Source organism: Bufo gargarizans, chromosome 10, assembly GCF_014858855.1.
Source record: "Bufo gargarizans isolate SCDJY-AF-19 chromosome 10, ASM1485885v1, whole genome shotgun sequence".
Taxonomy (NCBI): Eukaryota; Metazoa; Chordata; class Amphibia; order Anura; family Bufonidae; genus Bufo; species Bufo gargarizans.
In genome coordinates, this window is record NC_058089.1 from 63,957,939 (window position 1) to 64,534,654 (window position 576,716).

The following is a 576,716-nucleotide window of genomic DNA, read 5'->3' on the forward strand; positions in this document are numbered from 1 at the left end:
TGCGGCTATGCCACAATGGCATCGACCTTCCCTATCTGAGGTTTCAGGGTCTGGCTGCCTACTCTGTGTCCAAGGAACTGAACCTCTGTCATGGTAATCTGACATTTGTTGGGCTTAGCGGTCAGATTGGCAGCGGACAGTCTTCCCAATACCTGTGACAAATGGTCAAGGTGATGTTCCCAGGTTAAACTGAATACCGCAATGTCATCCAGGTATGCTACTGCGTAACCTTGCGTTCCATCCAGCAGTTCATTCATGGCCCGCTGAAAGGTGGTGGGCGCATTCTTCATCCCAAAGGGCATACAAGTAAACTCATAGAGGCTAAAAGGGGTGATGGATGCAGACTTCGTTCTCGCCTCTGGCGCAAGTGGAATCTGCCAGTACCCAGGGCTCAAGTCCATAATTTTGTAACACAATAGTGGATAGCTCACCACCTCTCCAACCAGGAACTGGTGCTCTAGCCTAAAAACTGATCACCCAATCAGTAGAATAAATAATGAAATAAAGAAGTTTAAGGCTGGCACTCAAATATGTGGTTCAATTGAAGAGTGGCAATTTATTAAGACACTTGATTAAACCAGCATATAATGCACAATAAAAGAAGTATAATAAAATACAATCACTTGTAATAAAAATAAAAGTAAAAATAAAAATAACCGCAGGATAAATGCACACTATCGGTGCTGTCTCGTGGAGATGTCCCTTAAATAACTCAAGATAAATATATATCTCTGTCGGGTCCGCAGAGAAATAATTTGAAACAGTCACTTTGTAACATATGGCCGTGTCCTCCTTGAAGTATTTCCCCTATTCAGGGCAATCAGTGCTCCGGATATCGGCACTATGGCCGTGTGATAGTATAGTCCCAAAGAGAGAATATGTAGTTCCAGCTGATGTTAGTACAAATGAATATTAGTATAAGGCTGCAGGTGGGGAGTAAGGCATAACCGTTTATCTTACCCTTCTGAATTGGGGCCGGTGGTTGGAGAATTCCTCTCTCTAGCCACTACTCACCACACTGCGCCGCCGTCTTCTCTCCCTTTTTGGCGTCCTCGTTCGAGACTTCGGTACCACGTGATGGTTGTCTCGCGGGATTAGCCTGTTTGTACGTTCAATCCTGTTTCTCCTTGGGGCGATTTCAAATCGGAAATCAATGGAGCGCTCCAATATTTGAAAAGTTTGCAAACTTTCGTAGTAAGTCCGGATCATTCTTTGTGGGGGTGAACTGCGCCAGACGCATTTCGGGGAAGTCTCTCCCCTTCCTCAGTGGCTCTACCCCCATTGTAGCATCACTTCCTTTTATAGTCCACTCAGTATAATCGAAATCCCGGATCAGGATCAAATTTTGACTGCTTGCGGCATCAATGCATTTTTGGTGCGATTTTTCCGATACATGTGCGTTTTTTCTATATTATCTCCTTCTTGTTGCGATGAAACAATATAATGAAGGAAATACTCCTGCGGCATTGCTTTTTCAGAAAAGAGCATAAAAACATATAAAACTCTAAAAAATATATATATATGTGTGGCCAACTTTATAAAGTTGGCTCGTATTTAATCCACTTTTCAATGAACAATCCTGCGATCAAATGCATACATATAATATTCCCAAAAGATATGCATATAATAAAAAAAATTTAAGAAAATGTCTGAAGAGAATGATAAGACGATGTCTAAAACAATAACTATTTCTTTTGTAATTGGTCATCAGTGGGGATAAAACCTTGTATAAGAGGGGGACAGTTCCTGGATTCTTTAATTTTTCTTTTGTCAATTATAGATGTAGTAATGGGTATGTGAGCCTCTCTCCAAGGAAGGGGGGGGGGGGGGTCACAGCGCCGATAAACGGCCAGACATGTGATCCCCGTTAGATGAAAGGCACACAACCGAGGATCTAAAGGAAACCATAAATTTCAAGTTCGGCGTTTAAGCCTGCTGGGATCAAACTACCAAAATCATATTCTGCCCGGGACATTCTCTCCACATGTTTCCCCCCTCTCCAATGTGTATCTATTCTCTCCAAGGCCATAAATATCAGTCCCCTGGGGTCTTGGTTGTGAACTTCTTTGAAGTGCTTTGAAAGTGAGTGTTTCAGATATCCTTTTCTAATATTAGACACATGTTCAGATATCCTCACTTTTTCAAAGTCCTCTTGGTTCTTCCAATGTACTGCCTAGAACAAGGACACTGGACAAGGTATACCACGCTAGTTGAATTACAGGTCAGAAAATGTTTAATCTCCAATGAAAAACTGTTTTGGGTCGAATCTACCTTTTTGATATTTTTTAGGGCTTTCGTTACTTAACAGCCGGCACATTGGCCGCATCTGTAAAAGCCCTTCAGGCTCATCCAATTACCAGTTTTGGGGGATTTTCTCAATTTATTTTTGACCGACGGTGCTACTTTTATTCCCAGATTTGGTGCCCTTGTGAAGGTAATCTGGGGCCTCACTGGAATAACTTTGGGTACGCTTATTCCAGTGAGGCCCCAGATTAGTGGCTAGAGAGAGGAATTCTCCAACCACCGGCCCCGATTTAGAAGGGTAAGATAAACGAGTCCAAGAGACAGCACCGATAGTGTGCATTTATCCTGCGGTTATTTTTATTTTTACTTTTATTACAAGTGATTGTATTTTTATTATACTTCTTTTATTGTGGATTATATGCTGGTTTTAATTAAGTGTCTTAATAAATTGCCACTCTTCAATTGAACCACATATTTGAGTGCCAGCCTTGCACTTCTTTATTTCAAGTCCATAATTGTCAGATAGCTGGCGGATGCCAGCTGATCCAGCAATTCATCAATTCGAGGCATGGGATAGGGCATCGGTTGTGGTGATGTCTTCAGTCTCCGATAGTCAACACAGAACCGGGTTGTCTTGTCCTTTTTGGGGACTAAAACAACCAAAGCAGCCCATGGGCTAGCGGATTTCTGGATGACTCCTAACTGCAGCATTTCCTCAATTTCTCGCTTGATCTTAGCCTGCACCTCGGGTGAGGTGCGATAGGGGCCCTGCCATAATAGTTGGTGGGTCCCGGTGTCTCGTGAGCTGCTAGGTTGGTTTGGCCCGGGAGTCCTGAGAATGTGGCGCTGTGCGCACTCAGGAGTGTGGTGAGCTGAAGTTGCTGTAGGTACGAGAGGTGGGGGTTGATGTTTCAATCCTCCGCCACTTCTCGTAGCTCTGCTAGCAGGTCCATCAGTGGATCTGGCTCTTCGGGTTCTAGCTGGCTGCACACTGCTAACACATACTGCTCTCTCTCCTCGTGTGCTTTTAATATGTTCACATGGAACAGTTTCTGTCGCTTACCCCCCAGACTCACTAGGTAAGTGACTGGGTTCACCTGCATGGCCCTTCCCAGGCAGCCTGCAATTTGTTCTGCCTCAGGCCTCATGCACACGACCATTGTGTGCACCCGTGGCCGTTGTTCTGTTTTCCAAGATTTTCTGCGGACTCATTGACTTTCAATGGGTCAGTTGAAAACTCGGAAAATGCACCGTTTGTCATCCGCCTCCGTGATCCGTGTATCCTCTCCATCAAAAAAATCTGACCTGTCCTATTTTTTTGACGGACAACGGTTCACAGACCCATTCAAGTCAATGGGTCCGTGAAAAAACACGGATGCACACAAGATTGGCATCCGTGTCCGTAGCCTACTTTTATACAGACGAATCCGAAGATCCGTCTGCATAAAAGCTTTTTCAGAGCTGATTTTTCACTTTGTGAAAACTCAGATCCGACAGTATAGTCTTACACAGAGGCGTTCCCATAGTGATGGGGACGCTTCAAGTTAGAATATACTACGAACTGTGCACATGACTGCACCCTGCTGCCTGGCAGCACCCAATCTCTTACAGGGGGCTGTGATCCGCACAATTAACCCCTCAGGTGCCACACCTGAAGGGGTTAATTGTGCGTATTATAGCCCCCTGTAAGAGATCAGGGGCTGCCAGGCAGCAGGGGGCAGACCCCCATCCCTCCCCAGTTTTAATTTTATTGGTGGCCAGTGAGGCCCCCCCTCCCTCTATTGTATTAATAACATTGGTGGACAGTATGCGGCCCCCCCCCCCTCCCTCTATTGTATTATCATTGATGGCCAGTGTGCGGCCTCCCCTCTCCCCCCACGATCCCCCGATCATTGGTGGCAGCGGAGAGTTCCGATCGGAGTCCTAGTTTAATCGCTGGGGCTCCGATCCGATGGCAACCAGGACACTACTGCAGTCCAGGTTGCCATGGTTACTTAGCAATTTTAGAAGCATCATACTTACCTGCTGCGCTGTCTGTGACCGGCCAGGAGCTCCTCCTACTGGTAAGTGACAGATTATTAAGCAATGCGCCGCACAGACCTGTCCCTTACCAGTAGGAGGAGCTCCCTCCGGTCACAGACAGTGCAGCAGGTAAGTATGATGCTTCTAATATTGCTAAGTAACCATGGCAACCAGGACTGCAGTAGCGTCCTGGTTGCCATGGTTACCGATCGGAGCCCCAGCGATTTAACTGGGACTCCGATCGGAACTCTCCGCTGCCACCAATGATCAGGGGGGGGAGAGGGGGGCCGCACACTGGCCACCAATGATATTAATACAATAGAGGGAGAGAGGGGGGCCGCACACTGGCCACCAATGATAATACAATAAAGGGAGGGAGGGGGGGCCGGGGGGGTCCGCACACTAGCCACCAATGATAATACAATAGAGGGAGGGAGGGGGGGCCGGGGGGTGCACACTGGCCACCAATGATAATACAATAGAGGGAGGGAGGGGGGCCGGGGGGGCGCACACTGGCCACCAATGATAATACAATAGAGGGAGGGGAGGCCGGGGGGGTCCGCACACTGGCCACCAATGATATTCAAACTGGGGAGTGAGGGGGTTCTGCCCCCTGCTGCCTGGCAGCCCTTGATCTCTTACAGGGGGCTATGATACGCACAATTAACCCCTCAGGTGCGGCACTTGAGGGGTTACTTGTGCGGATCACAGCCCCCTGTAAGAGATCGGGTGCTGCCAGGCAGCAAGGGGCAGTCATGTACACAGTTCATAGTATATTCTAACTTGAAACGTCCCCATCACCATAGGAATGCCTCTGTGTTAGAATATACTGTCGGATCTGAGTTTTCACGATGTAACTCAAATCCGATGGTATATTCTAACATAGAGGCGTTCCCATGGTTGCACCATATTGTGTCAATGTCAGGACGGATCCGTTTGGCTCCGCGCAGCCAGGCGGACACCAAAACTATTTTTCCTTCATGTCCGTGGATACTCCAAAAATCAAGGAAGAACCACGGAAGGAAAAACGGACACGGATCACGGAACTACGGAACCCGTTTTAGCGTACCGCAAAAAAAAACGGTCGTGTGCATGAGGCCTGACAGAGAGTAGGGCGTATACCTTCTGATCTGCTTGGTATGACCTCTCTGGCGTGTTGGTCATACCAGGCCTTTTGCTTGGCCTGTGCCTTTGAGAGGTTTCTCATCATCATAGCCACGAGGGACTCCATCTTGTCCCGAAAGTTTAGATCACGGAGACTTCTGGGGGGTCCCCTTTTTCCTCCCAGGTCTCCCAAATCCATTTTAAAGGCCCTCGGACGTCTCATCCATATAGGAGTTCAAAGGGTGAGAACCCAGTGGACTCCTGTGGCACTTCTCTGTAAGCGATGCAAATGAGGCAGGTGCTGCTCCCAGTCCTTCCCCTGCGATTCTACGAACCTTTGCCAGCATTTGCTTTAACATTCCCTTGAATTGTTGGCACAAGCCGTTGGTTTGGGGGTGATATGGAATGGAAGTGGTGTTCTTGATTTGCATCCTCTCACAGAGGGCTTCCATTAGCTCCAACATGAAACAGGAGCCCTGATCAGAGATCATCTCGGCGGGGAACCCCACACGAGAGAAAATCCCAATTAAGGTATCTGCTCCCGTGGCAGACCTAAGCGAAGACAGTGCTACCGCCTCTGGATAACGGGTGGCATAGTCCACGACCGTTAAGATGTAGCGCTTGCCAGAACTGCTAGGAATGGGGAGGGGACCAATGATAGCCACCCTCTGGAAGGGTTCTGTGATCACTGGCAGTGGCTGCAAAGGAGCTTTGCGGGTACTCCCATCCTTCTTAACGTGGTACACGATCGGCAGCAATTAGTTATGTCCTTTCCCATCCCAAAAATGGTTCTGAACAAGTTTGTGGGTCTTTCTGACACCTAAATGTCCTGCTAGTGGAATGTCGTGGGCTGCTTTGAGCACCTGTGCCCGAAATTCCCTAGAGTCTACCAGCTGTCTGGTGTTCTCACCTGCATCACCCTTTGCAGGTTGTACAGCTTCACAGTACAGTCGGTCGTTCTCCCAATAGACTTTATATGGAGTGCCCTTCCCTGGAGACTAGCCAGCTCGAGCCCTAAGCGTCTCCAGACTGCGGTTACTCTTCAAGGCCTGCACGAAGGCAGTGCCACAGGTCTCCTCCAGCTGACCTGTGACGTATGAAGTCAGCTGCGGAGAGTTACCTTCAATGCTGGGGTCAGAGGTGGGTAGAGGACAGTTGGTTCTGTCCCTGCAGCCCCATCTGAGCCCAGGTTACTGGCGACACTGGAAGCGTCTGCCAGCACAGTTACACAATCATCCTTATCACATGACATGGTGTTTCTCGGATTATTGTCAACTGCCTTAAAGGGCTTCTGTCACCCCACTAAACTCTGTTTTGGGGGTACTTATAATCCCTATACTGTGATATATCTATACATTATGTTATTAATCATTTTCGCTCAGTAGAAAATGCAAAAAATGTACTTTTATAATATGCAAATTACCTGTCTACCAGCAAGTAGGGCGTCTACTTGCTGGTAGCAGCCGCAAAAAACTGCCCCCCCCCCCCCCTCTTGTTGATTGACAGGGCCAGCAGCGGTCTCCTCCTCGGGCTGGCCCTGTCTGCATTTCAAAAATTGCGCGCCTGTCTTGATTCGGCACAGGCGCTCTGAGAGAAGGAGGCTCACCTCCTCAGCACTCCCTCAGTAGACGCCCTACTTGCTGGTAGACAGGTAATTAGTATATTAGAAAAGTACGTTCTTTGCATTATCTACTGAATGAAAATGATTAATAACATAATGTATAGATATATCGCAGTATAGGGATTATAAGTACCCCCCCCCCAAAAAAAAAAAGAGTTTAGTGGGGTGACAGAAGCCCTTTAAGGTCAGAATCGCCCGAGGGGGTCCCTTCGGTCGGTTCTGAGTTCAGGCGGCTGGCCATAGCACATGTAATGGCCAGAACAGGTACAGCATCATTTATATTAACATTGTTAACACTAATACATGCATTGGGATCAACAATAACAGGTGCAGGAATAGGCAAATTACATTCAGTTGCTTCCATGTTTAAATCTGATACCTCCCGTCTAGATGCGTCAGGTACGGTAGAAATAGCAGGTAAAGGGTTGTACACTACTTGGTTTTGGTCAGGAAGTCCTGCTTGGGTCTCCTGCATGGTTGCAGGGTACTCATAACGGCAAACAAGGGTGCCCAAATCAGTGCCAAGCACTGTGGCGATGGGAATATCATCCAGGACCCCAACAACCCGCTTTTGACATCCCATTCCCCAATCGATGGTGACTTGGGCTTGGGCCACATGAGTGCAAGTGCCCCTAACTCCAGTCAGAGCGAGGTACTTTCCTGGAAGGATATCCTTTTCCGTTACAAGATGTGAAAGGACCAAGGTGACATCTTCACCAGTGTCTCGGAATCCGATGACAGTCTGGCAATTCACAGTGACAGACTGGTGATTCTGGGATCCGCCGTGCACATTGGATCCTCCAACCAGCAATACAGCAGATGAGGCAGATGTAGAGGCGTTCGCCCCCTTAGGGCTTGGCATCGTCACGTTGCTAGCTGCCTGGCTAGGTGGTTGGGCTGGCTTCCCTGCGTAGCAAGTTTGCTTGGTGTGACCGGGCCTGCGACACAGCTCACACCAGGGCCTGGTTGTCTCACGGTTCACAGGGCCAGCAGTTCTGGGACATGGCTCTGTCCTTGTCGGATACTGGAGTTCTGCGGCTGTCAGGAACCAGGGGTTTGTGGATGTCTGATACCATAGGCTTGCGAACGTCCGCCACCATAGGTTTGCGAACATCCGGCACCCGGGTTGCGACAAACATGTCTGCCAGCTCAGTGGCTTCTTTGGCAGACTGGGGCTTGCACTCCAGCACAAACTGTCTCACATCTGTAGGGCATACAGTGAAGAGCTGGCCATGGATCATCAAATCCTCAAGGTGAGCATAAGTCCTTTCCTTAAGGGTTCGAGTCCATTGGCGGAATGTGGTGCATAAACGTCTAGCCACATCCGCGTAAGAGTCTGTCGACCATTTATGGATGGCACGGAACTTTCTCCGGTAAACGTCAGAGGTTAACTGAAACTTAGTTATTATGGCATCCTTGATAGTCTGATAATCGCAGTCATGGTCTGTGGGTAGCTCCGCAAAAGCATCCAGCGCTTTACCAGTAAGCTGAGGCGTCAGGTGTAGAGCCCACTGATCCTCAGGGATGCAGAACTGGCGGCACGTTCTCTCAAACGAGTGTAAATATAAATCAATGTCCCTGTTTTTCTCCATAACTGGAAACCTTGCTTTGGGGACCACGGGTAGAGGTATGCCTCCTGCAGGAGGAGTGTTAGGAGAGGAAGACCGCTCGGCCTGTCTCATTTGGGCCAGTTCTAGTGCATGCTGGTGTTTCAGCGCTTCTCTCTGAAGCTAGAACTGCTGCTGTCGCTCTTCTTTTTGCTGCTGCCGCTCCTCTCTTTAGAGCTGCATCTGAAGCTGGAACAGCCGCTCCTCTCTTTGCTGCTGCTGCTCCTCTCTTTGCTGCTGTTGCTGCATCTCCAGGTATAAATGTAAATCCGAGCCAGTCAGGCTTGGTAACAACTGATGGCTCATAGGGCCCAAGGCAGTGAAGTTTAGTCCAGAGCTGCTTGTTCCTTGCTGAGGGTTAGCAGGAGCTGTGGACATAGTGTAATCCAGGGTATCCACATAACCCGGAGCTGAAGTGGCAACATCCGCACTCCCATAGCTGGCGGTGCTGGGTGACGTTGAACGAAGGGGCAGCGAAGCCTCCCGCACAGGATTGGAATCCTCCATCGCTTGGCGTCTCTCTTCGTCAAAGCTTCGATCAGCTCTGATCGATTTTCGTTATGAATGGCAATGCCTTGCAACTCACATAAGGATTGTCTGCGACAGACCAACTTAGGTAATTTGGAACTGAATCAAACATTCAGAAAAGAAGAGCAAAAGAATAGGATATAGCAAAGAAAAGGTGGGAAAATGTATGCCAATCTATTCACTATCAATGTGTACCGTTTTGCGCCTGGAACTCAAGTTACGCAGGAGAGGATACTACGTAACCGCTGTCCTATGGTTCTGAGCCAATCCCGTCTTACTATGCCACAGTTGCCATACAGGTCTCATCCACTAGAGACTTCTGGAGGCGAATTCACCGTGAGCACAGTAGATGTTTAAGATTGGTTGGTGTGCTCATACATGATAAAATCAGAAAAATAAAAATGATTAATTTCACGCTCGAAATCAATTTGCTGCCGCCACTCTTCGTATTGAATCGGGGCGAAGAGACCCCGGCTAGCTAATCCTAAAGGGAAGAAACTGTTATTTGCAACCTAGCTAACCAATTAACAATTTAGAAAAATAAGACAATGCGGTAGTATGTCTCCTCTGAGGCCAGAGTTCTTAGCATAAACCAGATAATCAAGGAACAAGGGCAAAACTAGAACGATGCAATCGTTAGTTCTATTCTAAAAACCAATCACAAAAAATATATACATTAAAACTGACAGATTAATATACCTACCAGTCGAACAGATTAGTTGTATAGAAATAGGTAAGAGGTGGAAGGGAATAGAATGTCTGTAAGTTCAGAACTACAATTGTCAATGCAATAATCACCCCAATCCAAAATCTGTCTAGCTTGCCAATCAATATTTGGATTGTGCTTGTTTAACCACGGTGAACCCAGAACCACCGGAGCAGGGAGACCCTCCAACACAAAACACAAGATAAATTCTTAATGAAAGTCACCCACTCTTAATCTGATATCATGCACCACTTGAGATAAACACTTCTGAGTTAGAGGTGCAGAATCAATAGCAAAAACAGAAATGTTTTTTTCTAATACACTCTGTCTTTCAGTGACAATCTGTGCATACAGACGAACTGAGCATCAATCAGGTTCACCTTAGCCCCGCTGTCGATAAACTCCTCAATCCCCATAGTTTTTGACTCTAGTGCCACCTCAGCAGTCAGGAGAAATCGGGTACTACCAGTCAAAGACAAATGCACATTTTCTGACTCTACTTTCACCCCTCCAAGAGTCAGATGGGAATTAAATGTCCCTCTTTTATCTTTTTGCCGTTGAATGTATGGACATACTCTGATAAAATGTCCCTTCTGTCCGCAGAAAAAAAACACTCCAATCCTATTACCAGTATGCTTAAAAGCGGATCCAGGAATAGCTCCCCCTAGCTGCATGAGTTCGTCCCCAGACATAAACCCAGGAGTAGCTTCACCCAAAGTGTCAGAGGAGGACGATACAACATGTGATAGTACGTCCTGAGAGTGGGGGTGTAGCTGGCCAGCTAAGACCTGTCATAGGTTGCTAATATAGCTTGTGTTTATACAGCTAAACTTACCAATAATCTTTATACAGTTCCTATGTTTATAAGTTAAAGACAAAAGCAGAGTTATTTACAGTGACTTCCTGTTTGGAAGTCATATAACTTATATATATATATATCTTGTGTTCACGGAAGCAGAAAAGATAATATGCCTTTAAGATTCATTATATGGATGTGAGGTAAGCTCAATGATAGCAGAAATAGCAGAAACAACAGAAAGCATAGAGTTAAACTGTTGATGCTGGAGTCTAGACCAATCACAGGCAGCCTCACACACAGCAGGAGTCTTGGCCAATCACAGCCAGCCTCAAACACAGCCTGTGTGGGAAATTCCCTAGTAGGAGCTGCTAGAAATTATTATTCACTAGAGAGAGATGCTGAACAGACATTCACTCCACTAAGAGCAGTGTTTTATCGAAGCACAGAGGCCAAAATAGGTATTTAAACCAGTTATATAATGTTGCTACTGTTAATATAGTGATTAGAACTGTAAACTGAACCTGTTATATGTGTGTTTACTTACAGTTCCACCAATTGCAAACTACAAACTTCACAATTCAAATTCAAATTCCATATTATAATCCAAATTGCATACAACCAAACCAGATCATACTCAACCAATCTGCAAATAGTTACTGCTAACTACATACTGCAAATTGTGACCAAATTCAGCAAGTAAAACTATTAGTTAGACTTTAGATATACCTCTCAGAGAGATCATAAAGTGCTTAATTAACTTAAAGTGAGAGTACAGATCCTCAAGAGAGAAATGTATCCACCATTTTATGTTGAATGACAAGATTGAACAGTTGAACCACCATCTTATGCATACCTCCAACTTGTGATATTTTTTCAACACGTGTTATGTACATGGACTATCTGCCTCCAACCTTCAAGTAGCTGTCATTTACCGCCCCGAGGCCCAGCCACCATCTTTCTTGACCACTTCAACACCTGGCTACTACACTTTCTGCCGACATCCCCACTATCATCATGGGCGACTTCAACATCCCTATTGACACCTGCCACTCAGCCGCCTCTAAACTCCTATCACTATCTTCCTCTTTCGGTGGTCTTCAGCTCCCACCCACAGAGATGGTCACACTCTGGATATTATTTTTACCCGTCTTTGCTCCCTATCTAACCTTTCTAATTCGCCTCTCCCCCTATCGGATCACAACCTACTCACCTTCTCTTCATTGGTCTCTTCTGCTGCTCTCCCAGTCCACACATTGTCACCCCCCCCCCCCCCCGAAGGAACCTTAAACATCTCGAATTTCGCTTGCTTTCTGACTCTCTTCTCTCACTCTCTACCATCTGTTCCCTCCAAGACCCAGATGCTACCACCACCCTATATAACACCATAATAAGTACAGCTCTGGACACTGTTGCCCCCCTCACACACAACAGAGCCCCAAAAAATGTACAGACAACCCTGGCACACCAACCTGACCCAAAAACTCAGACAAGCTTCCAGGGTGATGGAAGAAATCCCATTCTAAAGATCAATTCACTGCATACAAGCAATCCCTCCTCATATTCAAATCCTCACTCGCTGATGCAAAACAGGCCTACTTCTCATCTCTCATATCTTCCCTGGCCCACAGCCCCTTTTTAACACTTTTAACTCCCTTCTCCGTCCCCCAGCACCCCCACCCTCTCCTCTCATCTCAGCTGAGGACTTTGCCACATACTTCAAACAAAAGATAGTCAACATCAGAGAAAGCTTCAGTACACAGTCCCCACAGGCCCTCTACACAACTGCTCAGTCCTCTTCTCCCACAACCCACTTCTCCACCATTACAGAAGACAAACTCTCCACTCTACTCTGCAGATCAAATCTCACCACCTGTGCACTTGACCCAATCTCATCCCACATCATCCCTAACCTCACCACAGGGTTTTTCCCAGCCCAAACTCATCTATTCAACCTATCACTAACCTCTGGTGTCTTCCCCTTTGCTTTTAAACATGCTACTATTACACCCATCCTCAAAAAGCCTTCACTTAACCCTTCTTTTTTGTCCCATTTTTGCCCCATATAACTTCTTCCATATACCTCAAAGCTACTTGAACAACATGTCCATTCTGAACTGTCCTCTAACCTCTCCTCCTGCTCCCTCTTTGACTGGCTACAATATGGCTTACGACCCCACCACTTGACTGAGACTGCCCTTACCAAAGTCCCAATTGACCTACTAACAGCCAAAACCAAAAAATATTACTCTGTCCTCCTTCTCCTTGACCTGTCTTCTGCCTTTGACACTGTCGACCACTCCCTTCTGTTGCAAACTCTCTCATCTCTTGGCATCACTGACCTGGCCCTCTCCTGGATCACACCATTCCTTACAAACCGGACGTTTAGCGTCTCCTACTCTCATACCACCTCCTTGTCTCATTCCCTCTCTGTTGGTGTCGCGTAAGGCTCTGTCCTAGGACCCCTGCTCTTCTCTATTTACACTTTTGGCCTAGGACATCTCATAGAGTACCATGGCTTTAAGTATCACTCTTATGCTGACGACACACAAATCTACCTCTCTGGTCCAGACATCACCACCTTATTATCCAGAATCCCACAATGTCTATCTTCTATATCATCCTTCTTCTCCTCTCGCTTTCTAAAACTTAACATGGATAAAACAGAATTAATTATCTTTCCCTCATCTTGTTCAACCCCCCCAACAGACTTATCTATCACAATCAATGGCTGCACACTCTCCCTGATCAACCAAGTCCGCTGCCTTGGAGTGACCTTGGATTCTGCCCTCTCCTTCCGACCGCATATCCAAGGCCTTTCCACCACCTGCCGCCTCAAACTCAAAAACATCTCCCACATCCGCACTTTCCTTTTTAAACTCGTTTTATTGAAGTTTAACAAGTCAGATATGGAATACAATTCACCAGTAATTGTCACAAAAGAGACAGAGGCGCTGTAGCATACAATAACACAGCATATCAATTGTACAGATCAAATTCGTCACTTGTCAATACAATCTAAGTCTCGTGAGCTTATAACCCGCAGCACTCGTATATATCCTATTGAGATGTCAATCCCTCCCCACTGAACCAGCATCTAGCAGACATCGTGAGCGGAGAACCATTCCCCCCACACCTTTTGTAATTTATGTGGACAACCTCTATTTTTAAAAACTATGTTTTCCACAGGAATTATTTGTTTCACCAAAAGCTTCCATTGATTTACAGTAGGCGGTCTATCTGCCATCCACCTGATTGCTATTGCCTTTCTGGCAAGAAATAAAGTCTCCCTCAGAAATATTCTGTTGTAATATGTCCATGATTCCTCATCTACAATCCCCAAGAGACATAACTTAGGACACGCGGGAACAGGAGTAGACACCATTGTCGAGAGTAAGAACACTATTTCCCTCCAGAAGCCCTGAATATAACTACAATCCCAGATCATATGCCAAAAGTCCGCATTACACTGTGACACAATAGATGGCACATCTGTGACATCTATTGTGGGTGAGTTTACCCATTTTATGCAACCTAGTGGGAGTAAGGAGCTTCTGTGTAATATGAACAGCTGTATCAGCCTATAATTTATTGAGGGTGAGACTTTAGTATGGGCTTCAAGGGCCTTATTCCATTCTTCTACGGTGAGTTGTGGAATGTTGCCCCTCCATTTACCTTCAATATTCAATGGAATCAGGGACATTTTAATGTTTATGAGATGTGTGTATAGAGAGAACACAATACCTCTAGGACCCTGTGTCTTCAATATTCCTATTAGTGGGTATAATGATATAGTTTTATTAATGCTCCCAAATTGTGCCGATAGGGCATGTCTAATCTGTAGGAATCTGAATAATAGAGTTCGAGGGACTCTAAAATTTTTCTTGTATTTCAGCAAAGGAGTACCGGACCCCATTTTCATAATCTCTTAGAGTTAATATCCCAAATAATATCTCAGAGAAAATGCTCCATCATGATTCATTAAGGACGGGAACATGGGATTGTCCCATAAGGGCAGTGCATAGGGAAAATCATTATAGGATTGTAGCTTCGCCGCCTTCCCATACCTGATGAGCCAGTCTTTGCAGGGGTAAAGCCTTCCTGGCAAATATTTGTATGTTTTCCAGTACCGGCCATAAAAAGTGTAATTGTAAGTACTCCTGCAGATAGCATTCCGCACCAGGCAATAGGGTTTGGGACACCCAGTGTATTAGGTACCTAAGTTGACCTGCTAAAGAATATAAGAAGAAATCAGGTAAAGCCGCTCCTCCCTGTATTTTTGTTCTCTGCAAGGTATGGATTGCTAATTTTCGCCTAGTCTTCCCCCAAATGAAGGTTGCCATCATAGAGTGTAAGCGATCAAAGAAACTCCTAGGTACATGTGTGCTAGCATGTTCCAGTAAGTACAGGCCCTTACGTAATAGAACCATTTTATTGAGATTTACTCGTCCCATAATTGATAAGGGAAGGTTTTTCCATCCGCGCTTTCCTTAACTTTGAATCTGCGAAAATACTTGTACATGCCCTCATCATCTCCCGCCTAGACTACTGCAACATTCTCCTCTGTGGCCTTCCATCTAGCACTCTTGCACTCCTCCAATCTATCCTCAACTCTGCCCAACTAATCCACCTCTCACCCTGTTACTCCTCTGCCTCTCCTCTCTGCCAATCCATTCACTGGCTCCCCATTGCCCAGCGAATTCAGTTCAAAATACTAACAAATATATACAAGGCTGTCCACAACCTGTCCCCTCCCTACATCTCTGAGCTACTTTCCCGATACATCCCCACACGCAATCTCCGATCCTCACAAGACCTCCTTCTCTCCTCTCCTCTTATCACCTCTTCCCACAATCGCCTCCAAGATATTCCCGTGCATCCTCCACACTCTGGAACTTGCTACCCTAACATATCAGACTCTCACCTACAGTGGAATACTTTAAAAGAAACCTAAAAACCAACCTCTTCCGACAAGCCTACAACCAGTGACACTGCTGCCTTTATACCGCCATGACCAGCTTCACCCTCACCTTCTCCCATACCATGTAAATTGTAAGCCCTCATGGGCAGGGCCCTCTCTCATTCTGTACTAGTTTGTAACTCGTCTTGTTTATGCTTAGTGCAATTGTCAGTATTATGTATGTATACCCCTTTTCATATGTACATATACATAATAATAATAATAATAATAATAATAATGATAATAATAATATAATAATAATATAGGCTTTGGCATAAAGAGACGTTTGTGTTCAGAAATAAGAGACTTTAAAGTAAAAACAAAGGACAGTTTGTAGTATATGGTAAAAGTCATTTATTTCTACGTTTTGTCAGCATTGCATTTAAAGTTAAAGTAATTTATTTCTGCATTTGTCAGCATTGCATTTAAAGTGAAAGGCGTCTTATTATTTGTATTGATTGTGATAGCATTGAAAGTAAAATGTCTGAGCCTAGTATTACCATGTCACTGTTAGAGGATACAAAGATAGAAAGAGTAGAAGTTTAAGAGCAAGGGAACCTGTCTGAGGTAGAAGAGTCTGATGCAGCATTAGCCTCAAAACAATAAAGCCCAAACAGATAAACTAAGACGTTCATCACGTGCCAGAAAACCAACCTCAAAGATACTTGAAAATTTGGAGAAAGAAGCAGCATTAAAAGAGAAAAAGTTTGCTCGGATGTATGATAGGTGAAAATCATACATTAAAGACATTCATAGAAAACTAAAGTGATATGATAGAGACGGTAGAAGTATCTGAATCAGAGCTTATGGCAGCATATGTCAACCTGCAGTCATTTACGACACCTTCCCAGGATATTGTAAGGAACATGGACACATGTACTGCAGTCACTAAAGATTTAGTAAAGCTCATGAGTGAACTTTCATCTGCAGCTAATTATGATGAAGTTAAAGCAAGAAGTAGAATGCATGAGCTTTTTATGAGAGACTATGCTAGGTCCTTAGGTGGTACCACAATCTCAAATGTGACTTCCTTCACTAGCAGAAGTGCCACCCACATATCAGAGTCCTCAAATAATTCAGCCAAAAGAAAGGAATTAGCTGAACAACTTGCTGTCAAGGAGCAGAAATTGAAATGGAAGCTGCCATAGATGCACAGCGCTGTCAAATGGAAGCACAGCGCCATCAAATAGAAGCTGAAATGGATGCACAATGCAATCAGCTGGAAGCTGAAATGGAGGCACAGCGCCATCAAATGGAAGCTGAAATGAAAGCACAGCGCCAACAGATGAAAAGTCTGGAATGGCAGAAAGAAGTTAAGATCATAGAAGCCAGACTCAGAGTACTTGAGGAGGATATGAGTCAGAGTAGTCATAGGTTCAAATCTGTACTGTGAAGAAAAAGACTCCTATTTTTCTTCATACGCTCAAGAGAATGAAAGGAAATCTCCAGCATGTAGTGAAGAAATAAGTAATTATCCTTCCATCCCTGCTCAGAAAGACAAAGAGAGGCCTAGTCCAGTGTTAGGAAAAAGGTGTGTGGATTTACCCTCTATCTCTACTGGAAAGGAAGAAGAAGAAAGGGACCTAATTCAGAACTAAGTGAGAAAATAGGACCAGATGATTCTATTCCTAGATGCCACAGAAATGCTCACGAGAATATTACAACCATTGTCCCAGCAAGACCACAGAGAACAGTCCTAGCTAGACTTCTCGTTCCGGAACCTACTGTATTTTCAGGAGACGTACTGAAGTTCATAGAGTGGAAGGCAAGTATTGAAATGATCATTGAGCATCATTGCTTCAGTCCAGTCAACAAGTTATTCTACCTTCAGAGATATGTTGGTGGGGAAGCAAAGAAAGTTCTTGAAAGTAACTTCTATAGAAAGACAAAGAGCCTACAAGCAAGCTTGGGAAAAATTAAATGCAAGATATGGTCATCCTTTCTTAGTACAAAGAGCTTTTAGAGAGAAATTGAATAACTAGCCTAAAATAGGTCCTAAAGAACACCAGACTCCAAGAAAATGGTGACTTCCTGCAAGCATGCAGCAATGCCATCCCACATGTTCAAGGTCTAGAACTACTGAAAGACTATCTAAAAAAAACACAGGATGCTAGCCAAGCTACCTGAAGAAGTGGCTTCTAGATAGAATCGCTATGTGACTGAACAGTTAGGCAAGAACTTCCCAAGTTTTAAACAGTTCTCTGAGTTCGTCAATAAGGAAGTACGGATAGCATGCAATCTAGTAACATCATCTTACGTCTTAAAGACGCGCAACAGCAACTAGCTTTGCAACCAACACAGCAGCTAAAGGTCCAGATACCTACTATGCAAGTTCAAAGTCACTACTGGGATCAGTAGAGAGACAGAACTGACAAATCTTCAGACTACCTTCAAGTGTATGTTCTGTGGAGAGAACCACTCCATACACAAGTCCCAACAATTGAAGGAGAAGTCCCCAGATGGAAAGAAAATATTTTTACTTGAGAACCAACTGTGTTTCAGTTGTCTAAGAAAAGGCCATGTTACTAAGGAGTGTAAGAAAAAGGCCACATGCAGCATTTGCAAAGGACGCCATCCTACACCACTACATGAAGAACGTCTAAAGAAAGATAAATCCTCAATACCTAAAGATACTGAGGAAGGAAAGAAAGTATCGGTATTCTCTTGCACAGTGAGGATAGGACAAAGCAATGGCACATCAATGGTTGTACCAGTGTGCATTTCAAATCCTAAAAGGAGGAACAAGAAGGTATACGCCTATGCGCTACTGGATGCCCAGAGTGACGTCACCTTCATTGATCAAGAAATCTGCAAGAAATTACAAGTGGCTACAGAACCAATAAAGCTCAAACTCCCCACAATGATGGGGAGAGACACATTAGTGAACAGTCAAAGGGTCAAAAGACTAAGAGTTAGAGGACTTCATTCAAACTTCACATTAGATCTACCTCCAGATTATACAAAAGACGATATACCTCTAGATCGAAATCGCATACCTACCTGTGAAACAGCCAATGAATGGGAGCACCTATCTGTCATATCTCATGAAATGTCCCCGCTGAAGGAGTTTGGTGTTGGACTGTTGATAGGTTACGATTGTCCCGAAGCCTTGGTACCACAGGAGGAAAGGGTGAACCCTCTGCTGTTCAAACTGATCTAGAATGGGGTGTTGTTGGAGGAAAACAGCAGATCACAAACTCAAGACAGGTGACAGGATTGTGTCATCGAATATCTGTCCAAGAGTTACCAACTGTAAGTCCAGCAAAAGTAATCAAGATCCTTGAATCCGACTTTGCAGACATAAGTTCTAAAGAAAAGAGTGTATCCCAAGAAGACATAAAGTTTGTACATACTCTAGAAGAAAGTATTCAGCAGAATCAACAAGGTCATCTTGAAATGCCCTTAGCTTTCAGAGAACGACCTTGACTGCCAAATAACAGAAATCTTACCCAAGCAAGATTGAAATGTTTGAAGAAAAGGATGGGAAAAGATCCCAAGTTCAAGAATGATTATTTGAAATTCATGGAAGGCATCCTCAAAGAAGGACATGCAGAGAAAGTTAATAACCAACCTAAAGAAGGAGAAGTGTGGTACAGATGTAGCGGGGTTAACACACAAACTATTAACCTAAATTTCTTAACTCATTGCGTTATCTTGAAACAGAAGCTGTTGAAAAGCAATTGAAGGTGTTTGCTTAACGCAATTAGTTTGTAAAATATATAATATATAACTGGACTGCTGATATATTTAAAATAGTCCAGTTATATATTATATATTTTACAGACTTTTTATAAAATTTTATTGATCATTGGTTTTAATTCCATCCGCATTCATCATCTTATTAATTATCTAAGAGATATGTACATTTTACCTATATATATACATAGCTAATAATTCCATTTTTTCCAAAATTCTATTTTATCTATTCCCACCAATTATAATTATATTATACACCATTAGCAGATTGAACCCTTTAGTTTTATATTCTTATTAATTATTATGCATTAGGCCACCTATTCCACCCCTTTTTGGTTTCCCCTCCAGTACAATATATAGCAAAACAACCTATAGGTACAACATCTTCGTTTATTAAAAACATCAGTTTTGCCATCCTGGGCGGGACCTGCGGTGGAGTTCCGTAATGGAACGTATGAGAGAACCACGATCTTTGCCGGAAAACGCGGTGGAACGCACAGGAAGTGATGTGCGGGCCGCTTACCGGAAGTCACGGTGCGTTCCACGCTGGAACGCATGGCGATCTGGTTAGTTTCTGTCCCCAAACTACAGTCTTACACCAGATTATATGGTGAAGACTGTGTATCCAACCTTGAGAATATATGGGGTTGGTCAATTGCGATATTCCTTTCCCACTGTGGCCACTTGTTTTATACTGGGAGGGACATTAACTTCCGGTTTGGGCCTTCCTTTTCCCTGCACGCCACCCCCATGCGCTGTCCAAATCCCATTTAAATACCTATTAAAGGGGAAGCTCACCTAAAAGGAATATCTCCTTTTGAAGTATTGGAGACCTCTGTGAAAAGACCCCTGAAGGTAAAAAATCTTTTAAATGTTCTAATACATTGCTAAAAATGGAACCTAAACCTGCTTGGAGTGAGGATTGGGTTGATATAATTATTATCATATAGTATAGGACACTGTCTACAAATGGAATATATTACAATCTGACTCTTTATTTTACTTGATATTCGTGATATAACTGCGATCACAGGTGTCCTTGGATATATAAAAAAATATATGAATGTGTATATATCATATCTATTTATTTATTTTTTTATTTATGATTATATCTCTTTGTGTGTACTTTTTGTGTATTTAACTGATTTAATTATACTGTATGTCTCAAAATTTTTTTGTTTCTTAATACCCCTGAAGAAGGAGGATTATAAGACCTCCGAAACGCGTTGGTATATTTTATTGTAATAAACTGCATTGATCAGAAGCCTTGTCGTTGGCTGCCATCAATTCACATCATCTGACATGAGATCCCGGCTAGGGGGGCAGTTAGTCACGGGTGTCTTGAGCTTTATCCTGTGACTACCCCCCCTGTGAAGTGAGTACTCTAACTCTCATAAACAGGAATCTCCCTTTAGGAGAGTATTCTATATTTTATATTTTTATATTATTATAATATTATCCTCCGGTTTAGGGGGCACTATCCACCACACCTATCACCTTCACATTCTTGGGAGTGGCGCCTTTTGTAGTGTTTTCAGTTTTTTTAATCACGTTCGGTTGGATCCATTTGATTTATTTGGAACCACCAGACTAGGTTCACCCGCCATTGGTATTTATCTATTGGGAATGAAAACTTTTTTCACCTCCCTATAACACTTGTGCAGCCTTCCTCAAATAGTCATTGAACGGCAGTTAGTTTGTGGTGCTATTTTATATAGTATATTTTATACTTTTCCTTCTATTTACACTTCCATCTTCTCCATCCCTCTGGCGCCTTTTCCCCAAGACCTCTAATCCTGGGGGAACCACTCAACCTCTTTTTTTCTTGTCTATTATTTTGTTCAACACAGACTTAACAAATGCTCGCTTACTTCAGCGGGTAAACACAAAGAAACTTAGTCCATATGAAATGGTACAACTCACAGTCCTCTGTAGTTCCAGAGTTCCACCACCCGCTGGAGAGGTGGGAAAAGAGTAGGCAACGGCAGGCTTATCCACAGCAACACACCACACAGCTTTACTCCCAGTCTGTTACACTTCCAGACTAGGAACCACACTCCCAGCTCTCTTAGGATTCCTGGCTTAAATAGGCCAGCCTACACCTGGCCTGGATACGTGGGAGTAGTCATCCCAGCCTGCTCTTTGACTACTCCAATGAAACCCGGCCCGGATTAGCTGCAGCTAGCAGCTAAACTACTTCTAGCAACTGTCAGTAACCTAGGGTTACTGACAATCATTACCGGTTCATTTGTTCATTTCACTAAGGCCAGGCACCTCGGTGACACGTACCTATCATCTATTATGGCACCTTGTGCCTTCTCACAAGAGGTACTGAAATTCATCAGTGACTCTGAACGTGCATCAACAATGAAGAATGTAGATCTCAATTATGATCATCTTCCCGTCCAGACATGACAAAAAAGGAAAACGTCTCACTACTCCACTCAAGTTGGAACATCCTATATAGAAGTTAGTTGTTCAACTTGAGAGTGATAAAAGACACTTGGAAGTTGAAAAAATGATGGAAAATTCCTCAAATTCATGTTCAAGTCCTACCACTAAGAACATAGAATTATAGGTAATTTTAGTGGGAGTGTAGCTGGCCAGCTAAGACCTGTCCTAGGTTGCTAATATAGCATGTGTGTTTATACAGCTAGACCAACCAATATTAAGATACAGTTCCTATGTTTATAAGTTAAAGACAAAAGCAGAGTTATTTAAAGTGACTTCATGTTTGGATGTCATATAACTGTTATATATATTGTGTTCACTGAAACAGAACAGATAATATGCCTTTAAGATTCATTATATGGATGTGAGGTAAGCTCAATGATAGCAGAAACAACAGAAAACATAGTTAAACTGTTGTTGCTTGGCAGAAGTCTAGACCAATCACAGCCAGCCTCACACATAGCAGGAGTCTTGGCCAATCACAGCCAGCCTCAAACACAGCCTGTGTGGGAAATTCCCTAGCAGGAGCTGCTAGAAATTATTATTCACCAGAGAGATAAGCCGAATAGACATTCACTCCACTAAGTGCTGTGTTTTATGGAAGCAGAGAGGCCAAAATAGGTATTTAAACCAGTTATATAATGTTCATACTATTAATATAGTGATTAGAACTGTACACTGAACCAGTTATATGTTTGTTTACTTACAGTTCCACCAATTGCAAACCCCTAATTCAATTGCAAACTACAAATACCATACAAACAATTGCAACCATTCAAATTCTAAAATTGCATACAACCATACCAGATCATATTCAACCAATCTGCAAATAGTTACTGCTAACTGCATATTGCAAATTGTGACAAAATTCAGGAGGTTAACTATTAGTTTAGACCTCAGATATACCTCTCAGAGTGATCATAAAGTGCTTAAAACACTTAACGTGATACTCAAGAGAAATACAGGGAGTGCAGAATTATTAGGCAAATGAGTATTTTGACCACATCATCCTCTTTATGTATGTTGTCTTACTCCAAGCTGTATAGGCTCGAAAGCCTACTACCAATTAAGCATATTAGGTGATGTGCATCTCTGTAATGAGAAGGGGTGTGGTCTAATGACATCAACACCCTATATCAGGTGTGCATAATTATTAGGCAACTTATTTTCCTTTGGCAAAATGGGTCAAAAGAAGGACTTGACAGGCTCAGAAAAGTCAAAAATAGTGAGATATCTTGCAGAGGGATGCAGCACTCTTAAAATTGCAAAGCTTCTGAAGCGTGATCATCGAACAATCAAGCGTTTCATTCAAAAAAGTCAACAGGGTCGCAAGAAGCGTGTGGAAAAACCAAGGCGCAAAATAACTGCCCATGCACTGAGAAAAGTCAAGCGTGCAGCTGCCAAGATGCCACTTGCCACCAGTTTGGCCATATTTCAGAGCTGCAACATCACTGGAGTGCCCAAAAGCACAAGGTGTGCAATACTCAGAGACATGGCCAAGGTAAGAAAGGCTGAAAGACGACCACCACTGAACAAGACACACAAGCTGAAACGTCAAGACTGGGCCAAGAAATATCTCAAGACTGATTTTTCTAAGGTTTTATGGACTGATGAAATGAGAGTGAGTCTTGATGGGCCAGATGGATGGGCCCGTGGCTGGATTGGTAAAGGGCAGAGAGCTCCAGTCTGACTCAGACGCCAGCAAGGTGGAGGTGGAGTACTGGTTTGGGATGGTATCATCAAAGATGAGCTTGTGGGGCCTTTTCGGGTTGAGGATGGAGTCAAGCTCAACTCCCAGTCCTACTGCCAGTTTCTGGAAGACACCTTCTTCAAGCAGTGGTACAGGAAGAAGTCTGCATCCTTCAAGAAAAACATGATTTTCATGCAGGACAATGCTCCATCACACGCGTCCAAGTACTCCACAGCGTGGCTGGCAAGAAAGGATATAAAAAAAGAAAATCTAATGACATGGCCTCCTTGTTCACCTGATCTGAACCCCATTGAGAACCTGTGGTCCATCATCAAATGTGAGATTTACGAGGAGGGAAAACAGTACACCTTTCTGAACAGTGTCTGGGAGGCTGTGGTTGCTGCTGCACGCAATGTTGATGGTGAAAAGATCAAAACACTGACAGAATCCATGGATGGCAGGCTTTTGAGTGTCCTTGCAAAGAAAGGTGGCTATATTGGTCACTGATTTGTTTTTGCTTTGTTTTTGAATGTCAGAAATGTATATTTGTGAATGTTGAGATGTTATATTGGTTTCACTGGTAAAAATAAATAATTGAAATGGGTATATATTTGTTTTTTGTTAAGTTGCCTAATAATTATGCACAGTAATAGTCACCTGCACACACAGATATCCCCCTAAAATAGCTAAAACTAAAAGCAAACTAAAAACTACTTCCAAAAATATTCAGCTTTGATAGTAATGAGTTTTTTGGGTTCATTGAGAACATGGTTGTTGTTCAATAATAAAATTAATCCTCAAAAATACAACTTGCCTAATAATTCTGCACTCCCTGTATATCCACCAATTAACATTGAATGACAAGATTGAACAGTTGAACCACCATCTTATGCATACCGCCATCTTGTGATATCTTTTCAACACGTGTTATGTACACGTGTGGCAGTGTTATATATAAAGAAAAGTTGAAGTTAATAAAGAAGTTATTTCAAGCATTTGGTGTGCGCTTTAAACCTACTGTTTCCATAGAACGGTGCTAGAGGAATTACAGATTAACAGACAGTCTGGTTAGATTAAAAGTCAGAGATATCAAAATTCTTCTAATGCCACGGTGAAAAAAGGCGCTTCATAGTCCTGCGCTTGCCACATGGGGGCCCCTAGATCTCTCTCAGGCGTCTATCAATGCATATAGCAAGAGACATAGCACCTCCAGAGACATTGGGGTTTCATGAAAGGCCAAAGCATGCTTCAGCCTCTCTGATAACCCTTGACAAAACTGGCTACGGTGGGCAGGATCGTTCCACTCAGTATCCGTAGCCCACCTCCTAAACTGACGAAGGCCGCGCAGCTTGATTTTGGCTAGAGAGGTCCGATCCGGATCATCATAGATAAGACCCAAAGCTTCGAAAAATTCATCAACTGACCGGAGGGACTGCGATCCGGTCGGCAGAGTAAAAGCCCATGACTGCGCATCTCCCTTAAGCAAGGAAATAACCACACCGACTCACTGTTTCTAATCCCCAGATGAGTGTGGACGTAGCCTAAAATACAGTTTGCACGCCTTCCTAAACAAAATGAAATTATCACGTCCCCCATAAAATCTGTCCGGGAGGTAAATTTTAGGATCCAGATAGGCCTGGTCTCCACCATTACCACCAGGACCAACAGCCTGTGATCTCTGCATCTGCGAGACCGTCGTGCGGCAGTCAGCTACCTCCGAAGAAAGCCCTTGCAGCTGACCTGACAGTGCAGCAATAGGATCCATTGCTGCTCACAGACAAACAAAAAATTAAATTTTTAGCGGTTTATAAAGTCACGCTTCGGTGTGGGTGGGAAACACCACGCCGAGCATAGGAGGGAAGGGGGGAACAGGGAATCAGTTCTGAGAACTAGGGAAGGAAAATGGACACCTCCTAGTGAAAACCCTAGCCAAAATCCTGAGTGACTACCAGTATGAACAGACCTCAAAGGTAGGTGAGTTCATACGCATACGAATACCTAGAGTCCAATCTAGCCCTATAGGACCCTGGTACTAATGACAGGGACGAGACTACATGTTCCTCCAAAAGGAAGGACTAACAGGAGTCTCCTTCAGGCCTAATACAAACAATAGGGAAATGCAACACACAGAACCAATACAAAATAAAAAAGGGAAAGGAAAGACTTAACTTAAAAGGAGCAATAGACGCACCAGGAACTCAGCCGAGATCCAACCACAATCTATCCAAAGGTCCAAACAGAAGCTATAAACCACACAGCATTGTGGGAGAAGCAACTATAAATGGAGACGGTTAAATGACCCTAATAGCCACACCTGGGGAAGCACCAGAAACAACCCAGACATAATTTGATCCAAACGGAAAACATGTCAGATCAAACCACGTGTTGCAAGTCTCACCGATCTCCTGCCACCTGTCGCGGGAACGTCCGTGACAACATGTTTTGAAACAAAGAGATTTTTTTATTTATTTAATATATTATATTCATTTATTTATTCATTTTTTAATATATAATTTTTTTGATACATTGTTTCCATCATTTTTTATTACTATTGACTTATATTTTAGAGAATTAATTAACCACCTCAGGACCGCCGTACGCAGGATTGCGTCCTGCCGGCGGTCCTGCTCTTCTGGGTGGACGCATATACGCGTCCTCCTGCGAGAGCCGAGATTTCCTGTGAGCGCGCGCGCCTGTGCGCGCGCGCTCACAGGAACGGAAGGTAAGCGAGTGGATCTCCAGCCTGCCAGCGGCGATCGCTCGCTGGCAGGCTGGAGATCCGAATTTTTTAATCCCTAACAGGTATATTAGACGCTGTTTTCATAACAGCGTCTAATATACCTCCTACCTGGTCCTCTGGTGGTCCCTTTTGTTAGGATCGACCACCAGAGGACTCAGGTAGGTAAGTACAGTAGCACCAAACACCACACTACACCCCCCCCCCCGTCACTTATTAACCCCTTATAGACCCCTGATCACCCATGATCACCCCATATAAACTCCCTGATCACCCCCCTGTCATTGATCACCGCCCTGTCATTGATCACCCCCCTGTCAGGCTCCGTTCAGACGTCCGTATGATTTTTACGGATCCACGGATACATGGATCGGATCCGCAAAAAGCATACGGACGTCTGAATGGAGCCTTACAGGGGGGTGATCAATGACAGGCGGGTGATCACCCATATACACTCCCTGATCACCCCCTGTCATTGATCACCCCCCTGTCATTGATCACTCCCCTGTAAGGCTCCATTCAGACGTCCGCATGATTTTTATGGATCCATGGATACATGGATCGGATCCGCAAAACACATGCGGACGTCTGAATGGAGCCTTACAGGGGGTGATCAATGACAGGCGGGTGATCACCCATATACACTCCCTGATCACCCCCCTGTCATTGATAACCCCCCTGTAAGGCTCCATTCAGACGTCCGCATGCGTTCTGTGGATCCGATCCATGTATCCATGGATCCGTAAAAAATCATGCGGATGTCTGAATGGAGCCTTACAGGGGGGGTGATCAGTGACAGGGGGGTGATCACCCTGATTACCCTGATCACCCCCTGTCATTGATAACCCCCCTGTAAGGCTCCATTCAGACGTCCGCATGCGTTCTGTGGATCCGATCCATGTATCCATGGATCCGTAAAAAATCATGCGGATGTCTGAATGGAGCCTTACAGGGGGGGTGATCAGTGACAGGGGGGTGATTACCCTGATCACCCCCTGTCTTTGATAACCCCCCTGTAAGGCTCCATTCAGACGTCCGCATGCGTTTTGTGGATCCGATCCATGTATCCATGGATCCGTAAAAAATCATGCGGATGTCTGAATGGAGCCTTACAGGGGGGGTGATCAGTGACAGGGGGGTGATCACCCTGATTACCCTGATCACCCCCTGTCATTGATAACCCCCCTGTAAGGCTCCATTCAGACGTCCGCATGCGTTTTGTGGATCCGATCCATGTATCCATGGATCCGTAAAAAATCATGCGGATGTCTGAATGGAGCCTTACAGGGGGGGTGATCAGTGACAGGGGGGTGATCACCCTGATTACCCTGATCACCCCCTGTCATTGATAACCCCCCTGTAAGGCTCCATTCAGACGTCCGCATGCGTTCTGTGGATCCGATCCATGTATACATGGATCCGTAAAAAATCATGCTGATGTCTGAATGGAGCCTTACAGGGGGGGTGATCAGTGACAGGGGGGTGATCACCCTGATTACCCTGATCACCCCCTGTCATTGATAACCCCCCTGTAAGGCTCCATTCAGACGTCCGCATGCGTTCTGTGGATCCGATCCATGTATCCATGGATCCGTAAAAAATCATGCGGATGTCTGAATGGAGCCTTACAGGGGGGGTGATCAATGACAGGGGGGTGATCATTGAGTCCATGAAAGATTGAAATTTTTGTCCTAGCGGAGAGTGAGACGGAAAGTTAGCGGAAAATCAATATCCGCTAACTTATGCAAAAAAAAAAAATTCTAGGAACTCGCCATGCCCCTCATTGAATACCTTGGGGTGTCTTCTTTCCAAAGTGGGGTCACATGTGGGGTATTTATACTGCCCTGGCTTTTTAGGGGCCCGAAAGTGTGAGAAGAAGTCTGGGATCCAAATGTCTAAAAATGCCCTCCTAAAAGGAATTTGGGCCCCTTTGCGCATCTAGGCTGCAAAAAAGTGTCACACATCTGGTATCGCCGTACTCAGGAGAAGTTGGGGAATGTGTTTTGGGGTGTCATTTTACATATACCCATGCTGGGTGAGAAAAATATCTTGGTCAAATGCCAACTTGGGAAAAGTTGTCTTTTGCCAAGATATTTCTCTCACCCAGCATGGGTATATGTAAAATGACACCCCAAAACATATTCCCCAACTTCTCCTGAGTACGGCGATACCACATGTGTGACACTTTTTTGCAGCCAAGGTGGGCAAAGGGGCACATATTCCAAAGTGCACCTTTCGGATTTCACCGGTCTTTTTTTACCGATTTTGATTGCAAAGTACTTCTCACACATTTGGGCCCCTAAATTGCCAGGGCAGTATAACTACGCCACAAGTGACCCCATTTTGGAAAGAAGACACCCCAAGGTATTCCGTGAGGGGCATGGCGAGTTCCTAGAATTTTTTATTTTTTGTCACAAGTTAGTGGAATATGAGACTTTGTAAGGAAAAAAGAGAAAAAAAAAATCATCATTTTCCGCTAACTTGTGACAAAAAATAAAAAATTCTAGGAACTCGCCATGCCCCTCACGGAATACCTTGGGGTGTCTTCTTTCCAAAATGGGGTCACTTGTGGCGTAGTTATACTGCCCTGGCAATTTAGGGGCCCAAATGTGTGAGAAGTACCTTGCAATCAAAATGTGTAAAAAATGGCCTGCAAAATCTGAAAGGTGCACTTTGGAATATGTGCCCCTTTGCCCACCTTGGCAGCAAAAAAGTGTGACACATCTGGTATCGCCGTACTCAGGAGAAGTTGGGGAATGTGTTTTGGGGTGTCATTTTACATATACCCATGCTGGATAAGAGAAATATCTTGGCATAAGACAACTTTTCCCATTTTTTTATACAAAGTTGGCATTTGACCAAGATATTTTTCTCACCCAGCATGGGTATATGTAAAATGACACCCCAAAACACATTCCCCAACTTCTCCTGAGTACGGCGATACCAGATGTGTGACACTTTTTTGCTGCCAAGGTGGGCAAAGGGGCACATATTCCAAAGTGCACCTTTTGGATTTCACCGGTCATTTTTTACACATTTTGATTGCAAAGTTCTTCTCACACATCTGGGCCCCTAAATTGCCAGGGCAGTATAACTACGCCACAAGTGACCCCATTTTGGAAAGAAGACACCCCAAGGTATTCCGTGAGGGGCATGGTGAGTTCCTAGAATTTTTTATTTTTTGTCGCAAGTTAGTGGAATATGAGACTTTGTAAGAAAAAAATAAATAAATAAAATCATCATCATTTTCCGCTAACTTGTGACAAAAAATAAAAAGTTCTATGAACTCACTATGCCCATCAGCGAATACCTTAGGGTGTCTACTTTCTGAAATGGGGTCATTTGTGGGGGTTTTCTACTGTTTGGGCATTGTAGAACCTCAGGAATCATGACAGGTGCTCAGAAAGTCAGAGCTGTTTCAAAAAGCGGAAATTCACATTTTTGTACCATAGTTTGTAAATGCTATAACTTTTACCCAAACCATTTTTTTTTTTGCCCAAACATTTTTTTTTAATCAAAGACATGTAGAACAATAAATTTGGCAAAAAATGTATATATGGATGTCGTTTTTTTTGCAAAATTTTACAGCTGAAAGTGAAAAATGTCATTTTTTTGCAAAAAAATCGTTACATTTTGATTAATAACAAAAAAAGTAAAAATGTCAGCAGCAATAAAATACCACCAAATGAAAGCTCCATTAGTGAGAAGAAAAGGAGGTAAAATTCATTTGGGTGGTAAGTTGCATGACCGAGCGATAAACGGTGAAAGGAGTGTAGTGCCGAAGTGTAAAAAGTGCTCTGGTCATGAAGGGGGTTTCACCTAGCGGGGCTGAAGTGGTTAATCACTTACATTTAATAGATAATTATAAATTTCCTCTATTGCTAAGATTTGTCATTGATAATAATAATAGATGATCAATCTCTGATAAGGAAGCGCAGATCCACGTAACAACGATGTGGAGCGCACGTGTTCCAATATTAAGTGCCAAATTAATCTTTCACACCTAGGAAACGCATTCGCATTCCACGGCCATTTTCAGCCTCCAGCTTCCTTCAGGCTTAGGAGGTTCCGATGTTTCATATGCGTTCCACAGGTTATTTTCATTTCAGGTCCACTTTATTTGAAATAATTTTAGCGCTCTTCCATGAAGCGCATACCACTGCCACCAATGTTCTTTATACATACTGTATATACTTTAGACAAATGTGGAGAAAGATATTCTATAGGAAGTTCTGTGCCTTCCAAGCTGGAATGCATGGCCTCATATCTAAAGCTATACTCTAGGGATAGCGGGAAATAAGAGTCATTTAAAGAGCTAAAGCTACATGTTGTCATCATGTCTGTTTTATATTGATTTATTGTTCTACTGCTCCTGAAGAAGGGGCATTTGTTTGTAACGCCGAAATGCGTTGAGCTTATTATTAAAAGGTCATTGATGAAGATGCTGATTCCTGGGGCTGACATCGATTTCTAACAGTCTACAAGTGACCTCGGTGGGGGAGGCGAGACCTTTTGGTGTATTGAGTTTATTTTTCAGGCCCCCTCCCCGGTGAAGTGAGTTGACAACTAATTCTTACCACTATAACATTGTTTTTAAGATTTTATAATTGATGTCCCCTCCTGATGGTAGAAATATTAACGACAACCACATGTACGTGTATCTATTTAGTTGATTTGTGGCACTCATTATTACCCCCTTTTCCTTGCCTCACCTTGATCTCCTTTTACTTTTTTCCTCTTCTTACCCATAGAGGGATTGTCTCCCTCTAAAGGCTCGTTTATCTATAAATCTGAGGATATTCATGGGCATCCGTGCCATGTAACGAAACAGCCTATGGTCTTATTTCACCAATAGTCATGGCAAAAAAATTCTCTAGACTATCCACTTCTCTAGACTCAACCTAAGGGTCCATTCACACGTCCGTATGTGTTTGCAGTTCCGCAAAACACGGACACCGGCAATGTGTGTTCCACATTTTGTGGACTGCTTATCGCCGGCACTCTCAAAAAAAAATGCCTTTACTAGGACATGTTCTATTTTTTTGCAGAACGAAAGTGCGTACAGCACATTCCTCCCCCATTGAAAATAAATAGGTCCGCACCTGTTTCGCTAAATTGCGGAACGGATGCGGACCCATTTTGAGGACGTGTGAATGGACTCTTACACATTCCTCCGGTGGTGCCTTCCTAAGTATTTCATATTATGGGATAACTCACTTCCCAACATTTTGTAATATAACCCTCTATTTTTTTTTTTTTCTTGTTATTGTTTTAAATGTAATCTTAGATAAAAATAGCATTTGGACAAGTCCTACAGGGCTCCCAAAAAAATATGGCTGATCTATGATTGGTTTCTATGGACAACTAAGATAGATTTACTATTTCATGGGCCACTCTGTATAACCTATTATATTATTACACTCCAGAAATACATCCAGGCTCCTCTTGAACTCTTTTAGTGAATTCACCATCACAAGCTCGTCAGGCAGAGAGTTCCATAGTCTCACTGCTCTTACCGTAAAGAATCCTCTTCTATGTTTGTGTACAAACCTTCTTTCCTCTAGACGCAGAGGATGTCCCCTCAACACGGTTATAAATAGATGATGGGAGAGATCTCTGTACTGACCTCTGATATATTTATACCTGGTTATCAGATCTCCCCTCAGTCGTCTTTTTTCTAAAGCGAATAACCCTAATTTTGATAATCTTTTAGGGTACTGTAGTCCGTCCCATTCCAGTTATTACTTTAGTTGACCTCCTCTGAACCCTCACCAGTCTGCTATGTCTGCCTTGTTCACAGAAGCCCAGAACTGCACACAGTACTGTACTCCATGTGTGGTCTGACTAGTGGAAGGACTATGTTCTTATCATGCACCTTTTGATGCAACCATTATCTTATTGGCCTTGGAAGCAGCTGCCTGACACTTTTTTCTAAAGCTTTTCTAAAATTCCTAGGTTATTTTCCATGTCAGTGTTACCCAGTGTTTTACTATTTAGTATGTACTGGTGACTTACATTATTCCTTCTCATGTGCATAACCTTACATTTATCAATGTTAAACCTCATCTGCCACTTCTCTGCCCAAGCCTCTAATCTATCCAGATCCATCTGTAGCAGTATACTGTCCTCCTCCATGTTAATTACTTTACACAGTTTAGTGTCATGTGCCACTTCTATGTCCACTAGATACAAGAAACATGGGGCAGGAATTGCATTCAGCCAATCCCCACTCTCCTTAGAAGTACAGTGGGAAGCTCAGCGTAAGGCCTCATGCACACAACCGTGTCCGTTTTGCAGTTTGCAAACCGCAGATCCGCAAAATACAGATGTGGTCCGTGTTCCGTCCACCTTTTTTTTTGCGGACCTACCGACTTCAATGGGTACATTGTCTTCATTTTGTGGACATATTCTTTTTGTGGAACAGACATAGATACGGAAAGTGCATGGATGATCCATGTGCTTTCTGCATCCATATGTCTGTTCTGCAAAAAAGAAAGAACTTGTCCTATACTTGGCTGCAAAATGTAGACGAAGGACCCCTGAAGTTGACGGGTCCACATAAAATGTGGATGCAACACGGATGGTATCCGTATTTACATACCTTAAAATACATACTGTTGTGCGTATGAGGCCTAAAGAGAAGAGCATGGTGCACCTAGCATTATAGGAAGATATATCTGTGAGCAGTTGGCTTGTAGCTGTTGAACAGACTGAGCTGTGTGCATGGCTAGGAAATGTTTTATGATGTCTCCATTTCCCTCTATGATCTCTCCCCTCCAAGAAGTCTCTGGTGGTGCTGTAGTGAGTTTCGCTCCTGCCTTGTCCCCTCTGTCTGCGTGTGTCCTTCCTTGTGTACATAAAGTTGCAAGAAAAAGTATGTGAACCCGTTGGAATGATATGGATTTCTGCACAAATTGGTCATAAAATATGATCTGATCTTCATCTAAGTCACAACAATAGAGAATAACAGTCTGCTTAAACTAATAACACACAAATAATTAAATGTTACCATGTTTTTATTGAACACACCATGTAAACATTCACAGTGCAGGTGGACAAAGTATGTGAACCCTTGGATTTAATAACTGGTTGAACCTCCTTTGGCAGCAATAACTTCAACCAAACGTTTCCTGTAGTTGCAGATCAGACGTGCACAACGGTCAGGAGTAATTCTTGACCATTCCTCTTTACAGAACTGTTTCAGTCCAGCAATATTCTTGGGATGTCTGGTGTGAATCACTTTCTTGAGGTCATGTCACAGCATCTCAATCGGGTTGAGGTCAGGACTCTGACTGGGCCACTCCAGAAGGCATATTTTCTTCTGTTTAAGCCATTATGTTGTTGATTTACCTCTATGCTTTGGGTCGTTGTCCTGTTGCAACACCCATCTTCTGATTAGCTTCAGCTGGTGGACAGATGGTCTTAAGCTATCCTGCAAAATGTCTTGATAAACTTGGGAATTAATTTTTCCTTCGATGAAAGCAATCCTTCCAGGCCCTGACGCAGCAAAGCAGCCCCAAAACATGATGCCCCCACCACCATACTTCACAGTTGGGATGAGGTTTTGATGTTGGTGTGCTGTGCCTCTTTTTCTCCACTCATAGTGTTGTGTGTTTCTTCCAAACAACTCAACTTTTGTTTCATCTGTCCACAGAATATTTTGCCAGTACTGCTGTGGAACATCCAGGTGCTCTTGCGCAAACTGTAAATGTGCAGCAATGTTTTTTTGGGACAGCAGTGGCTTCCTCTGTGGTATCCTCCAATGAAATCCGTTCTTGTTTAGTGTTTTACGTATCGTAGATTCGCTAACAGGGATGTTAGCATATGCCAGAGACTTTTGTAAGTCTGTAGCTGACACTCTAAGATTCTTCTTCACCTCATTGAGCAGTCTGCGCTGTGCTATTGCAGTCATCTTTACAGGACACTCCTAGGGAGAGTAACAGCAGTGCTGAACTTTCTCCATTTATAGACAATTTGTCTTACTGTGGACTGATGAACCGCAAGGCTTTTGGAGATACATTTATAACCCTTTCCAACTTTATGCAAGTCAACAATTCTTAATTGTAGGTCTTCTGAGAGCTCTTTTGTGCGAAGCATCATTCATATCAGGCAATGCTTTCTGTGAAAAGCAAACCCAGAACTGGTGTGTGTTTTTTATAGGGCATGGCAGCTGTAACCAACACCTCCAATCTCATCTCATTGATTGGATTCCAGTTGACTAACACCTCACTCCAATTAGCTCTTTGTCCACCTGCACTGTGAATGTTTACATGGTGTGTTAAATAAAAACATGGTAACATTTAATTCTTTGTGTGTTATTAGTTTAAGCAGACTGTGATTGTCTATTGTTGTGACTTAGATGAAGATCAGATCACATTTTATGATCAATTTCTGTAGAAATCCATATCATTCCAATGGGTTCACATACTTTTTCTTGCAACTGTACATGACTTGTTTTGTTATCTATGACTGGCAGCAGACTGTCGTGAACAAGCATTTCCCTTTGTGTCACTTAACCGAATGAGGTTTTGGCTTTCTTAGGAGAATATCTATGTGTATAATTATTGATTAACTATTAGTGTGAAGAATTATGTAATTAAAAGAAAAGGGAAAGTTTTCCTATATCACTTAGTTTTAATTTTTGTCTGTTACATACTAACATACTTTATAAGGCTAAAAAGAGATGTTCATACATCCAGTTCAGACTGTTAACCTGCAAGTTGATCCAGAGGAAGGCAAAAAAAACTGTAAGGTAGAAGCCAATTTTCATCATTTTAGGAAAAAATAAATTGCAGGATCAGCTGTGTTTCTGCCCAGCAGGATGGGGGCCGCAAACCATGGCTCTGGGGGCCGCATGCAACTTGCGGGTTGTGTACCCCTGTTCTAGATGTAGATGATGTCCCCTCGTCACAATCACAGTCCTAGATATAAATAAATCAAGAGAGACATCTCTGTACTGACCCTTTTTTTCTCATCTAAATAACCCTAATTTTGATAATCTTTCAGGGTGCTGTAGTCCACCCATTCCAGTTATTATTTTAGTTGCTCTCCTCTAAACCCTCTCCAGCTCTGCTATGTCTGTCTTGTTCACAGAAGCCCAGAAATGTACACAGTACTCCTTGTGTGGTCTGATTAGTGGTAAAGTGGTAGGACTATGTTCTCATCACAGGCATCTATGCCCCTTTTGATGCAACCCATTGTCTTATTGGCCTTGGCAGCAGCTGGCTGACACTGGTTTCTACAATTTAGTTTGCTGTCCACTAAAATTGCTAAGTCCTTTTCCATGTCAGTGTTACCCAGTATTTTACCTTTTAGTATGTACTTTTGACTTGCATCATTCCTCCCATGTGCATAACTTTACATTTGTCAGTGTTAAACCTCATCTCTTATTTTTCTGCCCAAGCTTCTAATCTATCCAGATCCATCTGTAGCAGTATACTGTCCATTTTGTTGTAAAATATTTTTATTATTATTTTATGTCCAAGACAAAACATTAAGATCCCAATAATACATGTACAAAGTGCTATTAGGCAGTCAAGAGCCTTTGAAAACATGCACAAATATTACAATAAAAGGTCCTGTCACACCGAAATGTTCAAGTTTTAACAGGTCAGTATATACTTTGTTGTGGAAATTTTATTAGGATGTGTATTTGATATATTGTGTATTGTCATCATGTCTCTCAGTGTCAGGGTAAACCATTGGAGTGGATATCTTCCCGTGTATGTCCTGTCACAGCTGCTGGGTGCAGGGGTCTCCATCGGCGAATGGTCCATGTGCTAAGCACTGGGCTGTGGGCCGGGGGAGACTGATGTGTTCAGCAGAGCAGTGTTTTGTTGGCTCATGTATTGCCTCCCCTCCCTCCCTCTATAGTAATAAGAACAATGGTGGCCAGTGTGCGGCCTCCCCTCTCTCCCCCCCCCCCATCATTGGTGGCAGCGGAGTTCCAGTTTAATCGCTGGGGCTCCGATCGGTAACAATGGCAACCAGGACGCTACTGCAGTCCTGGTTGCCATGGTTACTTAGCAATAGAAGCATCATACTTACCTGCTGGCTGCTGCGATGTCTGTGTCCGGCCGGGAGCTCCTCCTACTGGTAAGTGACAGTTCATTTAGCAATGCGCCGCACAGACCTGTCACTTACCAGTAGGAGGAGCTCCCAGCCGGACACTGACATTGCAGCAGCCAGCAGGTAAGTATGATGCTTCTACTATTGCTAAGTACCATGGCAACCAGGACTGCAGTAGCGTCCTGGTTGCCATGGTTACCGATCGGAGCCCCAACGATTAAACTGGGACTCCGATCGGAACTCCGCTGCCACCAATGATCGGGGGGAGGGAGAGGGGAGGCCGCACACTGGCCACCATTGTTCTTATTACTATAAAGGGAAGGAGGGGGGCCGGGGGAGGCTGCACACTGGCCACCATTGTTCTTATTACAATAGAGGGAGGGAGGGGGGCAGGGGGGGGCACACTGTGCCTCCAATGTTATTAATACAATAGAGGGAGGGAGGGGGGCCGCACTGGCCACCAATGATATTCAAACTGGGGAGGGAGGGGGGCCTGCCCCCTGCTGCCTGGCAGCCCTGATCTCTTACAGGGGGCTATGATACGCACAATTAACCCCTTCAGGTGCGGATTTTAAATCACAATATGAACGGTTAAAATGTGAAAATGTAAAGCTCAGAGAGGAAAGAGATCGGTTCTTGGAATTCAGTAGAGTTTCTAATTTTTGTGTGCCAAAGAAGGGTACATTAAGGGCTTTGGAAACCATTTTAACTCTTAAGACCTAATTCGAATAGAATCCTTCCCCCTAAGTTTTGGGACCTTGTGATGTTTAATCCTGCTTCTCTGGTCAAATGAATCTGAAGCTGTTTGGGGCTGGGCAAATTAACATTTCAATTACTGGGTGGGTAGGATTTCTCTTGTACGGTTTCAGGGGAACCCTCCAGGACATTGATTTGTTAATTCAGTCCTATACAATTGTATGTGTTCCTAAGGTTTTAGTTTTTGTATGCGTTTTGGGTTAAGGTAAAATTAACTTTTTACTGAAGCTCAATGTATGTAATCAAGTGTTTTCTCCTTTTTTTTATTTTTCAGTTATTTTTGTCTATTTTTGTTTGGGTATTTCTTGGATTAATTTACATTGACATTTTTCTGCAGTTCTATATTCAATCTTAACATACTTTTTTCCTTCTATTACTCTTTTCCAAGTGACGGTTCTACACTCCAGGACTCTTCTCTCTTTAACAACGAGAGGTTAACCCCGTATTTATTTTTACTTTATCAGCAGGAGATTGACTAGAGGAGCCACATTGAGCTGGAGTAAAGCGGGTCTGAATTATTGGCTTGTCGTGCTGGCCGAACGCAGGTGTAGCTCAGATGTGTGTATAGCCCTTTAGGAGGCATACTGGGAATCCAGCAAAAGGAGCTTTGGCTTAAATGCCCTGTGGGAGTGGAAATAGCATTGAGAGTAGCAATAGGCCGCCCTCAGTGCAAGAGATTTCTAGTCGGGGTCGGGCAGACGTACCATAAGAATGAGACGGGCGGTACAGTCCATGTACGGTCAAAAGCGTGTCCCTGGACGCAGGCAACACTGGTAAGGCTGGGTTAACCAAGGATGGGTTGTGGTAGATCCATTTTCGGGGGGGAAAACATAGTTCCCCTCATGGGGTCAGGCCACAAAGCCCCTTAACCACTTTAACCCCGCTAGCTAAAACCCCCTTAATGACCAGGCCACTTTTTACACTTCTGCAGTACACTACTTTCACCGTTTATTGCTCGGTCATGCAACTTACCACCCAAATGAATTTTACCTCCTTTTCTTCTCACTAATAGAGCTTTCATTTGGTGGTATTTTATTGCTGCTGACATTTTTACTTTTTTGTTATTAATCGAAATTTAACGATTTTTTTGCACTCTCCGTACTCCAATTGTTTTATACAAAGTTGGCATTTGACCAAGATATTTATCTCACCCAGCATGGGTATATGTAAAATGACACCCCAAAACACATTCCCAAACTTCTCCTGAGTACGGCGATACCAGATGTGACACTTTTTTGCTGCCAAGGTGGGCAAAGGGGCACATATTCCAAAGTGCACCTTTCGGATTTCGCAGGCCATTTTTTACACATTTTGATTTCAAAGTACTTCTCACACATTTGGGTCCCTAAATTGCCAGGGCAGTATAACTACCCCACAAGTGACCCCATTTTGGAAAGAAGACACCCCAAGGTATTCCGTGAGGGGCATGGCGAGTTCCTAGATTTTTTAATTTTTTGTCACAAGTTAGCGGAAAATGATGATTTTTTTTTTTTCCCCTTACAAAGTCTCATTTTCCACTAACTTGCGACAAAAAATAAAAACTTCTAGGAACTCGCCATGCCCCTCACGGAATACCTTGGGGTGTCTTCTTTCCAAAATGGGGTCACTTGTGGCGTAGTTATACTGCCCTGGCAATTTAGGGGCCCATATGTGTGAGAAGTACTTTGCAATCAAAATGTGTAAAAAAAATGGCCTGCAAAATCCGAAAGGTGCTCTTTGCAATGTGTGCCCCTTTGCCCACCTAGGCGGCAATAAAGTGTCACACATCTGGTATCGCCGTACTCAGGAGAAGTTGAGGAATTTGTTTTGGGGTGTCATTTTACATATACCCATGCTGGGTGAGAGAAATATCTTGGCAAAAGACAACTTTTCAAAAAATTTTATACAAAGTTGGCATTTGACCAAGATATTTATCTCACCCAGCATGGGTATATGTAAAATGACACCCCAAAACACATTCCCCAACTTCTCCTGAGTACGGTGATACCACATGTGTGACACTTTTTTGCAGCCTAGATGCGCAAAGCGGCCCAAATTCCTTTTAGGAGGGAATTTTTAGACATTTGGATCCCAGGCTTCTTCTCACACTTTCGGGCCCCTAACATGCCAGGGCAGTATAAATACCCCACATGTAACCCCATTTTGGAAATAAGACACCCCAAGGTATTCCGTGAGGGGCATGGCGAGTTCCTAGAATTTTTTTTGTTTTGGCACAAGTTAGCGGAAATTGATTTTTTTTGTATTTTCTCACAAAGTCTCCCTTTCCGCTAACTTGGGACAAAAATTTCAATCTTTCATGGACTCAATATGCCCCTCACGGAATACCTTGGGGTGTCTTCTTTCCGAAATGGGGTCACATGTGGGGTATTTATACTGCCCTGGCATTTTAGGGGCCCTAAAGCGTGAGAAGAAGTCTGGAATATAAATGTCTAAAAAAATTTACGCATTTGGATTCTGTGAGGGGTGTGGTGAGTTCATGTGAGATTTTATTTTTTTACACAAGTTAGTGGAATATGAGACTTAGTAAGAAAAAACAAAAACAAACAAAAAATTTCTGCTAACTTGTGCCTAAAAAAATGTCTGAATGGAGCCTTACAGGGGGTGATCAATGACAGGGGGGTGATCAGGGAGTCTATATGGGGTGATCACCCCCCTGTCATTGATCACCCCCCTGTAAGGCTCCATTCAGACGTCCGTATGATTTTTTACGGATCCACGGATACATGGATCGGATCCGCAAAACACATACGGACGTCTGAATGGAGCCTTACAGGGGGTGATCAGGGAGTCTATATAGGGTGATCACTCCCCTGTCATTGATCACCCCCCTGTAAGGCTCCATTCAGACGTCCGTATGATTTTTTACGGATCCACGGATACATGGATCGGATCCGCAAAACGCATACGGACGTCTGAATGGAGCCTTACAGGGGGGTGATCAATGACAGGGGGGTGATCAGGGAGTCTATATGGGTGATCACCCCCCTGTAAGGCTCCAGTCAGATGTCCGTATGATTTTTTACGGATCCACGGATACATGGATCGGATCCGCAAAACGCATACGGACGTCTGAATGGAGCCTTACAGGGGGGTGATCAATGACAGGGGGGTGATCAGGGAGTCTATATGGGTGATCACCCCCCTGTCATTGATCACCCCCCTGTAAGGCTCCATTCAGACGTCCGTATGTGTTTTGCGGATCCGATCCATGTATCCGTGGATGCGTAAAAATCATACGGACGTCTGAATGGAGCCTTACAGGGGGGTGATCAATGACAGGGGGGTGATCAATGACAGGGAAGTGATCAGGAAGTCTATATGCGTGATCACCCCCTTGTCATTGATCACCCCCCTGTAAGGCTCCATTCAGACGTCCGCATGTGTTTTGCGGATCCGATCCATGTATCAGTGGATCCGTAAAAATCATACGGACGTCTGAATGGAGCCTTACAGGGGGGTGATCAATGACAGGGTGGTGATCAATGACAGGGAAGTGATTAGGAAGTCTATATGCGTGATCACCCCCTTGTCATTGATCACCCCCCTGTAAGGCTCCATTCAGACGTCCGCATGTGTTTTGCGGATCCGATCCATGTATCAGTGGATCCGTAAAAATCATACGGACGTCTGAATGGAGCCTTACAGGGGGGTGATCAATGACGGAGGTGATCAGGGAGTCTATATGGGTGATCACCCCTCTGTCATTGATCACCCCCCTGTAAGGCTCCATTCAGACGTCCGCATGTGTTTTGCGGATCCGATCCATGTATCAGTGGATCCGTAAAAATCATACGGACGTCTGAATGGAGCCTTACAGGGGGGTGATCAATGACGGAGGTGATCAGGGAGTCTATATGGGTGATCACCCCTCTGTCATTGATCACCCCTCTGTAAGGCTCCATTCAGACGTCCGCATGTGTTTTGCGGATCCGATCCATGTATCAGTGGATCCGTAAAAATCATACAGACGTCTGAATGGAGCCTTACAGGGGGGTGATCAATGACAGGGGGGTGATCAATGACAGGGAAGTGATCAGGAAGTCTATATGCGTGATCACCCGCCTGTCATTGATCACCCCCCTGTAAGGCTCCATTCAGACGTCCGCATGTGTTTTGCGGATCCGATCCATGTATCCGTGGATCCGTAAAAATCATACGGACCTCTGAATGGAGCCTTACAGGGGGGTGATCAATGACAGGGGGGTGATCAGGGAGTCTATATGGGGTGATTAGTGTTTCATAAAGGGTTAATAAGTGACGGGGGGGGGGGTGTAGTGTAGTGTAGTGGTGTTTGGTGCTACTTTACTGAGCTGCCTGTGTCCTCTGGTGGTCGAGCCAAACAAAAGGGACCACCAGAGGACCAGGTAGCAGGTATATTAGACGCTGTTATCAAAACAGCGTCTAATATACCTGTTAGGGGTTAAAAAAAATCACATCTCCAGCCTGCCAGCGAACGATCGCCGCTGGCAGGCTGGAGATCCACTCTCTTACCTTCAGTTCCTGTGTGCGCGCGTTCACAGGAAATCTCGCGTCTCGCGAGATGACGCGTATATGCGTCGCTGAGCGTTAGGCGGTCCGGAGGTGGTTAAACAATGTAGTAGGTGGTCCACGGGAACTAATGGGAGTATCCCTCTGGACGTTAGCGCAATTGTGGTTGCAAAAGTCAATCATGGTAATTAAGCAGGGCGTACAGAACCCAGTTTTAATCCGGAAGAACCGAATGATGTACGGCCTGGCCTGAGGGGTAAACTGAGTTTAGGGATCCGATGCAGGAAGCAGAGGAGGCTCTATCTGGGCTGACTTTGCTGAAACAGGCCGGATCCACTAAACCCGGGCCTACTGAAACAACCAGTACCCGAGGTAAGTGAGTCCCTAACTGTCACTTCCACCTCCACTACTGACAGGGTCGCTTTTCTCTTTCTCTATCTTTTTCTCTTTCTCTATCTCTCATCCCTCCCTCAACTCTCCATCTAACCTTAAGACGATGCACCATGTTTAATCCAGCTTCTCTTCGTCCTGGTTTTAAGGACGATGAGAAGGGGGGGAAAGTGGTGCAGAAAACAATGATCTTCAAACTTTTTACTCTCAAATGTCAATCAATTTCTAAACCATCACAACTGCCTTTTCTTTGCTGGTACTTGGGTCAGATTTTTGCAAAGAAGGTAAAAATCATGGCTGATCCATGGCCTGAATGTTTAGCTGTAACCCTTTATTCCATCAGGTATGCCCACAGGCAGCCCCACGGGTTATCACCCGATGTTCACCACCGGGTTCGGGACTCTCTCCCGGACCCAGACTCAATAACCAGTGTTCATTTTTAGTCAACCAGGTGATTGGGTTGTGCTAAAGAAACATCCAAGGACGGGACTAGAGCCGAGATATCTTGGGCCATTCCAGGTGCTGTTAATGACGACAACCTCTCTGAAGTTCGAGGGACGAGACAACTGGATCCACACCATTCACTGCAAGAAGCTGCTCAACTAAGTCAAATAATGCAGAGTATCACTTTTGTTTATTTGTTACAAGGAGGCATTTGTTGATAGACGATACATGCCTAGAGGGTGATATTAATAATAGCTCTGGCTCCTGCTCCTCGGTTGTTAATCCTGTATGGGTGTCCATGCAGCTAGGCGGCCCGTAGATGTGGTAAAGGGCATAAGTTTGTGGGATCCTCCAGTTGTGAGGAAGGTATAACGGTCAATCTTACTAATTAAACCCCCGATCTCTTTAATAACACCCATAGACCAGATTATATCTGCTGGAAAGAAGGGTGTGACGTTCAGACTCAGGGAGAGATCCCTCAGTATATTCAGTTATTAATGGAAGCCCGTGACCATCAGAAGTTCTTGTGTGGAGTTGACGGGTCCGTACTATTTCCTATGCGTTTTAGCCACTTATAAGATAATTCCCCCTAATGCCAGAGGTTCATGTGTCCTGGTGAAGCTTGTCCCTGCATCTTACTTTGCAGCCGATTGGGAGAAACTGATGGTGTGGAAGGAGGTAAGAAGGGCAGGGAGAGCTGGAAGGGATTTGTTTTGTGGCTGGATGGGATGAAGTGATTGAACAATTCCTCGTCCATAGTGGATGACATGTTCAATGAAACCGTTGAGGCAGTGAGAGAGATCACCGAGAATCATCAGTAGAGCGTCCAGAGGAGGGTTTCTGTGAATTAGATGACTGTTATACCTGGCTAGCAGACACCATTGACAAGGGTCAGGCCCATACTGACAGGAGCAGGTCAGAGGCAGAGCTATGACTAGTGAGGGTTGGAATCCTTTTTAAAGCTTTGGGAGGTCTTGGGGCTCACTGGTTTTCCATTGGATCCGGGCGAAAGGAAATAGGACATGTACTTATGTTTTTGTTTCCATTCCTTCTATACGCCGGAGTGAGATGTCCCTGATGTCCAGTCGACTGAGTTACCGAAGCCCGAACAGAGAAGATGCCCTGAAGACCATGGACCAGATGCAGAGGATTCTAAACCAGCCGGCGACCAGTGCGAAACACCACCCCCTGAGTCAGCTCTCGAAGAAAAGAATCTCAGAGTCAAGATTGACTTTCTGTTTTCCATCATCTGTTTTGTTTTATGGATTCAGGACTTTTTGTAGACAAGACAATTTTTTTTTTTCCAAAGAAGATCGATATTCGTCGAGGGACACTGGGGAGCATATGACAAAGAGGAGGGACTGTTGTGGAAATTTTATTAGGATGTGTATTTGATATATTGTGTATTGTCATCATGTCTCTCAGTGTCAGGGTAAACCATTGGAGTGGATATCTTCCCGTGTATGTCCTGTCACAGCTGCTGGGCGCAGGGGTCTTTATCGGCGAATGGTCCATGTGCTAAGCACTGGGCTGTGGCCCGGGGGCGACTGATGTGTTCAGCTAGGGCCCCCGCGCAAGACGCAAAATTATTGGCTTGGCGTGGATGCATTTGTTAAGAGAACAATATAAACGAAAGGAACGTGCGTTTGTTGTCTCTAGTGCGCCTGATCAGCCGCTGGAGATAATGACGCTGTCCTGTAAATAAACCTGCATGAGGATCATAGTAACTTTATCTGGCATTGATCACTGAGCAAGGCTGGATACAGTTCACTCCAGTGGTAATGTTAGATTATTGTATACATGTGTTAGCTGGCTATGTTATTCTAAATGCTTGTCTTCCTATGTCATCACTTCCTGTATGTCATCACTTCCTGCATCCTTGTCTTGGGCCAGCCCCTTTTACACCTTTTGTTTAGTTAATAAAAGTGAACACACTGAGCAGGGCGGGACAGATGCTCAGAATTCAATCAAGATGGTAACAAGTGGGTCTGTCTCTGACTGCAGATGATAATAATGGATTTACCTTTTTCCCTACACAAACTTTGATGCAAGCTGATTACACTATTAATTTTTCTACAACAGATTATTACAGATTTCTATTTCAACTTGTACATATTTTGATGGTGACTGCACTTATAATTGGTTTAAGGAGTCAAAACATAAGGTAGACTTAAACAAGGGAGGGGAAGGGGGAAAAAAGAAGGGGGAGGTGGAAGGACAACTGTAAGTCAGGATGGTCTCACAGTAGAGTATTATATAAAGAGATATAGTGTTGTGAAAAGTATGGTAATATTACCAGAGTGCTCAAACCGAACAAATATCTCATGTAAAAGAGGCTTGTTATAACCGAAGTAAATAATGTATAGTGATGACGCCTGTTGATGTGATTATACTTAATTAGGAGATCTACACTCTAGTCATTACAGACCGCCCATTGTATGCCATAATTCCAGGCAAAACTCTTGTCTTTTAGGAAGTAGATAACCTCCTATACCTGCTCCAGGGCCCCCAGATTTCTTCAAATTTCTAGAGTCCCAGTGAGCGATCTGTTCAAGTCGGAATAGCTGATCGGATCTCTGAATCCACTGAGACTTTGTGGGTGGCTCAGTAGATTTGCAGCTGACCGCAATCAGTAGTCTAGCAGCTGCAATCAGGATACCGCAGAGGGATTGGTGGGTTCTTGAGCACTGGGTATCATTGAATAATCCGAAAAGGCACACTTTCGGGGATACTGTAATTGTAAACCCGCTAAGATCTGAGATCACCATTGTGATAATACTTTGTAGCTATTTTCCTGTACTTTGGCACATCTGGATACCCTGGACGGGTTCAAAAGAGCATTTTTGACTTCACTAGGGGTAAAGGTAATATTTAGGTCTTTTTCCCATCGTTTTATACAAGTTATGTTCTCATAACTCATTGAGGATAATAGAAGATCGTATATCTTCGATATCTTGCCTTTTGGATCTTTTGTTTGTAAAGCTAGTTTTTCAAATGGAGCATGTTCAGGGGGATCGTGCAATTTCACAAAATGTTGTTTCAAATATTGGGTGAGATGCATCATGTGAAACGTAGATAAACTACTCAGCAAAGGGTGTTCTTTTAGTGTCTTAAGCGTCGGGATATCATTGTCAGGGCATAAGTCGAGGGCAGGGGAAGAGAGATTTATAACTCTTTCTGGAAGAGTTTCCTGAAAATTAAACATGTTAAACAGCACATCTTTTATTTGCATTAATATTTTATAAAGTGGAGTTAGTTGTCTCAACCAGTCAGACTCCCTCCACATACGCAATGTGTAACCCGTTATTGGGCTTAGAGAGCGTAGTGCTTTTTTCATGTGGTTACGTTCTAGGAATAGCAGGGGGCTACCAGGTGCCCCTGGTAAGAATAATGCCCCCATTAGTTCCCCCAGTAAGAATAATGCCCCCATTAGTGCCCCCAATAAGAATAATGCCCCCATCTTTGCTTTTGCAAAAAAAACTTACCTCCTCCATTTGATGGCGCTGCAGTGAACACTCTCTGTTGACTGGAAGCTGAGGACGGGACCTGCGCTCCAGTGTGATGACGTCTCGGAGCTCCTGTCCTGAGCTTCCAGTCGGCGCGTTCCCTACTACGCAAACAAATGGAGGAGGTAGGGAAGTTCTTTTTTTTCTTATTAACACAAGTGGCGGTGGAGGTAAAGGCTGTACTAATGAGTGCTCTGCAATGGAAGCGCTCATTAGTAACAGTCCATACAGAAAAATTGTGGGTATAAAGAAATTACCTGCACTGGCAGGGCCACTAAAATATCGGCCTTGTCGGTGAGATACTGGCCGGGTGGCAACCCTAGCAGCAGAACAGACATATGTATTTTTGTTCCACATCCAACTTCCATTATTGGTGGATTAGATGCAGACCCCTTCATTTCAATGGGGCCACAAAAGATGCAGACAGTACACAGTGTGCTCTCTACATCTTTTGCGGCCCCACTGAAATGAAGTGGTCCGCAGCCAATCCACCAATAATGGGGATTGGATGTGGAACAAAAATACCATGGTGTGAATGGGGCCATATCTTTATTTAACCATTACAGAGAGAGGCACAGGCAACATGGGAACAGGCCACTGACACTAGAGTCCTTTCCTGCAGTCAGTGACGTGTTCCTGCTTGTCTGTACCCCTCAGTCCCCTCCCTTCCCTCCAAAATGTGGACTTTATTCCATTCGTGGAAGTGGTGATGTCCAGCCTCTTCTCCAGCAGCAGGTAAGTGTCCTTTGGAGCTTGAAGCTCCTTTACGTGCCGCTGCTGCAGGAGAGAGGGGACTGAGCGCGCTGAGAGAGACAGCTTCCTCCACGTGCTGGCGCCGATGTGAAAGCGCTGAGAGAGACAAGTTACCTGCATGTGGCGGAACCTGTCTCTTTCAGCGCGCTCATCCCCTTCCACCCGGCGCCTGCATGGGGAGGAGCTTGTGCCCCAGCTCTTTCCGGCGCACTGTCAGATTAGGAAGCAGCCTAAAGTGCTGCTTCCAATGGAAGGGATGGCAGGGGTCCGGACAGCTGGTGCCCACGGTCCGTATTTGGACCGCGGTCCGCCAGTTGAGTATCCCTGCTCTATCAGATCCCTTAATTTTTTTTTGTGGGAGTTATTTAAAAGAGTCTCGTTCAGTCTCCATCTAAATTCTACTTTCAACATATTTGGAATAGTAAAGGAGATGGTTACTGGTGCATGGTCCGAGAGGAGAACACTTCCAAGTTTTGAGGAAACACAATTGCTGAGATGCTGTTGTGAAATGAATATATAATCCAATCTGTGATAAGACTGGTGAGCTGCTGAAAAGAATGTAAAATCCCTTTCTGTAGAGTGCATAGCCCTCCAGATATCCACTAACCCGTATTGGGACAAGGCAGTTTTAAGTTTATTTAAAGCTAATTTTGAAATTGTCGATGTGCCCGATGATGAGTCTAATTGGGGTACCAAAGCAATGTTAAAGTCACCCCCAAGAAGGATTATGCCTTCTGCAAAGTCTACAAATTTGTTGATGACATCTAATAGCCATGTAGTCTGTCCAGTGTTGGGTGCATACACATTGCCAAAAGTAAACAGTTGTGGGCCTACTGTCCCTTTCACAAAAATGAACCTACCAACATCATCTTTTAATGTGTCATAATGAGAAAATAGTGTATTCTTGTGAAAGGCTATACTAACCCCTTTTGAGGCAGTCGTAGGGGAGGGGTTGTGGAACCATTGGTTATAGAGTAAGTGGGACAGTCTAGGAATGTGATTAGTGTAGAAAGTCTCCTGTAACATAGCTACCTGAACTTTTAACTTGTGTAGGTATTGACATATTTGGCTTCTTTTTATAGAAGCGTTCATCCCCTTAACGTTGAACGAACATACATTTATATTAGCCATGATCATTTATACCTTTGCATGGTACATGTCGCCATACTTGTTCTATCAGTCTCCAAAGTAGACCAACCTGATAATGGTTAAAGGGAAAAGGTTGATAAAGGCCTTACGACAAAGGGGGAAGAGATAGGAGAAAAAGTCATAACAAATAAACATAACATAGTACTTAACATTAAAGGAAGTACTCTTATATGGGGGAGGTGTCCATCCTGGGTGACCACAAGCCCCCATGAGCTCCCAACGTGGGAAAATGAAGGTTGATTCTAAGAACCTTATGATAAGAATAGGACCAAACTACTGCTAGGCTATAACTGAACAATTGTAGAAGGATAGCATTAGTCGAGATTATAATCGCATCAGGTTAAGTCAGAGGGTCATATCGCGATCCCTGACTGAAGCACTAGTTGGAGCTCTTTAACCGTAGTCACTACTTCTACTTGGCCGCACCGGCCTATGTAAGCTGTATATTTCCATCCTACTCTATGGTAACTCACCAGCAACAGTGAAATAGAAGAAAAGTGATGTCAGAGAGTGATAAATAATGAGAGATGATGGAAAACATAACTAGCAGCAATGTATAGATAAAGGTAATAAATGGGTAGGAGAAGAGGGAAAATTAAAGGGATTAATGCAGGGTGCTAAATCGCAGAGGCCTATCTTACATGTATAACTAACCCTCATGACAGATTTCAGAAAGGTATTGTTGCCTCACACAACAAAATAGGAAGATACTCATGAGTTCTTAAATTCACGTGGCAGTTTGGCGAGGAATCCTCTTGGATTTACGTTGCTTGGTAACGGTTTGCCAAGTGACTCTGTCCTGTAACGATGCGAGGTCGGACACATTTTGTGCCGGTCACCAATCTGGAATGTCCAGGTCTTGTATGTCTAGGGCAGTGATGGTCAACCTTTTAGAGACAGAGTGCCAAACTGCACCCCAAAACCCACTTATTTATCGCTAAGTGCCAACACAGCAATTTACCTTGAATACTACAGTCCAATACAGTATATCTTCCATGTACTTTATCATTTAGCTATAATAGCCTCCCTACATTCAGTGAGCTGCCTGTGCTGTTCATAGTGCGCCCTGCACTGATGACTGGTGGGAAATGTCTAAAGCATATTGGTACACCACAGACTTTTTCCAGGGTGCGGGTGCCCACAGAGAGGGCTCTGAGTGCCGCCTCAGGCACCCGTGCCATAGGTTCGCCACCACTGGTCTAGGGCATCGTATATTCTTGTTAAATCTGCATGGCTTCTAATCACTTGTTTGCGCTGTGGCATATTAATCAGAAGTCCAAATGGATGGAGCCAGCAGTAGGTTAACTTTTTCTGATGAAGTACATCCAAGAGAAGCTTAAGGTGTCTTCTTTTCTTCAGGGTCATGGGTGACAAGTCCTGAAATAGCGCAACTGTCGACCCCTCAAACTCCACTGTGTTGTTCATTCTTGTGGCTAGCATAATCTTCTCTTTCACCGCAAAATTGGACATGTGGCAAATGACGTCCCTGGGGGGATCTTGAGGTTTTGGAGGAGGCCGGAGGGCTATATGGATTCTATCTATTTCAAAGAGGTCTGTTTGGCATTCTGGTAACAAGCGAATGAATAACTGGACGACCTCATGCTGCAGAACTTCCTGCAGTACCGACTCTGGTATGCCTTTCAGCCGTAGGTTATTACGGTGGCCTCTATTGTCTTGATCTTCCATCAGGGAATACAAGTAATTTATGTGGGCTTGCGCATTGTCCAGATTATGGGAGACTTGGCCACTGACCTCTGTGATGGCGTTTTGCTCGGACTCTATATCGTCCACTCTGGAGCTAAGATGTTGCATGTCTTTTTTAATATCAGACAGATCCTGCCGCAGTGGACCCAGCGCCTCGCGCAGCAGATCCTTCATGAACACCCTGGAGAGAGGTAGGTCGTCAGCCGAATTATGCTGTTCTTGTTCACTGTCTCCCTCACCTTCTGAGTCCGCGTCTTTATCATCGGCGGGGAGTGCGGCGCGCGCCGGCACCATCTTGGATTCCGATCTCATGTCGGTTCTACAAACAAATCTATCCATATCGTTCTGATTTGCGGCGGCTTTTGCCTTCCCCGGTGTCTCCTTAGTCCTCTCCTTGCTGAACTTTCCCATTATGAGGCTTTGATAATAGCTAAAAATTGCTCAGGAGGACTCGGTCAGCGACAGAGCTCTTCACCCAGCCTGCATCCGGCTCGGCCGCTCCAGTCCTCTCCCATTTTAATTACTTTACACAGTTTAGTGTATTCTGCAAAAAAATGATATTTTGTTGTGCAAGCCTTCTACAAGATCATTAATAAATATATTGAAGAGAATAGGGTCCAATTCTGACCCCTGTGGTACCTTACTAGTGACTGGGACCCAATCTGAGTGTGTAGCGTTAATAACCACCCTCTGTTTTCTATTACTGAGCCAGTTACTTACCCACATACAGACGTTTTCTCCCAGTACAAGTATTTTCATTTTATATAATAACCTTTTATATGGTACAGTGTCATATGCTTTGGAGAAGACAAGATATATGACATCCAACAACTCACACTGGTCGGGTCTAGAACTTATCTCCTCATAGAAAGTTATCCGGTTAGTTTGACAGGACAGATCCTTCATGAAGCCATGCTCATACAGTGTTATATGTTTTTTTTATTGAGATACTCCAGGACAGCTTCAAACCTTCAAACTGTTTACCCACGACAGATGTTAAACTTACTGGCCTATAGTTTCTGGGCTCTGTTTTTGTCCACTTTTTTAATATTGCCACTACATTTACTAAATACCAATCCGGTGAAACACTCCCTGTCAAAATAGAGAGGATATCAGAAATAAGGGTCTGTCTATGACATTAACTAATTATCTTAGGACCTGGGGTGTATGCCATCTGTCTATGTCTTTTTAAAAAAAAATTAAACGCTGCTCCAGTTCTTACTTCAGACAGGGAACTTTCAATGGGGAGTTTACTTTTACATTCTGCATTTCATCTGACAGTTCAGTTTCTTCAGTGACCACAGTAGTGAAAAAATATTTGATAGCTTTGCTTTCTCCTGATCACTCTACAACTCCTCCCTCATCACTCTTTTGAATGTTTGTTGTAAAGTTATTATTTTATGGTCACTATTTCCCTGGTGTCCCCAAACCATACAATTAAGAGGTTTTTGTATATTTTTTACCCTACACCTTTTCTTATGAACTGGTCTAGTCCCAGTTCCATTATATCACCCCAGGTCACAGACTGTGTTATCTTCCTGTCCTATAACATAAATACCCTCCCCAAGTCTCTAGTTCAACCACTCCTCCAACCTTCTAGCCATATTCTCCTCCAAAACAACTGCACCTTCCCAAATGAGGTGCAGCCCATCCCTACAACAGCCTGGAGCTGACAGAGAAGTTGGCCCAGTTCTCCAGGAACTCAAAACCCTCCTTCCTACACCAGTTCTTGAGCCATTTTATGACCTCCCTTATCTCCTGCTGCCTTTCTGGTGTGGCTTGTGGTACAGGTAGTATTTCAGAAAATTATTATTATTTATTATTAAAGCGCCATTCATTTCATAGTGCTGTACATATGAGAAGAGGTATACATACTGTACATAATACAGACAATTGCACTAATCATAAACAAGACAAGTTACAAACTGGTACAGAAGGAGAGAGGGCCCTGCCCGTGAGGACTTACAATCTACATGGTATGGGAGAAAGACACAGTAGGTGCGGGTGAAGTTGGTTGTGGCGGTATAGAGGCAGCAGGGTCACTGGTTGTAGGCTTGTCTGAAGAGGTGGGTTTTCAGGTTTCTTTTAAAGGATTCCACTTTAGGTGAGAGTCTTATATGTTGGGGTAGCGAGTTCCAGAGTATGGGGGATGCACGGGAGAAATCTTGGAGTCGATTGTGGGAAGAGGCGATAAGAGGAGAGGAGAGAAGGAGGTCTTGTGAGGATCAGAGAGTGCATGTCAGGGTGTATCGGGAAAGTAGCTCAGAGATGTAGGGGGGGACAGATTATGGACGGCCTTGTATGTATTTGTTAGTACTTTGAAGTGAATTCGCTGGGCAATGGGGAGCCAGTGAAGGGATTGGCAGAGGGGAGAGGCAGAGGAGTAATAGGGTGAGAGGTGGATTAGTCGGGCAGCAGAGTTGAGGATAGATTGGAGGGGTGCGAGAGTGCTAGATGGAAGGCCACAGAGGAGAGTGTTGCAGTAGTCTAGGCGGGAGATGATGAGGGCATGTACAAGCATTTTCGCAGATTCAAAGTTAAGGAAAGCACGGATCCGGGAGATGTTTTTGAGTTGGAGGCGGCAGAAGGTGGAAAGGGTTTGGATGTAAGGTCTGAAGGAGAGGGCAGAATCCAAGGTTCCTCCAAGGCAGCGGACTTGGTTGACCGGGGAAAGTGTGCAGCCATTGATCGTGATAGATAGGTCTGTTGGGGAGGAAAATACTACCTTTGAGGTCCTTTCCCAGAGCTTGAAGATCCCCTTCATCTGCCAACCTTGCAAACTTATTGGGGTGTGTCAGATCAGAGCTATCGTCCCTGGCACTACCCTCCCCCTCATCTACCCCAGAGAATGTCTGCTCAGTGAGCAGCAAACTCTTTTCCATATTGCCAACACATCTCAGTGTAGAAATTTGCTCATTTATATACAGGAATTTTACTTTTATACTAACTTTTAACCCCCTTAGGCCTTTTCTTTTTCCGTTTAAGGGACGTTTTTTGTGTTCTGTATATGGAACCATTAATTTCAATCTTTCAGCAAAAAAACGGAATGAACTCTGTATGCATTCCGTTTCCGTATTTCCGTTCTGTTGAAAGATAGAAAATGTCCTATTATTGCCCGCAAATCACATTCCGTGGCTCCATTCAAGTCAATGGGTCCGTAAAAAAAGGAACACATACGGAATGTACTCCGTATCCGTTCCGTTTTTGCGGAACCATCTATTAAAAATGTTATGCCCAGCACAATTTTTTTCTATTTAATTACTGTATATAATTTGAAGAAAGACCCCACTGAAATCGACCCCACTGTGAAATTCACTATGGTGCAGTCCATGGATAAACTACAGTTCCTGGACACAGAGGTCCGGATCATGGGACGAGGTTTGAGTACTGATTTATTTGTCAAGCCTACTGACAAGAACACTCTGTTACGATATGACAGCCACCATCCTCGTTCCATGATCCGATCTCTACCCTACAGCCAGTTCTTGCGAGTATATCGCATAGTCAAGGACAGACAAGTGAGACATACTAGATTCCAAGAAATGAGTCAGAAATTTGCCATACGTGGATATCCGAAAAAGCTGATCAGAAACACCATTGATAGATTGGGGAATCAACTCACTGATACTACCGTTCAGAAAGAGGCCCAAAGTCCTCGCATTCCCTTCATCTCCCATTTCTCGACTGACAGCCCGCAAATTGCGGGTGTCATTCGGAGACATTGGAGATTGATAGGGAATAGTTTTCCCGAAATTGCGGAATTTAAATCACCCCCTCTTTTCTCCTATCGGAGAGGACGGAATGTGGGTGATAGACTGGTGAAGGCGGATGTGGGCAGTGCCAGGATTAATGTGAGGACAATGTGTGGTTCTACTCGTACTGGCTGCTACCCTTGCTATCATTGTATAAATTGCAAACTTATGATCAAAGGAGATACATTTTTAAATCCGGCCACTGGTGGGATGATGAAAATCACTCAATTCTTGACCTGTGACTCATCCTACGTGGTCTACCAACTGACCTGCCCGTGTGGGAAGTGGTATGTTGGTGAGACCACGTGGGATGTAAAGACACGATTGAATCAACATCGCTACTCCATCAGGAAAGAAAAGATGGATTTACCAGTGTCCAAACATTTTAAAGAGGCAGGGCACACACAGAGTGATTTGAGATTTCGTATTTTGGAACAGGTAGAATTGGGGAGGCGTGGTGGAGATAGACAGGCTATCCTTAAAAAACGCGAGTTATACTGGATATATACGCTAAAGACGTTAAAACCTAATGGGTTAAACGTGGACTTTAGGGTGGATTAGTGTAGTTTGGTCCTGGCACTGCCCATATCTTATGCCTTCTCTACTTTGCAGGATCCGTATTCCTTTCTGTAGGTCAAATGCACGTGTGTTTCTGCATTTGAATGATTATCTTGAATCAAGTATAATTTTTTATGAGAATTGCTAAAATTTGCTCTTTTTGTTTTTAGATTCATTTTGATCTCACTGCCTTGGTGGAGGCACTGCATGATGTGATGTTCATCCTGGTTCCAGTTGGCTCCCCAATATCTATTTACTCTATTCAACCAATATATGCCTGGTTCAGTGCTTTATTATTTGTGCGGGATTTGTTGTACATTGTTCTGGATGCCCCCGTATACCGTTCATATAGAAAAATTTGATCCGTTTGACCATGGTACCTGCATTATTATGGTTGTTCTTCACCTTTTTTCCTTGTATTGAATGCTTATATTCATTTATGGGTATCAATGTTGCTACTTTTTGAGAGAATAGTGGCGTTCCGTGGGGATCCCCCTGCGATGTAGGGTTGTTTTCCCATTGTTCACGCCGACATCTCATTATTATGAATTGTCAATTAATATGTGACATTCATATACAAACCATGTAAAACAATTTTTTATAATTTAGATTTTGGATCTTTGGGGCACTGTGCCCGACTACCATACGTGCTTTGACATGTGGGTGGCCGTGCGGCATTGCCCTAGGACCCATTTATTTATAATATCGGGTTCCATGGACTAGCAGCTCTATTGAGATCACTTTGATCATGTGATATGTGTTGGGTGGCACCCATTACTGCTCTGACATGCGCACAATGCATTTGATCCAGTTTCGTCCATCTTAGTTGTGGGCGTTAGCCAGCCGCTCGAAAACGGAGGAATCGCGAGATTTGATATATTCGCGCATGCGCTAATTACGTGTATTTTCGCGCATGCGCTAATTACGAGATTTTCGCGCATGCGCTAATTACGTATAGTATTTTCGCGCATGCGCAAATCATGCATGGGGACGCCAATGGAGCATGTTTAACGCCAACCATGCAGCTGCCCACCTGACAGTGAGTTTTTAATTCACCTTATTAGGGTAATCACTGACACTTATTATGTTATATTCCATATAAATCACGATATGTGGAATTAATGTAGTTTTACTTTGATGTATTATTTTGGCCAAATGAGGCCAATTTGTTACATGTATTTTTTATGATCACATGTATTGTTCGTTCACTGTATATTCACTGTATTATGTTCAATTGATGTTAATCTATTTTCGATTGATGCCCTTATTTAAAGTGTGTCTGTAACACATGTGCACTGTGCTTGATAAAGACAGCAACAAGCTGTTGAAACGTCGCCTGATTTTGGGTCCAATAAATCATCAACTTTTGAATTGATTTGGAGTGCTGCTGGCTATTTTTCACTTCTAATTACTGTATATGCCATACAGAAAAACGGAACAGAAACACAAAGGAAACAAAAAACGAACAACAGATCTGTGAAAAACAGACTGCAAAACACTGAAAAAGTAATACGGTCGTGTGCAGGAGGCCTTAGAGGGCCACAACCTGGTGGGATATTTTGATCCCTTGTCCAATTCACGCTAATAGAGATTCTATTAGGGTGAACAGAAACACAAAGGAAACAAAAAACGGAACAACAGATCTGTGAAAAACGGACTGCAAAGCACTGAAAAAGTAATACGGTCGTGTGCAGGAGGTCTTAGAGGGCCACAACCTGGTGGGATATTTTGATCCCTTGTCTAATTCACGCTAATAGAGATTCTATTAGGGTGAACAGAAACACAAAGGAAACAAAAAACGGAACAACAGATCTGTGAAAAACGGACTGCAAAACACTGAAAAAGTAATACGGTCGTGTGCAGGAGGCCTTAGAGGGCCACAACCTGGTGGGATATTTTGATCCCTTGTCCAATTCACGCTAATAGAGATTCTATTAGGGTGAATGGGATTTTGACAGTTCTGCGTCTTGCACAGATTAGCAGGTAGCTTACAATGGCAAGCCTGGGAAGCTTCAAAAACGTACACACTGCCAGGTTAACCGATCGGAGCACTGTATGTCACTGTAAGGGCTTTGATCAAAAGGCATGTAGCACTATCGCAGCATCTGAGGGGTTGCATGATGGGGTTTGAAGTGACTGCCGTTCCCCATCATTATGGCAGGGTGCCTGCTGTATTATACAGCCGGCACCCGCGCATATAGAGAGGGCTCACAGCAACAGCCTGCTCCATACATTTCTTACAGTATTTTCCAGATACCTGAACCCAACACTGTCCCACAGCAGCCGTTTCTAAATGTTAGACAGCTTCCTTGCTGTCTTACATTTAGACCAATTTCTAAACCAGGCATAGAAAATGATGAATGAAACAGTCCAGCTGGCCAGTCCCCTTCCCCAAGGGGAACTTTAATATTTTAAAACATTAAAATTATATAATATAGTTTATATGGCTGAAAATATGACATAAGTCCATCAAGTTCAACCAAGGGATGACTGAGGAGGTCAATTTGAGAAAAAGGAGTGAGATCCAGATTTCTACACATATTCATAAGCATTATGAAAATGGCAGATTGAATGAGTCCGCATCCATTCCACAATTTTGCAGAATGGGTGTGGACCCATTCATTTTAACCGGGCCGCAAAAGATGTGGACAGCACGCTGTGTGCTGTCCGAAGCGGCCGTAGTGCCGTTCCGCTGCTCAGCAAAGAAAGATAGAGTATGACCGATTCTTGTCTACAATCGCAGACAAGAATAGGCATTTCTATTACAGTGCCGGCCATGTCCGGTCTGGAAAATGAGGAACGCACACGGACGATATCCGTGTTTTGTGGATTCGCAAAACACTACGGTCATGAGAATCCGCCCTTAATGTCATTTACTTTTAAGAATTCATCTAAACCCTTTTTAAAACTGTCCACTGTTCCTGCTGTGACCATGTCCTGAGGAAGTCTATTCCACAGTTCTTACTGTAAAGAATCCTTGAGACGTCTGTAGACTGAACGATTTCTTCTCCAGTCGGAGGCAGTGCCCCCTTGTCTTTTGAGATTTTATGCATATTTTTTGTACAGTCCATTTATATATTTGTTTATCATGTCCCCCCCATAGACGTTTCTTCTCAAGTGTAAATGTAATTTTTTAAAAATCTTTCTTCATAACTAAGACCCTCCATGCCCCTTGTGACGAAAGCACCTTCGTCACTGGGAGTTGGAGAAGCCTGCTTGCTAGCCTCTTTCCCTGTGACACTATTTGGGCATATTGGATTTTAAAGGCTCTGTTTCTGCCCCTTGGACTTTTTACTGGAACTATTTGGGGCATGTGGCCATGTGCACGGTGGGGCAAAAATAAGACTTCCAGGAAATTCCTGAACCAATCAGATTTTTGGATAGGTTGTTCACCCAGATCGAGGCTACCAGGGGATGTAACTTTTATGGGGATATGTGGTGTTTTCTGTGGTTGGTAAAAATGTGTTTTTTTTTTATGCCTGTGAGTGATTAAGTCCATTGTGTTTGTTAAATATATCACAGACAGAGGCCATTGTGTTGTTAATTGTGTCACAGACAATGCCTATTCTGTTATTGATTGCGTCACAGGCAATGCAATTGTGTTTGTTAAATATGTCACAGGCAATGCCATTGTGTTTGTTAAATATGTCACAGGCAATGCCTATTCTGTTATTGATTGCATCACAGGCAATGCCATTGTGTTTGTTAAATATGTCACAGGCAATGCCTATTCTGTTATTGATTGCGTCACAGGCAATGCCATTGTGTTTGTTAAATATGTCACAGGCAATGCCATCGTGTTTGATAAATATGTCACAGGCAATGCCATCGTGTTTGATAAATATGTCACAGGCAATGCCATTGTGTTTGTTAAATATGTCACAGGCAATGCCTATTCTGTTATTGATTGCATCACAGGCAATGCCATTTTGTTGAATGTATAGTTTTTGTGTTTAAACTGTAAATGATTGACTGATATGTTATGTCCTCAGCTCCCAACCAATGTGTATAAAAGTCAATGCGTGTGGTCTATAAAGAATTTCTGTTTTACATTCAACATAGAGCCTTGTCTCATGTGTGTGTGGGGATACGCTGTATACTCCCCTGGCTATATCCCCTGGCTATAACCCCTAGCTCTTATAAGAGCTGTTCCTGTTCCTTGTTCCTGTGGTGGTTATGGTGTCAAGTGGAGTGCTTGGAGTCCTTGGGAAGCACTAGGAGCATCCATCAACGGAGGTACCCAGTCAGGGTGCCAGGAGATCTGTTATACGCCTTATCAGTTTAGTCGCTCTCCTCTGTACTTTTTCCAGCTGCACAGAATCCTTTCTATGGTCTGGTGCCCAGAACTGAACTGCATATTCCAGATGAGGCCGCTCCAACGCAACATAAAATGTTCTTACAGTAAAGAAGCTTTGACTCTTCCGGAGACTTAACTTTTTCTTCTCCAGTCGGAGGGGAGTTTTGTGTTACTTGAGGGATCCCCCAATGAATGGAAAAAATCTCTTGGTCATTTACACCAGAAAATAGGTTGTCACTGAGGGGTCAATCTGGCCCTGCTGTTTAGCGGCACGAGTGGAAGTGCACTAGAACTGGGAATGTACAGTATAGAAAAGCATTGGTCGGAGCTAGCGATGTGGGTTAGTAAAAAAAAAAAAAAAAAGTTTGCCACAGTGCATCTTGCTACTATTGTCCCTCCTTGGGCTTTTCAAAAGTTGGGTGGTACTGGAAGCGATGTAGTTAGGGTCCATTCACACGTCCGCAAAATGGGTCCGCATCCGATCCGCAATTTTGCGGAACAGGTGCGGACCCATTCATTTTCAATGGGGCCAGAATGTGCTGTCCGCATCCGCGGATGCGCACTTCCATTCCACAATAAAAAACAAAAAAAACATGTCCTATTCTTGTCCACAATTGCGGACAGGAAAAGGCATTTTCTATGAGAGTTCCCGCGATGTGTGTTCCGTAAAATGCGGAACGCACATTGCCGGTGTCCGTGTTTTGCTGATCTGCAAAACACATTCGGATGTGTGAATGGACTCTAGGGCCTTATTCGCACAGTCAGTGTTTGGTCAGTGATTTCCATCAGTGATTTTGAGCCAAAACACAGAACAGGTGCAGATCTTTCCCTTCTACCTTATGTCTGTGTAGGATCCACTCCTGGTTTTGGCTCACAATCACTGATGGAAAGATGGAAATCACTGACCAAACACTGTGTGAATGAAGCCTAAGGCTACGACTACACTGGCGGAGGCCAGGATTGCAGTGTAGCGGTGATACCGTAGAAACAAATGGGACTGTAGAGCGACAAGCATGTTGCAACCCCAACACGTCAGTCGTGAAAAATATAATACCGCTGCATTTTTGGCAACTCGCCTGTCAGGGTTACAACAAACATGCGCGCGGCAATACAATCCCATTAGTTTCTATGGAACCACCACTGCACTGCGATGGCCCTACTATTGCGCAGTGCTGTCTGTAGCCCTACCCTAACGGTGGCCAGATGGATGCCATGGCGCAGAACCCTGCAGCAGGAGACTCGTTAATTTCTAACGATAATTTGTTTTCCCTTAGTCCTAACAGTGGCACAGATGGGGTATTCTGCCCCTGTGGACTGGTTAGGACAGGTGGAAGTTTAATGAAACATAAACATAAAAACACTGGCATGCACACGCCCTCCCTGCCCCCTATAAAGAGGGGCGTAGCCCTCATGCTGTTGTGTAGTAACAAGTAGACAAAACCCATAATTAAAAAACAAGGGGGGGAAATTTGTGTGCCACTGTTAGGACTAAGGGAAAACAAATTATCGTTAGAAATTAACGATTCCCTTACGTCCTAACCAGTGGCACAGATGGGGATTTAGCAAGTAGAAACCCCCATGGGAGGGTCCTCATGCCTGGCGGAAGATAACACTGTCCGGCCAAATGAGGAATAACTATGTATTCTAGTATCCACTCTATAGTGTGAGATAAAAGTGGAGTGAGAACTCCAAGAAGCTGACTTACAGATCACATCCAATGGGATCGAGCTTCTCTCTGCAAAAGAAGTGGCCACTGCTCGAGTAGAGTGGGCCCTTACAAATTCAGGGGGCTCCGAGCCCTGAGACATATAAGACTCCCGAATTGCCTCTTTAATCCAGCGACTGATGGAGGGCTTAGAGGCTTTCCTCCCCTTATGGGTACCGGAAAAAAGGATAAGGAGGTTTTCATCCTTCCTAAATACCTTGGAGCGTTCCAGGTAAATCCTAAGACATCTCGCAATGTCGAGGGTATGGAGCCCTCTTTCCTCAGAGGAGGGGGATGGAGCCAATGTTGGTAGGGAGATCACCTGGTTAATATTATCAAAGGAGGGAACCTTTGGGATGAAGGTGGGTAAAAACTTGAGGAGTACCCGATCCTGCAGGAACTTTGTATAAGGCTCAAAGGCAGAAAAAGCCTGGAGTTCCCCAACTCGCTTTGCAGAGGTAACAGCCAACAAGAAGGTGATCTTCCAGGTCAGGAACCTGAATCCCGCCTCCTCTAGGGGCTCAAAGGGGGGAGATGTTAACCCCCTGAGCACGACCGATAAATCCCAAACAGGGATAGGTCTGATTACTGTAGGCTTTAATCTTGAGGCTCCCTTCAGGAATCTCTTGATAAGGGGGTCTTGAGAAACCGCTCTGTTGAGACAAGCAGAGATTGCTGAAATCTGCACTTTAAGGGTAGCAGGTGATAGCCCTTTATCCAGACCGTCCTGTAGAAACTGTAGGATCATCGGGATGGAAGCTTCAGCGGATGTTTGCTGATGCCTAGCACACCAGCACGAAAAAATCTTCCAGATTCTGGAGTAGGCCTTGTTGGTAGCTTCCGATCTGGAGTGCTCCAGGGTTCTCAAGACAGACCCCGATAGCCCTTCTATCCTTGGAAGGGACTGATCAACCTCCAGGCTGTCAGGTTGAACATTTGAAGATTTGAGGAGACCTGGGTGCCCCCCGACACCAGTGCTCTCTCTGGGGGAAGCCTCAGAAATTGACCCCGACTCATCTGTAGGAGTTGGGTAAACCAAGCTCTTTTCGGCCAGTATGGGATAATGGCGATAACTGACGCTTGGTCCTGCCTGATTTTCATCAAGACCCTTGGTATCAAGGAAATTGGAGGGAAGATGTAGGCCAGCCTGAACCTCCATGGGATTGACAGTGCATCTATTGCCACCGGGTTGTCCTCCCTGTAAAGGGAGCAATACCTCTCCACTTTGGTGTTGAACCTCGTTGCCATGAGATCGATCTCTGGCATGCCCCACCTGAGTGTTATCTCCTTGAAGACCTCTGGATGAAGTGACCATTCTCCGGTTGGAAGACCTCGGCTCAGGCGATCCGCAATCACATTGTGAACTCCGCGAATGTGAACGGCTGATAAGTGGGTGAGGTTCAGTTCTGCCCAATCCAAAATCACCCCTATCTCTCTCAGGAGACTTTGTGACCTCGTGCCTCCCTGCTTGTTGATATACAATACAGCGGTCATGCTGTCTGATTGTACCTTCACTGCCTTCCCCCGAATGATGGGAGCAAAATGAAGAAGAGCTAGCCTGATTGCTCTGATCTCCAGGAGATTCGATGACAATAACCTCTCCTGAGGTGTCCAGGTTCCCTGGACTGTCTTGTCCTGAAGATGCGCACCCCAGCCTACTAGGGATGCGTCTGAAGTAAGTATGATCCAAGAGGGCTGGATCAGGGACTTGCCGTCCGTGAGGTGGGACCACCACCTCAGAGAGGACCGGACTTTGTAAGGCAGGGAGAGCACGGAATTGAGTCCCCTTGGACTGTGATTCCACTTGGCTAATACTTCCGACTGGAGCGGACGTAGATGCCATAATGCCCAAGGTACCGCCTCCGCGGTTGAAGACATTAGTCCCAACATCCTCATCCATGTTCGGATTGTTACCCGTTTGGGTACAGAGAGGGAATGGGCTGTCTGTTGCACGGATTGCTTTCTTTCGGGAGTGAGATGAATCATCATCCTGACTGAATCCACCATGAACCCCAGGAACCTTACTGAGGTGGCTGGTTGAAGCTGGGATTTGTCCCAATTGATCACCCATCCTAACTGATGTAGGAATGTAACAGCCTGTTGGATGTGTTGGGACAGGATCGCTTGGGAAGGGGCTCTGAGGAGCCAGTCGTCCAGGTATGGAACTATACTCAAGCCTTGAAGCCTTAGTGCGGCCACCACAGAGACCACCACCTTGGTGAAAGTGTGTGGGGCTGAAGAGATCCCAAACGGGAGGGCCACAAACTGAAAATGCTTTAGGACCCCCCCGATATTTACCGCGATCCTTAAAAATCTTCTGGACCCAGGATGGATGGGAATATGGAGATAAGCATCCTTGAGGTCCAAGGTTGCCAAGAAATCTCCCGGCATAAGAAGATTGGTCACTGACTGGATAGTTTCCATACGGAACTTCTTTTGTCTTATGAAACGGTTGAAGAACCTCAAATCTATAATCATTCTCCACCCTCCTGTACTCTTGGGTACCAGGAAAACTGGGGAGTAGATACCTGTTCCCCTCTCTAGGAGAGGAACCTCTTCTAAGGCCCCCTTCTGGAAGTATTCTAGTACGTAACTTTCTAGAATCTTCTGCTTGTTGCTGGGAAGAAGCCTTGTCTGGACAAATTTGTCCAGAGGCCGACTGCTCAGGTCTACAAGGTAGCCCTGGGAGATTACACGCAGGACCCAACTGTCCTGGATATGATCCTGCCAACAAGGTAGAAAGTGTCGTAGGCGACCGCCTACGGGAATGTGGGGAGAAGGGAGCCCGAGATCTCCAGTCAGACCGGCAAAATACCAAGAGCCTCGAGGAGGCCCGCAATCAGAGCGCCGAGGACTTCTTGGGGGGTCTAGAACCCCGAGAGGATTTCCCTCCTCTACGGGAACCCCAATTCCTCTGGGGTCTGGGTTGTGGTTCCGCTCTGGAACCATACCCTCTGCCCCGACCACGAAAGGACTGCTGGGGAAGGGACTTGCCCTTCTTGTCCGACAGCCCCTCCATTATATGGTCTAGCTCTGCACCAAAGAGCTTGCCGGGTTCGTACGCCATGGCACAAAGATTGTGCTTAGAGGTCGTATCTGCCTTCCAGGGCTTCAACCAAAGCGGACGCCTGCCCGCGGTTGACAGAGCCATAGACTTAGATGCCAGCTTAAGTTGTTGTGGAGCTGCGTCACACAAATAGTCAATGGCAAGGCTGGCCGTCTTGCATGAGGCCAGAATGTCATCCCTAGCGACCCCCTGGTCCAGGTCCGACTCAATTTGGGAAAACCTCGTTTTTAAGAAATTCGCCACTTCGGACGACGCAATCGCGACTGAGGCGGAGGCCGAGGCTGAAGAATAAGCGCGCCTAAGGGCGCAGTCCGCCTTCCTGTCCATCGGGTCCAACAAGCTTGACCCGTCGTCTGAAGGGATCAGGGTCCTCCTGGAAAGCTTCGCGATGGCCATGTCCACCTTAGGGACAGGCCCCCAGGAAGATACCTGATCCTCCTTGACCGGAAACACGGCCTTAAACCTTTTGGTCAGCACTGGACCTTTTTCTGGCTTTCTCCACTCTGTTTTCATCAGAGCCAGGAGAGAATCATCCGCTTTGAAGGCCCTAGGCCCCCTAGAGGCAGAGGTTGAGGCTTCCCCCGGGTCAACGTCCTGGTCCCCCGACCGGACGGATTTTAGTAGCCGCTGGGCCTTCTCCAGCGGGAAAAAATAGGAGAAACCATCCTCCTCGTCCGAGGAGGAAGCGGAGCCCTCCCTCGCCTCCTGACCCCCCGAGACCTCCATCGCACGATGGGGGGAGGAGGGACGATGACGCTTGGCGACCAAGGCACACTTCAGCTCCTGTATGGAGGCGTTGACTTGGGACATGTTTGACTCCATGTACCCCTTTACCCAATCCACCACATCGTGGACAGATGGCTCCAACTGGGGGAGTGACTTGGCCCTACAGGGTGGGCAGCGGGAGAAATCGTACGAGTCCTCCAGGACAATCTGGCAATCATGGCACTGCAAGTGGCGCCTCTTGCCCGCGGATTTCCGGCTGGGGTCACGCTCTCCTCCGTCACCAGTAGACGACATGGCTGAAAATCAAGAAAAAACAAAAACATGAATTTAACAAAATTCAAGAAAAATAGAGCTTAATCGCAAGTTTCCGGATCTTTACCCAGAAGATCCTAGCAAGCTCTTTATAATAAGACAACAACTGATTTACAGCACAGAGGTAACAAGACTCTCAAGCACCAAACCACACTCAAGGTTGACAGCAAGCTGCGCTCCAGGAGACTGAACCTGGAGCTTCACCAGGTTTAAATAGGGCTCTTGGCGCCAAAACGAAAGTCCCGCCCCCAGGGGGGCGGGGTAAACCTCCGATTTTAACTCCTTGAAAAACAAGGAAAAAGATCTCTGTATTAGGGCCCAGAAAGGGATCCTGCACATATTAAAGGCCCCTTGGCCTAATTTCACTAAAATACACCTCCGGCCGCGCTAACAAACGGCCGGAGCGAAAAACCGGAAGTGACGTTACTTAACGTCACTCCCACAAGATGGCGGCGCCCAGCAACATGCGGGACGCCGCTTCGCCGCTCCAGCCAACCATCCGTCGGCCGGAGCGAAAACCGGAAGTGACGTAACCCGACGTCACTTCCGCAAGATGGCGGCGCCCAGCCGAACATGCGGGCACCGCTACCGCCGCTCCAGCCCGGACAGAGGTACGACCTAGACAGGGCAAAAGGAGACCAGCTAAGGCCGGAGGGTATCCTCCGGCCGCATAGGGGGAGCGGCACAGGTCCTAGGAACCTAAAAGAAAAAAAGGGAATCGCACTCTCTCCACCACAAGGATGGAGGAGTGCACCACCCGTCCCGTCCTGTCCGCAGGACAGAAAAAAACACAACAGCATGAGGGCTACGCCCCTCTTTATAGGGGGCAGGGAGGGCGTGTGCATGCCAGTGTTTTTATGTTTATGTTTCATTAAACTTCCACCTGTCCTAACCAGTCCACAGGGGCAGAATACCCCATCTGTGCCACTGGTTAGGACGTAAGGGAAACATACAATATGCCCAACAAGTTTCTCGGTTGCAGAATCCCGTAGCCTACAGCAAAGTGTGACCCTGATCGTATCAGTTACCGTAGTTCTTCTTTCCTTATATGTCAATAAAGTTTTTTAGAAAGGGAGAAAAAACAGAAGAGGCGTGTTCCCCGCGTTCTTCATCCAATCAAATCCTTCCGATGGACGGAGCAAACTGCTTACAGCTGTAAGTGTCAGTTGCCGTGACAACGGTAAAGCAGTCTGTTGGGCGTGTGGTCACAGAGGCCTGGAGGATTCTCTCAAGTAGCAGAGACGGGCTTAGTACGTGCGTGTGAACAGAACGCTATGAGGAGGGAGCTCTGAGCTGGAGACGAGTGGAACCATGTTATCTTCGTCAGACAGCAGCCGGGAGGGGTGAGAGGTGTCCTGTAGATGATTTAGGAATGCCTGTCTGTAACATGCGCTGCCGGATACTCTCAATGGATTGCTGCCCTATCATAGTGAGGCGCTGGGTATCCAACAATTAACCCCTTCATTACGTCAGAGTCTAGACCGGATGCTTTAAAAAAAAAAAAAAGACTTTCCTGACACTGACTGCCCGGAATACAATGAGGGAGATGAATCAAACCGGTGGAAAGGAAAACAGGCTAAGATGGCCAACAACCAATCAGATTCCACCTTTTATTTTGCATAGCCTTTTGAAAAATGAAAGGTGTAATCCAGTGCTCCAGACTAAAACAATAATACGTAGGAGCCATTGGCTACTGAACTGAAAAATGTAGTTGCCAAATTTAAATACATATAATTATACTGTCTGTTACATGTAGCCTGCAATACACTGTATATGATATATAGCCTGCAATGCACTGTGTATTGTAGATATATTTATATATCCTGTAATGCACTGTGTATTGTGTGTACGTGTGTGTGTGTGTATATATATATATATATATATATATATATATATATATATATATATATATATATATAGCCTGCCATGCACTGTGTATTGTAGATATATATAGCCTGCCATGCACTGTGTATTGTAGATATATATTTATATATCCTGTAATGCACTGTGTGTACGTGTGTGTGTGTGTGTGTGTATATATATATATATATATATAGCCTGCCATGCACTGTGTATTGTAGATACACAGTGCATGGCAGGCTATATATATTTTATTTGTGTGTGTGTGTGTATGTGTGTGTGTGTGTGTGTGTGTGTATATATATATATATATATATATATATATATATATATATATATATATATATATATATATATATATATATATATATATATATATATATATATATATATCTCTCTATCTATCCAGAAAAAGGACGGCACTCCGGTCTTGAAAAAGTAAAAGTGGTTTTTAATCAACCTTGCGGTACAACGTTTCGGCTCCAATACTGAGCCTTTCTCAACGCTTGAGAAAGGCTCAGTATTGGAGCCGAAACGTTGTACCGCAAGGTTGATTAGAAACCACTTTTACAAGACCGGAGTGCCGTCCTTTTTCTGGATTCATTGATTGGGGTAAGAGGTCGATTCCCCTGGAACGTGCACCCTATTTTTCCTTCTTTGCAGTCAGTGCCGCCTATATATATATATATATATATATATATATATATATATATATATATATATATATATATATATATATATATATATATATATATATATATATATAATTTCTTTATTTTCATGACTATGAAAATTGTAGCTTCACACTGAAGGCATCAAAGCTATGAATTAACACATGTGGAATTATATACATAACAAAAAAGTGTGAAACAACTGAAAATATGTCATATTCTAGGTTCTTCAAAGTAGCCACCTTTTGCTTTGATTACTGCTTTGCACACTCTTGGCATTCTCTTGATGAGCTTCAAGAGGTAGTCACCTGAAATGGTTTTCACTTCACAGGTGTGCCCTGTCAGGTTTAATAAGTGGGATTTCTTGCCTTATAAATGGGGTTGGGACCATCAGTTGCGTTGTGGAGAAGTCAGGTGGATACACAGCTGATAGTCCTACTGAATAGACTGTTAGAATTTGTATTATGGCAAGAAAAAAGCAGCTAAGTAAAGAAAAACGAGTGGCCATCATTACTTTAAGAAATGAAGGTCAGTCAGTCCGAAAAATTGGGAAAACTTTGAAAGTGTCCCCAAGTGCAGTCACAAAAACCATGAAGTGCTACAAAGAAACTGGCTCACATGCGGACCGCCCCAGGAAAGGAAGACCAAGAGTCACCTCTGCTGTGGAGGATAAGGTCCTCCAAGTCACCAGCCTCAGAAATCGCAGGTTAACAGCAGCTCAGATTAGAGACCAGGTCAATGCCACACAGAGCTCTAGCAGCAGACACAACTCTAGAACAACTGTTAAGAGGAGACCGTGTGACTCAGGCCTTCATGGTAGAATATCTGCTAGGAAACCACAGCTAAGGACAGGCAACTAGCAGAAGAGACTCGTTTGGGCTAAAAAAACACAAGGAATGGACATTAGACCAGTGGAAATCTGTGCTTTAGTCTGATGAGTCCAAATTTGAGATTTTTGGTTCCAACCACCGTGTCTTTGTGCGATGCAGAAAAGGTGAACGGATGGACTCTACATGCCTGGTTCCCACCGTGAAGCATGGAGGAGGAGGTGTGATGGTGTGGGGGGTGCTTTGCTGGTGACACTGTTGGGGATTTATTCAAAATTGAAGGCATACTGAACCAGCATGGCTACCACAGGTGGCTACTTTGAAGACACGAACAAAGGATAAACTGAGACTAGACGGGTATAGTAGAAAAAATATATACATATACTTTATTAAGCAATACATAAAAAAATCATTATTTAATGGGTGATATATCACATCAGATAAAATGATATATATACACCTGTATCTCCACTGCCAGTGCATCAAATTAGGACATACATGTGTATAGCGCACAGACCCAGACCCACATGGGAAAAGGGGACCAGTGCCTTCAACTCAGCAACTAGCGCATGTGTGCATGTTATAATCTATTATAAAAAGTAGAAACAGAGTCCTATAAGGATGCATGAACGTGCATGTTGCCTCAGGGGCAGATGAAAATACCTACTGGTGCCCAAGTGGAGCAATGCAAAGACACGCACATACTAATAAATGCACCCTAGAAATCAAACAACTGAGTGACAATGTCTAAATAGATACAATCAAGATATCAGAGATAGTCACTAAGATCGATTCCTGCACTAAAAAAGACATAGCTGAATCATGCTGCAGATCATAAGCTGATAAAGCAAGAAGGAGCCTCACACTATAACATTGTGTACCCATATAGTAAAGACAGTCCAAACTCAGGAGAGCCACGTACCCCGACGCGCCTTTCTGCTAGGATGCCTTCTTCTGGGGGATGCCTTTTTATCTGATGTGATATATCACCCATTAAATAATGATTTTTTATGTATTGCTTAATAAAGTATATGTATATATTTTTTTTCTACTATACCCGTCTAGTCTCAGTTTATCCTTTGTTCGTGTATACTTATGTACACTGAGTGGGTATCTCACTATATAGGGTACTTCCTACCACATAGGATCACTAAATGGTGAACGCAAATCTATGTGTTTTCTGTGACTGTTTTCTAATTATTCTGGCTACTTTGAAGAACCTAGAATATGACATATTGTCAGAATATTTATGCTGTCTCCGATTGACAGTCTATATTATTTATGTGAATAAATTAAAATCTGTAATAAAGATTCTAATTTAAAGGGGTTGTCCAGGTTCAGAGCTGAACCCGGACATCCCTCCATTTTCACCCAGGCAGCCCCCCTGACATGAGCATCGGAACAGTTCATGCTCCGATGCTCTCCTTTGCCCTGCGCTAAATCGCGCAGGGCAAAGGCATTTTTCTGAGTTCCGGTGACGAACCGGGCTCACCATGGGGCTGACAGGCAGCCCGGTGACGTCACCGGCACTGATGGGCGGGATTTGGCTCTGCCCTAGCCAGTAAAACGGCTAGGGCAGAGCTAAAGCCCGCCCCTCAGAGCCGGTGACGTCACCAAACACACTGCCGGGCGGAAGTTACCGCCCGGCAGTGTGTTATTGAAAACACAAGAGCCTGTGCCCTGCGCGATCTAGCGCAGGGCACTGGAGCGCATCGGAGCATGAGATGCTCCGATGCCAGGCTCAGGAGGGCTGCCGGGGTGAAAATAAGGGTATGTCCGGGTTCAGCTCTGAACCCGGACAACCCCTTTAATAAATATCAAGCTAAAACAAGCTCATGATCTGCGTTAAATTGAAGACAAAACCCAGTTACAGACAAAATATATATGTAATTTATTAATACAATTTTTAGTGCAAAATAATATATATAAAAATTGGTGATAACAAAAATCAATCAATGATATGCAAAATAGTGAGAAAGTCAAAAATAATTGAGAATATATATATATATATATATATATATATAATTATGCCTTCTTATAATGATACCCCTCAATTATATTTTAAATCAATTAAATACTTGATTTCTCTCAGCCGACAAATGTCTGATTAAACCCAAATCTGGTTTACCTTTCATCTATACAAATATATATATATATATATATATATATATATATATATATATATATATATATATATATATATATATATTTATTATACATACCGTATTTTTCGCCGTATAAGACGCACTTTTTCCCCCCCAAAAGTGGGGGGGAAATAGCAGTGCGTCTTATATGGCGAATGTAGCTGATTTTTTGCCTAGTTTTCAATGATACACCCGCCGCGATGCCGTGCGGCGGGTGTATCAGCTGTGAGGGAGGAGGGGATGGGGGCGGCATCTGCATTTATAATGACAGCGGGGCCCGTGCAGTGACTGTATTCTACTACACGGGCCCCGCTCACTGTATAATCATATCACTAATAGTTAATTGTTGTATGCATGTAAAAGCATAATGAGCGATAATGATGAGCGCTGTCTATTACTTACAATTAGAAGCGCGCTTCGGAGCAGAGAGGAGGGAGGAGGCAGGCCGGGAGGACGGGCGCTGGCAGTGTGAGTCATACGTCACGCGCCTGCGCCGCCCACTTTATGAATGAAGCAGGCGGCGTGGGCGCATGACGGATGACTCACACTGCCAGCTCCCGGCCTGCCTCCTCCCTCCTCTCTGCTCCGAACGGCGAGCGCTTCTAATTGTAAGTAATAGACAGCGCTCATCATTATCGCTCATTATGCTTTTACATGCATACAACAATTAACTATTAGGGATATGATTATACAGTAAGCGGGGCCTGTGTAGTAGAATACAGTCACTGCATGGGCCCCGCTGTCATTATAAATGCAGATGCCACCCCCATTATAAAAGCAAATGCGACCCCCACACTTATGGAGGGGATCTGTGGATGACACATAGCATAAGATGCTATATATGCGTCCACCCACAGATCCCCCAGAACAGTGCGTCCACCCACAGATCCCCCAGAACAGTGCGTCCACCCACAGATCCCCCAGAACAGTGCGTCCACCCACAGATCCCCCAGAACAGTGCGTCCACCCACAGATCCCCCAGAACAGTGCGTCCACCCACAGATCCCCCAGAACAGTGCGTCCACCCACAGATCCCCCAGAACAGTGCGTCCACCCACAGATCCCCCAGAACAGTGCGTCCACTATATATATATATATATATTTATATCTCTATCAACCATACTGGTCTAGAACTGAATTCAATTTATTGGAGATAATACCGTGTTTTCACCAGTATATTTTCAATCTCCCTGTATTGGATTAATTTTCAGGATGATGCTGCAGGTACACCCCAATCTTATTCCAAAACAGATACTATACACAAGGTATGGTTAATTGAATATATATAGATATGTATTATATTAATTAATTATCCTATAAAATCTAGGTAAGGTTATACTATACCAAAATGTCAGCTAGCAGAAATCAGTTTCAATGGTTCTAAGATGGCTGCCTCCAATGACTGAAAAGGTGGTAAGGTGGTCAGGGCTGGATCTGGTCTTTTACAGATGGTCAGAGAGAGAGAGCTAGAGAGCTCTAGAGATCGATCCCTTCTGTCAGCCCATACCATCTTTTTATCCTATCTTAGAAAGGGCTTGGCCAAGTTTTATCATTAACTAGTGACCTCACTCTATAATCAATAGAACCTCCCTAAATCTTTGTTACCCTAACACTAGATGGCACTAGTATTCCATACAAAAATCGAAGCACTCACTTATTTCTCTTATTTATATACTAGTAATAAATGTTATCTAAGGTTTCAGACAAAACCTTGAGAAGATCTTGAATAGACAATGACTTTTATACTTAGTCAACCACCTTGTTTATCCTTAAATCTTTTGACCAGACCTAATTAAATCAAGATACACATGACTATTCTTAAAGGGACACTGACAGGCAAATTCAGCATATTGTGTTGTATATCTGACATTACAGGTCTTATACAGTCTATTAAAAGCATGTAAGTATCCCCCAGGGCTGTGGAGTCGGAGTCGAGGAGTCGGAGTCAATTTTGGGTACCTGGAGTCGGAGTCGGCAAAAAATGAACCGACTCCGACTCCTACTAAATTTAAATTGGAATAAAAAAATAAAAAAGCAAGTTTAAATGTCCGAATTCATAAACAGTTATAATTAATGACTTCTCTACTGTAAGAATAAAGGCCAATGCATGCAGTGCCTCATGTAACCGCAAAACAAACGCGTTCAGTGATGTGAAGAAGCATGCTTTTCATATGCTTCACTATATGGCACGCAATGCACAATTAGGAGTGGCAATACATATACTTTCCATTGTGTTGTGTTCTGATGTTACAGGGAACGCAATGCCCATGGTTATCCTCGCCTCTCACTGATAAGGGATTAAGTAAATATGTGTTTTGCAGGACTAGAGACACTTGTATAAGTGAAGGGAATGGAGGGTCAATAGTTCAAGACTGAAGCTGTAAACCATGGATGTCAAACTCATGGCCCTCCAGATGTTGCAAAACTACAACTCCCATCATTCCATGATAGCTGTAGTATGCCCAGGCATGATGGGAGTTGTAGTTTTCCAACAGCTGGAGGGCCACGAGTTTGACATCCCTGCTGTAAACCATTGGAAAAACTGCTGTCATTCAGCTAAGGCTATAAAACGTGTAAACTCAGAATGTTATCTTAAACTTTAAACATGACTATGGGATTCTACTAGGGAAATCATGTTTTAAAATAAATGTCCCTTCTTGGATCCTCCCACTGCTCTGTCTTCAGCAGAAGATCAGCACACAAAGGAGAAGGCAGCAGCTTCTGCCCAACTACCTCTCTATGCTAGAAGAGCTTAGAAGAACTTCTTTCTCTCCTTCAAGGAATGTATAAAATACATTCGCATATTAAATACAGAGGATCGGAGTCGGGGAGTCGGAGTCGGAAGTACAAAAAACTGAGGAGTCGGAGTCGGAGCATTTATCTACCGACTCCACAGCCCTGGTATCCCCCCTGTCCACCTTCTAAATATTGAAATATAAAGTTTTATAACTTGCCTGTCTCCTCACCAATCTGCCCAAGGGGCGGCGTTTCATCTGAAAATGCGTCCAGCCAGCTGCTCCCAACTGCCGTTCTGTAGCCCCGCCCAGCTCATCAATATTCACTTCGCTGGGCGGGGCTACAACTCTCCCCAGTCACGATCCTGCGTATGGTTGATAGAATCCTCTTGGCAGCGTCCGTCTAATCCTCTGTGCCTGCGCCCCGCCGTGGTTAGATCGCGCCTGCTGTACACACCCTGCCTGCGTTCCCAGAGGCAGCTGCAGCCTCTGCCTCATGCGCATGCCCCAGGCACTGTTCAAAGCAGCGCTTCAGAGCGCTGCTCGCTCACATCTCCAAAGGGGTTAATGATAGTGCGGCGAGTTGTAGCCCCGCCCAGCGAAGTGAATATTGATGAGCTGGGCGGGGCTACAGAACGGCAGTTGGGAGCAGCTGGCTGGGCGCATTTTCAGATGAAACGCCGCCCCTTGGGCAGATTGGTGAGGAGACAGGCAAGTTATAAAACTTTATATTTCGGTATTTAGAAGGTGGATAGGGGGGATACTTACATGCTTTTAATAGACTGTATAAGACCTGTAATGTCAGATATATAACACAATATGCTGAATTTGCCTGTCAGTGTCCCTTTAAGTCATTGTTCTGGGAAAAAAGCAGGGTTTGTTCATGATCACCTGTGTCCACATTTCTCCATTCAAGAAAACCTCAAGGAAAGAAATAATTAACTTGTGTGTTACACTGAGAGATTCTAAAAATGACAGAGGAATTTGTGCCTAGTTTCTAATCTTAAAACTGAATATAGCTATAAGGACCATACTCTTATATATATTATATATTCAGCACACATATTTAAATTGATGATATAAAATCAATCTACTCATACATTGATTAATATAAAACCACAAAGAAAGATTAGAGTCTTTCTATTCACTAAAAATCATCAAAACTCAGCACATTTCTAATACATTGTCTTATCTATGCAATTACTTTTCATTAGAGCTTGGGACATCTCCTTCTCACAAAAACAGACTAGCCCTGGGTTCACACCTGAGCGTTTCTGAGACGCGCGTATTTGTCGCGCGTTTTTTGCAATAGTAAACGTGCGTTTGTGTGATTGACTGCAGTGTTGTCCAATGAGTCTATGGGCCAAAACGCACAACAAACGCCCCCAAAAAATCTCAAGAACTTGTTTATGCGTCGGGCGTTTTACAGTGCGTTCAAACGCGCTGTAAAACGCTCAAGTGTGAACCAGGGCCATAGGGAAGCATTGGTTTTCACGTGTTGAGCGTTTTACAGCGCGTTTGAACGCGCTGTAAAACGCTCAGGTGTGAACTTAGGGGGAGGTAAACACTTTGTTACATATCGTAAACCTTAGGTTAGCAATTTCAGAGTAAAAAAAAATCCTGAACTCACCCTGCACTTTTAAAATAAGACAAAATGGTTGTTCCTTAGGCTCATGTCCATACTCTTTTATATATGCCTTATACTTATGGTCTTTATTCATACCCAATAGTTCTGACAATATTTTCAGCTGTTTCACACTTTTTTGTTATGTATATAATTCCACATGTGTTAATTTATAGTTTTGATGCCTTCAGTGTGAACCTACAATTTTCATAGTCATGAAAATAAAGAAAACTCTTTGAATGAGAAGGTGTGTCCAAACATTTGGTCTGTACTGTGTGTGTGTGTGTGTGTGTGTGTGTGTGTGTATATATATATATATATATATATATATATATATATATATATATATATATATATATATATATATATATATATATATATATATATATATATAGCCGGGTTTCGCTCTGGTAGACAGGATTAGCGGACGCAGTATAGAGGCAGTTCTTTTGATCAAACAGTTCAGTGTTTTATTCACACTTTAGGCAAGTGACAAAACAAGCAGTCATGAACAAGCAAAAAGTCACCTTGTGGTGTTGGTGGCAATTCTACCTTAGAGTCCTCGAGCATAGCAGCACCTACCTGTTTTCACACCAAACAGGCAGCAAGCCTTCATCCAGACACAAAGCTCCCAGATCCCAACACAGAGACCTCACTTCTGAGCTTAGCTGCCTATATAAGGACAGCCAGCTGCATGCCAAAACCTGGAACGGTGTTCTGCCAAATCTATACCTTGCCAAAAGTCTATACCAGAAGTGACACTGCCGTACCAGATGTGACGAGGCTGCCATGTGACCGGCTTAGCAAAGAATTATTGCAGCGCCGCGATAGAAACACTTCGTACACCGCGCATGCGCACTTAGGGGTATAGAGATTTTGCAGAGCAAAATGTTTCATCAGATCTCCCTACCCCAGAGTGCGCACGCGCCCACAAATCAGTTGCAGTTCAGCTCTACTATGTGGTGAGCTCGGTATCCAGCACTCAGCTCTGCGGTAAGGATGAACTGCTAATGATGATTTGTAGGCGCGTACGCACTCAGGGGTAGGGAGATCTGATGAAACATTTTGCGCTGCAAAATCTCTATACCCCTAAGTGCGCACGTGCGGGTTTACGAAGTATTTCTATTGCGGCCCTGCAATAATTCTTTGCTAAGCCGGTGGATGTGCGCTTGCGCAGCGCCGCCTACACCCTCCTCCAGCTGATTCCTTGGCGGCCTTGTCACTTCCGGTATAGACTTTTGGCAAGGTATAGAGATTTGGCAGAACACAGGCACTTTAAGTCCGGTATTTGACCATCACCTGGCTGTAAATCAGCCCAGCAGCACATGCTGGGAGATAAATACCTGTTTTCCCAGACAAAACCTCTCACAGTGTCACATACAGTGTACCCGAGACAGGGCACCCGCGTTTCCCTGTAACCGACCTTCCCTGTGTTCCACCGAAAACATAAAGTTTTATAAGGAGAGAAACCATCGGGTGACCCGGGCATTTCTGTCCTTGGCCTGGCTCATCCACTTGAGAGGGGAGTGGTCGGTAACCAGGTGGAATTTTCTGCCCAATAAATAGTGGAGAGATTCTAGTGCCCACTTGATAGCCAGGCACTCTCTCCACTATACTATACCGGGTCTCTGAGCTTACGGCTGAGGAAGACCACGGAATGCTCCTTCCCGTTGACTTCCTGAGACAGTATAGCACAAAGGCCTACTTCAGGGGCATCCGTCTGTACTATAAACTTACTTTTGAAGTCGGGCGTCACCAAAACCGGGGACCCGCACAGGGCCGACTTCAAAGCGGAGAAAGCCGATCATCCCAGTGAACCATTGTTAACTTGTGTCCCTTCAAGAGTCCAGTCAAGGGCACGGCTAGAGTAACAAAGTGGGGAAAAAAACCTCATGTAATAGCCCACCATTCCCAGGAATTACTTTATTTGCCTAGTGGTGACAGGTTGGGGCCAATTCCGTATTGTCTCTATTTTGTTCACTTGGGGTTTGATGACTCCGTGCCCAGTGACATACACCAGGTACTTAGTCTCTTCTAACACTATCGCACATTTTTTGGGGTTAGCGGTTAGGCCAGCTTTCCGAAGGGAGTCCACTACAGCCTGCACTTTGGGTAGGTGACTTTCCCAGTCGGTACTGTGGATGACAATATCGTCCAGGTAAGCCGAAGCATACCGACTATGTGGACGAAGCATGATGTCCATTAGTAGCTGAAAAGTGGCGGGGTGCCATGCAGACCAAAGGGTAACACCTTATATTGGTACAGCCCCTCAGGCGTGATGAAGGCAGTTTTCTCTTTGGCAGCCTCCGTTAAGGGCACCTGCCAGTACCCTTTTGTGAGGTCCAAAACAGAAAAATACTGGGCTTGTCCTAACCTCTCGATGAGCTCATCCACCCGGGGCATGGGATACGCATTGAATTTGGAAACCTCGTTAAAGGATAACTGTCACATTTAAAACCCTAATTTCAATTTTCATATATGTAGTTACTAATAACATGATATTCCAGAATCAGTTACTATTAGACTGATTTACCCCATATTTAATAAGATTCAGCCCTTAGCAACCAGTCTGCATAAAACTGCAATTTCACTATTCAGTTAAGATGGCCGCCACTGCCCTCCCCCTGAGGCTAATCCCGCCTGCCCTCACTAGCCAGTAACAATAGCCCCCTAAAAGTGTCAGTAACCAGAGCCCCCCCCCCCAAAGGGTTAATCTCCTGCAGCACAAAGGGGTCCTCTTACCACATGTTGCTTTCATTTATACACTGAGCAGATGGCAGATCTCCCTTCCCTGGTCTGCGCTGCTTCAGCACTGCATTGTCCCAGTCTGCTGAGTGAGGGAGTGTCTGCCAAGCGCAGGGACAGCGAGAAGTGCACACAGCCCAGGCACTGTTATCAGCTGCTGGGGAGGACCTGGCTTTAATCATTTACATACAGCCCCTGGCTGTCAGTAATATGACCTTGCACGCAGCATGCTTCTGCGTCCTCCGTCCTTCAACAGATAGACGGATCATGCCTAGCAACCCTATTTTAAGCAGAGGTAAAAGTAGGCAGTACAGGGAACTAAACTGTGGAATTAAGGGGTAATTGAATACACAGTGAAAAGTTGAAATAGGGCCACCAAGGTGATATTAATCACCACAATCCAATACTCCCCCAAAAATATATACGACCGTTATCCTTTTAAGTTTTCGAAAGTCATTACAAAACCGCAAAGTCCCGTCCGGCTTGGGTGTCCGTACTATAGGACTGGCCCACTCACTTTTTGACTCCTCAATGACGTCTAGCTGCAACATTAGCTGCACTTCCTCCACTATGGCTTGTTGCCGAGCCTTGGGCACCCGGTATGGTTTTAATCAGACTTTTGCCTGAGGCTCGGTGACATTGTCATGCTGGATTATGGAAGTGCATCCAGGGACGTCCGAGAACACATCCGTGTTCCGACTAACGAACTCCCTGGCCTCCTGAGTCTGTTTAGAGGAGAGGCTGTCAGCAATTTTTTACTGTGGCAGCCTCCTCTCTTGCATCAGACAGAGGGGCCGGTACCTCTTTTCCTAGAAAACCCTGCCGCGTGCTGTCTTCTGTACAGGTTTCCCTATCTTTCCACGGTTTGAGTAAATTCACATGGTAAACCTGCTCTGGCTTTTGCCGCCCTGGCTGGTGTACCTTGTAGTTCACATCTCCAATTTTCTCGAGTACCTGGTAGGGCCCCTGCCACCTAGCCAGGAACGTACTGTCCCCAGTCGACACCAGAACCAAAACCCGATCACCCGGGTTAAAGATCCGGACCCGAGCATGACTATTTATAACCCCGACTCTGGGCTTTCTCTCTAACAAGAGGCAACACTGTCACTCTCCGATCTTGCATCTGGGTAACATACTCTGACACTTTTATGTGGAGTGGGTTGTTGTTCCCACGCCTCTTTGGCTACGTCCAAGAGACCGCGAGGGTGTCTGTCTTATAGAAGTTCGAAGGGTGAGAACAGAGTAGAGGCCTGGGGTACCTCTCGCACTGCGAACATGAGATAGGGCAGAAGGAAGTCCCAGTCCTTTGCATCTTTAGCCACCACCCTTTTCAACATAGATTTAACCAAACATTAAAACATTTCTACCAGACCGTCCGTTTGCGGATGTTAAACGGACGTCTGTAGCTGTTTTCTGTGCAGCAACCTACAGAGTTCCCTCCTCACCTTGGACATAAAAGGGGTCCCTTGGTCGGCCAGAACCTCTTTAGGTAGTCCTACTCGGGAAAACCTCTCCATTATTCCTTAGCTATGAGTTTCACCTCCGGGTACCGAGTGGCATAGTCTAGAATGACTAAGATGTGTTGATGCCCTCTGGCGGACTTCGGTACTGGGCCTATGAGGTCCATAGCTATTCGGTTAAACAGTACTTCGATAATCGGGATAGGTACTAGGGGACTACGGAAATGTGGCTGGGGGCTAGTTATCTGGCAGGTCGGGCAAGACTTACAAATCTCTTCCACTTCTTTGAATATATTGGGCCGCTAAAACCGCTGTAGAAATACGATCCCCAGTTTTCTGCCACCCAGGTGACCCCTGAGAACGTGTTGATGGGCTAGATCTAACACAAGCTTGTGATAAGCCTTGGGGACCACCAACTGTTCAATAGGCTCACCCAGTAGTTGGTTTACCCGATACAACATATCCTAATGAATCACAAAACAGGGAAACACCGACTCTGCCCCAGGTTGTTGTGGTTCACCATCTACTATTAACACATTTTCCCTGGTGCGGGATAGTGTTGGGTCCTGACGTTCGTGTCACGCCTTGCCCTGTGAATGTGCAGAGGTCTGTTAGACTGGCTGCACATGTCTGACTTATTTGTTTGTTTTGATTTGGGTTTGAGCTGGCTCCACATTCCCTCAAGTATACTGGGTTCATTGTTAGTGAGGCTATTTATCCCTCCTTCCCCCAGTGGCCTTTGCGGGTTATAGTTCTTTCCTGGGAGCACTTGATTTGTGGTGGATCGTCTGCTCCAGATCTGCTCAAGATAAGTCCTCTCCTTTATTTCCTATCTCTAGGGAGACGCTTGCTTCCTCCTGGTTTGAAGAAGCAGGTTGCCTTTTCCCTGCGGCTTAGGGTTTGCCCAGGGTGTTTAGCTTTAAGCACGAGGGCATGTGCATATCCACCATTAGGGTATGCACATGAGCACAGCAGTTTAGGGAAAGCTTTTAGGGATCGCTAGGAGGTGACCCTTTTCTCCCTAGCTTTTGGGCCTAGTCGTTTGTTCTGTTTGTTTTCCTGTGTTTGGTAATTTCCCCGCTTACTTACATATCGTGACAGTTGAGCAGTACCAAAGTTATCCCTGGGGACATTTAATGTCTGCTAATTCAGGACCCGGCGGCAAGTCCTTCATGTCTCTCACCATCACACTTAACTGTGTTGTCTCCCCCTCTTCCACCGAAGTGGCGGTCACCTCTTCGGTCTCAGGTTCCCAGGGTTCACTATGCTAGGGTTACCCCTGTGTCATGGGTATCAGTCACTCTCATAGCAGGCCACAGTGCCGGGAAGTCTCTCCCTCTTATGAGTTCATGATGTAAATTCGTGGCGACGGCCACCTCATGGGTCCACCTGCTGGCCACCGTGGACAGAGACACCAGGGCGGTAGGATAGTCCTTTAAGTCTCCGTGGATGCACATCAAACCGACTTTCCGGCCAGTATACTCAGTGGACTGCACCAGGGTAGCCCTTACTAGGGTCACCAGACTCCCTGAGTCCAGCAGAGCCTCTGCCGGAGTGTCTAACTTCCACCTGGCACAAGTGATCTAGAGACTCTGAGGTACCTGTTGCACACAGCCTTTTGGCATGTAGCAACTGACGGTAGCCATAGTTAGTGTCCATGAGCTTAACCCGATGGGGACAGTCAGCCCTTACATGGCCAGGCTCCTGACACCGCCAGCAAACTATCGGAGTCAGGTCTGCCGTGGGTACATCCTGGGAAGGTTTTATCGGCTCAAATCTCCGGGCCTGGGGTGGAGATTTCCGGGGTTTGCCAACTTTGCCGACCCTCCCTTCCTCCTCCTCCTCCTCCTCCTCCTCCTCCCTACAGAACTCTCCTTTAGATTCCTGGTAGCTTCATAGCGTTCTACCAGGTCAACCATCTCAAGGGCATTGCCAGGAGTCACCTGACTGATTCAGTGCTGGAGAAGGTATGGCAAAGCCCTCCAGAACATATCAGCTAATAAACGATCCAGCATAGCAGTGGTACTCGGCACGTCAAGCTGTAGACATTTTTGCAAGAGGTGAAATAATACTGGTGTCTTGCAGGCTCAGCCGGGTTGAACCCCCACTGATGCACCCACTGGACCAACGCATTAAACCCCAGTCTTGCCAGAATCTCACCCTTGACTATCTGGTAGACGACCTCAGACCACTGGTCACGGGGTAGCTTTTCCCTGATGGCCACTTTCTCGTACATCGCCAGGTAGCTTTTGATGTAGTCTGCGGGGGTCATCTGAGGAATCGCGGCACGGACTGCTTTCTGGGCATTGTGGATACTCGGGGATGCTCCTGCTGTCTGCAAAGCCATCACGTGTTGTAGCAGCAACTGGTTAGTCTCCTGCTGCTGCTTATTAGCCTCGCATTGCTGCAGGTTTGTTGCTCTATGCTGCAAATTAGCCTCTATGAGGGCCTTCACAACAGTCTCTATTTTGTTGTGGGGCACTGGTTGTAATACAGCTGGTTTAATGTACGACATACAACTGTGCCTGAAAAATGCAGAAACCACTGCCTCACTGCTTTGCCTGCATCCTCCACTAATTGTGGGGTTTCACTCTGGTAGACAGGATTAGCGGACGCATTATAGAGGCAACAACAAGTTCTTTGGATCAAACAGTTCAGTGTTTATTCACACCTTAGGCAAGTGACAAAACAAGCAGTCATAATCAAACAAAAAGTCTCTTTGCAGTGTTGTTAATTCACACCATGTGGCAATTCTGCCTCAATGAGTCCTTGAGTATAGCAGCACCAACCTGTTTTCACGCCAAACAGGTAGCAAGCCTTCACCCAGACTCAAGACTCCCATATTCCAACACAGAGACCTTGCTTCTGAGCCCCACTGCCTATTTAAGGACAGCAAGGTGCTGCCAAAACCTGGAACGGCAGTTCAAATCTGGTCTGTATTTGACCTCACCTGGCTGTAAATCAGCCCAGCAGCACATGCTGGGAGGAAAATACCTGTTTTACCAGACAAAACCTCACTGTGTCACACAATATATATCTATATACTGTAATACAGTGTAGATTTTATAGGGCACTATATATCTACAGGGAGCTATGGAGCCATCAGATCTCAGGCTCGGTACATGCACAGAGCAGTCTATACCGTCCTATTCTTGTGTACAGGGAGGAGGAGGAGCCTCTGTTCATCCTTGGCCTCTCCAGAACCAACAGGCCCAATCGGAGCCGTCGCTACACGCGGCGTACCTCCAGCACAACACCTACCCACCTGTCCTGCACCAGACCTGGGAACACACAGCTACAGCAGCAGGACACAGGTGATGGTGTCACACGGCCAACTAGGGGTTAACCACGGCCACTCAAGGTCACATGACTAGTACATTCCCCCTTTCACAGTCAGGGTCACGGCCTCTTAAAGGGGCCAGACTTGGCTCGTGCTGATGATACTACAGCACATCTAGAGGAGCCCCGCATCGGCGATCATTGCTGCAGAGGGGCTCCTGATGTGAACGATCCTGTCTCCCATGATTTAACTGCGGAGTTGCAGGAGGGGATTTTAGTAGTCGCATATGGCGACAAGACTAAAAAGTCCCGTCGCCATTTGTAAATTCTAAGTCGCATTGGTGACCATTTTGGTCGCCATCTGGAGCGCTGTAATCTGGTTGCTTGGGAAACTAAGCCGGTTCCACTTTACATCAGTTTGATAGATCTCCCAAATTTACTCCTATTTATGCCTTAGAGGACCTTGCGTTTTTTCAATTTTTCACTCCCCTCCTTCCCAGTCTTAACTTTTTTTGTGTTGTACTTTCTAATGGCTTCCTTTTACGGTTGCATACAGTAAACACATGTAGTGGAGATAATAATACAAATGGGGTGGAATTGGGAAAAAACGCAATTCTGACACATTTATTTTATTTATTTATTTTTATTTTATGGTGTTCACTATATGGTAAAATTTACCTGTTAACTTTATTCTCCAGGTCAGGACAATTTACAACAATACCACACTGGTGTAATTTTTATTGTGGTTTTTAACCACCTCGGCTCCCCTAGCTTAAACCCTCTTAATGACCAAACCACTTTTTACAATTCTGCACTTCACTACTTTCACCGTTTTTTGCTCGGTCATACAACTTACCACCCAAATGAATTTTGCCTCCTTTTCTTCTCACTAATAGAGCTTTCATTTGGTGGTATTTCATTGCTGCTGACATTTTGACTTTTTTTGTTATGAATCCAAATTTACCCTTTTTTTTTTTTTGCAAAAAAATGTCAGTTGTAAAATGTTTCAAATAAAAGTACATTTCTATATAAATTTATTGTTCTACATGTCTTTGATTAAAAAAAATGCAATAAATGTATATTTATTGGTTTGCGCAAAAGTTATAGCGTTTACAAACTATGGTACAAAAATGTGAATTTCCACATTTTGAAGCAGCTCTGACTTTCTGAGCACCTGTCATGTTTCCTGAGGTTCTACAATGCCCAGACAGTAGAAACACCCCACAAATGACCCCATTTCGGAAAGTAGACACCCTAAGGTATTCGCTGATGGGCATAGTGAGTTCATAGAAGTTTTTTTATTTTTTGTCACAAGTTAGCAGAAAATGATGGTGGTTTTTTTTCTTTTCTTTTTTTTTATTTATTTATTTTTACAAAGGGAAAAGTTGACTTTTAGAGATATTAGATATTTCTCTCACCCAGCATGGGTATATGTAAAAAGACTTCCCAAAACACATTGCCCAGCTTCTCCTGAGTACGGCGATACCACATGTGTGACACTTTTTTGCAGCCTAGGTGGGCAAAGGGGCACAAATTCCTTTTAGGAGGGCATTTTTAGACATTTGGATTCCAGACTTCTTCTCACGCTTTAGGGCCCCTAAAATGCCAGGGCAGTATAAATACCCCACATGTGACCCCATTTTGGAAAGAAGACACCCCAAGGTATTTCATGATGGGCATAGTGAGTTCATGGAAGTTTTTATTTTGTGTCACAAGTTAGTGGAATATGAAACTTTGTAAGAAAAAAAAAAAAACATCATTTTCCGCTAACTTGTGACAAAAAATAAAAACTTTGATGAACTCACTATGCCCATCAGCGAATACCTTAGGGTGTCTTCTTTCCAAAATGGGTCATTTGTGGGGTGTTTGTACTGCCCTGGCATTTGAGGGTCTCTGCAATCATTACATGTATGGCCAGCATTAGGAGTTTCTGCTATTCTCCTTATATTGAGCATACGAGTAATGAGATTTTATCTTTTCGTTCAGCCTCTGGGCTGAAAGAAAAAATGACCGGCACAGATTTCTTCATTCGCATCGATCAATGTGGATGAAAAAATCTCTGCCCCCCAAAAAAGAGGGGAAAGGCGTCTGCCAGGACATAGGAGCTCCGCCCAACATCCATACCCACTCAGCCCATATGCCCTGGCAAACCGATTACTCCATTCACATCAATAAATGTGGATGAATAAATTGCATTTTTTTTTATTTTTTTTTTTTTTTATTTTTTTTTTTATATATATATATATATATATACAAAGTGTTTGCCAAAGCATATGAACACCGCCTCCTCCTCAGCTCATAAGCCTCGGCAAACTTATCTTTTTTACTGCAGAGGAGAAATCTCGTCTTGCAGCGCCGCATACACCGACTTTTGTGTAATCTGACAGCAGCGCAATGCTTCTGTCAGAGTGCACATCAGTGCTGCAGCTGGTTCATCGGTTGGTCCACCTAGAAGGTATAAAAAAGAAAAAACCAGGCCGCAACGCAATAATGAACATGAACTTTATAGGTGGTATGTCAGTCGGGTGCTGTACTTAGTGTGGCGTCCCACACATTAGAAAAGACTGCACCCTGACTGTTTACCTTCTTTGCGGGGTGTCCTGGCTGTTGGAGCGGCCTTGCTGCGCTCTGCAGTGTCTGTTTCCCGGTCTTCTCGGCGTGCCGCGTGGGTATGACGTCACTTCTCTGGCGTCTCGCGTGCCTTTGCCGGACTTGGTTTTAAGATTTTCGCTGGGGGTCTTTTTTTGATCCAGATGAACTCAGTTATTTGGAAGCGCTTCCAGGATGAGGTTCTTTAGCAGGTTTTGGAGGGAGGTCACCAGACGCGTTTCGAAGGACTTAGCTGCCTTCTTCATCAGTGGTAGCCCTCTGACTGCCGTTGTACTGCCTTTTATGCTGCTGGTGGATCTTTTTCAAATTGTGCCGTCCGGGATGGCCACCAAGTTCTCAGCAACCGTGCGGCCTTGCTTGATGCTAAGGTTTTCTGTCCCTGGACAGCGATCCTCCTGTATCATCGAAGATCGTTGTATGTCAGTTACACTGCGGAGACGCATATAAAGTATAGAAACAAAATAGTTAACTAGATCGAGCAAAAACAAATAGTTATACACAATAAACATCTCCTACATGTTCTCATAGAAAACTGCTCACCGCGTACTTCCGGTTCAACCCCTTGGGTGTCATCGTTTGTAGCTGGTGAATCCAATAGGCTTCACGCTTTAATAGTAACTCCACCCTATTACCTCCCCTAATTTGGAATCGAAGTTGAGAAACATTGTTTTTGTTGAAAAAAAATGCAAATGATTCGGCAATAATAAATTTTCATTGCGGATGGTCGATTTGTGTTTAGCAAATCGATCTTTCATCCTCATTGTAGTCTCCCCTACATAGCAGAGTCCACATGGACATTTCAGCAGGTATACAATATAGGAACTATTGCACGTGAAATGGCCCTGTATTGGAATTTGTTCCCCAGTCTGTGGGTGTGAGGTATAAGGACCTTTTATTATACTAGAGCAGTGGATACAACTTAAACAGGAGAAGGTGCCCTTCCTGACAGTAGAAAATGTCATTTGTCGGGGGCCCTTTTTAACAGTGCCTATATCTGCTCTAATGATTTTATCCTTTTAAATTCCTTGCCCGCTTATAGCATAACATCAGAGGACTTTGAAATTCTGCTATCTGGGGGTAAGACCTGGTTATAATATTCCAATGTTTATTAATGACTGTCCTTATACGATTAATCCAAGGGTGGTACTGTATAACTAGGGGGAGTTTTTTTTTTTTTATATATATCTTTTTTATTTATATATATATATATATATATATATATATATATATATATATATATATATATATATATATATATATTATGCAATAAATTCTTGAAGTGTCACAATGTCGCACCGCCATATGCAAAACACATCATCTATAAAACGCTTCCAAAAAATTCAATGCTCTTGAAAAAGTGGATGAGGATATACAAAATCCTGTTCGAACTGAGCCATATAGCAATTTGCATACGGCGGTGCGACATTGGACCCCATCGCAGTCCTGCGGCACTGTTGATAGTAAGTATCTTGAAAAAGAAAGTAATTTCGAGTCAGGACTATGGTCAGAAGGGCAAGGAAAAAATCTTTCTGATGTGATGTGTATTCACTACGATCCAACCTATTCCGCACTGCGGTTAATCCTTTGTTATGAGTTATGGAGGTATATAAGCTACACACATCTAGAGTCACTAGTATGCAATCTGTATCAATCTTAATTTTTCTAAGTTCCTCTAAGAAATGGTGAGTATCCCTTAAATACGAAGGGGTGGTCTGTGTTAAGGGTGTAAGAACTTTTTCAAGGAGGATGGCAGGAGGAGTCAGTATTAAATAAGTTGCTGCGACTATTGTTCGTCCAGGAGGACGTTCCATAGATTTGTGTACCTTGGTGAGGGTATAAAATACAGGGGTTATAGGATGTTGTTTAATAAGAAATTCTGCAAATTTCTGATCTATAGTGGCATTCGCTTCATATTGCCTAATTATATTTTTTTCAAGCTCACGCTTGATATGAAATATCGGATCCCTTGGCAAAATTATGTACGTTTCATTATCTGATAATTGGCCTAAAATTTCTTGCACATAATAATCTTTATCAAGAATCACCAGGGCTCCTCCTTTATCTGCCGGTTTAAATATAAGTGTATCGTCATCTAATAGGTGATGAATAGTCTGTCTGTCCAAAATCAGACGACATGGTGACCTGAAAGTGAGCCCAAAACGGCCGGCAATAGAAATGGTTACTACCAAACCTTGGGGGGCTGACCGTGACTGGTAGTGACATTCATAACTGACGTGGGACTGAGTGACGGAATGAGTCGGAAACTAAAGTAGTTACTGTATGTCTGTGAAGGTTCTCATTTATCCAGGTCATGGTATATCTGTAAAGAATAAATCAAGGCAACTGGACTTACTGTAGATTTCTTGAAAATGTTTCACTCGTTCTTCCAACAAGCATTCTCAATTCTGAGTGACTGTACAAGAATTCTCCGGGAATAAATATGTAACTGAATCAACATCTGGTAATTATACCCAGCATGGAGTCAGAGGTCATTATACCCAGCATGGGGTCAAAGGTGTTGAATCCATTATCCTAATTGGAGTCAGTAGGTAATAATGACCTCCCAGAAAAAGGTGTCAAGACAGCATTGTATGTGGCAGACAATAGATGTCTACCCCCCCCCCCCCCCCCCACCTCTATTCAAGCTTGGCTTCTCCATTTTTACGTAGCTGGCATCCTTCACACCTCGTTTGTACCAATCTGCCTCCTTATCCAAAACACTTACTGTCTTTAAAGGTGTGACCTGTTCCTTTTAGATGTAAGTACACGGCTGAATCTTCTATGCTGAGCCATATGCTGATGTAGTTGTTTTGTTTCGCCGATATACAGTTCTGAGCATTCCTCATTGCACTGGACTGCGTGCACCATGTTGTGCATCTTGTGTTTAGGTGTTGCGTCTTTTGGGTGAACAAGTTGTTGCCTGGGTTTAAAGCAGACAGGAATGTGATGTTTATCACCTACTGACTCCAGTTAGGATAATGGAATCAACACCTTTGACCCCATGCTGGGTATAATTACCAGATGTGGATTCAGTTACATATTTATTCCCAGAGAATTCTTGTACAGTCACTCCAGATTGAGAAAGCTCGTTGGAAGAACGAGTGAAACGTTTTCAAGAAATCTACAGTAAGTCCAGTTGCCTTGATTGATTTATTCTTTACAGATATAAAGTAGTTACCGAAATGTCCGCAGATGTAGGCGGCGGTCGGCTCAGACGGAACGACGGACAGACTATTAGAGAGAAGTTTGGCTGACTGTATGCAGCTGGAACAGGGGAGCATCCAGGGTCTGCAAAACAACCAGTATCGTGACGAGCAGGACAAGATTTAATAAAAAAAAAAAAAAAATATATATATATATATATATATATATATATATATATATATATATATATATATATATATATCACCTGAGGTTTTTGACGGCCAAGAAATGCAAGTTACGTAACCATTAAATAATTTAATGTGGTAAGTGTGGATACATGCTCATGGAGACTTCTTTAATACAACACCCTAAGACATGGAAATTACGTGTTGCCTGTGGTTTCTGCTGGCCTGCTTGTCTGATAGGCATCGTGTGCTGTAACTGGCAGAAGGAACAATCACTGATGGGGGGGCCCCCCCCAAACCGGAGCAGCCCCAGGCCCTGCGGGGGGGGGGGGGGGGGGGGGTGGCTGCTGGAGACTAACAGGCACAGCCGCTGAAACTGCATAGCAACAGCGGCTCCATTCCCCCACCCCGCAAACGTTTGGGCCAGACAAGAACTAGCGGGCGCCGGAAGCAGGAGAACACATTGCCCTAGACATGCTGCGCCATGGTCACGTGTGCGCCAGCCGGGGATGCGAACCTCATTGCTGGGAAACTAGGACGCCGAGCGGCCAGCCCCGGACCTAGCGTCCCACATGACCCTGCAGCGCCGGCAATCAGGAAGTGCGGTGGAGGCCAGCCGGGAGCGTGGGCGGGTAACAATGGAACACTGTGGCCGAGGGGTGAGGAACCGGAGAAGGGACGTACTTACCCTGCAAGCCAGACGGATGCGGAGGTGGACGAGAGGGACCCAGACGGGCCCTGCTTACCTGGAATGGCGCGCTGTGATGGGCCGTGTGACACTCGTAGTGGCATTTCAGGCACTGGAAACGCACGCAAGTAAGGTGAGGGTGTGCCTCTGTTTTATAGGTGCCTACGCCCCTCCCACAAATGCAGGCTGATTCTCCGCAACTTTATCCCAGATCTGTCTGGTGTGTTCCTTGGTTTTCATGATGCTGTTTGATTACTGATGTTCACTAACAAACCACTGGGCCCTTTACAGAACAGCTGTAGCTATACTAAGAATAAATGACACATAGATGGACTCTCTAATTTAGTGACTTCTGAAGGCAATTTTATTTAGCAGTATCGGGGTACAGGGGGCTTAATAGATATGCACGCCACACAGATTTTTATTTATAAAAAATTTTGAAAACCACGTATCATTTTCTTTTCACTTGACACATACTTGCTACAGTGATGGCTAACCTCCCGCACTCCAGCTGTGGTAAAAGTACAACTTCCAAGATGCACACTTGCTTGGCTGTTCTCCATAAAAATGAATGGAGCATGCTGGGAGTTGTAGGTTTACCACAGCTGGAGTGCCGTAGGTTAGCCATCATAAAATCACAATAAAATACATTGGGTTTGTGGGTGTAACGTGGAAAAGTTCAAGGGGTATAAATACTTTTTATGTTTTACTACTGTTGCACAATAGTTCTGCAAACTCTGGTGGTCTCATAGAGATGAATGAAACTGCAGCAGGCATACTTAAAGGGAACCTGTCAACGGGGTTTTGTGCATAGAGCTGAGTACATGGTTTGCTAGATGGCCACTAGCACATCTGCAATACTCAGTCCTAATAGCTCTGTGTGCTTTTATTGTGTAAAAAACTAAACAAAAAAACGATTTGATCCATATGCAAATTAACCTGAATGTACCTGACTCATCTCACATACAGGACTCATCTCAGGTTAATTTGCATATGGATCAAATCTTTTTTTTTAACACAATAAAAGCACACAGAGCTATGGGGAGGGACTGGGTATTGCGGGTGTGCTAGCGGCCATCTAGCAACCCATGTCCTCAGCTCTAGACACAAAATCCAGGTGACAGGTTCCCTTTAACCACTTCAGCCCCGCTAGCTAAAACCCCCTTCATGACCAGGCCACTTTTTACACTTCTGCACTACACTACTTTCACCGTTTATCGCTCGGTCATGCAACTTACCACCCAAATTAATTTTACCTCCTTTTCTTCTCACTAATAGAGCTTTCATTTGTTGGTATTTCATTGCTGCTGACATTTTTACTTTTTTTGTTATTAATCGAAATTTAACGATTTTTTTTGCAAAAAAATGACACTTTTCACTTTCAGCTATAAAATTTTGCAAAAAAAAACGACATCCATATATACATTTTTCGCTAAATTTATAGTTCTACATGTCTTTGATAAAAAAAAAAAAATGTTTGGGCAAAAAAAAAAAAAATGGTTTGGGTAAAAGTTATAGCGTTTACAAACTATGGTACACAAATGTGAATTTCCGCTTTTTGGAGCAGCTCTGACTTTCTGAGCACCTGTCGTGTTTCCTGAGGTTCTGCAATGCCCAGACAGTAGAAAACCCCCACAAATGACCCCATTTCGGAAAGTAGACACCCTAAGGTATTCGCTGATGGGCATAGTGAGTTCATAGAAAAGTTAGTTAGCGGAAAATGATGATGATTTTTTATTTTTTTTTTTTCTTACAAAGTCTCATATTCCACTAACTTGCGACAAAAAAAAATAAATTCTAGGAACTCGCCATGCCCCTCACAGAATACCTTGGGGTGTCTTCTTTCCAAAATGGGGTCACTTGTGGCGTAGTTATACTGCCCTGGCAATTTAGGGGCCCATATGTGTGAGAAGTACTTTAGAAACATAGAAACATAGAATGTGTCGGCAGATAAGAACCATTTGGCCCATCTAGTCTGCCCAATATATCTGAATCCTATGAATAGTCCCTGGCCCTATCTTATATGAAGGATAGCCTTATGCCTATCCCATGCATGCTTAAACTCCTTCACTGTATTTGCCGCTACCACTTCTGCAGGAAGGCTATTCCATGCATCCACTACTCTCTCAGTAAAGTAATACTTCCTTATATTACTTTTAAACCTTTGCCCCTCTAATTTAGAACTGTGTCCTCTTGTGGTAGTTTTTCTTCTTTTAAATATGCTCTCCTCCTTTACCGAGTTGATTCCCTTTATGTATTTAAAAGTTTCTATCATATCCCCTCTGTCTCTTCTTTCTTCCAAGCTATACATATTAAGGTCTTTTAACCTTTCCTGGTAAGTTTTATCCTGCAATCCATGGACCAGTTTAGTAGCTCTTCTCTGAACTCTCTCTAGAGTATCTATATCCTTCTGGAGATATGGCCTCCAGTACTGCGCACAATACTCCAAGTGAGGTCTCACCAGTGTTCTGTACAGCGGCATAAGCACTTCACTCTTTCTACTGCTTATACCTCTCCCTATACATCCAAGCATTCTGCTGGCATTTCGTGCTGCTTTATTACATTGTCTTCCCACCTTTTAAGTCTTCTGAAATAATTACTCCTAAATCCCTTTCCTCAGATACTGAGGTCAGGACTGTGTCAAATATTCTATATTCTGCCCTTGGGTTTTTACGCCCCAGGTGCATTATCTTGCACTTATCCACATTAAATTTCAGTTGCCAGAGTTCTGACCATTCTTCTAGTTTTCCTAAATCCTTTTCCATTTGGCGTTTCCCTCCAGGAACATCAACCCTGTTACATATCTTTGTGTCATCAGCAAAAAGACAAACCTTACCATCGAGGCCTTTTGCAATATCACTTATGAAGATATTAAACAAAATTGGTCCCAGTACAGATCCCTGTGGAATCCCACTGGTAACATGACCTTGTTTTGAATGTTCTCCATTGACTACAACCCTCTGTTGTCTGTCACTCAGCCACTGCCTAATCCACTCAACAATATGGGAGTCCATGCTCAATGACTGCAGTTTATTGATAAGTCTTCTATGTGGGACAGTGTCAAAAGCCTTACTAAAATCTAGATATGCAATGTCTACTGCACCTCCACCGTCTATTATTTTAGTCACCCAGTCAAAAAAATCTATAAGATTTGTTTGACATGATCTCCCTGAAGTAAACCCATGCTGTTTTTCATCTTGCAATCCATGGGATTTTAGATGTTCCACAATCCTATCCTTTAATAGGGTTTCCATTAATTTGCCTACTATTGATGTCAGACTCACTGGTCTATAGTTGCTCGATTCCTCCTTACTACCTTTCTTGTGAATGGGCACGACATTTGCCAATTTCCAATCTTCCGGGACGACTCCTGTTACTAATGATTGGTTAAATAAATCTGTTAACGGTTTTGCCAGCTCACCACTAAGCTCTTTTAATAATTTTGGGTGTATCTCATCAGGCCCCTGTGACTTATTTGTCTTCACTTTAGACAGCAAACTTAGAACATCTTCCTCTGTAAAGACACATGCATCAAACGATTTAATAGTCATCCTTTCTAGTGGAGGTCCTTCTCCTTCTTTTTCTTTTGTAAAAACTGAACAGAAGTATTCATTAAGGCAGTCGGCTAGCCCTTTATTCTCTTCTACATACCTTCCGTCCTTTATTTTTAATTTAGTTATTCCTTGTTTTAATTTCCTTTTTTCATTTATATATCTGAAGAATGTCTTATCCCACTTTGCAATCAAAATGTGTAAAAAATGGCCTGCGAAATCCGAAAGGTGCACTTTGGAATATGTGCCCCTTTGCCCACCTTGGCAGCAAAAAAGTGTCACACATCTGGTATCGCCGTACTCAGGAGAAGTTGGGGAATGTGTTTTGGGGTGTCATTTTACATATACCCATGCTGGGTGAGAGAAATATCTTGGCAAAAGACAACTTTTCCCATTTTTTTTTTTTAATACAAAGTTGGCATTTGACCAAGATATTTTTCTCACCCAGCATGGGTATATGTAAAATGACACCCCAAAACACATTCCCCAACTTCTCCTGAGTACGGCGATACCAGATGTGTGACACTTTTTTGCTGCCAAGGTGGGCAAAGGGGCACATATTCCAAAGTGCACCTTTCGGATTTTGCAGGCCATTTTTTTTACAGATTTTGATTGCAAAGTACTTCTCACACATATGGGCCCCTAAATTGCCAGGGCAGTTTAACTAAGCCACAAGTGACCCCATTTTGGAAAGAAGACACCCCAAGGTATTCCGTGAGGGGCCTGGCGAGTTCCTAGAATTTTTTATTTTTTGTCGCAAGTTAGTGGAATATGAGACTTTGTAAGGAAAAAAGAGAAAGAAAAAAAAATAATCATCATTTTCCGCTAACTTGTGACAAAAAAAAAAAAATTCTAGGACCTCACCGTGCCCCTCACGGAATACCTTGGGGTGTCTTCTTTCCAAAATGGGGTCACTTGTGGCTTAGTTAAACTGCCCTGGCAATTTAGGGGCCCATATGTGTGAGAAGTACTTTGCAATCAAAATCTGTAAAAAAAATGGCCTGCAAAATCCGAAAGGTGCACTTTGGAATATGTGCCCCTTTGCCCACCTTGGCTGCAAAAAAGTGTCACACATCTGGTATCGCCGTACTCAGGAGAAGTTGGGCAATGTGTTTTGGGGTGTCATTTTACATATACCCATGCTGGGTGAGAGAAATATCTTGGCAAAAGACAACTTTTCCAATTTTTTTTATACAAAGTTGGCATTTGACCAAGATATTTATCTCTGTTTCTTTTCACAGAGCTTATACAATTTGACCCCATACCGGGCGCCCTTGCTTGGGATGTATTGTTTGAAGCCAAGGCGCCCGGTAAAATGTATCAGGGACTTGTCTACGCAGATGTTTTGCTCTGGGGTATACAAATTTCAGGTTGAAATGGTCTATGAGGGGCCGAATTTTGTGGAGCCGGTCAAAAGCAGGGTGGCCTCTGGGACGGGAGGTGCTGTTATCACTAAAGTGCAGGAAACGCAGGATGGTCTCAAATTGTGTCCTGGACATAGCAGCAGAGAACATGGGCATGTGATGAATTGGGTTCGTGGACCAATATGACCGCAATTCATGCTTTTTAGTTAGACCCATGTTGAGGAGGAGGCCCAGAAAAGTTTTAATTTCGGAAACTTGGACTGGTTTCCACCGGAAAGGCTGGGCATAATAGCTTCCCGGGTTAGCGGTTATAAATTGTGTGGCATATCTGTTTGTTTCGGCCACAACTATGTCTAAGAGCTCCGCAGTCAAGAACAGCTCAAAAAATCCCAGGGCCGAACCGATCTGAGCTGTCTCAACCCGAACTCCAGACTGGGCAGTGAAAGGGAAAACTACAGGTGCGGCTGAAGTTGGGGACTGCCAATCAGGGTTTGCCAGCACCTCTGGGATTCTAGGGGCTCTACGGGCACGTCTTTGCGGTGGCTGCAACGGGGTCACTACTGCACGTGCCACCGTACCAGCTTCAACTGCCCTTCTGGTGCTCGCTACTTCACCAGGTTGTACGGCAGTGCTGGTACTAGGTCCAGGAAGGGCTGGGCTGCTGGTGTATGCCTCACCACGTAATCCGACAGCACCAGCCCCACTCTGCTGCTCTTGAAGCAGATCCTGCGCAACCTGCGGTCTAGCGACACGGGGCCGGGTACGCCTGGTGCTATCAGGGACCTCAGCCTCCTCGTCCGAACTTTGGGTCAGAGAGCCACTGCTTTCTACAGGTTCGTATTCTGACCCGCTGGATTCATCAGATGAGGGTTCCCATTCCTCATCCGACTGGGTCAGAAGCCTGTAGGCCTCTTCAGAATACCCCCTGTTTGACATGTGGGCAACTAAATTTAGGGGTATTCCCTGAGACTACCCAAGAAAAAAAAAGCAAGCCTGTCTTACAAAGGGGAGGCTAGCGAAGTACCGGAGGCCGCTGCGGTTGATAAAAAATATCAAAACTGATTTTTTTTTTATCGCCGCAGTGCGTGTAAAGTGAATGTGCAGCGATCAAAAAAAAATTTTTTTTTGTCACTGCGGTGGGGCGGGTGTGGGCGACCGATCAGGCCTGATCGGGCAAATACTGCGTTTTGGGTGGAGGGAGAACTAAAGTGACACTAATACAATTATAGATCTGACCGTGATCAGTTTTGATCACTTCCAGATACTATAAAAGTACAAATGCTGATTAGCGATACGTTAATCAGCGAATAACTGACTGCGGTGCGGTGGGCTGGGCGCTAACCGATCCCTAAACTACCTAACCAAGGGGCCTAAACTATACCTAAAACCTAACGGTCAATACCAGTGAAAAAAAAAGGGACAGTTTGCACTGATCACTTTTTTCCTTTCACTAGTGATTGACAGGGGCGATCAAAGGGGTGATCAAAGGGTTAATTGGGGTTCAGGGGGGTGATCTGGGGCTAAGTGTGTAGTGTTGGTGTACTTACTGTGTAGCCTGCTCCTCTGCTGGATCCAACTGAAGAAAAGAACCAGCAGAGGAGCAGGCAGCCATATAACAGATCATATTTACTAATATGATCTGTTATCTGGCGCTCTGATTGGATTTTTTAAAAATCATCAGCTTGCCAGCCGCGATCATTCGCTGGCAAGCTGATGAAGATTTACTCCTTGACGAAATGCCGGCCCGAACTGCGCATGCGTGGGCCGGCATAGCGCGTCGTCTCGCGAGATGACGCGTATATGCGTGACTCTGCGCAGCGATGCCGCCTCCGGACCGCACATCTGCGTTAGGCGGTCCGGAGGCGGTTAAAGGGCATCTGTCAGCAGATTTGTACCTATGAAACTGGCTGACCTGTTCCATGTGCGTTTGGCAGCTGAAGGGATCTGTGTTGGTCCCGTTTTCATATGCGCCTGCATTGCTCAGGAAAAATTAAAGGGGTTCTGCACTTTCATTTAACTGATGATCTGTCCTCTGGATAGACCATCAGCTTTTGATCGGCGGGGGTTCACCCCGGCCCCCTGTTTTGAGAAGGCAGCGGCGCTCCAGCAGCGCCGCGGCCTTCTTGCTGTTTACCGACGGGTCGTCCGCCCACTGTTCACTTGAATGGAGCTTAGCCCCGCCCAGGCTAGTTGATACTAGTCATGACATCAGTGGGCGGGCGGCCCGGCTAAACAGTGAAAAGGCCGCGGCGCTGCTGGAGCGCCGCTGCCTTCTAAAACAACTGATCGGCGGGGGTCCTGGGTGTCGGACCCCTGCCGATCAGAAGCTGATGATCTATCCAGAGGATAGATCATCAGTTAAATGAAAGTGCAGAACCCCTTTAAGTTTTAAAGAGGACCTTTCATCGGTCCAAACATTTTAAGATAATTATCAGGCTACATAGAGCGGCGCCCAGGGATCTCGCTGCACTTACTATTATCCCTGGGCATCGCTCCGTTCGCCCGCTGTGTCCTCTGGTATCTTCACTGAATTGGTTATACTAAGCAGAGTCTGCCCTGTTTCACCCTGGCCGTTCCTTCTCCCAGGCTGTAGTGCTGTCCAATCGCAGCGCAGAGCTCACAGCCTGGGAGAAAAAAAAAAAAAAACAGATGCTGATCTATCCAGAGGATAGATCATCAGTTTAAACAACAGTGTATTCCACATTTTATGGAATGTCCGGCCCATAATAGAACAGTCCTATCCCTGGGATCAGTCGCCCTGCAGCCAGCTATTGGGGGTTGGATCCGCTCACTATGTAATACATTTTTTTTCATATTTTGGTAATAATTATTGACATTAAATGTCACTGTGATCATATAAGCTATTTGAGCACACATGCACTTTATTCTTCTGCTCGGAGGTTTTGGCTAAATGTAAAGATCATGTATCCATTTAGTGATTTAGACTTTTGCCTTGCCTGTATGAATGGATGAGAGGATGGTTTCCCCCCCCCCCCCCTTTCCTTCTCCCTACAACTTAATCATGGTAATTTAAATATATATTCTACTATGAAATGATCTTGAGATTATATTTGTATTTCATGAATCTACCTTTGAGCTGAAATGAAGATAATCGAGAGGTATGCTGAGTTATGGATAGCTAGCTTTAGCTCAATGATTGGTAGTTGTTTATAATAGTTGTATTCAGGACCTGGGAGTACTTTTAGCTATGGTTGAAGGACCTGGGAGATGGTCACATGTCCATGATATCAGGACCATGTGACCGGTTAGCGATCATGTGATTGGGGGATGACACGGCTGGAGCATGCTCTGTATGACTGCCACCCGGAAGTGCTGGGATCGGGTTGCAATTTGATGACCCGAGAGCGCTGAACGAGGCAGTCTTGCAACATGAGCGGTTCGTGCCGGAATACACCCCCAGTACAGATGATCATGGTGAGTGATAATTAATCCCTCCTCTTTAGCCTTTATATGCCCAAGTTTGTCTTATACCTCCTGACGAAGCCTACGTGGCGAAACGCGTGTCGAGGTTGAAGCAGTGGGGGAATTGTCACCATTCCACAGCAGCAACATGGGCAGGTAACTTGTTAGCTGGATCAGAGTGGGACGAGAGGCTTGCAGTTCATTGTTTCTGCCATCTTTATTAGTAGTATTGCATCGTCCATTGACACCTTACAGCATCCTATGGTCAGATGCTGTGAACATGAGTCAGGTAGTTGTTCAATACTAGGGATCAGCACTTGCAACCGCAACCACACCTTTGTTCACGGCATCTGTTTAATTGTGGTTCCCTGCTGTTTATGGTCACATCATCCCCCATTGTGATTCTCCACATTGTATATATAAAAATGAATCCAGCCAGCAAAGGGAGCAATATGGATAATAAGAATACATTAGTATCTTGTACTAAAGGCAGTTTGTCACCTCTATATGGCCATATACAGTGCTTACATGGCTCTGTAGCACACCTATACAGGATTGTAACGGTGCCTTTGTATTTGTCTTTAAACTTGCACCAGCAGGAAAAACAAAGTTGAATTCATATGCAAATGAGCACTCGCAAGTGCCCAGGGGCGGTGTTCAGTGTGTGGGTGCCCAGGCTGCTCTGCCTTCCTTTCACTTTACTCCTCCCCAGCCTCTGCCTTTGCCGCCCTCCAAGTCCGGACCTATCGATGAGGCAAGACACTTGGAGGGCAGGCAGAGGCTGGGGAGGAGTAAAGTGAAAAGAAGGCAGAGCAGCCTGGGCACTTACACACTGAACTCCTCCCCTGGGCACTTGCGAGGGCTCATTTATACTTTGTTTTTCCTGCTGGTGCAAGTTTAAAGACAAATACAAAGGTACCTTTACAATCCTGTATAGGTGTGCTACAGAGCCATGTAAGCACAGTATATGGCCATATGGAGGTGACAGACTCCCTTTGATACAAGATACTAATGTATTCTTATTATCCATATTGCTTCCTTTGCTGGCTGGATTCATTTTTTTCTATCATATTATATACTTCTCCTTTCCATGGCTATGACCACCTTGCAGTCCAGCATCAGTTGTTGTGCTTGAACACTATAAGAAAAAGTGCCGGCCTATGTGCAAAGGCCAAATCTTTATTTATTTTTTTATGTAGTATGCAAGCATGGTCATTGATGCTGGTTTGTAGGGTGGTCGTAACCATGGAAACAAGAAGTGTAATATGATGGAAAAATGAATCCAGCCACCAAAGGAGGCAATATGGATAATAACAATACATTAGTAAGTGCCCTGTGTTAACTCCCTCTACATGATAAATGCCTGTTGCTGAAGTGAGACAGCCGCTTTAAGCACATTTCCCACAGTCAGAGCGGAGTTTGGGCAAAACAGTCCCAAACTAAAGTATGATTGATTAAATATATACTCACAAAAATAACATACAGAGTAAAGTAAGTAGCAGTCACCCAAAGCTGTCAACAAATAAGTGAGCTCTTATCGACCAGTGCCTAACATGGCACCTGTCCGACGGCCATATGATACAAAAGTTGCATTCACACGACTGTATGCAAAATGCGGATTTGCAAAAAAATACGGATGACGTCTGCGTTGCATCCGTTTTCTTCGCAGACCTATTGTAAAACTGCCTAATCTTGTCCAAAAACTGACAAGAATAGGACATGTTCTGTATTTTTTGCTGGACTGCAGAACCGACATACGGATGCGAACAGCACACCGTGTGATAGTTTTTTTCTTTGCGGACAGCACTCAATGTGCTGTCCATTTTTATTTGCGGACCCATAGAAATTATGAGGTCCATGTGGGATCCGCAAAAAATGCAGATTGGATGTGGACCAAAAACACGGTTGTGTGAATGGGACCAAGGAGAACTGATAGCAAGACAAATTTTAGGCCTCATGCACATATTCATGTACATGAGCCTTTACCCTGATGATGTCTTTAAGACATGAGCGAAGCGACTTCGGATGAAGTTTTCGAAGTCGATTTTCAAAAAACTTTGTTCTAATACTGTGCAGAGCAGGAGCTCCGTAAAGTATTACACATATAAACTATGTTACTAAGGCCAAAAAAAGATATCCGTCCATCTAGTTCAGCCTGTTATCCTGCAAGTTGATCAAGAGGAAGGCAAAAAATAATTTTCCCTATAAGGCCTCATGCACAAGACCGGTCAGTTTTTCTGTGGTCCGCAAACAACGGAAGCCACCCGTGTGCCTTCCGCAATTTACGGAACGGGCGGCCCATTGTAGAAATGCCTATTCTTGTCCGCAAAACGGACAAGAATAGGACATGCTATATTTTTTTGCGGGGCCACGGAACGGAGCAAAGGATCTTTTGCGGCCCCATTGAAGTGAATAGGTCCGCACCCGAGCTGCAAAAAACTGCGACTTGAATGCGGACCCGAAAAACGGTTGTGTGCATGAGGCCTAAGGGTACTTTCACATTTGCGGCAGGACGGATCCGGCAGGATGGTCTCCCTGTCGGATCCGTCCTTCCGCTGTTTCGCCGGACCGCGGCTCCGTCCCCAATGGGGATGGGCGGCGCTCCGGCGCAGCATGGCGAGAGCCGCCGGACTAAAGTCCTGCATGCCTGAGTTTTTAGTCCGGCGGCTTTCGCCGTGCTGCGCCGGAGCTCTGCCCCCATCCCCATTATAGTCAATGGGGACGGAGCCGCGATACGGCGAAACAGCGGCAAGACGGATCCGACGGAGACCAGCCTGCCGGATCCGTCCTGCCGCAAGTGTGAAACTAGCCTAAGGGGGGAAAAATTCCTTCCTGACTCCAATCGGGATAACTCCCTGGATCAACGACCCCTATCTAGTCACTATAGCCTAATATTACACTCCAGAAATACATCCAGGCCCCTCTTGAATTATTTTAGTAAACTCACTATCACCACCTCCTCAGGCAGAGAGTTCCGTAGTCTCACTGCTCTTACAGTAAAGAATCTTCTTCTATGTTTGTGTACAAACCTTCTGAACCCTCTCCAGCTCTATGTCTTCCTTGTTCAAAGGAGCCCAGAACTGTACACAGTACTCCATATGTGGTCTGACTAGTGATTTGTAAAGTGGTAGGACTATGTTCTCATCACAGGCATCTATGCCTCTTTTGATGCAACCCATTATCTTATTAGCCTTGGCAGCAGCTGCCTGACACTGGTTTCTACAGCTTAGTTTGCTGTTCACCAAAATTCGTAGGTTCTTTTCCATGTCAGCGTTACCCAGTGTTTTACCATTTAGTATGTACTGGTGACTTGCATTATTCCTTCCCATGTGCATAACCTTATATTTGTCAGTTGTAAACCTCATCTGCCACTTCTCTGCTCAGGCCTCCAATCTATCCAGATCCATCTGTAGCAGTATACTGTCCTCCTCCATGTTAATTACTTTACACAGTTTAGTGTCATCTGCAAAAATTTATATTTTACTGTGCAAGCCTTCTACAAGATCATTAATAAATATATTGAAGAGAATAGGGCACAATACTGACCCCTGTGGTACCCCACTAGTGACAGTGACCCAATCTGAGTGTGTACCATTAATACAGTTGCAAGAAAAAGTATGTGATCCCTTTGGAATGATATGGATTTCTGCACAAATTGGTCATAAAATGTGATATCTTCATCTAAGTCACATAAATAGACAATCACAGTCTGCTTAAACTAAATACACACAAATAATTAAATGTTACCATGTTTTTATTGAACACACCATGTAAACATTCACAGTGCAGGTGGAAAAAGTATGTGAACCCCTAGACTAATGACATCTCCAAGAGCTAATTGGAGTGAGGTGTCAGCCAACTGGAGTCCAATCAATGAGATGAGATTGGAGGTGTTGGTTACAGCTGCCCTGCCCTATAAAAAAAAACACACACCAGTTCTGGATTTGCTTTTCACATGAAGCATTGCCTGATGTGAATGATGTCTTGCACAAAAGAGCTCTCAGAAGACCTACGATTAAAAATTCTTGACTTGCATAAAGCTGGAAAAGGTTATAAAAGTATCATGCCTTGCTGTTTATCAGTCCACGGTAAGACAAATTGTCTATAAATGGAGAAAGTTCAGCACTGCTGCTACTCTCCCTAGCAGTGGCCGTCCTGTAAAGATGACTGCAAGAGCACAACGCAGACTGCTCAATGAGGTGAAGAAGAATCCTAGAGTGTCAGCTAAAGACTTACAAAAGTCTCTGGCATATGCTAACATCCCTGTTAGCGTATCTACGGTACGTAAAACACTAAACCAGAATGGATTTCATGGGAGGATACTACAGAGGAAGCCACTGCTGTCCAAAAAACATTGCTGCACGTTTACAGTTTGCACAAGAGCACCTGGATGTTCCACAGCAGTACTGGCAAAATATTCTGTGGACAGATAAAACCGAAGTTGATTTGTTTGGAAGAAACACACAACACTATGTGTGGAGAAAAGGAGGCACAGCACACCAACATCAAAACCTCATCCCAACTATGAAGTATGGTGGTGGGGCATCATGGTTTGGGGATGCTTTGCTGCATCAGGGCCTGGACGGATTGCTATCATCGAAGGAAAAATGAATTCCCAAGTTTATCAAGACATTTTGCAGGAGAACTTAAGGCCATCTGTCCACCAGCTGAAGCTCAACAGAAGATGGGTGCTGCAACAGGACAACGACCCAAAGCATAGAAGTAAATCAACAACAGAATGGCTTAAACAGAAGAAAATATGCCTTCTGGAGTGGCCCAGTCAGAGTCCTGACATCAACCCGATTGAGATGCTGTGGCATGACCTCAAGAAAACGATTCACACCAGACATCCCAAGAATATTGCTGAACTGAAACAGTTCTGCAAAGAGGAATGGTCAAGAATTACTCCTGACCATTGTGCACATCTGATCTGCAACTACAGGAAATGCTTGGTTGAAGCTATTGCTGCCAAAGGAGGTTCAACCAGTTATTAAATCCAAGGGTTCACATACTTTTTCCACCTGCACTGTGAATGTTACATGGTGTGTTCAATAAAAACATGTTAAGGCCCCACGCCGTGGGCACAGTACAGTAATACACTGGTATGATCTATACCAGTGTATTACTGTATTGCGGCGGCAGCAGGGAGCGCACGGCGTCATAGCAACCAGTGATGCCGTGCGCTCCTGCTCTCAGGAGGGATCCAGGCCGCGGTTCCACGGCCCGCACACGGCTGTGAAACACGGCCGTGTGCATGGGGCCTAATATTTAATTATTTGTGTGTTATTAGTTTAAGCAGACTGTGATTGTCTATTGTTGTGACTTAGATGAAGATCAGATCACATTTTATGACCAATTTGTGCAGAAATCCATATCATTCCAAAGGGTTCACATACTTTTTCTTGCAACTGTAACCACCCTCTGTTTTCGATCACTGAGCCAGTTACTTACCCACATACAGATGTTTTCTCCCCGTCCGAGCATTCTCATTTTATATACTAACCTTTTATGCGGTACAACGTCAAATGCTTTAGAGAAGTCCAGATATACAACATACAGGTGAAACTCGAAAAATTTGAATCTAGAGTTGTTGTGATACCAAATTTTTGATTCATTCTCGATACCATAAAAAAGTATTGCGATACTCAATACTATTCGATACCACACAAAAAAATAAACCAAAAAAGCCACGTGCATTCTGCATTAAAAAAAAATGGCGAATCGCACAGTTTTTATTTATTTTTTCTGTTCCGGCGTCCACCGCATAGATTTTTTGTTAATATTTTAATAGTTTGTACTTTTCTGCCGCGGCGATATGTTTATTTATGGTTTATACATTTTATATGTAAAATTGGGAAAGGGGGTGACTTGATACTTGATACTTAATATTTTGGTGTGGTGTTTTTTTTACACCTTTTATTTAATAACTATTTCCCCCCCTGCTGGGGCTCCGATCAGAAGCTGCCACTGCACCACCAATGAGGGGGAGGGGAGAGGACCCTGTGGCCACTGCCACCAATGAATTTAATACTGGGGCGAGTGGGCACTGTGCCACCAATGATTTTAATGGGGTGGGGGGTTGAGGGGGGGGGGCGCACTGTGCCACCAATGATAATTACCCATTAATACAGGAGGCGGGTACTGGCAGATCAGCGGCAGTTAACCCCTCAGTGGCCACAGGGTCTTTGTCTATCTCGTTTAGTAGTAGATTTTCTGTGGACTCTGGTATATTAGGTGGTTTATAACCAACTCCTATTAGTAATTTATTATTGTTTTTGCCTCCATGTATCTTTACCCAGTGACTCCACATGTTCATGTCCCTCACTTATACCTTCGCGGAGTGTGGGCTTTAGACCGGACTTTACATAAAGGCAGACCCCTCCCCCTCTCCGGTTTTGACGATCCTTTCTAAACAGACTGTAACCTTGTACATTAACTGCCCAGTCATAGCTATCATCCAGCCATGTCTCAGTTATTCCCACTATGTCATAGTTCTCCTCACACATCAGTAATTCCAGTTCCCCAGTTTTATTAGTCAGACTTCTGGCATTAGTACACTTACAATTAAGAGGTTTATGTATATATTTTTTTTTTACCCTACTTCTTTCCTTCTGAACTCTTCTAGTCCCTCCTTCCAATCCCCCCCTCGGTCTGTATCTGCACTATCTTCCCATCCTATAACGTAATTACCCCCCCCCCAACACAGCTGCCTCTTCCCCATTGAGGTGCAGCCCATCCCTACGATAGTGCCTGTAGCCGACAGAGATCTCGGCCCAGTTATCCAGAAACCCAAACCCCTCCTTCCTACACCAGTTCTTAAACCAATTGTTAACCTCCCTACTCTCCTGTGGCTCGTGGTACAGGTAGTATTTCGGAAAACAATAAGTTTGTATTTGTACCGATGAGCCGAAGTTATTGCTTCGTGAAGTCGCAATAACTTCATAAATTTGTACTCTAAAAAAACATTTCCTGAACTTATCAGAGCCAATTCATTCTAATTCTGTACAGGGCTCCTGGTGCAACGTTTCGGCTCTGGTCACGAGCCTTCCTCAAGCCTTTAGATACGCTATTCTCGTGACCAGAGCCGAAACGTTGCACCACTGGTGTGAATAAAGGGTTCACTGCTTTATTTTTTGGAGTGCCGCTCTTTTTTTCTTGCTATATTCATTAGGGAAACCAGTCCATTCCCTTTGGGACGTGCACCCGCATTTTCTATTTTGGAGCCAGTGCCGCCATTTTTCTATGTGTATGTATATATATGTGTATATATATATATGTGTGTGTATGTGTGTATATATATATATATATATATATATATATATATATATATATATATATATATATATGTGTATATGTGTGTGTATATATATATATATATATATATATATATATATATATATATATATATATATATATAAAATTTTATTTATTTTTTTACATTTTTCTTTCTTGTTTATGTATCCCTATTTAGTGAGGCTTCAAAATGGTTGGATGCGCATTATGATCCTGTTGCTGGTCTAAATACCTTCTCCTCCTGTATTGGTAAGTAAACCACCAAAGGTAAGACGTTATTGTAGCTATAGGGAGAGCAAGGCTTTAGCTTGAATTGGTCACTGAGCGACCAGTGTAGTTCTACAGAATGGGGAGGCATGCCCTATTGTGAACCTACAAGGCTGGAGATTATGTCTTTGTGATGTCTTATGCCTCTGTATATCACAATAACCTCTGCAATATCTTGTAATAAAACATGATGTATATGCATACCACACACAAGCATAATATAAAGCAAATTGGGCATATGTAGTACATTGTAAGAGCTTGTAATCTTTTATCACGCCACCGGGATTAGTTAGATTAATAGGGATTGCTTCTTTCATACAGAAGATTTAGCAGTCTCTTAAAGGAGACATGACAATTTTAGCATTCTCTAGCAAGATCGGCCCCATAGAGCTTTTAAACTTTGTTTCCCGTGAATGGACTTTTTTCAGCAACCTATTTACAGCTACAAATATATGTACATAATCTACATGTCAGCTTTTCTCTCTTTATGTATAATTATTTTGTACTAGGCACATTGGCTACTTTCACACTTGCGTTCAGAGCGGATCCGTCTGGTGTCTGCACAGACTGATCCGCTCCTATAATGCAGACGATGGGATCCGTTCAGAACGGATCCGTCTGCATTATATTTTAGAAAAAAAAAGTGTGAAAGTTACTCAGACGGATCCGTCCAGACTTTACATTGAAAGTCAATGGGGGACGGATCTGTTTGAAATTGAGCCATATTGTGTCAACTTCAAACGGATCCGTCCCCATTGACTTACATTGTAAGTCTGGACAGATCAGTTTGCCTCCGCACGGCCAGGCGGACACCCGAACGCTGCAAGCAGCGTTCGGGTATCCGCCTGCTGAGTCGAGGACAAACTGTGCCAGACTGATACATTCTGAGCGGATCCGCATCCACTCAGAATGCATTAGGGCCGTACGGATGCGTTCGGGGCCGCTTGTGAGAGCCTTCAAACGGTACTCACAAGCGGAGCCCTGAACGCTAGTGTGAAAGTAGCCTAACCTGATCAGTGAATGGTATTGATTAGTTGTTCAGAGGCATGCATGAGTGGAATAGATTGGTGGCCTTTAGATACGCTATTCTTTCACAGTAAAGGTGGCCATACACATTAGGCTAAGTTCACATCAGCTTTCAGCCTTTCCGTTCTCCTGCTCTTTTATAGGAGCAGGAGAACAGAAAGGACGGATTTGGCACATAACGGAGCCTACAGTTTCCACTCAGAGGAAGATTTTTGAAGCAGAGACAAAAGTCTTGCATAGTTCTTAAAGGAGATAAGTCTTTTTGTTGTGGTGGTCGAAATGGGAACCGAATTTCGGTGGATGAACAAGCAATCAGCGAAGTATGGTATATGGCTACCTATGAACATGATACAGCATTTGGTAGAACATGCAACAATTTTATTTTTCTCCACAACGGCACTGACAGGAGTGAGGGTTTTCCTACCTCCCCAGAGATAGAAAGCAATGTAGAATCAACTCTTTCCCTTTACCTGCTTCGAGTTTTCCTGTCTCTTGGGGATGCATAGAATCTCTATCTGGCAGTGTATTTTGGCAGCTTTTTACTTGCCCAGACTGTCCTCTTCCTTGGTGTTCTTGGAGGACTGGTATAGACAAGGAGTGTTCTGGGGCAGCTGGGCTTCCATGTTTTAGGCGGAAATCCTTTCCTGTAAGGCAGCCCCAGGCTTGCAGTGCCGACCCCAAGTCGGATTCCAGCCTGGGCATCTCTGTCACATGGTGACATATTTCCTGTTTGCAACTTTTGGTTGCAGTACATCTAGGGGCAGTAACACATCCTACAAAGGAATATAGTTAAAGGGTGGCCAATTTATGTCCACCAACTTTTGGTGAGACCTCTGATCCAGCCCCAAAGTCGATTGATCAATTCAGTCCTCAGTCTGAAATGCCTCCTGATTTCTGGTGATATGTACTATAGTTGTTCCTTGGTTAGATAGGTCATGGGCTCTCTTCTCCCTTCCATAGCAGGCTAGATCGGGATTGATGGGCTGGCACATGCGCATTAAATGCTCTGCTCCTCTGCCCTAGTGGGTAATGGAGTGCGCAGGCACGAGGATTATGTTAAACGGCGCAGGCGCTGGATTTGTCAGTGACGGGAGAATGGAAACTGAAGAACCTAGGGCGGGCCAGAGGGGTGAAAGGGGAGGGGTTGGATTTGAACAGCGCCGTGGGGCATGGGCACCGGCCGCATAAACCCGCCCCTGGGCACCTTCAGAACTTAATTAGTATATGGAATACAAGCGTTTATAAGAGAAAATAGGAGATGGACAGCAATGTGAAAGGTAAGCTTATAATATGGGGAATGTAATGGATAACATGATGTTTGTGGTGTATAATGGTCATTTTAGGTGAAAGACTGCAGTCAGAGAGAAGGGACCCAAAAAGTTATGTCATTGGTACGTGGTTAATTTCTTACGCACATATTTGTAGTTACATATGAACATATTAGTGATGTAAACAGACTTTAGAATGAACCTTGGGTCTTATCTTCCCCCCACCGCCCGGATGTCATCACAACTGGTATTTTTTTTATCTGATCTACTCTTCTTGCAGAAAAAAATTGCTATTCTAACCTCTGTATTATACACAGTATGCCCTTGAGTAATTTCTTCTGGTAAGTTGGAAACATTCTCTATTTCAGAATACTATCTTTTTTGTTGTCAGGAACCATCCTCTAAGAACCATAGTATTTTGACATGGTTTTCACTCTCTTCACCCCATTCCTAATTCCACCCCCAATCTCTTTACAGTTCATCTTGAAGATTGTTTGGCACTTTGGGTATCCCCCAGTGGTCTGATAATAGAGATGAGTGATGCAATTTTTAACAGATACCGTCTTCTGATATTCAGAATTGTGGTGGCAGGCCCATCAGTCTGGAGCATAAAAATTGTCAAAGGTTGGATTTAGCAATGAAAATGTGTCAGACCACCAGCTATCTTGATTCTTAGAGTGTTACTTCATCCACTGCTCATTCATTTTCTCTGCCTTCTGGAGACCAACCTTAATCTGCATATTATCCTCAGGATCTATGTAATAATAACTTGGCAGATACCACCTTATGCGGCTTTAAAGATTAAGTAACTAAACCATTTATATAAGCTTTTAATATGTTGTCCCTAATGCCCTAATAAAACTATCTCTAATATACTTATTCAATATTATTAATACATTTTCTATTTTTACTACACTTTTCCCTGCCTAAAGGGTACCATTTTCCGTGTGCTTAAAACTCAGTTCTCCGCACACTACTGTAAGACCAATGTCCCTTTTAGCTTTGCAGTACGCTTCAGCGCCTCCACTGAACGGGTAACTAATAATAGTCATCCTTATTGTGGATAGTTAGTGAAAGCTCTTTTATGCATCCTCATCTGCCACTGAAGCAGACGAGTTGGTCATCTCCATGCTGTTCTGTTGTCCATAGTTACAGCATGTCCTGACCCTGATACAGTCACTAATGCAATAGAACTTACTAGGTATAGAGGGGATTTAGAATGAAAGGATTTGTCAGGATAACCACTACTGTCACACAAACCAGGATAGTGCAGCCCTTAAGCTGCACGGTCCCATTATTTTTACCTACTAGCACGGTCACTCTAGGCAGTGACCCCCGCAACTGGACGACTGTCCCTATACTGTAATACATGAAACAGAAACGGGGACAAACAAATGGACAAACCCCAAGAGATTTGTGGTAGGGATGCCCTGATGTTCGGGAGCCCTGGTGCACCTTGTCATTGGTCCGGGTCTCCGACATCAGCTGCAATTCTGGTTTCCCCAGCAACCGGACACTGCTTCCGCACGGAGGAGCAGCAGCAACCAGGGGAACCATGATAGTACACCGCCACCTTCAGAAGGGGCCACTGAACCCTTATTAAGAACAGGTTTGTCAAGGTGTAACTCATGAAATTTATTAACCAACCGATCAGCATGGACCTCTTCAGCTAACACTCGTGACCTCTCCACAGGGCCATAACCTTTCCAGTGGATCAGATGTAATTTATTACGGATCCTTCTAGAATCCAGAATTCTTCCAACCTTGTATTCTGTTTCACCTTCTACCTCCAGTAGACCAGGAGGTTTCTGTGAAACCTGAGGAGAAATGTGTTTCTTTAACAAAGTTTTATGAAAAACATTGAATTTTGATCGAATCAGGTAAATTAAGAAAGAACGACACAGGATTGGACCAATGAAAATTTGGCACACCCTTTTTTAGGTGGTACCTTTTTAATGGGGTTCTCCGGTGATGCCTAAAAAAAAAATATGCCCTTAACCTATGGAGAGAAGATGATGGCAGCCATACTTACCCCTAGCGGCCACGTTGTTCTGGATTCTCCTTATGATCACTTCACCACTCCTTTAGTGTTTTCTGCTCTTCTGGTCTCCCGCCGTCTTCTACTCCAGCTCTCTTTTGCAGGAGATGGTGCATTATGACTGCCTCCTGCCAGTCTTCCTTGGTCCCAATGCCTGCACACTATTGCGTCTATTCTATTCACTGTACTTCTGTGTGAAGCCTGTAATGACTCATACACAGCACAATATAAGCGCTGGGTATGAGTCGCAGCATAGCGATCAGCCACAGAGGCTGATAGCTATGCTGTGGATGGAACTTGGGGAGCACTGGGAATGGCATTCGAGGGCACTGTGGATGTCATGGAGGAATTGGATGTCACTGGGGCACTGTAGATGGCATTTGGGACATTGTGGATGGCATTTGGGGCACCTTGGATCTCTCTGAAGGCACTGTGGATGTCAGTGGGGGTGCTGTGGATGTCCCAGGGGATACTGGATGGCATTTGGAGCACTATGGATGGCACCATTATGTAGGCACTGTGGATGTAACTTTTATGGGGAGCGCTGTGGATGTCACTTTAATGGGGGCGATATGGATGCCACTGTTATGGGGAGCGCAGTGGATGTCACTTTTGAGGGGGGCTGAGTGTGTCTCTGTTATGGGAGCTCAGTATGCGTTATATGGCTCATGCAAATGACCATGATTGGCCCAGGAATCATGGTCCAGGTATCAGCCACATTTTCCAGGCTGACTGTGGATCCCCTGACCCAGGCTGACTGTGGATCCCCTGACCCAGGCTGACTGTGGATCCCCTGACCCAGGCTGACTGTGGATCCCCTGACCCAGGCTGACTGTGGATCCCCTGACCCAGGCTGACTGTGGATCCCCTGACCCAGGCTGACTGTGGATCCCCTGACCCAGGCTGACTGTGGATCCCCTGACCCAGGCTGACTGTGGATCCCCTGACCCAGGCTGACTGTGGATCCCCTGACCCAGGCTGACTGTGGATCCCCTGACCCAGGCTGACTGTGGATCCCCTGACCCAGGCTGACTGTGGATCCCCTGACCCAGGCTGACTGTGGATCCCCTGACCCAGGCTGACTGTGGATCCCCTGACCCAGGCTGACTGTGGATCCCCTGACCCAGGCTGACTGTGGATCCCCTGACCCAGGCTGACTGTGGATCCCCTGACCCAGGCTGACTGTGGGATAGCAATTTATGATATAACTAGTCTTTATCTGACCGGGGCAACCTTACCATGTGTACACACTTCACGATCGGATAAATGACTGTGATACAGTGAGTTAGGGTCAGCAGAGTGCGGTTGGCCTAGGAGATGTGGCCTTCAAATGGACTGTGTTCTCTGGGCTCATCATGTTTGTAATACGTATTAAGCCAATATAAACCCTTCAGCAAGCAGTACCAAAAATCTAGGATTAGGCATAATGCACGTGACCATATCCGTTTTGCAGTCTGCCAGTTGCAGATCCACTGAATGATCAGTGTGCAATCAGCATTTTTTTTTTTTTGCCGAACTGACATGCGGTTGTGGAAAGCACACAGATGACGTCATCAGTGTTTTCCCACATCTGTATGTCAGTACCACAAAAGTTCGAACATGTTCAGTTCTGGTCCTTTAAATGCAGACCTCGATCCCATATGGGTCCGCAAACATAAAAAAATTAAAATGTGGATCGCACACAGACAGCATACTTAATTAGCAGCTGTGCATCTTGCAGACTGTAAAATGGATACAGTTGTGTGCATGAGGCTGTAGATACATACTTCAGCAGGCAGGATCATACAAGATAGGATTAGATACACAGATTTGCAGGCAGTATCACACATGACCATCTTCGATACAGGAACGGTAGACTGTATTGCAGATGATGGCTTTAGATACAGAAGCACAGCAGACGGTATCTGACATGATAGGCTTAGATAAACACCAGACAGTATCATACATTATGGGTTTAGATATACAGCTCAGCAGACAATATTACACACAACAGGCTTTATCGTACATGATAGGATTAGATACAGGTGTATTTTGATTTGTTTGCTGTTTGTTGCACTCCTAAATGGTGAAGGAAGAGCCTGTGGACTGTCGGTGATGGAATTTAGAAACTCAGTGAGAAATAGACTAGCAGGATTCATGTGTAGGTGTGGTAGGACGGAAAGTCTGGGGGCATGGCCAGCTTGTGACCCCTCACTCTGTAGCTTATCGAAAAACGTAAACAGGAAGCTGTTATTCAAGAGGCAAGCTACAAGATACTTACTAGATGGTACTATGTGCCGACCCGCCTACAGAAAATGTCCCCTCAGTATCTCCACTATGCTGGAGATGCGAGTCTGCAGCAGGCACATTGATTCATATCTTTTTGCACTGTAATAAAATCTGACTATTTTGGGAGTCTGTACATAGAACCATGACCCAGATCTTTTCCTTTCCCATTCCGAACTTCTTTTTATTACTCCTCTCGGACCTACCTAATGTTGCTCTGCGCACTCTGGTCCTATCAGGTGGCACAGCTCTGATTGGGATTGGACGCAGGGTGACTGGCGGCGGATTGTGGACTGTGTTCTTGTGTTGTGGAGTCCTGAAGAGTCTAGGCAGTACTTATGCCATGGATTCTGCCGGCCTCCACAAAACAGGATGACAGGGGGAAATCAGCTTGAGTACACATGAGTGGACAGGGATACAGTGCCATTAATTACTAGATGGTGCTTCATCCGCAGCTCCCCTCTGACATCCTAACTTAGTCGGTAGGGTATTCTCACACCAGTGTTTGGATGAAGAGGGGTCCTGGGAGATGGAGCTCAGCCCAATGCCTTTATCTTCTTGGGTCAAAGGTACAGGGGCTGGGGTAGTGCAACTAACTGCACCAGAGGGGCGAAATCCCCCAGGAGCGCCTGGTATTTTCTTCTGTCATAGGTGCGTTCACTATGGAGCAGAAGAAAAACCCAGATGACGCCACAGAAGAGACTAGCTATCCCCCCCCTGACACTCTTGTGAGGCTCCAGAGGATCCCACTGGATTTTGGCAATCAAGCAACCTTTGTTCAGAGGTTTTCAAGAAATGGAGGACTGTGCCACAATCCAGCGGGAGCATTATCACAGGCTCTGGTGAAAGACTTGGAACTGTTCGGGTGGAAGAGCTTAGACAGCTACGATCTCTTGTTTCACCCAGTGAATCTTCGTCTGGTTCTGGGCATCATCATCTCGGAGGGTCAAGGGACTTATTGACACCACACACCAGAATCAGACCGAACTTTACCGAACTAACCGGAGGAGGAGGCTCAGGACATAACTCCAACATAGTCCGGTAGCCAAATATTGTATGGACACACTTTGTTTCCTATGAGGGTTCAGGATGTATAACTTGTGCTATCCTGGAACCCCATAGCGCTCTGTACATATGTTGATGGGTATAGCCTGTGGCCCTTTCACAGAGCTTCTACAATTTGACCCCATACCGGGTGCGCTTGCTTGGCATGTATTGTTTGAAGCCAAGGCGCCCGGTAAAATGTATTAGGGACTCGTCTATGCAGATGTTTTGCTCAGGGGTATACAAATCTGCAAATTTCTGGTTGAAGTGGTATATGAGGGGCCGAATTTTGTGGAGCCGGTCAAAAGCTGGTGGCCTCTGGGACGGGAGGTGGTGGTGTTGTTGCTAAAGTGCAGGAAACGCAGGATGGCCTCAAATCGTGCCCTGGACATGGCAGCAGAGAACATGGGCATGTGATGAATTGGGTTCATGGACCAATATGACTGCAAGTCATGCTTTTTGGTTAGACCCATGTTGAGGAGAAGGCCCAGAAAAGTTTTAATTTCGGAAACTTGGACTGTTTTCCACCGGAAAGGCTGGGCATAATAGCTTCCCTGGTTGGCGGATATAAACTGTGTGGCATACAGGTTTGTTTCTCCAGACTGGGTGGTGAAATGGTGCTGCTGAAGTTGGGGACTAACAATCAAGATTTGCCAGCACCTCAGGGATTCTAGGGGGTCTACGGGCCTGTCTGTGCGGTGGCTGCGACGGGGTAACTACTGCACGTGCCACCGTACCAGCTTCAACTGCCCTTCTGGTGCTCGCCACTTCACCATCTTGTACGGCAGTGCTGGTACTAGGTCCAGGGAGGGCTGCGCTGCGAGTGTATGCCTCACCACGTAATCCAGCCCCACTCTGCTGCCCTTGAAGCGGATCCTGCGCAACCTGTGGTCTAGCGACACGGGGCCGGGTATGCCTGGTGGTATCAGGAACCTCAACCTCCTCGTCCGAACTTTGGGTCAGACTGCCACTGCTTTCTACAGGTTCATATTCTGACCTGCTAGATTCATCAGATGAGGGTTCCCATTCCTCATCCTACTGGGTCAGAAGCCTGTAGGCCTCTTCAGAAGAATACCCCCTGTTTGACATTTGGGCTACTAAATTTAGGGGTATTCCCTGAGACTACCCAAGAATAAAAGCAAGCCTGTCTTACAAATGGGAGGCTAGCGAAGTACCGGAGGCCGCTGCGGTTGATAAAAAAATATCAAAACTGATTTTTTTTATCGCCGCAGCGCTTGTAAAGTGATTGTGCAGTGATAAAAAAATATATATATTTTTTGTCACTGCGGCGGGGCGGGCGTGGGTGAACGCACATGTGGGCGTTCGAGCTAGTGCGAGCTAAGGTGACACTAATACTATTATAGATCTGAGTTTTGATCACTTACAGATACTATAAAAGTACAAATGCTGATTAGCGATATGCTAATCAGCGAATCAGTGACTGCGGTGCAGTGGGATGGGCGCTAAACGATCGCTAAACTACCTAACCAAGGGGCCTAAACTATCCTAAAACCTAACGGTCAATACCAGTGGGAAAAAAAAGTGACAGTTTACACTGATCACTTTTTTCCTTTCACTAGGTGATTGACAGGGGCAAGAAGGGGTGATCAAGGGGTTAATTGGGGTGCAGGGGGGTGATCTGGGGCTAAGTGTGTGGTGTTTGATGCTACTCACTGTGATGCCTGCTCGTCTGCTGAGACCAACCGACCAAAAGGACCAGCAGAGGAGCAGGGAAGCCATTTAACACATCATATTTACAAATATAATGTGTTAGTTGGCTTCTGATTGTGTGTGTTTTTTTTAAATTAAATCATCAGCTTGCCAGCCACGATCATTGGCTGGCAAGCTGATGACGTGACCCCCCCCCCCCCCCTTTTGAGCCCCTTTGGTTCTAAGCTTTGTAGTCTATGTATCCAATAGGCCTCTTGCTTTTTTGTTGTCTATTACCACCTAGTCTTGGTAGATCAATTTTTTCTATTACTTGAAATTTAAGTTGATACATTTGTGCTTCATTTTATAAAAATGGTTAGGAATTGGAAGTAACAAATTCTGACACCGAATGGTAGACTTGTGTTGGCAAATGTGATCCTTAACATTCTGGGTGGTCTCCCCCACGTATATCAGGTCACATGGACATTTCAAGAGAGAGACTACATAGTTGGATTGACATGTATGGAACCCTATAATTAGTATGGACTCCCCGGTCTGTGGGTGATAGATTTTGTCCCCCTTCATTACATTTGAGCACTGGGCACAATGTAGACAGGGAAATGTCCCCTGTCTTGCTCTCCCTAATAGACGTTGGTGTAAGGTGGTACTACTCGGACCAATATCTGCTCTGACAAGCCAATCCCTCAGATTTTTTGGTCTCCTGCTGCATGGTAGGCACTGTGTCTGGAATTCCTCTACACTTGGAAAAGAACGAGTAAGTATATTCCAATGTTTAAGGATATTTACAATTTTATAGGAATATGGGTGCTAAGTGTGTACAAAAGGAATTCTTTTCTGGGCCCCATTTTTGTCGCAAAACGGAATCCGAGTTTGGTGAAATTATGGCCATGGGGTATTTTCTCTGTTGGAATTTTTGGGTCATTTCTAAAACTCTTTTTTTTTTTTTTTTTTTTTTTTTTTTTGCTTATCTTCCTCTAAGGTCACTATTCTCCTTATACGTTCAAACTGAGATCTGGGTAATTATTTTTTTGTAGAGGGTGCATGAAGCTGTTATAATGAAGTAGATTGTTTCGATCTGTCGGTTTGCGATTATAGATCTGTGAATAGAGAACCATCCTCTTGTTTGAGGATCAAGGTATTGAGAAAACTAATAGTATGTTGGTCATAGTGTATTGTCAACTGCAATTCTGGATAAATAGAATTAAGATGAGAATGGAAGTTCAGAAGTGTGTCCTCCGAACCTTCCCATAGACAGAAAATATTGTCTATGTATCTTTTCCATGTTTTGGCATGTTGTAGGAATAGAAAATGCGGGTATACATGTTCAATTTCAACCTTGTCATGTAGCCATTGGCGTAGGGTGGCGCTGCGTGTGACCCCATTGCGGTCCCTTGTTTTTGTATATAAAAGGAGTCCTCAAACGTAAAGTTTTGTCCTAAAACAATAGCAAGTAAATCTAAATAAAAATCTACAAGCTGTGTGGGTGTGTTAGCTTCCTCCAAAAGGAGTTTAGTGGCCCTAATACCTTTCGTGTGGTGAATGGACGTATACAGGCTATTTTACATCCCATGTGACAAGGTAGCATTGATTGGAAAGAGGACCTATTTGTCGGATAACGTTCAAAAAGGCTGTTGTAGCTAACAAAAACGACCTGAGTAGTTTTGATTAATGGAGTAAGAGCTTTTTCTAAAAGGATGGAGGGAGAAGCCAGAATTGAATCCGTCGAGCCAACAATGGGACGGCCTGGGGGTTTCATGAGTTTTTTATGAATCTTGGGAAGTATGTAAAATACAGGAATAATGGGATGTGAGTTGGTCAAAAATGTTATGTCTTCATTAATAGTACCCTGTGTTAAATGATAAGTGAGTGTGGTTTGGATCAAAGACGCTATCTTAAATGTAGGATTGGAAGACACTTTTTCATGAATTTCCCTGTCACCAAGTTGTCGTAAGATTTCTTCTCTGTAATCTACACTGTTCATAACCACAATGGCACGGCCTTTTCCGGTCCCGGCCATTTCCTTGCTGGCCGGGTATATCTAGATGGCGATACATATTTTACTTCTAGTGTTTTCATGGGTGTGGATACACCATAGAGCCATATAGCCTTACACAGCTCTACTTACTCCCTATATACTTCCTCCACGGCAACTTGGTAAGTGTCTTTTGTCCTCATGGGGGCACCCGGTTCCATCTTATATCTGCATATGCATTTGAATGCTTTAATTTTATTTTTTCATTTTGCTCTTGGGCGGATGTCGCCTTAAGTTGCATTAACTGTTGTTGTCTTTTATTTAGGGATCGCGGAATGTATTTTATAAACTCCTATATACTTTGATACCTATTCTATAAGCTCTAATATTTGTCCTGAATGTTTGTCTAACAGATACGGAGTCTTTCCTGATTTTTGAGTTTTTTGTGACAATTTGTTGAAGATAACTAAGCTGATATTGAGCAGGAGTAATAGATATATTTTTTTATACCTATTTTTTGCACCTATATTTGAATAATATTCTGTATCATGTATGGAAGGTTCCTTTAAAAATCTGACGATAGTAGATGTTTTGTACATATAACTTTTTGATGTTGTCATGTGTATTTGTACTTATGAAATATTTTTATTGGAGGAGATGTAAAGTGTGTGGTTCAGAGAACCCGTATAAGGCTCCTTTCACACTTGCGCTCGTCGGTCCGCTCGTGAGCTCCGTTTGAAGGAGCTCACGAGCGGACCCGAACTCCTCCGTCCAGCCCTGATGCAGTCTGAATGGAGCGGATCCGCTCAGACTGCATCAGTCTGGCGGCGTTCAGCCTCCGCTCCGCTCGCCTCCGCACGGACAGGCGGACAGCTGAACGCTGCTTGCAGCGTTCAGCTGTCCGCCTGGCCGTGCGGAGGCGAGCGGATCCGTTCAGACTTACAATGTAAGTCAATGGGAACGGATCCGCTTGAAGATGTCACCATATGGCTAAATCTTCAAGCGGATCCGTCCCCCATTGACTTTACATTGAAAGTCTGAACGGATCCGCTCAGGCTACTTTCACACTTAGATTTTTTTCTAAGTTATTAATGCAGACGGATCCGTACTGAACGGAGCCTCCGTCTGCATTAATATGATCGGATCCGATCAAACGCTAGTGTGAAAGTAGCCTACGACACTAATAGAAACACAGATTCGTGACTCAAGATTATTGCTGTGTTATTTATTACGGAGGCTCTATCCTGTACCATCCTAAATTATATAGGTTCTATTTTATTATTTATAACATGTATTTTATTATCTGTACCTAGATAGATTTTATATCAATTCAGTATCTTTTAGGCATTGATTTTAGGCTATTGATCTAATATGCGATTTTAGGATATTAACGCCATAGTCTATCTATTGTTATACACCAATGTTATGTATTTAATAAACTCTATGGTCCCTATATATTGAGAGTGCCCAGTATCTTTATTCCCATTGATTATCTGGCCAGAGGAAGGGTGATTCCTCTTTACTGTGAGCACCTCTACCTTGACTTTGTGTCATTCCAGTGCGCCACATATTTTCCTTTATCAAAATTACATTTATATTCCCCCTTTCTATGCAATCTAATGCTCTGTTACATTCACTGACCTGTGATCCCTGTGATAATAATTCATGAAGCAGCCACCGGAAGTAGAATCACTGTGCGCAGTAAGACGGCTGCTGCTTCATGAATTATTATCACAGGGATTGCAGGTCATAGAATGTAACTGAGCATTAGATTGCATAGAAAGGAGGAATATAAATGTAATTTTAACTCTCAAGACTCCTGTGCCCAGCCTTCTGTCTCCCAGGGAAGCACAAGGCAGAAGCACAGCGTCTGCACAGCCCGTCTCTTCTAATCTGAGACGGATGGCCCTTAGCAACGCTCTTTTAAAGAGTGCTGCTAAGAGCCATTTCAGCCCCAGTTTTCTTACAAAAATAAACGTTTTGGCTAAATAAAGTCTATTGCAAAATTGTTACCTATCACTTGCCCTACACTTTAGCAAAATAATAATAATATGCCAGTTATCCTTTAAGCAGACTATGATTGTCTATTGTTGTGACTTAGATGAAGATCTTGGACAACCCCTTTAAGAATCAATTGAGCGAATCTATCGGGCTACTACATGGGGGAAACCTGTGCCTTTTTTCAGACACTATAATTTGAACATTTTAGCTAACCAACACTTAGCCTTTGGCCACAAGGTCTTATCTGCAGCTTCACCTTTCCCCTAGTAGGCAACTCCTCTATTCATTTTCCTTTCAGTGCCGTTATGGTGGTGCCAGGACAAGATGAAATTACTGTTATCGGTAATTGGATTTTCCAATACCCTCTACAAAAGCACTGAGGATGCCTTCAATTATGTATCTTAGGCTACATTCACACGAATGTATTTTGTTTCCGTGTCTGTTTTTTTTTTTTTTTTTTTTTTTTGTTTTGCAGATTGGATGAGGACCTATTCATTTCAATGGGTCTGCAAAAAATGCGGCTTAGCACACTGTGTGCTGTCCGCATCTGTATGTCCGTTCCGTAGCCCTGCTAAAAACAGAGCATGTCCTATTCTTGTCCGTTTTGTAGACAAGGATAGGTATTGTTACAATGGATCTGCAAAAACAGATGCAATACGGATGCCATAAGGACGTCATCCATATATTTTTTTGCAGATCAGTGTTTTGCTGCTCGCTAAACGCATACGGTCGTGTGAATGTAGCCTTTGTTGTATATTTTTATCTTCATATTTTTTTTTTTTTTCAGTCTATCTCCTCTGTGTATGTCATTACATTTTGGAAATAGGGTGCTTTTATCTGCTGCGCTACATTGTTTTCTGTCCCTGGGTAGGCTGGGAAACCCTCCTTCCTGTCAGTGCCGTTGTGGAGGCTATTGGAAAACCCAATTACCGCTAAGAGTAATTTCATATTTTTCTGTTCAATAAGTATGGAATGTGACAGAAATAAAAATCTGTTAGAAGCATATAGAGAAAAGTGCCCATATACAGTGGGATGCGAAGGTTTGGGCAACCTTGTTAATCGTCATGATTTTCCTGTATAAATCGTTGGTTGTTACGTTAAAAAATGTCAGTTAAATATATCCTATAGGAGACACACACAGTGATATTTGAGAAGTTAAATGAAGTTTATTGGATTTACAGAAAGTGTGCTATAATTGTTTAAACTAAATTAGGCAGGTGCATAAATTTGGGCACCACAAAAAAGAAATGAAATGAATATTTAGTAGATCCTCCTTTTGCAGAAATTACAGCCTCTAAACGCTTCCTGTAGGTTCCAATGAGATTCTGGTTGAAGGTATTTTGGACCATTCCTCTTTACAAAACATCTTTAGTTCATTCAGGTTTGATGGCTTCCGAGCATGGACAGCTCTCTTTAAGGCCTCATGCACACGACCATTGTGTGCATCCGTGGCCGTTGTGCCGTTTTCCGTTTTTTTTTCGCGGACCCATTGACTTTCACACCGTTTTGCAGCCGAGACCGTGATCCGTGTATCCTGTCCGTCAAAAAAATATGACCTGTCCTATTTTTTTTTGACGGACAACGGTTCACGGACCCATTCAAGTCAATGGGTCCGTGAAAGAACACGGATGCACACAAGATTGGCATCTGTGTCCGTGATCCGTGGCCGTAGGTTGCTTTCATACAGACGGATCTGAAGATCCGTCTGCATAAAAGCTTTTTCAGATCTAAGTTTTCACTTTGTGAAAACTCATATCCGACAGTATATTCTAACACAGAAGCGTTCCCATGGTGATGGGGACGCTTCTAGTTAGAATACACTACAAACTGTGTACATGACTGCCCCCTGCTGCCTGGCAGCACCCGATCTCTTACAGGGGGCCGTGATCAGCACAATTAACCCCTTCAGGTGCGGCACCTGAAGGGGTTAATTGTGCTATCATATCCCCCTGTAAGAGCTCAGGGCTGCCAGGCAGCAGGGGGCAGACCCCCCCCCCCCCCTCCCCAGTTTGAATATCATTGGTGGCCAGTGCGGCCCCCCCTCCCTCCCTCTATTGTAATAAATCGTTGGTGGCACAATGTGCACCCACCATCGCCCCCCCCCCTCCCTCTATTGTAATAAATTGTTGGTGGCACAGTGTGCGCCCACCATCCCCCCCCCCCCCCCCGGATCATTGGTGGCAGCGTAGTTACAATCGGAGTCCCAGTTTAATCGCTGGGGCTCCGATCGGTAACCATGGCAACCAGGACGCTACTGCAGTCCTGGTTGCCCTGGTTACTTAGCAATAGTACAATAGTAGAAGATTCATAGTTACCTGCTTGCTGCTGCGATGTTCGTGTCCGGCCGGGAGCTCCACCTACTGGTAAATGACAGGTCTGTGTGGCGCATTGCTAAAGAACTGTCACTTACCAGTAGGAGGAGCTCCCGGCCGGTCACAGACATCGCAGCAGCAAGCAGGTAAGTATGAATCTTCTACTATTGTACTATTGCTAAGTAACCATGGCAACCAGGGCTGCAGTAGCTTCCTGGTTGCCATGGTTACCGATCGGAGCCCCAGCGATTAAACTGGGACTCCGATCGGAACTAAGCTGCCACCAATGATCGGGGGGGGGGGGGGGGGTGGAGATGGGAGGCCGCACACTGCCACCAATGTTGTTACTGCTATAGAGGGGGGGGGGGGGGGGGGCGATGGTGGGCGCACACTGTGCCACCAACGATTTATTACAATAGAGGGAGGGAGGGGGGGCGATGGTGGGTGCACACTGTGCCACCAACGATTTATTACAAGGGAGGGAGGGGGGGGCCATGGTGGGCGCACACTGTGCCACCAACGATTTATTACAATAGAGGGAGGGGAGGGGGCCGCACTGGCCACCAATGATATTCAAACTGGGGGGGGGGGGGTCTGCCCCCTGCTGCCTGGCAGCCCTGATCTCTTACAGGGGGATATGATAGTACAATAAACCCCTTCAGGTGCGGCACCTGAGGAGTTAATTGTGCTGATCACGGCCCCCTGTAAGAGATCGGGTGCTGCCAGGCAGCAGGGGGCAGTCATGTACACAGTTTTTCAGTATATTCTAACCTGAAGCGTCCCCATCACCATGGGAACCCCTCTGTGTTAGAATATACTGTCGGATCTGAGTTTCACGATGTAGCTCATATCCGACAGTATATTCTAACATAGAGGCGTTCCCATGGTGATGGGGACGCTTCAAGTTATGTTCGGGTGTCCGCCTGGCCGTGCGGAGGCAAGCGGATCCGTCCAGACTTACAATGTAAGTCAATGGGGACGGATCCGTTTGAAGATGACACACTGTGGCTCAATTTTCAAACGGATCCGTCCCCCATTGACTTTCAATGTAAAGTCTGGACGGATCCGTCTGAGGCTACTTTCACACTTAGAAATGTTTTAACAATATAATGCAGACGGATCCGCTCTGAACGGAGCCACCGTCTGCATCATATGAACGCAAGTGTGAAAGTAAAGGGACTCCTGACTTTACATTGAAAGTCAATGGGGACGGATCCGTTTGCAATTGCACCATATTGTGTCAACGTCAAACGGATCCGTCCCCATTGACTTGCATTGAAATTCAGGACGGATCCGTTTGGCTCCGCACGGCCAGGCAGACACCAAAACGACTTTTTTTTCATGTCCGTGGATCCTCCAAAAATCAAGGAAGACCCACGGACGAAAAAACTGTCACGGATCACGGACCCCGTTTTTGCGGACCGTGAAAAAAAACTGTCGTGTGCATGAGGCCTAAGTCACACCACAGATTTTAAATTATATTCTGGTCTGGGGACTGATATGGCCATTCCAGAACATTGTACTTGTTCCTCTGCATAAATGCCTTAGTGGATTTTGAGCAGTGTTTAGGGTCGTTGTCTTGTTGAAAGATCCAGTCCCGGCGCAGCTTCGGCTTTGTCACTGATTCCTGGACATTGGTCTCCAGAATCTGCTGATACCGAGTGGAATCCATGCGTCCTTCAACTTTGACAAGAATCCCAGTCCCTGCACTGGCCACACAGCCCCACAGCATGATGGAACCACCACCATATTTTACTGTAGGTAGCAGGTGTTTTTGTTTTCTTTTTCCTCCATGCATAACGCCCCTTGTTATGGCCAAATAACTCAATTTTAGTTTCATCAGTCCACAGCACCTTATTCCAAAATGAAGCTGGCTTGTCCAAATGTGCTTTAGCCCACCTCAAGCGGCACTTTTTGTGCTGTGGGCGGAGAAAAGGCTTCCTCTGCATCACTCTCGCATACAGCATCTCCTTGTGTAAAGTGCGACAATGGTTGAACGATGCACAGTGACTCCACCTGCAGCAAGATGATGTTGTAGGTCTTTGGTGCTGGTCTGTGGGTTGACTCTGACTGTTCTCACCGTTCGTCGCTTCTGTCTATCCGAGTTTTTTCTTGGTCTGCCACTTAACTTGAACTGAGCCTGTGGTCTTCCATTTCCTCTAAAAGTTCCTAACTGTGGAAACAGACAGCTGAAATCTCTGAGACAGCTTTCTGTATCCTTCCCCTAAACCACGATGGTGAACAATCTTTGTCTTCAGGTCATTTGAGAGTTGTTTTGAGACCCCCATGTTGCTACTCTTCAGAGAAAATTTAAAGAGGAAGGAAACTTACAATTGACCCCTTAAATACACTTTCTCATAATTGGATTCACCTCTGTATGTAGGTCAGGGGTCACCGAGCTTACCAAGCCAATTTGAGTTCCAATAATTAGTTCTAAAGATTTTGGAATCAATAAAATGAAAACAGTGTCCAAATGTATGCACCTGCCTAATTTTGTTTAAACAATTATAGCACACTTTCTGTAAATCCAATAAACTTCATTTCACTTCTTAAATATCACTGTGTGTGTCTCCTATATGATCTATTTAACTGACATTTTTTTTATTGTAATAACCAACGATTTATACAGGAAAAAGAGGTTGTACAGAGCAATAATATGAGCCCAAATCATGTAGTCAGAAACAACATGTAAATGGAAAACTATGTGGCATTGTAAATCAAGGACTCAACTTTTTGCAAGGATTAGGGTCCTTTTTACCAGCACAGCTTCCTTGAGCATTGCCATGAAATCTTTTCTTGTTAATAAAAAACAAACAAAAAAAATACTAATTGTGTTTTTTCTTTCCTCCACCAAGCTCTCGCTGATTTACATGGGGACGGTGATTTTAAGGTAAGTTTCAATATGAGATATTATATGAGTTTTGTGACAGTTTTCAATATCTTTTAAACTGATCTGTATTTTTTTATACAGATGGTGGCTGGTGACATTGGCAGTGGGCCATATAACATGAAGCTGAAAGTGTATAAGGGCACAAGTCTTATGTCTGAAAATGTGTTGCTTGACATGCCAACTGGCGTTGCAGCCTTCTTGATGGATCAGAATGAACCACGTACGCCGGCTGTGGCTGTGGCCTCTGGATCATACATATATGTGTACAAGAATTTAAGACCTTACTTCAAATTTACTTTGCCAGCTCTTGAAGTCAACCCCCTGGAGAGGGAAGTTTGGGATCAAGCTAAAGAGGTATGATCAAGAAATAGTTTTCGCCAAGAACTAGAATGTGGGAGGACCTGAGTTTTACTTGAACCGATCATTGGGTCAATTATTCTGGATGAGCATTTGTAGCAGCCCTCAATCCCAATAAATGGCCCGTGTAAAAACGTGTTCATTGGCTGAGTGTGTGTGTTTCGATCAGCACTAAAAATGATTGTCTCTAGGCAGCAGATCTCCCTATGTAAACAGGGAACAAATGTAAGTGTATTGTAAATGCAGCTCTCACCCCCTCATACGATCAGGCAGTTATCATGCATGTGTGATTCGTTCCCGATTGCCTGTAATATTGGTCTCTATAAAAGGAACATAACTAACTGCCCCTACAAATAGAATAGCTGATTGGAGCATTTACATGAGTAGATGTCTGGCCATAACAAGCACTGACAGTATGTAGCAAGTTGAACGTTGCTCATTTAATGGGCGGTTTACATTGCCAGATGCAAACTATATAGGGACAAACAAGACCATTTGGTCACCATGCAGTTGCATATTGTTGGCAGTACATCCTCTGTTGACGGGGGAAGATGTGCTGCTGATTTATAGGCTAATAAAAAAGATGCAATCAGCTGCCATGTTTATACAGGTCAGTGATCGGGATCAGCGGTTCATTGGCCCGTGGGAAAACTGTCTTGAAAGGGTTGTTCCATTTATTCTCTATCTGCAGGATAGGGGATGACTGTCTGATCGCCAAGTGTCTGACATGCTCCCCAGCTTGAATGTTGTGGTCCCAAAAGTGTTGCTGCTTCATTCAGCTCTGTGTAGCTGCTGAAGATATGCAGACAGGCATGCATATCTAGCACTCCATTCAGAGAGGACCCAATTTTCTCGGTCTGTGGGGGCCTCAGCAGTTGTGCCCCTGCCAATCAGACACTTATCCACTATTCCTTTGACCAAACGATTATGCGGCATTCATTTAACTCATTTTTTCATGCTGGTTTATCAAGGTTTAAATTGAGGCAACAGCTTTCTGGTCTCCATAGTTTCTTCTTGGTACTGTTTGGATATCTGATTTAGGCTAGGTTCACATCACCGTTTAGTTTTCTGTTCTTCTGATCCATCAAAAATAAATAAACAAAACTGATCCTGTATTTTACACATCAATTATGGACATTTTGCATCCGCTTTAGCCATTTCCATCTGAGATCCCTTATGCAAAATAACTGATCTCAGACGGAAAATTGCTAAGACGGATTCCAAATGTGAAAGATGGTTGCTTTAAATACAGAATGGGTCAGAAGAACTAGAAAAAAAACTGTGGTGTGAACCCAGCCTATCTGAATATGGTCAATGGCACAATTACATGTGGTAATCTGTTTATGATCTTGATCCCCCTGATGAACCAGTATTATTGGGGAAACATGTTGGGATTATTGGAGGTTTCCTTATCTAATTGTCAATCAGATGTATGTATTTTATGGTAACATGGTAGCATTTTGTACACATGAATTCGGCAATGTCCCCACAACGAGAATGATACCTCACACTTCATCTGGAGTCCTGACTTAAGTGCCAAGGAGCTGCTGATTTAACTGGGCACAGTATGGCAGCACCCATGTCCCAAAGTGATGGCAGCTGATCATAGGGGTCTCCTCTAGAAATTAACTGAACCGAAAATAGTGTGTCGTCCACAGATCTCCCCATAAGTGTGTCGTCCACAGATCTCCCCATAACAGTGTGTCGTCCACAGATCTCCCCATAACAGTGTGTCGTCCACAGATCTCCCCATAACAGTGTGTCGTCCACAGATCTCCCCATAACAGTGTGTCGTCCACAGATCTCCCCATAACAGTGTGTCGTCCACAGATCTCCCCATAACAGTGTGTCGTCCACAGATCTCCCCATAACAGTGTGTCGTCCACAGATCTCCCCATAACAGTGTGTCGTCCACAGATCTCCCCATAACAGTGTGTCGTCCACAGATCTCCCCATAACAGTGTGTCGTCCACAGATCTCCCCATAACAGTGTGTCGTCCACAGATCTCCCCATAACAGTGTGTCGTCCACAGATCTCCCCATAACAGTGTGTCGTCCACAGATCTCCCCATAACAGTGTGTCGTCCACAGATCTCCCCATAACGGCTCTTGCACATGACTGTATGCCCTCCGAGACATGCGGTCTGTGAACGGGCCAGATGTCCCGGAGCATCCTTGATCGTGTGCACGGTAGCACACGGCATCATAGATTACAATGATGCTGTGGACGTCGGGCCGCCCGCAGTGCTATTGTCTTGCACTCATATGATCTTATAAGTGCAGGACAATAACACAGTAGGCGGCCCGACGTGCACAGCATCATTGTAATCTATGATGCTGTGCGCTCCAGTGCACATGATCAATGCCGCTACGGGACATATGGCCCGCTCTCGTACCGTATGTCTCGGAGGGCATACGGTTGTGTGCATGGGCAGGGCCGGTGCAAGGATTTTTGCCAACACAAGCGAACTACATTTTGGCGCCCCCCCTCCCCCCACACTTCTCCTCTCTGTGGTCCTGGTATCTTCTCTTTGCTTCAGACAATGGCTGGTTTAAGGACCATATTTTTCGACCTCTAAGACACACCTAGGTTTTAGAGGAGGATAATAAGAAAAAAATATTTTCCATTACACCTCAGGTCAGACCAGCAATTAGACCCCCAATGTTAATCAGACCTCAGCTCACAGCCCCAATCAGACCCCCAATGTTAATTAGACCTCAGATCAGAGCCCCATGTCAGACATCATCTCCCAGCCATCAGCCCCCAATGTCATCCATCAGACCCCCATGTCACATTTTTCCGCCCTCCCCCAGGGTGCGCCCTAAGGCGGCCGCTTGGTCTGCCTTATGGTAGCACCGGCCCTGTGCATGGGCCCTAAGGCCCCTTGCAGATGAGTGTTCCTCCCGCAGCGAGTCCGCAGCGCAGCACCTGGCCTGACCTCCCAGAACTGACGGGATTCACATAGCATTATATTGATTTATGATTCTATGTAACCCTTACAGTACTGGAATGTATTGGATAACAATGGCAGCATTATGCCAGTGTTATCCAGTACATTCTAGAACCTTAAGTGTTACATAGCATCATAAATCAATATAATGCTATGTGAATCCCGTCAGTTCTGGGAGGTCAGGCCAGGTGCTGCGCTGCGGACTCTCTGCAGGAGGAACGCACGTCTGCAAGCGGCCTAACAGTGTGTCATCCACAGAGATCCCCCATAACAAATATCCCCATAAAAGTGTCTCGTCCACAGACATCCCCATAACAGTGTCTCATCCATTAACTGTAAAGGACACAGTGCTGACAGTTCTTTCATTACCATATTTTGTTGCAGAATACCGTAGTCTCCTGCTGCATACACAGCGCTCCAGACTAAAAAAAAATATCAAGGAGCCATTGGCTCCTAACCTGAAAAATGTAGGAGCCAAATGAAATTTTTGTTGCCAAATTTGAAATACATATGATTACGGTACAATAAAAATAAAATAAAAAAAAATAAAATAGGGTTGTCACGATACCAAAATTTCGATGCCATAAAAAAGTATTGCGATACTCAATACCATTTGATACCACGCGAAAAAATAAAACGCCAAAAAGCTGCTTGCATTCCACATTTTATGGAACGTCTGGACCATACTAGAACAGTACTATTCTATTTCTTGGGGGTGACAAGGTGACTAAAAAATGGTAAATTGCGCGTTTAAAAAAAATTAAAAAATTCTGTTGGGGCATTCACCGCATAGGAGATATTTTAATAGTTTGCACTTTTTCGGGTGTGGTGATATGTAATAAGTTTATTTTTTTATTGTTTATATATTTTATATGTAAAAATGGGAAGGGGGTGATTAAGGGTCCATTCACACATCCGTATGTGTTTTGCGGACCACACATCACCGGCACGCTCATAGAAAATGCCTCTTCTTGTCTGCAATTGCGGACAAGAATAGGACATGTTCTATTTTCTTGTAGATCCGCAAGTGCGGATGCGGACAGCACATTCCGGCCCCATTGAAAATGAGTCCGCACCTGTTTACCAAAATTGCGGAACGGATGCGGACCCATTTTGTGGACGCGTGAATGAACTAAAAGTATTTTGGTGTGTTTTTTTTACTTTTTACTTACTATTAGCCCCTTAGGGGCTAGAACCTGGGATATTTTCAGCCCTTGTCCTATTCACCCTAATAGAGATCTATTAGGGTGAATAGGACTTCTCACTCTCCCTACTGCTCTGTGCATAGTACACACAGCAGCAGGGAGATTACCATGGCAGCCAGGGCTTCAGTAGTGTCCTGACTGCCATGGTAACCGATTGGAGCCCCAGGATTACATTGCTGGGGCTCCGATCAGAAACTGCCATTGTACCACTAATGAGAAGGAGGGGAGGGGACCCTGTGGCCATAGCCACCAATGAATATAACAATGGTGGCACCAATGATTATACTTTATAATACTGGGGTTAGTGAGGGGTGCACTGCACCACATATGAATATAATTAACACGTTCTTTTAAGTGAATATAGTTTATGCCTGAATACGAATGCAGGCTGCGGGGGCCTGCCATATCCCATACCCGGCCTCTATGACTTCGCAATGATATCCGCCGCAATAAACCCCTCAGGTGCCGCACCTGAGGGGTTAATTGCGGCGGATCGCAGCTCGCAGTCATAGAGGCCGGGTGCAGGGTATGGGATATTGCAGGCACCCGCAGCCTGCGTTTGTATTGAGGCATAAACTATATTTATCGGTGGCGAAGTGGCCACAGCCCCTCCCCTCCTCTTCCCTGCTATCAGTCCATTGGTGGCAGCGGAACAGGGGGGAGGAACTGCCTCCTTCTCCCCTGTGCTGCTAAGGAGAACATGGCGCACGCTGAGAGCGGCGTGTGCCATGTCAGTGCAACTAGTGTGTGTCTGCTGGATGAAAGCCCAGCGGAGGGCCTAGGCACAAATGGTGACATTTTGCAATTCTAAGTCGCATTGGCGAACATTTTGGTGGCCATGTGGAGCCCTTTGCCTTATATGCTTTGATGTCTTTCAAAAATGTACAGTACAGACCAAAAGTTTGGACACACCTTCTCATTCAAAGAGTTTTCTTTATTTTCATTACTATGAAAATTGTAGATTCACACTGAAGGCATCAAAACTATGAATTAACACATGTGGAATTATATACATAACAAAAGAACAACTGAAACAACTGAAAATGTCATATTGTAGGTTCTTCAAAGTAGCCACATTTTGCTTTGATTACTGCTTTGCACACTCTTGGCATTCACTTGATGAGCTTCAAGAGGTAGTCACCTGAAATGGTCTTCCAACAGTCTGGAAGGAGTTCCCAGAGATGCTTAGCACTTGTTGGCCCTTTTGCCTTTACTCTGCGTCCAGCTCACCCCAAACCATCTCGATTGGGTTCAGGTCCGGTGCCTGTGGAGGCCAGGTCATCTGGCGCAGCACCCCATCACTCTCCTTCATGGTCAAATAGCTCTTACACAGCCTGGAGGTGTGTTTAGGGTCATTGTCCTGTTGAAAAATAAATGATGGTCCAACTAAACGCAAACCGGATGGAATAGCATGCCGCTGCCAAATGCTGTGGTAGCCATGCTGGTTCAGTATGCCTTCAATTTTGAATAAATCCCACAGAGTGTCACCAGCAAAGCAACCTCACACCATCACACCTCCTCCTCCATGCTTCACGGTGGGAACCAGGCATGTAGAGTCCATCCGTTAACCTTTTCTGCGTCGCACAAAGACACGGTGGTTGGAACCAAAGGTCTCAAATTTGGACTCATCAGACCAAAGCATAGATTTCCACTGGTCTAATGTCCATTCCTTGGGTTCTTTAGCCCAAACAAGTCTCTTCTGCTTGTTGCCTGTCCTTAGCAGTGGTTTCCTAGCAGATATTCTACCATGAAGGCCTGATTCACACAGTCTCCTCTTAACAGTTGTTCTAGAGATGTGTCTGCTGCTAGAACTCCGTGTGGCATTGACCTGGTCTCTAATCTAAGCTGCTGTTAACCTGCGATTTCTGAGGCTGGTGACTCGGATGAACTTATCCTCCGCAGCAGAGGTGACTCTTGGTCTTCCTTTTCTGGGGCGGTCCGCATGTGAGCAAGTTTCTTTGTAGCGCTTGATGGTTTTTGTGACTGCACTTGGGGACACTTTCAAAGTTTTCCCAATTTTTCGGACTGACTGACCTTCATTTCTTAAAGTAATGATGGCCACTCGTTTTTCTTTACTTAGCTGCTTTTTTCTTGCCATAATACAAATTCTAACAGTCTATTCAGTAGGACTATCAGCTGTGTATCCACCTGACTTCTCCACAACGCAACTGATGGTCCCAACCCCATTTATAAGGCAAGAAATCCCACTTATTAAACCTGACAGGGCACACCTGTGAAGTGAAAACCATTTCAGGTGACTACCTCTTGAAGCTCGCCAAGAGTGTGCAAAGCAGTAATCAAAGCAAAAGGTGGCTACTTTGAAGAACCTAGAATATGACATATTTTCTGTTTCACACTTTTTTGTTATGTATATAATTCCACATGTGTTAATTCATAGTTTTGATGCCTTCAGTGTGAATCTACAATTTTCATAGTCATGAAAATAAAGAAAACTCTTTGAATGAGAAGGTGTGTCCAAACTTTTGGTCTGTACTGTATATCATATAAAATTCCTTTAAAATTGGAGGTAGTAAAATATGCTAAAGAACATGAAAACAGAGCAGCAGAATGACATTTTGGGCCACTTCCAACTAAAAAAAATTAAAAGGGAATGAAGGAAACAGGAGGACCAACTGCAAAAAGCGGATAAGGCTAAATATAGTTTTCATGGGCATTCTGCAAACTAGCCACAGTTTGGTCTCTTTCACATAAGCAATACAGATTGTATCAGGATCTGTTCAGGAAAAAAATGATGGTTTTGCACCCAAGTTTCATCAGTTTTGTTTGCGATCGCATTCAGTCTTTCAGGGCTTTCCTCGCGGAAGCAATCGCTTTTAATGCATTTTTCATGCATGTAAAGAAAAACTGAAGAATAACCATCTACACCAGCAACCATCAGTGAAAAATGTATTGCATCTGGATGCCTTCTATTTTTCATGCAAGCCTTATTCACTTCTATGGAGCCAGGGCTGTGTGAAAAATGCACAATATAGAACATGCTCTAATTTTTCTTGAACAGAAATGACGCATGAAAAACGACACTAATGTACACAGACCCATTGAAATGAAGGGGTCAGGATTCAGTCCTCTCTACACGAATCGCATCCGGACGGAAAACTTGCTCGTGTAAAAAACCCCTTCGAATTGGAAATGAAAAAAGGATCACACGTCACAGGAATAATTGCTTTTCAGTCTCTACAACACTGATATATGAAGCTAAACGTATTGCTGCAAAGGAAGGCAATGAGGATTTCTCTGGATCAACCTTGTTATCAGTTTGAAATAAACCAGATTGGGAATATAGATGACGCACCTTTTTAAACTTTGATGTTCCATCAACAGGACTGTTGACCTGAAAGGTGCCAAAACCATAACAGTGAAAACCTTTAGGACACAAGAAAACCCATTAGACAGTTGTGTCGTTCTGCTGTGCACATGGCACCAGACTGCCACCATTGTTAATTTTCAAAAGAAAAAAACATGTCAAAAGAAATGATCCCGCAAGGAATTATTGTGTATATTTATGAGAAGGGATGGATGAAGGAAAATGGAATGAAAGTGTGGATTGAAAAAGTGTGGTCCAAACGCCCTGTAGGGCTTCTGAAAAGATCTGCCCTATTAGTGTTTGACCAGTTTATAGGGCACATATTAGTGAAACCACAAAAAAGACCCTTCTACCCCGAGCTAGTTTTCACCTTCCTGCCCCGGCCATTTTTTGCAAATCCGACATGTATCACTTCATCTTGTAATGACTTTAAAACTCTTTTACTTATCCAGGCCATTCTTAGAGTTTTTTCGTCGCATATTGTACTTCATGACAGTGGTAAAATTGAGTACATTTTTATTTAATTCTATTTATAAAAAAAAATAGCAAATTTACTAAAAATGGGGAAACCTTTCCTAATTTGAATATCTTTACTTTTATAATCGATAGTAATAACTCCAAAAATTATTACTTTACATTCCCCATATGTCTACTTCATGTTTGGATCATTTTTTGAATGCCGTTTTATTTTTTGGTGAAGTTAGAAGGCTTAGAAATTTAGAAGCAAATCTTGAAATTTTTCCGAAAATTTCCAAAACCCACTTTTTAAGGAAAAGTTCAGGTGTGAAGTGACTTTGTGAGGCTTACATAATAGAAACCACCTAAAAATGACCCCATTTTAGAAACTATACCCCTCAAGGTATTCAAAACAGATTTTTACAAACTTTGTTAACCCTTTAATGGTATATGGAGATGAAATTTCAGAATTTCACTTTGTTGGCAGATTTTCCATTTTAATCCATTTTTCCCGCTAACAAAGCAGGGGGTTAACAGCCAAACAAAACTCAATATTTATTGCCCTGATTTTGTAGTTTACAGAAACACCCCATATTTGGTGGTAAGCTGCTGTACTGGCACACGGCAGGGCTGCCGATCCCCGCACAAAAATAAGGGTTAATGCGCCAGCATCAGTGTTTTCACCGATGCCGGCACATACAGCAGGGGTCCGGCTATCAGTGACTGCCGGACCCAGCTGCTGATCGGGTGGGCGCAGCTCCTGCACCGCCTGATCAGCGCGCCATACTATTATGGCGCTGGTCAGGAAGGGGTTAAAGATGAGAAGTCTCATCTAGCTATAATTATGGGGGGGAAGGCAGGCTTCCCAGCCAGTTGCAACCTAAATGTGTCCATGAAAAACTGTTTAGTTTTTCTGCAAATACAGTGAGCATCATCTAACACCTACTGGATGAATTAGGAGGCCCACTATCACACACGTTTGTGACTGGGTGAAAATGTCATGGCATTGAACAGTCTAAGATCGTTAAAAAAATAATAATTTGCATTAGAAATGCCTTACATGGTATCCTACATAAAGATAGTGAAGAAAGTGATACCAATGATTGTGAGCAACCGAGCTTCATAAATTCTCAGAGTAGCAATAATGTGTTCTTGAATTTGTCATGTACTGGGGAACTTACTAGCCCACCTCGTCACGTGACAAGGGTTGCCCAAGTCCTTCAGGCCGATTCACCTCACGCTCTCACACACTGTTACGCCCTACGTCGGGCTGTAACTTGAGCATTAATCGCCGCCTGAAGCCTGTAAGCACACCCATGCACTAACATGAAACTTTCACTGCCACCACCAGTCTGTTATAAGGTCGACAGGACACCCCTGAGTGTTCCACTCGCAAGCAGACACACACACACTGTAGTAAGCCTCACGGAAAAACAACATACAGCCTCAGACTGCCCACACACTCTTTCTGGAGATAACAGGTTCTTAAGGTTACAAGACAAACCATCAAACTTTTAGGTTTAATGTATAAAAAATAGACAGTATTCGGTTACAAAAGATGATTAACAAGAGACATACCTAAATGGCAAACAATTGTAAAATAAAAAGGAGAAAACAAAGTTCTAATACTTAACGTTTGTGTGGTAAAAGTCCTTTCCTCCCAGGAGATTTGGGCAGAGTAAAGGTGCAGAAACCAAATCTATTGGATCTCCCACTTTGTGATCCCCAAATATCCAGGGATTGCATGTTTGTCTTTCCTCCAGGGGCAGGCCTGAGGGGGATTTTCCCTCCCACCTCTGACTCAGCCCCTCTGGCTGAGCTTCATTACGCATGCAGCGGCCCACTGGCCTTCTAGGGAACAGGTATGAAAATATATCTTCACCAGGGCAATTGGGAAACTACAGATCCCAGATCTTCTTCATAATTCATATCCCATCGTTCCGAGTCCTAGCATATCAAACGAGACACATCCAGGACGCTCGGAAGATGATATCCTTATTTAAGAAGATGAAGGCGAGTTGATATGCTATGTCTGGTGTCCATGCGATGCCCCATCATACCATATAGGATGAGCTAGGTTTTGGAGACGTCGGCCCCATCCTGAACAAGTTATGAAGGATTACAACTTATTGTTCATTCTCTGACGCACGGCACTGGAGAGTCTGCTGTCCCCTGTCCTGAGTGTGACCAGCAAACGGGCCCATCCTGGTTAGCATCTCTGTGCTAACTAACCCCCCGAAGAGCAGTTTGCTGTTTTCACAGGTAAGGTGCAGACATCTTGGCACTATATGCAGCCTTCAACCAATTAATCTATTGCTGCTGGCCTGGCAATACAAATACATACTGTATATGAATGTGAATCACACTGGACCATGTTACACTACGATATGTACCCATAAAACATATAATATCACAGCAAACATTATAACTAGGAATAAGGTGGTCCTTATTCCTGACAGAGTTCCCTGACAACAAGAAGAGTACTTGAAGATTAAAGGTTATCCTCATTTGTTAACCCCTTAGTGACTAGCCTATTTTGGGCCTTCAAGCGTTTTTCATCGTCACCTAAGAGCTATGACTTTTATATTTTTAGGTTTATGTAACTGTATGATGGCTTGTTTTTGTAAGACAAGTTGTAGTTTTTAGTGGTACCAATTTGGGGTACACATAACATTCTTATTAACTTTTTTTTTTTTTTTCTGGGAGCGAGTTTTTTACGTTGTAAATTTAGCTGCGTAAATTTTTCAGCCTAATTAACGTAATACCTTTATTCTCTGGGTCAGTATAATTACAGCAATACCAAATACATAGGGGGTTATTTATTAAAGGGTATCTGTCACCTCCCCTAACCCAAAATCGGATTTTAAAGCAGTCATGCAGCACAGCTTACCTTGAATAGGCTGTACTCTTCTATCTTGTAATCCGTCCAGTAGTTTGAGAAAATCGACTTTTATGGTTATGCAAATTAGCCCTGAAGGTGCCCAGAGGGTCGTTTTGTTCCCCTTAGTGAGCCCAGTAACGCTCCTCTTACAGTGCCCAGCCCGCCTTCCTTCCGACTGCCTAACCTCCCACAGCCTCTCATCCCTCTCCTCCCCCTCCCTCACGGCCGAACGAACTCTCGCACAGGCGCAGTACCCACTGAGGGCTGCGCCAGTGCGATCTGCAGGAGGCTGAGGGCAGGAGCTTCATCCTCGTCACTGGGCATGCGCCAAGCCCAGTGACGTCCGATGCTCGCTCTTCCCTGCTGACTGAGTCCTTTTGACGGGTCCTGAAGAAAGAACAGGAGACCGGTGAGGAGGTGAGGTAATTATTATAATTTTTTTTTTAACCCTCAATTGACCTTCTACTAAGCATTCTGTATTAAAGAGGACTTCTCACAGATTATGACATTGTGAGCTGAGTATGCTGCCATATAGAGCGGTCCCCGGGGATCTCACTGCACTTACTATTATCCCTGGGCGCCGCTCCATTCTCCTGCTATTCCCTCCAGTATCTCCGGTCACAAAGTTATGGTAGGCGAAGTCTGCCCTTGTTCTTCTGTAGCGCTGGCCAATCGCATTGCAGAGATCACAGCCTGGGAGAAAATAACCTCCCAGGCCCTAAAAATTGTGATAACGATATGCAATGCAATATTTTAAGGGAATTGTGCTAGTAGTCTGTTTGCTGTGGACGTCACTGTTATGGAAGGGATCTGTGGATGGCACTGTTATGCAGGGGATCTGTGGATGGCCCGGTTATAGGGAGATCTGTGGATGGCACTGTTATGGGGGGGATCTGTGGATAGCACTGTTATGGGGGGGATCTGTGGATGGCACGGTTATAGGGAGATCTGTGGATGGCACTGTTATAGGGGGATTTTTTTAATTTAAATTTTGTATCCGTTATTTTATGATTTTTTTAAAGTTATTCCTTGCAGTCCTATTTGCATTCGCATATGTTTTTTGGGGATGTATACTTATAACACTGCACCCTGTTCACATGCAAAGAAAAAAACGCAACAAGAAAATGCAATAATACGGGGTAGAACTAAGCAGCATATAACGCTACTTTCACACTAGCAGCACCGCTAGTGACCGTGTGCCCCCGGACTGCCGCTCCGTCACCATTGACTATAATGGGTCGGAGGCACGGCGAGAGGCTGGCGGAATAAAACTACATGTCCGACATTTATTCTAGCAGCCTCTAGCCGTGCCTCCGCGGGAACAACGCCCCCACCCCCATTATAGTCAATGGGAACTCAGCGGCAGTCCGGGGGCACACAGTCACTAGCGGCAGGATGGATCGGACAGGCTGTTCATCTGACCGAACAGCCTGCCAGAGGTCCGTGCCGCTAGTGTGAAAGTAGCCTAAAGGGGATACACTGACACAGACCCTCAGCCACTGAGGAAGAAGCAAGTTGCTTTGAAACGCGTATGGTAGGAGTTCTGTGTCAAAGACCACCAAACTACCTTTTTTATCCGGATCTATTGAAACCGAGTGAGGCGCAGCAGGTACAAGCAATACTATATATTCTCCGTGCACGGAGTAAAGCCTTCTAGGACCTGAAAAGCCCTTCCAGGACCTAAATCACATGATCGGCTCCTGCGATCACATGACCGCTGCATGCGATTTTTACACATGCAAGTGTGTCTGACCATTTAACACAATATCACTTGTGGGGGTTTTAACTCCGTCACTGTGCACACATACACGCGTGTCAGTTTACTCTTCACCACAGGCAGTGTATATTTCAGAAAATAGCAGTAAACATGTCCAAACTTTAGCTTTAAGCTTTCTTCAGCCCACAAATATTGCATAACATAAAGTCCCACATTTTGTGTTCAGTCCAAATCAGGTAACAACAATATGATCTCGCCACTCTCTGGGGTCTTTCAGAGACCAAATCCTCCCTCTTAGCTTGTTCAGCTTTCAGTTAGCCTGTGCAGACTTGTGATCTCCTCAGCTGAGATTCCCACATCCTTTTTAACCACACAGTAGGAAAACCCTGGATGGGGTACGGGAGTGACCTGTCCCACCCAAGCTCTCTGGTCACTCCTAAAACCCGGACCCAAAATCCACTTTAATAAAAACCTCCAAGCAACCTAATGTTACTGGAATACTTATTTCCGGGAATTATATCACTGAGGCATACATTCTCAGTGAGACGTACTGACCATCCACGATTCTCCCCTCTGGGCTACTACACACTCCTTCGGAGTACTTTATTGAACGCCACTTTATAACAGAGAAAGACATCAAGTTTTTTTGTGGATTTCCATTCTTATTACCCTTTTCACATAGGTTGTTTCTTTTTAGGTTGCAACAGAGATTCTTTGTATTTTCTATTGGCAGCATATTGTATCAGCAGCAGTATGTTCATTTCTGAATTTCTTACAAATCATCCATATACACGTCCAGTTTTTTGATTGGGGGGATTTCTTTAACCATGCTTTTATAAATATTTTCTATTTTAGTTCTTTTAAACCCTTAGGCCTCATGCACACGACAGTATTTTTTCACGGTCCGCAAAACGGGGTTCCGTTGTTTCGAGATCCGTGTCCGTTTTTGTTTCCGTGTGCCTTGCTTTATTTTTGGAGGATCTCCAATCATGAAGGAAAGTAAAAAAAAAAAAAATCTAAGTTTAGTTTGCCATGCAAATGATAGGAAAAAACGGACGCGGACGACAATCTTGTGTGCATCTGTGTTTTTTCACTGACCCATTGACTTGAATGGGTCCGCAAACCGTTGTCCGTGGAAAAAAATAGGACAGGTCTTATTTTTTTCACGGACTGGAAACACGGATCACAGACGTGGATGACAAACGGTGCATTAGCCGAGTGTTCCACGGACCCATTGAAAGTCAATTGGTCCACAGAAAATCACGGAAAACGGAACAACTGACACGGGACACAACAACGGTCGTGTGCATGAGGCCTTAATTACACATATTTCACCTTAAGGACCAGGTCATTTTTTGCTAATCTGACCAGTGTCACTTTATGTGGTAATAACTTTAAAACGCTTTTACTTATCCAGGCCATTCTGAGATAGTTTTGCCTTATGCCCATGATGGCACCCTTGAGAGAGCCCACCTCTATCCAGGACAAGAAACGGGAACTTCCGTGGAGAGCTTCTTAAGGAGGGACCCAGCATCTATCCACCAGTTCCTGTTTCCTGTCCTATGGATAGGATGCTTCTTTGGAGAGCTTTAAATGGCTGCAGGGCCCCGCTGGTATTTTTTTAATCTAGCCATAGGGGTTACCTGGTGCGGCTTAATTCTCCTCTTGGAGCCGCCTGAAATCTGGGCAAACGCCCTTCCTGGTCCTGGCTGTCGCCATATCACCTTCCGCTGGCAGTTCCAGCGGTACCAAGAGGTACCGCTGTCACGTCGGTTCCTCCTGGCGGTGTTCGTGAGGTCCAGGGCCTGTTCTCCCTGGCTTGCAAACATCCCCGGCAGAATTACAGAGGGGGAGGCGGTGCAGAGCTCTCTGGGCAGGCGCGCAGTGCGAACCAGAAGTGACGCGTGCGCGACTTGCGGTAGTTGGAAAGCACGGCGTCCCGGAAGTCAGCGCTGCAGGCCGCAGAGTGGAGGGTGGTGAGGACCGAACCTGGAGTATTTAACTCCGCTCAGTGCGCAGGTGGAAGGGTACCAGCCAGAGGATGTCTGCAGATCCCTTATATGGAAGACCCTCCATCCCTGGACCTTACCATGGAAGAGGAGGGTGGTCAGTGCATTGAAAACCAGGACCATGATTCCAGATCGGTACTCCTGGTGGGGTAAGGGGGCTAATCCCCAACCTTTTTTTTTTATACTTTATACGAAGAGGGTTTTTTCTGTTGTTTGTCCCCAGAGTATAAAAAAAGAGCCCCAGGAAAGCTATCGCTAAAACACGCGGAAAGGAGTGTGCTACTTGTAAGAAGAAGTTAACCCCTTTCTGGCCTAAGCTGCTCTGCCAGCGTTGTATTGATAAGATGCTAGAGGAAGAATCTCCATCTTTCATGCAAAACATCAAAAGCATGGTGAAATCCGAGATAGCGGATTCTTTTAAAGAGTTTAAGAAACTCCTTCCATCTACTCCCCCGGGCAGACAGAGTCGTACCAGTCGCTTCTCAGACTCGGACTCTTCTGAGGTTGAAGCAGAACAGGGGGAGATATGTGATTCTTCGGATTCGTCATCTGAAGAGGAGTTAGCGGGTAAACCGCTTTTTTCGCATGCGGATACAGACTCCTTACTTAAAGACATTAGGGCGACAATGAGGAGTCCAAAGAGCAGAGGTCTGTTCAGCAAATCATGTTCGGTGACTTGGGTCACAAGAGATCCAGGGTTTTCCCAATTAATGAGAATATAAAATTTCGAATACAAAAGGAATGGAAAAAAACTGATACATTTATTTGTCCCGATAAACATTAAAAGAAAATATCCGTTTGATGAAGGGGAATGCTCTAATTGGGCTAGACCACCAAAAATAGATGCACCGGTAGCCAAGATGTCCAAAAAATCAGCGTTACCATTTGAGGACCTGGGTGGCCCGAAGGACCCTATGGACAGAAGGGCAGAATTGTTTCTTAAAAATGCCTGGGAAGCCTCCACCCAGGCATTTAAACCTAGTATCGCAGCTACTTCCACTGCAAGATCCCCTAAAATATGGTTACAAGACCTGGAGACGCATATATAAATCAAAACTCCAAGTGAACAGCTGCTAGAGGTTTTCCCCACAATCCTAAAGGCCGTGGACTTTATCTCAGATGCATCCGCTGATGCTTTAAAATTAAGCGCTAGGTCTGCAGCTTTAGCTAACTCCGCCAGAAGAGCGGTTTGGTTAAAAGGTTGGTCAGGAGACACAGGGTCAAAGAACAGGTTATGTGCTATAACGTGCCAGGGCGACTTTTTATTTTGATCTGTCCTTTACGACCTTTTAGAAAAAGCCACGGATGACAAAAAAGGGTTCCCATCCAGCAGACCCCAAATAACCGCCATTTTTTTCATAAAAGCACAAATTATAATTTCCGAGATAAGAGACAGAGATTCTGGAGGGATAACAGAAATAGGAAAGAAAAAGGTCTCCTTTTCAGCTCCCAGTCCAGTAACCGTTCCAAGCCTGCACAACAATGACGGTGCCAGTCCGGTGGGAGGAAGACTGTCCCCTTTCCTTCAGGCTTGGGAATCTATTTCCAGAAGCACTTGGATTCTAGGGGTGATAAGAGATGGATTTTGTCTAGAATTTGCCTCTTCTCCACCGGAAAGAATAAAAATTACGAAACTCGACGGCAACTCTATAAGAAGCCAGGCCTTAAAACGAGAAGTGTTTTCCCTGTTGGCGAAAAAAGTCCTAATAGAAGTTCCAGAATCAGAAAAGGGGGAAGGGGTTCTATTCCTCCCTTTTTATGGTTCCCAAACCCTCAGGATGATAATAAACCTAAGACAGCTAAACTAGTTCCTCACGTACAAGAAGCTCCGAAGGGAATCTATTCAATCCACAATAAAACAATATTTTCCGAAATGTGTGGTGTCAACTCTCGACATAAAGGATGCATATTATCACATCCCGATCCACTCAGACTCCCAGACGTTCCTGAGGGTAGCAATTCTCATGGACGGAGAGATCCGCCATTATCAATACAGAGCGCTTCCTTTCGGGGTATCCCAGGCACCCAGGCTGTTCACCAAGTTAATGGCAGAAGTAATGGCTCATATAAGAGTGAAGGATATCCTAGCAATTCCCTACCTAGACGACATATTGGCAGTGGCAGAGTCAGAAAGCATCCTATCTTCCCACCTTTCAGAAGTAATCAAAATATTATGGAATTTAGGATGGCGGATAAATTGGGAAAAATCAAGCTTAACCCCATCAAAAAGCTGTGTTTTCTTAGGCCTAATTCTAGACTCTATAAACAAACGCTGCCTACTTCCCCAGAACAAAGTCTTCAAAATTCTGGAAGGTGTACAATCTTTAATTACATCAAGACACAGAACAATCAGGCAAGGGATGGCAGTGTTGGGCAGGATGACGTCCACAATTCCTGCAGTTAAATGGGCATTACTACATTCTCAGAAACTCCAATGGCAATTTCTGAAGGAATGGCAGGGGCCCCTATCCCACTGGGAGTCCCAACTGCATCTTCCATCCCACGTCATCCAGTCCCTGCAGTGGTGGTTGGATCCATCAAATCTTTCTCAAGGTCTCCCCTGGGATATGCAGGAACAGATCTCAATTGCAACAGATGCCAGTCCCATGGGTTGGGGTGCTTGCTGCCAGGTAGAAGTTGCTCAGGAAGAGTGGTCTCCGCAAGAGATAAGAGACTCTCAAAACAAAAAGAGAATTAAGAGCGGTACTGCGGGCTCTGGTAGCGTTTCTCCCCAAGTTAGAAGGAAAAGTGGTAAAAAAAAAATACGGACAACACCACGGTAGTGTCCCATTTAACCACCTCCCGACCGCCTAACGCAGGGATGCGTTCTGCGGGCGGCCGTGTTATTCCTCTTTCACGCATCTACGCGCATATCCGGCCTGCACATGCGCAGTGTGGGTCGGCAAAAGGCGCACAAGGAGTTGGTCACCAGCCTGCCAGCCAATGATCAGCGCTGGCAGGTTGGTGACTTTTAAAATAACGAACCACCAGCCATATAACACATTATATTTATAAATCTGTGTTAAATGGCTTCTGTGCACTCTGCTGGTTCCTTTTCGTTGGTTGGTCCCAGCAGAGAGCACAGATCAGTGCGTACACCAAGCACTACATATTTAGCCCCAGATCATTCCCCCCATCACCCCAATTAACCCCTTGATCACCCCTGTCAATCACTAGTGAAAGGGAAAAAAGTGATCAGTGTAAACTCACTTTTTTTTTTTTCCCACCAGTATTGACTGTTAGGTTTAGGTTAGTTTAATCCCCTTTGGTAGGTAGTTAGCTTCAGTTAGCACCCAGCCCACCACACCGCAGTCACTGATTAGCGTATCGCTAATCAGCATTGGTACTTTTTATTTATTTTTTTATGCCTTCTAGGTGGACCAAGCGATCAACCAGCTGCAGCACTGATATGCATTCTGACAGAAGCATTGCGCTGCTGTCAGATTACACAAAAGTCGGTGTATGCGGCGCTGCAAGACGAGATTTCTCCTCTGCAGTAAAAAAGATACGTTTGCCAAGGCTTATGAGCTGAGGGGCGGTGTTCATATGCTTTGGCAAACACTTTGTATATAAAAAAATAAAAATAAATTCCGGCAATGATTTATTCTTCCACATCGATTGATGTGAATGGAGAAATCCGGTTTGCCAGGGCATACGAGCTGTGTGGGTTTGGATGTTGGGCGGAGCTCCTATGTCCTGGCAGACTCCATCTCCTCCTTTTTTTTTTTTTTTTTTTTTTTTTTTGGCAGAGATTTTTTCATCCACATTGATCGATGCGAATGAAGAAATCTGTGCCGTTCATTTTTTCTTTCAGCCCAGAGGCTGAACGGAAAAAGAAAATCTCATTACCCACATGCTCAATATAAGGAGAATAGCAGAAACACCTAATGCTGGCCATACATGTAATGATTGTTGAGACCCTCAAATGCCAGGGCAGTACAAACACTCCACAATTGACCCCATTTTGGAAAGAACACACCCCAAGGTATTCGCTGAGGGGCATATTTCGTCCATGAAAGATTGAACTTTTTGTCACAAGTTAGCGGAAAGGGAGACTTCTTTCCAAAATGTGGTCACATGTGGGGTATTTATGCTGCCCTGGCATTTTAGGGGCCCTAAAGCGTGCGAAGAAGTCTGGAATCCAAATGCGTAAAAAATGCCCTGTGAAATCGTAAAGGTACTCATTGGAATTTGGTCCCCTTTGCGCACCTAGGCTGCAAAAAAGTGTCACACATGTGGTATCGCCGTACTCGGGAAAAGTAGGGCAATGTGGTTTGGGGTGTATTTTTACATATACCATGCTGGGTGAGAGTAATATCAATGTAAATTGACAACTTTGTATAAAAAAAAAAGTAAAAATTTGTCATTTTCAGAGATATTTCTCACACACAGTATGGGTATATGTAAAAATACACCCCAAAACCCATTGCCTTACTTCTTCTGAGTACGGCGATACCACATGTGACACTTTTTTGTAGCCTAGGTGCGCAAAGGGGCCAAAATTCCAATGAGTACTTTTTGGATTTCACAGGGCATTTTTACGCATTTGGATTCCAAACTACTTCTCACGCTTTAGGGCCCCTAAAATGCAAGGGCAGTATAAATACCCCACAAGTGACCCCATTTTTGAAAGAAGACACCCCAAGGTATTCCGTGAGGGGTATGGTGGGCTCATGTAAAATTTTATTTTTTTGTCACAAGTTAGTGGAATATGAGACTTTGTAAGAAAAAATAAATAAAAAATTCAATTTCCGCTAACTTGTGACAAAAAAATAAAAACTTCCATGAACTCACTATGCCCATCAGCGAATACCTTAGGGTATCTACTTTCCGAAATAGGCTCATTTGTGGGGTGTTTCTACTGTCTGGGCATTGTAGAACCTCAGGAAACATGACAGGTGCTCAGAAAGTCAAAGTGCGTAAATAAATTTTTTTGCACCATAGTTTGTAAACACTAACTTTTACCCAAACCAATAAATATACACTTGTTGCATTTTTTTTTTTTATTAAAGACATGTAGAACAATAAATTTAGAGAAAAATGTACCGTATTTTTCGCCGTATAAGACGCACCGGCGTATAAGACGCACCTAGGTTTTTGGGGAGGAAAATAAGAAAAAAAATTTTTTTAACCAAAAGGTGTGCTGTGGGTTTGGAACTAGGTGGTCTGTGGATGGCACTATTACTGGGGATCTGTGGATGACGGACACTGTTATGGGGGGATCTGTGGATGACGGACACTGTTATGGGGGGATCTGTGGATGACGGACACTGTTATGGGGGGATCTGTGGATGACGGACACTGTTATGGGGGGATCTGTGGATGACGGACACTGTTATGGGGGGGATCTGTGGATGACGGACACTGTTATGGGGGGATCTGTTGATGACGGACACTGTTATGGGGGGGATCTGTAGATGACGGACACTGTTATGGGGGGAACTGTGGATGACGGACACTGTTATGAGGGAACTGTGGATGACGGACACTGTTATGGGGGGAACTGTGGATGACGGACACTGTTATGAGGGAACTGTGGATGACAGACACTGTTATGGGGGGATCTGTGGCTGGCACTGTTACAGGGGGGGGATCTGTGGATGGCACTGTTATACATGTGTCATCCACAGACCCTCCCAGCCCATAACTGTGCCATCCACAGATCCCCCGCCGCTCCAGTATACTAATATAATATGTCTTATTCAGTTAATAGTTATTAAATATGCCTCTTTATTCCTAAAAGTACCTTAAATCCTAAGCGCTTTAGTACAATGCCGGCAGGCCGGGCAGCCGGCGCGGCGCGTCACTCACTGACGTCACTTGCCTGCGCCGCCTGCTTCATTCATAAAGTAGGCGGCGCAGGCACGTGACATCAGGGAGTTACGCTGCCGCCCGCCCGGCCTGCATTGTACGGATGCGCTTAGGATTTAAGGTACCATTAGGCATAAAGGGGCATATCTAGTAACCATTAATTGAATATGACATTTTATTAGTACACCGGAGCGGCGGGGCGGGCCTTTAGTACAGTGACTGCACCGCCCCGCCGCTATTGCCGGCCCCAGCTCCTCCTCCCAGTCCCTCCCCGAGTCCCCGCTCGCTTTACATCGCATCCAGCGATGTAAAACTGACTGCATTCGCCGTATAAGACGCAGGGGCATTTCTCCCCCATTTTGGGGGAAGAAAAAGTGCGTCTTATACGGCGAAAAATACGGTATATAGAAATGTAGTTTTATTTGAAAAATTTTACAACAAAGTGAAAAATTTCATTTTTTTGCAAACATTTCGGTCATTTTTGATTAATATCAAAAAATGTCAGCAGCAATGAAATACCACCAAATGAAAGCTCTATTAGTGAGACGAAAAGGAGGTAAAATTAATTTGGGTGGTAAGTTGTATGACCGAGCAATAAACCGTGAAAGTAGTGTAGTGCAGAAGTGTAAAAAATGGTCTGGTCATTAACCACCTCAGCCTCCCTAGCTTAAATCCCCTTAATGATTTACAATTCTTCACTACACTACTTTCACGGTTTATTGCAAATGAATTTTACCTCATTTTCTTCTCACTAATAGAGCTTTCATTTCGTTGCTGCTGACATTTATACTTTTTTTATATTAATCAAAATTGACTGAACTTTTTGCCAAAAAATTCCATTGCCATTTTTCACTTTTTGTTGTAAAATTTTTCAAATAAAACTATTTCTATATAATTTTTTCTCAAAATTTATTGTTCTACAAGTCTTTGATAAAAAAAAATAAAAAATATTGCAATAAGTGTATATTTATTGGTTTGGGTAAAAGTTATAGCGTTTACAAACTATGGTGCAAAAAAAGTTAATTTACGCACTTTGACTTTCTGAGCACCTGCCATGTTTCTACAATGCCCAGACAGTAGAAACACCCCACAAATGACCCCATTTTGGAAAGTCGACACCCTAAGGTATTCGCTGATGGGCATAGTGAGTTCATGGAAGTTTTTATTTTTTGTCACAAGTTAGCGGAAATGAAATTTTTTTTTTTTCTTTCAAAGTCTCATATTCCACTAACTTGTGACAAAAAATAAAATTTTACATGAACTCACCATACCCCTCACGGAATTCTTTGGGGTGTCTTCTTTCTAAAATGGGGTCACTTGTGGGGCATTTATGCGGCCCTTGCATTTTAGGGGCCCTAAAGCGTGAGAAGTAGTTTAGAATCCAAATGCGTAAAAATGCCCTGTGAAATCCTAAAAGTACTCATTAGAATTTGGGCCCCTTTGCGCACCTAGGCTGCAAAAAAGTGTCACACATGTACCACAGCCTTTTTTGCAGCCTAGGTGCGCAAAGGGGCCCAAATTCCAATTAGTACTTTTAGGATTTCACAGGGCATTTTTACGCATTTGGATTCCAAACTACTTCTCATGCTTTAGGGCCCCTAAAATGCCAGTGCAGTATAAATACCCCACATGTGACACCCCAAGGTATTCCGTGAGGGGCATGGCGAGTTCATATATATATTTTTCTTTTGGCACAAGTTGGTGGAATTTTTATTTTAATCTTTCTTTTTTTTTTTCCTCACAAAGTCTCCCTATCCGCTAACTTGGGACAAAAAGTTCAATCTTTCATGGACGAAATATGCCCGTCAGCGAATACCTTAGGGTGTCTTCTTTCCAAAATGGGGTCATTTGTGGGGTGTTTGTACTGCCCTGGCATTTGAGGGTCTCAACAATCATTACATGTATGGCCAGCATTAGGAGTTTCTGCTATTCTCCTTATATTGAGCAAACGGGTAATGAGATTATTATTTTTTTCCGTTCAGCCTCTGGGCTGAAAGAAAAAATGAACGGCACAGATTTCTTCATTCGCATCGATCAATGTGGATGAAAAAATCTGTCAAAAAATGTGCAAAAAAAAAAAAGAGGGGAAAGGCGTCTGCCAGGACATAGGAGCTCCGCCCAACATCCAAACCCACTCAGCTCGTATGCCCTGGTAAACCCGATTTCTCCATTCACATCAATCGATGTGGATGAATAAATCATTGCCGGAATGTTTGTATATAAAAAAAAAAAAAAAAAAAAAAAAAAAGTGTTTGCCGAAGCATATGAACACCACCCCTCAGCTCATAAGCCTCGGCTATCTTTTTTACTGCAAAGGAGAAATCTCGTCTTGCAGCGCCGCATACACCGACTTTTGTGTAATCTGACAGCAGTGCAATGCTTCTGTCAGAATGTACATCAGTGCTGCAGCTGGTTGATCGCTTGGTCCACCTAGAAGGTAAAAAAAAAAAAAGCGAAGTACAGGAAGCCGCTGCGATTAATAAAAAAATATCCAAACAGATTATTTTTTTTATCGCCGCAGCGCTTGTGTAGTGATTGTGCAGTGATAAAAAAAAAAAAAGAATTTGTCACTGCGGCGGGGCGGGCGTGGGTCAACGCACGTGTGGGCGACCGATCAGGCCTTATAGGGCAAATACTGCGTTTTGGGTGGAGGGCGAGCTAAGGTGACCCTAATACTATTATAGATCTGACTGTGATCAGTGCTGATCACTTACAGATATTATAAAGTACCAATGCTGATTAGCGATACGCTAATCAGCGAATCAGTGAGTGCGGTGAGGTGGGCTGGGTGCTAACTGAAGCTAACTACCTACCAAAGGGGCCTAAACTAACCTAAACCTAATAGTCAATACTGGTGGAAAAAAAAGTGACCGTTTACACTGATCACTTTTTTTCCTCTCACTAGTGATTGACAGGGGTGATCAAGGGGTTAATTGGGGTGATGGGGGGGTGATCTAGGGCTAAATATGTTGTACTTGGTGTACTCACTGTGATCTGTGCTCTCTGCTGGGACCAAACAACGAAAAGGACACAGCAGAGAGCACAGAAGCCATTTAACACATTGTATTTATAAATATAATGTGTTATATGGCTGGTGGTTCGTTATTTTAAAAGTCACCAACCTGCCAGCGCTGATCATTGGCTGGCAGGCTGGTGACCAACTCCTTCTGCGACTTTTGCCGACCCGCACTGCGCATGTGTGGGCCTGATATGCGCGTAGTCTCGTGAGATGACGCATAGATGCGTGATGGAGGAGTAACCCGGCGGTCCGCAGGACGCATCCCTGCGTTAGGCGGTCAGGAGGTGGTTAAGGGGGTTTGGGAGCTGAGGTGGTTAAACCGCCACCTCTCAGAATCGCAGGACGGTGATTGGTGGTGTATTATCACACCACCGATCACCGTCCATTCCTGGTTATCGGGGCATCAGGTCTGAATTGACCTGTGGTTTGCTGTGATTGCTTACAACGGGGGGGCGGGGGTCACAGGACCTCCCTGGGCATTGTCCCACGGTGCCTGCTGATTGATTTTATCAGGCACTGGGTTACGATCACTGCCGGCTGTGCGGCGGTTATCAGAACTACACATGACGTACCGGTACTTCATGTGTCCTTAAGTACTGGGACATCATGCCGTACTGGTACATCATATGTCCCTAACAGGTTAATACTCATGTAATTGATATGTATATGACCAAATAAATGTTTTTGCATTTTATACAGAATCTATCTCCTCCATAGCAGAAGGAGGTGTGCCTGCCCTATTTATTATTGATATTTTACTGTGCAAGCCTCACCATGAGTCTAAACTTTCAGACTTCTTCAGGACACCCTGGGAGTTGTTGTGCACCCCCGGGTCTCTGTGCACCCTTCACCCCCCTCCTGCACCCCCGGCCTCGGTGCACCCTTCACCTCCCTACTGCACCCCGCTTCTTCCCTGATGACTCCAGTCAGAACTTCTCACAACTCCAGGCTCTCGCTCTGCCCCTCCCCGGGAAGTTGTTTAAGTTCTCCCTCCGTCCGCAGCCGAGTCCCCGCTCTTACTTGGAGTCAGGCTGCCGCTGGCCGATCCCGGGCTGAGCCCGGGAAGCGTGCAGCTAAGTCTTATCTGCGGGCAGTCACCCACTAAAAATAGACATGATGTCACTCCGGAGGGGCTCCTCTCCGGGATACGCTGGAAGAGTCTTCATACAGGAAAACTGAAACCCTGACTTAGTCGCCTGCGCCGCTTCCTGGGACATAAGGCGTGTGGTGGAGAGCGCCTAGCGTGCATGTGAGCGCTGCCACGTACATGTCCTGTGTGACTCCGCGGCCAGCTGACACTGACAGCCAGTGGGTAGAGGGAGTGATGTCACTCTGCTTGACCCGTCATGTGCACCGCATGTCACCTTGTTAGCCTCGCGGTCTTAACCCTCCAGTGGCTGTGCCCGGCTGCTAGTGTGCTGGGAGTAAAAATAAATAAAAAATGTATTTATAAAAAAAAAAATACAAAAATTGGGAAAAATTTGCAAATTTCCAAGTTTCAATTTCTATAATACATAGTAATACCTACTAAAATAGTTATTACTTTCCCCATATGTCTACTTTGTTAGGATCATTTTGGGAATTACATGTTATTTTTGGGGGATGTGTAAAGGCTTAGAAGTTTAGAAGAAAATCTTCTTTAAATTTCTCATCAATTTTCAAAAACCAACTTTTTAAGGACCAGTTCAGGTCTGAAGTCACTTTGTGAGGCTTGCATAATAGAAATCACCCAAAAATGACCCCATTCTAGAAACTACACCCCTCAAGGTATTCAAAACTGATTTTACAAACAAAGTTAACCCTTTAGGTGTTCCACAAATATTTATGGAACATAGAGATACAATTTAAAAATTTCACTTTTTGGGTAGATTTGCCATTTAATATTAGGTATCGCCGAATCCGTTTCGACTGGCTTTATAAAAATATCACATGACCTAACCCCTCATGTGAACACCGTAAAAAAAAAAAAAAAAAGTGTTCACCTGAGAGGTTAGGTCATGTGATATTTTTATAGAGCCGGTCGATACGGACGCGGCAATAACTAATATGTATACTTTTTTAAATTTACTTAAGTTTTACACAATAACAGCTTTTTAAAACAAAAAAAAAAATTATGTTTTAGTGTCTCCATATTCTGAGCCATAATTATTATTTTTGGGCGATTGTCTTAGGTAGGGGATTAGTTTTTTGCAGGATGAGGTGACGGTAAGATTGGTACTATTTTGGTGGGCAAGACGCCTTTTTGATCGCTTACTTTTTGTGATGTAAGGTGACAAAAAAATGGTTTCTTTAGCACAGTTTTAATTTTTTACGGTGTTCATCTGAGGGGATAGGTCATGTGATATGTTTATAGAGACGGTTGATACTGATGCAGCGATCCCTAATATGTCAACTTTTTTATTTTTTACCAATTTTACCAATTTTTTAAAACTTTATTTGGGGAAAATTACGTTTTTGTTTATTTTTACTTTAAACTATAAATGTTTTGGGAGGAAAACTTTCTTTTTTCAACTTTTTTTTGGCTCAACTTTGGGACTTTAACTTTTGGGGGTCTAATCCCTTTTACAATGCATCCAATACTTCTGTATTGGAATGCATTGGCTTTATGAGTAATACTGTGTGTGTATTACTCATACAGCTTCCGGCCTTTGAGATCCAGGGGGCTGGATCTCACAGGCTCGTCACAGGAAGGCAGCTCCGATGCCTCAGGAAGGTCCATACCATCGGGTCCCTCCTACAGCCCCACGGGGACCGGATGGGACCGCCGCTGCCGCAGCATTGAAAAGCTGCAAACCGTAGGTCTGAATTTACCTACTGTTTGCGGCGATTGCCGACACTAGGGGGTCACAGGACGCCCCCACGCATTTAGCCCAGGTGCCTGCTCAACGATTAGAGCAGGCTTCGTGTTCCGATCACTGCTCGTCGAGCGGCGGTGATCGGAAATACACATGACGTACCAGTACGTGATGTGTCCGGAAGAGGTTAAATATCAGAAATAAGGGTGTGGCTATGACATTACTTAATTCTCTTAGGATACGGGGGTGTATGCCATCTGGTCCTTGTCGATTTGTCTATTTTAGTCTTTTTAAGACGCCACTATACTTCTTCCTGGGAATACAGTGGAGAAAAAAGATGTAATAGCTTTGCTTTCTCCTCATTGCTGTCTGCAACTCCCCCTTTATCACTTTGTAAAGGGCCGACACCTTCAGATTTATACTTTCAACCATTTATATAGTTGAAGAACATTTTAGGGTTAGTTTTATTTTCTTTGACAGTGAATCTCTGTCTCTAGTTTGGCTGCTTTTATTTGTCTTTCTTATGCTATTTTTCCCTTATAGTTTTTCAATGCTTACTTGCCACCTTCCTGTTTCAGTGATTTAACCACCTCCGGACCGCCTAACGCAAGGATGCGTCCGGAAGGTGGTTGATTTACTCCTCCTGGACGCATCCGTGCGTCATCTCGTGAGACGCGAGATTTCGGTCACAGCTGGCCCGCGCATGCGCATCGCGGGCCGGCAAAAGTTCAAGGAGCATTTCGTCAGCAACCTGCCAGCCAATGATCGCGGCTGGCAGGTTGCTGATTTTTAAAAAAAACAATGACAAGCCAGATAGCAGATCATATTTGTAAATATGATCTGTTATATGGCTGCCCTGCTCCTCTGCTGGTCCTTTTCGTCGGTTGGATCCAGCAGAGGAGCAGGCTACACAGTGAGTACACCAAACACCACATACTAGCCCCAGATCACCCCCCTGAAGACCAATTAACCCTTTGATCGCCCCTGTCAATCACTAGTGAAAGGAAAAAAGTGATCAGTGCAAACTGTCACTTTTTTTCTTCACTGGTATTGACTGTTAGGTTTTAGGTATAGTTTAGGCCCCTTGGTTAGGTAGTTTAGGGATCAGTTAGCGCCCAGCCCACCGCACCGCAGTCCGTTATTCGCTGATTAGCGTATCGCTAATCAGCATTTGTACTTTTATAGTATCTGGAAGTGATCAAAACTGATCACGGTCAGATCTATAATTGTATTAGTGTCACTTTAGTTCGCCCTCCACCCAAAACGCAGTGTTTGCCCGATCAGGCCTGATCGGTCGCCCACATGTGCGTTCACCCACGCCCGCCCCACCGCAGTGACAAAAAATATTTTTTTTTGATCACTGCACATTCACTTTACACGCGCTGCGGCGATAAAAAAAAAATCAGTTTTAATATTTTTTATCAACCGCAGCGGCCTCCGGTACTTCGCTAGCCTGCCATTTGTAAGACGGGCTTGCTTTTTTTCTTGGGTAGTCTCAGGGAATACCCCTAAATTTAGTTGCCCAAATGTCAAACAGGGGGTATTCTTCTGAAGAGGCCTACAGGCTTCTGACCCAGTCAGATGAGGAATGGGAACCCTCATCTGATGAATCTAGCGGGTCAGAATACGAACCTGTAGAAAGCAGTGGCTCTCTGACCCAAAGTTCGGATGAGGAGGCTGAGGTCCCTGATAGCACCAGGTGTACCCGGCCCTGTGTCGCTAGACCACAGGATCCGCTTCAAGAGCAGCAGAGTGGGGCTGGCGCTGTCGGATTATGTGGTGAGGCATACACCAGCAGCGCAGCCCTTCCTGGACCTAGTACCAGCACTGCCGTAGAACATGGTGAAGTAGCGAGCACCAGAAGGGCAGTTGAAGCTGGTACGGTGGCACGTGCAGTAGTGACCCCGTCGCAGCCACCGCAAAGATGTGCCCGTAGAGCCCCTAGAATCCCTGAGGTGCTGGCAAACCCTGATTGGCAGTCCCCAACTTCAGCCGCACCTGTAGTTCCCCCTTTCACCGCTCAGTCTGGAGTTCGGGTTGAGACAGCTCAGATCGGTTCGGCCCTGGGATTTTTTGAGCTGTTCTTGACTGCGGAGCTCTTAGACTTAGTTGTGGCAGAAACAAATCTGTATGCCACACAATTTATAACCGCTAACCCGGGAAGCTTTTATGCCCAGCCTTTCTGGTGGAAACCAGTCCAAGTTTCCGAAATAAATTTTTTTTGGGGCCTTCTCCTCAACATGGGTCTAACTAAAAAGCATGAATTGCGGTCATATTGGTCCACGAACCCAATTCATCACATGCCCATGTTCTCTGCTGCTATGTCCAGGACACGATTTGAGACCATCCTGCGTTTCCTGCACTTTAGCGACAACACCGCCTCCCGTCCCAGAGGCCACCCTGCTTTTGACCGGCTCCACATAATTCGGCCCCTCATAGACCATTTCAACCTGAAATTTGCAGATTTGTATACCCCAGAGCAAAACATCTGTGTAGACGAGTCCCTGATACATTTTACCGGGCGCCTTGGCTTCAAACAATACATCCCAAGCAAGCTCGCCCGGTATGGGGTCAAATTGTATAAGCTCTATGAAAGGGCCACAGGCTATACCCACAAATTTCGTGTCTATGAGGGAAAAGATCAGACCCTGGAGCCGGTCGGTTGCCCTGACTACCTGGGGAGCAGTGGGAAGATAGTCTGGGACTTGGTGTCACCCTTATTCGGCAAGGGGTACCATCTTTATGTGGACAATTTCTACACAAGTGTGGCCCTCTTTAGGCATTTGTTTCTAGAACGGATTGGCGCCTGTGGTACAGCGCGAACTAGTCGCATGGGCTTCCCCCAACGGCTCGTTAGCACCCGTCTTGCAAGGGGGCAGAGGGCCGCACTGTGTAACGAAGAACTGCTCGCGGTGAAATGGAGAGACAAGCGTGACGTTTACATGCTCTCCTCCATTCACGCAGACATGACAATACAAATTGAGCGAGCAACCCGTGTTATTGAAAAGCCCCTCTCAGTCCACGACTATAACCTTCACATGGGAGGGGTGGACTTCAATGACCAGATGTTGTCTCCGTATTTAGTTTCCCGCAGAACCAGACGCTGGTATAAGAAGGTGTCTGTATATTTAATTCAATTGGCTCGGTATAATAGTTTTGTTCTCTACAGTAAGGCTGGGAGAACTGGATCCTTCCTCAAATTTCAGGAAGAGATCATCGAGAACCTCCTGTACCCAGGAGGTTCCGTGGCCCCATCCACCAGTGTAGTTAGCCGTCTACACGAGCGACATTTCCCCAATGTCGTTGCTGGTACCTCAACCCAACCGTCACCCCGAAAAAGATGTTGTGTCTGTAGCAGGAGTGGAATAAGGCGTGACACCCGCTATTTCTGTCCTGACTGTCCTGACCACCCTGCCCTATGCTTAGGGGAGTGTTTCCGGAAGTACCACACACAGGTACACCTAGCATAGTGATCATCTCACCAGGACAGGCACACAGGGCTATTAGGGCCCATTCACTCACAGCTGCTGCAAACGTCTCCTTTCACCTGGGACAAAGTGCATAACGCACTTCACCACATCTTTGGGCGATTTGCGCTTTGCACATTGACCCATGGGGAAGGAGAGGTTTGTTCTATAAAGGTAAAAAAAAAAAAAAAAAAAAAAACACCAGTAAGCAAAAAGGTTAATGTTTAGTTCAAAAAGTTAAAGTTTATATGTTCAGTTCCAAAGTTAATAAAATTATTGCCTTGCGGCCTGTTTTTTTTTTTTTTTTTTTTTTTTTTTTTACCTTCCAGGTGGACCAACCGATCGACTAGCTGCAGCACTGATGTGCATTCTGACAGAAGCATTGCGCTGCTGTCAGATTACACGCAAGTCGGTGTATGCAGCGCTGCAAGACGAGATTTCTACTCTGCAGTAACAGATACATTTGCCAAGGCATACGAGCTGAGGAGGAGGCGGCGTTCCTATGCTTTGGCAAACACTTTGTATATCAAAAAAAAATAAAAATTCCCGGCAATGATTTATTCATCCACATCGATTGATGTGAATGGAGAAATCTGGTTTGCCAGGGCACACGAGCTAAGTGGGTATGGATGTTGGGCGGAGCTCCTATGTCCTGGCAGACGCCTTTCCCCTCCTTTTTTTTTTTGGGCAGAGATTTTTTCATCCACATTGATCGATGCGAATGAAGAAATCTGTGCCGTTCATTTTTTTCTTTCAGCCCAGAGGCTGAACGGAAAAAAAAAATCTCATTACCTGTATGCGCAATATAAGGAGAATAGCAGAAACTCCTAATTCTGGCCATACATGTAATGATTGCAGAGACCCTCAAATGCCAGGGCAGTACAAACACCACACAACTGACCCCATTTTGGAAAGAAGACACCCCAAGGTATTCGCTGAGGAGCATATTGAGTCCATGAAAGATTTAAATTTTTGTCCCAAGTTAGCGGATAGTGAGACTTTGTGAGAAAAAATTAAATAAAAATCAATTTCCGCTAACTTATGCCCAAAAAAAATAATTCTATGAACTCGCCAGGCCCCTCATTGAATACCTTGGGGTGTCTTCTTTCCAAAGTGGGGTCACATGTGGGGTATTTATACTGCCCTGGCTTTTTAGGGGCCCTAAAGCGTGAGAAGAAGTCTGTGATTCAAATGTCTAAAAATGCCCTCCTAAAAGGAATTTGGGCACCTTTGCGCATCTAGGCTGCAAAAAAGTGTCACACATGTGGTATCGCCGTACTCAGGAGAAGCTGGGGAATGTGTTTTGGGGTGTCATTTTACATATACCCATGCTGGGTGAGATAAATATCTTGGTCAAATGCCAACTTTGTATAAAAAAATTGGAAAAGTTGTCTTTTGCCAAGATATTTCTCTCACCCAGCATGGTTATATGTAAAATGACACCCCAAAACACATTCCCCAACTTCTCCTGAGTACGGCGATACCAGATGTGTGACACTTTTTTGCAGCCAAGGTGGGCAAAGGGGCACATATTCCAAAGTGCACCTTTCGGATTTTGCAGGCCATTTTTTACACATTTTGATTGCAAAGTACTTCTCACACATTTGGGCCCCTAAATTGCCAGGGCAGTATAACTACGCCACAAGTGACCCCATTTTGGAAAGAAGACACCCCAAGGTATTCCGTGAGAGGCATGGAGAGTTCCTAGAATTTTTTATTTTTTGTCGCAAGTTAGTGGAATATGAGACTTTGTAAGAAAAAAAAAAATTATCATCATTTTCCGCTAACTGGTGACCAAAAATAAAAAGTTCTATGAACTCACTATGCCCATCAGCGAATACCTTAGGGTGTCTACTTTCTGAAATGGGGTCATTTGTGGGGTTTTTCTACTGTTTGGGCATTGTAGAACCTCAGGAAACATGACAGGTGCTCAGAAAGTCAGAGGTGCTTCAAAAAGCGGAAATTCACATTTTTGTACCATAGTTTGTAAACGCTATAACTTTTACCCAAACCATGTTTTTTTTTTGCCCAAACATTTTTTTTTTTATCAAAGACATGTAGAACAATAAATTTAGCGAAAAATTTATATATGGATGTCGTTTATTTTGCAAAACGTTACAGCTGAAAGTGAAAAATGTCATTTTTTTGCCAAAAAATCGTTACATTTTGATTAATAACAAAAAAAGTAAAAATGTCAGCAGCAATGAAATACCATCAATTGAAAGCTCTATTAGTGAGAAGAAAAGGAGGTAAAATTAATTTGGGTGGTAAGTTGCATGACCGAGCGATAAACGGTTATAGTAGCGTAGTGCAGAAGTGTAAAAAGTGGCCTGGTCATTAAGGGGGTCTTAGCTAGCGGGGTTGAAGTGGTTAAAAGCTTTCTTTTTGTCATTTGTTACTTTCTTTGCAATTCTATTTATCCACATAGTTTTTTTCTTGTTCATTGCCCTTTTATTCCAAGGTATGTACATCTCACAATTAGACTTTAGAATGCCTTTAAAAATATCTAATTTGTGGCTTTATTTTTCCTTTGAGGACATTGTCCTAGTTAGTTAGGCCAATGGCCTAAATTGGCTAAATTTAGCATTGGTATTTTTGTTCTTGCCTGAAGAAACACTCTTTTGAATGACAATTGGAAGGTTATTATTTTATGGTCAGTCTTTCCCAGGTGTCCCTCAACCTGCAAATCTATTCTGTCAGGTCTATTGGTTAATACTAAGTCCAGTATGGCCGTCCCTCTAGTCGGGTCCTGAACCAGTTGGGAAAGGTAATTGTTTTTGGTTATTGCCAAGAACCTGTTTCCTTTGAGATATACAGGTTTCAGTTTCCCAGTCTATATCTGGGTAGTTGAAACTCTCTATAATAATGACCTCCTGATTTGCTGCCTCGGTGGTTTATGATAAACTCTTATGCGTATTTTATTCCTTCCATGTTTTTGCCTCCATGTATTTCTACCCACAGTGACTCTATATGTTCATGTCCCTCACTTGTATCTTCCCTGAGTGGGGACTTTACATAAAGGCAAACCCCCGCTATTCTCCGGTTTTGACAAACCTTCCTAAACAGACTGTGACCCTGTACGTTAACCGCCCAGACATAGCTGTCATCCAGCCATGTCTCAGTTATTCCCACACGTCCCTAATTCCAGTTTCCCGGTTCTATTAGTCAGGCTTCTGGCATTTGTATACATACAATTGAGAGGTTTATGTATATTTTTTTACCGTACACCTTTCCTTATGAACTGTTCTAGTCCCTCCTTCCTCTCCTTCTTTAGTTCCATTACCTTGCCTCCGGTCTCTATCTGCACTATCTTCCTCTCCTATAATGTAATTACCCTTCCCCCCAGTCCCTAGTTTAAACACTTTCAACCTTCAAGCCATCTTCTCCCTCAAAACAGCTACACTTTCCCAATTGAGGTACAGCCCATCTCTCAGCCCAATTCTCTGGGAACCCAAACCTCTCCTTCCTTCACCTATTCTTGAGCCACTTGTTCACCTCCCTAATCTCCCGCTGCCTTTCTAGTGTGGCTCGTGGTACAGGTGAAAAGGACAATTGTGCTCCTTCCCTTCTGAGCCATGCTGTGTGCCCATGCAGAAAGTTGTGACCAAATATTGCCATATTCGTAAGAAATGGTATGACAGTTTTTTTGGCGCTTTATTCTTCTGTTAACCCTTGTAAAATTGAATTGTTAGCTAAAACTACATATCATTGTTAAAATGTATTTTTTTATTTTCATGCTCTATTAAACACCGGCGTTGTCATAATGCTCAGTGAACTACTCTACCCCTATGTTTAATTCGTTGAGAAGTGTAGTTTCCAAAATGGGCCTTTTGGTCTTATTTTAGAACTTCAAGACCTGTGAAATGGTGCCTGAAAAACTTTCTAAAAATGAGTCCCCCGAAATCCACACTGTATACCAAACTTTAAAATGTCACTTTGAACACTTTGAGGGGTACAGTTTTTAAAATGGGAAGATTTGTGGGGTGTTTCTTGTAAATTTTTATAATTACTTCTAAATTTATAAGCCAACGCCAACATAAGCTGTGACTACCTGGCTTAAAAGCAGGAAAATTCTAATATGGAAAATGGCTAATTTCTTATTTATATAATTATTTATCCTTATTTATATTGATCGAAATTCACCACTAGCAGAAAGTACAGTGTATAATGAAAAGACCCTGAATATTGAATAAAAGTTATTTCCACGATATGTCAGGTTTGAAGGGCCAAAATAGTCTTTGTCTACTTTTATGTAGAAATGCTAGTCCAGTTTTCTTTTGCTACCCCTTTTGCAACTTTATTTTTTATTTTTTTTTGTGAGTTTGAAAAGTCTGATAAATCTGGAGTGAAATTATTCATTTATTTTAGCAAGCCACACCCATTTTTTTTATTTTTAGCACTGGAGTAATGGAAAAAATAAGTTGCTACATTTTTGCACAAAGAAATCCGAAGTTATGGGCATAGGTTGTAATAAATTCCCAACTTTGTGTCTGTTTACTTTTCTCTATAGCTGCTCACTCCTACTCTTCTCTACATATACATTTATGTTGTGCTTTTTAATGCTTTTAAAAAAACATTAGAGATGTTGCTTCTTAGGTAACATAGTAGCATAGTACATAAGGCCGAAAAAAGACATTTGTCCATCCAGTTCGGCCTGTCATCCTGCAAGTTGACCCAGAGGAAGGCAAAAAAAACCCTGTGAGGTAGAAGCCAATTTTCCTCACTTTAGGGGAATAAAAATTCCTTCCCGACTCCAATCAGGCAATCAGAATAACTCCCTGGATCAACGATCTCTCTCTAGTAGATATAACCTGTAATATTACGCTCCAGAAATACATCCAGGCAATGGATTCCTTTATTGTACTCACCATCACCACCTCCTCAGGCAGAGAGTTCCATAGTCTCACTGCTCTTACTGTAAAGAATCCTTTTCTATGTTTGTGTACAAACCTTCTTTCCTCCAGACGCATAGGATGTCCCCTCGTCACAGTCACAGTCCTGGGAATAAATAGATGATGGGATAGATCTCTGTACTGACCCCTGATATATTTATACATATTAATTAGCTCTCCTCGCAGTCGTCTTTTTTCTAAAGTGAATAACCCTAATTTTGATAATCTTTCAGGGTACTGTAGTTGCCCCATTCCAGTTATTACTTTAGTTGCCCTCCTCTGGACCCTTTCCAGCTCTGCTATATCTGCCTTGTTCACTGGAGCCCAGAACTGTACACAGTACTCCATGTGTGGTCTGACTAATGATTTGTAAAGTGGTAGGACTATGTTCTCATCACGGGCATCTATGCCCCTTTTGATACAACCCATTATCTTATTGGCCTTGGCAGCAGCTGCCTGACACTGTTTTTTGCAGCTTAGTTTGCTGTTTATTAAAATTCCTAGATCTTTTTCCATGTCAGTGTTACCGAGTGTTTTACCATTTAATAAGTACGGGTGACTTGCATTATTCCTTCCCATGTGCATAACTTTACATTTGTCAGTGTTAAACCTCATCTGCCACTTATCTGCCCAAGCCTGCAATCTATCCAGATCCCTCTGTAGTAGTATACTGTCCTCTTCAGTGTTAATTACTTTACACAGTTTAGTGTCATCTGCAAAAATTGATACTTTACTATGCAAGCCTTCTACAAGATCATTAATAAATATATTGAAGAGAATAGGGCCCAATACTGACCCCTGAGGTACCCCACTAGTGACAGTGACCCAATCTGAGTATTTACCACTAATAACCACCCTTTGTTTTCTATCCCTCAGCCAGTTACTTACCCACTTACAGACGTTTTCTCCCAGTCCGAGCATTCTCATTTTATATACTAACCTTTTATGTGGTAGAGTGTCAAATGCTTTGGAGAAGTCCAGATATACGACATCCATTGATTCGCCGCTGTCAAGTGTAGAACTTACCTCCTCATAGAAACTGATTAAATTAGTTTGGCATGACCGATCCCTCATGAAGCCATGCTGATATGGCGTTATTTGCTTATTTCCTTTAAGATGCTCTAACATAGCATCTCTCAGTAAACCTTCAAACAGTTTACCCACAACAGATGTTAAACTTACCGGCCTGTAGTTTCCAGGCTCTGTTTTTGGACCCTTTTTGAATATTGGCACCACATTTGCCATGCGCCAATCCTGTGGGACATTCCCTGTCAATATAGAATCTGCAAATATCAGAAATAAGGGTCTGGCTATGACATTAATTAATTCCCTTAGGATACGGGGGTGTATGCCATCCGGTCCTGGCGATTTGTCTATTTTAATCGTTTTAAGTCGCTTTTGCACTTCTTCCTGGGTCAGACGGGACACTTTTAATGGGGAATTTATTTCAACATTCGGCATGTCATCTGACAGTTTATTTTCCTCAGTGAATACATTGGAGGTAGAATGAATTAGTTCAGAATGAGATACACTATATGGACCAAAGTATTGGCACATGCCTCTTAACCAATGAATTCAGGTATTTCGGGGACCTAGTCATGCAGTCTACCTTTTACAAACATTTGTGCATGAATGGGTTATTCTAAATAAACAAACTCACTAAATTTGAGAATGGTACAGTAATAGAAAGTCACCATTGCAAAAGATGCTTCAGGTCTCAAAGCACGGTCCATGAAGGCATTGTTGAGTCATTTTGATGTGGAAGAACATGACTGGCCTGTTGAATGGGTGATCAGCTCCATATTAATGTGTAAGGATTTGTATTCTTGAGGCACTGCTTCGGTCCATATGAGGTATATCGATAGGCAACTGCATACCGTTAATGATTGTGCTTGCACCAACTCTCGTAAGTGCCTTTCAAGCAGTTGACTCTGATTTAAAAGTATGGTACAAATAACAATATGAAACAACAACAAATGCAATGTGAATCACTATGCTCCAGTGCTCCTTAGAATCATATTTCTGTGGATTTGAAGATTATTGAAATAGCTTTATTGACATACAAACAATGTGCTTTGTCTGGTACGTTCCCAATTGTATCTAGTTATTGACATGATGAGATACGTAGTGGACACATGAAATGCTTTCTGTAGGTAAAAGCCTTTTCTTTGCATCTTCAGCTCAATTGAACTCTTATTTGAGCCACAGTGGAACATAGTTTGCCACATTGTATCTCGTTCCATAGACGTGTTGGGCAATAGCTGTATTCTGACCTCCTACTAAGGCTGGAAATCTATATTCATCACTGCCTCACTAAATATGGATTTTACCAGTGAATTCAGACAGAGTGGTCAGTGCAGAGATAGTGGGGGAATGGCTGACCAATGGAGAAAGACATTTTTCTGTAACAAAACGCAGTGTTGGGTAGACTAGCACTGCAATATAATGTCCTATGTAAGTATGTAACATGGCACATTTTATTTTCCGTTCTGATTCTGTATTGCAAAAATCTGTACATGAAATTACATTAAAAAAAAGTCAGTGGATGCAGCATTGTTAATCTTTCCTGATCTATGTGGTTTAGAAACCCTTTTATAAATCGGTTGTCATTAAAAACTATATATTGTGCCTTTTTATTACAGGACAAAATTGACCCTATGACACTGAAAGAGATGTTGGATGGAATCAGGTGGGAAGTTGTAACTGTCCATGAAGTCCTCAGAGTACTGATATAATGAAAGCTACTGCATATCTGAAAAATGAAAATTCACTAAAATGTTGTTGTTTTTTTTCTAAATTGTCTTGTGTAATACATTTTAGATCAGATAAATAGAAATGTTTGGAAGTAGAACTCTGTCTTACATAAAATGCACAGGAATGAGCAGCAGTATGGTATCTGCCACATCTCTGGATGGATAGTCAGTAGACGTGAGACACAACCCGAGGCAGAGATGAATTATTGATCTTTTATTCATGACGTGTTTTGGGGTGCATGGCCCTTTTCTCGAGTCTGAAAGGCAATTGCCATGCAACAGAAATCATATAGTACAATGTTTCAAAAGAAGAGAGGACTAAACCTCGGATCTGGAAGGTGACAGGTAGTTGTTTAGAATATATCCCCAAGGGGGGGGGGGGGGGGGGGGAATATATATAAATATATACAGTACAGACCAAAAGTTTGGACACACCTTCTCATTCAAAGAGTTTTCTTTATTTTCATGACTATGGAAATTGTAGATTCACACTGAAGGCATCAAAACTATGAATTAACACATGTGGAATTATATACATAACAAAAAAGTGTGAAACAACTGAAAATATGTCATATTCTAGGTTCTTCAAAGTAGCCACCTTTTGCTTTGATTACTGCTTTGCACACTCTTGGCATTCTCTTGATGAGCTTTAAGAGGTAGTCACCTGAAATGGTTTTCACTTCACAGGTGTGCCCTGTCAGGTTTAATAAGTGGGATTTCTTGCCTTATAAATGGGGTTGGGACCATCAGTTGCGTTGTGGAGAAGTCAGGTGGATACACAGCTGATAGTCCTACTGAATAGATTGTTAGAATTTGTATTATGGCAAGAAAAAAGCAGCTAAGTAAAGAAAAACGAGTGGCCATCATTACTTTAAGAAATGAAGGTCAGTCAGTCCGAAAAATTGGGAAAACTTTTTAAAAGGGTCCCCAAGTGCAGTCACAAAAACCATCAAGCGCTACAAAGAAACTGGCTCGCATGCGGACCGCCCCAGGAAAGGAAGACCAAGAATCACCTCTGCTGCGGAGGATAAGTTCATCAGAGTCACCAGCCTCAGAAATCGCAGGTTAACAGCAGCTCAGATTAGAGACCAGGTCAATGCCACACAGAGTTCTAGCAGCAGACACATCTCTAGAACAACTGTTAAGAGGAGACTGTGAATCAGGCCTTCATGGTAGAATATCTGCTAGGAAACCACTGCTAAGGACAGGCAACAAGCAGAAGAGACTTGTTTGGGCTAAAGAACACAAGGAATGGACATTAGACCAGTGGAAATCTGTGATTTGGTCTGATGAGTCCAAATTTGAGATCTTTGGTTCCAACCACAGTGTCTGTGTGCGACGCAGAAAAGGTGAACGGATGGACTCTACATGCCTGGTTCCCACCGTGAAGCATGGAGGAGGAGGTGTGATGGTGTGGGGGTGCTTTGCTGGTGACACTGTTGGGGATTTATTCAAAATTGAAGGCATACTGAACCAGCATGGCTACCACAGCATCTTGCAGCGGCATGCTATTCCATCCGGTTTGCGTTTAGTTGGACCATCATTTATTTTTCAACAGGACAATGACCCCAAACACACCTCCAGGCTGTGTAAGGGCTATTTGACCATGAAGGAGAGTGATGGGGTGCTGCGCCAGATGACCTGGCCTCCACACAGAACCCAATCGAGATGGTTTGGGGTGAGCTGGACCGCAGAGTGAAGGCAACAGGGCCAACAAGTGCTAAGCATCTCTGGGAACTCCTTCAAGACTGTTGGAAGACCATTACAGGTGACTACCTCTTGAAGCTCATCAAGAGAATGCCAAGAGTGTGCGAAGCAGTAATCAAAGCAAAAGGTAGCTAGAAGAACCTAGAATATGACATATTTTCAGTTGTTTCACACTTTTTTTATTATGTATATAATTCCACATGTGTTTAATCATAGTTTTGATGCCTTCAGTGTGAATCTACAATTTTCATAGTCATGAAAATAAAGAAAACTCTTTGAATGATAATGGTGTGTCCAAACTTTTGGTCTGTACTGTGTGTGTGTGTGTGTGTGTATATATATATATATATATATATATATATATATATATATATGTGTGTATATGTAATATATATATATATATATATATCAGTATAAATCATGTTTTATTACTTGGAAAAATGTATGTTGCTATGAACAAATATTTATACAAATCATGTTTTATTTATATGTATTGTTCTTTCATACACAAATATTGAGATCACTTACTGTATTTATATATAGATCTTCTATTTATATTTTTACGTATGTTATGGATGGAAATGTCAATAATTTATTCTATATTTATTTTGAGTTCCTTTTGGATATATTCTAAACAACTACCTGTTACCTTCCAGATCTGAGGTTTAGTCCTCACCCAATTTTCCACATTTTTTTATTTATTTTTTTTAAATATGATTTCTGTCATATTACAATTGCCTATGAGTGCCTTCTCCTTTTTATCGTTCTCTGCTATTGAATAAAATACATCTGCCAACAAAAACTATTTCAGGCCATATTCATGTTCAGGCCATATTCATGTTCAGGCCATATTCATGTTCAGGCCATATTCATGTTCAGGCCTTAAAGGGGTTGGCTCATCTCGCTGTTACTAAGGCGAGATGAGACAAGGTTCCGACCACCTCCAGGCCGGGAAACAGCAGTGCGCTCCAGCACTCTGCTGTTTCAGTGGCTCTTATAGAATAGCACAACAAGAATTGCTATTCCCCTAACTCACAAACGGCAATGAGAGCCACTGAAACAGCAGAGCGCTGGATTTGGTCGGAACTGTGTCTGATCTCACCTTAGTAACAGAAAACTAATCATTTTTTTTTTTTTTAATTGGGTGACTAAAATAATAGATGGCAGAGTTGCAGTAGACATCGCTTATCTAGACTTTAGTAAATGCTTTTGATACTGTCCCACATAGAAGGCTTATCAATAAATTGCAGTCTTTGTGCTTGGACTCCCGTATTGTTGAATGGATTAGGCAGTGGCTGAGAGTCAATGGAGTATATTCAGGTATATTCATGGTCTTGTTACCAGTGGGGTACCTCAGGGATCTGTTCTGGGACCCATATTGTTTAATATCTTTATCAGCGAAATTGCAGAAGTCCTCGATGGTAAGGTGTGTCTTTTTGCTGATGACACAAAGATTTGTTACAGGGCTGATGTTCCCAAAGGGATACACCAAATGGAAAAGGATTTAGGAAAACTAGAGGAATGGTCAAAAATCTGCCAACTAAAATGTAATGTTGATAAGTGCAAGATAATGCACCTGGGGTGTAAAAACCCAAGAGCAGAATATAAAATCAGTGATACAGTCCTACCCTCAGTATCTGAGGAAAGGGATTTAGGGGTCATTATTTCAGAAGACTTAAAGGTAGGCAGACAATGTCATAGAGCAACAGGAAATGCTAGCAGAATGCTTGGGTGTATAGGGAGAGGCATTATCAGTAGAAAGAGGGAGGTGCTCATGCCGCTCTACAGAGCACTAGTGAGACCTCATTTGGAGTATTGTGCGCAGTACTGGAGACCATATCTCCAGAAGGATATTGATACTTTGGAGAGAGTTCAGAGAAGAGCTACTAAACTGGTACATGGATTGCAGGATAAAACTTACCAGGAAAGATTAAAGGACCTTAACATGTATAGCTTAGAAGAAAGACGAGACAGAGGGGATATGATAGAAACTTTTAAATACATAAAGGGAATCAACAAGGTAAAAGAGGAGAGAATATTTAAAAGAAGAAAAACTGCTACAAGAGGACATCGTTTTAAATTAGAGAGACAAAGGTTTAAAAGTAATATCAGGAAGTATTACTTTACTGAGAGAGTAGTGGATGCATGGAATAGCCTTCCTGCAGAAGTGGCAGCTGCAAATACAGTGAAGGAGTTTAAGCATGCATGGGATAGGCATAAGGCTATCCTTCATATAAGATAGGGCCAGGGGCTATCCGTAGTATTCAGTATATTGGGCAGACTAGATGGGCCAAATGGTTCTTATCTGCCGACACATTCTATGTTTCTATGAGATGAGACAGCCCTTTTAAATCCCAAAAAATCGATGTAGTTTTTTATTGCCACAGATTCCACAAAGAAAAGCTGTGGATTACTTGCATTGAGTTAAATTGGGCTACTCCACATGCGGATTTGCTGGCCTATCAATGGCAGGAATCCTGAATACTGCTGGGATTTCTGCTGCATATTTTCTTGAAGCTTCAAAGTGAACTTGCTTATGTCAAATCTATGCCATTATGAATATGTTAAATCTAAACATAATATGTTGTCAGCAATCCCTACTTGTGTTTAGAACCCTGCCTTGTCAGTCAACTCTTTTTTCGCTGCCTACTATTTCCTTTGGGCAATGATAAAGTGCTGGAATGCAGCTGTAGTACAGCACTTTAGAAATGGGCATCTAGAAAATTCCCAAGACCAAAATGCAGCACATTGAGCAGGAAATAACAGGAGGCAGAGCCAAATGGTATGCACGGTTTGGCCAGTGTGGGCAGAGCTGCTGTCAGTCTGATCTGGAAGGTATTGTCAGACACAGTATGGCTTCAGTATGTGCCAGAGCTGCACTCATGTTTGATTCCAACTGCTTGTGTTGTAGAAGAAAACAGTTCCCACTTCGCTTTTTGTAGTAAAATGAACACAGTGGACATTGAATGTACTCTGTATGGCTGCAAGAACTAACTCGGTCATCTTCTTTTTCCTTCAGGATCTGTCTGCACAGCTGCCTTCAAACCACTTGCCTAGAATTTCCCCTATCATGTTAGTTGGCATCCACAACAAGGTGTGCATAGGTTGTGGACTTCTCAATATCTTTGCTCTGTGTGCCATTATCCATTATCCCTTATGCCTGACATAAGCTTGGTTGCGAAGTCTGTTGAGGAGGAGGTTGCATATATGGCGCAGAAGTCTACAAACTCATGCACACTTTGCTGAGGATGCCAACAGAGTACATTTAGCCGCCCACCGGGTTCTTAAAGAGGATCTCTCACCTCTCCAGACATGTCTGTTGTAGTAACTACTTGCATTTCCGATGTAATGACATTCAATTCCTTTGACTCTATGTTGTGTAATTCCGTTATTCCTGCTAGAAGTTTACAAATAAATTGCCAGCAGTCTACTGTAAAGGTACTGCTAGGTGTTGCCAGTAGCTAGTGTGTTTGACATCACCAGAACAGAGTCAGACTGTGGAGGACACTCCCCCTCCCCCTCTCAACTGGGAACACCCATCTGTACCTTTACTGCGAGCTGCTGCTAATTCATTCATAACTGCTAGTAGAAATAACAAAGAAGTGCCACAACATAGCCATAGGAATAGATGCTTCAGAGCTTTTAATAAATTGGGAACGTAAGTAGTTACTACAACAGACATGTCTGGATTCTGGAGAGGTGACAGGTCGTCTTTAATTTTACTATGAGAAGCAAAGGGTGCAGACAGAGGGGTCCTTGACAGGGTCTCACATGCAGGAGCAGGCAGCAACGCCCTCAATGATATCCCCATCCACTTCCCTTACTATTTATTGTAATCATACATCTTATGTACATCCAACCCTGTTATCTGTTAACTACAAGGGCTAAAAAAACGAAATAATAATTTATTGTCATCAAAATAAAATGTTTCATTGAGGGTGCTGCCACACATGCAAGTTTCACATGTATCGAGTGGGAATAAGGAGCATTGTTTATTCTCATGCTTGCTCAGAAATACTGACAGCTGTATGGATTTAATCTATACATGGCTTTCATAGTATTGTTTTTCCTTACAGAGAAAAAGCAGAAATTCCTCTGTCAGTCAGGTCACTTCGGTATGTATAATCCAGTATGTGCTGATGATTAATTTTATTGTTATGATTACAATCAATTAACCATAAATTTTCACCACGTCTTTGTATTGTAAGGGTATTTTTTAAAGGTGTTATCAGAGACAAAGAAATGCCCCTCATTCTGATTCTACTCCCTACACTGCTCCTGGTCCCCGCACCACCGCTTCTCCTCAAGCAGCCGGTGACGGCGACGAGCCTCCCTAGTGTCACCCGTGATGCTAGAGGGGAGGCTCGTCCCATTCACTGCCTGCCATTGGCTGCTCCCCCTCCCCCGACACTGGATGATTTCATCCACACACGAGGAGAATTGGCGGTGCAGGGAGCCAGGTAAGTAGCTTCATTGTGAGGAGCCTGGGCATATGGGGGGCATTTTTTAGTCTCAGATAACCCCTTTAAGTACTGATTGGTTCTGTCCCTTTAATTCTGTTCCCTTTTCCTATTACTATTCTGTGTGATAATGTGCTTTGTCATGTAGTACCCATCCCCCATTGTGCTGATAAGGACACATTCCTGAGTGATCTCCGAGACATGCTTGATGCACACTGGAGTAGGGCCTGAAGGGAATATCTGTGGTCTGTGCTTCGAGCATTAGAGAGGACTTCAAACCGTTCAGGTTATTTAGGACTTAAAGGAAACCTGTCACCGTGATTTTGGGTATAGAGCTGAGGCCATGGGTTGCTAGATGGCCGCTAGCACATCTGCCATATCCAGTCCCCATAGCTCTGTGTGGTTTTGTTGTATCAAAAAAACGATTTGATACATTTGCAAATTAACCTGAGATGAGTCCTGTCCCTCATCTCGGGGACAGGACTCATCTCAGATTAATTAGCATATGTTTCAATTTTTATTTTTATTTTTTTACACAATTAAAACACACAGAGCTATGGGGACTGGATATTGTGGATGTGTTAGCGGCCATCTAGCAACCCATGGCCTCAGCTCTATACCCAAAATCCCGGTGACAGGTTCCCTTTAACCCATAAAATGTTTGCCTTCTTTCGATTAACTTCACCCCTGCCCATATAATAAATAAGTGCTAGACTGTTTAGCCGCAGTGGCCCATTTCTTTGAAGTTGGTGGATTATAATGACGTAGTGTGGTGGAGTATATTATACAGTTATATTATAGCCATCAACATCTAATGTACTCTCTTTAGGAAGATCTCTAAATTCCTCCTCCTCCCTGTTATTTCCAGCAGGCAGTCAGCTTGTAGCAACGGCCGGGGGTTTGCACCTCCCGTGATCTCCTTCGCTCTGAATTTTACGCCTTCCGCACCCTACCCGAGAACAAACGGCTAATAACTAGAATGAGTAAACAGATGAGTTCTCCAAAAAATCTTTCACAAAAGAAGGGAGATATGTTACACTGAACTGTCTCCATCCTGGATCAGGTAGAAGTACATAACGTCTAAAATACTACAGATAGAGGAAGGGGGGAATATTCCTTGTATGAACAGAGTTGTTCCAGAGAGATCATAACAGAAGCCCTTTGGTATAAAAGCAGATAATGGGCAATTGCCCAGCACGTAGGACATTTTTTTAGAGATGCAAAAGTGTAATTCTGCAATACTGGACCTCTCCCTTCAAGTGGCTAACGTAAAAGAAAATGTTGGATTCCTCCGAGCAGATTTAGATAAATACAAGAACAGATTGGAAAAGTCTGAAAAAAGGGGCTCAGCTGCAGAAGATTTTATGCAGAAATGGATAAAGAAATCGGGGAAGTGAGGAATGAAAATAAAGAAATTAAAGTCAAGTTACTTGATATGGAAAATAGATCTAAAAGAGCCAATAGAAAGTGTTTGCGGTTCCCTGAGAGGTGGAAGGAAAAGATGGGGCCCTTTTTGTGCAAAAATGGGTTAAGGAAATGTTTGGCCATGACTTGTCAAGGTACCCAGATTTTGTAGAACGGGCACATAGATTACCTACAAAAGTACCTTCCCCCCGGTGAGAGATCTAGACCATTATTGGTCAAATTTTTTACATCTAGGGACAAAGATGAAATTCTACGTAGGGCAAGGAAGAAAGGGAAGTTGGACTATAAGGGAACTCATGTGATGTTATTCCCAGATTATGCGAGAGAGACCCAGAAGGACAGAAGTAGATTTATTGAAGTTAAAAAAGAACTCTGCTTGAAGGGGGTGCATACTCACAGTTATTTCCAGCTAAATTAGGTGTGAGTAGAAAGGTAAAATATGGTTTTTCTATACCCCTCAAGAGGCTAAAGAGCGGATGGGGAAAATATACCCTGAGAAATAATGGTTGCGCCGAACGCCCAGGGAGAGTTATGGCTAAGTTAAGAGAGCCAGGGGCTGTTTCAGCCTGATGGGTCAACTGATTTGGGCGGAGGGTGCGGATGGTTTCCTTTCCCTTCTTCCTAGGTGACAGTGAATTTAGGATGGAAACATTTTTATTTTTTTTACCCCTCTGGATCCGTCTGTGGTATCCCACAGAGAATTTTAATTTTATATAACCATCAATTAATAGATGCGTATAGTTTCATGGAATATTAGGGGTTTAGGAACAAGGGTTAAAAGAATTGTTTTTTAAAGGGGTTGTACCTCCTTATTTCAGTCCTCAGTGCATGGCTCCTGGGGCACTTCCTGAGCTGTAGTAGGGGGGAGCAGGCATAAGGCTCTGGGATAATATAATCCCGCCCCTTGACTACACGTGCACGCTTGTGAGGCTGCTAGACTATCTGAAGCACTAGCAGTCTCAGTGGAGCAGCCCTGTACAGATCGTGACAACCTATGGTAAGTGGTTGCAGCGATTTGTATATTACAGGAGAGAATGACAGAGAGGTGGACGGGAACTGGAGCTGCTGTGCATATGCGCAGCCCAGTGCACGCTCACTCCATCAATTCCCGGCCACCAAAAAGGTCGGCTTTTTTCTAGCTGAGCACAATCGCGCCCGCTGCTGCACTGCAGCGGTGGCTGTAACCCCTGGAGAAGAGCAGTGTATAAAGAGGACGAAGAAGTAAGATACTGGGGACCAGAGCCATTTCTGCAAATTCATCTACAGTATTAAGTTACTTATATCAATGTCATGCACATAATAAATATAACTTGATGAGTTGAGAGAACCCCTTTTAATGTAATAAAAAAAAAACTGTTGCCAGCAATTATGTCTCCAAGAAACGCATTTGATTAAAGAAAATAGTAAAGCCTTGGAGAAGCCGTGGGTACAGCAAGCCTTCCATTCGGTGTTCTCTTCTTATTCCAGAGAATTCAATATTTTGATCCATAGGGATATAAAAATTATAATGAAAGGGGTATTAGTGGATAGGGAGGGGCGTTTTGTGTTTTTGGATTGTATCCTTAATTTTATTATTAAGGATACAATCCAAAAACACAAAACATGGGTAAAGCATGGGTAATCACAAGTGTATATATTCCACCCCTCCTTTTCTATAGAGATATTGATGAAACTACATGAATTTTCCATAAATAGAAAGGATAGGACACTTTTGGTAGTAGGGGATTTCAATATGGTTATGGTTAGTATTAGAGAGGATAAGATAGCTGGTGGAGTAAGAGTAAAAATTGATAGATTGAATAGATTGGATCAACACATTAGAGACACATGAGAAGATCCAAAGGGAACTTCAAGATTTTTTGTTTTTAAACGTTGGCACAGCAGGTATTACTATAGTTTGGGAAGCGGGGAAAGCATACATGAGGGGAATGTTTATCGAATATCAGATGAAGGAGATGGAATTAGATGTTAAGAACTGTCAAAAGGAATATGTGGAAAACCAGACAGGAAAACTTTCAAAGATGGGAAATAAAACAAACTAAGTATAAAGACACACAGTATTTGCAGGCTGAACAACAAAGAAAAAATTATGCACAGGCACGGAATTCTCAGGGACATATACCTGGTAAGAGATTAGTGTCAATCATAAATGCACAAAGGGACACCAATTATATTTTTCAGCTGGTTGATGAATATGGATATATGAAAGGCTAATTTCACACTGGTGTTTTGGCTTTCCGTTTGTGAGATCCGTTTTAGGGCTCTCACAAGCGATCCAAAACAAATCAGTTTTGGATCGCAAAGTACAGTTACTAAGGTATAAAAGTAGGTCCCAAGTTGGACTGGAGGAAATAAATGCATTCTTGCATCCGATAGAAATGAAACATTTAACAAAGGACCAGAAACAAGCCCTAGAACCACCAATAACTACAATAAAGATTGATAACATTCTTAAGGCTATCGTTAAAAATAAGTCTCCAGGGCTAGATGGTAATCCCTTCGAGGTTTATGATAGATATAAATAGGTTTTAATGCTTAAATTGCTGGAAATGTGGAATGCTTCTAAAAGCGACAAGATTTTGCCTGCCTCATTAAAGGGATTCTGTCATCAGAAAGTAGGCCGATAACCTAAACATATGGCGAGGTCCGTACTAATACACAGAATCCTAAATTGACCTTATCAAATGCGCCTGTGGCTCTATAATCATATAAAACAGGTTTATATAACCTGTCACAATTGTGTCCAAGGGGACGTCTCACGATAAAATGTGCCCGGCTACAGCCATCTCCTTTCTGTGCCCAGTGCCGCCTTCTGAATCGAAATCTCCGCCCTCCTTTTCATTAGATCCGCCTACCTCAGTTCATCGCCGCCTCTCTAACGTCAGCTCTCCTCAGCCAGATCCCGCGCCTGCGCACTAGGTATCACTCGGCTGTAGGAGGTTGGATGGCTGTAGGCTGTAATTGAGCAGCCAAGGTAGGTTCGATTACAGCCATCCAACCTCCTACAGCCGAGTGATACCTAGTGCGCACGCGCGGGATCTGGCTGGGGAGAGCGGACGTTAGAGAGGCGGCAATGAACTGAGGTAAGCGGATCTAATGAAAAGGAAGGTGGCGATTTCGATTCAGAAGGAGATGCTGGGCACAGAAAGGAGATGTCTGCAGCCGGGCATATTTCATCGCGAGACGTCCCCTTGGACACAATTGTGACGTTAGTGACAGGTTATATAAACCTGTTTTATATGATTATGGAGCCACAGGCGCATTTGATATTAAAACCTGATAAAAACCCTAGTTTAATGGATTCATATTGTCCGATATCCTTGATAAATACAGATAATAAGCTATTGGCGAAAATATTGGCAAATAGATTAAAGGGCGTGGTGGTGTCACTTATACACGAGGATCAGAGAGGGTTTATGCCTGGAAAATCAACATCTGATAACATTCGGAGATGTTTTTGAAATATGCAGTTGAAAGCAAGTAATACAGGCCAACTACTAGTAGTATCAATTAATGCTTCAAAGGGTTTGACACAATAGAATGGCCGTTTTTGGTGGTCACGTTAAAAAAAATTGGGGATAGGAGAAGAGTACATATCTTGGATTACACTTCTTTATACGGATGTTAAAGCCATAATAATAGTAAATGATGAGATATCAGACTTGTTTGGAATACAGAGAGGAGTAAGACAAGGATGTCCTTTATCTCCTTTACTTTTTACTATTGCAGTATAGCCTCTCGCCTCTTTAATAAGACAAGATAAGGATATTAAGGGGTTTGTGTTTGGGAACTGCGAAGAAAAAATCTCATTATATGCAGACGACTTAATGTTATATATAGGATCACATGACTCCTTGTTACGTATATTTGAATTATTCGAGAGGTTCGAGAAAGTAGCCGGATTAAGAATAAAATGGGATAAGTCTGCCTGTATCCCCCTAGATCCATTAGGAGACCTGTACCTGGTCCCTTGGAGATCAAAAAGGTAGGAGAAAATGAAATATCTCGGTATTAAAATAACAGCAGACCCACAGGATTATGTAAAATTAAACAAAATTCCTTTAATAAGCAAAGTAAGAGAAAAGATTCAAGCGTGCAAGAAATTTCCTTTTATCTATGGCATGTAGAATTTCCCTGATTAAAATGCGTTTGTTACCAATGATTAATTATATATTATGGAATGCTCCGATTGAGATCCCCAAAAATATTTTTAACATTTTAGAGAATGTACTTAGTGAGTTAATATGGAGGGGACGTAAGCCTAGAATGAGATTACAATTTTTACAACTTCCTGAAAGTGAGGGAGGATTGTCCGTTCCAGATATAAAGATGTATTTTTTAGCAGGTCAGCTAAAGAATTGCTTGGATTGGGGGGGGGAAACTCTAGTTTGTAGTGCAATCCTAAGTTCGGTGGATACAAATATGTTAAAGAGTGGGATATGTCAAGTATTAGGGACAGGTATCTATCTATAGGACCATACCAAATGTTCAACAACAATGTTATTGATGTATAAAACTCGAACCTTATGGGATCATCTTGGGTTATCTTTAACTTTAATCATTGCTCATCTCTTTACGGGATACCTTACTCTGTCTTAGCTCCGGTAACAGCAGGCAGTGCGGATGGGCGGCGCTCACTCACTGACATCACGCGTCTGCTCCTCCCACTAGGCGGCGCAGGCGCGTGACGTCAGTGAGTGAGTGAGCGCCGCCCGCCTGCACTGCCTGCTGTTACCGGAGCTAAGACAGAGTAAGGTATCCTGTAAAGAGATGAGCAATGATTAAAGTTAAAGTTGCTGATTAGTTTATAAATGTACCCCTGTGAGCGTCGGGGAGGGGGATCTGTGGATGGCATTGTTTAGGGGAGGGGGATCTGTGGATGGCACTGTTTAGGGGAGGGGGATCTGTGGATGGCACTGTTTAGGGGAGGGGGATCTGTGGATGGCACTGTTTAGGGGAGGGGGATCTGTGGATGGCACTGTTTAGGGGAGGGGGATCTGTGGATGGCACTGTTTAGGGGAGGGGGATCTGTGGATGGCACTGTTTAGGGGAGGGGGATCTGTGGATGGCACTGTTTAGAGGAGGGGACCCAGCTCCCTGCTGTTGTGTGCACAAAGCACAGGGCAGCAGGGAGAGTGTAAAGTCCTATTCACCCTAATAGATCTCTATTAGGGTGAATATGACAAGGGTTCTAGCCCTTAAGGAGGCTAATAGTTATTAAATAAAGTAAAAAAAAAGTTTAAACCCCCCCCCCCAAATATAGAAAACAATATATCGCATATCGCAGATGCTTAAAATTATATCGCAATATAGATTTTAGGCCATATCGCCCACCCCTACTGCCACCTATACAGCTACATGTCTGGCTCTCTCAGCTGGAGGAACACCTGGTCTCTGACACCCCCAGAGAGGATCTCCTGGACTCCTTGCCAGTTTTGAAACAGGCCTCTAATTTCCTGGCAGACGCATTTGCCGATCTGGTAAAGTCATTAGCTAGGTCGGTGGCTCTTTCTAATGCGGCACGGAGGTCAGTCTGGTTACGCTCTTGGTCAGGTGATACCGCTTCAAAAAATAAACTCTGCAGTATCCCTTGCGAAGGAGATCATCTTTTCGGTTCTGTCTTAGACGACATTCTGGAAAAGGCCTCTGAAAAAAGGGTTTTCCGCCAGAGTCCAGATTCTTCCAACAGCGTTATTCCTTTCGACCCCAAAGAAAGGGTATACAAGACCGTAGGAAAAACGATCCCTCTAGTTCTTGGGAGTCCTCAAAGGGGAGAGGTAGGAGTTTCCTCTTTAGCCAGGATAAGTCTACAAAACAGTCCCCCCCAATGACGCCATGAGCCCGGTGGGGGCTCTGCGTTTCACCATTTTCAAGGGGGAGTGTCTTCTCCATCTCCAGTTTCAAGTGTTACCTTTTGGCCTGGCCTCAGCACCCAGAGTGTTCACAAAGATTATTGCAGAAATCTCAGCCTTTTTCCACCAGAAGGGGATAAACTTCATACCCTATTTGGATGATTTTATCTTTACAGCAGCCTCCCAGACTCAGCTGCAGCTACAGGTGAAGTTCGTCCTGGAGACCTTAACATCCCTAGGTTGGAAACTAAATCTAGAAAAATCTACTCTACTCTATCACCCGGCCGAAAGATGATCTTTCTAGGTATTCTTCTGGATTCCAGCCAAATGACCTCTTTTCTTCCAGAACAAAAGATCCGGGACATCAAGTCAAAGATTTCTGTCTTTTCACACCAGAGAAAGGTCACGTTCCGAAGGATTATGAAAATTCTGTAACTCATGACGTCGACGATTCCTGCGGTGAGATGGGCCCAGGCTTCAGGAATTCCTGCTAAAACAGTGGAACAAAAGCATCTTCTCCCTGGAAAGGACAGTTACCTTACCTTCAGGGGTAAGACTCTCCTTGCAGTGGTGGCTGAACGAAAAACCTAGTCAAGGGGGTCCCTTGGAGGCTCTCCAATCAAATAGTGGAAACAACAGATGCAAGCGGGGCAGGCTGGGGAGCCCATTGTCAAGGTCAGTTGTTACAGGGGTCCTGGGATGCAGAGACCCTTCCCCTTTCTTCAAACGCCAAAGAGCTTCTGACCGTGTTCTGGCCCTCAAAGCCCTGGCTCCAGTCATCCGAGGACAAAACGTAAAAATCCTCTCCGACCACTCCACCACGGTGGTATATCTCAACAAGCAAAGGGGCACAAGAAGCATTTACCTTTGTCAGATAGCATCTCAGATCTTTTCTTGGGCAGAATCAAACATCCAGTCCATAACCGCGGTCCATCTAAAGGGGGGGCGAGAACACACTAGCAGACTTTCTGAGCAGGAAGAATTTGGCCAGGGGAGTGGAGCCTCAAATAAGCGGTGTTCCAGAACATCTGCAGCAAATGGGGAGTCCCAAGAATAGACCTCTTTGCTTCCCAGAAGAACAAACAGGTGGACCTTTTCTATTCCCTCTCGGCGAAGGACCACCCGGTGAGAGTGGATGCCTTAGCGGGTCCATGGCCATTGGGTCTGCTCTATGCGTTTCCTCCTTTCCAGCTCATACCAAAGGTTCTGGCAAAGATAATAGAGGAACGAGCGTGTCATCCTAGTGGCTCCATACTGGCCCAAAAGGCCTCGGTTCTCCCTCCTTCTGAACCTCTCCAAGGGGCACTTCTGGACCCTTCCTCAGTCTCCGGACCTCTTCCATCAGGGCCCAGCCTGGCATCCGGCCAACTAAAATTGACAGCACGGAATTTGAGCGCTCCATTTTGAAGTCCAAGGGCTTCTCGGATGCAGTTATTTCCACCCTGCTCTCTAGCAGAAAGCAAGTAACTTCCAATATCTACTGGAGAACTTAGAAAACCTTCCTTTAATTTGCCAAGGAATCCTGGAATCCCCCCCCCCCCCTTCCCCCAGATATGAGGGTAATTCTAGACTTCCTTCAGAAGGGACTAGATGAAGGTCTTCGTATCAGTACAATTAAAGTCCAGATTTCATCCCTTAGTGCCTTCTTGGATATGAGATTGGCGGATTTGGATGTGGTCAAGAGGTTCATAAAGGGAGCCAGCAGACTTCACCCAGTTATTAGATCTGCGGTTCCCCCTTTTGGGACCTTAATTTGGTCCTTTCCGTCCTTATGGACCATCTCTTTGAACCTCTCGAGTCAATCCCCCTCAGGTTGCTGTCCTTTAAATCCGCTTTTCTCATAGCTATCACCTCAGCCAGATGAATGGGGGAGATCCATGCTCTTTCATGCAGACCTCCATACCTAACCATCCTTGACGATAGGATTATATTGAGACATGAACCCTCCTTCTTCCCAAAGGTTTTCTCTAAATTCCACTGCCAACAGGAGATTTCCTTACCCACCTTCTGCGCAGGGGTGAAATCTTCAAAAGAATGACGTTTCCACCATCTGGATGTACGCAGATGTATTCTTGCCAATCTGGAAGCCACAAAAGGACTGCGAAAATCCGACCGTCTTCTGGTCCAATATGCAGGCCAAAATAGGGGGCAGGCAGCTTCAAAAATTACTATAGCCCGCTAGATAAGAATGACCATCGCAATGGCCTATACAGTTAAGGGTCTTACTCCTCCAGAGGGTTTAAAAGCCCATTCAACTAGAGCGATTTTCACCTCCTGGGCAGAATCTGCCTCCGCCTCCTTGTCTCAGATCTGCCAGGCCGCTACATGGGCAAATCCTTCCACCTTTTTTAACCACTATAGGTTGGACGTTCAGTCCAATTCGGGTTTGTCGTTCGGACGTAAAGTCCTGTCAGCGGCAGTCCACCCCTTATGGATTCCTTTGTTATTCCTCCTGCTGAAGTGCCGTTGTGGGAGGCGTACGGAAAAGATGATAATTACTCTTACCGGTGATTTTGGGTATAGCCTCCACAACGGCACTGGGTTTTTCCCACCCATTAATTGCTTATATTCTTTTGTCTATTATAACTTGATTTATATCTCCCTACAAATAAACGGTTACTTCTTCAGCATCATCCTGGTTCCTTTGGTACTTACTGGAGAAGGTAATGGGGAGGAGGCATTTAAACTTCTGCTTTCTACGTAGTTTCCTGTCCCTGGGGGCGGGGTACCCTCCTGCTGAAGTGCCGTTGTGGAAGCTATATGGAAAATCCAATTACCCTGAAGAGTAATTATCATCTTTTGAGGGGCATGGCGAGTTCATAGATCTTTTTTTTTTTTTTTGGCACAAGTTAGCGGAAATTTGTATTTATTTTTATTTTTTTCTTCTTACAAAGTCTCATATTCCACTAAGGCCTCATGCACACGACAGTATTGCTTTTTCAGTGTTTTGCGGTCCGTTTTTTACGGATCCGTTGTTCCGTTTTTTGTTTCCGTTGTGTTTCCGTTTCCTTTCCGTTTTTCCGTTCCGTTTTTCCGTATGCCATATACAGTATACAGTAATTACATAGAAAAAATTGGGCTGGGCATAACATTTTCAATAGATGGTTCAGGAAAAAACGGAACGGAAACGGAAGACATACGGATGCATTTCCGTATGTGTTCCGTTTTTTTTGCGGACCCATTGACTTGAATGGAGCCAAGCACCGTGATTTGCGGACAAGTATAGGACATGTTCTATCTTTTCACGGCACGGAAATACTGAAATACTGAAACGGAATGCACACTGAGACACTTCAGTATTTTTTGCTGAACCATTGAAATGAATGGTTCAGTATATGTTCCGTATACTGAGCTCAAAAAACGTCCAGTATACTGAACGCAAAATACTGTCGTGTGCATGAGCCCTAACTTGTGACAAAAAATGAAATCTTACATGAACTCGCCATGCCCCTCACGGAATCCAAATGCGTAAAAATGCCCTGTGAAATCCTAAAGGTACTCATTGGAATTTGGGCCCCTTTGTGCACCTAGGCTGTAAAAAAGTGTCACATGTGGTATCGCCGTACTCAGAAGAAGTAGGGCAATGTGTTTTGGGGTGTATTTTTGCATATACCTATACTGTGTGTGAGAAATATCTCTGTAAATGAAAACTTTAAAAAAAAAAAATAATTTATACGAATTTGTCAATTTACTGAGATATTTCTCTCACCCAGCATGGGTATATGTAAAAATACACCCCAAAACACATTGCCCTACTTCTTCTGAGTACGGCAATACCATGTGTGTGACACTTTTTTGCAGTTTAGGTGCATAAAGGGGCCGAAAGTCCAACGAGTACCTTTAGGCTTTACAGGGTTGCTCACAATTTAGCCCCGCCCAAAATGCCAGAACAGCAAACGCACCCCACAAATGACCCCATTTCGGAAAGTAGACACCCCAAGGTATTCACTGAGGGGCATAGTGAGTCCGTGGGAGATGTAATTTTTTTTTTTGCCAGAAGTTAGCAGAAATGGAAACTTTATTATTATTTTTTTTCTCAGAAAGTGTAATTTTCCGCTACCTTGTGAAAAAAAAAAAAAAAAAATCATACATGAACTCACCATGCCCCTCCGCGAATACTTTGGGGTGTCTTCTTTCTAAAATGGTGTCATTTGGGGGGTATTTATACTATCCTGGCATTCTAGCACCTCAAGAAGCATGACAGGTGCTCAGAAAGTCAGAGCTGCTATAAAATGTGGAAATTCACATTTTGGTACCATAGTTTGTAAACGCTATAACTTTTGCGCAAACCAATAAATATACACTTATTGGATTTTTTTTTTAGCAAAGACATGTAGCACTTGTATAGAAATGTAATTATATTTGAACAATTTTACCAGAAAAAGTTAAAAATTCACTTTTTTTGAGAAAATTGCGGTCTTTTTTGATTAATATCAGAAAAACGAAAAATCTCAGCAGCAATCCAATGACACCAAAAGAAAGCTGTATTTGTGAGAAGAAAAGGAGGTAAAATTTATTTGGGTGCCAAGTTGCATGACCGAGCAATAAACCGTTAAAGTTGTGAAGTGCCGATTTGTAAAAAAGGGCCTGGTCACTAGGGGTATAAACCTGTGGTCCTTAAGTGGTTAATCTCACTTTGTAAATATATTTATTCACTAAGCCAGCGTACGTTTATTCATTGTCAAATCTTTTACTTTCATACACTCTTTTACAGATTCCTTATGCTGGATCAACTGGAAATGGAGGCTTTTGTGAATACGTATAAACAATTGCCACTGAAACGCCAGGTGATACATTTTTATTGTGTAATGGTGCGTTGTGATCCTAATATATTTCCACAAGTGGAGCTCTCTAAGCTGTGCATATGACCAAAAGTAGACAAGCTACTGGCATGGTACAGATGTCTGAGCAATGTGCCGATCTTGTATTAGCTCAGACATCTGAATGTGTTCAAAGGGACTACTGAAGGACATAGAGTATTCTACTCGAGGAGGTAGCTGTTTTGTAAGTGACAGAAATAGGGTGAAAATTAAAAAAAAAAATGTAATGGTAAAAGGAATCGCTAATAATATACATTGTTAGGGCCCTTAAAAATAGACCAATGCAGGACCTTAACCCCTTAGGGACAAAGCATTATTTCACCTTAAGGACCAGACCATTTTTTGCAAATCTGACCAGTGTCACTTTAGGTGCTGATAACTTTAAAACACTTTGACTTATCCAGGCCATTCTGAGATTGTTTTTTCGTCACATATTGTACTTCATGACACTGGTAAAATGAAGTAAAAAAAAATCATTTTTATTTATAAAAAAAAAAACCAAATTTACCAAAAATGTTTAGAAAATTGCAAATTTCCAAGTTTCAATTTCTCTACTTCTATAATACATAGTAATACCTACAGAAATAGTTATTACTTTACATTCCCTATATGTCTACTTCATGTTTGGATCAATTTGGGAATGATATTTTATTTTTGGGGGATGTTACAAGGCTTAGAAGTTTAGAAGCAAATCTTTAAATCTTTCAGAAATTTTCAAAAACCCACTTTTCAGGGACCAGTTCAGGTCTGAAGTCACTTTGTGAGGCTTACATAATAGAAACCGCCCAAAAATGACCCCATTCTATAAACTACACCCCTCAAGGTATTCAAAACTGAATTTACAAACGTCGTTAACCCTTTAGGTGTTCCACAAAAGTTAATGGCAAATGGTGATAAAATTTCAGAATTTAGATTTTGTGGCAAATTTTCCATTTGAATCCATTTTTTCCAGTAACAAAGAAAGGGTTAACAGCCAAACAAAATGCTATATTTATTGCCCCAATTCTGTAGTTTGCAGAAACACCCCATATGTGGCCGTAAACGACTGTACAGGCACGCAGAAGGGCGTAGAGGGAAAGGTGCGCCGTATGGTTTTTGGAAGGCAGATTTTGCTGGACTGTTTTTTTTTTTTTAGTTTTTTTTTTTTTTACACCATGTCCCATTTGAAGCCCCCCTGATGCACCCCTAGAGTAATAACTCCATAAAAGTTACCCCATCTAAGGCTACTTTCACACTTGCGTTCAGAGCGGATCCGTCTGAGACGGATCCGTTCATATAATGCAGACGGTGGATCCGTTCAGAACGGATCCGTCTGCATTATATTGTAAAAAAAAAATTCTAAGTGTCAAGGTAGCCTCAGACGGATCCGTCAAGACTTTACATTGAAAGTCAATGGGGGACGGATCCGTTTGAAGATTGAGTCATATTGTGTCATATTCAAACGGATCCGTCCCCATTGACTTACATTGTAAGTCTGGACAGATCCGCTTGCCTCCGCACGGCCAGGCGGACACCGGAACGCTGCAAGCAGCGTTCAGGTGTCCGCCTGCTAAGCGGAGCGGAGGCCAAACGCTGCCAGACTGATGCATTCTGAGCGGATCCGCATCCACTCAGAATGCATTAGGGCTGGACGGAAGCGTTCAGGGCCGCTTGCGAGAGCCTTTGAACGGAACGCACAAGCAGAGCCCCGAACGCTAGTGTGAAAGTAGCCTTAGAAACTACACCCCTCAAGGTATTCAAAACTGACTTTACAAACTTTGTTAACCCTTTAGGTGTTCCACAAGATTTAATGGAAAATAGAGATACAATTTCAAAATGTCACTTTTTTTGGCAGATTTTCCATTTTAATAATTTTTTTCCAGTTACAAAGCAAGAGTTAACAGCCAAACAAAACGCAATATTTATGGCTCTGATTCTGTAGTTTACAGAAACACCCCATATGTGGTTGTAAACCGCTGTACGGGCACACAGCAGGGTGCAGGAATGCCATACGGTTTTGGAAGGCAGATTTTGCTGGACCGTAGAAACTCCAAAAAAGTGACCCCATTTTAGAAACTACAGGATAGGGTGGCAGTATTGTTGGTACTAGTTTAGGGTACATATGATTTGTGGTTGCTCTATATTACGCTTTTTGTGAGACAAGGTAACAAAAAATAGCTGTTTTGGCACAGTTTTTATTTTTTTATATTTTCAATATTCATCTGACAGCTTAGATCATGTAATATTTTTATAGAGCAGGTTGTCACGGACGTGGCGATACCTAATATGTATACTATATTTTTTTATTTATGTAAGTTTTACACAATGATTTCATTTTTGAAACAAAAAAAAATTATCATATTTTAGTGTCTCCATAGTCTGAGAGCCATCGTTTTTTCAGTTTTTGGGCAAATATCTTGCGTAGGGTATGATTTTTGCGGGATGAGATGACGGTTTGATTGGCACTATTTTGGGGTGAGTATGACTTCTTTGATCACTTTTATTACCTTTTTTGGGAAGTAAGGTGGGCAAAATTTCAATTTCTTTATAGTTTTTTATTTTTATGGCGTTCACCGTTTGTGTAAAGTAACATGACCGTTTTATAGATCAGGTCGTTACGGAAGCGGCGATACCTAATATGTGTAGGGAATTAAAACATTTTCATTTTTAATCAGTGATAAATGTTATTTTTTTTTACTTTTTTTTTTTTTTCACTTTTTTTTTACCCAGACCCACTTGGTTCTTGAAGATCCACTGGGTCTGATGTCTGTATAATACAGTACAGTACACTAGCGTATTGTACTGTATTTTACTTACACTTTGTCTGAACACATCTATGCCTTTAGCACAGATCTGTTCAGCACCATGGACAGCAGGATGCCTGAGAAGGTGTCCTGTTGCCATGGGAACCTTCCCCGTCTGCCACAACTGAGCAGACGGGGAAGGGTAAGGAGGGGAGCTGTCGCACAGCAGCCCCCCGATGGGAGAGGGAGCGAGCTCCCAGACTGTTATTAACTTATTAACCTTTTCCATACAGCGGTCCGTACGGACCGCGGTATGGAAAGGGTTAAACGGCTGACATCGCAGCACAGATGTCAGCCGTTTATACCAGAGTGTCAGCAATGTGCCGACACTCTGGTATACCCACTGGCCACCAATGAATATTCAAGAGGAGGCGGGCGGCAGATCGCGATCTCCCGCCTGCCGCACCGCCTGCACTACCTGCAACACCCCCCCTGCACCACCCGTCGCATAATAATCATTCAGGGGTGTAGGGGAGGTGAAAAAAAAAAAATTTCGGCATTTTTAAGTTTCTGATCCCTGCGTTCAGGGACCGCGGGGATCAGAAACTGCAGAAAGCGCAGCAAACCGCAGGTCTGAATTGACCTGCGGTTTGCTGCGATCGCGGACATGGGGGGGGGGGGGGGGGCGCGGAGCCGGCGCATTTAGCCTAGGTGCCTGCTCAATGATTTGAGCAGGCACCGGGTTCCGATCATTGCCCACCGGGCGGCAGTGATCGGAACCATACATGACGTACCGTACGTCATGTGTCCTTAAGTGCCATGACAACATGACGTACCGGTACGTCATGTGTCCTGAAGAGGTTAACGAGTGGAAGGTAATGATATAAAAGTTGATTGGTGCTTGTTTAAAGGACATTGAATGTGCAGCAAACAAGCCATTCTTTTTAGATGAATTGGTCTCCTATAACTAATGTAGTAAATATGTCTGCGTCAATTTATTTGCTGATGGGGACCCTTTTGTATGACACTTTGATGCATCTGCCTAATACGTCCGCTGATATAGATGATTTTCCAGTTCATCCCTCATAACAACGCCACAGGAGGAAGTCCTCTTGACCTGCCTGGGACAAAATACAGAGATGTTAAAAGGAACCTCCCTCCATCATGTGTTCTTCCTGTCCCTACAGAGCAGAGAGAAGATCTCTGCTTTAATTGAGAAGATTTTCTACAAAGAGACCCTCAAAGTCTTCTAAGCCAGGGGCTGGGTAATGGGGTTCTTCCTACCCTTCCAGTCCCTGGGTAGCCTTGCTAGAACTTTTCTAAACAAAGGTCCCCTAGTGTCCTCCATAATTCACTTGGCTGCCTGACGCTTTTGAGCCTACAGGTGTTTTTTTTTTTTGTCAGCCTGGTTTAAATAGGGTGGGTTTATTTGGCCTTGCCTTATTTGGCCTTGCCAGCACCTCCTGGGGAGGAGGTCCCAGGCTTGCTCCTGACCCTTATGAAGTGACTAGTGAAGCTTCCTGGAACCTCACTGTTGATGGCTATGGGTTCATGGACCTCAGATCTGCTACTTTTTTTCAAGGTTCACAGCAGGATACTGCCCCAGTGCCCAGGAAACAGTAAGCAGCTTATATTGGCACATGAATCTCCACTCCAAGGTTCAGTATGGGTTATCGTGGTTGGCAGAGAAGCTGCATGACAGTATTGGGGGTGACACGATAGGTAAGTGTTTAGCCAGTCTGTTTGGTTGTCTAATCAGGTATAGGCTGCTGGATTCTCAGTTGCTTTGTAATTGAACCCATTGAAATGAATGGGTCCGCATCTGTTCTCCAAATTTGCGGAACGGATGCAGATTCATTTATACGGTCGTGTGAATGAGCCCTTAAGAAGAGATATGGAAAACAACCCTCATACAAAAGCCAAGGGACCCCAGAGTCTGTGTACTAGGACTTTTAAATCCCCCGGGAATTGATGATAAAATAGTCTTGTGTATTCAAAGAATTCTTTTCCAAGCTAGAGTGCCAAACATTGGATACAGAGAAACTCGCCTACCAGGCAGGAATTTGTGAACCGCTTAAACGCCATTTTAAAATTTGAAAGAGGGGTCTACGTGAAAAGGAGATGTCCTGCAAAATTTATGTCAATATGGCAGGGTTGATTTGCGGTTCCAGGATTGGCGTCTGTGGCGTTGACGAGGGATTGTTTGAGGGGGCAAATGTCCATATTGGGGCAAGCAATATAAGTCCTTGGGTCACCTCCCTGGACCTTGGCCTGATAATACAGTCACACCTGACTTTCTAATTCTCTACATCCCAATGTATATGATAATCTCACATCATGTCTGCCACGGTAGATTACATTATGGTTTACATCAAAACGCCAAAAATATATCACAATTGAGGATACTCACCAATTACCTTGGAGCTCGGCCCACTGGCCACCCCCAGTTCTGAAAAAATACCAATAATCACAATAAATGAAAGTGTTTTTGCTTAATTAAATTTGCACAATTACATAAAACAGTCAATAAAATAATCAGACCCCCTAAATATTAAAAATACCACGTTAGTTCATATACTCTGTCCCTTTTTCGTATGCAGTGCTCACGCATATACATTAAAAGCAGAAACAAACAAATATGCGGTTTATGTTCTATTTAGGCTTGTGATAAAATAGTTTGTGGATTGTTCCCGTGTGCTGCAGTCACTTATGTATAAAGCTTAGGATATATCCAAAACCTTTGACACTTAATTCCTGTGTCTATTGAATCAATGCATTAGTTGGTAGCTAGTTCACACTTAATGTGTTTTGTGACAATCGATTCTCATTCATATGGATGTGTGCTTGGTAGAACATTTGTCAAACTCAAGCTGCCATATAGCAAAAGTTGATGCAACTGCTTGCTTCCATGTGATGGAATAGTCCAAACAAATATGGATTTTATTTGGAGGCCGTTCATCGCTGTCCACATTTAAATGTAACAATATTATATGTTCATCACGACCCAATGCGGCTGCCTCACTGCTTCTGATTCTGGACTCTCAATACAAATTTCCCATGTGCTGCTCTCAGCTGTTTTCATGCACGCTGTGAGATTACCGAGACGTCCACTTCAACTAATGCTGTTTCTCCCCGTGTCTGCGATATGGTACCATCCACACTGCCTGCTTCAAAAACCGCCACCAGACGCGTTTCGGAACAAGTTTGTTCCTTCCTCAGTAGTGTGTAATATAAATGAAATAAAAAACTGGGACCTCATTTTTAAACCAATTCAAGTAGGTTAAAATATACGGACCGGATCAACTTAACATGGGTCATTAGTATTAGAATAGCACACACAGTAGCTGAACTGGATAAATATAGCCAAGATTGCTAAGATTTTAATGGTTCATAATTCACACAATGTGTTTACATAATTTATTAATAATTTAGCGTCATAATGTAAATATTTATATCGTATTGTGCACGATTATCGTTGGGGATTGTAATTATAACCTTATACCAGTTGTATATTTTTACATGCCTATATTATAACTTACTACCTATCATGTAAAAACTATGTACAGTATGTTGTCAGTATGGGATCTGCGTCTCCACCGCAGGGTGGCAGATCGCTGTCTGCACATCGTAGCACTATGGGTCCCAGTACGTGCTTACCTTGTAGGAGACGCAGGCGCCCGCCAGCATACCGCCGCATCCGTCCTCACTGCCAGGTGTCATCTGATGCACTATAGCACGTGAGCGCGAACCTCTCCCTTTCTTATAGGAGTAGGCAGCTGGTTCCTGATTACCGTCCCCACCCGGAGGCGGGACTATTTGTATTTAAGGCAGCTTCACTCATCATGAAGTGCGCAAGCGTGGTTGTTGTACCTCTTGACTCCCGCTGAAGCGTCCCACTGTGTCTGTTTATTGGATTTCCTGGATTTTGACCTCTGCTTCATTTGACTACGCATCTGCCTGCCGTCTGTTTATTGGATCACCTGGATTATAGACCTCTGCACTGCCTGATTACGCGTCTGTCCATCTCCTCCTGTAAGTCTGCCTAGATCCAGACCCTCCACTGCCTGACTATGAGACTGCTTACATCTGCACGCTATATTTCTCTGAACTTTGTGTTGCCTGTATCTGTCAAGTGACTTTTGAATACTGTCAGCCAGTAAAGACCATCTGTTCCTTTTTTCTGCCTTTGTTAGACTCTGTTCACACTACTGCAGGTAGTTGCATTCAAGGTAACAGGTGCAGACACCAGAGTCCTGACTCTGAGTGTCAGCAGTCAGCAATATTGGACTAATTCCCTGTCCTCTATCAGCTCACACATCCGTAACGGTACGCTTGGGCCATGGGTCTCGCTGGCTCTAAACCAGGCATGTGTGAAGTACTACATGAACTTGAACAACAGCGTACCACCCAGAAACAAGTGATGAATTGCTAGCTGCTCGCCTGGACTCCCTTTCTACAGCACAGTCTCCTACTGCTCCTGCTGTCCCTGTTGCGGCTGCAGCACAGCCAAGCGTTTCCAGTTACAGCAGCAACCCGATAGCCTGTCGCGGGTTTCTTAACCAGTGTACAATTCACTTTGAACTGCTTCCTCAGCACTTTCAATCAGACCGTGCTAAAGTGGCATTCATTATCTCTCATCTCGAGGGTGAAGCTCTGTCCTGGGCAAATCCAATATGGGAGAGATCTGGTCCTATCACCAGTAATGTGGCACTATTTATGAACTCTTTTAAGAGGGTGTTTGAGGAGCCAGGTCGAGTTTCTTCTGTGGCCTCCTCGCTGCTGCACGTCCGTCAAGGAAGCTGGTCGGTGGGCCAATATGCGATTCAGTTCGTACCTTAGCATCTGAAGTTTTGTGGAATGAGGAGGCTTTGGTGGCAGCCTTTCGGGAATGTTTGTCTGGACGTATTAAGGATGAACTTGCAGGTCGTGATGTGCCTACCTCCCTTGAGGTTCTGATCTCTCTGGCTATTAAAATCGACATACGGTTTTCGGAGCGAGCTCGGGAGGCCCGTCTGGGGGAAGAAAAGACTTCCACAACACCTGTTTAAGTCTAATATGTCTCAGCCCCCATTGCGCACCTCATTTACAGATCCTGAACCCATGCAGGTGAATTCCACTCTGCTCTCGGATAAGGAACGTCGTCTTCGCATGTCTTCTGGACTCTGCATCTACCGTGGTGGTCCGGGTCACCGTGTCCGCAACTGTCCCCAGAAGTCGGGAAACTCCCAATGCTTAGGGTCTTTGGGAGAGGCGGCCCTAGGCGAAAACTGTTCCACTCTCCAAATTCCTGTGACTCTGGTTCTTGGGGGCATCAAGGTCTCCATATCCGCTTCCTTGGATTCCGGGTCTGCGGGGAACTTCATACACCAAGCTATGGTGAGTCAATACCATATTCCTGTATGCCTGCTTAAAAATCCCCTGCAGGTGACTGCCGTTAGTGGACAAGTACTGACGGATCCAGTGCGGTTCGTCACTGAGCCATTGGAACTGCGGGTAGGGTGGTTACATGTTAAAAAGATTTCTCCTATATGTGCTCCCTGAACTGTCACATTCTCTTTTGCTGGGGTTGCCCTGGCTTAGGATGCCCAATCCAGTAATCGAGTGGAGCTCTGGAGAGGTTCTTCAACGAAGGGTCTCTATATCCCTCCCTAAAAACCTGGAGGCCTTGCCGGTGGTCTATCATTCCTTTGCGGATGTTTTCGATAAAAAAAGAGGCTGAGACACTACCACCCCATGACTGCCCAATTGATTTACTACCTGGGACATCTCCTCCTCGGGATCGTGTTTATCCTCTGTCTCCTGCTGAATCTGTTCTGGTTCTGGCCAAGCTGCCAGTTCGGTTGATGTACTGCTCCAAATTAATTAATGTACGTGCACGGAGAGATCAAAACTGAGACAACCCACAACTTGGAGTTAAACAGGATCTCTGGTTTATTTCTGAAACAGCAGACAATACATAGGTTTCACGACAGGAAGGAGTGGTAGGCGGGGGGTGTAAGATAAAGTATATATTTTCTATTGGCTATGAACTCTATACTTTTCTGTAACCTTGACGGCCAGAGGAAATTCCTCCCCCCTCCCCCCTTGCTCCTGGGTGAAACCGTTACTTCTTCTTTCTTTGTAACTGCTTGCTTGAGCTGAACGTAAACCACAAAGAAACACATGATAAAACACAAAGTAAGATTCTAGTTTATAGGTGTTGGCTGAATGCCTGGCCGCCATCTTAGCTAAACATAGTCCTCAACAAGCAAGTATCCATTTTGTATCAATAGTCCATAACAGTCCCCCCTTGGAAACTTGATTGTAGACTTTCCCTTTGCCTAGCGAATCCCCTGGGCATACCATTCGTATCCTCTTCACCCGCAGTGGCGACAACCTACCCCTTATAGGTAGGCTCCCGGTTGCTCGGACTTGTGGTAATACCCTGGGATTCATCTCACCCTATCTCATCCAGGCATCATTGTGAGGAGGGGGAGCTGTGTTGAACGATGTTTCCTTCTGTCCTTCCTCATCGTAGAGGAGCATAATAGGTCGTTCATCAGTTTTCTTCATTCTTTTTGAAAAGCGGGTCACACAAATAAGAACAAGCTTAATCACTACATATATCACCGATATTATTAGGGCTACCTGCAATATTACTTGGACAATTCCCATGAGCCAACCCCCAATACCTTTGAACCAGTTATTGGGGTTAAGGGAAGAGAAGGTATCAGACCACCATGTATCTTTATCAGCTTTATGTGCGTCCAGCCATTTATTTCTTAAATCCGCCATCTTCTCTATATCCACCTTAACTTGCAAATTACCATGCGGGTCTATGTAATGGCAACAAGAGGGTCCCACAATCTGTCACATACCTCCATCTTTAGCTGTAACATAATCTAGAACTAATGTGTGTTGATTGGTGACAATGATTAACTGGTTTTGCACAATGTTTGAGGTATTCATAAGTCTCATCACTTCCCATATTTGGTCATCCAGGTAGTCTGTTGCTACTACCAGATGATCCCACATCTGCGCTATCATGGGATATATGAAGATGGAACTAACAATTTTGTTGGTAATGCTCATCTCTACTACATGTGGCTTGCCATTTGGTCTGGGTGTGTTATCTTTGGCCCTACGATACAAGGTGTGTTTAGGTACTGCATTTATGTCAATTTCAGAGTGTGGTACTATAAAGGTAGCAGGAGTAAGCCTGGCGATGGTGCACAGTCCTGTGACATTCTCGGATAACCATTTGTATGCTTTGTGTCCACAAACTAAGTATATGTCGTCTGGAACTGCTACTGCTGTGCCATTGAATAATCGGGTAATTAGTTTGGCTAATTGTGTCCCTTTCGCCAACTCATATCCTTTTGACTGACTTTCGGTGTCGTTAGCTAATATACCTGTCAGGAGATCCTGTACAGTACAGTTGTTACAGGGCAGATCCTTTCCGTTCTCAGCATCTACACCAATACACTGCACGTGGCTGTCTGTTTTTGAATCATTGCAACCTGAGTGTATGTGTGGACTAAATGTCATACCTTTGGTTTGTACTTGGAGACAATAACAGTGTGTCCAGCTAGGAAAACATGTGACATTAGCCCAGTGTCCCTCTTGCCAAGGAGTAGAGCTATAATCTACCGACGGTCCTGATCTGTTTATCATGAGCCATGGGGCATCTGCCCACCCTGCAACAGGTAAGGCTACTTCCCTGTCCTTGTTTGTACTGGATTTAACTTGGTGTATACTAGTGAGAAAGATGGTAGAATTAGACAGGTCAATCAGTTCAGAAAGGTCCAGGGGTATTGCAAAATAAGGCATACTGGTTGAACTCACGGGACTGTGGGTACAGATCCAACAATCTCTCAGAGTTTCAGTCTCCTTCAACCCCTGGACTAAAATTTGATGGTGCCGTATCAGTGAATTGTCCCATTCATCACCCAGTGGCGTGAATACTGCAGATATGCCACTGTCCAAGTCATGATCAGTATGTGAATCCTCATGGTTTATGGTTCCTGGGACGATGGGACAGCCTTCACTCTTTTACAATGTGAAGCGTGGATCCAGGTGGGTCTCCCTTCGAGTTTCACAGAGGTTGGGGTGGTCAGCAACACCTGGTAAGGTCCCTCGTATCGTGGTTCGAGGGTGCTTCTGACGTGTTTCTTGACCACCACCCACTCTCCAGGTTTGAGAGTGTGGCTTCCCTCTAGGGAGTTAGGATCTGGAATGGAAGAGAAAACTTGTGCATGTATATTAGACAATTGCTTGCTCAAGGCTATCACATATTTTGCAACAGATTCATAATGCATTTGTAACTGTTGTGGGAAATACTGTCCCATTCTTGGCCCTGTTCCAAATAAGATCTCATATGGGGTTAGTTTGTGTGGGGGCCTTGGTGTATGCCTAACTGAAAAGAGGGTTATAGGCAAACACTGAACCCAATTAAGCCCTGTCTCCCTGGTCATCTTCAGCATTTTAGATTTTAACACCCCGTTCAATCTTTCGACTTTGCCGCTGCTTTGGGCCTGTATGGGGTATGATACGCCAGATGTGACCCTACCATCTTCCAGACCTCTTGGGTTAGACTAGCAGTGAATGCTGGGCCCTGATCACTCTCAATGACCTCAGGTACTCCAAACCTACAGACAAGCTCCTGCATCAGTTTTTTTTGCAGTAGTGGTTGCTGTCTGGTTTCGGACGGGGTAGGCTTCTGGCCACCCAGAGAACAAAGTCTATCACTACTAGCACATATTGAAACCCTTGGCACATTGGCATCTGGATATGATCGATTTGTATCCTCTGAAAGGGATATAAGGCTTTCGGGAGACATTTTCTGGGAGTGGGCTCGGTTCTGCCGGGGTTACACTCTGCACAGATGAGACACGCTTGAGTATGTCTCACCAGGACAGGGGTTATCCCTGGGGCCACCCATATTTTGTCAATTAGTTCTTTCATGATGGTTTTGGATTGGTGGGTGGGCCCATGGGCCACTGAGGCTATTAGGGGATAAAGAGCTCTGGGTAGGCAGACTCTCTTTCCTTGTGTCCAGAGTCCAGATTCTTCTTCGAGGGCTGATTCTTTCAGCCAGATTTCCTTTTCCCGAGAGTGGCCTGTTTCTGCATTTGTTTCAGGAGGTCCCATGTGATTTCTTCTTGTTCCAGGTCTTCCTGTGTTATCATAATCTGGTCTGACTGGACTCTTTCCTCTTTCACTGCTGCTTCCTTGGCCGCTTGGTCAGCTAGGGCGTTTCCTCTGGCCTCAGGGGTGTCAGCTCGAGTATGGGCCTTTACTTTGATCACTGCCACTTGGTTGGGCAGGAGTACTGCTGCCATTAGGGCTGCTACTGCTGCAGCATTCTTAATCGGGGTTCCTGCAGCTGTAATGTAATCCCGGGCCTTCCATATTAGTCCAAAGTCATGAACCACTCCAAAGGCATATCTAGAATCTGTGTAGATATTGGCGGTAGAGTCTTTTGCCATGAGGAAGGCTTCAGTGAGGGCAATGAGTTCAGCTTCTTGTGCTGACTGGTCTGGGCGCAATTGTCTTGCACACAGCACTTCATGCTCACTTGTAACTGCCATGCCTGTATGGAACTTCCCCTTGTCATCGGCATACCTTGAGCCGTCCACAAAGAGAATCCAATGAGGGTTTGTCAGAGGAGTGTCTTGGACTCATGGTGGTGTCCCTACTTCAGCTTCCATCATTGTGATGCAATCATGTTCTTGTTCCTTGTAAAGAGAGTCGGTTGAGGCCCATAGTTCTTCTTCCTGAAGATCCTCTTCAGCATGTAGATCAATAAAATCTTCAGAATCTCCATTATACTCCCCCCTTGGAAGAGGAAGGAGTGCAGCAGGATTGAGGATGTGGCACCTCTGAATGGTGACATTATCTGGCAGAAGCAAACTACACTGAAGCCGGAGGTGGCGCTGTGCAGTGAGGTGTTTAGGTTGAGTCTGCTGGAGGATGGCAGAAATGTCATGGGGAGCCAGAATAGTGAGGGGATGACCCAGCACAACGTCAGATGTGACGTTTAGAAGAGAGCTGGCAGCATGGATAGCTCTGACACAGGAAGGGGCGGCTCTGGCTACCGGGTCAAGACGCTTAGAATAGTAACCCAAGGGCCGATTGCGGCCACCATGAGTTTGAGTGAGGACTCCAGTAGCGTGACCTTGGCGTTCCATGGAAAGGAAGGTTGTAGTTGGGGATGCCAAGCGTAGGGGCAGATGCAATGGCGGCCTTTAATGACTGAAAAGTCTCTCCGGCCTCCATTGTCATCTGGAAAGGAGTAGCAGCATTACGAGGTATACAGTCATATAAGGGCTGCATGAGGACAGAAGCATCAGATATCCAAGGCCTGCAGTAGGAGATGAGTTCCAGAAAGGTTTGCAGCTGATGAGGAGTGTCCGGGAGTTGGATGTCAGAGATAGCCTTCTTCCTCGCCTCAGTTAGGTGCTTGTGACCTTGAGAGATGCAATGACCTAGGAAGACAACTTTGGGGAGACACAGTTGTAGTTTGGCTTGTGAGACTCGACATCAGCAGAGGCTAAAAACTGGAGAAGTGAGACAGATTTTGTCATGCAGATTTGGGGAGAGACCGCACAGAGGAGAAGGTCATCCACATACTGGAGGAGTTCCACATCTGGGTGATCTGCTTGCCAGGGTTGCAGAACAGAGGACATAGCCTTGCTGAAGCAGGAAGGGCTGTTTTGAGCCCCTTGAGGCATAACAGTCCAGGTGTACTGTTTGCCTGCATGTGTGAAAGCAAAAAGAAACTGACATTTCTCATGCAAGGGAACAGAAAAGAATGCATTGGCCAGATCAATGACAGTGAAAGTAGTGGCAGTGGGTGGAATGCCAGCAAGGAGTGTGTGTGGATTGGGGACAATAGGTGTCTCAAGAACAGTAGCCTCATTGACAGCTCGGAGGTCCTGCACCATGCGGTACGTTTGAGGCTGTCCTTTCTCCCTTTTCTTCCGTACTGGGTAAAGGGGTGAGTTACAGAGAGAAGTAGTGATCTTGATTGCCCCATTCTGCAGGAGGGCCTGCACCTGGAGGGTAATAGCATCCTGTTGTTAGATAGAAAGCGGATATTGCGCTTTGTATGGCAGAACCTTGGGATCCTTCAGGGTCACAGTGACTGGTGGGACATTGAGGCGTCCGATATCCTGGGGTCCTTTGGTCCAGAGAGTATCGGGGATGAGGTGCAAAATGGTTTGCAGCGAATCCCCTTGTTCATATGAGTCAGCGTCCTGAAGTGTGGTTAATGCCATAAGGAGGCAAGTATCCTCCGGGTGTAGGGCTGTACCGGGGGTGACTGTTCCATCCTCTTTGAACTGAATGTTAGCCTGGATTTTCTGAAGAAAATCAGAGCCTAACAGATTAAAGGGGCATGTTTGGCTGACAACAAACTGCGACATGACTCCTGCAGGGAGGTGGAGTTGGGGGGTTTTAGTCCGGGAGAATCTAGGGGAAGTGACTGTGAGTGGCTTGGTCACGGAGTTATGTTGCACAACCCCCTCTAGTCCAGAACAAGGTAATTGAATGTCAGTGAGCCAAGAATGAGGTACGGCAGTCTCACATAATACACTGCGGGCTGCACCAGTGTCCACAAGAAATGAAAGTTCCTTCCCTGCAACCCCGAGAGTCACTCGAGGGGTGGGACCGGTAGGAGGGGTAGAGACTGTCATATATGGAATGTCCCCTCCCTGCACTGGTTTGCCAGCGTCCTATTGCGATGAAGGGGGCTGAGTGCCCCCTGTCGCCGTTGATTGGTTGGCCACAGATGTTTGCTACGGCAGTGCCGTTTCATGTGTCCGGGCTTGCCGCACCCATAACAGACATAAGGGGGTGGGTGTTCTCCACCATCTTCTCCCGACATTACGGCTATCACAGCAGCACGGGTTTTCTTTGTGTTACTCTCTAGACCCTTTGCAATCTGCTCCAACATATCTAGTGTCAAGGATTTCCACTCGGGGCGACAGGTCACAAGGGCTTTGTTTATCTCTGGTCGTAGACCATCGACAAACGAGCGGGCCAAGAGTCTGAGATGAACAGGCTCATTCTGACTAAAACCCATGTCTTTGTAATTTTGTTTAATCCTCTGAGCAAATTTCTCGACAGTTTCAACTTATTCCTGTGTCATATCCTGTAATGTCGTGGATTGGTCTGCTAATCTTGCTTTCGCCCATTTCTGTATTTGTTCTATAAAGAATTCTCCAGACTCATGATCCCGGGGGTCAAAGTTAGCACCTTTAAGTTCAGGGATGTGGATTTGATCCATTATCAGTGTGGAGTATTCACCTGTCTTGTTTTCCACTATACTTTGCAGGTCCGACCATGTGCACCCATAGGTTTGATGCACTTGGGACAGTTTCCTGAAAAAGGGCATGGGGTGGGTCTCAGGGTCAGGCAGTAAATTCACTATGGTGAATAACTGTTGTGGGGTGAAAGACACATATTTTGGTGGTCCCTGTGGCCGGTTAAGTGCTAGGGCTTCTTTCAGTGTCTCAAGGTTTCCCTGCTCAATTTTCTGTAAGTTCTTTTGTAACTCTGTAATCTGACCCTGCAGTATTTGATCTTGTGAACGTCGTGATGGGCGCACGGTCATGGGTACAGTCCACTGTGGTGCCAGGGATAAAGTTGGCGGATCACCGTAGTCTGTCGGGGTACCCCGCGAAGGAGTCTGCATATTACCCGGTGCATTTTGTATGCCCATTGTGGATTCTGCAGCGCCGTCTGCATCCCCCTGTTCTGCTTCATCAGGTTGCCCCCCTACCATTATAGGAGTAAGGGTGGCAGGTGAGTGGGGTAGCATGAATGTACCGTCCGGGTTAACCATGGGGTACAAGGTAGTAGGAAGGGGCAAGGGTGACATAGGAGTGACGGGGGGGGGGGGGTCCGGACCGAATGATATTAAAGGTCCGTTTATGGGCGTTGCCTGGGGACAAGATGGCGCTGTAGCTAACACGGGAAGTGATGGGACGTGCCGGGGAGTAGTTACCAAGGTGTGGTTTTGTGGGTGGGGAACCCCACAGGGAAGGCATGTATCACGGGAGGAGAGATTCTGTTGACCACATGTTTTGCAGGTCCACCCACCTGCTTTCTTCCCGGCGCCATTATAGGGTGGTGGCAAGTCATGTATCAATGCAACACCAGGCTTACAGAAATATCTGTCTTTTCTCATCAAAATTTAGTTCCCCCCCGGTCTGTTCAAATTCTTTACTACAGTCCAACCACACACGGACCATGTCTGTCAATTTATCATCTTCTAACTTCCCCCTCTTCTCGTTTAACAACACTTGCCAGGTGGCACTACATAGGATGCCTCCTTTACAGACACTATAACTCTTCTCCAACTTAGTTAATCCTTTTATGAAACGTTTGCCTCTCCTGTCCGCCGCGTACTGTTCAGGTGAACAGTAGCCCTTCGGGACACTTTCCTCATTTCCCATTATCTCTCGTACCTACTGAAGCCGCCTAAAGACCTCTGTATAGAGTAATCACTGGACGTGAAGACCTTTGAGTCCCGGTCAGCACACTCTGGGCTACCGCGAACCGCTCTCCACCCATCTGTGATCGTCCCCTTTTTGGAGATTCGAGTCAGACACCGGGCTGAACTCCGATACAGGCACACAGGAGAACTCCGTGTCTCAGTCAATGATACTTGTCAACAGGGTCTTCACAACTTATAGGCACAACACAGTACATCAAGACTTTAAAAAAACATATGGGGTTCTTACTTTCATGCCCTCGAGGACGTCCCAGACTGCTTCCGCACCCCTCCCTCAGACGAACACCAAGAGGCTACACCAGGGGACACTTTATGGGCAAGATGACTCAATTTTCTTACATCATATCACTGGTTACGATCCCGGTGTCCGTTAGTGCGCCTCTCCTCGTCTGGTCTCTGGGGGTACGGGAACAGAGGGTCCAATCCTCGAGCCCCACGATTGGACGCCAAAATTGTTCTGGTTCTGGCCAAGCTGCCAGTTCGGTTGATGTACTGCTCTAAATTAATTAATGTACGTGCGAGATCAAAACTGAGACAACCCACAACTTGGAGTTAAACAGGATCTCTGGTTTATTTCTGAAACAGCAGACAATACATAGGTTTCACGACAGGAAGGAGTGGGAGGGGGGGGGGGGGTGTAAGATAAAGTATATCTTTTCTATTGGCTATAAACTCTATACTTTTCTGTAACCTTGACGGCCAGAGGAAATTCCTCCCCCCTTGCTCCTGGGTGAAACCGTTACTTCTTCTTTCTTTGTAACTGCTTGCTTGAGCTGAACGTAAACCACAAAGAAACACATGATAAAACACAAAGTAAGATTCTAGTTTATAGGTGTTGGCTGAATGCCTGGCCGCCATCTTAGCTAAACATAGTCCTCAACAAGCAAGTATCCATTTTGTATCAATAGTCCATAACAAATCGTGGTCTGAATAAGATCACCATCAAAAATAAATACCCTTTACCGTTATTTTCTGAAATATTTGATGGACTCCGTGGGGAAATATTTGATGGACTCCGGATTTGTGAGAGTGACGAATGGAAGACAGCTTTTAATACCAGGGATGGCCACTATAAATACCTTGTGATGCCCTTCGGACTTAGTAATGCCCCTGCTGTCTTCCAGGAGTTTGTCAAAGATATTTTACGAGATCTGCTCTATTCTTGTTGTAACGGATCTCCTAGCACCCCGACCGGGTACCTCCGTCGATAGATGCTCCTCGTGCTTTCCGAGGACTCCAAGCACTCCACTTGACACAATGAGAAAACCGAATTTCACAACCAAACCCTCTCACCGTCCTCCACCCACGCTGGACCTACGACAAGGCTCCAGGCTCCAGTGGGTGAACCTCTCCTACAGCCAGAGAGCAGGAACAGCTCTTACAAGAGCTAGTAGTTATGCCAGGGGAGTATAGCAAATCTTCAGCGTATAGCAATCCCCCAGTTTTGATCAGTTATCCAAACACCAGTCTCAACATGATGAAGGATAAAACAGGAACACTTTATTGAGGGCTACCCGCCCGTATTAATGCAGGTCCCCATCTGGTGGACACGCCCCCAGGGGACCAGAATGGAGACTGCGACACACCGAACAGATACAACACATCCCCACAATGCATCATGGTTTCCTCCTCTCTGCCCCAGAGACAACCGAGGAATAATCCAATTATCTCTCAGGACAAAGGGGAGATCGCCAATACACATGTGGAGACAACAGGACAGACATCACCATTTAAACACACAATGTCACACCCTCCCAGCAACCACAGACATTTAACATATTCCCAGATAGCTCAAGTCTGAGTGCCTATCATTAGGCGAATGGCACTCAGACCACACGAATACAATTAAACTAGCCATCTGGGTACCCTCACATAACAAAATACAATTCCAAAGACGGATTTAAGCTGTGCGGCCGGCCTGTCTTCTTTAAAGTTAGTATGGGCCATAATCCTGAGGCAGGAGGCTGGCAACCAGCCCCCTCCAAAACACTGTGCCGAGGTTGGTTTCGTCACACTTGTGTTGTCTATTTGGATGATATTCTTATTTTTTCCAGAGAAATCAGATCTCATCGCAGGCATGTGCAGATGGTCTTACAACGCTTACGAGAGAATCGTCTGTATGCTAAATTGGAAAAGTGTGTCTTTTGAAAAGTCGTCCCTGCTCTTCCTTGGGTACATCATCTCGGATCATGGTCTCAAATTGGATCCTGGAAAGGTGTCAGCAGTGCTCGACTGGCCCCGTCCCTCCAGCCTGAAGGCAATACAGAGGTTCTTGGGTTTTGTCAATTACTATCGTCAATCTGTAATTTTTCTACCCTGACAGCTCCTATTTCCGGTCTGACCAAGAAGGGTGCAAATCCCAAACAATGGTCCCCTGAAGCAGAGACCTTTATTTTCCTCCCTCAAGCAAGCCTTTTCTTCAGCGCCAGTCCTTAGACGCCCAGAAACCAACAAACAGTTCTTCTTGGAGGTGGACGCATCCTCCGTGGGAGTCAGGGCGGTCCTGTCACAGAAGAATGCCTCAGGTCGTATGTCTACTTGTGGGGGTTTTTCTAAGTTATTTTCCACTGCCGAAAAAAACTATTCTATTGGGGACAGGGAACTCCTAGCAATTAAGTTGGCTCTAGAGGAATGGAGATATCTTCTGGAAGGTTCTAGCCTATCGGTCATAATTTACACCTATCATAAGAACCTGATCTATTTGCAGACAGCTCAACGACTCAACTTTTCAACTGCATTTTCGGTCCGCTGACAAAAATATCAAAGCGGACGCTCTCTCCAGGTCGTTTGAAACCACAGATTCAGAAGACGAACCCCAGTTCATCATTGAACCAACTAAAGTAATCCCAGTGGCTCCAGTTAAACTGTAAAAGGTTCCCCCAGGTAAGATCTTTGTTCCGGAATCTAAACAAAGGAAGGTTTTACGGTGATGGCATGCATCCAAGATTGCTGGCCATCCAGGTCAACAGGTGACCTTGAATCTCATCTCCAGACATTACTGGTGGCCATCCATAACCGCTGATATTGGAGACTTTGTGGCTTCCTGTACCTTGTGTGCCCAGAATAAGTCTCCCAGACTGAAACGTGCAGATTTATTATTGCCTCTTCCGGTGCCTGAGGTCCTCTGGCAGCATATTGGTATGGACTTTATAACCGATTTTCCTGTCTCCGAGGGCTGTACAGTCATTTGGGTAGTCGTTGACTGTTTTTCTAAGATGTCACACTTTATTCCGCTTCCAGGTCTGCCATCTGCTCCTTGTCTGACTGAACTATTTATTTTACATATCTTCCGCCTTCATGGATTTCCTCTCCATATCGTCTCAGAGAAGTACAATTCGCCTCCCGGTTCTGGAGATCTTTATGTAAGTCTCTGAATGTCTCTTTGGACTTTTCTTCTGCCTATCATCCACAGTCTAACGGCCAGGTGGAACGCATGAACCAAATATTGGTCAGCTTCCTGCGACATTTCACCAATGCCCATCAGGACGACTGGGTGAAGCATCTTCCCTGGACGGAATTTGCTCATAACAATAGAGTCAACCAAGCCACAAGTAAATCTCCATTTTTTGTGGTCTATGGACGACATCCAAGTGTTCCGCTTCCCGTGCGGCCTTTTTCTGGAGTTCCTGCTGCAGATTCCTGTGTGGAGCAGCTGTCTCGGGTCTGGTCTGACACTAATATATCGCTTCGGAGAACAGCGGACCAAATGAAAAGGTCTGCGGATAAGAGGCGCAGACCTCCTCCTCAGTTTGCTATTGGAGACCAGGTATGGCTTTCTTCTAAGAATATCCGTCTCAGACTTCCCTCTTACAAACTGGCTCCGCGATTCTTGGGACCTTTTTCTGTGATCAAGAAAATGTAATCCTGTTGCCTACAAGCTCAAACTACCTGCTACCTTGCGGATTCCCAACTTATTTCATGTTTTGTTACTTAAGCCAGCTATCTTTAACAGGTTTTGCAAAGGCACTTCACAGAACCCTTCTCCTGTCACTATGGATGAAGAGTTTGAAGTCAAGGACATTCTAGACAGGAGGATTATCAGAGGTAAGACCTTCTATTTGGTGGACTGGAAGGGCTACTGGCCTGAAGAAAGGTCATGGGAATCCGCAGAGAATATTCATGCCCCTCTGTTGCTGAAGAAATTTCTCTCCAGGTCAGCCGTGTGGAGTTGGGGGTGTAAGAGGGGGTGTACTGTCAGTATGGGATCTGCACCGCAGGGTGGCAGATCGCTGTCTGCACATCGCAGCACTATGGGTTCCAGTACTGGCTTACCTTGTAGGAGACGCAGGCGCCTGCCAGCATACTGCCGCATCCGTCCTCACTGCCAGGTGTCATCTGATGCGCTATAGCACGCGCGCGAGAACCTCTCCCTTTCTTATAGGATTAGGCAGCTTGTTCCTGATTGCCATCCCCACCTGGAGGTGGGACTATTTGTATTTAAGGCAGCTTTACTCATCATGAAGTGCTCAAGCGTGGTTGTTGTACCTCTTGACTGTTTATTGGATTTCCTGGATTCTGACCTCTGCTTCATTTGACTACGCATCTGCCTGCCGTCTGTTTATTGGATCACCTGGATTATAGACCTCTGCACTGCCTGACTACACGTCTGCCCATCTCCTCCTGTAAGTCTGCCTGGATCCAGACCCTGCACTGCCTGACTATGAGACCGCTTATATCTGCACGCTATATTGCTCTGAACTTTGTGTTGCCTGTATCTGTCAAGTGACTTTTGAATACTGTCTGCTAATAAAGACCATCTGTTCCTTTATTCTGTTGGACTCTGTTCACACTACTGCAGGTAGTTGCATTCAAGGTAACAGGTGCAGACACCAGGGTCCTGACTCTGAGACTCAGCAGTCAGCAATATTGAACTAATTCCCAGTCCTCTATCAGCTGACACAGAGGATCCACATCCTCTGGTCGTAACATATGCGTTTTACTCATTAATTTCTTAGACTCCAAATTAATAAATTTTCTTCCTTATTCTCCAATTGTGAATATAATATGACCAGATTATTGATATGCATTATATTCTAATCATCATATAAAATATTTTATATTCAGGGGGGGGGGGGGGGGGGGAGGGTTGATAATATGTTATTGAATGTTTGATGTAATTGTCCAAATTTATTTAAGTAAAAACACTTCCAAATTGTTGTGAGCCAGCCGCATTTATTGTGATTATTACATTATGGTTCACTATGCTTTTTCGGACATGGTTTGATGTAGTCGTCTCTCTGCAGGAGTGTCGGGAGTGGTTTTTACATGATATGGTTTATGTACTGTAATTTGAGTGGATATCACTGTAAAAATTATTCTGAAACTGTGCATTGTCTGTATATGAAAAACTTCAAATAAAAATATATTTGATTAAGAAGAGATATGTGCTTATAGGACCCCACCAATATATGATCTTTCCCAGGTTTTGGGAGAACAATGATACAGACATAAATGGGTCCCAGAGAAGTACTAAGTATCTTACAATATTCATTGCTAAAGCCATCCGGCCCCGGGTCCTTAGACAACATCATGTTTTTCATAACTTGTAAGACCTCATCAAAGCTCATGGGAGCGTTCAAAATAGTTCTATGGTCCTCTGATAATTCCGGTGTCTGTGCTTTCTGTAAGAGTCTTGAGGCCAAGCGTAGAGAGACTCAAAAAAAGCCTCTCTAAAGTGTGATTTTGAGTTCAAGTACTCCTGACGAGTCTCTGGCGTATTTTTGTGGAAATGTTAAAGTAAGCTGTTTCTGAGCAGCAACAATGGATTCTACTAATATCACAGATGTTCCTGCGACAGGTGGAAGGAGACTGGCAACACGTGGTTTGATCTGACAGGTTTCCCTTCTGGATCAATAGGCGTCTGTATTGTTTATGGTAATGACCACACCCCTTGCCTCAGGTGTTGCTAATGTGGTCATTTAACCTATTTGACCCTGCCATTTTTTACCTTAAGGACCAGACCATTTTTTCCAAATCTGACATGTCACTTTATGTGGTGATAACTTTAAAACACTTTTTACTTATACAAGCCATTTGGAGGTTGTTTTCTCATCACATATTGTACTTTATGACAGTGGTAAATTTGAGTCAAAATATTTACCCAAAATTTCAATTTAGCTGCTTTTAAAACAGATGGTCATACCTCCTAAAGTAGTTTTTACTTTACATTTCCTATATGTCTACTTCATGTTTGGATCATTTTCTAAATGACATTTTCTATTTTTGGGACGTTAGAAGACTTAGAAATAAATCTTGAAATTTTTCAGAAAATTCCCAACCCCATTTTTTTAAGGACCAGTTCAGGTCTGAAGTCACTTTGTGAGGCTTACATAATAGAAACCACCCATAAATGGCCCCTTTTATAAACTACACCCCTCAAGGTATTAAAAACTGATTTTACAAACTTTGTTAACCCTTTAAGTGTTCCACAAGAATTAGAGGAATATGTAGATTAAATTTCTGAATTTCACTTTTTTGGCAGATTTTCTATTTGAATCCATTTTTTCCAGTAACAAAGCAAGGGTTAACAGCCTAACAAAACTCAATATTTATTACCCTGATTCTGTAGTTTACAGAAACACTCAATATGTGTTGGTAAACTGCTGTACGGACACACGGCAGGGCGCAGAAGGAAAGGAATGCCATATGGTTCTTAGAGGGCAGAATTCACTGGAATCATTTTAAGTTGCCATGTCACATTTGAAGACCCCCTGATGCACCCCTAGAGTTGAAACTTCAAAAAAGTGACCCAATTTTGGAAAATACACCCCTCAAGGTATTCAGAACTGAGTTTGCAAACTTTGTTAACCCTTTAGGTGTTCCACAAGAATTAAAGGAAAATGTAGATGAAATTTTAGAATTTCACTTTTTTGGCAGATTTTCCATTTTAATAAAAAAAAAATCCTGTAACAAAGTGTTACAGTCTCTCTTGTGATGGGGGTCAGAAGCTCTAGGAGACTGGCTGCACGTGATGTGATCTGACAGCCTCTCTGGTTTCACTTGCTTCTGTGTTGTTGCTGGGTATGACCACGCCTCTGGTCTCAGGTGTAGCTTAAGTGGTCATTCCAGCTCCTCTATTTAGTCTGACCACACCCATCATAGTATGCGGTTGATATCTTCTTTTGGAGGTTGGAAGTGCTGGTGTTGCTTCTCCTCTGAGTTCCTGCTCATCCACCTACTTTAGGAAGTTAAGTGTTTTTCCTTTTATTTTTTTGTTGTATTTACCCTACCTTTTGGTATTAGGCCTGAGGAGGCCATCCATTGTACTGACACTATCTCCAGGGCCCTGTTAGGGTGAGAGAGGTTCCTGTGTATGAGCATTCCTACCATCAAGGTCTGTTCATACTGATAGTAGTCAGGGCTTGGAATAGGGACTCGCTAGGTGTGACCATTCCCCTATCCCAAGTTTACAGGCCTAATACCTTTCCCCTCCCCTCTCTGTTTTCAATGTGGAGTTAGTTCCCACACCATGCCGTTACACAAAGCCAGGGTTAACAGCCAAACAAAACTCAATATTTGTTACCCTGATTCTGATACTGATACAGAAACACCCCATTTGTGGTCGTAAACTGCTGTGCGGGCATACGGCAAGGCGCAGAAGGAAAGGAACGCCATATGGTTTTTGAAAGACGGATTTCACTGGGATAATTTTAAATTGCCATGTCACATTTGAAGACCCCCTGATGCACCCCTAGAGTAGAAACTCCCAAAAATGACCCCATTTTGGAAACTATGGGATAAGGTGGCAGTTTTGTTGGTACTATTTTAGGGTACATTTGATTTTTGGTTGCTCTTTATTGCACTGTTTGTGAGGCAAGATAACAAAAAATAGCTGTTTTGGCACCGTTTTTATTTTGTTATTTACAATGTTCATCTGACGGGTTAGATCATGGGGTATTTTTATAGAGCAGGTTGTTCAAACGCGACAATACCAAATATGGCTACTTTTTGGTTGGTTGTTTGTTTTACATAATAAAGACTATGGAACTCTCTGCCTGAGGAGGTGGTGATGGTGAGTACAATAAAGGAATTTAAAAGGGGCCTGGATGTATTTCTGGAGTGTAATAATATTATAGGCTATAGCTACTAGAGAGGGGTCGTTGATCCGGGGAGCTATTCTGATTGCCTGAGTCGAAAAGGATTTTTTTTTTCCCCTAAAGTGGGTAAAATGTATCTTCTACCTCAGTTTTTATTTTTTTGCCTTCCTCTGCATCAACTTGCACAGGATGACAGGCCAAACTGGATGGACAAATGTCTTTTTTTCAGCCTTATGTACTGTTACGATGTTTGTTAGGTGAAATAAAAATAGCTTTTTGCCACAGTTTTTGTTGTCACGATGCCTAATTTGTATACTTTTTTAAATTTATTTAAGTTTTACACAATAACAGCATTATTTTTTTTTTAAACAAAAAAAATAATCAGGTTTTAGTGTCTCCATATTCTGAGAGACATATTTTTCTTATTTTTTGGGCGATTGTCTTCGGTAGGATCTCAGTTTTTTGTGGGATGAGATGACGGTTTGATTGGTATGATTTTAGGGTGCTCATGACTTTTTGATCGCTTGGTATTACACTTTGTGATGTAAGGGGACAAAAAAAATTGCTTTTTGACACAGTTTTGATTTTTTTGTAAAAATTGTTCACCTGAGGGGTTAAGTCATGTGGTATTTTTATAGAGCAGGTTGTTATGGATGCGGCGATACCTAATACTTTTTTGTTTGTTTGTTTTTTCTTCATTTCATTTAACACAATAAAAGCATTTTTGAAAGAAAAAATGATGTTTCAGTGTCTCCATAGTCTGAAAGCCATAGTTTTTATATTTTTTGGGAGATTGTCTTAGGTAGGGGCAAATTTTTTGCGGGATGAGGTGACAGATTGGTACTTTTGGGGGGAATACTCCTTTTTGATCGCTTGGTGTTGCACTTTTAGTGATGTATGGTGACAAAGTTTTTTTGCACAGATTTATTATTTTTTTACGGTTTTCGCCTGAGGGGTTAGGTCATGTGATATTTTTATATAGCCGGTCGATACGGATGCGGCGATACCTAATTTGACATATTTTTTTTATTTATTTTACTATTTTGGCAAATGGACTTAAGTAAAACATCGGGCTGCCCTCCCTACCATCAGGTCCCCGTCACAGCAGCTCGGGGACCCGATGGCCTCCCGGCAGGACACCGCTAATGCCACGGTCCGCTGACCGCGGCAGTGCAAGGCTTAATGCGTCGTCATCTGTGTTTTCACCGATGCTGGCGTATGCAGTAGGGACCCGGCTGTCAGTGGCTGCCTGGTCCGTGCTGCTGATCGGGCGGGCGCAGCTCCTGCACCCGCCCAATCACCATGCAGTACATGTAAGTCATGGCCAGATATGACGTACATGTACGTTGTGGATCCTTAAGGGGTTACCTTCCTTATTTATTTTTGCTTCTCCCACAATGCTGTGTGGTTTATAGCTTCAGTTTTAGTTGTGGATATCTGGTATGTGGATCTCGGCAGAGTTCCTGGTGCTTCCATAGCCCCTTTTGAAGTTAAGTCTTTCCTTTCCCTTTTTGTATTTTGTTTGGGTTCTGTGTGTTGCATTTCCCTATTGTTTGTATTAGGTCTGAAGGAGACTCCTGTTCGTCCTTCCTTTTGGAGGAAAAGGTAATCTCGTCCCTAGCATTAGTACCAGGGACCTGTAGGACTAGATAGGACTCTAGGTATTCCTGGGTATGATTATACCTACCTCTGGGGTCTGTTCATACTGGTAGTTAGTCAGGATTTTGGTTAGGGTTTTACTAGGTGTCAATCTTCCTTCCCTAGTTCTCAGGCCTGATTCCCTGCCCCCCCCCCCCCCCCCCCCCCCCTTATGCTCGGTGTTTCCACACCGAAGCATGACATTATAAACCGCATAAACCGTAATTTTTTTGTTTGTGCAGCCATGGATCCCATTTCTGCACTGGCAGGTCAGCTGCAGAGGCTCTCTTTGGAGGTAGCTAACCTCCGCACGACCGTTTCGCAGATGCAGAGACCACAGTCTACTGGTCCTACTGGTGGTGGTGGTGGTTACTAGGCCTGTCTTGAACATAAAGTTGCCCCTTGCTCCTGGACAGATTCTCTGGGGGACGTGATAGGGAGGCGTGCAACCTGTATTTTGGGCTGTGTCCACACTCATCTGGGGATGAGAAACAGCGAGTAAGTGTGGTTATTTCATTGCTTAACCTGTTAAGGACACATTACGTCATGATGTTCCAGTACTTATGGACACATGACGTATCGGTACGTCATGTGTATTTCCGATCACTGGCGGGTGGTGATCAATCAGCAGGCACCCTGGTACAATGTGGATGGGGTCCTGTGACTCTTGAATCACACTGATCGGGTGTCTGGGGTCCCTAGAGCCCCCAGGGATGCTGCAGTTTGCCCCCCTCGCCCACACACACATTTTTTTAGGAGCAAGCATTTTTTTTTTGTTTTGTGTTTTTTTTTGCATACGCAAAAAAAGCGTTCTGCCACTGTTAGCACATCGCACACCCCACTGCTGATCATCTTCGGACGGCTGATCAATGAGTTTGAATCTTTATTTTATTTTTTTCACATTTTTGGGGCTTTTTTTTAATTTAGTTTTTTTAAATGTTAGATTTAGGGATAAGTACGCGAACACCCGTGCCCCCACACACACGCACATTAAATAAAGATTTCCACACAAGTACTCCCCTATGGCCCGCTGGATGTTCTCGGCCGAGGAAGCATATGCCCAGCTTGCCTCCGACTCCGAGAGCCCCAGTGAGGACAAGGATAACCCCACTTTCCTTTTGTCATCTGCTTCCTCCTCCTCATCTAGCGATGATGATGAGCCCCCAAGGCAGTGGAGACGCCGCCAGGCGGAGCAAGGGGACCTCCATGCCAGGGACCCTGTGGCCCACACTAGTACGCGCAGCTCTGCAGCTCGTACTAGTTTTCTGGTCCACCAGAACCCCCTACTGGTGAACTTACATGGTGTACCCCAGAGGATTTTGAGCCTTTGATTCCTGATTTTGTTGGCCAACCAGGAATCCAGATTCCTACAGAGGGCTTCACTTATTATGACTATTTTAGTATTTTTTTTTCAGTGACCACTTTGTGAATCTGATGGTGAAGCAAACGAACTTGTACGCCCAACAGTTCATTGTTCAACACCCAAGCAACTTTTTGGCTAGGGCCGGTTGCTGGCGTCCGGTCAGTGCAGCCGAGATGAGGACATTTTGTGGCCTCGTGCTGCACATGGGCCTAGTCAAAAATAACTGTCAGGCATTACTGGAGTGGGGACGTCCTCTACCAGACCCCACTTTACAGTACGGCCATGACACGCTCCCGTTTTGAGGCCATTCGGAAATGCCTGCAGATAATGCAGCATGTACCCCTCAAGGTGATCCTGCTTATGACCGCCTGTACAAAATCAGGCCAGTCACCGATCACTTTGGGGCCAAATTTTTGGAGGCCTACGTACATGGAAGGGAGGTCGCGGTTGATGAGTCTCTCATTGCTTTCAAGGGGAGACTCATTTTCCGCCAGTTTGTTCCTTTTAAGCGGGCGAGGTATGACGTGAAGCTGTACAAACTTTGTGAGTACCTCGTGTGTACGAGATTCCCGTATTGAACCCCCAGAATGTCCCCCCCCCCTGGGTGTTAGCGGGAAACTTGGATGTTAACCCTTGCTTTGTTACTGGGAAAAAATGGATTAAAATGGAAAATTTGCCCAAAAATTGAAATTCCTAAAATTTATCTCCATTTGCCATTAACTCTTGTGGAACACCTAAAGGGTTAACGACGTTTGTAAAATCAGTTTTGAATACTTTGAGGGGTGTAGTTTCTAGAATGGGGTCATTTTTGGGTGGTTTCTGTAACGGATCTCCTGGCACCCTGACTCTGTACCGCCGTTGATGGATGGCTCCTAGTGCTTCCCGAGGACTCCAAGCACTCCGTTTGACACCGTACCTAACACAGGAACAGCTCTTACAAGAGCTAGGGGTTATAGCTAGGGGAGTATACAGCGTATCCCCACACACACATAAGATAACTCTATGTTGAAGGTAAAACAGGAACTCTTTATTGACCACACACGTATTGACTTTTATACACATTTTCCAACAAGGGTACCACCCCCGTGGACCTGGTTGGGAACTGAGGACATAACATAGCAGCCAATGATTTACAGTTTTACAGTTTAAACACAAAAACTATACTTTCAACAAACACAATGGCATTGCCTGCGACGCAATCAATAACAGAATAGGTATTGTCTGTGATGCAATTAACAACACAATGGACTCTGCCTGTGATATATTTAACAAACACAATGGACTTAATTGCTCACAGGCATAAAATACACATTTTTCCCAACCACAGAAAACACCCCAAAACACCACATATCCCATAAAAGTTACATCCCCTGATAGCCTCGATCTGGTTGAACAACCTATCCAAAAATCACCCAGATTGGTTTAGGGGTTCAGGAATTTCCTGGAAGTCTTAGTTTTGCCCCACCGTGCACATGGTCCCATGCCCCAAATAGTTCCAGTAAAAAGTCCACAGGGCAGAAACAGAGCCTTTAAAATCCAATATGCCCAAATAGTGTCCCAGGGGCCATAGTCACAGGGCAAGAGTCTGGCAAGCAGGCCTCTTCAACTCCCATTGACGAATGTGCTTTCATCACAGTTTCTATTATGTAAGCCTCACAAAGTGACTTCAGACCTGAACTGGTCTTTAACCACTTCAGCCCCGCTAGGTGAAACCCCCTTCATGACCAGAGCACTTTTTACACTTCGGCACTACACTACTTTCACCGTTTATCGCTCGGTCATGCAACTTACCACCCAAATGAATTTTACCTCCTTTTCTTCTCACTAATTGAGCTTTCATTTGGTGGTATTTCATTGCTGCTGGCATTTTTACTTTTTTTGTTATTAATCAAAATGTAACGATTTTTTTGCAAAAAAATGACATTTTTCACTTTCAGCTGTAAAATTTTGCAAAAAAAACGACATCCATATATAAATTTTTCGCCAAATTTATTGTTCTACATGTCTTTGATAAAAAAAAAATGGGCAAAAAAAAAAATGGTTTGGGTAAAAGTTATAGCATTTACAAACTATGGTACAAAAATGTGAATTTCCGCTTTTTGAAACAGCTCTGACTTTCTGAGCACCTGTCATGTTTCCTGAGGTTCTACAATGCCCAAACAGTAGAAAACCCCACAAATGACCCCATTTCGGAAAGTAGACACCCTAAGGTATTCGCGGATGGGCATAGTGAGTTCATAGAACTTTTTATTTTTTGTCACAAGTTAGCGGAAAATGATGATTTTATTTTTTTTATTTTTTCTTACAAAGTCTCATATTCCACTAACTTGCGACAAAAAATAAAAAATTCTAGGAACTCACCATGCCCCTCACAGAATACCTTGGGGTGTCTTCTTTCCAAAATGGGGTCACTTGTGGGGTAGTTATACTGCCCTGGCAATTTAGGGGCCCAAATGTGTGAGAAGAACTTTGCAATCAAAATGTGTAAAAAATGACCGGTGAAATCCAAAAGGTGCACTTTGGAATATGCGCCCCTTTGCCCACCTTGGCAGCAAAAAAGTGTGACACATCTGGTATCGCCGTACTCAGGAGAAGTTGGGGAATGTGTTTTGGAGTGTCATTTTACATATACCCATGCTGGGTGAGAAAAATATCTTGGTCAAATGCCAACTTTGTATAAAAAAAATGGGAAAAGTTGTCTTTTGCCAAGATATTTCTCTCACCCAGCATGGGTATATGTAAAATGACACCCCAAAACACATTCCACAACTTCTCCTGAGTACGGCGATACCACATGTGTGACACTTTTTTGCAGCCTAGATGCGCAAAGGGGCCCAAATTCCTTTTAGGAGGGCATTTTTAGACATTTGGATCCCAGACTTCTTCTCACACTTTCGGGCCCCTAAAAAGCCAGGGCAGTATAAATACCCCACATGTGACCCCACTTTGGAAAGAAGACACCCCAAGGTATTCAATGAGGGGCCTGGCGAGTTCCTAGAAATTTTATTTTTTTGCATAAGTTAGCGGATATTGATTTATTTTTTTTTTTTTTTTCTCACAAAGTCTCACTTTCCGCTAACTTAGGACAAAAATTTCAATCTTTCATGGACTCAATATGCCCCTCACGGAATACCTTGGGGTGTCTTCTTTCCGAAATGGGGTCACATGTGGGGTATTTATACTGCCCTGGCTTTTTAGGGGCCCTAAAGCGTGAGAAGAAGCCTGGAATATAAATGTCTAAAAATGTTTACGCATTTGGATTCCGTGAGGGGTATGGTGCGTCCATGTGAGATTTTATTTTTTGACACAAGTTAGTAGAATATGAGACTTTGTAAGAAAAAACAAAAACAAACAAAAAATTTCCGCTAACTTGTGCCAAAAAAAAATGTCTGAATGGAGCCTTACAGGGGGGTTATCAATGACAGGGGGTGATCAGGGTAATCAGGGTGATCACCCCCCCTGTAAGGCTCCATTCAGACGTCCGCATGATTTTTACGGATACATGGATACATGGATCGGATCCACAGAACGCATGCGGACGTCTGAATGGAGCCTTACAGGGGGGTTATCGATGACAGGGGGTGATCAGGGTAATCAGGGTGATCACCCCCCTGTCACTGATCACCCCCCCTGTAAGGCTCCATTCAGACATCCGCATGATTTTTTACGGATCCATGGATCGGATCCACAGAACGCATGCGGACGTCTGAATGGAGCCTTACAGGGGGGGTTATCAATGACTGGGGGTGATCAGGGTGATCACCCCCTTGTCACTGATCACCCCCCCTGTAAGGCTCCATTCAGACGTCCTCATGATTTTTACGGATCCATGGATACATGGATCGGATCCGTAAAAATCATGCGGATGTCTGAATGGAGCCTTACAGGGGGGTGATCAATGACAGGGGGTGATCAGGGAGTGTATATGGGTGATCACCCGCCTGTCATTGATCACCCCCCTGTAAGGCTCCATTCAGACGTCCGTATGCTTTTTGCGGATCCGATCCATGTATCCGTGGATCCGTAAAAATCATACGGACGTCTGAACGGAGCCTGACAGGGGGGTGATCAATGACAGGGCGGTGATCAATGACAGGGGGGTGATCAGGGAGTTTATATGGGGTGATCATGGGTGATCAGGGGTTTATAAGGGGTTAATAAGTGACGGGGGGGGGGGGGTGTAGTGTAGTGTAGTGTAGTGTGGTGTTTGGTGGGACTGTACTGACCTACCTGAGTCCTCTGGTGGTCGATCCTAACAAAAGGGACCACCAGAGGACCAGGTAGGAGGTATATTAGACGCTGTTATGAAAACAGCGTCTAATATACCTGTTAGGGGTTAGAAAATTCGGATCTCCAGCCTGCCAGCGAGCGATCGCCGCTGGCAGGCTGGAGATCTACTCGCTTACCTTCCGTTCCTGTGAGCGCGCGCGCCTGTGCGCGCGCGTTCACAGGAAATCTCGCGTCTCGCGAGAAGACGCGTATATGCGTCCAGGAGGAGTAAAGCAATTTCTGAAAAATTTCAATATTTGCTTCTAAACTTCTAAACCTTGTAACATCCCAAAAAAATAAAATGGCATTCTCAAAATGATCCAAACATGAAGTAGACATATGGGGAATGTAAAGTAATAACTTTTTTTGGAGGTATCACTATGTATTCTAGAAGTAGAGAAATTGAAACTTGGAAATTTGCTAATTTTTCAAACTTTTTGGTAAATTTTGGTCTTTTTTTTTAATAAATTAAAAAGTTTTTTTTTTTTTTTTTTTTTTCTTTTTACTCCATTTTAACAGTGTCATGAAGTACAATAGGTGATGAAAAAACTATCTCAGAATGGCCTGGATAAATAAGTAAAAGCATTTTAAAGTTATACACACATAAAGTGGCACTGGTCAGATTTGCAAAAAATGGCCTGGTCCTTAAGGTGAAAATGAGCCTGGTCCATAAAGGGTTAAGGGGGATGCGCAGTCATGGGATTTTTCTCTGCCGAACAGTTCAGTCTCTCCTGTCGGTGGATGAATTTTTCGAAGCTTCGGGTCTTATCTATGACGATCCGGATTGGACATCCCTGGCTGAAACCAAGCTGCGTTGCCTTTGTTAGGGAAATAGTTCCACTGAGATTTATTGCGCTGAGTTTAGGAGGTGGGCTACGGATACTGAGTGGAACGATCTGGCTCTCCGTAGCCAGTTTTTTTCAGGGTTTATCAGGGAGCCTGAAGGACGCTTTAGCCTTTCATGAAATTCCTGTGTCTCTGGAGGCTGCTATGTCTCTTGCCATACGCATTGATAGACTCCTGAGAGAAAGATCTCGGGCCTCCCTCTCAGGACGTACTATCACATGATGTATCGTCCTCCTCTGACACTTTGTGTGAAGATGCTCCTAATTTTAGCTCTGGGGATGAACCCATGCAATTAGGGGGAGCTACTCCTGGATCCGCTTTTAAGCATTCTGGTAATAGGAACGTAGTATGTTTTTTCTACAGACAAAAGGGATATTGTGTCAGAGTATGTCCATGCATTTAACGGCAAAAAACAAAAAGAGGGACATTTAATTCCTATCTGACTCTTGGACGGGTGTGAAGAGAGTCAGATAATGTGCATTTGTCTTTGACTGGTAGTACCATATTTCTCCTGACTGCTGAGGAGGCGCTAAAGTAAGAAAAACTGTGGGGATTGAGGTGTTTATCAACAGCGGGGCAGGGGTGAACCTGATTGATGCTCACTTCGTTCGTATGCACGGGTTGTCACCAAGTGCATTAGTGAAAAATATTGCCATTTTTGCTATTGATTCTGCACCTCTAGCTCAGAAGTATTTATCGCAAGTTGTTCATGATATCAGATTAAGGACTCATGCACATGAACGTATATTCTTTCTTTGTCCGTTAAGTTTTTTTGGCAGACTGTATACGGAACCATTCATTTCAATGTATGTCTGTTCCTGTGTCTCAGTGGTATATGCTGTGGGTGGGGTGAAAGCAGTCTAATTGCCAATTAATAATCCACAGCTTAATCACTGCTTTTACTCTTTATATAAGATTTGTCAGTCTTATTTTCTGTTTCATGAGGAAGGATCTGTAATTTATGTTGATCCGAAACATGTTGATGAAATGAGCCTGATGTTTGGTTTTTAAGCACGTTTCCTAATAAAATACGCACTGCGAGGTGAAGCTGGACAATCTACTTTTTTCGCTATTTCTCAGCCTTGGTTCCGTGTCCGTGCTTCTCGGTGGTGTATGGTGATGTGAGCTCCAACTTGGTGTTTTTACATTCATTTCAATGGGTCCGCAAAAAAAAACGGAAGTTACTCTGTGTGCATTCTGTTTCCGTATGTCCGTTCCGCAAACAAATTTAAAATGTCCATTACAGACATGGATAGTACTGTTCTATCAGGGGCCAGCTGCTCCGTTCTGCAAAATACGGAATGCACACGGACGTCATCTGTATTTTCTGCGGATCCGTTTTTTGCGGACCGCAAAATACATACGGTCGTGTGCATGAGGCCTAAGAATGGGTGACTTTCATCAGAAATATACAGTTGCAAGAAAAAGTATGTGAACCCTTTGGAATGATATGGATTTCTTCACAAATTGGTCATAAAATGTGATCTGATCTTCATCTAAGTCACAACAATAGACAATCACAGTCTGCTTAAACTAATAAGACACAAAGAATTAAATGTTACCATGGTTTTTATTGAACACACCATGTAAACATTCACAGTGCAGGTGGAAAAAGTATGTGAACCTCTAGACTAATGACATCTCTAAGAGCTAATTGGAGTGAGGTGTCAGCCAACTGGAGTCCATTAAATGAGATTAGATTGGAGGTTTTGGTTACAGCTGCCCTGCCCTATAAAAAACACACACCAGTTCTGGGTTTTCTTTTCACAAGAAACATTGCCTGATGTGAATGATGCCTCGCACAAAAGAGCTCTCAGAAGACCTACGATTAAGAATTGTTGACTTGCATAAAGCTGGAAAGGATTATAAAAGTATCTCCAAAAGCCTTGCTGTTCATCAGTCCACGGTAAGACAAATTGTCTATAAATGGAGAAAGTTCAGCGCTGCTGCTACTCTCCCTAGGAGTGGCCGTCCTGTAAAGATGACTGCAAGAGCACAGCGCAGACTGCTCAATGAGGTGAAGAAGAATCCTAGAGTGTCAGCTAAAGACTTACAAAAGTCTCTGGCATATGCCAACATCCCTGTTAGCGAATCTACGATACGTAAACACTAAACAAGAATGGATTTAATGGGAAGATGCCACAGAGGAAGCCACTGCTGTCCCAAAAAAACCATTGCTGCACGTTTACAGTTTGCACAAGAGCACCTGAATGTTCCACAGCAGTACAGTGATACCTCGGTTCACGAACTTAATTCGTGAACTGACTCTGGTCGCGAACCGAATTGGTCGCGAACCGAGGCACATTTTCCCATAGGGTTCAATGTAAATCCGGTTAATCCGTGCGGACCTTTTTTTGGGGTTTTTTGAAGCACAAAAATATGAAACAAATTACAATACACATTAGTACAGTATAGTAATGTATAAAGAGAGGACACTAACCTTGCTTGAGATGACTTCTGGCATGGAGGAAGGCAGGTAGGAGGCAGTTATTGTTTGGAGGGAGAGTCCCCCTCCATAAGGACATCAGGGGGATCTCCTTCAGGGGTTTCCTCTCTCCTTTGTCTCCTAGCTGCAGGCTCAGTTTGTCTGAAAAATCTGTCCAATGTCACTTGTCTCTTCCTGCGCTGCATAACCCTCCGAAAATGAGAGACCACATTATCATTCATGAGATTTAGCACTCTGTTCACGACAGTTATGTTGGGGTGGTGCTTTTCAAAAAAATCATGGCACTCATTCCATTTTTGCATAATGGATTTTATGGCATCACTGCTAACCTCCTCCCTTTCTTCTTCTTCCTCAGTGGAATGCTCCTCAAGAAGTGCCCTCTGCTGCTCACCGTGGAGTTCAGAAAGTTCTTCCGTGGTCAGCTCCTCCCTATGTTCCTCAACAAGCTCTTCCACATCAGCACCATCAACGTCCAGACCCATACTCTTGCCCATGGACACAATTACCTGCACTACCTCTGCATCAGACCCGTCAAAGTCATGTTCACGTTCAGCGACACATTCTGGCCACAGTTTCCTCCAGGCTGAATTTAGGGTTCGGGGAGTGACCTCTTCCCAGGCTTTGTCAATGAGGTTAATGCAGTGGACAACATTGAAATGTTTCTTCCAGAATTCTTTCAAAGTCAAGGACGTCTCTTCAGTGACATTAAAACACCTAGTGAAGAGCGCCTTTGTGTACAGCTTCTTGAAGTTGCAGATGACTTGCTGGTCCATGGGCTGCAGAAGTGGTGTTGTGTTGGGGGGAGGAACTTTACCTTGATGAAGTCATACTCTGCATCCATATCATCCACCAAGGCTGGAGGGTGTGCCGGGGCATTGTCCATCAGAAGAAGGCACCTTTCAGGCAGCTGGTTATCAGAAAGATATTTTCTGACGGTGGGTGCAAACACCTCGTGCAGCCATTCCATAAACAATTGCCTTGTGACCCAAGCTTTGGCATTGGCTCTCCACATGACGGGCAGTCTGGCCTTGTTCACATTTTGTTCCCTAAATGCACGAGGGGTCTGAGAATGGTACACCAGTAGTGGTTTAATTTTTAGATCGGCACTTGCGTTGGCACACAGCAAAAGGGTCAATCTGTCCTTCATGGGCTTGTGCCCTGGTAGTGCCTTTTCCTCCTGCGTGATATAGGTTCTGTTCGGCATTTTTTTCCAGAAGAGCCCTGTTTCATCACAGTTGAACACTTGTTGAGGGACGTATCCTTCTGTCTTCATGAATTCCGCAAAGTCTAACTTGTAGGCTTCTGCTGCGGCCTTGTCAGAACTGGAAGCCTCACCATGTCTAATCACACTGTGGATGCCTCTTCTCCTGCGGAATTTTTCAAACCACCCCCTACTGGCTTTAAATTCGTCACTTGCTGCACTTGTAGAGGGGCTTCTTTGCAGTAAATCACTGTGCAATTTCCTGGCTTTCTCACAGATCATAGCTTCACTAACGCTATCACCTGCCAGCTGTTTCTCATTCAACCACACCAACAAAAGTTTTTCCACCTCTTCCAGAACTTGCGTCCTCTGCTTGGTTAACATTGTCACTCCTTTTGCAACATCAGCTCCTTTGATGGCGGCTTTGTTTTTCAGAATAGTCGAGATTGTTGACTTTGCCATCTTGTACTCCGAGGCCAGATCAGTCACACGAATACCACGGTCATGCTTTTCTATAATTTCCTTCTTCAGCTCAATGGTTATTTTCTTCACAACCTTGCTGCCACCTTTACTACTGCTCTGCACTTTCTTTTTGCCACCATGCTTGCGCTGCACATTCTTGTCACCTGCATTTCCACTTTGCACATTGTCACCTGCATTTCCACTTTGCACATTGTCACCTGCATTTCCACTTTGCACATTGTCACCTGCATTTCTGTTCTTGTCACCTTCATTGCTGCTCCGCACTTTCTTTTTTCCACTATGCTTCTTGGGAGCCATATTGGGTGTCCAGGGAACTGTACAGTACTGTATGTGCTAAAAAGCACACCAAAAAGCACTTAAAATGTTTGCAGAGTACTCACAGTACTTCTTTCTGTGTCTCTTCTTCTCTCCACGGTCTTCCTACAGGAAGTCACGACCATGTGACATGCATTAAAATGGCCGCGGCTCCTGTTCGTGAACCGAGGCGGAGTTCGTGAACCGGAGCATATTTTTATGAACTTTTCTGTTCGTGAACCGAGTTGTTCGCGAACAGAAGCGTTCGTGAACCGAGGTATCACTGTACTGGCAAAATATTCTGTGGACAGATGAAACCAAAGTTGAGTTGTTTGGAAGAAACACACAACACTATGTGTGGAGAAAAACAGGCACAGCCCACCAACATCAAAACCTCATCCCAACTGTGAAGTATGGTGGTGGGGGCATCATGGTTTGGGGCTGCTTTGCTGAGTCAGGGCCTGGACGGATTGCTATCATCGAAGGAAAAATAAATTCCCAAGTTTATCAAGACATTTTGCCGGAGAACTTAAGGCCATCTGTCCACCAGGTGAAGCTCAACAGAAGATGGGTGTTGCAACAGGACAACAACCCAAAGCATAAAAGTAAATCAACTAGAGAAGGGCTTAAACAGAAGAAAATATGCCTTCTGGAGTGGCCCAGTCAGAGTCCTGACCTCAATCCGATTGAGATGCTGTTGCATGACCTCAAGAAAGCGATTCACACCAGACATCCCAAGAATATTGCTGAACTGAAACAGTTCTGTGAAGAGGAATGGTCAAGAATTACTCCTGACCGTTGTGCACGTCTGATCTGCAACTACTGGAAACGTTTGGTTGAAGTTATTGCTGCCAAAGGAGGTTCAACCAGTTAATAAATCCAAGGGTTCACATACTTTTTCAACCTGCACTGTGAATGTTTACATGGTGTGTTCAATAAAAACGTGGTAACATTTAATTATTTGTATGTTATTAGTTTAAGCAGACTAGGGGTGGGCGATATAGGCGATATGCGATATTAATTTGGGCCACGATATGGATTTTCGCCATATCGCCGTACTGCAATATCACCACCTGAATCATTACCTTTAGCTTCTTTTGGACTCCGCAATACCGCTGTAGTACTGGCCAGGGGCAGGGCCGGCGTGCGCACAGCGTCAGGCCGCTGTGCTGACGCTGTGTGTGACGTCAGTGAGCTCCCGCCAGTGCTGGAAGAAGACTCCACACCGCGGACTCCATTAACCAGCCGCTGCCGAGCAGTGCGCGCACCCTGGCCTGCAGGAAAGGTAAGTGTTATCACAGCTGCTGTCGCTCTTGTAGGGGGGCTGTCTGGGACTCTGTGTCGACTGCGGAGGATCGGGGGCGGGGGGTTGGTTAGAGAAAACGGATAAGGAAAGGATGGCCATGGATGGGGGCTGATGCTACAGTGAATGATAATCTTCTGCTGATGGCACTGAGAGTTTAAGACCATGATGGCATGATGCTCTCTGAATGTATAGCAGCCGCAGGGGAGGAGAGTGAGACGCATGAAGTCCGATGATGTGATGGCAAATCCAAATGCCACATTATCTGATTCTGGCACTGGGCCACTGGCTCACACTGCTGGGGGACACATGTCTGATCTGATGGCCACATTATCTGATGGCACTGGCTCACTGCTGCTGGCGGACACATCTCTGATGGCAAATGCCACATGGGGTTGAGATTGAGTCTGATTGGCACTGACTCACTTCTGGGGGACAGGACACAAGTCTGATGATGGCAAAATGCAAATGCCACATGGGGCTGATCTGATGGCACTGGCTCAAATGCTGGGGGGGCCATGTCTGATGTGTCCCCCAGTGAGCCAGTGCCATCAGATCCTCCCCATGGCATTTGCAGTCATCAGACATGTATCCCCATCCCCAGCAGTGAGCCAGTGCCATCAGATTAGCCCCATGTGGCATTTGCCATCAGACATGTGTCCCCCAGCAGTGAGCCAGTGCCATCAGATTAGCCCCATGGCATTTGCACAGTCATCACACAGTCTGATAGAAGATGATGGCAATTGGCTAATGCCATGGGTCTACTCTGTCTGACGCTGACTGACAGCAAATGGCATGGGGCTGATCGCTGATGATTTGCTAGCTATACAATGAATACCACATAAAAATATTGTTTTTGAAAAGCAATTAGCGATACATTAGTAGTAATTTAAGAGACTGTTTGGCTTATTAGAGACGAGTACTCGATTCGATTGCTAAAATAATAGTTTCCTGCAGGTGCCCTATATGTCATCAAGATCAACTTCATGGAGGAGCTTACAGCATGTGGGGAGGAGGAGCCGGAGGTGCTCATAAAGAAGACCGGTGCAACATCTGTCATATGGACCTGGTTTGGGTTTAAGGATTCGGATGTGGAGCAGAAAAATATAATCTGCAAAATATGCCGGGCGACAATAATTGCGAAGAGAGGGAATACAACCAATTTGTTTCATCACCTCAAAATGAAGCATGTTTTGGAATACTAAGATAGCCAAAAACTGCGCCCTCCTCCACAAACGGCCAGTCAGTCTATTGGAAAGAAAAAAGATGGCCCTGCCGGGCCTGCCCACCAGCAGACCGATATTGTGAAAGCATTTTCTAAAGGCACTCCGTATGACAAAAAAAATTGGCGGTGGATTGATATTACAAATGCCATTACCCTATACCTGTGTAAGGACATGGTGCCGTTTCTTACAGTGGAGAAAAGCGGCTTTCAGAACATGATTAAGACACTTGATCCACGTTACGAGGTACCTAGCCGCAAATACTTTAGTCAAACTGAAGTGCCCAAACTGTATGACAAAGTCCGCGAGCAAGTAAAGAACAAACTCCGGAGCATAAAATACTATGCAACTACTACGGACTTGTGGTCAAGTCACACAATGGAGCCTTACATTAGTCTCACAATCCACTTCATCAATGACGAGTGGAAGTTGTGCAGCAGATGCCTATAGACATCTTATTTTCCCGAGGATCATACAGGTGAACTGATATCTCAGGGATTGAAGGAAGCGCTCGAGTCATGGGGACTTAAAGAAGAGTTACAAGTCTGCATAACCACCGACAATGGCTCAAATATTGTGAAAGCAGTGGAAATTAACGGCTGGACAAGACTGCAGTGCTTTGGTCACAGGCTCCCCCTTGCCATAGGTAGGTAGACGACCCGTTTCTTTTAGTCCTGGACTAGTTACATTATGCAGGGGTGGATGTGCTGCTAACGATATCTTCCAATTTTGTCCTTAGAGAGAAGTGTGAAAGACGCCCGTGTTGAACATGCCATTGGCAAATGCAAGAAAATAGTGAGTGCCTTTTCTTACGCTTGGAAAAGGAAGAGAGAAATGGCTAATGCCCAGGCTGAGCTAAACCTGCCTCCTCACCGCCTCATCACTGAAACACCAACAAGATGGGGGTCTCGACAACAGATGATTCAGCGGCTGCTCGAACAAGAGAAGGTCATATCACAGGTCCTGAAAGCAGACCGGAAAACCAGGCACCTGGTACCAACTTGGCAGGACATTGATGTGTTAGAATCTATGAACAAGACCCTCAGTCCCCTGTTGGAGTTTACAGATGCTCTGTCTGGAGAAGAGTATGTGAGTGTGTCGACTGTCAAACCTGTGCTTCACTTTTTAAACAATACAGTTCTTCCTCTAGCTGATGATGACATTGACACAGAACTGACGAAGGACATGAAGACAGCCATCCTCAAGTATTTAAATGAGAAGTACTCGGACGTTGCAACTGATGACCTCCTGGATATGGCCTCCTTGGTCGACCCACGCTTCAGATCATCATATATAGCAGATGACCGAAGAGAGTTCATCTTTACAAAGGCAGCAGCAGAAATTCAGGCACTGCTAGAGAATCAAGCTGTGTCTGCCACAGAGTCACCACCATCACACACAAGCACAGGAGCTGATGGAGAAGCCCAGAAAGAACCCAAGAGGAGTAAACAAAGTCTGGGCAGCTTTTTAAAAAATGCATCTGCTCAGCCTGGCCCAGCTGCCCTCACAGACAGAGAAGCGATTAAAATTGAGCTTAAGAGTTACCTGCAGGCACTGGATGTTGAAGGAGAAGCTGACCCAAGCCTAGCCAAGAAATATCTTTGCATTCCTGCCACAAGTGCCCCTTCAGAAAGGGCATTCAGCACCAGTGGCAATATAGTAACATGCCACCGATCTGCACTGAAGCCCGAGACTGTGGACAAACTTGTGTTCCTGGCGAAAAACCTTGGCTGAAGTGCATTTTACTGCATTATGTAATTGACAGGACCCCTCAGGAGGCGTGCAACACTATACTCCTGTATTTATTATCTCCTTATTGATGACTCCAGAGGACCTGAGCGTTACGCACCCGAGGCCACTGAATAGTTTTATTGAGAGATTCTACTTTATTGATATATCCTTTAAAATCACTAGTGTTGGACAAGGAAGTGGAACTCAAAAATGTGATTAAAAAATTACTCAGGGAGTTCAGTTTATAGGGAAGGGACGTGGCCTCCCTCAGTAATTTTAATCACATTTTTGAGTCCCTTGTCTAACACGAAGTGATTTTAAAGGATATCAATTAAGTAGAATTTTTATAAAACTATTCAGTGAGTGTGCGAAGGTAACGCTCGCTCAGGTCCTCTGGACCAATAAGGAGATATTAAATGTAACGGCACGCAAGGCTGATGTTCAGTCGCACTCGCACTACATTTTGATTTGCAAGTTTGCAATTTGTTATATATTTAAAGGGAACCTGTACTGTCCTGTCCTGTCCTGTCATCACCTTTATGCTGACCTCACTGACACAGCGCAGCATAAAATAATGACAAAAATGCTGATTTCAGCAGTGTGTCACTCATCAGCTAAAAGTAAGTGGTTGCTGAGAACCAGCGTCATAAACATTGCAGCCCAGGCCTCGAAAATAGTCAAATCTACCTGAGAAGAGTCCTGGGACGGTTATTCATATTCTCCTTCTCCTGCTCTCCACCATCAGCTGATGATTAGCAGTTCTCTCCTAGAAAGAAAGGGAGCTAGGCAGAAGCCTGTCAGTCATCAGCAGGGGGGCAGGGAGAGCAGGAATTCATGAATAACCAGGACTCTTCTCAGGTGGCCGGGACTCTCTTCCAGGCCCAGTCTGTAATGAGTGTGATGTTGGTTCTCAGGCAACCACTTACTTTTAAACTACACAGACTGATGAAATCAACTCACCTGTCCTTACTTTATGCTGCCCAGCAGCATAAAGTTGATGACACTTGTCAAGTTCCCTTTAACTGTTTACAATAAAGAAACCTGTTGAACTTGAAGGCTTTTTCGTTCAAATATGTGCAGCTTTTTATTTTTGTGCAATATAAGTAAGGGCTCGTTCACACATCACTGTTTCTCCTTTCCGTTCTCCAGCTCCGTTAAGGAGCAGGAGAACTGAAAGGACGGATTCTGCAGTTAACTGACCACTAACTGAGCGTAACAGAGCCTAAAGACCCCATAGACTATAATGGGGTCCGTTCAGTGTCCGCTAAGAACATGATTTTTTATTTTTTTTTGCGGAGACGAAAGTCCTGCATGCACTACTTTTGTCTCCGCTCAAAAATCATGTTCTGAGCGGACACAGAACGGACCCCATTATAGTCTATGGGGTCTTTAGGCTCTGTTATGCTCAGTTAGTGGTCAGTTATGTGCCGAATCCGTCCTTTCCGTTCTCCTGCTCCTCAACCGAGCCAAAAAGGAGAAACGGCGATGTGAATGGAGGGGAGCCTAAGTAATCAGGATAGGAGGAAAAGAAATGTGATGTTATTTATTTAACATTTTGCAATTTGCACTTTATTTTCAAGAAATGTGTGTTTTACTAACACTTCATCTTTACATTGTTTGGAAAAAGATGTGTTACACAATACACATATTAAAAATTTCTTGCAAAGTTTATTAATTTGCTTTTTTTTGTATACATACAGAAGAAAATAATATATTGCGATATATATCGCATATCGCACATGATTCAAATTATATCGCAATATAGATTTTAGGCCATATCGCCCACCCCTAAAGCAGACTGTGACTGTCTATTGTTGTGACTTAGGTGAAGATCAGATCACATTTTATGACCAATTTGTGTAGAAATCCATATAATTCCAAAGGGCTCACATACTTTTTCTTGCAACTGTATCTTTTGTTTTGTTTTGTGTTGGAGGGTCTCCCTTCTCCGGTGGTTCTGGCTTAGCCGTGGTTGAGCAAGCACAATCCAACCATCGATTGGCAAGCTAGATAGATTCTGGATTGGAGCGATTATTGCATTGACAATTGTTTTAATACTTTATTTTTCTTTAACTGCTAAAACATTGCCCTCATTTATATCTAATTTTGCCGGCGTATTTTCTGAGAGTGGATTCCAGGACTTACTTCCACATCGGGAATAAGATTGTCCTATCAACCTTATTCCCGGAGCTAAGTTGCCCAAATTTAGGTTGTATAACCTATCTGGACCTGAAAGACTGACAATGAGAGAGTATATTACCGAGAGTTTAGCTAAAGGACACATAAGACCTTCCAAATCTCCAGTGGTAGCATGGTTTTGTTTTTGTTTTTTGTTAAAAAACAAAACAAAAAATGGAGGTCTTCGGCCCTGTCTGGATTTTTGTGAACTCAATTGGATTACTGTCTGTGACCCTTCCTTTGATTCCTGATTTGTTTAACCACATTTGTGGTGCCAAGGTGTTCTCGAAGTCAGACTTAAGGGGGCATATAATCTGGACAGGATCAAGGAAGGGGATGAATGGAAGACTGCTTTCAATACTCCTGAGGGTCACTTTGAGAACCTGGTCATGCCTTTTGTGTTGACCAATGCTCCTGCGGTTTTTCAGCATTTTGTGAATAACATTTTTCATCACCTGGTGGGAGGTTTTTAGTTGTGTATTTGGATGAAATTATAATTTATTCTCCAGACGTGGAGATGCATCAGGATCAGATTAGACAGGTGTTGCAGATCCTAAGGGATAATAAATTGTATGCAAAAGTTTTTGCTGTACACTAGGTGCAATTTTGGGGATACCTGTTGTCTTCGGGTTTTCGAATGGACACGGAGAAAGTCCATGCTGTATTGGACTGGGATTGACCCAAAAATCTGAAGGCTCTTGTGTTATGCGTTTTTTGGGGTTCACCAATTATTACCGAAAATGTATTCAGAACTATTCGACATTGGTGAAACCCTTAACTGACATGACTAAGAAAGGGACGGATGTCTCAGTGTGGTCTGATTCGGCGTTGCAAGCTTTTTCTGTGGTTAAGGAGTGCTTCTCTTCGTCCCCTATATTGGTGCAGCCGGATGTATCACAACCTTTTATTGTGAAAGTAGACGCGTCCGAGGTGGGAGTAGGAGCAGTTTTATTGCAGGGCCCATCACCTGGTAAATGGCGTCCATGTGCCTTTTTCTCTAAAAAAATTTTTTTATTTAAATCTTCCGCAGAGAGAAATTACGATGTGGGTAACAGAGTTACTGGCTATTAAGTTGGCTTTCGAGGAATGGCGTCATTGCTTGGAAGGGGCGATTCATCCGATCGCGGTGTTCACAGATCACAAAAACCTGACTTGCCTGAAGTCGGCTAAATAACTGAACCCGAGGCAGGCCAGATGGTCTTTGTTTTTTACCAGATTCAATTTCATTGTCACTTATTGTCCTGGGTTAAAGAACGTCAAGGCAGATGCCTTGTCACGTAGTTTTCCTGGAAGCGGTGATTTTAAAAATCCAAGTCCTATTCTATTGGAAGGGGTGGTGATATCCGCCCTATACCCTGACCTAGAGGTGAAGGTGTTAGAGGCCCAGGGAGACTCACCAGATTCTTGCCAGTCTGGGAAATTGTTTGTGCCATCAGAATTGCGTTACAGGGTGTTTGTGGAACATCACTGTACGGTTCTTACGGGACACCCTGGCAGCAGATCTACTGCCGACCTCATCTTTCGTAGATTCTGGTGGCCAGGGTTGCGCAAGTGTGGCGAGGACTATGTGTTGGCCTGTAGTGTCTGGGCACGTGCTAAGGTGACACATACTCCGCCTTCCTGATTCCGTTGCCTATCCCATCCAGACCATGGACTCATTTATCTATGGATTTTATAACTGATCTGCCTAATTTGTTAGGAAAGACCATTATTTTGGTGGTGGTTGATCATTTTAGTAAAATGGTGCACTTTATAGCGTTGTTTGGCCTACCTAATGCTAAAACACTTGCTTAATTGTAAAAACTCAATGGCCTTCCCTCTGACGTGGTTTCGGATCATTGGATGCTGTTTTGTGTCCAGATTCTGGAAGGCGTTCTGTACTCTGTTTGGGGTACTACTGTCCTTTTCTTTGGCTTTTCATCCTCAGTCGAACGGACACAAGGTAGCGCACTATTCAGAGTCTGGACACTTACTTAGGATGTTTTCTCTCTGAGAACCAGGAGGAGTGGTCCTAGTTTTTGTCTTTGGCAGAGTATGCCATAAATAATCCTACACAGGAGTACACTGGTAAGTAGCTGTTTTTTGGGGCATATGCGTTTCACCTGCAGTATGGCACTTTTTCTGATTTAGATACATCTGGTATTCCTGAAGAGGAACGTTTTTCATTATCGTCATCTATATGGCGCAAAATTCAAATGAATATGGACAACAAGTATAAACGTGTGGCTGACAGGAAATGTATGAAAGGTCCGGACCTAAGAGTGGGTGATTCTGTGTGGCTGTCCACAAGAAACATTAAGTTGAAGGTACCTTCTTGGAAGTTGGGTCCAAGGTTTATTGGTCAATATAAGATCACTGCCATTATTAATCCTGTAGCTTTTCATCTTGAACTTTCTCAGGTTCTGAAAATACATAATGTTTCATAACTCTTTGTTGAAAAGATTATGTTGAACCTTTGGAACCTTCTTCCTTGCCCCCCTCTCCTGTCATGGTGGATGGTAGTTTGGAATTCCAGATCGCCAAAATAATTGACTCTCGAGCTCTCCGTAGATTTCTTCAGTATGTTGTTCACTGGAAGGGTTATGGACCTGAGGAGAGGATGTAGGTACCAGCATCTGACATGAATGCCAGTCGTTTGGTGAAAGCTTTTCACAGGTCTCACCCGGATAAGGTCAGTTCTGGGTGCCCAGAGGTCACTCTTAGAAGGGGAAGTACTGTCACGGACGTACCAAGACATACAGACTAGGGATCGACCGATATAGATTTTTAGGGCCGATACCGATTAATCTGTGAACTTTCAGGCCGATAGCCGATAATTTATACCGATATTCTGTGAATTTTCATTTTTGAAAAAAAAAATATATATATATTCCTACACAAATCTGCTGAAAATGAATGTTTATTGTTAACGTGTATTTATTTTTTTGTAAATCTTTCTTTTTCATTTATGATTAATATTCTGGTGTGGTTTTTTTCTTCCAATTTTTTTTTTAAACTAACTATTAGCCCCCTTAGGGACTAGAACCCTTGTCCTATTCACCCTGATAGATCTTTGTGCACACAGCAGCAAGATAGCTGACTATGGCAGCCAGGGCTTTAATAGCGTCCTGGCTGCCATTGTAACCAATTGGAGCTTACACTGCTGGGGCTCTGATCGGAACTTCCACTGAGGAGGAGGGGAGAGGAGATCCTGTGGCCTCTGCCACCAATGATTAATACTGGGGGGCTTGGGTGGGGGGGGGACGCACTGCACTACCAATGATTACGGTAATACTGGGTTGGGGGTGGGGGGCGCACTGCGCCACCAATGAAGATGCCTCTCTCATTACCGTATTTTTCGCCGTATAAGACGCACTCCCCCCCCCCCCCTCCCCAAAGTGGGGGGGAAATAGAAGTGCGTCTTATACGGTGAATGTAGCTGATTTTGCCTTGTTTTCAATGATACACCCGCCGCGATGCCGTGCGGCGGGTGTATCAGCTGTAGGGCTGCAGCTAACGATTATTTGAATAATCGATTAGTTGCCGATTAATTTCTACGATTAATCGATTAATCGGGAAAAACGACAAAATTACAAAACAGAGGTTTATATGATCTTACTTGAAAAATTATGTTCAAAGGCCATATTAAAACAAATTGTGGACGACACTATTATGGGGGATCTGTGGACGACACTATTATGGGGGATCTGTGGACGACACTATTATGGGGGATCTGTGGACGACACTATTATGGGGGATCTGTGGACGACACTATTATGGGGGATCTGTGGACGACACTATTATGGGGGATCTGTGGACGACACTATTATGGGGGATCTGTGGACGACACTATTATGGGGGATCTGTGGACGACACTATTATGGGGGATCTGTGGACGACACTATTATGGGGGATCTGTGGACGACACTATTATGGGGGGATCTGTGGACGACACTTATGGGGGGATCTGTGGACGACACTTATGGGGGATCTGTGGACGACACTTATGGGGGATCTGTGGACGACACTTATGGGGGATCTGTGGACGACACTTATGGGGGATCTGTGGACGACACTTATGGGGGATCTGTGGACGACACTTATGGGGGATCTGTGGACGACACTTATGGGGGATCTGTGGACGACACTTATGGGGGATCTGTGGACGACACTTATGGGGGATCTGTGGACGACACTTATGGGGGATCTGTGGACGACACTTATGGGGGATCTGTGGACGACACTTATGGGGGATCTGTGGACGACACTTATGGGGGATCTGTGGACGACACTTATGGGGGATCTGTGGACGACACTTATGGGGGATCTGTGGACGACACTATTATGGGGGATCTGTGGACGACACTATTATGGGGGATCTGTGAACGACACTATTATGGGGGATCTGTGGACGGCGCAGTTATGGAGAGGGGGATCTGTGGGTGGCGCAGTTATGGAGAGGGGGATATGTGCACTGTTATGGGCATAACAGTGCACAGATCCCTTTCCTCATAACAGTGCACAGATCCCCCTTCCCATAGCAGTGCCATACACAGACCCCCCTCCCCATAGCAGTGCTATACACAGACCCCCCTTCCCATAGCAGTGCCATAGACAGATCCCCCCCTCCCCCTTCCCCCTAACAGCCCCGGCCCCGATGCTTGCATCTTTATTTTACCTTTTTACAATGACGCTCCCGCTCCTGTAACAGCCAGGCAGAGCGGACGGCGGCGTAACGTCACTTAATCACGTGACGCGCCTGCTCCGCCCACTTCATGAATGAAGGAGGCGGAGCAGGCGTGTCACGTGAGTGAGTGACGTTACGCCGCCGTCCGCTCTGCCTGGCTGTTACAGGAGCGGGAGCGTCATTGTAAAAAGGTAAAATAAAGATGCAGCGACCACCCGCCCGCCCGAATAGCAACGAATCGGCGATTATTCGATAACTGGATTCGTCGACAACGAATCCAGTTATCGAATATAATCGATTACATCGATTAATCGTTGCAGCCCTAATCAGCTGTGAGGGAGGAGGGGCTGGGGACGGCATCTGCATTTATAATGACAGCGGGGCCCGTGCAGTGACTATTCAGTGCAGTGACTATTCTACTTCACGGGCCCCGCTCACTGTATAATCATATCCCTAATAGTTAATTGTTGTATGCATGTAAAAGCATAATGAGCGTAAATGAGCGCTGTGTATTACTTACAATTAGAAGCGCTCGCCGTTCAGAGCAGAGAGGAGGGAGGAGGCAGGCCGGGAGGACGGGCGCTGGCAACGTGAGTCATACGTCACGCGCCTGCGCCGCCCACTTTATGAATGAAGCAGGCGGAGTGGGCGCATGACGTATGACTCACACAAATCCCCCATAACAGTGTGTCATCCACAGATCCTCCATAACAGTGCGTCACCCACAGACCACAATTAGTTCAACAACCACCAAAAGCACACCTTTTGGTTCAAAATAATTTTTTTCTTATTTTCCTCCTCAAAAACCTAGGTGCGTCTTATGGGCTGGTGCGTCTTATAGGGCGAAAAATATGGTAATTCATATGCAGGAGGCGGTAGCTGGCTGCAGAATCACATAGCCGCTCCCGACCTCTATGAGCCACTTATGTAATTCTGCAGCCAGCTCCCGCCTCCTGTATATGAATTAATGAGAGCGGTATCTTCATTGGTGGCGCAGTGGCCACAGACCCTCTCCTCCTCTTGTCCTCCCTCCCCTCATTTGTGGCAGCAGCACAGGGGGAGGGAGACACTGCTTCCTTCTCCCCTATGCTGCTGAGGAAACAAAGAGAGCGCTGTCAGCAGCGTGATCCTTGTTTCCAATATGTTATCGGAATATCGGCAAAATAGATGCTGATACCGATAACGTTCAAAAGTTTCTCTCACAATGCTGTGCGCTTTATAGCTTCAGTTGGACCTGTGGATAGCTGGTGTTTGGATCTCTGCTGAGGTTTTGGTGCTGCTGTATTTTGGCTTTTCTGAGTCTTTCATTTCTTTGTTATTTTGTATTAGGCCTTAGGGAGACTCCTGTTCATCCTTCCTTTGGAGTAACAGGATGTCTCATTCCTGTCATTAGTACCAGGGTCCTTTAGGGTTAGATATGACTTTAGGTATTCCTGTGTATGAACTCACCTACCTCTGGGGTCTGTTCATACTGGTAGTCAGGGCTTTCATTAGGGTTTTCACTAGGAGGTGTCCATCTTGCTTCCCTAGTTTTCAGGCCATATTTCCTTTTCCCTTTCCCTCCTATGTTCGGTGTGGGGTTTCCATCCCACACTACAGCGTGACAGATGATCATGCAGACAATACATTTCGTACATGGGCAATGTACTTCATAATAGCAGTATCTTTATTTTTTTCTAGGTGAGTAGTTTTATTACAATGATCATGCAGATGATGCCGACCTGATGAAGTACACAGTCTGTGTACAAAATGCGTTTTCTACGTAATTATTGTAATAAAAATACTAATCTATTCCTCTATGATTTAATTGTCTGCGCCAAGTAAAATAGATCCACTGTACTATAAGGAATCTGCTTTTATTGTTTACCCTTACTGGGAGTTAATTGGCCATAGGCATGTAACGGTTGCTTAAAGGGGTATTCCCATCTTAGACAATGGGGGCATATCATTGTCTGATAGGTGCGGGTCCCCCCGCTGGGACCCACACCTATATTGAGAATGGAGCGGGCAGCGCTGTGGCTGGAGGACCCCAGATTTCACGGGGTCTGTCCACCACCAAGTGCTAATCCCCGCCTCTCCCATAGAAGTGAATGGGAGCGTGCGGCCCATGCTTCCATTCACTTCTATGGTGCAGACAGCAATAGCCGAGCCAGCACTTGGCTATTTTCGGCGGCCCCATAGAAATGAATGGAGGGTGGCCGCGCATGCGCAGTGCTCCCTCCTTCACTTTTGGGGCTTCGTTCTCGATATACACCTATAAGACAATGGGGGCATATCCTAGCGATGAGAAAACCCCCTTTAAATACTGTACAGTATATGGTCAATGATTGCCTAATCACTCTTTGTGTTCATTGTTGTGTTCCCTAATTAATTTTTAGAATCTACGGCCCTGATCATGCCTTCACTCCAGAATTCTGGCTTCAAAAAGTTGCAAAATAGAGCTTTTGCAACTTTTTGGGCTCACTTGCATAAACAATTGGTGACTTTTTGCAGTTTTAAACCACTCGCTCCAGTTTTGAAAAGTGGGTGGAAAAGTAGTCATGGTTAACCGCTTGCCGCCACGCTAACGCCGAAAGGCGTCATTGCGGCGGCTCTCCCAGGTCACACTAACGCCGATTGGCGTCATCTCGTGTGAGCCGAGATTTCCTGTGAACGCGCGCAATATACCTGCTACCTGGTCCTCTGGTGGTCTCTTTTGTTTGGATCGACCACCAGAGGACACAGGTAGCTGTGTAAAGTAGCACCAAACACCACTACACTACACTACACTACACCCCCCCCCCCGTCACTTATGAACCCCTGATCACTCCATATAGACTCCCTGATCACCCCCTTGTCATTGATCACCCCCTGTAAGGCTCCATTCACATGTCCGTATGTGTTTTACGGATCCACGGATAGATGGATCGGATCCGCAAAACGCATACGGACGTCTGAATGGAGCCTTACAGGGGGGTGATCAATGACAGGGGGGTGATCACCTCATATACACTCCCTGATCACCCCCTGTCATTGATCATCCCCCTGTAAGGCTCCATTCAGACATCCGTATGTGTTTTACGGAACCACGCATCTATGGATCGGATCCGCAAAACACATACGGACGTCTGAATGGAGCCTTACAGGGGGGTGATCACCCCATATACACTCCCTGATCACCCCCTGTCATTGATCACCCCCCTGTAAGGCTCCATTCAGACGTCCATATGTGTTTTGCGGATCCGATCCATGTATCCGTGGATCCGTAAAAAACATATGGACGTCTGAATGGAGCCTTTCAGAGGGGGTGATCAGTGACAGGGGGGTGATCACCCCATATACACTCCCTGATCACCCCCCTGTAAGGCTCCATTCAGACATTTTTTTTGGCCCAAGTTAGCGGAAATAGTTTTTTTTTCTTACAAAGTCTCATATTCCACTAACTTGTGTCAAAAAATAAAATCTCACATGAACTCACCATACCCCTCACGGAATCCAAATGCGTAACATTTTTTAGACATTTATATTCCAGACTTCTTCTTACGCTTTAGGGCCCCTAAAATGCCAGGGCAGTATAAATACCCCACATGTAACCCCATTTCGGAAAGAAGACACCCCAAGGTATTCCGTGAGGGACATATTGAGTCCATGAAAGATTGACATTTTTGTCCCAAGTTAGCGGAAAGGGAGACTTTGTGAGAAGAAAAATAAAAATAAAATTTTTCCGCTAACTTGTGCCATGCCCCTCATTAAATACCTTGGGGTGTCTTCTTTCCAAAATGGGATCACATGTGGGGTATTTATACTGCCCTGGCATTTTAGGGGCCCGAAAGCGTGAGAAGAAGTCTGGGATCCAAATGTCAAAAAATGCCCTCCTAAAAGGAATTTGGGCCCCTTTCTAGGGGGCATCTAGGCTGCAAAAAAGTGTCACACGTGTGGTATCGCCGTACTCAGGAGAAGTTGGGCAATGTGTTTTGGGGTGTCATTTTACATATACCCATGCTGGGTGAGATAAATATAATTTTGGAAAGAAGACACCCCAAGGTATTCCGTGAGGGGTATGGTGAGTTCCTAGAATTTTTTATTTTTAGTCACAAGTTAGCGGAAACTGATGATTTTTTTTTTTTTTATTACAAAGTCTCATATTCCACTAACTTGTGATAAAAAATTCCATAAACTCACCATACCCCTCACGAAATAACTTAGGGTGTCTTCTTTCCAAAATTGGGTCACTTGTGGGGTAGTTATGCTGCCCTGGCATTCTAGGGGCCCAAATGTGTGGTAAGTAGTTTGAAATCAAAATCTGTAAAAAATGGCCGGTGAAATCCTAAAGGTGCTCTTTGGAATGTGGGCCCATTTGCCCACCTAGGCTGCAAAAGTGTCACACATCTGGTATCGCCGTACTCAGGAGAAGTTGGGCAATGTGTTTTGGGGTGTCATTTTACATATACCCATGCTGGGTGAGATAAATATCTCGTCAAAAGACAACTTTTCCCATTTTTTTATACAAAGTTGGCATTTGACCAAGATATTTATCTCACCCAGCATGGGTATATGTAAAATGACACCCCAAAACACATTCCCCAACTTCTCCTGAGTACGGCGATACCACATGTGTGACACTTTTTTTGCAGCCTAGGTGGGCAAAGGGGCCCACATTCCAAAGAGCACCTTTCGGATTTCACCGGTCATTTTTTACAGATTTTGATTTCAAACTTCTTCTCACGCATCTGGGCCCCTAAAATGCCAGGGCAGTATAACTACCCCACAAGTTACCCCATTTTGGATAGAAGACACCCAAAGGTATTTTGTGATGGGCATAGTGAGTTCATGGAAATTTTAGTTTTTTGTCACAAGTTAGTGGAATATGAGACTTTGTAAGAAAAATAAATAAATCATCATTTTCCGCTAACTTGTGACAAAAAATAAAAAGTTCTATGAACTCACTATGCCCATCAACGAATACCTTAGGGTGTCTACTTTCCGAAATGGGGTCATTCTACTGTCTGGGCATTGTAGAACCTCAGGAAACATGACAGGTGCTCAGAAAGTCAGAGCTGCTTCAAAAAGCGGAAATTCTCATTTTTGTACCATAGTTTGTAAACGCTATAACTTTTACCCAAACCATTTTTTTTTTTTTTTTTTTTTACCCAAACATTTTTTTTTTATCGAAGACATGTTGAACAATAAATTTAGCGAAAGATTTATATATGGATGTCGTTTTTTTTGCAAAATTTTACAACTGAAAGTGAAAAATGTAATTTTTTTGCAAAAAAATCGTTAAATTTTGATTAATAACAAAAAAAGTGAAAATGTCAGCAGCAATGAAATACCACCAAATGAAAGCTCTATTAGTGAGAAGAAAAGAAGGTAAAATTCATTTGGGTGGTAAGTTGCATGACCGAGCAATAAACCGCTAAAGTTGTGGAGTGCCGATTTGTAAAAAAGGGCCTGGTCACTAGGGGGGTATAAACCTGTGGTCCTTAAGTGGTTAAAGGGAACCTGTCACCGGTTTTTAACTATAAGAATCATTGGCATCCTGAGATAGTTCTCCCCCACCCTAATCATCCTGGGGGAGGGGGGGGGAGGGGGTTTCAACACCTCCAAATACTTTTTTTACAGTCCACTTTCGCTTTTATCAAGTTATTTAAATTAAATGCTTACCTCATCACTTCCCATTCCTAACCCCACCTCCCGTTACATGAGTGACAGAATCTAAAGATCCTACCCTCCTCCCGAACTCGCGTCCCAAATCCCGCACATGCGCAGAAGCAGTCACTGATCATGTGATCCAGCATGCTTTCGTCATTTCCTGTGCGTCCAGCATACCAGTGCACGTCTAGCTGTTGAGTAGGAAGGGGATCGTGGAGTTTATTAGCAGTCCTTTGGCTTCTATCTCTTATAGGCAGCTGTGAATGTTCCCTCTGCTCAGCCTGCAGTGGAGCGCGACCCTACGCAGAGGTTATTAGGGCGGCAGTCTTATGTCTACATCCTCCTATCCTGTTATTTCTATTGCATCAGAGGTCGGGGTAGTGTTATCTCATTCCTTGTACCTTTGATATGTACTATAAATCACTGAGCAATAAACAATCACCTCTGCAGAACTATTGAGTGTCGCACATCGCTCTGCTGTGTTGAATGAGGAGCATGTCTGCCGTGATTAACCCCTGCATTCCTTCTGCACAGCAGTGCCATGTGTGACAGGATAGAGCCGCAAAGTCATAGACGTGAACCTGACCAAGTTGGTGGTGGTTTTTCATCCTCGGAAGGAGGTGAAGTGTTATGCAGGCACTGATCTGGGAAAAACTACTCTGAATGGTGCAAAAGGTTTCCAACATACTTTGAAGAAGGCACATGGCTGCACTTGAAGCGGTTACATATTTGAACTCAGTAGAGATGAGGGAATTTCTCACTTATGAAATTTGTAAACACTTCGTTTGGTGGTATAATTTGAATTGCGTTATGGATTCTGTTACCACAGACCATAACGCAATTCCATGACGGAATGCCTTTAGAGTCCTCTCCTGCATAATGGACGTATCCGTTTTGCAGCCCATAGACTTATATTATAACGGAATGCCTCTAAAGGCATTACGTTATAGAATTGCGTTATGGTCTGTGGTAACAGAATCCATAACGCAATTCAGCTTATACAACCAAACGGAGTGTGAATGAATTTCAAAATATGAAATTCGCTCCTCTCTACTCAGAAGTTATCGTTTTGGGCTAATGGAAGCATACATAGAAATCACCGCGCCCCATAGTAAGAATCTAAATTCAACCCCCCTGATGCACCCCTGGAGTAGAAACTCCCTAAAAGTGACCCCATTTTGGAAACTACGGGATAAGGTGGCATTTTTTGGGGGACTATTTTTAGGGTACATATGATTTTTGGTTGCTCTATATTACATTTTTATGAGGCAAGGTTACCAAAAATTGAAATTCTGAAATTTCATCTCCATTTGCCATTAACTGTTGAGGAACACCTAAAGCAGGCATCTCAAACTGCGGCCCTCCAGCTGTTGCAAAACTACAACTCCCACAATGCCCTGCTGTAGGCTGATACCTGTAGGCTGTCTGGGCATGCTGGGAGATGTGAAGTGCGGTCTAGTATAGGACGTCCCACTCCAGTACAGCCTGACACTGGGTTTCTTGACCAGGCCCATATGCAGCACAAGGCCCAAAAATGTCCTCATTTCGGCTGCACTGACCGGCGTCCAGCCACCGGGCCTGGCCAAAAAGGAGCCCGGGTGTTGAGCGACGAACTGTTGGGCGTACAGATTTGTCTGCTCCACCATCAGATTTACCAGCGGGTCACTGAAAAAAGGACAAAAAAAGTAATATTCAGTGTAGCCCACTCTGGATATCTGGATTCCCGATCGGCCTACAAAATCATGAATCACAGGCTCGTATCGCTCTTGGCTACTCCAGACAAGTTCACCGCCAGTGTGCTCCGGTGGATTTAACTGGTGGGTCGGGAAACCAGTACGAGCCCCAGAGCTGCTCGTACTAGTGTGGGCCACAGGGTCCCTAACATGGCGGTCCCCTTGTTCCGCCTGGCAGCATCTCCGCCGCCTTGGGGGCTCATCATCATCGCTGGATGATGAGGACGCAGACGATAACAGGAATGTGGGGTCATCCTCGTCTTCACTGGGACTCTCGGAGTCAGAGGCAAGCTGGGCGTATGCCTCCTCGGCCGAGAACGTCCGGCGGGCCATAGGGGAGTGTGTGTCTGCGTGTGTATGTGCATGTGTGGAAATCTTTATTTTGTGTGCGTGTGTGTGGGGGCACGGGTGTTCGCGGACTTAACCCTAAAACTAACAGAAAAAAAAATAAAACTTAACTAAAAAAAAGGCCAAAAAATGTGAACAAAAAAATCAAAAACGCTGATCAACCGTCCGAAGTTGATCAGCGGTGGGGTGTGCGATGCGCTATCAGTGGCCGGACGCTAAGAGTGCCGCCCACAGTCAGCGTACACAAAAAAATAAAAAAAATCCTGCACCCCAAAAAAATGGGAGGGGGGGGGCGGGGGCGGGGGGCGGGGTCTAGGGTCACACAGCTGTGCTGTGGACCCCAGACACCCTAACTTAGGGTGATGCAATAAAACTTCACAAACTAACTTTCCCTTTTTTTCCCTGCCTAACCCAAACTTTCCCTATGCTGTCCCTATGTACCCGATGGGGGGTGCTGGGGGCACAGATCGGGTCCTGGGGGCACAGATCGGGGTGCAGGCGGACACACACGTACAGGCAGTTCCTCTCTCCTCAGCTCCGGAACACAAAAGGAGGAGGAGAGGAGCGCCTGCCTCTTTTGAATCTGCTGCAGGACCGCCCACAGACCAATCAGAGGCGATCCTGAGTGGTGATGTCACCATCACCACTCAGGATCGCTGGATGGTGATTGGTGGGGTGAAATCACGCCACCATCACCATCCTGTTCCAGAGACCCGAACAACCCGGAAACGCAGAAAACCGCAGGTCTGAATTGACCTGCGGTTTTCTGCGATCGCCGACATGGGGGGTCACAGGACCCCCCGGCGCATTTAGCCTAGGTGCCTACTCAATGATTTGAGCAGGCACTGGGTTCCGATCACCGCCCTCCCGGCGGCAGTGATTGGAACCATACATGACGTACCGGTACTTTATGTGTCCTTAAGAGGTTAATCTATATTATGTTTTTTGTGAGGCAAGGTGACAAATAGATTTGTCACCTTGATTTTTTTTTACGGTGTTCACCTGAGGGGTTAGGTCACGTGATATTTTTATAGAGCTGGTTGTTAAGGACGTGGCGATACCTAATATGTACACTTTTTTTCATTTATTTCACTTTAACACATTAATAGAATATTTGACACAAAAATATGTTTTAGTATCTCATGTTCTGAGAGCTATAGTTAATAATATATTTTTTTTTTGTGATTTTCTCATGTAGGGGCTAATTTTTTTTGCGGGGTGAAGTGACTGTTTTATTGGTATCATTTTGTGGGAAATGTGCCTTTTTGATCGCTTGGTGTTTGTGAAGATTGTTTTATGATGTTTATCGGACGGGTGGATTATGTGATATATTTATGGAGCCAGTCATTACGGACACGGCGATACCTAATATGTGTGGGGGGGGGGGTTTTCTTCTTTTTTTTTTTCAATTTTGTATTATAAAATCAGGGTTAGAGGGGCGGTTTTCTTTTTTCACTTGAAACTTTTTTTATATATTAAAAACACAGTTTATACATTTTTTTTTTTCTTACTTTATTTCTGACTTTAACTTTTTGCCATGCATTACAATACATCTGTATTGTTAGGCATTGCCTGTTAGTGTATTACACAGAGCAATACACTAACAGGTTGCCTAGGAGACCCTGCCTGACCCTGGATCTCCTGGGCACCCATAGAAGGCAGGTCCCGATGCCGTGCAAGGCATTGGGCAGCCTCTGCACTGCATCGGCTGCCTTCTCACCCATCGGGTCCCCGCCACAGCAGCACGGGGACCTGATGGGCTCCCTCACCTGCAGCACACCCCTTCTATGTAGCGGTCAGCACTGACCACGGCATAGAAGGGGTTAATGCGCCGGCATCTGTGTTTTCACTGATGCCGGCGCATACAGCAGGGGTCCGGCTAACGGGAACAGTAAGTCCCCTGCAGCTGATCGGGCGCTGTTCCAGCACCCGCCCGATCAGCGGGCAGTAACAGTACAGCGCTGGACTGCAAGTTACGTCCCGCTGCACCGTACTATTACAGCGCTGGTCGGGAAGGGGTTAAAACTTGTTTTGTGGTAGAACAGTGTCAGAATTAAAGTGATTAGGAATATAAAAAATACTGAGCTGTACTTGAGAACAATTTCACTGTGCTTCACTTTGACTAGTTTGCTGATTGTTTCTGACATGACTGATTCCATGTCAATTAGCATGTCATCAGTTTTCTGCTTAGCCTTACAAAAATGTAATAAAGCATTGACAGACACTCGTAAAGGAAACCTGTCATTAATTTTATGCTGAACTCACTGAGGCCAGATTTCAGCGGTGTGTCATTAATGAGCTAAAAGTAATTGGTTCTCGGGATCCAGCATCATAATCATTGCAGCCGAGGCCTTGAAAGGAGTCAATTCTACCTGAACAAAGTAAGAGTTATTCAGAAACTCCTGCTCTCTCCTCCTATCTGCCGATGATTGGCGCTTCTCTTTTAGGGAGAAAAGTAAGGAGAAGACTGTCAATCATCAGAAGATGGGTGAGGAGAGCTGAAGCTGACTAATAACTCTGACTCTTCTCGGGTAGGTTTGACTCTTTTCAAGTCCTCTGCTGCAATGATTATGATACTGGTTGGTGACCGCTTACTTTTAACTCTTGGGTTACACACCGCTGAAATCAGCGTGTCTGGCACTACTTTATGCTGCTCTTAGTTAGGGCAACAAAAAGTTGATGACAGGTTCCCTTTAATCCTTTAATTCAGCAGTGTTTGACTCCGGAGATTTATGATATGTGATTGATGAGAACGTCCAATATTGACCAGACAATAGGATAAATATTCTGTCTTTAGCATTACACCAATAGGTCTCTCTCTCTCTCTCCCTCTCCCTCTCCCTCTCCCTCTCCCTCTCCCTCTCTCTCCCTCTCCCTCTCCTTCAGAGTCAACACTTAGATTGCCAAGGCAAAACAGCGGATATGTCAACAGGCATAGCCAGGGGCGGACTGACAATTCATGGGGCCCCTGTGTCCCTGCCCACCTTCAAGTCACACCCACACAGCCTCACCCACATATCGCGCCGTGCCGGCTCCAGGCTCATGTGGGCTCTTGGGCGATAAAGTCTCAGTGGGTCCCCCTATACAGTGATAACTCTCTGAGTACAGATAATATAGTAATGTCCCCTGCAGTCCTATGTAAAAACACAGATAACACTAGTCCTGATAATGTGAAAGTGTTACCTGCAGTCTTATGTAAAACTACAGATAACATTAGTGTACAGTTGTGTTCAAAATTATTCAACCCCCACTGAAATTGAGTGTTTTGGCCAGTTTGACATTGATTTTGATCATTTCAGTCATCTTGTTTACAATTAAATCAAAGAGGGACTTGTAAGTCAGACAAATATAACATAACATTTATAATGAAATAAAATGTATTTTCTGTGCTCACATCATTATCAGTTTTATTCAACCCCCAAGTGACATTCAATCTTAGTACTTAGTACAACATCCTTTTCCAGTTAGAACAGCTTTTAAACGTGAAGCATAGCTTGACACAAGTGTCTTGCAGCGATCTACGGGTATCTTCGCCCATTCTTCATGGGCAAAAGCCTCCAGTTCAGTCACATTCTTAGGCTTGCGCGCTGCAACTGCTTTCTTTAAGTCCCACCAGAGGTTCTCAATCGGATTTAAGTCTGGTGACTGCGATGGCCACTTCAAAATGTTCCAGCCTTTAATCTGCAACCATGCTCTAGAGGACTTGGAGGTATGCTTGGGATCATTGTCCTGTTGAAAGGTCCAACATCTCCCAAGCCTCAGGTTTGTGATGGACTGCATCACATTTTCATCCAATATCTCCTGGTACTGAAGAGAATTCATGGTACCTTGCACACGCTGAAGCTTCCCTGTACCTGTAGAAGCGAAACAGCCCCAAAGCATGATTGACCCCCCCCCCCCCCGCCATGCTTCACAGTAGGCAAGGTGTTCTTTTCTTCATAGGCCTTGTTCTTCCTCCTCCAAACATAGCGTTGATCCATGGGCCCAAACAGTTCTAATTTTGTTTCATCAGTCCACAGAACACTATCCCAAAACTTTTGTGGTTTGTCCACATGACTTTTGGCATACTGCAGTCGACTCTTCTTTTTCTTTGGAGACAGCAAGGGGGTGCGCCTGGGATTTCTGGCATGGAGGCCTTCATTCAGTGTGCGCCTTATTGTCTGAGCTGAAACTTCAGTACCCACATCTGACAAATCTTTTTTCAGTTCCTCAGCGGTCACACGGGGACTTTTCTCCACTTTGCGCTTCAGGTAGCGCACAGCAGTCGAAGTCAGCATCTTCTTTCTGCCACAACCAGGTAGCGTTTCAACCGTGCCCTTTGCCTTGAATTTGCGAATGGTGCTTCCTATGGTGTCTCTTGGTATGTTTAACATCTTTGCAGTCTTCTTATAGCCATTGCCCTTCCTGTGAAGAGAAATCACCTCTTCTCTTGTCTTCCTGGACCATTCTCTTGACTTCACCATGTTTGTAAACACACCAGTAAATGTCTAGAAGGAGCTGAGTATCACAGTCCTTTTAAATCTGCCTAATTGGTGCTTATTATGCTTGATTGCTGCTCCTTGACATCCACAGGTGTTTTCAATACCTGATCGAAAACACTTGAATGAACCTCTGTTCTTAAGAGTGGTAGTCTTTAAGGGGTTGAATAATTGTGTCAATGAAGAAATCACAATTTAATACTGTATTACAAAAACAATTGATGTAATTTTAGTTGCATTTGGTTCTTTAAAAAGTCCTTGTAAGATTTCATTCTGAACACAATTACAAATGTACACTAAATTCCCTAAAACCCTTTACAGCATTGGGGGTTGAATAATTTTGAACACAACTGTAGATCATGTAGTACGTCCATTGTGTCCTTAGTGTGCCTTCCTCTGTCTCTCCCACGGACTCCATGCTGGCAGCCTCTCCTCCTCCTCTTCTTCTTCTTGCCCCACACAGAAAGTCATGATGCAGCTGCGTCAAGACATAGGAACACTGTGTGCATGCAGTGGTGTAACTACAGGGGAAGCAGCTGCTTCGGGGCCCGGGCTGCCAAGGGGGCCCGGCGCCCCAAGCAGCGTGTGTGACAGTTTATTTTCAAGTTAGATAAATATCGTGTTCAGGGCCCCTTCACAGCCGCTAGAGTGATCTAATTTTACTGTCTGCTAAATGTCTCCTGGTCTGGGATTCGAACCCACAACCTCCAATCTATAAGTGAATCAGTGGCAAAGCATTTACCCTCACAGCCATAAAGGCTGCATTACAACTGACTGTAAAAAAAAAAAAAAATACATCTATACACATGACAGCTGCCCAAACACACCTAGCACTGCTATATCTGTATATGACAGCTGTCCCTGCACATTCAGCTCTGCTACATCTCTATATATGAACAGCTGCCATGTGTATAGATGTACACTTAGCCAGCTATAACAGTAGAAGTCTCATATTTTTTCACTCAGCCTCAAGGCAGCTCTTATGGTCTAGTGGATAGCTGCTCTGCCTCTGAAGCAGAAGGTCCTGGGTTCGAATCCCAGCAGACTCTTTTCTGAAATACAAGCACTGACTCCATATAAGGGCATACAGGGCGGGACAGAATACAAGGCGGGACACAGGAAGAGGCTGCATCGCATCGCTGACATGGAGGTAAGTAGAAGTGTTTATTATTTTTTTTTTAATACCCGACTGTTACTGCCATGGGGGAGCGGAAGGCACCTGATACTGGCACATGGGGGGAGGGGGGTTGGCACCTGATACTGGCACCTGGGGGGGGGGGGGTTGGCACCTGATACTGGCACATGGGAGTGGGGTTGGCACCTGATACTGGCATGGGGGGGGAGGGAGAGAGGCACCTGATACTGGCATTGGGGGGGGGGGAGGGAGAGAGGCACTTGATACTGGCACTTTTTTTGTGGTGGTGGTGGTGGGGGGGGGGGAGATGGCACTATGATACTGGGACATAGGGGGGGGGGGAGGCACCTGATACTGGCACCTGGAGGGGATAGGGGGGGTTGGCACTTGATACTGGCACATGGGGGGGGGCACCTGATACTGGCACATAGGGAGGGGGGAGGGAGAGAGGCACTTGATATTGGCACTTTTTAGTGGGGGGGGGGGGAGATGGCACTATGATACTGGGACATGGGGAGGAGAGAGGCACTTGATACTGGCACATGGGGGGTGGGAAGGAGAGAGGCACTTGATACTGGCACATGGGGGGAGATGGCACTATGATACTGGGACATGTGGGGGGGGAGAGGCACTTGATACTGGCACATGATAGGGGCACTTACTGGCACATTATTGGGGGGCATTATGGGGGACACTAGGCCGGCAGCCTATCAGAGGCCGGACACTGAGCGGCATCTACTGGGGCACTATATATGGGGCATTTTATACTGGTACATTTTGGGGGGGCACTAGCAGGAAGGGGGGAGAGGAGCACTATGGGGGAAGTTACTGGGGGCACTATATAGGGGTATTTTATACTGGCACATTTTTTGGGGCACTATGGGGACATTAGCTCAACTGGGGGCATTACAAGGGGGTATTTTTTGCACTGTCACATTATAAGGAGAATTATTACTACTGGGGGGGGGGGGGGGGGGGCATTATGGTGGGTTTTATTACTGCCCCATGGTATGACCCCCTAGTAGCGGCACCAGCCTCTCCCTGCTCTGCTATCCCTCTGCCCCTTCTCCAAATCCTTATTATAAAATCTTTCTCATTAGGATAAAACACAACATCAGCTCCGCCGAGCCCCCGGCCAAAGTGTGGAAGTGGCGTCCGAGATCCCCAAGGACCAAGCCATGTAACTGTAAGTGTTCATGTGGAGTATGTTTATGTGCCACACAATATACAGTATACCGCTACACTGTGCCACACAATATACAGTATACCTCTATACTGTGCCTCACAATGTACAGTATACCGCTACACTGTGCCCCACAATATACAGTATACCGCTACACTGTGCCACACAATATACAGTATACCTCTACACTGTGCCTCACAATATACCGCTACACTGTGCCACACAATATACAGTATACCGCTACACTGTGCCTCACAATATACCTCAACACTGTGCCACACAATATACAGTATACCGCTACACTGTGCCTCACAATATACCTCTACACTGTGCCACACAATATACAGTATACCGCTACACTGTGCCACACAATATACAGTATACCTCTATACTGTGCCACACAATATACAGTATACCGCTACACTGTGCCACACAATATACAGTATACCTCTATACTGTGCCACACAATATACAGTATACCGCTACACTGTGCCACACAATATACAGTATACCGCTACACTGTGCCACACAATATATAGTATACCTCTACACTGTGCCACACAATATACAGTATACCGCTACACTGTGCCAAAGGAGTGGGGTTTACACAGGAGGAGGGAGGTGCGAAGCGCGCTGAGGGGGGCCCTTACAAATATTTGCTGTGGGGCCCAGTCACTTCTAGTTACGCCCCTGTGTGCATGATAATGGTGACACACAGGGAGAGATACACAGACACACAGCTAGGCCTCACCACACTCCAGCCAGGCTTCTCTCCGTACAGGAACATACAGGGTTACTAGTGGAGGGGAGCAGGGTCACTAGTGGGGTGACAGGAGGAGGATTGGCATGGCCAGACAGTAAAAATGTCAGCACTATGGATGAGCAAATTAAGTTCAAGATCTGAAGTAGATTTGCATAAAAATTTGTTGCAATACTGTATGTAGTTCCCACTCCGTTAAGTATTCGAATGTAATGGCTCCGATGAGCTGAAGTTATTACTTCGGCTCATTTGGAGCCAATCCATTCTAATACTGTCTGGAGTTGGGAACTCCGTACAGTATTACAATGAAGTTGTATGTGATTCAAATTTGTATCAAGAATCCGAAGTCGATTAGCTCATCCCTAGTCATCATGCATACCATCATGCATTCATAGCTGAACCTGGACATACCCAGAATTTGACCCAGGCAGCCCCACTAAGATGAGCATCGGAGCATTTCATGCTCAGATGCACTCCCTTACCCAGCGCTGGATCCCGCAGGGCAAGGGCTGTTTTATTTACCATAATGCAATGCTAGGCGGAGGCTTCCACCCAGCAGTATGATCGGTGACATCACCGGCTCTGATGGGGCGGCTAAAGCCTGCCCACCAGTGCCAGTGACTTCACCGGGCTCATTGCAGGGCCAAAACCTCCATCTGGCAGTCCTTATGGAGAGCTTGTTACATCACCGAACCTCCTGAAAATGACTTTGCCCTGCGCGATTCAGCGCAGGGCATAGGAGAGCATGCTCCGGCGCTAACATCAGGCTGCCTGGGTGAAATTGTGGGTATGTATGGGTTCAGCTCTGAAAGCTGAAAGGGCACATGTAACGGCAGCAACCAATAGCGCACCTCCCACCACTATTTAAACACCTACCGCCAGTAGGGCGGACATGCCGGCACCATTTTCAAGTCTTATGAAATACTGGTAAGAGGACCTGATCTGCTTTTCTTACTTCATTTACTTTATGTACTTATTGCTGTTTGGTACTGACTGCTATTTCTGCGGTATATTACAAATCTCCACTACTATTGAACGCTGAATCTACTTCACCTTGTTTTTCTCATGATTATAGCGCCCTATGTGAGCCTGTCTCTGTTAGACTGCATGTCTTTAATACTAACATAGTAGCATAGTACATAAGGCCGAAAAAATACATTTGTCCATCCAGTTCGGCCTGTCATCCTGCAAGTTGATCCAGAGGAAGGCAAAAAACCCCTGTGAGGTAGAAGCCAATTTTCCTCACTTTAGGGGAATTAGGGCTGAAACGATTATTCGAATAACTCGATTAAATCGAGTCAAAAAATTCATCGATGCAGTTTCCCTGCATCGAGGAATCGTTCAGATCACGTGATCACGGAGCGGGAGTGAAATTAAGCGTCTCACTCACCGCTCCGTGTCCTCCGGAGCCAGAGAGGCAGGACTGAGCGGCCGGCACAGAGGAGGAGGGAGTCTCTCCCTCCCCACTGTGCGCGGCTGCCGCTGAAGACCAAGTAGGAGGAGGAGGGGAGGGACTGAGGAGGAGAGGAGGGGAGGGACTGTGGCCACTGCACCACCAATGAATGTGCCGGCCATATCCCACAGGGTCCCCCTCCTCCCCCCCATCATTGGTGGCAGTGTCAGTTCCGATCGGAGCCCCAGCAGTGTAATGCTGGGGCTCCGATCGGTTACCATGGGAGCCAGGACGCTGCTTAAGTCCTGGCTGCCATGGTATGTTAGTATTGCTAATGCTTACAGCATTAGCAATGCGCCGCACAGACCTATGAGAAGGAGCGACCGCCGGCCACAGCGCACGTGAGTATAATGCGCTGCTCTCTGCTCACTACTAACATACCATGGCAGCCAGGACTTAAGCAGCGTCCTGGCTCCCATGGTAACCGATCGGAGCCCCAGCATTACACTGCTGGGGCTCCGATCGGAACTGCCACTGCCACCAATGATGGGGGGGGGGGGGGGACCCTGTGGCCACTGCCACCAATGATTAATACTGGGGAGGGAGGGAGGGGGGGTTGCGTTACCAGAGGGGGCATATCAGAGGCTGGGGGAGGCAGATCAGAGGCTGGGGGGAGGGGGGGGGGCAGATCAGAGGCTGGGGGGAGGGGGGGGGCAGATCAGAGGCTGGGGGGAGGGGGGGGGGCAGATCAGAGGCTGGGGGGAGGGGGGGGGCAGATCAGAGGCTGGGGGGAGGGGGGGGGCAGATCAGAGGCTGGGGGGAGGGGGGGGGCAGATCAGAGGCTGGGGGGAGGGGGGGGGGCAGATCAGAGCTGGGGGGAGGGGGGAGGCAGATCAGAGGCTGGGGGGGGGAGCCAGATCAGAGGCTGGGGGGGGGGGAGCCAGATCAGAGGCTGGGGGGGGGGAGCCAGATCAGAGGCTGGGGGGGGGAGCCAGATCAGAGGCTGGGGGCAAGCAGATCAGAGGCTGGGGGGGGGAGCCAGATCAGAGGCTGGGGGCAAGCAGATCAGAGGCTGGGGGGAGGCAGATGGAGAGAGAGTGGTTAATGGAGGCTGCAAGCACCACCTTGGCATGTATAAAGTTATTGGTTTAGAGAGGGGTTAATGAAGGCACCTGGTTTAGAGAGGGGTTAATGAAGGTGCTTTCATTAACCTCTTCAGACCAATAACTTTATACATGCCTAATGCCAAGGTGCTTCCATTAACCCCTCCAAACCCAATGGGCATGTATAAAGTTATTGGTTTGGAGGGGTTAATGGAAGCACCTTGGCATTAGGCATGTATAAAGTTATTAACCCCTTCAAACCAATAACTTTATACATACCTAATTACGTACGTTATTTTAAGTAGCTTTTTCTTATTAGATTACTCGATGAATCGAGAAATATAATCGATAGAATACTCGATTACAAAAATATTCGTTTACTGCAGCCCTAAGGGGAATAAAAATTCCTTCCCGACTCCAATCAGGCAATCAGAATAAATCCCTGGATCAACGATCTCTCTCTAGTATCTATATCCTGTAATATTATTACGCTCCAGAAATACATCCAGGCCCCTCTTGAATTCCTTTATTGTACTCACCATCACCACCTCCTCAGGCAGAGAGTTCCATAGTCTCACTGCTCTTACCGTAAAGAATCCTCTTCTATGTTTGTGTACAAACCTTCTTTCCTCCAGACGCAGAGGATGTCCCCTCGTCACAGTCACCGTCCTGGGAATGAATAGATGATGGGATAGATCTCTGTACTGACCCCTGATATATTTATACATATTAATTAGATCTCCTCTCAGTCGTCTTTTTTCTAAAGTGAATAACCCTAATTTTGATAATCTTTCAGGGTACTGTAGTTGCCCCATTCCAGTTATTACTTTAGTTGCCCTCCTCTGGACCCTCTCCAGCTCTATGTCTGCCTTGTTCACTGGAGCCCAGAACTGTACACAGTACTCCATGTGTGGTCTGACTAATGATTTGTAAAGTGGTAGGACTATGTTCTCATCACGGGCATCTATGCCCCTTTTGATGCAACCCATTATCTTATTGGCCTTGGCAGCAGCTGCCTGACACTGTTTTTTGCAGCTTAGTTTGCTGTTTATTAAAATTGATATTTTGCTATGCAAGCCTTCTACAAGATCATTAATAAACATATTGAAGAGAATAGGGCCCAATACTGACCCCTGAGGTACTCCACTAGTGACAGTGACCCAATCTGAGTACTTACCATTAATAACCACCCTCTGTTTTCTATCATTGAGCCAGTTACTTACCCACATACAGACGTTTTCTCCCAGTCCGAGCATTCTCATTTTATATACTAACCTTTTATGTGGTACAGTGTCAAATGCTTTGGAGAAGTCCAGATACACGACATCCATTGATTCGCCGCTGTCAAGTCTAGAACTTACCTCCTCATAGAAACTGATTAAATTTGTTTGACATGACCGATCCCTCACGAAGCCATGCTGATATGGCGTTATTTGCTTATTTCCGTTAAGATGCTCTAACATAGCATCTCTCAGAAAACCTTCAAACAGTTTACCCACAACAGATGTTAAACTTACCGGCCTATAGTTTCCAGGCTCTGTTTTTGGACCCTTTTTGAATATTGGCACCACATTTGCCATGCGCCAATCCTGTGGGACATTCCCTGTCAATATAGAATCTGCAAATATTAGAAATAAGGGTCTGGCTATGACATTACTTAATTCCCTTAGGATACGTGGGTGTATGCCATCCGGTCCTGGCGATTTGTCTATTTTAATCTTTTTAAGTCGCTGTTGCACTTCTTCCTGGGTCAGGTAGGACACTTTTAATGGGGAATTTATTTCAACATTCGGCATGTCATCTGACAGTTTATTTTCCTCAGTGAATACATTGGAGAAAAAAATATTTAACAGCTTTGCTTTCTCCTCGTCGCTCTCTGCGACTCCCCCTTCATTACTCTTTAAAGGGCCGACATCTTCAGATTTATACTTTTTAACATTTATATAATTGAAGAACATTTTAGGGTTAGTTTTACTCTCTTTGGCAATTAATCTCTCGGTCTCTAGTTTGGCCGCTTTTATTTGTTTTTTACATGTTCTATTTTTTTCCTTATAGTTTTTCAGTGCTTCCGTGCTACCTTCCTGTTTTAGTGTTTTATATGCTTTATTTTTGTCATTTATTGCTTTCTTTACAGTTCTGTTTATCCACATTGGTTTCTTTTTGTTCCTTAACTTTTTATTCCCATACGGTATGTGCCTCTCACAATTAGATTTTAGGATGCTTTTAAAGATATCCCATTTTGTGGCTGTATTTTTATTTGTGAGGACTTTATCCCATTTAGTTAGGCCTATGGCCTCTCTTAGTTGGCTAAATTTAGCTTTTTTGAAGTTTGGTATTTTTGTTCCTCCCTGTAGAAACGCTCTTTTGAATGATAATTGGAAGGTTCTTACTTTGTGGTCACTATTTCCCAGGTGTCCCCCAACCTGCACGTCTGTTGTTCTGTCAGGCCTATTGGTTAATACTAAGTCCAGTATGGCCGTCCCTCTAGTCGGGTCCTGAACCACTTGGGAGAGGTAATTGTCTTTGGTTATTGCCAAGAACCTGTTTCCTTTATGAGATATGCAAGTTTCAGTTTCCCAGTCTATATCTGGGTAGTTGAAGTCCCCCATAATAACCACCTCATACTATAGATGTTAGTCCACATGCTGAAATGTGGCCCTCCTAAATGCTTTGGTTCATGCAGATCAGAAGTATGCTCACTTGTGCCGCTACTGTAGACTGTATATCTAACGGACGTTCTCCTTTAATCTTTATTTACATGTATCAGCCTGATGAAGGGCGCAATATGTAAAGCCCGAAACGTTGCTTTTTTCAAAATGATGTAAAGTCCGGCTGAATAAAAACACTAATTGCATTGAAAATCTCTATTGGTGCGCTGTCTCACGCTTTGATCGTGTGAAGAATTCCTGAGGTGGAATCAGGAATAACAAGGGACGAGCACCCATTCATTTGCCAGTTTTCTGCCGAGTGCTGTGATTCATTGTGAATTTACGACATGTAGCAGGTCAGCCAGTGTCTTAGGTACAAATGTGCTGACAGATGCCCTTTCAGTGACTGAAATAAAAATAGCTAAAGTGGTTATATCCCTCTGAAACACTACCACGAATAGATTAAGGGTTGTATAGTGTAAATGACGCAGAGTCTGACTATGTGATTCTTATACTCATACTCTCTTGTGTTATGAAGCTGTGATTCCACCAACCAGAAGTGAAGTGCATTGAAAGGACTTCTGAGCTCATGCACAAAACGTAGAGTATTCAGCAAGGAGTCCTCTCAATACATTTTACCGCTGGTTTGTCGGAGAACAGTGTCGGAACACAAGTGATTATAAAAATTACATAATAGGAGTCTGCGACACTATTCATCGCTTACTATGTGTTTTTGAGCTGAAAGATTACCATTACATTTTTTGTTCTGATTTTGGATTAAAAGTACCTGGTGCTCATTGTTGTTCTCTAATAGTCTCTCTAATGAATAAGATTCAGATTCCTCTAATGCTTCCAGTTCTTGAGTTGTCTGATGTTTTTCATGTGACAACATGATGGAAGAATTATCCTGTAAAAAAATAACATGATTAATTAATCACTGGAATATTGATTAAACATTTAGGGAATTTCAATATTTACATTAGGTCATAGATTGAGATTATTAAATTCATCAACGATGGTCAACAAGTCATAATTAGAGATTTTTTATAATTTTTTTTGCATAATTTCAGTCCATTGGAAAAGAGTTAACATTATTAAAATTATATATCTTTTTTTTTTGCATTCTACATTTTTATAAATCTTAATATATAGTATCACCATCATTGTACTGTATAAATATTATATTTACATTACTGCAACAAGTGTATATATATATATATATATATATATATATAATGTATTGAGTATATAGGAAACCTTTTGCACCATTCAGAGTAGTTTTTCCCAGATCAGTGCCTGTATAACACTTCACCTCCTTCTGAGGATGAAAAAACACCACCAACTTGGTCAGGATCACATCTATGACTTTGCTGCTCTATCCTGTCACACATGGGAACTCGCCCAAGATCCACTGCCACCCTGACCATCCCCCTTCCCCACCAAAGAATAAAAAAATAAATATCTATATATATTTATATTTCGCAGAAAATTCAGTGCAACATAAAAGGTAAACAAAAACTGGAATTTGCGCTATATGTCTGTTCAGACATAATTCGTCTCTTTCATATTGTAAGCTCCCCTTATATATAATTTACTTACACTTCTGAAGACTCAGGGGTGCTGGCTGGCTTGGCCTCAGGGGTGCTGCCTCGAAGGAGTGTGGGAGACTGTGAGGCCTATTTTCTCCAAGCTGCTCCGGAAAACAGCCCAATTAAGATCCCCATTATTAAGACCCCAATAAGACCTCAGATCACACCTCAGCTCAGACCCCAATATGAATGACCTCCAATCAGACCTCAGATAAGAGCCCCAGGCCTCATAGCAGCCCCCAGTAGCCTCCCCATTGGCCCCCAGTAGCCTCCCCATTGGCCCCCAGTAGCCTCCCCATTGGCCCCCAGTAGCCTCCCCATTGGCCCCCAGTAGCCTCCCCATTGGCCCCCAGTAGCCTCCCCATTGGCCCCCAGTAGCCTCCCCATTGGCCCCCAGTAGCCTCCCCATTGGCCCCCAGTAGCCTCCCCATTGGCCCCCAGTAGCCTCCCCATTGGCCCCCAGTAGCCTCCCCATTGGCCCCCAGTAGCCTCCCCATCGGCCCCCAGTAGCCTCTCCATCGGCCCCCCAGTAGTCTCTCACCAGCGGCCCCCCAGTGCCTCTCCATTAGCCCCCAGGCCCCCCAGTCAGTGCCTCTCCATCAGCCCCAGTCAGTGCATCTCCATCAGCCCCCAGTACCTCTCCATCAGCCCCCCCCCAGTATTAAAATCATTGGTGGGCAGTGCGCCCCCTCCCCAGTATTAAAATCATTGGTGGGCAGTGCAGTGTAATGCTGGGGCTCCAATCGGTTACCATGGCAGCCAGGACGCTACTGAAGTCCTCTCTGCCATGGTCAGTTATGCTTATAGCAATGTGCCGCACAGACCTGTGAGTTACAAGAAGAAGGAGCAACCGGGCGGCCACAGCGCATGTAAGAGTAACTGGCCATGGTAGACAGGACTTCAGTAGCGTCCTGGCTGCCATAGTAACCGATCAGAGCCCCAGCATTGCACTGCTGGGACTCCGATCGGAACTGCCGCTGCCACCAATGAGGGGGGTGGGGGGGGGGGGGGGTGCACTGCCGACCAATGATTTTAATGCTGGGAAGGGCGGGGGGAGGGCTCACTGGGAGGATGTAGACATAAGAAGGATGTAGACATAAGACTGCCGCCCTAATAACCTATGCGTAGGGTCGCGCTCCACTGCAGGCTGAGCAGAGGGAACATTCACAGCTGCCTATAAGAGATAGAAGCCAAAGCGCTGCTAATAAACTCTCTTATCGAGGGCTCCACAATCTCCTTCCTACACGGCTGCTGATGCGTCCTTTCTCTCTATGCCGTGCAGCAAGTAACATAATTTACACTGGAGGAGCGGTAAAAAACAGGAACCGGACATAGGGCTAGGAGAGAGGGTAAGAAAGGCGGAAGACAGGGCATAATGTATACTGCGCAGCTGTGAGACTTTGAAAAAAAAGGGTGTAGATATGCAATAGTAGAGGGTGGAGGAGATAGGACTCATCTAAGGTCATTTACATATATGTCGGGAACTTTTATTTAAGATTTTTTTTTGGAAAGTCACAAAAAAAAGTCAGTCTCACTCTAGTGGGAGGGTGGAGTAGGAAAACTGCAATAGACAAAATTATTAAAATGTTAGGTTTAAGGATAAGACCAATTTTTCAAACATGTGACATTTGATAAACTTAGCATAAAGTACTCCAATACAGGCTCGATCAAAACTGGCTTCAAATATTCCATTCACGATAATTTCCCCCTGTGTCTGTTTTAGACTGTGATCACATGTATGGGAACTCTGAAGAAGAACATGGCAGATGAAGATGCTGTGTGCTGCCTTGTCATAGGTACAGAAAGTGGAGAAATATATATACTGGATCCAGAAGCATTTACTATTTTGACCCGGGTGAGTCTGTGTTATGTTTTTTTCATTGGATTTTTTCATACCAGTAATGTTACATAAGGGGTGGGTTAACTATAGTGCATTGATGGTGCATCTATTTACATGTTAGGATTAGGTTAGGTATGTTGTTTTATTTTTAGACAATTTTGGGCTAACTAATATAAATGGATAAAAAATAATCTCTAGAAAATATCATAATGAAGGCTGATAAACAGGAAGAAATACAAACCAGTGACTTCCCCTGCACCCATCGGACTTCTTCTTCTTGGCCAAGAAGGCTTGTATGATTATTGCATTCAGAAATTCTGAAAATGTAGGATTGGAGTTAGGCCTCATGCACACAACCGTTTTTTCTTTTCCGTTTACAGGCCGTTTTTTGCGTTCCATATACGGAACCATTAATTTCAATGGTTCCACCAAAAAACGGAATGCATTCCGTTTTCCGTTCCGTTGAAAGATAGAACATGTCCTATTATTGCCTGGATATCATGTTCCGTGGCTCCATTCAAGTGAATGGGTGTGCAAAAAAGGAACACATACGGAAATGCATCCGTTTGTCTAACGTATCCGTTCTGTTTTTGCTAAACCATCTATTGAAAATGTCATGCCCAGCCCAATTTTTTCTATGTAATTACTGTATACTGTATATGGCATATGGAAAAACAGAATGGAAAAACGGAACAGCGGATCCGTGAAAAACGGACTGCAAAACACTGAAAAAGCCATACGGTCGTGTGCAATTAGCCTTATAAGGAGAATGCTGGAATGGAAAGAGCTGGAGAGGACACGCAAGGCAGTAAAATGCCTATGCAGTAGATATGGGCACTTGGTGCAACCACATATACAGTGGATATAAAAAGTCTACACACCCCTCTTAAAATGTTAGGTTTCTGTGATGTAAAAAAATGAGACAAAGATAAATCATTTCACTTTTTCCACCTTTAATGTGACCTATAAAATGTACCACTCAATTAAAAAACTAACTGAAATCTTTTATGTGGCGGGAAGGAAACAAAAAAATAATAATAATGTGGTTGCATAAGTGTACACACCCTCTTATAACTGGGGATGTCCCTGTGTTCAGAATTAAGCAATCACATTTAAAATCATAAGGTTGAAATGTGGGAAATAGCTCACCCCCTTACAGCCACAGAGAGGTGCTGTAGTCTAAAGTGATTCACCCTTCACAAATGCAGGAATAATGTGTAGTATTGGAAGACTGGCACACTCAACACATGGGACCATATGGATTAGTGCAAATCACACGGTTTATTGTACTTCTACATAAAACAGTAAAAGAATAAAAGATACTTATATTTAATTGTTTATAAATGTAATATCACTAGGTTGCTGTTAAAAAGGTTTTGCACAGTATTGTACTTAATATAACTAGTGATGAGCGGCAGGGGTCATATTCGAATTCTCAATATTTCGCAAATATTTTTTAGAATATTCGTTGAATATTCAAAAATTCACGATTTTGTTTTCTAAAAAAATCGGCAAGGTAATGATTGTGTAATATGCGCATTTTCGTAATTAGAATTTTTATTGCGAATTGTTCAACTTACAACTATTAGACAAAGAAGATTATAGCACTATATTAGCTAAATTGCTCTATATTCGATTTTTTTGAATATTCACTATATTGCTATAACTTAGTTTTGTCGAATATTCGTAATATTCTAAAACAAGAATATATAGCAATATAGCAAATATTCGAAAAAAAGAATATAGAGCAATTTAGCTAATATAGTGCTATAATCTTCTTTCTCTAATAGTTGTAATTTTTTTCTCATCTGAAGTTCAGATTTGAAAAAAATTACAACTATTAAAACAAACTGATTATAGCACTATATTAGCTAAATTGCTCTAGATTCGTTTTTTTCGAATATTCGCTATATTGCTATAACTTAGTTTTTTCGAATATTCGTAATATTCTAAAACAAGAATATATAGCGAATATTCGAAAAAATGAATATAGAGCAAAATTCGCAAACACTACTACTCCTAAAGTCAAGTATATTGCAGCCTTCTTATTGGCCCACAAGATAGAAGCAGGAAGGCATCATGTGTACTAACAAAAAAAAAAAAAGCAAAAGCGAAAAAAAAAAAAAGAAAAAAAGAAATTGCGAATATATATAGAACTATATTCAAAATATTCGCGAATTTTCGAAGTACCTATACTCACGCTAAAAATTCGAATATTTGCTCCCTGGTATGGTGTACCAATATGCCTTAGACTTTTCCTGCCATTCATCAGCACAGGGCTCACTATGAACAGCACAGGCAGCGCACTGAATGTAGGCAGGCTATTACAGCTACATGATAAAGTACATGGAAGATATACTATATTGGCATTCAGGTTAAAGTGCGTGTTGGCACTTTGAGATAAATAAGTGTGTTTTGGGTTGCAGTTTGGGCACTCGGTCTGTAAAAGGTTCGCCATAACTGCCCTATATCATACATTGATCCTTGTATTGATCTAATGGTTGCTGCAAAGAAAATGCTACTGTTTTTGTGAGGGAAAAAAGGAAGTAATGGAAAGAAGAGGGTAAAGTCAATATTCCAGATGTAGTTGTTTTCAAATGTAATTATTTCTTTTTACACAAAGATACCTTGGAAATTGGCAGTTTCGATATGCCTAGTGGTTACCCACTTTTGTGGGCTTACCTTCCCTCGATACCGTCGGTCACTCAAATTGTTCGGGGTTCGCTGGTTGCCGGCGTCCCGGCTGTTTCCCCGTCAGCGTCCCACGTGTGTTCGGAGGTAGGTTTGTCGCTCCGGAGATGACTAATCGGCATACAGGGTTATGTTTGTCGATCTTTTTGGCCTCGGATTTTCGTTTTAACGCCCAATATCTCCAAAAGGAGAGAGTCTTGTTTCGAACTTACAGTGCACTGTTTTCTTGCATAGTAGGGAAGCTTCTTCTTACAAACGGGTCATATTATGATCTCATATTAGATCTCTCGAAACAAACGCGTTTCGGGGATGGCTCTCCCCTTCCTCAGTGGTAAAATTACTATTGTGCCTTGTTTTCCTTCACCAAGGACACGATTAAGGAGGATCCTCCTTCTTCTTTCCATTACTTCCTTTTTTCCTCACAGGAACCATCTGCAAACAGTTGCATTTTCTTTGCAGCAACCATAAGAGCAATACAAGGATCAATGTATGATATAGGGTGTTGCAATATATGATCTATGACATCATGTTATTTTAAGTACAATACTGTGTGAAACCTTTTTAACAGCAACCTAGTGATATTACTTACATTTAATTGTTTATAAATGTATCTTTTATTCTTTTACTGTTTTATGTATAAGTACAATAAACCGTGTGATTTGCACTAATCCATATGGTCCCATGTGTTGAGTGTGCCAGTCTTCCACATGCGGGCTGCCATCTTTTCTCACAGGTCCGGCGAGGCACAGGTAAGCCCTTACCTGTGCCTATGCGCGAGCGGTCTGAAATCAAATGCTGTCAGCAGGAGCAGGCAGTTCCGAGAACAGCCTGATAAAGGCCCCCCTGTCGGCTGTTCTAAGAACTGCCTGCTCCCGGTGACCGCATTTGATTTCAGACCGGCTCGCGCACAGGTAAGGGCTTACCTGTGCTTCGCCGGACGAACAATGCAAACTGGCCATCACTGCCTGCCATCATTTATAGTGCCTCTGATTAACCCCAAATAAAGTTCAGCTGCTCTAGTTGGTCTTTCATGAAATTTTCTTAGTCGCATCCCACAGCAAAAGCCATGGTCCACAGAGAGCTTTCTAAACATCAGAGGGATCTCATTGTTAAAAGGAATCAGTAAGGAGAAGGGTACAAAATCATTTCCAAGGCATTAGATATACCATGGAACACAATAAAAACATCATCAAGTGGAGAACATATGGCACAGTGACATTACGAAGAACTGGACGTCCCTCTAAAATTGATGAAAAGACGAGAAGAAAACTGGTCTGGGAGGCTACCAAGAGGCCTACAGCAACATTAAAGGAGCTGCAGGAATATCTGGCAAGTACTGGCTGTGTGGTACATGTGACAACAATCTCCCGTATTCTTCATATGTCTGGGCTATGGTGTAGAGTTGCAAGACGAAAAACATCGAAGCCAGGCTATATTTTGAAAAAACACATCTGAAGTCTCCTAAAAGCATGTTGGAAAAGGTGTTATGGTCTGATGAAACCAAGGTTGAACTTTTTGGCCATAATTCCAAAAATAATGTTTGGCACAAAAACAACACTAGACGTCACAAAAAAAAACACCATACAGTGAAGCATGGTGGTGGCAGCATCATGCTTTGTGGCTGCTTTTTTTCAGCTGGAACTGGGGCCTTAGTTAAGCTAGAGGGAATTATGAACTGTTCCAAATACCAGTCAATATTGGCACAAAACCTTCAGGCTTCTGCTAGAAAGCTGAACATGAAGAGGACCTTCATCTTTCAGCATGACAACGACCCAAAGCATACAGTACAGACCAAAAGTTTGGACACACCTTCTCATTCAAAGAGTTTTCTTTTAATGACTATGAAAATTGTAGTTTCACACCGAAGGCATCAAAACTATGAATTAACACATGTGGAATTATATACATAACAAAAAAGTGTGAAACAACTGAAAATGTCATATTCTAGGTTCTTCAAAGTAGCCACCTTTTGCTTTGATTACTGCTTTGCACACTCTTGGCATTCTCTTGATGAGTTTCAAGAGGTAGTCACCTGAAATGGTTTTCACTTCACAGGTGTGCCCTGTCAGGTTTAATAAGTGGGATTTCTTGCCTTATAAATGGGGTTAGGACCATCAGTTGCGTTTGTAGAGAAGTCAGGTGGATAAACAGCTGATAGTCCTACTGAATAGACTGTTAGAATTTGTATTATGGCAAGAAAAAAATCAGTTACTTTAAGAAATGAAGGTCAGTCAGTCCGAAAAATGGGGAAAACTTTGTAAGTGTCCCCAAGTGCAGTCACAAAAACCATCAAGCGCTACAAAGAAACTGGCTCACATGCGGACCGCCCCAGGAAAGGAAGACCAAGAGTCACCTCTGCTGCGGAGGATAAGTTCAGCCGAGTCACCAGCCTCAGAAATCACAGGTTAACAGCAGCTCAGATTAGAGACCAGGTCAATGCCACACAGAGTTCTAGCAGCAGACACATCTCTAGAATAACTGCATGGTAGAATATCTGCTAGGAAACCACTGCTAAGGACAGGCAACAAACAGAAGAGACTTGTTTGGGCTAAAGAACACAAGGAATGGACATTAGACCAGTGGAAATCTGTGCTTTGGTCTGATGAATCCAAATTTGAGATCTTTGGTTCCAACCACCGTGTCTTTGTGCAACGCAGAAAAGGTGAACGGATGGACTCTACATGCCTGGTTCCCACCGTGAAGCATGGAGGAGGAGGTGTGATGGTGTGGTGGTGCTTTGCTGGTGACACTGTTGGGGATTTATTCAAAATTGAAGGCATACTGAACCAGCATGGCTACCACTGCATCTTGCAGCGGCATGCTATTCCATCCGGTTTGCGTTTAGTTGGACCATCATTTATTTTTCAACAGGACAATGACCCCAAACACACCTCCAGGCTGTGTAAGGGCTATTTGACCATGAAGGAGAGTGATGGGGTGCTGCGCCAGATGACCTGGCCTCCACAGTCACCGGACCTGAACCCAATCGAGATGGTGTGGGGTGAGCTGGACCGCAGAGTGAAGGCAAAAGGGCCAACAAGTGCTAAGCATCTCTGGGAACTCCTTCAAGACTGTTGGAAGACCATTTCAGGTGACTACCTCTTGAAGCTCATCAAGAGAAGGCCAAGAGTGTGCAAAGCAGTAATCAAAGCAAAAGGTGGCTACTTTGAAGAACCTAGAATATGACATTTTCAGTTGTTTCACACTTTTTTCTTATGTATATAATTCCACATGTGTTAATTCATAGTTTTGATGCCTTTAGTGTGAATCTACAATTGTCAGTCATGAAAATAAAGAAAACTATTTTTTGGTCTGTACTGTACATCCAAATCAACAAAGGAATAGCTTCACCAGAAGAAGATTAAAGTTTTGCAATGGCCCAGCCAGAGCCCAGACCTGAATACGATTAAAATATCTGTGGGGTGATCTGAAAAGGGGTTGTGCACATCTGACAGATTTGGAGTGTTTTTGCCAAAAAGAGTGGGAAAATCTTGCCAAGTCAAAATGTGCCATGCTGATAGACTCATACCCAAAAAGACGGAGTACTGTAATAAAATCAAAAGGTGCTTCAACAAAGTATTAGTTTAAGGGTGTGCACAGTTATGCAACCACATTATTTTATTTTTATATTTTTTCTTCCGGCTACCTAAAAGATTTCAGTTTGTTTTCAATTGAGTGGTACAGTTTATAGATCACATTAAAGGTGGAAAAAGTTCTGAAATGATTTATCTGTCTCATTTTCTTACATCACAGAAACATTTTAACAGGGGCGTGTAGACTTTTTATATCCACTGTATGAACAGTGGATGTTAGCATTATTTTTCAGCTCTACATTTGGTGTATACTCCTTGGAAAAGCTCTCAGGATATACAGTTGTGGCCAAAAGTTTTGAGAATTACATAAATATTGGAAATTGGAAAAGTTGCTGCTTAAGTTTTTATAATAGCAATTTGCATATACTCCAGAATGTTATGAAGAGTGATCAGATGAATTGCATAGTCCTTCTTTGCCATGAAAATTAACTTAATCCCCAAAAAACCTTTCCACTGCATTTCATTCCTTTCATTAAAGGACCTGCTGAGATCATTTCAGTAATCATCTTGTTAACTTAGGTGAGAATGTTTGACGAGCACAAGGCTGGAGATCATTATGTCAGGCTGATTGGGTTAAAATGGCAGACTTGACCTGTTAAAAGGAGGGTGATGCTTGAAATCATTGTTTTTCCATTGTTAACCATGGTGACCTGCAAAGAAACGCGTGCAGCCATCATTGCGTTGCATAAAAATGGTTTCACAGGCAAGGATATTGTGGCTACTAAGATTGCACCTCAATCAACAATTTTTAGGATCATCAAGAACTTCAAGGAAAGAGGTTCAATTCTTGTTAAGAAGGCTTCAGAGCGTCCAAGAAAGTCAAGCAAGCGCCAGGATCGTCTCCTAAAGAGGATTCAGCTGCGGGATCGGAGTGCCACCAGTACAGAGCTTGCTCAGGAGTGGCAGCAGGCAGGTGTGAGCACATCTGCACGCACAGTGAGGCGAAGACTTTTGGAAGATGGCCTGGTGTCAAGAAGGGCAGCAAAGAAGCCACTTCTCTCCAAAAAAACACATCAGGGACAGATTGATCTTCTGCAGAAAATATGGTGAATGGACTGCTGAGGACTGGGGCAAAGTCATATTCTCCAATGAAGCCTCTCTCCGATTGTTTGGGGCATTAGGAAAAAGGCTTGTCTAGAGAAGAAAAGGTGAGCGCTACCATCAGTCCTGTGTCGTGCTAACAGTAAAGCATCCTGAGACCATTCATGTGTGGGGTTGCTTCTCATCCAAGGGAGTGGGCTCGCTCACAATTTTGCCCCAAAACACAGCCATGAATAAAGAATGGTACCAAAACACCACCCTCCAACAGCAACTTCTTCCAACAATCCAACAACAGTTTGGTGAAGAACAATGCATTTTCCAGCACGATGGAGCATCATGCCATAAGGCAAAAGTGATAACTAAGTGGCTCGGGGACCAAAACGTTGACATTTTGCGTCCATGGCCTGGAAACTCCCCAGATCTTAATCCCATTGAGAACTTGTGGACAAACAAAAACCCACTAATTCTAACAAACGCCAAGAAGTGATTATGAAAGAATGGGTTACTATCAGTCAGGAATTGGCCCAGAAGTTGATTGAGAGCATGTCCAGTCGAATTGCAGAGGTCCTGAAAAAGAAGGGCCAACACTGCAAATACTGACTCTTTGCATAAATGTCATGTAATTGTCGACAAAAGCCTTTGAAACGTATGAAGTGCGTGTAATTATATTTCACTACATCACAGAAACAACTGAAACAAAGATCTAAAAGCAGTTTAGCAGCAAACTTTGTGAAAACTAATATTTGTGTCATTCTCAAAACTTTTGGCCACGACTGTAAACTAAATGTATCCACAGGGCTTCAATCATTTGATGATCCAAAGTAATTTTTTAATATCCATTGGACTGATTATACATAGTTACAGTCAGGTCCATAAATATTGGGATATCGGCACAATTCTAACATTTTTGGCTCTATACACCACCACAATGGATTTGCAATGAAACAAACAAGATGTTCTTTAAAGGGGTTGTCCAGGTTCAGAGCTGAACCTGGACAGCCCCCCTGACATGAGCATCGGAGCAGTTCATGCTCCGATGCTCTCCTTTGCCCTGCGCTAAATCGCGCAGGGCAAAGGCATTTTTCAGAGTTCCGGTGACGTACCGGGCTCTCCATGGGGCTGACAGGAACCCCGGTGACGTCACCGGCACTGATGGGCGGGATTTAGCGCTGCCCTAGCCAGTAAAACGGCTAGGGCAGAGCTAAAGCCCGCCCCTCAGAGCCGGTGACGTCACCGAACACACTGCTGGGCGGAAGTTACCGCCCGGCAGTGTGTTATTGAAAACACAAGAGCCTGTGCCCTGCGTGATCTAGCGCAGGGCACGGGAGCGCATCGGAGCATGAGATGCTCCGATGCTAGGCTCAGGGGGGCTGCCGGGGTGAAAATAACGGTATGTCCGGGTTCAGCTCTGAACCCGGACAACCCCTTTAACTGCAGACTGTCAGCTTTAATTTGAGGGTATTTGCATCCAAATCAGGTGAATGGTGTAGGAATTACAACAGTTTACATATGTGCCTCCCACTTATTAAGGGTCCAAAAGTAATGGGACAGAATAATCATAAATCAAACTTTTACTTTTTAATACTTGGTTGCAAATCCTTTGCAGTCAATTACAGCCTGAAGTCTGGAACGCATAGACATCACCAGACGCTGGGTTTCATCCCTGGGGATGCTCTGCCGGCCGCTACTGCAACGGTCTTCAGTTCCTGCTTGTTCTTGGGGCCTTTTTTCCTTCAGTTTTGTCTTCAGTAAGTGAAATGCATGCTCAATCAGATTCAAGTCAGATGATTTACTTGGCCATTGCATAACATTCCACTTCTTTCCCTTAAAAAAACTCTTTGGTTGCTTTTGCAGTATGCTTTGGGTTATTGTCCATCTGCACTGTGAAGAGCCGTCCAATGAGTTCTGATGCATTTGGCTGAATATGAGCAGATAATATTGCCTGAAACACTTCAGAATTCATCCTGCTGCTTCTGTCAGCAGTCACATCATCAATAAATGCAAGAGATCCAGTTCCATTGGCAGCCATACATGCCGACGCCATGACACTACCACCACCATGCTTCACTGATGAGCTGGTATACTTATGATCATGAGCAGTTCCTTTCCTTCTCCATACTCTTCCCATCACTCTGGTACATAGAAACATAGAAACATAGAATGTGTCGGCAGATAAGAACCATTTGGCCCATCTAGTCTGCCCAATATATCTGAATCCTATGAATAGTCCCTGGCCCTATCTTATATGAAGGATAGCCTTATGCCTATCCCATGCATGCTTAAACTCCTTCACTGTATTTGCCGCTACCACTTCTGCAGGAAGGCTATTCCATGCATCCACTACTCTCTCAGTAAAGTAATACTTCCTTATATTACTTTTAAACCTTTGCCCCTCTAATTTAAAACTGTGTCCTCTTGTGGTAGTTTTTCTTCTTTTAAATATGCTCTCCTCCTTTACCGAGTTGATTCCCTTTATGTATTTAAAAGTTTCTATCATATCCCCTCGGTCTCTTCTTTCTTCCAAGCTACAAGTTGGTCTTGGTCTCATCTGTCCATAGGGTGTTGTTTCAGAACTGTAAAGGCTTTTTTAGATGTTGTTTGGCAAACTCTAATCTGGCCTTCCTGTTTTTGAGGCTCACCAATGGTTTACATCTTGTGGTGAACCCTCTGTATTCACTTTAGTGAAGTCTTGATTGTTGACTTTGACACACATGCACCTACCTCCTGGAGAGTGTTCTTGATCTGGTCAACTGTTGTGAAGGGTGTTTTCTTCACCAGGGAAAGAATTCTTTGGTCATCCACCACAGTTGTTTTCCGTGGTCTTCTGGGTCTTTTGGTGTTGCTGAGCTCACTGGTGCGTTTCCTTCTTTTTAAGAATGTTCCAAACAGTTGTTTTGGCCATGTTTAATGTTTTTGCTATCTCTCTGATGGGTTTGTTTTGTTTTTTCAGCCTAATGATGGCTTGCTTCACTGATGGTGACAGCTCTTTGGATCTCATCTTGAGAGTTGACAGCAACAGATTTCAAATGCAAATGGGACATTTGAAATGAACTCTGGACCTTGTATCTGCTCATTGTAATTGGGATCATGAGGGAATAACGCACACCTGGCCATGGAACAGCTGAGAAGGCAATTGTCCGATTACTTTTGGTTCCTTAACAAGTGGGAGACACATATGCAAACTGTTGTAATTCCTACACCGTTCACCTGATTGGATGTAAATACCCTCAAATTAAAGCTGACAGTCTGCAGTTAAAGTACATCTTGTTAGTTTCATTTCAAATCCATTATGGTGGTGTACAGAGCCAAAAAGGTTAGAATTGTGTCCATGTCCCAATATTTATGGACCTGACTATTTATTTATTCATACATATGTATACCTTTTTTATGATATAGAAAGCACAGTTAACTGTGTTTTTTATATTATTTATATATTATTAAGTATATATTAAAAATTATTCCCACAATGTTAGGGAATTAGAAGATTGTGGGCAATGCATGCCGCTTTATGGCTCTAGCAAGGTGGTTTACCAGCAGACGGCAGTCCATCTCTGCAGATGTCTGTCCACTCCAAGTGGGCATGACCACCAAATTCACAGCTCCAACAGCTCCAGTGTCATGAAATCTTGTGCCCGCCATCCTCTCCTTCCTCCCAGCGGGCACAGGTAGTGTAGTGTTTAGTAAATCATCTGTTATGCCAGGCTTTTCTCCTCTGCCTGTTGTTTCTAGGCCACACACACTTAAAGGGCCAGCATGCACATTTCAATCTGGGTGTTACAAAGTACATTCCCTAATTGGAAGTAGCCTGTGCAGTAGGTTCCCTAGTTTGCAACTTTTCTGTGAATGGGTGCTCTTATTCCATTCTGTTTTCCCTTGTTTGACCTCTGCTTGTTTACCAGCTTTAACCCTCTGCTGCCTGACCTGACTTCTGTAAGACTCCCGTATTGGCCCTGAGCCTCCTGCACTGACTTAATACCTGTGTACAGAATTGTACAAACTCTGCCTGCCCTTGGCGTTTTCACTGACTATGCTTCAGCCTGTCCCCTCGGTGCATACACCAGTGTCTATTGACCCTCCTGGGATAGCTGTCACTAAGCAGAAACCATTTCATGAGTTAGTTGCCTGGTGGTTTCTTTGCAAAAGTGTTGAAATATTTGTGTAAAAGAAACGCCAAATAGATTTTGTCTACTGTTGAAAAAATTCTAAAAGATGTATAGTGTTTATTGAAAATGCCAAAATACATGAAAAAAACAAGTAAAGACATATGGTCATGGTAAGTAAGCACAATTCATGGACTAGATAAATAGCATATAATGCCAATAATAACACTCCTATGAGGACTAGTAAGAGAACTGAATAAAAAACATGTATCAATAAAATAGCAAGCACATGCAAATAGTAATTATACCCACTACATGTCCAGCAACCTCCTCCCAACACCATTTCTCCCCGGAAGAAGCCTCTGGGCGAAACAGCGGTAGGAGGAGGTTGCTGGATATTTGGTCGGTATTATTACTAGAACAATATGTAAAGGGACACTCTGTGGCAATTAATGGACCAACTAAAATGTAATCATGACATACAACCCTTTTATTATTAAAATAAATCAATTGATAATAAGCAATAAAACAAATACATAAAATTAAATTAAATTAAAACCAATGAATGTCTTGTGAATGCTGGCGGCTCTGTGACAAACACTCCCTTAGGTCAGGGTGTTGTGCACTCTGCATAGTAAACCTTAATTGTATGGGTAATCTTCCCCAAATATACACAAATTTTAGGACTACTGTAGGAAAAATTCAGTTGAATATAAACATAGATTTGTACAAATCATTCTATTTAAAAGTACCCGCTGTAAGGGCTTCACACATGAAGAATTGTTCACGACTCTTGCGCTCTGTCTCTTATCGGAGTATGTGTCTGGGTATGTATTATTTGCACAAATATAATTAGAGATTAGTTATAAGTACAGTACTTTACCGCTCCCTGAACTCTGCATAGACCGAGGCTGCATAGGCCGATTCCTTTTTGTGCTTCTAGGACCTACGTGGCGTCCCACGTGATCCGCAAGCCTCCACATGGCATCCCAAGTGATAGAGGCGGTGGATATAGCCTGGGTCTTAGCGTGCGTATCTGATGGTATAGTGGTCTTATGCAATATTCTTGGCCGGTCGCACTTTAAATGTCTGTAAAATATATTTGTATAAGTCCAATTGTGATCCCCATGGGTCTCCCTCTCACAGTTCATACAACAGACACGTTTCGGGGGCAAACGTGCCCCTTCCTTTTGTACATAGAGGATAAAGCAATGATTGCTGGGACATTGGGGTAGACCCAATATGTGACCCTGGAGTTTAAAGGGAACCTGTCACCTCCAACAAACATCCCAAGCCAGCAGCAGTACCTTAGAGCAGGCATGCTCAACCTGCGGCCCTCCAGCTGTTGTAAAACTACAACTCCCACAATGCTTTGCTGTAAGCTGATAGCTGTAGGCTGTTCAGGCATGCTGGGAGTTGTAGTTTTGCAACAGCTGGAGGGTTGCAGGTTGAGCATGTCTGCCTTAGAGTAGCCAGCAGCATGTTTGTAACTATCATTTTCTTCCTGCAGGCTGATGAAGCAAAAGCTGTTGGTGCTCTGCTGGTGCTCTTCTCTAGTCAGGCTTGAAGTCACGGAGGCAGCGGCCTCCTTTCTTCAAGTGACAGTAACACGCTCCCTTTGCTGTGATTGACAGCGCTTATGCACGACATTTCGGCTAGCTTTGCCGAACTGCCGGCTGTCAGTCACAGATAAGGGGGCGCGGTTACCGTGACTTGAAGCAAGGAGGCCCCTTCTTCCGTGACTTCAAGCCTAACTAGAGAAGCACGCCAGCAGGGGATTAAAGATTGTTTTTACAGCTTTTGCTTCATCTGCCTGCAGGAAGAAAATGATCGTTACAAACCTGCTGCTGGCTACTCTAAAGTAATGCTGCCGGCTGGGGATGTTTGTTGGAGGTGACAGGTTCCCTTTAACCACTTTAGGACCACAGGTTAATACCCCCCTAAAAGTGTATTTTTAACTTTCTCTTGTTATAAATTGTTCAAATATAATTACATTTCTATACAAGTTTGTGTCAGAATTTATTGTGCTACATGTCTTTGATAAAAAAAAATCCAATAAGTGTATATTTATTGGTTTGCGCAAAAGTTATAGCGTTTACAAACTATGGTACAAAAATGTGAATTTCCGCATTTTGAAGCAGCTCTGACTTTCTGAGCACCTGTCATGCTTCTTGAGGTGCTAGAAGGCCAGGATAGTATAAATACCTCCAAATGACCCCATTTTAGAAAGAAGACACCCCAAAGAATTTGCGGAGGGGCATGGTGAGTTCATGTATGATTTAATTTTTTTTCCCAAGTTAGCGGAAAATGACACTTTCTGAGAAAAAAAAATTATGTTTCCATTTCTGGCAAAAAAATAAATAAAATCTCCCACAGACTCACTATGCCCCTCGGTGAATTCCTTGGGGTGTCTACTTTCCGAAATGGGGTCATTTGTGGGGTGTATTTACTGTTCTGGCATTTTGGGCGGGGCTAAATTGTGAGCAACCCTGTAAAGCCTAAAGGTACTCGTTGGACTTTCGGCTCCTTTACGCACCTAGGCTGCAAAAACGTGTCACACCTAAATAGAAGATTTTTTTTTTTTTTGGGCACAAGTTAGCAGAAAATTGTTATTATATATATTTTTTTCTTACAAAGTCTCATATTCCACTAACTTGTGACAAAAAATAAAATTTTACATGAACTCGCCCTATTTATACTGCCCTGGCATTTTAAGGGCCCTAAAGTGTGAGAAGTAGTTTGGAATCCCAAATGCGTAAAAAATGCCCTGTGAAATCCTAAAGGTACTCATTGGAATTTGGGCCCCTTTGCACACCTAGGCTGCAAAAAAGTGTCACACGTGGTATTGCGGTACTCAGAAGAAGTATGGCAATGTGTTTTGGGGTGTATTTTTACATATACCCATGCTGGGTGAGAGAAATATCTCTGTAAATTGACAACTTTGTATAAAAAAAATGAAAAAGTTGTCATTTACAGAGATATTTCTCACAGGATGGGTATGTGTGAAAAGACACCCCAAAACACATTGCCAAACTTCGCCTGAGTACGGCGATACCACATGTGTGACACTTTTTTGCAACCTAGGTGCGCAAAGGGGCCCAAATTCCAATGAGTACCTTTTAGGAGGGCATTTTTAGACATTTGGATTCCAGACTTCTTCTCACGCTTTAGGGCCCCTAAAATGCCAGGGCAGTATAAATACCCTACATGTGACCCCATTTTGGAAAGAAGACACCCCAAGGTATTCCGTGAGGGGCATGGCGAGTTCATAGAAGATTATTATTATTTTTGGCACAAGTTAGCGGAAATTGATTTTTTTTTTTCTTTTTTTTTTTTTTTCTTACAAAGTCTCCCTTTCCGCTAACTTGGGACAAAAAGTTCAATCTTTCATGGACTCAATATGCCCCTCAGCGAATACCTTTGGGGTGTCTTCTTTCCAAAATGGGGTCATTTGTGGGGTGTTTGTAGTGCCCTGGCATTTGAGGGTCTCCACAATCATTACATGTATGGCCAGCATTAGGAGTTTCTGCTATTCTCCTTATATTGAGCATACAGGTAATGAGATTTTTTTTTTTCCGTTTAGCCTCTGGGCTGAAAGTAAAAATGAACGGCACAGATTTCTTCATTCGCATCAATCAATGTGGATGAAAAAATCTCTAACAAAAAATGTGCAAAAAAAAAAGGGCGTCTGCCAGGACATAGGAGCTCCGCCCAACATCCAAACCCACTCAGCTCGTATGCCCTGGCAAACCCGATTTCTCCATTCACATCAATCAATTTTTTTTATTTATAATTTTTTTAAATACAAAGTGTTTGCCAAAGCATATGAACACCGCCCCTAAGCTCATAAGCCGAAAGGAGAGATCTCGTCTTGCAGCGCCGCATACACAGACTTTTGTGTAATCTGACAGCAGCGCAATGTTTCTGTCAGAATGCATATCAGTGCTGCAGCTGGTTGATTGCTTGGTCCACCTAGAAGGTTAAAAAAAAAAAAAAAACAGGCAGCAACGCAATAAATTTATTAACATTAACTTTATATAACATTTGAAACAGAACATTAACTTTTTTGCTTACCTGTGGATTTTTATTCTTTTTTTCCTGTAGAGGATAAACACCTTCTTCCCCATTGGACAATGTGCAAAGTGCAAATCGCCCAGAGATGTGGCGAAGTACATTATGCACTTTGTCCCAGGTGAAAGGAGATGTTTGTGGCAGCACTGTGTGAAAGGGCCTTAAGACCCCTGTGTGCCTGTCCTGTGTCACGCAATCCCTACCCTAATAGTGTACCTGTGTGTGGTACTTGCGGAAACACTCCCCTATGCATAGGGCAGGCTGGTCAGGACGGGCAGGACAAAAAACTGGTGTCACGCCTTATTCCAGCCCTGCTACAGACACAACATATTTTTCTTGGGAAACTGTGAGTTGGGGTTCCAGGATAGACACTCGGGAAGTGTCTGGCATGTAGCCGGCTCACTACATCAGGGACTTGGGGCACGGACCCTCCTGGATACAGGAGTTCCGAAATGATCTCTTACTGGAATTTTAGGAAGGATCCCGTTCTCCCAGCCTTACTGTAGAGAACAAAACTATTATATACAGGCAATTGAACTAAATAAACAGACACCTTCTTATACCAGCGTCTGGTGCGGCGGGACACTAAATAGGGAGCCAACATCTGGTCATTGAAGTCCACCCCTCCCATGTTAAGGTTATAGTCGTGGACAGAGAGGGGTTTCCCAATGACTCCAGTTGCCCTTTCAATTTCTACTGTCGTGTCTGCGTGAATGGTGGACAGAAGGTAAACGTCCCTCCACTATACCGCAAGCAGTTCTTGGTCACACAAGGCAGCCCTCTCCCCCCGTGCAAGTCAGGTATTAATGAGCCAGTGGGGGGAAGCCCCGGCAACTAGGTCGCTCTGTTCCACAGCAATGAATTCTGACTAGATGTAAGTGCCGAAAGAGGGCCACACTTGTGTAAAAATTGTCCACGTATAAGTGGTACCCCTTGTGGAGTAAGGGTGACACCAAGTCCCAGACAATCTTGCCACTGCTTCCCTGGTAGTCAGGGCATCAGACCGGCTCCAGTTTTGAGTCTTTTCCCTCATAGACCCTAAAATGATATGTATAGCCTGTGGCCCTTTCACAGAGCTTAAACAGTTTGACCCCATACCGGGCCCGCTTGCTGGGGATGTACTGTTTGATGCCAAGGCGCCCGGTAAAATGTATAAGGGACTCGTCTATGCAGATGTTCTGATTGGGGGTATACGCATCTGCAAATCTGGATGACAAATGGTCTATGAGGGGCTGAATTTTGTGGAGCCGGTCGTAAGCAGGGTGGGCTCTTGGATGACAGGTTTTATTTTCAGCGAAATGCATAAAGCGCATGATGACCTCAAAACGTGCCCTGGACATTGCAGAAGAGAACATGGGCATGTAATGTATTTTTTAGTTAGACCCATGCTGAGGATAAGGCCCAAAAATATTTTAAATTCAGAAACTGTGACTGGTTTCCACCGGAAAGGCTGGGCTTAGAAGCTTTCCGGATTGGCGGTTATATAGTCTGTGGCGTAGTGGTTGGTTTCTGCCACAACTAAGTCATAGAGATCCGCGGTGAAGAACAGCTCAAAAAAACTCAAGGGCTGATCCTAAATTAGCCGTCTCCACGCAAACTCCAGACTGGGCGGTGAAAGGGGGCAATACGGGTGCGGCGGAAGCATGGGATTGCCAATTAGGGTTTCCCAGCACCTCTGGGATACTAAGGGCTCTGCGGGCCTGTGAACGTGGTGGCTGCGACGGGGTTGTTAATGCACGTGCCACCATACCAGCTTGAACTGCCCTTCTGGTGCTCGCCACTTCACCAGGGAATACGGCAGTGCTGGTAGAAGGTCCAGGATGTGCTGCGCTGCTGGTGTATGCCGCACCATAAAAACAGCTCTAGCACTCTGCTGCAAATGAGGCCCATCATGCGGGGTAGGCAGAACACTGACATGGGGACGGGTACGCCTGATCGTAGCAGGGACCTCAACCTAGTCATCTTCACTAGCGGTTAGAGTGCCACTGCTGTCTACAGGTTCATATTCTGAACCACTGGATTCATCGCTTTCATCCATCACAGCCAGAATCCTGTAGGCCTCTTCAGTGGAATACCTTTTTTTTTTTTTCCTTTGCCATTTTGGACTAACTAAATTTAGGGGGTATTCCTCTGAGACTACCGAGGAAAAAGAGCAAACCTGCATAGTAAAAAGGAGTGCTTGCGAAGTAAAGCTGTGAACGCTAATAAAGATCCAAAAAGCTCAAAAGTGATCTTTATAGCGGCGCAACGATTTTACAGTGTTTTTGCATTGAAAAAAATTCTGTCACTGCGGTGGGGCGGACTGAATGCCAAGTGTGTGCACAAGATCAGGCCTGATTGGGCGAACACTGCATTTTTTGTAGAGCCTAAGGTGACCCTAATGTACTTATATAGATCTGATTGCGATCAGTCTTGATCACTTACAGATACTATATAGTACTAGTGCTTATTAGCGACAGCGATGAGGCTAATCGGCGACCAATCAGTGACTGCGGTGCGGTGGGCTGGGCGATAACTACCTAACAAGTAGCTAACTACCTGGCGGTGATGAGGGACCCTTACAGGGGGGTGATCAGGGAGTCTATATGGGGTGATCAGGGGTTAATAAGTGACGGGGGGGGGGGTGTAGTATATGTGTGGTGATTGGTGCTACTTACAGAGCTGTCTGTGGTTGATCCAAGCAAAAGGGACCACCAGGGGACCAGGTAGCAGGTATATACTGATCTACTACTAATTTCAGCCAATGTTCGCTGCCGGCAGACTGTAGTTAAACTTGTTCTCGTGGTTCTGACGTTATGCGAGCGCGTTCACAGGAAATCTTGGGTCTCACGAGATGACGCCTACTGGCGTCGTCGAGACCTGAGAGCACCACTGTCCTGACGCCTTTCGGCGTTAGTGTGACGGGAAGTGGTTAAACAATCTATAAAATCTGATATATTCAAATGTCCTCTATATCCATAGGTATGATACATCGACTGTATCAAATTTGAATATATCGGATTTTATAGAATATGCACAAGACCGCTGTATCTTTCGATACACACGCTAAGACCCAGGGAATATCCACCGCCTCTATCACGTGGGACGCCATGTGGAGGCTTGTGGATCACATGGGATGTTGTGTAGGTCCTAGAAGAACAAAAAGGAATGAACTTCATAGACGATGTGGAGTTCGGCGAGCAGTAAAGTACTGTACTTATAACTAAGCTCCAATTATATTTGTGCAAATAATATATGGGCCGCATGCTCCAATAAGAGACTGAGCGCGCAAGAGTTGTCAACAATTCTTCATGTGTGAAGCCCATACAGCGGGTACTTTTAAATAGAATGATGCACCTGATTTACCGTTTAATCACAGGACGTTTCCAGAAGAGTTTTTAATTTTGCTGGCAGCATTTTTCGATTACTTAATACCCCAAAGAGTGGAGGGACGTCTGTGAAATTGTGAAATCCATATATTCCAGCAGAATCCTTACTATATTCCCCACAGGTGTTCAAATATACAGGAACCTCCATGAAAATAGTGATTTGTACAAATCTGTTTATATTCAGCTGAATTTTTCCTACAGTAGTCAGTCCTGAAATTTTTGTATATTTGGGGAAGATTACCTATACAATTAGGGTTTACTATACAGAGTGCACAACACCCCGACCTAGGGTTGTATTTGTCACAGAGCTGCCAGCATTCACAAGACATTCATCGGTTTTATTTTTTTGTATTTACGTTTTATTGCTTAATTTCAATTTGTTTTATATTAATAATAAAAGGGTTGTATGTCAAGATTACATTTTAGTTGGTCCATTAATTGCCAGAGAGTTTCCCTTTAAATATTGTTCTATTATCTTATTTTTTCTCACGGTATTGTGGGTAACGCGCAGGAGTGCACCAGTCAAATTCTTGAAACTACGGTAGAGCCGCCAAGGTTTCTTATGATTTTTTTTCGGTATTATTTCTATTTGCACGTGCTTGCTACTTTATTGATACAGAATTTTTATTCACCGTTCTTACTAATCATAGGAGTGTTATTATTGGCTTTATATGCTATTTATAAAGTTCATGAACTGTGTTTACTTACCATGACTTTTTTACAGCACCCTCTTGTGTCCTCTTGGGTGTATGTCTGCAGCCACATATATTCCCTTTTGATGATTTTATGTAACTTTAAGATGAACTAATGAAAAATGTATTTATATTTCTTTTAAAAGGTGTGTGTGTTTTTTTTTTTTTTTTTTTTCCGTGTTTTCCTTGCAAAAAAGTTAAAGTGTGAAGACCAGGGGAAACTTAAATTACACCCTATAAGCAAAATAATTTCAGTGACACGATTAGTCCACCTCCGCTTCATGACACAAGAAATACATTAGAGTCTTACTGAGAGAGGCTTATGTCAGGACAGAAGGCATGATGTGAACAGAGACTTATTGCAGGAAAGCCTTAATAAAACTGTAAATAATAGTTGTCATGCTTACAGGTTGGTCTTCCCAGCATCCCGGCTCTTCTGGATGTAAATGGACAGTATGATATAGAATACCGCATTACTGTTGCATGCCGCAATGGTAATGTATACATTCTCCGCAGGTAACAATGCTAATTTAGGTGAAAGTGTGTTGCATTTTTCCTGTACCAGTAGCTTGTGTTCATGATTTCATTGTTATTAGGGTCCATTCACACGTCCGTGTGTGTTTTGCGGACCGCACATCGCCGGCACTTAATAGAAAATGCCTATTCTATTTATTTATTTTCGGGATCGGAATTGCGGACCCGGAAGTGCGGATCCGCAATTCCGGAGCCGGGCAGCACATCATGCTGCCCCATAGAAATGAATGGGTTTTGCGGAACGAAATTGCGGACGTGTGAATGGACCCTTAGAGTAATATCCTGTGAATAGAGAAGAACATTGTAAAGTTAGAAAATAATAAAACCGTGTGATGTCTACCAAATATCAAATCTTCCAAATGTCATATCTAGTAGTTTACATGTACATGATGGAAAATTTCAGCCCGCACAACCCCTAGCAGGTGCAGATTGCTGTGGCGAAATAGAGATATAAATGTAAAAACACAAAATGCAATCGCACACTGCAACCAGCACTCTGCCCTGCCTTTATGCTGGATGTTGAATAAGGCATTGGTGTACATTTTGGCCAAAGCGTAATAAGCCACTCACCACGTCAAGGTCGCCTTCATGACGTGGTGAGTGGCTTATTACGCTTTGGCCAAAATTTACACCAATGCCTTATTCAACATCCAGCATAAAGGCAGGGCAGAGTGCTGGTTGCAGTGCATTTTGTGTTTTTACATTTATATCTCTATTTCGCCACAGCAATCTGCACCTGCTAGGGGTTGTGCGGGCTGAAATTTTCCATATTTTTCTCTTTGTAGTACGTATTGGAGGCGTGGCGATCTCCAAGCAGTCAAGCACACCTGTCAAGTTAATCTGCCCCCTGGAGGCTGGTTTTAAAGTCAGTATAAAACTGAGTCTGCTTAGACAGCACCTACCAGTAGCCATTAGGCTCCAGGAGAAGTATAAAGTGGGCTCAGTATGCATGTGAGTACTTGCATCCCTGGATCCGATGAAAGCTGTAATGGCACCGGACGGGGTTAAAAGCAGAGTGTGCTTGGCGTGCATGCTGTGCCTGCGCTCCCTGGACTTTATGTGGCTGTCATGGCCCATAAAAGGTAGGAACTAGTGTTAGGGACCACTCATGAAGGCGACCTTGACGTGGTGAGTGGCTTATTATGCTTTGGCCAAAATGTACACCAATGCCTTATTCAACATCCAGCATAAAGGCAGGGCAGAGTGCTGGTTGCAGTGTGCGATTGCATTTTGTGTTTTTACATGTACATGATGCTGATGAAGGAGATCTGCAATATGAAGTCATACAGCTGGAAGAAGACAGCTTTGTATGTTTCTTAATGACTTGGTTAAGTTTTTTAGCAGAACACAAAAAAAAAAACTAGAGACAGTCGAGTAATAGTCCACAAATTTTTATGAGTCTACCATCAGGAGAACACTGAACAACAATGGTATGCATGGCAGGATTGCTAGGAGATAGTTGCTGCACGTCTGCAATTTGCTAAAAATTACTTAGACAAGCCAGAAGACTATTGCAAAAATGTTTTATTTATGGATGAGAACCTTTTGGTCTAACCTCTTAACGCTCAGACAACCGGACCGGACGTTACTTAACGGCAAGCGCTGTACATGTACGGTGAGCTGATCAGGCGGGTGCAGGAGCTATGCTTGCCCGATCTGCGGCAGGGGTCCGGCATTCACTGATAGCTGGACCCCTGTTGTATGCGCCGACATCGGTGAAAGAACCAGCGCTGACGTATTAACCCCTGCACGGCTGCGATCAGCGCTGACCGCGGCACGTGCGATGTCCGTGCAGGGAGGAAGCGGCCATCGGATCCCTGCGCTGCTGTCACGGGTTACCCGAAGGCAGGTAAGGCAGCCCGATGCCTTCCTTAGGCATCGTGGCTGCTTTCCGGGACAGCCTGTGAGATCCAGCCCCCTGGATTTCACAGGAAGCAGGCTGTAAGTGTATTACACTGTATAATACACTTACAGACAATGCATATTGTAATGCATTGTAAAGGGGATCAGACCCCCAAATGTTGAAGTCCCAGAGTGGGACAAAAAAATAAAGTAAAAAAATGTTTTACATTTTTTTGAAAACTTTGTTTTTGAGTTTCAAGAAAAAAAATGCATACTTTTTCCAAAATAAAGAAAAAAATAAAATAAAATGGGGAAGAAAAGAAAAGTATCAACCGGCTCAATAAAATATCAGATGACCTAACCCCTCAGGTGAACAGCGTCAAAAAAATGAAATAACTGTGCTAACATTTTTGTCACTTTACATCACTAAATGTGCAACATTAAGCAATCAAAAAGGCAATGCCCCCCCAAAATAGTACCAATCTAACCGTCTCCTCATCCCGCAAAAAATGAGCTCCTATCTAAGACAATCGCCCAAAAAATATAAATAAACTATGGCTCTCAGACTATGGAGACACTAAAACATGATTATTATTTTTTTTGTCTCTAAAATATCATTGTGTAAAACTTACATAAATAAAAAGAAGTATGCATATTAGGTATCGCCGCGTCTGTAACAACCTGCTCTATAAAAATACCACATCACCTAACCCCTCAGATGAACACCATAAAAAATTAAAATAAAAAGTGTGTCAAGGCATTTTTTTTTGTCAACTTACCTCACAAAAAGTGTAATAGCAAGCAATCAAAAGTCATATGCACCCCAAAATAGCGACAATCAAACCAGCATCTCATCCCGCAAAAATGATACCCTACTTAAGACAATCACCCAAAAAATAAAAAAAACTATGGCTCTCAGACTATGGAGACACTAAAACATGATTTTTTATTTATTTTTGGTTTAAAAAAATGATACCATGGGGGCGGAGCCTAACCGCTGATCAAGACGGAGGCCTGAGCAGGAGCTCTCTCCCATCAAACCCACATTACACAGCTTTTGCACACTTTAAGCTGATCCAAAATGGGCAAAATCGGTAGAGATAGATCTAGAGATGCCCCTGATACCCCAAGATCCAAGAAAAATCAAGGGGATATGGACAGGTTCTTCAGTAAGAAGTCGACATTATCACCGGCCCGTGCAGCTAAGATGGCGGCCCGCCGCATGGAGAAAGAAGCTGAGCGGGAGTCTGACCAGGAAGATGGAGATGTTGAATACACAGGCACTCCGGAGGAAGAAACAGCTCAGACAGACACCGATATGCTTACCAAAGCTTTCTTCAAGGAAACACTATCCCTGGCTTTGGCTCCTCTGCTTCAGGAGGTACGTGATCTGCGACATGATATGCGTGCCCTGGGGAATCGGGTCGAGCAGCTAGAGACCCGACAGGACCACATAGTGTCACATAGCGCCAGCATAATTACGGCACTGGAAGCGCAAGTCTCCTCTCTCAACTCTGCCTTCCTCATGATAGAGGACCAAGAGAACAGGAGCCGACGTAAGAACATACGGATAAAGGGGATGGACGAATCTATTACCCCAGATAATCTGGAAGCTGCTGCCAGAACTCTGTTTGCTGAGCTGCTGGGAGACAACAGAGCTGCAAAGATCGTGATTGAAAGAATACATCACTCCCTGCGCCCTACACCTAAGGAGGGTGAAGTCCCCAGAGATGTGATCTGCGGTCTTTTAAGTTACAGAGATACAGCGGCCATTTTGCAAGCAGCCTGCAAGAGCTCTGACCTCAAAATTGGGGATTCAGCCATCCTGCTGTTCCAGGATATCGCATCATCAACACTAGCGAAACGCAGGATTCTAAAACCCTTGACCGACCACTTAAGAAGCAACAAGCTTTTGTATAAATGGTTGTACCCGTTCGGTGTCACATTCGCCAGAAACGGTCGCCGCTGTGTGGTACGCACTCCGCAGGACTTACCCCAGGCCTGGAAGATCCTAGATATTCCTCCTATTAGAGTGGATAACTGGCTTGCAGTGGACATCTCGGTTCCAAAACTTCCACACCTGCTAATTCAAGAGGCCTGGTCCACCCCGTCCAAATCAAGGTCATCCAATAGCAGTAAGCCTCTGGGGAAACGAGATCTTTCCTGACTTTACTCGGTTCAAAGATATGTTATATACAGAGTCTATGTGTCTGGAGACTTTGGAGGTCATGTCGCAGCTCTGCTGGCTACAGGCGATTCACTGTAGCCACAGCACCAGGACTCGCACTGCGGTCCTTGGTGGCTTTTAGGCGCCGGTGGTGTTGTGGAGTGGGCCTGCTGTGCAGCCTGCATTCCCTGAAGTGGATGGTAGCCGTCATGGCACCCAACAGGTAGGTTACAATGCAGGTACGTGGAACCTACACTCCCTGAAGTGTATGGTAGCCGTTATGGCACCTAACAGGTAGAATTTAGCGTAGGAACCCGTCTAACAGAGAACGCCTTGACGCTTGGCAGACGGGCTCAAATAATTTTGTACAAAATAATTTGCCAAGTATCTCGCACTTATAGTGTAGCACTTGTTATTTCCATGCAATTTTTGTATTATATATTGCAGTGCATTGTCACATTGCATGTCTGTCTTTCATGTTATTTCCCTGCCCCAGCAATGTGCTCCTGCGGTTGTTATGTGACTGAGCCCCTTTTTTGGTTTCAATATTAAATGTGCAAAGGCCTACCAATATACAAAATTTAAACAATATATACATGGTGATAAGGGAAGCAAGTTCATGTCACATCAGGTTAATCAAAGAAAAGCTGCCCAGTTTGTCTCCTCGATCAAAGCCAGGAACGGTAAACTGGTCTCATCGACAGAAGCCATAGCTGATGAGTTTTGTTCTTTTTATGGGGCCTTGTATAATCTAGATAGCGGGAAGGAAAATACAACACAACACACTACGTCTGAATCAGTGAGAGTGAATCAGATAGACAGCTTTCTGGATTCTTTACATCTCCCCAGAATTAGCCAGGAGGACAGCTCCTCTTTGCTTCAACCGATCTCTGAACTGGAAGTGCGGAAAACTATTAAAAGTATGCCCTTGGGCAAGGCCCCAGGACCAGATGGCCTACCCATAGGTTATTATAAGAAATTTTTAAACGTATTATCTCCGCAATTGGTTAAGTGGTGCCAAGCATTATCTATAGGTGGGAGCCTTCCGAAGCAAGCGTTAGAAGCAATAATCACGATTATCCCAAAAGAAGGTAAAGATACAAGGGATTGTGGCAGCTATAGACCCATATCTTTGCTCAACATTGACGTCAAAATCTGGGCCAAAATCCTCGCGACTAGGCTAAGTTCCATAATACCCCGTATTATCAATATAGAACAGGCAGGCTTCGTCAAGGGGAGGGAAGGCAATTTCCAATCTTGTCGACTTATAAATGCGATTTACTGGGCCAGGAAAAACTCTAAGCAATTGGTGTTACTTAGTACCGACGCGGAAAAGGCCTTTGATCGGGTCAGTTGGCTTTACACTCAGCGCACTTTGCACAGATTCGGAATTCCTGATCTGTTCACTAAAGCTATTATGTCCCTATATAGGAATCCAAGTGCGAAAGTCAGAGTTAACGGTACCCTGTCCAAATCCTTTGCCATTACCAATGGCACTAGACAGGGTTGCCCCCTCTCACCTACCTTGTTCATAATGGTGATGGAGACGCTACTTCAAGCATTTAGAGACAACCCAGATATTCAAGGTCTGACCCTGCATAAGACTGTACATAAATGCGCAGCTTTTTTTTTTTTTTAAACTCGTTTTATTGAAGTATAAAGTTGCAATATTGTCATACATGACAGTTTGATCGGACCATAAAGTCAATATTGCGAGTATACAGTGTCAACGTGCAAGTTGACGTTAAACAAACAAAGGAAACAAACATTCCGTGGTACATAATCCCAAAAATTATTTCCCCTGGACGCAGCAGGGTTGCGTGGCAGACACCATTCCCCAATCTGAAAATGATTTCCCACCATTCATGTCAGGGACAACATCATTTATGGCAATTAAGATCAAAGGAGAAAAAAAAGGTATATACGCATAATAAAGCAATTACAGAGAAGACCTACATTTCCCAGCAAGGCCTGCATAGCTAAACGTAAATAAGAGGCTATCGAGAGTTCAGCGTACTAGCGGACGCGCACCACTCCCCCCACACTTTCTCAAATTTCTGGGGGCATCCCCTATGAATGTAGACCACTTTCTCCAGAGGGATAATCTGGTTCACCACCCGCTTCCAGTGGTTAACATTAGTCATCCTATCGGCCATCCACCTAAGAGCTATCGCCTTCCTGGCCAGAAATAGTTTCCTCCAGGAATATCCTGTGGTGGTGAGACCACGTCTCCTCATCAATAACTCCCAACAGGCACATCTTGGGACATAGAGGAACAGTACCTGGCACTAAGTTAGACAATAAGGCCGTCACATCCCTCCAAAAGCATTGTATCGCTCTACATTCCCACATCATATGCCAGAAGTTAGCATTGGGCTGTTGACATCTTAAGCAGTTGTCATTCTGCATCCTACCCATTCGAAATAGCCTGCTCGGTGTGAGGTAGCTCCTATGAAGTATATGTAGCTGTATCATCTTATTATTAACCGAGGGAGAAACTCTTGTGGGAGCTGCCAGCGCCTCGGCCCATTCAGTCTCAGAAAGGGACGGGATGCTAAGCCTCCATTTGTCCTCTACACCCAGAGGGGACGCAATCATCTTCGTGGTTATGAGGTGCGTATAGATAGCCGATATGAGTCCTCTGGGACCTTGTGTGGATAGCACTCCAATCAGCGGGTAATTGGAAATCTTTCTAGATCCTCTTGCGCAGCTTTTGCGGATGATTTGATGTTATTGATAACAAACCCCAAACAGGCCTTCCCTCACATCTTGGACCTCTTCTCTACCTTTGGCACCCTATCTAATTTTAAAATAAATTACTCAAAATCGGTAGCTATGGGCATTGCTCTGACTCCTCATACAATGCACTATCTTAAAACGTCCTTTCCGTTCAAATGGAACGAAAACTCCCTCACCTATCTAGGGATTGAGCTCACGAAGGACCCCTCCAATTTATTTAGACTAAATTATCTACCCCTACTGACAAAAATTCAAACTCAGCTCCAGTCATTAACATTACCTTGGGTCTCCTGGATTGGACGCAAAAACCTTCTCCAAACATATATTGTCCCAAAACTTGTGTACCTTCTTCAAATGGTTCCCATTTACATCCCTAACTCGTACTTTAAAAGAGTCAGGCGGGTATTATCCTCATTTTTATGGAAAAATAAGAAACCCAGGATAGCATATGACAAATTAATCAGGACTCGTATGAATGGAGGTATGGGCTTGCCTGATATACAGTTTTATTATAAGGCGATTCAGCTGAAACGCTGGTTGCAGGTTTGTGTCCCCAGCTACCGACCACTTGGGGTGGATATAGAGTTGGACCTTATGTCCAGTAAACAACAAGCGGGACTATGGGGTATTGCTACTCCAAGTATTGCTCCCATGGGTTTATCCAAAGGTATATACCTAAACATGCGAAGTCTCCAATCCGAATTTCATCTCCTCTCTGATCCCCCTGTTCGCCTACCGGCGAAATTCACTCCTTATCTAGTTAGACCAGATGTTGTTGACATTCCGCAATTTTGGGACAGTCTTAAGACAGTAGCGTTAACTGATCTTCTACAAATAGTGAGGCGAAAGGAAGACACTCTTGCCTTAAGCTCTAAATACATCAAAGGAGGAGATTTCCTGGCAAATCTAGAATTTCTCAATGTATGTCAGAATCTCTCCACCAAATTTACTAACACTCCTGTTCCAACCTGGTTCGAACAGCTCTTATCTCATGATGACCTCCCGAGACATAGTGTTTCGCTTCTATACAAGCGCTTAATACCTAATAAAGGAAGCAGTGTTCCGGCCTTCATAAGGGCTTGGGAAAGCGATCTCAACCGGCTTTTTTCTCCTCAGGAAATTGATGTCATCTTCTCGAGATCGCATGGCTTCTCCAGATGCATAAAAGTGCAAGAACACTCTTTTAAAACACTGACCATGTGGTACAACGACCCACATAAGCTTTTTAGAATGGGCTTCATGGAACATGATACATGCTGGAGGTGTAAGTCCCAGAAAGGAACATTAGGCCATATCATGTGGTCGTGTCCTTTGATTCGTTCATTTTGGGAACAAATTGAACAGAAAATAAATGACATATGCGGAACTACAAATGAGTTATCGCCCCACTCAGTTCTTTTATGGTTACCATCCAAAACATGGCAGCCCTCGATACTAGATCTACCTACCCTTCTAGTCCAAGCAGCAAGGTTGCTGATACCAGTAAATTGGCTCAATACCTCCCCTCCGACATTAAATAGCTGGTATGACAAAATTGACCAAATTTTCCTGATGGAGGAGCTAGCTAGTTGGGCATCCAGATCGCATGCCAAGTTCCATAGGTTGTGGAGTCCATGGAAACTGTTCCGCGATTCCCCACGCTGCTGATGGACCTATGACATATGTCTATCATCTCTAACTTGGACAGCTACTAAGTTACCATCTACAATATGTGCAATGTGCTAGGGGATAGCTTATAATGCAATACAAGTAGGTTGCATCAGTACATAAGCATGGTCTTCATGTTCTTTTTTCTGGTTTCAGTATAATTTATACCCGCACTTGACATGTCTTATCTATGTATGTTTATCTGTATTAATAATACTTTGTGCTGATGTGCATTAATCTTGTACCTGTGTTCTACAAGAATATACTGAGATTGAAACTTGTACCACTACCCTTGTTTCCCCCCCCCCCTTTTTTTCTATCCTTTCCCCCTCTCCCACTAATGTGATTTTCAATACCTTGTTGTATGAGTTAAGACTATTTGGAAAATGGTGTGTAAGTCTCTATAATGTCATCAAGATAATGTCTTGTACCACTTGTAACCTTACATACTTTTACAATAAAAAAAATACCATTGTGTAAAACTTACATAAATAAAAAATAGTATACATATTAGGTATCGCCGCATCTGTAACAACCTGCTCTATAAAAATACCACATCACCTTACCCCTCATGTGAACACCGTAAAAAATAAAGTGTGTCAAAAAAGGCTTTTTTTTTTGTCAACTTACATCACCAAAAGTATAATACCAAGACATTAAAAAGTCATATGCACCCTAAAGTAGTACCAATCAAACCATCATCTCATACCGAAAAAAATTAACCCCTGCATAAGTCGTTAAAAAAACTATGGCTTTCAGAATATGGAGACACAAAAAAATCTTTTATTTTAATTTTTTTAAATGCTTTATTATGTAAAATTTGAAACAAACACCCAAAAAAGTCATATTTGGTATTGTCGCCTCAGTAACAGCCTGCTCTATAAAATTACCACATGATCTAACCTGTTAGATGAACATTCTAAATAACAAAAAAAAAAAAAACTGCTATTTTTTGTTACCTTGCCTCACAAAAAGTGTAATATGCAGCAACCAAAAATCATATGTACTCTAAAATAGTACCAACAAAACTGCCACCTTATCCCTTAGTTTCCAAAATGGGGTAACTTTTTGGGAGTTTCTACTCAAGGGGTGCATCAGGGGGGCTTCAAATGGAACATGGTGTCAAAAAACCAGTCCAGCAAAATCTGCCTTCCAAAAACCATATGGCGTTCCTTTCCTTCTGCGCCCTGCTGTGTGCCAATACAGCAGTTTACAACCACATATGGCATGTTTCTGTAAACTACAAAATTAGGGCAATAAATGTTGAATTTTGTTTGGCTTTTAACCCTTGCTTTGTTACTCGAAAAAATGGATTAAAATGGAAAATCTGCCAAAAAAGTGAAATTCTGAAATTTCATCTCCATTTTCCATTAATTCTTGTGAAACACCCAAAGGGTTAACAAAGTTTGGAAAATCAGTTTTTAATACCTTGAGGGGTGTAGTTTAGTGATGAGTGAGCACCAAAGTGTTCGGTCCGAACACATCGCGATATTCGTGCGCTCGGCCGATCTCCCGAGTATAATGGAAGTCAATGGGAGGCGACCAGGCACCCCCTGGGGGACCATGTCTGGAAGCATCTTGGACACCAATGTCGCTGCTGGGACCCATGTTGTCCGAGTTGTACTCCACTTTTACAGACTGACAAAAAAAACGCCCAAAACCCTGCCCCCTCAAAAAAAAAATCCTTTTTAGAGGGAAAATGGTTAGGAAACATTTGTTTCTGTAGATTCAATTGTCTAGTGTAAGTGCTGCCAAAAATTACAAGGAAAAAGAGATACAGCCTCTATATCACATAAAGGAGGGCCTCATTCACATGGTGCTACAATTGTTCAGGTAGTGAGACTCCTACACTCATACAGCCTATGCACTAAGTAAAAGGCCTGACAAAAAATACAAGGAACAGGCACTCCAATGCACCTTTTATTACACATAGAGGACATCATATACACCCTTTAAAAATTATTAATAGCCTGCTGCTGACCCTTAAAAATCAGGAGCAAGGGCCTGCTGGTTACCCTCTAAAACATTATGGGTGAGGGCCTGAAGTTGAGCAAACCCAATAAAACATTGTAGTGAGGGCCTACAGGTGAGCAGACTGTATGAAACATTTGGAGTGAGGGCCTACAGGTGAGCAGACCGTATAAAACATTGTACTGAGGGCATATATACTGTATAGAACAGGAGAAGCATGAGTAAACAAGATTCAAACATATATCCTTTTTTGGAGGTGAAAAGGGTGCATATGAATCTTGTGGATTGAGTATATTGTAATGCATGCATTTAAATTGCGTGTTTGTTCCTCATTAGATCAGCGTTCCTTTGGAGTGGAGTAGTCAGGAGCAATCCAGGTCTTGTTCATTTCTGTTCAACCTGTCAGCATTGCCAGTGGACAAGCTGATACGCTTATCTGTTATGATGCCACCAGCAGTACTAAATACATGCTCATCAGGGCCGGACTGGCCATAGGGCATTTGCCCGATGGGCCGGGCCGGACCGAACACAATCAGCTTAGCGTTAGCCTGAGTGTGTTGCCGGCTGAGTTTTTTTTTTTTTTTTTTTTTTTTTTTTTTTATAATGTGGCAGCAGCCAGGCAGGAGTGGAGATGAGCGCTTCCATTGTGGAAGCGCTCATCTCCATATTCATCTGTATCGCCGTCCTCAGGACAGCGATGCAGATGAATGGAGCAGGGGAGAGGCGTCTCCCTTGCCCATTCCTCTGATAGGCTACAGGCACTAGGCCTGTAGCCTATCAGAGGACGGTGCAGGCAGAGCGATGATATCATCGTGCTCGCCGCCCGAGCCGTACAGCACGGGACACAGGCCGGAAGAGGCCTGCATCGCATGACTGACAGCAGCACGGAGGTAAGTATATGAGTTTATTGTTTTTATTTAATTTTATACTATACTGTGGCAAGAAGAGGGGTGGGGGTCCTATATACTGGCACAATATAGGGGGGGTCGGCACTATGGAGAAGAGGGGAAGCACTATGGGGCCATATATACTGGCACAATATGGGGGGGCACTATGGGGCCCTATATACTGGCACAATATGGGGGGGTCGGCATTATGGAGAAGAGGGGAAGCACTATAGGGCCATATATAGTGGCACAATATGGGAGGGCACTATGGAGAAGAGGGGAAGCACTATGGGGCCCTATATACTGGCACAACATGGGGGGGACACTATGGAGAAGAGGGGAATCACTATTGGGCCCTATATACTGGCACAATATGGGGGGGCACTATATACTGACACAATATGGGGGGACACTATGGGGCCCTATATACTGGCACAATATGGGGGTCCTATATACTGGCACAATATGGGGGGCACTATGGAGAAGAGGGGAAGCACTATGTGGCCCTATATATTGGCACAATACGGGGGCACTGTGGAGAAGAGGGGAAGCACTATGGGGCCCTATATACTGGCACAATATGGGGGCACTATGGAGAAGAGGGGAAGCACTATGGGGGTACTATATACTGGCACCATATGGGGGGGCACTATGGAGAAGAGGGGAAGGGGCATCTACTGGGGGCCCTATATACTGGCATGCATTATAGGTGGGTTCTATGGAGAAGTGGGGGACAAGAGCACTATGAGAGCATTATATAGAGGCATTTAATACTGGCACCCATTTTGATGCCATTATGGGGAAGGGAGGAAAGAAGCATTATGGGGGTATCTATGTGGGGCAGTCTATAGGGGCATTTTATAGTGCCACGTTATGGAGCGCACTATGGAGACGGGGAAGGAACACTATGGGGGCATTTTCTGGGAGGACTATATAGGAGTATTTTATACTGGCACAAATTATAAGGTCACTATGGGCACCTAAGCTCAACTGGTGGCACTAAGTGTTTTTTGTAGTGGCACACAGTACGGGTCATTGGAATACATGAGGGCACTCTGGGGACATTAGCTCTACTGGGTGCACTAAGAGGAGGTATTTCTTTTTTTACTGCCACACAACGGGGCATTTTTTGTACTGGTGCACATTATAAGGGGGGGGGGGGGGTTCTACTGTCACACATTATAAAGATAATTATTACTATCGGGGCATTATGGTGGGCTTTATTACAACTGGGGGACTATGGGAGCATTATTACTTGTGGGACACAATTACTGTTGGGAGCACTGTAGGAGCACTATTACTACTAAATGCACTCTGGCAAATAAATCATTACTATTGTTGGGACTTTGGGGGGCACCCTGGCACAGCATCAGCTTAGCACAGTTCTTTTTGCAGTATAGTTTTTTATGATGGGATGTTAATTGGAGGATGATGGAAAAGTAGGAAACTAAGATGTCTTTCAAACTCTGCAGAGACGTGAGATGGCTGAAAGAAATTATCACAGTGGTCTGGTCTGAATGGAGAATATGAAGAAAGAGAACATCTACATCAGAGGAGACGTCACTGGATATAAGAGGTATGGGGTGCTGTATTAGGCTACTTTCACATCTGCGTTAGTGACCCTGGCAGGCTTTTCCAGCTGAGAATTCACTGGATCCGGCACTGTTGGATGCAGACAGAATGCCCGCCAGCCCCATTAACTATAATGGGGTGAGGCAGAGATCCGGCCACAATCTGGGAAAAATGCAGAGAATCAGCGGGACATAAACCGCTGCATGCTGTGCTTTGTGTCCAGTCAATTCCTTGCATTTTCTACCGGATTAGGTGGCCGGATCGTACTAAGACCCCTAATGTCACCTGGGGACCCCCAAAGAAGCTTGTGTGTTCGCTGAAGCCTTCCTATCTTACTGGTGGCTGGCCCTGCCCCTCAATTGTGCTTCCGGTTTTAGCTCCGCCCCTAGACTGCAAGGAGGTGAGGCCTGTTGGGGGGTCATGTGATTGGGCTGCTCGGTCAAAAATGCCCGGGCCTATTTTTTGTCCCAGTCCAACCCTGACACTTAGACAAAACGCTGGCGGCAGGGCAGGCCAACACCTCCAAGCGCAAGTTCGTGCCACATGTCCAGCTTGGACACCCAGTAGTTGTAAGGCACTGAGGGATCATTAAGGACGCTGACATGGTCTGCTATGTATTCCTTCACCATTTTCCAAAACTTTTCCCTCTTTGTACCACTAGACCGTGCTTCAGGTTGAGGTTGCTGGCGGGGTGTCATGAAAGTGTCCCATGCCTTGGAGAGTTGCCCTGCCTTTGTTGGAACTGCTGTGTGTTTCCATTGTCTCCCTTCCCCGGTTGCCTAAGGAAGTACGGACTCTGCCGCCATCATTGTCAGATGGAAAATTCTGGAGCAATCTCTCAACAAGTACCTTCTGGTATTGCACCATTTAACTCGTCCTCTCCACCACAGGAATGAGAGATGAGAAGTTTTCTTTGTAGCGGGGGTCAAGAAGGGTGAACAACCAGTAATCCGTGTTATCTAAAATGCGTATAACGCGAGTGTCGTGATTAAGGCAGCCTAACATGAATTCAGCATTGTGTGCCAGAGTGCCAACAGGCAAGATGTCGACATCAGGATGACTCTCCATCTCCTCTTCCTCCTCCTCTTCGGCCCATCCACACTGAACAGATGGAATTAAAGTTCCATGGGTACTAGCCTCAGTAGCAGAGGCAACAGTCTCCATCTCATCCTCCTCCTCCTCTTCACGGTCCAATTCGTGCTGAGAAGACTAACTGTGGGTGGTCTGGGTGTCACCCTGTGACATGTCCTCCCCCAGTTCCTCGTCTGCCACATTCAGAGCATCGTCCTTAATTGTGAGCAGCGATCGTTTTAGTAGACACAGCAGTGGAATGGTTACGCTGATAATAGCGTTATCGCCACAAACCATCTGTGTGGATTCTTCAGTTTTTTTTAAAACTTCACACAGGTCTGATGCCCACTCCTCGCTTGTGAATAGTGGCAGTTGACTTGAAAGGCGACGACCATGTTGCAGCTGGTATTCCACAACTGCCCTCTGCTACTCACAAAGCCTAGCCAACATATAGAACGTAGAGTTCCAGCGTGTGCTCACGTCGCACAACAGTTGGTGAGCTGGAAGCACAGCGCTGCTGCAGCATTGACAGGCCGGCTGAAACTGTGGACAACTTGCGGAAATGGGCACACACGCGGTGCGCCTTCACTAGTAGCTCTGGCAAATTGGGGTATGTTTTAATAAACCGCTGAACCACTAAGTTTAAGACGTGGGCTAGGCATGGAATGTGTGTCAGGTTGCCGAGCTCCAAAGCCACTACCAAGTTACAGCCATTGTCAGACACAACCACGCCTGGTCCCTTATACCCTGCCAAAGCTCTGCGTCAGTGTGCTGTTTTTCCCCTAAGCAGATTAGCTTCAGTACGGCCTGTTGACGCTTACCCACAGCAGTGCTACACTGCTTCCAGCTAGCGACTGATGGCTGGTGGAAGTGGAGGAGGATGAGCCAGAAGAGAAGTGGGGGTTGGAGCCAGTAACATAGCTGCTCGCAATCCTGGGCGTGGGTAGCACTTGTGCCATCCCAGGGTACGACTCACTCCTGGCTTCCACCACATTCACCCAGTGTGCGGTCAGGGAAATGTAGCGTCCCTGGCCACCAGCACTTGTCCAGGTGTCCGTGGTTAAGTGGACCTTCCCAGTAACTGTATTGGTCAGGGCACGGGTGATGTTCTGGGACACATGCTGGTGTAAGGTGGGCATGGCACCCCATGAAAAATAGTGGTGGCTGGGGACTGCGTACCGAGGGACTACGGCCGACATCAGGCTGCGGAAGGCCTCAGTGCCCACAAGCCTATATGGCCTATAAGGCATTTCAAGAGCCATTAATTTTGAAAGTTGGCAATTTAGTGCTATGGCCTGTGGGTGGGTATTTGCGATTGCGTTCAAATGACTCTGGTATGGACATTTGGATGCTGCACTGGGACAGGGAAGTGGATGTTGTTGCTTCTGGTTCATTCAAAGGTCCAGGTGCAGGGCGAGAGGCATCCGGGCCTGCGCCTTGGACAGGGGATTGGACAGCACGTAACACAGGGGAAGAGGAGGCAGTGGTGTGACCCACAGACCCAGATTGTGGACCCAGGCGTTTGGCCCACTTAGTAGGGTGCTTCAATGCCATGTGGCGGGCGGATCATGCTGGTGGTGGTAGGGTTGCTAGTGTTCATGCCTCGGCTTATTTTGGTACCGCACAGGTTGCAAACTACCACTCTTTTGTCCTCTGCACTTTCCTAAAAAAAAGCTCCAAGAGGTTGGGAATCAGGGCACAATATCGCAGATCCCTCTTCAAGCCTGCTGGCCGCGAGGGCCAAATCTAATAGTGGAGCTGAAAAGAGCTCCTGGGAATATCCGAGTGTAGGATCACTCGTTTGGCAGGCCTCTCCATGATGGGAGGAAGGATGATCTGAGCGAGGAGTTGGCTGGCCAGACTCTTGGCTACAGATACTGGACTTGGTGGAAGAGAGGGTGGTGCTTAACAGACTGGAAGCATTATCGTCAGCAAGCCAACCGACCAACTGTTCGCACTAGTCTGACTTGGACAGTGTTGTCGTGCGCTGCCTAGCTAAGTTGGACATGAAGCTGGGTACGGTTTTATTACTTAAATTTTTTTTGGTGCACTGGCAGCAGGCACAGTTTCATTGCGCCCAGTGCCACGACCCCTGCCTGAACCATCAGCATAACGCCCACTTCCCTGTCCCTTAGTGCTGGCCTCCTTCATATTTATGGATTTTTTACTGGTCGTGACGCAGTTTTTTTTTTTTTTTGTTTTTTTTACTGTCCACAAAAGACAGTTTTCAGGTACAGGGCAGTATATGACACGAACAGCACAGATTTTGGACAGTATATTTTAGCCACAGATTATTGTAATCTGCAGGACAGACACTGTTTTATGATGTTATTTATATTTATGACTATATTATTCCCAATATATGGGGCTGACGGTACAGAAATGCAATGCACTGCGATTAACCGTTTAAACTGCAGACAAGAAAACTGGGTGCTGATTTAGTGAAATGTGTGTGTGTGTATGTATGTATGTGTATGTGTGTGTGTGTATATATATATATATATATATATATATATATATATATATATATATATATATATATATATATTGATTTTCGATTTCTCCAAATATATGGGCCTGAAGCGATCAGACAGTATAGAAATGCAATGCGCTGCGATAAACTGTTTCTGCTGCAGACAAGAAAACTATGTGCCAGTTCAGTGAAATTTGTACAGTTGCAAGAAAAAGTATGTGAACCCTTTGGAATGATATAGATTTCTGCACAAATTGGTCATAAAATGTGATCTGATCTTCATCTAAGTCACAACAATAGACAATCACAGTCTGCTTAAACTAATAACACACAAATAATTAAATGTTACCATGTTTTTATTGAACACACCATGTAAACATTCACAGTTCAGGTGGAAAAAAGTATGTGAACCCTTGGATTTAATAACTGGTTGAACCTCCTTTGGCAGCAATAACTTCAACCAAACATTTCCTGTAGTTGCAGATCAGACGTGCACAATGGTCAGGAGTAATTCTTGACCATTCCTCTTTACAGAACTGTTTCAGTTCAGCAATATTCTTAGGATGTCTGGTGTGAATCGCTTTCTTGAGGTCATGCCACAGCATCTCAATCGGGTTGAGGTCAGGACTCTGACTGGGTCACTCCAGAAGGTATATTTTCTTCTGTTTTAAACCATTCTGTTGTTGATTTACTTTTATGCTTTGGGTCGTTGTCCTATTGCAACACCCATCTTCTGTTGAGCTTCAGCTGGTGGACAGATGGCCTTAAGTTCTGCTGCAAAATGTCTTGATAAACTTGGGAATTCATTTTTCCTTCGATGATAGCAATCCGTCCAGGCCCTGACTCAGCAAAGCAGCCCCAAACCATGATGCCCCCACCACCATACTTCACAGTTGGGATGAGGTTTTGATGTTGGTGTGCTGTGCCTCTTTTTCTCCACACATAGTGTTGTGTGTTTCTTCCAAACAACTCAACTTTGGTTTCATCTGTCCACAGAATATTTTGCCAGTACTACTTTGGAACATCCAGGTGCTCTTGTGTAAACTGTAAACGTGCAGCAATGGTTTTTTTTTGGACAGCAGTGGCTTCCTCTGTGGTATCCTCCCATGAAATCCATTCTTGTTTAGTGTTTTACGATCATAGATTCGCTAACAGGGATGTTGGCATATGCCATAGACTTTTGTAAGTCTTTAGCTGACACTCTAGGATTCTTCTTCACCTCATTAAGCAGTCTGCGCTGTGCTCTTGCAGTCAACTTTACAGGACACCACTCCTAAGGAGAGTAGCAGCAGTGCTGAACTTTCTCTATTTATAGGCAATTTGTCTTACTGTGGACTGATGAACTGCAAGGCTTTTGGAGATACTTTTATAACCCTTTCCAGCTTTATTCAAGTGAACAATTCTTAATCGTAGGTCTCCTGAGGGCTCTTTTTTACGAGGCATCATTCACATCAGGCAATGCTTCTTGTGAAAAGAAAATCCAGAACTGGTGTGTGTTTTTTATAGGGCAGGGCAGCTGTAACCAACACCTCCAATCTCATCTCATTGATTGGACTCCAGTTGGCTGACACCTCAGTTTAAGCAGACTGTGATTGTCTGATGTTGTGACTTAGATGAAGATCAGATCACATTTTATGACCACTTTGTGCAGAAATCCATATCATTCCAAAGGGTTCACATACTTTTTCTTGCAACTGTATATATATAGATTTTTCACTTTTTCCCAATATATGGGATTGAAGCACTCAGATGGTATAGAAATACAATGCACTGCGATAAACTGTTTCTAGCGCAGACAAGAAAACTGTGTGCAGATTCAGTGAAATTTGTATGTGTATATATATATATATATATATATCGATTTTCACTTGAAGCAGTCAGACTTCAAAGAAAAAGGGGGTCAGTCAGCACATCCCAATATTGGGATGTGCTGACTTGACCCCCTTTTTCTTTGCAGTTTGTACTGGAGGTGTGTCTGACACCTCATTAGTGCACTCCCGACCAGCTCGTCCTCCCCACAGGCTGATTTTAATTAGTGTGAGTATATAGCTTAGCCTGCTCTCCCTCATTCACTGGAAGCCATTTGGCACCAGGAGAGGTATATTGTGGACTCTCATTGCATTCTTTGGTGGCCATTTGGCACCAGGAGTGGTGTGGAGTGGGCTCTGCATGCATGTTGGTACCTGCATTCCTTGGATATAATGGAGGCCATTTTGGCACCAAAGATGACAGAAATTAAAGCATGCATGTGGAACCTACAATCCCTGAATTGTATGGTAGCCGTCATGGCACATAACAGGTAGAATTTAGTGTTAGGAACCCGTCTTACAGAGATCGCCTTGACGTGCGGCAGACGGGCTGAAATCATTTTGTACAAAATTATTTGCCAAGTATCGTTAATTTATAAGTATAGCACTAGCAATTATTATGCATTTGTGTACTTTATTTGGTTTGCAGAGAGCTGTTGCATGTTTTGTTTTACAGTGAAGCACTCAGACGCTATAGAAATGTAATGTTCTGCGATAAACGGTTTCTGCCGCAGACAAGAAAACTGTGTGCAGATTCAGTGAAATTTGTAAATATACCGTATATTGATTTTCACTTTTTCCCAATATATGGGATTGAAGCACTCAAGCACTCAGACGGTATAGAAATGCAATGCGCTGCAATAAACAGTTTCTACCACAGACAAGAAAACTGTGCAGAATTAGTGAAATTTGTGTGTGTGTGTGTGTGTGTGTGTATATGTGTGTGTGTATGTGTATATATATATATATATATATATATATATACAGTACAGACCAAACGTTTGGACACACCTTCTCATTCAAAGAGTTTTCTTTATTTTCATGACTATGAAAATTGTAGATTCACACTGAAGGCATCAAAACTATGAATTAACACATGTGGAATTATATACATAACAAAAAAGTGTGAAACAACTGAAAATATGTCATATTCTAGGTTCTTAAAAGTAGCCACCTTTTGCTTTGATTACTGCTTTGCACACTCTTGGCATTCTCTTGATGAGCTTCAAGAGGTAGTCACCTGAAATGGTTTTCACTTCAAAGGTGTGCCCTGTCAGGTTTAATAAGTGGGATTTCTTGCCTTATAAATGGGGTTGGGACCATCAGTTGCGTTGTGGAGAAGTCAGGTGGATACACAGCTGATAGTCCTACTGATTAGACTGTTAGAATTTGTATTATGGCAAGAAAAAAGCAGCTAAGTAAAGAAAAACGAGTGGCCATCATTACTTTAAGAAATGAAGGTCAGTCAGTCTGAAAAATTGGGAAAACTTTTTAAAAGGGTCCCTAAGTGCAGTCACAAAAACAATCAAGCGCTACAAAGAAACTGGCTCACATGCGGACCGCCCCAGGAAAGGAAGACCAAGAGTCACCTCTGCTGCGGAGGATAAGTTCATCCGAGTCACCAGCCTCAGAAATCGCAGGTTAACAGCAGCTCAGATTAGAGACCAGGTCAATGCCACACAGAGTTCTAGCAGCAGACACATCTCTAGAACAACTGTTAAGAGGAGACTGTGTGAATCAGGCCTTCATGGTAGAATATCTGCTAGGAAACAACTGCTAAGGACAGGCAACAAGCAGAAGAGACTTGTTTGGGCTAAAGAACACAAGGAATGGACATTAGACCAGTGAAATCTGTGTTTTGGTCTGATGAGTCCAAATTTGAGATCTTTGGTTCCAACCATCGTGTCTTTGTGCGACGCAAAAAAGGTGAACGGATGGACTCTACATGCCTGGTTCCCACCGTGAAGCATGGAGGAGGAGGTGTGATGGTGTGGGGGTGCTTTGCTGGTGACACTGTTGGGGATTTATTCAAAATTGAAGGCATACTGCAGCGGCATGCTATTCCATCCGGTTTGCGTTTAGTTGGACCATCATTTATTTTGCAACAGGACAATGACCCCAAACACACCTCCAGGCTGTGTAAGGGCTATTTGACCATGAAGGAGAGTAATGGGGTGCTGCGCCAGATGACCTGGCCTCCACAGTCACCGGACCTGAACCCAATCGAGATGGTTTGGGGTGAGCTGGACCGCAGAGTGAAGGCAAAAGGGCCAACAAGTGCTAAGCATCTCTGGGAACTCCTTCAAGTCTGTTGGAAGACCATTTCAGGTGACTACCTCTTGAAGCTCATCAAGAGAATGCCAAGAGTGTGCAAAGCAGTAATCAAAGCAAAAGGTGGCTACTTTGAAGAACCTAGAATATGACATATTTTCAAGTTGTTTCACACTTTTTTGTTAGGTATATAATTCCACATGTGTTAATTCATAGTTTTGATGCCTTCAGTGTGAATCTACAATTTTCATAGTCACGAAAATAAAGAAAACTCTTTGAATGAGAAGGTGTATCCAAACTTTTGGTCTGTACTGTATATGGATTTTTACTATATCCCAATATATGGCCCTGAATTCTAATGCAGAGCACTGAGATTAATGGGTATTAATGCAATAATTTTTTTTTTAAAAAGGTACAAATCTGCACTTTAAATTGCTGCCAACACTCAGTAGTCCTTAAAAAGACTTTTCGGTCTTTGAAACGTCTCTAGATAGAGTAATTTGAGAACACAATCTCCCTACACTGTCTGTTTCTTTCCTAACAGCAGCTCTCCCTGACTCGCAATGAGCCGAACCCACTAGTGTAGTTTCTAAAATGGGGGCATTTATGGGTGGTTTCTATTATGTAAGCCTCACAAAGTGACTTCAGACCTGAACTGGTCCTTAAAAAGTGGGTTTTGGAAGTTTTCGGAAAAATTTCAAGATTTGCTTCTAAACTTCTAAGCCTTCTAACGTCCCCAAAAAATAAAATGGCATTCATGAAATGATCCAAACATGAAGTAGACTTATGGGGAATGTAAAGTAATAACTATTTTTGGAGTTATTACTATCTATTATAAAAGTGGACATTTTTGGTAAATTTAGAATTTTTTTTATTAATAAAAATGAAATAGTTTGACTCCATTTTACCTCTGTTATGAAGTACAATATGTTACGAGAAAACAGTCTCAGAATTGCCTGGATAAGTAAAAGCGTTTTTAAAGTTATTGCCACATAAAGTGACACAAGGGTTAAATAAAAAGCGTTATGTTTGGAGAAATTAAAACACTTATTCCAGGATAAAAATCTCATCCTATCTGGAAAAATCACAGGTGTTAGTATCATGGTTTGGCCTTGTTTTTCTGCATCTGGAGTTCCATCATTAATGGAACAATGAATTCTGAATGATACCAGCAAAGGAAAATGTCAGGATATCTCTCCGTGAGTTGAATCTCAAAAGAATGTGACCATGCTGAAAGACAATGACTTTAAGCACACAAGTCCTTCTACCAAAGGGCCAACAAGTGCTAAGCATCTCTGGGAATGAATTCTGAATGATACCAGCAAAGGAAAATGTCAGGATATCTCTCCGTGAGTTGAATCTCAAAAGAATGTGACCATGCTGAAAGACAATGACTTTAAGCACACAAGTCCTTCTACCAAATCGTTAAAGATTAATAAAGTTAAAGTTTTAGAGTGGACAAGTCAAAGTCCTGTCTTTACTCCAATAGAAATGTTGTGGAAAGACGCGTAGCAAGCAATTTATGGGTGGAATCCAATTTTACGGAGGAATGAGCTAAAATTCTTCAAGGATGATGTGCAGGACTAATCCACAATTGCCATAAATGTTTAGTTGCAGTTGCATAAGGGAATAACACCAAATATTTCAATTAAAGGACCCAAGGTAACCCCTTAGCAACTATATGTCTTTCTCATATTAGCTAGTGTTAGTTTTCAAGAGTCTACCATCAGGAGGACACTGAACAATGGTGTGTATGGCAGGATTGCAAGGAGAAAGCAGTTGCTCTCCAAAAAGAACATTGCTGCCCATCTGCAGTTTGCTAAAGATCACCTAGACAGAAGGCTACTGGAATAATTTTTTTGTGTTGATCCAGAGGGACGCAAAAAAAACACCCTGTGATGTAGAAGCCAAACTTCTTATTTTAGGAGAAAATAATTCCTTCCCGACTCCAATCAGGCAATCAGAATAACACCCTGGATCAACGACCTCTCCAGAAATCTAATAACTGTAACATGTCATATTATTACATTCCAGAAATACATCCAGGCCCCTCTTGAACTCTTTTAGTGAACTCCCCATCACCACCTCCTCAGGCAGAGAGTTCCATAGTCTCACTGCTCTTACCGTAAAGAATCCTCTTCTACGTTTGTGTACAAGCCTTCTTTTCTCCAGACACAAAGAATGTCCCCTGGTCACAGTCACAGTCCTGGGGATAAATAGATGAAGAGAGAGATCTTTGTACTGACCCCTGATATATTTATACATGGTAATTAGATCTCCCCTCAGTTGTCTTTTTTTCTAAACTGAATAACCTTATTTTGATAATCTTTCTGGGCACTGAAGTCCACCCATTCTAGTTATTACTTTAGTTGCCCTCCTCTGAACCCTCTCCAGCTCTGCTATGTCTGCCTTGTTCACTGGAGCCCAGAACTGTACACAATACTCCATGTGTGGTCTGACTACTGATTTGTAAAGTGGCAGGACTATGTTCTCAACACGGGCATCTATGCTCCTTTTGATGCAACCCATTATCTTATTGGCTTTGGCAGCAGCTGAAGTCCTTTTCCATGTCAGTATTACCTGGTGGTTTACCATTTCGTGGGTACTCGTGCATTATTATTTATTTTTATTCCCATGGGTGTAACCTTACATCTGCCACTTCTCTGCCCAAGCCTCCAGCATAGCCAGATCAATCTGTAGCAGTATACTGTCTTCTTTTGTGTTAATTACTTTACAGTTTAGTGTCATCTTCAAGAATTTATATTTTAGGTACTCCACAAAAATTAAAGGAAAATAGAGGTTAAATTCCAAAACTTCCCTTTTTTGCAGATTTTTAACACCCAATGGCGGACTATAATAATGGCGTTTTACCCAGAGGTCTGAAGCTTCTGTGAGAGGGCCATGGCCGCCCATCAATATTCCTTGCCCAGCAACTGGCTATTGCGGCAGGGTACGGGAGTCTCAATGGCTCCTGTCCCCGTTGTACATCCTTATAGGCTTCAGGCCGCTATATCTGAAGCTTATGAGGCAGATAGGTGCAGGCATTGCGATATGATCGTTACCACCTGAGTCGGGTCTGAGGCAGCGTTATAGCGTCATCACGTGCACCAGAACCCAGGCAATGGGATGATGTAATCACGCCTTCTTGCGGCGTGATGCAGGCAACTCAGGCCCATAGTGAGGTAGGTTTATCATTACTAGTGGGACACTGCACTGGAGACCATTATAAATTCTAGGGCCACTACAAGGGGGCATATATAATGACTTGGACGCTGCAGAAGGGCAATTATAAATACTGGGGCAATTACAAGGGGACATACCGTATTTTTCGCCGTATAAGACGCACTTTTTCTTCCCCCAAAATGGGGGGAAAATGCCCCTGCGTCTTATACGGCGAATGCTGTCAGTTTTACATCGCTGGCAGCGATGTAAAGCGAGCGGGGACTCTGGGAGGGACTGGGAGGAGGAGCTGGGGCTGGCAATAGCGGCGGGGCGGTGCAGTCACTGTACTAAAGGCCCACCCCGCCGCTCCGGTGTACTAATAAAATATGTCATATTCAATTAATGGTTATTAAATATGCCGCTTTATGCCTAATAGTACCTTAAATCCTAAGCGCATCCGTACAATGCAGGCCGGGCGGGCGGCAGCGTAACTCCCTGATGTCACGTGCCTGCGCCGCCTACTTTATGAATGAAGCAGGCGGCGCAGGCAAGTGACGTCAGTGAGTGACGCGCCGCGCCGGCTGCCCGGCCTGCCGGCATTGTACTGAAGCGCTTAGGATTTAAGGTACTATTAGGAATAAAGATGCATATTTAATAACCATTAATTAAATCAGACATATTATATTAGTATACTGGAGCGGCGGGGGATCTGTGGATGGCACAGTTATGGGCTGGGAGGGTCTGTGAATGACACATGTATAACAGTGCCATCCACAGATCCCCCCCCCTGTAACAGTGCCAGCCACAGATCCCCCCATAACAGTGTCTGTCATCCACAGTTCCCCCATAACAGTGTCCGTCATCCACAGTTGCCCCCATAACAGTGTCCGTCATCCACAGTTGCCCCCATAACAGTGTCCGTCATCCACAGATCCCCCCATAACAGTGTCCGTCATCCACAGATCCCCAGTAATAGTGCCATCCACAGACCACCTAGTTCCAAACCCACAGCACACCTTTTGGTTAAAAATATTTTTTTTCTTATTTTCCTCCCCAAAAACCTAGGTGCGTCTTATACGCCGGTGCGTCTTATACGGCGAAAAATACGGTATATAACTACTGAGGCACTGTGGGGGGGGGAGGCATTATACATACTGGGGCCACTACAATAGGGCATATATAATGACTGGGGGACAGTAGGGCTATTATGAATGATAGGGCCATTACAAAGGGCAATATATAATGACTAGGACACTGCAGCGGGGCCATTATAAATTCTGGGGCCACTACAAAGAGGCATATATAACTACTAGGACACTGCAGGGGGGGGCATTATAAATACTGGGGCCATTACAAGGAGGCATATATAACTACTGGGACACTGCAGGGAGGCTAATATAAATATTGGGGCCACTATGAGGGGGCATATATAACTACTGGGGCACAGTGGGGGGGCCATTATAAATACTATGGACACCACAAGGGTGCATGTATCACTACTATGACACTGCTGGGTTGCATTATTAATAATGTGGCACTACAAGGGGGCATTATAAATAATGGGGCACTATTGGATGCATTTCATAACTACATAGGCATTGATGTGTGCATATTATAACTACTAGGGGCACAAAACTACTGCGAGCACTTTAGGGAGACAGCGTAACTGCTGGGACACTGTAGGGGCCTTATAACTACTGTGGTCACTATAGGGAGGCTTTATTACTAATGAGGGCACTGTGAGAGCGTTATCACTGCTGGGAGTACTCTGCCATTATTACTACTGGTCAGAAACAGCCATCCTTCTGCACGGACGAACCAACCAGTCAGGAGTGTCAGAAGTCTTCATCAAACGTTTCTTTATTTTTATTTCCAGAAACACGTCACACAATGCGTTTCGGGGAATACTTCCCCTTCAGGTGAAAACAGTGCTTAACTTAACAAGCTTTCATGCAGATTAGAATGCCTGTGTGGGCTACAATACCTAGGCCGTACGACACAAACTCTTAGAAGCAGGCTGAATAAACATAGGTCTAATATCCGGAAAAATTGCAACACACGTCTCCCGTCAGGCTGATGAACAAACATGAAGAAAGCTCTTTGCGTTTTAAAGTGACACCCATTGAGCAAATGGCAAATGATTTCCGCAATACTAGCCAAACCCTGACGAGACGAGAAATGTACCCGACAGAGCAGATAGACTGAAACATTTATAACTACTAACATTGATTTTTATTAGCAATCAAATAACCTTTTGATAGTTACACTACACCATGTGCTCAATCATTTATATGACTTTTTTAGGTCCCCAATAATTTATATGATTTATTAATTTGTTAATTTTAATATCCGGTAATTGACATTGTAATCTTTTTATGTCTGTTTTAATACCTAATAATTTAACATTCCTTGTATAGAGGCCCCCTATAAAATCAGAGTGTCTTCTGATTTATTTATTTATTCATTGATCTTTTGATTTATTTATCTACTGATGCATTTATAACTACTTGTATAAGTTGAATTTTAATCCATAGAAGACTGTTATGAGATTCTTTTTAGTTATAATGTTATAAATATCCTCTAAGAGTACCCTGCTTCTATTACAGCCCCCTCCATCAGCTTACCCCGAGCGCCGATCACTCCGGGATCACCAGCGCTCGGGCGCCTTATCTCCAAGGTGCCGGCGGCGTCACGTGGTCGCGCCACAGGCTTCTGGCTTAATTGATGTCTTGTTTTCATGGAGCCGGCATTCTCATGTGACCTCCGTCCCTGGCTAAGGAGTCTCCCGGGTTTTGAAGTGTTTTAAACCGCTTAAATCGTATAAAAAATGTCATGAAAATAGGGATATGATACCTCGGTGTCCAGTAAGTCCTAATCCTTATTGTTGATAAATTTTTGTTAGGGGTTCCTTTCTTTTGGGTCACCTTTGAACCCTAGAACCGCCCACACACCCCAGCTGACCTCTGTTTTAGGCTCCCCTTTTTTTCTATGTGGGTGTGTATATAAAGCTGCATGTAAGCTTATTAAGTTAAGCACTGTTTTCACCTGAAGAAGGGGACGTATTCTCTGAAACGCGTTGTGTGAAGTGTTTCTGGAAATAATAATAAAGAAACGTTTCATGAAGACTTCTGCTACTTCTGACTGGTTAGTTCGTCCACGCCGAAGGATGGCTGTTTCTGTTTTTGCATAATAACTGTCCGTTATCGAGGAGATCTACATCCGTGGCTGCACACCAACCTTTTTGGGAATTAAAATTATTCCCATCACGTCTACAGTAGGGTTGTGCCTATCATTTGCACAACCCTTTAAGGTGAGCCTCCCTTTGGAGTACCTTTTTTATCTTGTGTTGTGCCCATTCACAACAAAGGTGGTAGTAGGGAGGAATCGGGCAACTATAGTCCAGTAAGCCTGACATCAATAGTGGGGAAATTAATGGAAACCATTCTTAAGGTTGGATTGTGGAACATCTAAAATCCCATGGATTGAAAGATGAAAAACGGCATGGGTTTACTTCAGGGAGCTCATGTCACTAATCTTATAGATTTTTTTTTGATTGGGTGACTAAAATAGTAGATGAAGGAGGTGCAGTGGACATCGCTTATATAGACTTTAAGAAGGCTTTTGATACTGTCTCACATAGAAGGCTTATCAATAAACTGCATTCTTTGAGCTTGGACTCCCATATTGTTGACTGTATTAGGCAGTGGCTGAGGGACAGACAACAGAGGGTTGTAGTCAATGGAGTATATTCAGACCAAAGTCTTGTTACCAGTGGGGTACCTCAGGGATCTGTTCTGGGACCCATATTGTTTAATATCTTTATCAGCGAAATTGCAGAAGGCCTCGATGGTAAGGTGTGTCTTTTTGCTGATGACACAAAGATTTGTAACAGGGTTGATGTTCCTGGAGGGATACACCAAATGGAAAAGGATTTAGGAAAACTATAGGAATGGTCAGAAATCTCGCAACTAAAATTGAATGTTGATAAGTGCAAGATAATGCACCTGGGACGTAAAAACCCAAGAGCAGAATATAAAATCAGTGATACAGTCCTAACCTCAGTATCTGAGAAAAGGGATTTAGGGGGTCATTATTTCAGAAGAATTAAAGATAGGCAGACAATGTCATAGAGCAGCAGGAAATGCTAGCAGAATGCTTGGGTGTATAGGGAGAGGCATTACCAGTAGAAAGAGGGAGGTGCTCATGCCTCTCTACAGAGCACTAGTGAGACCTCATTTGGAGTATTGTGCACAGTACTGGAGACCATATCTCCAGAAGGATATTGATACTTTGGCGAGAGTTCAGAGAAGAGCTACTAAATTAGTACATGGATTGCAGGATAAAACTTACCAGGAAAGGTTGAAGGACCTTAACATGTATAGCTTGGAAGAAAGACGAGACAGAGGGGATATGATAGAAACTTTTAAATACAAAGAATCAACACTGTAAAAGAGGAAAGAATATTTAAATGAAGAAAAACTGCTACAAGAGGACATAGTTTTAAATTAGAGGGGCAAAGATTTAAAAGTAATTGTCATGGAACCATGAACCAGACGTACAACAAGAGATAAGTGGAAAATAAGAAGGTTTTATTGAAGAGCAAGCCGTAAGCAAAGTCCAAACGGATGGCTAAACCGAAGCAGGGTCTTGCGGAGACAGAGGTCAGGAACCAGAAGGGTAGTCAGACGAAGCCAGGATCAGGAACCAACGGGGTAGTCAGACGAAGCCGGGATCAGGAACCAACGGGGTAGTCAGACGAGGCCAGGATCAGGAACCAGAAGCAGCAGCAGTCTTGGAAGCATGTGAACACAGGAGGACCAAGCAAGGAACTGAAGCCACAGACCTCCTATATATATGAGCTAGGCATCCAGCTCCTCCCAGTGGGAAGGAGGAGCCGCAGGGTGGGAGGCTACAAGAAAACCCAGAAACCAAGATGGCCGCCAGCACATGTCAAACGAAGGGAACAGCAAGGAGGTAAGACCATGACAGTACCTCCCCCTCAAGGGCCCCTCCTCCGCGGAGTAAGGAACGGTTTCTGAGGGAAGCGTGCGTGGAAGGCTCGGAGCAAGACAGGAGCATGGACATCTGCGGAGGGAACCCAGGAACGCTCCTCTGGACCATAACCACGCCAATGGACCAAAAACTGCACCCGGCCGCGGACCAGGCGTGAGTCCAGGATATTGCTCACCTCATACTCCTCACGATTGCCCACTTGAACCGGACGAGGCCGAGGAATCGAGGAAGTGAAACGATTACACACCAGTGGCTTCAACAGGGAGACATGAAACACGTTGGAGATCCGCATGCCAGGAGGAAGCGCAAGGGCATAGGCTACCGGGTTTACCCTGCGAAGCACTCGGAAGGGACCAACAAAGCGAGGCGCCAGCTTGGGAGTGGGCACTCGAAGGTTGAGGTTGCGGGTGGACAACCATACGCGGTCTCAGACCTGGTAGGAAGGAGCGGGCGCTCGTCTGCGATCAGCCTGGAGTTTCTGGCGCTGCGCAGAGACCTCAAGGGACCTCTGGATCTGTACCCAAGAAGCACGTAGGACGGAAAGGTGATCCTCCACAGCCGGAATATCCTGGGGAGAGAATACCTCCGGTAACACGGCAGGTTGGAACCCATAATTGGCCATGAAGGGAGACGTCCCAGAGGAAGAGTTCACCGCCGTGTTCCTGGCAAACTCAGCCCAAGGCAGGAGGTCAACCCAATTGTCTTGGTGATCGGAGACATAGCAACGAAGGAATTGCTCCGAGGCCTGATTGGATCGTTCTGCGGCCCCATTGGACTGAGGGTGGTAGGCCGAGGAGAAAGAGAGATGAATCCCCAACTGGGAGCAAAAGGCGCGCCAGAACCTGGACACAAACTGACTCCCCCGATCCGACACAATCTCCTTGGGCAAACCGTGCAACCGGAAGACCTCCCTGGCAAAAATCGAGGCCAACTCTTGTGCAGAGGGTAACTTCTTGAGAGGAACACAGTGGCACATTTTGGAAAACCGATCCACTATCATGAGAATGACCGTATGGCCTCGGGATGCAGGGAGGTCCACAATGAAATCCATCCCCAGGTGTGACCATGGATGCTCCCCGGTGGCTATGGGTTGCAAAAGGCCCAACGGAAGGTGCCGAGGGGACTTACTCTGGGCACAAACGGAGCATGCCGCTACATATGCGGCGATGTCGGAACGTAGGGAAGGCCACCAGAACAGACGTGAAACAGCCCAGGACAGCTGATTCTTTCCAGGATGCCCCGCGGCCTTGGAGTTATGGTAGGTTCGCAACAACCGAGTGCGCAACTCCTCAGGCACAAAACACCTGCCGTTGGGTCTCCCAGAGGGAGCACCAGATTGAGCCGCCAAAATCTGCTCACCCAGGGGAGAGGTCAGGCTGGTGCGAATGGCGGCCAGGATCTGATTCGGAGGTATGACCGAAGTCGGAATCGACTCCTCCCCGGACAGCTCGGAGTACTGCCGTGATAAGGCATCCGCTCTGATGTTCTTGGAACCGGGTAGGTAGGAGACCACGTAATTAAAACGTGACAAGAACAGAGCCCATCTGGCCTGACGTGGTGTCAATCTCTTGGCCTCAGAGAGGTAGGTCAGATTCTTGTGGTCCGTCAGGATGAGAACCGGAACCACCGAGCCCTCAAGCAAGTGCCTCCATTCTTTAAGGGCCTGCACGATGGCCAATAACTCCCTGTCACCAATCTGATAGTTGCACTCCGCGGAAGACAGTTTCCGGGAGTAAAACCCACAAGGAAGCAGAGGACCCTCCGGTGTTCTACGCTGAGACAGGAGGGCGCCTACTCCCGTCTCAGACGCGTCCACCTCAAGGACAAACGGCAACCCAGGGTTGGGATGCGACAGAATCGGAGCCGACACAAAGGCGGACTTTAGAGCCTCAAAAGCTCGGATGGCCTCGGGCGGCCAGACCTGGGGATTGCTGCCCTTCCTGGTCAGATCCGTGAGAGGCTTGGCTAGCATGGAAAAGTCCCTGATGAACTTCCGATAATAATTGGCGAAGCCCAAAAAGCGCTGCAGGGCACGAAGACCACTGGGCTGGGGCCACTGTAAGACAGCCGAAACCTTCTCAGGATCCATGGAGAACCCCTCAGCGGAAATGATGTAACCTAAGAAGGTTACCTGGGATCGGTGAAATTCGCATTTCTCAAGCTTACCGAACAGCTTGTTCTCTCGTAACCGTTGCAACACTCGTCTGACATCCAGAACGTGGGCCTCCATGGATTCAGAATATACCAAGATGTCATCCAAATAGACCACCACACACTGCTGCAACAGGTCACGGAAAACATCGTTGATGAATTCCTGGAAGACTGCGGGCGCATTGCACAACCCAAAGGGCATAACCAAGGATTCATAATGACCGGTCCTGGTGTTAAACGCGGTCTTCCACTCATCGCCCGCCTTGATCCTTACCAGGTTATATGCCGCCCTCAGGTCGAGTTTGGTAAAGACCGTGGCCCCTTTGAGGCGATCGAACAGCTCGGAAATCGGGGTATCGGGTAAGCGTTCTTTATCGTGATGCGATTGAGACCCCTGTAATCGATGCAAGGCCTCAATTCACCGCCCTTCTTCTTCACAAAGAAAAATCCAGCCCCTGCCGGGGACGAGGATTTGCGAATGTGTCCGCGTGAAAGCGCCTCCCTCACGTACTCCTCCATGGCCTCATTCTCCGCTACCGACAGTGGATAGACTTTGCCACGAGGAGGAACGGCACCAGATTGTAACTCTATGGCACAATCGTATGGGCGGTGCGGAGGTAGGGCAACCGCACGCACCTTATCGAATACATCCCGGTACTCCTCGTATTCAGGAGGCAACAGAGAGTCCGAGGAAGTACTCAGCAACTTGACAGGCCCATGGATGCAACTAGCCCCACACTGCGGTGACCACGAGAGGATCTCGGCCGATTTCCAATCGAAAGTCGGATTATGCTTCTGGAGCCAGGGGTACCCCAAGACCACCGAGTAGTGTGGAGACGAAATAACCTGGAGACAGACCGACTCTCTGTGAACGGCACCAATGGCCATCCCCACTGGAAGGGTCTCATGAGTCACGTGTGGCGGCAGAAGGGGTCTGCCGTCTATCGCCTCAAGAGCCAGTGGGGAACCTCGAGGCTGCAGAGGAATGGAATTGGCGGCAGCGAACACACTATCAATGAACAAACCACCAGCACCAGAGTCCACCAACGCCTGGGTCGTCACCGAGCCCCCGACCCAGGAGAGGACAACAGTAATCAGTGGTTTGTCAACACGGGAAACCGGGGACGAGGAGACTCCACCCAAGATCTGCCCCCGACAGGATCTCAGGTGCGAGCGTTTCCCGGACGGTTCGGGCATGCCAACCGAAAATGCCCACCGAGACCACAGTACATGCATCGGCCCTCGCGTCTCCGGAGTACCCTCTCCCCCTCGGACAGGCGAGCAAACCCCAGCTGCATGGGTTCACCCCCAGACAAGTCATCCCCAGGAGGCGTGGGAGGAGAGGGAGGCACGGGTGGGACAGCAAACGTAGGCGCCAATCTGTTAGAAGGCCTCCGCAGGCTCTCCTTAAAGGAAGGTCTCTCCCTGAGTCTGGTGTCAATCAAAATCAGGAAAGAAATAAGAGACTCGAGCTCCACTGGTAGGTCCTTAGCTGCAACCTCATCCTTCAAGGCATCCGAGAGACCATGAGAGAAAGCAGCGACCAGAGCCTCATTATTCCAGCCCACCTCTGCTGCCAGGGTACGAAACTCAATGGCGTATTCAGCTACGGATCGTGAACCCTGTCTGATGGACATAAGGAGCTTCGCAGCAGAGGCAGCACGAGCCGGCACATCGAATACCTTCCGAAGAGAAGCAACAAAACCGGAAAACTCGGCAACCACCGGATTGTTGTTCTCCCGTAAAGGGCTGGCCCAGGCCAAGGCCTTGTCCGAGAGCAGCGAGATCAAGAAGCCCACCTTTGATCTCTCAGTAGGAAAGGCATGTGGCAGCAACTCGAAGTAAATGCCCACCTGGTTAAGGAAACCTCGGCACTGAGTTGGCTCTCCCCCAAAGCGCTGTGGAAGGGGGGCAGAACCGGTCATACCCCGAAACACCACAGGCGCAGCAACAGGTGTCAGGGTAGACTCTGGCGCAACAACCGGAGCGGCAGTAGGAGCGGGCCCAGGAGCGACAACCGACCCATCGGCAACGGAAGCTAAATGAGCCGTGCGTTCAAGCAGGGTTTGCAACGCCACAGCGAACCGACCCAACAGGTGATCCTGCTGATCAAGTCTGGCAACCAGCGAAGGTAGCAAGGATGGCCCTGTACCGTCAGAATTCATGGCTTGGTCCTAATGTCATGGAACCATGAACCAGACGTACAACAAGAGATAAGTGGAAAATAAGAAGGTTTTATTGAAGAGCAAGCCGTAAGCAAAGTCCAAACGGATGGCTAAACCGAAGCAGGGTCTTGCGGAGACAGAGGTCAGGAACCAGAAGGGTAGTCAGACGAAGCCAGGATCAGGAACCAACGGGGTAGTCAGACGAAGCCGGGATCAGGAACCAACGGGGTAGTCAGACGAGGCCAGGATCAGGAACCAGAAGCAGCAGCAGTCTTGGAAGCATGTGAACACAGGAGGACCAAGCAAGGAACTGAAGCCACAGACCTCCTATATATATGAGCTAGGCATCCAGCTCCTCCCAGTGGGAAGGAGGAGCCGCAGGGTGGGAGGCTACAAGAAAACCCAGAAACCAAGATGGCCGCCAGCACATGTCAAACGAAGGGAACAGCAAGGAGGTAAGACCATGACAGTAATACCAGGAAGTATTACTTTACTGAGAGATTAGTGGATGCATGGAATAGCCTTCCTGCAGAAGTAGTAGCTGCAAATACAGTGAAGGAGTTTAAGCATGCATGGGATAGGCATAAGGCCATCCTTCATATAAGATAGGGCCAGGAGCTATTCATATTATTCAGTATATTGGGCAGACTAGATGCACCAAATGGTTCTTATCTGCCGACACATTCTATGTTTCTTTACATACAGCATTTACCCTGTGGTGCGCCTTTCTTTATTTAGTAAACGCCTGAGAACGTATATTATTACTACTGGGGATTCTGTGGGGGTATTATTGGTGCAAAATGGGGGACACCACTACCAACGGGGGCAACTCTTGGGGAGCATTATCACTATTGGGGGTACTATTACTAATGACTGCATTCTGGGAGATAATTGAATATTGATGTGACTTAGGCTGGGTTCCATACTTCAGTTATTTGATCAGTTATTTCCATCGGTTATTGTGAGCTATATTGTGGTGCTGTACAATAGACTGCTATTTGGGTACAATGCAGGGTTCAAAAGGGAAAGATCACCATGTGCATTTGAGGTCTATAAAGCATTCTGAAAGTATTCAGACCCTTTCTCTTTTTTTTTTTACTTTATTTTGTGGCCCTGTGCTAAAATAAAAAACAAGTTCATATTTTTTTTCACATCATTCTGCACTCCCATAATGACAAAGTGAAAACAGAATGTTTGAAATCTTTGCTAATTAATTGAAAAAAGAAATACTAAAATCTTGCATTGACATCTAACAAGTATTGAGACCCTTTACTCAGTACTTAGTTGAAGCGCATTTGGCAGCAAATACAGCCTCTAGTCTTCTTGGGTATTATGCCTCAAGGTTTCTACATTTGGATATGGGGGTTTTCTGCCATTCTTGTCTGCAGATTTTCTCAGCCTCTGTCAGGTTGCATGGGGTCTGTATGTGGACAGCTCTTTTCAGTTCTCTCCAGAGACATTTGATTGGCTTCAAGTCATTACTCTGGCTGGTCCATTGCACCACTGTACGGTTAGGATCATTGTCTTGTTAGAAGGTAACTTTTCTGTCTAGTTTGAGGTCCAGAGCACTCAGGATTAGGTTTTAATTAAGAATATCTCTGTACTTTGCTCCATTCAGCTTAAACTCAACTCTGACCAGTCTCCCTTTCCCAGCCGCTTAAAAATATCCCCAGGGTATGATACTGCCACCGCCATATTTCAACGTAGGGATCAAATTGGTTTCCTCCAAACATAACACTTAGAACTGATGCCAAAAAGTTCAATCATGGTTTTGTCAGACCAGAGAATCTTGTTTGTCACAGTCTGAGAGTCCTTTAGGTGCTTTTTTGCTAACTTTAATGTGTCTTTTACTGAGGAGAGGCTTCCTTCTGGCCACCGTATCATAAAGCCCAGATTAGTGGAATGCTGCAGTGATGGTTGTCCTTCTGGAAGCCAAAGTGACTATTGTTTTCTTGGTCGCCTCTCTTAACCAAGACCCTTCTCCCCTCATTACTTAGTTTGTTGGGGCAGCTAGCTCCAGGAAGAGTCCTGGTTGTTCCAAACTTCCATTTAAGAATCGTGGAGGCCACTGTGCTCTTCTGAACTTTCAGTGTCGTAGAAAATATTTGTACCTTTCTCCAGATTTGTGACTCAACTCAATCCTGTCTCTGAGCTCTACGGGCAGGTCTTTCCTCCAAATGGCTTGGTTTTTGCTATAATATCCATTGTCAGCTGTCAGACCTTATATAGACAGGAATGTGTCTTTCCAAATGAGGTTCAATCAGCTAAATTTACCACAAGCAAACTTGAATCAAGGAGTATAAACATCTCTGAGATTATCTAGATTAATGGGAGACCCCCAGAGCTAGATTTCAAGTCTCAGTTTAGTTTTTGCTTTTAATACATTTTCCAACGTTTCTAAAATTCTGTTTGAACTTTCTCATTAGGGGAAAGATTGATGGGAGAAAACGTGATGGATCGGATCCGCAAAACACATACGGACCTCTGAATGGAGCCTTACAGGGGGGTGATCAATGACAGGGTGGTGATCACCCCATATAGACTCCCTGATCACCCCCCTGTCATTGATCACCCAATAGTCATTGATCACCCCCCTGTAAGGCTCCATTCAGACGTCCGTATGTGTTTTGCGGATCCGTGGATCCGCAAAACACATACGGACGTCTGAATGGAGCCTTACAGGGGGGTGATCAATGACAAGGTGGTGATCACCCCCCTGTCATTGATCACCCCCCTGTAAGGCTCCATTCAGACATTTTTTTGGGCACAAGTTAGCGGAAATTGATTTTTATTTCTTTTTTTCTTACAAAGTCTCAAAAAATAAAATCTCATATGAACTCACCATACCCCTCACGGAATCCAAATACGTAAAAAATTTTTGACATTTATATTCCAGACTTTTTCTCACGCTTAGGGGGCCCCTAAAATGCCAGGGCAGTATAAATACCCCACATGTGACCCTATTTTGGATAGAAGACACCCCAAGGTATTCGTTGAGGGGCATATTGAGTCCATGAATGTTACAGAAAGGGAGACTTTATGAGAAAAAAACAATTAAAGGGACTCTGTCACCAGTTTCTAACCCCCACTATTAAAAATATTGTTCTGTCCATGGAGCCCTTGTGATTACTATGGTGTTGTTATAAGCTAAATCTGCTGGCTCGTTTTGTTAAAAAAAACGTTTTATCTAACCTGTCAGTCATATTCGTAAGGTGCCCAGGGCGTTGCTCATGGCCTGAAGATGCCGCCCGCCGCCGTTGGTGCCCAGCTCCTCCTCTGCTCTCGTCAGCGCCGCCTGAAAATACTCAGATACGCCTCCGGCTCTCCCTCACTCCCCCCTCCTTCTTTTCTAAGATCCCGCGCGTGCGGCAGTGTTCGTCTTATCAGGAGGTTGAGCGAAGTGCACGCGCATGCGCACTTCGCTCAATGAGGCTGAACCGAAAAGTCCACACGGGCGCATCAGGCACAGGCCTGTGCGCACGCGCGGGATCTTAGAAAAGGAGTATTTTCAGGCGGCGCTGACGAGAGCAGAGGAGGAGCTGGGCACCAACGGCGGCGGGCGGCATCTTCAGGCCATGAGAAACGCCCTGGGCACCTTAAGAATATGACTGACAGGTTAGATAAAATGTTTTTTTAACAAAACGAGCCAGCTGATTTAGCTTATAACAACACCATAGTAATTACAAGGACTCCATGGACAGAACAATATTTTTAAAAGTGGGGGTTAGAAACTGGTGACAGAGTCCCTTTAAGAAAAAATCAATTTCCGCTAACTTGTGCCCAAAAAAAATAAATCTTTTATGAACTCGGGGTCACATGTGGGGTATTTATACTGCCCTGGCATTTTAGGGGCCCTAAAGCGTGAGAAGAAGTCTTGGATCCAAATGTCTAAAAATGCCCTCCTAAAAGGAATTTGGGCCCCTTTGCACATCTAGGCTGCAAAAAAGTGTCACACATGTGGTATCGCCGAACTCAGGAGAAGTTGGGCTATGTGTTTTGGGGTGTCCATGCTGGGTGAGAAATATATCTCTCTAAAAGACAACTTTTCCCATTTTTATTTTTTATACAAAGTTGTCATTTGACAGATATTTATCTCACCCAGCATGGGTATATGTAAAGACACCCCAAAACACATAGCCCTACTTCTCCTGAGTACGGCGATACCACATGTGTGACACTTTTTTTGCAGCCTAGGTGCGTAAAGGGGCCCAAATTCCTTTTAGGAGGGCATTTTTAGACATTTGGATTCCAGACTTCTTCTCACGCTTTAGGGCCCCTAAAATGCCATGGTAGTATAAATTCCCCACATGTGACCCCATTTTGGAAAGAAGACACCCCAAGGTATTCTGTGAGGGGCATGGTGAGTTCATAGAAGGTTTTTTTTTTGCACAAGTTAGTGGAAATTTTTATTTTTCTCACAAAGTCTCCCTTTCCGCTAACTTGTGACAAAAAGTTCAATCTTTCTTGGACTCAATATGCCCCTCAGCGAATACCTTGGGGTGTCTTCTTTCCGAAATGGGGTCACATGTGGGGTATTTATACTGCCCTGGCATTTTAGGGGCCCTAAAGTGTGAGAAGAAGTCTGGAATATAAATGTCTAAAACATTTTACGCATTTGGATTCCGTGAGGGGTATGGTGAGTTCATGTGAGATTTTATTTTTTGTCATAAGTTAGTGGAATATGAGATTTTGTAAGAAAAAACAAAAAACCCCAAAAATCTATTTCCGCTAACTTGTGCCAAAAAAATAAAATCTTCTATGAACTCGCCATGCCCCTCAAAAGTGATCTTTTTATAGCACCGCAGCGATTTTACGGTGTTTTTGCAGTGATCAGAAAAAAAGTATTCTGTCACTGCGGTGGGGCGAACTGAACGCAAGTGTGCGCACAAGATCAGGCCTGATCGGGCGAACACTGCGTTTCTTTGTAGAGCAATTGCGGACAAGAAAAGGCATTTTCTATATAGTTCTGGCAATGTGCGGATCCGCAAAATGCGGAAAGCACATTGCCGGTGTCCGTGTTTTGCGGATCCGCGGTGTCCGCAAAACACATACGGATGTCTGAATGGAGCCTTACAGGGGGGTGATCAATGACAGGGGGGTCATCTGGAAATCTATATGGGGCGATCACCCCCCCTGTAAGGCTCCATTTAGACCTCTGTATGTGTTTTGCGGATCCACAGATTCGTGGATCCGCAAAACTCATACGGACGTCTGAATGGAACCTTACAGGGGGGTGATCAATGACAGGGGGGGATCAGGGAGTCTATATGGGGTGATCAGGGGTTAATAAGTGACAGGGGGGGTGTAGTGGTGTTTGGTGCTATTTTACAGAGCTGCCTGTGTCCTCTGGTGGTCGATCCAAGCAAAATGGACCACCAGAGGACCAGGTAGCAGGTATATTAGACGCTGTTATCAAAACAGCGTCTAAGATACCTTTTAAGGGTTAAAAAAATCGCATCTACAGCCTGCCAGCGAACGATCGCCACTGGCAGGCTGTAGATGCACTCGTTTACCTGCCGATCCTGTGAACGCGCGCTCCTGTGTGCCACCCACAGATGCCCCCATAACAGTGTCATCCACAGACCACCATTAGTTCAAAACCCACCAAAAGCACACCTTTTGGTTCAAATTATATTTTTTCTTATTTTCCTCCTTAAAAACCTAGGTGTGTCTTATAGGGCGAAAAATACGGTAATTAATTATAACTTTTTGTGAATTAGGACATTTAAACTTTTGTTTATTTTTATTCCAATTTAAATCTAGTAGGAGTCGGAGTCGATTCATTTTTTGCCGACTCCGACTCCAGGTACCCAAAATTGCCTCCGACTCCACAGCCCTGGGCGGCATGAAGCGCACGGCGTCATAGCAACCAATGACAACCTCCTGCTCTGAACAGGAATCCAGCCCGGCATACCACGGACCGCTCTCGGCCGCGGAACACGGCCGTGTGCATTCGGCCTAATGGGACTAATAATATTTGATTCTGAAATTATGTTTCATACGTATCTGAATATATAATGATTACAATATGGGTGTTTTCATGATATTATTAAAGGTTATTTTCCATTTTATCCACCATGACGGCTACACATGAGATTGCCTCTGTAGGGGCAGGAACACACAGAGAGTTTAAATGGCCACCACCCATCTCACCCTCAGTGTTTCCTGTCCCTACGTGGCACCTCACAGAGTTTTTAGCCCTCCTTTACTACTGCCCTCCTGCGGTGACTACTAAAGCTGGGCAGACGAAAATATAGGAGTAGATTCTCGTCCCTGAGAGTGGGGGTCTGTTTTCACTTCACGACGCTGGATCTTTCTTCCCTTCAGTGAGGAAAAAGCACACTGCATGCCGTTTAGCTGGTACGTGCCGCAGTCTGTGCTCTGTTCCCGGCATTGCCGGAGGTGGCGGAGCTTGGGAACACCTGGGGAGCATGCACACATGGGTGACGACAAACGCCGCGCTGGGTGAAAAGAGCAGGCGATTCAACCTGCTGATGCCTCCACTGTGTTCCTGTTCTTGGAGTTACAATGCCAGCTCCTGATGCCCCTGCAAGCCAGGTGGAAACTGCAGACCCACCTTCGGCTGCTCCTACCGGAGTGAAAGAGCCCAAAGTTAAATCCAAATACGCAAGATGCGCAACTTGTGCAAAAAGACTACCTGACAGTCACAAAAAGAAACTTTGCCAATCTTGCATTAATGAGCTTGTAAAGGAAGAGCAACCATCTATCATTATGGAGGTTAAATCAATGATTCAAAATTAAATTAAATCCTCCCTGGCCTCCTATAAGTCAGTCCCTCCCACGCCTCCTGCCAAAAAAATCCAGGTTTTCGGTTCCATCCTCTTCTGATGCAGAGGACATGGACGAGGAGGCTTCCACCTCTAGGCAGGTTATTGAAGATAATGTCAGAGGGGGAAATTGTGGAAGACAAAAATAAATATTACTTTTCCTCTGAGGATATGGATGAGTTACTGAGGGCTGTCAGAGCTAATATGGGCATTGAAGATGAGTACAAGATGAGATGTTTGGAGGACTTTAATATTTTCATTTACGTGGAAAACATAAGACATGATTCTGGATGAGTGGACAGATCCTGAAAGAAGGCTAGGAGTCTCTAAGGCGTTTAAGAATAGGCTATTATTTGACCAGGCTGAAGTATCTCCCTGCACTGCGTTCTCCCGGTATAGGCTCCGGTATTTTCAGATTTTCGGCTCAACTGGGAGGAGCCTGCTCTTGTTCTCCTGGGCGTCTCCTTCTCTCAGGCTATGAGCTGAGCGCTGCGATTGGCCAGCGTTACAGCCTGGGAGAAGGAGGCGCCCAGGAGAACAAGAGCAGACTCCTCCCTGTTGAGACGGAAATCTGAAGATACCGGAGCCTATACTGGGAGAACGGAGAGGCGTGCAGGGAGATCCCCAGGCACCACTCTCCATGTCTGTATACTTAGTTTTGATTTATTTATTTTTTATCGTAATGAAAGGTCCTTTTTAAGGAACAAAACTCCTAGAAAATAAATCCTAAACTCCATCCCCCTTCTTAGGTCTGCCACAGCTTTTCTGGACGATGCTTCCGCAGAATCGGTCAGATTTTCTGCTGAGGATGCGTCTCTATCAAATTCGGCAAGAAGGGGGCACTTTGGATGAAGTCTTGGGGAGGTGACAGGACCTCCAAAGCTAAATTGTGCTCTATTGCTTTTTCTGGAGAATACGTTTTTGGGCCTGTACCAGATTCAATCCTAGAGAAGGCAGCTGACCAAAAGAAAGGGATTCCAGAGGAGAACAAGAGAAAACCCTTTCGTCTCTTTAGCTCACATTCAAAATACTACAGAGGAAAGGGAAAAACAGGACAATGGAGCTATCAGAAAGGTGGAAAAGGCAGTGGGTTCCTCCTTAATCCCCAAAACAAACAAACCGAAAAACAATGACGCCAGGGTAGGATGAAGGTTGAGGAATTTTCAATCTCTGTGGGAAACCGTAACCCAGAATCCGTGGATCTTTGACATTGTAAAAAATGACTACAGGATAGAACTTTCTTTAACCCCTCAGAGAAGATTTCAGATCACATCCCACAGTCAGAAAGTGTTAGCAAAAATTTGGCAAGGATTTCTGGACTTAAAAAAAAATCAGGAGTGGTATTCGAAGTTCCCGTACCAGAAAGAGGAAGGGGCTTTTATTCTAAGTTATTTTTAGTCCAGAAACCCAACATCTCTTCCCATACTATTATAAATTTAAAAGGACTAAACAAATCAATAACCTACAGAAAATTAAAAAATTGATTCAATATCAATAATTCCCCTAATAAAAAAGGGAGCCTATATGACATCCATCGACCTAAAAGATGCCTACTACCATGTTCCAATCCATCAAATGTGACAAAGATACATCAGATTTGCGCTGAAAGACTAAGAGGGCATAGTCAATCATTTCCAGTTCATCGCTCTACCATTCGGTATATCATATAAGTGGCTTATACTGCTGCTCACTTCTTGTTTGAAAAAGGCACCTGTGAGTGCCGAAACGCTGTGCGTCATATGAGTGACCAATAAATCTCTCACCAGCAAAGATTTTTTGGGGAGTGCCGGTTTTCTTTCATTCTTCTGATTTTGGGATTGCCTCCACACAAACCGAGCACCCCTTAACCAGTACGCTGTACCGCCTGACTTCATTACGAAGTAAAGAACAGATCCTCAAACTGCGAGCGGTCTGGGAGACCCTAAAAGTATCTCAAAACATGTTACGCCAAAAGCATCTAAAGATATTTTCCAACAAGACCATGACTGTGCCCTATTTTAAACACCAGGGAGGCACAAGATCTCCAAGCTTGAGAGGGCTAGCAGAAAAAATATTCACTTGGGCAGAAAAAAATGTCCTTTCGGTTACAGCAATCCATCTCAAAGGTTCAGAAAACATAGAAGCAGATTATCTGAGCAGAAAAACATTAGACCACGGGGAGGGGTCATTAAGCCAAGAAATCTTTCAGAACATCTCCGTAAGATGGAGTACCACAAATAGACTTGTTCGCTTCAAAAACAAATGCGAAAGTAAGGTGTTTCTGTTCCTTAAATCCCAGAGAAGAACCGTGGGCTGTAGATGCCTTCTCAGTCAAGTGGACTTGGGACCTAGCATAAGCTTTTCCTCCCTGGACCCTAATCCCTCGGGTCCTGCAGAAGATATTAACGGACCCAGTAACAGGGATACTAATAGTCCCCTACTGGCCCAAAAGAGAATCTGGTTCTCTATCCTAAAAGAGATGGCTCTGGAAGAACCTTGGAAAATACCATTGCAAAAGGACATTCTGTCACAGGGCCTATTTCTTCCGGACCGCAGCCTTTTTAAGCTATCCGTCTGGATCCTGAAAGCGAAGTCTTAAAAAAAGCAAGAGGCTCTTGGATAAAATCATTAATACTTTGAAAGCTAGTAGGAAAAAAGTCACCTTGGCTGTATATCTCAAAATCTGGAAGAGATACTGTAGTTGGCTGGGGGAAGTCTCTCTGAATACGTCACCCCCATGTATCCAGCAAATTTTAGATTTTCTCCAGAGGAGATTGGATATCAGCCTTAGACCTAGTACATTAAAGGATAACTGTCAAATTTTTATTTTGTAGCATAGGATGTGACTGATTAATATCACCTCGGTGCCCCTGTTTAAACTTTTAACTGTGTATTCAATAACTCTCAATTTCAGAATTTTTGGTCCCTCTCCTGGCTATTAATACCTGCGCTGAAAATCTCGTTGCTGTATGTCCTCCATCTTCCTGTTTCCTCATTGAGAAGACAGAGGATGTACAAGCAGGCATTGCGTGCGCGCTCCCTTTAGATCCTGTGCAGCCAGGGCTTGAAGTTAGAATATACCATCGAATTGGAGAAAACTCTGATCCGATGGTATATTCTAAACCCGAGGCGTTCCCATGGTGATGGGGACACACCTCTGACAGGGCGCTTCCATCCGCGGCACCTGAGGGGTTAATTGCGCGGACGGCAGCTCCTTGTCAGAGGTCGGGTGCCTTCTACAATGCTTACATTGGTGGGCAGTGCACTACCCCCTCCTCCCCAGTAAAGGGACACTGACAAGCCGTTAGAGCATATAAAGTGACATATATTCTTCCCAGTACTATCTACTACTGGAGCTGGAGGGTGCCAGGGACCTTATCCGGCGCAGGCACGGAGCGAAAAGATGAGGCTGATGCCAGGAAGATAGTACTGGGCATGCGCGGGATTTCACTGCGTCGGGAGAAAAGAGCTGCTCAGTGCAGTGAATACTAATGAGTTGGGCGGCACTGGGGGGACGGCAGTTGGGGCGCGCTGGGCACACAACTGAATAAGGGACAGCCCCTTGGGCACATAAGGTAATGTGCATATTGATAAAAACACTTTTTATAAGTAACGGAAAGGCAGCAATGGGTGATAATGGTATAGTTTAATTAAGCATATTAAGACCAATAGAAGAATATGTCACTTTATATGCTCTAATGGCCTGTCAGTGTCCCTTTACTGAGGAGGAGGGGGGGTGCAATGTCCACCAATGATTTTAATACTGGGGGGGGCGCACTGCCCACCAATCTAAACATTGTAGAAGGTACCGAACCTCTGACAGGGAGCTGCCGTCGCGCAATTAACCCCTCGGGTGCCGCGGATGGTAGCGCCCTGTCAGAGGTGCGTCCCCAGATCGGAGTGTATGTGATGGAAGAAGGATGGGGGCGTGTTTAAGTGGGGAGAGCTCCGATTGGTTGAGGCGCAGAAGCTCGTTCATGAAAGGAGTTGAATGCATTATGGGTAGTGAGGGCAGGCTGGCTATCGTAACAAGAGAGTGAGATTGTAGTTTTTTGCAGACTGGTTGCTAAGGGCTGAATCTAATTAAATATTGGGGTAAGTAAGTCTAATAGTTATTGATTCTGGAATATCCTGTTATTAGTAACTACATATCTGAAAATTGAAATTTTGGTCTAAATGTGACAGTTATCCTTTAAAGTTCCAAATCTCCACCCTAGGGGCCTTCTACGATATGGACTTAGCCAACCATAGATGGATAAAAAGATTTATAAGAGCCGCTTCCAGACTGAGACCATCCCTAATCACAAAGGTTCCTCAATGGGATTTAAACCTGGTTTTGAGAGGATTAATGAAGCCTCCATTTACTCCTATATCGGACATTTCAATTAAACACCTTTAATTTAAAACAGCGTTTTTAATGGCTATAACATCAGCTAGACGCCTGGGGGTAAATTCAGTCTCTCTCCTGCAGAGAACCCTACCTTTCAATATTTCCTGACAGAATAGTACTGAGATTAGATCCGGGTTTTCTTCCAAAAGTGGTTTCCGATTTCCATAGAGACCAGGAAATCATCTTTCCTTCTTTTTGTACAGACCCACAAAATTCAAAAGACGAACAATTCTATCTCATGGATGTAAGGGAGACAATTATCCAGTACCTGGCAGCCACTAAAGAATTTAGGAAGGACAATAATCTCTTTATTCAGTTCGCAGGTCAAAATAAAAGGAATAAAGCTTCCATAGGTTGTTGGATAAAGACCATGATATCCTGCTGTTACTCTATAGTGGGTCTTACTAGTCCCGCTAACATTGCAGCCCATTATACCAGGGCAATGGCATCTTCTTGGGCGGAAAAAGCTGGCGTTTCCCTTGACAGAATTTGTAGAGCCGCTACCTGGTCAAGTATAAATGCGTTCATAAAGCATTATCGTCTAAATGTCTCTTCTTCTACAGATCTGACCTTTTCGCCAGAAAGTCGTGCAAGCAGTAGAACATGGTAAATAAAGGGGGCACTTCTGGTGGACATTATAATAATACAGGGGGTACTACTAGGGGCAATACAGAGAGCAGAAATTATAAATACAGGGTGCTTGTGGATATTAAACATACAGGGGCACTACAGTGGAGCAATTATAAATACAGAGGCATTAAATACTGTTGACACCACTCAGGGCATTAAACATATAAGGGACACTACTGGGGTATTATAAATACTCGGTGCATAATAGCTACATTAGCCCTACTGGGGGTACTGTGGGGGCATTATTATTGAGCACAATATGAAGGGCATTGCACCCTTGGAGAGCAGCATCACTACTGGGAGAGAATTATGAAAATTGGTGGGACTTTTGGGAGCACTTTGCAGACTGATCTGTATGGCACTTTTATTTTGTAAGTATTGTATTTGGCAGCACAGTGGGCACAGTATTGGGGGTAGCAGCAGGATAAGGCTCCATTCACACATCGGCAATTCCATTCCGCATTTTGCGGAACGGAATTGCGGACCCATTAATTTCTATGGGGCCTGCACGATGTGCGGCCCCGATCCGGAATTGCACCCACACTTCCGGGTCCGCATATCCATTCCCAAAAAAAAAAAAAAATAGAACATGTCCTATTCTTGTCTGCAATTACGGACAAGAATAGGCATATTCTATCAGTGCGAGCGATGTGTGGTCCGCAAAATGCGGAACGCACATTACCGGTGTCCGTGTTTTGTGGATCCGCAAAACACACACGGATTTGTGAATGGACCCTAAGGGCTCATTCAGACGACCGTATGAATGGGTTAGCATCCATTTTGTAATTTTGCAGAACAGGTGCGGACCCATTCATTTCAATGGGGCTGCAAAAGATGCGGACAGTACACTGTAGTTCCGTTCCGTGGTCCCGCATAGATAGAGCAAGTCCTATTCTTGTCTGCAATTGCAGACAAGAATAGTAACTTCTATCATAGTGCCTGCCAGGTGCGGTCCTCAAAATGTGGAACGAACATGGCCTGTATCCATGTTTTGCATATCCGCAATTTGCGGACCTCAAAACATGATGGCCGTCTGAATGATCCATAATACTCTTGGGTCACCAGGAGAGGGGATGATGGAAAAGTGATGAATCTAATGTGTGTGGTAAACTTTGCAGAGGCGAAATGCGGCTGAAATACTTTGTCATAACAGTCTAGTCCAAATGGAGAAGATGGGGAAGGAGAATGTCTACTTCAGAGTTGATATTACTGCATGTAAGAGGAATATAGTGCTGCATGTATAGTCCAATTCAAATATGCCTTTAGCAGTAGGGCTGGGGGGAGAGGTTGTATTGAAAATTTGGCATGGGGATAGGGGCTACATTTTCCATTTTCACCTCAGGTGGTAGAATTGACCCAGGCCACAGCTTTCAACTGTATCTCCATCCTAATAGTGTAGATACAGTTGTGGACAGATAGGGAACCACTGCCGTGAATAGCGATTCCTGCCTGGCTGGCTGGCTGTCTGATTAGGGCTCAATAAATGGTGGTCTTAGCGGGAAGGACCGTTAAGGCCTCCCGGTATACTGCTCAAAAATGCAAACAAAAGAACTAAAGGGGCAGTAGACTAAATAAAACTTTACTTTTAATACATCAGGAGATAAAAAAGCCCCTACTAGACAAACAACGATTAAGACGTGCCCGGTGGGTATAGGCACCGAACAAAAAATGCCACTGGTAAACAGGCAGGGGGGGGTGTGATAGACGGGCGGTGGATACGTAAACACAGACCACTAGCCCTAGTACCTCCCTGCTTGACCTGTGACACCCTATAAGTATCCGAGTGACGGGGTCCAAAAAACCCCGCAAGGGGTGGCCCAGACAGGAACTCTGTTCCTAGATACAATTCCCTGGTGAAGCCCTATCAGAGCAGTGCCAGAAAAAATAGGTGGAGTTCCTACTTGGGGATACTGAAGGGTACAAGTGAACACAATACAATAAAGAAAAAAAAGGGGTATAACACCACCTGAATGTAAGAGGTCAGAGTGAGTGCATACCTATATAGTCCCGACGCGTTTCTTCAATTTAGAGCCCCAAGATTCTTCAGGGGACACGGGGCTGCGTGTTCATGTAAGTCAGACCTTGACTACGCCTAAGGACAAAGACATGTGCATCTAAAAATGTGTCACTATAGCAATAGTCAGATAGACAGAAAGTGAGCCTCCCCCATTGTCTGTATGAGATCTAGGAGAGGTATAGAACTTACTTGGTTTGCGGCTGCGGTCGAGAGTGGCTGTTAGCGCACTGTGTGGCAAGACCCAGTGTGGTGGTGTCTGCTGCAGTTGTGACCGGCACTGGTGGGGTGAAAAGCGCCGCATTATAAGGCTAGGGGGCCAGGTGGAGCGCATCAATCGGAACTCGTGGACTTCCGGTATGTGCGCCCCTTGATGACGCTACTGTATGGCGTCCTGAGGTTGCGGTCACGTGGGCGGAAGTGACGTTATCGCGCCTGCGCCTCTCTCATGCGTGCCATGGAGCTTGTGTGGAGCGCACGGCCGGCGCCATGTTCTGACATCATCCGGCCGCGTCGCGCCACCCATGTATCTGTCAGAGACGCGGTCACATGATCGAGGCCAAGCCTCGGTCATACGGGCGCAGTGATTCCTCTTTATGGCCGGACTGCTGTGCATATCCACGATAGTGCAATCGGCCGTTTCCACAGTAAGACAAAGTATCCTGTCTTATTATCTCCTACATTAAGCAGGGTACTTATAGATTAAGCCTAAAAATGGATGATTCCCTATTTAACCACATGTGGGAACCTACACCCATCCCGGCTATGGAAGGTGAGGGGGGGGGGGGGAAATCGGAAAGGGATGGGGGGAGACATATTGCTCGCAAGTCCAAATGCGATCCCAGCATTTCCCTACATATCCCCCACCTCCTCACGCGTAATTTGACAGTTGTATCAGAATCACGCATATACAAGACCAAAGAATGAGGTTAAAAGTAAGAATAAGTGGCCACAGGGCCCATACAGAAAAATGGAGTAAATTACAGAAAACAGCTGAAATTCAACTGTTCATTAAGTCCATTGGGGGTTACTGTATTCAGTGTATATGTCCACCAACACTCCCTTTGGAGGATGGACCTGTTCCAGTCCCCCCCACGGGTCGGTTTGGCAACATGTTCGATCCCCATGAAACTAATCGATGTTATGCGTCCATCATGGACCGTCTGCACATGCCGCGCTACGGGGGTGTCCCTATTGTTGCGAATATCGCCTTGGTGCTCCCCCATGCGTTTCCGCAGCTCCCTGACTGTCTTGCCTACATAACGCAGGCCGCACACACATGTGATCAAATAGATCACCCCCGTAGTGCGGCAGTTCAGGAAGCTTTTAATATGGTAGACGGTGTCCTTGGGTTCACCAATGAAAGTTTTTCCCTGTGTCAGGTGTACACAGAAGCTGCAGCGGCCACATCTATGGCAACCCGTCAGGGATCTGTCTAACCACGTCTTTTGCTTGTTCGCCGTGGTGAAATGGCTGTGCACCAATCTGTCTCTCAAATTGTTGCCCCTCCTAAATGTGAGGGAAACTGAGGGATCCAGAACTTCGGCCAGGTCTGGGTCCATCAGTAGTGTGTCCCAGTGGCGTGTCAAAATACCTCTCACCTGTGACGCAGCTGCGTCAAAAGTGCCTACCACCCGGACAGTACCCTGAGAAACGCGCTCTCTACTCTTTGCTGGGTGGAGAAGTGCAGTACGTGCACGAGTCCTGGTTCTCTCATAGGCCAGTCTGAGGGTCCTATCCGGATACCCCCTCTCCTGGAACCTAGACCTGAGGTCGCGGGCCTGGAGTTTAAAATCCGCGTCCTCTGAGCAATTGCGCTTGAGTCTCAGGTACTGTCCGGTGGGTATCCCTCTCTTAAGTGGGACAGGATGACAGCTGTCCCACCTAAGAAGGGAATTCGTGGAGGTAGGTTTCCTATAGATGGATGTGTTAAGGCCGCCCTTGTCGTTCCTCCTGATGACTACATCCAGGAACGGAAGGCAGTCCTTCACAATGACCGATGTGAACCTAAGGTTGAAATTATTGATATTAAGTTCACTAATCAATTTGTTAAAATCGCTCTCTGGTCCGCTCCATAACAGAAAGATATCGTCAATGTAGCGAGACCAGAGAGCGATATGACCCGTGAACCACCTTGGCGGGTCACTGAACACCACCGATTCTTCCCACCAGCCCAGGAGCAAGTTGGCGTAAGATGGGGCACATGAACTGCCCATCGCCGTGCCCCTGAGCTGGTGGTAGACTCGGCCATCGAACATGAAGACATTGTTAGACAACACGAATTCCAGGAGCTCTAAAGTAAAGTCGTTGTGTTGAGAAAATTGTTGTCCCCTTGTACTCAAATAGTGACTGGAGGCCTCCAACCCTCGTCCATGTGGGATCGATGAGTAGAGGGCCTCCACGTCGATGGAAGCTAGGAACCAGTCCGGTTCTATACAAATGTCCTCGAGTTTCCCTAGCAGATCGCCAGTGTCTCTCACATAGGATGGCAGGGCCACCACAAAAGGACGCAAAACCCTGTCAACGTATATCCCACAGTTCTGTGATATACTGCCGATGCCCGAGACAATCGGGCGGCCTTTCATAGGTGTTGTTTCTTTGTGCACTTTTGGCAAACAGTAAAAGGTCGCCATAATCGGATAGAGGGGGTACAGGAAGTCATATTCCTCGTCACTAATGAGATGGGTGTCTTTGGCCCTTATCAAGATTTTTTTTTCAGGGTTCCTCGCAAGTTGTCAATAGGACTACTTCGAAGGATCTCATATCCCGTTCCGTCTGACAAGATGGACAAACACATGTCACGATATGCGGACGTGTCCATTATGACAGTGTTACCCCCCTTGTCAGACGGTTTGATAACAATATTATTGTCATCTTCAAGGTCCCTGATGGCCTTTCTCTCTTTTTTGTTACAGTTGAACCTCAACGGAACTGGCTGTATGTTGGCTAGTTCTGCAATAGTGTGTTGGAGGAACACGTCCACGCAGGACACTTCCCCCATAGGAGGCATTTTTACACTTTTGTTTTTAAGAGATGTGAATGGACCCAGACCTTCTGCATTCGGAGATGGTTGATCAAGATTGAATAATGTACGGACGTCTTTTAAAATTTCTACGGGGACACCAAGTTCGCGACTTTCCCTTTTGTCTCTTAACTTGTGGAATTTATGCCATCTCAGTCTGCGGGCAAATAGATTTAAGTCCCTAGTCCACCGAAATATGTCAAACTTGTTGGTGGGGACAAATGAGAGTCCACGTCCCAGCAGACTGAGTTCGGTCGGGGAAAGAGTACGGGAAGAAAGGTTTATAATTCGTTTATCTAGCAGGGCCTGGTCTACCCTGCCTGTTTCTCGATATACTTGCTCCTCAGGGGATAATGTGACCCCTGGTCTAAAAAAGGAACAGAAGAACCTGATGCAGCTGTATTTGGCGTTTGGGAGGAATATTGTGGGCCCTGTCGTGCCCGATTGCCCCGTCCCCTGGACCTATATGCACCCCGTCCACGTCCCCTGCCCCTCGGGTTTCTCTCTTTCTCTGTATCAGAGAGTTCTGTATCCGTGGAGGAGATGTCAGTGTTCTGTGACGTGGGTGGGTTGGTTAGGAATTGATAAGCTTTATTATCTCGGAAGTCCTGGGAGTCTCTGCTAAACTGTCGGTGTTTGCGGTCTTTTAGATGAAATTGATACCGCTCCACCGTATTCTGCAGCTGGACCTCTTTAGCAGAGAACTCCGGTTCCGATTGGAATTTCTTAGTGATGTCAATCTGTTCTTTTAATCCCGCCTCCGCCCGCTCCAGAACCACTCTCTCCTCGTCCACCAACAGTTGCATAAACCGTAAGGAACTGGCTGTGGCCTCCTTCTCCCACTTTTTTAAGAATTCTGGGTTCCTGATGCGGTGTGCAGGGGAAAGGGTGATACGCAGTCCTCTAGGCACTATCCCCTGTTTGATGTAGTGCTCCAAGCCCTGCACCTCCCACCAGGAACTTATATGTTCTTTGTATAATCTAGTGAGTTCCGAGAAGGCGCCATTAAGGGTAGGGGTGTACTTTTTTTGTATAAATAGCTGTTCAGAGAACACCAAACTGGCTTCTGAGACCCACACGTTTCTGTCTAAGCCTGTGGTCAAAAATCCCGACATGCCTCAAAGTAACAAATACAATAAATGGTGGTCTTAGCGGGAAGGACCGTTAAGGCCTCCCGGTATACTGCTCAAAAATGCAAACAAAAGAACTAAAGGGGCAGTAGACTAAATAAAACTTTACTTTTAATACATCAGGAGATAAAAAAGCCCCTACTAGACAAACAACGATTAAGACGTGCCCGGTGGGTATAGGCACCGAACAAAAAATGCCACTGGTAAACAGGCAGGGGGGGGTGTGATAGACGGGCGGTGGATACGTAAACACAGACCACTAGCCCTAGTACCTCCCTGCTTGACCTGTGACACCCTATAAGGATCCGAGTGACGGGGTCCAAAAAACCCCGCAAGGGGTGGCACGCATGGGGGAGCACCAAGGCGATATTCGCAACAATAGGGACACCCCCGTAGCGCGGCATGTGCAGACGGTCCATGATGGACGCATAACATCGATTAGTTTCATGGGGATCGAATATGTTGCCAAACCGACCCGTGGGGGGGACTGGAACAGGTCCATCCTCCAAAGGGAGTGTTGGTGGACATATACACTGAATACAGTAACCCCCAATGGACTTAATGAACAGTTGAATTTCAGCTGTTTTCTGTAATTTACTCCATTTTTCTGTATGGGCCCTGTGGCCACTTATTCTTACTTTTAACCTCATTCTTTGGTCTTGTATATGCGTGATTCTGATACAACTGTCAAATTACGCGTGAGGAGGTGGGGGATATGTAGGGAAATGCTGGGATCGCATTTGGACTTGCGAGCAATATGTCTCCCCCCATCCCTTTCCGATTCCCCCCCCCCCCCCCCTCACCTTCCATAGCCGGGATGGGTGTAGGTTCCCACATGTGGTTAAATAGGGAATCATCCATTTTTTAGGCTTAATCTATAAGTACCCTGCTTAATGTAGGAGATAATAAGACAGGATACTTTGTCTTACTGTGGAAACGGCCGATTGCACTATCGTGGATATGCACAGCAGTCCGGCCATAAAGAGGAATCACTGCGCCCGTATGACCGAGGCTTGGCCTCGATCATGTGACCGCGTCTCTGACAGATACATGGGTGGCGCGACGCGGCCGGATGATGTCAGAACATGGCGCCGGCCGTGCGCTCCACACAAGCTCCATGGCACGCATGAGAGAGGCGCAGGCGTGATAACGTCACTTCCGCCCACGTGACCGCAACCTCAGGACGCCATACAGTAGCGTCATCAAGGGGCGCACATACCGGAAGTCCACGAGTTCCGATTGATGCGCTCCACCTGGCCCCCTAGCCTTATAATGCGGCGCTTTTCACCCCACCAGTGCCGGTCACAACTGCAGCAGACACCACCACACTGGGTCTTGCCACACAGTGCGCTAACAGCCACTCTCGACCGCAGCCGCAAACCAAGTAAGTTCTATACCTCTCCTAGATCTCATACAGACAATGGGGGAGGCTCACTTTCTGTCTATCTGACTATTGCTATAGTGACACATTTTTAGATGCACATGTCTTTGTCCTTAGGCGTAGTCAAGGTCTGACTTACATGAACACGCAGCCCCGTGTCCCCTGAAGAATCTTGGGGCTCTAAATTGAAGAAACGCGTCGGGACTATATAGGTATGCACTCACTCTGACCTCTTACATTCAGGTGGTGTTATACCCCTTTTTTTTCTTTATTGTATTGTGTTCACTTGTACCCTTCAGTATCCCCAAGTAGGAACTCCACCTATTTTTTCTGGCACTGCTCTGATAGGGCTTCACCAGGGAATTGTATCTAGGAACAGAGTTCTTGTCTGGGCCACCCCTTGCGGGGTTTTTTGGACCCCGTCACTCGGATCCTTATAGGGTGTCACAGGTCAAGCAGGGAGGTACTAGGGCTAGTGGTCTGTGTTTACGTATCCACCGCCCGTCTATCACACCCCCCCCTGCCTGTTTACCAGTGGCATTTTTTGTTCGGTGCCTATACCCACCGGGCACGTCTTAATCGTTGTTTGTCTAGTAGGGGCTTTTTTATCTCCTGATGTATTAAAAGTAAAGTTTTATTTAGTCTACTGCCCCTTTAGTTCTTTTGTTTGCATTTTTGAGCAGTATACCGGGAGGCCTTAACGGTCCTTCCCGCTAAGACCACCATTTATTGTATTTGTTACTTTGAGGCATGTCGGGATTTTTGACCACAGGCTTAGACAGAAACGTGTGGGTCTCAGAAGCCAGTTTGGTGTTCTCTGAACAGCTATTTATACAAAAAAAGTACACCCCTACCCTTAATGGCGCCTTCTCGGAACTCACTAGATTATACAAAGAACATATAAGTTCCTGGTGGGAGGTGCAGGGCTTGGAGCACTACATCAAACAGGGGATAGTGCCTAGAGGACTGCGTATCACCCTTTCCCCTGCACACCGCATCAGGAACCCAGAATTCTTAAAAAAGTGGGAGAAGGAGGCCACAGCCAGTTCCTTACGGTTTATGCAACTGTTGGTGGACGAGGAGAGAGTGGTTCTGGAGCGGGCGGAGGCGGGATTAAAAGAACAGATTGACATCACTAAGAAATTCCAATCGGAACCGGAGTTCTCTGCTAAAGAGGTCCAGCTGCAGAATACGGTGGAGCGGTATCAATTTCATCTAAAAGACCGCAAACACCGACAGTTTAGCAGAGACTCCCAGGACTTCCGAGATAATAAAGCTTATCAATTCCTAACCAACCCACCCACGTCACAGAACACTGACATCTCCTCCACGGATACAGAACTCTCTGATACAGAGAAAGAGAGAAACCCGAGGGGCAGGGGACGTGGACGGGGTGCATATAGGTCCAGGGGACGGGGCAATCGGGCACGACAGGGCCCACAATATTCCTCCCAAACGCCAAATACAGCTGCATCAGGTTCTTCTGTTCCTTTTTTAGACCAGGGGTCACATTATCCTCTGAGGAGCAAGTATATCGAGAAACAGGCAGGGTAGACCAGGCCCTGCTAGATAAACGAATTATAAACCTTTCTTCCCGTACTCTTTCCCCGACCGAACTCAGTCTGCTGGGACGTGGACTCTCATTTGTCCCCACCAACAAGTTTGACATATTTCGGTGGACTAGGGACTTAAATCTATTTGCCCGCAGACTGAGATGGCATAAATTCCACAAGTTAAGAGACAAAAGGGAAAGTCGCGAACTTGGTGTCCCCGTAGAAATTTTAAAAGACGTCCGTACATTATTCAATCTTGATCAACCATCTCCGAATGCAGAAGGTCTGGGTCCATTCACATCTCTTAAAAACAAAAGTGTAAAAATGCCTCCTATGGGGGAAGTGTCCTGCGTGGACGTGTTCCTCCAACACACTATTGCAGAACTAGCCAACATACAGCCAGTTCCGTTGAGGTTCAACTGTAACAAAAAAGAGAGAAAGGCCATCAGGGACCTTGAAGATGACAATAATATTGTTATCAAACCGTCTGACAAGGGGGGTAACACTGTCATAATGGACACGTCCGCATATCGTGACATGTGTTTGTCCATCTTGTCAGACGGAACGGGATATGAGATCCTTCGAAGTAGTCCTATTGACAACTTGCGAGGAACCCTGAAAAAAATCTTGATAAGGGCCAAAGACACCCATCTCATTAGTGACGAGGAATATGACTTCCTGTACCCCCTCTATCCGATTATGGCGACCTTTTACTGTTTGCCAAAAGTGCACAAAGAAACAACACCTATGAAAGGCCGCCCGATTGTCTCGGGCATCGGCAGTATATCACAGAACTGTGGGATATACGTTGACAGGGTTTTGCGTCCTTTTGTGGTGGCCCTGCCATCCTATGTGAGAGACACTGGCGATCTGCTAGGGAAACTCGAGGACATTTGTATAGAACCGGACTGGTTCCTAGCTTCCATCGACGTGGAGGCCCTCTACTCATCGATCCCACATGGACGAGGGTTGGAGGCCTCCAGTCACTATTTGAGTACAAGGGGACAACAATTTTCTCAACACAACGACTTTACTTTAGAGCTCCTGGAATTCGTGTTGTCTAACAATGTCTTCATGTTCGATGGCCGAGTCTACCACCAGCTCAGGGGCACGGCGATGGGCAGTTCATGTGCCCCATCTTACGCCAACTTGCTCCTGGGCTGGTGGGAAGAATCGGTGGTGTTCAGTGACCCGCCAAGGTGGTTCACGGGTCATATCGCTCTCTGGTCTCGCTACATTGACGATATCTTTCTGTTATGGAGCGGACCAGAGAGCGATTTTAACAAATTGATTAGTGAACTTAATATCAATAATTTCAACCTTAGGTTCACATCGGTCATTGTGAAGGACTGCCTTCCGTTCCTGGATGTAGTCATCAGGAGGAACGACAAGGGCGGCCTTAACACATCCATCTATAGGAAACCTACCTCCACGAATTCCCTTCTTAGGTGGGACAGCTGTCATCCTGTCCCACTTAAGAGAGGGATACCCACCGGACAGTACCTGAGACTCAAGCGCAATTGCTCAGAGGACGCGGATTTTAAACTCCAGGCCCGCGACCTCAGGTCTAGGTTCCAGGAGAGGGGGTATCCGGATAGGACCCTCAGACTGGCCTATGAGAGAACCAGGACTCGTGCACGTACTGCACTTCTCCACCCAGCAAAGAGTAGAGAGCGCGTTTCTCAGGGTACTGTCCGGGTGGTAGGCACTTTTGACGCAGCTGCGTCACAGGTGAGAGGTATTTTGACACGCCACTGGGACACACTACTGATGGACCCAGACCTGGCCGAAGTTCTGGATCCCTCAGTTTCCCTCACATTTAGGAGGGGCAACAATTTGAGAGACAGATTGGTGCAAAGCCATTTCACCACGGCGAACAAGCAAAAGACGTGGTTAGACAGATCCCTGACGGGTTGCCATAGATGTGGCCGCTGCAGCTTCTGTGTACACCTGACACAGGGAAAAACTTTCATTGGTGAACCCAAGGACACCGTCTACCATATTAAAAGCTTCCTGAACTGCCGCACTACGGGGGTGATCTATTTGATCACATGTGTGTGCGGCCTGCGTTATGTAGGCAAGACAGTCAGGGAGCTGCGGAAACGCATGGGGGAGCACCAAGGCGATATTCGCAACAATAGGGACACCCCCGTAGCGCGGCATGTGCAGACGGTCCATGATGGACGCATAACATCGATTAGTTTCATGGGGATCGAACATGTTGCCAAACCGACCCGTGGGGGGGACTGGAACAGGTCCATCCTCCAAAGGGAGTGTTGGTGGACATATACACTGAATACAGTAACCCCCAATGGACTTAATGAACAGTTGAATTTCAGCTGTTTTCTGTAATTTACTCCATTTTTCTGTATGGGCCCTGTGGCCACTTATTCTTACTTTTAACCTCATTCTTTGGTCTTGTATATGCGTGATTCTGATACAACTGTCAAATTACGCGTGAGGAGGTGGGGGATATGTAGGGAAATGCTGGGATCGCATTTGGACTTGCGAGCAATATGTCTCCCCCCATCCCTTTCCGATTTCCCCCCCCCCCTCACCTTCCATAGCCGGGATGGGTGTAGGTTCCCACATGTGGTTAAATAGGGAATCATCCATTTTTTAGGCTTAATCTATAAGTACCCTGCTTAATGTAGGAGATAATAAGACAGGATACTTTGTCTTACTGTGGAAACGGCCGATTGCACTATCGTGGATATGCACAGCAGTCCGGCCATAAAGAGGAATCACTGCGCCCGTATGACCGAGGCTTGGCCTCGATCATGTGACCGCGTCTCTGACAGATACATGGGTGGCGCGACGCGGCCGGATGATGTCAGAACATGGCGCCGGCCGTGCGCTCCACACAAGCTCCATGGCACGCATGAGAGAGGCGCAGGCGCGATAACGTCACTTCCGCCCACGTGACCGCAACCTCAGGACGCCATACAGTAGCGTCATCAAGGGGCGCACATACCGGAAGTCCACGAGTTCCGATTGATGCGCTCCACCTGGCCCCCTAGCCTTATAATGCGGCGCTTTTCACCCCACCAGTGCCGGTCACAACTGCAGCAGACACCACCACACTGGGTCTTGCCACACAGTGCGCTAACAGCCACTCTCGACCGCAGCCGCAAACCAAGTAAGTTCTATACCTCTCCTAGATCTCATACAGACAATGGGGGAGGCTCACTTTCTGTCTATCTGACTATTGCTATAGTGACACATTTTTAGATGCACATGTCTTTGTCCTTAGGCGTAGTCAAGGTCTGACTTACATGAACACGCAGCCCCGTGTCCCCTGAAGAATCTTGGGGCTCTAAATTGAAGAAACGCGTCGGGACTATATAGATATGCACTCACTCTGACCTCTTACATTCAGGTGGTGTTATACCCCTTTTTTTTCTTTATTGTATTGTGTTCACTTGTACCCTTCAGTATCCCCAAGTAGGAACTCCACCTATTTTTTCTGGCACTGCTCTGATAGGGCTTCACCAGGGAATTGTATCTAGGAACAGAGTTCCTGTCTGGGCCACCCCTTGCGGGGTTTTTTGGACCCCGTCACTCGGATACTTATAGGGTGTCACAGGTCAAGCAGGGAGGTACTAGGGCTAGTGGTCTGTGTTTACGTATCCACCGCCCGTCTATCACACCCCCCCCCTGCCTGTTTACCAGTGGCATTTTTTGTTCGGTGCCTATACCCACCGGGCACGTCTTAATCGTTGTTTGTCTAGTAGGGGCTTTTTTATCTCCTGATGTATTAAAAGTAAAGTTTTATTTAGTCTACTGCCCCTTTAGTTCTTCTGATTAGGGCTCCCAGACATAACTTTGCTTGCCCCAGAAATGCCAAGCCCACACCTGCTGGAAGACCTTAAGGACTTGGGCCGTGCTAGCAGCCATTGGCACCGTGCAATCACATGGGTACACCCCCTTAGAACCTGCAGTCAGCATGGACTGTCATCTAAGGGTACTTTCACACTAGCGTTTTTCTATTCCGGCATTGAGTTCCGTCCTAGGGGCTCTATACCGGAAAATAACTGATCCGTTTTATCCTAATGCATACTGAATAGAGAGCAATCCGTTCAGGATGTCTTCAGTTCAGTCTTTTTGACTGTTCAGAACAGAGATAATACCGCAGCATGCTACGGTTTTATCTCCGGCCAAAAAAACTGAACACTTGCCTGAATGCCGCATCCGGCATTTTTTCCATAGGAATGTATTAGTGCCAGATCCGGCATTCAAAATACCGCAATGCCAGATCCGAAAAAAAATGGAAAAAAAATACATGCCGGATCCGTTTTTCCAGATGACATCGGAAAGACGGATCCGGCATTTAAATGCATTTTTATGACAGATCAGGATCCTGATCAGTCTTACAAATGCTATCAGTTGGCATACGTTTTGATGGATCCGGCAGGCAGTTCCGGCAACGAAACTGCTTGCCAGATCACTCTGCCACAAGTGTGAAATTAACCTAAGGGGTTAATTCGCCTGCACTGGAGCTTTGACTGATACCAGCAGTTTCAGCAGGGACCCGGCTGTCACTAATAGCCAGAGTCCTATACTGATCAGCTGTACCCTACCGGTCAGAGATCCATACATGTACAGTATTTGGGGCAAGTCACTTCCCGCTGCACTATGTTATGTTTGGAGAAAGGAGCACTGCATTCCAGCGTCAAAGCCTCATCCCATATGCGAAACACTGTGTTGGTAGTATCATGTTTTGGTCTTGTTTTGCTGCATCTGGGCCAGGGCGGTTTGCTGTCGTTAATGTAACAATGAATTCTGAAGGAAAACTTCAGTACATCTCTTGGCATGCTGAATCTCAAAAGAATTTGAGCCATGCAGTAAAAACCCTAAGCACACTTCATTCTACCAAAGAATATTTAAAAGGGAATAAATTTAAAGTTTTGGCATAGACTAGTCAAAGTCCTGACCTTTATCCAATAGAAATGTTATGTAAGGACCAGGAGCAAGCAGTTAATCTGAAGAACCCCCTTTCCCCCAACTTAAAGGGGCTGTCTCACTTCAGCAAATAGCATTTATTATGTAGAGAAAGTTAACACAAGCCGCTTACTAATGTACTGTTATTATCCATATTGCCTCCTTTGGTGGTAGGATTCATTTTCCATCACATTATACAATACTTGTTAACATGGTTATGACCACCCTGCAATTCATCAGTGGTGGTCGTGCTTGCACACTATAGGTAAAAGCACTGGCCTATTTGGTGGCTGGAAACGTGGGAGCGCACATAGGCTAGGGCTTTTTCCTATAGTGTGCAAGCATGACCATCACTGATTGATTGCAGGGTGGTCGTAACCATGAAAACGAGGAGAATATGTGATGGAAAAAGGAATCCAGCCAACAAAGGAAGCAATATGGATAATAACAATATATTAGAAAATGGCTTGTGTTAACGTTCTCCACATAATAAATGCTATTTGCTGAAGCAAGACGACCCCTTTAATCGAGCTTAAGCCATTTTGCACAGAGGAATGAGCTGTGTAAATTCCTCCAGGATGATGTGCAAGACTAATCAACAGTTATTGGAAAGAACCAAGGTAACCTGTAAGCAACTAAAGAACTTTCTCACATTAGCTAATGTTAAAGGGGTTCTCCGGCTCCTACTTGAAAATTGCCCATCTTCATTACCTGTGGAGGCAAGGTTATTACACCAATACTTACCCTCCACAGCGCAGCCCTTCCTATGATTCTCTTCATGGTCACGTGACCGCTCTTAAAGCATTTTCAAGTCTTCTGTTCCAGCGCCGTCTTCTTCTTTTCCTGCCCAAGGCAGGAGACGGTGCGTCATCGCTGGCGTCACCACCTCCTGCCAGCCTTCCTCAGTCCCGTCGCTTGCACACTACTGCGCCATCTTCTGAGTCTACAGGCTTCTTTGTGAAGCCTGTACGGACTCCTGCACAACGCAATGTAAGCGCTGTACATAAGTGACATCATAGCGATCAGCCACAGAGGCTGATCACTATGCTGTGGAAGTCATTGGGGGGTGCACTGTGGATGGCACTTTGGGGGCACAGTGTATGGCACATGGGGCACTTTGAGGGCACTGTGGATGTCATTTGGAGCACTGTGGGTGCCACTGTTATAGGGGATCTGTGGATGGCACTGTTATAGGGGATCTGTGGATGGCACTGTTATAGGGGATCTGTGGATGGCACTGTTATGGGTGCACTGTGGATGTCACTGTTATGGGTGCACTGTGGATGTCACTGTTATGGGGGCACTGTGGATGTCACTGTTATGGGGGCACTGTGGATGTCACTGTTATGGGGGCACTGTGGATGTCACTGTTATGGGGGCACTGTGGATGTCACTGTTATGGGGGCACTGTGGATGTCAGTGTTATGGGGGCACTGTGGATGTCAGTGTTATGGGGGCACTGTGGATGTCAGTGTTATGGGGGCACTGTGGATGTCAGTGTTATGGGGGCACTGTGGATGTCAGTGTTATGGGGGCACTGTGGATGTCAGTGTTATGGGGGCACTGTGGATGTCAGTGTTATGGGGGCACTGTGGATGTCAGTGTTATGGGGGCACTGTGGATGTCAGTGTTATGGGGGCACTGTGGATGTCAGTGTTATGGGGGCACTGTGGATGTCAGTGTTATGGGGGCACTGTAGATGTCACTTATGGGGACACTGTGGATGTCAGTGTTATGGGGCTGCCCTAGATGTCACTGTTATGTGGGATCTGTGGATGTCAGTGTTATGGGGCTGCTCTAGATGTCACTGTTATGGCAGCTCAGTATGAGTGGTAGGGATCATGCAAACTACGGTGGACGGCCCAGGAATCCATGTCTCAGTCCATGTGTCAGCCACAATTTCCAGGCCAACCTCGGCTCCCCGACCAGATAAGAGACTGGCTGTATCATACATTACTGTCATATTGTCAGTTCGGTCAGGAGAGTGCGGTCGGCCTGGGAGATGTGGCGACACACGGACTGTGTTTCCCAGGCTATTCATGGTCTTATCCCACGTGTATCACACATGTTAGCCCAAGATAAACCCTTCAGCAGTCAGGACCAAAAAAGATAAAATTAGGCCTCATGCACAGGGCCGTATCCGTTCTGCTTTCTCCAAGTAGCAGATCTGCTAAAAAAGGATACTGCCTGCGTGAGATGTGCATTTTTTTTCCAGAGCCATTGAGTTCTATGGGTTTTAGATCTGCATTATGAGGACCAGAATAGGACATGTTCTATCTTTTGCTGTACTGATATATGGATGTGGAAAGCACACTGAGGAAGTCCATGGGCCAGATTTATGATTACTCTGACAGCTCACTCCACTTTCACATATCGCTAAAGTTAGTTTTAGCCAAGTCAGATTTATGATCAGCCCCTTTAAGACTGTAATAAATGTAGTTTGAAGGTAGCAGTTTATCCGTCAGTAAGCAGCTTTACAAAAGTCGCACGTCTTTTCGATAAAGTCGCATGTTCTATTAAAAAGTCCCATAAGATAAGCATGGTCCTCACTGGAGTGAAATTGCACATTTTTTTTGCGACTTTTTTTTCCACTCCATTATTCTGACTTTGCTAATGATAAATCTGGCCCCATGTGTTTTCCACATCCGTATGTCAGTTCTGCAAAAAACGTATTTTTCTGGTCCTGAAATCCATAGAAATCAATAGGACTGCAAAAAAAATGTGGATCGCACACGGACAGTATCCTTATTTAGCGGATACGGTAGTGTGCATAAGGGTTTAGATAGATAGCTCAGCAGGCTGTATCATACAAAATGGGATTAGATACACAGCTCAGCAGGCTGTATCATACAAAATGGGATTAGATACACAGCTCAGCAGGCTGTATCATACAAAATGGGATTAGATACACAGCTCAGCAGGCTGTATTATACAAAATGGGATTAGATACACAGCTCAGCAGGCTGTATCATACAAAATGGGATTAGATACATAGCTCAGCAGGCTGTATCATACAAAATGGTATTAGATACACAGCTCCGCATGCTGTATCATACAAAATGGGATTAGATACACAGCTCAGCAGGCTGTATTATACAAAATGGGATTAGATACACAGCTCAGCAGGCTGTATCATACAAAATGGGATTAGATACACAGCTCAGCAGGCTGTATCATACAAAATGGGATTAGATACACAGCTCAGCAGGCTGTATCATACAAAATGGGATTAGATACACAGCTCAGCAGGCTGTATCATACAAAATGGGATTAGATACACAGCTCAGCAGGCTGTATTATACAAAATGGGATTAGATACACAGCTCAGCAGGCTGTATCATACAAAATGGGATTAGATACATAGCTCAGCAGGCTGTATCATACAAAATGATACAGCTCCGCATGCTGTATCATACAAAATGGGATTAGATACACAGCTCAGCAGGCTGTATTATACAAAATGGGATTAGATACACAGCTCAGCAGGCTGTGTCATAGAAGATGGGATTAGATACACACTTCAGCAGGGAGTATCACACACATACATGTTAGGATTAGATACAGATGTGTTTGGATGTGCTTGCTGATTCCAGCTGTTTATTACACTATGGAGATAGTGAGGGCAGAGCCGGTGGACGGTCAGTGATGAGATTTAGACACTGGGTGAGAAGAAGTAGATTCATGTCTGGGTGTAGAAAGATAGACACAGGAGTTATAGATGGAGTAGCTGCTGCAGACAGAGCAGTGTGGGGGGCGTGGCCTGTAACTCAGTGCAGCCAGGCTTGTGTATCAATAAAGTTATGTATTCAACAAAACAAGAAGGGGAGAAAGTAAACAGATCTGCCAGCATAATGTGATGTCTTCCAGGGGGAAGGGAAGCTCAGACATGAAAAACAGGTATTGGGGCATATGTATGGATGGTGAGGGTAGGAGCACATAACCACCTCCCGACCGCCTAACGCACGGATGCGTCCGGAAGGTGGTTGATTTACTCCTCCTGGACGCATCCTTGCGTCATCTCGCGATAGCCGAGATTTCCTGTGAACGCGCGCACACAGGCGCGCGCGCTCACAGGAACGGAAGGTAAGCGAGTGGATCTCCAGCCTGCCAGCGGCGATCGCTCGCTGGCAGGCTGGAGATGTGATTTTTTTTTAACCCCTAACAGGTATATTAGACGCTGTTTTGATAACAGCGTCTAATATGCCTGCTACCTGGTCCTCTGGTGGTCCCTTTTGTTAGGATCGACCACCAGAGGACACAAGCAGCTCAGTAAAGTAGCACCAAACACCACTACACTACACCCCCCCCCTGTCACTTATTAACCCTTTATGAACCACTGATCACCCCATATAGACTCCCTGATCACCCCCCTGTCATTGATCACCCCCCTGTAAGGCTCCATTCAGAGGTCCGTATGATTTTTACGGATCCACGGATTCATGGATCGGATCCGCAAAATGCATACGGACGTCTGAATGGAGCCTTACAGGGGGGTGATCAATGACAAGGGGGTGAACACGCATATAGACTTCCTGATCACTTCCCTGTCATTGATCACCCCCCTGTAAGGCTCCATTCAGGCGTCCATATGATTTTTACGGATCCACTGATACATGGATCGGATCCGCAAAACACATACGGACGTCTGAATGGAGCCTTACAGGGGGGTAATCAATGACAAGGGGGTGATCACGCATATAGACTTCCTGATCACCCCCCTGTCATTGATCACCCCCCCTGTAAGGCTCCTTTCAGACGTCCATATGATTTTTACGGATCCACTGATACATGGATCGGATCCGCAAAACACATACGGACGTCTGAATGGAGCCTTACAGGGGGGTAATCAATGACAAGGGGGTGATCACGCATATAGACTTCCTGATCACTTCCCTGTCATTGATCACCCCCCTGTCAAAAAATAAAATCTCACATGAACTCACCATACCCCTCACGGAATCCAAATGCGTAACCCCACATGTGACCCCATTTCAGAAAAAAGACACCCCAAGGTATTCCGTGAGGGGCATGGCGAGTTCCTAGAATTTTTTATTTTTTTGTCACAAGTTAGCAGAAAATTGTGATTTTTTTTTTTTTTTTTTTTCTTTTTTTTTTTCTAACAAAGTCTCATATTCCACTAACTTGTGACAAAAAATAAAAAATTCTAGGAACTCGCCATGCCCCTCACGGGCTACCTTGGGGTGTATTCTTTCCAAAATGGGGTCACTTGTGGGGTAGTTATACTTAGTCATTTTTTACAGATTTTGATTGTAAACTTCTTCTCACGCATTTGGGCCCCTAGAATGCCAGGGCAGTATAACTACCCCACAAGTGACCCCATTTTGAAAAGAAGACACCCCAAAGTATTTTGTGATGGGCATAGTGAGTTCATGGAAGTTTTTTATTTTTTGTCAAAAGTTAGTGGAATATGAGACTTTGTAAGAAAAAAAAAAAAAAATCATCATTTTCCGCTAACTTGTGACAAAAAATAAAAAGTTCTATGAACTCACTATGCCCATCAGTGAATACCTTAGGGTAATTTGTGGGGTGTTTGTACTGTCTGGGCATTGTAGAACCTCAGGAAACATGACAGGTGCTCAGAAAGTCAGAGCTGCTTCAAAAAGCGGAAATTCACATTTTTGTACCATAGTTTGTAAACGCTATAACTTTTACCCAAACCATTTTTTTTTTTTACCCAAACATTATTTTTTTTATCAAAGACATGTAGAACAATAAATTTAGTGAAAAATTTATATATGGATGTCGTTTTGTTTGCAAAATTTTACAACTGAAAGTGAAAAATTTCATTTTTTTGCAAACAAATCGTTAAATTTTGATTAATAACAAAAAAAGTAAAAATGTCAGCAGCAATGAAATACCACCAAATTAAAGCTCTATTAGTGAGAAGAAAAGGAGGTAAAATTCATTTGGGTGGTAAGTTGCATGACCGAGCAATAAACGGTGAAAGTAGTGTAGTGCAGAAGTGTAAAAAGTGGCCTGGTCATTAAGGGGGTTTCAGCTAGCGGGGTTGAAGTGGTTAAAGGGAACCTGTCACCAGTTTTATGGTGTCCTAACTAAGGGCAACATAAATAAGTGACTGATTCGCTTAGCAAAATGCTGGGTCACTTTCTTTAATTGACCCAGTCAATCTGCCAACATCTTGTATTGAAAAGCTCCAGCTGATAATGATGAGTCATGAATATTCATGAGCTCCTGACTCTCCCCGCCCACCTGCTGCTGAAATACAGTTATTTTCCATATGAATCAGCAGCAGGTGGGCAGGGGAGTGGCTATAGATCTGAATTAAATATACGCCGGACTCGAATCAGCTCATTAGCATGCAGCATCTGTGTGTGTATATTATGAGGTAACCATCTGTCGCACCAGTAAGTGAATACATCTAAGGTACTTTTTAGTAGTTAATGATTGTATATAAATAGTTAGATTATAATCAAATATCCACATGACAGGTTCCCTTTATCCGCCTCCGGACCACCTAACGCAGGATCGCGGTCTGAAGGCGGCAGTCCTAGGCACAGTCACGCATATATGCGTCATCTCGCGAGATGACGCGCTTAGACGGCCCGCGCATGCGCATCGCGGGCCGGCAAAAGCTAGAGGGGGGGTCACGTCATCAGCTTGCCAGCCAATGATCGTGGCTGGCAAGCTGATGATTAAAAAAAAAACAAATCAGAAGCCAGTTAACACATTATATTTGTTAAATGGCTGCTGTGCTCCTCTGCTGGTCCTTTTCGTCGGTTGGTCTCAGCAGAGGAGCAGACATCACAGTAAGTACACACCAACAGCACACTTAGCCCCAGATCACCCCAATTAACCCCTTGATCGCCCCTGTCAATCACCTAGTGAAAGTAAAAAAGTGATCAGTGTAAACTGTCACCTTTTTTTTCCCACTGGTATTGACTGTTAGGTTTTAGGGATAGTTTAGGCCCCTTGGTTAGGTAGTTTAGCGATCATTTAGCTCCTAAGCCCAACGCACCACAGTCACTGATTTGCGTATCGCTAATCAGCATTTGTACTTTTATAGTATCTGTAAGTGATCAAAACTGATCACAGTCAGATCTATAATAGTATTAGTGTCACCTTAGCTCGCCCTCCACCCAAAACGTAGTGTTTGCCCGATCAGGCCTGATCGGTCTCCCACACGTGCGTTCACCCACGCCCGCCCCGCCGCACTGACAATTTTTTTTTTTTTATCACTGCACAATCACTACACAAGCGCTGCGGCGATTAAAAAAATCAGTTTTGATATTTTTTTATCAATCGCAGCGGCCTCAGGTACTTCACTAGCCTCCCATTTGTAAGACGGGCTTGCTTTTTTTCTTGGGTAGTCTCAGAGAATACCCCTAAATTTAGTAGTCCAAATGTCAAACGGGGTATTCTTCTGAAGAGGCCTACAGGCTTCTGACCCAGTCGGATGAGGAATGGGAACCCTCATCTGATGAATCTAGTGGGTCAGAATATGAACCTGTAGAAAGCAGTGGCAGTCTGACACAAAGTTTGGATGAGGAGGTTGAGGTCCCTGATACCACCAGGCGTACCCGGCCCCGTGTTGCTAGACCACAGGTTGCGCAGGATCCGCTTCAAGGGCAGCAGAGTCGGGCTGGCACTGTCGGATTACGTGGTGAGGCATACACCAGCAGAGCAGCCCTCCCTGGACCTAGTACCAGCACTGCCGTACAACATGGTGAAGTGGCGAGCACCAGAAGAGCAGTTGAAGCTGGTACGGTGGCACGTGCAATAGTTACCCCATCGCAGCCACCGCACAGACAGGCCCGTAGACCCCCTAGAGTCCCTGAGGTGCTGGCAAATCCTGATTGGCAGTCCCCAACTTCAGCCGCACCATTAGTTCCCCTTTCACCGCCCAGTCTGGAGTTCGGGTTGAGACAGCTCAGATCGGTTCGGCCCTGGGATTTTTTGAGCTGTTCTTGACTGCGGAGCTCTTGGACATAGTCGTAGCAGAAACAAACCGGTATGCCACTCAATTTATATCCGCCAACCAGGGAAGCTTTTATGCCCAGCCTTTCCGGTGGAAACCAGTCCAAGTTTCCGAATTAAAAAAAATTCTGGGCCTTCTCCTCAACATGGGTCTAACCAAAAAGCATGAATTGCGGTCATATTGGTCCACAAACCCAATTCATCACATGCCCATGTTCTCTGCTGCCATGTCCAGGGCACGATTTGAGGCCATCCTGCGTTTCCTGCACTTTAGTGACAATAGCACCTCTCGTCCCAGAGGCCACCCAGCTTTTGACCGGCTCCACAAAATTCGGCCCCTCATAGACCACTTCAACCAGAAATTTGCAGATTTGTATACCCCTGAGCAAAACCTCTGCGTAGACGAGTCCCTTATACATTTTACTGGGCGCCTTGGCTTCAAACAATACATCCCAAGCAAGTGCACCCGGTATGGGGTCAAATTATATAAGCTCTGTGAAAGGGCCATAGGCTATACCCACAAATTTCGGATCTATGAGGGTAAAGATCAGACCCTGGAGCCGGTCGGTTGCCCTGACTACCTGGGGAGCAGTGGGAAGACAGTCTGGGACTTGGTGTCACCCTTATTTGGCAAGGGGTACCATCTTTATGTGGACAATTTCTACACAAGTGTGGCCCTCTTCAGGCATTTGTTCCTAGAACAGATTGGCTGCTGTGGCACCACGCGAACTAGTCGCGCGGGCTTCCCCCAACGGCTCGTTACCACCCGTCTTGCAAGGGGGGGAGAGGGCTGCCTTGTGTAATGAAGAACTGCTTGCAGGTGAAATGGAGAGACAAGCGTGACGTTTACATGCTCTCCTCCATTCACGCAGATTCAACAATCCAAATTGAGCGAGCAACCAGTGTCATTGAAAAGCCCCTCTGTGTCCACGACTATAATTTGGTCATGGGAGGGGTGGACTTCAATGACCAGATGCCGAGGCATATGAGCTGAGGAGGTGGCGGTGTTCATATGCTTTGGCAAACACTTTGCATATATAAAAAAAAATTAAAAATCCCGGCAATGATTTATTCATCCACATCGATTGATGTGAATGGAGAAATCGGGTTTGCCAGGGCATACGAGCTAAGTGGGTATGGATGTTGGGCGGAGGTCCTATGTCCTGGCAGACACCTTTCCCCTCCTTTTTTTTGGGCAGAGATTTTTTCATCTACATTGACCGATGCGAATGAAGAAATCTGTGCCGTTCATTTTTTCTTTCAACCCAGAGGCTGAACAGAAAAAAAAATCTCATTACCTGTATGCTCAATATAAGGAGAATAGCAGAAACTCCTAATGCTGGCCATACATGTAATGATTGCGGAGACCCTCAAATGCCACGGCAGTACACACACCCCACAAATGACCCCATTTTGGAAAGAAGACACCCCAAGGTATTCGCTGAGGGGCATATTGAGTCCATGAAAGATGGACATTTTTGTCCCAAGTTAGCGGAAAGTGAGACTTTGTGAGAAAAAATAAATAAATCAATTTCCGCTAACTTGTGCCCCAATTTTTTTTTTTCTATGAACTCGGCATGCCCCTCATTGAATACCTTGGGGTGTCTTCTTTCCAAAATGGGGTCACATGTGGGGTATTTATACTGCCCTGGCTTTTTAGGGGCCCTAAAGCGTGAGAAGAAGTCTGGGATCCAAATGTCTAAAAATGCCGACCTAAAAGGAATTTGGGCACCTTTGTGCATCTAGGCTGCAAAAAAGTGTCATATACCCATGCTGGGTGTGATAAATATCTTGGTCAAATGCCAACTTTGTATAAAATAAATGGGAAAAGTTGTCTTTTGCTGAGATATTTCTCTCACCCAACATGGGTATATGTAAAATGACACCCCAAAACACATTCCCCAACTTCTCCTGAGTACGGCGATACCACATGTGTGACACTTTTTTGCAGCCTAGGTGGGCAAATGGGCCCACATTCCAAAGAGCACCTTTTGGATTTCACAGGCCATTTTTTACAGATTTTGATTTCAAACTACTTCTCACGCATCTGGGCCCCTAAAATGCCAGGGCAGTATAACTACCCCACAAGTGACCCCATTTTGGAAAGAAGACACCCCAAGGTATTCCGTGAGGGGCATGGCGAGTTCCTAAAATGTTATATTTTTTGTCACAAGTTAGCAGAAAATGATGATTTTCTTTTTTTTTTTTTTTCTTACAAAGTCTCATATTCCACTAACTTGTGACAAAAAATAAAAACTTCCATGAACTCACTATGCCCATCACGAAATACCTTGGGGTGTCTTCTTTCCAAAATGTGGTCACTTGTGGGGTAGTTATACTGCCCTGGCATTTTAGGGGCCCAAATGCGTGCAAAGTAGTTTGAAATCAAAATCTGTAAAAAATGGCCTGTGAAATCCGAAAGGTGCTCTTTGGAATGGTGGCCCCTTTGCCCACCTAGGCTGCAAAAAAGTGTCACACATGTGGTATCGCCGTACTCAGGAGAAGTTGGGGAATGTGTTTTGGGGTGTCCCCAATTTGGAAAGAAGACACCCCAAGGTATTTCATGATGGGCATAGTGAGTTCATGGAAGTTTTTATTTTTTGTCACAAGTTAGTGGAATATGAGACTTTGTAAGAAAAAAAAAAAGAAAATCATCATTTTCTGCTAACTTGTGACAAAAAAAATAAGTTCTATGAACTCACTATGCCCATCAGCGAATACCTTAGGGTGTCTACTTTCCGAAATGGGGTCATTTGTGGGGTATTTGTACTGTCTGGGCATTGTAGAACCTCAGGAAACATGACAGGTGCTCAGAAAGTCGGAGCTGCTTCAAAAAGCGGAAATTCACATTTTTGTACCATAGTTTGTAAACGCTATAACTTTTACCCAAACCATTTTTTTTATCAAAGACATGTAGAACAATAAATTTAGCGAAAAATGTATATATGGATGTCGTTTTAAAAAAAAAAAATTACAACTGAAAGTGAAAAATGTAATTTCTTTGCAAAAATTTCGTTAAATTTCGATTTAATAACAAAAAAAGTAAAAATGTTGCAGCAATGATATACCACCAAATGAAAGCTCTATTAGTGAGAAGAAAAGGAGGTAAAATTTATATGGTAAGTTGCATGACCGAGCAATAAACTGTGAAAGTAGTGTAGTGCAGAAGTGTAAAAAGTGGTCTGGTCATTAAGGGGGTTTAAGCTAGGGGAGCTGAGGTGGTTAAGACCGGCATGGAAAACTCTTTATTAAATAGACCAAAAACAGAAATAAAAGCAATAAATATAACCAAGGAATACCCAGGGGGACTGTGTAAAGTCAATACAGGTCCCTCACAGCCATAGCATACAGTAATGCATATAACCACTCGTGTCAAGGTCAGCCATATGGCATTTAAAGCGCACAAAAAAACTGCACCAGTCATATCTCATAAAAGTACATAGAATGACAATTACCAAGTATAAATAAAAAAAATGTGCTAAAAAAATAAACTGAAGTACTGCAGTAACTGGATGTAAGCAGAGTGCAAATAAATTGAATAGCTGTCACATTATTATCAGTTATTTGATTTACTAGTGTATATATCCGGAGTTGCCCGGGTATACTTTTGGTTGTGTTAATATTTACTAAATCTATATCTTGCCTAGAAATAGTCGATAGGACAGGTAAAGAAAACATCCCTTTTAAAATAATTTATTTATTTTTTCTTTAACAGACCAAGCCAGTTTTCACTATAAGGACCTAGGCAAATTTTTCAAATCTGACATGTATCACTTTATGTGGTAATAACTCTGAAATACTTTTACTTATACAAGCAATTCTGAGACTGTTTGTTTTCTTCTAACATATTGTACTTCATGTTAGTGGTAAATTTGAGTCAATGTGTTTTACCTTTATTTATTTTGAAAAAATCGCAAATTTTACGAAAATTAGAAAAAAATCACTGTTTTCTAAATTTTAATCTCTCTGCTTTTTAAGGCCTCTTTCACACGAATGTGTGATGGCCGTGCCCGTGCTACGAACCGCAAACTGCAGTCCACAATGCACTGGCACCGACCGTCGGCCAGCCGCATGCGGATCGCGGATCCATTCACTTGAATGGGGTCCATGATCCATCTGTTCTGCCAAAAGATAGGACAAGTTCAATATTTTTGCGGAATGGATAGCACAGAACCCCACAAAAGCACTCCATACTGCTTAAATTCCGTGGTTCCGTTCTGCTCTGCATCTCAAGTGAATGGGTCCACATTCGTGATGCGGAATGCACACGGCCGGTGTCCCGTGTATTGCGGACCCACCTAAGGGTACTTTCACACTTGCGTTTTTCTTTTCCGGCATAGAGTTCCGTCACAGGGGCTCTATACCGGAAAAGAACTGATCAGTTTTATCCCCATGCATTCTGAATGGAGAGTAATCTGTTCAGTTTGCATCAGGATGTCTTCAGTTCATTCGTTTTGACTGATCAGGCAAAAGACGGTTTTCTCTCTGGCGAAAAAAACTGAAGACTTGCCTGAACGCCGGATCCGACATTTTTTCCCATAGGAATATATTAGCGCCGGATCCGGCATTCAGAATACCGGAATGCCGGATCCGTCGTTCCGGCATGCGCAGATCAGTAAAAATGAGAAAAATGTACAAGACAGATCCGTCAGTCCGCATGACAAGCGGAGAGACGGATCCATCCTTGCAATGCATTTGTGAGACGGATCCGCATCCGGATCCGTCTCACAAATGCTTTCAGTCAGCGGCGGATCCGGCGGCCAGTTCCGACTACGGAACTGCCCGCCGGATCACACTGCCGCAAGTGTGAAAGTAGCCTAAGACAGATAGTGATACTAGGGCCAAAACAATTGCTCGATTTGAATCAAGTAATTCGACACATAAAAGTTATTGATGCAAATTTTTTGCATCAAGGATTCGTTTGTGTCATAATAAAGTATTTTTTTTTTTATCATGTTTTTTTTTTGTCTTCACTTCCTGAAAGCTGTATTTCTTTTATTTTTCTGCCTCTATCATCTTTTCGCGCACGGTTGCTAGGAGGCGATCGGGATGAAAGACCCGATCATTATTATTTTCCCTTATAACATGGTTAAGGGAAAATAATAGCATTCTGAATACAGAATGCTTAGTTCAATAGGGCTGGATGGGGGTTAAAAAGAATATTATAATAATATAACTCGCCTTAATCCACTTGATCGCGCAGCCCGGCTTCTCTTCTGTCGTTTCAGGGCTCTCACAAGCGGCCCAAAACGGATCAGTTAAGCCCCAATGAATTCTGAATGGATAAGGATCTGTTCAGAGTGCATCAGTTTGGCTGCGTTTGGTCTCAGTTGCGCTTTTTAGACGGTCACTAAAACACAGCTTGCAGCGTTTTGGTGACCGTCCGACTATGTGGAGCCTAATGGATCCGTCTAAACTTACAATGTAAGTCAATGGGGACGGATCAGTTTTTCACTGACACAATATAGTGCAATTGAAAACGGATCTGTCCCCCATTGACTTTCAATGTAAGTCAAGATGGATCCGTTTTGACTTAGACTTTTTGTTTTTATGAATAATGCAAACGGATTTGTTATTAACGGATACAAGCGTTTGCATTATTGGTGCGGATCCGTCTGTGCAGATACAAGACGGATCCACACAAAATGTGAGTCTGAAAGTAGCCTTAATTATCCATAGCAACCAATCAGATTCCACTTTTAACTTTTCAGAGCTCCTTTAGAAAATGAATGGTTAAATTTGGTTGCTATGAACAACACCAGTTTTGCTAAATCTCCCCCCCGTCCGTCCGTCTTGAGATATTTTTTTGGGTACATACAATTTTTGTACGTTACTGTGTTTTTTCAAATATAATTAGTTATTGTAATGAGCTCCTCCTTTTTGTTGCTGAGACCAGGATGTAGTGCAATTAGGCTTCGTTCACATCACCGTTCAGCCTTCAGGACGGATTTGGCACATAACTGAGCCGAACGGAACCTAAGGACCCCATAGACTATAATGGGGTCCATTAGGTTTCCGCTCAGAGGAATATCCTGCATGCACAACTTTTGTCTGCGCTCCAAAATCATCTGAGTAGAAACCTAACTGACCCCATTATAGTCAGGTTCCGTTCAGCCCAGTTATGTGCCAAATCCGTCCATTCTTATCACAGATAAGAGGAATGGATTATGCCCACTCTCTTCTGTCTCTGGTTCTCATTAGTTTTACATGAAATTCAATTCACTACATGATGCATGATACATGATAGCATTGAAGTCAAAACCTGGAAAATGGGTAAAACGTGCGTTTTTGAAAGGATCTCATAATTCTTGAGGGATATACCTATTATCTTTATTATTATTGTTGGTTATATTAAAGCAGCAGCAGGGTGCACTTATTCCTTAATTTCCCTATTTTGGTAGAGATTCTCTAACTTAGGTGCAAGTTATAGCAGAGGGCAGAACCTGAATTGCGGTTCAGTTCCTAAGGTAAATGTCTGGATTTTTGGATGCATTAATGAGTAGATCTATGAAAAACACAGGCATCTTAAGGCAGCACGGTATTATTAAAAATGTAATTTATTATTGACTGATCCTGTGTTTTTTTGTTGTTTTTTTTTAAGAGCTTCAAAGCATCCTAAATATTGCATTGAGTTGAGTACTCAGGTGGTTGGAATCGTCCGTGTCCAGAAGAATATCATAATTGGGACCTCCCAGGAGACTTTGCTTGGATACTCCCAAAAGGTGAGAACACCAGGAACTATATCTACTGTAATGGTGGATTTAAACGACCCGATGGAGCAGACAGTTATCGGAAAGGAACTGTTCCTTACCAATAACTGTCTGCTTCTCAGTGGAGGTGAAGCGCTACATCTACATGCAGTGATCTTTCACTGTATGTCCTCATACAGATTTATTCTTTCTGGGCAGCAGAGTGCTGTTGCCCAGAAACGAGGATTAAGGTCTCCACATGAAAGATGAATTCACTTGATGAAAGATCATTTTACTTGTTCATCGGTTGATCTGTGGAACCTTTTCACAGGTAGATTATCGGGAACGAGTGTTCATAGTAACATTTGTTTGTGATAATCTGCCTAACGATCAAAGCATTGTCATAGTTATTGTTTTAACATTCTGACACATAAAAATCTCCGATAATCTCACTTGTGACAGGGGAAGCAGCTTTGGGCAGTTACTTTACCTGCCTCCATTATGACGATGGCTTTATTGGAACAGAAGTCACGTAGCATCCAAGCTGTTCTGGTGGGATTAAAGAATCTGGAAGTGCACCTGTACAGAGATAAGAATTTGCTGAGTGTTTTTTCAACCCCAGTAAGTTGGTATTTGTTGAGTTGCCATTTTGTTGCTATGTTTTTTGTTTTTTTATTTGTTTCAAAACGTGAATGAATAAGCATAATTAAATATAACATAAAACAGAGAAATCACATTCAGAGTAGTAATAAGTAAATAATCATCACTGGCCTACACATACAATATGGGGGGGACTCCGAGTCCATGTCGTAGCACATTGCTGACACCCCGAGGTAACAAGAAAGAGTGTTCATCCTTCCTGAATGATTTCTTCAATGGAGTGCCAATTAAAGGTCTATGTAATACTAGGTTATACCCTTTTCCGCCCCTCCTCCTAATGATCTCCCATGTGCAACACGCATGTCTCTGAGATAACCATTCAGGATTGTGGCCTTATCAGCACAATGGGAGATGGGTATATTATCTAACTATCCCCAACCCACAGCATTACAAGGAATATTATTACACAGAATATTAAATGAGACAGAACCAATCAGCACTGAAAAATGCCCTTACGACACTATTAAATATATTTTGTCGGACCCAGGTACACCTATCTGCTGTTCAGAGAAGTTTGGCTAGAAGTGGTCTTCATAGAAGAATTACAGCCAAAAAGCCACATATTTGATGTGGAAACCAGGCTAAGCAACTCAAATGTGCATGAAACCATAGGAACTGGGGTGCAGAAAAATGGCAGCAGGTGTTCTGGACCTTTGAAATATTTGGCTGTAACAGAAGGCAATTTGTTCACCGAAAGGCTGGAGAACAGTACAATAATGAATCCTTGCAAGTGTGGGGCTGCATTTCAAAAAATGGAGTTGCGGATTTAGTTAGGATTAATGGTGTCCTGAATGCTGAGAAATACAGGCAAATACTTAGCCATCAGAGAGGGGTCTGATTGTCTCCAAATTTAGTCTGCGACAGGGCAACAAGCCCAAACATACTGCTAATGTCATTAAGTCTCGGTTCATCACATCTAGAGTCTTTCACCAGCGATATACAGCAGGAGGACTCCTGACGTGTAACGCTGTAACATCCCACTGCATACCGTCGCTCATACATCCCCCTACCCCTCTTTACCAGTCCTTATCCTTCAGCAGCACAGCATTGCAGGGCATTCCAAGTTTCTGTGCTCTCCTGGAGGAGTCAAATAACCAGGATGACATCTGTCTGGTGCCCTCACTTTACTTATTGAGTCTGACACACCACCATTGGTAGCAGATGAATGGGGACATTTGTGAAACTGTGGTAAAGTAGAACCGGCTTAGCTGCCCGTAACAACCAATCAGATTCCACCTTTCATTTTTGACAGCTCCTTTGGAAAATGAAGGCTAGAATCTGATTGGTTGCTATGGGCAACTAAGCCAGTTGTACTTTACACCCGTTCAATAAATGACCTCAAAAGCGTTTTCAGGCTCTGAGACACCCTCGCCCTCCCGCTACAAGACACTACAGGATGGAATAGCGCAGTCTACTACTCCATTCCACAAAGTTTAGGTTTTTTTGTATTATACTGACATACACCAGGCGGACGGAGGGTAAAAGGATACTCTTTTGGCTTCCATCTGACTAACCGAGCCCTGTGGACACATTTAGTGTGTACTATCGTCAATGTAAAAAAGAACATTGAATCCTGGAAGTCATGATATGGAACCCTAAGAGCCCCGATCTCAATATCAAGTCTGTCCGAGATTACATGAAGAGACAGAAGGATTTGAGCAAGCCTGCATCCACTGAAGATCTGTGGTTAGTTCTCCAAGATGTTTAGAACATCCTCCCTGCCAAGTTCCTTCCAAAACTGTGTGCAAGTGTACCTAGAAGAATTGATGCTGTTTTGAAGGAAAAGGGCGGTCACACCAAATATTGATTTGATTTCTTTTTTTTTTTTTTGTTAACTTTGCATATTGCAATTGATAAAAAACAAACCATTAACACTTTTGAAAACTTTTGATAGGATTCAGATTTTTCATCATTTTTTCCGCACCTGTCTAAAACTTTTTCACAGTGCAGTATATATTAGGAAGAAACGCAGGTGTTACATGCCATATCTATATGTGGCTCACATTTCTTAAAGGGTCTATCCTATGACTAATGTAAAAAATGAAAATCAGACATCATATAGTACGTGACGATCTCTTTCTAATACAGCTAGAACCAGCCTTGTACCTCACATGGACCCAGAGATCTCCCCATGCATTGCTCTGCTAGATTTATATCAAGCTGACAGCTCAGGGGCAGTGTCTTTTGTGCTGCAGCTCAGGGGGCGTGTCCATGCTCTCCCTATCACAGCTCAAGAGGCAGTTGAAGAATGAAACTGAGCATGTGCGGCCATCTCGGTGAGCAGGACAAAAAACTAAAATAAGCAACAGTAGGTGGTGCTCATACAGATACATTTTGCAAAATTTTTCATTACATGCAAATGCAAAATAATTCAGATCCAGTTGCTGTTTGAAAACTGTAGAATATTTTTCGTAGGACAGCCCCTTTGACAACAGTTTATTAAATAAGTGTTTCTTTCTTTTGTATAAGGTTCCATCTAACATGGGTGTATGGTAAAATTATCTTTGTTCCACAGGACATAGTAACCAGCATTTGCTTTGGAAGATATGGAAGAGAGGATGATACTCTGATTATGACCACAAGAGGTAGTGTATGTCACATTAGCTGTAACAGCTTTTTTCTTTAGTGAGCTATATCATCTCAAATCTTTTTATCCACCTCAGGAGGGGGTCTTATTATCAAGATACTGAAGAGGATGGCTCACTTTGAAGATAAGGATACAACTCTGGGTCCCCCTACTGGACAAAGCATTAAGCTCAATGTACCAAAGAAAACCAAACTTTATGTCGACCAGACCCTTCGTGAGAGAGAGAATGCAGTGGGTAAGATAAACTATGATCCGTGCTATACTCCGTATAGATTATATTCAGAATCTGCCCAAAAGAATGTATCATATAGAATAAACCTTTTCCTGCCAGGGTGTTTGGACATTTTTCAACTCTGGTAGCCAGGAAAGTTTTCACAGTTTTGACATATACAAATAAAACCTAAAGTATAGAATATAAAAATCAAGCTGTCCCATTTAACTTCAATGGAACGACTCCTATACATAGTCCTGAAAAGCCTCTTTAAGAGTAACTAAGATAGTATTACTTCTGCTATAATTGAGCTTCTATAAAAATATTGTGCGACCTCTCTCTTTCATAACCTTACCTTTTCTCCCCAGCGATGCATCGTGTTTTCCAAATGGATCTGTACCGTCTCCGTCTTAGTGCAGCCCGAGCTTATGTTAAGGCCCTGGATGCCAGCCTCACCCCAGTATCCTCAACACTCCAGGAATCTCTTACTCTAAATGCTGCTGTAAGTACATGATACTTTGTGATCATGGTTACATTTGTTATAATTTTGTTAAAGGTACCTTTGTTGCATATAAATAATGTTTACTTGGCCTCCATCCACTGTTTGCCAAGTTACAGGTCTCATTCCACAGTTCCCTTTTTGGTACTCACTCTATTTCAGTAACTAGTTTGTTCATCTGCAAACATTTTGTGGGGGGTGTCACTCAGCTAACATGGTTTTATTCAGCTTGTTTAATGAAGCAGTCCATGTTATAGTAATAAGTATTCCATGTATCCAACTACATCAGCCCAGAGCTCATGTTCTTATTTTACAAGCTTTCTGCATTTTCTGTTCATGAATTAGTATGAATCCGAATTAGTAATTGTTTCTTTCTTTCAGGTACAGGGAATTGGTCCTCGGTTCAAGCTAATACTGAATTTACAGAACACTTCAGTGAACCGACCTTCCATGCAGCTGCTTATTAGTTTCCTATATGATGAACAACTTTACCAGCTCAGACAAGCCTTCTTTAAGGTATCCTAAAGTCTTGTGTTACTGTGCATTATTGGTCTAAAATACGAATGCTATGACAACTTGATGATTTTTATGCAACCACGACAATTATTTTAGTACGTGTTCTTTTGATGTTGCACCAGTAACTGGTAGCTTTACTGACCTCTACCTGTGCATCTGTGCGTGGGTGGAATAGCGGTCAACCAAATGTGCAGCTGTCTAATGTGTATGTCAAGCCTTATTCTCTCCAGCTGTGCTTCCTGTGCTTGTGACCACACATTTTATGCATATACTGTAATACCTCTTATGTAGCTTCATTAATAGTTTGCATTTGAATATATAGAAACTATTTTGGTTTAAAACTGTGACAGGTTGTCATTGCCAGCACAGGCTTTAGCTGTATCTATTCAAAAAATTATCTACGTCCTCTACAGGTAATTATAGACCAGTTAGTTTAACTGTTGTGGGAAAATGTGAGAACTCTTCAGGGACTATATACAGGATTATGTGACTAAATAATATCATAAGTGATAGAAGTTGTCAAGCTAACCTGATTTGTTTTTATGAGGAGGTGAGTAGTAGCCTGGGCAGAGGGAGGGGCCGCTGTGGATGTAGCGTTTCTGGATTTTGCAAAGGCTTTTGATACAGTCCCTCATAGATGTTTAATAGGTAAAATAAGGTCTGGCATCAGTAAACCTCAGGGATGTCTACTTTCATGTCCTGATACATGCTTCTTCCCAAAGGTTTTTAACGTTTTTTCCATCTGCAGCTCAGCCCTTCCTGTTGGGATCTTGCAGGCCCCAAGAGTTTTTGCATAGCTGGTGGCAGAAGTGAAGGTCCAATATTATCAGAATTCCTTACCTGAACGGTTTTCTGGTGGTGGACTATTCTCTAGGTCGTCTCAGGTGTTAGATTCAGAAGATGTTAACAGAGTTAGGATGGGAGCTGAACTGGAACAAGTCATGCTTCTTGCCAGATTACTGATGTTCTTTCCTAGAGATCATGTTAGATTCAGGGGGGGAAAAGTTTGTTTTCACTCAGATATAAAGAGTCTCATTCTGTGGAGAGTCCACAATCCCAGTCAATCAGGGTGTCCATAATGGATGCAATTTCAGTCCTGGGTCTTATGACCTCCTGTACCCCGGATGTGAAGTTGGCCCTGTTTCACTCCAGGACATTCTGACCTCCTGGGATTGATTTCCCTTTATCCCCAAGACAAAAGGTTTTTCTTATAGAATTTTTTCCTCCCTCAGGTGGTGGGAGATTTCAGGGAATCTCAGCACAGGGGTAGAATGGTCAAAAGACTATCCCGTAGTGATCATTGTAGATTAGAGTCCTTCAGGTTGGGTGACCCTTGCAGTTTTAGCATTCTTTCAGGGCCGCTGTAAAATTACTACTATTAAGGCGGCACAATGGACATTATTACTGTGAAGGGGCACAATGAGCATTATTTCTGTAAAGGGGGCACAGTGGGCATTATTACTATGAAGGGGCACAGTGGGCATTATTACTATGAAGGGGGCACAGTGGGCATTATTACTGTGAAGGGGGCACAGTGGGCATTATTACTATGAAGGTGGCACAGTGGGCATTATTACTGTGAAGGGGGCACAGTGGGCATTATTACTGTAAAGGGGGCACAGTGGGCATTATTACTATGAAGGTAGCACAGTGGGCATTATTACTATGAAGGGGATACAATGGGGATTATTACTGTGAAGGGGGCACAATGGGAATTATTACTGTGAAGGGGACGCAAAGAGGGCATTACAACTGTGAAAGGGGCACAGAAAGGGCATAACTACTGTGAGGGGGCACAATGTGGGCATAACTAATGTGAGCGGGCACACGTCTGTACAAAACTACTGTGAAGGTTGTACAATGAGGACAATATTACTGTGAGGGGGTACAAATACCCTAGGCACACCACTGCTGTCACTGCGCGATCCATGGGTTCTGCCAGACCCAAAGGGATGTATTTTCTCAAGATCCTCTTTTCCTTTTTGAACTAGGAAACCTGCATCTGACGGCCTGGTTCTTGAAAGGTGGTTTCTGATGTCTAGAGGCTTTTCTGAGTAGGTCATCTTCATCTGTCAGGCTAGTAGCTAAGAGATCCCCTCTTATTATTTCAGGATCTGTAGGAAAGGGATTACCTCTTGTATTTATGTCGGGATTTGGAAGGCCTTCCTTAGATTTGCTAACGATTCGATTGACATTTCTCTGCCTCCTAATATTTCTCTAGTCTTAGATTTTCTGACGCAGGGTCTTAAAGGGCTTCTGTCACCCCACTAAACGTTTTTTTTTTTTTTTTTTTTGTTTACTTATAATCCCTACACTGTGATTTATGCCTACATAATCTAATTAATCATTTTTTGGTCCAGTAGATTTTGTTTAAAACGTGCTTTTAAAATATGAAAATTGCCTTGCTACCAGCAAGTAGTGCGGCTACTTGCTGGTAGCAGCCGCATCCTCCGATCATAAAGACGCCCCCTCCGCATGTTGATTGACAGGGCCAGGGAATGGGATCGTCCTCTGCTGGCCCTGTCTGCTATCAAGAACTCGCGCCTGCGCTGTAACGGTATTCAGTCGACGCAGGTGCACTGAGAGGCGGGCGCTCCATCCTCAATGCGCCTGCGCCGATGGCGTCACATCTACACCCAGCGCAGGCGCACTGAGGATAGAGCGGCCGAGCGAGCGGCCGCCTCTCAGTGCGCCTGCGCCGATTGAAGACAGGTACGGCGCAGGAGCGAGATTTTGAATGCAAACAGGACCAGCAGAGAACGATCCCGTTCCCTGGCCCTGTCAATCAACATGCGGAGGGGGCGTCTTTAGGATCGGAGGATGCGGCTGCTACCAGCAAGTAGCCGCCCTACTTGCTGGTAGCAAGGTAATTTGCACATTTTAAAAGCACGTTTTAAACAAAATCTACTGGACCAAAATGATTAATTAGATTATGTAGGCATAAATCGTAGTGTAGGGATTATAAGTAAACAAAAAAAACAAAAACGGTTTAGTGGGGTGAATCTTTGACCTAGCAGGAATAGGAATCTTTGACCTAGCACTTTGAAAGTCCAGATTTCAGCTCTTAGCGCTCTGTTTGAGTCTCAACTGAGTGTTCACTCCATTTGCTGTTTGGGGTTGAATATTGCAGTGCAAAATGTGAACAAATTGTACGTTTGGAAGCATATATTCTGTATGTAAATAATCTAATGAAAAGAGTTTGCTGTACACTGCGCAGACACTCGATGGGGTACATGAGGGGGAGGGTGGTGGTATAGAGAAGCAGGAAAGTGAGGTAGTTTGCAAGCACAGCCACCGTTGCTGGATTACAGGGTAGTCATAACCTCTGGATATGAGCATTGTACAGTTTGATGGAAAAATGAATCAAGCTATTTGGGCAATCACAATACCTTAGTAAGTGCCTTGTATTAACTTTGTCTATATGATAAATGCCATTTGCTGTAGGGAGACAAGCAGAGTCGCACATTATTATAAATCATGATAATGCAGTGCGCGCCTACAAGTCCAGATGGGAGGATCACGCCCACACATTCATTAATTCCCGCAATGGACTCACTCGTGTGAAACAGCCCTTACAGGTTCTCTCATAGCGAATGGGAACTACAGATTACATTTACCGGTAATCGATTTTCCATGAGCCCATGACAGCACCTCCTTTATTCCACCCATACAAAGAAGAAATAACATTTTAAAACAATTACCGATAAGTGTAATTTCTGTATTTTTGGCTATGTTGCTCCCCTCAAAAAGGAATAGAAAGCAATGGTGCCAGTAAAAACGACAACACTCCCTCCAAAATATTAGCCCTCGCACAGCTATAAAAAAAAAAAAAGTAGTAAAACATAAAAGAAACTATATAAATTAGTTATCACTCTATTCTTACAGACCCACAGAATAAGGTCATCGTCTGTTTTAGAGTACAGTGAACCCCCCACAAATAATTTTTCTAACTGCTACACTACCTCATCCAATCAGGTATGGTCTACTAATAACTTCTTGCACTCCTTTGGCCAATAAGGTATGATCTACTGTTAATGTAGAACCTCTCTCATGTTGTTTGCCAGGGCAATACTTTGCTACAATCCCTCAAATAATCGAGTACAGTCTACGAATAACTGCTACATTCCTTCAGCCAAATTAGCCACTGTCTACCATTAGTTTCATGCAGTTTACCAAGATAATTACTGTGCTGCATTCTCTTCAAACATCAGACTGGCCGGGCGTGCTGGTAGTCGGCCCCCTGCCAATCTGATCAGTATAGCAAAAGTGGACAACCTCTTTAACCTCTTAAGGACACATGACGTCCTGGTACGTCATGATGTCCTGGTACTTAAGGACACATGACATACCGGTACGTCATGTATGGTTCCGGCATGTATGTCGGCGATCGCAGAAAACTGCAGGTCAATTCAGACCTGCGGTTTTCTGAGTTTCCGGGTTATTCGGGAGTTTGGTATTGCCACATTCGTATTGACCCACAGAATAAGAATGTCATTTTTAACACACCGTGATGTCAAAACTTTGTCAGAATAGTTTTTTTTTTTTTTTTCAATTTAACCCCCAAAGATAATTTTTTTCCAATTTTTCCAATAACAGACATGGTAAATTAAATTGTGCTCTTAAAAAATACAACTTATCCCACAAAAAATAAACAATACAAACAATGAAGAACATATCAAATTGCACTGAGAAGAAATTTAAACATCATGGGGCACATTTATTAAGACTGACGTTTTAGACACCGGTCTTAATAAAGACCCATAGCTGTAAGTGGATCCGCCGGAGTTATGAAGAGGTGAATGCCTCTCTATAACTTCGGTGCATCCAGTGCCTGTACTAAATGTAAGACAGTTTCCAAGAAATAGGCTTAGAAATTGATAAATTTGAAGGGCTTCCGGCCCCTCCCCTTCCACACCGTGCCCACAATTTTAGACCTGGTGTGAGCGGAGAGAAGTTGCAGGTAGCTGCTAACCGTTGCGCTGCCATCTGCGCCTGAAAAACACCTAATTTAGGCGTATTTCAGATTAGTAAATTACCCCGTAAAATTGTCAATTATATATGGAGCTGAGCCTGCGTCCAATTAGCCACTAGTGACGTGATGCGGCGGCTCTTTTAAATACAGCCGACGCACTAGTGGAGATTCGCCTACCAGGGGGGACATTGACCGCAGAAGAGACTCCACCATGTAAGTATGGTATCCCTGTAACTAGAGGACTCATGAACTCTATATATTTAGTGAGCACTAGCAACAATACTTACAACTAAAGATGAACCTTATCTCTAGTGTGTGCTTTGTCAAGCTACCATGACAGGGGACCAACAGAGGTCAATTATATCCACCAAACCGTGAGTCTACACTTACCAGTGATTTCATTTATATCTAGATGTGTATACATGGAAATTGACTGTGGTATACAACTGTTTCCTGTCCCATATAGGATGTGGATATAGATGTGGATATCAGTATCTACACGGGATGGAGTCCTAAACAGGCATAAGTATTATTGATATGAATATATCCTTCTGTCCTAACCCCTGGTAGAGCGTCCTTTTCACTTGTGCGTTCAGGCTTTTCAGCCGGCATATATCTCTGAGCACCGATTCTATGTGACCCAGCCCTATACTGGCACTTCTTTAGTCACATACAATGGCTTGCACATATAATATATAATTACACCTCCTGATGATCCCACAATCTACACGTGGGTGAAACGCGTCGAGGCAAGTGAGGTGTTTGACTATAACGTCAACCCTTTAAGTGTATGGTTATAATACCAACACTGAATAAGTGTATGTTTGTGTATTTTTGTGTTTGTCTGTATCACTGTTGTGTCTCTATCCGTCTAATTCCCATCCAGTCTATTCATATAGCTGACAAATTTAACATCCTAATCCCTTACCTGTGAAAATAATCCACATGCCTTTTTGCACCTCTTATAGGGAGCAGGAAGGACTAGCAGCATAGGCACGCGGACAGGGGGTCTCCACCATCAGGAGCCCTCCCTGGGCTAAGGGCTTTAGGACAGGGGTAGATTTAGGGACAGTGGTCTCCCCATACCCCATTAAAAAATCTTCTCTGGATGTGGTTTATGGTCACTTTTTGTGTGTATGTCTAATAGCTTAAATAAGTGGATCCTTTAGGGATCTTTTTAACGTATACCAATAAAAATAACTTTTTTTAGGGGTCTAATTAATACCATGCTGGATACATATACAATACATTTACCCCCATATTTCAATGTTTATTGATTTTGCTGGATTTATATGATTTAATATTGTGATGGCTAACTTCCTGACTGGTACATTCTTCACTGAGGCACTTATCAGTGAGGCAAAAGAAATCTTCTCAGATAGGGACGTCCCGGGCCTGACTGCATCTACGTCATGTAAACAGGTATTCCATGAACTTTACAATAAATACAAGGATAACATCAAATCCTGGTGGGAAATTAAATCCATTGAGAGCTACCTGGAACTCAAAATAGTTCCTCGAGGCCTCCGTCACCAGGTGAAACCAGCCGACCGCATCACATCTGTAGAACTGTTAGCTAAATGGGAGGAAGAACTCACTCGGAGTTCGCTTAATTTGATGAATATCCTCTTAGAGGAAGAGAAGTTATTATTTGAGCGTACTTCTGTTAAATTACAGGAACAAATCGAGCTTGCCCTCAAATTAAAAGGGGACCCGGACTTCGATAGACGCGAATCATCTCTTCAGACTCTAGTGGAGAGATTTCAGCGCCTACTGAAGGACAGGAAACATAGGCAATTTGTACGTGACCTCACAGAATTTAGGGAAAATAGGGCATATAAACAACCCACTCCCATAAATCCCCCCATTGTCTCTGACATCTCTTCCTCTGAAGTCGAGTCATCTGACACCGAACCTCAATATCAGAACTACGGCAGAGGAAGATTCTCTGGCAACAGGAGACGTGGAAAGAGATGGCCACGGGGAGGGGGTGGGAGACGAGGGGCATCACGAGGGTCTCAATACCCAACTGTGCCTCCACCTCAACATTTATCTCCCTCTTCTCGTTCGCCATCCTTCTCTCAATCTGGACCCTCTTTTTTGGAGCAGGCCCAGGCTCCCTACAATCTACGGGGGCGGGTCCTAACAGACAAAATATAGTGGATGGTCTGCAAATCATTAATCTCACTTCTCGTGATTTATCGGTTGTTGAAACTGAGGTATTGAAAAAGGGTTTGTCATTTGTTCCAACCACGAACTTCTGCCTCTTCAGTTGGACCAAGGATCTACATCTATTTGCCAGGCGACTCAAGTGGCAGAAGTTCTTCAAACAATCTAACAAACAGACGTGCGACAGTCTGGGTCTCGATATATCCGACTATGCGGACTTCCAGACATTGATGGACCTTGGGGAGGAGAGTAGAAGAAACCCGGGACATGGTCCATATACGGACCTTAAGCAAAAAAGTAAAAAGATGCCGCCCCCTCATAATTACGAATGCATAGAGATCTTCCTACAGATGGTATTATCGGATCTAGAGAAAATCGAGAACATACGACCCAGGGAATACAATCTATCACGGGTGGAAATGTCTGCATTACAGTCGCTGGAACGGGATAAATCTATCATCATAAAGCCCTCTGACAAAGGGGGAAACTTGGTGATCCTGGACCAGCCCCTATATGGGCAGATGTGCATGGACTTGCTCAAAGATAGAGGGGGATACGGAACCTTAACATCTAACCCCACTATCCGCTTTAGGGCGGAATTAAAAAATATACTGGACGAAGGTATATGTAAAAAAATAATATCACCCACGGAATATGATTTTCTCCTCCCAATGTTCCCAAGTACAGCGACTTTCTACGGCCTCCCCAAGGTCCATAAAGGCACGAATCCATTAAAAGGTAGACCAATTATCTCAGGGGTGGACTCACTCACTCAAAATAGTGGAATCTATATTGATCGTGTCCTGAGTCAGTTCGTCGTGTCCCTACCGGCATATACTAGGGACACGATGGACTTTCTCAATAAAATTGACACCATCAACTTGGACCAGGGATGCCTACTTGCTAGTATCGACGTGGAGTCCCTCTATAGCTCGATACCTCATGATAAAGGGCTCCACGCCGTGGAATACTTCTTAGCAACCAGGGGGACATTCTGTAGGGAGCATAATGCCTTTGTACTCAGGCTTCTGGAGTTCGTCTTGACCCATAATTACTTTCTATTTAATGGGCGGTTCTTCCACCAGCTCAGGGGGACGGCAATGGGGAGTCCCTGTGCCCCCTCATATGCCAACCTATTCCTGGGCTGGTGGGAGGACACCCATATCTTTCCAGACCAGGACATGTGGTGGACAGACAAGATACTGGTCTGGACACGGTATATCGATGAAGTGTTTCTGGTCTGGAGGGGTGGATCGGATGATTTCAGCAGGTTCATCACTGACATCAATGTGAATAATGTGGGCCTTCATTTTACGTCAGAAATTGACTCAGTCAATTGCCTTCCTGGATGTGCGTATCACGATTGAAGGTGATAGGTTAACTGCAAATATGTTTAGGAAGACGACCGCAACCAATTCCCTCTTGCACTGGGATAGTCACCACCCGGTTCCCCTCAAACGAGGGATACCGAGGGGACAATATCTCCGTGCAAGGAGGAATTGTTTGGACAATCAAGCCTTCTTTAATGAAGCAAGGAAATTACAATCCAGGTTCAGAGAAAGAGGTTACCCACAGAAATCTTTGAACCTGGCATTTAAACATGCAGTGTCACAGGATCGCAGTAAACTATTGGTCCCAAAATTGAGAGACGGAGATACAGTACAACCACCCCGTATTGTTTCCACCTATGATTCTGCCAATCAGGAGGTGAGAAGGATACTCGACAGATACTGGCCCATTTTACGGATGGACCAGGACCTGTCGGATGTCCTAACTGAAAAACCAAGTGTCTGTTACAGACGGGGCAAAAGCCTTAAAGACCGCCTGGTGCATAGCCACTACGTTCCGCCTATCAGGGAGGGCACTTGGTTGGAACGTAAACCCCTCGGGATGTTCAGATGCGGCGCATGTAAAGCCTGCCAGTACATATCCACGGCCAAGGCCATAACTTGCAGTGCCACAGGACAGACAATTGTCATCAGGGACTTCTGTAGTTGTCGCAGTAAAGGGGCTATTTATATCTGCCAATGCCCCTGCCCTAAAGATTACATAGGGAAAACGATACGGGAACTACGTAGGAGGGTCTGTGAACATGTAAATGATGTCATCAATAAAAAAGTCACTCCAGTAGCTTCCCACATTAATGATGTACATGGAGGGGACCCTCTCTGTCTAAAATTCTCCGTTCTGGAGCTCATACCACCTTCACCCAGAGGTGGGAACTGGGACAAGAAAATCATGCAGAAGGAGTGTGTGTGGATACACAGATTTCTCTCTCAGGCACCTACTGGCATTAATGAAAGGTTGACATTTACCTGTTTTCTATGAGATATGACAGTGCCCGTAATATCCCTATTTTTGTTCCTAAGAGCCTGGCTTCATGTGATATAAGAAATGTACCGAAGATTAGACCACATGCGTAAAGCATGGAAAAAACATATCAGACTGGACATTAGTGACGCAACATCGGGTCACTGTCCATAGGTCAACCACGCACTCTGGTTACCTTTTTAAAGGATGTACATATAAAAATCAACCGTGCCACATGCCGGAATACATATTTTTAAGTGTCTGCATCACGAACTCTATACAGTCAATATGAGGCATTATATGATCTGGGTGCCCAATATATGCACCTATCCCGATACTGTTGACAAGATCTATATGCTGTGGGATCATGCACCATGGCCATGACTATATATATGTGATGGCCATGTATGTGTGAATCACAACATAAAACAGCATTTTATGCCTGCCAAGTCCCATTATAACCCTGTTAGGCTAAATGGTCATACACCTGAACAGGATTTGGGGCTGGCTGGGACTGAGCTATCGGGGAGCAAATATCATGCGATGCGCACTGCATCTTGCATGATCACATACTCATATACATAGGAACTGTAGGGAGTGAGATCGTAAGATCGCAAGACCGGAAGTCGCCCCTTGGAACGCATGTGCGTTCCAACATTCAGGAAGGTGGCGCTGGCTGAGATCATGTTAACCAGCCCATAGGAGGGAGCACTTCCGGCAGTTGGAACGCATGTGCGTTCCAGGAGCAGGAAATGGAGCTGAGCCTGCGTCCAATTAGCCACTAGTGACGTGATGCGGCTCTTTTAAATACAGCCGACGCACTAGTGGAGATTCGCCTACCAGGGGGGACATTGACCGCAGAAGAGACTCCACCATGTAAGTATGGTATCCCTGTAACTAGAGGACTCATGAACTCCATATATTTAGTGAGCACTAGCAACAATACTTACAACTAATGATGCACCTTATCTCTAGTGTGTGCTTTGTCAAGCTACCATGACAGGGGACCAACAGAGGTCAATTATATCCACCAAACCGTGAGTCTACACTTACCAGTGATTTCATTTATATCTAGATGTGTATACATGGAAATTGACTGTGGTATACAACTGTTTCCTGTCCCATATAGGATGTGGATATAGATGTGGATATCAGTATCTACACGGGATGGAGTCCTAAACAGGCATAAGTATTATTGATATGAATATATCCTTCTGTCCTAACCCCTGGTAGAGCGTCCTTTTCACTTGTGCGTTCAGGCTTTTCAGCCGGCATATATCTCTGAGCACCGATTCTATGTGACCCAGCCCTATACTGGCACTTCTTTAGTCACATACAATGGCTTGCACATATAATATATAATTACACCTCCTGATGATCCCACAATATACACATGGGTGAAACGCGTCGAGGCAAGTGAGGTGTTTGACTATAACGTCAACCCTTTAAGTGTATGGTTATAATACCAACACTGAATAAGTGTATGTTTGTGTATTTTTGTGTATTTTTGTGTTTGTCTGTATCACTGTTGTGTCTCTATCCGTCTAATTCCCATCCAGTCTATTCATATAGCTGACAAATTTAACATCCTAATCCCTTACCTGTGAAAATAATCCACATGCCTTTTTGCACCTCTTATAGGGAGCAGGAAGGGCTAGCAGCATAGGCACGCGGACAGGGGGTCTCCACCATCAGGAGCCCTCCCTGGGCTAAGGGCTTTAGGACAGGGGTAGATTTAGGGACAGTGGTCTCCCCATACCCCATTAAAAAATCTTCTCTGGATGTGGTTTATGGTCACTTTTTGTGTGTATGTCTAATAGCTTAAATAAGTGGATCCTTTAGGGATCTTTTTAACGTATACCAATAAAAATAACTTTTTTTAGGGGTCTAATTAATACCATGCTGGATACATATATATATATTTACCCTGGATGAACTCAAGGAAAACATCACAAACATTATATGCAGCATCATTGTTGCATAGCTGCGAGCAGTATCAGCCAACATAATCCAACATGCCCAAAGATGCATAGATGTGAACGGGGACTACTTTCAACATTTTTTGTGAGTTATGGGTAATAAAAAATAAAAACAATACACTTGCTCGTTCAACATGTCATATTATCCCTGGAGGCAGGCTACTTTTTCGTGGGCCACCTTGTACTCTATCCAATTATTAGGCATATTTGTGTGGTCATCTGACTAAGTGTCATGCCCTGCTCAGGTTATGTGCGGAGGTCTGCCAGGTTAGCAGCAGGCGTGTAGTTTTTTCTTTTGGAGTTGAGCTGTATCCGCCTCCCTTCAGGTGCATTGGGTGGGGTTGTTTGTATGAGTTTAAATTACGCCCCTTCCCAGTGTCCTGTGCGGGTTATAGCTTCTATCTTGCTCAGTGGAAGGAAGGAAAGAAGGATTTGCTGTATCTGCTCTGTGACAAGATAAGTTGGTTTTGTTTTCTTGTGTGTGTTCTGTCTAGGCTGTTAGAGAGACGCCTGCCTCCTCCAGGTCTGAGGAAGCAAGCTGTCTCTTTTCCCCGTCACCATCTTAGGGATTTTAGGGAATCTTCAGCCTTAGGCACGGGGGCACGTTTATTCCCACCTCTAGGGTCTGAACGTGGGCACAGAAGTCTAGGGAGAGCTGGTAGAGATTTGTAAGGAGGTGACCTTTATCACCAGCTTCTCCCCTGGACACTTGTTTGTGGATTTCTGTTGTATCTTGTATCCTGTCCAGCGTGACATTATAACCCACCCAAAACCTAGACTGCCATTTCTCAGCAGCTTTGAGATGGAGTCAATTGATTCGTTGGTTGATCGCATGCAGGAGTTAACTTGGGAGATAGCTGACCTCCGCAATGCAGTTTCACTTTGTCAGAATTTTCTGCTTCATGGCTCCGCTGGTGGGAGTCAGTCCAGCCTTGAACCTAAGGTTGCTCTCCCTGATTTGTTTTGTGGGGGTGTGGATGATTTTATCCGCTTTATCCGGCAGAATCTAAGTTACGTACTTTATTACAAGGAGAACATTCTGCAGAGGTGGAATGACCCCGCGCTTTATAGTCAGTTTTGTCAAGGGTTGTCTGAGAGATTAAAAGATGCCCTCGCTTTTCATGAGTATCCGGATACATTGGAGAATGCTATGTCTTTGGTAGTACGGTTAGATAGACGAATTAAAGAGAGGTGTAAGGTCCCCTCCACGCGAGGGATCCCTTCTGTGAGTGGTTTCGTCCCACCAGTTCCCCAGAGTATTATGACATGTAATTCTGGGGTAGGGGAGAAACCCATGCAGCTGGTTCAGGTGTTGTTCCGTTTTGGTAATAGGAACTTTAGGAGGTTGCATAAGCTATGTTATTACTGTGGAGAAAGTGGTCATTTTGTTTATGCTTGTCGCTTTGTTAAATCACGTGTTGATGATAAAGAACCACAAAGAGGTTTACATAAATAGAAAAAAAAAACATCCTCGACTCTTGGTAGTGTGAATAGGCTGCCGGAGCAAGCAAGTATGCAATGGTTGATAAAACATAACCCTACTATAGATTGGCAGGCAAGGCAGATCATTGGTCTTAGATCCTCTATCTCTGGGGTGTCTACTACGGTTTTGCCACAATATCTGTCAGATTTTGCAGATGTATTTTCGGAAGGTGGGGCTCAGGAATTTCCTCCTCATTGTGAATATGATTGCCCGGTTAATCTCATCCCAGGGGCTAAGTTGCCAACGTCTCGGCTATATAATCTTTCTCAACCCGAAAGAGAGGTCATGCGGAAGTATATTGCCGAGAGTTTGGCAAAGGATCATATTAGGCCATCTAAATCTCCGGTCGCAGTTGGGTTATTCTTTGTTAAGAAAAAGGATGGATCGCTTAGACCCTGTTTGGATTTCCGGGAATTGAACCACATTACGGTCCGTGAACCATATCCCCTTCCCTTGATCTCTAACCTTTTTGATCAAATTGTTGGAGCCAAGGTGTTCTCAAAGTTAGTTTTAAGAGGGGCCTACAATCTGATCAGAATCAAGGAGGGGGATGAGTGGAAAACGGCCTTCAACACACACGAGGGTCATTTCAAGAATCTGGTTATGCCTTTTGGGTTAACTAACGCATCAGCAGTGTTTCAGCGATTTGTCAATGACATTTTCCATAATTTTGTGGGAAGGTTTGTTGTAATTTACTTGGATGACATTCTAATTTACTCCCCTGATCTGAAGACTCATCAGGATCACATGAGACAGGTTTTGTCGATCCTAAATTGTATGCTAAATTGGAGAAATGTGTGTTTTCTGTTCAGGAGCTTCCGTTTCTCGGTTACTTGCTTTCTGACTCTGGTTTTCATATGGACCCCGAAAAGGTCCGACCAGTTCTGGAATTGGACCGACCGGTGAATCAGAAAGCTTTGGTGTGGTTTTTGGGGTTTACCAATTATTATAGAAAATTTCTCTTGAACTACTCTACCATTGTAAGACCCCTGACTGATATGACTAAGAAAGGCGTCGACTTCTCTGTCTGGTCGAATGAGGCATTGCAGGCCTTTTCGGCTATTAAGGAATGTTTTGCGTCTGCTCCCATTCTGATGCAGCCCGATGTGTCTCAACCATTCGTGGTGGAGGTGGATGCATCAGAGGTGGGGGTTGGAGCAGTGTTGTCGCAGGGTTCATTTCCTGGCAAGTGGCGTCCATGTGCTTTTTTTTTTTTTACAAGAAGCTCTCGGTCGCCGAGATGGAATTATGATGTAGGAGATAGGAAATTGCTGGCCATCAAATTGGCCTTTGAGGAATGGCGTCACTGGTTGGAGGGGGCGTCTCATCCCGTTACGGTATATACTGATCATAAGAACTTGGCTTACCTGCAAACTGCCAAGCGTCTGAATCCTAGACAGGCTAGATGGTCACTGTTCTTTACTAGGTTCAACTTTGTGGTTACTTTTCGCCCGGGGGTTAAAAACATCAAGGCGGATGCATTGTCTCGTAGATTTCCTGGGGGAGGTGATTCAGAGGATCCTGCTCCGATTTTGGCTGATGGGGTGGTTGTTTCCGCTCTGTACCCAGAGTTGGAGATGGAGGTATTGGGAGCCCAGGAGGAGGCTCCGGATTCTTGTCCCCCAGGTAGGTTTTTTGTTCCTGCTGGATTGCGATACAAGGTATTCAAGGAACATCACGATACTGTCTTGCAGGACATCCTGGTGGCAAGTCCACCTTTGATCTGATTTCCCGGAGGTTCGGTGGCCTGGGTTAAGTAAGAGTGTTAAGGATTACGTAGAAGCTTGTGAGACCTGTGCACGGGCAAAGGTTGCTCACACCAGGGTTGGACGATATAAAAAATATCCCCACGATAACGATATTAAGAAATGTATTGCGATAGCGATATATATCGCGATAAATGCCCATTTAGAAGAAAAAAACACTTGGGGCCACAAGGAGACGTTACACTGCATGGGGGCAGCCACAAGGAGACGTTATACCGTATGGGGGCAGCCACAAGAAGACGTTATACCGTATGGGGGCAGCCACAAGGAGACGTTATACTGTATGGGGGCAGCCGGGCAGCCACAAGGAGACGTTATACTGTATGAGGGCAGCCAGGCAGCCACAAGGAGACGTTATACTGTATGGGGGCAGCCAGGCAGCCACAAGGAGACGTTAATTGTTATACTTTTATATGTCATTTTTCACCTTTTCGGGTATCTGTAACTAGTCAATTGACTTCTAGTAACAACAAAAACATTACAGGGTTAATTCTGTACCAGAACGAGTGGTTTATAGTAGGGGTGTCCTGATTCCATTTTTTTTTTTTTACCGAGTACCGATACTCTTATTTAAGTACTCACCGATACCAATTATAACAATTAAATAAATAACACATTTATTTTGTGACCACTGACCAACCAAAAGTCCAAAAGACAGCCCCCAGCCTCTGATCAGCCCCCCCAACCTCTGATCAGCCCCTCATGTGCCTCCCAGCCTCTCCCTCTTATCAGCCCCATCTGGTAACTCAACCCCCCCCCCCCCCCCCAGTATTAATCATTTGTGGCAGTGGCCACAGGGTCCCCCCCATCATTGGTGGCAGTGCGCCCCCCCCAGTATTAATCATTGGTGGCAGTGGCCACATGGTCCCCCTCCCATCATTGGTGGCAGTGGGCCCCCCCCTCCCTCCCCAGTATTAATCATTGGAGGCCACAGGGTCGTCCCCCCATTATTGGTGGCAGTGGTACCCTGGTTCCTGAATAATGACAGGGGGTGATCAGGGAGTATATATGGGGTGATCAGGGGTTAATAAGTGACAGGGGGGGGTGTAGTGTGGTGTTTGGTGCTACTTACAGAGTTGCCTGTATCCTCTGGTGGTTGATCCAAGCAAAAGGGACCACCAGAGGACCAGAGTTTGGAGTTAAAAAAATCGCATCTACAGCCTGCCAGCGAATGATCGCCGCTGGCAGGCTGTAGATCAACTTGTTTACCTTGCGATCCTGTGAACGCGCGCTCCATAAAGGGACACATGTCAGATTTGCAAAAAATGGCCTGGTCCTGAAAGGGGATACAGCTGATGTAGTAATAAGTAAATATAGGAATAAAATAAAACGTAGAATACATTTTTCTATAACATAATGTATTAACTAGACCGACCAAATTTTAACACCGGAACATTAAGGACACTTAGTACTGAGATAAGCCTACATAAATCAAAACTCCAAACAAAAATAATTGACTACGGCTCCTCCATATAGAAATATAGAAAATTCTTTATTAAGTATACATTGGACAGTAACTGTAACATATAAAATCAGCAGTAAGAAGGCATACTTCAGTGAGGAATAAAATCCTAGAGGGGGCTGAGGGGTCTGCACACAGAAGTACCCAGGATACCAAGAAGGAGCCACATGGAGGACCAACTAAGAAACATATAAACCCCGGACATAAAGGTCCAATGGAAAAGTTGGTGAGCTAAGTGTGGAAATCAAAAAGTGTGACGAAACCAACCTCGCCACTGTGTTTTGGAGGGGGCTGTTTGCCAGCCTCTTGCCTCAGGATTATGGCCCATACTAACTTTAAAGGAGAAGACAGACCGGCCGCACAGCTTAAATCTGTCTTTGGAATTGTATTTTATGTTATTATGCGTTCGGTTAAATTGTATGTTATGTGAGGGTACCCAGATAGCTAATATTATTGTATTTGTGTATTCTGAGTGCCATTCACCTAATGATATGCTCTCAGACTTGAGCTATCTGGGGATATGTTAAATGTCTGTGTTTGCTGTGGGGGTGTGACATTGTGTGTTTGGGTGGTGATTCCTGTCCTGTTGTCTCCACATGTGTATTGGCGATTTCCCTTTGTCCTGAGAGATAATTGGATTGCTCCTCGGGTGTCGCCAGGGCAGAGAGGAGGAAACCATGATGCATTGTGAGGATGTGTTGTGTCTGTGTATCCTGAATTGCTGCATATCTGTCCTGTGTCACAGTCTCCATTCTGGTCCCCTAGGGGCGTGGCCACCAGATGGGGACCTGCATAAATACGGGCGAGTAGCCCTCAATAAAGAGTTCCTGTTTTATCCTTCATAATGTTGAGGCTGGTGTTTGGATAACTAATCAAAACTGGGGAATTGCTATACGCTGAAGATTTGCTATACTCCCCTGGCATAACTACTAGCTCTTGTAAGAGCTGTTCCTGCTCTCTGGTTTTAGGAGAGGTTGACCCACTGGAGCCTGGAGCCTTGTCGTAGGTCCAGTGTGGGTAGGAGACGGTGAGACCTCAACCAAGCTTCGGCGGTTCGTGGGGTCTGCAGTGCGTACGGTGTCAAGTGGAGTGCTTGGAGTCCTCGGAAAGCACTAGGAGCATCTATCGACGGAGTTACCTGGTCGGGGTGCTAGGAGATCCGTTACAAAAAGCAATAATAAATACCCCAAAAGTGCGCGACGATCCCTCAGCTGCCTCCTCCCAACGTCGTTTCACCAGTGAACTGGCTTCTTCTGGGGATAAGAAACTAATGAAACACAGATTAACAATAAAATCACTGCTAGGTGTGCCATGGAGACTAACTCTCCAATGAGGCATCGCATAGTAGTTCAGATGGTCACAAAGAGAGCCGGTCCAGCACAAAGATGTGGAGCTGAGCGTGCGGCCGGTATGACGCACCGGTTACATGGGACACACATGGCCGATAAGTCAATGCAAAGTTACGCCGTCCACACCTACCAACATGCATAACAGAAAAATACGGTCATACAGGATACAAGATAATCGCATTCGGAATACAGGAGTAGAAATAATAATAATGTTGATAAGAAAATCCCCCTAATTAAAATATATCTCTAAGAGATTTTATAGTAATATATGCGGTCACCCCCGACGGTAGGGGGCCAATCCAGAGCAAAATTACCAATTAGGTCACATGGCTGATGATGCGCCGGACACGTGACTGGAAAGTCAACATTACTTCACACGAATGACCTCAGGTGGATACAACAAAGCATAGACCATAATATGTGATTTGAATTAGGGCCAAAAAATAATCAAAAAGGCGAAGAATTAATGAAAAAGCGTGAATAAGTGATGAAGAGTGAAGGAAATACGGAAAGGTGAGTAAAACAAAAGGAAAAGAAACAAAAATAGAAGTAACATATCAAAAATATATATGAATATATACAAGTGAATAATTAGAATTATGAAAATCATCATAAACATATAAATATATACAAGTGAGTAAATAAATTTATAAAGCAAATCATCTGCAAATATGATACCATATAAATATGTAAAAATGTAAAAGAGGTGACAAAATATAAATAATGTGACCAAGTTCATATATACATCTGTATACATAAAATTTGACAATTCATATAATAGTACAATATTAGCATAAGGATTAAAAAAATAATTAATAAAGTCCCTAAACATACAAAAATTCAAATCAGTAAGAAAAATGTTTTTAAACATCCCAAGGTAATTATTACTCTATTAGTTCAGTTAGCCCTTTCTCTGCGGGGAGGAAAAAAGAAAGGAATTTATTTTTTCTTCCAACACGAAAACCGCTCCACACAGACCCAAAGGCGAAAAAGATGAAGATGTTTGTTCCGAATTAGTCACGGATTCAATAAATCAGGTATACTCATATTTTTCTCAATTTGGTGGCCCAATCTCACTGTGAAGGCATGGAAGTTAAACTGCTGGGAGAGTTTGTCACCATGTACACCATTGTGCAGTGAGTGCATCAACAATTCATAGCTAATCTGTTCTGTTAGGCGCCATCCAAAATATGGCATACAGCAGCATTCTTCTGGCCATTAATAATAATAACAAATGGGAGCCATCAGTCGCCGTCTTTTGCTGACATTTGACAGCTCCAGCAGTTCCGTTATTTCCTTTGTTCTGCTCCTATAAAAAGGGAGAACGGAAACTGAAGTGCTGGTGTGAACCTGGCCGTAGCTTACCGTTGCAAGAAAAAGTATGTGAACCCTTTGGAATGAGATGGATTTCTGCACAAATTGGTCCTAATATGTGATCTGATATTCACCTAAGTCACAACAATAGACCATCACAGTCTGCTTAAACTAATAACACAAAAATAATTAAATGTTACCATGTTTTTATTGAACACACCATGTAAACATTCACAGTGCAGGTGGAAAAGTTTGTGAACCCTTGGATTTAATAACTGGTTGAACCTCCTTTGGCAGCAATAACTTCAACCAAACGTTTCCTGTAGTTGCAGATCAGACGTGCACAACGGTCAGGAGTAATTCTTGACCATTCCTCTTTGCAGAACTGTTTCAGTTCAGCAATATTCTTGGGATGTCTGGTGTGAATCGCTTTCTTGAGGTCATGCCACAGCATCTCAATCGGGTTGAGGTCAGGACTCTGACTGGGCCACCCCAGAAGGCGTATTTTCTTCTGTTTAATCCATTCTGTTCTTAATTTACTTCTATGCTTTGGGTCGTTGTCCTGTTGCAACACCCATCTTCTGTTGAGCTTCAGTTGGTGGAGAGATGGCCTTAAGTTCTCCTGCAAAATGTCTTGATAAACTTGGGAATTCATTTTTCCTTCGATGATAGCAATCCATCCAGGCCCTGACGCAGCAAAGCAGCCCCAAACCATGAACCCCCACCACCATACTTCACAGTTAGGATGAGGTTTTGATGTTGGTGTGCTGTGCCTCTTTTTCTCCACACATAGTGTTGTGTGTTTCTTCCAAACAACTCAACTTCGGTTTTATCTGTCCACAGAATATTTTGCCAGTACTGCTGTGGAACATCCAGGTGCTCTTGTGCAAACTGTAAACGTGCAGCAATGTTTTTTTTGGACAGCCATGGTTTCCTCTATCGTATCCTCCCATGAAATCCATTCTTGTATAGTGTTTTATGTATCGTAGATTCGCTAACAGGGATCTTAGCATATGCCAGAGACTTTTGTAAGTCTTTAGCTGACACTCTAGGATTCTTCTTCACCTCATTGAGCAGTCTGTTCTGTGCTCTTGCAGTCATCTTTACAGGACGGCCACTTTATCCATTTATAGACAATTTGTCTTACCGTGGTCTGGTGAACAGCAAGGCTTTTAGAAATACTTTTATAACCCTTTCCAGCTTTATGCAAGTCGACAATTCTTAATCGTAGGTCTTGTGAGAGCTCTTTTGTGCGAGGCATCATTCACAATAGGCAATGCTTCTTGTGAAAACAAACCCAGAACTGGTGTGTGTTTTTATTTTTATAGGGCAGGTCTGCTGTAACCAACACCTCCAATCTCATCTGATTGATTGGACTCCAGTTGGCTGACACCTCACTCCAATTAGCTCTTGGAGATGTCATTAATCTAGGGGTTCACATACTTTATCCACCTGCACTGTGAATGTTTACATGGTGTGTTCAATAAAAACATGGTAACATTTAATTCTTTGTGTGTTATTAGTTTAAGCAGACTGTGATTGTCTATTGTTGTGACTTAGATGAAGATCAGATCACATTTTATGACCAATTTGTGCAGAAATCCATATCATTCCAAAGATTTTACATAAGTTTTCTTGCAACTTGTTGTAACAATGTTACTGTGCCGTCAGTATAAAAGGGCAGGTCTAATTTATCGCCATGTACCAGGGTTGTCAACTAGTATTTTAATTTTTTCTGGACGATTTATTCCTAAATCGCGGACAGCCAACGTTTTTTTACAGACAAATTGGAAATCCATTATGAATGATAAAGATGATTTATAAGTAATAGATGTCTATAGCTTTTACTGTGAGCTGTAAAATGATAAATACCTGCAAAATAATCTAGTCAAATACCCCCTTTCTTAAAAAACTAATAACGGACACATCTATTTTTTTTTCACAGACACAGGAAAAAAGTAATCTATTTTTATGGACTGTCCAGAAATTTCTGGACGGTTGCCAACCCTGCCGTGTACATAACTGTGCAGTGCAGTCAGCAGCATTGGCAGTAACAGTGTGCACCAAGATTCATAGCTAATCCCTTCTGTGAAACAAAAATAAAATCATTCTGCACCCTTCGGTAAAGCAAAATTACAGTGTGCGCCCCAGCAGGAGTTCCTTAGTGCAAATGGGTCCTTAGTGGAACAAAATAAAGCAATGGAGGAAGCGCCAATTAAGTAGTGGTGAAAAAAAGGTTCTTTTAAACAGGACCTGTCACTGTGAAAATGCTAAATAATCTGCAGGCACCATTTTATAGAGAAGGAGAAGCTGAGCAGATTGATGTATAGTTTTATGGGAAAAGATTCTGTAAAACTTGTATTTCATTCATTCAAATTCTTGCTCAGTCAGGAAGGCAGTCCTGTCAGTGATTGACAGCTATTTCTGTACAGACGTGGACAAAATTGTTGGTACCCTTTGGTCAATGAAAGAAAAAGTCACAATGGTCACAGAAATAACTTTAATCTGACAAAAGTAATAATAAATTAAAATTCTATAAATGTTAACCAATGAAAGTCAGACATTGTTTTTCAACCATGCTTCAACAGAATTATGTAAAAAAATAAACTCATGAAACAGGCATGGACAAAAATGATGGTACCCCTAACTTAATATTTTGTTGCGCAACCTTTTGAGGCAATCACTGCAATCAAACGCTTCCTGTAACTGTCAATGAGACATCTGCACCTCTCAGCAGGTATTTTGGCCCACTCCTCATGAGCAAACTGCTCCAGTTGTGTCCGGTTTGAAGGGTGCCTTTTCCAGACTGCATGTTTCAGCTCCTTCCAAAGATGCTCAATAGGATTGAGGTCAGGGCTCATAGAAGGCCACTTTAGAATAGTCCAATTTTTTCCTCTTAGCCATTCTTGGGTGTTTTTAGCGGTGTGTTTTGGGTCATTGTCCTGTTGCAAGACCCATGACCTGCGACTGAGACCAAGCTTTCTGACACTGGCTAGTACATTTCTCTCTAGAATTCCTTGATAGTCTTGAGATTTCATTGTACCCTGCACAGATTCAAGACACCCTGTGCCAGACGCAGCAAAGCAGCCCCAGAACATAACAGAGCCTCCTCCATGTTTCACAGTAGGGACAGTGTTCTTTTCTTGATATGCTTCATTTTTTCGTCTGTGAACATACAGCTGATGTGCCTTGGCAAAAACTTCGATTTTTGTCTCATCTGTCCACAGGACATTCTCCCAGAAGCTTTGTGGCTTGTCAACATGTAGTTTGGCATATTCCAGTCTTGCTTTTTTATGATTCGTTTTCAACAATGGTGTCCTCCTTGGTCGTCTCCCATGTAGTCCACTTTGGCTCAAACAACGACGGATGGTGCGATCTGACACTGATGTTCCTTGAGCATGAAGTTCACCTTGAATCTCTTTAGAAGTCTTTCTAGGCTCTTTTGTTACCATTCGGATTATCCGTCTCTTAGATTTGTCATCAATTTTCCTCCTGCGGCCACGTCCAGGGAGGTTGGCTACAGTCCCATGGATCTTAAACTTATGAATAATATGTGCAACTGTACTCACAGGAACATCTAGTTGCTTGGAGATGGTCTTATAGCCTTTACCTTTAACATGCTTGTCTATAATTTTCTTTCTGATCTCTTGAGACAGCTCTTTCCTTTGCTTCCTCTGGTCCATGTCGAGTGTGGTACACACCATATCACCAAACAACACAGTGATTACCTGGAGCCATATATATAGGCCCAATGGCTGATTACAAGGTTGTAGACACCTGTGATGCTAATTAGTGGACACACCTTGAATTAACATGTCCCTTTGGTCACATTATGTTCTGTGTTTTCTAGGGGTACCATCATTTTTGTCCATGCCTGTTTCATGAGTTTATTTTTTTACATAATTCTGTTGAAGCATGGTTGAAAAACAATGTCTGACTTTCATTGGTTAACATTTATAGAATTTTAATTTATTATTACTTTTGTCAGATTAAAGTTATTTCTGTGACCATTGTGACTTTTTCTTTCATTGACCAAAGGGTACCAACAATTTTGTCCACGTCTGTATACACAGTCATAGACGGAAGGCTGTCAATTGCTGATAGGACCGCCTCCTGGACTTCAAAGCCCAGAATGAGCACAAATACAAATGAATAAATTGCAAGTTTTACTGAATCTTTTCCCATAAAACTATATATCAATTTGCTCAGTTCCTCCTGCTCTATAACATGCTGCCATTCAAGTGAATGGAGAGAGTGCTTGTAATTTCACTAAACCACTGCTCCACAGGAGACAAGACGTAGTGTAATGGCAAGGAAGCGGAGCGCACATGGAGCACCGCCTCCTTGTCTCACATCTAATCGTCAGATCAGGCAAAAGATAAAACCGCAGCTTGCTACGGTTTTATCTCTGGCAAAAAAAAAAATGAAGACTTGCCTGATTGCCATATCCAGATTCCATTTTCAAAATACAGGAATGGTGGACCAGTCCTTCCGGTCTGCGCATGCGCAGACCAAAAAAAGTGAGAAAAATTCATGCCGGATCCGTTTTGCCGGATGACACTGAAAAGACAGATCCGGCATTTCAATGAATTTTTCTGACTGATCAGGCATTTTTAAGACTGTATCGGCAACAGAACTGCTGGACCGTCAAATTGTTCATCAGTACAGGTCACTATTACCGTTGGGTCTAATTTATCGACGTGAACTGTGCAGTGCACCAAGTTTCAAGTAGTGTCCCCATGACAGACTAAGGAGGGTGGCATTGGCAGTAACAGTGACAGTAATGGCCCCATGACAGAGTGGGGAGAGTGACAGCAGGAGTGACAGTGGTGGCCCCATAACATAGTGGGGAGGGTAACAACAGTGACAGTAGTGACCCCATGACAACAGTGGGGAGGGTGACAACAGTGGCAGCAGCTGTGACAGTAGTGGTCCCATGACAGTGGCAGCAGTGTCATATGGCACAAGATGGTGGCAGATTATAGTAGTATCAGAACCCAACAACAGCAATGTGATAGCAAGGGCTAATGGTATGCATTCCCTTGTAAAAATGTAACATGTACATATCAGTAGGCCAAGAAACCCCATTGTAGGAATGGCATTAAAGGCAACAGGGAGGTGTCAGCAGCACTTGGACAGATGTAGTGGCTCATTTTGCACAATAATCCAGAGTGGAAAGTAGCACACTAGTATGATCATTAGTTGCACAATGATCTATTCTGTTTCATCAGGCATTAGTGTCCCTAAATCCTGGTTTATCCACGCCTGAAACATTTTGGGAGGAAAGGCGAGTTTTTCCAGTGGTAACTATTCTCCTCGCTGCACTGAACACCTGCTCTAATGCCATACTACTGGCCGGGCAGGAAAGCATGCCCATGGCAAACTTGGCCAGTTGTGGCCACACTTCAAGTTGCATGCCCAGTAGTCCAGGGGATCTTGGATCATGGGTGACAAGTTGCAGTCCAAGTATGCCACCACCTGCTGGTTGAGGTTCTGCTGGATGTCCCGCTGCTGCTGGTTTCTTCAAACATCTGAAGAAAATTGCTCATCAGAAGCTCCAAACTTAGAGGTTGTCCGGTCCCAAAATCTAAATTCTTTTAATGAGTCACAAGCTGGACCCCCCCCCCCCCCCCCCCCCCTTCCCCGCCCACTGCTCTCTCTGTCACGCTTCTGGGACAGCAGAGAAGGGCTATTATGGAAAATTACATTCTTGCACTCTCCTATGCCCAATCTGTATTTGGGGGGGGGGGAAGCTTGTATACGGGCGTGGCTTGCACGGCTCTCCTCAGCAAGCTGGGGAAGAAGACTGAGGCCGGCGCTTCCACTTGCAGGAGGTGGTGATGTCATTAGTGACGATCCGTCTCCTGCTCAAGCCAGGTAGAGAGAAGCAGAAGACGCACTATTCCGGTAGCAAAGAAAAGACATCTGGAGGGACCACATGACCGGGAGGCAGATCTCAGGAATGGCTGCACTTTGGAAGGTAAGTATCTGTTAACTAATCTTTCCTCCACAGGTTTTTTTTTTTTTTTTTTTTATGTAAAAAAAGCTTAATCCCTTTAAGTTGCTTCTTATGGAGCTGGTGCTGCTCCTACCATTCCCTTCTCACCAGTCATGGCAGTGGAGCGTTAGAACAGAGGGTCCCCCCAGTCAGACCTTCATTAAGGATGCCAGATGACGCTTGTAGGCAGCAACCAACCGACTACACAGCATGTCTCTATAGTAGTCAATTTTTTTATTTTTCTCAGGTGGTCTAAAAATGACCCCATTTTTGACCTGTAGCAAGGCTCTAACAATGTGGATAGCCAGTAGTCATCCCTTTGCCGAATTCTGACAATGTAGCTTTCACTACACAAGCAAGAAAGCATGCATCTGGCCATTTGTCTGTCAGGATCATCTTCATCATCACCCTCCAGCTTCCAGCTCCTCTTGCTCCTTCTGCTCCTCTCCTATCGCTTGGGCAGATAAACCACCTAGTTGTGTATAAAATTCCTAGGCATTTATGTCCTCCTCCTCTGCCAGTTCATCCTCCCAGGGCTCAGGTGGCCGTGAGATGTAAGCGCCACGTCTTCTGTCCTCAATCCTATTTCTCAGCATCCCCTCCAGATCGTGAAGGAGTGGAATTATATCACTCATCCCGTAGTTCTGCAGACTGACAAATAAAGTGGCCTCCTCAAAGGGCCTGAGCAAATGTCTCGTGTTACGCATGAGCTGCCACTGGCTAAAGTGGAGGTTACATCGGGGAGTAGACCTTTTTGTCTGCAGTAATAAGAAATTGTTGACCGCTTCTTCCATTGCTCGTACAGTGGAGTTCCAACGGGTGGAAGTATCACATATCAGGCGATGTTGCAGAAGAGCATTTTGCCTTTGCAGTTCAAGGAGGGCATATTTTGCATGGTAGAGTGCTAAAGTGCAAGCACAGTTTCCTGGACATTTTTAACAGCCTTAAGTTTAGTGGAAGACTTGAGGAACCGAGTGACAGCGAGATTCAGGATATGTGCCTTGTGGGGCGCATGGGTCAGCCCTCCGTGATGCAGTGCAGACAAAATGTTCTTTCCATTATCAATAACCATGGTTCCTATCTCCAGTTGGTGAGGAAACAGCCAGTGTTCGATTTTTATTGATGACGCTGACCAGTCCCTCCCTGGTGTGGCTCCATTCTCAAAGGCTGACCAGGCACAGAACCACGTGACAATGCCTAGCTTTGCATAGGTGATATGCTGGAGGACCACTGTGAACTGTGCCTAGAAGGTAGGGTGAGGATAAGGTAGAGGATGAGGAGGACATTGGCACAGAAATCCCAGCATTACAACGTGGAGGTGACAATGCCATCATCTGGCTAAGTTGCTGATGTGTATAGGCCAGAACCACATTTACCCTATTGACCATAGTTATAACTCTATACATCATCGCTAGCGTGAACTCTACCAGACACTGAGGCCCAAGGACTGTCCCACCATCTGCCCAGCATACGTACATGTCCAGGGCTAGTACAGCTTTTTTGGAAAAGTAATGTCTGCTTGGGACTCTCCACCTTGGGTGAGCACAAGCCATCAGTTCTCTGAAATGTGCAGAGTCAACTACATGGAAAGGGAGGGTCTGTAGTACCAGCAACTTAGCCAGGTGCATGTGCAGCTTGTGTGTCGTTGGATGAGTGCATGCATACTGTTGTCTTTTTGCGGTCACCTCATTGATCGATTGCTGTTGAAACAAGTGACAACATTAAAGTCTATAAGAAGGAACGACGGCTTCCTTCTGCTGACGTTGACTAGCCCTGACTGCTTGAGAAGGGGAGTGGACCAGTGGGAGATGCAACGTTTGCTGCATCAGGCTGTTAGACTAAATGAGTGATACAGTTTTCCCACACTACTTTATGGTGACACTCCATGTGTTAACGCAGGGCCGTCATCAAACCTGTGCTGTTGCTGAGTGGAGTAGTTAGGTAGCTGTGCGACACATGGTGAAATGTGGGCAATCTCTTACTAAGGGTGCATTCCCATGGGGTCGTAACTCTCTCAACTTTTAAAAAGCTGAAGGATGGTTATTATCAACAGCATGCGTAGCATGCCAGAGCAAATTTGTGTCCACAAAGCTATGCCTCTAACCCTGCTTAATGTCTGTCTATACATGTCCCAATTCCACCCAATCCCCTTTGGGCCCAGCAAAATTTACCCTTGGGCCTCTTGCAGATGACTTTTTCAGTATTCTGAGGTCCGCAAAAAAACAGATCCGCAAGAAATATGGATGACGTCCTTGTGCATTCCTGGCCGCTGATAGAACAGTACTGTCCTTGTCCATTATGCAGACAATAATAGGACATATTCTATCTTTGCACGGAACGGAAATGCGGAAACGGAATGCATACACAGTACCTTCAGTTTGTTTTCAGGATCCATTGAAATGAACGGTTCCGTATACGGTCCGTATAAAAACAGAGTGTAAATGGAAAAAAAAAGTTTGTGTGCAGAGGCCTTCAGTAGAATTCCTTTAGTGGCCCCTCACAGTAGTGCCGGCACCTGAATTGTTAATAGTAACATAGTACATAGCATAGTACATAAGGCCGAAAAAAGACATTTGTCCATCCAGTTCGGCCTGTAATCCTGCAAGTTGATCCAGAGGAAGGCAAAAAACCCCTGTGAGGTAGAAGCCAATTTTCCTCACTTTAGGGGAATAAAAATTCCTTCCCGACTCCAATCAGGCGATCAGAATAAATCCCTGGATCAACGATATCTCTCTAGTAGCTATAGCCTGTAATATTATTACGCTCCAGAAATACATCCAGGCCCCTCTTGAATTCCTTTATTGTACTCACCATCACCACCTCCTCAGGCAGAGAGTTCCATAGTCTCACTGCTCTTACCGTAAAGAATCCTCTTCTATGTTTGTGTACAAACCTTCTTTCCTCCAGACGCATAGGATGTCCCCTCGTCACAGTCACCGTCCTGGGAATAAATAGATGACGGGATAGATCTCTGTACTGACCCCCTGATATATTTATACATATTAATTGAATTGCCCCATTCCAGTTATTACTTTAGTTGCCCTCCTCTGGACCCTCTCAAGCTCTGCTATGTCTGCTTTGTTTGCTTTGTTCACTGGAGCCCAGAACTGTACACTAAAAAAAAAACACTCTATAGCTCCATTTCCGAATGTTGGCGACTAGAGCACACATGACCGCACAGAACATCCTGAACACCTTGGGCATGGTGACACACACACACACACACAGGGACACATATTCACAAAGAGAAATATCACTCCCTCTCTGGCCCCTGCCCAATATTTGAGCAAGGACTCGCCACACTCCAGCAGGGCTGCTCTCTGTAGTTACAAGAAACCAACTCTCGGCTCCTCCCCCACATGTCTGGTCGCATTGGACAATGACGTCAGGAAGGTCCTTTAGCCCACTGGAAAATAGCATCTACCCTGTGGGTAAATTCGCTTGTGTCTGTTCTGAATTCTGGGGCCGCTCACCCTGGCAGCACACACGGCGAAAAATGTGCATTGCTGGGGTAAGCTGCTCTAGAAAGTCCAGGTCGCGGGCTGTGGCCGTGAGCTGGCCTAAAGAGGCCCTGAGCAGGGACACTATGGAAGCTAAATGGCCATGCATCTTAAAGGTAAGACTGGCCATCGTGCCAACATTAGCACCCTGGCTGCCCCCCCACTTCTGCCCAAACATCCTGCATACCACCATGCTAACATTCCCCAGTGACTTGGTGAAAAGTTCCCACACTGCTGAGTATGGCATTTTTGCTTCACCTCTGCGTGATGCCTGCCTGCCACTGCTTTTATGAACCCTTGCACTGCTAGTGTGTTCCTCACAGGTAGTCTCCCGAGTAGCAGATGGTGTACCCCTCCCACGCTTGGCTTCAGATCTCCCACTGCTTCCACCCTGCTGTCTCACGAGCACGCTTCCATCCTTCTGTCTCACGGGCACACTGCCACACTCACCCCCTGATGATGATTCTCCTTCTTCACCTGGCTCCCACATGCGATCGGCTACATCATAATCTACTAATGTTTGCAAGTCACTTATGTCCCCATCGCCTCGCTCTTGTGCACATCCCTGACCTCTCGCAACATGTGCTCCCACCAGACTGGGAGCACGCCTAAAGGTGTCCGCAGTGGGCCTCTTCTCTAAGTGTGTGCTGGACTGTAACTGCTGACTGTCCTCACAAAGCTCATCATCGCTGATAAGAGGAGCAGAGTATATACAAACTGAAAAGAATAGCGTGGTATTAGCAGGAGGTGCTCAAACCCCCATGCAGTTGTGCATATATATAGGGGAGCAAATCCTGCACTTGTGGCCCGTTGCTAATGACGATCCCCAGCAAAAATGCATACGGTGGAGGATGCCCACAGCGGACCACAAGTACCACAATAGACATCCTACACAAGATAGCAATTATGTGGATGTGATTAACAATGTAACAAAATAATAATAGCAAAGACAGGTGCACTCTGCGGTCTTACTAAACCCTTAAACTGATTTTAAAATTGAGAGATTAGCAATCATGTCCTATGGTGTAGGACATGTCTGAGCCCGGGCACCGCGCCAAGGTTTCTCAAGTAGCCCGGGACCTAACACTCTCCTACCTGAGCCGTATGGGCAATTCCAGGAGCCAGCGGGCAAATTACAGGAGCATGAGGCCGACTCAAAAACAACTCACCAGTTGCCTCCAGCATGTAACCATGCTTGCAACGGGAGGAGGGAGGAGTCTGCGAGTCCCACTCAAGACTGGCTGATATGGACCAGGCCTCACAGGTGCACCTAAATGTGGCCTGTAGATGGAAAGCAGGCACATTTAAATTGGAGTCGGCCTCATGCTCCTGTAATTTACCTGCTGGCTCCTGGTATTGCCCATATGGCTCAGGTAGCAGAGTGTTAGGTCCCGGGCTACTTGAGAAACCTTGGCGCGGTGCCCGGGCTCAGACATGTCCTACACCGTAGGACATGTTGGCTAATCTCTCAATTTTAAAATCAGTTTGAGGGTTTAGTAAGACCGCAGAGTGCACCTGTCTTTGCTATTATTTTGTTATATTGTTAAGAGGAGCAGAGCCAGCGGCTACCATTACATGGCTATCAGAAGGGGCAGCAAAAGCAAGAGGTAGGTTCAGGACGGGTGAGCGCATAAAGGTAGTTCCTGGGCTATGCCAACTAAGCCAATTCCTGGCTGTGTATCTGTTCTCATCTTCTGAGATGATGTTGAAGAGAGAGTCAACCATTCCAGTACAACTGGATTGTTTGTCAAAACACACCCGGTGAATGACAGTAGCAGCTCTAGCCTGTTGTTGCGGCTGCTACTGCCCCCCTTTCTTCTGCTGCTACTTGTGCTGGCTACAGCAACATTTTTGCCACTGCCTATTCCTTTGGAGGGCCAAGGCAACTATCTGTTGACCATAGTGTATAACAGCTGTATCGCTGAGAACATTGATAAATTTCACTTCACTGCACAGTTATTTATATGGTGATAAATTGCACCAGCCTGTAATATAGATTTAATGTAATGCTACAGCTAACAGAAGGGATTAGCTATTATAAATTTCACTCCACTGCACACTTATGTACAGGGCGATAAATTACACTTGCCCGTAATATGGATGCAACGTGATGCTACAGCTAACAAAATGAATTAGCTAGGAATGTCGGTGCACTGCACATTGATGCACACGGCAATATGTTAAATGCCTTTAATAGTGACGTACAGTAAGGCCCCTTTCACACGATGTAGTATAGATGAGAGGACCTAAAGCGTGAGAAGTAGTTTGGAATCCAAATGCGTAAAAAATGCCCTGTGAAATCCTAAAAGCACTCATTGGAATTTGGGCCCCTTTGCGCACCTAGGCTGCAAAAAAAGTGTCACACATCTGGTATCGCCGTACTCAGAGGAAGTAGGGAAATGTGTTTTGTGGTGTATTTTTACATATATCCATGCTGGGTGAGAGAAATATCTCTGTAAATTGACAACTTTTCCCCTTTTTCTTTTATACAAAGTTGTCATTTTACAGAGATATTTCTCTCACCCAGCATGGGTATATGTAAAGATACACTCCAAAACACATTGCCCTACTTCTCCTGAGTACGGCAATACCACATGTGTGACACTTTTTTGCAGCCTAGGTGCACAAAGGGGCCCAAATTCCAATGAGTACCTTTTAGGAGGGCATTTTTAGGTATTTGTATTCCAGACTTCTTCTCTTAGGGCCCCTAAAATACCAGGGCAGTATAAATACCCCACATGTGACCCAATTTTGGAAAGAAGACACGCCAAGGTATTCCGTGTGGCGCATGGCGAGTTCCTTTAATATTTTTTATTTATTTTTTTGGCACAAGTTAGCGGAAAATAATTTTGTAAGAGGGAAAAAAACTTTTTTTTTCTGCTAGCTTGTGCCCAAAAAATATATATTCTAGGAACTCGCAATGCCCCTCACGGAATACCTTGGGGTGTCTTCTTTCCAAAATGGAGTCACTTATGGGGTATTTATACTGTCCTGGCATTTTAGGGGCCCTAAAGCGTGATTGGTCTGAAATATAAATGTCTAAAAAATATTACGCATTTGGATTCCGCGAGGGGTATGGTGAGTTCATGCGAGATTTTATTTTTTGTCACAAGTTAGTGGAATATGAGACTTTGTAAGAAAAAACTAAAAAATTATAAAAAATTCTGCTAACTTGTGCCAAAAAATAAATAATCTTCCATGAACTCGCCATGCCCCTCAAAAGTGATCTGTATAGCGCCGCAGCGATTTTACGGTGTTTTTGCAGTGATCAGAGAAAAAAATATTCTGTCACTGCGGTGGGGCGGACTGAACGCAACTGTGCGCACAAGATCAGGCCTGATTGGGCGAGCACTGCGTATTTTGTAGAGCCTATAGAACATGTCCTATTTTCTATATAGTTCTGGCAATGTGCGGATCCGCAAAATGCGGAAAGCACATTGCCGGTGTCTGTGTTTTGCAGATCCGCGGTGTCCGTGTTTTGCAGATCCGCAAAACACATACAGACGTCTGAATGGAGCCTTACAGGGGGGTGATCAATTACAGGGCGGTGATCAGGGGTTAATAAGTGACAGGGGGGGTGTAGTGTAGTGTGGTGCTTGGTGCTACTTATTACAGAGCTGCCTGTGTCCTCTGGTGGTCGATCCAAGCAAAAAGGACCACCAGAGGATCAGGTAGCAGGTATATCGGACGCTGTTAACAAAACAGCGTCTGATATACCTTTCAAGGGTTAAAAAAAATCGCATCTACAGCCTGCCAGCGAATGATCTCTGCTGGCAGGCTGTAGATCCACTGGTTTACCGTCCGATCCTGTGCCCGCGTTCACAGGAAATCTCGCTTCTCGCGAGATGACGCGCCGGCACGTCCAAGAGGAATAACACGACCGCCCGCAGGACGCAATCCTGCGTTAGGCGGTCGGGTAGTGGTTAAGTCACTCTGAGCCCATTGCCAGAATTTGGTTTCACTCTCCAAAACCTTTTTACGGGGTTAAACTGGTTGTCTAGATAGAATATATGGGGGTAATTTGTCAAACTGGTGTATAAAGTAGAACTGGCTTAGTTGCCCATAGCAACCAATCACATTCCTTCTTTCATTTTCCAAAGGAGCTGTCCAAAATGAAAGGTGGAATCTGGTTGGTTGCTATGGGAAACTAAGCCAGTTCTAATTTACACTATGTTTGATAAATGACCCTATATGTGTTTAGACTATGGCACATTTAGCAGTTTAGTGCCTTTATCTCCTGCTGTCAGCTGTGTTCTGAGTACACCCACTCCCAGCTTGGTCATGACACAGATCTCATGCTGATGAAGGACACTGTCCTGTGTGTGAATGAAAAGGGCTATCTGTCACAGCTGATGCCGTATTTGCCTCATATAGTATTTCTCAGCTGAGGTTTCTTCACTATATGTATTCATTACATTGGAATTCTAGTTCTGTACATTATACTTGATGGCTCCTGATAATCGCTGCTCCTAATATTTCTTTTTCTTTCTTAGGTTCCATTGCTGGTTCCTGGCTTGAACTATCCTATCGAGACATATGTTGATTGTTGCACTGATAAAGGGATCTCTGATATAATTAAGGTAGATGACACCTTTTTTTAGTCCTCAATCACAGAACACCTCATAATCCATCATTAACAGATAGTATGCAGAATGCCATTTTTCACTTTCACCCTCCTTCCGAACACACTGTCCGTTTTGCATCCATGTGTGCATCCATTTTCCGGCCATCTGTCCTTTTTCTAAAGCAGTTTTGCATCTATTTTTAATGGCCATTAAGAATTGATGACTTTTATTGGCTTTTTCTTTTTTTAAGATCTTAACCCTTGCAGTGCCCTCACAATATACATAGTGTTCCCTGGTCATCACATGGCCCCAATAATGCGCCCTCCCCCACTGTTAATAATGGCCCCCATAGTTCCCCCACAGTACAAATAATTCCCTAATAGTGGCCCCCAGTATGATTAATACCCCCATTAGTGCCCCCCCCCCCCCCCCGATTTGCCCCAAAAAATTACCTCGTCCACTTGCACCCCCAGGGACACTCGCTCTTCACTTGCAGCTGAAGGACATGCTTGTGATCTCTGGGAGCAGGGGCGTTGCTAGGGTCTCAAAAGATCCGGGGCACAAGCCCCAATAAATATGTTGGTCGCCCGTCGCCCGTCCCCCCCCCCCCCCCCGCACTTTGCTGTACTTACTATACAGCAGCACTTACCTGTCACATCCAGGGCCTCCAGGTGATGTCTCCTCTCTGTTATCATCTTCTCTGTAGATATTCTCCACTCGGTCCGGACACTTCTCCCAGCCTCCTCGTCTCTGCAGAGTGTGACACACAGACATCTTAGCTTCCTCACATTCTATCATTATCCCCCAACTGGAGTCCCCACAGTCTTATCCTGCTGCTTGCTGCCCCCAGTAGTAATAAGACCGCCTATAATGTCCCCTGGATCTGCAGTGCCCCCTGCAGTTAAACTCCTCCCTCCACCATACAGTCCCATGTAAATAACATCACCTCCTTCCCAGCCGCCTCCAACGCACAATCCAATGTAAACATCACCCCCTAAAGCTACTTTCACACCTGCGTTCGTGCGGATCTGTCCTGTACTTGTACAGGACGGATCCGCACCGATAATACAAACTAATGCATCCGCTCAGGACCGATTCGTTTGTATTAGATTTGAATTTCTAAGTCTCAATACGGATCCGTCCTGACTTACATTGAAAGTCAATGGGGGACGGATCCGTTTACAATTGCACCATTTTGTGTCAATGCAAAGGGATCCGTCCCCATTGACTTACATTGTAAGTCAGGACAGATACGTTTGGCCTTGCAAGGCCATGCGGACACAAAAACGCTGCGTGCAGCCATTTTGGAGGCGGACCCTAAAATGCTGCACACATCGTTTTTGTGTCCGCATGGCCTTGCAGGGCCAAACGTATCCGTCCTGACTTACAATGTAAGTCAATGGGGACGGATCCCTTTGCATTGACACAAAATGGTGCAATTGTAAACGGTTCCTTCCCCCATTGACTTTCAATGTAAGTCAGGACGGATCCGTATTGAGACTTAGAAATTCAAATCTAATACAAACGAATCGGTCCTGAACGGATGCATTCTGAATGGATCCGCATCCATTCAGAATGCATTGGGATTAAACTGATGCATTTGGGGCTGCTTGTGAGAGCCTTGAAACGGATCTCACAAGCGGATCCCCAAACGCAAGTGTGAACGTAGCCTAAACATTAAGTCCCATGTACATAAACATCATTCCCCCCCCCCACCATCCACTTTCAACATACAGTCCCATGTAAATAACATCACTCCCTCCCCCAGCCACCTCAAGCACACAGTTCCATGTCAAGAACATCCCTCCCTTCAGCCCTAACATACATCCCAGTTAAATAACTACAACTCCCAGCATCTGCCTCTCCCTTAACTTACCTCTCCTCATGTACAGATATCACCATTAGGCTCCTTCTCCTCTTCATTCCCGTCAAATCCTGCACTAGTCACATGATGGTGACATCATCCAGGTCATCCTATCAGGTCATCCTATCACAGCCTGTTTTGCTGATCACATGACCTGTGATGTCACCACAGGTCCTTCTCCTCTTCCCAGTGTAAGATTCAATGGTATTGCCGTTCTGTGTATGGCAATACAGTTGTATCCAGCAGGCAGGCAGGACATTCGGGGCATGGGACAAAACATCCGGGGCCCAGGCCCCGAATGTTTTAACCTAGCGACGCCCATGTCTGGGAGCACATGACAGCGCAGGTCCTTCACCATCAAATGAGGAGCAATTGTCTATGTGCATGCAGGTGGATGAGGTGAGTAATTTTTTTTAAATGTACTTATTTTTTTTAAATTACTATTGCCATTTTTCACTAGTGTACCCATATTAACGACAGTTAGACTGGTGTACTCCTGTCTAAAAGGCCTTTAAAAATGGCCCCATTGATTTCAATGGAGTCCATCTGGCCATTAAAATGGCCAAAAATAGGACGTCCTATTTTTTTTATGGCTGCTATTTACTGGCTGTTAAAAAAACATCCATGTGAATACCCCCATTGACTTCAATTAGTTCTGAAAATGGCCGTTAAATGGCAAATTGAACAGGTGCATTTTGACTGTTTTAAGAGTCCAATGATGATGTCCCTCTTATTGGTCTGAGTAGTGTATTCCAGAGAGTAGGGGCTGCATTACAACAGGCACTGGCCCCAAAATTTTTATGGTAGTGTTTTGGATCTGGTCAAACTGCCAGTTCAGCTGATGTACTGCTCCAAATCAATGTTAAATGAATACATGCACAGAAAGATCAAACTGAGACACACACAGCTGGGGGCAAAGCAAGATCTTATTGCGGAACAGCAGACAGTATATAGAACAGGAAGGAGTGGGGGTGTAAGGCGGTGTATATCTTTTCTATTGGCTATAAACTCTGCATTTTCTGTCACATCCGTGTGCAAGAGGAAGCTCCCCCTCCCCCCTTCTAGACTGGGGAAGCTGCTTTCTTGAGATGAACAGAAACTGTCTTGAGGTACACAATGAAGCATGAAAGTAAGATTCTTGATCTAGGCGTTGACTGGGTGCCTGGCCGCCATTTTAGCTAAAGTATAGTTCTCAACAAGCAAGTATCCATTTTGTCTCAATATTCCATAACCATAGAATCTGGGTATGGTTGGTTTGTGCATGCCTGCTGATCTGAGGGGACGGCAAGGAGTAGATGGCTGCAGTAGTTCTTTCACATTTTAAAATGTAAGATTTAAATGTGTTATAATCAGTAAATATTAATATCCGGTTTCTCAAAATTTCTATGTGATGAATCAGAAACTATATTTGTGTTCAGTTCAAATAGGTCTATCACAATGACCAAAAATGATCAATTAAGCAAAACTTGGAAAAAATTGTTGAGTGAGTCACAGCACAGACAGAGCCATTAGTTGTAGTCGTGCTCGAAGCCTCTTGGTGCTCCAACTGCCTGATTATCTCAGGAACACTACAAAGATAACTAGGTATCATGTTAATTGTGGGATTTTACTAGTCTATGACGTAAAGTCATGATTTTATGAAAGACACGGAGGCGAGTATTGCTTCAACTTCCTTTACTGACAACCACAGCAGCAAAGAAAAAAATGGTACACATTAACATATTGCCATGGCAACTGTCCCTCCCCACACAGCAGACCCTATAAATGTCCACCAGTCCTCATCACTTCCTCTTTCTTGGCGAATGCCACCTCTACCGGAACCGATACTGGCCACCTCTGAAACGGACCTCAGGAGCCGCAAACCCGCAGAACTGGAAAACCGGAGGGACATCGATCAACTCTAGCCACGGAACAGATGGAAACAAAGGAGTCCTCCTGCGAACACGGAACTGCCGAACTGGAACAGGCAGAAGGTACCCCGGAAGAACACCTGGATGCAAGTCGCCATCCTATTCAACCTGCAAGAGAATAAAAAATGCATAAAAGGAAATGTTCCATCCGCATCCAAACACCTGCAAATATGTTAGGCAATCAAAGACAGTAACATGAAGCATTCAAAATGACACTGTACATAATAAATAAACAAAGTCCCAGGGAGGGAAAACATAAAGGGAGGGCAATACTCGCCTCCGTGTCTTTCATAAAATCATGACTTTACGTCATAGACTAGTAAAATCCCACAATTTTATTCCAAGACACGGAGGCTCCTATTGCAAGTTCAAAGCTGCATGACAACAGAGGAAAAAACATGACTAGCAGGACGAAAGTAAAATTCCTTAAAAGTTGACACACGAGACCAGTCGGCAATCCTCATAATGTCCTCCAATCGAGCTCCAGACACCAACATAGAGGTGGAAGCTGCACTCCTAGACGAATGAGCCGTGAACACCGAGGTATCCACGCCTGCCAAGGACATACACCACTTAACCCAACGAGCCAGCGTGGGGGTCGCAACCGGAGCAAAAGGGCGCCGGTAAGAGAGAAACAGCTGAGGATTGTCCGTCGATCTATGCAAAGAGGTACGAGCCTCATACTCCTGGAGACAAGCAACCGGGCAAAGGTTTGGGATGGCCGGAAAACAGGGATAAGAGACCGAGCGAATATGCGTCTTGGTCCGGCGCGAAATATTGAAGGTGACCCCTTCCGGGGAAAAGGACCTGGCATCAAAATCCAATGCTCTGACATCGGAAACCCGTTTGCAAGATACCAAACAAAACAGGGTAACCAGCTTGGCAGAGAGCTGGCGCAGAGAAAGAAGGGAGTTAGGCGGCCAGGCCGTGAAAAAATCCAAGACCAAGGAAACATCCCAAGTGGAAGAAAAACGCGGCCGAGGGGGCCGCGACATACGCGAACCTTTAAGGAGACGACATACCAGGGGGTGTTGTCCCGCAGGACGACCCTCAAAACCCTGATGGAAGGAGGAAATCGCGGACCGAAAGAGGTTGATGGTACGGTACGCCTTACCCGCCTCAAATAAAGCAGTCAGAAACTCCAAAACGACAGAGACAGAGGCTGAAAAAGGGATCCACACTCCGTGCGACGCACCAACTAGTCCAAGATCCCCAAGCCGCTCTATAGGCTCTTCTGGTGCCAGGGGCCCACGACTGCTCCAAGAGTCCTCTAGCCGCGTCCGAAAGCTCCTCGGCTTGTCCGAAACGCCTGATATTCTGCACGCTAACAGCCGGAGAGATCCCTCCAGCAGGAGCGGGTGTTGCGCGCCTCCTGCGTCTAAGAGAAGCTCTGGAAGATCCGGAAGGAGCAACGGTGGCAGGATGAGCAGGTCCAGTAGGTGAGGGAACCATGACTGAGAGGTCCAAAACGGGACAATCAACACCAACTCCGCTTGTTGCCAACGCACCTGAGACAGGACCCGTGGAAGCATCGCAAATGGTGGAAATGCGTAAAGCAGAGATCCGCGCCAATCCTGCAGGAATGCGTCCACAGCCTCCGCGTCTGGATCCGGGCGCCAACTGAAGAAGCGCGGCAACTGAGTGTTCAATCGAGAGGCAAACAGGTCGATACAGAACGGGCCCCAGAGGGAGGAGATGTGTGAGAACACCCGACCATCTAATTTCCAGTCGCTGCCATCCCTGAGATACCGAGAATTCCAGTCCGCCAGGACGTTCTGCAGACCTGGGAGATACTCCGCCACCACTGTAACCTGCTGGCTGAGACAGAAGGACCAAAACTCCTTGGCCAAGTGGGACAGCATGCTCGAATGGGTACCTCCCATGGAGTTGACATACCGAACCGCCGACACGTTGTCCATGCGTAGTCGAATGCAGGCACTGGCATTGTTCTTGGCAAAACTGCGGATAGCAAAAGAGCCGGCTAGGAGTTCCAGGGCGTTGATATGGAGTGAGGCCTCCTCCTGCGACCAGGGACCTCCCGTGGAAACTCCGCCGCAGTGGGCCCCCCACCCGAGTAGGCTGGCGTCGGAGTCGATGGTGAAATCCGGACGAGGCCCGCAAATCGCCTTCCCGTTCCACGCCTGAAGGTTCGATATCCACCAACGCAACTCGTCCCGAGTCTCGGAATCCAGCGAGATCATATCCGCGTATGAAGCCCCGGACTGAAGGTGAGCGTGCTTCAAACGCTGCAGAGCCCGGTAAAGGAGAGGAGCTGGAAACACCGCCTGAATGGAAGAGGAGAGGAGTCCTATAATCCGCGCTAGGTGGCGAAGTGTAATCCGAGGCGCCGCTAGCGTCTTGCGAAGCTCCTTGCGTATGGACCGTAGTTTCGCCAGAGGGAGGCTGAGAGTCTCCGAGACAGAATCCACCGAGAAGCCGAGGAACTCCATAACTCTGGATGGGTCCAGGGAAGACTTCTCGTAGTTGATTAGGAAACCTAAACGGGATAGGAGGTTCATAGTTACCTGTAACTGCGAGCGGAGCACAGCGGGGTCCTGAGCCATGAGAAGGAGGTCGTCCAGGTAGATGATCAACCTGATCCCGCGACTGCGGAGCCAAGCTACAACCGGTCGCATAACCTTGGTGAAACACCAGGGGGCCGAGGACAGACCGAAGGGGAGACAGGTGAACCGCCAAACCTGATCCCTCCATAGGAAGCGGAGGAGATCCCTGGAAGACGTCGCCACCGGGACAGTGAGATAGGCATCCTTCAGATCTAACTTCACCATCCAATCCCCCTGTAGAAGGAGATCTCTGAGCAGGTGGATCCCCTCCATTTTGAAGTGCCGGTAACGAACAAAGTTGTTCAGAGGCTTGAGGTTTATGACGGGGCGCATCTGCCCTCCTTTCTTCCGAACCAGGAAAATACTGCTGAGCAGACCCACCGAAGGGTGTGGGACCAACTCGATTGCGCTCTTGAGGAAGAGTTCTGTGAGTTCCTTGTCTATGGCTAGTGACGCAGTCCCGGAAGTTGGAATAGGCGGGGGGGCAGGGAGATGATAGGGGGACTGGACCAGTTCTATCTGGAAAACCTGGATGGTGGCTAACACCCAGCCGTCCGACGTGATTGATTCCCAAGCATGAGAAAAAAGTCGGAGTCTGCCCCCTACACAAACTGGAAAAGAACGAGGATGAGGAGCACTTACCAAGGGGACGACGGAACCCGGAACCTCCTCTGAATGGTCTTCGGCTGGGAGCACCTCGGGATGGAAAGAAGCTCTGTGAAGGCCTTGTATCCTGGAAGGAGGATCGTTGATTAAAGGGTCGCTGACCGAAGGAGCCTCTGCCCGAGCCCCGGGCATGGAAGGAGGAGCGGCCGGCAGAACGGCCCCTGAAGTTGCCGGCCCTGGAGGAAAAACGGCCCTGGAACACCTTCCTCATAGAAGATTGGGCCTTATCAAGAGCCGTAAAGGCTCCCACGAATCTCCCCATGTCTTTAATAAAAGAATCTCCGAACAGGAGACCCTGAGCAGCACTTCCGGCCTCAGTGAGGGATAAGTTCACTAATTTTGGCTCGATCTTAAATAAAATAGCCTTACGGCGTTCAATCGACAGGGAACTATTCACGTTGCCTGCTATACAGATGGCCCTTTGTATCCACCCACGGAGATCCTCAGGATCCACAGATGCGTTGGATTCCCTGGCGACCTCAGCCATCTCAAAGATCTTGGCTAGTGGGCCGAAAACGTCCAGGAGTTTGTCCTGGCACGCTTTTAAGGCCGATTCAAGGCCTCTTCTGGGGTTCCACCCTGATTTCGATAGGAATTGGACCATTTTAGGATCCACCGACGGGGTCTCACAAACCTTATTTGCCACAATAGGTCTAGGGCATTCCGCTCTCATCTTGTTGCGAGCCTCTTTAGACAGAGGGCAACGCACCCGGGCCTCCAGGTATTGAGCCACATGACCCATGGGAAGCCATTCGGCGGATCTCGGGTGGTGGAGGCTGTCGGGATCAAAGAGAGGTTCTCCAAGGGGGTCTGTTAGGACGCCAGAAGGCCCCTGTATACCGTCAGAGGACGAAGCGCCCGGAGGCGTCGGGACGGGAGCCGAAACCAGGTCGGCTGGGGCAGAATCGGACAGCTCGTCCTCAGGGAAAACCATGTCCTCATATCTCACCTCCTCATCAGAGTCGACCTCAGAGTCGATCTCACGCTCAGGGTGCGTTCTCGCACACTTCCAATTCCGCGCCCGTTCTGCCCGGCGGGATGAGGCTCTTTTGCGCGATAACGCGCTCTCTTGGGTGGCATTGGACTCACCAATCACAGTGGTTCTGGAGGTGTGAGGCACAGGTAATTCAGCTTGTATTGTGTCATTAGAGACACCAGGGCGTGCTGACAGGGCATCAGAAATGGATCTGGTAAGGGTAGTGGTAACAGATCCCATAGCAGCCATGATGGCTTCAGAGACGGACCGCTGAAAAGCTTCCGCAGAGAACGCAGCGCCAGCAGCAGCAGGAGCAGGAGAAGACATCAGTGCTTCCCTCCCTGTCTCAACTACTTGTGAGGGGAGCCCAGAATGAGACATGATGCTGCAGAGCTAATATCAATATGTCTAAGGTAACGGCCAGCAGGCAACCAGATGGCAATACAGGTATATAAGGGGCAGGTCAGCGCCAGGGAATGAAGCAAACACCTCCAAGCTGATCAGAGACACACAGGGGGTAGTCACCCAGCTAGTGTGCGGACGGAATCGCGAAGGACCGGAAACGCACGCTGGGCGGAAGTGGGCGTGGCAACCGCCGGGAAGAAGCGCCGCACCAGAGGGAAGAAATGGGCTGAAGCCGCAGTGTGGACTACAAGAAAATGGCCGCCGAGAGCTCCGGAGGCCGAAGTCTCGCGAGATCGCGGCCCAGCACCAGAAGCACCGCCGGAGAAGAGACAGGCGGTAAGCGCAGATGCCGAGCGGGCGCAGGGGCCCCGCTCGAAAGAAAAAGGGGGGGGGAAAGGTGAGGGGAAATCGGAAAGCCGCACAGGGGGAGAAAACAAAAAGGGCAAAGAAAAACTCCAACCCCTATGACCTTCGGGCCCGCCCCCAGAAAGGGAGACAGGAGCGGGAAGGGGACAGGGAAGATGTGGAGATAAAACGGCGGATAAACCTAAAAGAAAAAACCCCTACCTAGGTTATCCTTAAGCTAACACGTATCCCCCCACACAATAGCAACACTAGTGAAGAAAAACAGCATAAGAACAAACTATAACACCGCACATAGATGCCGCAAGAACAGAGTGTACTTAGCTTGTGGCAGCAGCAAAGAAAGAGGAAGTGATGAGGACTGGTGGACATTTATAGGGTCTGCTGTGTGGGGAGGGACAGTTGCCATGGCAATATGTTAATGTGTACCATTTTTTTCTTTGCTGCTGTGGTTGTCAGTAAAGGAAGTTGAAGCAATAGGAGCCTCCGTGTCTTGGAATAAAATCAGCAGATGCCTGCTTTGAATAGAGTTGATCATGCTGACAGAGGCTCTGATCAGCTTGGAAACCACAGCTAGTTGCAGCCCACCCAGACCCGGAGATGCTGGTGACATCTATTACTGCTGTAGAGCAGGCTCCATGCCTGTGTGGGCTCTAACTTTAAAACAGTAGGTTACAGCACATATTGTAACCACATTCCATGGGGATATTGGGCACAACAGACACCACAGGACAAATTCTGCTGTCCACATCTGTATATCTGTTCTGCAGCCCTGTAAAAAGATAGAACATGCCCTATTCGTGTCCCTTTTGCAGACTAGAATAGACATTGTACAATGGATCTGCAAAAATAAATAAATAATGGATGCAACATGAATGTCACAAAGACATTATCTGTATTTTTAGCGGCTCTGTGTTTAGTGGACTACAAAATGCTTGTAAATACACCCTCAGGCCTCATGCACATGACCGTTGTTTTGGTCCGCATCCGAGCCGCAGTTTTTGCAGCTCGGGCGCGGACCCATTCACTTCAACGGGGCCGCAAAAGATGCGGACAGCACTCCGGGCGCTGTCCGCATCCGTTGCTCCATTCCATAGCCCTGCCAAAAAAATATAACATGTCCTATTCTATTCTTGTCCGTTTTGCGGACAAGAATAGGCATTTCTACAATGGGCTTCCGTTTTTTGTGGATCCGCGGTTTGTGGACCGCAAAAAACTGAACGGTCGTGTGCATGAGGCCTTATGCATACTTTCAGCAATAATAGCACTGAGACTGAGTGCAGGCCAGGCATAACAATTATAACATAACATAGTTTATAGGCTGAACAAAGACATATATATCTATCAGTTATCCTGCAACGTTGATCCTGAGGAAGGCAAATTAAGCATCCAGACAACGGGGATCAGGAGATACCACTAACTGTGAGCTGCAGGCTGCAGCACGTAGTTTCGTCTCTCACCACCTGGGGCAGCCATCTCTTTGGGTGGGCTCACAGTCCGACCTTGCTGCTGCATGCAGTGGTGGCAGCCAGTGGCGCATCTTCATCTGGAGCAGAGAGACGGCTATGTGCGGATGCTGTTCATTGATTACAGCTCGGCCTTTAACACCATCCCTCCCAACAAGTTGGCAACAAAACTAAACAACTTGGGTCTCAGCTCACACCTGTGCAACTGGATACTGGATTTGCAAGCACTTTTCTTCATCCTTAACACTAAACACTGGGGTACCGCAAGGCTGTGTGTTGAGCCCTCTCCTTTACTCTCTCTTCACAAATGACTGTAAACCTATTCACAATGCCAATACCATTAAAAAAAATTTGCAGATGACACGACCGTGATAGGCCTAATCTCCAACAATGATGAAACAGCTTATAGGAAAGAGATTGAGAACCTAGAGAGGTGGAGTAAGAACAACAACCTCATACTCAATACCAAGAAAACAAAGGAGACAATTCTGGATTTTAGGAAGAAAAAACTAAATGGACACCATCCTATTAGAATTAATGGTGGAAACGTGGAGATAGTTCAAAGTTTCAGATTCTTGGGAGTTCATATTAGTCAGGACCTCTCATGGATAAAAAACACAACAGAAATGACCAAAAAAGGCTTCCAGAGGCTTTATTTTCTGAGGAGTCTGAAGAAAGTACAACTCCCAAAACAGCTGCTTGTCAATTTTTACAGGTGCACCATAGAATCTGTTATCACATACTGCATTACAGTGTGGTCCTCTGGCTGCTCTTCTGAGGACAAGAAGACCCTCAAGCGCATCATCAGAATGGCTGGCAGAATTACTGGTACTCAGTTACCATCACTGGGTGACATCTTCACTGCTCGCTGCAGCAACAAGGCAAAAATTATCTGCGGGGATCCAACTCACCCCGGCCACAGCCTTTTCACTCCCCTACCCTCTGGTAGGCGTCTTAGAGCCCTACATGCCCGCACCACTAGGCTGAAGAACAGCTTTTACCCCAAAGCAATCAGTCTCCTAAATGCTCAGAGATTATTGCCCCTTCCTAGGATAGAAACTACCACAGACTGAAAGTGACTGCTGCATTCATGAACCCATAATGACCTCTTGTCTGCAATGGTGTCTGAATCAGTGTGTATATGCTCACAAGCACCTACTATATATATGCTGTGAACTGTGACTAGTAATGCTTTCTTGTTCCTCTGTCCATGGCATCTAGGATTGCTCCAAACAACATTTCATTGTATTGCACGTTGTATAAGGCTACTTTCACACTTGCGTTCAGAGCGGATCTGTCTGAGACGGATCCGCTCATATAATGCAGACGGAGGCTCCGTTCAGAACGGATCCGTCTGCATTATATTGTAAAAAAAATTCTAAGTGTGAAAGAAGCCTCAGACGGATCCGTCCAGACTTTACATTGAAAGTCAATGGGGGACGGATCCGTTTGAAAATTTAGCCATAGTGTGTCATATTCAAACGGACCCGTCCCCATTGACTTACATTGTAAGTCTGGACGGATCCGTTTGCCTCCACACGGCCAGGCGAACACCCGAACGCTGCAAGCAGCATTCAGGTGTCCGCCTGCTGAGCGGAGCGGAGGCCAAACGCTGCCAGACTGATGCATTCTGAGCGGATCCGCATCCACTCAGAATGCATTAGGGCTGAACGGAAGCGTTCGGGTCCGCTTGTGAGAGCCTTTGAACGGAACTCACAAGCGGAGCCCCGAACCCTAGTGTGAAAGTAGCCTTACATTGTATTGTACAGTGACAATAAAGGCATCTTATCTTATCTTCATCTTGGTTGAATGATGCACCCTCTGCAGTCACATAGGTTATACGCCCTAAAGGCTGGCCTAGTCCTGTGCTATAAAAATATGCCCTACAATGAAAAAAATTAAAACATCAATTTTTATACCTACATGTTAAAAAAAGGTGAATCATATCGGTCAACTATTATCACATAAATAAAGTACAGTATGTGACACAAAACCTTTATGGGGTTACTCTCTCATGTAGTCACACATTAAGTTGACAAAAAGGCCCTGTCATTAGGAAGTTAATGAAGCCTAGTATGAGCACTTGTTTGTGTTACATGTTACATCTGTGGGACATGTGGGTAAACCCTGTGTATGATTTTCTGAATATTGATCATATCATATTTTCTCCTGTCTTTCCTAGGTTTTTGTCCTGAGAGAGGGAAAAAGTACGCCGTTACTTACAGCACACATCAACATGCCAGTTAGCGAAGGCCTAGTGGCTGGTTGAAGTTGTCTACAGAGCTATCTTCATCATCTAAAGAGCTTGGATAAAAATAGAAAATAAGACCGAGTAACAAAGGATTGCATCCTTCTAGGACTATAGTTCTAGTTATGGATACTTAAGAAACTGCACTTTTCAAATGTCCCATTCCCAGATGTAATTATTCTGAAACCAAATTAAGGCCATTGAAGTACAATGTACAATGATGGGTAGCAGTCAGGCACGTGTTAAAGATAACCTGTAACCAAAAAATGCAGCGCAGTCTGCAGACAGCATGTTAGAAAGCAGGAGGATCTGAGTAGATTGTTTTATAGTTTTGTAAAAATAGATTCAACAAAAATGTATTCATTTTAAACCTGTGCTCGTTCTGAACTTAAAGGACTTTTTCACGATTACTATGGTTTTTAACAGATATGCTCATGTAGATGCCTAACTTATTTCCCCTGCTTTTTTTTTTTTTTTGCCCAATTTGGACTTTCCTGACCCGCTTTCACCTTGTCCCTGTCCACATCTATCAGTGACTGACAGCCATCTCTGTATCAGTTGCTCGTTAAGTGGAGGAGAAGTGGTGTATTTACATGCAATGATCACCTCCACAGTATAAGCTATTGCATTTGCTCTTCCTCATACAACTGCATTGTTTCTGGACAGCAGAACGCTGTTTAGACACTAGACACCGTGATCTGCTGTCCAGAAATGATCATTTAGATGCCTGCACGAACGACAGTTTTACCCGATGAACGCGTGTTTTGCTGCACCTTTAGACAGGCAGATTGTTGGGAACAAGCGTTCAAAGCAACGTTCAATCCTGATAATCTGCCCAATTATCTGGATGTGTAAATCTATGTTAAGTTATATTTAGATGAGCAGATAATTGTTACAGTTCGATTGTTAACAATGTTATCTTTGCATGAAAATGCTTCATCTGTCATTGGCTTTAAATTGCTAAATGCAATGGTGTCACGAACGATTATCCAATCATTACAATCTGTCCACTAAAAGTCCCTTTACAAAGGAGGATACAGCAGCAGATTGTCGGGAAGGAAACGTTTGCCCTCTCCTCCTACATTTTCTGTACATTCAGCGGTCTCCTTCACAGTATGGGGAGGACCAATCACTAATGCCATCGCTCTTCCCTATACAGACTCGTTGTTTTCTGGCACGATCTGCTGCAGGTAAACAACGATTTTTGTGTCCACATGAATGATCTATTACCCTATGGAAGAGTGTTTTGCTTTTTCAGCGGCACTGCTATGAACGCTCGTTAGAGATTGTCTTGCAGATTCTCAGCCTGTGTAAAGGGCCCTTAATGATTTATGTTTCACGATAATGGAGTATTGTAAATGTATGTAGCAACTGAACAGTTATAGTGATAATGCTCATTTAATGCTTTAAAAAAAATGTTTTTGCAAAAATGGTTATAGTTATTGAATCGTGGAATGAAAAGGTACATTGTGTGATCTTTTGGTGACGTGAATGGGGTAAAACAAACATGTTTTATTTAAATCTTTGCTGTCTAAATACAGTGAATGATTCTCAATTAAGCAAGTAAATTATTGCGTGTGAACGAATGTGTACACAATAATCTTTACACAGTTCAGTCCATACAAATACAGCTCACTACAAATGAGTCCTGTCACGGCTGTGTCATGGTCTGGTGGTAGTGGACCGTGACACTTTTGCCTTGCTGAACTGGACTTTAAGAGCCACAACTTTTTATTATTTTTTGTTGACTTTACTGTGTGAGGGCTTATTTTTTGCGGGACAAGTTGTATTTTTTATTGGCACCATGTTGGGGTACATTTGGCTTTCTGATCGCTTTTTTTCTCATTTTTTGGGAGATGATGTGGGCAAAAATTGAAATTCTGTCAGTGTTGTTTTTTTGTTTTTTAATATCAGGTTCACCATGGTATATATGATAGAATAACTTTATTCTGCAGAATGATACAATTATGGCAATACCAAATTTATGTACAGTATTTTTATTTTTTTTTTCCTGTTTTACAATTTTTGCATAATGAAATCCCTTTTTATAAAAAATCTTTTATATCACCAAATGTAAGCACTCTACAACACTAGATGAAGGCAGAATTACTCCCATACGGGAGGGATGGCAGGCTGCTGCGCGTGTGTGCCAGGCAGGCCTCTCAGGACGCGAGAATGACTATGATAGAAACAAGTTTGCTCAGAGAGCAAGAACAAGAGAGCATGGTGCACTAAGGGATTCCACTAACAATTCTTTATTAAATAAACTTTAAAAACACAAATAAAAAGCTTAAATCAAGGAGGGCCCTCCTTGTTTTGTTTGTTTAATGTTTAATAAATAATTGTTAATGGAACTTTCTTGTTCTTGCTCCCTAAGCAAACGTGTTTCTATTTAGTTTACATAGGGGAACTGGGCAGGTGTGTCCATTGTCTCCTTTACTTTATTTTGCAGTAGCGCTCAAGCCTCTGGCACTGTCAATTTGACAGGATATTAATTAACTAGGTATCTCTTTGGGTGGCAGAGAGGCTGCATTGGGGTATATATGCTGATTATATGGTAATATTTCTCTCAGATCCTAAAAATTCCTTTTCATACACTGCCTCGATTATAGACACCTTTGGCAGGTTCTCTGATCTCCTAGTAAACTGGCAGAAATCCTTTCATATGCCTCTTTGTCGTTCGGGTTTGCATATTGGCGGGGAACTTTGTCATCCCAATCCTACTCCATGTCGAGCCCTTGCTATCTCAGGGTCAAGCTCAAAGTATTGCTGTTGAAAATGATCACCCTTCTTAAGCTTTTGTGTACCCTGGAAAATATAGATACTATAGTACCACAGAGGTTTTTTGGCGCAGTGGACTCTAATGTCCCCCTTTTATCTAGGGTAAAAAGAGACCCAAACTTTGTTTAAGCACCCTTCAGAGACCAAAAGATATGAGGCAAGCTGCTCTGGCTGACTTCCAGCTGTATTAGCTTGCTTGACAATTATGTTATGTCAAGTCATGGTTATGTAGTAAACCCCTGTCTAATAGCGAGCATCATCTCCAACATTTGCTGTCAGATTACTCCCTGTGGGCAGTTCTAGAATAATGCTTTTCAGGGTCAATTACTACATTGCATAGATTGACCACACATGTATGGGCCAATAAGCAGATATCATTCTTTGGTGCAACTCTTGCTGAGACTCCCGTGTGGCAGAATAGTGGTTTGATACAGCTCAGGTCTCTCCCAGATTCAGAGTTTTAGGGTAGAGAAAACAAAGAAAAGGAATTAGGAGATGGGGGGGGGGGGGGGGGGCGTCCCGGGACGTGAGTCACATAATTGACATTGGTGATATAATCAGGAGGACAAGATAAACAATATATCATTTACTTGACACAATATTTGTGGCTAAAATAGACAAGTACCTATTGTCCCTAGCAAAATATGCCATCATGATCATTAGATCACCATCATTTTAGAGCCTCTGTGATTTAAAGGGAACCTGTCACCTCCAAAACACATATAAAACAGACATCATTACCTTAAAGTAGCCCCCAGTGTGTTCACAATGATGTTTTTCATTCTTCCATCGGTTGCTGCATACTGTATGCTGTAAATGCAGTTTTAATCACCCCTCTTGCTATCTTCAGAGTGAGCTTGAAGTCAAGGAGGCAACAGCCTCCTTGCTTCAAGTAAAAATAAGCCCGCCCCTTACCCGTCCTCTTCACTTTGATTGACATCCTGCCTAGAGGCTGGGATCGCGCAAGTCTTGCGCATGCCCGATGCGCTCCATGTTACTGCGCAATCCCGTATCCGGCTCATGCAGTCACACGTGACAACTGTCTTGCGTTTTCCTGCCCCTGAAGCCAGTGATCACGCTGATGCTGTGGACAAGAAACGCTGGGCGTGCGCACTTGAAATGGCCGGCGCATGCGCAGTGAGAACAAAGCTGCCGGAGACGGGATTGTGCAGTAACATGGAGCGCACCGGGCATGCACAAGACTTGCGCAATCCCAGCCTCTAGGCAGGATGTCAATCAAAGTGAAGAGGATGGGTTAAGGTCGGCCTTATTTTTACTTAAAGCAAGGAGGCCGATAGCGAGAAGGGTGAATAAAACTGCGTTTTCTTACAGTATGCAGCAACCGATGGAAGAATGAAAATCATTGCTAACACTGGGGGCTACTGTCAAGTACATAAGACTTTTTGATCGCTTGGTATTATACTTTTTGTGAAGCAAGGTAGCAAAATATGGATGTTTAGGCACATTTTTTATTTATTTTTTTACAGCGTTCACCTGTCGCGGTATATCATGTGATATTTTTATAGAGCAGGTTGTTACGAACATGGTGATGCCTAATATTTCTATTATTTTTGTTAAGTTTTACACAGTAAAAGCGTTTTTTACAAGAAAAATATCTTGTTTTTGTGTTGCCATTTTCTGAGTCTCATATTTTTTCATATTTTACTTTTGTTACACAGTGTAATACACTTACAGCCTGCTTGCCTGTGAGATCCAGAGGCTTACATGGAAGGAAGCACAATGCCTATGGAAGGCATTAGGCTGCCTTCCTACCCAGACAAGCACATCGCACGTGCCGCGGTCATCGTTGACCACATTATAGCAAGGGTTAATGCATCAGTGTTTTCACCAATGCCGGTGAATACAGCGGGGGCCTGGCTATCAGTGACTGCCGGACCCCTACTGCTGTATAGCGCTGAGATTTAAGGCACAGTCCCCAGCGCCGTATCCTACGGGTTAATCGATTTGATAATCTACGAAAGCGGGAGGTTTATTGGATATACCGACTTGATACTCTTACCCCAATGGCCTTAAGACACTATCATTTTAAAGAGTAACAATAAAATGAAAACAACAACATAAAAATAAGGGGTAAAAAAATATCAAATTAAAAAACTAAAATAAAAACAATCTGAGTAAAATGATAAATATACTAATAGGCGGGTATGTGAAGGTGAGTGATAACTAAGGGAGAGACCGGGATAGAGATTGGGTGTATTGTATCCTTATATACACATAGGGGTTGAGGATGTGACACCTGCACATATTTTTACTATATTGAAGGGGTTGTCCGGGCTGTTCATATTGATGACCTATCCTCAGGATAAGTCATCAATATCAGATCGGCGGGGGTCTGACACCCAGCACCCCCGCCGAACAGCTGTTAAAACTAAAGACGCGTGCCGTGCCAGCGCTGCCTCTTCTTCATTGTTTACCTGCTCACGTCGCATCTGGAGCGGTGAGCAGGTGTAATTACACCCAAGCCATACCATTCATTTCATTGGGATGGATCGCTCCTATACAAGTGTATAGGAACGAGCTGTCCCATTGAAATGAATGGGATAGTTTGGGTGTTTAGGTTATCAATAAAAATAACTTGGACAACCCCTTTAATTTTTACTGTGTCCATCAATTTTATATTATATATGCCCCTACTGACATATGGAAGTGCGTCAAGTCATATCCCACATTTGTTATATGTATAAATGTGCATACATGATGGCCTCTGTATATATACAGTGGATATAAAAAGTATACACACCCCTGTGTAGTCAGGTTTCTGTGATGAAAAAAAAAATGAGACAAAGATGAATCATTTCAGAACTTTTTCCGCCTTTAATGTGACCGATAAACTGTACCAACACTTAATTGAAAAACAAACAGAAATCTTTTAGGTAGAGGGAAGAAAAAATATAAAAATAAAATAATATGGTTGCATAAGTGTGCACACCCTTAAACTAATACTTTGTTGAAGCACCTTTTGATTTTATTACAGCACTCAGTCTTTTGGGGTATAAATCTATCAGCATGACACATTTTGACTTGGCAAGATTTGCCCATTCTTCTTGGCAAAAACACTCCAAATCTGTCAGATTGCGAGGGCATCTCCTGTGCACAGCCCTCTTCAGATCACCCCACAGATTTTCAATCTGATTCAGGTCTGGGCTCTGGCTGGGCCATTCCAAAACTTTAATCATCTTCTGGTGAAGCCATTCCTTTGTTGATTTGGATGTACAGTCAGGTCTATAAATATTGGGACATCGACCCAATTGTAACATTTTTGGCTCTATACACCACCACAATGGATTTGAAATGAAACAAACAAGATGTGCTTTACATGCAGACTGTCAGCTTTAATTTGAGGGTATTTACATCTAAATCAGGTGAACGGTGTAGGAATTACAACAGTTTTCATATGTGTCTCCCACTTGTTAAGGGACCAAAAGTAATGGGACAGAATAATAATCATAAATAAAACTTTTTTAATACTTGGTTGCAAATTCTTTGCAGTCAATTACAGCCTGAAGTCTGGAACGCATAGACATCACCAGACGCTGGGTTTCATACCTGGGGATGCTCTGCCAGGCCTCTACTTCGTTTTTTCTTCAGCAAGTGAAATTCATGCTCAATCGGATTTAGGTCAGGTGATTGACTTGGCCATTGCATAACATACCACTTTTTCCCCTTAAAAAAACTCCTTGGTTGCTTTTGCAGTATGCTTTGGGTCATTGTCCATCTGCACTGTGAAGCGCCGTCCAATGAGTTCTGAAGCATTTGGCTGAATATGAGCAGAAAATTTTGCCCAAAACACTTCAGAATTCATCCTGCTGCTTTTGTCAGCAGTCACATAATCAATAAATACAAGAGAACCAGTTCCATTGGCAGCCATACATGCCCACGTCATGTCACTACCACCACCATGCTTCACTGATGAGGTGGTATTCTTAGGATCATGAGCAGTTCCTTTCCTTCTCCATACTCTTCTCTTCCCATCACTCTGGTACAAGTTGATCTTGGTCTCGTCTATCCATAGGATGTTGTTCCAGAACTGTGAAGGCTTTTTTAGATGTCGTTTGGCAAACTCTAATCTGGCTGTTCTTTTTTTGAAGCTCACCAATGGTTGACATCTTGTGGTGAACCCTCTGTATTCACTCTGGTGAAGTCTTCTCTTGATTGTTGACTTTGACACACATATACCTACCTCCTGAAGAGTGTTCTTGATCTGGCCAACTGTTGTTAAGGGTGTTTTCTTCACCAGGAAAATAATTATTCAGTCATGCACCACAGTTGTTTTCCATAGTCTTCTGGGTCTTTTGGTGTTGCTGAGCTCACCGGTGCATTCCTTCTTTTTAAGAATGTTCCAAACTGTTGTTTTTGCCACGCCTAATGTTTTTGCTATCTCTCTGATGGTTTTGTTTTTTCAGCCTAATGATGGCTTGCTTCACTGATAGTGACAGCTCTTTGGATCTCATCTTGAGAGTTGACAGCAACAGATTCCAAATGCAAATAGCACACTTGAAATTAACTCTGGACCTTTTATCTGCTCATTGTAATCGGGATAATGAGGGAATAACACACACCTGGCCATGGAACAGCTGAGAAGCCAATTGTCCCATTACTTTTGGTTCCTTAACAAGTGGGAGGCACATGCAAACTATTGTATTCCTACACCGTTCACCTGATTTGGATGTAAATGCCCTCACATTAAAGCTGACAGTCTGCAGTTAAAGCTCATCTTGTTCGTTTCATTTCAAATCCATTGTGGTGGTGTATAGAGCCAAAAATGTAACAATTGTGTAGATGTCCCAATAGTTATGGACCCGACTGTATGCTTTGGGTCGTTGTCATGCTGAAAGATGAAGTTCCTCTTCATGTTCAGCTTTCTAGCAGAAGCCTGAAGGTTTTGTGCCAATATTGACTGGTATTTGGAACTGTTCATAATTCCCTCTAGCTTAACTAAGGCCCGAGTTGCAGCTGAAGAAAAACGGTCCCAAAGCATGATGTTGCCACCACCACGCTTCACTGTGGGTATGATGTTCTTTTGGTGATGTGCAGTGCTGTTTTTGCACCAAACATATCTTATGGAATTTTGGCCAAAAAGTTCAAGCTTGGATTCATCAGACCATAACACCTTTTCCCACATGCTTTTGGGAGACTTCAGATGTGTTTTTGCAAAATGTAGCCTGGCTTGGATGTTTTTCTTCGTAAGAAAAAGGCTTTCGTCTTGCCACTCTACCCCCATAGCCCAGACATATGAAGAATACTGGAGATTGTTGTCACATGTACCACACAGCCAATACTTGCCAGATATTCCTGCAGCTCCTTTAATGTTGCTGTAGGCCTCTTGGTAGTCTCCCAGGCCAGTTTTCTTCTCATCTTTTCATCAATTTTGGAGGGATGTCCAGTTCTTGGTAATGTCACTGTTGTGCCATATTTTCTCCACCTGATGACTGTCTTCACTGTGTTCCATTGTATATCTAATGACTTGGAAATTATTTTGTACCCTACTCCTGACTGATGCCTTTTAACAAGATCCCTCTGATGCTTTGGAAGCTCTCTGTGGACCATGGCTTTTGCTATGGGATGCGACTAAGAAACTTTCATGCAAGACCAACTAGAGCAGCTGAACTTTATTTGGGGTTAATCAGAGGCACTTTAAATGATGGCAGATATGCTGACTCCTATTTAACAAGATTATGAATATGATTGCTTAATTCTGAACACAGCTAGAAGAGGGTGTGCACACTTACGCAACCACATTATTTTAGTTTTCTTCTCTCCACCTAAAAGATTTCAGTTTGTTTTTCAATTGAGTGGTATAGTTTATATGTCACATTAAAGGTGGAAAAAGTTCTGAAATGATTTTATCTTTGTCTAATTTTTTTTTACAGCCCAGAAACCTGACATTTTAACAGGGGTGTGCAGACTTTTTATATCCACTGTATATGTGTATATATATATATATATATATATATATATATATAGCAGTATGGATATACATGTGTAGTGACCAGTGTTAAGCCAGTATACGTTGGCATGTACAAACATGCTTTTATATGTATTATTTGCTTGATATCTTATTTGCAGGCAATATATGTTCCTATTTGAGGTGCATTTGTTCTGTTCTGTTTTCAATAAAATAATCTTAGGCTACTTTCACACTAGCGTTTTTGCTGGATCCTTCAGGGTTCAGCAAAAACGGTTCAGTTACTGATAATGCAACCATCTGCATCCGTTATGATCGGATACGGTTGTATTATCTTTAACATAGCAATGACGGGATGGAAAGTCAATGGGGGACGGATCCATTTTCTATTGTTTCAGATTGTGTCTGAGAAAACGGATCCGTCCCCATTGACTTGCATTGTGGGTCATGACTTGCTCCACATCCCAGGACGGAAAGCATACCGCAGCATGTTGCGGTTTGTTCTCCGGTATGAGAACAGAACGGAATGTATTTTGGAGCAATCCGTTCTGTTAAGTTATATTTTGTCCCCATTGACAATCAACGGGGACAAAACGGAAGCAGGTTTTTTTTTTTTTTTTCGGTATTGAGACCCTATGACAGATCTCAATACCGGAAAATATTAACTCTAGTGTGAATGTAGCCTTATAGGGGTTTAAATCATGGAACCTCTAAAATGGTTATCAGGATGGCCTATTTTGCTAGGGACAATAGGTATTAGACACTGTTGCCAATTTCAGCTACAAATATTGCATGAAGTGAATGATATATTGTTTATCTTGTCCACCCGATTATATCACTAATGTAAATTATGTAAGTCACGCCCTGGGGCAGCCCCCCTCTTCAGCCAGTGCCTTTTTAAACTGCATGCTACGCCAATTTTTATTGTGTAAATTGTCCTGAAGAAGGCCTTTCACCCTTGAAACTCATTGACAAAAATAAATAAATCTTAACTGCATCTACCACGACTGATGTCCATGCTGACAGCGCTGGAATAGTGGTTCATTTTCTTCTCTACCCTTGATGTTATCCTGGCATCTGTTTCATCGGTGTGGGCATGAACCTGGGCAGCAGAGCAGCCATCCCATTTTCTGGTCGGGGTAAACTAGCGAAGCTCCTGTTGCTGTTGTTACTCCTCAACAGCATTTGGTAATCTCAATATGTCACCTATCACACATATTTAGACAGCACCACACATGAGGCGCTGCCTCTTTTTTTTTTTTTTTTTTTGTGTGTAAGATTCTTGGATGAGAGTAAGAGTTTTGGATGAGATATGGCATAACTTCCTTATCTTGTCTTTATTAGTGATACTCTCCTTTCATTTGAAAAATTGCAGGTTGCATTTGTATTTGGGCACAGACTTTTACTTAGGTACTGGGACTTATACATTATCCCGGAGGTTCTGTATCCATGATGGACCGTTACTTACAATCAAGTTATAACCAGCACGGCCGCATATTTTCCTAAAATATAAAGGCCTTTTGGTGCACATCTGACATTGAGCACGGTCTCCTATTTCATGGGCAGGATCCAGTCTGGGTAGAGCTTTATTTACCTACCCGCTCAGTTGTATAATTCTACCTGTACCCTTCAATTATACAGGGGTAATTATTGGTGTTTTCTTTTTTTTGTGGCCATTACATTAAAAATGTAATTCTATACCTCAGATCAAAAAGAGGTACATTTAAAGAAGCAAAGAGGGACTGAGGTCAAAAATAGGGACTGTCCCTCCAAAACAGGGACACTTGGGATGTCTGCATATAATATTCCTCATGCAGGTTTCTATCAATATCTGCAGCTTAGATGCGCCTTATCCGCACAACTCCTACCCACTGATCCTTAGGAAACAGGGCCCTAAAGCTCTCATCTCTGCTGTATACACACATCTGATGCAAACTATATTACTTGGGTTACCTATTACTGCTGAGGCTAAATGGTGTAGAGACCTATCTGATATCACTCCAGGATTACAGGTTCATATAACTTTGCATATTACATCAATTTTACTTAACGTCTTGCTCATTTGTTTAAGATGCGTAGGATCCCCACTACTCAGTGCCACAGATGCCCATCCCCAGATGCTGGTTTTATTTATCTCCTGTGTTATTGTCCAGAGCTGCAGACCTTTTGGGGAGCAGTAACTGGTTTTATATCAGCTGTGATGAGACTTCTAGTGCCTCTTACCACCAGGATGTGTCTCTTGGGAATCGTGGAGGAAGACAAGCGGCCATAACATTCAAGGCTTTTGTTACATAATGTGCTATTTGTGGCTCATAAATTGGTGGCACTTAGGAGGATGGCTAGGTCCCCCCCCCCCCCCCCCCCCAATCTGTTCGTCAACTGAGTAATTTGGTTAATGCAATTATTTGAGAGGATTGTATATAAAAATAGAAACTGTACAACAACAATTCATAAGGTTTGGGATCAGTGGTGCTAATCTCCGCTAACAGTCTATACACAGAGAGGTTTTCAGCGATCTCTTGTTGTTGTACAACGTTAACTCTCTAGACCGTTATTTAGAGGCAATTCTGTCTCAGACATTCCTAGAAGGAGCATCACAAGATATATGCCCTCTGGGGTTTGTGTGGAATCTTTACATTATAGAAGACTGTATTTTTCTGCCTACTACTATACAGAGGTGCCTCTAACTATGGAACCTAAATATATTTTCATACCTTTTGATACTTTAAAGGGACACTGACAGGCCATTAGAGCATATAACGTGACATATTCTTCTATTGGTCTTAATATGCTTAATTAAACTATACCATTATCACCCCTCGCTGCCTTTCCATTACTTATAAAAAGTGTTTTTATCAATATGCACATTACCTTACTTTGTGCCCAAGGGGCTGTCCCTTATTCAGTTCTGTGCCCAGCCGCGCCCCAACTGCCGTCTCCTAGTGCCGCCCAGCTCATTAGTATTCACAGCACTGGGCAGGTTTTTTTTTTTCTCCCAATGTGGCGAAATCCCACGCATGCCCAGTACTATCTTCTATTGGAGCTGGAGTGTGTCGGGGACCTTATCCTGGCGCAGGCACGGAGCGACAAGATGAAGCTGATGCCAGGAAGATAGTACTGGCATGCGCGGGATTTCGCCGCGTCGGGAGAAAAAAAAAAAAAAAAAGCCGCCCTGTGCAGTGAATACTAATGAGCTGGGCAGCACTGGGAGACAGCAGTTGGGGTGCGGCTGGGCACAGTACTGAATGAGGGACAGCCCCTTGGGCACAAAGTAAGGTAATTTGCATATTGATAAAAACACTTTTTTTATATAAGTAACGGAAAGGCAGCGAGGGGTGATAATGGTATAGTTTAATTAAGCATATTAAGACCAATAGAATATATGTCACTTTGTATGCTCTACCGGCCTGTCAGTGTCCCTTTAATGTATTACTCAACATATGTACTTGTGTTGCTGTTCTTTGCCTGTATTCTTTATCATATGTCTGTTCAATTTATTATGTTTTATTCTTCAGTGAAACGAGTTTAAAAAGATGGATATCCATCATGAAATCTTTTATACGCATTTCAAACTCACATGACTCTTAATCATAGCATAGTCAGACATTTGCAAGACCTTGGCTAAAGGGTAAAGTGACGTCAGCTGGCTAGATAATGTGTAGTTCCAGTGCATAGAACTCGTTTCAGCAAACATCCAAATCTAACAATAGTCATCCAGCACAAGGGAAATAAAAACTTTATTTCAGACGTAAAAAATTCCAGTGGCATTTATACTAAATTAACATATGTTTTGAATGTCGCAGCGATCTTAGTGATAGCATACGTATAGCAAACATGATTCAATCTATAATGAGATGGGCATCCAGTCATAAAATCACAAATGATAACACCTGTGAAAAGTTACGTTTTGCCCACATCTAATGTTTATAACCAGAAAAGAAAACAAGATGGAGATCAAACCTATATGAATAAACATTGTTAGAAAACGTTTCAAATTATTCATAAATAATGACAAGGAAGGGAAGTAGTGTTGATCGAGCATGCTAGGCCGAACACCAGTTCGGCTCTAGCATCTCAATGCTCGCACATGGTGGTACTCGACCGAGTACCGCATGTGCTCGAGCACCATGCTCGAGTCTCCTCCCCGCACGTTTCGTGGCTGCTATGCAGCCAATAAACGTGCAGGGAGGTATTGGCACACAATGTAATGCCGTAGCCATGTTGGCTACTGGCATTACAGTGGTTGTCTGGCTGGAACGCTTCATCAGGTGCTATAAAGCATCCGATAACACGTGTTTGGCTCAATCTTAGGCTGAATGCACACTGCCGTGAGTGGTCCATGGGACCACGGGCTGGATTCCTGCTGAGAGCAGGAGCGCACGGCATCATTGGTTGCTATGACGCCGTGCGCTTCCTGCTGCCGCCGCAATACATTAATACACCAATATGATGACTATTGTGTGTGACAGCAGCAATATATGTTTGTAGCGCAACCTGCGCTAAATTGCTCAGTCTTGGGGAGAGCTGTGCATAGGAAGGGGCATAGTGTAGGGAGTGTTATTAGAAGATTTTTATTTGAAAAACTTTTCAGAGACCCAGAAGTCCTTTTAACCACTTAAGGACCACAGGTTTATATTGCCCTAGTGACCAGGCCCTTTTTTTTACAAATCGGCACATCACAAATTTAACTGTTTATTGCTTGGTCATGCAACTTGGCACCCAAATAAATTTTAGCTCCTTTTCTTCTCACAAATACAGCTTTCTTTTGGTGGTATTTGATTGCTGCAAAAATTTTTAGTTTTTACGATATTAATCGAAATAGGCCGCAATTTTCTAAAAAAAAAAGTGTATTTTTAACTTTCTCTGGTTAAATTGTTCAAATATAATTACATTTCTATACAGAATTTATTGTGCTACATGTCTTTGATAAAAAAAAAAAAAAATCCAATAAGTGTATATTTATTGGTTTGCGGAAAAGTTATAGCGTTTACAAACTATGGTACAAAAATGTGAATTTCCGCATTTTGAAGCAGCTTTGACTTTCTGAGCACCTGTCATGTTTCTTGAGGTGCTAGAATGCCAGGATAGTATAAATACCCCCCAAATGACCCCATTTTAGAAAGAATACACCCCAAAGTATTCGCGGAGGGGCATGGTGAGTTCATGTATGATTTCATATTTTTTTTTCACAAGTTAGCGGAAAATGACACTCTCTGAGAAAAAAAATAAAATAATAAAGTTTCCATTTCTGCTAACTTCTGGCAAAAAAAAATAAAAATAATCTCCCACGGACTCACTATGCCCCTCAGTGAATACCTTGGGGTGTCTGCTTTCCGAAATGGGGTCATTTGTGGGGTGTGTTTACTGTTCTGGCATTTTGAGCAGGGCTAAATTGTGAGCAACCCTGTAAAGCCTAAAGGTACTCGTTGGACTTTCGGCTCCTTTACGCACCTAGGCTGCAAAAAAGTGTCACGCATGTATACCACACAGTATTCTGGTATACTCAGAAGAAGTAGGGCAATGTGTTTTGTGGTGTATTGTTTTGTGGTGTATTTTTACATATTCCCATGCTGGGTGAGAGAAATATCTCTGTAAAAGACAACTTTTCCAATTTTTTTATACAAAGTTGTAATTTTACAGAGATATTTCTGCCAGGGCAGTATAAATACCCCACATGTGACACCATTTTGGAAAGAAGACACCTGAAGGTATTCCGTGAGGGGCATGGCGAGTTCATAGAAGATTTTCTTTATTTTTTTTGCACAAGCGGAAATTGATTTTATTTTATTTTTTTCACACAAAGTCTCCCTTTCCGCTAACTTGGGACAAAAAGTTAAATCTTTCATGGACTCAATATGCCCCTCAGCGAATACCTTGGGGTGTCTTCTTTCCAAAATGGGGTCATTTGTGGGGTGTTTGTACTGCCCTGGCATTTGAGGGTCTCAACAATCATTACATGTATGGCCAGCATTAGGAGTTTCTGCTATTATCCTTATATTGAGCATACGGGTAATGAGATTTTTTTCCGTTCAGCCTCTGGGCTGAAAGAAAAAATAAACGGCACAGATTTCTTCATTTACATCGATCAATGGGGATGAAAAAAATCTCTGCCCCCCCCCCCCCCCAAAAAAAGGAGGGGAAAGGCGTCTGCCAGGCCATAGGAGCTCCGCCCAACATCCAAACCCACTCAGCTCGTATGCCCTGGCAAACCCGATTTCTCCATTCACATCAATCGATGTGGATGAATAAATCATTGCCAGAATTTTATTTTATTTTTTTATAAAAAATGTTTGCCAAAGCATATGAACACCACCCCTCGGCAAACGTATCTTTTTTTTACTGCTGAGGAGAAATCTCGTCTTGCAGCGCCGCATACACCGACTTTGTATAATCTGACAGCAGCGCAATGCTTCTGTCAGAATGCACATCAGTGCTGGTTCATCGCTTGGTCCACCTAGAAGGTTAAAAAAAATTAAAACCAAAAAAACCATTTGAACAGAACATTAACTTTTTTGCTTACCTGTGATATATATATATATATATATATATATTTTTTTTTTAACCTTTTAGAGGATTAACCTCTCCTTCTCCATGTGACAATGTGCAAAGCGCAAATCGCCCAGAGATGAGGCGAAGTACATTATGCACTTTGTCCCAGGAGAAAGGAGAGGTTTGTGGCAGCTCTGTGTGAAAGAGCCCTTAGACCCCTGTGTGCTTGTCCTGTGTCACGCAATCCCTACCCTAATAGTGTACCTGTGTGTGGTACTTGCGGAAACACTCCCCTATGCATAGGGCAGGCTGGTCAGGAGGAAAAAGGTGGTGTCACGCATTATTCCACCCCTGCTACAGACACAACATCTTTTTCTTTGGGAACGTTGAGTTGGGGTACCAGGATAGACACTCAGGAAGTGTCTGGCATGTAGCCGGCTCACTACATCAGGGACTTGGGGCACGGGCCCTCCTGGATACAGGATTTCCGAAATGATTTCTTCCTGGAATTTTAGGAAGGATCCTGTTCTCCCAGCCTTACTGTAGAGAACAAAACTATTATATACAGCCAATTGAATGAAATAAACAGACACCTTCTTATACCAGCATCTGGTGCTGCGGGACACTAAATAGGGAGCCAACATCTGGTCATTGAAGTCCACCCCTCCCATGTGAAGGTTATAGTCGTGGACAGAGAGGGGTTTCTCAATGACTCTAGTTGCCCTTTCAATTTTGCACATTTGTCGTGTCTGCGACAGTTATTGGTCACACAAGGCAGCCCTCTCCCTTTGTGCAAGTCGGGTATTAACGAGCTGTTGGGGAAGCCCTGGCGACTAGTTTGTGGGGTGCCACAGCATTGAATTCCTACTAGATGTAAGTGCCAAAAGAGGGCCACGCTTGAGTAGAAATTGTCCACGTATAAGTGGTACCTTTTGTGGAGTAAGGGTGACACCAAGTCACAGACAATCTTGCCACTGCTCCCCAGGTAGTCAGGACACCCGACCAGCTCCAGTTTTGAGTCTTTTCCCTCATAGACCCTAAAACGATAGGTATAGCCTGTGGCCCTTTCACAGAGCTTATACAGTTTGACCCCATACCGGGCGCGCTTGCTGGGGATGTACTGTTTGATGCCAAGGCGCCCGGTAAAATGTACTAGGGACTCGTCTATGCAGATGTTCTGATTGGGGGAATACGCATCTGCAAATCTGGATGACAAATGGTCTATGAGGGGCCGAATTTTGTGGAGCCGGTCATAAGCAGGGTGGCCTCTTGGATGACAGGTTTTATTGTCAGCGAAATACATAAAGCACATAATGACTTCAAAACGTGCCCTGGACATTGCAGCAGAGAAAATGGGCATGTAATGTATTGGGTCTTTAGACCAATAGGACCGTAATACATTTTTTTTTAGTTAGACCCATGCTGAGTATAAGGCCCCCCAAAAAATGTAAATTCAGAAACTGTGACTGGTTTCCAGCGGTAAGGCTGGGCATAGAAGCTTTCCGGATTGGCGGTAATATAGTCTGCGGCGTATCGGTTGGTTTCTGCCACAACTAAGGCATAGAGATCTGCAGTGAAGAACAGCTAAAAAAAAAACTCTAGGGCTGATCCTAAATGAGCTGTCTCAACGCAAACTCCAGACTGGGCGGTGAAAGGGGACAATACGGGTGCGGCGGAAGCAGGGGAGTGCCAATTAGGGTTTGCCAGCTCTACGGGCCTGTGAACATGGTGGCTGCGACGGGGGAGTTACTGCATGTGCCACCGTACCAGCTTGAACTGCCCTTCTGGTGCTCACCACTTCACCAGGGAATACATCAGTGCTGGTAGAAGGTCCAGGATGTGCTGCACTGCTGGTGTATGCCGCACCATAAAAAAGATCAGCGCTAGCACCACTCTGCTGCAAATGAGGCTCATCATGCGGGGTATGCATTACACTAATGTGGCATCGGTTACGCCTGACCGTAGCAGGGACCTCAACCTCGTCATCTTCGCTAGCGGTTAGAGTGCCACTGCTGTCTACGGGTTCATATTCTGAACCACTGGATTCAGCGGGTGAGGCGCCCCCATCGCTTTCATCCATCACAGCCAGAATCCTGTAGGCCTCTTCAGCGGAATATCCCTTGTTTGACATTTTGGGCTCGCTAAATTTAGGGGGTATTCCTCTGAGACTACCCAGGAAAAAGAGCAAATCTGCCTAGTAAAAAGGAGTGCTTGTGAAGTAAAGCTGCGATCGATAATAAAGATCCCAAAAACTCAAAAGTGATCTTTATAGAGGTGCAGCGATTTTACGGTGTTTTTGTCACTGCGGTGGGGCGGACTGAACGCAAGTGTGCGCACAAGATCAGGCCTGATCGGGCGAACACTGCGTTTTTTGTAGAGCCTAAGGTGACCCTAATGTACTTATATAGATCTGATTGCGATCAGTCTTGATCACTTACAGATACTATATAGTACTAGCGCTAATTAGCGACAGCGATGACGCTGATCAGCGACTAATCAGTGAATGCGGTGGGATGGGTGCTAACTACCTAGCAAGTAGCTAACTACCTGGCAGTGATGAGGGACCCTTACAGGAGGGTGATCAATGAGTCTAATATGGGTGATCAGGGGTTAATAGGGGGTTAATAATTGACAGGGGTGTGTGTGTAGTGTAGTGTGGTGATTGGTGCTACTTACAGAGCTGCCTGTGTCCTCTGGTGGTCGATCCAAGCAAAAGGGACCACCAGAGGACCAGGTATCAGGTATATCAGACGCTATTTACTAAATAGCGTCAGACGCTATTTACTAAATAGCGTCTGACATACCTCTTTGATTTGATCTTTTAAAAATCTACAGCCTGCCAGCCAGCAGGCTGTAGATGAACTTCTGAACTGCGCGATCCTGGGAGTGCGCGTTCACAGGAAATCTCAGGTCTCACGAGATTACTCCTTTCGGCGTTAGTGTGACCTGAGAGAGCCGCCGCACTCACGCCTTTCGTCGTTAGTGTGACTGCAAGCGGTTAAGGACTATTTTGTGTGACAGCAGCAATATATATTTTTAGCGCATCCTGCGCTAAATAAGATCTAATAGGTCGCTGCGGACAGTTAAATTATCTATGCCACACCTCTGTGCAAAGTGTACGCATCACTAAAATATCAGTGACATCCAGTGTACTTTTTCCATAGACGGTGTCAGCTGCTGACAGTGACATTAGCTGTGCCACATCTCCAGTTTATAGTGTGCACATCCAAAAAATATCTTTGACATACAGTGTACTTATTCAATAGACAGTGTCTGCTTCTGACAGTGACATTCGCAGGGTCACATCTGCAGTGTAACGGTGCGCTTCAAAAATGTATCTGTGACATACAGTGCACCTTTTCTGTAGACAGTGTTCGCTTCTGACAGTGACATTACCAGGGCCACATCTGCAGTTTAACATGGGCGCTTAAAAAATTTATCTCTGACATACAGTGTACTTTTTTTCCGTAGCCGCTGTGGACAGTGACATTACTAGTGGTACCTCTCCTGTATAACGTTTCCTCAGCCCAAACACCTGTGCCATTCCCTGTAATTTTTAATTAGCCACTGGTGACAGCATTGACATTATCTGCGGGGTATCTCCTGTGTGACATATCCACATCCAAAATACCTTTTTAAGTTTGTTTGCACATACACTTCCAAATCCTACTCTACTGTACGTGTGACAGACTTTCAATCTTATATAACATTTAATATGAAGAAGGCGAGCAGTAAGGAACAGGGAAGTGGCTGTGATGCTGATGGTGCACGCAGAGGCCGTGGCTCTGTGCGCGGTGAAACTGTGCCTGCTGCCATAGCACAAGAAAAAATAAATCTTCCCCAATACCTAGCTTCATGTTCCAGTTTGCAGGGCAGCGCAGGACACCACTCTTGAAGTCAGACCAGTGCGACCAGGCGGTCGGTTGGATTGCAGCAGATAATGCTTCCTGTCAGTTAAGCACCACCCTGTCTTCCACCGAGTCCAGTCTCAGTAGCCAAGAGTCTGCTCAACCCAATCCTCACCCTGATCCTCCTTCCTCCCACCATGGAGAGTCTGGGAAAACAAGTGATCCCACAGTCGGATATTCCGAGGAGCTCTTTTTGGCACCATTCCTCTTTTCAGCGCCAAGCATGCTTGAAGAGGGACAGATCTTATGCCTTGATTCCCAAACTCTTGAGCATCCACAATCACAAGAAGATGACGGTGGGAAATGGCAATTACTGTTTAGAAGAAATCGTTTTTATTGGCATTTTCTGTAAATTGGCAAGATGAGCCAAAATTCGCATTATTCCAAAGTATAACAATACGTGCCCACGCAGTAGGCTTGCTCATAATACAATAGTATACAAGTACAAATTGCATATCTGGTGAGGTCTGTAACACATAGACCATAACATTGAGGGGTAAGGGGGGGAGGAAAAGAAGGGAGGAAAGAAGGGGTTTGGGCTGATCCCTAACGTAGTCTACCCAGGTTCGAGAGGCCTGTATCCACTAGGCGTACCCCACTGTCTTCCCTTTCAGTGCAGGAACGTCTTGGTTATTCAGGGGGAATAGTTGGAGTTATGGAACCATGGATCCCAAGTGAGAGTCCTGGATTTAAGGGAGATAACCGTGGGAGGCAGTAAATTCTCAAATCTACATGACTTGTTAATCTCCTGTATAACCTCTGCTATAGTCGGTGAAATGGATTGCTTCCAATAACGTGTAACAATCAGTTTAGCGCTAAGTAGGACGTGACCAACCAAGCAATTACTGTTTAATGAGGTGGATGATGAGACACAGTTGCCAATAACTCAATGGCAATTACTGCCTCAAGAGGTTGATGAAGAGGATGAGAGACAGTTGTCAATCACTGAGGTAGTGGTTAGGTCAACATGTCAGGAGGATGAGCAGAGTGAGGAGGTGGTGGAACTGACCCAACCTGGGAAGGTGGAAAGCCAAATGAAGACAGCAGTACAGAGGGGGAGGGATCTGCAACAGGCTGGAAGAGGCAGTGTGGTGGGAGAAGGCGGGCCACACCAAACAGGCCCACAACTGTTCCCCAGAGCACACCCTTGCAGAAATCTCCCTTGCTAAGGGGTAGGTGTTCCGCAGTCTGGCGCTTTTTTTTTTTTTTTAAGAACGTGCGTGTAACAGATCTCCTGGCACCCCGACTGGGTACCTCCGTTGATGGATGTTCCTAGTGCTTCCTGAGGACTCCAAGCACTCCGCTCGACACTGTAACCACCACAGGAACCAAGAACAGGAACTGCTCTTACAAGAGCTAGGAGTTATAGCCAGGGGAGTATACAGCGTATAGCAATCCCACACACACACACATGAGACGAGGCTCTATGTTGAATGTAAAACAGGAACTCTTTATTGAACACACAAGCATTGGCTTATATACACATTTTCCAACCAGGCTACCACACTGTGGACCTGGTTGGGAACTGAGGACATGACATAGCAGCCAATCCTTTACAGTTTAAACACAAAAACTATACATTCAACCAGCACAATGGCATTGACTGTGACACACTCAATAACAGAATAGGCATTGTCTGTGATGCAATTAACAACACAATGGCATTTCCTGTGACATATTTAACAAACACAGTGGACTTAATTACACATTTTTCCCAAAACACCTCAAAACCCCACATAGCCCCATAATTTATACATCCATGGATATCTCTGATCTGGATGAACAACATATCCAAAAATGACCCAGATTCGAGCAGGGTTTCCCGAATTCCATGGAAGTCACATTTGGCCGACCGCAAGCATGGCTCTTGACCAAAACAGTTCCACAGATTTAGGCTGTGCGGCCAGTCTGTCTTTTCCTTCAAGGTTAGTATATGGGCCATAGTCCTGAGGCAAGAGCCTGGCAAACAGGCCCCTCCGAAAACCCAGTGCCGAGGTTATTTTTACGACAGTGCGGATGACAAAACAATTGTAATTTGCAACCTGTGCCATACAAAAATGAGCAGGGGCGTGAACCCTAGCAACTTCACCAGCATTTTCCGCCACATGGCATCAAACCACCGTAATAGGTAGGCTGAACGCCTGGGTCCAAAATCTGTGTCTGCGTCACACCACTGCCTCCTCTTCTCCGGTGTTACATGCTGGCCAATCCCCTGTCCAAAATGCATGCCCAGATGCCTGCCGCCCTGCACCTGAACCTTCGCAAGCACCATCAACGACCACATCCACTTCTGTGCCCCAGCGCAGCATCCAAATGTCCTTACCCCAGGCATTTTAACGCAAGCGCAAATACCTAGCCACCCACAGGCCATAGCACCAAATGTGCAGCTTTCCAAATTACTGGCCCTGGAAATATTGCCATTTAGGCTTGCAGACACTGAGGCCTTCCACAGCCCGATGGCGGCCGTCACGCGTTACGCAGTCCCCAACCGCCACTCTTTTTTAAGGTGTGCCGTGCCCGCCTTGCCCCAACATGTGTCCCGTAACATCACACTTGCCCTGACCAACGCAGTTCCTGTCAAGGTCCACTTAACCACGGACACATAGACAAGTTCATTTGGCCAAGGATGCTACATTTCCCTGACTGCACACTGGGTGAATGTTGTGGAGGCCGGGAGCGAGTTGTACACTGGGATGGCACAGGTGCTACCGACACCAAGGATTGCGGGCTCTACATCAATCAGGGTTTCCGCCAGCACCTACGTTAGTGGCTCCAATCCCCACTTCTCCACCTCTGAATTATGCACCTGCAGCACCAGTCAGTTATCAGTCGGTAGCTGGAAGCAGTGTAGCACTGCAGTGGGGAAGCGGCAACAGGCCGAGCTGAAGCTGATATGCTTAGGGGACAAACAGCACACCGCCGCAGAGCTGTGGCAAGGGATAAGAGACCAGACTGAGCTGTGGCTTTCGCCACTCAACCTAGAACCAGGCATGGTGGTGTCTGATAACAGTGATGGCCAGTGCGAGTGGACATGGATGTCTGACCTCTGTGAGGTTTTAAGGAACTTTGAGGAATCAACACAGATGATGAGCAGCGATAACGCTATTATCAGCATAACCATCCCACTTCTGTGTCTACTCAAACGCTCGCTGCTCACAATTAAGGATTACGCTTTGCATGTGGAAGAGCTGGAAATAGGGGAAGACATTTCACAGGGTGATAGCCAGACCACCCTCAATTCGTCTTCTCAGTGCGAATTGGACAATGAAGAGAAGGAGAAGAAGCAGGAGATGGTTGCCTCCGCTACAGAGGGTAGTACCCATGGAAGTTTAATTCCATCTGTTCAGTGTGGGTGGGCAGAAGAGTATGAGGAGATTGAGAGGGATCCTCCTGATGATGACGGTGAAGTCTTGCCTGTTGGTACTCTGGCATACATGGCTGACTTCATGTTAGGCTGCCTTTCCCGCGACCCACGCTTTATACGCATTTTAGACAACACAGATTACTGGTTGTTTACCCTTCTCGACGTTCTGCTACAAAGAGAACGTTACTAGAAGATCCTCGTTGAAAAATTGCTTCAAAAGTTTCCATCTGACAACGCTGGTGGCAGAGTCCGTAGTTCCTTGGCCAACCGAAGAGGGGAGACAAGGCGAATGCACAGCAGTTCCAACAGAGGCAGGGCAACACTCTCTAAAGCCTGGGACAGTTTCATGACACCCCGCCAGCACCCTCACCCTGATGCGCGGCCTAGTGTCACATGGAGGGCAAAATTTTGGAAGATGGTGAAGGACTACATAGCAGACCATGTCAGCGTCCTCAATGATCCCTCAGTGCCTTACAACTACTGGAAGTCCAAGCTGGACACGTAGCAGGAACTTACGCCTTGGAAGTGCTGGCCTGCCCTGCCGCCAGCATTTTGTCTAAACTGGTATTTAGTGCTGCCCTTGGCATTATAACAGATAAGCGTATCCGCCTGTTAACTGAAAATGCTGACAGGTTGACTCTTATAAAAATGAACAATGCCTTGATTGACCATGACTTTTCAACTCCACCAGAGGAAAGCTGATGAACATAACAGCACTTTAAATGTGTTGTTTATAATGTACTGAATACACTGTATTCCTATGCACCCCTTCCACCACAAACAAGGGTATATGGTAGAATCTTCCTTTTCTCATCCTCCTTCTCCTCTTCCATCATATCAACATGCTTATTAGTCGTATATAATGCCCTTGCATATATGCCCTTCGCATATAATGTTTTACAGGGTCAGCTAAGCTGCAGGCCCTCGCATATAATTTTTACAGGGTCAGCTCACCAGCAGGCCCTTGCATATAATGTTTTACAGGGGCAGCTCACCAGCAGTCCCTCGTATATAATTTTTTCAGGGTCAGCTCACCAACAGGCCTTCACCTACAATCTTTTACAGGGTCAGCTCACCTGAAGGCCCTCACATAGAATTTTTTTAGAGGGTCAGCTCACCAGCAGGCCCTCGCATATAATATTTTACAGGGTCAGCTTACCAGCAGGCCTTCACCTACAATGTTTTACAGGGTCAGCTCACCAGCAGGCCCTCGCATATAATTTTTTAGAGGGTCAGCTCACCACCATGCCCTCACCTACAATGTTTTACAGGGTCAGCTCACCAGCAGGCCCTCGCATATAATTTTTTAGAGGGTCAGATCACCAGCAGGCCCGCACCTAAAATCTTTTACAGGGTCAGCTCACCTGCAGGCCCTCACCTAATTATACCCAATAGGTAATTTGCACGCATAATGCCTTGCTTGGCTGTGGTAGCCGTAGCCGTTTCTCAGGCTCCCTCTCCGGAATCGAACCCTGATTTCCCATTACCCATAGTCACCATGGTTTGCGCTGACAATAGCATCGAAAGTTGATAGGCCAGACATCCGAATGGATCAACGCTGTCACAGGAACGTGCGATGAGCTCCAGGTTGTCTGGAGTCACCAAAGCGGCAGCAGGCCCTCACCCATAATGTTTTAGATGGTCAGATCAGCAGACCCTTGCTCCAAATGTTTGAGGGTCACCAGCAGGCTATCGATCATAATTTTTTCGAAACTGTGTATGATGCCCTTCTTTATGTGTAACAAAGGGTGTATTTGAGTGCCGGTTCCTTGAAATTTTTGGCAGCCCTTTAAGTTAGCACATAGTCTTTATGAGTGTAGGAGTCCCACTACCTGAACTATTGTACCACAATGTGAATGAGACCCTCCATTATGTGATATACAGGTTGTATCGGAGTGCCTCTTGCTTGTAATTTTTGGCAGCACTTGCACTTTATATACAAGTAAATATACAGGAAAGAATGTTTCCTAAAAAATTTTCCTCTAAAATTTTTTATTTTTTTTTTCCCTTCGGTTTTGTGCGTATTGTTGTCAGTCTGTAAAGTAGTGTACTTCTCAGACAGCATCGTTCCCAGCAGCGACCTGGGAGTCCAGGATGCATCCAAACATCCTCCCCATGCTGTTCCCGAACCATTTCGGTGGTGTTTCCATCAATTTCTGACCTTTTCCTATGAACCAGGCACCCTTCCCTCTTTAGAGCAGGGGATGCCTGGTTTAATGCTCAGGTTCTCCCATTGACTTCCATTATACTCGGGTGCTCCCTAGAGTACCCGAGCATCCCGGTGTGTTCAGCCAGAGCACCCGAGCACTTTGGTGCTCGATCAACACTAAAGGGAAGATATCGCAATTGTGTATCCACATAAATCCTCACATATTCTGCCTGAAGTATGTGAAAACACCATTATTGGCTATGCTGTATAATCGAAATAAATTTAGTAACCTAACATTTCTCGTTTAAAGTTAAGACCCATCACAACCCTGGAATGAAAAATCCAATAGGCTTCTTGATTATGAAGAGCCTGTCTCCAATTACTTTCTGCAATTATTATAGAAAAAGTTGCTACATTTTCTAAACTGGTGAAGCCTCTGACAGACCTTACTAAGGCTATTTTCACACTCGCGTTTCACGGATCCGTCTCAAAAATGGCAAAGCGGATGCAAACAGACCACTTTTTAACAGATCTGTCCAAACGGATAAGTCTGTAAAGCGGATCCGTTCGTTACGTTTGCTTCCGTTTTGACTTCCTTTTAGCGGATCCGTTTTTACGGAGGAGGTGTGTCTCTAAGTGCCCACCCACTTTTACAGTGTATTTTAGAAGTGAAACCTTCATTTAGGCTCATTGTGTTTTGGAACCATGTTGCCTGCACACTTACGTCTGTGATTGAGGTTTCTAATCCTGAAAGCGAGATGGAGAAGACGTGCCCAGGAAAGAAGAAGATGCCGGTTTTGGATCCACCTGATAACTTCCAAATGGATGACTAGAGGTGTTTTTTTCTGTCCTGTAATTGGAGCTTCGTGTGAATCCAGATTTTTTATTTTTTTTTCCAATTTTATATGCGCATGACTGTTGAGAGGTATGACCAGCTACTGCATCGCATTTCCACATGCATTGAAAGACAGGATACCTGCTACAGAAGGGCAATTTCTCCTGCAGAGCGGCTAATGGTGACAATAAGGTAAGCATTGTCTTTTTTTGTATAGCTGTGTTTACAGTGTATGTATGTATATATATATATATATATATATATATATATATATATTTACAGGGAGTGCAGAATTATTAGGCAAATGAGTATTTTGACCACATCATCCTCTTTATGCATGTTGTCTTACTCCAAGCTGTATCGGCTCGAAAGCCTACTACCAATTAAGCATATTAGGTGATGTGCATCTCTGTAATGAGAAGGGGTGTGGTCTAATGACATCAACACCCTATATCAGGTGTGCATAATTATTAGGCAACTTCCTTTCCTTTGGCAAAATGGGTCAAAAGAAGGACTTGACAGGCTCAGAAAAGTCAAAAATAGTGAGATATCTTGCAGAGGGATGCAGCACTCTTAAAATTGCAAAGCTTCTGAAGCGTGATCATTTTACAATCAAGCGTTTCATTCAAAATAGTCAACAGGGTCGCAAGAAGCGTGTGGAAAAACCAAGGCGCAAAATAACTGCCCATGAACTGAGAAAAGTCAAGCGTGCAGCTGCTAAGATGCCACTTGCCACCAGTTTGGCCATATTTCAGAGCTGCAACATCACTGGAGTGCCCAAAAGCACAAGGTGTGCAATACTCAGAGACATGGCCAAGGTAAGAAAGGCTGAAAGACGACCACCACTGAACAAGACACACAAGCTGAAACGTCAAGACTGGGCCAAGAAATATCTCAAGACTGATTTTTCTAAGGTTTTATGGACTGATGAAATGAGAGTGAGTCTTGATGGGCCCGTGGCTGGATTGGTAAAGGGCAGAGAGCTCCAGTCCGACTCAGACGCCAGCAAGGTGGAGGTGGAGTACTGGTTTGGGCTGGTATCATCAAAGATGAGCTTGTGGGGCCTTTTCGGGTTGAGGATGGAGTCAAGCTCAACTCCCAGTCCTACTGCCAGTTTCTGGAAGACACCTTCTTCAAGCAGTGGTACAGGAAGAAGTCTGCATCCTTCAAGAAAAACATGATTTTCATGCAGGACAATGCTCCATCACACGCGTCCAAGTACTCCACAGCGTGGCTGGCAAGAAAGGGTATAAAAGAAGAAAATCTAATGACATGGCCTCCTTGTTCACCTGATCTGAACCCCATTGAGAACCTGTGGTCCATCATCAAATGTGAGATTTACAAGGAGGGAAAACAGTACACCTCTCTGAACAGTGTCTGGGAGGCTGTGGTTGCTGTTGCACGCAATGTTGATGGTGAACAGATCAAAACACTGACAGAATCCATGGATGGCAGGCTTTTGAGTGTCCTTGCAAAGAAAGGTGGCTATATTGGTCACTGATTTGTTTTTGTTTTGTTTTTGAATGTCAGAAATGTATATTTGTGAATGTTGAGATGTTATATTGGTTTCACTGGTAAAAATACATAATTGAAATGGGTATATATTTGTTTTTTGTTAAGTTGCCTAATAATTATGCACATTAATAGTCACCTGCACACACAGATATCCCCCTAAAATAGCTAAAACTAAAAACAAACTAAAAACTACTTCCAAAAATATTCAGCTTTGATATTAATGAGTTTTTTGGGTTCATTGAGAACATGGTTGTTGTTGTTCAATAATAAAATTAATCCTCAAAAATACAACTTGCCTAAAAATTCTGCACTCCCTGTATATCCAACAAAGAACAGCAGCACTATGTTGTGAATCCAGGTGCAATTTCCTCAGACCGCAGACAAAGCAGTAATCAGTAGTTATAGTTCTCCAAAAAAGAAGCAACACTCCAGTATATTGAAGGTGAAAGACCCGCTTTATTGTCCCTCTGCAACGTTTCAACTGCTCATTGCAGTCTTTATCAAGCATACAAAATAGTGCAAACATTTTATATAAATCCACATTTATACCCACAATACCTTGTGAGCCAATTAGTGATAATTATGCAATCAAGTAGAAAAATATATCATATAAAATACATAATCAAAACAGTGATAAAGAGGCCTTCTATGCAACTTATAAGGCCATAATTGCAAATAGTTAAAAATCGCATATTTCATTGTGTATTCAAATCAAGTGCTACAGTGCATAAATTGATCAGAGTGATAACCTGTGTGTGAACTCAATCATTAGTGAGTAGCGAATCGGCTGCATAGACTATAGAAAAACTACTTACACAGCAATGTAATCGGATTGCGCCAACCCCAGCGTCCCATATCTTCCAATGCGCAGTTTAGTTGGTCCATCATTTATTTTTCAACAGGACAATGACCCCAAACACACCTCCAGGCTGTGTAAGGGCTATTTGACCATGAAGGAGAGTGATGGGGTGCTGCGCCAGATGACCTGGCCTCCACAGTCACCGGACCTGAACCCAATCGAGATGGTTTTGGGTGAGCTGGACCGCAGAGTGAAGGCAAAAGAGCCAACAAGTGCTAAGCATCTCTAGGAACTCCTTAAAGTCTGTTGGAAGACCATTTCAGCCATTGCGGATGCTGATTATCAGTTTGTCGCCGTTGATATTGGAGCTTATGGGCGGACAAATGACTCGATGGCTTTCAAAAACTCAGCTATGAGACGCCTCCTGTATTCAAAGGACTTTGGATTGCCACCTCCGAAACCTTTTGCCTGTTACTGATGGACCTCCAATGCCATTTGTGGTAATAGGGGACGAGGCGTTTCAAATGTGCCAGAATCTAATAAAGCCGTACTCTAGCCGTGACTTGAACACTACAAAGCGTGTGACCAAAACGCCCACAAACTACGGCGGGGCATGGGAGCGCATAGTTGCCTGCCCCGCCGCCGTCTGCCGATCACCACCATAGGCTTAAGGCAGTGGGGCAATTACTAGTGGGGGGAAAATTAATACTGTGGGGGCAAATTACTACCATTGGGGGAATTAATACTGTGGGGGCAGTGTGGAGAAATAAATACTGTGGGGGCAGTGTGGAGAAATAAATACTGTGGGGGCAGTGTGGAGAAATAAATACTGTGGGGGCAGTGTGGAGAAATAAATACTGTCGGGGCAGTGTGGAGAAATAAATACTGTCGGGGCAGTGTGGGGGGAAATTACTTTATGGGGCCGTGTGGGGAAATTACTGTATAGGGGCCGTGTGGGGAAATTACTGTATAGGGGCCGTGTGGGGAAATTACTGTATAGAAGCAGTGGGGGGGAAATTACTGTATAGGAGCAGTGGGGGGGAAATTACTGTATAGGAGCAGTGGGGGGGAAATTACTATATAGGAGCAGTGGGGGGGGGGAATTACTATATAGGAGCAGTGGGGGGGAAAATTACTATATAGGAGCAGTGGGGGGGAAATTACTATATAGGAGCAGTGGGGGGGAAATTACTATATAGGAGCAGTGGGGGGGAAATTACTATATAGGAGCAGTGGGGGGGAAATTACTATATAGGAGCAGTGGGGGGGAAATTACTATATAGGAGGAGTGGGGGGGAAATTACTATATAGGAGGAGTGGGGGGATTACTATATAGGGGCAGTGTGGGGGAAATTACTATACGAGGGTAGTGTGGAATAAATTACTGTATGGAGCAATGTGGGGTAAATTACTATATGGGAGTAGTGTGGGGGAAATTATCTAATGGAGCGGTGTGGGGGGAAATTACTTAAAGGGCTTCTGTCACTCCACTAAACTCTTTTTTTCTTCTTTTTTTTTGTCTCCTTAAAATCCTTATGCTGCGATTTCTCAATATATAGGGCTATTACTCCATTTGGTTCAGTAGTTATATAAAAAAAAAGCTGACTTTTATAATATGCAAATTACCTCTCTAGCAGCAGGTAGGGCGGCTACCTGCTGCTAGCAGCCGCATCCTCCATTCATAATGATGCCCCTTCCTCATGTTGATTGACGGGGCCAGCGGACGCGCTTGTTCTCTGACTGGCCCTGTCTGCGTTTTAAATCTCACGCCGGTCTTCAGTTGGCGCAGGCGCACTCAGTGGAGGACGCTCGCTCGGCCGCTCCATCTTCAGTGCGCCTGCGCCAACGACGTCACATGTACACCCGGCGCAGGCGCACTGAGGATGGAGCGGCCGAGCGAGCATCCTCCACTTAGTGCGCCTGCGCCAACTGAAGACCGGCGCGAGATTTAAAACGCAGACAGGACCAGTCAGAGAATGAGCACGTCCGCTGGCCCTGTCAATCAACATGAGAAGGGGGCGTCATTATGAATGGGGGATGCGGCTGCTAGCAGCAGGTAGCCGCCCTACCTGCTGCTAGAGAGGTAATTTGCATATTATAAAAGTCAGTTTTTTTATATAAATACTGAACCAAACGGAGTAATAGCCCTATATATTGAGAAATCGCAGCATAAGGATTTTAAAGAGACAAAAAAAAAAAAAGAGTTTAGTGGTGTGACAGAAGCCCTTTAATGGATGGCAGTATCGGGGCAAATTATCTAATGGGGCAGTGTGGGGGGTTATTACTTGATGGGGGCAGTGTGGGGCAAATTACTTAATGGATGGCAGTGTCAGGGTAAATTATCTAATAGGGGCTAGTGTGTGGGGTTATTACTTGATGGGAGCAGTGTGGGGGGCAAATTACTTTGTGGGGGGAATTACTACGTTGGAGGCAGTGTGGAAGAAATTACTGTATGGAGCAGTGTGGGGGAAATTACTTTATGGGGCAGTGTGGGGGAAATTACTATATGGAGCAGTGTGGGGAAATTGCTATATAGGAGCAGGGTGGGGGAAATTGCTATATGGGGCAGTTTGGGGGAAACTACTATATGGGGCAGTGTGGGGGAAATTACTATATGGAGCAGTGTGGAAGAAATTACTGTATGGGGCAGTGTGGAAGAAATTACTGTATGGGGCAGTGTGGAAGAAATTACTGTATGGAGCAGAGTGGGGGAAATTACTGTATGTGGGGTTTTGAGGTGTTTTCTGTGTTTTGTGAAAAATGTTTTCTCTCTGTGAGTGGTTAAGTTAGCCCATTATGTTTGGTAATTGTATCACAGGCAGAGCCCAATGTGTTTTGGTAATTGTATTTTGTTGATTGCGTCAAAGACAATGCTCATTGTATTTTGTTGATTGCGTTACAGACAGAGGGAAGGGGGTTTTGTGTACAATTTCTGGGAAGGTTTCACTTCTGTAAATGCATGTGATTGGCTAAAATATAAACTGCACGAACAAAGGATAAACTGAAACTAGACAGGTATAGTAGAAAAAATGTACATATACTTTATTAAACAATACATAACAAATCCATAATTAATTGGGTATCTACAGTACAGACCAAAAGTTTGGACACACCTTCTCATTCAAAGAGTTTTCTTTATTTTCATGACTATGAAAATTGTAGATTCACACTGAAGGCATCAAAACTATGAATTTACACATGTGGAATTATATACATAACAAAAAAGTGTGAAACAACTGAAAATATGTCACATTCTAGGTTCTTCAAAGTAGCCACCTTTTGCTTTGATTACTGCTTTGCACACTCTTGGCATTTTCTTGATAAGCTTCAAGAGGTAGTCACCTGAAATGGTTTTCATTTCACAGGTGTGCCCTGTCAGGTTTAATAATCGGGATTTCTTGCCTTATAAATGGGGTTGGGACCATCAGTTGCGTTGTGGAGAAGTCAGGTGGATACACAGCTGATAGTCCTACTGAATAGACTGTTAGCTGCTTTTTTCTTGCCATAATAAAAATTCTAAGTAAAGAAAAACGAGTGGCCATCATTACTTTAAGAAATGAAGGTCAGTCAGTCCGAAAAATTGGGAAAACTTTGAAAGTGTCCCCAAGTGCAGTCACAAAAACCATCAAGCGCTACAAAGAAACTGGCTCACATGCGGACTGCCCCAGGAAAGGAAGACCAAGAGTCACCTCTGCTGTGGAGGATAAGTTCATCCGAGTCACCAGCCTCAGAAATCGCAGGTTAACAGCAGCTCAGATTAGAGACCAGGTCAATGCCACACAGAGTTCTAGCAGCAGACACATCTCTAGAACCACTGTTAAGAGGAGACTGTGTGAATCAGGCCTTCATGGTAGAATATCTGCTAGGAAACCACTGCTAAGGACAGGCAACAAAAAGAAGAGACTTGTTTGGGCTAAAGAACACAAGGAATGGACATTAGATCAGTGGAAATCTGTGCTTTTGGTCTGATGAGTCCAAATTTGAGATCTTTGGTTCCAACCACCTTGTCTTTGTGCAACGCAGAAAAGGTGAACGGATGGACTCTACATGCCTGGTTCCCACCGTGAAGCATGGAGGAGGAGGTGTGATGGTGTGGGGGTGCTTTGCTGGTGACACTGTTGTTGTACCACAGCATCTTGTAGCGGCATGCTATTCCATCTGGTTTGCGTTTAGTTGGACCGTCATTTATTTTTCAACAGGACAATGACCCCAAACACACCTCCAGGCTGTGTAAGGGCTATTTGACCATGAAGGAGAGTGATGGGGTGCTGCACCAGATGAGCTGGCCTCCACAGTCACTGGACCTGACCCCAATGGAGATTGTTTGGGGTGAGCTGGACAGCAGAGTGAAGGCAAAAGGGCCAACAAGTGCTAAGCATCTCTGGGAACTCCTTCAAGACTGTTGGAAGACCATTTCAGGTGACTACCTCTTGAAGCTCATCAAGAGAATGCCAAGAGTGTGCAAAGCAGCAATGAAAGCAAAAGGTGGCTACTTTGAAGAACCTAGAATATGACATATTTTCAGTTGTTTCACACTTTTTGTTATGTATATAATTCCACATGTGTTAATTCATAGTTTTGATGCCTTTGGTGTGAATCTACAATTTTCATAGTCATGAAAATAAAGAAAACTCTTTGAATGAGAAGGTGTGTCCAAACTTTTGGTCTGTACTGTACATATATAGGACCTGTTTCACATACAGAGAGGTTCTCTACCTATATCACAAATATCCACAATTGTTAGGTAAAAACGAAGCTCACCTCTTGTGGGTGGCATTTCCAGAAAAGGGTAGGTCTCACCACCTTAGCGATCTCACACGCACTATGCTCTCCTATTGTAGGAAAACAGCAGGACTCTCTATGCACCATAATATACTCTCTCCATTAGCACCACTTTCCGTCCTTCCCTACTTTCTAAGAGGAGGGGCAAGAGATTGCCATCAGTGTTGGCACACTTTCATGGATATTAGACTATTTGCCTTACGTAAGACAACAGATCTCGAATTCTTTATTGAAAGTGTTAAAACGCGAATATCAGGATTGTTACTAAACCCATTAGTATACAAGGATATAGAAATCACTTGCAAGGAATATATGAAAAAGTATAGCTTTCCCCTCCTAGATCCCACATGGCTTGAAAACCTCTTGCTGTCCTCCTCTAAGCCACCCCCAAAATTCCTCTCTTATTTGTACTCTCAGTTACTCTTAGATCCCTCCTCTAATAAGCCGACATACTTAAAAGCCTGGGAGCGGGAACTGCGAAAAAACCATATCGGACTCAGAGACCAAAACTATTTTATCACACTCCCATGGCTTCTCTAGAAGCATACGCCTACAGGAAAATTATTTTAAAATTCTCACGCGTTGGTACCAGACCCCCGTCTATTTATATAGGGCAAACTTGCTTTCGGACAACACGTGCTGGAGATGTCGCGAGGGAAAGGGTTCGCTCTCACACATCTGGTGGTTCTGCCCATATTTAAAACGTTTCTGGAAAGAAGTGGAAGGCCACATTAACAAAGTTTGCAAGACTAGTGTATTACTCACCCCAGAGCTTATACTGCTATGGAGACCTCAGACAGATTTGACACCATCTGCCGATAACTAACTTACCCACACACCTCATAGCAGCAGCAAAGATCTTGATCCCGGCGAGATGGAAAGAGTCAGAACCCCCAGCAATTGGGGAATGGTTAGATGAAACACCAAATCTGTCTTATGGAAGAGCAAATGTGGGATGGAATACTGGCAGGAGGGCTGCCTTTCTCAAAACCTGACAACTTTGGTCGGATTTCCATGCTAAAAGAATTGGGATAGGCCCTGGGTGAGACCTTCTAATTCCCTGGTCCTTACCCCCCCCCCCCCCCCCTTCCCTCCCATTATAGGGAGATAATATATTTGTCTTGCTCTCTCCATGGACATGGACACCATTAGGAGCTGATACAAGGTCCTTTGACTCCGCTGTCCCTGGGAAATCGCGGATGTTCGTTTTCCAACTATCCAGTCTTGGTCATATTTGAGTATACTTCATGTAAGGGGTTTCATGCTCATTCTTTGCAATGCCCTGTTTGTTTTAACAACCTGAGCATAAAGCTTGTAGCCGTTCCTCTCCAGGATGTTGTTCTTTCTATTTACATTGTCATATTTGTACTTAGATTGCTCTGTGACTTTGTACATGTTTTGCACTATATCAGATGTAACTCCCTGCGTATTATTGATTTGATTTGTCCTTTACAAATAAAGAATTATTTAAAAGAAAAAAATTACCGCTGTCATAAAGTACAATATGTGACGAGAAAACAACCTCAGAATAGCTTGGATAAGTAAAAGCGTTTTAAAGTTATTACCACATAAAGTGACACATGTCAGATTTGCAAAAAATGTCCTGGTCCTTAAGGTGAAAAATGGCAGGGTCCTAAAAGAGTTGACTAAGGCTACTTTCACACTGGCGTTCGATCAGATCCGTTCTGAACGGATCCGATCATATTAATGCAGACGGAGGCTCCGTTCAGTACGGATCCGTCTGCATTAATAACTTAGAAAAAATTCTAAGTGTGAAAGTAGCCTGCGCGGATCCGTTCAGACTTTCAATGTAAAGTCAATGGGGGACGGATCCGCTTGAAGATTGAGCCATATGGTGACATCTTCAAGCGGATCCGTTCCCATTGACTTACATTGTAAGTCTGAACGGATCCGCTCGCCTCTGCACCGCCAGGCGGACAGCTGAACGCTGCAAGCAGCGTTCAGCTGTCCGCCTGTCCGTGCGGAGGCGAGTGGAGCGGAGGCTGAACGCCGCCAGACTGATGCAGTCTGAGCGGATCCGCTCCATTCAGACTGCATCAGGGCTGGACGGAGGCGTTCTGGTCCGCTCGTGACCTATGAACGCTAGTGTGAAAGTAGCTTAAGACTGATAACAAATTGCCGGGGGGAGGGATTTTGGCAGACTACTGCAACTCCTGTCCCTGCCACTTCAATGACATGCAGAAACTGCATATGAGCACGGAGCCTCAGTTGCAGTTGTTACATGCTTGTAGAGAGCACATTACACTTAAAGGGTTTGTACCATCAGAAATACTGTTATGTAGCGATGCGCTAATGTCAGCACTACATAACAGTATGTTTTTGACATTTCTCCCTGCAGCCGTTTTGGTAAAATAAGCACTTGTATAATATGCTAATGAGACTCTAGGTGCTATGTGGGCGTAAAATCACCTAGAGGCTCCATCTACTCACCCTTTATCCCAACTAGGTCCCCTGTTCTGCCCGCCCCGCTCTTCTGTCTTCAGTTCCGGTGGTCCAAAACCCGCACGGGGTGTCCATGGACACTATTCAGACCTCGCTTGCGCAACTGCACGCGGCCATCAACTCCATGGCATCATCAATGTCGAACTTTCAGGCCAGGCTAGAGCCGGTCGAGGCAGGCGATACAGCTGCCCGTTGGGTGTGCCAGAGTCCGGCAGGTTCTTCTAGCTCCTAGGCTAGTGTGGTTGGTGGGTCAGGTTCTATACCCTCTATTGCACCATCCCACTTCGTTCCAGCCAACATACGGCAGGACATAATTGACAGCAAGGATGGAACTTAGCATCCTTACTCATAACAGCCCATGAGGCGCCAGACAGCAAGACCATAGTCTGTGGTCTGTGGGGAAGTCTCGGTTGTTCTAAAATCTAAGGATGTGAGGTTGAATAGGAAACTAAGCATACCAGAGTTTGTCTTAGCCTTTAGTCTGTACAGGGATGTTGTCTGTTCTGTTAATCCGCAGCGCAGGGAGGAGTTAGATCTTTATTTGTACAAGGTCGTGGATCTAGCCTATAAATATGGTGGGTCCGCCTTTTACGACTATCACCATTCCTTCTCAGCGAAAGCTGCAGCGGCGTTGGCTCAATTCCAACACACGGTGGTTTGGTCCAATATGGATACAGAACTGTTCTGTAGACACTTTGCGGGCCTCAAAGCTCCTGCCTGTTCTAAATGCAACTCTTACTCCCATATGACAGACTGGTGCTCATATGTCAACAATCCAGCACAGTCGCAGGCTAGTAGTGTTCCCGGGCCATCAGTCAGCAAAAGTGTCCAGGGAGTGGACAAGTTGGGGCGGGGAGTGGACAAGTATCTGGGGAAGTCCCAGATCTGCAATAACTTTAATTACTCAGCATGCAAATACCCCTACTGCTTAAGGAAAAGTAGGTAGGTAGGAGTACTTATCATAAGCCAACCGGAATACAAGTTATAGGCAAATGACTATTTGCCGCATTTGTGTGAGGGGAGGTAAGGTTATGCTACTTATAAGCCGCAGCCTCCTCCTCACCTTACCGGTGGCTCGCATCTGCCCCACCCTCCCAAGTCCCCCTTATTCTAACTACTCAATGGGGTGGGCCCCTTTAGCCTACCCTCCATACAGCAGTCTTAGCATACTCCTACTGCTTAAGGAAAAGTAGGTAGGTAGGCGTACTTATCATAAACCAACCCAAACACAGAATTTAACTATAATATTTCATTCCCAATCACTAATATGGTTAATCAAACTAAACCCCCCCAAAAAAAAAAAAAAATTTAAAAAATTAAATGTGAGATAACATGACACAGAGATCTCACTAGTATTCTATATGCTATAGTTTTTGCTCCCCCCTCCCTTCCCCCCAAAAAAGAGGATTTCTATGAAAATAGGAAAAAAATAAAAGGATATCCTGGCAGGTACCTACGGTACTTTTCAGGTTTGCAGCAGCTTTATTTCTGCTAGGAGGCACAGCGGTCACAGCTCCTCACACCTTCCTTCCTGGTTGTCATTTTCCCTGTTTGTCTCTTTTCTACACACACAATTAGGCCCCATGCACACGGCCGTGTTTCACGGCCGTGTGCGGGCCGTGGAGCCGCGGCCTGGATCCCTCCTGAGAGCAGGAGCGCACGGCGTTACTGGTTGCCATGACGCTGTGCGCTCCCTGCTGCCGCCGCAATACAGTAATACACTGGTATGATCTATACCAGTGTATTACTGTACTGTGCCGGCAGCAGGGAGCGCACGGCGTCATAGCAACCAGTGACGCCGTGCGCTCCTGCTCTCAGGAGGGATCCAGGCCGCGGTTCCACGGCCCGCACACGGCCGTGTGCATGGGCCCTTATTCTTCTTCTTTGTAATTCTAGCCTTTCCCTTCACTGTCCCTGGCAGTAGAATACAAGCTTGATTGATTTCTGACTGCCCCTGATTCAAACTTAGAAAACAGTGAATTTATTAAAATTTTCATTAACTTTTGGATTTTTTTTAATAAATAAAAGGTAAAACATATTGACTCAAATTTACCATTAACATGAAGTACAATGTGTCAGGAGAAAACAATCTCAGAATGGCTTGGCTAAGTAAAAGCATTCCAAAGTTATTACCACTTAAAGTGACACGTCAGATTTACAAAATTAGGCCTGGTCAGGAAGGGGGCAAATGGCCCGGTCTGGAAGTGGTTAACAACTCCTTTAGAGGTAAAATAGAATTTTTAGCACTGCATGCAAAGCAATTTGTTGTGTTAAAACAATGAGCAGAAACAGATAGCCTCATCACGAGGGTGAATTAGGGGAATGACAGTTAAAAAGGGCATTTTTGTTTTTTACAGCCATTTTGTGAACTATTTATAGAACTATTCACATGACAGTTTTATTAACAGCCAGTGAATAACGGCCATGAAGAAATAAGACGTCCTATTTTTGGCCTTTTTGATTGAAATCAATGAGCCTATTTTTAATGGTTGTTGCACCTAACAGGTATACTATTTAAAAAAAAAAAATTATATATATATATATATATATATATATATACACACATACATATACACACACACACACAATGGATATAAAAAGTCTACACACCCCTGTTAAAATGTCAGGTTTCTGTGCTGTAAAAAAAATGAGACAAAGATAAATTATTTTAGAACTTTTTCTACATTTAATGTGACCTATACACTGTACCACTCAATTGAAAAACCAACTGAAATCTTTTAGGTGGAGGGAATAAAAAAATACAAACAACTATAACTGGCGATGTAACTGTGTTCAGAATTAAGCAATCACATTCTATATCATGTTAAATAGGAGTCAGCATACATCTGCCATCATGTAAAGTGCCTCTGATTAACCCCAAATAAAGTTCAGTTGGCCTTTCCTGAAATTTTCTTAGTCGCATCCCACAGCAAAAACCATGGTCCACAGAGAGCTTTCAAAGCATCAGAGGGATCTCATTGTTAAAATGTAGCAGTCAGTAGAAGGGTACAAAAGAATTTCCAAGGCATTAGATATATCATGGAACACAGTGAAGACAGTCATCAAGTGTAGAAAATATGGCACAACAGTGACATTACCAAGAACTGGACGTCCCTCCAAAATTGATGAAAAGATGAGAAGAAAACTGGGTTGAGAGGCTACCAAGAGGCCTACAGCAACATTAAAGGAGCTGCAGGAATATCTGGCAAATATTGGCTGTGTGGTACATGTGACAACAATCTCCAGTATTCTTCATATGTCTGGGCTATGGGGGTAGAGTGGCAAGACGAAAGCCTTTTTCTTACGAAGAAAAACATCCAAGCCAGGCTACATTTTGCAAAAACACATCTGAAGTCTCCCAAAAGCATGTGGGAAAAGGTGTGACCCTGGGTTCACACCTGAGCGTTCCTCAAACGCGCGTTTTACGCGCGTTTTTGTCGCGCGTTTTTATGCGCGTTTTTTGTAATAGTAAACGCGCGTTTGACGCGCGTTTGTGTCATTGACTGCAGTGTCCTATGGCCACAAACGCGCGTCAAAACGCCCCAAAGAAGCTCAAGTACTTGTTTGAGCGTCGGGCGTTTTACAGCGCGTTCGTACGCGCTGTAAAACGCCCAGGTGTGAACCCTTCCCATAGGGAAGCATTGGTTTTCATGTGTTAAGCGTTTTACAGCGCGTTTGAACGCGCTGTAAAACGCTCAGGTGTGAACCCAGGGTTATGGTCTGATGAAGCCAAGGTTGAACTTTTTGGCCATAATTCCAAAAGATATGTTTGCCACAAAAACAACACTGCACATCACCAAACGAACACCATACCCACAGTGAAGCATGGTGGTAGCAGCATCATGCTTTGGGGCTGTTTTTCTTCAGTTGGAACTGGGATCTTAGTTAAGCTAGAGGGAATTATGAACAGTTCCAAATTCCAGTCAATATTGGCACAAAACCTTCAGACTTCTGCTAGAAAGCTGAACATGAAGAGGAACTTCATCTTTCAGCATGACAACGACACAAAACATACATCCAAATCAACAAAGGAATGGCTTCACCAGAAGAAGATTAAAGTTTTGGAATGGCCCAGTCAGAGCCCAGACCTGAATCCGATAAAAAATCTGTGGGGAGGGGCGGAGTCTAGCAGCCAAGCCGGATGCAGGCTGTGTGAGGAGCTCCACTGCAGACCGAGTCCCTTTGAGCTATTTTAAGCTACAATTACAGCACAAAAATGGGCAAACCCACTAAAGAAAAGCCCAAAGACACCCCAGGAAAGCTAAAATCGGCAGTTGGCCAGGGCAATTTGGACAGACAGAGTCGTCAGAAGGACGGACATGCGGTCCGATGCCAAGATGGCGCCGAGCCGACAGCTGCTCTCATTGATGAGGAAGAGGCCAAGTCAGAGGGAGAAGGAGAGTGTGAATCGGAAGGTAATACACCTGCAGATGACTTACCCCTCACCAGGGACTTTCTGAAAGACCTTATAAAAGCTGCTCTGGAGCCTCTCCGACAAGATCTCTCTTGAAATAAAGTCAGATGTACGGCAGTTAAGCGTCAGAGTGGATGAAATTGAAACTGCGCAACACAAGATCATTGATTTCAGTGAACAAGTGTCCCATAACCTGGATAATGCGCAGGCTCATATTAACTATCTTTATTCCCTGGTGGAAGATCAAGACAACAGGGGCCGCCGGAACAAAATCAGGCTAAAAGGCATACCGGAATCGGTACCCCTGGAGTTTCTTCAACAAGAGGTTGTACAATTGCTCGATTAGTCCCAGAGAGCCAAGGAGCGATTTTTGAAATGGATCGGATCCACAGAGCCTTGAGGCTGCTACCAAAACCACATGAACCCCCTAGGGATGTAATCTGCCGTATGGTTAGTTACTCAACAAAAGAAAAGATCATGGCCGCAGCCAGAGCAAACAAGATGGCTGAAATAGAGGGTTCCATAGTAGCGATCTATCAGGATCTATCGCCCATGACCCTAAGGAAGAGGAGACCTCTCAAACCCCTTCTGGAAATCCTCCACCTGAAGAAATTATCATACAAATAGCTGCACCCATTCGGCCTCTTGATTAATACCCCGCTGCGCAAGCAAATAATAAGGAGCCACGCTGACCTTCTGAGAGTTTGTGAAGCCCTAGAGATACAGGATCTGGACATTCAGGACTGGGTCCCAGCGCAAAACCTAGCTATTTTGCCCTCATTACCTGCCAAGAATGTCTGGCAAGACGTTGTACCCAAATAGCAGAGGCCCAAGAGGTTCCCCTGGCACTCACCCACATGAAAGATGGACTTAGCCTGGTCAATCCCTAGTGTTTTCTGATGTGTGGATCCATCTATAACATCGGCGATGGATCACACCAACTATGTGAGATTAACATTTACCTGTATGAGCTGTACCTGTATGAGCCCCATCCTCTTCTTATCTTCTGTCCACTACCTACCTTACTATACTACCATACCTCATTCCGCGCTGGCATTTTTTGTGTTATTGTATCATTTATGGTTTTTTCCAGATCCTTATTTCTTTTAGGTCCCTCCCACCCATTCCTTTTCCTCTCCTCCTTCCCCAATAGTAATATATGTCTTGCTAAGTATGATCAGGTGTTTTTTCCAGAATGTATACCTAGCTGATTATGGCTAACCTGCAGTGGCGTCTCTAGCTTTCAAATTTTGGGGGGGCACACTGGGGGCCAGGACAAAAGTAGGGGGGCAGCTATAACAACGATACATTTACACAAGTATGCTTAGAAATGCTGCGATACTTTACCCAATACCTAAAACCGCAATAGGGAAGAAAAACCCCAATCACTCAGATTTCAACATGTCCTAGCTGCCTGGGGATCTGTGGATGACACTTATGGAGGGGGATCTGTGGATGACACATACCGTTTATAGTATCTTATGCTATGTGTCATCCACAGATCCACCCCATGTCAGTGTCATATCGGGATCCCTCTCCCTATAAGGCCCCATTCACACATCCGAAATTTGCGTAACGGAATTGCGAACCCATTCATTTCTATAGGGCAGCACAACGTGCTGCCGGATACGGAAATGCGGACCCGCACTTCCGGGTCCGCAATTCCGTTCCCGAAAAAAAATGCGGACCCGCACATTGCCACTGTTACGGACGTCTGAATGGAGCCTAACAGTGTCATCCACAGAGTGGCACAGATCCCCCCCCCCATAACCGTGTCATCTACAGATCCCCCTCCCTATAACAGTGTCATCTACAGATTCCCCCACCCCCCCGTAACAGTGTCATGACATCCAAAGACCCCCGATTCCCCCTCCCTATAACACTATAAGAGTATAATCTATAGATCCCTCCCCCCTATAACAGTGTAATGACTCATGACATCCACAGACCTCAGATCACTTTCCCACCGCTCACATTTGAACATAATTTCTCTAAATGGTAAAAATCATCCAGGCTGCACTGACAGTAACTTTAAAGGGGTTCTGCACTTTCATTTAACTAATGATCTATACTCTGGATAGATAATCAGCTTCTGATCGGCGGGGGTCAGACACCCGGGACCCCCGCCGATCAGCTGTTTGAAAAGGCACCGGCGCTCGAGCAGCACCGCGGCCTTCTCACTGTTTACCGCCGGCCCACTGACTGACATCACGACTAGTATCAACTAGCCTGAGCGCGGCTAAGCTCTGTTCACTTGAATGGAGCTTAGCCGTGCCCACGCTAGTTGATACTAGTTGTAACTCGTGCCATCACTGGGCCGGTAAACAGTGAGAAGGCTGCGGCGCTACTGGAGCACCGGTGCCTTCTCAAGCAGCTGATCGGTGGGGGTTCTGGGTGTCTGACACCCGCCGATCAGAAGCTGATGATCTATCCAGAGTATAGATCATCAATTAAATTAAAGTGCAGAACCCCTTTAACTTTTAAATCAGGAAGATTCAGAGGCAGCCGCTAGCCAGCTATCCTCTCAGACTAAGTCAGAGTCAGATCTAATCTCTCTAGTTAGAATAGAAAGAGACTTAGTCAGTCCACTCAGTCACTACTGGTAAGTTGTACCTTATTATTATTAAGTTAATCTGCTACACACCGTCACCACTAGGTCAGGCTCAGTCCAGTCTGTTCGGTATCGGTAGGGTAGGGCCACGCCATGCCACACACTGTCTGTTCTCTAGTCTGAGCCTGGCTGGCTGGCTGAGCCTGGCTGGCTTCTGTCACCCCACAAAAGTCATATTTTTTTTTTGCCAACTTAAATTCCTTATAATGCGATATATCAATATATAATGCTCTTACTCATTTTGGTTGGGCAGTTTCTTAAAAAAACTGACTTTTATAATATGTAAATTACCGCTCTACCAGCAAGTAGGGTGGCTACTTGCTCATAGCAGCTGCATCCTCCTTTCATAAAGACGCCCCCTCCTCATGTTGATTGACAGGGCCAGCGAACGCGCTCGTCCTCTGGTTGGCCCTGTCTGCATTCAAAATCTGGCGCCTGCGCCGTACCGGTCTTCAGTCGGTGCAGGCGCACTGAGAGGAGGACGCTCGCTCGGCCGCTCCTTCCTCAGTGCACCTGCGCCGGGTGTAGATGTGATGTCATCGGCACAGGCGCATTGAGGAAGGAGCGGCCGAGCGAGCGTCCTCCTCTAAGTACGCCTGCGCCGACTGAAGACCGGTACGGCGCAGGCGACAGATTTTGAACGCAGGCAGGGCCAGCCAGAGGACGGGCGCGTTCGCTGGCCCTGTCAATCAACATAAGGAGGGGGCATCTTTATGAAAGGAGGATGCGGCTGCTATGAGCAAGTAGCCGCCCTACTTGCTGGTAGAGAGCTCATTTACATATTATAAAAGTCTGTTTTTTTAAGAAACTGCCCAACCAAAATGAGTAAGAGCATTATATATTGATAAATCGCATTATAAGGAATTTAAGTTGCCCAAAAAAAATAATGACTTTAGTGGGGTGACAGAAGCCCTTTAAGCAGCTGCTGCCAGTAGTTGAATGAAGACGAGCAGCACGCTGATTTATGCACAGCACTGCCACTGAGTTTGACTGAGCCTGACTCAACTTGTCAGGTCCTGGGGCCGGGGCCGCGGCAGCGGTGGGTGGAGACTAGAGAGTGAAACCGCAACGGCACCAAGTCCGAGACTCAGTCAGATCATCAGATGTGAAGAAGATGTCCGGTAGGGCTGCCTAGTGCCTACACAGTGCACAGCAGCGCAGCATAGACCATCCACCACCAAAATGAATGGGGGACATTTTAGTTGGGGGGGGGCACATGGGGGGGCACAGCTTGATGTAGGGGGGGCCGTGGCCCCCTCTGGCCCCCCCTGGCGACGCCACTGCTAACCTGCAGATCTGTTCCTATAACGTCAAGGGACTTAATGCCCCTACTAAAAGGAGCCAAGTCTGTCATTACATACACAAACTGAAGGCTGATGTAGCCCTCCTACAAGAAATCCACTTCCGGAAAAATCACATACCCATGCTCTCACATCAACTTTTTAATCAATGGTTTAATAACCCATTCCCCACAACAGCCACTAAAGGTGTTAGTATTGCCATACATAAAAACACACCATTCATACACCAAGATACATTAAAAGACACGATAGGACCCCAATTTTTTCACTCTAGGTAGTATTTACGCCCCCAACACATCCCAAGCCGAATGGCTTTTGGATTCTATTGGGCAATTTGGGGATTTTGCAGAAGGCATAGCTTTTCTAGGTGGAGACCTTAACGCTACACTAGTCCTTTCCTTAGATTCCTCAACAGGTGTCACGGAAGGTGTACAGAAAACAAGACAACACAAAATGAATATACGACTCACTGGATCCAGAACTAACGAACAAAAAGGGAGACCCCTGCATCAGACCTGGCACTCTCCCTGACTGCTCAGCCTATGCGAAAATCCCAATGGTAGATGATCGCCTATCCTCGTACCTCGACTGTATAACACCTGAACACCCTATAATAGTGAGGGGACACGACCACCGGCTCCCTACACTAGATACGGAGGGAGTCAGGGTCACCTGGGATCCAGCAAACAGAAAAACACAAATGAATGCACAACACTTATCTTGTAGAAGACTGGGAAGTAGGATCAGCATGCACACACACTCCAGGAAGTAATATAAACCGCAAACTGATGCACTATGGGGAGGAATTTAAAGGGATGCAATCAGTACAACTACATGACAGCTGAGAGAGGCTAGCGAGATGAGGAACTGAAAGCAAAACAAAGGAAGCTCAAGGAGGTTCTGAAAGGCATCTGTCAGAGCTTCTCAGATGTCTGGTGGTGACAACAGGTTCGTCGACATTATCTAAAAAGTCGCTGTATAGAATCAACAAGGCTATATCCCAAATTGGTTTAGTAGACTCTAGGAGAGCTCTGCATGCTAGTGATAAGGACTACACCCTTTTCTCTGCAACTCACAAAACATACCATAGACTTGACTATATTTTCTTGCAGAAGCAGTCCCTCCAAAATTGCATAGCCACAAAAATATACTATCAGACCATGCAACAGTTATCCTTTCATTTACTATACCAAATATGCCTAAAGCTGAGTTTAGATGGAGACTTAACGAGACGTTATTACATAGCTCTCAAATACCGAAACTGGCTAGCATACTGGAAGAATATTTCCGATTGAGTCTACATATATCTCACCGATCTCGCTATGGGACGCCCATAAAGCGGTCATTAGAGGTCACTTGATCTCACTGGGATCTTTCATAAAAAAAACTAAAGCAAAAAAAAATAATTATGAAATCACAACAGAGATCCCAAGACTAGAAATGCAGCATAGAAGATCTCTGAACCCAGACACACTAGCACATCTGGACACCTTGAGATCAGAATTGAAAAACATTCTCAATGCTAATACAGCCAAACTTTTTTAATCAACCCAATATAAATACTACGGTCATGGCAATTAGAGATATCGCAAACTTTTCCGTTCGCGAACGGCAAACGCGAATTTCCGCAAATGTTCGCGAACGTGCGAACCGGGCAAATCGCAATAGACTTCAATAGGAAGGCGAATTTGAAAACCCACAGGTACTCTTTGGGGTCACAATAGTGATGGAAAAGTTGTTTCAAGGGGACTAACACCTGGACTGTGGCATGCCGGAGGGGGACCCATGGCAAAAGTCCCATGGAAAATTACGTAGTTGACCCAGAGTGTGGCAAGTTGAAATCGCAATGCGATTTATAGAACTTGAATTAATCGCATTGCAATTACAACTTTCTCAAATCCGACAGTACATTCTAGCATGGAGTCGTTCCCATGGTGATGGGGACGCTCCATGAGCACGGAAGTCGGCAGAAGTTCTAAGTTGAAATCGCAATGCGATTTATAGAACTTGAAATAATCACATTGCGATTTCAACTTAGCACTGCTATATTCCATATTCGTTAACTTCGTTAACTTTAAGTTTCATTCGTACGACGCGAATACAACTTAGAGCAAGGTACCAAAATGAAATTTGCCTGCCTAATGCCTATACAGTCTACTGTTTGGTTCATTATCGCGATAATACGTAATTTTAAATAATCGTGTTTGTGCGTCTGTACGCTGTACGTGCGTGCCTGTCTTTGAATCACAAGAGTGGAGAAAGACATTCTACAGACGAAAATGGCAAAAAGCAATTTCGATCTAGAAGAGCTGGAATATTTGATCACTGTAAGTAATTCTACCTAACAAGTATGTCACTGTTAAAGGGGCAGCCACTGTTCCAAGTCACTGTTAAAGGGCAGGGTACTGTTCCAAGTCACTCTTAAAGGGGCGGTGTTAGCTATTTTTCTAGGCAGGTTTATGATGGTTATATTATGAGGCTTCAGACCTCCACACCCGTGAATATTTCCCTGTGCAACGAATATCCCCTTTGCTTCTGATCAGAGAGATAAGACAGCCCTGACTCAACATAGGTTGTCAATATCTGAAATCTTTATTTTCCAGCACATAGTTATAGTTTTTCTTGGGGGTGGGAACATTGTGTCCTTCCAGATCCAATTGCACCAATCCTCCTAGAACTCAGCCGGCATTGGGAAGCATGTGTTTGTCAATATACAGTTGAAACTTTGCTAAACAATGCTGACATTTGCTATATACAATACATGAAAGGGTTATTTTACATTGAACAGGTTTTTCTCTCCATGCTAACAAGTTAAATAGGAAATCACAGGTTCCTGTCAATGTATGTGAGGTGAGATGTTAAATAGCCTTTTGGTCAGGAAGGCTGCTATTGTGTCCAGGACTGGCAGAGGGTGTGAAATATGTTAATGCGAGGTACTGCATTTGACAAGAGAGGAGGCTTGTATAATATATGTCTAATCTGTAATTTATCAAAAGTAAGATTATGAAAATCCCTTTCAGGCGGCCACTGTTCTAGTCACTGTTAAAGGGGAGGTCACTGTTCAACTCACTCTTAAAGGGGAGGGCACTGTTCCAAGTCACTCTTAAAGGGGTGGCCACTGTTCTAGTCACTGTTAAAGGGGGGGTCTTTGTCAAAGTCACTGTTAAAAGGGTGGACTCTGTCAAGGTCACTGTTAAATGGGAGGCCATTGTTGAAAGTCACTGTTAAAGTGGCGTCCACTGTGGAGTTTAATTCTTATATTTGCTTTGAATAAAAATGATTTTATTTTTACTTTACTTTCATATAGTTCCATAGGGAACTATATAAATATCTACTCTTTTACCATTTTCATATAAAATTTTATTTTTTATGGTTAAGATGACTATAATTGCACTGGGATGCTCGCACCCCTATGCAGTTCGAAAATGTTTGGAATCCATGGAAAACATTTAGGAATTTTTCTGGGATTTGACTTTTTACTGCGAGAGGAATATTTTTGCGATGGTGGGCCTCCTCCTTTTGAGCTGCTTTCCTTTGAACGAGTCTCCTTCGGTTGTGAACACTCACACTGATTGCTCCTGGTTGTAGTTAGTACTAGACATTTCACTTTGCACCTGCCTTGATGGAGTTCTGTGCTTTACAAAGCTACTTTCCCCCCCTCCCCCAACTTACCTCTTTCTTCCCCTGCTTTCCCCCCCCCCCCCTTCCCCATTACCCATGTCTTCGTTTCTTTTTGTATTATTATATTTAAGGTCAGTGCATTTAAATATATAGTGGATACGCAAGTACCTGATAGATTAAGATGAACAGAGGCGTTTTTCTTAGAGGATATCATTTGGAAAACAATGTGCATGTTATTCTTTGGTATGTGCAACTATACGAATATACGTTTATGCTGTATGCTCAGGGTATGTGTATACTCTCAGAAGCTTGAAATAGTGATGACCTTTATGTTGTTGTTTATTTCATGTTGGAAAACAATAAAAACAATAAAAAATAAATAAAAAAAATGATGACTATAATTACTAATAATTGTATTTTACAACTTTGGGATTACATCCTTTAATTATCTTGCAGACTATGTTGGAAAAGGGTTATGACGACCTAGGTTCTCGTGCAGAGAAACAGGCCATTGTACAGAGAACAGCCTACACTCTGAGGCAGAAGAATGGCAATATCCATTCTAAGGAGGCCTTTCTAAAAAAAAATGTTTGGTGATCCGCTTGTGAGATCCGTTTCAGGTCTCTCACAAGCAGCCCCAAATGCATCAGTTTAACCCCTATGCATTCTGAATGGATGCGGATCCATTCAGAATGCATTCGTTCGGCTCCGTGCGGTCCCCCGTTCCATTTTGGAGGCGGACCCCAAAATGCTGCAAGCAGCGTTTTTGTGTCCGCATGGCCTTGCGGAGCCAAACGCATCCGTCCTGACTTACAATGTAAGTCAATAGGGACGGATCTCTTTGCATTGACACAAAATGGTGCAATTGTAAACGGATCCGTCCCCAATTGACTTTTAATGTAAGGACGGATCCGTATTGGGACTTATAAATCTAATACAAACTAATCGGTCCTGAACGGATGCATTCGTTTGTATTATATCGGTGCGGATCCGTCCTGTACAAGTACAGGACGGATCCGCACGAACGCAAGTGTGAAAGTAGCCTTAGGGGGTGATGTTTACATGGGATTGTGCGTTGGAGGCGGCTGGGGAGAAGGTGATGTTATTTACATGGGACTGTATGGTGGAGGGAGGATTATAATTGCAGGGGGCACTGCAGATCCAGGGGACATTATAGGCGGTTTTATTACTACTGGGGGCTCTATAGAGGGGTCTTATAGATCTGCCTTATTTCTACTAAGCGCACTATGGGGGCCTTATTACCACTGTGGGGTCTGTAGGGAGCTTTATTACTACTGGGGGAACAATAGGGGGCCTTATTTCTACTGGGGACTCTGTGAGGGTATTATTAATATGGGAGGGCATTGTTGAGGAGCATTATCACGGTTGGGGCAGTGTTACTAATGAGGACATTCTAGAAGGGAATTACTATTGGTGGGACTATGACGAGCACAATTACTATGGGGGGCAGTAATGTTTCTTTAGGATAGTATTTGGGGGTATTGGGGGGGGGGCACAGCAAGCAGCAGGATAAGACTGTGGGGACTCCAGTTGGGGGATAATGATAGAATGTGAGGAAGCTGAGATGTCTGTGTGTCACACTCTGCAGAGACGAGGAGGCTGGGAGAAGTGTCCGGACCGAGTGGAGAAGATGATGACAGAGAGGAGACATCACCTGGAGGCCCTGGATGTGACGGGTAAGTGCTGCTGTATAGCAAGTACAGCATAGTGCGGGGGAGGGGGGTACATATTTATTGGGGCTTGTGCCCTGGATCTTTTAAGACCCTAGCAACGCCCCTGCTGGATACAGAAATGTGTACCAGCTGTACCGCTTGGAACAATTAGTGCACTGGGATGTCCGCACCACTTTTCAATTTGAGAGAATCTGGAGCCCTTGGCGAGCATACAGACACTTCTCAGATACCTAAATCCCTAATAAAATGATTGTAGCAAGCAGGACCTGGATTGTACATAGGGCCTGGAACCAAATAAGGCAAAGATAGTCCATAAGTGACAATAAGATGATTAATACAATCAATGTGGGGTTTTGATGTTTCGGCAAGACTGTTAAATTGTGATGATATATAACAGACTTATATCAATCACATTTAACCCCCCCCCCCCCTCCTTTTTTCCCCTCTGACCTCCCTATATGCCCTGTTATGTTCCTTTAGGACTCATTACTTGTTACCTATATTGAACTGTAAAAATACATTGTCGAGAGGTCAAGCTAACACCTGAGCCATTTGAATATAACTACCTCATTGCCAGTGTATATCTGATATATTCTTATGTCTTAATGGCGCTTATTTTTATATACGTTTGTATTTAAATGTATGTTATTTAAGACTTCATGTAAAACCCTTAATAAATAATTTTGCAACAAAAAATCTGTGGGGTGATCTGAAGAGGGCTGTGCACAGGAGATGCCCTCGCAATCTGTGTATCCACCTGACTTCTCCACAACTGATGGTCCCAACCCCATTTATAAGGCAAGAAATTCCACTTATTAAACCTGACAGGGGACACCTGTGAAGTGAAAACCATTTCAGGCGACTACCTCTTGAAGCTCTTCAAGAGAATGCCAAGAGTGTGCAAAGTAGTAATCAAAGCAAAAGGTGGCTACTTTGAAGAACCTAGAATATGACATATTTTCAGTTGTTTCACACTTTTTTGTTATGTATATAATTCCACGTGTTAATTCATAGTTTTGATGCCTTCAGTGTGAATCTACAATTTTTATAGTCATGGAAATAAAGAAAACTCTTTGAATGAGAAGGTGTATCCAAACAAATCCTATAAAAAAACACACACCAGTTCTGGGTTTGCTTTTCACAAGAAGCATTGCCTGATGTGAATGATGCCTTGCACAAAAGAGCTCTCAGAAGACCTACGATTAAGAATTGTTGATTTACATAAAGTTGGAAAGGGTTATAAAAGTATCTCCAAAAGACTTGCTGTTCATCAGTCCACGGTAAGACAAATTGTCTATAAATGGAGAAAGTTCAGCACTGCTGCTACTCTCCCTAGGGGTGGCCATTATGTAAAGATGACTGCAAGAGCACAGCGCAGACTGATCAAAGAGGTGAAGTAGAATCCTAGAGTGTCAGCTAAAGACTTACAAAAGTCTCTGGCATATGCTAACATACGATACGTAAAACACTAAAAAGGAATGGATTTCATGGGATGATACCACAGAGGAAGCCACTGCTGTCCAAAAAAACATTGCTGCACGTTTAAAGTTTGCACAAGAGCACCTGGATGTTCCACAGCAGTACTGGCAAAATATTCTGTGGACAGATGAAACCAAAGTTGAGTTGTTTGGAAGAAACACGCAACACTATGTGTGGAGAAAAAGAGGCACACCACACCAACATCAAAACCTTATCCCAACTGTGAAGTATGGTGGTGGGGGCATCATGGTTTGGGGCTGCTTTGCTGTGTCAGGGCCTGGACGGATTGCTATAATTGAAAAATGAATTCCCAAGTTTATCAAGACATTTTGCAGGAGAACTTAAGGCCATCTGTCCACCAGCTGAAGCTCAACAGAAGATGGGTGTTGCAACAGGACAAGGACCCAAAGCATAGAAGTAAAACAACAACATAACGGCTTAAACAGAAGAAAATACGCCTTCTGGAGTGGCCCAGTCAGAGTCCTGACCTCAACCCGATTGAGATGCTGTGGCATGACCTCAAGAAAGCGATTCACACCAGACATCCCAAGAATATTGCTGAACTGAAATAGTTCTGTAAAGAGGAATGGTTAGCGAATCTACAATACGTAAAACACTAAACAAGAATGGATTTCGTGGGAAGATACCACAGAGGAAGCCACTGCTGCACGTTTACAGTCTGCACAAGAGCACCTGGATGTTCCACAGCAGTACTGGCAAAATATTCTGTGGACAGATGAAACCAAAGTATGTGTGGAGAAAAAGAGGCCACCAGAGGACACAGGCAGCTCAGTAAAGTAGCACCAAGCACCACACTACACTACACCCCCCGTAACTTATTAACCCCTGATCACCCCATATAGACTCCCTGATCACCCCCCTGTCATTGATCACCCCCCTGTCAGGCTCCATTCAGATGTCCGTATGTGTTTTACGGATCCACGGATCCATGGATCGGATCCGCAAAACACATACGGACATCTGAATGGAGCCTTACAGGGGGGTGATCAATGACAGGGGGGTGATCACCCCATATACACTTCCTGATCACCCCCCTGTCATTGATCACCCCCCTGTAAGGCTCCATTCAGACGTCCGTATGTGTTTTACGGATCCACGCATCAATGGATTGGATCCGCAAAACACATACGGACGTCTGAATGGAGCCTTACAGGGGGGTGATCAATGACAGAGGGGTGATCACCCCATATAGACTCCCTGATCACCCCCCCCTGTAAGGCTCCATTCAAACGTCCGTATGTGTTTTTTTTTTTTTTTTTTAACAATTCTTTATTGTTGTCATGTCATTACGGTACATCAGTAAAGTAAAGTGCAAATAAGGCATATAAAAGAGCAATCGGTTCACAATTCTTCTCTTCCATACATAAGATGATAACATGACAAACCCAAGCTTTCTATTTTCTCCCCCCCTCCCCTCCTATTCCCCCCTCCCCCCCTGTACCCCCCCTTCTGTTCCCCCCCCCTCCCGTTCCCCCCCACAAGAGATCTCCCATCTTATTCACCCCCTTATTAGCCCATGTTTGAAAAGACTTGTCCGTGTTCCCCGATACAAAAGCCAGGTTGCCCCTAATAGGTAGATGTTTAGAGAACTGAAATGATATGCCAAACAATTTCCTAATGCTTTTCCATGCAATAATAGTGTCCCTCAAAATCGAAGACTTTCTCGCCACAACTGGAAGTCGAGATACCTTCGTATGCACTAAAGCCATCAAATTCCAAGGGGCCGCAAGCTGGCGTTCTACATGTAAGTTAGAGTAGTATGCTGTTGCGTTGGCCCAATCTATAATGTGCCTGCTGAGACATGTCAAATTATAGCCCCGTAGGTCAGGGAAGTTAAGACCCCCATGACATCTCCTGAGCTTTAGTTTTTTAAAGAAATCCTCACCCGTCCCCCTCCCCAAAGAAATTTGACGAACCTACTTTCTATTTCAGCAACATCTGCATGACGCAGAAGGACTGGAATCGTCTGGAGAGGGTACATCAACTTCGCCACTCCCATCATTTTAACCAGATGACTTCTCCCTACTAACGAGAGAGGCAAGTTTTGCCATCTATCCAGATCAGATTTGATTTTGGAGAATAATGGGAGAAAGTTCAATTGATATATTGAATGCGGGGACTTCCCGATCCTGATCCCTAGATATGTAATTTGTTTTGTCGCTTTTATGATGCCTAAACCCGAGGATCCCATATAGGCCCCATCATCCCCTTGCGCTAAGGGTAGCAGTTCGCATTTGGACATATTGATCGCGTACCCCGAGTACCTACCAAAATCTTTTAGCAATTTCATTACCTTTTCTAAATGATTTTTCGGGTTCGCCATAAAAAGTATAACATCGTCCTCAAATAATGCCGCTCTCACCTGGGCCCCACCTACTTTAATTCCTTCAAACACTCTTGAGCTACACAGTTCCCTTGCAAGGGGCTCTAATGCTATATTGAATAAGAGGGGTAATAGGGGGCAACCCTGTCGAGTGCCTTTTTGCAGCATAAATAGTGCCGACAAGAACCCCTGGGTATATATCCTGGCTCTAGGGTGATGATACATTTGAGAGAGATACTCTCTGAAAGCTCCGGAGAACCCCATTTTATCTAGAACCGCACCCAGCCATGCCCACCGTACATTGTCAAAAGCTTTCTCAGCATCCAAGGTGAGCATAGCTGGGTGCTCCCCCTGCACTGGTATATTGTGAACCCTGTCCAGAACCGTCAAGACCGTCCTTATATTTTTCACCGCCGATCTCCCCTGGACGAAACCCACCTGCTCTGGGCCTATCAGACTAGGTAACAGGTTAGCTAAGCGGTCCGCTACAATTTTGGCCATTAGCTTTGCGTCGACATTGATCAATGATATCGGTTTGTACGACCCGGGCAATAAGGGATCCTTTCCTAGTTTAGACAATAGTTTGACGTACGACATGCAGGGCCGTCTTTACCAAGGGGCAAAAGGGGCAGCTGCCCCAGGCCCAGTTGCTCCTGGGGGGCCCAAGGCAGCTGCCTCTTGAGCCCCGCTAGCCACTGCCCCAGGTGTCAGGCTTTCAGCTACACAGGGGGTGCTGCCATGCCATGCCTGCTGGCACTTAGTCCATGCATCGTACTGTTAGAGCTGTAAATGTGATCTAGGACCTTCAGATGACATCATCACCATGTGACCAGTAACCTAGCAATATTACTGGTCACATGGCTATGAGGTCATCACAGGTCCTAGCAGGAGTGTTGCAGAAGTTAACCGTGGAGCTTTTTTGTGTGAAGATTACATCAGAAAAAGGTGACAGGGGCTGTTATGCTAATATACTGTAAACTACTGTATAGTGGGGTGCTGTATACTGTGTGGGGGCCTGTATACTGTAGGAGGGCTGTATACTATGTGGGCCTGTATACTGTGGGGGGCCTGTATACTGTGGGGGGCCTGTATACTGTATACTGTGGGTGCTGTATAGTGTGGAGTGCTATACTGCTGTAATGTATAGTGTGGGGGGCTGTATAGTGTGGGGGCTGTATCGTGTATAGTTTGGGGTGCTGTATATGTGCTATACTGCTCTACTGTATACTGTGGGGTGCTGTATACTGTGGGCTGCTATACTGCTCTACTATATACTGTGGGGTACTGTATAGTGTGGGGTGCTATACTGCATACTGTGGGTTGCTGTATACTATAGGGTGCTATACTGCATACTGTGGGGTGCTGGGTGCACTGTAACACTAGGGTAAGCCGAGCCCTGGTCTCACTTCCAGCCTGAGCCCAGCTGCCCAGAGCTTTGATCCTGAGCCGCTGGAGTCTTCAGAACTGGAAGTATTTATATCACTGTACTCTACCAGGTGTGTGGATTTTTTGTGTGTGTGTTGTGGTGGAAGGCGTGATTGCCTGCTAAGGTGTGGTAAGGCGGGATCCAGGGGGCCCAAGTAAATTTTTGCCCAGGGTCCAATCAATATTAAAGACGGCCCTGACGACATGTTATCCCTATCTAAAGGCATATGACCCTGAAGGACTCCATTAAAGACGTCTAATAGGACTGGTGAAATCTGAGATATTAATGCTTTAAAGTATTCCCCAGTAAACCCGTCTGGGCCTGGTGCTTTCGAATTCCCCAGTTTTTTTATGGCTCCCTGTACCTCTTGTTCCGAGATTTCTGCATTCAACATTTGGAGTTGTTCAACCGTCAGCTTAAGTAAGTCAACCTTGTCCAAAAGAGTGTCCGTCAGGTCACATTGTCCCTCATCCCTATATAGGGCCTCATAGTATTTTCCTACAATCTTATTAATTTCCGCGGGGTCGTGTACAACCACATCCTCTGAGTTTTTCAAGCATGCAATATATTGAGGAGGTCTCATTCCCTTAGCCAAATTCGCCAGGAGTTTCCCTGATTTATTTCCATGCTGAAAAACTTAGCTTCCAGCTCTGAACGTCTCAAGGACTCCAGGTCACCAACGCATTTCTCAAACGTTTCCCTTTCCGTAACCCATCTCTTTTTATTGTCTTCAGAGGGGTCAGTCGTGAAGGTAAGGTAAGCCTCCCTTACTTTTTGACTCGCTAAATTGAATGATTGACGGGCCTTTTTTTTTTTATCCCATTAACATACCCCATGATTTTGCCTCGCATGACCACCTTCGACGCGTTCCAAAATAAGCCTGGGTCCGTGACGTGCACCTCATTGTCCGACTTGTATTCTTCCCACCAAATTCCCAGTTTCTCTACAAACTTTTCTCTCGCGCACAAGTTGGAGGGGAAACGCCAAATGTAATCTGGCCCTCTTGGGTAGGAATCTAGTATCGACAGGGATACTGTTGCGTGGTCGGAAATAACAATGTCCCCAATCTCGGCGCCCTCCACCTTGTGCATTAAAGAATGAGATAGAAATATGTAATCGATACGGGACCAAGAAGACTGTGAATTAGAATAAAAAGTGTAACTTCTATCATCGGGATATAGCTTGCGCCAAGGGTCATCTAGTACCACTCCACTTATTAAAGGCTGTAGTACTCGGTCCTGTGGTCCGTCCATCCCTACTCTATCGCCCGCCCTTCTCCTGTCCTCCAGCCCTCTAACTACCGAGTTAAAGCCATCACCTACAATTTTGTTCGGACATAGGTCCCCTAGGAGGGTCACCTCTAAATCTCGGAAAAAGGCTCCGTTATTCGAGTTTGGGCCATATATGTCCGTATGTGTTTTACGGATCCACGCATCCATGGATCGGATCCGCAAAACACATACGGTCGTCTGAATGGAGCCTTACAGGGAGGTGATCAATGACAGGGGGGTGATCACCCCATATACACTCCCTTATCACCCCCCTGTCATTGATCACCCCCCTGTAAGGCTCCATTCAGACGTCCGTATGTGTTTTACGGATCCATGGATGCGTGGATCCGTAAAACACATACGGACGTCTGAATGGAGCCTTACAGGGGGGTGATCACCCCATATACACTCCCTTATCACCCCCCTGTCATTGATCACCCCCCTGTAAGGCTCCATTCAGACGTCCGTATGTGTTTTACGGATCCACGCATCCATGGATCGGATCCGCAAAACACATACGGACGTCTGAATGGAGGGAGCCTTACAGGGGGGTGATCAATGACAGAGGGGTGATCACCCCATATAGACTCCCTGATCAACCCCCTGTCCTTGATCACCCCCCTGTCATTGATCACCCCCCTGTAAGGCTCCATTCAGACGTCCGTATGCGTTTTACGGATCCACACATCCATGGATCGGATCCGCAAAACACATACGGACGTCTAAATGGAGCCTTACAGGGGGGTGATCACTCCATATACACTCCCTGATCACCCCCCTGTCATTGATCACCCCCCTGTAAGGCTCCATTTAGACATTTTTTTGGCACAAGTTAGCGGAAATTGTAAGAAAAAAAATAAAGTCTCATATTCCACTAACGCACCATACCCTTCACGGAATCCAAATACGTAAAAATTTTTAGACATTTATATTCCAGACTTCTTCTCACGCTTTAGGGCCCCTAAACTGCCAGGGCAGTATAAATACCCCACATGTGACCCCATTTCGGAAAGAAGACACCCCAAGGTATTCGCTGAGGGGCATATTGAGTCCATGAAAGATTGAACTTTTTGTCCCAAGTTAGCGGAAAGAGAGACTTTGTGAGAAAAAACGAAAAAAAAAAATTTCCGCTAACTTGTGCCCCCCAAAAAAAAAATCATCTATGAACTCGCCATGCCCCTCATTGAATACCTTGAGGTGTCTTCTTTCCAAAATGGCCCTAGCATTTTAGAGGGGCCCTAAAGCGTGAGAAGAAGTCTGGAATCCAAATGTCTAAAAATGCCCTCCTAAATGGAATTTGGGCCCCTTTGCCCACCTAGGCTGCAAAAAAGTGTCACACATTTGGTATCGCCGTACTCAGGAGAAGTTGGGCAATGTGTTTTGGGGTGTCATTTTGCATATACCCATGCTGGGTGAGAGAAATATCTCGGCAAAAGACAACTTTTCCCATTTTTTTATACAATGTTGGCATTTGACCGAGATATTTATCTTACCCAGCATGGGTATATGTAAAATGACACCCCAAAACACATTGCCCAACTTCTCCTTAGTACGGCGATACATGTGTGACACTTTTTTGCAGCCAAGGTGGGCAAAGGGGCCCACATTCCAAAGAGCACCTTTAGGATTTCACAGGGCATTTTTTACACATTTTGATTTCAAACTACTTCTCACGCATTAGGGCCCCTAAAAAGCCAGGGCAGTATAACTACTCCACAAGTGACCCCATTTTAGAAAGAAGACACCCCAAGGTATTTCGTGATGGGCATAGTGAGTTCATGGAAGTTTTTATTTTTTGTCACAAGTTAGTGGAATATGAGACTTTGTAAGGAAAAAAAAAACAAAAAAAAATCACCATTTTCCGTTAACTTGTGACAAAAAATAAAAAGTTCTATGAACTCACTATGCCCATCAGCAAAAACCTTAGGGTGTCTACTTTCCGAAATGGGGTAATTTGTGGGGGTTTTCTACTGTCTGGGCATTGTAGAACCTCAGGAAACATGACAGGTGGTCAGAATGTCAGAGCTACTTCAAGGATATTGACCCTAAGGATATTGGCAAGGCTGAGACAACCTGTTCCTTACCAGATGAAGAAACAAGTGTCTCCCTGAAGCCTAGTAACTAACAAGGAAGCAAACATGACACTTAACTTCTGTAGTGAGATGGACGAGCAGAAACTTCAGAGAGGACATCACACCAGCTCCTCCAAAACCAAATGAAGCTATCTTTCTGCACAGTCAGAAGGGTGGGGAAAGACTAAATAGGGTAGAAGTAATGACTACCAAGCTACACCTGAAACAAGGGGTGTGGCCTTAACAACCCTTAATCAAGAGTAATCAAAAAGGCTGTTAGATTCCTCCACGCTCCGCCAGTCTCCTTGATCTCCTGACATCTGTCACAGAAGGGACTGTGACAGATAGTCATGGCCATAAATGTTGGCACCCCTGAAATTTTTCAAGAAAAATAAGATTGTTTCAAGCATGTGATGCTCCTTTAAATTCACCTGGGGCAAGTAACAGGTGTGGGCAATATAAAAATCACACATGAAAGCAGATAAAAAGGAGAGAAATTCACTTACTCTTTGCATTGTGTGTCTGTGTGCGCCACACTAAGCATGGACAACAGAAAGAGGAGAAGAGAACTGTTTGAGGACTTGAGAACCAAAATTGTGGAAAAATATCAACAATCCCAAGGTTACAAGTTCATCTTCAGAAATCTAGATTTTCCTTTGTCCACAGTGCGCAACATTATAAAGAAGTTTGCAACCCATGGCACTGTAGCTAATCTCCCTGGGCGTGGACGGAGGCTAATAATTGATGAAAGGTGTCAACGCAGGATAGTCCGGATGGTGGATAAGCAGCCCCAAACAAGTTCTAAAGATATTCAAGCTGTTCTGCAGGCCCAGGGAGCATCAGTGTTAGAGCAACCTGTCCGTCGACACTTAAAGGGGTTATCCGGGTTCAGAGCTGAACCCGGACATCCCTCCATTTTCACCTAGGCAGCCCCCCTGACATGAGCATCGGAGCAGTTCATGCTCCGATGCTCTCCTTTTGCCCTGCGCTAAATCGCGCAGGGCAAAGGCATTTTTTGGAGATCTGGTGACGTACAGGGGCTCTCCATGGGGCTGCCAGGAATCCCGGTGACGTCACCGGCACTGATGGGCGGTATTTAGCGCTGCCCTAGCCAGTAAAACGGCTAGGGCAGAGCTAAAGACCGCCCATTAGAGCCAGTGATGTCACCGAACACACTGCATGAGATGCTCCGATGCTAGCCTCAAGAGGGCTGTCTGGGTGAAAATAAGGGTATGTCCGGCTTCAACTCTGAACCCGAATAACCCCTTTAAATAAAATGAAACACTATGGCAGGAGACCCAGAAGGACCCTACTGTTGACATAGAGACATAAAACATCAAGACTACATTTTGCAAAAAATGAACTTGAGTAAGCAAAAATCCTTTTAGGAAAATGTGGACAGATGAGACCAAGATAGAGCTTTTTGGTAAAGCACCAAGCAGTTTGCTAAGGAAGAGTGGTCCAAAATTCTGATTGAGAGGTGTCAGAAGCTTATTGATGGTTATAGGAAGCGACTGATTTCAGTTTATATTTGGTTGCACACCCTTTGGAAAAAATAAGTTAAGGGTGTCAATAATTTTCTCCAGCCCATTTTTGGAGTTTGGTGTGACATTATGTCCAATTTGCTTTTTCCCCCTCCCTTTTTTGGTTTTGTTCCAATACACACAAAGGGAATAAACATGTGTATAGCAAAACATGTGTAACTGCAATACTTTTCTGTGAGAAATACTCAATTTTCTTGAAAAATTTCAGGGGTGCCAACATTTATAGCCATGACTGTATATAGGGAGGGAACTGCAGGGGCTGGGATTTAAAAAGCGGCAATGAAAGACAATTTGTTTTTGTTTTTTTACTTGTCTGCACTAGCAGGAGTGGGGGCCATTTTCTATATTAGAGGCACTATGGGGGGCATGATATATACTGAGCGCACTGTGGAAAGCATAATTTATACGGAGGGAACTGCAGGGGCTGGGATTAAAAAAGCGCCAATGAAAGTCACCAGTTTTTAACGTCTGTTTGTAACAGACATTAACAACGGATGGAAAACGGACATTAAAAATGGATAGATAGACACTGATGTAAAATGCCCTGAAAAAGTGACAGTTGATCCATTTTTAACAGACTTTTTTTTCACCATTGTGTGAATGTACCCTCAGGGGTCAGTCATGCGCTGGATCCAGCACAACCTTGTCTCTTACATCATAAATCGAAGCACTAGCAGCAATGCTGATGTGACAAGAGCTTTATTACTATATTAGTCACACATACCAAATAAAATTGTTAACCTCTCATCAGGAAATTGAGATTGCAAACTCTAAATTAATTTTGTGAAAGCATAATTTGAGTTCATTTCTGTGGGCAATAGCATTACAGTACCTTGTGGTCACCAATAAACTGGCTTCTTCAAGTTGTATGATACTAAAATAAAAAAACACAGGAAACCTTCCCATCAGGGGAATTGAACCCTGGGCTCTGAGCATGCCAAGCAGAGACACTTACTGCTATACTAATAAGGATTGGCAGCAGACCTCTAACATTTCTCCACAAGGAGTATACACATAACATTTTCTTTTCATTCTGTATTATGCGAGTCTTCACCTCCATCTAATTAGCTAAAGCTAGCCCCCGCAATGAAGCAGTTATATACCCAGCCTCATTTGTCTAGTCAAGCCACAAATGTCCATCTATGACTTTACTTTTGTGGTCATTGTTAAAGCAAACAAATTCATTTTATCTCGCTTTTTTACCTTTGTTAGATTAGTGGAGCAAATCAATTATTTTTTTTCACTTCCAATTTTTTATGTTTAGGAGGAAAATATTAGTAAATGCAGACCAGAAAAAAAAACAAAAAAAAAAACCAAGGTCCCACCGAGATTTGAACTCGGATCGCTGGATTCAGAGTCCAGAGTGCTAACCATTACACCATGGAACCTCTCACAACAAGACTTGTTAGAAGTCAGTGTTACATGATATACACAGTAAACTGTATCTATCCACTGTCACAATTGAGTGTTTTAGGCTGTTTTCAGGAAATCTGTCAGCTCATCTAACTATGTGTAACCCAAGCCAAAGTTACATAGTGCTGCCTGACAATGAAAAACATACCATTGTTAGTATTATATGCTGAAAATTTACTTTGATTCATATGCTAATGCAGCATATATAACTGTTATAGGAGCCCAATCCTTCCTCTTTAGGGCTCATTCAGACAGCAGTTTGTTTAGTTCTGCATTTTTGCGGAACCGGTGCGGACCCATTCATTTCAATGGTGCCGCAAAAGATGCGGACAGCACACCGTGTGCTGTCCGTATCCGTTTCTCCGTTCCGCGGCCCCACAAAAAAAAATAGACCATGTCCTATGCTTGCCAGCAATTGCGGACAAGAATGGGAATTTTTTATGAGAGTGACGGCCATGTGCAGTCTGCAAATTGCGGAACGCACACGGCCTGGTTTCCGTGTTTTGCGGATCCGCAAAACACATAAGGCTGTCTGAATGAGCCCTTACTTGCTCCCTGTACCTCCTCTTACTCCATCCAGCCCGTCCCCTCCACTGACAAGTTGCAATTAACAGTTTTATAGGTGATTTTTTCCAGCGTTCCCTATACGGTAAAACTGAACTGTTACTTTCATTTTCCATGTCAGTACAATTACGGTGATACCGCATAAGTATTATTTTTCTTGCATTTAATACTGAAATAAAAATAAAAAAACTTTGAAAAAAATGTTTTTAGTTTTTTTTCCATTTCATCAACATATTTTGACACCTATAACTTTTGTGTGTAAGACTTTTTGATCACTTTGTATTTAATTATTTTTTGTGGGAGGTAGAGTGATCAAAAAATGGCGAATCAGCCATTTAGATTTTTCTTTTTTCATTCCACCGTTGCTGTATTGGAAAAATATTTTTAATATTTTAATGGTACGGGCATTTTCACACTCAGAGATACACATAATGTGTATTTTTTTATTGTTTACTTTTTTTATATTTTGGGGAAAAGGGGGTGATTTAAATTTTTATATATTTTTTATTTAAAAAAAAAATCATCATTTTACATTTTACAATCATGTATTAGCATTGGAGTTAGGGTGGCCACTGGCTTCACCCCATAAAGCTGAACCTCACCGGCCACGCCCCCAAACAGATAAACCACACCATTGCTCCGTGAAGCCGCCCCACCCCAAAAAATTAAAATAAACAATTGAAAGAAAAGGAAAGAACTTTCTGAGGGGAAGGTGAGCTGGGGGCAGCCGGGGTGCTTCTCTCTCCATCAGTCAGCCACAGGCTCTAGTGACTGACTGGGGGTGAGAGAAGTCTCAGTCAGTTGCTGCAGCTCACGCTCAGACAGCGCAGTGCTGCTGTCTGAGCGTGAGCTACTGCAAGGGTGGACATCCCTGTGTCTGTCCAGGCCCTGCGCTGGATGGAGAACATGTAGCCAGAAAGCCGGACTTTCTGGCCTAAAACAGGACATCTGCCCATCCTAATTGGTATGTATGAGAGTTTGAATGTATTCCTATGGAATACAATAAAACCGTCACCCCATCCCGCCAAAAATGAGCCCCTACATAAGAAAATTGCTAAAAAAAATTAACTTGAGTAAGCCAAAATCCTTTTAGGAAAATGTCTTGTGGACAGATGAGACCAAGATAGAGCTTTTTGGTAAAGCACATCATTCTACTGTTTACCGAAAATGGAATGAGGCCTACAAAGAAAAGAACACAGTACCTACAGTGAAATATGGTGGAGTTTCATTGATGTTTTGGGGTTGTTTTGCTGCCTCTGGCACTGGGTGCCTTGAATGTGTGCAAGGCATCATGAAATCTGAGGATTACCAACGGATTTTGGGTCGCACTTTAGAGCCCAGTGTCAGAAAGCTGGGTTTGCGTCCGAGATCTTGGGTCTTTCAGCAGGACAATGACCCCAAATATGCGTCAAAAAGCATCCAGAAATAGATGGAAACAAAGCGCTGGAGAGTTCTGAAGTGGCCAGCAATAAGTCCAGATCTAAATCCCATTGAACACCTGTGGAGAGCTTTTAAAATTGCTGTTGGGAAAAGGCACCCTTCCAATAAGAGAGACCTGGAGCAGTTTGCTAAGGAAGAGTGGTCCAAAATTCTGGTTGAGAGGTGTCAGAAGCTTATTGATGGTTATAGGAAGCGACTGATTTCAGTTAATATTTGGTTGCACACCCTTTGGAAAAAATAAGTTAAGGGTGCCAATAGTTTTGTCCAGCCCATTTCTGGAGTTTGGTGTGACATTATGTCCAATTTGCTTTTTTTCCCTCCCTTTTTTGGTTTTGTTCCAATACACACAAAGGGAATAAACATGTGTATAGCAAAACATGTGTAACTGCAATACTTTTCTGTGAGAAATACTCAATTTTCTTGAAAAATTTCAGGGGTGCCAACATTTCTAGCCATGACTGTATATAGGGAGGGAACTGCAGGGGCTAGGATTAAAAAAGCGGCAATGAAAGACAATTTTTTTTTTTTTTTTTACTTGTCTGCACTAGCAGGAGTGGGGGCCATTTTCTATATCAGACGCACTATGGGGGGCATGATATATACTGAGCGCACTGTGGAAAGCATAATTTATACGGAGGGCACTGCAGGGGCTGGGATTAAAAAAGCGCCAATGAAAGTCACCAGTTTTTAACATCTGTTTTTAACAGACATTAACAACGGATGGAAAACGGACATTAAAAATTTATAGATAGACACTGATGCAAAATGCCCTGAAAAAGTGACAGTTGATCCATTTTTAACAGACTTTTTTTTTCACCATTGTGTGAATGTACCCTCAGGGGTCAGTCATGCGATGGATCCAGCACAGAAGCCTCAGTCAGTTGCTCCAGCTCACGCACAATAACAAATGTTATTATTGTGTTAAAGAAAAAAATAAAGAAAAAAAGTATACATATTAGGTTTTGCCGTGTCCATAACAACCAGCTCTATATAAAAAAGTGCCAAAAAAAGCCATTTTTTGTCACCTTACATCATAAAAATTGCAACACCAAGCGATCAAAAAGGTGTATGCCCCCCAAAATAGTAACAATCAAACCGTCATCTCATCCCGCAAAAAATTAGATCTACCTAAGACAATCGGTCAAAAAATAAAAAAGCTATGGCTCTCGGACTGTATAGAGACACTGAAACATCTTTTTTTTTGTTTCAAAAATGCTATTATTGTGTAAAACTTTAATAAATAAGAAAAAGTATACATATTAGATATTTCCACGTCCGTAACAACCTGCTCTATAAAAATATCACATGAGCTAACCCCTCAGGTGAACTCTGTAAAAATAGATAAATAAAAAATGGGCCAAAACAACCAATTTTTGGGTCACCTTGCCCCATAAAGTGTAATAATCAATGATCAAAAATTGTACCAATAAAAATGTCAACTCTTCCTGCAAAAAACGAGCTCCTGCACAAGACGATCAGCAGAAAAATAAAAAATATGAGACACAAAAACATAATATTTTTCTTTTCAAATGCTTTATTATGTAAAACTGAAGCAAAGAAAGTAGACATATTTGATATATTTGTGTCTATAACTACCTGCTCTATAAAAATAGCACATGAGCTACCCTGCCAGATAATTGTTGTAAAAAATAAAACATAAAGACGGTGCCAAAAAAACATTTTTTGTTACATTGCCTCCGAAAAACGTGATATAGATCCAGGGCTTTTTTTCTGGCGGAACGCACCGGAACGGCGTTCCGCCACCTTTTGACATCGCAGCCTGCCATGCTCCAGCATGGCAGGCTGCGATGTATCAGCGGGGAGGGACTGGGAGGAGGAGCTGGGGGCCGGTGCGTTCACTGTGCTCCGGCCCCGCCGCTCCAGTACAGTTATAAAATGTGTAATTCAATTAATAATGATTCATGCTACCCCCTCTGTAGTATAACATTCAATATATCCTACTCACAGGGCTACTGTTATATCGTAATGCAGGCCGTCATGTGCCTGCCCGGCCTACTTTATGAATGAAGCATGCGGTGCAGGCACGTGACATCAGTCAGTCACGCTGCCGCTCGTCTGCCCAGCCGGCCTGCATTAAGATATAACAGTAGCCCTGTGAGTAGGATATATTGAATGTTATACTACAGAGGGGGCAGCATGAATCATTATTAATTGAATTACACATTTTATAACTGTACTGGAGCGGCAATGGGGGGTCTGTGGCTGACACTGTTAAGGGGTGGGGGGGTCTGTGGATGGCACTGTTATGGGGTGGAGGGGTCTGTGGATGGCACTGTTATGGGGTGGAGGGGTCTGTGGATGGCACTGTTATGGGGTGGGGGGGGTGTGGGTGGCACTGTTATAGGATGGGGGATCTGTGGATGCCATCCACAGATCCCCCATAACAGTGCCATCCACAGATCCTCCACCCCATAACAGTGCCATCCCCAGATCCCCCATTAACAGTGCCATCCGCAGATCCCCCATTAACAGTGCCATCCCCATCTGGGGGGTTTCTTTGCTGGGCTGGACTTTTATAGCCCCGTCAAATTTTACTTGCATCCCTGTTCTCTAAAGGGGAGGTTTTAGGGGGGCAGTCCTAGGGGTGGGTAGGAGCGTTGCCAGGGGAGAGGGGGTGAGTTCCACCACCTTTTCTCTGAGAAAAAAAAGCCCTGTATAGATCAATTAAAAATCATATGTACCCCAAAATAGTACTAATAAAACTGGCACCTTACCCCCTAGTTTCCAAAATGGGGTCACTTTTTGGGAGTTTCTGTAAGGGTGCATCAGGGGGGGCTTCAAATGGGACATAGCATCTAAAAACAAGTCCAGCAAAATCTGCCTTCCAAAAACCATATGGCGCTCATTTTCTTCTGCGCCCTCCCGTGTGCCCTTACATCAGTTTACAATCACATATGCTGTGTTTCTATAAACTATGGAATCGGGGTAATACATTTTGTAAGTGGGAAAAAAAATTATAAAATGGAAAATCTGCCAAAAAGTTAAATTCAGAAATGTTATCTACATTTTCCTTTAATTCTTGTGGAACACCTAAAGGGTTAACAAAGTTTGTAAAATCAGTTTTGAGTAACTTAAGGGGCGTAGTTTCTACAATGGGGTCATTTATGTGGGGTTTCCACTATGTAAGCCCCACAAAGTGACGTCAGACCTGAATTGGTCCTTAAAAAGTGGGTTTGGAAATTTTCTTAAACATTTTAAGAATTGCCTCTAAAATTCTAAGCCTTCTAATGTCCTAAAAAATTAAATGACATTTACAAAATGATTCCAACATAAAGTAGACATATGAGGAATATTAAGTAATAAATATTTTATGAGGTATCACTTTCTGTTTTAAAAGCAGAGAAATTAAAAAATTTTCAACATTTTTGGTAAATTTTGGAATTGTTTCATAAATATTGACTCAAATTTATGACTATCATGAAGTACAATGTGTCACAAGAAAACAGTCTCAGAATGGCTTGGATAAATAAAAGTGTTCCAAAGTTATTACCACATAGAGTGACACATGTGAGATTTGCAAAAAATGGCCTGGGCAGGAGGGCGAAAACTGGCCCAGGGTAGAAAGGGTTAAACATGGTAATGAACACAACCACAAATGCTGGGATCATACAATAAATTTACGTACACACAGCCTGAAGGCTGAGACCCTTGTGCTGCATAGCACTTCGCAGGAGGAAAGTGCGGTTAGCCGGTTACCTTCTGGCGGCCACAACTAAACAGCCATGCCTTACCTGTTATTACCCTAAAAAAATCAAGAACAATTGTTTGGGTGCGTGGTGCGGGATAGCCTGCAGTGCAGCACAACAGCTTACAACCTTACACATGCCAGAGTATTCTTTCAGAGCCAAAACACCAGCCTGGCTTGAGTTTGTGGGGAAGTTTATCAGCTGTGTGAAATGTCACTTTAAATTGTGGAGTCCTTACAATGAACAGCCAGCAACATTTGTGGCCTGACACAAACAGTAACACTATATAACTAACTCAGTTTCTAGGATTCTAGGCGCCAACTGTAGTGAGGTGCGTACACGATCTTACCAACCCAGGTCTTCTCTGCATCTGTTGGTGACTGTGAATGGAACAAATGCCTCTCCAACAAGCATGCGATATCACAGTTTATGTTGTTTTGCTCCTCAGCTCTCATCAGCGTTCCTGGAAGCAATCCTCATTCCTCTAGACAGGATCAGTGTCTTGGACATGATCAGCTTTACTTAGGGCTCTTTCACACTTGCGTTCTTTTCTTCCGACATAGAGTTCCGTCGTCGGGGCTCTATGCCGGAAGAATCCTGATCAGTTTTATTTTAATGCATTCTGAATGGAGAGAAATCCGTTCAGGATGCATCAGGATGTCTTCAGTTCCGGACCGGAACGTTTTTTGGCCAGAGAAAATACCGCAGCATGCTGCGCTTTTTGCTCCGGCTAAAAATCCAGAAGACTTGCCGCAAGGCCGGATCCGGAATTAATGCCCATTGAAAGGCATTAATTTGGATCCGGCCTTAAACTAAATGTCGTTTCGGCGCATTGCCGGATCCGACGTTTAGCTTTTTCTGAATGGTTACCATGGCTGCCGGGACGCTAAAGTCCTGGCAGCCATGGTAAAGTGTAGTGGGGAGCAGTATACTTTTTTTTTTTTTTCCAAAATACAAAAAAGCTAATACAAAAATGGACCGTCCGAAGGGTCCATATTACAAAACATTTTACATTTATTTAAACATTTGTATTTGACATTTTAACCCAAATAGCACCCACCCCAATGAAGAGAAAGAGAGGGAAAAAAAAAAGAAAAAAAAAAGAAGGGTCTTCCTCCCTTCCCCTACTATTCAAACACCTTGGCCCTGGTTCAACCATTTCTTCCAAATTTTATCAATTTTTCCCTGTCTATCACTCGATCTCTCCAAGCCCTGTTCCAGTCTAATCAAATCGAGTACAGCTTCCTGCCACTGTCCTACTGTAGGGGGGTCTTTATTTATCCATTTCCGAAGTATCAACAATCTGACCTGAAACAGTACCTTATTCAAAACTGACTGTAGCTCTCTATTTAACTTAATGTGTGCGGTAGCCCCCAGTATACAGACCACAGGATCCTCCGGAACTTGAATACCCAAAAATAATGCTGTAATCTCTACAATCTCTTTCCAATATCTAATCAATTTTGGGCATCTCCAAAAACAGTGTATAAGGTCCGCCCTCTCATCCCTACATTTTGGACACTTATCTGAGATTCTAACCCCCATTTTCTTTAACACCCAGGGAGATCGATGTAGCCCATGGAGTATGAAAAATTGCGAAATTTTATGTGAAGCCCTTTCTGAGACCCTAGAATAACTTCTAAGGGCATCGTTCCACTTTTCTTCCGAAAAAGATAGAAGCTCCTTTTCCCAATTTCCTCTAGCTGATATTATGATCCCTTCTTTTTTTGCCTCCATCAAAATTCCGTATCTTTTTTTTGTGAGTCCCTTTTTTTCCTCTCCGTTAGTAAATCTATGTATTCTATTTGATTGTTCTTTTCTATATCTATTTGGATTAGCTGGTATCCTAACCGCGTTTTTTAACTGGAGATATTTAAAACTGTCCTTTTGATGAATCCCGAACTCTGTTACCAAGGTGGAGAAGTCCTTCAGTTTATCTTCCTCAAATATTTGCACTAAATATTTGACCCCCTTTTTTTCCCAATCTATATAGGATTTAATCTTTTGCACTTCCTTTAGGTTTATATTTTTCCAAATAGGTGTGTAAAAAACCCATGTGTTTCCCATTAAATTCATCAACTTATTTCCTATGTTATTTTTCCCTAGTGTTCCTGACTCCAAAACCTCTAAATAATTTGTTCCCCCTATCCACCCCACCTTTATTAACTCATCCCTCCCCACCATTCCTTTTAAAGTTCCATTTATCTGAGTATATTGTGTTATAAAATAATTTAAAAAAAACAATTTGGGACTGCTAAACCACCATCTCTTACTGGAAGTTGAAGGACCTCTCTCCTTAACCTGGGAATATCACCTTTCCAAATAAAATCCCCCATTAAACTATCTAGCAGCCCAAAAAGTTTTCTGGGCAGCCACATTGGGGAGTTTTGTAAAACATATAGAATTTTGGGAAGGAAAATCATTTTTATTAAGTTCACCCGACCCTGAATTGATAATGGTAATTTTTTCCAGATGTGTATTTTGGTTCTAAGTTCTTTTATTAAAGGAAGTACATTTAGTTTCTCATAATCTTGAATGCCTAAATATTTAAAACTCTTGTGTTGCTCAAGTACGTGCACCCTTGCAGAATTCTGTGATGACCCCTTACCTAATAACATCATATGGCATTTCTCCCAATTTATATTTAATCCCGAAAAAAATCCAAACTTATCTATTATATCTATAGCTCTATTGAACTCATCCCCCGTATTGTGCAAAAATAATAAAATATCATCGGCGTACATTATTCGTTTTTCCTTTCTATCCTTATACTGAAAACCAATATACTCCTTATTATTTCTTATCAAACATGCCAAAGGTTCTATTGCAATGGCGAATAATAGTGGGGAGAGAGGGCATCCCTGCCTAGTGCCCCTATGAAGGGCAAAAGGCAGGGACAAGCTCCCATCCACCATCACTCTGGACCTAGGGTTGGAATATATGAGTTGGATCCATCTTATAAATCCCTCCCCTATACCAACCCTCTTTAAGACTGCCCATAAATACTCCCACTCAATGCAATCGAAAGCCTTTTGTGCATCCAGTGAGAGTATAGCTTTTTCGCCAGCATCTGTTTTATTAGCTTCAATATTAAGGTACAACCTTCTAATATTTGAGTATATTGTCCTCCCCGGTATAAAACCTGTCTGATCTTCATGAATTATACCTTTAATCACCTTAGAGAGCCTACCAGCCAGAACCTTTGCCAATATTTTCACATCTGTATTCAACAAGGATATTGGCCTATATGAGCCAGGATCTAATTGATCTTTACTCTTTTTTGGGATCAAAGTTATTATTGCTTCTCTCATTGACTCTGGTAACTCACCAGTTTTTTGAGCCTCGCGCAATGTCGCACTTAATTCCGGTATTAACACCTGTGAGTAAGTTTTGTATATTTCAAAAGGGAGTCCATCACACCCTGGTGATTTTAGTAGTTTCACCTGACCCAGAACCTCCTCTATCTCTAAATTAGAGATTTCTTTATCCAGGTATTCTTTTTGTATTTTAGATATCTCGGGGAGAGCAATCTGATCTAAGTAGTTGTCCAGGTCTTTTTTATTATATAGTACCCTAGACTTATAAAGTTCCTCAAAATAAGACCTTTTTAATTCCCTCGGGTGAACTAACTATTTAATCTCTATTATCCTTAACTGCCCCTATCCATGTTTTCCCTTTCAGATTTTTCACTATACCTGCTAGAATTTTTCCAACCTTTTTTCCCTCCGATGCCAACTGAAACCCCTGGAATAGCAAATCCTTCCTTGTTTTATCCATGTAATATGTTTTTAAATTTTCTTGTTCTTGCTCCCATTTCTTCTTATTGTTTCCGGTTGGATTCCTTATACATATGGCTCTGGCTTCTTCTAAGTTCTTTTCCAATAATTTACCCTTTTCTTTAGTAGTTTTTTTTAAATAGTTCACCTTTTTAAACAGACATCCTCTCAAGTATGCCTTAGCCGTGTCCCACACTATAGATCTTTTAGCAGAACCGTTATTTTCTAAAAAAAAAAGTTTTTTAAATCCAATCCTATACTCTCTTTATCTGGAATATACATTAACCAATGAGGATTGAACTTAAACAGTGGCAGATTTTGCCTCTTGTTCAAATCCAGATCCGTTATAACAGCACTATGATCAGATAAAACCATGGGCAAATACTTTATCATTATCCTATTTTGGGTCATTAAGTTTTTATTTCCTAGAACCATATCTATTCTTGACCACGTTTTGTGTGTTTTAGAATAACAAGAGTACATTATTTCCTCTGGATTTAAATAATGCCAAACATCAGTCCAGTTGAACTCCAGGACCGTTTTACAAAAATCTAAGTTTTGCACTCTTCCCCCTCCGCCAGACACCCTGTCTCTGAGTGGATCCATTACAGCATTGAAATCTCCTGTCGCAATCATTATACAATCCTGTTTGTTCAACATAAATCTATGCAACTCATACAGCACATCTGACTTATATGGAGGAGGAATATATACATTTGCAATTACCATTCCAACCCTTTCCACATTACAATGTAGAAAGAGGTACCTGCCACAATCGTCCGCCTCGTATTTAACACACTCAAATTTGATCTTTTTATGTACCAAGATTGAAACCCCCCTAGAGTAGGTAGTATATACCGAGTGATACCCTTCCGCACTCCATCCTTTCTCCATCCATGAGAGGGAATCTTTAACTAAGTGTGTCTCTTGGAGGCACTTGTGTGTCTCTTGTGCCTCGATGGCCGTCAAAAACCTCCTAATCCACTCAAAGACAGCATATCTCTTAATCCTTTCCCGCAAACCTCTCACGTTCAGCGAGACAAACCTAACCATCTAGCAGAGGAGGAAGAAAAAAAAAAAGAAGGGAACCCCTCTCTCTCTCTCCCCTCTCCACAATACCCACCCACACCCACCCCCCTTCTAAGTAGCCCCCCTCCCCCCTCTGCTGGTCAGCAGACAGGGCAGCTGCATAACTCAGCATTATGGCTCCCCAAACCCCCATCACTCCCCCAGCCCCCTCATCTGTCGATCGTATCCAACCATTCATCTGCATCAATGGGTGTCTGGAAGAATTCAACCTTTCCTTTATACTCCACCTTTAACTTTGCAGGAAAGAGTAGGCTATACTTCAAACCCACCTCCCTTAATCTCCTTTTTACACTGATAAACTCCTTCCTGCGTATATTAGTGTCTGCCGAGTAATCTGGGAATAGTCTTATCTTTACCCCGTGAATCTGATATTTATCAGAAACTCTAGCATCCGACAGTATTGTGTCCCGGCAGTGGCGTAGCGTGGGTTGCCAGCACCCGGGGCAAGCCAAAAATTGCGCCCCCCCCCCCCCCAGCGCCTACCCCAGGCACGCCACTTTTAACAGATACTGTAGTAGATCACTAGCAGTCCTATGTTACACCTCAGATAACACAGAGATAACTCTCTGAGTACAGATAATGTAGTAGATGGGTGTGAGGCCCCAGAATTCTGAACACGTACAGTGTGACCTGAAGTCTGGGGCCAGAATGCGGCAGTATGGGCCAAATTCTCAATCTTCTCCCCCAACCCTACCATGAAACAGATATGTGGATGGACATTATTATTACAGTAGAATACCGCACCATACCTGTTACATCCAGTGACGTCTCCTGTGATGTAGACTCTCCTCGACGTCTTCATTCAGAGATAAGACCACCATGATAACTTCTTTCAGCCGCTTCTCGTCTCTGCAGAGTTTCACCGAAAAAAATTTAGGTTCCTCACTTTACTATCATGCTCTCCTTCCTTCAACACTGTCATCCTGCTGCCCCCCAATACTGAGCTAGAGCCAGACAGATAGCTTTCATTCCCCCTGTATATTATAATGGCCCCCTCTTTATTATTAATGTACTGGCCCCCTCTTTAATAACAAAGAGGGGGCCATTATATTAGCAAAGAGGGGGTCATTACATTAATAATAAAGAGGGGGTCATTACATTAATAATAAAGAGGGGCCATTACATTAATAATAAAGAGGGGGTCATTACATTAATAATGAAGAGGGGGTCATTATATTAATAATAAAGAGGGGGCCATTACATTAATAATAAAGAGGGGGTCATTACATTAATAATAAAGAGGGGGCCAATACATTAATAATAAAGAGGGGGCATTACATTAATAATAAAGAGGGGCCATTACATTAATAATAAAGAGGGGCCATTATATTAATAATAAAGAGGGGGTCATTACATTAATAATAAAGAGGGGGCCATTATATTAATAATAAAGAGGGGCCATTATATTAATAATAAAGAGGGGCCATTATATTAATAATAAAGAGGGGGTCATTACATTAATAATGAAGAGGGGGTCATTATATTAATAATAAAGAGGGGGCCATTACATTAATAATAAAGAGGGGGTCATTACATTAATAATAAAGAGGGGGCCATTACATTAATAATAAAGAGGGGGCCAATACATTAATAATAAAGAGGGGGCATTACATTAATAATAAAGAGGGGCCATTACATTAATAATAAAGAGGGGCCATTATATTAATAATAAAGAGGGGGTCATTACATTAATAATAAAGAGGGGGCCAATACATTAATAATAAAGAGGGGGCATTACATTAATAATAAAGAGGGGCCATTACATTAATAATAAAGAGGGGCCATTACATTAATAATGAAGAGGGGGTCATTACATTAATAATAAAGAGGGGGTCATTACATTAATAATGAAGAGGGGGTCATTACATTAATAATAATAATGTAATGGCCCCCTCTTTATTATTAATATAATGGCCCCCTTTTTATTAATAATGTACTGGCCCCCCTCTTTATTATTAATATAATGGCCCCCTTTTTATTATTAATGTACTGGCCCCCCTCTTTATTATTAATATAATGGCCCCCTTTTTATTATTAATGTACTGGCCCCCCTCTTTATTATTAATATAATGGCCCCCTTTTTATTATTAATGTACTGGCCCCCCTCTTTGCTAATATAATGTCCCCCTCTTTGTTATTAATGTAATGGCCCCTCTGTTATTAATGTACTGGCCCCCCTCTTTGCTAATATAATCGCCCCTCTTATTGCTGTGCCAATGCCACTGAAGCCTTTCTGCTCCTCTCCTCTCCTCTCCTCTCCCACCCCCCATACTGCCGCCAGAGCCTCTGCAATTAGGTAAGATAACATTAAAAAAAAATACTTACCTATCTCCATCCCCGCTTGTTCCCGCCGCAGGCGGTCACGAACGCCTCACTGTGCCTTCCTGCGCCGCGTCATCGCGTCATCTCGCGAGACCCGACGCAGGAGGTCACAGTGAGGTTATCGTGACCGAGTCCTGCGTCGCTCGCCTCTACTGCCTTATAGGCTTCAGGACTAGGCCTGAAGCCTATGGGGCATAACGGAGGGGACGGGAGCCATAGGCTCCCGTAGCCCTCATTGAAATTTCGGATGCCTGGCGCCCCCTGCAATTTGGCGCCCGGGGCAACGGCCCCTCCGGCCCCCCCCACGCTACGCCCCTGTGTCCCGGTCCTTAAAAAGTACACATTTCACCAACATATGTCTGGGATAATCCCCTGGGACCCTCTTTTTCACTGGGACCCTGTGTGCTCTTTCAATAGCAAAATTGGGCGAAAGAACTCCCTCCTTACAATTCTCCTTTATCCACCGCTCCATAAAGTCTACACTGTTATTCCCTTCTTCCCGTTCTGGAATCCCTACACATCTTATATTTGCTCTCCTCGATCTATCTTCTTGATTTATTAATTTTTGTTCCATTTTATTATTTATCTCTTTTAAACTCACAACCTCTTTCTCTAACTTCTCTACCGAGTATTCCAAGGAGGGAATCCTTTTTTCCATCTCGTGTAATCGCTCTCTTAATTTCTCCATATCTCCTCGTATTATACTGACGTCCATTTGTACTGCCCCAATCTGCATCACTATGCTCCCCACTATATTCTCTGTCCTAGACACAGTCTGTAGTATATCTTTCATCATTTTAATATCCATCTCTGGAACTACATTGGGGGTTCCTAGATCCCCCGTGCTACCTACGATCCCGTTCTCCTGTGTCAGGGTATGTGCCTCTATATGTCCAATCTTTTCTTTCTGTAAAGGGGTAGAGACTGGGGAATTTGGCGTCAGATATTTACTCAAACTGTGCTGTTTTTGCCCAGTCTCTAGCCCTGGTATTGATCTCCTACTACTGACGCTACTAAGAGCGCGTTGTTCCTCTTTCTTCTTTGGGGGCATCTTATACTTTTGATATTATTTTCCCTTTTCTCTGCTCCTATTTTCCTCCCTCCCTCCTCTTCTACTCTTCCCCCCTCCCTTTCTCACAACTATTTCAATTATTTTCAGATGTTTTCCAAAAATTCTCTTATCACCAACCTAAGGACACTGTTTGAAATTATTAATGCGTTATTAATGTTAATATATTATCAACAATTTAGTCCAAGCAGTTAGTCCAACCAACCGGGCCCGTAGATACTAAGGGGAGGTTAGTTAAAAAGAACAAAATATTAGTATACTTACCGTCCGTGCGGCTCCCGGGGCGCTCCAGAGTGATGTCAGGGCGCCCCACGCGCATGGATGACGTGATCACATGGCACGTCATCCATGCACATGGGGCGCTCTGACATCATTCTGGAGCGCCCCGGGAGCCGCACGGACTGTAAGTATACCGCTCCCCCGCTCCCCACTACTACTATGGCAACCAGGACTTTAATAGCGTCCTGGCTGCCATAGTAACACTGAACGCATTTTGAAGACGGATCCATATTCAAATGCTTTCAGTTCACTTGCGTTTTTCGGGATCCGGCGTGTAATTCCGGCAAGTGGAGTACACGCGGGATCCAGACAACGCAAGTGTGAAAGAGCCCTTAGCTGCAACTCTGGTCACTGAGGGATGCCCCCACACCTGGATGTCAACGGATCCTCTGCTCAAACAGTTCCTCAGTCTCAGCTTCCTCTAAGATGGCTGCTCCCTTTCTTTCTCTCAAGGCTCTTGTAACTCCACCTCTCATAAATATGGAAAATATGCAGTCTGTTAGCTTTGTTTAGGAAACAGCGGCATCTTGTGGTCAAACAGCAGAATGTCAATAATTTTCCATCACCATCTTCACCTTCTCAACAGAACCTCTGCATGTATCCTGGTTCCCCAACAATGTCCTTCTGTTGTCACCTCCAATCTTGCACCACTTGTGCTCCACAATGCCCCCAAAACCTATTCTGCCAAAATAATAGTGCCCCCAGTAGTAATAATACCCCCTATAGTGCATCCAGCAATAATAATACCTCCATTGTTCCCCCAGTGATAATAGTGCCCCCATGTGACCAATTAAAAATAAATAAATAAAAAGTGATGCTGCGGATAGTATTGTGAGTTCATCCAGGGGATGTGGACTGTTAGCATTTTAAATGTCCCCATATATAAAACTTGCATGTGAACAAGTCTGGGAAACGTGCTGGCCATAACTCCTTGCTCACAGTTCCCTCCTCAGTAAACAGTTCATGAACCAGTGCCAGTGAGTTTTGTAAGGTTTGGCATATTGCCCCATCATGTGGCAAAAAGCAGGATATTTTTTTCTTCTGGTGTTAGTTGTGGCATTTGGTGTGGGCACACTTCCTAACCTGTGCGCTCCTATCCTCCTTCTCTCCTCCTTTCTACTCTGTGGCAATAGTCTGATGAAGGCATGTGAGCTGAAACGTTACAATTGCCAAATAACTTCTTGCAAAATAAAATGCACCATCAAACTGAAAAGTTTTTCGTGCTGAAGTTCTTTGACTAATTAAAAAGATGTGTCAGAAGTGGGATTTGAAGCCATATCTCAATTTGGCCGGGACATCCCCTCCCTAGGGAAGGCAGTCCAGTACCTTATATCACCTTGGCCCTCCTAACATGGACATTTCTGTGTAAAAGGTTTCTAGATGATTATTAAAGGAATTTTCTAGGATTTTCATATTGATGACCTATCCTTAGCATAAGTCATCAATATGACATTGACCAGAGTCCAACTTCCAGCACCTCTGCCGATCAGTTGTTTGAGGAAGCAATCACCTGAGCTCCAGTGAAATCCGTGTCCTCCTTGCAGCTTACTAAGCACAGCTGTCCATTTGATAGACGCTGTGCTTGGTATCGATGCTCAGCCCCATTTACTTGAATGAGACTGAGCTGCTCCCAGGCCATGTGACTGATGAACATGATGTCGCATGGCCTAGGAAGAGGCCTAAGCACTGGAGCAACGTGGCCTCTTCGAATAACTGATCAGCGGGAATCGATCTCATATCCCAGAGAACACCTTTAAAGAGGTTATTCCATGTTAAATTATTTATCGCCTATCCTGTGGATAGGATATTAATAACGGATTGCAGGAAGTCCAATACCTATTGTATTTTCTTGACTGAGGGACTGAGGCATGTGCATCCACTGCTCTGTTGACTTCTGTGGGGCTAAAAGTGAACAGTACGCCATCAGTCTCAGAGTTGTATGACGCATGCTACCACTCCTTTCGGAGAGGGGAGTTAGGGAACTCTCATTCTCAGGATTGTGATGGGTCCCAGCGTTCGGACTACCTGCAATCTATTATTTATGACCTATCTTTCCATTCCCTACCATGAGGACAAACTAGCTCTAAAATGGCTCTGACTAAAAATGAAAATGTGATATATCTACTGGTTATATTCTGTGCAGCTCATGCATCACCAGCTCCAGGTTGAAGATCAAATGACCACCTTAGCTACAGAAGTAACATGAGGTCTATAAACTGATTTATTTATTTACTTGCATTTGGGACAAGAAGTTGCAATTGCAAGTTGCAGGTAATTTTGAAGTGGAAGCAGTGCTTGTACAAGCGCCACTACCTCTTCAAACAGCCAATTGGCCACGTGCTGGTCATCATTTTACAACCCCTTTTAGGGTAACTGCACACGGTGCAGATTTGTGTGCAGAAAATCTGCATGAAACCTGTACCAAACCTGCACAAAAAATGCACATAAATCTGCACTAATTATCATGGTTTTGTTGTGTTTTGTATGTGGTTTTTGGTGCGGATTTACTGTTTATGTAAACAACCCTATTGAAGTCAAAGGGGCAAACTACTCAACAGAAGGTGCGGAATGAGACTTGTCAAATCTCTTATGCCCCTTTCACACGGGCGAGTATTCCGCGCAAGTGCAATGCGTGAGGTGAACGCATTGCACCCGCACTGAATCCTGACCCATTAATTTCAATGGAACTGTGTACATGAGCAATTTTTTTCACACATCACTTGTGCATTGAGTGAAAATCGCAGCATGTTCTATATTCTCAATTTTTCATGCAACGCAGGCCCCATAGTACCCCATAGGGCTGCGTGAAAATCCTTCTATCTTCATTCAGCAGGACGTGGCAAGTGCGATGTCAGCTAAGGTCCTTTTGCAGGTCCTTCAAGAAGAACAAAGAAGAGGATCCTAGCTGCGCGATTAAGTGGATGGGGTGAGTAATGTTTTTATTATTTTTTAACCCTCAATTGACATTTGACTTTGCATTCTGTATTAAAGAATGCTATTATTTTCCATTATATCAATGTTATAATGGAAAATAATGAAAGCTACAGAACACCGAACCCAAACCCGAACTGAAGTGAAGAAGTCCGGGTACCAAACATTCCGTTTTTTATCACGTGCGTGCAAAATGCATTGCACTCGCGCTGAAAAAAAAATGAAGAAAGCAACGATTTTCCCTGAACGCACCCGCATCCTATCCGGCCCTCACCCGCGATGCAGATACTCTATTACGCTGTGGTTTTTCTGCACAAAATCCATGTGCAGCCCCCCTAATCTCATGTATGTTGATTTCAACTGCGCTGTATGGCAGTACCCTCAGTGAGTTTTCATTTTGAAATCCATCACTAATGGCCAGACAGGTATAAAAAGTCACACACCCCACTGTCCTAATAATATGTCAGAATGTTGTGACCTATCGTAGGGTGCTGTAATTTTTTGGTGCGTATTTCTTTTTGCTGAAAAAATTCATCCAAAAACACCTGCCTTCTGTTGTGTTTTATGAAGCTTTTTTTAGGGTTCTAATAGTGTACTTCAACCCATGTGTTTTTGATGATTTTTTTTTTCAACCCTTGAGTTTTTGTATAGGAAAGTATATTATCCCCTGTAATGTCCTTTCCTCTATAAGGACTCTTTTACACGAACGTGTGATGGCCGTGACCGTGCTGCGACACACGGGCGTGTGAAAGAGGTCTAAGGATACGTTCACATGGCTAAAATTCACAGCAGAAAAAATCTATAGCAGATCAGTAGCTAAAAAAGGTCATTCCGACAACTGTAACATCCCAGAGTTATGTTACTAAACTCTTTTACCCCGCTACAACCTGTTAAGTGTATCTGCATTGTCATTCTGTGTAATTTAACATCACATTCCTCACAAATGTGCATTTTCTAAGCCTGTTACATGTATTTGCTGTAATTTCCATGTACACCAGCAGGTGGCAGAAATGTGTTAGCAGGACCTTAGTGTCAGTTTAGTGTTTCTAAACTGGAATAGTACATTCCAATTTAGCTCCCCCTCTATGAGCAGTAGTGGGCTGGCCCATGTCCTGTCTCATGGGGAGGAAAGTCCTTCCCTGTCATCGTCATCACTGGCGATACCTTTGCCAGAGCCACTACAGCCAGGAGTTTCCAATGTACAGCAGCTCACCGCAGCATTGACCAGCCTCACTACCCAGACAGTACCAGAAACCGCCACAAGAGGTCAGTGTAGCTCCATCTTAGCAGTCAGCCTGAACTACAAGATGCAGGAGCGCCCTCTTGTGTTCCTCAACAGTTCCTGCAGTGATGAAGAGGTCACCTGGCAGGATAACCTTTGCCTAAGGTATGGCGCCTCAAACCGTAGAGCCATAATTTAGCTACCCCTTAGTCACCATAGTGATCGCGCTATAAGCCAAATTTCTCAGGCTTTGGTGCAGAAAAGGGAATACAGCATAAAGCCACCCTTTCATTTGACACCCCCATGCTTTCTTTGGTGTTTTAGGGCCAGAACACTTAAAAGTCAGCCAGTAATGTTTGCTTAGTGCAGTATTTGGTTCACTGGTTATCTTTCAGGCCAACTACAGTACCCTGAAAGATTATTAAAATTAGGGTTATTCACTTTAGAAAAAAGACGACTGAGGGGAGATCTAATTAATATGTATAAATATATCAGGGGTCAGTACAGAGATCTATCCCATCATCTATTTATCCCCAGGACTGTGACTGTGATGAGGGGACATCCTCTGCGTCTGGAGGAAAGAAGGTTTGTACACAAACGTAGAAGAGGATTCTTTACGGTAAGAGCAGAGAGGCTATGGAACTCTCTGCCTGAGGAGGTGGTGATGGTGAGTACAATAAAGGAATTCAAGAGGGGCCTGGCTGTATTTCTGGAGTGTAATAATATTACAGGTTATAGCTACTAGAGAGGGGTTGTTGATCCAGGGAGTTATTCTGATTGCGTGATTGGAGTCGGGAAGGAATTTTTTATTCCCCTAAAGTGGGGAAAATTGGCTTCTACCTCACAGGGATTTTTTATTTTTTTTTGCCTTCCTTTGGATCAACTTGCAGGATAACAGGCCGAACTGGATGGACAAATGTATTTTTTCGGCTTTATGTACTATGTTACTATGTTACCAAGAGAAGGAAACTGTGTGTTGGACACCTTACTCTAGCGGGCATGAACCTGGGGATAGCCGTTATATGTTTTGTCTAAGTATGTCTTTATATGTAATTCATGCAGCACTTTGTACTTTATTGGGTACCCCAGAGCTGGTACATTCCAGTTTAGCTCCCCCTCTATGAGCAGAAGTGGACTGGCCCATGTCCTGTCTCATGGGGAGGAAAGGAAGTTAGAGTTAGTGTGTCAGCCACCCCTGCTAGGGGAAGGCTGTGCTGGTAGGAGCTCCCAGAAAAAGGGATCCCAACCCAGGATCGCGTCTCGACTGAGACCAAAGATCTTCATTCCCAGTCTGAGCCTTCAGCCTCAGCTGGTTGACAAGCAAGCAGCACCTCCAGAACGCCAGGAAAAACCATTCGGTGTGAGCATAACTGTGAGTACCATCCAGAGACCAGGAGAAGCCAAATTCCTCCTCAGCTAGTCAGTCCCATACACAGCAGAAGATAGACAGAGCAGAAGATAGTAATTCCTGCCATATTACAGAGCCATCAGCAGACGGCTAATCCTGCAAGAGAGCTCCAGGCACATGATAGAAGCAGAAGAGATATTGATCCCTGCCATACATTGCCAATACCTGCTGGGACCCAAGACTATTACTGTAACTCATATGGATTAAAGCTGCAACCAGTAAAGACAAGTTGAATTATATTCCAAGTCTGGATCTCATTTACTGCTACTAAAACCCTTAATTAATCCTACTAGCAACACACTCATTTATTGCAAGTGAGCCAGGATCCAGGAGTCCAGCCGTACCAAGGTAGGAGACACCGTTGACACTATTACTGCTACAACACAGAGACATTACCCCACTCTGGCATTCCTAACCTGGTACGTGAGTTGCAACACCTTAAAGGGCCCTGAGACTGTACCCTGCGCACGCTGCAATTGGCGTCACTAACAAAAACAATTGACTTCTATATCCATATCCGGACCCACTGCATAATTTTGGCGTCCGCCTAACCGTACTATGGTCCGGCTTATTGCACAACCACCCGCCAATCCCGTCATACTATGCCACAGTTGCCATACAGGTCTCATGTTCTCACCTGCGTCACCTTTTGCAGGCTGTACAGCTTCACAGTACAGTCAGTCGTTCTCCCAATAGACCTTATATGAAGTGCCCTTGCCTGGAGGCTGGCCAGGTCGAGCCCTAAGCGTCTCCAGACTGCGGTCACTCTTCAAGGCTTGCACGAAGGCAGTGCCACAGGTCTCCTCCAGCTGACTTGTGACGTATGAAGTCAGCACGGAGAGTTACCTTCAATGCTGGGGTCAGAGGTGGGTAGAGGGACAGTTGGTTCTGTCCCCGCAGCCCCATCTGAGCCAAGGCTACTGGCGACACTGGAAGCGTCCGCCAGCGCAGTTACACAATCATCCTTATCACATGACAAGGTGTTTCTCGCATTGTTGTCATCTGCCTGAAGGTCAGAATCGCCCGAGGGGGTCCCTTCGGTCGGTTCTGAGTACAGGCGGCTGGCCATAGCACGTGTAATGGCCAGAACAGGTACAGCATCATTTATATTACCATTGTTAACACTAACACATGCATTTGGATCAACAATGACAGGTGCAGAAATAGGCAAATGACACTCAGTTGCTTGCACACTTAAATCTGATACCTCCCTCCTAGATGAGTTAGGTACGGTAGAAATAGCAGGTAAAGTGTCCCTGTCTCCCTGTTTCCCCAAAGGGTTGTACAGTACCTGGTTTTGGTCAGGGAGTCCTGCTTGGGCCTCCTGCGTGTTTGCAGGGTACTCGTAATGGCATGGCCGGTGCTACCATAAGGCAGACCAAGCGGCTGCCTTAGGGCGCACCCTGGGGGAGGGCAGAAAAATTAACCTTCTTTTTTGTTTTAAATCACTTACTTGTGAGTTGCGAAACCGCCCACCCGCCCCAGCCTCACAGGGTCAGGCTAGTGACTGGCGAGTGGCGCAGTAGCGGCTGGCGGCAGCAGAGACCAGAGCTGACTGAGTCTGAGAGTCTGACTAACACACAGCCAGATTGCCGTAGCAGCAGGACAGGTGGGTAGGTGCTCACTGATGAGTACACTAGCGCCAGAGCGCACGGCATAAATGTGTTTTTAAAAAATTATTACACAAGCAACAATCATAAATGGAGGGGAGGGGGTGACCATGATATGATGGGAGGGGAGACAATGTCTGTAGTCTTTAATTACTTAGTTTTTCCCTTTAAGTGCAGGCATAAGGTGTGTTAATCAACATCTACCTACTACTAATGTCCTTTTGGACTTATTAACACCTTTTTTCCCTGCACCTACCGATTTCCTAAGACTTAACTTTTAATAGTCATAAATAAAACTTTCTAATAGTGCTCCGACACATATTTAGTGTTTTAAAATTTCCAGTTTCACTGGCCTTGTTTGTCTCTTAGGGCTTATTGTCAGTAACCTTAGCCTCCTACTTAGACTTGACACCCTATTGCCATGCTGAGCTGTGCGCTTGCCCACATTATTATTGGCATTGTGTCTATTGTTTATCTCTATTTATCTCTATTGTTAAAGCCTCACGCTGCCCCCCGACATGTTTCGCTGTATCACGGCGTCCTCAGGGGTAAGGGCAGTGTTAACACTGCCCTTACCCCTGAGGACGCCGTGATACAGCGAAACATGTCGGGGGGCAGCGTGAGGCTTTAATTTTATTACAGTTATCACTGTGACCATTGAATAGAGATAAACAATAGACACAATGCCAATAATAATGTGGGCAAGCGCGCAGCTCAGCATGGCAATAGGGTGTCAAGTCTAAGTAGGAGGCTTAATAAGTCAGCTAAGGTTACTGACAATAAGCCCTAAGAGACAAACAAGGCCAATGTCTGTAGTCTGTCACATTTGGATGGGGCCACGGGGGGGGGGGGGGGAGAAATGTGACACAATAGGGGGTAATGATGTGATCATGATGTGATCATGATGTGACATGGTTTGGAGGGGGAATAACCGCTGTCCTATTGTTCTGATTGCACATAAACTGCGCTTGTCAGTTCTTTGTGATATGATCTCGCAAAAGCTGACTTCTGCCTAGTTTTGGGTTCTGCTATCCACACACATTGCCAACCAATGCGACAACCACCTGCCAATCCCGTCGTACTATGCCACAGTTGCCATACAGGTCTCGTCCACTAGAGACTTCTGGAGGCGAATCCACTGTGAGCACAGTAGACGTTTAGAATTGGTTGCTGTGCCCATACATGATACAATTGGAAAAATAAAATTATTGATTTCATCCTGGAAATCAAATTAATTTGCTGCCACTACTCTTCGTATTGAGTCGGGGCGAAGAGACCCCGACTAGCTAATCCTAAAGGGAAGAAACTGTTATTTGCAACCTAGCTATTCAATCAACAATTTATAAAAATAAAACAATGTGGTAGTATGTCTTTTCTGAGGTCTTAGCATAAACCAGGTAATCAAGTAACGAGGGCAAAATTGGAACAATGAAATCATTAGCTTTTATTCTAAAAACTACAGTTGCAAGAAAAAGTATGTGAACCCTTTGGAGGGATATGGATTTCTGCACAAATTGGTCATAAAATGTGATCTGATCTTCATCTAAGTCACAACAATAGACAATCACAGTCTGCTTAAACTAATAACACACAAATAATTAAATGTTACCATGTTTTTATTGAACACACCATGTAAACATTCACAGTGTAGGTGGAAAAAGTATGTGAACCCCTAGACTAATGACATCTCCAAGAACTTATTGAGTGATGGTGTCAGCCAACTGGAGTCTAATCAATGAGATGAGATTGGAGGTTTTGGTTACAGCTGCCCTGCCCTATAAAAAACACACACCAGTTCTGGGTTTGCTTTTCACAAGAAGCATTGCCTGATGTGAATGATGCCTCGCACAAAAGAGCTCTCAGAAGACCTACAATTAAGAATTGTTGACTTGCATAAAGCTGTAAAGGGTTATAAAAGTGTCTCCAAAAACCTTGATGTTCATCAGTCCACAGTAAGACAAATTGTATATAAATGGAGAAAGTTCAGCACTGCTACTACTCTCCCTAGGAGTGGCCGTCCTGTAAAGATGACTGAAAGAGCACAGTCCAGACTGTTCAATAAGGTGAATAAGAATCCTAGAGTGTTAGCTAAAGACTTACAAAAGTCTCTGGCATTTGCTAACATACGATACGTAAAACACTAAAAAGGAATGGATTTCATGGGATGATACCACAGAGGAAGCCACTGCTGTCCAAAAAAACATTGCTGCACGTTTAAAGTTTGCACAAGAGCACCTGGATGTTCCACAGCAGTACTGGCAAAATATTCTGTGGACAGATGAAACCAAAGTTGAGTTGTTTGGAAGAAACACGCAACACTATGTGTGGAGAAAAAGAGGCACACCACACCAACATCAAAACCTTATCCCAACTGTGAAGTATGGTGGTGGGGGCATCATGGTTTGGGGCTGCTTTGCGGTGTCAGGGCCTGGACGGATTGCTATAATTGAAAAATGAATTCCCAAGTTTATCAAGACATTTTGCAGGAGAACTTAAGGCCATCTGTCCACCAGCTGAAGCTCAACAGAAGATGGGTGTTGCAACAGGACAAGGACCCAAAGCATAGAAGTAAATCAACAACATAACGGCTTAAACAGAAGAAAATACGCCTTCTGGAGTGGCCCAGTCAGAGTCCTGACCTCAACCCGATTGAGATGCTGTGGCATGACCTCAAGAAAGCGATTCACACCAGACATCCCAAGAATATTGCTGAACTGAAATAGTTCTGTAAAGAGGAATGGTCAAGAATTACTCCTGACCATTGTGCACGTCTGATCTGCAACTACAGGAATCATTTGGTTGAAGTTATTGCTGACAAAAGAGGTTCAACCAGTTATTAAATCCAAGGGTTCACATACTTTTTCCATCTGCACTGTGAATGTTACATGGTGTGTTCAATAAAAACATGGTAACATTTAATTATTTGTGCGTTATTAGTTTAAGCAGACTGTGATTGTCTATTGTAGTGACTTAGATGAAGATCAGATCACATTTTATGAACAATTTGTGCAGAAATCCATATCATTCCAAAGGGTTCACATACTTTTTCTTGCAACTGTATACACAAAGATATATAAATTAATACTGACAGATAAATATACCTGCCAGTCAAACAGATTGGTTGGATAGAAATAGGTAAGAGGTGAAAGGGAATAGAATGTCTGTAAGTTCAGTGTTACCGTGGTAGAATCCAGTAAAAGACTGAAAAAGTATTTGTAAGGAATAATCTAAGATGGCGGTGTGCCCGTGTCCAGCGGGCGATCGTAATATTATTCTATGTCAGATGTTAGATGAAGGACCCAGGACCTGAGTGTCACGGTGTCTTACCCACTCTGTAGTGGGGAGTGGCTGTGACACGCACAAGTCCCGCCTTGTGTAATTGGAAGAGGGGCAGTTCTTGCCCTGGACAGAGGAAATCTGGCAGAATCCTTGCTGTCAAATTAAGAAGTAGAGTACATATTGATAATCAGTACAATTTTTCACATCATCTGATATCAAATATAACTAGATGACAATACAGTGTGCCTGAGAACCTTTATATCTCAGAGCGGGAATCTCTGATTTGCCCGCGGGTTTCCTGGAAGGTGAGTTAGAATAACCCGAACAATCTCTGAAGAGATTATTCATTTTGTATTTTCCTAACCCATTAAATATGAGGAAATATGGTATTTAGCTGGAGAAAATACCGCATCCCAAATTCCGGAACACTTTCCGGACTGCTGAATCTGGAATTATTTTCAATTGAAATGCATTAATGCCACCAAGTGTCCCGGAAAAACTGATCCGGATTTCCAGTCTGCGCATGCGCAGACCTTTACAAATGTGAAAAAAAAATATACCGGATCCGTTTTTCCGGATGACACCAGAGAGACGGATCCGGTATTGCAATGCATTTGTGAGACGGATCTGCATCTGGATCCGTCTACAAATGCAATCCATTTGCCCACGGATTCCCGGATCTGGCAGGCAGGTCCGGTAACGGAACTGCCTGCCGGATCCTCACAATGCAAGTGTGAAAGTACCCTTAATGGTTAATAGATTGTGTAGGGATAAGTAATGAGAAAAATGGCATTATATTTTATGATAAAAAGAAAAGTTACTTGTCAGAAGTGGGATTTGAACCCACGCCTCCATTTGGAGACCAGAAAACCCATTGTGGGAAGAGCTGCTTCTTGAGTCTGGCACCTTAGACCGCTCAGACATCCTGACAACATAACTAACATGGTGTCATTGTACATGAAGCTTTTCAGCCTTTGCTCTCAGTAGTTCTGTGGTGGGACAATGAACCGTTATAACAAGGGCCTGCTCTTGCCTCATGATTTACTTCACCACCGCATAGTGCGCAGTTCTGCAGCATGAAGCGTTTATTTGCAAAGAATGCCTTTGCAGAATAGTCAGTATTATAAGCCGGCATCCAACTGCCTGGATAATGTAGATAATTGTACATAATAGAAAATAACCTCTACCTCCTGCGGGACTATTAATACACGACGCACTAAACAGCCACTTTCCATACATTCACCAAAGGCTAAGCCACATTTCCTGGTTTTAGAACGAAGAGGGAAATTATTATTACCAGGCGCTGCATAGGCAAACGATTGGGGGGATTATAATAGACAAAGGCCTGAGTCACAGGGTCTGTTGGCTACAAGACTGTAGTCTTGGTCACGTTTTGAAGTTGTAAAACAAATACAATCATATGACAGCGGGGCGGCAGTATAGCACTGTAGTGTTCACATGCCCCTGTAAAATCCGCCTCCTATTCTTCGCAGCACAAAATGTTGCAGTTTCCTCCTTTAACCCCTCTGATGTCAATAGCAGCATCTAAGTTGTTTACAGAGAAGTTGGGTTACTTCAATACACTGTCAGGCCCTCCTACGCAATTGCAGGGTCCAGATGGTGGCCATGGTAACCGGAAGCCTAACAAGGGCCTCCTGGGATGCCAAGTACTGAAGCCTATTTGCACCCTGACAGAGGCAGGCCCAATACCCCAAACAATCAGTGTATTGACCACGAAAGCTCTTTACTATACAGAAGTATAGTAATGTGTTTTACAGCCATCAAAAGTTAAAGTACCCTAGTGGGACTTAAAAACTCTCTTTTTTTTTTTTAAGTTTAAACAAACAAGTTGAGAGAGAAATAAAAATTAAAAAATCGAGTTGAGCTCAGGAACGTAGAGGGTGCCATAGCTGTGAGGCGCCTGCTATTTTATACAGCAGACACCTGGTGGCAGAATCTATGGTCAGCATACTATACTATACTATAAGTGATAACCAACAGGGGTTTACCAAGGACAGAAGTTGTCAGACTAACCTGACTTGTTTTTATGAGGAGGTGAGTAGTAGCCTGGACAGAGGGGCGGCTGTGGATGTAGTGTTTCTGGATTTTGCAAAGGCTTTTGATACTGTCCATAATAGACGTTTAATAGGTAAAGTAAGGTCTATAGGCTTGGAAATTGTATTTAAAACTGTCGGACCGTATCCAGAGAGTTGTGGTCAATGATTCCTATTCAGAATGGTCAGGGGTTCTTATAATACACAGGGTAGCAGACAAAAATATCTGTGAGCGATAATGTGAAGTATTAGTCCTACATCCATGTATTACAAAAAAAAAACAAAACAATAGTCTTTCTATCCTGGGCACAGATAATTATTTAATATATAATCATTTCTGGTCAGGATAACTGTAAACGCGGCCTGAACTGGCATAGCACACTTTCTTCTTTCTTGCCAAGTCTCGAGTGTCATCTTGGAGAGGGTTTTCAGCGCTGACGGAGGGATGGCGTCACCCAAACAAACTATGTTGTCCTCCGCTAGTATACGAAACAGAACTTTTGTCAAAATAAACGAAACCTGGATTGGGGAGGATGTTCACATTCCTCTTTCTCTGGCCTTTTTGATGGCGCCCCATCTTGCCACTGTTGCTGTCTGCCTGCCAGCCATCCAATCTCCATCATACCCAAAGGTTCCATGGTGTAATGGTTAGCACTCTGGACTTTGAATCCAGTGATCCGAGTTCAAATCTCGGTGGGACCTGATTTTTCTTTATTCTCTCTAACCTAACTGTACTTTTCCACATTTCACCAGTAAAATATATATTATGATCAATTTAGAAACTCAAAAATAATTTTCTTCTCATCACATAAGTGAACATCAATCAGCAACAACAAAGTGAACAACATCAACCAATAGCGATTCTTGGATGCTTTTAATCTTTTTGGGAAGTTATGTTTAGCAGCTTCATAAGTCAGGATGGCCGAGCGGTCTAAGGCGCTGCGTTCAGGTCGCAGTCTCCCCTGGAGGCGTGGGTTCAAATCCCACTTCTGACATTATCTTTTCATGTTAAATATGATTATTTTTATTTTTTTTATTAAACATTTTATTTATTTTGGTACAAAACTAAATGTGTATCACAGTACATTCTTATCAGGAATGAACACTATTGAAAGTATTACAGTGTTAACATGGCATATATATAGCCAATTGGCAACACAGAATATTGTATAATAACAATTTACCATTCTAGCCCCACTAAAGTTATTTCCAAACCTTATTTTAATTCAATCTTACCCCCCCCCCCCCCCCATTTACCCCCCACCCCGGTCTGGATGTGCCTCTTCTCAGCTAAGTCTATTAACACAGGTATAGTCTGCATCGGATAAAGCAGCTTAGGAACTAATCATCTTTATCAGATGACATCTACCTAACATAGAAAGTGGCAACTTCCGCCACCTAAGCAGTTCTTACGTGATCCCATTTATCAGAGGGACATAATTAAGGGTGTAGAAAGAATGGGGAGACCTTCCTATTTTGATCCCCAGGTAAGTGATGCAATTTTTGGCTATCAAGACTGGACAGTTTTGTAATAAAGACTGTCTCCCCTTATTTCCAGTTCCAACAAATAATAACTCACATTTTCCTGTGTTGACCTTAAAACCTGAATATTTCCCAAATTCCTCTATTGCCTCAAAAATCTTGTGGAGATCCCTTAAAGGATTAGCTAGAAACAGAATAATGTCATCCGCGAAGAGAGATATACAAACTGTTCTGGATCCAATTTTGATTCCTTCAAATATATCTGCTGTTTCCAAATAGCGCGCTAGTGGTTCTATTGCGATGTTAAACAATAAAGGTGATAATCCCTGTCTGGTGCCTTTTAATAACTGGAAGGGTTTTGATAAGAAACCAGGAATAGCTATTTGTGCTTTAGGGTTATTATATAACGCTCACACATATGTCCTAAAAGCCCCTGTCCATCACCATGTCCAACCAGCTCCACCCCACATTGTCAAAAGCCTTTTCGGCGTCAATGGTAAGGAGAGCTGGTGTCTCCCATCCCGTATGTTTACAATGCGTGTGGTCTAGGACTGTAAGAACCCTTTGCATATTAAAAACTGCAGAGCGGCCCTTTACAAAGCCTACCTGGGATGAACCTATTAAATCTGGTAAAATGTTTGCTAGCCTATCAGCCATTATTTTTGAGAATATCTTATGATCCACATTTATAAGAGATATTGGGCCATAGGATGCGAGTATTAGTGGGTCCTTCCCTGGTTTTACAAACCAAAAAAGACAAGGTGGCATTAGCAGGAGGTGCTCAAACCCACATGCAGTCGTGCATATATATAGGGGAGCAAATCCTGCACTTGTGGCCCGTTGCTAATGGCGATCCCCAGCAAAATGCATACGGTGGAGGATGCCCGCGGCGAACTACAAGTACCACAATAGACATCTCACACAAGGTAACAAGTGCGGATGTAATAACAATATAACAAAACAACAACAAATACAGGTGCACTCTGCGGTCTCACTAAACCCTCAAACAGATTTTAAAATTGAGAGATTAGTCAACATGTCCTACGGTGTAGAACATGTCTAAGCCCGGGCACCACGTCAAGGTTTCTCAAGTAGCCCGGGACCTAACGCTCTCCTACCTGCGCCGTATGGGCGATACCAGGAGCCAGTGGGCAAATTACAGGAGCATGAGGCCGACTCACAAACAGCTCACCAGTTACCTCCAGCATGTAACCATGCTTGCAATGGGAGGAGGGAGGAGTCTGTGAGTCCCACTCAAGACTGACTGATATGGCTCAGGCCTCACAGGTGCATTTTGCTGGGGATCGCCATTAGCAACGGGCCACAAGTGCAGGATTTGCTCCCCTATATATATGCACGACTGCATGTGGGTTTGAGCACCTCCTGCTAATGCCACCTTGTCTTTTCTGGTTTGTATATATAGATTCCTGGAGGTGTATAAACTCCAATTCAAATGTGCCTGTTTTCCATCTACAGGCCACATTTAGGTGCACCTGTGAGGCCTGAGCCATATCAGTCAGTCTTGAGTGGGACTCACAGACTCCTCCCTCCTCCCATTGCAAGCATGGTTACATGCTGGAGGTAACTGGTGAGCTGTTTGTGAGTCGGCCTCATGCTCCTGTAATTTGCCCACTGGCTCCTGGTATCGCCCATACGGCGCAGGTAGGAGAGCGTTAGGTCCCGGGCTACTTGAGAAACCTTGACGTGGTGCCCGGGCTTAGACATGTTCTACACCGTAGGACATGTTGACTAATCTCTCAATTTTAAAATCTGTTTGAGGGTTTAGTGAGACCGCAGAGTGCACCTGTATTTGTTGTTGTTTTGTTATATTCTTTCCCTGGTTTTGGCAGAAGTCGGATGTAGGTTGTATTGTTTTTTATCGTTTTAGCCTGACCACTTAGAACATCATTAAATCAGTTAACAATTGGGTTATATCCTCCCTTAATATTTTATAGAATTCCCCTGAGTATCCATCCGGTCCAGGTGCTTTGCATAATATGATTTTTTTTAACCTGGCCTGAAAAAACTATGACAAAGTCCTTAACCCCTTAAAGACCCTGCCATTTTTCACCTTAAAGGGAACCTGTCACCGGAATTTTGTGTATAGAGCTGAGGACATGGGTTGCTAGATTGCCGCTAGCACATCTGCAATACCCATTCCCCATAGCTCTGTGTGCTTTTATTGTGTAAAAAAACTATTTGATGCATGTGCAAATTAACCTGACATGAGTCCTGTCCCTGAGATGAGTCAGGTACAGGACTCAGCTCAGGTTAATTTGCATATGTATCGAATAGTTTTTTTTACACAATAAAAGCACACAGAGCTATGGGGAATGGGTATTGCGGATGTGCTAGCGGCAATCTAGCAACCCATGTCCTCAGCTCTATACCCAAAATCCAGTTAACAGGTTCTCTTTAACCGCTTACCGCACACCTAACGCCGAAAGGCGTCATCTCTGCGGCGCTCCCAGGCTACGCTAACGCCGATTGGCGTCATCTCGCGTGAGCCGAGATTTCCTGTGAACGCGCGCACACAGGAGCGCGCGTTCACAGGAACGCATAGTTCACAAGTTCATCTGCAGCCTGCCGGCCGCGATCATTGGCTGGCAGGCTGTAGATTTTTGAATCGTCCAATGAAATGGTTATGTCAGACGCTATTTTGAAAATAGCGTCTGATATAACTGCTGCCTCGTCCTCTGGTGGTCCCTTTCGCTTGGATCGACCACCAGAGGACACAGGCAGCTCAGTAAGTAGCACCAAACACCACACTACACATTACATATTACCCTGTCATTTATTTAACCCCTTATTTAGCACCTGATCACCCATATTAGACTCCCTGATCACCCTGATCACCCCCTTGTCCACCCCCCTGTCATTGATCACCCCCCCTGTAAGGGTCCCTCACCCCTGCCAGGTAGTTAGCTACTTGCTAGGTAGTTTAGCGCCCACCGCACCGCACCGCAGTCACCGATTAGTCGCTGATTAGCGTCATCGCTGTCGCTAATCAGCACTAGTACTATATAGTATCTGTAAGTGATCAATACTGATCGCAATCAGATCTATATAAGTACATTAGGGTCACCTTAGGTTCTACAAAAAACGCAGTGTTCGCCCGATCAGGCCTGATCTTGTGCGCACACTTGCGTTCAGTCCGCCCCACCGCAGTGACAGAATTTTTTTTTTCTGATCACTGCAAAAAACGTAAAATCGCTGCGCCGCTATAAAAGATCACTTTTGAGCTTTTTGGATCTTTATTAGCGATCGCAGCTTTACTTCGCAAGCACTCCTTTTTACTAAGCAGGTTTGCTCTTTTTCCTGGGTAGTCTCAGAGGAATACCCCCTAAATTTAGTGAACCCAAAATGTCAAACAAGGGGTATTCCGCTGAAGAGGCCTACAGGATTCTGACCGTGATGGATGAAAGCGATAGGGACGCCTTATCCGCTGAATCCAGTGGTTCAGAATATGAACCTGTGGACAGCAGTGGCACTCTAACGGCTAGTGAGGATGACGAGGTAGAGGTCCCTGCTACGGCCAGACGTACCCGATCCCATGTAAGAGTTCTGCCTACCCTGCATGATGATCCTCATTTGCAGCAGAGTGGTGCTAGCGCTGATCTTGTTTATGGTGCGGCATACACCAGCAGCGCAGCACAGCCTGGACCTTCTACCAGCACTGCCGTATTCCCTGGTGAAGTGGCGAGCACCAGAAGGGCAGTTCCAGCTGGTACGGTGGCACGTGCAATAACTCCCCCGTCGCAGCCACCGCGTTCACAGGCCCGTAGAACCCTTAGTCTCCCAGAGGTGCTGGCAAATCCTAATTGGCAATCCCCTGATTCCGCCGCACCCGTATTGCCCCCTTTCACCGCCCAGTCTGGAGTTCGCGTGGAGACGGCTCATTTAGGATCGGCCCTTCAGTTTTTTGAGCTGTTCTTCACCGCGGATCTCTATGACCTAGTTGTGGCAGAAACCAACCGCTACGCCACACAGTTTATTACCGCCAATCCGGAAAGCTTCTATGCCCAGCCTTTCCGGTGGAAACCAGTCACTGTTTCCGAGTTTAAAATTTTTTTGGGCCTTATCCTCAGCATGGGTCTAACTAAAAAAAATGTATTGCGGTCATATTGGTCTAAAGACCCAATACATTACATGCCCATGTTCTCTGTTGCAATGTCTAGGGCACGTTTTGAGGCTATCATGTGCTTTATGCATTTTACGGACAATAGCACCTGTCATCCAAGAGGCCACCCTGCTTATGACCGGCTCCATAAAATTCGGCCCCTCATAGACCATTTGTCATCCAGATTTGCAGATGCGTATACCCCTAATCAAAACATCTGCATAGACGAGTCCCTAGTACATTTTACCGGGCGCCTTGGCATAAAACAGTACATCCCCAGCAAGCGCGCCCGGTATGGGGTCAAACTGTATAAGCTCTGTGAAAGGGCCACAGGCTATACATATCGTTTTAGGGTCTATGAGGGAAAAGACTCAAAACTGGAGCCGGTCGGATGTCCTGACTACCTGGGGAGCAGTGGCAAGATTGTCTGGGACTTGGTGTCACCCTTATTCCACAAGGGGTACCACTTATACGTGGACAATTTTTACTCAAGCGTGGCCCTCTTTCGGCACTTACATATAGTCGGAATTCAATGCTGTGGTACCGCGCGACCTAGTCGCCGGGGCTTCCCCCAACGGCTCGTTAGTACCCGACTTGCACGGGGGGAGAGGGCTGCCTTGTGTGACCAAGAACTGCTCGCGGTGAAGTGGAGGGACAAGAGGGACGTTTACCTTCTGTCCACCATTCACGCAGACACGACTGTCCAAATTGAACGGGCAACTGGAGTCATTGTGAAACCCCTCTCTGTCCACGACTATAACCTTCAGATGGGAGGGGTGGACTTCAATGACCAGATGTTGGCTCCCTATTTAGTGTCCCGACGCACCAGACGCTGGTATAAGAAGGTGTCTGTTTATTTGATCCAATTGGCGATGTACAATAGTTTTGTTCTCTACAGTAAGGCTGGGAGAACAGGATCCTTCCTAAAATTCCAGGAAGAGATCATTTCGGAAATCCTGTATCCAGGAGGGTCCGTGCCCCAAGGCCCTGATGTAGTGAGCCGGCTACATGGCAGACACTTCCCGTCTGTCTATCCTGGTACCCCAACTCAACGTTCCACAAGAAAAAGATGTCGTGTCTGTAGCAGGGGTGGAATAAGGCGTGACACCACCTTTTTTTGTCCTGACTGTCCTGACCAGCCTGCCCTATGCATAGGGGAGTGTTTTCGCAAGTTCCACACTCAGGTACACTATTAGCATAGGGATTGCGTACACAGGACAGGCACACAGGGGTCTTAGGGCCCTTTCACACAGAGCTGCCACAAACCTCTCCTTTCACCTGGGACAAAGTGCATAATGTACTTCGCCGCATCTCTGGGCGATTTGCGCTTTGCACATTGTCCCATGGGGAAGGAGAGGTTTGTTCAATAAAGGTAAAAAAAAAAAACAAAAAAAAAATCACCGGTAAGCAAAAAAGTTATTGTTCTGTTTCAAAAGTTTATAAAAGTTAATGTTAATAAATTTATTGCGTTGCGGCCTGGTTTTTTTTTTTTTTTTTTTTTTTTTTTACCTTCTAGGTGGACCAAGCGATCAAGCAGCTGCAGCACTGATGTGCATTCTGACAGAAGCATTGCGCTGCTGTCAGATTACACAAAAGTCGGTGTATGCGGCGCTGCAAGACGGGATTTTCTCCTCTGCAGTGACAGATACGTTTGCCGAGGCATACGAGCTGAGGAGGAGGCGGCGTTCCTATGCTTTGGCAAACACTTTGTATATATATAAAAAAAATATAAAAAATCCCGGCAATGATTTATTCATCCACATCGATTGATGTGAATGGAGAAATCGGGTTTGCCAGGGCATACGAGCTAAGTGGGTATGGATGTTGGGCGGAGCTCCTATGTCCTGGCAGACGCCTTTCCCCTCCTTTTTTTTTTTTGGGCAGAGATTTTTTCATCCACATTGATCGATGCGAATGAAGAAATCTGTGCCGTTCATTTTTTTCTTTCAGCCCAGAGGCTGAACGGGAAAAAAAAATCTCATTACCTGTATGCTCAATACAAGGAGAATAGCAGAAAATCCTAATGCTGGCCATACATGTAATGATTGCGGAGACCCTCAAATGCCAGGGCAGTACAAACACCCCACAACTGACCCCATTTTGGAAAGAAGACACCCCCAGGTATTCCATGAGGGGCATATTGAGTCCATGAAAGTTTTAAATTTTTGACCCAAGTTAGCGGAAATTGAGACTTTGTGAGAAAAAAAAAAAAAAAAAATCAATTTCCGCTAACTTATGCCAAAAATGTTTTTTTCTATGAACTCGCCATGCCCCTCATTGAATACCTTGGGGTGTCTTCTTTCCAAAATGGGGTCACATGTGGGGTATTTATACTGCCCTGGCTTTTTAGGGGCCCTAAAGCGTGAGAAGAAGTCTGGGACCGAAATGTCTAAAAATGCCCTCCTAAAAGGAATTTGGGCACCTTTGCGCATCTAGGCTGCAAAAAAGTGTCACACATGTGGTATCGCCGTACTCAGGAGAAGTTGGGCAATGTGTTTTGGGGTGTCATTTTACATATACCCATGCTGGGTGGGATAAATATCTTGGTCAAATGCCAACTTTGTATAAAAAAATGGGAAATGTTGTCTTTTGCCAAGATATTTCTCTCACCCAGCATGGGTATATGTAAAATGACACCCCAAAACACATTCCCCAACTTCTCCTGAGTACGGCGATACCAGATGTGTGACACTTTTTTGCAGCCAAGGTGGGCAAAGGGGCACACATTCCAAAGAGCACCTTTAGGATTTCACCAGCCATTTTTTACACATTTTGATTGCAAGGTACTTCTCACGCATATGGTCCCCTAAATTGCCAGGGCAGTATAACTACGCCACAAGTGACCCCATTTTGGAAAGAAGACACCCCAAGGTATTCCGTGAGGGGCACGGCGAGTTCCTAGAATTTTTTATTTTTTGTCACAAGTTAGCGGAAAATGATGATTTTTTTATTTTTATTTTTTTCCTTACAAAGTCTCATATTCCACTAACTTGCGACAAAAAATAAAAAATTCTAGGAACTCGCCGTGCCCCTCACGGAATACCTTGGGGTGTCTTCTTTCCAAAATGGGGTCACTTGTGGGGTAGTTATACTGCCCTGGCAATTTAGGGGCCCATATGTGTGAGAAGTACTTTGCAATCAAAATGTGTAAAAAATGACCGGTGAAATCCGAAAGGTGCACTTTGGAATGTGGGCCCCTTTGCCCACCTTGGCAGCAAAAAAGTGTCACACATGTGATATCGCCGTACTCAGGAGAAGTTGGGGAATGTGTTTTGGGGTGTCATTTTACATATACCCATGCTGGGTGAGAGAAATATCTTGGCAAAAGACAACATTTCCCATTTTTTTATACAAAGTTGGCATTTGACCAAGATATTTTTCTCACCCAGCATGGGTATATGTAAAATGACACCCCAAAACACATTCCCCAACTTCTCCTGAGTACGGCGATACCAGATGTGTGACACTTTTTTGCAGCCAAGGTGGGCAAAAGGGCACATATTCCAAATTGCACCTTTCGGATTTCACCAGCCATTTTTTACACATTTTGATTGCAAGGTACTTCTCATACATTTGGGCCCCTAAATTGCCAGGGCAGTATAACTACCCCACAAGTGACCCCATTTTGGAAAGAAGACATCCCAAGGTATTCCGTGAGGGGCACTGCGAGTTCCTAGAATTTTTTATTTTTTGTCACAAGTTAGCGGAAAATGATGATTTTTTTTATTTTTATTTTTTTCCTTACAAAGTCTCATATTCCACTAACTTGCGACAAAAAATAAAAAATTCGAGGAACTCGCCATGCCCCTCATGGAATACCTTGGGGTGTCTTCTTTCCAAAATGGGGTCACTTGTGGGGTAGTTATACTGCCCTGGCAATTTAGGGGCCCAAATGTGTGAGAAGTACTTTGCAATCAAAATGTGTAAAAAATGACCGGTGAAATCCGAAAGGTGCACTTTGGAATGTGGGCCCCTTTGCCCACCTTGGCAGCAAAAAAGTGTCACACATGTGGTATCGCCGTACTCAGGAGAAGTTGGGGAATGTGTTTTGGGGTGTCATTTTACATATACCCATGCTGGGTGAGAGAAATATCTTGGCAAAAGACAACATTTCCCATTTTTTTATACAAAGTTGGCATTTGACCAAGATATTTTTCTCACCCAGCATGGGTATATGTAAAATGACACCCCAAAACACATTCCCCAACTTCTCCTGAGTACGGCGATACCAGATGTGTGACACTTTTTTGCAGCCAAGGTGGGCAAAAGGGCACATATTCCAAATTGCACCTTTCGGATTTCACCAGCCATTTTTTACAGATTTTGATTGCAAGGTACTTCTCACGCATTTGGGCCCCTAAATTGCCAGGGCAGTATAACTACCCCACAAGTGACCCCATTTTGGAAAGAAGACACCCCAAGGTATTCCATGAGGGGCATGGCGAGTTCCTAGAATTTTTTATTTTTTGTCGCAAGTTAGTGGAATATGAGACCTTGTAAGAAAAAAATAAAATAAAAAATAAATCATCATTTTCCGCTAACTTGTGACAAAAAATAAAAAGTTCTATGAACTCACTATGCCCATCAGCGAATACCTTAGGGTGTCTACTTTCCGAAATGGGGTCATTTGTGGGGGTTTTCTACTGTTTGGGCATTGTAGAACCTCAGGAAACATGACAGGTGCTCAGAAAGTCAGAGCTGCTTCAAAAAGCGGAAATTCACATTTTTGTACCATAGTTTGTAAACGCTATAACTTTTACCCAAACCATTTTTTTTTTACCCAAACATTTTTTTTTTATCAAAGACATGTAGAACAATAAATTTAGCGAAAAATTTATATATGGATGTGGTTTTTTTTTGCAAAATTTTACAACTGAAAGTGAAAAATGTCATTTTTTTGCAAAAAAATCGTTAAATTTCAATTAATAACAAAAAAAGTAAAAATGTCAGCAGCAATGAAATACCACCAAATGAAAGCTCTATTAGTGAGAAGAAAAGGAGGTAAAATTCATTTGGGTGGTAAGTTGCATGACCGAGCGATAAACTGCTAAAGTTGTGGAGTGCCGATTTGTAAAAAAGGGCCTGGTCACTAGGGGGGTATAAACCTGTGGTCCTTAAGTGGTTAAGGACCAGGCCATTTTTAGCAAATATCACATATGCCACTTTATGTGGTAATAACTTTAAAATGCTTTTACATATCCAGGCCATTCTGAGATTGTTTTCTCGTCACATATTGTACTTGACAGTGGTAAAATGGAGTAAAAAAATGTAATTTTTATTTATAAAAAAATACCAAATTTACCCCAAAAATTCAAAAATTAGCAAATTTCCAAATGTCAATTTCCCTACTTTCATAATACATAGTAATACAGTGATACCTCGGTTCACGAACTTAATTCGTGAACTGACTCTGGTCGCGAACTGAATTGGTCGCGAACCGAGGCACATTTTCCCATAGGGTTCAATGTAAATTCAGTTAATCCATGCTGACCTTTTTTTGGGGGGTTTTTGAAGCACAAAAATATGAAACAAATTACAATACACATTAGTACAATATAGTAATGTATAAAGAGAGGACACTAACCTTGCTTGAGATGACTTCTGGCATGGAGGAAGGCAGGTGGGAGGCAGTTATTGTTTGGTGGGAGAGTCCCCCTCCATAAGGACATCAGGGGGATCTCCTTCAGGGGTTTCCTCTCTCCTTTGTCTCCTAGCTGCAGGCTCAGTTTGTCTGAAAAATCTGTCCAATGTCACTTGTCTCTTCCTGCGCTGCATAACCCTCCGGAAATGAGAGACCACGTTATCATTCATGAGATTTAGCACTCTGTTCACGACAGTTATGTTGGGGTGGTGCTTTTCAAAAAAATCATGGCACTCATTCCATTTTTGCATAATGGATTTTATGGTATCACTGCTAACCTCCTCCCTTTCTTCTTCTTCCTCAGTGGAATGCTCCTCAAGAAGTGCCTTCTGCTGCTCACCGTGGAGTTCAGAAAGTTCTTCCGTGGTCAGCTCCTCCCTATGTTCCTCAACAAGCTCTTCCACATCAGCACCATCAACGTCCAGACCCATACTCTTGCCCATGGACACAATTTCCTCCACTACCTCTGCATCAGACCCTTCAAAGTCATGTTCACGTTCAGCGACACATTCTGGCCACAGTTTCCTCCAGGCTGAATTTAGGGTTCGGGGAGTGACCTCTTCCCAGGCTTTGTCAATGAGGTTAATGCAGTGGACAACATTGAAATGTTTCTTCCAGAATTCTTTCAAAGTCAAGGACGTCTCTTCAGTGACATTAAAACACCTAGCGAAGAGCGCCTTTGTGTACAGCTTCTTGAAGTTGCAGATGACTTGCTGGTCCATGGGCTGCAGAAGTGGTGTTGTGTTGGGGGGGAGGGACTTTACCTTGATGAAGTCATACTCTGCATCCATATCATCCACCAAGGCTGGAGGGTGTGCCGGGGCATTGTCCATCAGAAGAAGGCACCTTTCAGGCAGCTGGTTATCAGAAAGATATTTTCTGATGGTGGGTGCAAACACCTCGTGCAGCCATTCCATAAACAATTGCCTTGTGACCCAAGCTTTGGCATTGGCTCTTCACATGACGGGCAGTCTGGCCTTGTTCACATTTTGTTCCCTAAATGCACGAGGGGTCTGAGAATGGTACACCAGTAGTGGTTTAATTTTTAGATGGGCACTTGCGTTGGCACACAGCAAAAGGGTCAATCTGTCCTTCATGGGCTTGTGCCCTGGTAGTGCCTTTTCCTCCTGCGTGATATAGGTTCTGTTCTGAATTTTTTTCCAGACGAGCCCTGTTTCATCACAGTTGAACACTTGTTGAGGGACGTATCCTTCTGTCTTCATGAATTCTGCAAAGTCTAACTTGTAGGCTTCTGCTGCGGCCTTGTCAGAACTGGAAGCCTCACCATGTCTAATGACACTGTGGATGCCACTTCTCCTGCGGAATTTTTCAAACCACCACCTACTGGCTTTAAATTCGTCACTTGCTGCACTTGTAGAGGGGCTTCTTTGCAGTAAATCACCTTCATTGCTGCTCCGCACTTTCTTTTTTCCACTATGCTTCTTGGGAGCCATATTGGGTGTCCAGTGAACTGTACAGTACTGTATGTGCTAAAAAGCACACCAAAAAGCACTTAAAATGTTTGCAGAGTACTCACAGTACTTCTTTCTGTGTCTCTTCTTCTCTCCATGGTCTTCCTACAGGAAGTCACGACCATGTGACAGCCTGGAAATAGCATTAAAATGGCCGCGGCTCCTGTTCGTGAACCGAGGTGGAGGTCGTGAACCGGAGCATATTTTTATGAACTTTTCTGTTCGTGAACCGAACCGAGGTATCACTGTACCTTCAAAAATAGTTATTACTTTACATTTCCAATATGTCTACTTCATGTTTGAATAATTTTGAAAAGGACATTTTATTTTTTGGGGAACGTTAGAAGGCTTAGAAGTTTAGAAGCAAATCTTAAAATTGTTAAGAACATTTCCAAATCCCCAATTTTTTCATGACCAGTTCAGTTATGAAGTCACTTTCTGGGGATTACATATTAGAAACCACCCATAAATCCCCCCATTTTAGAAACTACCCCCCTCAAGGTATTCAAAACTGATTTTACAAACTTTGTTAACCCTTTAGATGGCCCACGAGAATGAAATAAAAATGGGAATAAAATTTCAAAATTTCACTTTTTTTTTTGCAGACTTAAATTTTAATCTATTTTTTCAAAATCTATTACCCTGGATCTGGAGTTTACAGAAACACCCCACGTGTGCTCAAAAACCAAAGTATGGGCGCACAGCAGGTTTCAAAGTGGAAGGAGCACCATATGGCTTTTGAAGAGCGGATTTAGCTGGAATAGTAATTGGGAGCTATGTCGCATATGAAGACACCCTGAGGTGGCCCTACAATGGAAACCCCCCAAAAGTGACCTCATTCTGGAAACTACACCCCTCAAGAAATATTTCAAGGTGTGTAGTGAGCACTTTGACCCATCGGGTGTTTCACAGAATTAGGAAAAACTTGGCTGTGAAAATTAAAAATTAAAATTTTTAGCAGAAAAAGTTGCTTTACACTCACATTTTTCACTTTCACAAGAGGTAATAGGACACAATGCACCTCACATTTTGCTACCCATTTCTCCCTGAATACGCCAACACCCAATCTGTGCTCACAAAATTATTATATGGGTGTATGTCAGGGTCCAAAAGGGAAGTAGCGCCATAGGGCTTTTTGAGGATATATTTCACAGGATTTGCTTTTGTGAGCTATGCCTCATATAAAGAAACCCTGAGCTACCCCTACAGTTGAAACCCCCCAAAAGTGACCCCATTCTGGAAACTACACCCTTCAAGGAATATTTCAAGATGTGTAGAGATAACTTTGTCCTCAAAGGTAAATCATGGAATTGTCTGTGAAAAAAAAGAAAAACATTTTTTCCAGAAAAATTGCATTTAGGCCCAAATTTTTCACTTTAAAAAGGGGGAACTGGAGAAAATGTACCCCTGATTTATTGCCCATTTTCTCCTGATTACAGCAATACCCCATATGTGCTTGTATACTGTGGGCTTACCACAGGAGTCAGAAGGAAAGGAGCACCAAATGGCTTCTGGAAGGCAGATTTCACCAGAATAATTCAAAGGCGCAATCTTGCAATTGAACACACCCTGAGGTAACCCTAGAGTGGAAACCCCCCAAAAGTTACCCCATTCTGGAAACTACACCCCTCAAGGAATATTTCAAGGTGTGTAGTGAGCACTTTGACCCATCGGGCGTTTCACAGAATTAGGAAACGCGTGGCTGTGAAAATTAAAAATGATAATTCTTTCCAGAAAAATGGAATGTAGGCCCAAATTTTTCACTTTCATAAGGGGGAACTAGAGAAAATGTACCCCCTAATGTATTGCCCATTTTCTCTGGATTACAGCAATACCCTATATGTGCTTGTATACTGTGGGCTTACCACAGGGGTCAGAAGGAAAGGAGCACCAAATGGCTTCTGGAAGGCAGATTTCACCGGAATAATTCACAGGCGCCATCTTGCAATTGAACACACCCTGAGGTACTCCTAGAGTGGAAACACCCAAAAAGTTACCCCATTATGAAAACTACACCCCTCAAGAAATATTTCAAGGTGTGTATTGAGCACTTTGATCCATCAGGCGTTTAACAGAATTAGGAAACGCTTGGCTGTGAAAATTAAGAATTAAAATTTTTTCTAGAAAAAGTTGCTTTACACCCACATTTTTCACTTTCACAAGGGGTAACAAGACAAAATACACCCCAAAAAGTTACCCCATTATGAAAACTACACCTCTCAAGAAATATTTCAAGGTGTGTATTGAGCACTTTGACCCATCAGGCGTTTAACAGAATTAGGAAACGCTTGGCTGTGAAAAAAAAAATTTGCTTTACACCCACATTTTTCACTTTCGCAAGGGGTAACAAGACAAAATGCACCCCACATTTTGTTACCCATTTCCCCCTGAATACGCCAACATGTGTGCTCAAAAAATGATGTATGGCCGCACGGCAGGCTTTAGAGTGGAAGGAGCTTCATATGGCGGTTAGGAGAGAGGATTTAGCTGGAATGGTAATCTGGAGCTATGTCGTATATGAAGACACCCTGAGGTGGCCCTATAGTGGAAATTATACCCCTGTACGAATATTTTAAGTGGTGGAAAGAGTACTTTTTACCAAACAGGTGTCTCACAGAAGGCAGAAATACTAGAGAGAAGATTTCAAAGCACACATTTGCAAAAATGAAAAATTACTAGCAGGCCCTAAATTTTCACTTTTACAAGAGGTTTAAGGAGAAAATGCACCCCAGTTTATGTCCCCAGAAATGAAAAACCCCAAGTGACGCCATTTCGAAAACAGCACCCCAGTACGAACATTTTAAGTGGTGGAAAGGGTACTTTTTACCAAACAGGGGTCAACACAAAAAAGAATATGTAGTGGTTGTTGGAAAGTGGATATTCAAGCGCGGTGGACTAAATCAGATATAAAGTGGAAATATTTCAGGGAGCATAAAAATTTATATTCCATGGAAGAACGGCAGATTCTGAAGCAGTCCTCCATGCACAGGGCAGGTTTTTCAGGGCAGGTTTCGCATTGGTAAATTGTGTCTTTCCTTATCCCTCTTTTGTGACACACCCTGCATCTTTTCTCTGTCCTTCCCTTCCTTCCTGTCTGGGGGACTTGACCTGGAAAATGTTGCCCCGGTACAACTCGGGCACCATGACTTCCTGAAGTACTGGGTACCTCCACGGCCTGGGTTTGAAAAATTAGGGCCTTGATTACCACCTCTTGGAACTGAAGGAGAGTTCCTCTGTGGGCTGCAGATTGAAATAAGATGTACGCATTGCACATTGCCATCTGTACAATGTGTACGGCCAGCTTTTTGTACCACACTTTTGTTATTTGTGTGACACTCTAGGGCTTAATAAGTTGATCTGCAAGATCCACCCCTCCCATGTTCCTGTTGTAATCAAGGATGCAGTCTGGTTTGGGGACAGTGGTAGTGGTGCCTCGTACAGCGGCAGGGGAGCTGGCATTATTGTGAATGGTGGTCAGTACAAGGACATCCCTCTTGTCCTTGTACTTAACTACCAGCATATTCTCATTGTGGAGTGCCCTACTTTCGCCCATTCTCAATGGTTGCCCTACCAGGGATCTAGGGAGGCCTCTTTGATTTTTGCGTACTGTGCCGCAATCCACAGTACCCCTGGCAGTTAGGGACCTGAATAGGGGGATACTGGTATAATAGTTATCAACATAGAGGTGGTAACCCTTATCCAGCAGTGGTTGCAGTAATTCCCACACAATCTTCCCACTAACTCCTTGCACAGGAGGGAATTCTGGGGGTTCTATTCTGGAATCTTTCCCTTCGTAAACACGGAATTTGTGGGTGTACCCGGATCTGCTCTCACAGAGTTTGTATATATTTATGCCATACCTTGCCCGTTTGCTAGGCAGGTATTGGCGGAATCTAATCCTCCCTTTGAACAATAATAGGGACTCATCTACACTGCCACTCCCAAACTTGTTGCTGAAGTGGTCAATGACAGGCCTAACCTTGAACAGTCGGTCGTTTTAGGGTGGGCACTGTGTATTGTCATTGTAGTGTAGGAATTTTCGGATTGATTCAAATCTCTTCATGGTTTGACTGTAAGGCCTCATGCACATGGTCGTTGTTTTGGTCCAAATCCGAGCCACAGTTTTGCCGGCTCGGATGAGGACCCATTCACTTCAATTCGGGCACAAAAGATGCGGACAGCACTCCGTGTGCTGTCCGCATCCGTTGCTCAGTTCTATGTCTCCACAAAAAAATATAACATGTCCTATTCTTGTCCACGCTTTGTGGACAAGAATAGGCAGTTACAGTATATTAAAGGCTGTCTGTGCCATTCCGCAAATTGCGGAACGTGCACAGACGCCATCCGTGTTTTTGCGGATCCGCGATTTGCGGACCGCAAAACACACCACGTCGTGTGCATGTAGCCTATATTAGAGTCTGGTAGAAAATGTCAGAACTCCAACGTTTGGCTTCTTTACTATGCCCATATGCAGCACGAGTCCCCAAAACTTCTTAATCTCTGCTGCATCTACTGGGGTCCAACCTAGGGGTCTAGCGTATGGTGAACTAGGGTTCTGAGCAATGATTTGTTGGACGTACAAATTGGTTTGGGCCACCATTAGATTTATAAAACCTTTAGAGAAGAAGATTTTGAAAAAATCTAGCTCATTGAAGTCCGCACAATCTATCTGAATTCCTGAGTTGCCCACAAAATTTAGGAATTTGGGGCTGATAATCGTCAGGGGGTGGGGCCCATGTGGGCTCATTCTGGGGGGCTGCTTACAGCTATTAGGGCATGCTGGGAGTTGTAGTTTTGCAACAGCTGGAGGGCCGTAGTTTGGACATGCCTGTTCTAGAGGGTCCCTCATCAGCAGATGATGATGATGAGGGGGTAGAGAAATAGAGGAAAGTGGCATCCTCTTCTCGTTCACTGGCAGACTCAGTATCGGAGGCTAGGATGGTGTATGCCTCTTCAGCTGAGTATACTCCTTGGGATGAATGGGACATTTTTATTTTATTAGGGTGTGATGTGTGAGACATGTAAACCTTTATTTAGTTTTGGGTGTGTATGTAGTGTTTCTTACATGTGAAGGGGCTTGTAATAAATAAAAAAAAAAAAAAAAGGTTTTCGAAAAAAAAAGTCTTCTGCAGAAAAAAAACGTATTTTCTGCTGAAAAAAAAACTTGCAGCGCAAACTGAGCAGACGCCATCAGTAATGATCGGTGCTCAGTGGTTGCAAAATGCACATACACTGATGGTGCGTTCGTTCAAAAATCTAGACTGACACTAACTGAAATTGAGATATATATACTGTATTTTTCGCCCTATAAAATGCCCGGCCCATAAGAAGGTTTTTGAGGAGGAAAATAAGAAAAAAAATGTTTTTAACCAAAAGGTGTGCTTTTGGTGGTAGCCTGTGAATGACACTATTTATGGGGGATCTGTGGATGACACTATTATGGGGGAACTGTGGATGACGCACTGTTATGGGGGATCTGTGGATGACACTATTATGGGGGATCTGTGGATGACACAATACAGGGAGTGCAGAATTATTAGGCAAGTTGTATTTATTTTATTTTTTTCTTGTAAATATTTTATTTTCAATCGCCAAGAAAAAAGGCAAATATAGATTTTTGAAAGTAAGTTTCAACATATATAAAAAAAAATACAGTGCATGACTTAAGTTACTTCACTTCAAGCATAAACACTGTTCGAAAACAAGATTTGACGATTGCAAAACATCAATGTAAGATAAACATTGGAAATTGGGAAATAAAGGGAAACAGACAAAGGATAGGGGGGATGGGGGGAGCATAAACGGGATAAACTTTGAAAACTAGTAAAAAAAAAAAAAAAACATAAAAGGAAAACCAGTCATCTTATCAGTAAAGACGAATAAGTGTCTAAAGGCAACAGAACAGTATCATTAATCAGCAAGTCAGGATCACAGACTCGGACTTGAATACAAGCATGCATATTTCTCCGGGGTCAAATAAGTGTCCCTTGTATTTTTGAGGATTAATTTTATTATTGAACAACAACCATGTTCTCAATGAACCCAAAAAACTCATTAATATCAAAGCTGAATATTTTTGGAAGTAGTTTTTAGTTTTAGCTATTTTAGGGGGATATCTGTGTGTGCAGGTGACTATTACTGTGCATAATTATTAGGCAACTTAACAAAAAACAAATATATACCCATTTCAATTATTTATTTTTACCAGTGAAACCAATATAACATCTCAACATTCACAAATATACATTTCTGACATTCAAAAACAAAACAAAAACAAATCAGTGACCAATATAGCCACCTTTCTTTGCAAGGACACTCAAAAGCCTGCCATCCATGGATTCTGTCAGTGTTTTGATCTGTTCACCATCAACATTGCGTGCAGCAGCAACCACAGCCTCCCAGACACTGTTCAGAGAGGTGTACTGTTTTCCCTCCTTGTAAATCTCACATTTGATGATGGACCACAGGTTCTCAATGGGGTTCAGATCAGGTGAACAAGGAGGCCATGTCATTAGATTTTCTTCTTTTATACCCTTTCTTGCCAGCCACGTTGTGGAGTACTTGGACGCGTGTGATGGAGCATTGTCCTGCATGAAAATCATGTTTTTCTTACCTTGCAGACTTCTTCCTGTACCACTGCTTGAAGAAGGTGTCTTCCAGAAACTGGCAGTAGGACTGGGAGTTGAGCTTGACTCCATCCTCAACCCAAAAAGGCCCCACAAGCTCATCTTTGATGATACCAGCCCAAACCAGTACTCCACCTCCACCTTGCTGGCGTCTGAGTCGGACTAGAGCTCTCTGCCCTTTACCAATCCAGCCACGGGCCCATCCATCTGGCCCATCAAGACTCACTCTCATTTCATCAGTCCATAAAACCTTAGAAAAATCAGTCTTGAGATATTTCTTGGCCCAGTCTTGACGTTTCAGCTTGTGTGTCTTGTTCAGTGGTGGTCGACTTTCAGCCTTTCTTACCTTGGCCATGTCTCTGAGTATTGCACACCTTGTGCTTTTGGGCACTCCAGTGATGTTGCAGCTCTGAAATATGGCCAAACTGGTGGCAAGTGGCATCTTGGCAGCTGCACGCTTGACTTTTCTCAGTTCATGGGCAGTTATTTTGCGCCTTGGTTTTTCCACACGCTTCTTGCGACCCTGTTGACTATTTTGAATGAAACGCTTGATTGTTCGATGATCACGCTTCAGAAGCTTTGCAATTTTAAGAGTGCTGCATCCCTCTGCAAGATATCTCACTATTTTTGACTTTTCTGAGCCTGTCAAGTCCTTCTTTTGACCCATTTTGCCAATAGAAAGGAAGTTGCCTAATAATTATGCACACCTGATATAGGGTGTTGATGTCATTAGACCACACCCCTTCTCATTACAGAGATGCACATCACCTAATATGCTTAATTGGTAGTAGGCGTTCGAGCCTATACAGCTTGGAGTAAGACAAAATGCATAAAGAGGATGATGTGATTAAAATACTCATTTGCCTAATAATTCTGCACGTAGTGTATGGGGGGGGCACTATGGAGAAGAGGGGAAGCACTATGGGGGCTCTATATACTGGCACAATATGAGGGGAACTATGGAGAAGAGGGGATGCATCTACTGAGGGCCCTATATACTGGCACAATATGGGGAGCACTATGTAGAAGATGGGATGCATCTACTGGGGCCCCTATATACTGGCACAATATGGGGGGGGCACTATGGAGAAGAGGGAAAGCACTATGGGGGCCCAATATACTGGCACAATATGGGGGGCACTATGGAGAAGAGGGGACGCATCTACTGGGGGCCCTATATACTGACACTCGTTATGGGGGGCTCTATGGAGAAGTGGGGGTAAAGAAGCACTATGGGGGCATTTACTGGGGGCCCTATTTACTGGCACGCATTATGGGGGGCACTATGGAGAAGTGGGGGATAAGAGCACTATGGGGGCATTATATAGGAGCATTTAATACTGGCAACCATTTTGGTGCCACTATGGGGAAGGGGGAGAGGAGCATTATGGGGGCATCTATGTGGGGCAGTCTATAGGGGCATTTTATACTGGCACATTATGGAGGACGCTATAGGGACAGGGGAGGAGCACTATGGGGCATCTTCTGGGGGCACTATATAGGAGTATTTTATACTGTCACAAATTATAGGGGCACTATGGGCACTATGGGCACCTAAGCTCAACTGGGGGCACTAAGTGTTGTTTCTAGTGGCACACAGTATGGGTCATTGGAACACATGAGGGCATTCTGGGGACATTGGCTCTACTGGGGGCACTAAGATGTTTGTTTTTTTTGTCTTTTTTTACTGACGCACAACAGGGCATTCTTTGCACTGGCGCACACTATAAATAGAATTATTACTACCAGGGGCAAAGTCGAAGGTCCCTCCACGACGATCACCTTTCTAGGTATTACCTTAGATACCAGAAGGATGGAAGCTAGGCTCCCTGAGGACAAATTGGGCAGGCTTAAAGAATCCATCACTAGACACGTGGGATCCCGGACCATCTCCAAAGCCGAGTTGCAGTCCCTGCTGGGTACGTTTAATTTTGCCACAAAAATTATGCCACAGGGAAGGTCTTTTCTATCTAGACTATCTAGAGGTGTTCTTATCCAGGTGGAACGGAATTTCTCTGTTTGTTCCTCAATGGAAGGAAGCCTTCCCCACGGTGTTCCCCCAATGCAGCCGCATCAATCGGATTCGGAGCCATATGTGGCAGGCAATGGTTCGTGGGCGCCTGGCCCCCTCAGATACTCTTGGATTCCAGTGCCATTAGGTCCTCCCCCTTGGTGGAAAATAAATCTACCCTATAGTGGCAGCGCCTCAAGTTTGGGGTAGGGAATGGGCCAACCTTCCGGTTTCCTTTGTCACCGATAATCAAACCGTGGTAGACATATTGACTAAAGGCAAGTCCAGTTCACCTAGGGTTATGCGCTTTGTCCGTAGGCTCACATGGCTTTCCATGCAGTTCAACTTTCATGTCTCCTGCACGCACATTCAGGGGGTTAAAAATACTGCAGCAGATGCATTATCCCGTTTAAATTTTGCCATTCTCTTCCAGGTAATGCCAGGAGCCGAAAGGGTCGGACTCACTCCCCCGGCTTTCAACACATTGACAATTGACTAGATAGGCACATCTCAGCAGCTCAGTCACTTATCTGCAAGTCCCTTTCCGCCAATTCAGTCAGGAACTATAAGACTGGGTGGAAGACCTTCTCGTCTTTTCTCGTCTCCATCCTGGGAGGGGCACCGACAGGGTCACCTTCACCATGGCCTTTCTGGCTTATTGTCATACAGAACTCCACTTATCCTACAACACCATCAGGGTATATTTGGCGGGGGTACAGCATTTTCACATGATCAAACATCCCAGTAGTTACTCCATATTCTCGTCCCAAGCCATCAAGGCCACTTTGCGAGGCATTCAAAAAAGCTTCACCAAATCCATTCCCTCCAGGCAACTCATATCCGGGGAATGATTTAAGAAACTATCTTCCTCCTTAGATGGAAAACCTTTTGGGCTATTTAAAGGCACAATTCTCAAAGCTGTCCTCTACTTGAGCTTCTACAGTTTCCTAAGGTCCGGGGAGTTCACTAGCACCTCGGACCACCCAGCACCTCCCAGGTCCGGCGTTCAGTCAGCTTGTCCGGAGACAAGACCATTTCCCCTTCCTTCTGCCCATTTCCAAAACATCACAGGTAGGGCCCTCTGTGCAGGTAGAATACTTCCAGACAGGCAACGCTTGGTGTCCGGTAATAGTCCTCGACACATGCTATCTACCTTAGGTAGTCGAGCCCCAGGTACCCCCCTACTTTCTTTCCCAACACGCCCATTGATGTCTAATCAATTCATCAGTCACGTCCGTAGCCTAGCGTCCGGTTTAGGGCATGATCCCAGGGCAATCTCCAGCCATTCCTTCCGCATCGGAGCTGCATCCGCTGCCTCTAAGCATGGAATTCCGGCCCAAGCCATCCGCAAGATGGGACGCTGGGAGTCATCATGCTTCTCGCGTTATATTCCACACCCTAAGGATGAAATTGCTAGAGCTTTTTCCAGTTTTGGTTCTGTAATTATCCTCCTTAATAAATATCACCTATTTGCATGCTTTTGCCCCCTTTATTGCCTACCCTCGCTCGTGGCTAAAGGCACACCACTAGTCACCATAGTTAGGTTAGGCAGGCAGGGCGTGCAGAGTTCCAGGGTCCGTTAACCGTAGCCAGGACCACAAAAAAATATAAAAACCCTCGGTTTTTGATTTTGATTGGTGCTCTTCAGCACGGACGCAGATAGTGTGTGCGTTCAAAAAACTGTAGTATAAAACTTTACTACACTGGCCAAAAATTTTACTTGTATCTATAGATATAGAAATATAGAACTCTATATACAGTCATGTGAAAAAATTAGGACACCCTTTGAAAGCATGTGGTTTTTTGTAACATTTTTAATAAAAGGTTATTTCATCTCCGTTTCAACAATACAGAGAGATTAAAGTAATCCAACTAAACAAAGAAAACTGAAGAAAAGTCTTTTCAAGATCTTCTGTAAATGTCTGTCACGAGGGTGTCAAGAGCCACGCCTGACTCCGTTGTACCCGGGGTCAGGAGGTCGCAGCGGTTGGCTGCACGCTCTATGTCAGATAGGGAAGTTTCCTTATTGTAGCTTTCTGGGTTTGCTTTACAAACCCTTTTGGCTCACTCAGGGATCCGTAGCTCCTTCTCTCAGCTGTTCCTTGTCCAGCACTCCCAATCCTCCTTATATTCCCCTCTCACACTTCTCTGGTTGCCAGATATAGAGCTTCCTGCCTGGACATCTATTCTGACCCACTGGAGCTGTGTTGCTGCGTTCTCTGGTAGTTGATCCAGAACGCTACCCTCCGGATCCCTGTTGGACCTTTGTGGACAGTTGTTGTCGTCCACCTGGGTGTTTGTGTTTGTCTGTGTTTGTCTGTCCTCCCCCTGGTGTTTCCCACTTAGTGCAGTGGTGCGGACTAGCGATCCCACCGGCCCGTTCATTATCTAGGGCTCATTTCAGGGAAAGCCAGGGTTTAGGCACGTGATCGCCGCACGGGTGAGGAACCCGTCTAGGGACGACAGGGCAGGCAGGTACCAGCTGCAAGGTGAGTTAGGGGTCACCACCTTTCCCTCTCCCTTGTGCAGGGCCTTCCCTGTTTTCCTCCCTGTGTGTGTTGCCGGTCATTACATTATATCTGGCCCTTATTTTTGTGTAGGTAAAAAAAAAAAAAAAAAAAAAAAAAAAAAAATTTTTTTTACCTACTTAGAATCCAGTATGGATCCAATTGCTGCTCTGTCCGAACAATTTCATGGCCTGTCTTTGGAGGTGGCAGGATTGAAGGCGTCGGTCCTCCAGCAACAGCAGCAATTACAACAGACCGCAAGCCCAGCGGTTGCTACTGGTAACCAGGTTGTTGCGGAACCCAAGGTCCCTCTCCCTGACAGATTTTCTGGGGGAAGGGACAAGTTTTTGACGTTCCGTGAGGCCTGTAAACTATACTTTAAACTGCGTCCTTACTCCTCTGGTAATGAAGAACAGCGGGTGGGTGTTGTTATTTCCCTGCTGCAGGGGGACCCGCAGTCCTGGGCGTTCTCTTTACCTACTGATTCCCAGGCTCTTCGGTCAGTGGATGAGTTTTTCGGGGCCTTGGGTCTCATATATGATGACCCTGACCGAGTCGCACTGGCTGAATCAAAATTACGGAGACTCCTACAAGGAGAGCGGCCGGTAGAGGAGTATTGCTCTGACTTCCGTAGGTGGGCTACGGATACCCAATGGAACGACCCGGCTCTCAGGAGTCAGTTCTGCTCTGGGTTATCCGAAAGGGTTAAGGATGCGCTTGCATTGTATGAGACCCCCTTTTCCCTTGATGCAGTTATGTCCCTTTCTATCCGTATAGATAGACGCCTTAGGGACAGGTTGAAAAAACCGGAGCCATTGATAACCCCTCCCAAGCAGCAGTTAGTCTGTACGGACATAGATGAGCCTATGCAGCTAGGAGGAACTACTCGTCAGGTCCGTCCTCCTGAGGTTCGCCGTAGGCGTGGGGGTTGTTTTTTTTGTGGGGAGAGGGGTCATTTCATTAACGTCTGTCCTTCTTTCCTCAGAAACAAAAAAACCGTCGGAAAACTACTAACCCCAGGCTGTGTGGAGGATGTCAGCCGGGGGGTATACGTTTCCTCCATACGTACATCGCAATTTTTGTTGCCAGCGGTTATTGTTTTTGGTGATAAGACAGAGACTGTTTCTTTCTTTCTAGACAGTGGAGCAGGGGTAAATTTGATAGATGCCCATTTTGCCCGCACTATGGGTTTGTCTCTCTGTACGTTACAGAGACCTATTCCCATATTTGCTATAGATTCTGCTCCTCTGTCTCAGAGAAACCTCACCCACATCGTTCATAATTTACACCTTCGGGTAGGGGACCACCATAACGAGATGCTTTCATGTTATGTTCTGGAGGGGCTTCCCACTCCGGTGGTGCTGGGCCTACCCTGGTTGGTAGCGCACAATCCAGTGGTGGATTGGCAGGCCAGGGAGATATTGGAGTGGAGTGAGCCGTGCAGAGAAAATTGCTTAAATAGCAATTGCTTAGTCGCCTCCATAACTACCCTACCTACATTTGTTTCGGACTTTGAGGACGTTTTTTCTGAAAAGGGTTGTCAGAAGTTACCACCTCATCGTCCTTATGATTGCCCGGTTAACCTCATTCCCGGCGCAAAATTACCCAAGACCAGGTTATATAATCTTTCAGGTCCAGAGAGACAAGCCATGAAGGATTATATCTCCGAGAGTTTGGCTAAGGGACACATCAGACCCTCTTCTTCACCCGTGGCTGCAGGGTTTTTCTTTGTTAAAAAGAAAGATGGGGGCCTGCGTCCTTGCCTAGATTTTCGTGAATTAAATCGGATAACCATCCGAGACCCATACCCTCTTCCTCTCATTCCTGACCTGTTTAACCAGATTGCGGGTGCTAGGTGGTTCTCCAAACTCGATCTTAGGGGGGCCTACAATCTGATTCGTATCAAGGAGGGGGATGAGTGGAAGACAGCTTTTAACACCCCTGAGGGGCATTATGAAAATCTAGTTATGCCTTTCGGCCTGACCAATGCTCCTGCCGTCTTTCAACATTTCGTTAATGACATTTTTAGTCATCTAATCGGCAGGTTTGTGGTAATATACCTAGATGATATCTTAATTTATTCGTCTGATCTGAAAACACATGAGGAGCATGTCAGACAAGTACTACAGGTCCTACGGACGAATGAATTATATGCTAAAATTGAAAAATGTGTTTTTGCCGTTCAGGAGATACAATTCCTAGGTTATTATTTATCTGCGTCAGGTTTCCGTATGGATCCTAGGAAGGTCCAGGCAATTTTGGATTGGGATCTTCCTGAGAACCTCAAAGCACTACAACGGTTCTTGGGCTTTGCGAATTTCTATAGGAAATTCATTAAAAATTATTCGGTGATCGTAAAACCCCTTACTGACATGACTAGGAAGGGGACTGATTTTTCTAAATGGTCTGACGCCGCTAAAGTTGCTTTTTCCTCTCTAAAAGAGAGGTTTACCTCAGCACCTGTACTAGTCCAACCTGATGTCTCTCAGCCTTTTATTGTTGAAGTCGATGCATCAGAGGTGGGAGTGGGGGCTGTGCTGTCTCAGGGTCCGTCTCCTGGCAAATGGCGTCCTTGTGCTTTCTTTTCTAAAAAACTATCTGCAGCGGAACAGAACTACGATATTGGCAATAGGGAACTGTTAGCTATTAAACTTGCGTTTGAGGAGTGGCGTCACTTTTTAGAGGGGGCAGTCCACCCCGTCACTGTGTTTACGGACCACAAAAATCTGCTGTACCTCGAATCAGCTAAGCGTCTCACCCCTAGACAGGCTAGGTGGTCGCTATTTTTTACCAGGTTTAACTTTGTGATTACCTATCGTCCTGGGGTAAAGAATACCAAGGCTGATGCACTATCTCGTTGTTTCCCTGGAGGGGGTAATGTGAGTGATCCGGTACCCATTCTACAAAGAGGAGTAGTTGTCTCTGCGGTACACTCTGCCTTGGAGGGGAAGGTGTTAGAGGCCCAGGGGGACGCCCCGGTCTCTTGCCCTTCAGAGAAGTTGTTTGTACCGTTGAACCTACGTCTCGAATTATTAAAGGAACATCATAATTCGGCACTTGCTGGGCACCCGGGTAGTAAAGCAACCTTAGAGCTATTGTCTCGTCGTTTTTGGTGGCCAAGGTTGCGTCAGGATGTATTGGATTTTGTGTCTTCTTGTTCTACCTGTGCGCGCGCAAAAGTTTCACATACACGTCCTGCAGGGTCTCTATTACCACTCGTCATTCCCAATAGACCATGGACACATCTGTCTATGGATTTTATCACTGACTTACCTTTGTCTGCGGGTAAAACAGTGATTTTGGTAGTAGTGGACAGGTTTAGCAAAATGGCACACTTTATTGCGTTACCCGCACTACCTAATGCTAAAACTCTTGCTCAGGTATTCGTCAGTGAGATTGTGAAGCTTCACGGGGTCCCCTCCGATGTTGTTTCGGACCGGGGAACCCAGTTTATTTCTAAATTTTGGAAAGCTTTTTGTTCCCGTTTAGGGGTTCACTTGTCCTTTTCCTCAGCTTTCCATCCTCAGTCGAATGGACAGACTGAGCGCACCAACCAAAACCTGGAGACATATCTAAGATGTTTTGTGTCTGAAAACCAAGAGTTGTGGTCGTCATATTTACCGTTAGCTGAGTTTGCCATAAATAATCGCCGTCAGGAATCCACTGGCAAGTCACCTTTTCTTGGTGCATATGGTTTTCATCCCCAATTCTGTACTTTCAAAGAGGGGGGGTCTTCTGGGGTTCCCGAAGAGGAACGGTTTTCGTCATCTCTTTCTTCAGTATGGCAGAAGGTGCAAGCTAACTTGAAAAATATGGGAGGTAAATACAAATGCATGGCTGATAAGAGACGGTCGCCAGGTCCGGACCTAGGAGTGAATGACTATGTGTGGCTGTCTACAAGGAATATCAAGTTGAAGGTTCCCTCTTGGAAACTGGGTCCTAGGTTTATTGGTCCTTACAAGATTGTAGCCATCATCAACCCCGTGGCTTTTCGCCTGGAGTTACCTCAGACTTTTAAAATCCATAATGTCTTTCATAAGTCGTTACTCAAAAAATATGTTCCACCTCTAGAACCGTCACCGCTGCCACCCCCTCCTGTTGTCGTGGATGGTAGTTTGGAATTTCAGATATCCAAAATTGTTAATTCTCGTCGGGTCCGCCGCTCTCTCCAATATCTGGTGCACTGGAGAGGTTACGGTCCCGAGGAAAGAATGTGGGTTCCTGCGTCTGAGGTAAACGCCGACAGGCTAGTCCGGATTTTTCATGCCTCTCATCCTGAGAGACCTGGTCCTGAGTGTCCGGAGGCCCCTCGTAGAGAGGGGGGTACTGTCACGAGGGTGTCAAGAGCCACGCCTGACTCCGTTGTACCCGGGGTCAGGAGGTCGCAGCGGTTGGCTGCACGCTCTATGTCAGATAGGGAAGTTTCCTTATTGTAGCTTTCTGGGTTTGCTTTACAAACCCTTTTGGCTCACTCAGGGATCCGTAGCTCCTTCTCTCAGCTGTTCCTTGTCCAGCACTCCCAATCCTCCTTATATTCCCCTCTCACACTTCTCTGGTTGCCAGATATAGAGCTTCCTGCCTGGACATCTATTCTGACCCACTGGAGCTGTGTTGCTGCGTTCTCTGGTAGTTGATCCAGAACGCTACCCTCCGGATCCCTGTTGGACCTTTGTGGACAGTTGTTGTCGTCCACCTGGGTGTTTGTGTTTGTCTGTGTTTGTCTGTCCTCCCCCTGGTGTTTCCCACTTAGTGCAGTGGTGCGGACTAGCGATCCCACCGGCCCGTTCATTATCTAGGGCTCATTTCAGGGAAAGCCAGGGTTTAGGCACGTGATCGCCGCACGGGTGAGGAACCCGTCTAGGGACGACAGGGCAGGCAGGTACCAGCTGCAAGGTGAGTTAGGGGTCACCACCTTTCCCTCTCCCTTGTGCAGGGCCTTCCCTGTTTTCCTCCCTGTGTGTGTTGCCGGTCATTACAATGTCATTCTACAAAAATGCCTATTCTAACTGAGGAAAAAGATAGGACACCCTTGCCCCTAATAGCGAGTGTTACCTCCTTTGGCTGAAATAACTGCAGTGAGACGGTTCTTGTAGCCATCTACCAGTCTTCGACATCGGTCTGAGGAAATTTTACCCCACTCCTCAATGCAGAACTTTTTCAGCTGTGAGATGTTTGAGGGGTTTCTTGCACGTACAGCCCTTTTCAAGTCACCCCACAGCATCTCAATGGGATTCAAATCTGGACTTTGACTTGGCCATTCCAGGACTCTCCATTTCTTCTTTTTCAGCCAATCTTTGGTTGATTTACTAGTATGTTTTGGGTCATTGTCATGTTGCATGGTCCAGTTCCGCTTCAGCTTTAATTTTCTAACTGATGGTCTCACATGTTCTTCAAGCACCTTCTGATACACAGTAGAATTCATCGTGGATTCTATGATGGTGAGCTGACCAGGTCCTGCTGCAGCAAAGCAGCCCCAAACCATGACACTTCCACCTCCATGCTTCACAGTTGGTATGAGGTTCTTTTCTTGGAATGCTGTGTTTGGTTTACGCCAAACATGTCCTCTGCTGTTGTGTCCAAATAATTCAATTTTGGACTCATCTGTCCAAAGAACATTATTCCAGAAGTCCTGGTCTTTGTCAACTTTATCTCTGGCAAATGTCAGTCTGGCCTCGATGTTTCTCTTGGAAAGCAAAGGTTTCCTCCTTGCACACCTCCCATGCAAGTTAAACTTGTACAGTCTCTTTCTGATTGTAGAGGCATGTACTTCTACATCAACAGTAGCCAGAGCCTGCTGTAGTTCTCGAGATGACACTTTAGGGTTTTTGGAGACCTCTTTTAGCATCTTGCGGTCTGCTCTTGGGGTGAACTTGCTGGGGCGACCAGTCCTGGGCATGTTGGCAGTTGTTTTGAAAGCCCTCCACTTGTAGACTATCTTCCGGACAGTGGAATGGCTGATTTCAAAATCTTTTGAGATCTTTTTAAATCCCTTCCCAGACTCATAGGCTGCTACAATCTTTTTTCTGAAGTCCTCTGACAGCTCTTTTGCTCTCACCATGGTGCTCACTCTCACTTCAACAGTCAGGAGCACACCAAACTAAATGTCTGAGGTTTAAATAGGGCAAGCCTCATTCAACATGCAGAGTAACGATCTACTAATTATGTGCACCTGGTGTGATATACCTGTGTGAGATCTGAGCCAATTTAAGAGGGAATACATGTGAGGGTGTCCTATCTTTTTCCTCAGTTAGAATAGGCATTTTTGTAGAATGACATTTACAGAAGATCTTGAAAAGACTTTTCTTCAGTTTTCTTTGTTTAGTTGGATTACTTTAATCTCTCTGTATTGTTGAAACGGAGATGAAATAACCTTTTATTAAAAATGTTACAAAAAACCACATGCTTTCAAAGGGTGTCCTAATTTTTTCACATGACTGTATATATATGTATATGTATATATATATATATATATATATATATATATATATCTTTGTGCTGCTACATTTAGTTTTTTCTCCTTGGCTGCCTGCCGGTAAGAGTGCCGCGATTCCACCCCGATCTTCCCCCAGAGCACCGCAGACCTCATGAAGTACATGTAAGTCATGGGTCTTTAAGTCCTGTCAATATATGACGAACATGTATGTCATGGGTCCTTAAGGGGTTAAGTAGTAAAAAAAATAGAAAAAAATTACACATTTATTAAATAAAAAAATTTCATAAAATAAAAAAATATGCTTTTTTTCTATTGAAAATACGCTTTTCAATTAAAAAAATTGCAAAAAGAAAATATCCCCCATATGTTTGGTATTGCCGCGTCCGTAACGACGCTGACTACATAAATATTACATAAATTATCCCCTATGGTGAACGCCGTAAAAAAAAAAAAAAAGACAGAATTTCTAATTTATTCTTAGTTTCCACCGAAAAAAACGTAATAACAAGAGATCAAAAAGCGGCATTTACTCCAAAATGATACCAATGAAAAATACAAGTTGTCCCTCAAAAATCAAGCCCTCACACAACTCCATAGAAAAATAAGCTACTTGTGAAGTGGCAATGCAAAATAATTTTTGGGGTTAATAAAAGGGGTTTAGTTTTTAGTATCACTGTAATCGTACTGACCTGGAGAATAAAGATATTATGTTATTTGTACCGAAAAATGAACGCCATAAAATTTATAATGTAAAAACGCAGTGTTAGTAATACTAATTTTCCCCATCTCCCTCCCAGAAAGAGTTAATAAAAGTTAATCAGAAAGTTATGTGAACCCCAAAATGGAGCCATTAAAAACTACAACTTGTCCTGTAAAAAACAAGCCCTCATAAAGCTATATAGACGAAAAAATAAAAAAGTTACAGCTCTTGGAACGAGACCATGAAAAAATGAAGAAAAACGCTTGGTCATAAAGGCCCAAACAGGCTTGGTCACTAAGGGGTTAATTACAGATGACTTTGCCAGGAAAAAAATTGTAATAAAAAAGTTGTGTCAGAAGTGGGATTTGAACCCACGCCTCCATTCGGAGACCAGAACACCCATGCTAGGGAAGACTTAAACATCTTGAGTCTGGCGCCTTAGACCGCTCGGCCATCCTGACACCTGATCTCAATATGTGTGAAGTGCACTAGATCATATCCAATTGTCCTCCCTGCAAGTACAGGAAGGTACAAAATTAAGTATTACTTGTTCTGTTTCTAGTTAAGATTACCAATTTCCATTTTCTGCTCCCCGTCTTTCAGGAGATTTACGTTTTTTTTCACTTTTTTTTTTTTTATTCACATAGATGTAAAAGAATTTCTTTCCGCAGGACAAGTTGTACTAGATAATAAGGGAAGGTGGGAAAAATAATACTAAAGAAAGTAGAATTACAAACAGACCATAGCATTTTGCCATTTTACGGTTCCTTTATAGTTCCATTGCACTTCACAAACTTACAAGGTCAGGATGGCCGAGCGGTCTAAGGCGCTGCGTTCAGGTCGCAGTCTCCCCTGGAGGCGTGGGTTCAAATCCCACTTCTGACAGAATATTTTTTATTTTATTTCAGAAATTGACTTGATATTCGAACCTTTCCCTTACAATGTATTGCTTCATTTGCATAATTCTTAAACTCCAGCTATATTCATACATATACACAGGAACGCTGCACTTTACAGAACTACAGCCTGGTATGTCGTCACTTCCGGTTACTTCTGCCTTGGCGGGAGCGTGCTCAATGAGATGTTTGGAGCGAGTATAGGCGACCTTTACAGTTATGACGGACGGACCCGGTGCGCCCTTCACCAGGCTCCAGCTGGAAGCGCTGCGCTCCGGTGCTGAAGAGTCGCTGCACCTCTTGCCCTGTCAAATCCATAGACAAGGGGCAGCTAAAGTAGAGGAGTTTTTCAGTCCTGCAATAAGAGCGGCGCCCGGAGGTGAGCGGAACACTGCGCCATGTGCTGAGGGTACCCTGTGCCCCCCGTGTAAGGGGCAATGATGGTGGGCAGCCACGCAGGATGCTGGGCTTTAGGTCTCCTCACACTAGCAGATGGAACGGATTCCATAGTGGTTTATGGGATTCTGGCACAGGCCTGGTGCACTTTATGTCTGTGCTAAATAAATGCGCTGTTAGTGTTGAGCGAACTTCTGTTTTCAAGTTCGCCGTACAAGATTCGGGTAAAGAATTCCGTTATGGATTCCGCCAATGGTAGCGGAATCCATAACAGTATTCCTACTGAACCTTGTACGCCAAACTTGAAAACACAAGTTCGCTCTACACTACACACGGGCAATCATCGTAGTGTAGCGCAGCCTTGCAGATCGTGATCGTGAATGGGGTCGCATTGCAACCTAACAGTTGTGAGAATTATTGTCACAGCCAAAGTCACCATGTAGTCACATGGCTAAATAAGGGTCAGGTGAACTTTCCACTTTAAGTTACTTCCTTGATGTTATGAGATTGATAAAATCAGTGAAATTAGGTTTTTAGAATATGTGCCTTTTGCTAAGGCTACTTTCACACTAGCAGCACGGACAGCCTGTCGGATCCGTCCTGCCGCTAGTGCACGCGTATCCCTGGACTGCCGCTCTGGCCCCATTGACTATAATTGGGGCAGGGCGGAGTCATGGCAGCGCACGCCGAGAGGCTGCCTGAATAAAAATACGACATGTAGTGCTTTTATTCTGGCAACCTCTCGGTGTGCGCTGGTGTCAGAACTTCGCCCCGCCCCCATTATAGTCAATGGGGTTGGAGCGGTAGTCTGGGGAGCTCCATGCCGCTAGTGTGAAACTAGCCTAAGTGGAAACTTAACCTCTTGGGGACACAGGGTGTATAGGTAAATCATTCAGATCGGCGACGATCGCTGCAAACCGCAGGTCAATTCAGACCTGCGGTTTGCAGCGTTTACGGGTGATTCCGACGGGGATCAACGCTGCCATCGGGTCCCCGCGCTGCTGTGAAAAAAAAAGTTCCCCCCCAAAAAAATAATAATATAAAAACGTAATTTTCCCCAAATTAAAGTAAAAACAAATTGGTAAAAAAATAGGGAAAAAAAGAAAGGGTAACATATTGGGTATCGCCACGTCCGTATCGACCAGCTCTATAAACATATCACATGACCTAACCCCTTAGATGAACACCATAAAAAATAAAAACTGCTAAATAAACAATTTTCTTTTTGTCACCTTACATCACTAAAAGTACAACACCAAGCGATCAAAAAGGCGTATGCCCGCCAAAATAGTACCAATCTAACCGTCACCTTATCCCACAAAAAATGAGCACCTACCTAAGACAATCGCCCAAGAAATAAAAATAACTTTGGCTCTCAGACTATGGAGACACTAAAACATCTTTTTTTAATATTTTTTTTAAAAAAAAGCTGTTATTGTGTAAAACTTGAGTAAAAAAAAAAAATGTATGCATATTAGGTATCGCCGCGTCCGTAAGAACCAGCTCTATAAAAATATCACATGACCTAACCCTCAGGTGAATACCGTAAACGTAAAAAAATAAAAAGCTGTTTCTCGCCCATATTCAGTGTGTGTGGGGGGGGAACAGGAACCGTGGGTATAGCTATGTCCTCTAGGAGGCATTGATACTAGTAAAAGCTGTTAGCTCCTCCCCTGGAAGCTATACCCCCACCAGGCTGGAGAGAGAGCTTCAGTTTTTTCTAGTGTCAATAGGAGGCAAGACATCCCTGCTCTTCAGGGATCTCCTGAGGATTTTTTTATTTTATTTTTTTCCTTTTTCAGATGGGAAAACAGTGGACGCCTCACCTCCCTGTACTCCAGGGGTCGAGTTGCGCCAGTGTCGTTTATCCACACTGCTACCTCCTCCACAGAAGACAAGGTGGACCAGGGCAGCCTCGCTCCCCTGCATCCCGCCAGCCAAGGGGTCACCCATCTATGCCCTCCTTTTCCAGTGTCCTGCCACTACGGTGCCAGTAGCTGAAGGAGTGACCCTGCTTGACCAGAGGAAGGGTGAAGATGGTGGCAGGAAAGAGAAGAGAGGTAAGTACACGGGACTAGGTGAGTATGTTTAACCCTCTGGGTTGGTCTCCCCCCTCTCCTGTGGCGGCAATAGTCTTGCTTTATTATAGAATTAGGGGTCTCTGCCTCAGGATATGGGGCAGATTTGCTGCTATTCATGGGGCCTCACTAGGTTCTGCCAAGCATGGCTGCAGACAGGATCTGAGTGCCCTCAGTTATTATTTTTTCAACAGATCTGCGCCACACTATGTTGTTGTGGCACCAGGACTCCCTCACTTCCCCTCTAGGCCGCCAGCTACGCGGCCACTTAGGGGGTTAAAAACTTCCTTGCAGCGCTCCTGTCTCAGCCAGCCACGGTTATACTCCGTGGTGTCCCCGCAGCTACCACCATCTAGGAAAAGGAGTTACACCCCTCTCGGGGACTGGCACCAACAAGCGCCGCTCCGGAAGGGTTAACGCCGGCCACCGTAGGATCTTTCAGCCAGCGATCTTTCCAGTCCGGGGTGACATTCCCCGGCCAGTGGCTCGGCCGCAGCTTCATACGCTGTAAACCGGGACCATGCAACGGTCAACAAGGAAGGGAGCGGAGGAGCTCCCCCACTCCCCTATATGCGATCCGCTCGTGTCTGGGCGCTTAAGGGGTTAATCGCATCTCTGGACTGGGGGTGCGCTGTGGCACGAATTCTTCCCTCGCCCACATGCCGCTAAGCCCCGCCCCCGGTCTTCAGACAGCTTAACCCTTTCTGGCCAGCCACCTCTGTAAGCGGCACCAGCCTTCCATAGGCGAGTAATTGCACTTATCTGTGACCTTATCTCCAGTACAATGTGCCTTAACCGTTAACAGTTAACCCCTTCCTGCCTCTCTGCCACTTGGACATCATAGTTTTCAAAGAACGTTGGTTGATTTTCCTCCACCTGCGCAGATCCAGGGAGGACAGCTGGAGTATTCCCAATCCACTCTCCGGGCCATGTGGTTGATAGTTCTCTAGCACAGGACCTCTGGATTACCAATCCGCCCTCCGGGGCCGGTTTTGGTTGATATATTCTCTAGCACAGAACCTCTGGAAGTTCCCAATCCATCCTCCGGGGCCGTTTGGTTGATAATTCTCCAGCACAGGATCTCTGGTTTCCCAATCCGTCCTCCGAGGCCGTTTGGTTGATAATTCTCCACCTGCACGATCCAATGGAGAACCTCTAAAAGGTCCAGTGGATGGACCTTTTAGATTTCCACTCCATCCTCTGGGTTGTTGGTTGATATATCCCCACCAGTGTGGCCTACTCTGCCATGGGCAATTTCTGTGAGGTAGAACTGCGGGCAAGTGAGCCAGAGCAGAACATTTCTCCTCGGTCTCCTGCACACCCCCAAGGGTCCCGCTCAGACGTGCCCTTTCATCCCTAGAGAGGGGAAACGTGATTTGGGCTCTATCTCGACTCCCTTGCAATCTTCAGCGATTGCGTCCACAGTAGCCAGCAGTTCTTGTCGTTTGCATTACCCCCTTTCATAAGGTGGAGTATTTGCACCATTGCTGCATACCATACCTACTTTAGGCATTATAACTGCTAGAGCGCTGTTGTCAGTGACGCCCAGAGACGTTTCCCTTTCCAGAGGGGACGGAATTACTTTTCCACTAGGTAGTCTCGTTATGGCATTATCACCGTTTCGGTGGTTACCGTAGGCATTACCTCTTCCTTAGGTGGAGTAATTGCATATCGCATATGCGTGCCCTTCCATAAACGGCATATCTACCGTTGCATTCAGTTCCTGCTCTATGCATGACCACTTCCGCTAGCAGTACTCCTTGTATGCATTACCCCTTCCATAGGGAGTAATTGCACTACTACGGTTACAGTACTTGCCTTATATATTGTCCCCTGCAGTTGGTGGACTAAGTACAATTACACTGGTTTTAGTGCAGGACGTATGCATCCCCCCTTCGGTAAGTGGCGGCATTGCATCTCCACTGGGTTCTGTTCCTGCCGTATACATTTGCCTTCTCCCGTCACAGTGCTTCCTCTTGCGTTCCCCTTCCACTAGTGGTCCGCTTACAGGGGAATACCTAAGCATCTTGTGCTGCAGTTGAACTTTGCCACGGTTCTAGATGCCTTAGCTTCTTTCCCAGGGGGGCGTGGCAACAGCTGATACCCGCGGGTGCTGGTGCTCTGCATCTGTGGTGTATGGGTGCTGCCGGGGGATACAGTAGCTTTTTCCACATGGGCTCCTTCTTATCTTTCGGTGCCGTTTTGGTGCATGGTTGTGACATCCTCTGTCTTCTCAGAGGGGTTGCCTAGCAACACTTATGTGTCAAGTCGAGGGTTCACTGTCCCCCTCAGCTGGGGGTTCTACCCTTACGCTAGCACTGCTGTTGCTCCTGTTCAGAGCTCTTCCGAGGTAAAAGTGTTAAAGGCTAACTCTACTTAACTGGGGCAGTATAGTGCCATGACTTCTACGGGATAGCCTCCCCCCCCTTCAGTTTTGTGCCGACTGGCAGGTGCTGGCTACTTCTATGGGAGTGGTATTTGCGTTACCACTGCATGCTATAGTTCTTATTGCTCAACTCCTTTGTGTGATGATGATGATGATGATGATGATGATGTATAGTCTTGTGTACACGCAGTCTTACCCTTCCTGCCTTGAAGCGCTTAGCTGACTTATTCAAAAGGGAGGAAAAAAATAAGGCATGACACTTTGTCATGGGCCACAAAGGCCTAGAGAATAAGGCACCTATTCCAGAGACCAATTTCCTAGCACTTATCAAATGGAGAGTCAAGAAAAAGGGGAGGAAGGTAGGGGGATCTCAAGGTTCAAAGGGTTCGGACGAGATATAGAGAATGTGAAGAAAACAATTTAATAAACGTGGGGGAAAAGTATCTTTAAAATAAAAGAACATTACCAACCGTGAATTTATAGACTAAGATTTAAGAAAACCCCCAAAATTATATAAACCAAATAAGTGTTATATAGGAAGATCAAACGCCTGTTTGAAAAGTAAGGTTTTCAGTGCACGTCTGAATGAGAGAAGACTGAGAATCATTTTCAGGGCCAGAGGTTGGTGGTTCCAAAATCTGGACCCTTGAGCCGAAAAGGATCTACCTCCACGTCTGATCTTGTTAACTTGCGGGATGTTAAAATTCGCAGAGTTACTAGACCTCAATGTCCTCAACGGGGCGTACCAGGTGAGTTTACGTTGCAGGTCCAAGGGCCCCACACCATGGAATACCCTATGCATGAAGCATCCAATCTTGAACATCACCCGTTGTTGGACGGGGAGCCAGTGCAAGGCATTAAGAGAGGGAGTGATATGCTCTCGGCGGGCAACACCCATTAGGAGCCTTGCTGCGGCATTCTGCACAAGTTGAAGTCTATGCAGGTTCTTCTTAGGGAGTCCCATGTACAAGGCATTACAAATGTCCAACCGACTGCTGATCGCTGCTCCGACCAAGGCTTTCCTGAGAGGGGATTCTATGTATTTTAAAATCCTCCCCAGACGTTTCAGCTGATAGTGGCAGGTACTAACCACCTGATTTATCTGAGGGACCCGGGTTAATCTGGAGTCCAAGAGCACTCCCAAGTCCCTGACTGTCACGGCTGAGGATGGGGGAAACCCTCAGCCGTGTGGTGCCAGATGATGTTGTGGCTACTCGGCCATGAGAACAGGATAGGGAGCAGGTCACCTCCTCAAGCATCTCTAAACTGACCCTAACTCCTACCTGCATGGGCTGACCTTTAAGGTAGGCGGACCCCTGCGCAGGAACCTCAGAGCCCTGACTTACCCTCCGCAGATCCCTGAGCTAGGAGCTGGGTAAGACTACCTACTCCTCCTAGTTACGGAGGAGCAGGAGTCTCCATGGCCAAGCTGCTGGGACAAGGGGAACACAAACAGCTTTACAGGTATGGCAGGCAAACTAATAGTTCCACCAACCTGCCACAGCCTTGCTGACTGGATCCCTGCACAAACAGGAATCCAGAACCGTAAGCTGCACCAAAACACATAAGAAGGTCCCAGTACAACATCACACACGAGAAGACATAAACATAACGACAATATCTTTATGACTAGGGGTGGCTCTCACTGGCAGATAGAAACACAAGAGGCTGCTCCAGCAAGCATGGCTGAAACAACCCACAGACCTGAGCAAACAGTGAGGCTTTATAGGCCAAGAAGCCACACCCCACAGTCAGACACACCCAGTGACATCACACACACACTGGGAAGGAAGTTAACCCTTCCAGCACCACAGAAGGGAAAAACACATTAAAGGGGAAGTGACCAAACTAAGATCACACTGGCTGTTGCCGCAGGCAACGACATGGGTGGCAGCAGTCCTGGGGGACAGCCCGAAGGCCGGGACACTGCCACCACATGTACAACATACCAAACGTTGCCACGGGCAGCCACAGTGATGGGAAAGTGTCAAAGTGCACACCAGACACACAAACGTGCATACACACACGCACACAACTCCAAGGGAACCGCACACATAGCTGTTGTCCGCGGCAACCGCACTTGAGGCAAACAACATCATGCCTCAAGCTGCGGTTGAAACAACTACCCAAACCGCGGGCAACTGTATGCAGCTCCCAAGGAGTTACGGCCATAACCGTGGCCGTGACACTGACCTGGGTGTCTGTCTCAGGGACAGGTCCAAAAGACGATGGCCATTGGGGTGCTGAGGGTGTAATTTTCTGGTCACTGAATGTAATACATTCAGTTTTGGTGCCATTAAGCTTTAGATAATTGGCACTCATCCAGTGATCGATCTCCAAGAGACATCCGGCCAGATCGACTTGATCAACTGTTCCTTTGGCAAGCCTAAAGTACAGTTGTGTATCATCCGCATAAACATGAAACTGAAGATTGTGGCTACTGATGATGTCGGCCAATGGTCTCAGATAGATGTTGAACAAGACTGGGGATAGTGCTGAGCATTGTGGTACTCCACAGGACAGTGAGAGATCGGTTGAGTGAAATACCCCCAGCTTCACTCATTGTACTCTGTCCTGGAGAAATGAGACCATCAATGCCAATGTCTTTCCATCTAATCCGGCTACCACTTTCAACCGGTTCAATAGCACTTGATGGTCAATAGTGTCAAATGCGGATGATGGGTCCGGAAGGACTAGGACCATGGAGTCGTTCTGGTCTAATGCCATCAGTAGATCATCCTGGACATTGACCAGAGCGGTCTCAGTACCCCTTCCGGGTCGGAATCCCGACTGGAAGTCGTCAAGAATGTGATTGGCCTCCAGATATCCCTGCAGTTGTGCAACAACCTCCCTCTCTCCTATCTTTGCAACGAACGGAAGTCTCAAAATCGGTCTAAGGTTACTCAGATCGACCACAAATAGCGCCGGTTTCTTAGGCAGAGGTGTTACCACTGCCTGCTTCAGAATAGCCGGCACCTGACCGCTGGAAAAGGAACTATTTATAATGTCTCGAATGTATGGTGCCATTGCAACCGTGGCGGACTTCACCACGGCCGCCGGGCATGGGTCTAGAGTAGGGCTGAAACGATTATTCGAATAACTCGATTAAATCGAGTCAAAAAATTCATCGATGCAGTTTCCCTGCATCGAGGAATCGTTGTGATCACGGAGCGGGAGTGAAATAAGCGTCTCACTCACCGCTCCGTGTCCTCCGGAGCCAGAGAGGCAGGACTGAGCGGCCGGCACAGCTGAGGGGGGAGGAGGAGGGAGTCTCTCCCTCCCCACTGTGCGCGGCTGCCGCTGAAGACCAAGGAGGAGGGGAGGGGAGGAGGAGAGGAGGGGAGGGACTGTGGCCACTGCACCACCAATGAATGTGCCGGCCATATCCCACAGGGTCCCCCCCCTCCCCCCCCCATCATTGGTGGCAGTGTCAGTTCCGATCGGAGCCCCAGCAGTGTAATGCTGGGGCTCCGATCGGTTACCATGGGAGCCAGGACGCTGCTTAAGTCCTGGCTGCCATGGTATGTTAGTAGTGAGCAGAGAGCAGCGCATTATACTCACGTGCGCTGTGGCCGGCGGTCGCTCCTTCTCATAGGTCTGTGCGGCGCATTGCTAATGCTGTAAGCATTAGCAATCCGCCGCACAGACAGAAGGAGCGACCGGCGGCCACAGCGCAAGTGAGTATAATGCGCTGCTCTCTGCTCACTACTAACATACCATGGCAGCCAGGGCTTCAGTAGCGTGACTCCTGGCTGCCATGGTAACCGATCGGAGCCCCAGCATTACACTGCTGGGGCTCCGATCGGAACTGACACTGCCACCAATGATGGGGGGGGGGAGGGAAAGGGGGACCCTGTGGCCACTGCCACCAATGATTAATACTGGGGAGGGGGGGTTGCGTTACCAGAGGGGGCATATCAGAGGCTGGGGGAGGCAGATCAGAGGCTGGGGGGAGAGGCAGATCAGAGGCTGGGGGGAGGGGGGGGGGCAGATCAGAGGCGGGGGGGAGGCAGATCAGAGGCTGGGGGGAGGGGGGGGGGAGGCAGATCAGAGGCTGGGGGGAGGGGGGGGGGAGGCAGATCAGAGGCTGGGGGGAGGGGGGGGGAGGCAGATCAGAGGCTGGGGGGAGGGGGGGGGAGGCAGATCAGAGGCTGGGGGGAGGCAGATCAGAGGCTGGGGGGAGGGGGGGGGAGGCAGATCAGAGGCTGGGGGCAAGCAGATCAGAGGCTGGGGGGAGGCAAATGGAGAGTGGTTAATGGAGGCTGCAAGCACCACCTTGGCATGTATAAAGTTATTGGTTTAGAGAGGGGTTAATGAAGGCACCTCCAAGGTGCTTTCATTAACCTCTTCAGACCAATAACTTTATACATGCCTAATGCCAAGGTGCTTCCATTAACCCCTCCAAACCCAATGGGCATGTATAAAGTTATTGGTTTGGAGGGGTTAATGGAAGCACCTTGGCATTAGGCATGTATAAAGTTATTAACCCCTTCAAACCTATAACTTTATACATGCCTAATTACGTACGTTATTTTAAGTAGCTTTTTCTTATTAGATTACTCGATGAATCGAGAAATATAATCGATAGAATACTCGATTACAAAAATATTCGTTTACTGCAGCCCTAGTCTAGAGGCGAGGAGGAGGATCTAAGAGCTCCAATGATTTCAATCGTTCTCCCCTCAGAGATGGGCTGAAATTCTGTGAAGGAATAGGGTAAGGTTGAAAATGAAGAAGAAAGTGTCTCGTCCGTCCTATGAACCGTTAGGATATTTTCTGAATTTTTTCAGCAAAGTAGTCGGCCATTTGCTGGCACAGTGCTTGAGAGTGCTCCGTCGTTGCAATCTTACATCTAGGATTGGCTAGTTCTTTAGCCACATTGAAAAGTTCTCTGGAGTTGTTAGCCGCATTGCCCATTTTATTTGAGTAGAATGTTCTTTTGGTATTTTTAATATTATTCTCATACTTATTTTGTATTTAATGTTGGTGTCTTCTATGGGATTTCTTCTCCGGGCCCTTTCAAGGGCTCTGGTAGTCTTTTTATCCTCTTAATTCAGCAGTGAACCAAGGCGGGTTTTTATTAGGGGGACGAGGTTGCAGTTTTTCATAGGTGCTAAGGTGTTTAGTATAGCCTCTATGTAATCATTTAAAAGCTGTTAGCTTTGCTTCCGTGGATTCTATGAAGCGGAATATTTCTATATTCAGATTCTCCTTAAAGCTGTTGCCAAATTCCTCCAAATTAGGGGGGATAGTTTGATTAAAGTATATTTTTATGATCAGTCCACACCAGATTATGTATGGATTGGACCTGTATCTCCACCCCAGATGTCAGAATCCAGTCCAAGATGTGGCTGCCCCTGTGAATCGGAGAGGTCACCCCCTGCATGAAGCCAATGGTCTCAAGAGATGTTAATAATTGCTGGGTTTTGATGTTGGACACATCATTGGCCCAACAATTTGTCGCCCACAATTATGTTCTTTTGACTATGTAGGAAGGCCAATGTGGCCAATTCCAGCAGTTCATCATCAAATCCTGTTTTTAAATCTGGGGGGTGGTAGACAATATAGATAGAGAAGGACTCTTCTGGCATTTGATAGCTAGGTATTCAAAAGTTTTAAAAATTGGTCCATTCTTAAGGGCTGTCATAATTACATGCTCACAAAAGACCATTGCAACACCTCCACCTCTAGTGGCCCTGTCTATGGTGGAGAATTTTGTACAAGGGGGGACCAATTCATCCAACATAGGATCCACCCCCTCCGAAAACCATGTTTCAGTTAGGCACAAATAATCTAGATTATTAGATAAAGTCAAATCATAAATGTTGGCTGCATTCTTAACCGCAGAACGGCAGTTTAGAAGTGCCCCTTTTAGCAAATGCTGGTTCTGAGTTCGAATCGGCCCTGAAGGTGTAATAGTTTTCGGGAAGCTTTTCCTTCTTCTTAATTGCCTATGGGTTCTTGGCAAGATGGCGGATTTCCACAAATGATGTGTGGTCAATTTCCTCGTTGTTTGTGCAGACAATAGTGACAATGTGGCCCCATTCAGAGCAATTAGTCCTTACGTGTGTTTATCATCATATTGATAACCATCCTAAAAAATCAGTTATTGGAGTAAAATTACTGTAAAAGTAATAATAAAAATTAAAACTACAAGACCTTAAAATGTCAGTTGTGTTACCCAAGTTCTCCAATCAAACAGGCGAGCGTTTCCCAATAATGGAGGAGTCTTGGTGACGGCCAAGGGCGCACCGGCAATGTCAGTTAATCTAATAATCCGTCCGTGCCTGGAACACCCTTCTGTCCGAGGAGGAAGAAGAAACAGAATGGCTACGGGCCTCTTCCTTCTGTATTCCGGTACTGCGGAAGGTGTTCGAGGCGATCTGTCTGCGTTGGGGTCGCCCGGACATGGACTGGTTGGCCTCAAGTCTGACTCGGAAGCTTCCCACCTTTCTCTCCTGAGCAGGAGGTCCGGAAGCTTGCGGCGTGGGCACCCTGATTCCCCTTTGGCAGGGGCTCTCCCTCCTTTGCGTTCCCCCCCCTCCTCTACTGCCCAGAGTTCTGCGGCAGATCAGGATGGAGGGTATTCCGACTATCCTAGTCACCCTGGGGATTGTCCGTCACAAGTGGTATGCCGACCTCGTTCTCCTTCGAGGAGACGTTCCTGGTCACTGCCGCTCAGAGATGGCCTTCTTTCGCAGAGTCCGGTCTTCCATTGGTATTTCAGGTCTCTTCGTTCACCGGCGGATGCCATCCGCAAGCCTGCATCGTCCAGGATCTATTCAGGACCTGGAGGTCCTTCCTGGGTTTGTTTGGAAGCTGAAATGTCCGCCACTTGTTTTTTTTTTTCTCTCCCCATGATCCTGTCACTTCTACAATCGGGGTTGGACCTTGGTCTGGCCTTAGTTTTTGAAGGTTCAGGTGTCAGCGCTTCTATTCTTTCCAGCGCCCTCTGGCCCCCCTGGGGCCGGTAAGGACCTTTCTTCAGGGAGTGTCACATACGGTTCCTTTGTACTGTCTTCCTTTACTGTCTTGGAACCTGGATTTAGTCCTGTCAACACTCCAGGTTTTTTCCTGGAGCCCTGGTGGGATATTCTCTCCTACTCCTGTCCTGGAAGGTAGTTTTTTCTGGTCGCTGTCGCTTCCATTAGACGGTGTCTGAGTTGGCAGCGCTCTCTGCGGAGAACCCTTTCTGGTTATTCATAGGGACAAGGTGGTTCACTGACCTGTTCCTTCCTTTCTTCCAAAGCTGGTCTCTGACTTTCATTTTAACAAGAAACTTGTCCTTCCCTCACTGTGCCAATCTCTTTCACACCCTAAGGGAAAGGAGTTACACCATTTTGACGTTGTCAGAGCTCTATTTAGCAGCCTCCGGTTCCTTCCGCCGTCTGGATCCCCTTTTTTTCATTCCGGCGGGTCCTCGAAAGGGGTGGGCGGTCTCCAAGGAGGCAATTGCACGATAGTTTCGGTCTGCAAGTGCTGAACCATACGCACCCGGACCAGGGTTCCGGTGGGCGCTTCTTGGGCTCAGAGGAATCGCGCTTCGGCTGCACAGTTGTGTAAGGCGGCTACTGGTCCCCCTTGCACACAATAAAACATTTTTACCAGGTGCATACGTATGAATCGGCGGACACTGCCCTGGGCCGCGTAATCTTACAGGCGGCAGTTTTCTTAGATGCCAGCAGGGACGCTTGCGTCTATGGGTCTGTGGTTTTTCCCTCCCCGTGGACTGCTTTCGGACGTCCCACGGTTCCTGTGTCCCCCCCCCAATGAATATGGGCGAGAAAAGGAGATTTTTGTATAACTTACCAGTAAAATCTTTCTCGCTCTTCATTGGGGGGACACAGCACCCACCCAGTATTGTTGTTCGGTCACAGTTGTGGCAGTTGCTGGTTTGAACCCCGTTGGGTCCTTCGGCATGGTTGGTGTTCCATGTTTTTTCATGGTTGGCTTGCTTCTCCTACTGCGTGTTCACAAACTGAAGCTCTCTCTCCAGGCTGGAGGGGATATAGCTGCCAGAGGACGAGCTAACAGCTTTTGCTAGTGTCAACGCCTCCTCGAGGACATAGCTTTACCCACGGTTCCTGTGTCCCCCCCAATGAAGAGCGAGAGAGAGAGTTTACTGGTAAGTTATATAAAAATCTCCTTTCCTTTTTGTCACCTTACATCACAAAAAGTGTAATGGCAAGCGATCAAAAAGACATGCACACCCTAAAATAGTGCCAATCAAACCATCATCTCATCCCGAAAAAAATTAGCCCCTACACAAGACAGTTGCCCCAAAAATAAATAAAACTATGGCTTTCAGAATGTGGAGACACTAAAGAATCATTTAAAAAAATAAATCATATTTAGTATTATCGCGTCCGATAATTATCCGCGTCTATAAAAATACCACATGATCTAACCTGTCAGATGAATGTTGTAAATAAAATAAAAATATTAAAACTTGCTTCACAAAAAGTGTAATATAGAGCAACCAAAAATCATATGTACCCTAAAATAGTACCAACAAAACTGCCACGCTATCCCGTAGTTTCTAAAATTGGGTCACTTTTTTTGTAGTTTCTACTCTAGGGGTGCATCAGGGGGCTTCAAATTGGGACATGGTAACAAAAAACCAGTCCAGCAAAATCTGCCTTCCAAAAACCGTATGGCATTCCTTTGCTTCTGCGCCCTGCCATGTAAACTACAGAATCAGGGCCATAAATATTGAGTTTTGTTTGGCTGTTAACCCTTGCTTTGTAACTGGGGAAAAAAATATATAAAAATGGAAAATCTGCCAAAAAATTAAATTTTATCTCTCTTTTCCATTCTTGTGGAACACCTAAAGGGTTAATAAAGTTTGTAAAATCAGTTTTGAATACCTTGAGGGGTGTAGTTTGTAAAATGGGGTCATTTTTGGGTGGTTTCTATTATGTAAGCCTCACAAAGTGACTTCAGACCTAAACTGGTCCTAATAAAAAGTGGGTTTTTGAAAATTTCTGAAAATGTTCAAGATTTGCTTCTAAACTTCTAAGCGTTGTAATGCCCCCCCCAAAAATAAAATGACATTCAGAAAATGATCCAAACATGAAGTAGACATATGGGGAATGTAAAGTAATAACTATTTTGTAGGTATTACTATCTATTATAAAAGTAGAGAAATTGAAATCTGGAAATTTGGTAATTTTTAAAAAAAATAAAAAATTGTTTTTAATTTTTTTGACTCAATTTTACCACTGTCATGGAGTACAATACGCGAAAACAATCTCAGAATGGCCTGGATAAGTAAAAGCGTTTTAAAGGGTTTCTACCACCAGAAATACTGTTATGTAGCTGACTGACATTAGCGATGCGCCCATTTCAGCACTACATAACAGTATGTTTCTAATGTTATTCTCTGCAGCTGTTTTTGTTAAAAATGCACTTTTATTATATACTAATGAGCCTCTAGGTGCTATATGGGCGTAAAAACAGCACCTAGAGGCTCTGTCCACTCACCCTGTATTCCGCCCAGGTCCTGTGTTGTGCCCGCCCCGCTCCTCTTGATTGATGCCACTGTTCCCTGCATCGTTGGCAAAATCCCGCGCCTGCGCCGTTCACTTCTGTCTTCGGCGCAGTGAGTGAATGATGCGATCCTGGTGCCGCCTTCCTCACTGCGCCTGCGCCGACTACATCACAGTGAGGAAGCCGGCACCAGGATCGCATCATTCACTCACTGCGCCTGCGCCGAAGACCGAAGTGAACGGCGCAGGCGCGGGATTTTGCCAACGATGCAGGGAACAGTGGCATCAATCAAGAGGAGCTGGGCGGGCACAACACAGGACCTGGGCGGAATATAGGGTGAGTGGACGGAGCCTCTAGGTGCTATATATAGCACCTAGAGGCTCATTAGCATATAATAAAAGTGCATTTTTAACAAAAACGGCTGCAGAGAATAACATTAGAAACATACTGTTATGTAGTGCTGAAATGGGCGCATCGCTAATGTCAGTCAGCTACATAACAGTATTTCTGGTGGTAGAAACCCTTTAAAGTTATCACAACATAAAGTGACACATGTCAGATTTGCAAAAAATGGCCTAGTCCTTAAGGTGAAAATTAGCCCGGTCCTCAAGGGGTATTCCCATCACATACAATGGGGGCATATCGCTAGGATATGCCCCCATTGTCTGATAGGAACCCTCATCTACAAGGAGAACAGAGCGGGGAGAGCTGTGGCTGGAGGTATGGGATCAGTCTACCACCAAGCTCTGCTCCTTGCTGTTCTCATAGAAGCGAAAGGGAGTGCACCGCGCATGTGTGACCCCCTGCTCCCTTTCATATATATTGGGCATACGCAAATAGCCAAGTGCGCCCTCCATTCATTTCCCTGCTCCGTTCTCATTGTAGAGAACACACCTATCGGACAATGGGAGCATATCCTAGCGATATGCCCCCATTGTCTGAGATGGCTAAACCTCTTTAAAGTAAGTTCACATCTGTGGCAGGTAAATCTGGTAGGCTATTCTGGCAGAGTTACTGTATCCAGCATAGGCTAAGTTCACACTCCAGTTATTCGGTCTGTTATTGAGATCCAAAACCCACAGTGAAGCCTACAAAGAGATAAGGTATAAGGAAAAGATCTGCTCCTTTGTTTTAGACCCACACCCGGTTTTGCTCACAATAACTGATGGAAATAACCAACCAACTAATTGAAGTGTGAACTTGGCCGTAGCTGGGCACCCACAGATCCTGATTCACTGTACTGGGACTTGCCAGTTGGGTTATGCTGTACTTACACTGTAAACCCACAGGATTCCTATTGGATCCCAGTATAGTGAATGGGGATTTGTCAATGTCCGGCTTTTTTAGATACGGTGACTGGTAGTCTGCAACTCTGCCATAACAGACTGCAGGATTTAGCTGCTGTAAGAGAAGAGTGAATCGACCCTTTTAGGGATTTTCAGGGACTACTACAGATTGTTAAAGATATGCTCATGTAGTTGCTTACCTCATGTACATCTTCCCCATGCATTTTCACCATGTATACAAATCGCTCTGGTTTGTTTTCATCCTGTTTGTGGCACTTTCTGTTGCTGCATCAAACTAAACCCATGATGCACTTCTCCTTTCTTTGGAAAGGAACACCCCTAACAATACCGCTACTTTATAGCTCCTGCCACCCAACTAGTTACATAGACCTTCCCCCATGGACACAACATCGCAGGTAAGAGCTGGATGGACATGGTCATGTGACTATAGCCTAGAACACAAGTTAGGAGCAATGAAGGTAAAAGTACATTACAAAATTACAGCTATTTTCATAAATGGTTAAAGGATTTTGGTGCAAATTTAAAACCCCCTTTTAAGGTTTGTAAAATGTTGTTGATTGAAGATGGACAAAGCTGACCTGTACAATGCTTCTAACTAGGAAAAGAAGTGTCCTTCAGAGGCAGGAAGCTTAGAGGACAAGAAGTCACTTTACCAGACGGATACATGGGCATCGTCCTGAAGGAAGATCATAAACCATGTGCTGAAGAGGAGGTACCATTCAACATGTTCATGTATAGAGAGCAGAAATACTGCTCACGATAATAATTGGTTGGTATGACGTAGTGTTCACCTTGTTATTGCGGCGGACAACGTGCGGGGAAAAATGACACGTTATATTTATTCTGCTGATCGGTACAATTGCAGAGATACCAATTTTAAATAGTGTTTTTTCCTTCCCCCACGACAGCACCACAGAGAGATGGCTTCACCTCACAGGACAGGAAACCTGCAGCATAAAAAGGTGGAGCCTCTCCCACCTTAGTGAGGTTTCCTGTCCCTGGAGTGGGAGACCTACAGGTTTTCCTTTAGCTTCTGCCCATGGACTGGAAGTCCCAGAGAGGCTCTGGAGGGTTATGCGGCACATACCTGTAGGGGTCTATCGCCCATATATTGGGCTGGCAGGACCTGAGGAGCCAGTAGTAGTGGGGCTGCTATGGTCCTCTTACAGTAGGCGCGTGTGTACTCTTCAATGGGAGCGAGACCGCGCTGGAGATTCCAGAAAAAGGAAACAGCCCAAGGTGAGTGTTGTATTCCGCCGCATGCGGCTGGGACCCAGCGTGGATCGGGTCTTCCGTACGCCGCTACGTGCGGTCCAGAGGAGGAGGGATCGCGAGAACAGATGTCGCTTCCGGGGGGACGTGCGTTCCAAGCAACGTACTTCCCGGGTGCTGTGCGTTCCACAGGCGCGGGGAGGAGTTAGAATCATTCAAAAGGAGTAGGATGCCGGAAGCATTCTGGCGTAGTGTTGGGCGGCTTTACAAGTAGGCTGCAGATACCGGTTGTGCTCCCTTCGTTTCTGTGCTTGAGAAAGGCTCAGTATTGGAGCCAAAACGTTGTACCGCAAGGTTGATTAAAGCAGGGCTCGACAAATCCCAGGCCCCAGGTCGCCATGGCGACTAGGAATTTTGCCCTGGCGCCTATTTGCCTCTGCTTGAAAATAGGCCCAGCAGCCGGGCGCAGACACTGGAGGGTTAGGACCGCTAGCAACATGAAACATTTTTTTTAATTTATTTTTTATTACTTGCGCGGCGCACCCAGGTTCGGACTGCCACCCTGCCCGGACCCCTCAGCTTTCGGCTCCATCGTGGTTTGGCCACACTCTCTCGCCATCTATCGGTCGCAGCGTGCGTCATCTCCAGGGCAGTTAAAAATGGCAGAGCCTGTGTGCCGGTCAGAGAGCCTCGGCGGGGAGAGAGGAGTTAGTGCAGGGGAGGCAGAGCGGGAGCACAGTTAGCGGCGCTGCACAAGTGGAGGTAAGACAATCCGGCCGGCTCTGCTGCTGTAAACGAGGAGCTCTGCACTAAGTTTGTAATGTCTGCCTGCTACGGCCATGAACCCAGGGGGGAGCTGCACACATGCTGCCGTCATTAGGCCGGAGCTCCTGCTAGCCACAACTGGTGGCCATTCCTGCAGTTACCATTCGGCCACTTCTTAGTTCTGTCCCTTTCTAGGAAAGCTGGGTGACAGCCTGTATACCACACAGAAAGCTGGGTGGCAGCTCCTAGGAGAGCTGTGTGGTATACAGGCTGTCTGTCACCCAGCTTTCCTGGTCTCCTGAAGAGAATATATCTCCGTATAGGAACATTTAGATACGTTATCATATGATTTACCCATTTAGGAGTCTTGGAAAGCCGGATTGCAGCTCCTATGAGAACTAAGAATGCTGAATGGCCAAATCATCTGATGACTTCTCTATATGTTCCCATACTGAGATATGTTCTCCTCAGGAAAGCTTGGTGACAGGCTGTATACCACACCGGTCTCCTAGGAGCTGCCATAAGACTCCAAAATGGCTAAATCATCTGATATATCAAACTCAATTTATATCAAACTCTACATGTAGCGTGTGGATTTGCTGTGGAATTCAGTTACACGTGGTAAAATCCTATATTACCACGGTGCAGATTTGAATTGTGCACAGTAGGTTCATTTCCGTGTGGATTTTATGAAGTGTGAGGATTTTTGGGAAAATTTTATCCATTTTGCTGGTATTGGCTGCAATACGCTGTGGATTTCATAGCTGCAGTTCTATGAGATGAATGAGTCCGGACCAAACATCCTGGGGAAGGGATCTCAGTTCAGTCAGCTGCAGCGCAGGGATTACACACACAGTGACGTCACAGCGCAGGGATTACACACAGTGACGTCACAGCGCAGGGATTACACACACAGTGACGTCACAGCGCAGGGATTACACACACAGTGACGTCACAGCGCAGGGATTACACACACAGTGACGTCACAGCGCAGGGATTACACACACAGTGACGTCATAGCACACTGATAATAAACAATGCCCATGTTGTTTGGGTCTAGACTTCTTTATATGTTAATTTAAGAGGTGATATTTTTATCGCTGAAAAAAAAAAAGGCTTTATAAAAGGTAAAAAAAAAAAAACGGCTCCTAACTTTTTTAGCTGGCTCCTAGATTCCAAGAAAATTTGTCAAGCCCTGGATTAAAGAATAATTTTACTTTTTCAAGACCGGAGTGCCGTCCTTTTTCTGGATCCATTGATTGGGGTAAGAGGTCGATTCCCCTGGAACGTGCACCCACTTTTTCTATTTGTAGTCAGTGCCGCCATTTTTCATATATATATATATATATATATTATAATATATTTCCTAACTGACCGTTCCACTGTCCTCCTCGTATATTAGAATCCTCCGGTGAGAAGTTCTATTCCTCCTCAAAGTTATACTGAGATTCTTAGTTTTTCACCAGACGTCCTGGTTTTGAGAGATGTAGGAGGAAAAAAGAAAAGATCCGGTGGAAGGAGAGATTCCGGCGCTGGTACTTGGCAAACTTGGAGGCGGTAAATGCCTAGTATTTGATACCAAACATTATGGTTATTCTTTCTCTAGATTGTGCCTAAGAAAGTCTTGACAATGAGAATAAAGAGTGTGCTGTATGTAATGTCCTCTGTCATCCTCGTATACAAAAAATCTGTGCCAACAGTGTATTGAGAAAATGGTTGCTGAAGGGTCACCTAGCTTTATAAGAAATATCAGATCTCTCATTAGGTTGGAGGTGAAAGACTCCCTAATAACCTGTAAGAGACAGAAGTCGTCTGGAGCAGTGTGGGGCGGTATTGGGTTCTTCAGCGGATAGTGAGGAACCCTTTAAAGGGGATGACTCAGAAAATTCCTCTTCTTCGGCAGATGACATGGAGGGTAGACCTTTATTTCCAGTGGAAGACACTGACAAGTTGCTAAAGGCGATACGATCCACCTTGGAATTGGAGGACGTAAAAGCAGATAAGTCGGTGGCTGATTTGGTGTTTGAGGGCCTTAGGAAAAAAAGGCACAGATGTTTTCCTTTGCATAAAAGTGTGTCAGCCATTATTGACGCAGAATGGAAGAACCCCGATAATAAGGCCTTCATTACAAAAGGATTTAAAAGAAAGTATCCCTTTGAAGAGAAATCCTCTTCTTAGGATAAAGCCCCAAAAATAGATGTGGCTATATCTAAGATTTCTAGAAGTTCTTCCTTACCTTTTGAGGATATTCCTACGGGATCCTTTAGATAAAAAAATTGATGCTTGCCTTAGAAACTCTTGGGAGGTGGCGGCCTCCACTTTCAGACCTAATATTGCTGCCACGGTTACAGCCAGATCAATGGCCATTTGGTTAGAGAGACTAGAATGTCAAATTAAAGAGAAATGTCCAAGAGAACATATCCTTCATAGACTATGCTTCTGTAGATGTGACTAAGCTGGCAGCTAGGGCTTCTGCCCTCTCCAATTAGGCCTGATGAGCTCTTTGAAGAATTGGAAAGGGGGGGGGGGGGGGACTTGTCCTATAAACAAAGATTGTGTAGTATGCCTTGTCAGGGTCAGTTTCTATTTGGTTCAGAACTAGACTTTCTCTTGGAGAAGGCAGCGGATAGAAAAAAGAGATTTCCAGGGTTTTCTCAAGAATCCTCCTTTGCTCGCTTCTATTGTACAGATTTTTCGGTTTCTTCAAAGGGGTCTATCTATGGGGTTAGCTAAGAGCACTCTTAAAGTGCAAGTTTCGGCTCCCTTTCTGCCCTTGGGAGTCAAAATTTTGCTATGAACCTTTGGAGTCTTGTTCAGTAAAAATACTTACCCTTAAGCTAAGTCCTGTTGGTAGCTCTAACATCTGCTAGAAGGGTTGGCGAGATTCAATCTCTCTATCAACCCTCTCTTGTCGATATGTTGATTCTGGAGGATAGGGTAGTACTTACTTTTTGCCAAAAGTTCCGTGCAGGTCTGTTAGGCTCCAGGAGATAGTCCTTCCTTCCTTCCGTCCTTCTCCTTTTTTTTTTTTTTGTGCTGAGCCCAAAGATAATGAAGAGTTTTTTTTTTTTTTTCACTCTTTAGATGTGAGAAGAATTCTTATCCATTACCTTGAAGTGACCAAGGAGTGCAGGAAGTCCTCTGCTTTATTTGTTCTTTTTTAAGGCGTTAATAAGGGTAAGACAGCCTCAAAATGTTCCATTGCCAGATGGATTTGAACAGTTATTTTTTTAGTATACTCCTTTTCGGGATGTTCTCCTCTATCTCTGAAGGCTCATTCAACTCGGGCGGTCTCTACTTCTTGGGCGGAAAGGGCTAATGTATCTATTGAGCAAATATGTAAGGCGGCTACGTGGTCTTCTCCCTCTACTTTCTACCGTCGCTATAAGCTGCAGCTTAATTCGGTCTCTGATCTTCTCTTTGGTAAGAAGGTTTTGGAAGTGTTTTCCCACCCTTAAGGAAGGTGTTTTCTCTGTAATCTCTCTCTGTGGTGCTGTTGTGGGGGAAGGGAAAAATGATGATTACACTTACCGGTAATCAGATTTTCCAGACCCCACAACAGCAGCCTTCCTTATTCCCCCCCCCCCCCCCATTGTGATGGTGTCTGTCTAATTGCACAGGGAGTAGCCCAAAAAAGGAGGCTCCACCTTTTTTATGCTACAGGTTTCCTGTCGTGGGAGGCAGAGCCATCTCTGCTGGTGCTGTTGTGGGGTCACGCTTACCAGTAAGTGTAATCCTTTTTTATCACTTTTAGGCTACATGCACACGACCATTAGTGTGTGTTTGTGCGGTCTGCAAAGCGCGGATCTGCAAAAAACGAAAGCCGACCGTGTGCGGAACGGGCGGCCCATTGTAGAAAAGCCTATTCTTGTCCGCAAAACGGACAAGAATAGGACATGCTATATTATTTTTTTTTGCGGGGCCATGGAACGGAGCAGCCCCGTTGAAGTGAAGTAAAACTGCGGCTCAGATGGAAAAAAAAATCCAGTTTTTTGTATCCCCATTTTGAGAGACATATATATATATTTTTTCTGCCTATATGAGTTAATGTTTTCATAGAGAGATGTATATATCTCTATCTCTATCCATCCATAAGAAAACTGTGGCAGCACTCCCTTGAAAGCTGTATAGGATGTAGGGTGCCCGCGATGGTCCCTCGATTCAGGACGGAAGACAGCAAAAAAAGGTTCGCAGCACTCCTTGAAAGATAAAATGTGCTCTTTTATTCACACATATCAAGTGACAATGTTTCGGTTCTCTCACAGAACCTTTCTCAAGTCAGGACGTCACGGCGCTTGGACTCCGCCCGTTGGTGACGTATAGCGGTTATGTGCCGCTCAACAACAGGGGAGGGGCTGACACATGCGTAGTGGCGAGAACGAGACGCAGAGAATCACTGTGTATCCACACAAGTTAAGACGCCATCCACTTAGTTTATTGTATATACCCCCAGCAAGGAATAGAAGTTAAGAAGTTTTAATTGCACCATGCACTTTATTATTGGTACTTTATGTATGCACTATGACCATGCAAATGGTAAAAGGATAGTATGGTTAGAACACTATAGTATATATAGAAGATGCTTGTTAGCCTGCTTACATTGATATGAGTGATAAATGAATGAATTGTAATATGTCCACAAAAAAGGGGAGTGCACTATTATTGCATTGGTTGATGAACTGATTGGTAACAACCTTATTATATATTTATACTGGCACTATTGCACTTTATGTTTCACCTGACTTAAGAAAGGTTCTGTGAGAAACGTTGTCACTTGATATGTGTGAATAAAAGAGCACATTTTCTTTCAAGGAGTGCTGCGAACCTTTTTTTGCTGTCTTCCGTCCTGAATCGAGGGACCATCGCGGGCACCCTACATCCTATACAGCTTTCAAGGGAGTGCTGCCACAGTTTTCGTGTGTGTGTGTGTGTGTATATATATATGTGTGTGTGTGTGTGTGTGTGTGTATATATATATATATATATATGTATATGTATGTGTGTATGTGTATATATATATATATATATATATATATATATATATATATATATATATATATATATATATATATATATATATATAATAAATATATAAAATTTTATTTTATTTTTTTCTGGCTTTATTAATTGGGGTAAGAAGTTGATTCCCCTGGAACGTGCCGCCATTTTTCATATATATGAGAGGGAGCGAGTGAGAGAGCTGGAGAGAGTATCTATCTATCTATATCTCTATCTATCTAACTAGGTGAGTGTATATGATAGATAGATATAGATAAAGAATTATTAGGAACACCTGTTCTATTTCTCATTAATGCGATTCTCATTAATGAAAAAAACACTCATTACAACCGAGGTTTCACAAATGCAGCAAAGCATTTGTAAAGCCACAACACTCACAACCTTGAGGCGGATGGGCTACAACAGCAGAAGACCCCACCGGGTACCACTCATCTCCACTACAATTTGCACGAGCTCACCAAAATTGGACTGTTGAAGACTGGAAAAATGGTTTCTTGAACATGACAATGAGTTCACTGTACTAAAATGGCCCCCACAGTTACCAGATCTCAACCCAATAGAGCATCTTTGGGATGTGGTGGAACGGGAGCTTCGTGCCCTGGATGTGCATCCCTCAAATCTCCATCAACTGCAAGATGCTATCCTATCAATATGGGCCAACATTTCAGCACCTTGTTGAATCAATGCCACGTAGAATTAAGGCAGTTCTGAAGGCAAAAGGGGGTCCAACGCCGTATTAGTATGGTGTTCCTAATAATTCTTTAGGTGAGTGTATATATAGAGAGAGAGAGATATACAGTACAAACCCAAAGTTTGGACACACCTCATTCAAAGAGTTTTCTTTATTTTCATGACTATGGAAATTGTAGATTCACACTGAAGGCATCAAAACTATGAATTAACACATGTGGAATTATATACTTATCAAAAAGTATGAAACAACTGAAAATGTCATATTCTAGGTTCTTCAAAGTAGCCACCTTTTGCTTTGATTACTGCTTTGCACACTCTTGGCATTCTCTTGATGAGCTTCAAGAGGTAGTCACCTGAAATAGTCTTCCAACAGTCTTGAAGGAGTTCCCAGAGATGCTTAGCACTTGTTGGCCCTTTTGCCTTCACTCTGCGGTCCAGCTCACCCCAAACCATCTCGATTGGGTTCAGGTCCGGTGACTGTGGAGGACAGGTCATCTGGCGCAGCACCACATGACTCTCCTTCATGGTCAAATAGCCCTTACACAGCCTGGAGGTGTGTTTGGGGTCATTGTCCTGTTGAAAAATAAATGATGGTCCAACTAAACGCAAACCTGATGGAATAGCATGCCGCTGCAAGATGCTGTGGTAGCCATGCTGGTTCAGAATGCCTTCAATTTTGAATAAATCCCCAACAGTGTCACCAGCAAAGCACCCCCACACAATCACACCTCCTCCTCCATGCTTCACGGTGGGAACCAGGCATGTAGAGTCCATCCGTTCACCTTTTCTGCGTCGCACAAAGACATGGCGGTTGGAGCCAAAGATCTCAAATTTGGACTCATCAGACCAAAGCACAGATTTCCACTGGTCTAATGTCCATTCCTTGTGTTCTTTAGCCCAAACAAGTCTCTTCTGCTTGTTGCCTGTCCTTAGCAGTGGTTTCCTAGCAGATATTCTACCATGAAGGCCTGATTCACACAGTCTCCTCTTAACAGTTGTTCTAGAGATGTGTCTGCTGCTAGAACTCTGTGTGGCATTGACCTGGTATCTAATCTGAGCTGCTGTTGGGGTCCATTCACACGTCCGTTTTTTCTTTCCTGATCTGTTCCGTTTTTTGCGGAACAGATCAGGACCAGTTCTGGACCCATTCATTTTCAATGGGTCCTGGAAAAAATCGGACAACACAATGTGTGCTGTCCGTTTCCGTTGTTCCGTTCCGCATGTCCCATTAAATATAAAACTTGTCCTATTCTTTTCCGCAAAAATCGGATCCTGGTACAATACAAAGTCAATGGTTCCGCAAAAAACGGAAGACATTCGTATGTCATTACGTATGTCATCCGTTTTATGCGGAATCTGTTCCTGGAAATTAAATCCTGCCCACAGAAATCACTTATTCACAATTTTTTTTCAAAGACATCCAAACAACTTTATTTGCTTTGTGAAATTTATACATGTTTACGTTTTTTGCGGATCCGCAAAAAACGGATGACATACGGAAACATTTTCAGGAACAACGGATCCGCAAAAAACGGACCGAAATTCTGGATATAGAAAAATACTGACGTGTGAATGTAGTCTTAACCAGCGATTTCTGAGGCTGGTGACTCGGATGAACTTATCCTCCGCAGCAGAGGTGACTCTTCCTTTCCTGGGGCGGTCCACATGTGAGCCAGTTTCTTTTGTAGCGCTTGATGGTTTTTGTGACTGCACTTGGGGACACTTTCAAAGTTTTCCCAATTTTTCGGACTGACTGACCTTCATTTCTTAAAGTAATGATGGCCACTTGTTTTTCTTTACTTGGCTGCTTTTTTCTTGCCATAATACAAATTCTAACAGTCTATTCAGTAGGACTATCAGCTGTGTATCCACCTGACTTCTCCACAACGTAACTGATGGTCCCAACCCCATTTATAAGGCAAGAAATCGCACTTATTAAGCCTGACAGGGCACACCTGTCAAGTGAAAACCATTTCAGGTGACTACCTCCTTGAAGCTCATCAAGAAATTGCCAAGAGTGTGCAAAGCAGTAATCAAAGCAAAGGTTGGCTACTTTGAAGAACCTAGAATATGACATATTTTCTGTTGTTTCACACTTTTTTGTTATGTATATAATTCCACATGTGTTAATTCATAGTTTTGATGCCTTCAGTGTGAATCTACAATTTTCATAGTCCTGAAAATAAAGAAAACTCTTTGAATGAGAAGTTGTGTCCAAACTTTTGGCCTGTACTAGGGGTGGGCGGTATAGGCGATATGCGATATGAATTTGGGCCACGATATGGATTTTCGCCATATCGCCGGACCGCGATATGATCGCGCGCACCGGAGGAGGAGGAGGAGGAGGAGGAGGAGGAGGACCCTCCCCACTGTGCTCGGCTGCCGCTGAACACCAATGAGGACGGAGGGGAGGGACTGTGACCACTGCGCTACCAATGAATGTGCCGGCCATATCCCACAGGGTCCCCCTCCCCCCCCAATCATTGGTGGCAGTTTGCAGTTCCGTTCGGAGCCCCAGCAGTGTAATGCTGGGGCTCCGATCGGTTACCATGGCAGCCAGGAGTCACGCTGCTGAAGTCCTGGCTGCCATGGTATGTTAGTGAGCAGAGAGCAGCACATTATACTCACGTGCGCTGTGGCCGCCGGTCGCTCCTTCTTCTGTCTGTGCGTCGGATTGCTAATGCTGTAAGCTTTAGCATTGCACCGCACAGACCTATGAGAAGGAGTGACCGGCGGCCACAGCGCACGTGAGTATAATGCGCTGCTCACTAACATACCATGGCAGCCAGGACTTCAGCAGCGTGACTCCTGGCTGCCATGGTAACCGATCGGACTGCAAACTGCCACCAATGATGGGGGGGGGAGGGGGAGGACCCTGTGGCCACTGCCACCAATGATTAATACTGGTGAGGGAGGGAGGGGGGGGGGGGTTTGCGTTACCAGAGGGGACATATCAGAGGCTGGGGGAGAAGATCAGAGGCTGGGGAAGGGGGGCAGATCAGAGGCTGGGGAAGGGGGGCAGATCAGAGGCTGGGGAAGGGGGGCAGATCAGAGGCTGGGGAAGGGGGGCAGATCAGAGGCTGGGGAAGGGGGGCAGATCAGAGGCTGGGGAAGGGGGGCAGATCAGAGGCTGGGGAAGGGGGGCAGATCAGAGGCTGGGGAAGGGGGGCAGATCAGAGGCTGGTGGGGGGGCAGATCAGAGGCTGGTGGGGGGGGGGGCAGATCAGAGGCTGTGGGGGGGGGCAGATCAGAGGCTGGTGGGGGGGGGCAGATCAGAGGCTGGTGGGGGGGGGGCAGATCAGAGGCTGGTGGGGGGGGGCAGATCAGAGGCTGGTGGGGGGGGGCAGATCAGAGGCTGGTGGGGGGGGCAGATCAGAGGCTGGTGGGGGGGGGCAGATCAGAGGCTGGTGGGGGGGGGCAGATCAGAGGCTGGTGGGGGGGGGCAGATCAGAGGCTGGTGGGGGGGGCAGATCAGAGGCTGGTGGGGGGGCAGATCAGAGGCTGGTGGGGGGGCAGATCAGAGGCTGGTGGGGGGGCAGATCAGAGGCTGGTGGGGGGGCAGATCAGAGGCTGGTGGGGGGGCAGATCAGAGGCTGGTGGGGGGGCAGATCAGAGGCTGGTGGGGGGCAGATCAGAGGCTGGGGGAGGCAGATCAGAGGCTGGGGGAGGCAGATCAGAGGCTGGGGGGGGGCAGATCAGAGGCTGGGGGGGGCAGATCAGAGGCTGGGGAAGGCAGATCAGAGGCTGGGGGGGGCAGGTAAGAGGCTGGGGGAGCACATGAGAGGCTGGCGCCATGGTCAGCTCCCTGCTGTTGTGTGCACTATGCACAGGGCAGCAGGGAGAGTGTAAAGTCCTATTCACCCTAATAGAGCTCTATTAGGGTGAATATGACAAGGGTTCTAGCCCTTAAGGAGGCCAATAGTTAATAAATAAAAAGTAAAAAATAAAATAAAATTAATATAGAAAGCAATATATATCGCATATCGCACATGCTTAAAATTATATCGCAATATAGATTTAAGGCCATATCGCCCACCCCTAGTCTGTACTGTATATACAGACGTGGACAAAATTGTTGGTACCCTTTGGTCAATGAAAGAAAAAGTCACAATGGTCACAGAAATAACTTTAATCTGACAAAAGTAATAATAAATTAAAATTCTATAAATGTTAACCAATGAAAGTCAGACATTGTTTTTCAACCATGCTTCAACAGAATTATGTAAAAAAATAAACTCATGAAACAGGCATGGACAAAAATGATGGTACCCCTAGAAAACACAGAACATAATGTGACCAAAGGGACATGTTAATTCAAGGTGTGTCCACTAATTAGCATCACAGGTGTCTACAACCTTGTAATCAGCCATTGGGCCTATATATATGGCTCCAGGTAATCACTGTGTTGTTTGGTGATATGGTGTGTACCACACTCGACATGGACCAGAGGAAGCAAAGGAAAGAGCTGTCTCAAGAGATCAGAAAGAAAATTATAGACAAGCATGTTAAAGGTAAAGGCTATAAGACCATCTCCAAGCAACTAGATGTTCCTGTGAGTACAGTTGCACATATTATTCATAAGTTTAAGATCCATGGGACTGTAGCCAACCTCCCTGGACGTGGCCGCAGGAGGAAAATTGATGACAAATCTAAGAGACGGATAATCCGAATGGTAACAAAAGAGCCTAGAAAGACTTCTAAAGAGATTCAAGGTGAACTTCATGCTCAAGGAACATCAGTGTCAGATCGCACCATCCGTCGTTGTTTGAGCCAAAGTGGACTACATGGGAGACGACCAAGGAGGACACCATTGTTGAAAACGAATCATAAAAAAGCAAGACTGGAATATGCCAAACTACATGTTGACAAGCCACAAAGCTTCTGGGAGAATGTCCTGTGGACAGATGAGACAAAAATCGAAGTTTTTGCCAAGGCACATCAGCTGTATGTTCACAGACGAAAAAATGAAGCATATCAAGAAAAGAACACTGTCCCTACTGTGAAACATGGAGGAGGCTCTGTTATGTTCTGGGGCTGCTTTGCTGCGTCTGGCACAGGGTGTCTTGAATCTGTGCAGGGTACAATGAAATCTCAAGACTATCAAGGAATTCTAGAGAGAAATGTACTAGCCAGTGTCAGAAAGCTTGGTCTCAGTCGCAGGTCATGGGTCTTGCAACAGGACAATGACCCAAAACACACCGCTAAAAACACCCAAGAATGGCTAAGAGGAAAAAATTGGACTATTCTAAAGTGGCCTTCTATGAGCCCTGACCTCAATCCTATTGAGCATCTTTGGAAGGAGCTGAAACATGCAGTCTGGAAAAGGCACCCTTCAAACCGGACACAACTGGAGCAGTTTGCTCATGAGGAGTGGGCCAAAATACCTGCTGAGAGGTGCAGATGTCTCATTGACAGTTACAGGAAGCGTTTGATTGCAGTGATTGCCTCAAAAGGTTGCGCAACAAAATATTAAGTTAGGGGTACCATCATTTTTGTCCATGCCTGTTTCATGAGTTTATTTTTTTACATAATTCTGTTGAAGCATGGTTGAAAAACAATGTCTGACTTTCATTGGTTAACATTTATAGAATTTTAATTTATTATTACTTTTGTCAGATTAAAGTTATTTCTGTGACCATTGTGACTTTTTCTTTCATTGACCAAAGGGTACCAACAATTTTGTCCACGTCTGTATCTCTATCTATCTATCATTTATTTTTACAGCATTCACTTGAAGGGATAGACCATTAGATATTTGTATAGAGCAGTTTATTATGGATGCAGCAATACCCAATAGGCCTATTTTATTTTTATTTATTTTTTTTGTTTGCAATCCTACACAATAAAAGCAATTTTGAAAAAAATGCTGATTTTGTGTTGCTAAATTATTATTTTTTTGTGCCATTGTACTTTTTGATCACTCGCTAGTACACTTTTTTGTAAGGCAAAGTGACCAAAAAATGCCTATTTCCCCCAGTCGCCTCCACAACAGCGCACCTGACATTGCTTCTCCCCTATTTGGGACAGAAAAAAACCCTCCCTATCCTTTCTCTTCTTAGTGTTTTTTTTTTTCCTGTCCTTTAACAGGGCAAGAGCCATCCAGAGAAGAAAACAAGATTTCAGCCGAGGAAATGTAGGAGCAGGGGCTTAGAAATCCCTTGTATGCACAGTACGGCCTATATGCAGGAGGGATACGGCGGCGCTCCTCATTAAAATATGGCTGTTACCTGCCAGGCTTCAGGTGAAGTCTCGACAGAACAGCAGGGTTAGGGCGTGCAGAATCGCAGACATGGTGAGCGGTAACGCCTGTACAAGCATCATAGACTCCTGTACAGGCAGGTTTACTCCCTAAAAAATGTCTGCGTATGAATACGCACGATAATTTAACTGCCATTCATGAGCGCTGTAAATGGCACAGGCAGCACAGCAATACTGCTGACGCCTGAAAGCTCCAATAACAAAGCTCCGCACAGTACAGAGCTTTGTTATTATGGAGGAGACTGCTGATTTGCCAGTATCAGTGGGCTGCTGTGCCATTGGCCGCTATCCCCCCCCCCCCCCCCCCCTTATGTTGATAGTAGTGTTAAGAGTCTCAAGGGTCTATAGAAGACCTTTGAGACTCTTAGCACTACAATTAACATCTAGACAAACGGCAGGTTATTTAAATTATTTTCTTGCCCATATTCATTTGTGTACACAGGAAGAGAGAGCTTCAGTTTTTTTCTAGTGTCAATAGTAGGCAAGACCTCCTTGGTAGCTCCTGAAGATTGTGGAGAAGGACCGATTCCAGACCTTGGGGGACCTGTGGAAGCAGTGGACTGAGTCTGGAGTAGAAACATCCAGAGCCACCGTGTACAGGCGTGTGCAGGAAATGGGCTACAGGTGCCGCATTCCCCAGGTCAAGCCACTTTTGAACCAGAAACAGCGGCAGAAGCGCCTGACCTGGGCTACAGAGAAGCAGCACTGGACTGTTGCTCAGTGGTCCAAAGTACTTTTTTCGGATGAAAGCAAATTTTGCATGTCATTCGGAAATCAAGGTGCCAGAGGCTGGAGGAAGACTGGGGAGAGGGAAATGCCAAAATGCCTGAAGTCCAGTGTCAAGTACCCACAGTCAGTGATGGTCTGGGGTGCCATGTCAGCTGCTGGTGTTGGTCCACTGTGTTTTATCAAGGGCAGGGTCAATGCAGCTAGCTATCAGGAGATTTTGGAGCACTTCATGCTTCCATCTGCTGAAAAGCTTTATGGAGATGAAGATTTCATTTTTCAGCACGACCTGGCACCTGCTCACAGTGCCAAAACCACTGGTAAATGGTGTACTGACCATGGTATTACTGTGCTCAATTGGCCTGCCAACTCTCCTGACCTGAACCCCATAGAGAATCTGTGGGATATTGGGAAGAGAAAGTTGAGAGACGCAAGACCCAACACTCTGGATGATCTTAAGGCCGCTATCGGAGCATCCTGGGCCTTCCTAACACCTCACACACACACACACACATTATATATATATATATATATATATATATATGTGTGTGTGTGTATATGTGTATATATATATATATATATATATATATATATATATTATGAATATATAAATTAAATCTCATACAGCAGGTGTGCCTCAAGGATATGAGTCCTTATCAAGTAACCTTGTTCCCTCCGGACAGACACGTCTTAGGGAGTTGACTTGCTCCTTACAGATGGTCCCATATCTTTAGCAATAACTTTTAAACACAATGTCTGTTTATGTTCACAATTATTTTTTTTATAAATTGAACTTGCCATGAACTCATCTTGGCTTCCTCAGCCACATAATAGAACTTTGGTTCAGGCTGATTTTATTCTTAAAGGCATGAGATGAGCATACATTTTTAATATAATGTCATTAGATAATATTGTATACGTATGAAAATGCAAAACAGGTTCCATATGCGGTCCGCAAAAAAAAAAACGGAATGGACACTGAAAGAAAATATGTTCGTGTGCATGAGCCCTAAGGGTCAGAAACAGGGTTTCGTTTAGCCTCTTGGATATTAGTTTTTTTAATGTAAAAAATAAAATAAAAATCACTGCCTGTCTGGATACTAAAAATAATAAATCTTTTATTGATAATTTTATTAAAACCTTCAAATGGGGATTTCCAGGCTTCCTACTGACATTCCCTGCGACCAATGGGGCTGTCTGTAATTATTCTGAATGCTATCAGCCTCACTGACGAGGCTAATAGTATTCATGCTGCAATTCTTATTTTGGCCACTGCAAACGAAATACCGTGGGAACAAGACCTGTAAAACGGTAAAAGAATAGCTTTTTTTTCCCCACCCCATTTTGTTTTTTACCTCTTCCCACTACATTGTATGCCATAATTAATGGTGGCATTAGAAAGTACAAGTTTTCTCGCAAAAAATAAGCCCTCATACAGATATGTGAACTGAAATATTAAAAAGTTACGGCTCAAGGAAGATGGGGAAATAAAATGAAACCGCAAAAATGGGAAAAACCTTTGGTAGTGAAAGGGTTAAAAGCAATAAGTTCCACTATGGGGATTGAGAAAGCGAGAGAACCTTAATCTGTTCAGGACATTGTTTGCAGAGTAGACATCATAGGGCCTTTCCAGTAAACAAAAATGTATTAAATTGTGCGATATTATTATTATTATTATTATTATTTTAATGTAATGTAGCTTTTATCAATCACCAAGGTGGCACGAGAAATCCTATCCTTCTGGATCTAACACTGAACATCTTCAGATGGGCAGAGACTCATGTTCTTTTTCTGTCTGCTGTACACCTAAAGGGCTCAGAAAATACAGTGGCAAATTATCCAAGTTGGGCACTTCTACCACATATTTTCTTACCTCTGACCAGGAAATGGGGGATACCAGAAGTGGACAGTGCCTGGTTGCCTGCCTCGGGGCTTTAGGGCCTAGTTGCCTACTTTAAAGCCTGGTTGCCTGCCTCAGGGCCTAGTTGCCTGCTTTAAAGCCTGGTTGCCTGCTTCGGGGCTTTAGGGCCTAGTTGACTGTCTTCAGGATTTCCTGGCTGAATGCCTCTGTTATGTTGTGTGTTTTTTTTTTTTTTTTTTTTTTTTCTGATTACTGATACCTGCTTGGTTGAATGTCTTGCACTTTTGCCTGGTCGGCTGAACGCCTGTAGCATCTTTTTGCCTGGCAGGCTGGCTGACTGCCTTTGAGTCTGTTCCTGGATAGCCTCATGTACCTATCGAGCTGATTGCTTCTGTGTTTTATGCTTGCTGTGATGACTGCTCTTGCTGTCTGATTCTGCTGCTGGGTTTTTCTAGTGCGGTTGTGTTGATCGGCGGGCAGCTTCGCATGACTGACGGCTTCTGCGGCCATGTCTGCATAGGGGACAGCTTCTGGAGGCCGTGTCTGCATGGCTAGTGTCTTCTGTTGCCATGTCCAAATGGTTGACCACTCATGCAGCAGTGTCTGGATGACCGTGCTTGGCTCTGACTGACTGTCTATGTGACCTGGGGTGCCGCCATGTCTTTGTGGCAGTCTATCTTGGTGGCTATGCATGCAGGGTGAACTAGTTCTGTGGCTATACATTTATAGTTTAATAGTCTACAATAGGCATAGCACTCCAACAAAGCCATATAATGCTCTTGATGAGGAGTGAGAAGATGGGCTGGACCATTTTGCTTGAATAGCAGCTCCTGGTTGGGATTAAGAAGATGGACTGGACCATTTAGTCTGGATGGCCTACAGGAGGTATGGCGCACCAGCAAACCCTATAAATGCTTGCCGCTGATCTAGTATTCACAGTCTGAAGGGTCCAGTGGGCTCTTTGGACCTCTTTCGGCAGACTCGTGAGCTCCTCCTGGTGCTGGATGCCATGGTAGGTTTTCCATCATGGATGCCAGATTGTGAGGAAAATTGGAGTTTTGACGTATAAAGTTCTTCTGGAAAATGTAACACAGGACCTCCAGTGAATCTTGGATCAAAACATCTGTCTAAATGTATTTTGCACCAAAGGAAGCAGTGTTCAGCAATCATCTTCAGTTTGATCATTTCTTGTCAAGATAAGTACTTCTCTAAGATGTTTTGTTAAAACCTGTTATGATTATTTTGACAAACACTTGATGGGAAACCCATATGAGATTTATTTTATAAGTTTATGCTGGATTTAAGTATAATGTCCAGTATTAAAGTTTCCTATAATGTTATTGATCCGACCCTTTTTCTTTTACGTTTGGACCTCTAGTTAGCTTTTGGATTCCCTATGCTTCCATCTGGGTATTCTTAGCTTTTATTACTTTTCAAGCACTTTTGATAAGCCCAGGGAACAAAAGGAATAAGTTTCCACTGTCTGGAGATTAGAAGATGCTTTATTCGTTACCTAGGGGGTAACTAAGGATTGGAGAAAGTCCTCTGCATTTTTTTGTTCCCTTTTCTGCCATAAATAAGGGTAAGGCGGCCTCAAAGAGTTCACTAGCCAGATAGATTAGGTCATTTTTTTTTTCTTCTCTGGCTCACATGTCTTCTGGAAGCACTTTCTACTTGCCCAAACCTGTAAGGCTGCCATGTAGTCTTCTCCTTCTACCGGTAAGTCTCTATCGGCTCCAGCTAAATTCTGCCTCTGTTCTTCTGTCGGTAAGAAATTCTGCAAGTGGTGCCCCCCCCCCCCCCCCTCATAGGGAAGAGGTATTCATCTCTGTAATCTCTCTCTGTGGTGCTGTCATGGGGGAAGGGAAAAATGATGATTACACTTACTGGTAATTGGATTTTCCAGACCCCATGACAGCACCCTTTCTTATTCTCTCCCTGGTGTTTCTGGGTTCTTGATTTAAGTTGCACAGGGTGTAAAAGGAAAAAATAATTAGATGAACTAACCTAGGTTGGAGTCGCTCGCATGCTCTGTAAACCACTAAGGTTGGAGAGGGGCTCCCCCTTTTTATTCTGCAGGTTTCCTGTCCCTGCGGGCGGATCCTCTCTCTGTGGTGCTGTCGTGGGGTCTGGAAAGTCTGATTACCGGTAAGTGTAATCATCCTAATTCGCCAGCAGGAACAACAGAAGGGTTTCTCTATTTTGCTCCCTAAATCGTCAGGACAGGCCTTTGGCGGTAGATGCAATTTTAATACTATGGAGGTTTTATCTGGCATGTGCTTTTTCAACTATACTTATGATTCCAAAGGTGAAACAGTCTTTAGAGTGATGGATTTCTCCAGCAAACTTACAGCAGGGGACTCCCTAGAACCTTAAGGCTGTATTACACTGGCCAGTGGTCAGCCAGTTCATCGTTAACGCTTGTTAGCGACGATCTGGCAGTGTAATACTTCTGCCTATTACCCGATGAATGAGCAAATGCTCTTTTATTGGGCAATTGGAATCTTTCATCATGTTTAAAAATCATAGTTTGCCAGGGGCAAATATTGCTGTGTAATCACGATCTCCCGTACTGGCCCAAAAAAGTTTTCAGTTCTAATGAATCTGTCCCTGGAGGATCTGATTCCCCTTCCATGAAGAGAAGATCTTCTCTTGCAGGGATTCTTTTTATATTCACATGTGGAGAAACTGATATTAACAGTGTGGATCTTGAGAGGGAAATCTTAAAGGCCTGAGGCCTCTCAGACAGTGTGCTTGAAACCATACAACACGGTAGGAAGCAGGTTATCTTTGCGGCTATAAAAAAAAATATGAAAAAAGTATGGAAACAATTCTGTACATATTACAATAAAAAAACTAAACTAAACAAAACAAGAGCAGTTCTCCCCCAAGATCCCCGATATTCTGGGCGACTTGCATGCAGGTTTCAAAAAAGGACTCCAACAAAGTACACTAAAGGTAAAGGTTTCAGCTTTTAGTTGTTAGACCCGTTTCTGGTGGAGAACAGATAGATTAAAAGGTTCATAAAAGCTACTGTTCACCTCAGACCAACCATATTACAGTCTATGCATTCTATTAATGGTGGTACTTGGTCATCTTTGTGAACCTCCGTTTGAACTACTGGATGATCTTAACCTAAGCCATCACCTCCAAACCCCACCTGAAGTTCCAGTATTTCAGAAAGAACAAATGGGCTCCTATTAATTTTTGCAACTACTTTTCTTGTGACTCTAAGATATTTTATATTATGATTTGATATTTGTAATATTGGAATTGACAAATTATTTTATTTCCAGGATCGTTCTTTAAATGTCAGATCCATCTTTCAATCATTCACGCAGTGGAACTTGGAGACTCCACCGTCTGCAGATGATGTCTTGGTAATGTCACTGGCATGGCCAAAAATAGCTTCTGCGGTAAGAACACCTTCTTAGCCTCTGTGATTGCACAATTGAAAATAACCCCAATCTACTACCTGATCTAATGTATTATATATATATATGAATTTATTTGGCACAAGTGCAATGTTGTGTATGCCTGTATTTGTAAAAGTACACCTAGGGGGTGCCTGGTGTGGAGATGCGACTTTTTAAAGTTGCAGATCATAAATGAGACTTACAAGGGTTGTCTCACTTCTTCAGTGTAGCCGCGCTACACACACAGGACCCGACATCAAGTATTTGGATCAGTCGTGTCAACTGTATGTACCCGGCTCCAAAGACTTGATAAAGGAGTACTCTCACTCCGAAACGCGTTGTCACCTGAATGAATATTTTTTTTTTATATTTTTTTTTTTAAAGACGACACTCACAATTGTGGTTTTGCGCCAAGAGGTACCAAATTGTGTACGAGCTAGTACACAGTTCTTTTACAATATTCTTCAGTAAATGACATTTATCACCTAGAGAAAGTTAATACAAGGCACTTACTAATGTATTGTGATTATTCATGTTGTCTCCTTTGCTGGCTGGATTAATTTTTCCATCACATTATTCACTTCTTGTCTCCATGGTTACAACCACCCTGCAATCCAGCAGTGGTGGCTGTGCTTGCAAACTATAGGAAAAGGTACTGGCTTCTCTGGTGGCCAGGACCGTGGCAATACATTAGTAAGTGCCTTGTATTAACTTTGTCTACATGATAAATGCCATTTGCTGAAGTAAGAAAACCTGTCAGCGTGAAAAACCCACCCCAAACCGCATGCAGTACCTTTAAGTAGACAGCAGTGTGTTTTCTAATGATGACCGCGCTTCTGCACGAGAATTTAGGTGGCTTTGCTGAACAGCCAGCTGTCAGGCGAAGGGGCAGGAAGGGGGCGCGGTTACCATAACTTGAAGCATGAAGCAAGGAGGCTGCTGCCCCCTTGACTTCAAGCATGACTGGAAAATAGCGCACGCAGGGGGTAAAAGACTGACCGGTTCCCATTAAAGGGTTTTTCCACTTTTGCTACCTTGATGACCTATCCTCCAAAATAAGTAACCAGTATCAGATTGGTTTCAAGCCTCCAGTTTTTCACTGTGGACACCCAATTTGGAGCAGCAGTTGAGTATGTGTAGAATTGCTCCAATTATTATCTATGGGGACAACAGGAACATCCGACTGATGGATTAGGCTGTCAATCCAATACACATTGAATGGGAGTGGTTGGATATATATATATATATATATATATATACTCGACCACTGCTCCATTATAGTGACTCGTGGGGGCCCCGGCAATAATGATAGGTGATGAAAATAGATTTGAGACAGCCCCTGCAATTCAGAGATCAGGAAGGCTGGGTTCACGCTACTGTAACGAGCCACACAGCTAGTTGCCTATTGCAAACCCACACATTTTACTGTGAATTACTGCAGCTCTGTGATGTGGGTTTTCCATGTGAAATCTGTTTAACCTGTAAAAACTGCATGGCTAATGACAGAATCCCCAAAACCATAGCAGCTTCTTTTCACCTTCTAAACAGATGATATGGCAGTCTTTAAAAATGAAGTTCCTCCAAACCATAGTTATTTGTAAACCACATTTACTTGTGAAATCTTAAAACCTTTTTCACTCTATGTAAATATGACCCCAATGCCAAAAAAGTTGAGACGCTGTGTGTAAAATGTAAAGTAAAACAGAATGCAATGATTTGCAAATCTCATAGGCCCGTATTTTATTCACAATAGATCATGGCACACACATCAGATGTTAAAAATGAGACATTTTACTATTTCATAAAAATAAATAAAAAAAAGCTCATTCACTTGTACAACTTGATTGCAGCAACACCTATCAAAAATGTTGGGACAGGACCATGTCTACCACTGTGCAGCATCCCCTTGTAAACGTTTGAGTAATGACTTGTTTGATGCAGGATCCTATCTGCTCAACAACCCTGGGTTTTTCTTTTTGTGTTTGTTGTGTGTTGTTGTTTATTATTATTATTTTTACAAAATGACATTATATCATAATGATACAATTACTGCTACCCATCCATCCCCCTCAGGAAGAATAGAGGGAGTAGAGGGGAAAAAAAAAAAAGTATCTAAAAAAAAAAAAAAAAAAGGTTTCCCCATAATTCTTCTTGGGTCCTCTTTTGGGGGAATTGGTCATACTCTCATATCTTTACATCTGCCTAGATAGAGCCATGCTTGATAAGAAAGTGCTTTCGATGATTTCCGGGATTTTACTACTGATGACCTATCCTCTGGATTGTTCTTCAGTATGTCATCGGTGGGGGTCTGACATCTGGGACCCCTGCTGATCAGCTGCTTTGAGAAGGCAGTGGTGCTCCCGTGAGTGCTGTGGCCTTTTCTCACCCATATTCATTGGGGGACACAGGAACCTGTGGGTATAGCTATGTCCTCTAGGAGGCGTTGACACAGTAAAAGCTGTTGGCTCCTCCCCTGGCAGCTATACCCCCTCTAGCCTGGAGAGAGAGCTTTAGTTTTTTTCTAGTGTCAATAGGAGCGCTGCACTGCTGGTCTGTAGGCGCAATAGGCGCATTTCGCAGGTGGCGATGCGGGGCTAGCGATGCCTAAAACGGCCATGCGCAAAGGGCTTGGATCGCCACTTTGCGGCCTGACTAGGCCACAAACTTTGTCCCCTGTCAGGGGGTGGGGGGGGGCACACTGGCGCAAATTCTTCCCGCCCTACTTCCCCCTCCCCCATAAGCAGGCTGAGCTCTGCCCCCGATCCACAGCAAGGCGGCGATTGAGGAGGATGTGGCCTTAACCCTTCCCCAGCCACCTCTTTAGGCCGGCATATCTAGGAATCTCCTAGTGCAAGGTTAGTAAGTGGAGGATTTTAAGCCCTTCCTGCCTCTTGTACCTGGAGGTTGGTTTCTTAGTTTAAAATAATAAAATAAATCTGCGTTCATAATGCCCCCCTCATCACCGCAGGACCAGGCTGGGCCCGTGTCCTATAGCGGACAAAGGAGGACATCTCATAGTTCCCAATCCGCCCTCCTAGGTCGTTGGTTGATTTTCCTCCACCTGTGCAGATCCAGGGAGGACAAGCTGCAGTATTCCCAATCCCCCCTCTGGGTCGTGTGGTTGATAGTTCTCCGGCACAGGTCTTATGGATTACCAATCTGCCCTCCGGGGCCGTTTTTTGGTTGATAGTTTCTCCAGCACAGGACCTCTTGTTCCCAATCCGTCCTCCGGGACCGTTTGGTTGATAACTCTTCAGCGCACTCCAGTACAGGACCTCCTGGATTGCCAATCCGTCCTCCGCGGCAGTTTGGTTGATAATTCTCCACCAGCGCAATCAAGGGGCAGAACATCTGGAATTTCCCAATCCGTCCTTCTTGGCTGTTTGGTTGATAGTTCTCCAGCGCACTCCAGTACAGGACCTCTGGTTCCCAAGCCGTCCTCCCGGGGCCGTTTGGTTGATAATTCTCCACCTGTACGATCCAATGGAGAACCTCTGGGAGTTCCCACTCCACCCTTCCGGTTGTTTGGTTGATTAGCTCCACCTACGCATTCCGGTGGATGGACCTTTTCGATTCCCACTTCACCCTCTGGGTCATTGGTTGATATATACCCACCAGTGTGGCCTACTATGCAACGGTCAGTTTTCAGTGAGAGAACTGCGCGCAGGCGAGCCAGAGCAGAACATTTCTCCTCGGTCTCCTGCGCACCCCCAAGGGTGCTCAGATGCGCCCTTCCATCCCTTGAGAGGGGATCAGTGTTTTGGTCTCTATCTCAACTCCTTCACAATCTTCAGAGATTGCGTCCACAGTAGCCAGCAGTTCTTGTCGTTTGCATTACCCCCTTTCATAAGGTGGAGTATTTGCGCCATTGCTGTATACCAGGGATCAGCAACCGTCGGCACTCCAGCTGTGGTGAAACTACGACTCCCAGCATGCACACCTCCTTGGCTGTTTTCAGAACTCCCAAAGAGGTGAATAGAGCATGCTGGGAGTCGTAGTTTCACAACATCTGCAGTGCCGAAGGTTGCTGATCCCTGCTGTATACCATACCTACTTTAGGCATTATAACTGCTAGAGCGCTGTTGCCAGAGGGGATGGAATTGCTTTTCTACTAGGTAGTCTCGTTATGGCATTATCACAGTTTCGGTGGTTACCGTAGGCATTACCTCTTCCTTGGGTGGAGTAATTGCATATTGCATATCGCATATGCGTGCCCTTCCATAACCGGTGCAATCTCTCTACCGTTGCATTCAGTTCCTGCTCTATGCATGACCACTTCCGCTAGCAGTACTCCTTGTATGCATTACCCCTTTCCATAGGGAGTAATTGCACTACTACGGTTACAGTACTTGCCTTATATACAGGGAGTGCAGAATTATTAGGCAAGTTGTATTTTTGAGGATTAATTTTATTATTGAACAACAACCATGTTCTCAATGAACCCAAAAAACTCATTAATATCAAAGCTGAATATTTTTGGAAGTAGTTTTTAGTTTGTTTTTAGTTTTAGCTATTTTAGGGGGATATCTGTGTGTGCAGGTGACTATTACTGTGCATAATTATTAGGCAACTTAACAAAAAACAAATATATACCCATTTCAATTTATTTATTTTTACCAGTGAAACCAATATAACATCTCAACATTCACAAATATACATTTCTGACATTCAAAAACAAAGCAAAAACAAATCAGTGACCAATATAGCCACCTTTCTTTGCAAGGACACTCAAAAGCCTGCCATCCATGGATTCTGTCAGTGTTTTGATCTGTTCACCATCAACATTGCGTGCAGCAGCAACCACAGCCTCCCAGACACTGTTCAGAGAGGTGTACTGTTTTCCCTCCTTGTAAATCTCACATTTGATGATGGACCACAGGTTTTCAATGGGGTTCAGATCAGGTGAACAAGGAGGCCATGTCATTAGTTTTTCTTCTTTTATACCCTTTCTTGCCAGCCACGTTGTGGAGTACTTGGACGCGTGTGATGGAGCATTGTCCTGCATGAAAATCATGTTTTTCTTGAAGGATGCAGACTTCTTCCTGTACCACTGCTTGAAGGTGTCTTCCAGAAACTGGCAGTAGGACTGGGAGTTGAGCTTGACTCCATCCTCAACCCGAAAAGGCCCCACAAGCTCATCTTTGATGATGCCAGCCCAAACCAGTACTCCACCTCCACCTTGCTGGCGTCTGAGTTACTGGAGCTCTCTGCCCTTTACCAATCCAGCCACGGGCCCATCCATCTGGCCCATCAAGACTCACTCTCATTTCATCAGTCCATAAAACCTTAGAAAAATCAGTCTTGAGATATTTCTTGGCTCAGTCTTGACGTTTCAGCTTGTGTGTCTTGTTCAGTGGTGGTCGTCTTTCAGCCTTTCTTACCTTGGCCATGTCTCTGAGTATTGCACACCTTGTGCTTTTGGGCACTCCAGTGATGTTGCAGCTCTGAAATATGGCCAAACTGGTGGCAAGTGGCATCTTGGCAGCTGCACGCTTGACTTTTCTCAGTTCATGGGCAGTTATTTTGCGCCTTGGTTTTTCCACACGCTTCTTGCGACGCTGTTGACTATTTTGAAAGAAACGCTTGATTGTTCGATGATCACGCTTCAGAAGCTTTGCAATTTTAAGAGTGCTGCATCCCTCTGCAAGATATCTCACTATTTTTGACTTTTCTGAGCCTGTCAAGTCCTTCTTTTGACCCATTTTGCCAAAGGAAAGGAAGTTGCCTAATAATTATGCACACCTGATATAGGGTGTTGTCATTAGACCACACCCCTTCTCATTACAGAGATGCACATCACCTAATATGCTTAATTGGTAGTAGGCTTTCGAGCCTATACAGCTTGGAGTAAGACAACATGCATAAAGAGGATGATGTGGTCAAAATACTCATTTGCCTAATAATTCTGCACTCCCTGTATTGTCCCCTGCAGTTGGTGGACTAAGTACAATTAACTGTTTTTAGTGCCGTACGTATGCATCCCCCCTTCGGTAAGTGGCGGCATTGCATCTCCACTGGGTGCTGTTCCTGCCGTATGCATTTGCCTTCTCCCATCACTGTACTTCTTGCGTTCCCCTTCCACTAGTGGTCCGCTTACAGGGGAATACCTAAGCATCTTGTGCTGCAGTTGAACTTCGCCACGGCTCTAGATGCCTTAGCTTCTTTAACAGTGGGGCGTGGCAACAGCCGATACCCGCGGGTGCTGGTGCTCTACATCTGTGGTGTATGAGTGCCGCCGGGGGATACAGTAGCTGTTTCCACATGGGCTCCTTCTTATCTTTCGGTGCTGTTCTGGTGCATGCCCCAAGTCCAGCAAGGATTATAATATTAGATAAGTAAGGGTGGTAATTAATCAGAAAATTCCAGCAACAAAAACCCTTATAAATTTATGGGATAGCTATTGTTTAATAAGAAAATAACAAACTAAGCTAAACAGTTATCCTGCCAGGATAACTGTTTAGCTTAGTTTGTTATTTTCTTATTAAACAATAGCTATCCCATAAATTTATAAGGGTTTTTGTTGCTGGAATTTTCTGTTCTGGTGCATGGTTGTGACATCCTCTGTCGTCTTATGTGTCGAGTCGAGGGTTCCCTGACTCTGTAGTCCGCCTCAGCTGGGGGTTCTACCCTTACGCTAGTGTTGCTGCTGTTCCTGTTCAGAGCCCTTCCCAGGTAAAACTGTTTTAAGGCCAACTCTCCTTAACTGGGGCAGTATAGTGCCATGACTTCTACGGGTTAGCCCCCCCCCCCCCCCCCCCCTCTTCAGCATTGCGCCGACTGGCAGGCGCTGGCTACTTTTGGGGGAAGTGATATTTGCGTTATTACTGCATGCTATGGTTCTTCTTGCTCAGCTCCTTCGTCAGGTGGTGGATTCCGCTAGCGATACAGTTGTGGCTCCCCTTGCTTGACTTCCTCCTCTGACGGAGGTTTGGCGAAGTCACTAAACGTCTGTTGCATAGTGTTCCTTTGTGGCCTTCTATTTCGGAGTTCCAGCCCCGGCTGGTGGGTTGTGGAGCACTCCACATCTTTCTTTCTACGGGTGAATCCTTCCCACTGGTCCTGGGTGTTCTACTTGTTTCGGCATTACTTTCCTTAAGTCATGACTAATGTCTAGGTCACTTCAGCCCTCTGGTGGTCATATTTTCCACCGCTTATTCCGTGGGTAGGCTACGAGACTCCCCACACCAGACGGAGTGGATTTGCTGTCACGTCTTGCCACGCTGATAGACGTTCCATTCCTGGACCGGAACACCCTTCTGTTCTTCTTCCTCCATGGACAGAATGGCTACGGGCCTCTCCCTTATGTATTCCGGGACTGCGGACAGTGTTCGAGGCGATCTGTCTGCGTTGGGGTCGCCCGGACGTGACTGGTTGGCCTCAAGTTTGACTTTCTCTCCTGAGCAGGAGGTCTGGAAGCTTGCGGCGTGGGCGCCCCGAGTTCCCTTTGGCAGGGGCTCTCCCTCCTTTACGTTTCCCCCCTCTCCTGGCGGCAGATCAGGACGGAGGGTATTCCGACTATCTTAGTCAACCTGGGGATTGGCCGTCACACGTGGTATGACAACCTCGTTCTCCTTCTAGGAGACGTTCCTGGTCACTGCTGCTCAGAGATGGCCTTCTTTCGCAGAGTCCGGTCCATTGGTTTTTCAGGTCTCTTCGTTCGCTGGGGGAAGTCATCCGCAAGCATGCATCGTCCAGGATCTATTGAGGACCTAGAGGTCCTTCCTGGGGGTGTGTGGAAGCTGAGATGTCCGCCACTTCGTTTTTTCTCTCCCCACAATCCTGTCCCTTCTACAATCAGGGTTGGGCCTTGGTCTGGCCTAGTTCTTGAAGGGTCAGGTGTCGGCACTTCTATTCTTTTCAGCGCCCTCTGGCCACCCCCTGGGGCTGGTAAGGATCTTTCTTCAGGGAGTGTCACATACGGTTCCTCTGTACTGTCTTCCTTTACCGTCTTGGGACCTGGTTTTCTCTCGACGCTCCAGTTTTTTCCCCTGAAGGACTGGCGGGTGATTCTCTTCTACTCCGGTCCTGGAAGGTATTTAATTTTTTTTTTTCTGGTCACTGTCATTTGCATTAGACGGTGTCTGAGTTGGCAGCGCTCTCTGCGGAAAACCCTTCCTGGTTATTCATAGGGACCAGGTGGTTCACCGGCCTGTCCCTTCCTTTCTTCCAAAGATGGTCTCTGACTTCCTTTTTAACAAGAAACTTGTCCTTCCCTCACTGTGCATCTCTTTCACAGCCTAACAGAAAGGAGTTACACCATTTGGCCATTGTCAGAGCTCTATTTAGTAACCTCCGGTTCCTTCCGCCATCCGGATCCCCTTTTTGTCATTACGGTGGGTCCTCGAAAGGGGTGGGCGGCCTCCAAGGAGGCATTTCCACGATAGTTTCGGTCTACAAGTGCTGAACCATACGCACCGGAGCAGGGTTCGCCCTTAGGTGTCACGGCTCACTTCACTAGAGTGGTGGGCGTTTCTTGGGCTCGGAGGAATCGCGCTTTGGCTGCACAGTTGTGTGTGGCGGCTACTGGTCCCCCTTACACACATTTAGAAATTTTTACCAGGTGCATGAGTATGCATCGGCGGATGCTGCCCTGGATACGCGTGGTCTTACAGTCGGCAGTTTTCTTAGCTGCCAGCAGGGACGCTTGCTTCCATGGGTCTGTGGTTTTTCCCTCCCCCGTTGACTGCTTTCGGACGTCCCACAGGTTCCTGTGTCCCCCAAGAATATGTGCGAGAAAAGGAGATTTTTGTATAACTTACCAGTAAAATCTCTTTCTCGCTCTTCATTGGGGGACACAGCACCCACCCAGTATTTTTGTTCGGTCACAGTTGTGACAGTTGCTGGTTTGAACCCCGTTGGGTCCTTCGGCATAGTTGGTGTTCCATGTTTTTTCTTGGTTGGCTTGCTTCTCCTACTGCGTGTTCACAAACTGAAGCTCTCTCTCCAGGCTGGAGGGGGTATAGCTGCCAGGGGAGGAGCTAACAGCTTTTACTAGTGTCAATGCCTCCTAGAGGACATGGCTATACCCACAGGTTCCTGTGTCCCCCAATGAAGAGCGAGAAAGAGATTTTACTGGTAAGTTATACAAACATCTCCTTTTCGCAGCTCACCCAGCAAAGTACCGTGCATAATATAGTGGCTGTGCTTCGTATCGCAGCTCATCCCCATTTATTTAATTGTGGTTGATCTGCTCCAAGGCCATGTGAACAATGAACGTGACGTCACTGGCCTAGAAAAGGCAGAGAGAAGGCCACTGTGCTCACAGGAGTGCTGCTGCCTTCTCCAACAGCTAATCGGCGGGGGTCCCGGGTTGTTGGACCCCCACCGATCACATACTCATAACTAGGGATGAGCGAATGGACTTCAGATAAAACATCTGAAGTCCATAAAACTTCATCAGCATTAAAATCTTGGGAAAGCCCCTTTGGGGCCAGACAGAAACTGCTGTGTGCAGTGTTTTTTGTCTGGCCAATTCTAGTCATTCTTTGCAGAACATATGAAAGTAGCCTTATAAACTCCCAAGAAAAAACTGAAAACCTATTCCTCCAACAATCGCAGTATTATCGGGGAATGTAGGAAAATCACTAGATAAGCAGCAAAAGGTGTCTAGTTACAATTCATGTCCCAATTTAACCTTCAAAATTGATAAGACTTGTTTCCTCAACCGCCTACTAAATTAGACACAACCAGTACATATGGGGGAAAAAAAAAAAATCTGCTCCCAACCCATCACATCAAGGACACCTAAAGGGATCTCTACAATCAAAAGAATATAATTCCAGAGGAGAATAATGAAGCCTGTGTAGAATCATATATTGTCATTTTAAACTAGTTTTGTGAAACAGAATATACTGAGTTTAGAATAATCTCCCATTTCACTTCTGAAGTAGGTCCCAGATCCCCTTCCCAATGTTTTCTAGTATTATAAGAATACTGTAGATGCATTATAATTAATCATATCTTATATAAAGATCGAGCCTTCCTGTTACTAGACGGTGAATAATCCATTATAGGTACAATACAATTGGTAATGTGTGTATAATATATATAATCTATATCTATATCCATTGGTGAAAGTGCTGGACCTCAGGCACGCCACTTCAGTACTTTCAGTACTATGGTTTGGCATTGTCTTGCTGAAGCAAAAAAAATAAAAATCATGCTTTAGTGTTTCCATATTCTGAGCCATAGTTTTTTTTCTTTTTTGGTAGATTTACCTTGGGTTAGGGTCAAATTTTTTGCGGGATGAGATGACTGTTTGGCACTATTTTGTGGTGCGTGTGACTTTTTGATCGCTTGCTATTACACTTTTTGTGATGTAAGGTGACCAAAAAATGGTTTATTTAGCACATGTTTTGTTTTTATTTTTTATTTTTTTAGTGTTCATCTGAGAGGTTAGGTCATGTGATATTTTTATAGAGCCGGTCGATACGAACGCGGCAATACCAAATATGTATACTTTATTTTTATTTATGTAGGTTTTACACAATAACAGCTTTTTTTAAACATGTTCTGAGCCATAGTTTTTTATTTTTTGGTCGATTTGTCTCGGGTATGGGCTCATGTACTTTTTGTGATGTAAAATTGTTTATTTAGCACAGGTTTTTTTTTTTTTTACGGTGTTCATCTGAGGTCATGTGATATGTTTATAGAGCCGGTCGATATGGACGCGGCAATAACTAATATGTATAATCCCCCCTATTTTTTCTAAAAAATTTGTTTTTATTTTTTACTTTATTTGGGGAAAATTACTTTTTTGTTTATTTTTACTTGAAACTAAACTTTTAGTTTTTTTTACTTTTTTTTCCGCTTAATTTTTCGTCCCACTTTGGGACTTGAACTTTGGGGGGTATATTCCTTTACTTCTTACAATACTTCTGTATTGGAATGCATTGGCTGTATGAGTAATACTGTGTGGTGTCACATGACCCACCCCCGGCATTGTGACAGGATGGCCGCTGAATGAAAAAGTGAGTTTTGGAAAAAAAAAAAAAACACAGGGGATGGCCGCTTGAAAGACCGGCTCCTGCCCGCACCGCAAATAATCGCCCTGCAGCACCCCAACTCCGGCCCATATGGGGGAAAAAAACGGATCCAGGAGAACCCCTCTACCTCCTCGGTCCCCCTCACCTGCCAGGACCATCCGTCATTGCTGGGAGCGGGCGCCCAGACCAGCGTTCCCACCGCGCCACGCCAGGACACAGAGGGCCTCCCGCCATTCCTCCCTCCCTCCTCCTGTCTCCCGCGTCTCAGACAGTGAGGGCAGAGCGGTACAGCAGTGGCCCTCTGCTAGTTTTTCACGGGAATCTGAAGCCTTACCTGCGGCCTCCTCGTCTGGATCACCGACTTTGCAGCTCCCCCTGCTTCTCTGGAGTCTCTGCAGCCCGCCGATAACAGCGTGGACACTGTCATGGCGGCCCCTGGATCCAATCCGCGTACGGGGACCGAGCACACAGGTACCGGGTCTCCCCTCAGGGTTTGGGATCCTACCCCTGTGGCCCACACACCTAGCCATACTGGGGCTCCCCTGCAAAAAAAAACGGCCTGACGAGCCTCCTCCATCCCCCCCTGTGCTGGATCTAGGAGATAGCAGCTCCACTCTGACATCTGGGCCAGATCATTAGGCCCTCCACCACTCACTGTTTCGGGCCCACCAGCCTCACCTGAGCCCCCACAACCTTGGGCGAGCTACTTTAGCCGTTTGCCTACAAAGGAGAATTTTGGGGCCCTTATCACTGAAGTTACAGAAGCCTGTAGGGCCGGGATTGCAGCGGTCCGCACTGATATCAAATTAGTGGTGGATCGAGTGGACTCTCTGGAAAAAGCCCATGATGACACCAGGCAGTACGCTTCTGCTCTTCATGAATCTATTTCTGCTAAAACAGCTGTACTTCGGGGCATGGGAGGGCACTTGGAGGACTTAGATAATCGGGGCCGTCGCAATAACATCAGGATACGAGGCCTGCCGGAAACATCCGGAGAGGAAGACCTCTTTGCCACGCTAGAAACCATGTTTAATATGATCCTGGAACGCCCGTCCTCGCATAAGATAAAGCACAGGGCGCTCAAGGGCTCTGCTGCTCATCCCAGGGACGTAATTTGCTGTGTCCACGATTTTGCCCTTAAAGAAGCCATCATGGCTAAAGCACAATCCATGCGCAACCTTGACTTTTATGGCGCTCCTGTGCAGCTGTTTCCTGACCTATCCTGGTTTACACTCCAGAAAAGGCGACATCTCCAACCTCTTCTTGCATCACTCGGGAACCGTCAGATCGCCTATCGCTGGGGATTCCCTTTTGCCCTGGTGGTCCGGAATCAGGGAAGAACAGAGACTCTCCGTTCCTTCACGGATCTTCACCCTTTTTGCAAGTCGCTGGGAATCCCTATACCTGACATCTCTGATTGGGAGTTTGAGTCCCCAGCGCCTCTGCCACCACACACTTGGTCACCTGTCGCCAGGAAAAGAAAACCAAATTCCAGTGCGTCCTCTTCCCCGCGGTCTCCCCTGTCATCAGGACAACGTCCGCCTGCCTGACCGCTCTTGGCCTGGAGGAAATGGTTGTCCTGAGCCATGCTCTTACCCCCTCTAGGTTCACAGGGACATAGGACTCTGAATCAGTATATGGGTCGTCTATCTGTATTGTTTGGCCAGTTGCTGACTACCTTTTTCTGCTTCTTTACGGTGCGGGCTCTCCGTAGGGCCCTTATAGTTCTTTGTTTATTATATCAGTTTTCTGAGATTTCCTCTCTGACCGGCATTGACCTGCTTGTCTCTGATACTCTTACCCCCTCAGGGGATTTTTGTTATCCCCTGGCAGGGACTCCCTCCCTGGGAATAGTTATTTACTGTTACTTATCTGGTTCTGTGTTGTCTTGTCCTGTCTCCCTCCCCCTCCTTCTTGTCTCTCCCATTTTTCTCCTATTATAGGTGCCTGAGCTCCCTTGCCTGTGGGGATCGTACACCTCAATTAAACCCGTGACCTGTTGCTCCATTAGTTTGACACCACTGACGCACACAGAATAGTTTTTTTATATCAGGTATTTTTTATTAGCAATTTTCCAAAACAATAGATGTTGTGACATCTAAAAAAATCCCACCTCCCCCCACCCCCCCAACATATCCCCTCAAGGCAAGAGCATTAGAGCAAAGTCCCATAATAATAATAAAGTCCGGCATGTCCCGCTAAGCCATGACACAAAGCTCGACACAGGATTACATGTTAATACAAATACAAATTTGAACGATGAAGTACATCAATCATGTAAATAGACATAAAGACATGATATTCTGTGTACACATTTCAGATATCGGTGAGCTGTATCTTGCATATAATATATACCATCACATATCCTCATGGTGAAGTGCGTAACTCTCAATGTCAAGGGGCTCAATTCCAATGCCAAGAGGAAGCTCTTGCTTTTGGAACTAAAATCCCTTAAAGCGGCCGTTGTGTTCCTACAGGAAACACACTTTGATGGCAGCTCCTACTTCCGTTTTGCCTCTCACTTGTACCCTATTGCTTACTCGGCTACTCCTTGCCGTAGGAAGGCGGGGGTCACCATCATGATATCCACAGAGTGTCCCCTTAGTTGAATCTTCAGCGCTAGACCCCCAGGGGCGTTATATTATTCTCCGCGGTCACTTAGCAGATAAACCCATCACTTTGTGTAACATTTAGGCTCCAAATACTTTGCAGATCCGCTTTCTTGGCGGAATTCTCCGCAAGATTTTTGTTGAAGGGGCGGACTCTCCGGAGCCTTTGGTACTTCTGGCCGGGGACTTTAATGCCGTTTTCTCTGACTCAACGGATTGCCTAGCTTTACCGGGTAGGAGGGTGCCCACTACACAACAACGCTTGGATAGGGACTTTCGTAAATTAGTGCAGAAGTATTCCCTGTATGACCTCTGGCGTCTCTCCCACCCAACTGACAGATCCTTCTCCTTCTACTCTGCCCCACATGGATCCCACACCCTTATTGACTATTTTTTTTGGTACAATCTCGACCCTCCGGTTACTGGAAGGGGCAGATATGGGCCAAATCACCTGGTCCGATCACTCCCCAGTAATGGATCGGGTCATATCCGCCAATGCCACTGGAGGATTAATGACTCCCTTTTGAAGCAGCCCATTACTAGGGAGGAACTTCACGAGCATTTGAAGTCCTACTTTGCTTTGAATGAGGGGTCAGTGAGTGATGTTCGTCCTCTGTGGGAGGCCCATAAGGCGGTCATGAGGGGTCACTGTATAGGGATAAGCTCTAGACTAAAGAGGGATTCGGTTGCATTGGTCAAGACTCTTACCTTCCGCCTGCGAATTCTAGAGGGCAAGATGGCTGCTTCTCCCTCGCGCTCCACACTCAGACGAATTGTAGACACTAGAGCCCAACTGAAGAGTCTAGCTTTAGGTCGTGTCAACAAGCTATTGCTTTACACACAACAGCGTTACTATGCCTGGGGGAACAAACCACACACACTGCTGGCCAGATAACTCAGGAACCGCACTCCTCAAGTGAGCCCGAGTGCTATTAAGGGGGCAGATGGAACAATTCACTTTGGCCCTAGAGTGATAGTGGAGAGGTTCTCGTCCTACTACACCGCCCTGTACAATCTACTCTGACTTCCCCTCAGATGAGGGAATCCGAGACAGTACACTCCAGTCGTATCTAGCCTCCTGTCACCTTCCTGACAGCCTCCGATCTCTCCACCCTTAATGGTCCGGTCACTCCTGAAGAGATAGGGGAAATAGTAGACCAATTGCCTGAAGGTAAATCCCCAGGACCTGACGGCTTTTCATATAAATATTATAAGACTTTCGAGACCGAACTAACCCCTCACTTAGTGACCCTTTTTAACAATTTCCTAGCCGGCAATGCGGTACCTGTGCAGATGTCCCACTCTTATCTCACGATGATCCCAAAACCTGGGAAAGATCCCCACGGATGCCAAAATTACAGGCCTATTGCCCTGCTTAACTCAGACCTTAAGATCTATACCAAAGTCTTGGCTTCCCGACTAAATGTTTTCCTCCCCGCCCTGATCCATAAAGACCAGGTAGGGTTTGTCCCAGGCCGCTGATAACGCCCGCCAAAGCATTGACCTGATAGATGTTGTATCTCACTCTGGGGAGGAGGCGCTCCTTCTTAGTTTAGATGCTGAAAAAGCGTTTGACCATTTAAGCTGGCCATTCCTCTTTGCTACACTGCAAACATACGGTCTTTCTGGCCCCTTCGTTCACGCCATACGTAGCTTATACTCTTCCCCCACAGCGACTATCAAACTTTCTCATGCCCACTCTCGCCCTATACGCATTGCCAACGGGACGAGACAAGGGTGCCCCTTGTCCCCTCTATTATTTGCTATGTGTATTGAGCCCCTGGCGGCCAAAATCAGATCCTGCCCGGATGTTAGAGGGGTTCAGGTTAGGGACAAGGAATTCAAATTGTCTCTATACGCAGACGACATCCTTCTTACACTCACCAAACTTTGTTTCCCTACCAAATCTCCACTCCATTCTACAGGAATTCGGTCGGCTCTCTGGGTATAAGGTCAACGCCCATAAAACTGAGGCTCTCCCCCTCAATGTTCCTCAGGCGGTCCTGAATTTTCTTAAGGTGAACTTCCCATTCCAATGGAAGAGGGATTCCTTGCGATACCTGGGTGTTGATCTTACACCCCAATATGGGGATCTTTATAAAGCCAACTTCCCAAGCATGCTACGCAGAAATTAGGGGTCTACTGGATAAGTGGCACTCTCTCCCGCTATCTCTCCTGGGACGCATTGCCGCGATTAAAAGTACGATTTTGCCCAAGCTACTATACCTCTTTGAAAACTCTTCCGATTGCAGTTCCCCTTAGGGACCTGAGATCCACCCAATCTCAGCTCCTTAGATTCATATGGGCGGGGAAGCGTCATAGAATCCCAAGGTCAGTCCTCCTATCAAGTAAGCAACAGGGTGGGTTAGGGGTACCTGATCTGTCCAAATATTATTGGGCAGCCCAACTACGCTATGTCACGGCCTGGGCTTCTCTGCACCCGTACTCTGTCTGGGTCCAGATAGAAAGACTCTGGCTAGCCCCGATTCATCCCAACTCTATGCTATGGTCGGGATCTCATGGCGCCCTGCCAAATAGGGATCTTTTAGGACCCATGGCCTGCACTAGATCCATATGGCACCTATGTAGTGGTCGGTTCCCTCTAGTGTCTACCCACTCCGCCATGACCTCCTTTCTATATCACCCTAACCTCCCCGCTAGTCTTACAGCGTCCACGACGAGACCATGGTTCCAACGAGGGGTGTTTAGGTTTGCGGATATTGTGGACCCCTTCACTAGGGAACTTTTGTCGTTTTCGCCCCTCCAGACTAAATATGATCTCCCCCCCCCCCCCTCCTCCAATTACTTTCATATCTAAATCAGTCATTTTGCCCGGTCCATCTTCTCGGGGGTTACAGTCTCCCTCCCGACTGCCTTTGAACTCCTTTGTAGGGAAAGGGTACACACGAAGGGTTTGATTTCTGAAATCTATTCCATGTTACTGACCTCCTTTCCTGATCGGGTCCAACGGCACTCCTACATGGTTCGGTGGTTGGAATATCTGGGGATGACTCTACTGGACACACTGTGGCGCCTTATATGGAGGAGGGTAGCGAAATCCTCAATGGCGGTACTACATCAGGAGAACCAGTATAAAATGTTGATCCATTGGTACCACACTCCTGACCTCCTTCATAGAATGAATCCGGTAGTTCCGAGTGAGTGCTGGAGGTGCAGGTTACATAGGGGTACACTGCCTCATATCTATTGGGACTGTCCCAAGATACGCCCCCTACTGGACTGGGCACCCTTCTAAGTGACATTTTTGCGGTCGAGATCCAGCCTGACCCTATGTCCTTCCTGCTCAATGTGGTACCTCGTCAAGGTAAAAAACACTCAAGTTGCTACTAATGATACTTACAGCAGCCCGTTGTCTAATACCTCGATGTTGGAAAAGCTCCGAACCACCCAGGGTTTCTGATTTGTACGCTAGGGTGACGGAAGTCCGAACCCTGGAATACTCCACGGCTATGTTTCAGGACAAAATTGCTCCCTTCAATGCCATATGGGATCCCTGGGATGTTTACTGGGCTACGAGACATCCCTAGAGAGCTGCTGAGACTAGAGTATTCCCCCCCCCCCCTCCCCCCCTTTTGTGTCTTTGTTCTTGTCGTTAGTCTTGTCTTGTTGTTATTCAGTGGTCCTATACTGGACTAATAAAAGACAGACGCAGTTTATTTTTCTTCTGTGCACTTTGTCATATTAATGATTGACATTCCTCTTTCTGTTGTGGAATATTACTGAATGTTATTACTGCCTAGGTTACTGTGAATTTGGTGCTTCGTATGCTATGCCTCATACTTTGTACTAATGTGCATAGATCTGTTGTGGATATGCTTTGTCATTTCTTCACTCTTTTTAACCACCTCCGGACCGCCTAACGCAGATGTGCGGTCCGGAGGTGGCAGCCCTGCGCACGACGACGCATATACGCGTCATCTCGCGAGGGCCGGGATTTCCTGTGAACGCGCGCACGCTCACAGGAACGGAAGGTAAGCGAGTGGATCTCCAGCCTGCCAGCGGCGATCGCTCGCTGGCAGGCTGGAGATCCGAATTTTTTAACCCCTAACAGGTATATTAGACGCTGTTTTCATAACAGCGTCTAATATACCTCCTACCTGGTCCTCTGGTGGTCCCTTTTGTTAGGATCGACCACCAGAGGACTCAGGTAGGTCAGTACAGTCCCACCAAACACCACACTACACTACACTACACTACACTACACTACACCCCCCCCCCCCCCCCGGTCACTTATTAACCCCATATAAACTCCCTGATCACCCCCCTGTCATTGATCACCGCCCTGTCATTGATCACCCCCCTGTCAGGCTCCGTTCAGACGTCCGCATGATTTTTACGGATCCGATCCATGGATCCGTAAAAATCATGCGGACGTCTGAATGGAGCCTTACAGGGGGGGTGATTACCCTGATCACCCCCTGTCATTGATAACCCCCCTGTAAGGCTCCATTCAGACGTCCGCATGCGTTCTGTGGATCCGATCCATGTATCCATGGATCCGTAAAAAATCATGCGGATGTCTGAATGGAGCCTTACAGGGGGGGTGATCACCCTGATTACCCTGATCACCCCCTGTCATTGATAACCCCCCTGTAAGGCTCCATTCAGACGTCCGCATGCGTTCTGTGGATCCGATCCATGTATCCATGGATCCGTAAAAAATCATGCGGATGTCTGAATGGAGCCTTACAGGGGGGGTGATCAGTGACAGGGGGGTGATCACCCTGATTACCCTGATCACCCCCTGTCATTGATAACCCCCCCTGTAAGGCTCCATTCAGACGTCCGCATGCGTTCTGTGGATCCGATCCATGTATCCATGTATCCGTAAAAATCATGCGGACGTCTGAATGGAGCCTTACAGGGGGGGTGATCAATGACAGGGGGGTGATCAGGGAGTCTATATGGGTGATCACCCCCCTGTCATTGATCACCCCCCTGTCATTGATCACTCCCCCCCTGGTAAGGCTCCATTCAGCCATTTTTTTTGGCACAAGTTAGCGGACATTTTTTGTTTGTTTTTGTTTTTTCTTACAAAGTCTCATATTCCACTAACTTGTGTCAAAAAATAAAATCTCACATGGACGCACCATACCCCTCACGGAATCCAAATGCGTAAAATTTTTTAGACATTTATATTCCAGACTTCTTCTCACGCTTTAGGGCCCCTAAAAAGCCAGGGCAGTATAAATACCCCACATGTGACCCCATTTCGGAAAGAAGACACCCCAAGGTATTCCGTGAGGGGCATATTGAGTCCATGAAAGATTGAAATTTTTGTCCTAAGTTAGCGGAAAGTGAGACTTTGTGAGAAAAAAAAAATAAAAAATCAATATCCGCTAACTTATGCAAAAAAAAAAAAAATTCTAGGAACTCGCCATGCCCCTCATTGAATACCTCGGGGTGTCTTCTTTCCAAAGTGGGGTCACATGTGGGGTATTTATACTGCCCTGGCTTTTTAGGGGCCCGAAAGTGTGAGAAGAAGTCTAGGATCCAAATGTCTAAAAATGCCCTCCTAAAAGGAATTTGGGGCCCTTTGCGCATCTAGGCTGCAAAAAAGTGTCACACATGTGGTATCGCCGTACTCAGGAGAAGTTGGGGAATGTGTTTTGGGGTGTCATTTTACATATACCCATGCTGGGTGAGAAAAATATCTTGGTCAAATGCCAACTTTGTATAAAAAAATGGGAAAAGTTGTCTTTTGCCAAGATATTTCTCTCACCCAGCATGGGTATATGTAAAATGACCCCCCAAAACACATTGCCCAACTTCTCCTGAGTACGGCGATACCAGATGTGTGACACTTTTTTGCAGCCAAGGTGGGCAAAGGGGCACCTTTCGGATTTCGCAGGCCATTTTTTACACATTTTGATTTCAAGGTACTTCTTACACATTTGGGCCCCTAAATTGCCAGGGCAGTATAACTACGCCACAAGTGACCCCATTTTGGAAAGAAGACACCCCAAGGTATTCCGTGGGGGGCACGGCGAGTTCCTAGAATTTTTTATTTTTTGTCACAATTTAGCGGAAAATGATGATTTTTCTTTTTTTTTTCTTTTTTCCTTACAAAGTCTCATATTCCACTAACTTGCGACAAAAAATAAAAAATTCTAGGAACTCGCCATGCCCCTCACGGAATACCTTGGGGTGTCTTCTTTCCAAAATGGGGTCACTTGTGGCGTAGTTATACTGCCCTGGCAATTTAGGGGCCCAAATGTGTGAGAAGAACTTTGCAATCAAAATGTGTAAAAAATGCCCTGCAAAATCCGAAAGGTGCACTTTGGAATATGTGCCCCTTTGCCCACCTTGGCAGCAAAACAGTGTGACACATCTGGTATCGCCGTACTCAGGAGAAGTTGGGCAATGTGTTTTGGGGTGTCATTTTACATATACCCATGCTGGGTGAGAAAAATATCTTGGTCAAATGCCAACTTTGTATAAAAAAATTGGAAAAGTTGTCTTTTGCCAAGATATTTCTCTCACCCAGCATGGGTATATGTAAAATGACAGCCCAAAACACATTCCCCAACTTCTCCTGAGTACGGCGATACCAGATGTGTGACACTTTTTTGATGCCAAGGTGGGCAAAGGGGCACATATTCCAAAGTGCACCTTTCGGATTTCACCGGTCATTTTTTACAGATTTTGATTGCAAAGTACGTCTCACACATATGGGCCCCTAAATTGCCAGGGCAGTATAACTACGCCACAAGTGACCCCATTTTGGAAAGAAGACACCCCAAGGTATTCCGTGAGGGGCATGGCGAGTTCCTAGAATTTTTTATTTTTTGTCGCAAGTTAGTGGAATATGAGACTTTGTAAGGAAAAAAGAGAGAAAAAAAAAAATCATCATTTTCCGCTAACTTGTGACAAAAAATAAAAAATTCTAGGAACTCGCAGTGCCCCTCACGGAATACCTTAGGGTGTCTTCTTTCCAAAATGGGGTCACTTGTGGCGTAGTTATACTGCCCTGGCAATTTAGGGGCCCAAATGTGTGAGAAGAACTTTGCAATCAAAATGTGTAAAAAATGCCCTGCAAAATCCGAAAGGTGCACTTTGGAATATGTGCCCCTTTGCCCACCTTGGCAGCAAAAAAGTGTGACACATCTGGTATCGCCGTACTCAGGAAAAGTTGGGGAATGTGTTTTGGGGGGTCATTTTACATATACCCATGCTGGGTGAGAAAAATATCTTGGTCAAATGCCAACTTTGTATAAAAAAATGGGAAAAGTTGTCTTTTGCCAAGATATTTCTCTCACCCAGCATGGGTATATGTAAAATGACACCCCAAAACACATTCCCCAACTTCTCCTGAGTACGGCGATACCACATGTGTGACACTTTTTTGCTGCCAAGGTGGGCAAAGGGGCGCATATTCCAAAGTGCACCTTTCGGATTTCACTGGTCATTTCTTACACATTTTGATTGCAAAGTTCTTCTCACACATTTGGGCCCCTAAATTGCCAGGGCAGTATAACTACCCCACAAGTGACCCCATTTTGGAAAGAAGACACCCCAAGGTATTCTGTGAGGGGCATGGTGAGTTCCTAGAATTTTTTATTTTTTGTCGCAAGTTAGTGGAATATGAGACTTTGTAAGAAAAAAAAAAAAAAGAAAAAAACATCATCATTTTCCGATAACTTGTGACAAAAAATAAAAAGTTCTATGAACTCACTATGCCCATCAGCGAATACCTTAGGGTGTCTACTTTCCGAAATGGGGTCATTTGTGGGGGTTTTCTACTGTTTGGGCATTGTAGAACCTCAGGAAACATGACAGGTGCTCAGAAAATCAGAGCCGTTTCAAAAAGCGGAAATTCACATTTTTGTACCATAGTTTGTAAATACTATAACTTTTACCCAAACCATTTTTTTTTGCCCAAACATTTTTTTTTTATCAAAGACATGTAGAACTATAAATTTAGCGAAAAATTTATATATGGATGTCGTTTTTTTTGCAAAATTTCACAGCTGAAAGTGAAAAATTTCATTTTTTTGCAAAAAAATCGTTACATTTTGATTAATAACAAAAAAAGTAAAAATGTCAGCAGCAATAAAATACCACCAAATGAAAGCTCTATTAGTGAGAAGAAAAGGAGGTAAAATTCATTTGGGTGGTAAGTTGCATGACCGAGCGATAAACGGTGAAAGGAGTGTAGTGCCGAAGTGTAAAAAGTGGCCTGGTCATGAAGGGGGTTTCACCTAGCGGGGCTGAAGTGGTTAATAAATATACAATTATTTAAAAAAAATCGCCATAACAGGTTCCCTTTAACCTGTTATGGACATACAGACGTGGACAAAATTGTTGGTACCCTTTGGTCAATGAAAGAAAAAGTCACAATGGTCACAGAAATAACTTTAATCTGACAAAAGTAATAATAAATTAAAATTCTATAAATGTTAACCAATGAAAGTCAGACATTGTTTTTCAACCATGCTTCAACAGAATTATGTAAAAAAATAAACTCATGAAACAGGCATGGACAAAAATGATGGTACCCCTAGAAAACACAGAACATAATGTGACCAAAGGGACATGTTAATTCAAGGTGTGTCCACTAATTAGCATCACAGGTGTCTACAACCTTGTAATCAGCCATTGGGCCTATATATATGGCTCCAGGTAATCACTGTGTTGTTTGGTGATATGGTGTGTACCACACTCGACATGGACCAGAGGAAGCAAAGGAAAGAGCTGTCTCAAGAGATCAGAAAGAAAATTATAGACAAGCATGTTAAAGGTAAAGGCTATAAGACCATCTCCAAGCAACTAGATGTTCCTGTGAGTACAGTTGCACATATTATTCATAAGTTTAAGATCCATGGGACTGTAGCCAACCTCCCTGGACGTGGCCGCAGGAGGAAAATTGATGACAAATCTAAGAGACGGATAATCCGAATGGTAACAAAAGAGCCTAGAAAGACTTCTAAAGAGATTCAAGGTGAACTTCATGCTCAAGGAACATCAGTGTCAGATCGCACCATCCGTCGTTGTTTGAGCCAAAGTGGACTACATGGGAGACGACCAAGGAGGACACCATTGTTGAAAACGAATCATAAAAAAGCAAGACTGGAATATGCCAAACTACATGTTGACAAGCCACAAAGCTTCTGGGAGAATGTCCTGTGGACAGATGAGACAAAAATCGAAGTTTTTGCCAAGGCACATCAGCTGTATGTTCACAGACGAAAAAATGAAGCATATCAAGAAAAGAACACTGTCCCTACTGTGAAACATGGAGGAGGCTCTGTTATGTTCTGGGGCTGCTTTGCTGCGTCTGGCACAGGGTGTCTTGAATCTGTGCAGGGTACAATGAAATCTCAAGACTATCAAGGAATTCTAGAGAGAAATGTACTAGCCAGTGTCAGAAAGCTTGGTCTCAGTCGCAGGTCATGGGTCTTGCAACAGGACAATGACCCAAAACACACCGCTAAAAACACCCAAGAATGGCTAAGAGGAAAAAATTGGACTATTCTAAAGTGGCCTTCTATGAGCCCTGACCTCAATCCTATTGAGCATCTTTGGAAGGAGCTGAAACATGCAGTCTGGAAAAGGCACCCTTCAAACCGGACACAACTGGAGCAGTTTGCTCATGAGGAGTGGGCCAAAATACCTGCTGAGAGGTGCAGATGTCTCATTGACAGTTACAGGAAGCGTTTGATTGCAGTGATTGCCTCAAAAGGTTGCGCAACAAAATATTAAGTTAGGGGTACCATCATTTTTGTCCATGCCTGTTTCATGAGTTTATTTTTTTACATAATTCTGTTGAAGCATGGTTGAAAAACAATGTCTGACTTTCATTGGTTAACATTTATAGAATTTTAATTTATTATTACTTTTGTCAGATTAAAGTTATTTCTGTGACCATTGTGACTTTTTCTTTCATTGACCAAAGGGTACCAACAATTTTGTCCACGTCTGTATGACGTACCGGTACGGCATGATGTCCCAGGGCTTAAGGACACATGACATACCAGTACGTCATGTGTAGTTCCGATCACGGCTGGCGGTGATGGGAACCCGGTGCCTGCTGAAATCAATAAGGCACAAAATGGGCCCTTTCTTTTCACTTAAACCTTTTTTTTTTTTTTTTTTTTATTTTTTTATTTTTTTATACTTTTTATACTTATTCCACTCTAGGACTTTACTTTTGGGGGTCTGGTCCCCTCTTCAATGTATTACAATACATCTGTATTGTAATACATTGCCTGTTAGTGAATTACAGTGTAATCCACTAACAGGTTGCCTAGAAGACCCAGCCTGAGGCTGGATCTCCTGAGCACCTGTAGAAGGCAGGTCCCTATGCCGTGCAAGGCATCAGGCTGTCTTCTCGCCCATCAGGTCCCGGCCACAGCAGCGCGGGGACCCGATGGGTTTCCTCACCCGCCGCAACTCCCTTCTATGTCGCAGTCAGCAATGATCACAGCATAGAAGGGGTTAATGCACCGGCTTGTACAGCGATGCTGGCGGATACAGCAGGGCACGGCTACCAGGGACTTCCGGGCCTCTGCAGTGATGGGGCGCGCACTGCGCCGGTGCCCGCCCGATCACCATGACGTACTATTACGTCATATGTCAGGAAGGGGTTAAAGATTGCACAGGTATTCAGAGGTCTTTCTCTTCCAGCGTAAAAAGTAAACATATTTAAACAGAACCTTTTGCTGGTCCCCACATTACAATATAAGTACCTGGAAGTGTAGGGCATGGTTAGTAGATGTCTTTGTGTGATTTAGTTTTTTCAGCTTGGCTGTTCTATTCTCCTGCTGTGACCCTCATTCTCTTTTGTCGCCCTGTATGCAAAACCATACCATCGTTACAGGGAGGACACAGGCATTTTTCTTGGGGGGGGGGGCTTCTCCTTCTCCCTGACAAATAGCAGCTGAGTGCGTCACAGCCAGGGAAGAAAAAAAAGCTCACCTTATCCCTGGCTGTTATGCTCTCCCACTGCGATTGGGCAGGGAGAAGGAGATGCCCCCTGAGAAATGTGGCCGTGTTCTCCTCCCTATACCGATGCTATTGATTAGCATACAAGGTGGCAAAAGAGAAAGGGGAGCACAGTGGGGAAACTGAGCAGCTTATCTTAAAAAAATAAATAAAAAAAAATAGCATTCTGACATTACTAATCATGCCCTACAGTGCCAGGTACTAATATTGTAATGTCAGGAACAGTGAAAGGTCTTCTTTAAAAGAGAAGCTGCTCCTGAAAAGTGACTGCAGTTTGGGGGAGGATGGTTAAATGTTGCTGACAAGTTCCCTTTAATTCTATTCTAGACCAGCGGGTGGTCAACCTGCCGCAGAGAGGTTTCACATTTAGCCAGCACACACATCTGTATTGTGTACCAAAACCCCATAATTTTCAGCCAGAGGGAAACTCCTCCCATTTGGTCCTCTTCTACCAGGATGCTCATCTGCTGTGGTGCATCGAGGAGTCAGAGAATAACACCACTCTCTGCTACTTCCTGTCTCTGTTTCATGAGATATGATAGAAAACAGAGGAGCTGTCATGTGGGAGTAGTCTGATACGTACTACATGTAACAACGTTACAACAAAATAAGTATTTATTTAGGCTTTAAAGGGGTTGTCTTATCACAGACAATGGGGGCATATCGCTAGTGAACCGCACCTATATTGAGAATGGAGCCCCGTAAGTGTTGGAGGGCGCACTGTGCATACACAGACTCCTTCTATTAATTTTCTATGGGGGCTTCCCAAAATAGCTGAGTGCTGGCTTGGCTATTTCTGTTGGGCCCATAGAAGTGAATGGGAGCGGGTCATGCGCTCCCATTCACTTATATGGGGAGTGTGCTTTGGTGGTGGCTGGACTGGAATCCTCCAGCGACCACCTTGCGGGGCTCTGTTAACAATATAGGTGCATGTCCCAGCGGTGGGACCTGCACCTATCAGACAATGGGGATATATCCTAGCGATATGCCCCCATTGTCTGTACTGCTGGGGGGAAAAAATTGCATCTGTGAAACTTAATGCACCCCATACCATGAGAACTGGGGCTGGCCTTTTGTGTCTCCACACTATGCAGTAGGTGCTCGCCAGCCTCCCAGAGAACAATAGTGTTCTTTAGGTACTTTTAATGACTGCATCAAAGCTCAGACAATGGCTGGAAAGCACCTACTGCCATCATGGAGAAAACATTGACCAACCTTCAGTATGTGGAACATGTCTTTTGACTCTGTTATAAGCTCTGGTGTTCCAACAAGATAACACCCCAACCATGCAATACGCAACATGCTCTACAGGGTATCCAGCAGCTCCTCTAGCCAAATTGAGCAACAGATTCACCCCCCTCCATGCCCCAAATTGAGAATGTCTGGGACTGGATAGGGGGATGGATCTGCTGTGAACAGCGGCCAACTACCACCTTGACTGAACTACAGGTGAAAGTTGAGAGATTGGCATGTCATACTACAGACACATGATGGATATCCTCCTGACTATTACCATGCCAGAGTGGAAGCCTGAATCATGGCAAGGGACGATGCCACCCAGTATTAATAGGACTCCTGCTTCACTGTATTAGCTTGCTGCAGAACTCTAAATAAGAGATGCCCCACCTTTTGTTGTGAGATCATTGATCAAGCACCACTTGCATTTTAATCTCGGCTCAGTTGCATTGAATTTTCCAGGTGTTTTTTTTTTTTTTCTTCCCATTTTCTAGTAGTGTATAGGAATGCCAGTGCTTGGATTGTATGTCTGTATTTATTAAATAATCTGCTGCATTTTATTTTACAGATTCATGCACCAGTTGAATAGAAGCAATTATAACGCACCATGTAAAACTTATCCTTTGCCTAAAGAAGAGACGTCAACACTTTGAAGCATGATTTTTATTCTTTTTTAAGCTGGTGGCCATTTTTAGTGTCCATCAGTTTTGCATTTAGACATGAGCATGCAAGTATGCGATTAATTACCAGACACGATGGAGCAAATCTACTAATCCTGTAGATGATGTACACAAGCGGTCTACACATGCACCTCATGTATCAGTGTCTGGTGCTGGATGATAAATTTGGTGTAGACCCTCTTTTCTAATACTATTGGTAGGTGTAGTTTGTGATGTCAGAATTGTAACACAAATGATTGGCTTACATTTTATGTCTAAATTGTAGCACAAATTTGGTGTCAAAGTTGCATCTTAAAGAAGCACTCTGTTGTTCATTTGCCTATATAGTGCAGGCTCAGCCATTATTAAAAAATAAGGTGGAGGCTCTTGTGTTTACCTGTTTTATTTCATGTACGAATTGTGGGCTGTCTGCCATCTCGAGTTCTTCTTCTTCTTCCCCTCAGATTGTTTTTATGTGTAAGGGCAGCACGGAATTTCTTCCCCCGTAACACTGCAGGTCTCTATGTATTCCTGTCTGCCCTGTCCTCTCCCTTTTACATGCAGAAGGCAGGGAGACTATTGTGAAGCTACATCTCATAGAAGTACAAGGGCGAGTCAGTGCACACAGATGGCATAGACGGGCAGTGTGTGTCAGGAGGTTTATATAACTGCATCTAATCACTGTATACACTCACCTACTACATATCTGCACTCCCGTTCTTTTACATGGGGGAGACATTATAGCTTCAACAGAAAACAGGGATATACACAAGAAGAAGGTGGGTGGAAGGATTACACTGCTAGAATTAGCAGTAATGGGACACTTTTTTAAATTGCACCAGAAATGACCTTTATTTGCTGAAACAGAATACCACTGTCAGGGATGGAATTAAAGTAAAACTCCTGCAAAAAAAAAAAATTTATTCTCTGACCTGCTAGAAAGGTACTTGATGTAATCTGTAGTGAATGTAATCTTCTCATCAGTGACTGTATTTGTGAGTTATTCCCTCCCTTCTAACTTTTAGCAGCGTTACGTGATCAACTCTCTGATCTGGAACTGAAACGGGACAGAAAGTCACTTGGGGTCCATTCACACGTCAGTATTTTGTAATCCACGGAAAGGAATACTAACTCATTCATTTCAAAGGCCCACCCAAAAATGCGGACAGCACACTGAGTATGCATCCGTTGTTCTGTTCCGTTATGCGGATCCGCAAAAAAATAATAGAGCTTGTCCTACTATTGTCTGCAAAATGTGGTCCCATTGTAGTCAGTTGGTCTAAAAAAAAAATGCAGATGACATGTGGAATGCATCAATATGTCATCTGCAATTGCGGAAACGTTTCCAGAAAATAGAAAAAAATAATAATTTTGTAGTACCCTAGTAAGAGTGTTTGCGGAAATACGGATCCGCAAAAAACGTTACGGAAATCTGAAAAAGAAAAATACTAACGTGTGAATGGACCCTTACTTCTCTATTCAGTCCTATGAGAACAAGAGTGAGGCTCCAATAGGAATACATAGAGAAACTGACTTCCTGTCCACATATAAGATGCTGTGCCATTTGGAGTCTGATTGCTGGTCACATGACATAGGCAAGAAGCATAAGGGAGGTATGACTCTCAAATACAGCCACTGGTAAGAAAATTACATTCACTGCAGATTATGTACCTTTCCAGCAGGTAAGATAAACTTTTTTTTTTTCTTGCTCGTGTCATTGGGGGACACAGGACCGTGGTTATAGCTGCTTGCTGTCACTAGGAGGCAACACTAGGCTGAAAAGTGATAACTCCTCCCCTGCCGGCTATACCCCCTCCAGCCTGGCAAGAGCATATCAGTTTGTGCCCAAGCAGTAGGATAAGGAAAAAACAAACAAAAAACATACGGTAAACAACCAATAACTGACCAACACCAGTCGGATCAAACCAGAAATAAGGGCCATACTGGCTCCACAACCACCATCATTTACGGCAAACAGAAATTACTGGGTGGGAGCTGTGTCCCCCAATGAACTAAGCGAGAAAGATTTTACAGACGAGTTTCATAAAAATCTCGTTTTCTCGCTCGTATCATTGGGGGACACAGGACCGTGGGACATCCTAAAGCAGTCACGCCATGGAGAAAAACACCCTTGAGGATGCACTGCCACCTGCAGCCTTTTGGTCTGTACTGTAATCCTGGGCTTTAAAATTGCATCATTGTAAATGTATCATGTAGGTTTAAAAGAAACGTGTCACCTCCACCAAACATCCCAGGCCGGCAGCAACATGTTTGTAACGATCATTTTCTTCCTGCAGGTAGATGAAGTAAAAGCTGTAAAAAACAATCTTTAATCCCCTGCTGGCACACTTCTCTAGTCAGGCTTGAAGTCACGGAGGCAGCGGCCTCCTTGCTTCAAGTCACAGTAACCACGCCCCCTTCCCTGCCCCTTCATAATGAAACCCTGAGAGAAGGCAGGGCGCGTGACCTCCAGGGTCAGGAGAATGCAGGAGTTGTCTGGTCTATCATAGACCTTGATCAGCCCTGCACTGAGGCTGTACAGTGTTGTATTCTGCTGTACAGCCTCTCTGGGTGGTGTATTTCACCTGTGACAGGAGAAATCAATAGGGGGGGGGGGGGGGGGGGGGGGAGGAGAGGATTGGGGAGAGAGGAGAGAGGAGAGAGGATTGTGAAGTTAA

General features: G+C 44.5%; 2 protein-coding genes, 1 long non-coding RNA gene and 5 other non-coding genes across 9 annotated transcripts; 5 read left to right on the forward strand and 3 right to left on the reverse strand.

Annotated features, from left to right (window-relative positions):
- Window positions 1–64,983: 64,983 nt before the first annotated feature.
- Window positions 64,984–396,371, forward strand: BBS1 (Bardet-Biedl syndrome 1). 2 transcript variants are annotated; one of them, XM_044270034.1, is made up of 17 exons: window positions 64,984–65,180; window positions 103,619–103,689; window positions 122,160–122,194; window positions 122,276–122,548; window positions 159,722–159,768; window positions 165,616–165,654; window positions 177,991–178,087; window positions 249,719–249,850; window positions 269,801–269,907; window positions 343,250–343,370; window positions 343,800–343,958; window positions 346,513–346,582; window positions 346,661–346,819; window positions 347,164–347,297; window positions 347,676–347,810; window positions 380,606–380,692; window positions 393,074–396,371. In XM_044270034.1, the coding sequence occupies exons 1-17, from the start codon at window positions 65,149–65,151 to the stop codon at window positions 393,158–393,160; spliced, it is 1,785 nt and encodes a 594-aa protein (XP_044125969.1). In that variant the 5' UTR covers window positions 64,984–65,148; the 3' UTR covers window positions 393,161–396,371. The 2 variants fall into 2 exon arrangements, with proteins under 2 accessions (XP_044125969.1, XP_044125970.1); XM_044270035.1 differs by having other exon boundaries at window positions 64,985–65,180; window positions 177,991–178,063.
- On the reverse strand, window positions 181,796–396,827 carry LOC122920498. The gene is made up of 5 exons (XR_006386922.1): window positions 396,662–396,827; window positions 343,828–343,916; window positions 247,194–247,313; window positions 183,230–183,268; window positions 181,796–181,936 (listed from the first exon to the last, which is right to left on the reverse strand). It is a non-coding gene; the product is annotated as an uncharacterized LOC122920498 (long non-coding RNA).
- A 56,416-nt stretch (window positions 396,828–453,243) lies between these two features.
- On the reverse strand, window positions 453,244–453,315 carry TRNAQ-CUG. Its single transcript has one exon. It is a non-coding gene; the product is annotated as a tRNA-Gln (tRNA).
- Window positions 453,316–480,720: 27,405 nt separating this feature from the next.
- TRNAQ-UUG lies at window positions 480,721–480,792 on the forward strand. The gene has a single exon. It is a non-coding gene; the product is annotated as a tRNA-Gln (tRNA).
- Window positions 480,793–481,002: 210 nt separating this feature from the next.
- TRNAL-CAG lies at window positions 481,003–481,085 on the forward strand. Its single transcript has one exon. It is a non-coding gene; the product is annotated as a tRNA-Leu (tRNA).
- A 30,347-nt stretch (window positions 481,086–511,432) lies between these two features.
- TRNAL-CAA lies at window positions 511,433–511,543 on the reverse strand. Its single transcript has 2 exons — window positions 511,506–511,543; window positions 511,433–511,478 (listed from the first exon to the last, which is right to left on the reverse strand). It is a non-coding gene; the product is annotated as a tRNA-Leu (tRNA).
- Window positions 511,544–511,884: 341 nt separating this feature from the next.
- Window positions 511,885–511,967, forward strand: TRNAL-CAG. Its single transcript has one exon. It is a non-coding gene; the product is annotated as a tRNA-Leu (tRNA).
- Window positions 511,968–512,123: 156 nt separating this feature from the next.
- RNASEH2C (ribonuclease H2 subunit C) lies at window positions 512,124–574,420 on the forward strand. Its single transcript, XM_044270979.1, has 4 exons — window positions 512,124–512,357; window positions 528,234–528,346; window positions 547,465–547,584; window positions 573,948–574,420. Exons 1-4 carry the CDS (start codon window positions 512,198–512,200, stop codon window positions 573,966–573,968), a joined length of 414 nt encoding a protein of 137 aa, XP_044126914.1. The 5' UTR covers window positions 512,124–512,197; the 3' UTR covers window positions 573,969–574,420.
- Window positions 574,421–576,716: the final 2,296 nt, after the last annotated feature.

What these genes read in the sequence shown, in the direction of transcription:
- RNASEH2C (XM_044270979.1), top strand. Translation starts at nt 512,198, where the DNA reads ATGACGGACGGACCCGGTGCGCCCTTCACCAGGCTCCAGCTGGAAGCG. An exon ending in AATAAGAGCGGCGCCCGGAG is followed by an intron (nt 512,358 to 528,233) that starts GTGAGCGGAACA and finishes GCTTCTAACTAG; the next exon opens with GAAAAGAAGTGTCCTTCAGA. An exon ending in GGCCAAAAATAGCTTCTGCG is followed by an intron (nt 547,585 to 573,947) that starts GTAAGAACACCT and finishes TTTATTTTACAG; the next exon opens with ATTCATGCACCAGTTGAATA.
- BBS1 (XM_044270034.1), top strand. Translation starts at nt 65,149, where the DNA reads ATGTTATCTTCGTCAGACAGCAGCCGGGAGGG. An exon ending in GAGATGTTGGATGGAATCAG is followed by an intron (nt 159,769 to 165,615) that starts GTGGGAAGTTGT and finishes TTTTCCTTACAG; the next exon opens with AGAAAAAGCAGAAATTCCTC. An exon ending in TCTGATTATGACCACAAGAG is followed by an intron (nt 346,583 to 346,660) that starts GTAGTGTATGTC and finishes TATCCACCTCAG; the next exon opens with GAGGGGGTCTTATTATCAAG.